This window comes from Ursus arctos, unplaced genomic scaffold (genome assembly GCF_023065955.2).
Source record: "Ursus arctos isolate Adak ecotype North America unplaced genomic scaffold, UrsArc2.0 scaffold_25, whole genome shotgun sequence".
In the NCBI taxonomy this organism is placed as follows: Eukaryota; Metazoa; Chordata; class Mammalia; order Carnivora; family Ursidae; genus Ursus; species Ursus arctos.
Window position 1 is genome coordinate 18,967,694 of NW_026622930.1, and position 576,716 is coordinate 19,544,409.

A 576,716-nucleotide genomic window follows, 5' to 3' on the forward strand; every position below is an offset into this window, starting at 1 on the left:
ATAATAGCCTTAAATTGCCTTAACAAGATTTAATATAATTTGAAAACTCCTGTGAATACACTAAATAGCTATAAAAAGCTCCATCATTAATTTAATAAAAGAAACATTTTAAAAGGTGAATTGGAAAGAAAAAGAAAAAAAGCAATATCTGTAGACAAAAACAAAAGCTGCTGCTTCTCTCTCCCCATGCATTTATCACTTGAGGGCAAAATGGGAACCCAGAATAGTGATTACTTCTGCTTTAGATTTTGTGTAAGGAAGAGAAAGAAAAATTTACTCCTCCCACTCTAATTGGAAGGCAGAACGTATTCCAAGCATCCAAACAGTAAAGGATGTCATCATAGAAAGTGGCAAAGGTTAATTCGGAGAGTGCCGGTAATCCCACCTCTTTGGGGATTATTTAGTAACCTCCATGCTCTGTTTTCCTTCTCAATTGTCTCCTGATTTACTGCTTCTATTTACTTTCCGTGACACACTTTCTTTCTCACAAGTGGAGGCTGATTAGTTTTTGTTATGATTATATGACTTGATCTCTGTGGAGAATTTCGGGGGAGCGCTGAAAGGTGCATAATGAAAAGATATGTTGCTTCTACTGAGATTACAGAATTAAATGTAATGCAAAGTTTATGCAAAAAGAAATGCAATCACTTGAACGAGTTGAAGGAAAGATGAGGAATAACAGCACTGTGGATGGTTATGAAGTTAATCTAAATTAAAATATAGACTGGAATTAATTTTGTCTTCTTGGATAGCAGAACACTCCTCCGATTTCCTCTCTTGTGTTGACTTAGAGAGATAAATAACGTCCTCACTTTCAAATGCATGTGTCACCAACCAAAACAATCTAACGAGGAAATCTGTTAGGCAAATGAGTTTTCCCAAATTGTCATGGTTGCCTATTGAGACAAATGAGTTAGTAAATTTCAGAGGATTCACCACTCATGAGTATTAAAGTGCATGTTTGGTAAGAATTATAAAGTGCATTCAATCTTCACTCCATGTACATGAAGTAATATGACTGAGTTCTAGAAGAAGTTCAGGTCAAATGGAGTATTACAGGCAAGCTATGAAAATTAGTATTAAAAATATTCATTGTTAGCGGGGCGCCTGGGTGGCACAATGGTTAAGCGTCTGCCTTCGGCTCAGGGCATGATCCCAGCATTCCCGGATCGAGCCCCACGTCAGGCTCCTCCGCTGGGAGCCTGCTTCTTCCTCTCCCACTCCCCCTGCTTGTGCTCCCTCTCTCGCTGGCTGTCTCTATCTCTGTCGAATGAATAAATAAATAAAATCTTTAAAAAAAAAATTCATTGTTAGCTTTCACATAGCACTGCTTTAAGTAAAGAATACAAAAACACCACTGAAATCTTGACCCTGTTTTTGAAGCCTTGCTTAACCAAGGCAATCTGGAAGATACCTTATTTCATTTTAACCCTTATAAAATAATTAATATCATTGCACCCAACTTGAAAAGTTATGCCCTTCTATTATTTATTCTATGTAGTTTTATATATTATTTAATTTTTTAAAAAGTTTATATTTATATGCCTCATCTTACCAATTATATAATAACTTCCTAGAGGGCTGAGGGCTTCCCTTACTTTTTGTAAACATCATAATATCTATCAAGCCTCCTTGAACATACTAGGCATTTATATATATTTTATACAAAATCAATTGAACTGATGAGTTTTCCACATGATAGCTAACCTAAACTTCAGCGTGCCTAAAAATAACCTGCATAAATTATCAAATATTTTCATTGTCAGGAACCAATTCTACCCCCAATCTAAATTTCTATTTTACTAGATTTGGGTTCAAATTTGTGGTTTTGACATTGATGTTTGTAGGTAGCCTAGGAAATACACATGGAGAAACGCTGCATAAAGAAACTCATTTATTCTTCACAAAAACATGAGATAGGTACTATCATCCCATTCACAAAACTTGTGTTAATAATAAATTATGAAACAGATATGTGAACTTGGCACCAAGTACACAAAAATAAATAAAGCATTCTTGAGAAGTTCAGATCCTGGTGCATTTGTTCCAACTAGTCCAGGAAGAATAAGGAAAATATGATTGCCTTGCTGAAATTTCTCCCCTTTAACCATTCTCTCCCCCGGGGCAGATTTGCTCCTCTCTGAATTTCCTATTTTCATCTTTACACCATTTGTATGATCTTCTATAGAGAAGGGAGCTAGTCCTGCACTGTAATTTGGATAAATTGTGAGTTGGTTTCCTTAGGATATATTCTGTTTCTAGCTCTTCTGCTCTTTATTTTTTGTGATCCTTCAAGTAATAGTTATAAAGGTTGGAAAAGCTTAAAAAAAACACCTTACAAACCAAATATATGCCAATATATCTATAATCCTTGTTTCCTTCTCTCCATGCTTAATAATTCCATCAGTAGCAGCTATTTTGTTGGAAATGCCTTCCACAGCAATCCTCATAGGGGAGTTTAGAGTGCCTTGTCAAAAGACATACTAAATAACATATTCCCATAACTATTACAGATCAATCTTTTGGTAGGAAATAAAAAACAGGAACAAAAATAGGATTATAATTTCAAATTCACTTCTGGGGATCCCAGCTGTCTTTTTAAATCACTTCTCTTTTGCTGCCTGGTTCCTCACTTGCTAGCCCTGTCCAGCCGCAATGCAAGAGACCAAAACCCAAAAACAAAGGTGTCAATGGTTAACAACATACACACTATCCTAAAGAATAAGAGCCAGTTCAAACACTTCAGAAGCTTGTTGATTCACACCGGAGCACACAGCAATAAGACTAATTGTTCATTATACAGACACATCTATTGACATGATTCTGACTGTGTTTCAGGGTGAAGAACGTTTCATTTTTTTAAAGCATGAAATAATGGTCTCCCACATTCTAATTCTCTAATTTGAATCAATATACTCTTTTATCTAGAATGGGATGATTTTTTTTTTTCCTGAAATTCTTTTAATGTCTGTCTTTGTGCATTCAGGCAGCTATAACAGAATACCAGAGACCAGGTGGGTTATAAAGAACGGAAATTTATTTCTCACAGTTCTGGAGGTTGGGAAATCCAAGGTCAAGGTGTCAGCAGATACTGTGTCTCATGAGAATCTACTTCCTGATTAATCTTCTTGTGTTCTTACCTGGGAGAAGGGGACAAAGGAAATCTCCGGGGTCTCTTTTATAAGGGTAGTAATTTCATTCATGAAGACTACACCCTCTTCCAAAGGCCCACCTCCAAATATCATCACGTTGGGAGTTAGAATTTCAACATACGAATCTGGATACAAACATTTAGTCTATAGCTATGTCTAATACCTTGTATTCAATTATTCTATTCTGAGACAAAGTCAAATTATGTTTTAAGTCGAATTATTTTAAACTGTTAAACTTTCTAAATGAAAATAAATATTTGAAACACAATTGTCCCTTAATAATAAGTCTTCAAATCCCACAATCAAAACACTGCAAACAAAACAAATTGGCTCTATTAAACCTTTTTCGTTTCTGCCATTCACCATTCACAAAAGCTCTGTTGAAAATACCACAATCATCATTCTTGAAAATATAAATATAAAAATAGTTAATTTTTTCAGCATAATTGAATTATATGAAGTAATACCAAGTTTGCCATCCTCACTGAAGCATATGATCCATTTCCCAGGCTTACTGACGAAAATCTCATAAATCCTATACTGTCTTATCTGATAGATGCTGTTTTTAGCCCAACTGCAACAGATTCGACAGTGGTTAAACAATGGTTAGCCTAATTTAATGCTGCATTTTAATGTCTTGTGTTAAAATTAAATACAAAATGGAGACCAGATTTGAAAGTTTCCTGGGCAGACAAAACCATTTAAGCCACATAAACAAAACAAAATCTATCTTATTTCATGGACATAAGCAAAACTTAAGTGATTTCTTCTAAATGCCTCTGAATATCATAAAAGGAAATTAAGTTATCTTCCTAAAATGGTGTGAGATAATCACTTGTAATCAATTCCTTGCCATCTGGAAATCCCCATTGTAAAGGTTAAATGACTTCGTCAATTTTCACCTTATGAGCCGCCCAGTAATGTCCTGCCCTCGAGCTTCATATCAGTTTTGAATTGAAAGCTCTCAGTTCATGAACTGTTCTTATATGCACAATAAACTTTTGCTAAATACTATTTTATTGATTTGGCAGTTTTAATCTTACTACTTCTGGATTTTTTATATTTGTAAGTCATGGCTGCAGGAATTCAGTGTATATGACAAAGTCTTGACAAATCATAGCATTGCATATAGATCTAATATAACCATCATTACCTACTTTGCCCTCTTTCTTTCTTATAAAGTTAAAAGAAAACAGGACTTAGAGTCAATTTGGTTTTGAATAATATTCTCCCAATTAAAACAACCAGATATCTTTTATTTTCCCTTTGAAATATGAAAAAGATTAAATCATTAATATTAGAAGTCTATTTGAGCACAAAGATAGTTAAGAAAATCTAGTTCTCTGTGACACAGGATAAAGGTTAGTTTGGGCCACAGAAAAGACCAAAACTTCCTACAAATTAGGAGTAGGAGAGTGTAAGAAATTCGTGGATCATAAAATGCACGAAGTGGCAAAAATCATCCCCCAGGAAGCTCAAACCAGAGAAACAGATCAAGGTCTCTTTGTTATTGAAACATGGGAACTTAACCCCCCAAATACAATAAATTGATGGGTTTATCAATTTAAAATCCAAATTATGGAAATAAAAACAAATGAACCCTCGCTTCTGACTTCTGGTAAATGGCAGAGTAGCTTGGTGGGGCTAATGTTCCATGGATAACAATCTCAAAACCAGGGCAAAATATTTTCCTTTAAATAAGGTGTTTAAAGGCATTGAAGAATAATCAAAAGGAAAGCAGGCAGAATCTGAAAGAAAGTTGACAGTTAAAAGATAAGAACTGCCCTGGGGAAACTGAGGCATTTTGCAGCCAGCACTCTTAAACCCAACTAGCCAGAGCAGCAGAAAGTTGCAGTTCCCTCCCTAATGGAGGAAAAAAAATGGGACTAAAGAAACTGGAAAATTAGGAGAGAAACCTAGAAGGAAGGGAGACACAGAAAGGAGGATCCACAAAATATTTGCATAAACTCTGTGGAAATCCTTGACTTACCGTTAAACTGTGAACATATGGGGATACCCTTATGATGCATGGCATAAAAGGCAGAGCTAGAAGCTGAAAGTACTGAGAAAGCTTAGTGCTGCCCCCAAGATTTCTCTTTTGATACATGGATTATTTGCAAATATATTTCTTTTGGTAATTTACTCATTATCTCCTATATTATTGATTGCTTTGTTAATTGCACTGTCGTTAAAGAACATACTGTTGACTGTTGATAAATTCATTTCCTTAAAAGTTGTAGAGACTGGCTGAGTAATATTCCATTGTATACATATATCTTTTATTTTTCTTCATCCATTCATCTTCTTCATCCATTCATCAGTTGATGGACATTTGGGCTCTTTCCATACAATGGAATATTACTCAGCCATCAAGAGGAATGAAATCTTGCCATTTGCAATGACATAGATGCACCTAGAGTGTATTATGCTAGGCAAAATAAGTCAGTCAGAGAAAGACAAATACCATATGATTTCACTCATATGTGGAATTTAAGAAACAGAACAGATGAACATAGGAGAAGGGGGGAAAAAAGAGATGGAAACAAACCATAAGACTTAACTCTGGAGAACAAACTGAGAGTTGATGGAGGGGAGGTGGTGGGGATGGGCTAGATAGGTGATGGGCATTAAGGAGGGCACTGTGATGAGCACTGGGTGTTGTATGTAACTGATGAATCACTACATTCAATACCTGAAACCAATTTTTGGTTTAATTGAGGTAAATTAACCATATATGTTAATTAACTAGAATTTAAACAAAAACTTGAAAAAAAAGAAAGTTGCAGAGACTGTTCTATGGCCTAACATATGACTAATTTTTGATAAATATTTCATAATTACTTAAAAATAATGTATATTTTTATGGGTTTTTTGGGTATATTACTCAGTATAAATTAGGCCACGCTTGTTTATCTTGTTCTTTTAATCTTCTATTTCACTATTAACCATTTTTGTTGGTTTTGTTTACTGAAGGATGATCTAGCTGTGATGAAAGATGCGTATAGCTCTTTAATTTCTGTCAAAATTTGCTTTATATATTTTAAGCTATATTAATAGGTATGTATATTTGGGGTAGTTTTATCGTACTGTTCAATTAAAGATTTAACCATTTTGAACTTTCCTTTATTTCCGGTAATACTACTTGCATTAAAAGATACATTTTTAATGTTAAGGTAGCCATATTTTGATCTTTTTTAAATTTAGTGTTTACATGTTACATGTTTTTAAATCCTCTCCTTTCAATTTTCCCCTAACCTTCTATTTTAGATGTATTTTTAGGAAAGACAGATATTTTAGTTTGTTCCTTAGTTCCACCATATTGTTTTTTAATTTTATTGCTTAGTTTCTGATATTGATTAAATTGCTGTTACATAAACATGAATCTTCCTTCTTGTTATTTGCTTTCTATTTCTTCTATGTTTCTTTCTTTAGGTATGTATTTTCATTGGTTATTTTTTAGCTGTAGATTGTTCTCCTATAGTAATTCACGGTCATTACTGTACTCTCCCTTCAGGTTCATTCTTGAGATGCAAGATGAATTCTTGACCTGTCAATTCTAACATAATTTAAACATTTGTCTCTTCTGGAAAATATGAAACTATAGAACATTTTAAATCTGTTTGTTTCCTCCTGATATTTACTACTGAGTTGTGGTTGTATATGCACCACTGGGATCTGGGAATTTGCCAGGAGCCTTGTCTGACATGGCAAGCCCTGGACTCCACTTTTTTTTTTTTTTTTTTTTTAACTATGCCATCCCCACAATAATCTGCACAAATGTTCAAAAGTTCTCCTTCATTACTCTCTTCCAGCCACATCTCCAAGTACCACCAGGTACCTCTAGGAGAAAGCAGCACCCAATAGTAGGACCACCTCCCAGGGCTTCCTGCTTTCTTAGACATCCGCGCTGCAGTTCTTCACTGTCTAGCAGCTCTTTCCCGTCTACGTTGGGAGCTCTTCCCTGACGTCCATATACCCACAGAAATTCCATGGATGGGCTTTAGAGATTGGATCACCTGGTGTAAAGAGGTTTAACAATCTTATCTTTGATGCTTAGATTCTTCATGCCAAACTGGCTTGATCAGAAATAGATAAGGAAGCCCACTATTTTTTGTTTCAATTTTATCACCAAATACATTTTCATGAGCTGAAACAGACACCGTGATTTCCGAGTTGCAGGGATCTTGACAGCAGAAGCACGAAGTTTACAGAGCTGAAGAAGAAACGGCTTCCTTCTTTTTGCCATGACACTGTGCCCTGGAGGGACAGCTCGCTTTCTTTCTCCTTTTTTTTTTTTTAAAGATTTTATTTATTTATTTGACAGAGAGAGAGACAGCCAGCGAGAGAGGGAACACAAGCAGGGGGAGTGGGAGAGGAAGAAGCAGGCTCATAGCAGAGGAGCCCGATGTGGGGCTCGATCCCACAACGCCGGGATCACGCCCTGAGCCGAAGGCAGACGCTTTAACCGCTGTGCCACCCAGGCGCCCCTCCTTTTTTTTTTTTTTTTTTTTTTAATAGAATAGCTACATTGAGGTAAATTGATCCTCCTCAGGCATTGCCCTTGCATGGCTAAGAAGCATTTTTTCTCTTTATTAAAAAAACCTGCCAGACCTAAGGCCACTGCTGTGCTTGAGCAAGGTGGACAGTGCAATAGTCCCTTTTAACTCATTTGTTAGGTGGCATTTGCATTTTGATTCCTGTGCACCGAAATGCGTGAGGGAAGCGTGTTTATGCATGAATAAGATAAAAAAGGAACTCCTCATGGAATAAGAGTCATAGAAACAATGTTTCTCCTCTCTCGCTCTGAAAAGCCACGGCAGAAATATGCTCTGCCAAAGATAATCAGGAAGAATATTCCTTGCTAAGTAATAAGGCTTATAAATAGTTGAAACATTTAATATAATAAATTTCATACAATTGAAAATCATAGGCTCTTTTCATTAAGCAAAACATACTGACTCTTAGTATAAAGCACATTGCAGGGAAAGAGATTATCTAGAGCACTCAACCACATGTATTGGGGGAAAAAGGGGGGGGGGAAGGGAAAAGCAAATTGTATCTGCCAGCCTCTGTTCCTCTAAGCATAACCCACAGGTTTCAGAATTTAAGACTCTACTTGTCAACTTTCTCCCAAGGAGAGCAAAGGAAAGCATGATATGATACAGTCAGAATTTTGTCCCTTCTGTTGCATTCTATCCTCCTGGAATAGAATCTATGTCTCTATCCCAGGAATAATACACAAGGTAAGTGTCACTCTCTTTTCACCAAAATAAATATTCTGCACCTACTGTTTTGAATATAATATGCACCAATTTTCTTTTTGGTATCACAACCACGCTCTGTCTGTCCCTGCTGAGATCCGGATATCCCTCAAAAAAATTAAAACTATTAAAAAAACAGTTGCCCCAGGTTGTACTTCCCTTTGCTTGAAGAGTGGATTTTAAGAGCTGAGATATCTCTTTTACAGGCATGGAAATTTACCTGAAATTCTTTCACTCACTTAGCCAAGTACACTTGTTGATGGTTGCTGAAAGGAAAAATAGCTCAGTGCCTGGAGACAAAGTCTGAGGTGGGAAAGTCTGAGCCCTAGACTCATAGTTCAATAGTATTAGCAATAATAGAAAAATATAAATTATATTCTTCATGCTCTATATGCTATTAAAAAAGATTCCAATATACTGAGATGATGAACATGGCATGCGTTAAAGGACAAAAAATGTAGGAAGAGGAAGAAGAGAAGGAAGGAAAGGAAGAGAAAAATGAGGAAGAACAATGACAAGAAACCCTATTTAACATGTGCTTTGTATAAGGTACTTAACTAAGTTCCCTGTGCTAAGATATGCATAATTACACTGGAAACTCATAGCTTGATTCAGATACACTTAGAATTGTAAGGATTATTGTGAGGACTAATTTTATCACCATTTCCAGATGAGAAGCCTACGGTTTAGACAGGCTCTATGACTTGTCCAATGTTGTAGTTATAAGAGGATTCAAAACCAGATCTGACCGCAGAGTGTACAGCAGTATTACTACTATTATGTCCTCTCTCTCCTTCTAGAATTGCTAAACCAAGAGCTTGATCTGATTTGGGTTCCAGTGAAAATCTACACTTATTTTATAAAATTCATTTTGTAGTTGATATAGTAAGAAACTCAATTCTAATCCCTCCAGGTCAGAAATCAGGGGGGACATATCACAGGCGGAGCCAAAAATAAATTTATCTGGAAAACAAGCTACTTATTTCCACCATGTGGAAGCCTCTTAGGTGGCCTCTCTATCTCAGGTCTGCAGAGCAACCCAGAGCGAATCAGGAAGCAGATTAACTAGGCACACAGTTAAATTAATAATTTTCTTCCAAATATATTGCAGTCACTTTGACAAGTAGAGCTAAACGAATGCTTCGGTAAAAAGAAAGAATAAAGAGAACTGATACGTATGGCGCAATCATCAATTTTAAACAAAAACCAGCCTCGAAACCAGAGAAGTCAGCTGCTTCCTTTCTTCGCAAAGAGCCCCACCCAGAGGGTGGAACGAGCATTACCTTCAAAGGCTATTCTGATCCACAAAACACAATTAGAAAAAAGACATTTCTACTTTTTTTTTTTTTTTCCAGGTCTTAAGCAGGTCTTAGAGACGTTATTACATATGGCTTCTTTTCCACTCTTCTGTCATAACATCTGGATTTGGGAATCAGTCAAGATACTAAGTTTAAGTAGGGAATGGGAAATTAGAAGACCAACTTTCTCTCTAAGAATTGTGCTTGTCAGATGAGAATAAAGAACCTTCAACCAGCAAAGAAATAACGCTCCAAACCTCCAAAAAAATTATTTTTTTCTTTCTCTTTAGAAACGATATTCTTTTCACCTTCTTTTGCCAAACCCTGTCTTTCCCAAGAGTCTCTTTTGTCTGGATTTTTCTCTCTCGGGGCACCCTTTATCAGTTCCAGCTGTCCAAGGTAAGCTTTTTTCTTTACTTCACAAAGAGTTTTCAGAAGAAAGAAACTTTAATTACAACCCTTTAGAGAGTCAACTGAGTTATTTAGAATGGTTGCCTGGATCCTCTAATTTTATCCAACCTTGCCTTTGGGGCTAGTGAACGGTAGGGGAAAGCACAGGTGCTTTTAAGCAAATCAGTCTTTACAAAAATCTCTCCTGTACCAGCGAAAAGCTGGTGGTCATGAGCAAGTCACATCACCGACCCTCACTTAAAAAAATCGAGAACATAATTCCTGTGATAGAAGGCTGTTAGGAGAGATGACATATAAGATACACAGAGTACGGGACAGCTGGGTGGCTCCGTTGGTTAAGCTTCTGCCTTCAGCTCAGGTCATGATCTCAAGGTCCTGGGACGGAGCCCTGCATCAGGCTCCCTGCTCAGAGGGAAGCCTGCTTCTCCCTCTGCCTGCTGCTCCCCCTGCTTGTGCTTTCTTTCTCTCTCTCTAATAAATAAACAAAATCTTAAAAAAAAAAAAAAAAAAAAGATGCCTAGAGTATCGTCTTGGCATATTTGGGAAGAAAATTTTGAAACCTTTGGAAAGAAAGACTTTGAAACTTTGGGTATTAGATAGGAGTTTAGGTGCTGTGGAAAAGAAAAGAAGTGAGGGGTAAGGAAGATACATTGTGCCTTCACAAGAAGAAAATACAGCAAGAGTTATGAGCATGGGATCAATTGAGGGGTCAGAGAATGCTGATGACAGGGAGGAGCTTTTAGGCACTCTCCCCTCCCACAAAAAAGCCCCATTATCAAATTCTTCAAACTACATATCAGCCTTTACTACCTCTCGTTACTTCAGCCCCTCAAAAAAATCTTGAAGCAGAGGATAAGCAGAAAGTCCTGAGGGACAGTTAAGGCACCACATTCACTTCAGTTCCCAGGACTCTGCCTTTCCCCCAACAGCTTCAAGTAAACCCCATCATATTTCATTTTATAATACTCCTGGCGCAGTATCCAGTGAAGGAGGACCTTAGCATGTGTTTCCTGAAGTTTACTTGGAAATGAAGGGTGGAGTTAGTAGGATTGAGCGTCCTAATATCACTTCTAGACCAGTTCAATGACAGGTGGGCCTCCTCTGATAGGTAAGCTGCAATCCTTGACTAAAGTATCCTTTTTGTGAAAGGAAGATACATCATTCTGTTATCTTTTATTCACATATATGGATATATTGATATGTATCTTTTTTTTTTTTTTTAAGTAATCTCCACATGCAGCATGGAGCCCTGCAGAGAGTTCGAACTCATGACCCTGAGATCAAGACAGAGCTGAGGGGCTCCTGGGTGGTGTAGTTGCTTAAGTGCCAGACTCTTGGTTTCCACTCAGGTCCTGATCTCAGGGTTGTGAGATCAAGCCCATGAGAGACTCAGCACTCAGTGTGGAGTTTGCTTAAGATTCTCTCTCCCTCTCTTTCTGACCCTCCCTTGCACCTGTGCGCGCACGCTCTCTCTCTCTTTCTAAAAATAAATAAATAAATCTTTAAAAAAAAAAAAAAAAGACCCAAGCTGACATCAAGGGTTGGACACTTAACGGACTGAACCACCCAGGGCCCCCTATTCATATCTTTTTCAGAATGGTATGCACTTAAGATATAACATCCATCACAAATTGGTGATAATGAAAGTGGTGGTAGTAGCAAAAACGATAATATCAATAATTTTAATAAAAACAAAACAAATTAATCATTGCTAAGTAACAACTAAGTGACATCCTTTGGGATGATGATGTTAAAAGCATTTTTTTAATTTAATTTTTATAAAAAAGTATGTAAGTTTAGTTATTCTTATTTTACAGATGAGATGATCAAGGCTTATATGGATGAAGTGTAATGCCTGGAGTCATGCAATTATTTAAACTATTTAGTGGCATAGCTGAGATTCCAGAAGAGGGACAGCTCCTTCAGTTCGGTACCAACAGGTCGGACAGAGACAGGATTTATGGAACTAACGCCCTACATACTGCAGCAGCGCAAAGGGTTAGGACTATGCTATGAGAGAGGTGGGGACTTAATGGATTCAGGCATTTTCTTTGATGTGTGTGTATTTCCTATAATTTGGACACCATGCAACCACAATAGTCTTAAAATGCAGGTATCATCAGTTCCAAGGTCCCTGATGAACTACCTGAAGCTCAGAGAAATGAAATAATCTCTTCAAGATCACTTCCATTATAAGCATAAGAAATGAAATTCAAATTAAGGGCAGGTCTCCTGGAGTTTCTCCATATTTCATTCTTCCTATGGTCGATGGTAAGTTTATTTTGTAAAAGAGGAATTTAAAAAATTCTTTTTTTAAAGTTTTCATTTATTTATTTAAGTAATCTGTACACCCAATGGGAGGCATGACCCTGAGATCAAGAGTTGCATGCTCTTCCGACTGAGCTAGCCAGGCGCCCCAAAGATGAATTAATTTAAAAATACTTTGAATTACCTGAGAACATGTATATATCAATTACTCTTCTTGCTGTATTTTATTCAAGGTGGTCGTTAGTTGGTAATAGGCAACTAAAGCTGTGAACGTGAAAGCGCCTGTTTATTAGATGAACACAGTATTAGATAGACAAAGTTATCATCGACATTTTGGTGCAAAATCGAGAGGCATCTGCAGCTCACCCTTGTGAAGGCGGCAGTGTAGTGATGTGCTGAGAAATGCTCCACAAGTGGATCTCTGGAAGGGTGGAAGCCCTGATTGGCAGGTGTATCAATTTTCAGCCTGTAAATACTCTCACCATGGCCAATTTCAAGCTATTAACATAACGGCACTCAACATGGAGTCAGGAAGAAACGTATGCAATGCACTGATGAGCTATGGCAAGCTAGTCCAGCAGGCCACTGACGCCACACTTTAATCTGAACACAGCAGAAGTAATGAAGTGAAATGTTACCACCACCAAACACCAAGCAAATATTGCTACCAAAGGAAAAAGCCAAAATTTATCCCATGGGTGTCTGGACATTGGACAGTATTGACTTTATGTGATATCCAATGTAGATCAGATTTTGCACCTTCAACCTCTGTTTGTTCCTTCCATGGCCAGGTTTCTAAGATGTTTTCCAATTTCCTTCTCTATAAAATTCAAGAAATGGTACCAGTGCTAAATTGGACTTCTTACAGAAAGGTGAGTCACATTCATCAAAAATGACGGGCTATATTGAGCAGGCTAACTTATTCCTTTCTCTCATTGCCCCAGTAAATCATTCATTTATGGAAAAGGACTTTAAGGACACCCTCATAATTTCACTTCCACAACTCCACTAATATCCAATCCTCAACATCGCAGGCGTTAAGAGGAAACTCTGTGATAAATAACACCTGCAAAGCAAGGAATGGTTCCTAAACCACCCACAAGAACACTTGATCAAGGCAGGTATTGCTGCGCTACGGACAAATTGTTCTGACTCCACTGAAGAGCCTAATAATTTTGGATTGTTGAACCATCATGGGAGAAAAATGTAATTGGTCTGGAAATTAGTTTTAGCGACATCATTTTGAGTTTATGTTCAACATATTTTTTAGGCTCAGTTTTATGCAAGGCCCTGTAGGTGACATAAGAGAAATAAAAAGAAAATAACATTGACTTTGATTTGACAAAATTTACACACCAAAAATAATAACAGAACATACCTATTAGAATGTGACCGTGAGTTATACCAGGAAAAAGATATCATAGGAGCTGGAAGAGTACACAGAAATGCAGGATTTTATGATCTCATGTAATCTCAGGAAGATTCATAAAGATGCCAGGATGTAAGTCTGAGTTTGAAATTGTACCAGACATAGAGATGAAAAATCGTCCTGAAGAAATGTGGGAAAGGGAGAGAGGTTTGATGACTGCATCAGGAGAATAAATAAATAGAGAGTATTGGTTGAATTCATTCACGTACTATAAATTTACCCTTGATTATTCCAATTATGGTTTGGATTTCATATAGTATGAAGACTCTAGAAGGTGATAGGCAAGGAAAGCTGTCTACTCAGATCTACTCAAGAAAATGATCCACCCCCTCACTGACAAAGAGTATTTTTACTCTATTTATAGCCTGTGTAGTCATACGTAATAGTAGTTTTAATTTGAAATTCCTGGATGACTAATAAGGTTGAATATATTTTCAAGTATTTATGTCCATTTGAATATCCTCTTTTGTGAAGTTCCTGTTTAATTCTTTTAGTTATTTTTTCTAATCAGGTTTTCTCTTCTTTACTAATAGATAAGAACTTGTTTTTACATATTCTGGAGATGAATTTTTTATCAGTCACAGGCACTGCAAATCTCCCCCTCTATGGCTGGCCATTTCACTTCCCTTGAAGTGTATATTGTATATCGATTAACATAATCTCTTAATTTCCAAATAATGTTTGTCAGTATATTTCTTTATAATTGTGTAATCGTTGTCATCTTTGTATATCTCACTGGAATGTACATTATCTCCATATTGCCATCTGGAAGATTTACTTTTTAACTTTTACATGAAAATCTAAAATCCACCTGAAATTAGTTTAATACTGTGAATCTCTCTTTTTTATACCCAATTGATAAAGTATGATTTATTGAAATTACTGTCTTTTTTATCCTTCTGTTGTGTTAACTTCACTGTAAATCAATTATCTATCTATCTATCTATCTATCTATCTATCTATATCTGAGTCTGTTTCTAAACCCTCTTCTACTCTCTAGAATAGTTTGACTAATCTTGCACCAATAACACACCTTCTTAATTACAGTAGCTTTGAAATGAGTCTTGATATCTGAGACTTGTCATCCTCTTATTCCAGTCCTCTTATTTTCAAGATTGCATTTGCTGTTCTTGGCCCTTTGAATGCTTGTATGAATTTTACTGTCAGCTTATAAATTTCAACAAAAGAATTCCATGAGAATTAGGATTTTTCTTTTCCTTGGTATTTCAGAAAACTTACAGATGAATTTGAGAATCATTGGTATCTTTGCATCCTAAGTCGTCCATTCCATAAATATTTCTTCATTTTTTTAGATCATATCAGTGCTCCCTCAATAATGTCTTATGATTCACTCAGTATAGGGTTATCTCTTCTTTTGTTACAATTTTTTCTAGTTATTTGGATCATTTGATCAGTTCAGATATATTGAGGATTTAAATATTAAGGGCATTTAAAATCCTTGAAGGAGATTTAGGCAAATATCTTTATGACTACAGGTCTAGAATGATTTCTTGTATGTGACAAAAATCACAACGATAAATTAAACATAGAAAAACATTTCAATATTAAAAGAAATACTATTTATAAAAAAACACCAGAACTTGAGAAAAAAAAATTGAACCTCAGACACTCGGAAGACATTGACAGCATACATAAGCAAAACTGGAAAAAAAGTCATACATCAAAAATCAAATATCTAAATTTTAAGTGGCCTAAATTCATGCAACAAACCCTTAACAGAATAAGAAACATATGACCTACACATATATGACAAAGCTTAGTAATGATTAATCATTATTATTATTTCTCATTAATAATAATTCAAATGCAAATTAATGTCAAAGTAGATAGAATCTAATCACCTGTTTATCAAAAAATAAAATGTCTGGCAAAACTGAGTGGTGGTGAATATCCATAGCAGGGGAACATTCACGCCCTGAAGAAGGGAGTGAGTGGTAAAGAAGTCAGATTACTTTACAAAACAATTCTCATCATATTTGAAGGCTAAATATAATCCAGCAAGTATACTCTCAGACATGTGACTTAACAGAATGATTTATGTTTGTCTGTTTATTTTTAAAATTGATGGTTGTTGCATACTAGGTTGTGCAGTTATTTTGGTGGGTCTTACAGAGCATTTTTGAAAATGAGATGGAATAGAAAAGAAAAGGTCAATATTCACCTTACACGTTGAGGGAAGGCCTTCAGTCACACACGTATTTGTTGGAAGAGGCAACGCACCGTGGGCCTTGCTGGCCCAGCACATGGCTGCGAGGTGGCCGAGAATGTAAAGCGCCGCCCACTCTTTGTCCAGGCCGCTACCCCGGGTGGTATTTGCAATGAACAGCCCGGAGGGATGAGGTAACGTCTCCCCCCAGACAAAGTGCAGGCTTGCTACGTAAGCGGAAGATCACCCAGGCTCAGTGTTTCTCTCTCATAACACAGCCCACTGCATGTTCAGGCATCCATCACGAGCCGTTTATGTCCCACCTGTGGGACTTGGAGGTATGGGAAATTGATGCCAGAAAGCATGAGGCTCTGGCTACTGCTTTTGCCATGAGTAATGAGGTCCTTTGTCTCTGACTTGAGAGTTCTGTGTCTCCGGCCAGCATTCATGAAATAGTAACAGGCTAGTTTATTAGCTTGCAAGTAAGATGATATCCCGCACTCTGTACAATTCTCCCCCCTGTTTTCCTGGCCACAATGTGAAACTCTTCTGGCTGTGGATCACTATCAGAAAGGTTGGAAGGCCATTTCATGTATCAAGAAACATGCAAAATAAGATTTATAGTAGTAGAAGTTGTAATAGCCAAAATAAAACAAAACAAAAGCTGAAAGCAACACAAATGTTAATCATCAGGACGATGGATAAATAAATTCTAGGACAGCCGTTCAGAGAAATAGATAGAGCAGCGAAAATAAGCAACCTGCAGCAACATGCTACAAAATGGATCATAGAAACAATGTGGGGCAAATCAAGTCAATCATGGATGACTAGCTGCGATATGACAGCATTTGTATCAATTTTTTAAAATAAAGATAATTACGCAATATATTAAGACGACATACGTGTGTGGTAAAAATCATTATTTATAAAATAAAATGAAACCATAAACATAATATTCAGGATAGTGCTTAGTCCTGGAAAAGAGTCTGGCTCATGTGATTAGAATAAACACATGAGTAGCTTAAATGAAGAATGTATACACAGGAGCTCATTAATGGTTCATAATGCAAAAATATAAAACATATATTAATTTCACGTGCAAAGTATTACTTGGTAACTTTTTAAACGACCCGAATTCCAAAATTGGAAGAGGAGAGTGAGCAAACTATGCACACTAACGATACCAAAATCTATTTGTTTCGATCTTTAATATAATTGCCACCAATGGAGAGTAAAATAATTTAATTTCAAACTGCATTAGTTTTTACTACTTGGAGCACAGACTATGGAGTTTTAAAAGATGTTCTTTAAGTAACCAGTTTTATGTTAAATTCCATTTTATTTTATAGAAATGGAGAATTGAAAATAGCAGTAAATTCAGATTTAGAGCTGAATATTTTGTTTGTAATTTGGGGATTTGTATGGAACACCCCCACCGCCACTTTTCTGCGTTGAAAAGAAGCTCAAATAATATTATACCCAGAGCTTAAGAAATCCAAACACAAGAATATAGAGAAAATGTTTGAGAAGCTGGAAGTTAAATGGATCCCTCTCTATACGCACCATGCTGAGTGAAACATAAAATTAAATTAAATTCACAAACAGAAGCATTCCAGCTTTCAAATGTTGCTAGTTCTCCACTGCTCCAATGCTACAAATGGAGATTTTAAAAGTTACATTGAGCTCTGAAGGCATGAGTTCTCCTAATGATAAAGCAAAATTTTCAAATATAGACTCATATGACCAGTGAAGTATTTAAAAGGGGGAGGGGGAAAGGAAAAAAAATCTTAAAAATAATTTCTCAAGCATTGCACTCATTTTTACGGCACGCCTTGGTTTATAAGTTAAGTGTGTAGAGTACCATTTATTCTTCCTTTTGTAAAAATGAACAAATAAATAAAAGTAATATAAGGTAAATGTGCTTGTGCTGGTTTGCCCAATGCAACGTAGAGGGTTTATTTCTAATCCTGTTTGTATGTATGGTGCAAATGGAGTCTTATTAAATCTGTGGCTTCTAGTCTCATGATTACTTCTTCACAATTTATTCCATATGCCATCCGGCGTATGTAACTCTTACTCCATTAAAAGCCTTTATTTTTCTGGCTTCTCAATGATCCCATTACTTCCCAGGCAACCCGAGCCCATTTGGTTTGCAGGAATGTCATCTCAGCAAAAACTTCTCTGAACAAAGATGTTTGCCTGGTCCAGAAAGCCGTAGGGTTGTGGCTGGTTTCCTGCATCTTTGAGGTCAGCAGCAACCCACCTTCTCACTGCCCAAGCCCTCCCTTAGCCCTCTACATTATACATTTGACCATTCTCTCTTGCTGCGGAGGGAGAAGCAAACCATAGTTACTTCATATCCAGCAATTAGACTCAGGGCTTCAGGAATTTACTTCCCCCTTAAAAAATAAAAGCAATAGTACCCTCAGAAAGGTATGGAAAAAGATTGTTTTAAAGGAAAGAACAAGGATCAGTGTGAATGTACTACAGTCCTAACTGGATGCTGGGTTTGGCTCCAATCTGCTGAGGAAATTTAAGACTTCTCAAGGCCTGGACATACTGTGGCAGAAATATAACAAAAGCCACGAGAATGGAATTACAGACGGTCATGTTGACATGGCTCTGCATAGAAAAGTCCAGCATTTCTGAACTTGTTCAACTCCTCTTACTCATAGGAGCATCCCTCAAATGATTAAGCACGTGATTCCTGTGCAAGGAAGCCATGTATGGCACTGAGTGTTACCGCAGCAGATACAAACACATTTTCCTGCCTACCCTCTGTTAATAACGTATATAACACAAAATGCTTTCAGGTTAGCTACAGGGTTTGGGGACGAGACGGTAGGGTCAAGACAGCCTGTGTTCTTCAAATTCTGCCTCACCCTCCTGCCAATGAGGAGTACCCCTTGGATTTCTCTAGCTAATTTTTTTTTAATTCCCTCCAGGAGGTTATATCTGAGGTAAGTCACACTAGACACTGTTTTAAACCACGGTGATATTCTGTGTGGCCTCACCTTTCTGTCATCTGAGCATGCCTCTGAAGGATGGGAAAATATGCCACCCCAAAATATTCAACATATTATTTTGAGATGCAGGCTCTTGAGAAACAGCCAATGTAAGGAGAAGCTTTTTCTGAATTCCCCTTCTCGGCCTAAAGACAAACCCTCCAACAGAAGCTTGATTGTCTAAACCTTCCCCCCAGGAGCGTCATCTGCCAGAGAAGACCAACTCATCACAGGAGAAAAGACTGGAAGTTGACACCACACCAGACACACTTTGTCACAAACCGTCATACCTCCCAATCTGTTCTCCTAAGGGCATCAAAGACCACCTGTTCTTCCTCTTTCCAAAAATCACTTCATCCCCCTTAAAAAGTCTCCCCTCCCACTTCTCTTCCCCTATTATGATGGTATTTAACCCTGAATTCTATACCAACTCCAGGAGTTATTCATTTTCCCTGAGTATCTTCCACATATATATGCACTATTTATGTTAATAACTCTCTATTTGTTTTTCTCTTATTAATCTGTCTTTTATTACAGAGGTCTCAGCTAAGAACTCAGAAGAGTAGAAGAAAATTATTTTCCTCTCCTCCATCCCTATCACCACTTTCCCAAACCAGAACGCCTACCAGCCTCTGTGACGTCTTCCTGTGCCACCTCCTCACTGCCCCTCAATGTTGATTTTCTCTCTGTCCTCTTCATTGAAAAAGGAGATGTTGAGAAAGAGAGTTTTGGACTAAACTAGGCTGAAACCCCAATACAACCATTTATCAGCTATAATAAGACCCACGGTCGGAGAGTGAATGTCTCTGAGACTTAATTTCCTCTTCAGTAAAATACTCTCCTCGTCCTCTGGTTGGTAAAGAACGACTGAGCTGACACAGGGAAAGCATCAGCCAGCGACCAGCACAGAGTACTAACTTAATTCATGGTACCGATGATGGTGAAAATGAGGAGGAGGCAACGGATGGTAAGATCAACAGTTAAAAGCATTATTGTATAATCCAATGAATTTAAAGATCTCTCAATATCAGACTGCTTTCTATCCAGAATATGATCTAGGAAAATGATAAGATATACAAGCACAAGATTGGAAGATAGCAGGTATAAAACTTACAATCAGGAGATAAATTCAAAGGACTTCTTCTAACCACAATGGTTCTTTTGAAGAAAACAATATTTTTTAAAGATTTTATGTATTTATTTGAGAGAGAGAGTGAGAGAGAGTATGAGCAGGGGGAGAGGCAGAAGGATGAGCAGACTCCCTGCTGAGCCCAACACAGGGCTCGATGCCAGGACCCTGCGATCATGACCTGAGCTGAAGTCAGGCGCTTAACTGACTGAGCCACCCAGGTGCCCCATCAAGGACTTTTTCTAACCATAATGGTTCTTTTAAAGAAAACAATGCCAAGAGATGAAAACTACACATGTACTCATGTGAAGCTGTAGCAACACTGGCTTTATAATTTGTATTTGATACATTTTAATTACCATTACACATGCTTTTGGTGAAATGTGTCAGTACAGGGGCGCCTGGGTGGCAAAGCGGTTAAGCGTCTGCCTTAGGCTCAGGGCATGATCCCGGCGTTACGGGATCGAGTCCCACATCAGGCTCTTCCGCTATGTGGGGCTCTCCCACTCCCCCTGCTTGTGTTCCCTCTCTCGCTGGCTGTCTCTCTCTGTCGAATAAAAAAAAAAAAAAAAAAAATCTAAAAAAAAAAAAAAGAAAGAAATGTGTCAGTACATTCGAGAGAGTAGTTCATTCATGTTTTCATATTGCCTGTATTTTAGTAGAAGTCAAAGCATGCTCATTATTTTATTTTATCACCTCTCTGGATTGCAAAATGTTTTCTTTCTTAGATTTTGAAGCATTAGTATTCAAATCTTCTTATCTTTACGTAGAACATTTCAAGGATTTAAGTGTTTGTTTTATCCCTTTTCTGACAAAAATGTGTGTTTTGGGAATTTGGAGGATACAGAATGGAACTTTCCTTTTAGTTTTAAATTGTCCTTAAGCAAAACCCAGGAGATCATGAAAAATAAGTAAAATTGAAAAGTGTGGAAGTGAGTAGAGGAGCATTTTATGGAAGAAATTGGTCAAGCAAAAGTACATAGGCCAAAAGCTTAGAGTACTGCGTTAGCAAAAGGACATTTGACTGCAGCGGAAGCCAACTGAGTGGCTTATACAAAAGGGAAAAACTTAGTGGAAGAATAGCTGGTACCACATTAAAGCCACTGCCAACAGTGTGTCTGGATTTCACCAGAACCTGGGACAACATGAACATCGATGGGAAGACAAGCACTTACTCTTTCCTCTGCCTCCGTTTCAGGGGAAACGAGGGTTCGTCTCTGTTTCTCCCTGTGTCGTCTTTCAATTTTCTCCTCTGCATATTCAAATTCATTTCCTCTGCTCTTCTTCTAGTTGGTCCATTATGACTGTCTCAAAATGGCGCCTCCGGTCATCTTTCAACTTGAGTTCCTGTCATTAACCAACGAGCCTCTGTCCCAGTTTAGGAGAAAGAATAGAATGAATTCAGTTTCAATCATGATTTATTCAATCATCTCTGACTTCAGGGAGGGATCGTGTGGTGTATAGGTCTACAAAGCCCCATTTCTGTGAAATGTGCAATGCACAGTACAGGATATGTCTTTTACACATGGAAAGATACAGAGGTATAAATTCACCCTGACTAAAGGGAAATACTTGTAAAGGAGAATATTCATGTAAGTCAGGTCACATTCATTAAACAATACCAGATGATATAACCAGTAAGCCTTAAAATCTTAATGACTTAACCAAATAGAAATATACTCTGACTCCTGTAAAGAAATATACTTCTGACTTATCTAAAGATAGATGTGTCGGAATTGTAGACAGTTTGTCTGCTACAACACGTTCAACCACATTGTCTGATGGAGGTTCTGCCATCTTTAACATAAGGCTTCCAAGATTGTCCTGGGTTTTGACATCCAGCCAACAGAAAGAGGATCATGGAGAATCATGTGTTGGACTTTGTCATGGACCAGTCCTGAGTGGGAGGCACATTACTATGGTTCAATGTCCATTTACTAGTACTCAGTTATATGTATACATATGACTTTAAAGATGGCTGGAAAATGCAGCTTAAAAAAAAATCCAGGAAAAAAATATTTGGGGCTTTGATTACCATTCTCAAGAGGTTGGATATCATTCTTTTGTCAATGTGGAATTAGTGAACATTTTTGAATTAATAGGGTGAATTTGAGCAGTGGTTCAAGTGATGTAATTTGACTTCTCTGTATCAAATAAATTAGAAGTAGAGGATGAGTGATTTAAATTTCTAAAAATCAGGACAAAATGGTGAAATGCAAGGTTTTTTGAAAGTAACTTCAACAGATCAAAGAAAATAATAAGACATAGAGACCAATGTCTTCTTTTTCCACTCAAGAACTTTTTGGCGGGCACCTGGTTTGCTCAGTCGGTAGAGCAGGTGATGCTTGACTTCAGGGTCGTGAGTTCAAGCCCCACATTGGGCAAAGAGCTTACTTAAAAAACAAAACAAAACAAAACAACAAAAAACCCCACAATAAAACCTATTTATTGAATATTTACCCTGTGCCAGAGACTAGGTGATGTACTAGTGGTACAATGATCTACTTTTTATGCATCTAAAAACAGCTGCAGTCTAGTGGGATTGGGGGGATGATTAAGTGTAAATTATTAAATTACTAATGCAGTACTTAATTAAATTGTGAAAAGGATAGAAACCTATGAATGAGTATAACAGACTAAGCAAGGGCTCTCAGAGTAAGTGAATTTTAAACTATGTACATGTGCATGTGTGCGTCTGCATGTAAGTTTATGTGACTCAGAAGAAGCATGTGATGTTACAGATTAGGAATTGAGAAAACAAAGGAAAGAGTTTACCCAAGAAGAGCATGTCTGGTGGATACAATGATGAGGTCTGATATGGAGCTACCAATTTGGGGGATGTCAGCTAACATCCAAGAACATATATCTATTAGTTACTTAAAAATGAGGGGCAGGAAATGATGGTAGGAATTCAAAGAAAGATTTATACATGCAGACAACTTTGATGTGATGTCAGTTATCTTGGTGCCACTTTTGACAGGATCCAGACCTCGCTGGATCCTGCACAAGGATATTTCTTACAAAGTATTAGAATGCATATTTGCTTTTTGCTTTCAAAAATGTATGTTTCTTTTTCTTAATTTAGGTCTGATGCTGCATTGTAATTAAATGTGTATGTAGTTGAAGTTCCCTCTGGATGATTAGTTCCTTGAGATTGTGCATATTTATTTATTCCTTTCCTCCCATGCTTTGCACAGAACCCCAAACAGAGCAGGTGCTCAATAAATATTTGATGAATGGGAGAGAATAAAGAAATGAATGATGAATGGGTACTGTGTATGCATAGACGCACAAGGTTTGTGGAGCAGAGAAAACAGAAGAAGGTGCAAAATCTTGGAGGCATGAGAAAGCCTCCGTGATGTGTGGCAAGACCAAAGTGTGGGTGCAGAAAGGGGGTGGGGACAAATCAGGACAGATGAATTACAGTCACACAAGGCAAAGTCCCTAATGCTTAATAAAGCAATTTCAGCTTTATTCTGAAGGAAGTAAAAGTCATTATAATGCTCCAAAGATGTGTATAGCTAAAGAAAATGATGGAATGTAAGAGTGGAAGATAATTAGTGATTGAGGGAACAAAGAGCTATTTTCACATTTCAGTTTAAGCATAGTGATGATGAGGCGTCTGGGTGGCTCAGTAGGTTATGTGTCCAGTTCTTGATTTCGGCTCAGGTCATGATCTCAGGATCTTGAGATTGAGCCCCATGTCAGGCTCTGCACTCAGCAGGAGTGTGCTTGAGATTCTCTCTCCTTCTCCCTCTCCCTCTGCCCCTCCTCTTACTCACATGTCCTCTCTCTCTCTCTCAAATAAATAAATGTTTATTTAAAAAAAGAACAGTGATGATGAGCTAGAGCATGTTCTGTACCTCTGTGTGAAAACAAAATTTCAGTTTCTAGAAGATTCCTTAAAAATCAGCATCTAATAAAGCTGACAAATTATTCCAAAAGGCAAAAAATGACTAATCTTGTGCCTGTCTTTCTTCGAATACCTGTGAATTTTCAGATAAGTTTAGAAAGTGTAATTTTAAAAATATACATATGGTTATGAAAGGCAGGAAGAAGCGTCATGAAGTTTTGAAAGGAAATCCTACAGAAAATTTTCCAGAGAACTGTGAGCAGACTCCCCCATCAGCTGTGGTGCTACAGAATACGGGGTCCCACTGTGGGGACTTTATCTGGGAGCTCTGGTGATGACAGATCAGCATCACAAGAGCAGCCAAAGACCATACAAAAAAGAATGGGTGTGCTATGTGCCAATAAAACATTTTCAACAGACACTGGTGGGCCCAATTTGGCATCCAGATCATAGTTGGCCAACCCTTGATCTTGTATCTGAATATTGTAAGAAACAGCGTGAACAAGGAAGGTCAAGATCACAAAGAATAATAAAATCTCCACTAAAGCTATCTCAGAATCCTACTGCATAGCATGCCATGCTATTACTGATGGATCATTATCCGGGAATGAGGGGGGGGGGGGAATGTCAAAGTGCCACAACAGTTTTCTTGCAAATGAGGCACATGTTGAAAATTATTTTTTGATATTCAGAAGGTCAGTAGCCCTAGGGACCTGACGGTAGGACTCTTAGGGACCCGATACTAGGAAAATGAGGCCCTCAGATTACACTAATCTGAAACATCTGCTTCAAAGATCGGTCACTTATTTTATTAGAGTAGCAGTCTGTCTTCATCAGATCAGGCTGCTATAACAAAATGGTTTCAACAACAGAAATTAATCTCTCACAGTTCTGGAGATTGGGAAGTCCTAGACCAAGGTGCTGGCTGACACTGCTCCTATGAAGACCTTGTTCCTGGTCTGCAGACGTTCCTCTTCTCCTGTAGCTTCACATGGTGAAGAGAAAGCGAGCGGAAGCAAGCCTTCTCTTGTGTCCTCTTATAAAGACACCAATCTTACCGTTAAGGCCCCACCCTCACAGCCTAATTACTTCCCAAAGTCCCCATCTCTAAATACCATCACACTGGTGATTAGGGGTTCAACATACGAATTTTGGGGCTACACAAACTCAACAGCATAGGTCAAAGCCAACTTCGCAACTGAAGTCATGTCATTGCAAAGTCTTCATAGTTATTTCTCAGTCACCATGTCACTCTTAACAGCTCCCTCCCCATCCCAAACTAGGATGGTATATTGACCATTGAACCTGTTGATGAATAAGGAAATGTTTTCAGCCTTCACCTCCCGGCTTTATTTTCCTCTCATTGCTCCATTTCACCAGTATGCCACCCCTGTACCAAGACCCTTGATGCTGAAACTTCACATGGGATTCAAGTTTCATCCCATAATGAAAATTTTCCAATAAACTTCTTTCTATTCTGTCATTTGAAGTCCTGTCCTTGCTCATCATGGAGCCCAATCCAAGGTCCTGGAGTTTCAGCCTAAGCCAGACACCCTTGTGTTCAAAGGGAGTTCAGATGTTTATGTATATATTTATAGCATTCATACAAAGAATAGTTTATAATCATAAATGAATTATTGCAATAAAATTATAACAAGAGTGATTAAATATTTCCTTTGTGTTTAATAAGTGTACATGAACCTTGTTGCCATTTCTTTAAAAATAGTCTTGGTTTGTTTTTCTCATTTTATCCCTTATATTATGTATTTATGTGTATGCTCATGTACACAAACACATATTTATACATATTAGGGTTCCCAAGCACTCTCTGCTTAACGAGGAAAGTTTACTTTATTCATAGATATTTTTAAGAGGTATCTCCTAAACTACTAAATACAACATTTGGGCTTCTTTCTTATGAAATCTGAAGTTTTCTGAGAGTTCAGTCAAGGTCATGCAACATTTAATTTTTAATCAGTTATTTAGATCCAAGATTGATAGTTTTCAAAGTCATGCCTAACACTTCTGGAAGGTGTACCTGTGTTTTCTGAATCTCTTCCCCATCACTCTCTTTTATTATCCTGAAGAGAAAGTATTATTTTTGATTTTATGACAGCTCAGCTGCTTCTATCAAAGAACAATCTTTGCCATTCCTCACTACCTATCTTCTTCGTTGCTGATCTCTTGCTCCCTCTGAACCAGAAACATTCCTTAGATTTATGGACATTTCTTGTACAATGTTCTTTTCATTTTGTTGCTTAGATCTTTACTCATTTTGGTTCTAGTTTCTTTAGCTCCATTTTTGGATTTTTTCCAATCTCCCAGTCTTTGAAGTTTCAATCTATTAGTCTTTTTTTCTGTATGTGCTTTTTATTCACTCATAGACTAGTCTAACCATTCATTTCTCTTCCTGAGCAGAGAGAATTCTCCCTTTTAATAAATGATGTTTTTCTTCAGTGTATTTTTTCCCATATAGTTTTCCAGTACTAAGTGATTAATTTGTTTTATTTACTGAGGGCCTACTGTGTGTCAGACAGTATATATACAAGATTAATGAATTGTCACAACAACTATAAAATTGATATAATTCTACAGATGAGTGAAGAGAAGCTCAGATGAATTAAAGGGTCGACATTTATACAAGTCCTGAATCTAGTCTCCAAATATTTACTGGGCTATTTCCAAACACCAGGCACTGGATCAGATGTTGGGAGTTTGGCAAAGTAGAAGACTACCAATAACCATGTCTTCATGGAGCATTATACAGGACATTGTCAGTATATAAGTAAATGTGTAGCCAGATATAAAATAATACAAAATTTTAAACATATAATGGGCATATAAATTGTGACACATGCAATGAAGGAAATGAATATGTGTTTTGATAAAAATAACTGGGTGCGAAGTGGTTGGAATCGGCCTCACTGAAGAGACAACAGGGTAGCAGAAATCTGAAAGGGCAGAAGGACTTAGTTATTAAAAGTGAGATGAGAAGAGTATTCCAAGCCCAAGAATGTGAATAGGGAAAGGATACATGCCAGGAAAAGTTGTAGGTGTGTTCAATGAACAACATACATCCAATAACGTTAGGGGTTAAGCAGCATGAGGAGATTGGGAGGTGGGACTGTCATGCTCCAAAGTGTATATCTCCCACCTCTCTCTGAGGAGTTGCTGTTATTTTCTTGACACAGCAATAAAATAGCACTGACTCCATGGCATTTATTGGCATTGTTGTTATATCAACATTAAAAGTTCTCAGGTCTCAGTCCTGGTTACTCTTATCTAACTATATTCACTCTCTTGGTAGACTCATCAAGTCTCAAGGCTTTAAATACACATCTATCCCAATGACTTCCCAATGTTACCTATAGCCTGGACCTCTCCTTTGAACCCCAAAACTGTATATCCCCATATGTACTAGACACCTGCACTTGGATGTTTGGTAAATGTATCAAACACAACTTGTCCAGAAGTGAATTTCATCAACAGATTTCTTATAGGATTTGATTTTATCCCCATTTACAAGCTAAGAAGTCAACTTGTACCATTTAATAGATGCTGTCAGAAGACACAAAACACCTGGTTTGTGTTTCTTTTGCCCCTAAGTCCCATGATGTGGAGGGTGGCAGAGAGGTGCTATGCATGCAGTGGATTTTCATTGTTGCCAAGGGACTCTGACTTAGCATAAACCACTGCTTTTATAACAAGCAGTAGGCAAGCTTGCTCTCAGTCCCTGAAGCAGACATTACCTCATCTCTTGAGATTGGTCTCTACAAACAATCCTCTGAGAAATGGCCCAAGTTAAGAGCATTCAAGCCCTGGCATTCTTGTCATACCTAGAGAGACAAGTAAGAAACACATGGAGGACTGTCTCACCCAATACTTCCATAAAATGGATATGAGGTGGTTGGTGTCATGGAGGCATGTGGAAAAGGGCATAGGTCTACAAGCTGCTACTGTATCCCTTGGCATAAGGGTAGTTTAGTGCCACTGGTACTCAGGTCAAAAATGTCAACAGTGAACTTGGTTTCACTTACTTCCTCATCTTCAACCCTGGAGGGCTGATGGGTGCTTGGGAAAGGCCTACGTACCTGGATCAAAGTCTGGGTAGCTCCCATGTTCCTTTCACTATGAACATCCTATAGATTATCTCTAATGAACTTGCTTCTTTGATGTCCACTTTCACCTGACTTAAGAGAGAAGGAGAAGGATGGATACCATCACCTGGGCCACCATTCCAAAACCTCCCACCATAATTTGTTTGCTCTTCAGGTAGTCTCTCGTCACGGCTTGTCACTCATCGGAGGACAGAATATTGCCCCAAACCGCTCAGTTGTAATATCAGCTTCTGCACTCTCTTCTTCTGAGAAAAGAAACTCTGTAGGCCTCCTCATTTTTGCCGTCTTAAGATCATCTTGTGAATAAGGCATCCTTTTGGTTATCACTCCAGTTGAGGATTTGATAACCCACTTCTACTGTCAAATCATGTAAAGATGCTCAAGATATGGGTGCCAGCATGGCCTCCTCCCATCTGGCTATGGGCTGAGTCGTGGAGATCCCTAGCTCTGCTGCTGCACATGAGTCCCCTGGCCATAGCCTGGCTCACTTCTAGCTTTTCGTAGCTCCCCCACACTCAGACACTCCACCACCATTATTGTCCCTGACCTCACCTTGTGAAATGGGCCCGCTGGGTTCCTCTTGCCCCAGGATTCCCACCACACTACAGATGGCTTCCTAATATATTTACTTATTTAATCTGTTTATACTTCCTTTCCCCTACTAGAATCTAAGGTCTCTGAAGGAAATAGTTCTGTGTCTTATGTTCACTCATATCTCTAGCACTTAGGACCGTGCCTTAAACATAATCAATCTTCTTATTATCATTAATAGAATGAATGGATATATGTCACTATCCATTTGTTCATCCGCTGCCTTCACCACTAGAATGTGTTCTCTGGTAGATCAGGGAACAGGATGATCTTTTTTCAGTGCTGTATTCACTCTGTCTAAAATAGGAGCCAATCATAGACTTTACATAAATGTCCCCTGAATAAATGAATTGAATGGTCAAATGAAGTGAGTCTTAACTAAATAATCTCTCTGTATAATGAAATGTAATGGTCAACTTCCACTTAGGCATTTCACTAATCACTTAAAAAATTAAGTTTATTTTAGACGATGTGACTCATTTATTGATTCAGCAAGGATTTATTATTTGCAAGCCTGTATTAAGGGTTCATTCCTCATAAAGCTTAGTGGAATTTGTTAAGAAATGAATTCAAAGAATGTCCATTGAGTGTGACAGAGACTGCTGGCTATTTGCCCAAATCTGTTTTCTCCTCTTCTCAGGCTAACACGTGCCATTCACCAGCACTCCAGCAGGCAATGTGGCACGAGGAGGGTTTTCTCACCAGGGGAAGCAAGCTGGGTTTTCTCACCAGGGGGAGCAAGCTGAAGGGACATGTGACACTTTCAGGCCTGGCCTCTCAAATCCTCCCGTGTGCCACCCCATTCCCTTTGTTCCCTCCGGCTATCAGATTTGGGCCATGACCGCTTTGCCTGGCCAATCTACTCCGCTCCTCTCAGAACTGCTCCTAGCATTTAATTTTGGTTCAGGCCGTTAGATATTTCAAGGATCATTTTTAAAAACTATTTAGCATACTCATTAACTCACAGAAGGAATAGTTTTGTTTGCTTTTAAAAAGCAAATACTTTCAGGAAATTTTTTTTCTTTCTAAATACAACGGTAGCAACTCAATATTCAGTATCTCTTGTTTTCTGAGGTCACGGTGAGGGTGACTGCATTAAGGATAATAAAACTTATTCTGTTGGATTTTTCCCCCACAAGTTATTAGAAAGATTCTCACAGAAATTCTTCATACAATTTCACTCACTTCATACAAATTCACTTCATACAATTTCACTTTTTTCAGAAGAATCCCCGAAGGTTGCGTGTCCCGTGAGTGGGAAGTTGCATTACCTCCCTCACCTGTTGACCCCCCCCTTCCTCTTCGTCTGATAACCCCAGTAGTTCTTGGAGGGCCTCTGCGGTCCCCAGTCTGGTGAGGATTCGACCCAGCAGCCTCTGGCACTGGCCTTGAAAACCTTCCACCAGGCACAGCCAGGTCTTCCAAAACTCTGGAGACAAAAGATGTCAACATGAGGCCCACTGAGCCTCAGCGGAACGAGAGATCGCAGGGACGACTCACTCCCTTTTCTGTTACTTTGCACTTACAGAGCGAAAACAACTTATTAATCTTTTCCTAACATTGTTTCCTACCTTTATTCCTTCCAGACCTGGTCCCAAATGTGATTCCTCTTCCTCTGGGGGTGCTGCTAGGGAAAATTAAACCCAATACTCTACTCTGAATCCCCTTTCACTCTGATAATTGAGGCTGTGATGCTAGTCTAAGCTTTTCTCTCTGCTCCTCCTTGCCCTTCAGAGAAGTCTGTCCTTAGTTCTTCATGCAAACAAATTCCTGGCTGAACAGGCACACAAGGGCACCAGAAAAAAAGCAAAAGTTTGACTCTCTACACTGAATAGAGCTCGAGGCTCAGGTTTAGTCTCGTTACATGAATTAGCCATTGATTACAGCCAGCTTGTACGCTGCTTGTCACTGGAACATACAGCAAATAATAGATGGAAAGAAATGTACAAAGAAATGAGGAGTAGAAGTTTGGGGTTTTCTACCTTTGTTTAGTTGTCTTAGGTCAGTCGTGTGTATGTGAGTGTGTGTGCGTGTGTGTGTGCGTGTGTATGCATATGTTTCTCCAGCCTTATTGGAATAATACTATTTACTTCCATTTACTTTACAGAACTAAAAAAAAACCATATTATTCATTTAATCATGACTACACAGACATCTCTTGTTTATGTTTTCATTTTAATAAAAATGACCTGGCAAAGTAAAATTTCTCTTAACCCCTTTCAGATGTAGATTCAAGGTGATAAATGAGGGGAGAATGTAGATTTTTAATCAGCCATGTGTTCTCAGATGGAGGTAGTAGTGAAGCTTGTGTAAAACAGATACGCTCATGTAAGCTCCCCAGTATTCGCATGTAGCCTCTCTGCGTTTAGTTTCCTCATTCTTAAATAAGGACATTAGCTTTTGCAGCGGCATTATGAGGCTTAGACATAAGGTATGCAAAGTGACAATCTTAGGTGCTCAGGAAGTAAAGATTTCTTTTCTTGAATAGAGAACAGATTTGGACTCTGGTTTGGGCAAATGACTTAACCCTCTAGTTGCTGATTCGCCCCTCCTAAAATGAGGACAACATTACCACCTATCTTATAAAGTTGAGATAAGGCATGTGTCCCACTACACTGGTCTCATAATTAACTAAAGTAGATAATCATTATTATTTTCAAAAATTAGATTACTTTTCCAAACATATGTAAAAATATCTGTCACAACCTGAAGATTGTTCCTAAATGTTTTTCCCTTTTTAAAATTTTTAAACTCTAAATATTGAAGTGCCTGTATCCTCAGAATATTTTTTTTACTTTCTATTTTAAAATAATTTTAGATTTATAGAAAAGTTACAAAATAATAGAATTTCAATATTTTATTTTCTTAGCTTCCCCTGAAGTCAACATCTTACATAACCATGGTACATTATCAAAAATGGAAAATTAACATTAATATACTCCCTTTAACTAATCTGCAGACCTGCTTTGAATTTCATGAGTTGTCATAGGAATGTTTTCTTTTTTTTTTCCTCTGTCTAATCCAGGACCACACATTGCATTTAATTGACATGCCTCCTTAATCTTTTCCAATCTGCAAGAGTCTCTCTCTCTCTTTCTATCCCTCTTTCTCTCTCTGTCTTTGACAACCTTAACACTTATGTAGACTTCCTTCTTTAGGAAGTTACATTGCAGCCATGCAAATATCCTATTCATCATAATTTTGTTCACTAATTTTAGTGAATTGACCATTGAAGATCTTTGCCTTTGGTTATTATGTAGTGGTGTTTGCCCAAAGACGATTTTCTGTTTCAATCATTTCCTGTATATTACTTTATTATAATTCTACTGTAAAGAACATAAGACCCGACACCACAAAACTAGAAGAAAACACAGGGCAGAAGCTTCTTGACATCGGTCTTGGCAAGGATTTTTTAGATGCAACAACAAAGCACAAGCACCAGACGTCAAAACCAACAAGTGGGACCGGACGACATTAGGCTAAAGGTTCTGTGCAGTAAAAGAAACAATTAACAAAATGAAAAGGAAACTTACAGTTCTAAAATTTTTGTCTGTATCTGGGGTATGTGAAACATTACCTTGAACCTTATTTTTACAACTTTTTTTTTTTTTTAAGATTTTATTTGTTTGTTAGAGAGAAGGAGAGAGAAAGCACAAGTAGGGGGAGCAGCAGAGGGAGAGGGAGAAGCAGGTTCTCCGTGGAGCAGGGAGCCTGATGTGGGGCTCGATCCCAGAACCCTGGGATCATGACCTGAGCCAAAAGCAGATGCTTAGCCAACGGAGCCACCCAGGCATCCCTGTTTTTCAAACTTTCTTGAAAGTACATCCCACATCTATACGACTCCATTTCTCTTCCCTCATATCTCCATTCTGCCTTCACTCTCTCCCTGTTGGTGAACAATATTAACAGTTTCTGGTTATCATTTCCATATTTCTTATCTACAAATAAGAATATCCATATATAACATATTATATTTATACCTTTTTACATAATGTTTATTGTAGATAATCTGTTGCGCTTTGCTTTATTTGCTTAACAATATATTCCTGAAGTTACTCCATATTTGATCATGGAAATCTGCCCCCTTTTTACAGTTCCATCGTACTCAATTACATGTACACCGATATTTCACTTATGTACTGTCCTATGTATAGGTATCTAGGTTGTATCCAATATTTTACAATTATTAACAATGCAGAAATGAATAACCTTGTGCGTACGTATTTTCATACGGTGGTAAATGGAATAAAGGACAATTAGACCATTTTTCTTTATTTCTATTTTTTATACCATTTTTTCTGAACCATCAATATAAACAATTTAAATATGATTCAAAGTCATTGTGACTAAATATGAAGACTCACAACTTACTTTTTAAAATTTTAATCAAAATTTTGTTTAAGAAACATAACAACCCCTATTCAGACAATTCTCTGTTAAAGCATTCAATATACTGATTGTTTTAGTCCCTTCAGGCTGCTGTAACAAAGTGCCACAGACTGAGGGGCTTATAAATGACAGGAATTTTTTCTCACAGTTCTGGAAGTTAAAGTCTGAGATTAGGGTGCCAGCATGGTTGGATAAAAGCCTTTTTCCAGGTTACAGACTTTTCACTGTGTTCTCACGTGGTGAAAGAGGAAAGGATTTCTCTGGGGTCTCTTTTATAAAACCATTAATCCCATTCGTGAGGGCTGCACCTTCATGCCCTAAGCACCACCCCCCCAAAGCCCCACCTCCTAATACTCTCACTGCGGCATTAGGATTTCAACATATGAATTTGGGGGACACACACATTCAACTCTAGCACTCACCTTTTATCACAATGGCATTGTGTCTACCATTAGTTCAAGAAGACAGCGAGATTATCTCCCTGTGGGCACATGGAACATTATTCATCTAATGTAAATTTATTTATATCACTATTTTTTTCATCCCTTATGAGTCCATAGAATATCATATTCCTTCGTTCTTACAACATATGAACTAGTAAATAGATTTGTGTGCTTTTCATGAGCAGAGTACCTTCCCAAAGGTTGTAATAAATACACTAGTATACGTTAGGAAAAAAAAAAAAAGGCCAACAGTGGTAGAGAGTTTACTCAATGCCAAAGTTACACAGCTAATAAGTGCAGTCGAATTTGAAACCTGACAGTCTGTTTTCTAAATCGACAATATATTGAGCAAAAGTCATGAATACTGATGGATTTTAAATGACAGCGACAAGCATTTTTTGTGTCTGTACATTTCGTGAAAGTTTACTGCACACCAACTACTGGGCCAAAACGAAACCCACCCACTCCCATAACCCTCACATCTCTCTGAGAAGGGCACGTGATGGTTACCACTGTTTCAAATTACCCAGTTTACAAGTGTGAGAAAAATGGCAGCCCCAGGGACATCACATTCCCTGGGCTCTATTCTGAGCCCCTAGCTGGCCATGGTGATTTCTAAGGCATTACATACATTGATTAAAATCTATAGTCATCTTCCTTTACTTTTTCTTTTCAGCAATTGGTAGTAGACACAGCATTTTACATGTTTTTTGTTAAGTTTGAGAGAAAGGCTATCCTGTCCAGGTAACTGGCTTTTACTCAAAGGAACACTGAATTTCAGAAAGGTGTAGTGAAATCCTCAGGGTCACTGGGCAACATGTTGTGATACGAGGGTTGAAACCCTGGGGGGAGGATTCCAGAAATTTCAGAATTGGGGGTTCGAATTCTAAAATTCAAATTTATTGCATTATATAGATATTTAAGGAGCCTTCTACCATCTTTTTAAAAGAATTCTATTCTTACTTGTGGTTTTGTTATTTGAAATGAAGACACCTGCAGGACATTAGCCGTTATTTAAACACCTCAAGTAAGAATCAAGAGATCCATTCCTGGTCCTGGTTTCACTAATTACCAGCTATATGACATTTGGAAATCCATTTACACTCTAGTAACTGTTAATTGGAGGCTTGCCTAGCACACACACTTTTTCAGAGATCTACAGTGAACTGACAGGCCTATAAAGACCAGTTGTTCAGACTGCAGCCAATTACCTTTCAAGAAACTCCTGGGGAGAAAAAAAATCCATATAAGGATTAACCCTCTCATCCAAAAGATACCTAAGGATATGGATCTCAAAAGCATTTTGATTTGCATCTTTTTCTCATAGCATTTGGCCTTATCTTGGGCTGATTCTGAATCTCTACTTGGAGAAAAAAAAAATAGTGCTAAAATTCGGCTCTTAATTTATTCTGCTAGTCACACATGCTGTCTTTCATCTTGCTAACTTGTAATAAGTGGATGTCCTAATCTCATCGTTCATACCCTTTCCTTGTTGGCAGGATTAAAAAAAGAAGAAGAAAAGCAGGATGAGCAATTTGTAGAGAAGAATATGATAAAGTCCTCTGGTCCCCCTAGAAGGAACTTTTTTTGTTAACAAGACCTTACATCGGCCCACTGAATAATGCAAAATTTGTTTGGTTGTACCCTGCAGGGCTCCCAGGCCCGGAAGCCAGGGGCAGCAGCCGTACTGGGTTGGCACAAAGTAGCAGAAATGTCATTTTTTAATTATGTGGTTCTGAGGGGAATCTATTATCCACTGCTGAGATGCTGAAATCAGACAATTTATCTCCAAGGCAGCTCTGTCTACAATCTAGAATATATATCTCTTGTCACTGCAGGAAATAGAACGAGGGGATGTTTTTATTTCTGGTGCCTTATGTTTATATATTTATTCTTTTAAGTTTCGCCAGTGAAAGGGAATAACGTCCTAAAGCATTGCTCTGCCCGCTTCTCCTTCCTGAAGGGTGTTCAAGTCACCCCAGCTCTTTCCCCGCCCAAAGCTGGTATCAAGCCTTGTGGGCCTCACATTCAGTAAGTCTTCGCCTGGCCTCCAACTCATGTTCCCAAATGTCCATGGCCAAGGTTAATAGAAACAAATCTTTAAGAAGGACCCAGCGAATCAAAGGCTCCCACCTAAATTAGTATAAATACAAATTGCTCTTTTGCATTTCAAAGGAGATGCTGGAAACTATTTGAAACATATCCTTTCTTCTCTCCTGAGCTATTTTCATTTAAATGTAAACTAATACTTATACCTACCAGCTTGTTCATAACGACTCTTCATTATTTCTGATTTTTTCCCCTTAAGGTATCAAAGCAAATGAAAGAATTCAGTTCATATTTGTCTACCCCTCACCCTTTCTTTAGAAAATCCGCCAAATTCATTACGTTCACTGCTCTGTGTGCATCAGGGCTCCGAGCAGTTCTCATCTATTAACCATCAGGTACAAGCTAAGTGCTTTTAAAACAAAGGCGTGCAGTTTATTTTAAACGAATGTATGCTTTCTATATCCTATTAACAGCATCAGGAACTGCGATCCAAACCCTGCTTGGCAGAATGATAATAGCTGCACTGCCCTCTAGTGTACGACTGTTGGTATAGCAGTACAGGTCTAGGAAGACAAATGCAGAGGATTTGTTTGTTTTGTGGCAAGAGGGCACCTGTGTGCATGTGTGTGCGTGTGTGCGTGTGTGTGTGTGTAAACTTTCAGAATCAAAAGAAAGTGCAATGTCACCTTCTAGGCTACAGAAGGGGTTCTATTCTGAAATACAAAGTTTTCAGACTGTCGGTTCGTCTCCTAATGCCAGAAGCATACATCACTAAGGTATTTTCGGCTACCCTCCTTTGGCAGCATGAGCAAGGGGAAAATGGGATGATCTTTACTATAGACTTCCTCACTGTAAATATAGAATATAAACACGTCCAATCAAAATGCTCATCCACCCTGGTTATTCTTTTATAAACATACGCAACTAAGTTGAAAGAAGAAATATGCTTCAACAATATCATTCATATTCATGTGTTTAACAAAATAAGTCAAACGGAAAGGAAATCATCCTTAAAAGGATTTGCCCACAGATATAACATAGTTACTCATCATTTACAAATAACCATTACTACTAAGCAATATTAGATTCATTTGGGGATTTTATTCTGAATCTGTCAAAGCAAGCAGTCTTTGAAAGCTCTTATAGACTGTGACCAGGAATACTCGTGAATTTTAATATACAGGATAAACACCCACACGCCCCCCCCACACACACAGAGGAATCTTTGGGGTAACTGGAATTTATTTTTTCCAGCTTCTGTGGGACTTGAAACATAATATAAATATATGAACATCACGGAATCTCACCCCAGACCTGCCTTCAGTTTATAGAAATCACCCTAATTTTGTGGCTTCTTACACATACCACACCCCTCAGCTGGGTCTGTGATATTTCCATCTTATCAATTCCCAGTTCCTGGACCCCAAGACACATTACTAAACAATGTATATTTTTCTTAACTGACTGGGCAGCATATTAGCCAATTCCAGAGCCAGGCTTCACGCGTTTAAATCCTGTATCTGACAAGAGCTCTGCTCCTTCGGGTTAAGTTACATAACGTTCTGAGCTTCGGTTTCCCATCTCGGAAATGCAGAACGTAAGAGCACCCACCTCGCACTGTCGCATGAAGAGTCAGTGAGCTAGGGCATATATGTCAAGCAGCATATAATACCTATCAGATGTGAATACATCCATTCAGAAAGCTGTTAGCCATGTAAATGCTATGTACACTTCAAAGATGAAGCCAGATGACCAGTTATCATTTCCAGTTGAGATCGAGCCCCCAGAGCTGACAGCAAGAGAGAGAGCTTGTAGAAATTGGAGTCACCTGTGTGAAGAGGCACAGTGCTAACATTCCCTGAAATGCTCACCATTGCAGTTACTAAAGACAGCAAATCAGGACGGCTGCTGAATGCTTCCTTGAAGGCAATGGAGTGGCTGGAAGTCCTCTGGGAAAACCCTCTGTAATTTATTAATGGATAGGAAAAAAAAAAGCCCTCAGGGGTGCTTGGGTGGCTCAGTGGTTTAAGCGTCTGCCTTCCGCTCAGGCCATGATCCCTGAGTCCCTGGATAGAGCACCCCGCCCCCTAAGCCCCAGTCTGGCTCCCTGCTCAAGGGGGAGTCTTCTCCCTCTCCCTCTTCCCCTCCCCCTGCTTGTGCGTGCTCTCTGGCTCTCTCTCAAATAAATAGATAAAATCTTAAAAAAAAAAAAAAAAGATGTCCTCAAATAAAGCAGTTGACTGGCTCTGTCTGAATTCCCACAATGGTTCTCTCCTTGGACTCAGACCTGTCATGTGGAGAAGAAAGGGTCTTCTCTGTTTCTTCCACTATATCCAAAGGGACTCAAACACCCCAACATATTAGGGTGTTCATGTTAAAAGACCATTTTATAGTCTAGGAAAAGAAAGAGGTATTATTGCTCATATCATTGTCAGCTACTTTCATTTTATGTAGTTAGCTAATAAATCCTAGGAGAAAACCTCAATTCTCAGGCTATTGGGGTCCTGATTTGAGAATAAAGGATTTAAATCTCTCCCATTTAGAGATTTCACATTTGCTGCTATTACTTGATCGTGTCTTAACTGGTAACATATAACCTGATTCAGAAACCTGACTCCATCTACTAATCCAAATACATATAGTAGATTTTATATAGATGTATTTTTATATATTTTATATATATATATATAAAAATTCATATATATGAAAATACATATATAAAATAGATATATATTTTATAGATATACTTACATAAAAATACATATATAGTATATATTTATATAAATATATATATAAAATCTATTATATAGAGCATAACCTTCAGAAGAAAAATAAAGGAACTTATTTCAGAAATTAATTGAAAATATGATACAAAAATATTCATGGCATTAATAAATTTAATAAAAAGATAAAATAATAAAATTTTGAGAGATAGTTTTGATGATGAAATCACTACCCTGAAATAAGTTGTATGTAAGAGATTCTATCAAATTCAATACTAATAACAAAACTATTTTTCCTCACCAAAATTCACAGCAAGGCATTTTCTTAGCTTTCAGAATATGAAAAATAGTATATCATTATTTTAGAGGTACTCAACTATTTACAACTATTTATTAGTACTTTCACAATTAGATTATTTCTTTCAAATTCTGATTTAAATTTCTCCACCTATTTCATAGTTGAATACTTACACGCGCGCGCACACTCACACACGCGCGCGCACGTGCGTTCGAGCGGCTGAATGATTGTCTGGCTTGATTTTTAGGCTAGAGTGCAGTGTACTTAATCTTGCCAAATATTTTGTTCTATTTTTGCTCTTTGTGACCAGCAGGTATTTTTACCATCTTCATAAATATTCTCACAGAGAGTCTGGTTTTCTATCTTCCATCTTATTAAAAGACATTTTAACAAAGGATCAAAGAAAGTGTAACCTTTCTTAAAGACTCTTTGGTATTTTGTCTTTTTTTTATACCTTAAGGCAAAATTGTGACTTTCTTCAAATCTGTTTCTAGCATAAAATTTTCATATTGGATAGAAAAATAAAAGAGTCATCCTTATAACACTTTACTATTAAGTGATGGGGTTTTTTTCACCATGAAGTACCTTTTGTTTTCTTATTAAAAAAAAAAAAGACTAAAATGAAAATATTCTCCTTCTTTTGTTTTTCAGCCAAAGCATTTCCCACGTCTTTTCCGCAACACCATGCAACTGAGTTTTGTTCATTCATTTACTTTTAATTTATTAAGAAAAAAATATCTTTTTCAGTATGATGATATCATTATTTAACAGTAGCAAAATTTTGCCTAAAATATTCCAGGTTTTCACAAGCCTGAACAGATTCATCCAAGATTAGGATGAGAATAGCAAGGTAGCAGGTAGTAGATCTTGGTTTTAGAAAATAGAATTATGAAATAAAATTAAATCTGTCCATTAATGGTATATATATCTAGGAAGGGAAATTTGAAGAACAACTTTTTAAATGCCATACGAAAATCAAAACACAACAAAAATCCAGCTATGTTTTTTTATTTATGTCTTTTGGTTAATATTTTGTCTCCTAAACAGGAGACAGGTCCCAAATGGAGTCACTTGTGCTAAACCCCACATCAGCAAACCAAGACTTAATACCTTACCTAATTGTAGTTTCAACCTTCTCCAGGAATGCAAACTTAATCTGGTCAGTCTGGAATTTTCTAATCAGCACTAGTGATGTCATCTGAGAGCCCCCTGTAACTCCCAAAGGAAGGTGACTTTTCTCTAAATGATCCTTTTTCTTATTATTGGTTTCCTTGTCCTACCACTTCTCTACCTTTAAAAACCTTTCCTTTTCTGTAGCTGTTTGGAGTTCCTTTCTATTGCTAGATGGGAGGCTGCCTGATTTACAAATCACTGGATAAAGCCAATTTGATCTTTAAATTTACTCAGTTGAATTTTGTTGTTTAACAAGTCTGAAATATATAAGGACTTTAAATAAATGATTGTGGAAACTGGTAAGCTGGTGTGGGGATACAGGCATATTATTAAACCTTCTATTCCCCAAGATGGTTACCTCCTCCACTTTTATTAAAAATTATATATATAGAGAGAAGTTTATTGAAAACAGGAATATTGCCTATCTACACTGTTATTTTAAAAGAACTAGCAAAACAAGATTTCAAATTTTCTGCTGCCATTATTATTTCAAACAAGTATATAATTTTATAGCATTACCATAAAACAAAATGCTTATGTTTAATTAAAAGCTTAATTAAATTATGTGTATCAACACCATTCCATCTACCTTTATTTAGAAATATATTTATTTAATCATGAGCTCTATAGTTTTTGAACTATGATTTTTTCAATCCTAAATTGTATTTTCCCTTTGTACGTTTTGAATGGAAACTCCACATATTTTTCCCATTAAAATTTAGTCGTTTCAGGCTATCTACAATATATATGCATAAAGAACAATGAGAAGAGAACACTTACTACGATGAACACTGAGTAATGTATAGAATTGTTAGGTCAATATATTGTATGTCTGAAACTAATATAATATTATATGTTAACTATACTAGAATTAAAATTAAAAAACTTAATTTAAAAAAAAGAGCAATGAGAGGAAAGCAGGAAAAGATAAATAGTCAGTTGCAGGCAATCCATACATTTTCTTTGAAAAAAATATCACTTTGGCTTCTTCAGGACAATTCTTCTGAGGGTGAGTGGTTTGTTAAGCTGAAGATAAAAAGAAGGAAAAGTAAAATTGTGGGCCATGGCAACATGAAAACTGTAGAGGAGCAAAATGAAACTGAATCTAAGGTCTGCCAGCTCCCCTGTGTCACCTGCCACCCAGCCACACGTTCAGCCATTTAGTAATGAACAGAGAGGCAATGAGAAAAAAAATCTATTCTGAAGGTTTTATTGCAATGACTGATTCTAGCTTTCCTAACCCAAATCCAAACAGTTTGGTAAGGGGTAGACCTGAGACAAGGATTTCCTTTTTATCCTCCTGAATAAATACTAATTTTGGAATGCACTGAAGATTTTTGAAATGTTCAGCTCAAAATACGTAGCAAAATACATTTCACATGAGATCATTCGTGACAAATCTGGTGCACGTCCAGAAGAGGGTAGGATGTGAAATACAGAATATTGTATTTTGAATCTCCAAAACCATATTGGGTCATGTGTGGAAAACTGCCCTCTTTCTCATTTCTGTTAAAGAACTGTTCATTCTCTAAGTAAAAAAGAAAAAAAAAAAGTAAGTTAGAAATTTCCCCATGCTGGGGTGCCTGGGTGGCACAGCGGTTAAGCGTCTGCCTTTGGCTCAGGGCGTGATCCCGGCGATCTGGGATTGAGCCCCACATCAGGCTCTTCTGCTATGAGCCTGCTTCTTCCTCTCCCACTCCCCCTGCTTGTGTTCCCTCTCTCGCTGGCTGTCTCTATCTCAGTCGAATAAATAAATAAAATCTTTAAAAAAAAAAAAAAAGAAATTACCCCATGCTGTATTATAATGTAATAGTATGTTATTTTAGAAAAATGAAAGTCAATTAAAATGTGAACCTATGTATGTCAGGCAACAAAAGGATGCTGATTAAAAGGCAGACAAGCCTCCCACATCAATGAACACTACTGAAGACTAAAGTAGATGCACATCAGACATGATTCGGGAGTCAACTTTTTAAATCTTCTGGCACTTCGAATAAGTGGATTCATCACATTCATCCAATCGTTTACTCAACAAGTGATCACTGAAGATCCACTATGTGTCAGCACTCTCCCAGGTGCAACAGGTACAGCAATTTTTTAAAAAGACATAGTGTTTGCCTTCATAGATTTATGTTCTATTGGGAAAGTTAAAATATGCATAAATAAATAAATTTTAGTTCTAATATCAACTACAAAGAAATAAAACACAATAATGAAATAGTGACTAATGCTATGTGTGTAGAGAACTAGAGAAAATTTTCCTAAAGGGGAAAACTTGGACAGAGATCTAACTGATGAAAAGAATGTATTCTTACCAAGATCCAAGGGAAGTGGCTTTTTGAAGGTGGGAAAAGGACCAGAAAGTTCAAAAACCCTTACATGACAATACGAAAAGGACCAGAAAGTTCAAAAGCCCTTACATGACAATACATCAGTCATGTTCAAGGGATGGGGGGAAGAAAAGATCAGAATGTCAGGAACTGGAAGAGGTGACTGGATTGTATGGGATCAGGTCAGAGAGGTAGGGAGGGGCCAGATCACATAGGCTTTATGGGTCATTGCAAGGGTTTGGGGTCTTGCTCAAAGTATAATTTGGAAGCCATTAGAAATCTCACTTGCATGTTATTTGAAGAATGAATAGAATATGCATGGTGAATAGGGTAAGAGAGAGGAAAAGCTACAATCTGGGAGGTTGTGAAATGATGTTGCCAAGATACAGTGATGTGGTCCAGGGTCTTATCTTTGAAGATGATGAGCAGATCTCTGATATGGGATTTATATTGGAGGTAGAAATGGCACAGTTTTCTAATTGGTTGTATGTGAGATGTAATAGAAAATGAAAAAAAAAAAATCCATCCTTTCTAGTGTCCTGACTTGAGCAATGGATAAGTGGTGTCATTTACCAAGATGGGAAAGATGGGTGGAGATAATGTTAAAGGGAGAGAAATAGGAGTTTTGCTTTATGTATATCAATTTTGATGTGCCTTTTGGTCATTGAAGGCTGATGTTGAATAGACAGATAAATGAGTAGGTCTGGAGGTAAGGAGAGTTTGGGACAGAGACCAATATATAGGAACATTTTGTAGGGAGAGGACATTTAAAGCCATTTGACTTGATAAGATCAGCTGAGGAAAGCTTGTAGTTAGAGATAAGAAAAGACCTAGGCTATGGAGTGCTCTCCTGTACAGATTTGGGCAAAAGACAAGAAGTCAGCAAAAAGACTAGAAAAGAGTAGTCCACGAAGAAGGAGAAATAGCGTGAGAATGTACTATCAATACACCGAGAGGATAAAGTATTTCAAAGAGGATGATGCTTCCTTCTTCCAAATTCTCTGGGAAGTAAGACAAGGAAAGAAAGTCAACCACTGAATATGGCAAGATAAACCTTCATTTCAACTCTTTCAGTGAAGTTTAGTGGAAAAAAATCCAAATTGGAGTAAGTTGAGAATGGAACAAGGGAGACTTATAAAGATATTGACAATAGCTCAGAAGAGTTTTGCTGTGAAGGAGAACAGAGAAATGGAGCAGCACTTGGAGGGTGGCAGTGTCAAAAAGTTTTGTTTTCTCCCTATACTTTTCTTTGATACATTTTTAACAAACTATAACAAATATGCAACCTCACTATTATAGCACTCTTTACATTTATGCTATCATATTTACACAAGTATGTTTACCTATGTAAGGCCTTCTCTTTCCTACATTCTCTGGGTACCCAGGCTTATTTGATAGATAGTGATAGATAGATGATAGATAGATAGATGATAGATAGATGATAGATAGATAGATAGATAGATAGATAGATAGATAGATACAGAGATATAGAAATATATGGCTCCCAGTCTAATGATTTGTTCAATTCGGTCAGGCTTTTCCATCTAATATTGGCTCTCTAACCTCTTTTTCATTCTTATGTCAACATATTAAGCAAGGGTCTTATTCTCACTCAAGTGGTAGGTGATCTCAATAATAGCCAAAGTCAATGGATTTCTAAGTCACTTATGTCTCTCTAGAGGCAGTTTTCTCCACAAACTACCTTTTGTTATTTCCAGCTACCTAGTTAATAAAGTTCAAAACCCTTGGTTTGTCATTTAAAGTCCATCGAGATCCAGTTTTAGTCTTTATCATTTGAAAAATCAATATTTATTCAAATGAGGAAGAAAACATTGGAGATTTTCTTCCCAAGACTTCCCCTACCCTTCTATTCAATGGAGCTCATAAATAAAAATAATTTAATGGAATCCCAGGCACTGTTTTCTGGGGTGTAGTAGTAGTGTTATGAGAATTATGTTTCAGGATCCTTCATATGCACAACCTTCTAAGACTGAAAGAGAAGGAGTTTTGTATTTATCACTTGTATTCTTTTGTATTTAAAAGGACTTGCCAAATCATACAAGCTTTGGGCTTATTTACTTGGATCAGCCTTAATGTTTGGCTTGATACCCAAACCAAATATATTTTTGTCCTACAAAGTCTCATGGCCTTCCTTACAGTATATACTAAATTCAATCTTATGTCACAGCTAAATGTTTATCTCTATTTTATCTTCCAAAGATAATACTCCTTGAAGTAATATTCCATGCCTATTTCCTAATATGTTGACTCACACAGAGGTCTAACTCAAAGTCTGTCTGTTCAAATGAATGAAAGATTAACATCGGAGCTCTGTTCCTAAAACTTTATTTCTTTAGGATATAATGCAAATACTTCCAAGAGAAATAACCACGTTGACACCTTTTATATAAGGATAGAAATGCATTTAAATGCAAAAGTCTAGGTTGAATAAAATCTAATTTACTTTTTAAAACGTCCCTGAATTGTGTTATGAAAATTAATATCCCGTGAAAATTAAAAGTTCCAAGCATCTGAATGTTTGTCACTTGTTTGTATTAATCTCTATTTTAATGGGAGGATCGGTTTGCAGTTTTACTTCTTCTTAGTATCAATACTCATTTTTCATGGACTGTGTAATGTAAGATATTAAAACATGTCACTGAGATTCATATTGAATCTGGGATCACAACAAGGATCATAGCTTTCCCCTATAATGTCCAGTCATCACTGATATTTCATCATATCTCATCCTCTTTCGAGTGTAATGAATCATCCTTCAGATTTTTATCTTATTAGAAAACCTGCTGCGAGGCATAGTGCATGCTCTAGCTAGCACTTGAGATCGTTATTTCAGCACTTGATGTAAAACAAAAAACACTATGTAAATCCAAATTGCTTCGCCTGTCTTATTTTGCCAAGAGCCTCACCTATCTCAACCATCAATCTGAAAAGGCAGATGCTCTTTATTGACATTGCACTGAAAAAATAAATTTGTATAAAATATAATTTCTAGTATTTAAACTAAAAGCTAATTTTTAACTCCTTTTAAAATGTCGATGATTTCTATATTTGCAGTCTACTTTTGATTGCTATACTATTTTTATCTATATTCTGAGTTCATTTTGCAAGGACATAATTCTAGAATATCCAATTGATTAAAAACTAGATAAAGAAAATTCCTGGGGCTCACTAAGGATGATTGGGAAAAATTGTAATTTGAAAAATTCCTAGCTTTCACCTCTATCCATTAAGAAGTGTCTTATTCCTCCAGGACACCCAGCTTTGTTTAACTCTAAAGTGATTGCCAGAATGAAATTAGATTCATTTTATTTGACAAAGTAAGAACATAAAGTGACAACTAAATTTAAAGATGGCGCAATTTCACTCATATAAAAAAATGCTTGGTATTAGCATTACTATAAGGAATATCTCATTGGGACTTTAGAGAGGAAGAGATGTTAGAATCTATGCAAACATGTTAGAGACAAATGTGCATTTTGTAAATTTTCACTCAGACATCTGTAGGAAGGTTTCTAATTTTTCAACCTCATTATATATGGCAATGGATTATCGATGGTGGACATCCTCAACTATATTTAAGCAGTTCCACTGAAACAATTTAACTTTGTAAATTAAGTTTGTTATTCATATCCCATGCCCATCATTTTCGAGTTCACACTTGGCAATGTAGATATTTAAAAAGAATGACTCTCAAGAATTCTTTCCTTCTGAGGTTCCTGGGCAGAGCTCTTCTTTGAACACTTACCTCACATATTGTTAGCCATTTATGACTTACCCAAGGTTGTCTACACCTTCCTATCCATCTGCCCCTTAATGCATTGTCTTTCTCTGTCTCCACCTCTGCTTCTGCTTCTCTGTCTCCTTCTCAACTTTTCCCCTCATCTCTCTCTCTCTCTCTTACACACACGCACACGCACACGTGAGCACACAGATGATAAAGAAGCTTCAAGTAAATAAGAAAGTTCCTCACCATGGACTCTTCTTGACTCTATCAGTGACAGGATTATATATACAAATGGCTTGACATTACAATAATATAATAAGGACATTTAAAAAAGCAAAATTGGGCAAACTCGGAACCAGTCTTTCTGAGGAATGAAACAAATACATCCTGTTACTTTGATTTCTATTTTCCTTATTCCTTCTCAACCTCCCATTGGCAAAGCGTACACTTCACACCACTCAAAATACACTTTGGTAGTTCTATTGTATAACGAAATTGGTCAACATTAGTTACTGGCTTGTTCATCCTAAATATTTAAGTGATTAAAAAGCTAATCTTTTAGTAGTCGTCACCAGTTTGTGTGTTAATTCCTGGGAGACTGGCTCCATTTGAAAGTTTTCCCTGCTACCTGCAAAAAGCCTTTCGTATTATCCTCAGAGTCACCACCACCAGCTGCATCATCCTCTACATATGGACAAGAATTTGCATTCTGTAGTCCTTTTTAGCAGTCAATAAAATAATTCGTTTCTCAACAAACATAGAGGTAGTATCACTTTCGGTCACTGATGTCTATTTTTGGAAAACTAGTAACTAAATCTTTAACAAATTAGCATGTAAAGTCCCACTCTGAAATTATTAAAGACTTTACCCAATTGACTAAGTAGCTATTATCTCCTGTTACTGTGGTAACCAACGGTCCCTTTTGAACCAGAGGAAATAGATTATAATAGCAATTAATGCTTGAAACTCGTTATTCCTAGAATGGCTAATCCTTGGCTATTGCAACCTGGTGGGTCCCTGCGACTGTTAATTAATAGCTAGTCATTTACGGCACTGCATTTCTCCAGCACAAAGTTTCTTGCTTCTTTTCCTGAATTTGCTTTATTTGTGAATATTATTTGCCTTGTAACAAACACTACTTGAAAACAGTGTTGCATGGCATTTATTTCTTCGTGTAAGAAGTCAGAAAATCTAATGCAAAACCTTATGAATTTAAACCCCAGGCATAAATGGAAGAAAACACAAATTTCCAAAATCAAGATAAAAGAACCCCCTGAAGTGATCCAGTTGTTTTGCTAATGCGTATCATGATGCTGATGCTACCATGCCACACTGACCTTTCTTGCTCTGATCTGCGGTTGTTTTTATGAAAAGGTCAAACCTTGCCCCTGCTGTAGACCAATTATACATTGTGAGAAACACAGGATAGGCATTGACAACTGTGATGGTTAATTTTATGTGTCGACTTGACTGGCCTAAAGGATGCCCAGATAGCTGGCAAAGTATTATTTTGGGGTATGTCTGTGAGGGTGTTTCTGGAAGAGATTAGCATTTGATTCAGTGGACTGAATAAAGAGATTCACCCTAACCGATGTGGGTGGGCATCATCTAATCCATTAAGGGCCTAAAGGCAACAAAAAACCAAAGGAAAGATGAATTTACGCTTTCTCTTCTTGAGTTGAGATGTCCATCGTTTCCTACTCATGGAGAGCTCCCAGTACTCATACTTTCAGACTCTGGACTAACACCAGCAGCCTCCTTGTTCTCAGGACTTTGACCTTGCACCGTGACTTACACCATCTCTTGTGTCTTCGGCCTTCAGGCTTCTACGGGAACTATGCCACTGGGTTTCCTGGTTCCCCAGAGTTTAGACAGCAGAGCATGGGACCTCACAGCCTCCCAAAATCTGTGAACAAATTCCTATAATAAATATCATATCTATATCTATATCTATATCTATATCTATATCTATATCTATATCTATATCTATATCTATATCATCTCTCTATATACCCATAGCTATATCGTTATTGGTTCTGTTTCTCTAGAGAACAGTGACTAATAAAACCATTTAAGAAGAACAGAGGTATTTCCAAAGTGGTTTAGATCAATGAGGGTAGAAGTTCCCCACTATTTACTAAAGTTGAAACCTTCTTCCTCTGAATATTGTTCTTTCTGGGAAATAGAGCATTGATTGGAAGAAGTGTAATTTTACTGCAGTATACCTAATATTGGGGATTAAATAGATAGACAACCTCCCTGGCCATTTATAGAAGACTGGGCTGTGTGCTCACTGATGTTTCACAATTTCCTGTTGACTTCTCTAAAAAAAAGTTTGGCCATCTATTTTTTCAGGTTGAATTCCAAGCAAGAGATTGCTCTAAACAAAAATGGGGGGGGGGGCGGAAAGAAGGAAAAGCAAGGGGGCAGGGAGTGTTCAGCTATTTATTTTGTCGTATTCAGGAGAGAACACAGATGAACAACAAAAATACAAAACAGTTCTCAGCACTGACTATACATATAAATTTTCCAGGGAGAATTTTATTAAAAAATACGTATTGCTAGGCATCAATTCTGAAGTTTCAATTTTATGGGTCTGAGGCGAGGGCCTGAAACACTATGATTTTTTGCAGTTTTATAAATGATTCTAAAATACACCCATGGGTAACAACCACTGGATTAGAAAGTGCGAGGTGAGGAGTTGAAGCCCTGTATTGATAAGTACAATTGCCATGACTTTATGGAATTTATTGCAGGATCCCATATAACTGTCATAATAAGAGTTTTTAACAAGTTAACAACTTAACAAGAAGCTGACAAAAAAGTTCCCAGTAAAATAAAGTTATAATTCCAAAACTGCAGCATTGAATACTAGGGCATCAGAAGGAAAAACAGAGGCAGGAAGAAAGAAAGAGAAAGAGGGAGTCTGAAAAATCAGTCTATACTTATGATAGTTTCACCTTTTCCCTTGGTTAGACCACAGTCAGCAGGAAATCAACCATACACTAATGTAGGTGTTGCTGTGAAAGTATTTGCTAGCTGTGCTTAATGTTCATAATCAGCTGACTTTAAGTAAAGGTGATTATTCTAGATCATCTAGGTGGGCATGACTCCATCAGTTGAAAGCTTTAAGAGCAGAAATGAGAATTTCCAAGAGAAGAAGAAATTCTACTTGTGGCTGCAGCTTCAACCTGACCTTCTGTGTAGTCTGCCCTGAAGTTCTCAGACTTGCCTACCCAGACCCCACAATCACACAGCCAATACCTTACAGTGTGTCTCTTACTACACATCTCCTACTAGCTCTGTGGACGAACCTTCACTGAGACACTACTACTATAAGGCCCTTCACTCAGACCTACCCACAAAGAGCTCTTTGTCGCTCCTTCTGAACGAACCTGTTTCCATCAGGACCTCACTCGGGAGGAGGTCCTCCGAGGATCCCGTTCACACTGTATATGAGGTTATTCTCCAAGGGGTGACATTTTTCATGGAATACCATGTGAATGAAGATACCTGAAGTTGTGCAAATCTATGGTATTGATCAGTCCTCCTCGCAGCTTGTCTTATATAACTGCCTATAGACAATAGAGTAAAAATATTCTTCTTCTGGAAGGGGGGATATATTCATTTTCAACTGATCACTTACTTGTCGTAATGATGTTACAAATAAAAGATTTCTGTATCTTGTCACATCCTCCGTGTCAAACCTACAGCCCTGTGTATTGGTTTTAAAGAAATATTTGTTACTGAAATGGTATTTACACTAGCAGATTTGATGACATCAATAAACATCACATAGAACATACAAAATAATCTCTTTAAATTGATCAGAGAATATCTAAGCACACAGAAGGGTCTTCATAATTATTTATAGCACGTAATAACTCAGGCTTTTATAATTCTTTTTCCCCTTCATTTCCAGCACTAGAGGTTTGGGCAGGTCTTTTTCTTCCTAGCCAAACTGTTTTAATTAAACGTTTCTTTTCAGGAAAGTTTTTTCTTAAACCCAAAAGCAATCCTCTAATTTGAAAGAAAAAAGGACTGTAAATCAGATATGTCCCTAATGGCATGATGAACTTAATACGAACATTTCAATTCACTCATTTCTTTAAGAAATAGTATCGAGCACCTATGATTGACGAGATATTGTTCTGGGTATTATACACAGACCAAAATCCCTGCCCTCATTCAGGTAACATTGCAGTGAGTTAATAAAACAACTGAGTCAGTCTTATAGTTAATGGAAGGCCCTGAGTGTTGGGGAGAAAAATTTAGTAGGGAAGGAGTATAAGAAGGGCAAGGGCAAGAGTAGGGTAGGAATAGAGAGGTAGTATACAATTTTGCTTAAGATGTATTTATTTATTTGAAAGAGAGAGAGAAAGCCCTAGCAGGGGGAAGGGTGGAGGGAGAGAGAGAATCTCAAGCAGATGCCACGCTGAGCAGGGAGCCAGACACGGAGCTGGATGCCAGGACCCTGAGATCACAACCTGAGCCAAATCAAGAGTCAGACGTTTACCCAGCTGAGACATCCAGGTGCCCCAGTAGTGTACAATTTTAAAGGAAATAGATGGAAGAAGTGACTTAGCGGGTGACTTGAACCAAGACAAAGGAAATGAAGATATGCACCATGTGGAAAGGTGCAAGGAAAGAGCTGTGAAAGAGGAAATCGCTTAAGGCAGAGAGTGTTAGGGGCACTAGAGAGAAGAGTGGCTGGGGAGGGGATTGCGGGAGCAAACTTTAGTAGATGAAGGTGGATGGCAGACGGTGTACCTGCCGGGCAGTGCATTATTGCAGGTCACCGTTAGGACTGTCTTCAACCATGAGTGTGATGCAGAACCATCGGAGCGATTTGGGCTAAGCGGTATCAAGATCAGGTGTAGACGTTAGAAGCAGCATGTCAGTGACTTTCCTCAGAAGAGAGAACAGGAGGCGAGAGTGCAAGAATGGTGGTAGGTGGGAGGCCTAGTGCAATACCCCAGGAGGTGGCTTGTGTCAGGGTGAAGGCAGAAGTGACCGTGCTGAGACATGGTGAGATGGGTGTTGGGGTAAAGTCATTAGGATTTCCTAAAGGACAGAAAATGAGCTGTAAAGGAAGGCAGGTCAAGGAAGCCTTCCAAAAGGAATGTTTTTTTTTTTTATAAAAGTATCAGTGTGGGAAGAGATGTGTTTTGAAGACTGAAGTCACCTGTATTGTTGATGTACTAAACTCAACTTGTTATCAGCAAATTTCCCTCTTGTAAGTAACACAAACCTGCTAATGAGTTTCAATTCTATTAATGAGTGCCAGGGAACTAAACTTACTTTAACACCTGACAAAGAAATTTGCTATTAACAAAAAAAGCTGTGAAAGAAAATAAACTTAACAAATATCAACCCACCCTATTTATTAAATAGGCTAAAAACAAGGGTGCATTGGAGCTGGCTTGCACCATCTGGAGAGAACGATCGTGTGCGTTTCTTCCCAGTTCAGTGTTTGTGTAATACCTTGAAATTGGCCATGTTGGGGATATTCACACTACGGAAGCTATCAAGTGCTACAAACTCAGATTTTTCCTTTTCCCTTCCTACCAAACTGGTTGTTAAACATTTACCAGCACGACTCTGCTAGCAATAACCGATTTTAACACTGAGTTAAAATAAATAAATGGAGGGCAGTGTTTGCCCTTTGCTTTCTAAAGCTGAAGTTATGTATCTTCCATCTGTGTTGCACTGGGCCTTTAACTAATGTAACTAAATAAGGTTTTTAAAGCCTTTTTCATTAATTCTTCCACGAACTGTTCAGGTGAGCACCAGGCCGAATTCGGGTAAGATGCAATGAAGAGTGTTACCTCTCAAATCTGAGCGACCCAAATATGTACTCTTCTGTCAGACCTTATAACACTTTTTATTGAACAGTTTTCTATCTCTAAGATGGGGAGAGCACCGATGCCACAGCGGGATTGTGGAAATCGAGGAAATTGGTAAAATTCCGATCTGATAACCGGCACTCCATACCTGATGGTTCCATTCATTCCTCTCTTCGCCTGAACACCTTCCACGTGAACAACACGAGTTTCACTAGGAGTGACCTGACTCTAGAGTAAACTAACCAGTCTTCTCATGATGAATGGTTTCATCTTTTTATTTTGTCTTCCATTTATTTTTTAAACAAACTGTAACGAGGTCTAAGCGTGCAATAAACTGCACGATTTAAAGGGTAGAATTCAGTGAGTTTGTCGGACACACACATCTACAAACACTGTGTGTTTTAAACCATATTTTCCTGATTTATCGACACTTCTGTCACTATTAGGTGTTTCTGATTGTTTTTAGTAACTCTTCTTGTCTTGCGATCTAATTTTTCCTGAGATAAAGATGACCCCTCCGACTTCCTTCGGTTTACTGCCTACATAGCATATCTTTTCTCGTGCTGTTACTTTCAATTTTTTTGGATTTTATATTTAAAGTATGTCTCTTTTATAGAGCATACAGTTTGTGAATAGTCTAAGAATCACTGCGTTCTGACTGGGTGTTGTCAAGAGTTTGGCTCAGCTACTCCATGGTACTGTTGGCTCTGGTCCATTTTCTTTGTCCAGGCGGCCTTCAGGACCTCGGCCTGACACCGGCCCCTGAGGCAAGTGCGCCCCCTAGAGAGCAGCCACGGAGTCACAAGCCTACAATTGTAGGTTCTTCATATGGTTTCTTCCACGGCTCCTGAGTTCAACAATCTCTCCTGCCTCCCGGTGCCTCTATGCCTTATGTGTCCCTTAAATAAGACCTGTGGGGCTGACCAAAACTCCTCTCTTTTGGATTAAATTGGCCAGTGCAGCCCTAGCCTGGGAACCCCAAGCCTCCCACCCACGGGCTCTAATAAAGGCATGTGCCCCGCGTCCTGCCTCTCTGCATTGGGCCTTCACCTCCCTTGTGGCTCCTGGAGGCACCGCAGGTAACTTTCTCCAGGACACCTCAACAACAACTTCTTAACTTCAGTCTCTCTTGTGGTCCGTTGTGGCTCACTGGTACCCAGTGCTCCACTTAACAAATACTAATTTAACAAAGTCATAACGGGTGTTTGTCTATTTATATTTAATAGAAAAGTTGTTTGGTAGGTGATTTTGCTCTTTGTTTCCTATTTTCTCTTTCTTCTTTTGTTTCTCTCTCTTCTTACCTGCTTTATTTTCAGTTAATCAGGTATTTCTTTCATACTCCACATATTTCCTATTTTTTTTTGCATTCTAGCAATATTTCTTTACATCATAGCTGAGGATTACAATTAAAGCGTATATATTTTAAAGGTCAAGGATTTAAAGTATGTATCTCTAACTTATTCCAGTCTATGTAGGTTAATAATTTCAGAGAAATTTCAGAGCAGCATATTTCTATCCACTGCCCTACCTTGTAACTTTGTGTCCTTATTGCCACATATATGTTATTAATTCTCAATAGTATCTTACATTTTGCTTTCAACAGATAATGCTCTTTAAGGGAAATTAAGAAAAGACACGGTAAACATTTGGTTAACAAAACATTATGTTATCCACATATTTACCCTTTGCTCATCATTGCTTTCTGAAATTCAAGGTCCTGCCTGGTGTCACACTCCACTGTTAACATTTCCTGAAGGGCCTATCTGCCAGTTCCAGACTTTCTCCGTTTTTGTTAATCTGAAATTTACCAGTTACAGAATTCTCAGTTCACAGGTGTTTTGTTTTGTTTTAATTTCACGATTTGAATATATTGTTTTAATATAGTTTTCCTTCTATTTGTAACTCTACAAGAGTAAACTCTCTTTTGGCTTCTATCATCTTTTGGATACTTTCCAGTTCCTTTGAAACTTGGCTTTCAAAATTAATCCCGTTCTTATTATTTGTGGGAGGGTTCAAACAACCACTTCACTCTGCCACATTACCAAATATCAGATAGGCTCATCTTGAAGAATTTCATATTTTGTGCTAACTTGCAGATGATACTTTAGATGTAAGAAAACGTATAAAACCTGAGAAAATCCAGTTCTATGAACTTGGTTCGCATTTTAGATGTAAAAATAATCTGCTTCACAGCACATATTTTTAAGCCTAGACAGAGCCTTAAGACTATGATACCATGCTCTGCTGCTTTTAATTTCTTTTTAAAGCCAAAAGGTATTTATTTTATATATGCTTTTCAAGCTAAGTATGTATTTTATTGCAGAAGGAAAGGAAGCAGGGAAGGCAGATGAAGCTCTGGCAGAGGGAAAAGTCTCTATTTGAGGATATTTGCTGAAAATATTTTAAACCACTCCTTCCTATAGAAGAAGAACATTCTTCTTGTTATGTTTAAAGTTCAAAGGTCAACACTGGATTGGTACCTCGGTAAACCTTGCATTTGGAAATTGAAGTGCACACCTATTGGTAAAATGGCACTTTATGAGTTTGGGGAGGGATGAGTAAAATAACGTTTGAATGAAGGTGACAGCGGAAACGAGCAAAGGTGATCTGTTCCAGAAAGGCTCTGAAATGCTCAGATAAAAAGCCTTCCCCTAAGTACATCAAAACAAAACCTGATAGTGATAAGAGGTAGTACCTTGAAGTTACTGTAATTTTGGTTGGGAAATGACAGTGTTATCTCAGAAAACCAAATGGCAAGGGAAAGCAAAGTTTAAAGATGAAGAATTAATGACCAAAAAAAAAAAAAAAAAGGACAAGCATCTTTACTCTTGACAAAATGAGTCCAGTTACATTCATATCCTTGACTTCTTTATAAACATCTTAATCCCTCTCTTATTTTTAACCAGTTTCTCTTTTTTTGCATTCTTTGATTGTTTTCATCATTTTCTTTAATATTCGTTCTCTCCCCAAATGTCTAGTGAGTGTCACTCTTTATTCATATTTCAAAGCAAAGCATTTAAAAGCTTTTTGTGAGCTCAGATTGCTGTGGGCTGGGTTTGGGGTCTGATGAATTTCCTGCAATAAGAAAAGGCAATGAGCCAGCCTTTTGGTGGCCCAACAATGTGTGCTGAGGAGCTCATCTTGTTAATAAATACCATGGCTGATCCTCTTCAGTGTGTTGTAATACCATACTGATGACCCCGGGCCTCTCTCCACCAGCCCCATATTCCCAGGTGCAGACCAAATTTCTCTGGAAGAAAAGCTCAGGTGTCCTATGGTATTGGAGAATGGATTGGTATAAACTGGTACTGGGTCCTCGAGGAGACCAGAAGTAAAACTGTTCCAGAGGGTTTAAAGATTTTATTTATTTGACAGAGAGAGAGAGCACAAGCAGGGGGAGCAGCAGAGGAAGAGGGAGAAGCAGGCTCCCCGCTGAGCAGGAAGCCTGATGTGGGGCTCTATCCCAGGACCCCGAATCATGACCTGAGCTGAAGGCAGACACCTAACTGACCCACGCAGGTGCCCCTGTTCCATAAGGTTTAAACCAAGTTGCATAGTCTTAAGATTATCTCTGACTTCAATGGGTTGTCCAACCTGAGTCTCCTATGCCCCATGAGGCGATTCGGCTTGTTTTTTGTTTTTTTTAAGTTATCCCTGTTAAAAAACATTTATGTTCCAGCTCTCACTGTTCTACCGAATCTGTTACTTTTTGACTTTCAAGATGTTGTGAAGATACTCTTTGCTGTCGTCTTTTCACTTTTTCTATGTCCTTGCTCATTTATTTGGCATAATCTCTTAAACTCACTTTGGTGGGTATCAACTTAATGTATGTATTTTGTCTGATGAATTGGAAGTATCAAATAATAAAAGTACAAGCTCCAAGATTGTGTTCATTATTCTTTTACAGATCGTGATGCTTCAAGTGAAAATAATATGCAGAAGTTTTGTGTTATTGTTTAACTTACTTAATTGCTTGTATACTCATTTTGGAAAAAGATTCTTTCTTACTATAGTGAAATGCCATCACGAATGCTTTGCAGGGCACATCTGTAGTTACTATCATCAACCTTTCCTGTTCTAATCTAAACTTGAAGGAAAATTTCAAATGATCACCTTTTTCTCATAGGTGAAAAGGAGTTTAGGATCTGGCTTCATTCACTCAGTCTTCTTCCCCATTCCTTCGATGATTGTTGAGTAATCCCATCAATAATTATTGAATCCATATCATGATATAGTATTATGGCAGGCACTAAAGAGATGTAAAAATGTCTACCAATGAGCTCCTAACTCTCCAGAAACTTACCAGACATTATGTAGAAATACACACATGTATACCTACATAAAACTAAAACTATATATGTCATAATACAGTCTATAATTTGTTACATTAATAGAACCAAACATAAACATTGTTATTCCATAAAATGTATCATTTTGTGATAAAATTGCCAAAAATTCTAAAAAAGAAGTGAGAATTTCAATAGGAATCTTGCATCATTTATACAAGATTCAAAGAGGATGGTTTAAAAGGTGAAAATAAGAACAAAGATGTAACTCTGGAATAGGGAGACCCTTTTTTAGGTTCCTTTCCATTTGCTGACTTCTTACCATTTGCTAGTCACTATTTTAGTTGGGGAGACACACCATCCGAATATGAGGCAAGTGATCTGATTTAATCAGAGGCTTTAAGGAGATTATAGGGAACAGAGGCTGGCAAGGCAGACCCAGGCTCCCCAGCAAGGGAAGTGTGATTCCTCATGCTTCAGAATTTCTTTTCTTGTTTATTCTACAAACATACTGTATATGAAAGACCCATATCTGTACCTTCACTACGCTTTTTTTAAATTTATTTTTTTATTTAAATTCAAGTTAGTTAACGTATAGTGTAGTATTGGTTTCAGGAGTGTACCTCCAGTACTTTTTTTTTTTTTTTGAGAGAGAGAGAGAAAGACAGCGTGCATGCATGTGCAAGGGCAGTGGGGGGGAGGGACAGAGGGAGAGAGAATCTCAAGCAGACTCCTTGCTCAGTGTGGAACCCAATGTGGGGCTGGATCTCACAACCCTGAGATCATAACCTGAGCCAAAAGCAAAAGTCCGACGCTTAACCAACTGAGCCACCCAGGAGCCCCCCCCTTCACAACTCTTAATGAATGCCCCTTTGTACCTCCCGTACTCCATCCTTTTGTACTTGTTCAATTCTGATTTTTCCACCCCACAGGCCTCCTCTCTTATTTAATTCAAATAAAGGCGCTACATATCTAGCTGTAGAAAGTAAGGGTAGTTTTTCCAATGCTAAACATCACTATAAGCTATGCCTTCATAACATTGTATTCTTAGTCTCGGTGCAGCTTCCTCGAATATGGATAGTAATTTAGGTTGTGGCTGTTAGGTTGTGAATAACTGAGATGGTCATTTCCCTTTCGCTTCTAAAATGCCTGGCCTCGGGTAGATATTCACCGGCTGCTGCAACTACACGTTAGACGTCTGAGGACATTTCTCTGCCTGGAGTGTGATTTGTACTAGTCACGGCAATGTTACTGAGCGGTGATGCTGGCTGCGCTGGAAGACTCTTTACTCCACTGGAGGGGACGCAGAAGTTCGCAGTTAAATCCACATTCATGCTTTCAGGCACACTATTACATATGACATACGGTGTTACACACCGCTTTTGCATTCTTTGAAATAGGGATCTTTTGTTAACAGGTAAACTGGTCGAAGCACTACAGCAAGAGTTCTACAACTCACAGATTACCAGTTCCTGCTTCGGCACTCATCCATGAGCAATTCCTGCCGGCCTCATCAACAAGCAAGCAAACACAGATGCTCCAAGGGGACGGGCACAGGCACCGCGTATAAGCAGACAGAAGAAATAAAGAATGAACACCGAGCATTTTGGCTGTTCTTGTTCACTCTGTTCTTCACTCAGTAAAGTTATTTTCAGATAAACTTCCACCTCTCCTACTCTATGGGATTTCCTTTGGAAGAGACCACTTGCTTTGACTTTTTGTTCAATTACTGGGGTGGACATGTTGAAGTGTCTGCTATTTTGTCTTGCTTGCCCCTGGCATGGGCTAAAAGCGAAAATGGTGGATTGTGAGGCATCAGAGAACTCCGTCCCCCCACCCAGGCTCTGCTCTTCTCCAGGATGACACTTGTGTCTGTCAATTTCCACCACGTGTGTCTGCCTATCTCCTCAGCTGTGCCCTTGTCAGCACTTCCTCCCACTTTTCATCTGAATCACATTTAACATCTGCCCTTTGATGATCGGATGTGGCTATTAGCCTCTCGTGGGTGCTTCCTTCACCAGACTCCCGGGCACTGAGCTCACACTGTGACCAGCATTAATATTGATGGTATTCGTGCTTCCGTCCTCTGCTCTCCTCACACAGCAGTCTGTCCCCCTTCCGATCCTCTGCCCTCGAGGCAGTGATCGCCACCATGGCTGCTCGTCAGCCTCCTTGGCCGTTAAGCCGCAAATGTGCAGGCGTGGCACCTGCAGCTACGTCTGTATCTATGACCTAAAACCTTTACACAAGCCAGAGTCAAATCGCTCGGTGGATGGCAGCCGTACCTGCTGTTCGTGCTTTTAGCTTCGGGATGGAATTCACCGTAGCAGTGTGCAGAGAATTCCAAATACAGGAATTAGGAGAAGGAGCATATTTCATAGAGATTAAGACCATAGTCCTTGAAGTCAGATGTAGTTTTCATTCCACGATGTGCTATGGAACCTTGGAAAGTCACACACCTCTATATATCTCAGTTTCTTCATCATTATAAGAGGAATAAGAGCCCCTACTCACAGACTTTGGACTCAGAGTTAAAGAAGGCAAAGTCTACAGAATTAATCACACAGTTGCTTGGTGGTTGTGGACCAATGAATGCTAGCTTTGTTTTTTCATAGGAATAGGTTTTGGCAAAAGTGATATTCCATCCTCGAACTGAAAAGAATGTATTCTTATAAATGCATGTATTTTTATCTGAATCTTCTGCACTGTATCTATTTAATATTCACTTTATTATCTGTAAATTATTCAATATGTTAAAATTATTAAGCATGGTTGGGAAGCTGAATTATAGCAGATAGACAAATTCTACCATTATTGACATTTTATACTTCTTTTCAGTTGGGGTGCTTATTTGTTGCCACAAGTAATGTAACATCTATCACACCCCACCAGTACATTCTTGATGCTGTTGCCAGAGTGGGTCACATCACAAGTGCGAACATGTCCTTTTCCTACATTAAAGCCTTTCTTTGTTAGCTCCCTGTAGCTTTTAGGATAAATCTGATCTCTTTAATACAGTCCGTGATGTGTTCCATGACAGGCCTTCAGTGGTCTTCTCTCCCCCATGTCCACATTCAAACCAGGCAGAAGTATTTGAAGCTCCCAGAGTCCACCAGGTTCTCTCTCAGCCCGGAGCCTTTGTAGTTATGACTCTCTGTAACACCATAGGAATGACTTCTATTCAGACAGTTTAGACATTGACTGCCCTGGGAAGTCTTCTCTGACCCCGTTCCGCCCCATGCTCCATAGCCTCCTGAGTACTCCCACCTTACCTGGAGCTCTTCTTATAGGAAAGGTACTGTCTGATTCCTTTGAAGACTGCCTTTGAGATCTACAATGTTGAATGATTTCTCTTTATAGTTCTAGAAATTAGCTTAATAGCTAGTACTTGGTATTCTTTATTAATAGTTTTTTAATTAATGAAATGTAACTTTCTACAATGAAATTTTAAAATAAAATGTTATTTCATCTTCTAGAATTACTTTTCATGTAGAAGTCTTAGGCCTTAAGCCTACTGCAAAGCAACCTATGTGGGGAAAAAAAAAAAATCTCCCTCTCTTTTTTGACTTTGATTTAAAGAGAGTTGATTTATGTTATGGTGAAGTTGGAAAAATCCTTCAAGCTTTGAGTTGCTGATTTTGCTGTTGTATAAAGATGTTTTCAGCTTGGATCTTTTAGTGAGTTTTGCAAATATGCCTCACTCATTAAACTAATATTGATGTCTGAAAAATTAAGATATTAGCATTTTAGTTCCCCAAGAAGAAACAACAGGGATAACATTACTCAAATCACAATAGAGGGCATAAAATTCAATGTATTCTGCCCAAAGCAGGTGTTGAAATATCTGCTTCTTGCAGCCAAGAATCTGCTTTTATCTATTGCTAAAAATGTGTTTTATGCTAGTAGCAATTTATATAACATTGTCTTAGGAAAGTCGTTAAGAAAAAAAAAGGCAGCAAGAAATAATGTGTCATAACAGTCTACAATAACTTTTTTATGTGTCAATAAAGGTAAACTTCAATGCTTGCCACAGTGAATGCAGGAAAAATATCTTTAATGGGAAGTGTGTTTAGTTTTTCTCGTGTATTGTAATGCTTATAATCCCCAATGAGGCATTATCTTGTTTTTACCCACTTGACTACTGACTTTCCTTCTGACTTACTTATCCTCCTCTAATCGTTAATTCTGATACCCATATATCATGAAAATCAAGATGTTGATATCCTATCTATTTTTGCTTCCTCATCATTTGTTTAGAAAGTGGTTGAGGGGGCGCCTGGGTGGCACAGCGGTTGGGCGTCTGCCTTCCGCTCGGGGTGTGATCCCGGAGTTACGGGATCGAGCCCCACATCAGGCTCCTCCACTAAGAGCCTGCTTCTTCCTCTCCCACTCCCCCTGCTTGTGTTCCCTCTCTCGCTGGCTGTCTCTATCTCTGTCAAATAAATAAATAAAATATTAAAAAAAAAAAGTGGTTGAGCTCTACATTAAATTTAAAGCTCCTTTTAGCAAGTTATATGTGGAATACGGAAGAAAGCATAGGAAGAGTATGGGGTCACTCCCACCAGCTGGCCTAGGTCTCAGACTAATGGTGGTTTGCATGCAAAACAGGGAGGTGACCCAGGTGAAGTTAGGGTGGTGCTCAGGGGTGCAGCCACTCTGAGTCAGCCCTCCGGACCACCAGACTTAAAGTAACTCTTGATATGGGTGAATCACAGAGATGAAGGTTCTTTATTTGGAGCACCCAGTGTTTCCATTTAGATGTTGCAAATTCCTTTCCTAATACAGCATGTGCTTCAGGGAGGTTTAAATTATAGTCATTTTAATGTTACTTTATAACTATAATTTGGAGCATATCTATGACAGGTAACAGAAGCTCACTTGAGCGCATTTAAGAAAATGAAGTAAAATAGGACAAGATCCGTTGTCCTCAGAATCCGAAGGTCTAGATTGCTCTAAGGAACTCAGGCACACCCCTCCGTCTCTGTTGCTTTGGTATCTCCTAAGTTATTCTCTCTAACATAAAAGGATTAATAAAGAATAAGTCTCAATTAACAGCCACAGAAGTAGCTGAGATGTACTGATTACTTAAAATGTGTCATTTAATATGCCAAGTAACTTACATACACCATCTTGTTAATTTATTTTAAAGCATTATGAAGTTGATTGTCACACTGGTTATATAGCTGAGTAAACTGAAGTTTAGATTAGTTAGTAACACACTTGAGACAAGAGTTGTTTAGTTTACAAGGTAGGTAATGCCTATCACCACATTCCAAATGTACCTTTCCATGCTGTAGGAAACATGAGATCAACACTGGAATCCGTTTCCAAGTCCAAATATCTGGGGGGTACTTGATGCATTCCGCTCTGGTCAGAGACCATCTCTGAGTCCAATCGCCAGCTTCTCATGACCCTCTCCATCTGTATTATCTCTTTCTGGTACCCTAAATATTAGTGTTTTTAACTTTGACTCTATCTGCCGGTGGTTTGAGATCTTGACCAAATTTCCCTTCTCTTTGTGTCTTTATATTATATCTGAGAGGTATTTTGTTATGCCAATTCTAATCCACTCCTTCTTTCTTCAGCTGTTTTCAAATTAGTTATGAAATCTCTCCATTGAATTCTTAATTTTAATTACTACAATTTCTAAATGTTCTACTTTTACAGCCACGTCTAAGGTGGATCTTTTTCTAGTCTGCCTATCCATTTTACACAATATTTGATTTCTTAGCAATTTTTTTCATGAGCTTAGTTATTTTGATCCCCTTTTTATAATATACTAAACATAGTTAATTTATATTCTATATTTGATCATTCCAATGTATCAGACTGGGCAGAGGTATAATTGTTCATTATTAATATTCTTTCTATAGTGCCTTATTTTCTCTGATGTAATATTATTTAATTTCAAGCTTATGACCTAGGAAAATTTTTTTCGAGCATTCCTTGAGCCTTGCCATGTGATACTGCCTGCAGAGAGATCGTGATCTTCCACCCCATTGCGTTCCTTGGAGCACTGACAATCCTAAACCAATTTTCAGTATCAACTTGGCTATTTGGGCCACACAAGCAATGTGAATGGTGCCTTAAAAACCCTTATGAGGGTCAGCTTCTAGTTAGGAATTCTCAGCAAGGACACTCTCCTGTCTGAATAACACAGAAGCATGAAAATTGTGTACAGACTTTTTAACAGAGTGAGGCAAGAGGGTATCACTCTGTGGTCTGATGTTTTATTAGAGACGTTTGTCACAACTTCCTGCCTTATAAGGGGCCTCAACTTTTCTTCTTATTCTATGTTCACAGTCCATAAAACCTATTCCATTGGCCACCGGGGATTGGCAATCACTAAAATAAGTTCCCATTAATCTCCCTGGTTTCATGATTCAGGGGCAATTTAGCTTCTGGAAATTCTTACTTTCCAATTTGGTTATTGTATGTATTTTGTATTGGGTGTAGGTGGGCAATTTAGTATCTTCCATAATCGTCCATTTTATAGTAGACATTAAAGTATTTTGTTGTGTTTTGGGGGGCCAGTTGAGCCAATCATCTACTTCAATTGAGAGGACTGAACAACAGTTAAAGTGCAAAGATGTTCACCACAGTACTGTTTATAAGAGAGAAAAAAAACGAGGAAACAACCGATAATAAAAATGTGGGCAAATAAATGATGGCTCAGACCACCAGGGAATTTCAATCTGCTTTTAAAAATAAAGTCTATGAAGATATTTATTTATAGAGGTAAGCAGTATATTATATGTAAATGTATATATTTTATATATTTATTTGTTTTTGAGAAAGAGCGAGGGTGAGGAGGTGGTCGGGGGTGGGGGGCAGAGGGAGAGGGAGAAAGAGAATCTGAAGCAGGCTTCATGCCCAGCATGGAGCCCAACATGGGGCTTGATCTCACAACCCTGAGATCATGACTTGAGCCGAAATCAAGAGTCAGACACTTCACTGACTGAGGCATCCAGATACCCCTATATATTCTTATCTCAATTTAGAACACACACACACAGAGAAGGAAACACATTAAGATGTAAACAACAATTTTGTTTGGCTGATGAGAAGATGATTGATTTGACCCTGGCTGTGACCTCTTCAACATGCGTGAAATTATGAAAGTTATTAAACTTCTCTGAGGCTCAGGATTTTGCTTGCAAATTCAGGATCATTATACCAACATCTGAGGTCTTATTTATAAGCAGAAATCAAGATCACACATGTAAATACCTTAGCAAACAGTAAAATTACGATGACAATTTTATACATTTCTGTCTTTTAAAACTTCTAAAAATGTAAAGATATGTTAATTATAATTACAATAATAAAAAGTAATATTACAATTATTTAGAAAAAGACATAAAAAATATTTGCCTATGAATATACTAACATGGCTTGAAAATATAAAATTAATTTTGGCATCAAAAAGCTTTTCGATTTCCGTCCCATTATCTGTGGCCATGAGGAGAAAATTGTTTGTGTGTGATCTTAAAAAAAAGTTCATGAATATGAGATAAGAACATATCTGTTTTGAGATTTCACTGTGAATGTGAACTCTAGCCCTGTATTTTAAATGCTGCTTACATCTGAAAGTGTGTTTTGCACACACTTGTAATCTCTGGGAACTAATGATCACAGAGGAAACAACCAAAGAGCAAATTGCTATGGATTATTTTTGATTTGTATGGACTTAAGGAACAGAGGTCATCAGATTCTTTTGTTTCTTCAATTATTGTCTCCCTCATTTTTATCAGCTATGCTAAGGCTTCATTGACAATTTCAACTTTATTATAGAGGAAATAAATTAAAAAATAATATAAAGAGTTAACTAATTTACTTTCAATGCATTCTTTTTATGAGATAATATTGCTGATGCTCTGCTTTCTTCTCGCCCCTTCTGTGTAATGCATTTCGGTCTATTTTTCATTTTGATTTGTACGTCTGAAAAGATCAGCAGAACGATGTGAGTTAGAAGTTAGCCTTCCATACTGATTCTTCCAAACACAGAAACACAAACACTGCCAACATAAAACCTAAAGGGTACAGTTCAGCATTGCTCCTAATATAATTAACTACAGCAATTTCGTCTGCTTCTAAGACCCAACACTGTGTATTGCATACTTTTAGCTTTGTCCAACAACTCCACTGCAATCAAAAACACACGTGCTTAGTATGTGCAAAAAATAACTAGTCCCTTATTGGAATTTCTGAACTTGAGAATAAGATAAAGGAATCAGCAGGCAGAAAAAATAATGCTTGTATTAGTGGAAAGTTGGTAGGAGATGTGGCTAATTTGAAAGCAAAAATGGGCTTCCCAGTTCCCCACATCTTTCACTTCTTTTTAGATTTTGTAAAAGGCCACTTGTGAGAGTTTGACTTCACAGAGCAAACACAGTTCGTATTTACTGTGGTTGCTGCCTCTCATGATATAGGCAAAGAGAGAAAAGAGAGAGAATTGCTCATGCTCAGGAACTTTATTAGATGGATCCAACCAATTCTATCAATACCTGCCACCCACAACCAGGTCAGCCTCTCCCCCTTGACTCAGGAAGGGCACCAGAAGTATTAGGAAAAACTCCTCCCCGTGGACAGCAGAGGAATAAGGAATGTGCATCCGAACACAGAAAAAGCACCTGGGAAGGAGTTGCGTTTACCAATGACAACTGTTTGTTCTCGTTTGCCTAATTCAAGGAGATCTCCAGTAAGCATTCTAGAAGAAATTACAAAATGGAAACGAACGATCAACGACTTTCTTTACTAAGGGGAAAGATAAACATTCTCACTACAATCTATTCTCAAAGATTTGTTCATAAATTTAGCCAAATTCTTAAGATAGCATCTAGCCAAAAATAACAATAATAATAATAATAGTAATGAAAGATTAATAGATACTTGTTGGATAAATTAATGAATGTCTAAGAAAGCTTAACTCCTTTCCTGAGTACATTTATACTGAAGTTTTGTGGCATATCATTGAGAAAAAAGATCACAGAATTTTCTTTCATATGTTTTTAGAAAAGTGGATTTCTAAACAGCAGGTAAATTAAAATGAAAATAACTGAGTTTGATTGTTAGGGCCATGAGATTTATGAGCCGAACAAATCAGCTTGTCGTTACCACTAAGAAACCCAGCTCAGGCACCTTTAAGAAGTGTGATCAGGTGTGTGCAAGAATGCCCAGAAGAAAGAATTCAGAACAGAGATTGGGTTTGAAGCCCATGTCTTTTGTCATCTAGTTTTGTAACTTTTGACAAATGTCTTCAAATATTTGTAACTTAATCCTGGTCTGCAAAATTATTCCCAGAGAGGACATCTGTTGGTTTTGTCAGCTTAAAACAGTTTACACAAATAAGCTACTAAGTTTTCTTTGAAGAACTTCCTGCCTACTCTTGCTCCCAGAGCTGCTCGGAGCTCTGGAGGGATTGCTCGGGTTGTATTTCTATATGTGCACCAGACTGTGGCAGAGATGTGGAGACACACTTCCTTCCATTTTAGTCCATCCCAACACCACCACTATGTTTGCGGTGACAAGCAACAGACTGACTCTAGGCAATGTAAGGGAAGGAAAAAAATGGGGAATTTTTTTAGCAGTATTGGAAATTTACAGGGTACTTCACAGCTTGAAACAAAATAAAATTGAACAACCAGAGATTGCAAGAATTACTAAATTCGGGATTCCAGAGACACTAAGTATTAAAATTTAAAGAAAGTCTTACCAAGGGAAGTTTGGGGTGGGGGGCGGGAAGCCAGTCCTTTTTGTCATGTGGAACTCCACTCGAGATTCAAAACCCAGGAAGAAAAATAATTTACAAATCATCAAATTCTGCATCTGTGTTCCCTTGCATGTCATCATTTCTTGAAAAATAATGTCCAATAAAGCCAACATTGGATTGACTGTAGTATTCTAATAGGAAAGTTAGATGTCTCTGTGTCACGGATTTGGAGACAGTACTTCAGCTATTCAAGTGAATTACATTTGACGGGAGCAAAGAGGTGATCAGAAAGCATAGTGCATTCATTCTTCCGTGGAAGGGAAAATAATTGCAATTGTAATTGCACTCAAACAGTTAAGTGCCTAATATGTGCCCTGCACCCACCGGGCAATTTATATACATCATCTCATTTTGGTTTCATATATGTGTGTGTGCGTGTCCGTGTATTCAGATGTACATATAATCTCCTAATAAATGAGAGCAAGAGACTCCATGGTCTTCCATGCAAAAACATTTTAAAAAGTGCACTCAGGGCTGGGGTTCCAGAACCATGTTAAGGGACCTCGGCCAAAGTCACGTACCTACTAATTTGTACTATGAAACACATTGAGCAAAATAGTCTCTTGGGACCTTGATGATATTTTGCTTTTCTCTGATTTCCTTTTGAATAATGACAGCGTGTAATATATTAGGTCTAGTGTGCCACAACAAAAACAGTCTGGGCCTGAGATTCAGGAAATCTGTATTGGAGTTCCAGATCTGTCACAACTCATCGTGTGAAGATCTTGACTAATTTAGTTACACTGTTTTTCCATCTGCAAAATGGTAATCATTAAAATCTCCACAATTCCAGAGCATATTTGTGAAGATAAAAATAGGTAATGATTCTGAAACGCTTCTGTACATATGTGTTTTCTCTACATATGGACAGTATTATTAATTTAGATCAGAAGAAGAAAACAATAAAAACACAGGTATTTTTAAGCTACCTATGTGCTTCAGCTCAGCCTTGAAGTCTAAATTCAATTTACTCTTTCTTTTATCATAAAATATATTCCAAATAATTCTCCTTACTTCCTGTTGTTAAACGGTGACTTTTCATTCCTTTTTTTTAACCATTCTATATTCTCTTTATCCCCTAAAGTCCTGCAAAACTGAGAATTTGCAGCAAAGCTATATTGAAGTATTTTTCGTGCATCTCACATTTTCTAAATTCCTTCGACTGACTTATTACTGATAGCATCACCCTGACCTGAATTCTCCTATTTCCATTTTATGTATTATTTCCCCAAACCAATGATAAAGGGAGAAGATCCTAAGGCAGAAGCTCTCTCTTCACCCACTCGCGCTGGCTGTTCAGCCTACTTCTGTCTGCTTAGATCGGGGAGGCCTGTGACCTAATTATACACTTATTTTTCTTGGACTACGAATTCCCTGAGCCCTCCTGAGCTAGGGGAAGAACAGAATAATACTATAATGGCATCCAGACGAAGAGTTTGTGCTAGAAAAAGGTCCTAGTTTTATATCAACAAAGTAAGCAAAGAAGTAAAACTCTGAACAAGGAAATCAAAGCTACAGTGAATTCAAATGTTAGCTACTTTGTTTCCATTTCGATGTTCATGGTATGAATGTAATCGATAGAGAGATAGAGAGATAGATAGGTTTCTCTGAAATTCTAAATGGCAGAGTTATCTGTTGCATCTTGTGTTTTAGTAAGCAAGTAACATTATTTAGAAGTAGCTTACAAGGAGATTGTCAAACCAAATCCTTTTCACCCAATTCAGAGTTCAAAATTTGGGGTATTTAAAGTTAGCTTTTTCTAATTGTAGGTGTTTCCTTTTTTTATTACTTTACTTTTGTGTACTCCAACTGTATCGCTAAGAATCACTGAAGCATGCAGAAATTTCTTCCAGCATTTTAAATTGATCCAACAGATTCTGAGAATAAAAAATGAATTAGGCAGGGAGCATTTTATAAGAATGTATTGAAACATTTACACTTGTCTACTGTCTTCCTTTAGCAAAATGATGGATAGATGACTAGAAAAAGAAATCACTGAGATATATAGACTGTGAGGGATTGTAAACATATATTTAAGTAAAACGTAATTTTTTCAAACACCTTTAAATACCCAGTTAATAAAATATTTCATATTTTACTATTGCCATTTTTTAACTTCCAAACACCTAATACTAACCTAATAAGTTTAGTTTTTTAATTGCTTGATGATAAATTATATTTCAGATTATTTAATAGTTATTTGCAACTTAATTTTCTAATTTTTAAAAAAAATTATGACTTGCTATTTCCAGTTTTAATCTAATGATTCGATTTGTCAATATTTCCAACTGTTTTCATGAAATAGTTTTTAGAAAACATCATGTAAGTGGAAGCATTTTTTTTAAATATTTCAAAAAGGAAATAAACGGTATATACTTCTACTCAAATCTCATATTTTAGGAGTTACACAGAAGAAATATTGTGCATATCCATAGATTTATATTTTGTCGGGATTACTTCTAGTTTGCTGTAGATTTTGTTTGTGTCACATATGTAATCTGGAGTTATTCTGTGTAATAAAAATTAAAAATACATTTGGCAAAGTTTCAAAGTTTAAGACTATTACATATCAGGTCCTAGTGGATAGTTCCTCACTGCCTTCAGAGAGAGTATGTGGAAGTTGCAATGTATTCCGGCCCACTATATAATTTTTTTTGAAATTTTATTTTTTTATTTAAATTCAATTAATTAACATATAGTGTATTATTAGCTTCAGAGGTAGAGTTCAGTGATTCATCAGTCTTATATGGTACCCAGTGCTCATCACATCACGTGCCCTCCTTAATGTCCATCACCCAGTTACCCCAACCACCCCCCCCCCAGCAACCCTCAATTTGTTTCCTATGATTAAGAGTCTCTTACGGTTTGTCTTCTTCTCTGATTCCATCTGTTTCATTTTTCCCTTCCTTCCCCTATGATCCTCTGTTTTAAATTCTCCTTCTTTTCTGTAGTATACTAAAAAAAAAAAAAAAAAAAAAAAAAAAAAAAATTTGGTCTTTATCCCCATCCCTGGCACAGAGCTCCTAAAACTCATGGAATTTACTGTGCTTTGCATGTTAATGAGATAACTGTGGAGACAACAGGAGTAGTGGGGAGAGATACCTTCAGGCTGGGGACGGGTCACTAGAAAAACCAAGTCTTGATTAGAGAACTGGGACTTTCCAACCCACCTTCTCACCTTCCCTTCTCACCTCCAGGGAGGGAAATGGGGCTGGAGATTGAGTTCAGTTACCAGTGGCCAGTTAGGTAATCACCCACGCCTATGAAATGAAACTTCTATAAAAGCCCTACTTGTAGGGGCTTGAGGAGCTTCAAGGCTGGTGAACACACTGACGTGCTGGGAGGGTGGCATGCCCAGAACAGGACACGGAAGCTCTGGGCAATTCCCACCCCATACCTTGTCCTATGCACCTCTTCCATTTGGCTGTTTCTGAGTTGTATCCTTTAAAATTAACTCGTTAACTCGAGTAAAGTGATTTCGTGAGTAGAATGATTTTCTATGAGCCATTCTAGCAAATTATTAAAACTGAGGAGGAGATATGGGAACTCCAAAAGTTATAACTGATCCATGAAAAGTAGGTGGCCTCTGGGACTTGCAACTCATGTCTCAAGTAGGGGCAGTCTTGTGGGACTTTAATCCGTGAGGTCTGGGATGATTCCAGATAGTGTCAGAATTGAATTCTTTGAGTCGTTAGATACCTTGTTGGTGTTGGAAAATTGGAGAATTGGTTGTTGGTGTGGGAAAAACCACAGACACCCTCCAACGTTACCTTTAGAGGAGAGTCTATACATCTTATATTCCACCTCCTGGTTTTTACAGCTTGAAGATGCAACCAAGGCAGAAAACTGTGTACACTGTGAGCATTTTGTATCTTTCAGAGCTTCCAGAACAACGGGAATGGGAACAACATTGGTTCACCACATCTTGACATGCTGAGCATTTTGTCAAGAACATCACAGATTAAGTGCTACTTTTATCCTAATGTTCATATTTATCATGTACCAGAAGACAAAACTACAAGTCCTAACCATGTGCCTACATGACACAAACATCAGCTTGATCCAATACATGCTACATCTGAACCAACCTTTTTCTTGAGAGTGTACGAAGAGGGTCTTCACTGGACTACAGCGTAACATCCGTGAGTAACATGATACTGTCTCTTGAAGGATATGAAGAGGAAAGACCTGTAGTTATTTGACAACCCAAATGTCACTAGTCCAGGTGTAAAAATAAGGACTCATTAAGGCGAGAGTCATCATTTTGCTGGCTTGCAATGATCATCTGCTGACCAGGGAGTGATTCCAGCCCCAGAAAATTTCTTCTTTCTTCCAAGCATTTCTTTGAATTCCCAAGATGTGTCTTTGAGGGGCTTTGTGTTTTTTGGCCTACTATTCCTCAGTGCTCTTTTCCTGGATGCCAGGGTTTCTCTTGATGTTCCATGTATCCAGCAGTTTCTCAATAGTCACAGCAGTGACAGTATTGGCTACCCCGTGTAGTATCTTCTCCAGCTTTTCCTCTGGACCCACTGAGCCTCCAAGTCATCAAAGGTTTATGATATTCCAAAGAAGAGACAGGAAGAGTCTATCTTTCCTTTCATGTTGTAATATGACCTCATGAGTCACAGAAGTGGAAAGCTTGGATTGCAGTGTATTTCCCAACTTAATCAAACAGTCTTCAGCGTGCTGCTTTACAATCATTTCTTCTCAAGGACCTGTCTATACAGCCTCAAGGATAGAAAAAGAACGCATTTCAATCATAGACGATGAACTATGCTCAGAAAAACTCTGTGTACCGTGTGAGCATCAAGACTTGGTATCTACATTAAAGTCATGACAGCTGGCTACTACTTACCTTAGGATTAATTCTCTTACAAAGATAAGTCAGGCCTCTTGTAAACAGACACTCAGTGGCTCACCACAGTGGTCTCTAAACACACTAAGGTGAAGATAAACCTCTAATATTAGACAGAACTGGAACTCTGTTACAAGATTGCTTTAGCTTTCAAAAAATGGAAATCTATGGGATCATAGCTCCTGTCTACTCTAAACTCAACCTAGACTTAAGCTAAGGTAGGAGGCTAAAAGTACATACAGGGCACTTTTGTATATAATAAAGTTTGTATTAAGTCATTTTAGTTATTATCCTTCAAAAAAGCAAATAAACAAACAAAAAAAAACCCAGAAAACTTTTTTCCTGATAGTGTATCATTTAAAGGACATCCCAAATTGCATTTATTAATCATAAATAAGGAATTACATATATTCCAGGTCTTTTGCCAAGACAGCTAGTTAGAGCTCCTTCACCATATTGGTCTCCCAGCTCACCATTCCTTCAGTCCTCAGGTTTTAGGGAACAAACGTTCCAAGGTCAGTGTGATCATTATTCTCTCCTATGTACAACCAATGCTTATTTTTAATTTGAGACTGGTAAATAAAGCCTTAATGGGATTTTAATGGCATGTTGGACACACTTCAGTGTCCAGAGATGTGGCATCATATTCAGGAAAGTCATTATCTAGATTAATTATCAATAGCGGACAGATATCATTAGAGCAATGTGAAAATGAGAGAGGTTGTAAATGAAATCTGCTAGGCAGAAAGGCAGAGGGAAACAACCTCTGATTAGTGACTATTTACTATATCTATAATCTTTTTTTGTAATTTGTGTATTCTTGTTGTTGCTGAGAATCTGCCTAAATAGTACCAGAGAGGAATTGTAACTAGTTATTTAATTTTTAACGTCAAATTGTTTTTAAAAAGCTGGACATGTCTCTGGGTAGACCCTGCTCACAAGAAGGAGAAAGAATGCACTCTGCTCAGTATATATCATCTTTTTTCTGAATTTTGTTATGCTCACACAAAAAAATAGGTGAAGTATATTATGTCCTAGTCTTTGCATACTGCCAAAATTCACTAACTGGTTGATTCAGTTTCAATATATTTAAAAAAATAATCAAAATGGTCAAGGAGAAAAACCATCTTAAAGAAGAAAATATTTTATTCACCTATCAGGGGTCTCCATACTCAATAACTTCAAATAATTTATGCAGTATTTTTGTGTTTAATTATGCATCTTTGTTTTAAATAATACAGCCACATGTATACTTCTATGGCATGTACACAGTTGTATATAATAATATAGCTTGAGGGAAAAAATCCTAGAATAACATAAGTATGTTTATGTTAGAGGTCCAAGTACAAACTCACCTATCCACTTTTGTCAAATCTAAGTGCTTCAACTGTAAACTACATCATTTTTTATGTACCACATTGAAAAAAAAATGCCTAAACCACAACTCTTCGTTTCAGGGTGCACTGTAGAATAATGCAATGTCTTTGAAGACATTTTAGATGGCAATTACTCTCAACACCTGTAGTTTTTACAACGTACATAACACTGTTGAAGAGATGACATTGAGAATAGCTATGACCAAGTTTAATCACCGACAGGCAATGACAAGTATGTCCCCCTTTATGCCTGACAAAAAGTCAGATTCATAAAATGAATCCTGATTTCGGAGATATAAAAAAAGCAAAAACAAACGAACAAACAAAACCCTGCATCTTAGAATTGGTGAAATGTGGTATTTCAAATCTCAGATTCATCCCTTTGTGTGAGCAAACTACTTTAGTGTTTCTAAATCTTAGATTTCATATTCTTGAAATGGACATAACAAGGGTACCCACTACCACACATTGTTATGAAGATGGGTTAAAATAATCTTTAAAAGCAGATGGTAAAGTTTTAATTTTGTTTTTAACCATGATGGTGATATAGGAGGCTCCTGAATTTCCCCCTTCCCATGCATACACCAAATACACAGCTACATATGGAGCAATTCTCTTTGAGAAAAATCCAGAAACCAGTTGCACAATTCCAACACACTGAATGACAGAGAACATACCCACATCAAAATGGGTAGGAAAGACAGACAAACACTTGCCATAAGCCTCACCTCTAGCATTGCATTGTACAATCAGGAGAGAACCTCCAATTCCCAGCTTCTCACTGAGAAGCAAAGGGCTTAGAGAGCACATCCACGGTCCAACTTTACTCCATCCAAAGGATGGGTCCCCAAAACACTTAACTCTGAAAATGCACGGGTCTTGCAGTGCGTCCCACAGTACTATAGAAAATATGGGCAGTTCTTAACAAGGGCACAAGACTTGCTGTGGCTATTGCCCCAGGGTTCAGTACACAAGAAACAGGAAAAGACCCCATCTCCTACTTTTTCCCTGGAAGAAGTTTGCATCCCTTATTAGTGTCTGCTGAGGGTCCAGCTTCTAATTAGCATATATCTAGATGCTGACTGCTCGTCTCCCTGGAGCCTGGAACTGGTGGATACTTACACAACCTTCTCCCACTGGCTCACTCCAAAAATAAAACCAAATTGCCACTATCTCCCTGGAGGAGCTTGTAGACACATCCAGCGCCCCAATTTTACAGCTGCCAGTTGAGGTATGGGTCCCCAAATCACCTCGCTCTGATAGCCAATGAGTCTTACATTTATGAGTTGTACTAAGCAGTTTTTAAATAAGCACCGAAGCACCTCCATGGCCATATTGCAGAAGAAGCAGGCTCACTGCGGAGGGAGCAGGCAAAAATGCCTATATCCCAGTTTCTCCCTGGAGTGGGTTTGAATGCATACTTTCCCAGCTGCCACCTGACAGTCCTGCTTCTGATCAGCCTGCATCTAGCTACTGACTGCAATCCTCCTCTTTGGGATACCAGTCTTCATACACCCTGAACTAACAGGAGCTATTAAGGATAAAGATGGCAAGTAGGACAGTCACAAAGGTTTGAGAAGCAACAAGACGCCTATGAAGAGGAAACCTCCTGGGAATCCCTTGAAAGTGACTGAAACTACATTAACATTACATTAAAAGGAATGTACACCATGATCAAGTGGGATTTATTCCTAGGATGCAAGGATGGTTCAACATATGCAAATCAATGGGATACACTACAATAACAGAATGAAGGATAAAAATCATATGATTATCCCGATAGATGCAGAAAAAGCATTCAACAAAATTTTACATCCTTTCATGATAAAAACTCTCAACAAACTGTATATAAAAGGAACATATTTCAATATAATAAGTCAAATATGATAAACCCACAGCTAACATCATACTCAATGGTGAAAACCTAAAATCTTTTCCCCTGAGATCAGAAACAAGATAAAGATGCCCACTCTCACCACTTATATTCAACATAATACTGGAAGTCCTATCAGAGCAATTAGTCAAGAGGGAGAAATAAAAATCATCCAAATTGAAAAGAAAGAAGTAAAATTGTCTCTTTGCAAGTGTCATGATATTATATATAGAAAACCCTGAAGACTCTACCCAAAAACTTTGGAACTAATAAATGAGTTCAGTGAAGTTACAGGATACAAAATCAATATAAAAAAATCCATTGCGGGGCGCCTGGGTGGCACAGCGGTTAAGCGTCTGCCTTCGGCTCAGGGCGTGATCCCGGCGTTATGGGCTCGAGCCCCACATCAGGCTCTTCCGCTGTGAGCCTGCTTCTTTCTCTCCCACTCCCACTGCTTATGTTCCCTCTCTCGCTGGCTGTCTCTATCTCTGTCGAATAAATAAATAAAATCTTAAAAAAAAAATCCATTGCATTTTTATGCAATATTAACAAACTACTGGAAAGAGAAATTAAGAGAACAATCCTATTTAAAACAGCACCAAAAATAAAATACTTGAAAATATATCTAACCAAGGGGTGAAAGATCTACACACAGAAAGCTGTAAGACATGAAAAGCTATGAAAGAAATTGAAGAGGACACAAATAAATGGAAAGACATTCCATGTTCATGTATTAGAAGAATTAATATTAAAATGTCCACACAGGGGCGCCTGGGTGGCACAGCGGTTAAGCGTCTGCCTTCGGCTCAGGGAGTGATCCCGGCGTTGTGGGATCGAGCCCCACGTCAGGCTTCTCCGCTAGGAGCTTGCTTCTTCCTCTCCCACTCCCCCTGCTTGTGTTCCCTCTCTCGCTGGCTGTCTCTATCTCTGTTGAATAAATAAATAAAATCTTTAAAAAAAAAAAATGTCCACACAATCCAAAGCGATCTACAGATCAATGAAATCCCAATAAAAATTCCAATGGCATTTTCACAAAAAACAATCCTAAGTTGTGTATGAATAGCCAAAGCAATACTAAAAATTAATAATCAAGCTGGAAACATCACACTGCCTGATTTTGAAGTACATTACAAAGCTATAGTAATTAAAATAGATGGTATAAAGACAAACGCATAGACTCATGGAATGAAATAGACTGAAGCCGCGATAACCTATGCATATATAGTCAATTAATTCTTGACAATGGAGCCAAGAATATACAATGGGGAAAGGACAGCCTCTTCAATAAACAGTGCAGGGAGAACTGGACAGCTACATGCAAAAGAATGAAACTTGACCACTATTTTACACCATACACAAAAATCAACTCCATGGATGAAACACTTGAATATAGGTCCTGAAACTATTAAACTCCTAAGAGGGAATTTTCTTGACATTGATCTTGGCAATAATTTTTTTTTATTTGACACCAAAAGCAAAGGCACAAAAGCAACAACAAAAAATTGGGACTACTTCAAACTAAAAAACTTTCTGCACAGAAAAAAACCAAAAACCAAAAACAAAGAAACAAACAAAAAACACCACTGAAATGAAAAGTCAGCCTATACTATGGGAGAACATATTTGCAATCATATATTCCATACGGGTTAAAAGCCAAAATACACAAGGTACTCATACAACTCAATGTCAAAAAACAAATAACCCAATTAAAAAATGGACAAAGGACCTCTATAGAAAATTTTCCAAAGAAGACATACAAATGCCGAACAGGTACATGAAAAGGTGATGAACTTCACTAATCATCAGGGAAATGCAAATCAAATCCATAGTGAGATATCGCCTCGCATCTGTTAGGATGTCTGTTATCAAAAAGACAAGCCATAATGAGTCATGGCCAGGATGCAAAGAAAAGGGAACCCTTGTACACTGTTGATGAGGATGGAAAGTGCTATAGCCATAGTGGAAAACAGTACAGTGGTTTCAAAAAATTAAAAATAGATCTACCATATGATCCAGCAATCTCACTTCTGGGTATTGATATCAAAAAGAAACAAAATCAATATCTGGAAGAAACATTGGTACATCCATGTTCATTCCAGCATTTTTCACAATAGCCAAGGTATGGAAACAACTTAAATGTCCCTTAGTGGCTGAATGGAAGAAGACTATGTGTGTGTGAGTGTGTGAGTGTGTGTGTGTATTCAGCCATAATAAAGAAGGAAAATATGCCACTAGTGACAACACAGATGAAACCGGAGGGCATTCTCCTAAGTAAAATATCCAGACAGAAAAAGATAAATACTGCACGGTATCAATTATATATGAAATTTTTTCAAAAAATAGAACTCACAGAAACAGAGTAAAATGTTGTTGCCATGGGCTGGGGGCTGGTGAAAGAATACAATATTTCATTATTAAGATGAATAACGTCTGAGGAGCTAATGTATAACATGGTGACTATAGTTGACAACACTATATTATATACTTGAAATTGGTGAGAACTTAAGTATTCTCCCCCCCCAAAAAAGGGGGGGGGAACTATGTGAAGAAGTGATCTGTTAATAATTTAATGGTCGGAATCCTTTCACAATGGATACATTGTGAATATCAACTCATCACATTGTGCACTTTAAATATATTTTAACTTTGTCCATTATACCTCAATAGCTGAAAAAAAAAAAAAAAGCAGATGGCAAACTGCTAGCTCAGTTTGAATATGTGCTCAGTAAAATACCAGCTTTGAGCAGCAGCAGCAGCAGCAGCAGCAAGTACTCTGCTCCCAGACCTTGTCTGCCTGTGTTCCAATTCTGCTCAGCAACTTACCCGCTTGTGACCTCAGACAAATTGCTTAACCTCACTGTGCTCAATAATGTTATCTCATAATAGTATCTGAGGATGAAAGCCCTCTCCTGTAATTTAAGTAAAACCTGTGCCTGGATAAAGCAGTTGTATTCCTCAGCTGTTTTATTGCTAACTGGAGAAAGTTTCTCTTATGTAGGGTATCTATCTGGAAGGCCCTCCATCATGTAAAATATTGCTAGACTTGACAATCCTTACAGAATAGATCTAGCCTTTGGTTAATGACTCTGACTATCTTAAGGACAAAGACTGTATTTTAATTTGTGCAAGTTAGTGGGAAATTCAAGTATGTAGCATTGGTTGCAAATACACGTACAATTTATATTTGCTTCTCTACCCTTCATTTTATTTTATACCCAGTGGTAGTGGTAGGATGGATAGAATGATAAAATATGAATTGTTTTTAATTTAGAGAATAAATTACAATTATTTGATAAAGCAGAGTATACTTGGATAATATAAATTATAAAGTCATACTGGATTGTGTAATTAAATTCTAAGAGCACTTTCTGAAGAGTTTCCCTTTTGTAGTTTGTGTTCTGCTGTGTAAAGCACATGATGAAGTGCCCTGAAAAATTCACTATTTAAGTTCAAGGCTACAGATCATTGAATATAGTGCTAAGAAAATTAAATGTGTGCCCAACTAGCAAAATGCTGTAAGTGAATCTGAAGCCCTCTAGAGAACACATCAGTCAGCAATATGCCACCAACTCGGCTCAAGTTTACCACCTCAGCCCTTTACAAGAAAGAATTATTGAAGATCCCAAGGTTAAGAAATGATAGCTCTACTTTGGTAAAAGAGCAGATCTACTGGGTTTATGAAGCTACCTCATTTAACAAAGTATCTTTTGAGTATCAAGGGTTCTAAAATGTACGTAAAATTGATCCCAGGTTCATTCCATCTTCGTGGAACTTGGACTTCAGAGAGTCCATGACCTTATGAAATTGTTTAGAAAATGATTTGTGAATATATAATTTTCTTTTGAGAGCTCTTAAGATTTCATCAGACCCTCTGAAGGGACCTGGAACACACACACACAAAATAAAATAAAATAAGTACTTGCTTATAATTTCTATTTCTGTGAAATAATAATTACTGCCATCTTAAGTACTTTGTCTTGCATAACTTTATAATGTTATTTTAAGTCCCATTGCATGGATGAGAAAATTGAAGAACAGAAAAGTGAATCGTCCAAAATCCAACAGCAAGTAAGTGGTAGACCCAAGAGCGGAGCCAGGCAGTTTCTTCCCCAGGGCTAATGCAGTGAACCTCTATAAACGGTCATGAAAACCAGGTCTGATATGGAGAAAAGATCTCTGGGCAGAGAATTAGAAAACTCTAATTCCAGCTCTAGATCTTCTATTAGTGGCAAGAAGAGTTAGGTTTTGAGTCTGTCAAGTGCCTCCTCTATAGGGCTGTTGGATTTAGCAAGTAAAAATATACAAAATCCAGTTAAATTTGAATTTCAAATGAACAATGAAGTATGTTTTAGTAAAAAAAAGTCCCAAATATTTTGTGGAACACACTTATACTAAAAATATATTTTCACTATTTTTCTGAAATTTAAATTTAACTGGGAGTCCTCTATTTTATCTGGCAACCCTACTATTATGTAGAATAAGGGGACACAGAGCATCACAGAACAGATTTTCTGTTTCTTCCAAGAATTTATAATAATAGTTTTAAAAAGATAAGAAATACAAACACACGAAACATTTTAAGGAATACTGACCATTGAAGTAGGTTGGTGTGTCTTGAAATCTTTCTCCCATACTTACCATCTTCTTCTCATTATAGATGCATTTTACAAATCTGGTACATATGTTTTCTTAGTGAAAAGTAGGACAATGCCTATCTTCCATTGTCTAATTTGTTGATTGAAAAAATATGAAGAGACTCAAAAGCCTGTTTAAAGTGGATCTGTCAGAATTCCTCTGTGGTTTAAAAAGATCAAAGATAACTCTGAAAAAAAAAATGGTCATAAAATTCAGAAAGGCACAGAGGGATGATCTCCAAAGCAGATTCAGTGGCTCTCAGGCCACATGTGCTTTGCACTGAGGAATTTAAGGTCCAATATACATTTATCTAAAACAATTTAAAGGTTGTCTGGAGAAGAATAGTGTGTTAATCAGAACTCGAATTCTACAGTACAAAAAAAAAAATACATGGTTTTGCTATCATGTCTCATAGGAATCCCCTTGTTCATCTTTTAAAATTAGTGGCTGATAGAGGTGCCTGTGTGGCATAGTTAGTTAAGTGACTGACTCTTGGTTTTGGCTCAGGTCATGATATCAGAGTTGTGAGATTGAGCCCCACATCGAGCTCCGTGCTCAACACGGTGTCTGCTTAAATTTCTCTCTCCCTCTGCTTCTGCCCCTTGCCTCCATGTGTGTTGTCTCTTCTCTCTCCCTCTCTCGAATAAATAAATCTTTTAAAAATAAATTAGTGGCGGGTACACTGGTGTTTATCTGCATGAATTTGATGAAATTATATGTCTCTATAGATTTATATGAGCATTTGTTGGTAGATTTGCAGTTAGCTGAAAGAGAAGTTGCATCATCCTCAAAGCAGAGACGTAGCTCTAACTCCAGTAATAGAGGCTGACACTCAGTGAGGGACAAACATATTTCAGGTGGAGGAAATCTGAAACAGTTTTGAAAGGGTCTTAGTTTTAACAAGCATATACTTGTCTTGTGAAAGGTATGTAAACAGACAGTTGTAAATGGGTCGAGGAAAAAGCGGGATTTGAGGCAGGATTTCAAATGGCCATTACGAAAGCACAGATAATAAAAACTGGCATTCTGCACAGTGGATGGAAGTTTCAAATCACTCTTTTTAAAACTTTAACACTTCAGTAAACTATCTGCATCGGTTAGGATATGTGAAGATATGCTGCTGTAATAATCTCCAAAACTCAGTGACTTAATACAGCAAAGGATTATTTCTCACTTGTATGTATTGCTGGTCTGTTAGGTTCTGTTCTGATTATAGTATTCAGGATTTTAGACTGATGATGCAGCCAACCATCTTGATAGTGACCAGTGGCCATGCAAGAAGGAAAAAGATAATTCTGCACCGAGAATTATAGGCTTTGTTGTGAAATTACAACTATCATTTCTTTCAAAATTCATTGGCCAGAACTAGTATGAAAGCTTCACGAAATCACAAGGGAGCCAGATAGGAGTATAATCCCATCATGAGCCTAGAAGTTGGAAAGTGGAAAATATTTCGCTAACAGTATTAAGAACACCATGGTATCCATTATTACTCCCACTTTTTGGATATTGTCACAGATACTAAACAGTTCAGAATTGAAACCTACCATGGGTGGAGCTAGTTCATGAATCAAGAGCATCTGCATTTGCTTTAAGATTACAGGTATGTTTTAGGTGAGATGTGTAGGAAAGAATATTAAGGTGACTTAAAGTTGACAAAACTGGATTTTGACTGCCCAAAACACATATCACAATCTATTTTGTTCCAGAAACCATTCTAAGCTCTAGGGATACAGCACGAACACAAAGGCACAATCACTGTCTCATGGGATTTAGTCCAGCAATGCTAAAATACTGCTTCTCAGTCACAGAATCTAGATATTTTAAATAAAATATACGTATGAGAAACCTCCAACGTGGAAAGAAAGGTACATGAAATATGTCAAATTTTGGTGACATCTGAGGAATAAAGGAAACTGAATCTAAAAATAGAAAATAATAGAAAATAGAAATAATAGAAAAATAGAAAATAATCCCTTGAGTATTTTTTCATCCAAACATTAGCATTAGACAATGATATTCATTTAAATATGTTCAAGGGATTTACTGTATCTCAGTTAAAAAAAAAAAAAAAGCAATGCTTACTGAGTCAGCGAAATCCAACACCAAACATCCCTCCTGAACAGTGGTTTGTTTTGTGTAAATTGCATACACTCCCAGTCAAAACCAGTTGTTAAAAAATGCAACATGATTATGTGGAAGTGAATAAATTTTGGATACATGTTTGAATTCTACCTTATTTCTACTACCTAGCATCTAATTACCATAGGATGTCCTAGATCCTCACCTTCATTGGTAAAATCACTATGATTAACAGCTCTTACTCCTGGAAATCAGTTTTGGTTCAGCAGTAGAAATGGTCCCATATATGATCCTATCTGGTAGATGCCAAAATATTTCCCAGCTAAAGAGTTTCCCTACATGGATAATAACAACATTTTTGTTGTTAATCACTGTTACATCTTCATAGTAATTATCTTGTAAATTGTAAACAATTATGAAAAAAAGTACTGAACAGAGTAACAGACTAATCTTATCTCCTTTTTGTGACTTTTTCAGAATTGTTGAATAAAAAGAGACCAGTGAATACCAAATAGGAGTCTTAAAAATACGGGGAAAATGGGGGTCTGAATAAAAAGGCCCTTTAATGTACAGTTTTGCTCACTGCCCTGGCCTGATTCTAAGTATAGCTAATGCATTCAGGTAACAATACCATAGTCAAAAAGAGTCCAGCTTAAAAAGGGGGAAGCAGTTTTTGGGGAGAGGAGTCCTTGGAGATGCTCCAAGAATGACAGTAATCTACTTGTCTATACTGCCTAAATCAGATTGCTGATAGCAAAGATCATGACTCACTCTCCAGGCAGGTTAAAGTTACCACAAAATGAAAATCTTACATTGATCAAATTATAAAGAGGAGAAGAAAATCTTGTTGGAGGTTTCTGGCCATTAAAGTAAATAAAAAAAAAAGTAAAGCTCTAAAGAAGTAAGTAGTCAACTTTTCCTGGGGAGGGGAGAAAGCCGTCCGTATCAGAAACCAGCTTTATACAATGAAGGCATTCATCATTTGCAGAAACAGAGACAAAAAGAGAAACATTAGTAGGGAAAAAAAATAAAGAGAGGAGTCCTGTGGAGGAAAGAAGTTACACAGGAAGGAAGAGGAAGCATGAGAACAGAGTAAAAAGTCTGAAGGTTGGGCACTGGGGTCACGGATATATTTTACACCCAGCTCAAGAATGGTTGGTCTTCAAAAATTTGATGTGGGAGCTATATGGTATGTTTAGGAGAGTAAGAGAATCCCTTGTAAGGCTGTGCACTGTCATTTTATTCAATCAAGCTTAATGCTTGTAAGTCAAATACAATCTGTGAGATGTCAAAATGCAGGGTCAGGTCATTAAGAACTCTAGGTGCATGGCAGGACAATTTATTGAGATATAAATTCATGTTTCATGTTCCGTGTTATAAAAGAATCAGAAAGAGTGACACCTTAATGCTATCCATATGTTTTAGGAGGAAAAAAAGTTGTCACCCTTTCTACTCAAAACACCCTAATTTTTTGCCTCCTCACAGATATCCATTACATGGGGCCAGGGCCAATAGATTTCTACGGTCCAAACAAATTTCCAGAACTCATGCAGGATTAGACAATGAGCATCTCAACAGTAACTATGTGGACTGAAGATCAGAGGACGCTCCCCCCCACCAATGTCTCCTTCTGGATCAATTGCCTAGCACATTTGCAGAGTCCATGAAGGGAAGGGAAACCCAATAATGCCTAAGATTAAAAAGTATTGCCATCCAGTCAGAATAGAGACAAAGAATCAAATTTAATTTTAATTAAATGAAAGAATATGGCATTTTCCCTACCTACCTGAGCTTCTGAAATTATTCATAGCTACTACTGTCAAAGGATTCCACAAAAGCTCTCATTCCTTTTTTAATAGGTAAAGTTGAAAGGCTACCTCTGCTCTCTCAAGATCTAGGCTTCAGTCTGGGAGGAAGGGGGTCCCTTTGTTTATCAAAAGACTTTATAGTCTATGATGATGATGATAATGATGATGATGATGATACTAGAAAATGCCTATTGAGCATTTCAAAGGCTTGAGATGACAAAGGTAATGCAAATGGCCTATAATTCACTCCTCTCCCAATTCCTAGAGGAATGCTTCCAAGTAACCTAGTATCATCTCTTTGTGAACATGATAATTAGAACTCCAGGAAATATACACTAATGGCATTTTCTAGAAGGAAAGCAGAGGAATGGCTACATAAATGTTGGTATATTTACACAATGGCATCACATTTAATAGTAAAAGTTAATATTCTACAACTACAGAAATGTTAAATAAAGCAAGTTTCAGAAGAATATATAAATGCACACACTATATACTATATGGCTATGTATATGATATATATGTAAGTGGGTATATTTTTCTGGTATCATTTTCAAGGAAGACTGAAAATGTTTAGGACATATGCATGTGTGATTAAATCATTTAAAAAATAAAGCAAAAAATACAAAACAAAATTTAAGTTAGTGACTATCTCCAGGAAAATGTGACAGGTAAAACGCATAACTAAATGCAAGATTTTGATAATATTTTTTGTTTCTTGGCTTGGGTGGCTCTTTTAAAAAATATGTTTATAAACTATATATCTACTCCTTTGTAAGCCTCAATTATTAAATTGAAGAATGCCATAAAAATCATTCGCAACAGATTGAACTAAGATTTATGAGAGAGGAAAACTCAAAGTACTATGGTAACAACTCCAAGCAGAGACCCATCGGAATCATAAAATGTTTATTAGAAGGGTAGATACTTGAGCTGATTCTCCACCACTGGGAGAGTGGTTGTTTGACGGAAGAAGGGGATGAGCTCTGCTGATATTCCAGGAAGAAGCAGCAACATTTGCACAGAAGTGGCGGGAAAGGAAACAAAGACTGTGCCAGGAAGTGTGAACAGATCATGTGTGGTAGAGAGTGCGAGGTGAGCGTTGGGAGAACGGAGGGAGGAGAGGTAGCAGGGGCCATATCATAAAGGGATTCCCTTATCACACTTTTACTTCCCATTGAGAGAGATTCATTTAACAAATATAAGCAAGGGAATGGCAGCAATAAATTCACACATGAATCCAGACAAAGTTCAAGACTGAAATATATAATCCCGAAATAAAGCTCTTTCAACATCAAGAAGGGAAGAAAGCAGCAGACTGAAAGGTCCCATAACTGAAGTGATATGACTAAAAATGGTGCATGAATGTGAAACAATAGCATTCTGATCATATAAAATTCCTGTTTGCGAGCTGAACAAGCTGCTGCTGACCTCGGCTTAGTATGAAGGATCTAATGAGAGAGTAGCTTCTAGGTCAATGGGTGGCAACCCAATTACTTAAGTACAGCAGCCATGGGATCAGTTAGGCTATCACTGCCTCTCAAAAAGTAAGCTCAGCATTTTGGAAGGAAAGGGTCCCCCCATGTGACCCAGTACATGAAAGATTAATGGGAAAGGGGGCAGCAAGGCATTGACTCAAACAGAGCTCCAAGTTCTTACAGTTTTAAAGTACATATAAGGACTCAGACTTCAATGAACAATTGAAATGAGAACCTAGTTCACCAGCCAGAATACTTTGTGTTGGTACTCCTTAAAAATAAAAAGTAATGAAACAAACCAAATGCAAATGTGGGTATACAGAACATATGCTCTCACACAAACAAAAGAGTATCTTCTAGCCATAAAATAATCTATTCAATCAGCCTTGAAATTCTTCCTAAATGTAAGAAGTTTTTCACAACTGATTGCAGAGAAACCTTTCATTTAGTATTTTTAATCAAAATTATTCATTTCTTATCTTTTCTAATTTATGATTCAAAAACTAATACTAAATATTGGAACTGTCAAATGTTTACCAACCATTTACCAATTAGATTTCTGTCTAGTAAACATGCGTTCAATTCCTAGGTACCATTCCCCCATTTCATATCAGGATTTGGACAAAGTACTCCATGCTAAAGAAACAACTTATTAACAACATCAGTTAGAACACTAGGGAGGCATCAGGCAGTGGAACAGCAAACACGCTGGTTATTTCAACAGACAGAACACCATATAGCACATTGATTTAACAGACATTGAAAAGCCAAGAGAACTTGGGAGAGACAGTAATGATAGCAAACTCTCTGGCACTGAGGGTAAAAGAGGAGCGTTTGGAGCTCTTAGACCTTGAAAGGTAGGAAGGATTCCATGAAGCTGGGCTTAGCTCTCTGAGGAAGGGGGGGCACAACTGGTGCCAGTTCCTCTGAGGGGGCTCCATGCAACTGTTTCTGGGTTGGGTGGAAAAAACTGGAAACTGGACCAATTTCTACTGCTAGGTAGAAAACCCTTGCTTCGGTGACCCTTAGAGCATCAGCAAATAAACCAGGAGGGTCCACATTACTTCATCTTACCGCTTTCCAGTCCCACCGAGTGGCCCTACTGGTAAAAGCTAAGAAGGAGCCAGTCTATAAGAAAGAAATGTAACTGGAAGAATCCCAGCCCCAGCACCACAGAGCTGAGTATAGAAGTAGGGTTTGTAGCTGAAAACAGTTTCATAAACACCAAGAAGGAGTGAGTCGATGCATTATTAGGGCTTCCCTCGTTGGAACTCATAGAATAAGTAACTGATGGGTACTGAACTAGGTGGTTTCCCCTTCTTCTGCTTGTTGAGACGCGGGGCTTCCTTCCTTGTTTGAGTGAAAACAGGAATATTAAGTATGTAGAGTCTGGTAATATAAGGAGGAGAAATTAAATTCTAAAGCCCCCCAGCATTTTGTATTTGGAACCATTCATGTAAAGAATGGTAAATGAATAGACAAAGTCTGGCTTTAAAATTATGAATCATTAAATGTAGTAATGCCGAGGAGATCTAAAATTCTAATATAATCAAAGTGTCTATTACAAATTAGCTGCCGGTGGGCTTCCTCTTTGTCAATCAATCAACAACTAATATTTAACTGAGTTGGCAAATGATCCCTCAAAGTTTGCTAGAGGGACCATGTATTAAGATAAATTATGAAATTGCTGTTTTTACGGGTCAGAAATGATCACGTATCAGCAATTTCACTTGGTTCAACCTAATACCTCAGTTTAACTATGGGCCATCAGTGTTGCATCAAATGTAAACCTATACATAGAAAGTGAGGTGGTTTCCCTGGCATCTGATGAAGATTGAATTGTTATTAATGCTATAAAATATTCTCCCTAACCACTTTACCTTCTCCCATAGCCACATGTTGCATTACTTTACCAATATTAACAAGGAACAACCTTGGAAAGTCACAGGTATAGTGGTGAAGAACTCTGACGATGGCGTCGAAGAGATCTTGTGCACACACCTTCTTTTTTTATTATCTAGCCATTGTACTTGAGCAAGTTTTTTAAGTTTTTCAAGTCTCAATTTCCTCATCTGTAAAGTAGAAAAAGCATTATCGACCAAACAGGATTGGTGTCAAGATTGAAAAAAAAAATGGAATATTTAAAATGTTGTAACAAGGCCTATCATATTGTAAATTACAATAAGTGGTATTCTGTCTACATTTATGTGTGATTCTTTCTGAAAAGGTTATAACTAAATGTCAATGCCCATCACATAGATTTATCACGAGTATCAAAATGCGTTTACAAATGTTAAGTGTATAGAATAGTGCCCAGCACATAGTAAATGCTATGTGAGGAGTTTTTCTTATAAGAATAATATAATTATTAATACCTTAGTGGCAATGCTATTACTGTGATTCACAATAATTACTATTATTGCCATTATTGTTATTTGGGAGATTTCCCTCAGCCTCAACTCATAGTTTGTATCTGGATGACAAGATATGTTACAGAGCTACTTGGTATCTGTATCCAAACTAGATGTGTGTGTGTGTGTGTGTGTGTGTGTGTGTGTGTGTGTCTGTGTGTCTGTGTGGTACAGAAGAGTTATTTCTCGGTAGTAGTTATTACATCTCACCCTATCTTTGACTTCAGAAAACTCTGACTGCACATACCATACCTGAGAAGGAAAATCTATACCATATACCATACAATACTGCTCTCAGTTTGAATCCACAGTACTTACCGTCAGTCTTATACTGATTAGGCAACAACTCTTTATTTATTTGGAGAAATAAAGGCAACAACGAATGACAAATAGCATCACAATCACATAACGCTGAAGCTGGAAAGGGTCCTAGAGGTCCTGTGAGGATTGGATTCAATTTTTACAAATCAGGAAACTGAACCTCACAGAGATTAAAAACAAGGACTAGGATCGGCTCTGTTTCGGAAAGAACCCTAGAGATAAAACGCTTTACGTCCAAATTTCTCAGACACTACAAAATCTCCAATGAAAGGCCATTTTGCTTGTTTGGGATTGCTTTGGGGGGAACTTCACTTTAAAAATGAAATTTCATTTTTATATAATGGCATTAAAAGAAATTCCCTTACACAATCCTGAATGTCCTTTTAACATTCTTTAAATGTCTTCTTGCTGATCTTTATTACATTCTAGAACCAAGTTTCATTCTTTTTTATTCACAAGAACTCCTCTAGGCTTATCTACATTTGGAGAAGTAATTAGTAAGAGACACTCTCCTAAAAACTGCTTTCCTTAATGAATCATCGAGCCTTACATCGAAAACCGGGGATGTACTGTATGGTGACTAACATAATATAATAAAAAATCATTATTAAAAAAAAAATGAGATAAACCAGCACCAGAAAAAAAAAAAAATAAAAAAAATAAAAACTGTTTTCCTGAGCAACGGTCTAGAGGACGCCCTATTACACGACGCTCCCTCAGACAAAGATGTTGCTGCAAGTCGGTGTTCTCCAGTGAGTCAGAGCCACTGCGTTTCCGCTCGACCTCCAGTAGTGCCATTAACAGCAGGATTTTATAGTTTTCATGGATTGTCAAAATCTGTGGGTAATTCATTACCAGCTTCACTCCACTCATTAGAGACCCCCAAATCCACCTAATTATCTTATTTTCCACATTTTTTTTAAGTCAAAGTAATTTCAGTTAAATCTTCTTTCTCTTATTCCCTCCCCATCCTAACACCCTTGACTGGATTTATGTATCCTCTCATACATATAGTTATATTAATGTCATCAAGTTTAATATAAAAACTATTTTCAAGGCTATAAACTTAATTTATTATGGTATAATTATCAGTGCTTTTAATATTTTCCATGCTTAATGTCACTGAATTTACTGTTACAAACTTACTTTGCAGGGCTCCTGGGTGGCTCAGTCGGTTAAGCGTCTGCCTTCGGCTCAGGTCATGATCTCCGGGTCCTGGATGGAGCCCTGTGTTGGGCTCCCTGATCAGTGAGGAGCCTGCTTCTCCCTCTCTCTCTGCTGCTCTGCCTACTTGTGCTCACTCTTTCTCTCTCTGTCAAATAAATAAAATCTAAAAACAAAAAACTTAGTTTGCAATGAAAAGAATAATGCTGACAGAGATCTGAGTATGTGCCTGTCCGTGTGTGTGTGTGTGTGTGTGTAATATTTTGCCATCTGTATCAATATATCACCATATGTGGCAAGTTCTGCTGAAATGAAGATAAGAGATATAGAAGGATTTCTACACTACCTCAGTAAAATTTGTCTTCGTCAGTGAATACAATGTTGATGAACGTGTACAATGAAAACCCTAGAAAATGTTCTATGCATTTTCCAGTACAGAGAAAAGCCTGTAAGTTGCAAAATGGACATTTAACTACATCGATGTTCCAAGGATTCACTCTTGTTTCTTTTGGTTGTGGAATGTAAGTTATAAAGTATGGACTAATTTAGAACTTTCTTAGTTTTTTTGTTAAAAAATTTAAAGTTCCCTTAAAGAGTGAGATGCACAAATGTTCTTTTGTGTCTCAAGTTTAGACCCACATCATTAAAGGCAATGGGAGTTCATAATAGAGAAACAGCTATGGAAAATGACCCCCTTTTAACTGGAAATTTACTACTTGATCCCTAAGTACCCTAATGGAAAGGAAAATAGTTCTACGGAGTGAAGAGAAATTGGAAAATTTCCTATTGGGCAGAAATAGATCTAGTTAAAAGAGTTTGTCAGTAAAGCAATAAAAAGTTTAAAAATAGATTTGAAAAAAAATGTTAAGGAATATGCAATTGAATCTACTCTATTTTTTTTTTTTATTCGACAGAGACAGAGACAGCCAGAGAGAGAGGGAACACAAGCAGGGGGAGTGGGAGAGGAAGAAGCAGGCTCATAGCGGAGGAGCCTGATGTGGGGCTCGATCCCAGAACGCCGGGATCACGCCCTGAGCCGAAGGCAGGTGCTTAACCGCTGTGCCACCCAGGCGCCCCTACTCTATTTTTTTTTTTTTTTTTAACAGAATAAAGAGGCACATTTCGTTATGGGTCTTATGTGAGCTTCCTTTCTCCTGGTTCTGATGTGCAAGATCAGAGGGTTATTTATAGACAATGATGGAGGCTTGGAAGAACAGCAGAGACTAAAACTATGGAGACATTTCTAGAAGCAAAGTCCCTGGGGGTTAAAGACAAAAAACAGATTCACTGATCTTGAAGTAGGAAGGACTTTTGTAGATAATGTTCCAATCATTTGTAAACTTTTTTTTAGCTTTGAAGTACACTTTCCCCTCTAAAGGAACCCATATGGGAAAATGCAATGTTTCAAGTGAAAGATGGAATTGTTCTTGTTGAAATGGAAATGAAGAGCCAGTATTCTACCTGTTCAGCTTCCCCATCCACCTCCAAGGTGACCTTAGACTCTTTCCTGGGGAACTTAGCAAGAAAGCTTGAAAACTACAAATCTAGACCAACTTCCTTGTTTTACAGTTGGAGAAACTTAGGTCCAATAAAGATTAGTGACTTGGTCAAGGTCGCGTGTATAGAGGCTGAACCAGGAACAGAACACTTACCTTCTAAGGAGACAACCAGAGGCATATAATCATGTCCCAATAGCTTTGTGCAAACTATTTATCCAGTATAATTAATTCACATTTCTTAAGGGCCAGGTGGAAACTCTGAACCTTCTTTACATCACCAAAACTTCCTAAAGCATTTTAGCTCTTTCAGTCTTATATACTGATTTAATAGCAATTTCTAATCATTGTAAAATCCCAACATATGGATAATGAAAGCAGCCTGGCTACTAGACATAGTGGAAGATAAAAATCCCTTTCCCTTAAGAACTTAACACTATTTATAGGAGACAAAAATGATATCGAGAAAGAAAGAGAGAGAAATAAATTCTGTTGTTAAACTGAATTTTACTCAGTGCTAGTATGATAGGATTTCATTGAAGAGAATGTTGAATAAGACAGGGAAGGTTACATGTTAAATGCAATTCTTGAAATAGGCCTTGAAGATAGAGTGGATCTACAATAGAAAAGAAAATCACATGCATTATTTTGAGCTTGAAGAACAGCATCTTAAACTATGAGATGGTAAATGCAGAAATGTTCCATATCATCAGATACAGAGCATTGCCTTGGCTCTTTTCAACAAGTAGGAACACCATGGACTGGAGACTGTACGTGCCTGAAAATCTTCTATATTTCCTTACCACCAACACCAGTGTTTTCAGGCTGAAAAACATATTTTACCAACTTTAGAACTGACTTAAAAATTACTTTTAGTAATTCTTCCAACTAAATGTGGAATTCTTTATGTTCAAGTTTACTTGTGTTTACCAAAAACACAATACCGTGCTCTTAGAAAAGTGACTTAAAAAACAACAAAAGATTCTTCATAGAATCTCAAAATAGAATCCTTAAAAGGATTCCTAAAATTCAAATAGATCTTAGAAAATAACATCTTCATGATTTCAGTGTAAATAAATGAGAAATTAGAGGATTAAATTTCCTTCAAAAATAAGCTTTTGTAAATTAAAAGCAAAAGTGCTCAAGGGATAAATATGTTTTGGGTTTTAAAAGACACAATGTGTTTTGTTTTTTGTTTGTTTGGTGGTTTTTGTTTTATTTTGTTTTTTAATAACTCCAACAATTCTGAACCTCGATTCAGCAAGATTTGACCAATTTTAATCTATTTGGAATTGGATTTGAAAATATCATCATTCTACCTTCTTTGAACCTCAACTAACATATGGAGACACGGAGAACCAAACACACAACCTCCTTTTTTTTATTTTCTATTTTTAAGGTAATGTAATCAACATGGACTGGCAAAATGGATAATTTAGGGCCACTTATCCTATAACAGCATGTATTATTTTTATTGCTTATTCTAAATTATTTAGCTAGTGTGTATGTATATATGTATATACATATAATATACAATTTTTCTTTATTTTGTAACTATATATATATATATATATATATATTTTAAGTGCAGCAACTCTTGAGTTTTTCTTCTTTTTCTAGAATGACTTATTTAACAAAAATGCATTTGTCCTATTAGTGTTTCCACAACAGAAAGTTTATCTGGAAACCTATATCCAAAAATCATAAAGTCAAGTCATCCTAATATGTTTTCTCCATATAGCATTCCAATGTATGTGTCGTTTGCTCAGCACCACAGAGGAGCCTTGTTGCCATGCTCCTTTTCTACAAAGAATTTGGAGGTACTGGTGGTATTACGTGTTCAATAACCAGAAGTTTTTCACTCCACAGAAAGATGAATTCCCCATTTTTGAAGGGAAAAATAAACACTGTATAAGGGAAGGCTTTTGTACTAATTGTTTATCCACATTTATTTAGGCGTATATAAATTTCCAAAAAGCCTTTTTATTTTTTATTTTTTTAAAGATTTTATTTATTTATTTGAGAGAGAGAGTGCAAGAGCAGAGGCAGAAGGAGAAGCAGAGCAAGAGGAAGAATCAGGGAGCCTGATACAGGGCTCGATCCCAGGACCCTGGGATCATGACCTGAGCTGAAGGCAGTCGCTTAACCATCTGAAACACCCACGTCCCCCCCAAACAGCCTTCTTAAAATTCACTTTTGTAGATATTTATTAATGAGCCAGAATATAATTATTTTAGGTTTGCCTTATAAAGAACATAATGTCTTTTATAGTCTTGTAGAGTTAAATTTACTAACTAGAATCTCCACGTTTCTGCTTGTCTCAATATATCTCCTTGCAACATGAAGTACAGTAATTATATTTTTTGAATATTAATTAGTTTTCCAGAAGGTGAAGATAAACAAATTTGAGTTCTTTTCACTGGGGCTAATATATTAATGTGAAAATTTCACCAGGCCAAATACTCAAAATCATATAATAAATACAAAAATAGGGTGTGGCAATTAGGTGAAAGAAACTGGGATGACTGGATGGCTCAGGAAGTTAAGCGTCTGCCTTAGGCTCAGGTCATGATTCCAGGGTCCTGGAATCGAGTCCTGCATCAGGCTTCTTGCTCAGCCGGGAGCCTGCTTCTCCCTCTGCCTGCCTCTTCCCCTGCTTGTGCTCCCTCTCTCTTTCTCTCTCCCTCTCTCTGACAAATAAATAAAGTCTTAAAAAAAAAAGAAATCAATAAACTTATTAATGGGTAATTATTATGATAAAAAATTTTTAAATATCCAATTCAGCACACTTCAGTTAGAACACACAAGAAAACCTCTTTATGTCAATCAAAAGCTCACCTTTGAAGGGTTCATCGTACATCTGGCACTTTTGATTAAGAGCCATTATTCAGCAATAGAAAACAATTATTATCATTTTTAAAACAACCACTTGTAAGACGTTAGCGCTTATCATGTGGATTTGCATATATTTTCAAGACTGGGACAGGTTTTGGCCGCTCACATTTTCATTCCATGCCAGTTACCCTTGATTTGTAGCAAGGCTACCACCATGAATGACAAAGCAGCTGCTACCACCTATTCTCATTCCTGGGAGAGCGCCTGTCTTTGAAGCTGCAAAGATCACATTATATATAAGTTTCTGCAGTTGAAAAGGCCAGTGAGAAGCCGTAAACTGAAAGGTCATACCTGATGTGACTCAAAGAATGAAAATAGTTTGGTTGTTGCTAATTATCACCCATCCTGTCAAACCGAGATGCACTTTGAAAATTATTTGGGAGGTACATTTCACAAAATAAAAAGGCCCTATTTGCTCTGAGCTTCTCTTTATTTAGCTGAGCACCTAACTCGAGTGTAAGCTCTGCTCACCCTAGGATAGAGACACACGTGGACATCTGGGAAACTAGAGGTGCGGACCCTTCGCGGTTGTTTAGGTCTGAGAGTCGGATTCTTCTGGTGCCGTAGAAGAGGATTCTGAGAATGGGTTTGTCACTCAGGATGTCTTCTGATCACCTTCACAAAGATTTACTGAATCCCATGAAGAAGAAACTTATATCTGAAAAATATTAAAAGAAATTAGCAAAGTGAGAAATGCTAAAATAACTGCTTCGCAAAAATCTCCACAGACCATTGGGAGTAGTGAGCTCAGGAGACCCAAAAGTGGGAGCTCAGTCAACTATCAGAAATGTCACCAGTATCTTTTAGGTCAAACACACAATGGCCCTAGTACCTCAACATGGACATCTATAATTCCAAGAGACAGAACAGGCAAGGGGGAAGACCGCGGACTGCAAAGAAGTGACCTTCAACGACTTCTGAAAATATCTAAGGGAGAATAGTCCTTGTGGGTATGATTGGGATGAGCAACCTGTCCTGTCTACTTAAAGGGACACCTCCAGACACATAACACTGTTTAGACATGTAGAGCGCAGACTCTTGGATCCCTACAGTGGTTAAAAAAAATCTCAAAGACTTTAAAGAAGGTCAGCTTCTTCATATTGGAGGCAAGAAAATGATGGTGCAGACTAACTTTTTTCAAGTCCCCCATCCATTTAGAACTGCAATTGAAATCCAACTCTCTTCTCCTAACCCTGAGTATTGCCTTCAGTAGAATATTCAACTCCACAAGTATTTGTTAAGCACCTCTTGAATGAACAGCATTAAGCCTTATACCTTAGCTATTTTTCTGCATTTAATGGTGCAATTTTGGAAGAAACATAAATTCGAGAACCTCAAATGTCCTGCTGTACAGAATAGCTTTCCTGTAGTACTCTATAATCCTAAAATTATGAAATAAGCTTCTATGGTATTGAATCTTTTCCAAGAAGTAATTAAAGCAGAGTGAAAATCTGGAGATGAAGTGCACCACGGGAAGGGGAAAGCAATAAAATGTGCTCGTACTTCAGCACGGGGGGGTACAAGTAACCGCAGGAAATGTCCGTGTAAAACGCATCGCAGGACAGCAGCAGACATTGCACTGGGATGTGATTTTGCTTTCCTCCTAAAATGTGCCCTTTCATTTCATGCGCTTCCTAAGTAAAAAATGACCATAATGCCGCGATGTAAATTGTTCATTCTGTCTTGGAAAGCAGATACCATTTAAATATTTATAGTAACACTAGTCTCCAATTTGCATTGACTGGTTCATAGTTAAAGGTTCAGTCCGGATAAACACATCTCCATCAAGATGGCATCTAAAAACTACTTCAACTAGCCATTTGCATTTTTTCAGGGTTACATGTCATCTTTCTCTTCTTAAATGGATATATTTCAAAAGTTTTAGCTATTGACGTTTCTATAATTTTTAAAAGCAGTAATTTTAAACCGATTTCTTGGACTAGGTTATTTACCCCTGTTAATCCTTTATTTATTTTTCCTGAACTTCTGCTTAAGTACCCTCATTCAGCCTTGTACATTTGTTCTCCTGAATGATCAGCCAGACTTCTATTTCTGGTTCATGAGCTCTTTTTGGCAATGTCATCATAGCTTTCAAGACATTTAGCATCCACATTTCCTTGGCTAACCTAACCCTCATTCCTGGTCCACTTTTTGCTCCATTGCCTTCCCCACAGGAAAAAAAAAAATGTCACATAGTTTTTGAAAGTAAGACATAAAATCAACTTGAGGTTTTGGGGGTAAATAATACAGCTAATATTCTTAGGGCCTGAGAGTTTCATAACTATTAAGTAAATCTCAGTCACTTCATTTAGAAAAAAGTGATTGAAACTACAATCAAAGATGATTTAGAAATTGACCCACATATACACAATTGATGGGTTTTTCAGAAGTATATTATGTCCAAATGTAAAAGTTATTGATGAAGTCATAGGAGAAAATATTTGTTTTCTTAAAAAAATAAAATTATAAGCCACAAACTTTTAAAAAAGATAGACTGAAATTCACGAAAATCAAAACTTTAATGTTAGGAAAACAAACAGGCAAGTCAGATGATAGAAAATATTTACAAAATATGGCTGATAAAGGACTTTTTCTAGATAAAAAAATTTCTAATTCTTTTTTTTAAGATCTATTTATTTATTTTAGAGAAACAGAGAGAGTGTGTGACAGCAGGGGGGTGGGGGGCAGGCAGGAAGGAAAGCAGACCCCCGCTGAGCGCAGAGCCCTACGTGGGGCTTGATCTCTGGACCCTGAGATCATGATCTGAGGTGAAATCAGAGTTGAATGCTTAACCAACTGAGCCACAGGTGCCCCTAAATGTTTTCTAGCTCTTAAAAAATGAACAAAAAATGTTGATTCCAGGAACAAGATACATAAATTTCAAATGATCACATGAGAAGAAGCTTATTTCTCATTTGGGAAATGAAAATTAATTTCACACTGAGATATTCTTACACATTCATTAGAACTTATAAAACTGAAAAGACTGACGACAGCATATGTAGACAATGGTGGGGAGCCACTAGAACTCTCATACGTTGTTGTTGGAAGGTACAACGGTACAGAAACATAGGAAAATTATTTGACTATTTCTTAATCTTTGAAAGTATGACTTATCTGCTTCATTCCTACGTATTCATTCAAACTAAATGAAGATATATAGCCACACAGACTTTTACTCAAATGTCCATAGCAGCTTTGTTCACCATGGCCCAAAGTCAAAGATCTTAACTTGTGAATGGATAAACAGATGGAGATGTGTCCATACTACTAAGTACTACTAAGCAATAAAAATGAATACTAGCAAGGAGTACTAGTCAGTATTAAAAAAGAATGAATTACTGATACAGCAATATGAATCTATCATCCAAGCATTCTACAAAGTAAAAGAGTCAAACACAGACTACATAACATGCTTATAAGGACCACATCTACACAGAGCTGCTTACATATACTTACAAGACTACATACATACACACCTGCTTACATAAAATTGCAGAAAACTCAAAACTAGAAACAGACATAGAGTTGTGGTTGTCAGGGAGTGAGAATGGGGTGGAGGGTTCAATGAAAGGGGAGGTGAGGAAATTTTTTATGTTGATTAAAATGTTCTGTACCTATCCTATATTATGGAAATAAAATACAAGCCACGTATGTAATTTTTAAAATTCCAGGAGCCATATTTAAAAAGTTAGTAAGAAAAAAGTGTAATTAAACTTGATTACAACATATATTCTATATAACCTGATTGATCCAGAATGTTATTCTCTATGTTGCTCTCTGGTTTCCAGTGCTCAAACACCACATGTGTCTGGTTGCTATTGTATTGAATAGCGTAGCTCTATAACATGGTAACTCAGATTACAAGAGATGACAAAACTCATAGAAATGTACACTGAAATTCATATATTGTATGTAAATGACATCAAAAAAGCTAACTAAAAATGAACAAAATAAAACAGCACAAACGAAGCACAATGAAAATGCAGAATGACTTTGTATACTGTTAGAATATAAGCAATATATTTGGATGTCTATCTCTATCATCTATTAATCTATTTATCTATTTATATGTCGCATTTTTCAGCATTCAGAAACAAATTGTATCAGAAACTATATTTTTTATAGTCAGAAAGCCAGAATCAGGGCAAAAAAACTATAGAATACATAGAGTTCTTTTTCCAAAAATGAGAACACTCTGTATCATTGTTTTTTACTCTGCTTTCTTGACTTTCTCCATATAAAACACAGAGTTTCTAAAACACTTGATTGACTCTCCAGCATTGAGAAATGCAAGACATTAACATGATCCTAACATACTCTGGAGAGAAGATAGTCAAAGAGTAGCAGTGTTCCCTTAAGGTATACATATCCCATTAATCAATAACAATGGCAGCAAAGAAACAACTCCAAGGGAAAAGAAGTAAATCCCTTTATTATGGATTCATTCTTCAACAGAATCTTTTCAGCGGACTGTTAATTTGAAATTCAAGGCAGAAATAAAAAATAGCATCTTGTCATGTAGCTTCAGATAAATGGATTTGAGCCTGGGCCTCATCGCCCTGGGACCTTACTCTCCTTTATTTCAGTGACCTTCTGGGATAATTATGCTCACCATTTACAGAGTTTATTGATTAAGCAATTAATAAATGATGATAAACCCAGGAATTTCTAAGGGTAAGCATTGCAGCAGCAGAAGAGCAAGTGTTGAATACTAACGTCCACCTGGGTAATGGCAGAGCCGGAAGAAAATGCAGGAAGTACTAGCTTTCCAAGGGTCGACGCTCTGCAAGATGGGAATACTAAAGAATTTCAGCCACTTACTTCCATCTGCCCTCCGTTCACAACACTCTAAAGCACTGTCCAAACACACGTTTCAAGCAGTTACTTATAATGAGGAGACTGAAAATGCTTACCGTCCCACACATTTTCACACAGAACATGTGCATCTGTCTCCACTATCTTTATTGTCCTCCGTACCCAACTGTACATTGTTGGAAATCATTTTTTCCAGACAGTCCACAAAGTGAAACCGTCTTAAAAGAAGGCTCTTTATTTAAATTCAAAGTGCAAGTGTTAAGATTTTCTACAAAAATACTTTTTTAAAACTAAACTCAAGTTTTCTGCCGTTTATTTGCATTTATGAGCATATTATCATGAGAGACAGTATATATGTTCAATATTTCTTATGATTTCACTTAAATATTACTTTTATTATGGAAATAGATAAAACAAACTGAGTTTCCAGTTGAAAGATGTAGGCTAAAACTAAAATATATATATTTCAAAACACTTTTGATGCTAAGAAATATTTTCACGTATTCAAATACACATTTTTAACATGGTCAGAGAATCCCATTAAATTATTATTCTTTATAATGAATACATAAATGAGTTACAGAACTTAAGGTGAAGATATAATCTTAGCAAACAGCATGATACATTATATCTTTGCACAGTGTTTAAGTTCTTATCTGACATGTTTATTGATAGTTTCTGGTATGTTTAATTGATAGCTTACTGGTAATTCTTATCTGGTATGTTTACTGATAGTTTCTGGTATAGCATATATATATATATATATATATATATATATATATATATATATATATATATATACACACACACACACACACACATTCTGTTAGAATAAGAGATTATCATGAAAAGATAGGTTTTTATTTAAGATGATTATTACAACAATGGCCAGGCAATAGACACTTCTCTTGCTTAAAAACAATAAATAATCAACAGAATTACAATCTATACATATTTATTAGTTGTGGTAATCACACACTTTCTCTATACCCATAGATATTAAATCTACACATTCTACTGCATTATTCTGTTCTTGGTGTGATTTTTGGAAACACAAACTACCAAGTAAGATGCCAGTCTCCTCTGGTCAAGCCCGTCTAGGCCTTAATAATCAGAATCCACAGAGGAGTCACTGGAATGGAGGTATATTACGCTTGTCCAAGGTATCTTCCCTATAGCTACCTCCAAACACAGCAAAGATCACCATTTATTTAGGATTTTTTTTTCTTGTTAGCTGGCAGGATGGTAAAGATTACCCATTTATTCCACCAAGTCATTACCTAGTGAAACAAATGAGCATTTTCTGTCCAGATATTTAACTGTATGTGTTCTTTATACTCAAATGTGTCCTTATCTGAGGAACTGCTGAAATAGTCAATTCTCTTACTTAACGCTTACGAAGAGTCATGAAGTCATAAAAAGACAAGCAAATTAAAACTTGCTTTTAATTAACATCTAATCAGATTCTTGAATTTATACGTTCAAACCCTACAAGGGTTCCTCCTTCTGGAAGAGGAGCCATTCCTATACTTAGTGGCAGGGAGTGCAGTCAGAACTTTCGTGTTTGCTGAGTTATCAGTCCACAGATAATTTCTCCCCCCTCGCAGGCCACAGAGGAAGGAAGTGCCAGGCAACCTTGAACACCATTATGGCTGCACGGTCTAGCAGGTGATCCAGAATCAGCTGCTTTAGATTTCTTTTCACCTTAATCATAAAACATTTCATTCCTATAGAAAATCCAAGAGACTAAGATGACAACTATATACCCTCCATCCAGGTTAATAAATCTTTTTTTTTTCAGGTTAATAAATCTTAATGTTGCTATATTTGCTTCAATATTTTCGTTTTATGTTTGGTCTTTGTTTGTTTGTGTTGTTGTTGTTGTTGTTTTGAGAAATAAGGTCTAAGAAATACAGTTCCAAACCTCTGAGTATAATTCCCTAAGCACATTCCCCAGCCTAGTCCTGAAAAATGTAACAGCTATTCTTATTTGTTGTGTTGTAATCCACGAATGCTTATGTACAATCAACAAGACTGCTTGCATGTTTTAAACATCTTTTATAAATGTATCCATACTGTAGTGGTTATCATTCCACAACTTGCTTATTTTCATTGCACATTGTTTCATAGTTTCTACAGTTGATTCATGCAGCTCTAGTTCATTAATTTCAACTACTGATTAGAGTTGCATTTCATGAGCATTTTACAGTACCTATGAATTCCTTAGGAGACATCTTGGCTTTTGCGTTTTTTTTTTTTTTTTTTTTTTTTTTTTTTTTTTTACTATTTTAAATACTAAAAAGAACATTCTTTAAGACATGTCCTGGGCACTTGTGTAGAGACCTTCTGAGGGCTATCTATCCAGATCTCCCGGTGTGTACACCTTCAGCTTTACTGGGGATGGTTCCATTTGTTCTCCACAGTGGTGGTACTGCATTACAGTCCCATTATCTGTGTATGAGGGCTCCCTTTTCCAACGGGTAATGACTCTCTAACATTTGGTTCTGTAGGCTCTTTGGCAAACTAATACATGTGAAAAGAGATCTCGTTTTTGAAAACTTTGTCCTTTTTTATAAATTTTCTCTTTAGATATCTGGCCCTAAAGGATAACTTTACTCACCTTTCTCCTTCTGCTATGTAATTATTTTACTTACACCAAATTCTAAATATATATAATTTATCTACTTATTTATCTATATAGATAGATTTACAATCTTTTAACATTTATTTCTCTAAATTTAATTGCATTGAGGTCAGACCATAATATATAGTTATAATATTCTTTGAAATTTATTTGAATTTACTCTTTGATTTAGTTTGAGGGTGGTGTCTGCAAATGTAATGTATCCTTTAATTGAACATATAATCTAATTGGTTAGGTGGAGGATTACATAAACCTTGTTAGAACCGTCTATCTCTCTCATCATGTATCTATCTTTGTGTGTGTAGGAAAACTTTTTAAATTTTACTCTTAAATTTACTACTTTTACCAAATTTTGTTGCAGTCTTCAGCTTCCTAGAGAGATAAATTGAAATCTCCTATGTTTGCAGATTTTGTTGGTTCCTACTTATTGCTTTTTTTTAATTTATATTTTTGAAGCTGTCTCCCAGATGCAAAAAGTTGGTGAATAGTTTCTTTTGTGACCCTATTTCTACTAAAGCTTTATTGACTTCAATTTTTTTATCTATCATTATTCTACCAGAGCAGCTTTCATTTGGTAATTTCTTGGCATATATTTTTCGATTAACTTATTTTTAGACTTTCTATCTGCTTTTGTCTTAGGAATGTTTAAAGCAGCCTATTATTTCACTAGTTTAACAAAAGTTTTAAACCCTGTCTTTCAATAGATTATTTTCATCTGTTTGGTTTCATTGTGCTTATCAATATATTTTATCTCATTTACAATGTCCTATTGTTCGCTTTTGCTTGACCAGTATAATCATTTTTAAATCACTGCTGCCTTTTCCTGCATGCCCTTCACCAAGGCACCCCTCCCTGCAAGATTATACTTTCTAGTTCTACTAATGTCACTTTTACCAAATGACTTGATTTGCCCAGTGAAATGTGAGTGAAAGTAATTCCTGTCAACTCTGAGCAAAAGCACCGTGGGCCAGATTGTGATTTGTTCTGAGCTCATCCTTCCCTATCTTTCCCTATTCTTTCCCATCCTTCCCTATTCCTTCCCATCCTTCCCTCATCTTTCCCTATCCTTCCCCAAGACTAGAGATGCCCAGATGGAAGCTCGTCCATCAGCCTGACTCACAGAGTGAAGTCTGTGTGCAGCCAAGCTAAGGGGACCTACAGTACACATTTAGTGGGAGCAAAAAAGCACACCTTTAATGTATAAGCTACTGAGATCTGAGGGTCATAGTCTAGCACTGCATAACCTCTTAGACACTGATTGAAATTGATTGAAATATGATCCTATCATTCACTATCCTCCCATCCTTTCCATCCTTCACTTCGTCAATGCTTAAACAGACAAGGTCTTCTATTTTCCTTTTCTTTTCCTCTGCTAGTTGGGAAGCTTCAGATTACAACTTTTCCAATGGTTGTCCTTAAGTTTTCGGCCCACAGGAAACTTAGCAAGCATTAAGTAACTACTGCACTCCTCCCCAATTGTGGTATTCCTGGCTCGATTTCTAACTTTACCTTTATTTTAAACCACACACAATAGTCTTTATGTATATATATATTTTTACTGTCAATAATTTATTAAGTTTACCAATATAGTTTATTAATTTGTATAGAAGATCTATTGTTTTCACTTTTGATTACTTTCTCCCTTTGGTTTACTGCTCCTTGTCTAGGATTTTGCGGCTGTTTGGATGTTGCCTCTGGGTCTCCCATGTGAAACTAAGTCTGATAATAACAGGTTGTGGTTCCTGCCTCCATGCTGATATTAGGAATATTGAAATACTGGTCCAGAGGCAGCAGGCAGCTTTGCTCAGGTCCTGATAAACATGCTGTGTCTTTGTCCTCTCACTCATTAAGCCTGTGTTCCCACATGAACCTCCACCCCAAGACGGGTGCTGTGTGCATTTCCCAGCCGGGGCCCCTGCGAACATGCTACGTGATCCCGTATTTTGCATTTGGAACAAACACCACAAGCTTTGTAACTACTCAGGACTCATCACTTTTTTTCACTTGTAAAATATCCTACCAACCCCCCACCCCCAACCCTAACCAAACTTACATCTAAGGAGAGAAACTTTTTCTAATTTGCACAGAGTACCTGTATAGTTTAGTGGAAACTAGTTTCCATCACCATTTAGCAATTTTCATTCCTGTTACTCAAGAGCTTGACTCCCAGCTGCCACTCTCTGCAGCTCCATTCATCTCTTTGGGTTTCTTGTCCTTGGAAATATAAATCTTTTTAAGCCTGGCTTTGGTTGTTAAGTTTTCTCTTTGTGAATGCTACCTGCCACTCAGATGTGTTTGGAGCAGAGTAGCTCTTCAAAGCACATACTCGCTACAATCATCATGAACGACATTTGAATTATCTCATAATTCCTCCTGAAGGTAATACTCCCACCTTCTCTGATTCCCTGTCCTCACCCTCCTCCTTTGTGAAACATCAGTTCACCCCACATGAGAGAGGAGTCTGGACATTCTTGTACTTTTTATTTTGTACATTTAGCTGTCTTTGCTTTAGCCAGATTTTAATAGGGCTTTTTCTAAACCAAGATGACTACTAGTTCTGCCTGGGAAAGGGCTGGATTCTGGTCTTGTGAAATAGGGAATGACGGCTCAAAATCCAGGTAATTTTATCCAGTTATTTTTATCCACCAAGCATAACCAGGACTCCTTTCTTCCTAAGTTCACTAGACCAACACCTCTACGCAGTATAAGTACGCATTTTCTTCCAAAGAAAACACACACTTCTTTTTTTATTATGTATGTATGTATTTTTGAAAACACTAATTTCTTACATGAGGAAAGTCACTGACTCTAATTAGCATTCCTAGTTTCTCTCTCTCTCTTCCCTTATGCCACTCTGCAGAGCGTGTGTTGTGTGTGTGTGTGTAAAAATAATATCGGCATTATTGTGGCTGAGGGAGTGTTTCCCTACTTCAGGGTTTGCTTTCATGCCCGGGCCCTATATCATCTAAGAGTGTCTTGGGCTGACCTCTCTGAGGCAGATGGCATGCTCCCCAACAACCTTTCTAGTACTTAAGATACTTGATGGCTCAATGCCTACTGCCCCCTGTGCATGGTGGGCCATATCTCTTCAAAACAGATAAGAAAACTGTGCACAATGTGACTATCCATCTCTCCCATTGTTCTGCCCTGTAATAAGTCCCATCTTTAAAATTCCTGTTTTCTTCTTCTCTATTCATTTAGTTAGACACTGCTGTGATTCCTATATTCCCAAACTCTTAACAGATATTATTTCAATTGCCTGTTCTAACTAGGCTTAATGCAAACATTGAGCTTAATACAATTGCCTTTTGGGGATATCTGGGAAAGACAGATCAAAGCATTTTCTTAAAAACCTTACTTTTGGTGACCCACATCTGATCTGACTTCCGATGCGTGCTACGGAAGACCCTCTGTCCTGACTTGTTCCTCTAGCTTGGCACGTGTCAGTACTGATAATTCCATTCCCTGTTAGGAAAGAAGTGTCTCCTATTTCAGAAGGACAGAAATAGTCCAGCGTGAACCAGGATAAAAATGCTCTCTGCTAATACCACACTTGGAGCAAGAATATAACTAATTTGACATTTGGCACTTTCCACAAATTAGAAATTAATTCCTACAGTCATGGAAAAGCCAGCTCTTCATAGGCTAGATTAATAGCTGTCCTGTTTATTTATATCAAATTTATTAGTAGTAGGCTCATAATACATTACTTATGACATTGTTACAAAAATAAAAGGAAAAGGTGATTGTGTATATTAATTTTCTATTGCTGTATAACAAATTACCACAAACATAGCAGCTTTAAAAAAATACCCAGTCACTCTCTCAGAGTTTGACAGCTCAGAAAGCTGCATGAGATTGGCTGGCTTCTCTGCTGAGGTTCTTACATGGCTGAAATTGAGATGTCTTCCAAGTTGGGCTCTGATACTAGGCTCTGGAGAATAATTCATGTCCAAGCTCATTCAGGTTTTTGACAGACATCCTCATAGTATACATAGTATACATCTGAGGTCCCCATTGCCTTGCTGGCTGCCAACTGTGGACCTCTCTCTTCTCCTAGAGACCATTTATATTCCTTCTTATGTGCTTTCCTTCATCTTCAAACCAGAAACAGAGCATCCCAGTCCTTTTCACTCTTGGAATCTTCCTGACTTCCTCTCCTGCCACCAGCAGGAGGACGTTCTGCCTCTAAATGGACCAGGTGATTAGATTAGCACGACCAAGATAATCCCCTTTGGAGTAAAAAAAATAAATCTTCATGGGAGTAACACTAGGGAGCAAAGGTCATAAAAGCCATCTTAAAATTCTACCTGACACAGTATGCATTCTTTCTGAAAGCGTAAATTCATTGAATATACTCTCTATGTATTATATTCTGGTTCTCATGTTAAAGACTCAGGACTGGAAGATGAATGAGATGATGAAAGTGTGTCACAAACCAAGGATTATGATTAACCAACTTCTGTGCATCTAAAGATTGAATTAAAAAATTAAAAATTGGGGCACCTAGGTGGCTCAGTCAGCTGGGCATCTGACTCTTGATTTCAGTTTAGGTCATGATCTCAGGGTCGTGAGATCAAGCCCCACATGGGGCTTCATGCTGGGCGTGGAGCACGCTTTAGATTCTCTCTCTCCCTGTTCCCCTCCCCCCCAAAAAAGGATTAAAAATATAATAGTAGATCCTGTTTTCATTTTCTTTGGATATATAACCCAAACTGGGATTGGTGGATCATAGGGTAGATTTGTTTTTAAGTTTTTGAGGAAACTCCGTACTGTTTTCCGTGGTGGCTACACCAACTTATACTCCCTCCAACAATGCAAAAGGGTCCCTTTTCTCCACATTGATACTAACACTCATTAATTATCTCTTGCTTTTTTGATGATAGTCATCCTAACAGGTGTAAGGTCTGAGATGATAGCTGTGCCCTTATACTCATTATATTCATTGCAGCATTATTCACAATAGCCAAGATATGGAACAACCTAAGTGTCCATCAATGGATGAATGGGCATAGAAGATTTGATATGTGTATAAAAGGGAATATTATTTAGCCATATGAAAGGACACTCTGTCATTTGCAACAATGTGGATGGACCTTGAGAGCCTTATGCTAAGTAAAATCGACAGACAGAAAGACAAGTATTGCATGATATCACTTATAGGTAGAATATAAAAAAAGTCAAACTCATAGAAACAGAGACTAGAATGGTGGTTACCAGGAGCTGGGGTGCTGGGGAAATAGGGAGATGTTAATCAAAGAGTACAAACTTCCAGTTATAAGATAAATAAGTTCTAAGGTTCTAATGTACAGCATAGTAATATGTATTATATACTTGAAGGTTGTTAAGAGGGTAGATTTTAAATGTTCTCAACACAAAAAAGAAATGATGATTATGTAACATGATACAGCTGTTAGCTAATGCTATGGTGGTGATTATTTTGCAATATAGATCAAATCAACTCAGTTGCATAACTTAAACTTATATAACATTATATGTCAATTACATCTCAATAAAGCTGGAAAGAATTAAAAAAAATAATAGTAGATTAGTAAAATATGGATGTATCACCAAAGGTCTGTAGCCTAAACAGAGAACGAGAGTGTAAACAGTGGCATGTAATAGCACTTGCAGGTGCCATGAGAGTACTAAGTGCTGGATTCTAGGAAGCTTAAAAGAGGAGTTGTCCATTCTACCAAGGAACTGGTAAAGCATCAAGAGATCCCCAAAGAAGACCACACACAACTGTTTTTGAATGACAAGTAAGTCATTGTGAATTTTGCAAAGTAGCAAGGACATTCTATGACAGGGAATCGACATAAGCAAGTCGGAGGTAAGACATATATTGACCTGTTTGCAGAAACTAACGAGCCATACAAAGGAAGTGAGGATGATAAAATAATTTACTCACATTGTTGTTGGAGCCTCCATGAATCATAACCCACACTTTGATAAAGAACAATGATGAAAATGCGACGCCATTTATTGGCATGAAGTTTCTTGTCTCAAAATCCATTAGTGGCCTAATGTTTCTTTTAATAGCAATTCTAAACTCTTTTTTGTTAAAAAAAACCCCAAGATATTTAATAATAACCCCATTGTATTTACTCAAATCAGAACATTTAGAATTTTTTATCTGTTTAAAACAATACCCCATTTTCTAATTGGTATAATTTTCTGTTCCATGAAGACCTGTTTCCCCACATCATCTTACAGCCTCTCCAGCTTCCTCTGTCTTAAAGTACCTAGTCTGCTCACCTCTTCTTACTCAACTTCTGCTCCTTATGGCAGAATTCAAATTTCTACACTCTGAAGCCTTTCCAGCCTTCACTGGTTTTGCCATTTTTCAAAATTTCTCTCCATGAAATTTCTATTGGACATAATTAGCACTTAAATAGATTCTGATCTTTTTCTAAAAGATTTTATTTTTAGAGCACTTTTAGATTCTCAGCAAAACTGAACAGCAGGTACAGATAGAGCCCACATATCACCTCCCCCACACATGCACAGACTCCCTCACCATCAGCCGGAAGGGTAGGTACATTCACAACTGATATATCTACACAGACATGTCATTATTACCCAAAGTTAGAGTTTACATTAGGATTCACTTTAGTGCTGTACATTGTGTAGGGTCTGGACAAACGTATAATGCCATCTATCTACCATGTATCATACAGAATAATTTCACTGCCCTGAAAATCTTCTGTGCTCTCCTTATCCATCCCATCCTCCCCCCAACTCCTCCCAATCACTGATCTTTCTACTGACTCTGCCCTTTTCTTTTCTTTCTTTGTTATTTTATTTGTGTAATATATGCCTCTCTGGGGCATCTGGGTGGCTCAGTAGGGCTCCCCGCTCAGAGGGGGGCCTGCTTCTCCCTCTCCTCCGCAACTGTGCTCTCTGTCTCTCTCTCTCTCAAATAATTAAAATCTTTAAAAAAAATTTTATATATATATATATATAACTTGATACGAGAATTTATGCCTTACCCTTGTTGATCTTTGCTCATATTAATAACTATGTGTGTTACTCGACTGTCAGATTAAGGGTTCCAGAAGCCTTCAGGCTTCACAAAGCCATCTTGCCCTTAAAATGTACATAAAAGGGTCAGAACTCCCAATCCACAACTGATGGTATAATTTAGGTGTTTGTATTTACCCTTATGGCATTTAGCTCCAATATCCAGTTTCAACCGAATTACTAATCCTGTCTCTATCTTTAGTATGGACTGTCTGCTTTCCATAAATGTCACCCTCAAACTGGATACCACACTAATCTATTTATTTTCTAGACTACGACAGCAAGTTTTTGCTGTTGTTGTTATGGGTTGTGTGTGTGTGCGTGTGTTTTTTTTTTTAAGATTTGTATTTATTTGACAGAGAGCAAGAGAGCACAAGCAGGGGGAGAAGCAGAGGGAGAGGGAGAAGCAGCCTCCCCACTGAGCAGGGAGCCTGATGCAGGCCTCGATCCCAGGACCCTGGGATCATGACCCAAACCAAAGGCAGATGCCTAACTGACTGAGGCACCCAGGTGCCCTCGTGTTGTTTTGTTTTTAATTCTGGATAAATGGGGAAGATATTACTTTTATAAATTATCATCCCCAATTTAGATACTAGTAACACAAATTTTTCAGGTCATTGCTACTAAAGATTATCCCACTTGGAGTTCCACATTCCCACCGTCTTATTAAATCCCTTTTTGGCTCTCTCCACCCACAGGCCTTTTGAAATAGCATCTGGCAGCACAGCCTTGTAAGCCTTGTACCTTATTCTTCAGAGTACATCGGTTCTTGCTGGCGTCACACCCTCCTCATCTTGCGGGCAGCCCAGCAACATAACAAGCTCTGTCACCTGTATTTATTTCAGCCAGCAGAGCCCTCTGCCCCCTACTAGCTCACCAAATCCTCCCAACATGAAAATTACTGCTTTGCTGCACCTTAGGTCAGGTCACATTCTTAGACAGGGCCTCTCCAATTTATCCTGTGCGAGCAAAAGGGAGGTAATGTCAGGATTTATGATCCTCTAGGCGAAAGAATAATGGAGGGACTGCTCTTCCAATTACATTTATTAATTAAATTAAAGGTGAGCTTTGCCCCTGCAGAAACGTGAGATTCTAAAACTCATGATGAGGATAGTTCCTTCAGTGTGGGATGAAATCTTTTCTCTTGAATTCTTCATTTACTGGAGCTCCCACTCTCACTGTTGCCAATAGGAATTTTTGCCATACAAAGGTAGGAATGTGGTCCTGGGAATTTAATTATTCCTACAACAGAATTCCTGTTTTATTGAATATAAATAGGTATGCCTAGTTATGCTAGAGATTTTATAGTACTTAAATACCAATAATTATTCAAACAGATTTATTGAAGTTTAATGGCAATGTAATAATAATGTCGGTATGTTTTATATGCAATAGTTGTTACACCTCATTAAACAGGTTGGTAAATGATCCATTGCTGTTTAATTAACATGCAATGACTGTGTTATTAAATCTTAAACTGTAAATTAAATCCTGATTTGAGACACTTAAATTTAAAGTGTGATTGAAAACTTCTTTGGGCATGAGCCTCCAGAGTTCCTTTTATTTTCCATGGTTCCTTCCTGCCCTACTCCTATCGCACATCATACTTTGGAACTGGAAAGTGGACTGCACTTAATTTGTGTGGCTGAATTTTTCTGAATGGAGAAAGGCATGCCTTTCTAGTAGCTGAGCAAATTGTGAATGGAGAATTTTATTTCGATCCAATTTCTTACATATGGAAGATTACTTCTTAAAAAATATATTTAGGGAAAGAAATAGCCCAAAGTTTTACAACTATTCCCTCATACTTTCATAGCAGGTTATTTTGCAAGCTTGGCAAGCTTTATTTGGCTAATTCCGAACTGTTTACTAATGGCAAGATCCATGGTGCACGTAGGACTCTTCAATCTTTGCTGAACAAACTGGCTATAAAAAGAGCAGGTTTAGGTTAAGTGGGCAAGTGTAGTTTCTCTATTTTTAATAGTGAGAATCAAGTCCTGCTAAAGTTTATATGTATTTCAGAAATATACAGAGCTGAGATTTTCTGGAGTGTGTGTTGGAGTTTGCTTGATGGTGACCCAGAGAATATCAATAAAATATTCTCCAGATGTTGTATAACTTTTTATATCTTCTTTTGTGTTCTTCCAGCTAGTGGAACACAAGGCAGATCTCTTGTGTTAGAATTTATATTCTGTGCATCTTTCCTCCAATGCTAAGCTAGAATAGCTTTCAATAATATTTTAGCATTGCATAATACAAAACATCCTGAGATTAGGGAAAATTGCAATTTCAAATAACTTCCAATAGCTTGGCTAGATAGGGTTGAATTATTTTCCCATAATTCTTTGGATAATAGGAATAGTGCTAAAAGGTGCATACATTTTCACTTTGAGTTTTTAAAGCATTTTTAAAAGATATTCAGTAAAGCTTATTTGACATACCTGGATATAAGATTATAGTCCTCTCTTCTATATCTGTAGATTGAGAAAAAAAGTCCGGTATTATAGAATAATAATGGCAACATTTTATAGAGCATCATAAAACATATTCTCATGGAGCTTCATAAACATAAAAGTAAAAGTGTTTCCCAAATTTTACCTTCATGAAAGTATTTGTGCACATACGCTCAAAGTGTTAATCCTGGAATTAATAGTTTGTCTGGAAAACTTTCTGCACCCCCCTACCACCGTCACCACCCCCCATCTCATCATATCACTCAGATGAACATCTCTTCTCTTAAAAGTCAGCTCAACATTGAATATTTTTTTAAGTAGGCCCTACGCCCAACGTGGGGCTTGAACTCACGACCCTGAGATCAAGTCTCATGTTCTACCAACTGAGTCAGCCAGGTGCCCCAACATTGAATATTTTTTACAGCCTTTACTATACTCCTGTAAGGAATTAGCTTCTTCTTTGGGATTGCTCCCTCTCAAGATACTACACTGCTCTACTGTTGAGCGGTAGAGCAGTAAGAAATACTTATGTATTTCCATGGCTGCCTCTCCCTAACTGACCGTAGGCAACTTGCAGGCACAACCCATGCCCAACTGGTCTCCAATCATGAGCCCAAGTAGAATGATGGACACATAGTTGAGAGCTCAACATTTTTAGTAAATAAATAAATATTTACGCTTAGGATACTAATATAAGCATCCAAAGAGATTACCCATTGCTGCGTTTCGCCTCCTTAATTGTATTTGTCTTGTGGTTCTGCATGTAAATGTGCACCATCTTTGAGATGCCCTCCATCTGCTATCAAAAGCTTCTTACGGGGTTGCCACCGGTCATTTTCCTTGAGTAGAATTCCATCAGAGTCTCTGCTCCGAGAGGTGCTTAACGTCTGATCAGTCATTGTGGGGCAGGGCTTCCTCCAGGCAAGCTCTGAAGTCACTTCGCTCATGCCACACAGGGTCTTAGCACTGCTGTCACTTAATATTTGTGGATTATAGATAGACTGGAAGTATGTACGAAAAAACACATTATTTCATCAGAAAAACATAAATAAAAGTGGCCCAATTAAACTGTGAACCTCAAGAATAGTGTACTATTCACTATACATTTCTAAGATAGCACCCCTTTCTCTGTGCATTTCTCCAAGATGAAGAAATCATCACTACAGAACTTTGTTAATTTGAATTTTCACTCTCATTTTAACTTAAAACTTAAGATAGAATTAAAATGTATATTTTCTATGTAAATGTATAATTGTATGGCATTTATATATTTACTTGTGTCTTTGCCTCCACCAATGGAAGATAAAGTCCTCAAGACTGACTTTTCACGGCTGAAACTAGTCTGCCTAGAATAGTGGCTGCTTAGTAAATACATATGGAATCCATGAAGATTCAATTTCTCTTTTTATGAATTCTATTTAAATACAAGGCCTGTTTGACAGTTTGCATTTAAATGGTATGTTTACATTATTGCTTTTAGTCCTATAATGGCTCTGTATGGTACGTAATTCAGATGTAATTCATGTAATTTTACACATAATGTAGTAGATAAATATTAAGAGACCTGTCCAAAGTAACAGGGCCAGATAGAGCTGGCAATAAAGCTAATCTGCTCTTATTTTCAATTCAGGGAAATCTCTATCTTACCAAGATAAATAACTGAAAATTCACTTCCATTTGTGAAAATATGATTTGCTCATTTCTAGTGTCCAAATACACAGCTTGGTAAAGAGAACCGAAATTTGACAGACATCTTAAGACATTCTTCTACTCTCTTTTTTGACCTCTCTCTGTCTCTCTCTCTCTCTGCCCCCATCTCTCTCTCTCTATTTTTTCAATTAATTCACATAGATTATATACACAAATGCACAAATATACTTTCTTACATTTGGGTATGTTCAGTAGCACTTTTTCTTTATAACTATCTTTCTGTTGAAGGGATTTAAAATATTTGAGAAAAGATGAAATAATGATTATATACTCTCAAAGAGGCATATTCTTATTTGCCAGTGTCTGCAGAGAATTCCACTGGGCTTTCTGAGTGATTACTGTATTTCATGCTAAAAACTCTAAGAGCAACCACTTCATATAAAATTGAAAGCATCCAACAGCCAAGGGTCCTGTATGCAAAGAAGAGAAGCACAAGAGGAGACTGATTAGCAAGACAGTATGAGAAGTCTTGCTGACCTGGTCCTGCATAAAACTGGTGAAAATTACTTAAAAAGTAACAGCAACAAAAATTAAAGCCTCTGGAAATGATTCTAAGGGAAAACAATACATGAATAAATATCTACTCATGAAAATCTATGAAAATTTGGTAAGAAAAAATAAGTCAGATGGGAAGGTAACATATTCAAAGTGATAAAAAATGATCTGCCAAGAATCCTAGAGCTAGCAATGTTGGCTTTCAAAAAGGAAGGCAAACTTAAGAAAAATATGATAAAGCCTAGTCATCCGCTAAATAATATTTTCAAAATATATAGTGAAGGGGCACCTGCGTGGCTCAGTCAGTTAAGCAACCTGACTCTCAGATCATGATCTCAGGGTCATGAGATTGATTGAGTCCCACTTTGGGCTCTGCACTGGGTGTGGAGCCTACTAAAGAGTCTCTCTCTCTCCTTCTCCCTCTGCTGCTCCCCTGGCCACCAGCACACATGCGCTCTCTCACCCTAAAAAAAGAAAAAAGTGAAAAAAATAATTAAAATGGATCACAGACCCAAATGTAAAAATGCAAAGTTATAAAATTTCTAAAAAATAACACAGGAGAATTTCTAGATGACCTCGGGTCTGGCACTGACTTTTTAAATACAACATCAATGTCTTGTTCCCTGAAAGAAATAAGTGATAAGCCAAACTACATTAGAATTAAAGATTTTTGCTTTGTGCAAGACAATCTTAAGAGAACTAGAAGATATGTGATCACAGGGAAAAACATTTGCAAAAGAATATCTCATAAAGGATTGTTATCCAAAATATACAAAGAATACTTAAAACTCAACAATAAGAAAATTAACAACTTGATTTTAAAATGGGCCTGGGATGTCTGGATAGCTCAGTTGGTTCAGGGTCCCACTCTTGGTTTAGGCTCAGGTCATAATCTCAGGGTTGTGGGATCAAACCCTGTGTTAGGGCCTGCGCTGGGTGTGGAGTCTGCTTAGGATTCTCTCTCTCTCCCTCTCTCTGTCTCTCTTCCCCCTTGGCCCCTCTTCCCTTCTCTAAAATAAAATAAAATAGGCCAAAATTCTGAACAGACACCTCACCAAAGATATACAGATGGCAAATAAGCACATGAAAAAATGTTCAACATCATATCTCACCAGGGAATTGCAAATTAAAACAACAATGAATTACCACTATATATCTATTAGAAGGGCTGAAACCCAAAACAATGGCAATACCAAATGCTGGTGATGATGTGGGGCAACAAGAACTGTCATTCATTGCTGGTGGGAATGCAACATGGTACAGCCACTTTGGAAGACAGTATGGCAGTTCTTAAAAAAGCTAAACATTCTGTTACCATACGACTCAGCAATCACACTCCTTAATGTTTACACAAATGAGTTGAAAACATGTCTACACAAAAACCTTCACATGGAATTTTATGCAGCCTTTTTCATAATTGCCAAAACCTGTAAGCAACTAAGATGTCCTCTAGTATCTGAGTGGATGCATAAACTGTAGTACGTCCAGACAATGGGATATTATTCAGTGCTAAAATGAAATGGGCTATCAAGCCATGAAAAGACATGGAGGAACCTTAAATGAATACTGCCAGATGAAGGAAATGAATTTGAAAAGGCTAAAAAATTACATGACATTCTGGAAAAGAGCTATGGAGACAGTAAAAAAGATCAGTAGTTGCCACAGGTGTCCATGAACCTTCTTCAATTGTAACAAACGTATCAGTCTAGTAGGAGATATTGATAATGGGAGGGGGGGAGGCTGTGTAGGTGTGAAGGCAGGGGATATCTTGGGGTATGTCTGTAACTTATGTTCAATTTTATAGTGAACCCAAAACTGCTCTAAAAGAAACCGAATCTATTGAAAATCATTAAAGAAATTAAAATGTTAAGAAGAGAGAGAAACTTTATACAAATAAATAGAAATTTCCTTCTACAGATTTTTAATACAACATTAAGTGTTCGGGCGTCTGGGTAGCTCAGTCAGTTAAGCATCTGACTTCAGCTCAGATTGTGACCTCAGGGTCCTGGGATCAAGCCTCACTTCGGGCTCCCCACTCAGCAGGGAGTCGGCTTCTCCTGCTCCTCTCCCTGCTTGTGCTCTTTCCCAAATAAATAAATAAAATCTTAACAACAACATATTTAGTATTAAATATACTCATGGCATCCTGCTTTTTGTGTTAGGGACTCAAAGTTGAAACACAGGTGAGTTTTATCTACAAGATGCTCACAGTGTCTTTCGCCAAATGAAATATGTACACACAGAACAATTTTGGCAGGGCATGTAATGGTGACCACCATAAGGAAGATTTAAATGAAGTTTTATGGAAAGTTCTTGGACGCAGGTGGCATTATACTAATCTTTGAAAGAAGGACAGATTGAGGAATATATATAAATGCTGAAGGTCTCTCCTGGTGGAAGGAACTGCAAAAGTAAAGGCATGTGGTTTAGATAGCAGAGGTTTAAGAACACATGCAAACCAAAATCAAGGATTTAATTCCCAAGAGAAAGCCTGAACATGCAAAATTGAGGGGGGAAGACCGGAGTAGCCAGTCATCCGTGTAGGTGAGGCAGTGATGAATGGCTAATCCCAGACGGGAGAAGGAAGACTTCTTTGTCTGAGACAAGAAGAGGATGGGTAAATATTTGAAGTAAACGGAGGTTGAAGAAAGAATTCAGATGCCTTTAAACAATTTATTTCACTAAACTATGAAGCAGCATCTTTGGCAAAGGATCAGAGTGGGCTGGATACAGTTTAAGGCTTGAGATCAAGAGGAGCGTCAAAGAATGTACAGGAAACCATGTGACAAATAGCCTATTAGAGATCATTTGAAGACGCAAGGCTATCACGTACAGTTGAGCAGGTTGTGGCTGCAAAATGGTGCCCAGATGAGAAGGCAAAGTGGGAGCTTGAGGCGCTGCCTCAGCCTGTGTCCACTCCAAGGAGCACTTTTCTTTAACCCGCACAGAGGTTCCAAATGGGCAAGTGGTGACCCTGAAGAAGATCTAAAATGAAGCTGATGTTCAGGTTTTATTAAACACCCATACTCTTAAGTGAACCTAGAGTACTTGATGTAAGAGAAATAAGTGCCTTTGTGTTAAAAAGTAACCAAGGATTTAAAGAAGGCATCCCTTAAGTTCCATCAGCCCTGGGGGGGGGGGGCACCTGAGGGGCACGGTTGGTTAAGGTACAGACTCTTGGTTTTGGCTCAGGTCCTGATCTCAGGATCATGAGATTGAGCCCTGGGTCTGGCTCCGTGCTCAGGGCGGAGTCTGCTTGAGATTCTCTCTCTCTCTCTCTCCCCCTCTGCCCTTCCTGCTTGCAGTCTCTGTCTCTCTCTAAAATAAATAAAAATCTTAAACAAAAGAAGAAGAAGTTCCATTAGCCCTGGAACTAGAGCACAATAAGGCATTTCAGAATCATGATGTCTAAATTCTGTAGTGGAAGCAGCAGTCACTTTTAAAAAGCAGGATTTCCTTCTACCTTAGTTATGTTGGCAACATTCCCAAAGCTATTGAGCGGTCTAAATAATTTGCCAATATATTTATAGCGTGGATTTAATTAGATAAATTTTCACTTTAGCCAAATGGCTCTTCTCAATCACAGCTTGGTTTGGACTTCCTATCTTGAAAACATACCTGGTGTTTTCTGGAAATTCTTAATGACTAGTCTGGTAGGCAAATTCTAAATAAAAGACATTCTTCAGATGCTATTTTTGGTAAATTGTCTCCGGAGTAATTCAAATAGTTGAAAGTTAAAGGCAATATCGTATTTAGATGGACGTAATTTCAATACTGAGGGCAACACTCAACCGTCCAGTTTATAATACCTATGCATCAATCAGAGACGAGCACAATCAATCTTACCCCACTGCTCTGGGGATATAGAGAGATTATGCAAATATGAGGAAAGAAAGAGAATATTTTGCCCTTTTTACAACCCTCTTTGTTACTATTAAATGTCAAACTATACACACTGTACTATTTCACTTCTGAATTTCAGAATTCCCAGACTAATAAAGAAGCTTAAGTAGTTTAAAATGATTATAGCCTCAAAGGCATTTAGGTAGGCTGCAGAAATCATGCCTTCCCACCTCTTCCTGGCCTGCCTTGGTGGGGTGCTGCAGGGGATAAACCTAACAGAGATAATACAGAACAGCACGGAGCACCAAATGATCCCATCAGACTGATTTTCAGCTGGTGCCAATCAACCAAAATGAATGCACTTTTTAGACTGGAATAGTTCATCTCTTGCATATTGAGACAATTGATTTGATGCAATTGGTGATTTTTCTCTCTGTGTCTGCTATCCAGTATAAATAGACTTACCATTTCTATTTGGTGATGAACAGAACAAATAGCCTTGGCTTGTGTGCGTAACCTAAGTATTACCTATGACAGTTTCTGGGCTGTTACAGGTACGGAGGTGGGGGCTTTGTCTATTTAAAGAAATCCTCAAAGTAAGTGCTCAATATAAATCCCAAGTATTATTATCTTTAGAAAGAAGTGTTTCTTTAAAAAAGGTTGTCTTACAGAAGTTGGCTTCCCTAATTCCCCTAACAGTTCTAAGAATATAGTTCCTTTCTATTCAGCTACAGTGGCTTCAGAACTTCTTTTCTAATTATTCAATAAAGATGCTTTTCCTTTATTTTTTCAATTTTTATATCTCTAGGTCTTTCCATAATGACAGGCACAGATATCCGATTTGTTCCACCATTTACTACTAAATTAATTAGTTATCTTTTCATAAAAGTAACGTCCCCTCAACTCTGTGGCTTTTTTTTCCATCAAAAATCTCTGACAATAATCTCTGTTGTATCACAAAATATTTCCTTTAAAAAGTCAATGAAGTTGTAAAGAAAAAATTAAATGCTGTTTTGCTGCCCCATTCTCTCTTCCATTGTCCCAAATCACTCTTCTGGCTGCAAAACTGTCAGGCACAGCATGACACCAGCTAAAAATGAGTTCGACACCAGCTAAAAATGAGTTCGACCCAGCGTCTTGTCAGATGTAGCCCATGTTTTGTGCTCTCTGATCTTCTAAAAAGAACAAACAAACCCGGAGCGTAGGAAGGTACTTAGATGGTTCTAGGGAAGCTGTCATTTCCACGGTAGCTTTGTTCTTCGCTGCAGAGAGAGGCTGAGACTAAAAACCCCTGGAAGAAAAGAGAAAAATGAAATAGCATCACCAGCATGTGGATGAGTATCAAGTAGAGGAAGATACTGGTCCACAAAGCAAAGATGACTGTAGGTGCAGATGCAAAATGGGAAGAGAATGTTTGAGTGTTTTAGTGAATATTCAGAGCGAAGATGATGCAGGTGGCGTAATGTACAGAAATGTTTCATTAGTGAAAATCATACTTAATGCTGTTTAGCCCTCTGGTTATAAAATGTTCAAATATTTGCCTAAACTATCCTCTCTGGTCTACAGAAATTGTGGAGATGCAAGCAAAGTATTTGCGTAAATGTGTGTGTGTGTGTGTGTGTGTGTGTGTGTGTGTATCAATGACTCTAACATTCATTATACTGAAGGGAACAAAATGGTTGAAGTGTTGAAGAATACACAGGAATCTATTTTCTACAAAATACTAGAGCACATAGATACAAATATTACAAGTACGCTCAGAGCAACATTGCTAGTGGTAGAGGAAAAGAAAAGTAATTGAGAGAGAAGAATTATACAATATCCACAAATGGAAAACTGTGCAGCCATTACAATAACTGAATTAGATTCTGACTTAGAAAAATATCCACTGCATATTGTTAAATGAAAGAGCAAGCCTCAGAACAAAATGAAGAATTGGATCCCAATTTGTTTAAAGACCCAAGCAAAATTGTAGTCGAACATAAAAGATGCATATTTATATGTGCAGAAAAATTCTCAAAGGATAATAAATACAGAACTATTAAGGGAAAGAAGGCAGAGGAGGGCATACCCTTTTTACTATATACACTTACATATTATTCGAATTTGTTAAAGCCAGCATGTTTTTCTTAACTAAAACAAAAAGATTAAAAGAAAAGCGTACATTGTGTTCTCGGAATAAGTGTGTTTTTAGATAGTTCAGAGGGGAAGGAAAAGTGTCAGACTTCCAAATAGACCCTTCCATTTATATTTCAGTACCTCTGGCTGTTTTTTAAAGGTCATAAATATATGTAGTTGATGACTACAGAGTGACTTATTTATCCTTTCCCTTGGCTTTGAAGTCAAGAAATATGTGTGCACCCCTCTCCACAATGCCTCCTTTCTGTACCCCTGTTTTCCATGTGGTCTGTTGTTACGACATCCTAGAATTGGCGTAATAAAACCTCAACTGTTGTCTCTTGACTTCCAGTTCTGTGATTAAAAGGGAATTCAATTATAGTGCAGAGGGTACCAAAGGTGCATGTGTATGGAGCATGAGTTTAGATGGAGCATGAGTTTAGATGTGGCACAGAGAGTTCTGGCAAAGAGTGGCTCCAAAGCAGACAAGAGAAGCAATGTTAAGGGAGTGAGTTTAATGCAAAGAGATATGGGAAAGACACTTATTCATTTCATCTCTATTGAAGAAGCAGTCACATGTTAGGAGAGAAAAGGAAGGTTTGAAGCGTAACTGTAGAAAATTAGTTTCTGGACACCTTCAGAGAGACATAAATATTTGAGCTCTCCCTACCCACCCCCTGACCACCCCCAAATTGCCTAAATCACAAACAGTGCAGGCATCACCAGTGACCAGAAAGCAGGGCAGTAATGGATGCTAGTTGTTATGTAGATACACAGAAAAGAAACCGTGAGGCACGGCTTGCTCTTCATGAAAAAGCATGTTACATGAAAGGAAGTCCATAGTAAGGTGACCAACCTTTTAAACACAGGTTGGTTTGACTTACCTATCAGAGCAGCTCTGTCTTTGTAATCAACGTAGTATACAGAGTTGCAAAAGCATGCACAAGGCACGTTCAAATGTGCTTTGCAACCTTTTCCATGTGGTTGGCAGGTTCTGGCAAAGCATAAATTAGCCACCCATGTGTTTGTCAGCTCATTACATATTGCAGCTGTGTGATTACAGGAAACAAGTGAGTACTTTCCTTGCTATTTTCAGGATGATTATATGCAACCTTTGGATACAGAAAAATATTAAATTGCACATAGTGATAGCACAGAGATAGCTATACTGTGGTATTAAAATTATGTCTCAGGTGAGCTAATCCCCGTATAGCAAATATGTGTCCGCTTCTTTCTATCTTCATGGCCAGTACTGCATTTGGGTATTTCCGCTACTACCACTTCAAATGTTGGAATAACTATTCGATTCATCCCTCTTATATCCAGTTTCTCCTTGATCCAAAACATCTATGTCTACCACCGCCAGACTAATCTTCCTTATGCCTCGTTTTTACAGAGTTCTAAAGTCTTCCATGTCTTTTTCATGCCTAATGAATTTAAGAATAAACCCCACAGCCTATCACTGGAAGCTTTTCATCACAAAGATTCAACTTAACCATTTCTGTCTTTGTTGTTTTATACCTTCTACCTGAAATCCAGATAGCCTTTCCCCACACTTGCCTTCGGAAGTACAACCAATTCTTTTTTCCTTTTTAAATTTTAATCTTTAATTGAAGTCTAGTTGACATACAATATTAGTTTCAGATGTAAAACATAGTTATTCAACAATTCTATGCCACGACTGTAATGACCATCTGTCACCATACAAAGTTTTTATTATATTATATTCTCTATGCTGTATTTTTCATTCTCATGACTTACTTATTTTATAACTGGAAGTTTGTACCTTTTAATCCCCTTCACCTATTTTGCCCATCCCCTCACCCTTGTCCCCTCTGGCAACCACCAGTTTGTTCCCTGTATTTACGAGTCTGTTTCTGTTTTTTTCTATTTGCTCGTTTGTTTTGCTTTTAGATTCACATGTAGGTGAATCATATCTATTTTTCTTTCTCTGTCTGACTTATTTCACTTAGCATAATACCCTCTAGGTCTGTCCATCTTGTCACAAATGGCAAGACTGCATTCTTTTTTATGGCCGATTTGCAGAAAGCCTGGGATTTCATAGATACTGAACTGAGTCTTACTCTTCTACTTTTAGCTGTCTGAAATGGAAATAAATATCTACATTTTGGGAAAGAGCACCAGGAACATAGTGGTTGATAAATAATTGACAACTGTCTCATTTTTCTACCAACGACTATTAAGTGACAGATTCTACCTTTACGTTTTAATTTTTATTTTCTTACTTTCCAGATCTCCCACTTGCTCTCCAACATAGATTAAATGCTTTTGAGGAATAAGGAAATAGGAACAGCTTCTGTCTGTTTAGTGTGTCTGTTGTAGTTAAACAGTGCTAGGATCTGGAAGCATCGTTCGGATTTCAATCTTATCTCCTATGACACTTACGAATCCTACTCAAAATCTCTGCCTTCAGTTTCCTCAGGCATAATATAGACAGTACCAGACGTAGCTTGCAGGACTCTTAGTAACTCCACAGATGTAATATATGTAAAACGCCTGGCATAGGGTGAGTGGTCGATGGGTATTTGTTGAAAATAACTAACTGGCAGGTACAGATGATTATCTGTGTTACTTACTCTGCATTTTTGTGTAAACTGCAATCAACACAGATCATAGTGAACAAAATGAGAGTAATTTAATGAAAAAGTAACTAAACTTATACCCAAAGTGTTCTTGCTCTTGAAGATCCTTCTGGCATTGCTGCCAATGTTTCTTCCTGCAAAACCCTTAATTCCTATTTCTTAATTTGGTCATCTCTTAATTAAGGGGGTTCCATTAAATTGTCTCTAAGGTCTCATATGGCACTAATATTCTTTAGTTATACTTTTAAAAAATGTATACCCTAAAAACAAAACAAAACAACAACAACAAAATGTTTACCATGCCTAACTCCAGAAAGGAAAAGCATCCATCCCAATTTCTTGGTCATTCCTATTTGAACCAGTCAGAATATGCCAAGTCATGCTATGGAAATAACCCCAAATTACAGTGGTCTATAACTGCAAAGGTGAGTGTCCCCCACAGGACCTGACCAATAAGAGTATGCAGCAGTAGTCATTGTGGTAGCTGGGGGGGACGCGGGTGGGGTGGGGAGGGTGAATACATTGCTACATATCAATTAAAAAAATAACCTCAGCATCTCTCTCCCGTTCCTTCTCACTCTTTAAACAATTTCCTAGGTTTATTAATTGCATTTCAAAATACCCAAAGAATAATGAAAGTTCAGCAGTGTTCTATCATTTTCCATCTCTAAGCTGCAGCAGGTAAATTTCCATTGGAAAAATTTAGGGTCATGTAAGGTACCAAGGGGATTTTTTCCTGTTTTGATTATTCTTGGAAGGAAGATTAGTGTGGGAGAAGCATAAAGCCAAACCTGTTCAAATTAATCCAGAAATATACAAAATGCCAAACATAAAAGGTCAAGAGATTTCTATTTCTAGAGTATATGTAGCTGGTTAATTTATAAATTAGCTTTCCCTTAAAGCCTTGGTGATTTTATTAGGCTATATCCACTGAGGAAATTAGACATTTCAACTTTGCTTTGTGCATTCAACAATTAGGGCCCATTCAGTTGCATTTTTCTTTTTATTTAGGTCATTTTATTGTTGCTAGTCAATAGTCTCAAATATTTAGATCTCTATCCAAAGATAATGAAAAAACCCCCATATAATTGTAATCTCCTATTTAAGAACGCTTTATCTATGATTGAGACACCATTCAAGCATAAGTCACTTTTTGAATTGTGGCTAAGCTCTAGAATCTCCTTTTAGTCCAGTCAAGAATGCCAATTTATGAGCTTATTAAGGAAAATCAATGCCTAGAACATACCTGAAATTTACAAAGGGTCAATCCTCATTAATGTAATTTGCAATAAGAGCTAAACAGAATAAATAACACACATTTTAATTGGGAATCTCTATTAATAAAACAGTCTGTGCACAGCAGCTCCTAATTGGCACAGTTTTCTTTATGTGTTCAATGTCTAAAAGGCCTATAGCAGAAAGAACAGGTGGTAACAGGAATTATTTTAACAGCAGTACAAAGAACTAAGGAAAAATCAGACCCATCTAAAGAGTGAACTATTCATATAAAATTAGGGCTTCCTTAATTTTATGATAGTAATATCCCTTCCTAAAGTTTCACTACCCCTCAGGAATGATTAGAGGGCTTTTAACTTATTTTTAAAGCCTACACATACTATGATACCACATATTTTCTTAAGTCCCTATCCCTTCTTCATCAGCTAATAAGCACGCCACAGAAAGGATACTTTTCTTGGCTTTATATTTGAAGGAAGTATGTTGGTAAAGAACAAAGGGAGTTGTTCTTTTTTAAGTTTTGTTAGTTGAAGTAAATTTTACTTTATAAGTTAACAAAAATGGAAATAAAAGTGCATTAGACTGTCTACAACAAAATGATCAGGACGTACTCCCCTAGATGAAATCAAAGTAAATGTAAATAATAGTATTTCACTTATTAAGCAGTTCAAGTGTCCTACAGTTATTCTCATAAGGATGTAATGAATATATTTATCACTGAAAGTCAGAGAGAGAGAAAAAAAAGAGAATCCCGTAATGCAGAGAGCTGTGATTTAGATATCAAATATTCCTCTGGCTCCACTCAAGGACCAAAACCGAACTGTCGTAGTTTATTGAAAGATATATTTTTTTTGTCTTCCTTTTATTGGCTACCCGAGAGACATTCTAGACAAGTCAGAAAGTCTTGATGGACCAACTTATCAACAGACAGAATAGAGCCATCTTAGTGTCAGTCACCTTGGCAACAGGAACTTGGAATCAGAAAATGTACTGACAATTGTAATGTAGTTTCCAGTGTGTGCTCCCCAGAACTTTCACCGATGTCAAAATAACTTATTTTCTTAATGGGAAGAGAGCCAGGATATAAGAGAGGGATACAGACCAGAAGAGAGAAGAAGCGACAAAGAGAAACCACAGAGAGGCAAAGAAATGTGTATAGACTATGGATCGGCTCCACACCTGTGTAAATACATAAGGGTTCCATGAACTCAAAATGCTCTTCAGCCTTGACCCAAAGCAAAGGAATATTACTTTAGTGACTATCACCCAAGTGCACAATCCTTTTAAAAATAGATCCTTTGTGAATTGTATTAATCACCATGTATGAAACCTTTCAGTCTGAAAGGTAAATTTCAAGGTGTTGAAGCAACGTCAGTATGGAGGGTGTTGCTTTTGGAGGAAAGCCGTCAGGTCTTTCATGGGTGCTGTCAAGTATAAGTTGTCAATATGAATAAGAGACTTTAGGGGCACTTATAAGAGGGAGTGTGAGGGTAAATGTTTGACGAGGGAATGTGGGGTTAAATTGCCGGGAGCCCTTTATATTTTTTTTAATTAGAAATTCCATCTAGCAGTTTCGAGTCCACAGGGATTCTGAGGCCAAATCTAGAGGAATGTGTTAACAGAACGACTGAAATCTGTAGGGTCAGGACCATAGCAACATCAATAATTAAAAACCAGTTTGACTTAAAATTAGTGTCATTAATTGTGTTTTAAAAGTTAACATCTTCTGAGACTTTCTTACCCTCAGAGCTTCGCTCCGCCCTCCTACTCTGCTAGTTAAACAGTGGCTAACACATAACTGAAAAAGCCAACTGTGTTGGGAACTCGAATGATGGTACTTGTTAGAGGGGATAAAGCGTTTGGCCTGCATGTGGAGCAGGCACCGGTCAGACCCGCTCACACCACCCACGTGAAGCCTGCAGAGCCACCTCAGTTCCTAACTTTCACACCACTCTGTGTTTTGCTCTGGGTTCCCTTAATTCAAAGCCTGTGATCTTTGGAAATGGTTTTGTTTTCCCATGGTCTTAGATGGGCTTCCTAGAGAGCAGTGCCTGGCAACAGCTCTCCTCCCCAGCCTCACTTGAACTCTAACAACAGACCTCTTGTAATGACTCCAGCGCGGGGGTAGAATTAGGATATTTGTCCAAGAGACCTGGCTTTTCTCAGTCTCACACCTTCTGATTTGGAAAAGAAGCAAATTTGTTCATGAGTTTTAGAGAAGACATTTTTATTCTCCTGTTGACTCTTAGGCCCTGACTCCAGAGATAGCAGGGTCATTTTTAAGATATTCAAATATTCATGTGCTACCAAGATTCCAGCACAGAGAGCTAGTTTCATCTTTCCACTCACATCTATTCAAATGGGTCAAGATAACAGTCTTGGTTCTTTGGGGCTGCTCTAGCAAAACAGCACAGACTGGGTAGATTATAAACAACAGAAGTCTACTTCCCACAGTTCTGGAGGCTGGAAGCCCAAGATCAAGGTGCCAGCATGGTTGGGTGAGGGCCCTCTTCCAGATCACAGACTTCTGGTTGTTCTGGTCTTCACAGGGTGGAAGGGGCAGGGATTTCTCTGGGGTCCCTTTTATAAAGGTACTAATCCCATTCATGACGGTTCTCCCCTCACGACTTAAACACCTTCAAAGGACCCAACTCCTAATACCATCACTTTTGGGGGTTGGAATTCAGCATATGAATTTTACAGGGATACATTCAGACCACAGCCAACAACATTCCAAATTCGAAGCTGTGTATCTGATAAGGGAACTCAGACAGTAAAGATTCAGCAACCAAATGACCAACCTGGAAACTCTATCAAGCAAGTCATCTTAATATCAAGTAGTATTTTCTAAACAACAGGATATATGTGATAGAAGAATTATTAGTTTCTATAGTGACCAGATTTCCTTGATCAGATCAGGAATATACTATGACAAGCCACACAAGAGGAGATCAAATATCTCAGCACCGTGTAATCTCTCCAGATAGGTTTGTGGACATCATGAAAGCACCCACACAGAGTGCACCTGCCACAATTTCATGGTACCAGACACTCAAGAAATCTATGAGCTTGACCTGAAGAATAAATGATAGTTAGTGCCAATAAATACTTTTTGTTATAGTGGAGGTAAGAAAGGATTTGGTTGGTCCTTTTTCTTTTTTTTTTTTTAATTTTTATTTTGTTATATTAGTCATCATACAGTACATCCCCAGTTTTTGATGCAATGTTCCATGATTCATTATTTGCGTATAACACCCAGTGCACCATGCAATATGTGCCCTCCTTAATACCCATCACCAGCCTATCCCAATCCCCCACCCCCCTCTCCTCTGAAGCCCTCAGTTTGTTTCCCAGGGTCCACAGTCTCTCATGGTTCATTCCCCCTTCTATTTACCCCTCCTTCATGCTAAGTGAAATAAGTCAAGTAGAGAAAGACAATTACCATATGGTTTCACTCATTTATGGAACATAAGAAATAGGAAGATCAGTAGGAGAAGGAATGGTTGGCCCTTTTTCATTGGGAACATTCTATTTTTCACTACTGCAGTGCTCATCAGTGAAATGACAAATGTTAATGCCTATGGCTCATGCTTATAATTCTGTATAATCAGTAAAATATCTTCAATTCAGTGTAATTTTAGAGAAAAAAGTATTTCATTTGTCCTTAAAGTGTTTGCTTCGAAATTTGAAAAATTATGATTGAAATTTTAGCTCATCCATGAGTAGAATATGAAAATATTTAAATAACAATGCATATAACATATAAAGGACAGTCAAGAATTAGTTCACTCTACCCTTTTTGATAGTAAATACATACTCTAAACCATCTGTGTATGTGTTCTCTTTTATTTTTTATTTTTTTATGTGTTCTCTCTTAATCAGTGTATCTATTCTATGAATTTACCAATGACACGCAAATGAATGTATACTGATTAATTCTTTGGGAAAATGACCCATGCACATGAACTAAATTTGAAACAATCTCCATGAACATCTTCATACGTATATGATATGCATACTAATTCTCTGCTCCAGGAAATTTTTCTATATCACAATATTTGATGTATATACCTTTATTTCCAGACTTTATCAAATAGAGAAGAATCTCATGCATTTCTCTGAATATTTACACAGAAACTAATGTCACTAAGATACAGCATGACCATAGCAAGTAGTTGTTTTCCTTTTCCTTTTACAATTCACGAGAGAGATTTGGCTTATGTGTTAGTTATATAACATATGTATGTTAAGTAATTGAAGTAAGTACTCTAATATGTGTATGTTATCCAAATTTAAAATATGTTTCCACTTTCAAAGATTCCTTTCGTTAAAATCACATGTTTGCACAAGTGTGTGTGGAGAAGATTGTATGTGTGTGTAGACACATAATGTGTTGCATATTGGTATGAGATATCATTACAGTCTCCCAATGTTATTTCTAATCGCTTTTATAATATATAGTAGACCTTATGAAAAGCAGTGCTTCCAGATGCCTGATTCAGGATACTGACCTATAAAAATGAATACTAATTTTTAAGAGCAAAACTTAATAATTAAAAATAAACCTTTTATACAAACTACTCTATTTTTTTTTTTTACTACTGTTTGGAGTTTGCTTGCCTCAAAAGTATCATTAGCATAAAATACTAAGTCACACTTAAGACAAATATGAAATGTCTATAAAATTAGGCAATGTGAAGGATTAGTGTGCCATTAAATTAGGACTAAATAGTTATTAAAACTGAATGCTAGTATCTGTTTTAAACTTCGTGGCAGCCAAGTTAAAAATTAAAAAAAAACCCACATAGGATAAAATGATAGTTACACCATTTAAAAAATATTAAAGGCACATATCCACATAAATGCTTTTAAATGGCAAAATATTCCCCATAAACATTATTTATTTCCTAAATTAAAATTAAACATACCTATTTTTCTGACCGTCAGTCTATTTCAGCACTAAATTCAAAGAGGAATTTGTTTTGTACCATGTTACAGGAGTACTACTGAATAAATTCTACTATGACCCCAAAAATTTGCACAAGATATGGAAATCACTCTTCATCCGATTATCTTTAAATTATTATGGCATAAACTTAAGCATAAAAAAACCTTTATGGATAGACTTCTATGAAAATTTGTACTTCTGTACATGCCTAGCATTCAAGCCTAACTGATAAACTTTCAATACAAAAGGCATGATGACAAAGAAAGACTTAGCTTCAGAGTGAAGACTTGTTACAATCCTAGTTCTGCACTTTACTGCCCATGTGATTTTTCATTTCATTTACACTCTATTCGTTTGTTTGTTAAAAATGGTATAACAAACATTTGAAGTAAACGTGATAATGTATGTAAATTACATGACACATTATGCACTCAATTATGTGAATGATATATTCTTCCTAAGGAGTCGATACTTTGATTATATGATAATAGCACCTTGAATTTGTAAAATAATTTGCAACTTAAGCACTTGTACGTGCATTAATTTGTAAATTTTAGTATTGTAAGACATGATTATTTTTATCCACCTTTATTGAGATAGCATTCACATATAATATTTACCCATTTTAAGTGTAGAATCGGATGTAATTGGGTAGTTTTATGCAGTTGAGTAATACCACCATTATCAAAATATAGAATATTTTCATCATCCTAAAAACTTTCCTTGAGTCCCTTTGTAGTCAGTCTTCTCCTATGACTCCTAGTCTCAGGCAACTACTGACATACGTTAGTAATTATACTTCTGCAGTGTGGAATTATGCATGGTGTTAGGTAAAGGGTACAGTTTCTTTGCCTTATTCTTTTATCTTATTCTTAGAGATTGTCAATTGCTCTAGCACCATGTGTTGAAAAGACTGTCGTCTCACTGAATTACTCTGGCATTGAATTGAAAATCCATTGTCTTTCTATGAGAAGACATAAAACTATATACTCCAATGGGACTGTATGTTTGTCTTTATACTAATACCCCACTATCTTAATTACTGTGGATTCATAGTAAACCTTGAAATCAGGTAGTGTGTTTTTCAATCTTTCCTTTTCTTAAATTGTTTTAAAATTGTTTATGCCTTTAGATAGAAATTTTAGAGTCAACTTATGAATTTCTTGGGGGAAAAAGCCTGCTATGATTTTGATTTAGATTACAGTACAGTCACCTACTAAATTTTATCTGTTGAATTTTTCATTGTCATATAATTCAAAGTTTCTTAGTGATTTCCTCTTTGACATATGGAATACCTAGAAGTTTGTTATTTATTTTCCAAATACTTAGGTCTTTCTAGTATCATTTTATTATTGATTTCTAATTAAATTAATTCGGGTTGGAAAACATTCTTTCCATGATTTCAATATTTTTAAATTTTTAAGAATTTGTTATATAATAATGTATGGCTAATCCTTAAAAACATCACATGCACTTGAAAAAAACATGTAGGTTGCCATTTTCGCAGTGGTTATATGTATTTCTAATGAGAAGTCAATTACTCATCAAATCATTGATTTCATTTACATACTTTATGTAATGACTCATTTTTCTCTTGCTGATTTCAAGATTTGGCCTTTTTTTGTGGGGCAGTAGAAAGTTTCAACAATTTGTTGTATGGATGTGCTGAGGCATAGCATTTTTTGTGTTTTTCTGCCTTGGTTTTGAGAATATATGTGGAATTTCTGTCTTTAATTGAGGAAACCCTCAACCATTATTTGTTTATTTTTCCTTTGGTTCATTCTATCTCTCCTTTCCTTCTAGGACACTAAAGACATACATGTTCGACTATTTGATGTTATCTAAAAGGTCTGGAGGCTTTGTTAGTCTTTTTATAATCTTTATTCTTCTGTGTTCTTCATATTAGACAAATTCTCTTATTTTATCTTCAAGTTCACTGAATCTTTCATTTATCATTTCCATTCAGCTGTTAAATCCATCCAGTAAAATCTTAATTTTAGTTCTGGAATTTCCCCTTAGTTCTTTATATCATATGGTCAATATTTCTCTGCAGTCATTTCCTATATTTTCATTCATGTGAGAATATTTTGCTTTTCTTCTTTGAGGAAAACTGTGATAGCCATTTCAAAACTGTGGTTGGCTAGTTCCAACAGTTAGGCCATTCCAGAGTCTGTTTTCCTTTCTCCTGAAAATGTGCTCCATTTTCCCGACTCCTTTCATATATGGGGTAATTTTTAATTGTACTCTGCGGAACCTGTCATTTTCTCTGATTAGTGTTGCTTCCTCTACTTCAGCAGGCAATTGTCTTAAGATAGACTGGAAATGTAAACTCTGTTCCTTAGGTGGAAGTCCATCTCAAGTCTTTTGTCTCTGGCTCAGCTGTTTTGAGTCTATGCCATGTATGCATAGTCCAGGGCTCCATGATAGAATATGGGATCATCTCTCTGGTTCTGTCCCTTCTAGGGACTCCCTGCTCTCTTCAGTAGCCATAGATCCCTGGTAGCTTCATTTTTCTGATTTCCTAGGTCAAAATATTACAGCTGTTCTACCACCAGCAGCATGCATTCTGCTAATACCATGATAATTATCCTTAGCCCCAGGTTAAAATCACAGGATTGAGAATCCTGTTTATATATTTTCCCTTCCATCAGAGTCTGTCTGCAGCTGATCACTGTCCAGTATAGCTGTTTTTGGTATTATGTCCAGATTTTATTGTTTCCTTTAGTGGGAAAGGGGTGGTCAGATAACAACTACTTATGTAATTACAAAAACGTTATTCCTATTTTGTATGTGAGGACACTGGTATCAAGTCAATTAAGTAAATTTGTATAGTTAGTAAGAAATAGCAATGGAGCTGATTCTGGCTCTTAATATCATGGTAATATATTCTTACAGCGTTGCTCATTTTCATCTGAGAATACACAATTTAAATTAAATGTATACTTATCGATATCCCAAAAATAAGCAGTTACGCTAAGAGCCTGTAATAAATTCTATAGTTACTGATTATATTTAGTTTAGAAATACAAGTGTTCACATAGTAAGAACTTAACGTTTCCAGATCATCAATATGTTCATTTCAACAAACATATAAATATCAAGAGAAAATAGAATTTAACTGTTGTGCTCAGCAACAATTACTACATTCATATAATAGTTGTAATAACACTGAAGCATATGAATAGCTACCAATCAATAAAGGCTAATTTCAAAATAATACCTGCTATATCATAGATGGACCTTGTAATTATTAGAACTGTTACATATTTCCAGAGATAGTTGAGTCAGCACAACACACTAAACTTTATGTTTATAAGAAACTAAGTTGATGTAAATATGGCTTATATATTCAGAAATTTCCATCTGAAGACTAATCCCTAGCCTCACAGTCAGAAATTCTCTTAGGGCCAGTATTAATCCTTTAAATTATTGCCTACCCTAATTTTTTCTTCACTTCCTTCTGTAATCATTGTTGTTGTTTTTAGTATTATTAGAATACTAATGGGTGGCCATACTAATGGGAGGTATTAAATACATATACTTTATTTTAAGAAACAAGGAAATGTTCCTGAATGAACAAGATGGGGGGATAGCATTCCCTATACTTTGTTGTTTTCTGGAAGGACTCAAAGCTACTCAATCATTTTAACTGCAGTCACTGACTGTGATGGAAAGCAATTTGAATGAAATGAATATTCAAAACTATTTACTTAACCCAGAAGGTAGCAGACAGGGTATTTAAAATAAAGCTTCTGGCATAACATGTGATAACTTTAATGATCATTGTGCTGGAAAACAGGTGTCAGCTTGCTTCCCTTCCATTTCTTTTTACCCCCTCCTCCTCCCTTTCCACCTGTTTTTTTTTTTTTTTCTTTTCTCCAGCCTCTCCTGTGTGTTTTGATCTGTGAAGAACAATTTGCCATCTTCAGTTTATGAGGAGGAGATGCCCACAAACATTGGGAATCAAGAATGAAGAAACATCTCCTGTTCCTACCGCCACTCTTTCCTACCCGCTACAATAGGACGCTCTGCTGTTTTATAGGTGGATGGATGTGCTTTTATGAGGAATGCTAAGGTGGTATTTCCCATGTTGCTCCACCAATGCTAGACTTGAATTCTTTCGGTATCATTGGATACCCTTTGGTCATTCAATTTTAATATGGGATTTGCCTACACAAGGTCAAATATTTGGATAAAAAACAAACAAAAGAATAAAAAACACCCTAGAAAATCATCCATGAAAGTTTCAGGATTAATATGCCAAACACTGTAATACTTTTTCTATTATCTTAGTGCAGACAATTTCCACATTACTCCTAAATAATTGGTCTTCTTGACTCTAGTCTTACCCCAAACATGCCATCTTCCATAAATGTTTCAATAACCACCTTCCATAAACAAAGATCTCATGATGTTACTTAACCAGTCACAAATCTTTAAGAACTTTTTATTATACTTAGGACCAAAACAATAATTGAGGACTGATATTTTTGTCTCTAAACTTTGAGCTGCAAGAATGCAGGAAGCATAAATTATTCACTCAATCATTTATTCATTTATGAATGCATAAAACATTTATCGAGGGCCAACTATGTGCCAGGCATTGTTTATATATTGGAAAAGAAAACAGTAAGTGAATATACCAGATAAAAATCCCTGCCTTTATGGAGCAATGAAGGGAGAAAAGCAATGAACAAACAAGCAAGCTGACATTATAGTATCTTAGAACATGATAAAGTATAGAAAAACAAAGCAGAGAAGAAGATGTCCCTGTCGGGGGTGAGGAGTCAGTTCTAAACAGGATGATGAGGGAGTTCTCACTGCTGTTTACAAGCAGTCTAAGGAGGTCAGGAGAAAGGCTGTATGCATATCTTAGGGTAAGCATCCTCCAGGAAAAAGATCTCATGGAACCTGCCTGTCACACTCCCAGAGCAGGGAAGAGAGCAATCTGACTGGAGCTGAGTAAGAGACAGAGATAGAGCTGATAAGGTCAAAGAGTTAAAGTGGGCTAGGGGTTAGGCCAGTGTAAGGACTTTGGCCCTGACTCCGAGTGAGGCAGGAACGGATTGGCAGGTTTCAAGCAGAAGGAGAGCATGGTCTGGATTAAGTTTAAAATGATCACTCTGATTGCTCTTTTGTGAATTAAGTGGAAAGGGGCCAGGGCAAATCAGGGAGGCCTGGAGGTTCCTGAGTTAATCCACGTTACAGATCGGTGGACACCTGGAATAAGGTGAAAGCAATGCACAGGAATAGATATGGGTTTTGTGGGGCCCTCTAAAAAAAATACAAAATTATTGCTATAAAGTCTGGTATGGAAGTAAATATTTATTTAGAAAAGGTAAATATATTACCAGGGTTAAAAAGCTGACAACACAGGTATCATAGAAGTCTTAGAATATATAAATAATAATAATAATTATTAGCTGCATGATATACTTCTATGTTACTTTTTCCCTACATTGTAAAAGCATTTTTTGAACATCTCTTCATATAATACTTTTATAGTAGAGAGAATAGAAAGGTAATTCTCTCCTTGAAAAAATCAAAACTTGTTCTTTTGTGGAAGCCAGCTTACATAAAATCTGTCTTTTATTTTTGACAGTGTAGAAAAATAACTTTTAGTTTCATAGTTTCCTCTGCGGTTCTTGCCCAGGCTGTGCCTGATGATGGATGGAAGCCCTCCAAAGCTCTAGTCCTTGAATTTCCCTTCTCTGACCCCTGGAGAGAGCCACTGCCTCAAACACTGGTCCAGCTTGGCCGAAACTCTATCTCCTGGGGTTCTTCCTCCCTACTCACCATTGCCCACTGGGCCAGTCCAGAGGAAGGGGGGACTGGATAAGCCTTGGTTATAATGTTTATCCAGCAGACAGAAGAACCATGATGCCGTCAGATCCTTTCCCTTGGTGTGAATGGTAGGGCCCAGATACTGGTCAAGGTCAGCCAGAAGCAAGTATCACTCTGGACTTGGTGGTAATAGACAGGAGTGTTGCTAGCATGGTGCCCCCTACTGCCGGCCTCCACCGCTGGCATGTATGATAGGCTCACTGCACTTTGTGCCTCTACCACACAGCTAGATTCCTTTCTCCTGAGTCCCCAGAAAGCTAGAAAGGCCCGATGCAAGTGAGGTGCCATAATGCTTAAGTTTCATTACTTTTAAGTTAAATCTACTTTTGGAAGTGGGGATGGGAGAAGTCTGATTCTTTATAAATGTTGGCGATAGAACCAAGAGGACTTGATGATGGATTGAATGTGTGTGTAAAGAAAGAGAAGAAGGCGAGGAAAGCACTGTGGTTTTAGCCCAAGTTCCTAGAAGGACAGAGTCATCATTTTTTCAGATGGAGAAGAAAATGGAAGGATATTGGAGAATAAGAGTAGAAATTCAGTTTTAGATATGTTCAATTTCTAACAGTCACTAATGTACAAATAGAGATGTTAAGAAAGGCAGCTGGATATGAGTAGGGAGATCAAGAGAAAGGACCAAATAATTTTACCATGTGTATGTAACATTGAATCATGTTATACTTTAAATATATGCAATATTCTTTGTAAATTTTACCTCAGGAAAGCTGGGGGAACAACAGGCAGGATGGGGAAGGACCAAAAGGAAGATATAAATCTGGGAGTCTTCAGCATGTAGATGGGATTTAAAGTAATGAGACTCTGTGAAACTAAAAGGAAACAGGAGAGATTTCTAAGAACTATGCTCTATGTTGCACTCTCATTTTATTTAAAAAAATTTTTTTTAAGATTTTATTTATTTATCTATTTATTTGAGAAAGAGAGAAAGTGTGCATGAGTGGGGGGAGGGGCAGAGAGAGAGGGAGAAGCAGACTCTGAGCTGATCATGGAGCCCAAACCGGCCACGATCCCAGGACCCAGAGATCATGACCTGAGCCGAAATCAAGAGTCAGACACTTAACTGACTGAGCCACCCAGGGGCCCTGCACTCCCATTTTAAAGGATCTGAAAGATAAGAAGAAACCATAAGGGAAGAGAAAAAATGAGTGGCCAATAAGGTAGGAAAAAGAAGAGAGATACAGAGAAAGAGAAATACTGCCTGCAAGCCGGCCGAGGAAAATACGTACGTAATCAGCTTGCCAAGTGCTGCTGATAGATCAAATAGGAAGAGGACCTAGAACTGATCACCAAATTAAAAAACATATAGGTTTCAGGGTGCCTGGGTGGCTCAGTCAGTTAAGCATCTACCTTTGGCTCAGGTCATGATTCCCGGGGTCCTGGGATTGAGCGTTGCATCAGGGTCCTGGGATGGAGCCCCATGCTGGGCTCCCTGCTCATTAGGTAGCTGGAAACTACCCAAATACCCATTCTCCCTCTGCCCCTCCCCACCCCCTTCCTGCACATGCTATCTCTCCCCCCAAATAAATAAATAAATAAAATCTTTTAAAAAAATGTAGGTTTCATTGATGGTCTTGACAAATAGATGTGATAAACACTTCCTTGCAGTATGGAAAGACAGGGATTAAGCAGCTGGCTTATGGTCTATTTGTCTACCTTTACCTGGGTGATGTTTCCAGGAAAGAATGAACACAAACGACTCCAGTTTGCACCTCACAGTAAATAAACTAATGGTATTGGAGAAGAGTTCTTATTCATGAAATTATTTTAGCAGAATATCACTGATTTATAGATTTATGAAGCCTAGGTTCCTGGAAAATATCACATAAACTATGTAACTATCTGAGTACCGAATGGAGAAATTTCATTACCTAAATCATCCCTGCTGTGTAAGAAACTGTCCCTTTCGATTAGAAATCAGTTCTTTTGACCTAGGCAAGAGAGTGTGTCTGACACTGCTGGGAAGGACATCAGGAGACACTCTGCTATACCTGTGCCTCGAGATTACTCGTATCCTTGAAATTATTAGTGAAAAGCTCTGTGAGCCCAATGTGGCAATCTGAGCCTTTGCTTTAGTTGGAAGAGGATTTAAGAAAAAAAATGAAAGTGTTTAACTCCCTAGGATATTTGCTCTTAATGGGACTAGAAGAATGAGGCAAGTATAGAGGAGATATGTAGTGAAGATAGATTTTATTTTTAATGTTTTGAAATTCCTTTGAATTATCTAGAAGAATTAAAATCAGGGAAACCCAACCTGCCTTCAGAAATGTTTATATATGTTCCCCCAAATAATGGACTAAAATGTTTATAGCAACATTATTTGTAGTAACTCCAAGCTGGAAACTACCCAAATACCCATCAACAGAATGGATCAATAAATGATGATATACTCGCACCAGGAAATATCATACAGCAATGGGAATGAGCAATCTACAAATACATGCAACAGTATGAATGGCCCTTATAAACTTAGTAGTTGAACAAAAGAATAAAGGCACTAAAGATCTGTAAACTATTAATGTAAAGTACAATACATGTGTATAATGTAGTGTGTTTGTAATGCGTATATAAAGTACAAAAATGGGCAAAATAAATCTATTTTGTCAGAAGTCAGGATACTAGTTATTTGGCGGGGTAGTAATTGGAAGGGGTCAGAAGAGAAATTTCAAAATACTCGCAATGTTCTATTTCTTGATGTAGTTATCACAGACGAATTCAGTTTTTGGAAATTTGTTGAGTTGTACATTTATGATTCAGGCACTTTCCTGTATGTCAATAAAATTTTCTAAAAAATACTGGGCACAAAATGACCTCACATTCTCCTTATTCCACTTATATGGCCTAATTAAATTGGGCCCTCATAATAGCAAGCTTGATAAAGAAAGGAGAAAAGAAAGATGTAATGATCTTTATAGTCTCTATCTCTTTATCTCCACGCTTGGTCCCAAGACAGGAAATTCTCAGGCTGAGCATTCTTGCTTCAAAAGGATATCATGGCTGATGACATGATGTCAATCACATTATTTAGATCATATCTTGACTGAAATAGATCCCTATCAAAGGAGATTCTTCTATAAATAGCCATACAATATGCATGGTTCTCAATTTATGACTGGTAAAATGAGGAGGCATAAGATAGAGTAGCCCCACCCTTTGGACTAAACCTCATTTCTCTCCCACTCCCAACCCATTTAAAATCAATAACATGGCCTTCTTTCTATACTATCTTGCTCCACATATTACCTGTGAAGCCCAAGTTACTTTTTACCAATTTATTTGTTTTGAACATTAACTAGTTAACGTAGAAGCCTTTATCTTTTTAGGAGTCTGTAAATTAAATGTTTAAGCTTGCATAGAGAGATTCAATGAATATGTGAAATTACAACATTCTTAAAGCCACGTCAATAAGAAACAACATTCCCAGCATTAATTTAGGATATCACTCAGAGTTCACAAACTAGTTTGATGACTACTTTCAAAAGTGTTCTCATCTTCAATGGTGAGATAAATACAACCCTGATAGCTCTGAAAAGGATTATGAGGCTGTGTTCAGACCCACCTGGAAAGAGCTGGAATCTCATAGAGTGGTAGCAAGGATACTTCCCCCAGGGAATGTACGATCAAGTGCATATATAAGACATGGACATGTCAGGTTAAGTCACACAAGGGGTTATGGATGCTAAATGACACAAGAATGGGTTAGACTATAAAGATAAGGGAGATTACACTGGGGGAGATATGGTGGTAGGCTGGATAAAGAAGGTGAAACACACAGAAATACGTGATTTTGGCGGGGATGGGCAGGAAGATGAGCAGGCTGGGGCAGATGGTCTGATGGGTCTATCCATTGAGTTTTGTGTATGAGTCTCAAGTCCAGGGGAGTTGTAGGAGCTCACTGAGGAAATCTGGGTGAAGATTTTATAATGGCTTACCAAAGATTAGAACATTTTTTTTCCTCCCCAGCATGCAGATAGAGAAAAGTATTGATGACATTTAGAAACTTTTCATATGGCATGCCCAGCATTGGGTGGATGCGACACTGTCACTGAGGTGAGTTGAAAACTATGGCATTGAGTCTATGGAAGAACACTTGCTAAAACCTTAATCCTCAAGAGGAGACTGAGGCATTCAGCAAGTTTCAAACACAGGACTTGGTAGCAAGGACAGAAGTTAGAACTGGACTCCACGGCCAGTCACAAGAGGGACTTTTCGTAACAGAAATAAAAATAGTATGGGGTACAAGTATGGGGATTAGGGTGTCTCCTCCAGGTCAGGTCAGTGGAAATGATGGGGTTCTTTCAAATGGGTGTAAACCAGTCTCACTAGAGCCTAGCATATTGAGAGGGATATTAAGGTCCCAATGCTGATGCGAAGACTACTAGAGGTAAGGTGAAAGAAAAGAAGTTTAGAATTAGGCTGGCCCTGACTCTTTTAAGATCAAAATCCTGTGGCATTTTTGATAGTTACTTTCATGTGTCAACTGAAGGGGTTTTTTGGATGAGGTTAACATTTAAGTCAGTGAACTTTGAGTAAGGAGACTGCCCTCCATAATGTGAGTAGGCCTCATCCAATCAGTTCAAAGACCATACTAGAACAAAAAGATCTACCTCTGAGCAAGGTGAATTTTCCAGCAAACTGACTTCAGACCTCGTCTGCACCCCTGGCTAGCCTGGGTCTTCAGCTTACCTGCCTACAAGGTAGATATGGACTTGCCGGTCTTTACAGTCATGTGAACCAATTCCTTACACTAAATCTCTCTCTCTCTATATATATATATACATACACATCCTATTCGTTCTATTTCTCTGGAGAATCCTGACTAATACACACTTGACCCGGTACCTCAAAAATAAAAGACAATTTTGAGAGTCGAAGAGTCAGATCAACACTTTGGAGAGTAATTCATATTATTTATTACTTTGGGATCTACATAGCTGCCTGGTACTATAAATTCAGTAATATATACTCAAAAATAAGATGAAGTTTGTTGAATAAAAACAATATGCAAAAGTCTTTTTTTTTTTCCAGAGGTGTTTGAGAAAAAAAAAATCAATCCAACAAACAACATCATTTAAATTAATGTGAAGGACGCTAAGTCTAGGAAAGAAATAATTGATCATGGCTAGTCTGGTTTCCTATTTTAGTTTCTGCTACCTTAATTTACATTATGTATGTTCTTTTCCTAGTTGCTAAGGATATGCAATAACCACTGAGAGAAAGCCACTGCTTTCGTCAATAGTAATCACAAGTGAGTCTACCAATGATTTTCCCAGTGTTAACGCCATATGCAGAAATTTTAAGAAGTAATAAATAAAAAACCAAAATATAAAATACTTCCAACAACCTCCTAAAAAATATTTTAACTTTGCAACCTTGTTAAGCAATGTTCTTTTCAAAGCTCTGTCCCTAATTCCACAAAGCAAAAACTCTGAGGAACTAATATTTTCCTCAAGTGAAATGTACACTTAATTTTTCCATAATGTCTGTGATTTGGGATGATTTACTGATCTCTCTAGGATATCAAGTATCCTACCACTCTAAGTGCACAAGGGAACAAGGACCATTGCCATGGTGATATCATTCTTGTTATCCTCAGAAGGACAGAGGAGTTCAGTGAGACCAATCTTTATTTGTAGCCTCTTTCCCTAGGATATCAGAGAATGCCTATCACATTAGGTCCACTGTCTACCTGAGATGCCCTTCAGAGAGCTTAGTCTTACATTGGGGCTGGAAAAGATAGAAGGTAGCTTGTTCTGTTAGCAATTAACTGTTTCCTAATTGCCTTGAGATATTATATATATATTATATATCATATATCACATCAATTTCATATATATATAGATATAGATATATGTATGTGATACTTCTGTTTCTCAGTATTTAAAACAGTTTGGTTTGTTATTGGTATTATTGGTAAGGCTTTCAGTCAATAGTAGGCTATTAGTAGTTAAGTCTTTGAGGAGTCAAATTATACAGGGATGTTTAACTGCATGGGGAGCCAGCGCCCCAACCACCATGTTCTTCAAGGGTCAGCTGTAGATATTAGTCTATCTACAAAGGGAATGCTTCATTTGCTTCTGTTTACCATTAAGCATACTCACGTCCCTCCAGGAATTCCTTAGCTTTCCCTAAATCTAATCCTGCCTCAAAGTCTTGCTATGTCAGTTAAATGACATAACATAAGAAAGTGCTGTGTTTAGAGTAGGCCAACTGCTTGTACAAATCAACCAAACCTCTCAGTAGCTTAACACAACACAGGTTTATTTTTCATTCACATTACCGAACAATGCACATTGGGGAGTGGGGTGGATCTGCTCTAAACATTCAAGGACCGCAGTCAGTGGCTTTGCCATCTGGTGGCTCTGCCATCCTTCAGGTCTTCAAGGTCCACCCTCTATTTTCTGCATCTCAGTGACAAAAAAGAGAAGAGAGAATATATGGAGAAATGTACTGGAGACTCCTGAGGGCAGTGTTTGCAAGTGCATACATCATGTTCAACAACAGTCCAATTGTTACAATTTAGTCACATAATAACAAAGTCAGGTGGGAACTGTAGAGGTAAAAGGAACAGGAAAATGGTAAACAGTTTCTACAAGTGCTCAGAAAAACACTTGGCATAAGAGCTCAATAATGGAATTTATTACGTAGGATCCATTATTGAAACAAGACTGGTAAATTTGTAAAGTCATCATGACCCAACAAAGCAAAGAAGAAGGATTTAACTATCCAAGATACATTGATGGGGCTCCATGCTCAGTGGTGAGCTGGCTTCAAGAGTCTCTCCCTCGGCCCCTCAACCCTCCAAAAGAGATAAATACATCTTTTTTAGAAAGAATATATTTAAGCTCAAAATCAAATCAGGCACAACTGATGTAACTCAGGTTGGACTCAGGCTGGACACAGTTGGGAATCTGTAGCACAGGTCAGTGGTGAGGGACTAAAAAATAAGATAAATGTGAGCAGGGCCAAGTGGGCATAATGGAATGAATTAAAAAGAGAGCCAAATAAAGACAAAATGCAGTTTCAATAAGAAAGGGTACCTAAGTGTAATATGATTGAGACTGGAGAAGGAAAAGGGAATTAGCATAAAAGACAGGCATGCCCTTTAAAAATGGAGACTAAGAATATACTAAAGATCTAGCAGTGGACAGGTAGGAGGGACTGAGCAGGTTATTATGTTCTGAAAATTAGGAAAAGGCTAGTTCTGAGGATGTCAGGGTGTTCCCAGCTAAATGGAATTCTATGAAGTATAGTGGTTACTCCTGGCTAAAGAGCTGAATTTGCACTGAGAAAAGTGAGCTATTTGAGGCTAAAATAAATTGGCAGATATGGGAGAGCACAGTGCAAATAGAGGTGAACCACCATGACCATGGTGTCCAAGTTATGATATCTGTAGTAAAGGAAAGGAAATTGGGTGCAAAAAAGACACCAGAATGTCCATGTTAAGTAGAACCTTCTGCAGACCCTTTCTTAATTTGTCTTGACATTTAATTTGCTGGATCAGATTCTGAGGGTTGGGTCCCCCACCCCCACCCCCACCCCAGATTTGTTGTTGGTGTTGTTTTGAATTAGGAAGGGTTTCCTACACTATCTATTTTTGGAAAGAGGTGGCTAAAAGGAGAGAAAGGTCTGGGAGGTTGTGGCTATCACCAAATGGGGTGCCAGAGGAAGACCCCCTGCTTTGTACAGAGTCACTACAGAGCCTTGCCCCCTGTATCTTCCTTTGCAAAGCACCTGGTTTAGGACTGGATGTTTTCTTAGATCCAGTAGAACTGTTTTTCAAATAAGCAGAATGAAATCTTAGTGACTCATTTAGAGAAATTTTCACATGTCCTATACGTTTTTAGAGCCTCAATTTTCTTTGCACTTCAGAATAGCTGTGGACAGTACTGAGAGTAAGTAGAGATTACATCTTTATTTTTTATAAGAAAAACAAGACCCAAAGAAATAAAATTACTGTCTCAAAGTTACAGATCTTCTGATTGGTGGTTCTGAATATAAACACTGATTCATCACCCAAAGCTCATTTCATAGTCATATGGCTGACATTAAAAGTCAAATTAATCTCCTGATTACAGCACATGTAGGATTGCCCGGCAGCAAAAAGCTTTGCCAAGTCAAAAGACATCCTGTCATGGAAACCATGCACACATGCATGCATGCACGCATGTATATGAGTGCACACATACACGTGCACACTCACACGTGTGCAAACACATCACTTCCGGTTATAACTTAAAGAGAATCAGCACAGCAGACAACATAGAGAGATGACTGATTTTAAAATATTTAGGATACAAATTCAAATCTTCATTTTAATCCATCCAAGCCCCATAATTTGCTGACAAACCTATCTAGTTTAAAGAAAAATAAGTTGGGTGGCATTAGGTTGGTAACTAATACCGCATGGGTATTTACACTGAGTCTGGAATGGGAAATAGAATCAATATACTATAATGACTTATTTTACCCTTTTATTTAGTCATTGACTCAACAAATATTCATGGAGTCCTTCTGAATTTCCAAACATTTTAGTAGATGTCAGGTCAGCGTGAAAACGTAAATTTAAAAAAAAAAGCACACCTATTTTCATTAAAAGTGTAAATATTATCACAGGTCTCCAGCTGGTTAATAAGCATTATCACTTCTAACTTTGCTTACTTTTACACTATTCTCTGCTAGATTTAATTAACAGCATCTGTGAATTATCAAAACAACTGAAATAATATAGAGGAAAAGTGGCATACATCATGAATCTAGCATCTTCTCTGCCTCAGTTTATTTGTTCATTTTTTTTTCCTATTATAAATCCTCAGGCTTCCTAATCTCATCTGTCAAGCTTGACTTTATTACAAGGCAGGCTCTTATAACAATGAATGCGGTGAGTTGGTGTCTCCCTCGAAAAAAGGGTTCAATCAAAGAAGGTCATTTTATTCTGATTTGAGAAAATTTAATTATCTCTGCTGTCTGATAATTTGCATATTTTACCCACAATGCACCATAACACATTTTCCTTCAAAATTATCATGACCTATAGATGAATCATTTTTATCCTTGTGGCTACTGTTGAGGAAAGTGATGGACAGATTGAGAAACTTCTGCAATTACTGTTTCAGTCATATCTAACTGAATATATGTTAGGGCAGAATGGAGGCAGGAGATTTCAACTGTCCTGATCTGATTCTTTCTTTTTTTCTTTCTCCAAATCTGTCAGCGACTGTAATAGCATTGATACAATCTCTTGAGCTGCTTGTCTACCATGACTTACACAATTTTAAATTTAAACTAACTTCCCTTTTTGTATGTATCTCATATTTCCTAAAGCGGTGGGCTAGTAAGCAGAAAGGTACCCACCATGAAATGGTTAGGTAATTCTCTTCTCATAAACATCTTGAAAGATAAAGCAGAGATACACAAAGCCAAAACCAACCAAATAAAATGAAACAAAGAAGAAACAAACACAAACCTACTGCTATGACATTGTTAAAGTGAACAGTGGGGATTTATAAACATGGAGTATTTCACATCACATGGTGCTTAGAATAAGGAAATCACCTTAAGCAGGTTCTGATTAATGAGACGCTCAAGAGGTTAATTGGACTAAATTTTGACCTGGATTTTCTTCTAAAGGCTAATTATAAAGTTTGTGTAACTCAATCTATAGCCCTAGAAAACATCACAGTTCCAGAGCTGTCATTCCTCTCCCACTCTATTTTTACTTGTTATTATGTTTTGGTTTTGGTTTGCTTTTTAGGATGGGAGAACTGAGTTTAGGGTCAACAACCCAGCCTTGAATTATGAGGAGATTCAAAAAAGTCCCCATCATCATGAGCAGATCTCTGACAGCACTAAATTTCATTATTAATAACTATACAATTCATCAGCATGTGAGACAAACTTACCTGACACCTTTGCAAATGAAATAGCTCATCTTTTTTCTAGCATACCAATAAGTGCCACCTGCTCCTCACATTCCCTGCAGGAACTGAGTCAGTTACAGAAGGGGCGACCCTTTCGTATCTTCACTTTTATGAACTTACGTTTTTTTTTCTGAGGACGAGAAGCCTTGTTTCAGAGCCTGTTGCTCCTCTTAAACATGCTTAAGGAGCTTTTTGTTTTGTTACCTTCTCCCTTTGAAGCAAGTTAACATTTCTTTTTATTCTTTTGATAGGAAACCTTCAAAATAAGCCTTCAGCTACAAGCTTTAAATCTGTTAAGAATGTCTCTCTTCTCTGATTTACCAAGATTTCCATGAAGCCAGGTGATTTATTTCCTTTGTCTCCTTCCTCTGGTCCTTACCTCTCGAGTAGGTGATCATAAATATTTGTCAGATGATTTTTTTAAATTGGAGAATATTACCGAGTTCTTACTATATAACAGATCTTGTGCTAAACACTTTTATGTGTATCATTCCATTAAAGATCACAAAAACTCTGTGAAGTACATAAAATTGTTATCTCCATTTCTAGAAGATGAAACAGAGAGATTATGAAATTTACCCAGGTAAGTAAACAACAGAGCCCAAGATCAATAGAACTAAATTTGTCAGGCTCTAAAGCCTATGCTTTTAGCCATTAGTCAGTCGCCAATGGAAACAACTCTACTGGGTGCCAAATAGGTCATGTGTTTCCCTCTATCCTTCAGTCCTTCTTGCTGTTAGTTGTGGCCGCATGAATCATATGGTAATGGGATGTGAGCAGAACTGCTGCATGCTATTTTTAGTCTGAGGTAATTGAGGGTGGGGTGGGCGTGTATTTTTCTCATTTTCTTTCCTCCTGCTGCAGCCAATCTGGAAGGCACACCTTGGCAGTATGCTAATGTAGCAGAACCTCCCAACTGCTCAATGTTCTGAGTGTCTAACATGGAACAAAGCCACCCTCCACTTCCAAAGTGCACTTTAGATTTGTGGTAAGACTATAATGAGATTTGGAGAGGGTAATTTGTTACTTTGGCAAAATCCAACCTTTCCTGACTAATACAGTGTCTCGTGAGAAAAAAAAAAAAAAAACCCAAATGACTTAGTGACTGAATGGGTATGTGATTGATTTCATTGGTTCTGAGTACATATTATATTAAGAAGGATACATAATTCTCATAATTGTCAATAGGTGATATCACACATCTCACATAAAGATTTATTGAAAGTTCTGAAATTTCTTAGTGGAAGAACAGAATAAAGTGTACAGATGCCATTAAATACTGACAGTATTAACTTTTCGAGAATATTTGCTCAAGCATTTCTTTTCTTCTTTTTAATCTAAGAGGATAAATACTATTGAACTTTTAACTTTAGGGGGGGAAAGGGTGACATGATATTCTGGAACTTTTTATTCTTCAGTTAATGACATTAACTATTCCACTTGATTACAAGCCACTTCTAAGTCAGGCCTATCTGAGACCTACAAAAATTGGGGACAAAAAGGTTCAAGTGCTGGAAGACTTATCAGGGTGAAATGGGGAGAAGAGCCTGCTTGATATAAGCTGTATATAAGGTCTTACTCCTCTACATAAAGATTTCAAGATGAACAGGAGTCAGAGTTTCAAATAGTGCTAGTTTCTGCAAAATATGATTCACTCACATAATGAGGTTCAATTTGTTCAAATTGGAAAAAAAAGATTGTTAGTCACAGAATTATCTTTTCTAAAATATGCACAGAAAATACCATTAGAAACTTTACTTTGGGAGCAGAGAGGGTATATGTGTCTCAGTACAGTAACCCAAACCATGGACTGTCACAACATGTGAATAGGGAAATGAGTGAAATCAGCTAAAGCTGTTACTTTGGGCTAGCAGCCAGGAGGCATAGCTGTTATTGTTTGTTTTGCTTTGTTTTGTTAAAGATTTAGAGAGAGTGAGAGAAAGAGAGAGCAGGAGCATGAGCAGGGGCAGGGACAGAGGAAAAGAGAGAAGCAGACTCTTCCACTGAGCAAGGAGCCCCATGTGGGGCTCAATCCCAGGACCCTGGGATCATGACCTGAGCCAAAGGCAGATACTTAACCGACTGAGCCATCCAGGTGCCTGGCATAGCTATTTATACGATCACAGGCAAGTCATTAACATGCCAGGTTCAGCTTTGTGTAATTTGTAGAAATTTGTATAATATGGTAAATTAATATCTGAAATATCTCCTAGGCTTAATATTCTGAAAGTCTCTAACTCTTACAGCATAGTGGTTAAAAACATATGTTCTGAACAGCTTCATAACCGGATACATTACCTAACCTTTTTGTAATTAAGTTTGTTGATCTGTAAAAATTAAAATAATAATAGATCTGTCTCACAGGTTATTGTATAAATAAAATTAAGATAACAGAAATAAATGATAAGAATTGTTTAATAAATATGAATGATTTTTGTAGGTAAAAGAATACATATTTTCAAAATTGTTCATGCCCTACCAGATGCTGGGGAGGCAAAATTTTTCTCCGACCCTTTAAGGTTCTTTTGGCTGGTTTAAGAATTAAATTGACATGAGACAGATTAACAGAAGAAAATCAAATTTTATTATGTATGTATTGGGGTTCCATAAAAAAAAAAATATGAGGCCTAGTCAGTCAACTAATTGAGACTCATATGCCTTCCAGAGCTAAAAAGAAGGGGTTAAATGTCTGGGACTTAAGGGAGAAGGCAGACAATTCACAGGAAAAGGAAAAAGAATAAATGTTTGGTAAACAAACGTTTGGTGAGCCATCCAGAAACAATGGGACACAGAAAGAAATTTTCATAGACTTTGTTAATCTCCTCCCTATTACATATAGCTCAGATTATACCATGCTGTTCTATGGTGATAGCTCCCTTCCTGGAGCAGATCCTCTATCTAAATTCTTTTGGGCAGTTAGAGGGAAGGTCAAAGGTTCTTCCTGAGCCTTCTGTGTCTTAAGAATAATCAGCCTGAAATAAGTCACATGTCAGAGACACATTTTAGGGTGGCAAATTATTTCCCCCTACACAGACAATTCAGCTAAGTCTTCCCCTAAGGAATGACCTAATTTGAGGTTGGCTAAGATAGGGTTTACTTAGTGTAGTCATAAATTGTGTGAATCACTCAAGTTCTTATATGTTAATTCTAAATGTTTTTGCTCATGTTTATTTCCCCTCAGAGTCTGATCTCATGTTCTCTTCGAAGTGAATTGGATCTGGTTGAATGTTGCATGCATGATACTATTTTGGCACATTTACATAATTCCTTTATGATTATTTTTTGGTTGAAGTAGTACATGAATCAAAGGGTTCTTTAATAAAGTTACTTTCCTTTTTTTTAGGGGCCAGTCATCTCAGCTTAAGAGATTTACTCATTTTCTCTATTCTTAATAAGATGTAGATGAGCCGTAATCCTCAGCTGGAAACTGATGTAGAACTGGGGGAACAGATGCACACCAAAACTGGAAGAGGTTTCCTTGCACTGTTTGTCACTGCGACTAGAATGGTCAGTGGTCTGTTCCCAGGAAGCAAAAGCATAATAAATAGGAAGCCTGGAGGATGGGAAACCTCGTTAAGTGACAATAAATGAGGATTTTGCTAAAATTTTGACCTTTCTCAGATTTTAAAGGAACTCAGTAAAGATCATTGGGTTGGTATTTAAGCAGAAGTAAGGAGAGGCAAGCATTGTGGTAGGGATAAGAATTCTTATGAGAAGGTATCAGAGTGACACTCCCTTCTTACTCTCTTGGTAGAAAGACCTTATCTAACTATACATTTTACTTTAAAACAAACAACCTTTCTTTTATGAAACCAGAGGAAACATATATATATATATTATTTTCTTTAACACGAAAGGCTTTTCTTTTATGTATTTAGGTGTACCCTCTATTTCTGGCCCCTAAACTTTAGATTAAGCAAGAGAACTATGGTTATATTCTACCATTATTTTTCCTTCCTTTAATACTATGGAAGGAAAAAACATTCCAGTGCAAAAGTCAGAAAGATGTGTATTGGCAAATTAACAACAAGCACACATAATGTGCAATCTACAGATGTTCTATGGCTTAAAAGTTCCTATTTCTCAAGCCAATCTGATTTTCACTTGCTCAGCTCAACAGAATCTCAACCTACTCCCATGGGATCTTTCTGCCTTTACCTTCCAGAAGGGATTAATTAGTACCTGGAATAGCCATGCTGGGGTGTTGGTAATTGCTCAGCCACTTGCTGAGACTACTGTCATTTCCAGAAGAAGAAAGGGTGATCTGCTGCCGATATAACAGGTGAGCGTTGTTTATACACTCCAACATTAACTGAAAGACAAAGGAGAAATAACTTCAGTAAGGTATTTTGCAATTAAGAGTCAACATACGATGTCACTTCTTTACTAGAACCTTGCCATTGCCAAGTATAGTTTGTTCAAGCTGAGGCCTGTCTGTCTCTTTCACAGTGACACCAGCATCTGACACATTCAGGGAGGCGAGGCTATAATTTGAGCCAAGACACTAATTATAAAGAACATAAAAGGATGCTAAATTTGGCTGGAGAACAAAAGCAAATGACTGTTCTTTTAAAAATCAGTTCTAACATTTGATCTTCTTAATCATCTATGGTGATTGTAGTAACACTGGAAAATAACACTGCATAAAGGATTAGTAAACATTGCTAAGAAAGAACTGGCCCAAAGATAATAAAATTATATTTGATTAAGAAACCTGGTTCCCTATTAGGGCCTTCCTCCTCATATATTCAACCTTTTTGTGCTTTTTGCAATAGAAGACAGCTCTGGCTTGCCAAATCATTGCCTGGTTTAATTCATAACAATCATCTTTAATAATATGGATAAAAATTTTTATTTTTATTTTTTGCTTGGTGGGGGGGAAGAGTTCTTTTGCTCTTAGTGAAACCTACATGATTGAATGTATTGTACAGAAGACTGTCACAAGCAGAGAGGGCTTGTTCTTAGCCACATGTTCTCTGCACTGCTCTTTGCTCCCCAATTATGCCTTCCTAGGGACGCTGTCCCCTATTTCCTCATCGCTTCATCCCTTACAACTTCACGAACCCAATTCCACTTGAACCGGTTGTGCACCATCCTCCGAATGAGGACAAACTGATTTAGCTTCAGCATTCCATTTCACTGATACCTTTCCAACCACGACAGTTCACATTGAAGTCTGGGAAACCCTCTTCGGCAATAGAAGCAAAGCGTGTACTGGCTGTGTTGGTTGTCAAAGAAAACCCAAATCCTGTCAAACCGTCTCAATGCCTACAATGTTTATAACGTGGTTACAGGAATTGGTATCAAAGGCACTTTGAGTACATTTTCCCCTAAAAGCTTAGGTAAAGTTTAACTCATATAACCAACATGGAACCCTGATCCTCCAAGGTGGAGTGCGAGACTTGTAAAGAAAAGACTCAGGAGAGACTATCGATTTCGAAGCTTGCCAGATGAATCTAACACATAACACACTCTAAAATGCTCCAGGGAAAGAGAGTCCCCTTTGCTTCCATTCTCTGAACTTTCTTCCCGGATAAATTCAGGCAGTTTTCCAATTCATGAATACTTCCCTCCAGCAAGGGCTGATCATTGTAAATGTGCTGCCGGGATGGCAGACTCTTCTTTGGCAGACACCCCAGAGTAAACAGATAATGTGCCCAGGGAAACCAAGTTCCCAATCCTGGGAAGGTCAATTGAGATGGACTAGAAAGTGTGCAAGAAAGTCATTTTTCAATCCTGCTGATTCTTCTACGGTAAGCAGTGCTGGGAAGCACAGACACCGGCAATACTGCTATTAAGGTAAGTTTCACTCATTTAGCAGCAGTAGTTAACCAAGGAGGCTGACTGCAATGAGCGAACGCCAGTAATGCTGGTAAACAAGTGTTCACACCTGTTAACAGCTGTGTGGGTTTGCTGTAGCAGGTGTGCTATGCAAACTCAACTCAACGCCACATTTATCACTTATTAAGAGTTATCAAACTGCATCATGCAGACGATCCCTCTGGCTATTGTCACAAATAAAGCTGGGTGTCATCTGTCAGGGGCCTCAATTAAGTGGATGTACAAGCACAATGTAAATCAGAGATCATATCAAATAGGCTCCAATTAAAATCTGTACTATAAAAAAATACTCCAAAGCCATAGTCCTGGATGACTGCCACAAACCACTTACTTCTAAAATTTTTAAGAAGCCAATGGAAAACGTTGATGATTTTTTTTGAGGGGGGAGCAATCACAAAGGTAGGGGCATTTACAATCGTGTGAACAATTGTGATGAAGAGATGTAGATTGCGGATTAAATTGCTGCAAAGCCAATCAAAACCAGACCTGCCAATTTGCAGATTATATTATAAATTCTGTGGTAATGATGGGAGAGAGACTGCGTGGCAGAGTTTCTACGTACTACTTAGGCAATTAATTTGATTGTAAATTTCTTCTACTGCTACATCACATACTTAATAAGCTGAATACTCCTACCACAGATAGTGAGCCCCCTGAATGCTGAATCGCAGAATTTATGAGTTGGAACGTACCTTAGGAGTTGTCAAATATGTCCTCCTTCTGATATAGTAAGCTTTTCCACAGAATGCCTTTAAAGTCACTGATGAGCTTCTACTCAAATATTTCTACCAATCAAGAACTCAATACTTTACAACAAATATATTTCATCTCTGAAGATCACATTCCTCAATTAAGCTAAATCATTCTTCCCCATAATTTTACACACTAGCTCTATTTCAAACCATTTGCTCCTACTGCTTCCCACAAGAACGTAGGTTTCATGTGGGCAGAGGCTGTGTCTGTCTCGTGCCTTTTTTAACTACATCACCTAGTACATGGCCTGGCGGTGGGCAGAACCAATACACGTTTATTGAATGAGTGAAACAACAGAAAGTAACCCTCCTTGTAGCATCTCAATAATCCTGAAAATGTTTAACAGTTAAAAATCCTTTAATTCACATCTTATCTTTCAATTTTTACTCCTATATTTTACCATCCTGATTGCTCATCTATGGGCTTAAGTCTCTATATGAGTACGTGTGTGTGTGTGTGTGTGTGTGTGTGTGTCGAGAAAGAGAAAATATGCCTATGCCTTACCATATTACTGCTAGTATTTCTTGGCCATTAACAACTTTAAAATGGTGTAATCACTTTCATCTAGTCAGGAGTGCTTTGTCCTAGTGTATCAAAATCATGGTCTATAACTCCTAGATGAGGACACCATTCACACTGTGACTCTGCAAATCTTGTCTCTCTCAAAGTCATAGATTTAAATAAGAACAATATTAAAAACACTATGTATTCCTTCATTTCTATCGGTTTCTTATGCAGGCTTTTAAATACACCTATAAAATAGTCCCCATCAAAATGAAGACAACAGATTTCCAACTGATACCACAGAAGTCCGTAGGGACCCTCAAAATTTAAATTATAGTGAACTATATGCACTTTGCCTTTTTTTATATATAAAATTGGAGACTTCAGAAAGTTAGAAAATTCAACTTTTCATTTCTCCCCTCTAACTTATGCTGTACTTAATTCTCAGAATCGTTAGCAGCCAGAATTGACATTTTTGTCAATCATGAACGAAGATTATGAAAACTTCCTCGGGTCAGCTCTTTCTAAGAAAAACTAGTTCACATAATGAGTATTTATTTAGTACCTACTGTGTGCAAGAAGCAATTCTAAATACCATCTCTTATAAAGATTATAGTTGGTATGAGAGGAATCAGAGAATAAATACAAAATAATGAGTAAAAAAATATATATATATATTAGGTAATACAAGTGGAAAAATAGACCAGTTTATGTGTTCTGGTCAGTGGGTGGGAGTGACGGTTTGCTGCTCAAAGACTGTAAAAGTGACATCTGAGTAAAGAAGTAAAGGAAAGGGGTCAGAGTTATGTAGATAGTTGGGGGAAGCAGACAGAACAGACTTTTTCAATGCTACTCAAACCTTAGCATGCATATAAACGAAGGCCATAACATGAGGGTCTAACAGATAACCCCAACAGGGCAACGTAATTTGTTGGTATAGTCTGATGATAAGAGATATGAAGGGAAGAGGAGAGGAAAATGATTTTAGTTTAAAAAAATCATAATCTTTTCTACAAAATAGACAAGCATTTCCCCCAACCCTTAATCTCAAGATAATTCTCAGCTTTTGTGATTTTCATTTATGTGGTCATTATTTGAACCTATTTTACTGTACGTTCTCATTTTCATCTGCTATCTCATTTTTGGATGCCATTAGGTGCTAACTGTGTAAGTGCCAAGAAAACCACTTGGGAGCCTGCTTCGCATGAAAATTCCAGAGCCAATTTGCATTCAGAAATGGATGGGAAAGGTTTCAGGAAAGCTACTGAGTTTTCATATGCGTGCTCAAATGAAACCTTGAAGCCATTTATTTGAATTTATTTTTGATGCTACGCACATCATGTAAATTTGTGTTACCTTTTATAGAACATATTTACTTATTTTTCTCAGCCCTATGCTAAACCAGGAAGGCAACTAGATTTCATAGAAATTCTAATTATCCAAATTAAAAAGATCTTAAGTAATTTTAGGGCATGTTATTCATGCAGCCTAAGTGTGTGAGCTTTCCCTCTCCCTCACACACACCCTCTGGTTGATCTGGAAAACATAAACCAACTGTGGTGGAAAGGAAACGCCTAGCAGAGATAGCATCAAATCTTCCACACATTATCTTCTCTTCCTTCTCTTGCCTACGTAACATAATTCAATTCTGCCTTGGCCATTCACCTTTGACAGAAAACTTTAAGGCAGTGATTCTGTGAGGAAAATCTTTGATAAAATAATTCCATCCTCTGGATATCTTGGCCTCGTGTATTTATCATCATTCAGAAAAGTGGCTAAAATGTTACCTTTAGGAAGGGAACTTAAAGAGACTGAATAAATGCTAAATGTCTTTAGTTGGCTTTGCCTAATACTTTAGGTTGAGTATAAAATGGATCGCAGGAAATCTATTTTTTTTTTATTTCTGTGCAAAGCCATTCAACATTTATCCATTATCATAGAAACAACTCAATTAGCAGCTCTTGGGGACCAGAATATAGCCCAACTATCTACACCTTAATAGCATCTATTTATCATTGCAATCTAACTTCCAGGTTGAATTGAATGTAAATGACAGTTGCCCATAGATTTAAAAAGAAAAAAAAAAGTTTAAATTGTACTATTTTAGTTCCATTCCCATAATGCTCTCTTGGTATACATATTAAATGTTTTCCTCTAATTCACACTCTGAGTTCTGTAAATTAATACTGCTATTTTGATTTCAGTTAGACTCTTTAATTTTCAGATAAATCATTTGGATGAAAGGGAATTGTTTGCCAGTTGGAGCCTGTTTGCATTATCAGTGAATTATTCAGCAGTATTCTCCCCCATGGTGCTCAGAATATCAGCCCTGCTTTTCCCCTCCACCCCCTGGTGTTTTTCTCCTTCTCAGTACTGCAGAGCAGAGAAAGCTGAGGCCACGCGGGAGGAGGACTCCATTTTTCTGGGGCACAGTGTCAGGACAGGAGGGCCTGTGTTCAATGCCTTGAGTAGCAGCTCTCTCATGGAGCAGAGGAACAGGAGGAAGAACTCCCACCGCCGAAGGACATGAACACGAAAATGTTCACCATCTCCTGCGGAACTACTACAGGTTGAACACGCTGCTTCTCTTGGTCTCTTCTATTTCATTCTCCAAGAACGTGAGAGGGGATGGAAATCTTTGCTGGAAAGAGGAACTGCAAATAGGGTGGTGCTTATCTGCAGAATGATTGCAGACTGTGTTGGAGATCCATCCTGGCCTGGCACTCATGGAACTGGAGGGAATTACTTGGGTTAGTGGAGGAGGTGAAGAGAAGGAACTCACAGCGCATCCGTCAGGGTATTCGGGATGGCCCCTGGTCCCATCATTCCTGCCACGGCCCACATCAGAGCCCTTACCACTTCAGCTTTGAACTGATGACTTGATCCGAGCCACCGGCCTATTCCCACTTTGCTGTCCAAACCCTCATACTCTGCCAGACTAATCTTCCTGCAAGAGAGCTTTGCATGAGTCCTCCCTCTGTTTTAATGCCTGCAATTACCCCTGCGTTGCTTCCTGCAAGATAAAGCTCATACTCCTTAATCATAACATTTGACACATTCTGATCTTTTCTTTCCCTGCTGTCTTAAGAAAGGCCTTTGTTCAAATCCAGCCTGAGGTTTTTCTTTTTCTAAACAGATATAAATCTCTTGTTCTGATACAGTTGTGGAAAGCCTTCTTGCCTCTTCTCCATGTCAAAAATCAGCCTATGCTCTGCAGGGCCCTTTAGGACATGCCCCCTTGGAAAAGTGTCCTGACCAATCTTACTTCTCACCATGTCTCCTCATATGCCCTGGTATGGTGAATGCAGGCTTCTTCCATGACTGTGCTAGGCTACACTCGCCTGTGCTTTAGGCTGTGCTGTTAGGACCAGTACTCAGCTTTCAGCATCCCTCCTTCCCCATTAGCCTCTTTGTCTCTTGTGGGTCTGGTGAACTTTTACACATCCTCCAAGGCCCAATGCATTTATTTACTTTTTTTGGCTCCAGATTTTCTCAACACAAGCCCCAGGAAGAGTTAGATTCCCCCTCAACTGCATTCCCATTCATCTTTACCTATACATTTTTAATTGCATGCACTCTTTTTTTAGAGTTAGTATTCACATGTTTTCCTCTTGTACTTCTTAGCCCAAGCTGCAACTCATTGAGGATAGAAGATGAGTTATGTTTACTTGTCCTCCAACCTTAGCATAGTAAATGGCTCATATCTGGCGTTCAGTAAGGGTTTATCACTAATAACAGTGTGCTTTAGCTTTCTTCTTCATAGTAAATTCACCCCTTCAAGTAATCATGATCTTTTCATCTATTTCATCAAAACCAATAGTCTCAATAAATATGGCTCTTATCACCAGTGAGTATCTCTCCTTCTTAAGGTCTCTGAGCACTGGGTAGTTGAAGCGTAAAGAGGTTATCCTACCAGGATGAGCTGAAAAATATGCAGAGCTCTCTTAAAGCAATTCGACAGGCAGGAAAGAAAAGTCTTTCTGATTTTTCATAAAGAACAGGCTGGGGTTGCTGCACAGTGACAGACTGTGATACTGACCTCTCAACTATCCTCCCAGGGAATAAAGCCTTTACCGTACCAAGACTGGCATTTAAAAAAATTGATAACAATAGCTGTAACTATGGGAACCCTTCTCTCCCCCGGTTTTGAATTAAAAAAAAAAAAATCAAATCTCAGAGGGATTTGTTTTATCATCCCTAACAAAAGGTGCTGCTCAGAAAAAAAAAAAAGAAATGACAGCTTGTAAATTATGAGCCATGCATCTGATGCAGGCCTGTCAGTCACACAGTCCCTCCATCAAGAAGAAAGACAAGTAATAACAATTCTGGGATCAGGAAGCAAACTCGAGAAATGGAAATTCAGACAGCCATTCCTGTGGTTCTGTTTTGCACTGGTCCTCTCAAAATCTGCTTCATCCCAAACACTGGAAAAAGGTAACAAATATCAGTGACAGGGTTTCCTATTCTCTGCATTTCAGCAGGCGGAAGTGAAGAAATTACAGTATTGTGTAAGAGGCTGCTCTGGAATCATTTGCATTCCAAATGGGAACGGAAAGTTATGGGGAAAAATTATATCCCTTTCAGCATGTTTTCAAGCTAAATTTGGGAGACCGGAAAAATCTGAATAAATTATAAAGCCTACACCAAACACCTTAGTGATTTAAACTGAACCCAATTTCTTTTAATGTTCCCAAATGACTATTTGACATCTTGACTTTTGTGTGTTAACAACATTCAGCACTGTTCTTTTTAATTACTGAATTTCGCTACATTAAAATTAGATCATAAATACTTTTTCAAAAAGAAAAGAAATAGACCAAAAGATTGAGCCCACACAGGAAATCTCAAAATGGGTAATTTACACATAAGAATTATAATCTTTTGAACTATTTTGACTTCAGGATAACTTCTCTCTCCCTCTCTCTCTCCCCCATCCTACATGTACATACACACACACACACACACATACACACATATACATACATATCTATATACACACACACATAAAAACACATATATATCTGAGACTTCATATATATATATATATAGACACACACACATAGATATATGTATATGTATATATATAATCTATTACTGAAAATAGGGACTTGAAAGAATTTACATTCTTAATAGTCCAAAAATATAGACCAAACCTTTACTCCCAATTTCCTGAATGTCTTTTTTTTTAAGATTTTATTTATTTATTTAAGAGAGAGAGAGCACATCTGCAGAAAGGAGAGGGAGAAGTAAACTCCCCGCTGAGCAGGGAGCCCAATGGGACTTGATCCCGGGACTGCGGGATCACAACCCGAGCTGAAGGCAGACGCTTAACTGTCTGAGCCACCCAGGCGCCCCTCGAATATCTTTTGATATATACTATTGTAACAGTCAAAGAAGAAAAAAGAGAAAAAGAAGAAATAAAGAATGAGGAGGAGGAGGAAGAGAAATAATGCGAGCCTAACATGACAGGAGAATCTAGAGTCGTGACAGTGAGCAAGACAAACATATCCTGTGCTGTCATGGAGCAAACAGACTAGCAGGTATTAAACTGTGTTCAAAACGATCTGCTTATTCAGTAAAAGTATGACTCAAGGGCCACTGGCCTTGTTTATCCTATGGTTTCCAGCACCTCCAGGCAACTCCTGCCTGCCCCACCCCCCAATGGATTTGGGCACTCAGTGAGAAAAGCAATTTCCCATAGAAGATTTACAGACTGGGTCATGGATCCTTGTCACCCCTTCTCCGCTTCCCTTCTCCTCTGCTTGCCTCCATGATGCTCAACTGCTCTGTGCCTTAATTTTAGAGCAGGAATTATAGGTGTGAACTGTGAACTCCCATGTGACAAAAAGGACTTGCCAGATGTATTAGTCAGGGATCTACAGAGAAACAGAATCAAGAGGACATACACAGATATATATATATAAGAGGAGACGTGTTATAGGACTGGGCTCACACCATCATGGAGGTCGAGAAGTCCCACAACCTGCTGTTTGCGCACTGGAGAACAGGAAAGCTAGTGGTTGCAGTTCTAGTCTGAGTCAAAGAGCCCAAGAGTCGGAGGTCTGACAGTGTAAATCCTGATCTGAGTCTCAAAGCCCAAGAACCCGGAGTGCCAATGTCTGAAGGCAGAAGATGAATGTTCCCAGCTCAAGCAGAGAGAGTGAATTCGCTCTTCTTTTTGTTACATTTGTTGTTATATTTGGTCCCTTAACAAATTAGATGATACTCCCCCACACTGGGGAAGGCCATCTGCTTTACTGGGTTCACCAATTCAAATGCTCGTCTCTACCTGAAACACCCTATAGACACACCCAGGAATAATGTTTTGCTAGCCACGTGGGCATCCCTTCACTCAGTCAAGTGATGCATAAAACTAACCATCACACCAGAAAACTGTACTAAAACACTTGGCCAACCTTTACCCTAGCTTTTGCCTGCACTAGGCTTGACCCTAAAGGTGTCTGAAGTCCCTTCAGCACTGCGAAAGGTGGCTGAGTCTTTGCAAAACAAACAGTACTGACAAACCATGAAACACAGCTCGTCCTAACTCACAGTGCCTAACCATTTTCCACACGCTCCCCTTCTGTGACTTTCCATTTTCCCCACAGCCTCACAAGCCCCTTTTTGTTCCAGCGTTTTCACTTCCCTCTGGCCCTTTTTTGCTCCCTCTCTGTTCTCCCTTTAAAAACCTCAGTCACCTCTGCCTTAGTTGCCACTGGCTCAGTTTATACTGGAGTCTCTCTCTCCTCCTGCCACAGTCTGAATAAAATCTGTCTCGCTACGTTTAACAATTTTCAGTGCTATTTCTCTTTGCTATTTCAATAGGGCATGTTGACTTCATAGGGAGCAGTGAGTGAGGACAGCTTGTCAAGAAGTGGATGTTATTCCATTCCTAGTGTAAACGGAGAACGGGAGAGAAGATGTTCACCTGAAGAGACAGGCTGCCTGTTATCCTGTGTGCACATTCGCTCTGTGTTCTCAGATCTTCTAATTTTTTCAAGCAAAATCAGAAATCAGAATTTAAGTACGTTTGCCATACTTTTAAAATGATAAATTACCAAACACTATACCTGCTCAATTAGTAAACACTGTACACACACACACACACACACACACACACACACACCAAGTTTCCTCACCTGCTGTGGCAGGTCGTGAATGAGAATGTGTATGTATATGTGTATATCTCTAAGCCCTCTTGGATATAAAGAACCAGAATAAGAAAAGTATTTTCTGTCAGTTAATGTAAATTGCTAAGCTCGCTGTTGCATCAACTGCTTGAGACAATATTGTAAGCAGAATAACACATAGGAGATACCTGTTCTGTGAACTAATGGAGGGATTCTATCTCTGGAGCTATCAATTACCTTTCAGTCCTGCTACACTCATTCGAAAAACAGTTTCCAAGGCATGGATTATTTGTCTGAATAAACAGGAACGTTATGCTCCATGGACGCCATTCTGATGGTGGGTACCACCTCAGTCATAGTGTCACTGTTAATGCTAGGTGGCTACAGATTTTTAGTTTGGTTACATTTGACAAAAACTAGAATGCTCTGTTTCCTTTGTGTTAAACATTTTACATTGTGTTTCATCACCAAATAAAGGATAAAATCACCCTAAGACAGGCATCTACATAAAACTACCAAAGTAAGATTTGTCGTGAATATTTTTATATCCCCTGCTGAGGCTGGTTTCTCCTTCCTGTCGCCCCTCCTCTAAAGAGCTAATACTCCTCTTCCCTTTCTTCTTTCTCTACTTGTTTTCCCTTTTATGTGCTTTGCTGTCTCCTTTCCTCCATTTCCGTGGGGGATTATTAAATAATATAGCAATTTTTATGAAAGATGGCTCTTCCATTTTATATCACACTGTCATGATACATGGGGATTCCAAGTAAGATTTTAAAATGAAACAGAAGATTTGGGGACAAACTATACTCAGTATTGGACATTGTGGTTGCCTACACCATATGCATCCCACATGCCACCACTGGGTAGTTTGAATGAATAAACCCATCTTCCATAAACTCACTGACAAGTGAGTCTCATTTTTTTCAGTCAATCAGAATATTGGTTCTCAAGCATTTGAATCAGAGGGAAAACCTGAAATTAAGTAGAGTAATAAAAGGGAAAAAATCTGTGAAGAAGAAACAAAGCTAAGGATTTGGTGGTGCCCATTTTTTGACCCTAAGAAAAAGCAGACACCCAGAATAAGACAGAGCTAAAGGAACTGTAGAGAAGTATAGCTATAGTCCTGAAGACAGCATAAACCTCAGGAATAAACCCTTATCTGGAGTTTTATCATACTTTTTAATTATGTGGGACAATATGTAGCTTTTTTATTTAAGCCAGTTGGAGTTGAGTTTGCTGAAATTTGCACGTAAAAACATTTAATTGATATACTCTCGATGCTAAGTCATTTGATAAATTTTAAATGTCCTCAGGCCTATAAAGCCTCACTATGGTTTGACTGAATATATCAATTCTGTCACTTACCAGCCAAGTGGCTTTAAGTAAGTTACTTATAATCTCATTGTCTGAGCTTTTTCTTCTGTAAAATGGGTATTATATAATATCCATTTTCCAGAACTGATGGGATTATTTGATAAAATGTAAATGATTAGAAACTATATAAATACTTGGTAAGTGATGGTAGCAATAAGGAAACAATTTGGGCTTGGTTGTCCATAAAAGAAAATAATGGCTAACGGTGGCAATGTTCCTTCAGATATTGGCCAACAGAGAGGATTGCTTGCCAAGTGACTACTAGTAATCCTGTCCCTTAACAAAGGCATCTGGAATTTTATTCATTCAGTAAATATTTACTGTGTATTTACTATGTGTTACCTACAATTCAAGATGTTAGAGATACAGCAATGAACACACTGGGCAACATTTTCTGTTTTCATGATATTTTTCTTCTGATGGAGGTAGTCAAACAATAAAGTGCACATAACATGTATGTAACATGTCAGATGGTGATGAGTACTATGGAGAAAAATCAAGCAGGGAAAAGGAATGGGTAATTTGCAGGAAGAATCAGTTTTATCCTAATCAGGGAGGTGTTCATGGAGAATGGGAAATTTGAGCAAGGTCTGAAGAAGGTGAGTGAGCCCTGCAAATATCTGGAGGAATAACATCCAGACTGAGGGTACACCGTGTAGAAAGGATCTGGGGTGAGACTAGGCCAATTGAGCTCAAGGAACTCAAGAAGGCAGGTGAGCAGGCATGAGTGAAGGAAGGGATGAATAACAGGCCATGTGACCCTAAAGGTAATAATCATCCCAGTCGTGACAGAGAGACAGACATAGTGCTGACGCCATTAAACATATGACTTGACTAACTTCCTTTGTTTGATTCCACTACCTAACATCTTTTTCTTGTTATTAAAATGTTTTAATATTTTTCTACTATTTTGAAAAGTATCAAATAGGACATTGCTACTGACATCACTACTAATCCCCAATCCCACTGGGATATCCTTGACTCATTCTTCACATGGTTGCCACCATATCACTAAGATATTCTTAAACCATTACTGCATAATTTAACAATTTTAGAATATTAACCCTTGACTTATTGCTACATTAGATCAAGTTTAGTGTACTTTTTCTGTTCCCACTTCCTTTCTCCTCAGTTAGATACCTTTCTTTTATTCCTTTCATAATCATATTTTTAAATGAAAGTTTAAAAATACATCTTTATTTCTTCCTCGAATAACTAAAGACAATAGTTCTATGAGCGGCTTTTATCCTTGTCTCCAAGCTCCCCTCTCCTCCCTAACACCTTCCATCTTCAAAATTGTGTCATCTGTGTTTTTTTCTTTTATATTTTCAAAGCTGGTAACATTTACAGGCTCTTGTGTGACTATAATTAATTTTGAAATCAATAAACCTAACTTACTATGTACACTTGATCTTAGCCAAAAGGCCGAAAAGCGATAACTTAACTATGTAAATATTCTTCACTGATGATTACATCTTCTTTCATCTATGAATTTCTTCCATGGCTCCACTTCTCAATTCCTAATTGTCTTGCTTTATTCTTAAGTAGCATATCTTTAGCTCCTTAATTTTTATTCCTTCCACTTTCATTCCTGCCAGTGCTCGTAGCCCTATCCTAAACAGATATTTGAGGCATTCCCTTATTTCCTGTCCTAGGTTGGATCCATTGTTTTCCTAACCCAATCTTTCTCTGTCCCAACTAAACCTTCTTTTGCCTAGAGTGTATAATTAAGTAGCTTCCTTTAAAGATTTACATGAGAAGTAATTACCCTGAGTACTTACGATTCTGAAGATGGCTTTATTGTGTCACACTGGGGTTTACAACTTTGCTTGATGCCATAATCCAAATGGAAAATACGTTTTCCTCAAATTTTAGGTGCTTAAAGCAATGGGGAGCAACTCTCAATTGCTAAATCTGATGCTATGTGGACTCCTGTGCTTTTAGACATATTTCTTTTCTCAAAAACTTGTCTCATCTTGTCATTTGATTCATTAGGTTCTGAAATAGTTCAGTGATATGTTTAAGTATGGAATCTTTACATTCGTTTTGTTGGAAATTCAAAAATCTCTGTCTCCCTGAAGTTAAAGCTCCTTCCGCTCTTTTTTTCCCTAAAGGTTTTATTTATTTATTTGACAGAGAGAGAGAGAGAGAAAGCACAAGTAGGCAGAGCAGCAGGCAGAGGGAGAGAGAGAAGCAGGCTCCCCGCTGAGCAGAGAGCCTGATGCGGGGCTGGATCCTAGGACCCTGGGAGCACAACCTGAGCTGAAGGCAGACACTTAACTGACTGAACCACCCAGACACCCCAAAGGTCCTTCTGCTCTCAAGAATTTATTCCATGATATCTTTCCTTCATATTCTTTGTTATGATTTTTGATGTTATTTTGAAGATTTTATTCATTAATCCATTTTAGAAAGAGAGAGAGCGGGTTGGAGAGGGGCGGAGGGGGAGAAACTTAACCAAACTCTGGGCTGAGCATGGACCCTGACATGGGACTTGATCTGACAACCCTAAGATTATAACCTGAGCCGAAAATAAGAGTCGGACGCTCAACCAACTGAGCCACCCAGATGCCCCTTCATGTTTTTTCAAAAAACGTTATAGTTGGTTATCAGACCCCAGATTTATCTTTTATATCTTGATTTTGGCTCGTATTTTATGTCGCTTAATTTTGTTTTTCTTTCTGAATTTTTTTTTCATAACTTGTCCTTTAAACCTGTTAATTAAAAAAGAATTGTCAACTAAAATTTTTATTTAACTAAAAAGATGTCATGAGGTTGAGAATGCATGCCCTGGCATCAGACTGCGAGGTCTAAATTCTGCTCTGCCACTTACTAGCGACATGACAAGTTATTGAACCTCTCTGTATCTTGGTTTCTTAATTGGTTAACTAAAGATAATACGAGTTTCCACTTCCAAAGAGTTACAACAATAACTGAAAAGTGAATTTATTAAAAGTTCTTGAGACAGTGATATGAGCTTCTCCTCAAAAAATATAATCGATTGTTATTACTATTTAGTTGTTAACCAAATAGTAGGGCTTATTATATAAATCAGACATATTCTAAATATTTTGAATACATTAAGGAAAAAAACATCAAATTTCCTGATTTTAAGAAATTGACATTCGATTTTGGAAAGCTAGGCAAACAAAAAATATAATAAATAAGTAAATTATGGATGTTGGGAGGACATACTACTATTAAACTAGAATGGAACAGAGGCATGAGCAGTTGCAGGTGTGTAGTGTATAGGGACAGGAGCACAATTTTTACATGAGGCAATCAGGGCAGGCCTTACATTCAAAGTACTGTTTAAGTACTGACTTCAAGAAGGTTATAAAATGAAAAGTCAGAAAGCATGATAGGACAAGGGGAACAGATTTGTTTTGTTCCAAGCAAATGTTGTCTTAATGTTCCCCCTTATTTAGCATGTCTCTCAAATATTTCATTTTGTAATGATATGTTACTATTAATGATGGCATTAAAATGCACTGGAATGGGTTGGGTAGATCTCCGCTTTGTGATTCCAGCATTTCCCCTGGCCTCATCTTGGAAAGTATGAGACTCATGAGCAGTGAATGGAGTTCTTAATTTGTCATGAGGTTAAATTTTAACAATGGGGATAATAATTACCCATCTCTCTCTTTCTAAACCTTCCAGATTCAAAGTGACTAACAGTGACCTTTCAAGGCCAGCATGCAGATGGTTTGCTGATGAAAGAAGGGCTCTTGGACAAGGACTTAGGAATTGCTGGCTGGAAGGCATGAGGGAAGGGCTTGATAATGCCCCCTCCCCGCCCCACTTGCTTACTATGTGAGCAAGCTGGGAGACCTATTATTTGAGACACACATGACTAAGAAACTGACCTGACATCAGGACTACAAACCAAGAATATCTACCCTTATATGTTATATTTTACTGGTCAACCAATCAAAATAAAGAGGGAATTTATTTGTTATTTACTCTGTTAACTTTCCATTTGTTATGGAAATAATTTTATAATAGAAAATAAGGGGTACTTTTCAGTAGAACAATTCTGTAAGACTATCATTACAATTAGCAGTTTGTAATAACTATATAAACAGTAACAAAACAGTATTACTATAATAAAAATAGCATTTCTGTAGAACAGTAATTAATAACATATTTCAAAATGTATATAATTTTAATTATCGTAAGAGCATCTTTTTATTCTGGTGTGCAGATTTAAACAGTATATTCCATGGTCTCCTCACCTACAGGTGAATTGGTTGATCTTTATATTAGAAAAAGGGTGAGTGAACTAAGGACAGCCTAATTTTTTTGTGCAGTCTATGAGCTAAGAATTATTTTTACTTTTTTAAATGGTTGGAAAACAAGAACAAAAGAATTCTATTTTGTACCATATGGAAATTACATAGAATTTAAATTTGTGTCCATAAATAAAGTTTTATTGAAACACAGCCCTAATCATTGATTTATGTATTATTCATTTCCTACTACAAAAGCAGAGTTGACCACATCTTCTTTATCCATTCATCTGTGGTCCATATATACAATGGAATATTACTCAGCCATCACAAAGAATGATTACCCAACATTTGCATCAACATGGATGGAACTGGAGGAGATTATGCTAAGTGAAATAAGTCAAGCAGAGAAAGACAATTATCATATGGTTTCACTTATTTGTGGAGCATAAGGATAGCAGGGAGATCATTAGGAGAAGGAAGGGGAAAATAAAGGGGGGGGGACAGAGGGGGAGATGAACCATGAGAGACTATGGACTCCGGGAAACAAACTCAGGGTTTTAGAGGGGAGGGGTGGAGGGATGGGCTAGCCCGGTGATAGGTATTAAGGAGGGCACGTATTGCATGGAGCACTGGGTGTTATATGTAAACAATGAATCATGGAACACTACATCAAAAGCTAATGATATACTATAAGGTGACTAACACACACACACAAAAAAAAAAAAAAAAACAAAAAAACCAGAGTTGAGTAGTTCCAACAGAAATCATGCAGCCTGCAAAGTCCAAAATATTTATTATCTATCTGAGCCTTTACAGAGAAGTTTGCCAGCCCCCACACTAGTTACCTGGCTTCCTCTAAGAATGATCTTTCACTATAAATTAATAAATAACCATATCATCCCCATGATACTGGTTAATTTAATTCCTCCCTATAACATAAACATGGGTGCTAAAATATAAAATTACTGAGATTGCCAATATGAGGGCCAGAACCTGGTTCTTGGTAGATTCCCGAACTTAATGAGTTCCATACAGTAAGGCTTCTTGGGATATTATATGTTAGACATTTTCTGCATCATCTAATGATACCTTTTACAGCATTTTTTAATTTACCATTTTTCAATTACATTATTTACAGAAATATTCCAAGGCACATTATCTATTTGAAAACTCACAGCTCTGAATTTACTTCGGATGATAAGGCTGTTATCTTGCCAAGCTAGTGAACAGGTGTTACATACACTACTGCAAGCTTGCTTAAGTACCATTATTCACGCACTATTTAAAAGAAGAGTAGATCAACAATGTCTGGTACGCATTTCATAGAGAAATGTTTTTAGTTTCAAGAGTAGAGGTTAAAAAACAGAACAAACTTCTTTGTGTGATGGTCTTCAACATTGGGGCCAGTGTGGGTTCAATACCATAAATATTCCATCTGTTTGATTGCGATCCCAGCTAATTTATGCTTAGCTAATTAAAATTAAGTGTGAAGTTGTGCTGTTACTGTATAGAATTGGTACCACTCAAACAACTGATTTAGCTAATTAAGGAAAGCAAGTTTAGTTTAGGAACTAATGCCGAGGCCCAATGCACAGAGAAAAGCTGGACTAAGACTCACTTCAGGCATTCATTCTAACATAAATTTAGCTGTGTTATATTGCATAGTTAATAATAATTGCAGAGGATGAGGACCTGAAGCTAGAATTTTCTAGTACATTCAGCCATAATGTGCAAGAAAAAAGAGATTAAGTTGCCTTCAGTATTTCAGGCAGTTAGGGTTACACTGAATAATCTTCCCACTCTAAATCTGAACGTATGACTTACAGATGTATGCAGCTTTTTTTCCCAATAATTGTAAGCTGCTCTTTATTTAGTGTCTGTTCTATATGCAGTACTTGTAGACATGGGCTCTGACCCACATTGCTTGGATTTGTTTCTAACCCTACCTCTTAATAGCTATGTAGACGAGAGGCAAATTACTTAATCTCTCGGTAATTTCATTTCTTGTACACATTAATAGTTTGTGAGGACTAAATAAGAAAGGGTGGGTAAAAAACCCAGAAAATCTGTAGCATGATCATTATCATTGCTTTACTTTTAATCTATACAACAACCCTTCAGGGTAAGAATATCATCCATTTGAGGGAGGTACCTCAGGATGAGCGAAGTGGGGGGAGCTGTGGTAATGTGGTTGGTAAGAGACACATTAAAGATTCAAAGACAAGATTGTCTGATGATAAAACTCCCTTTCGTTCTTCCTATTTCAGCTCATTGACTCTTTTATACATTCATCCATTTATGTAAGTAATGTCTGCGGCCCACACATCAAAGATTTACAGTACCTAGCCAGTTTTCCAACAACTCTCAACGTTGGATTCATTCATATCCTGATTTTAATAGTTTACCTGATACATTATAAATGTTATCAGGGAGTTTTTGGAGTTTAACCCCCCCCCTTTTTTTTTTAATTTGCAAAGGAATGAGGCATGGAATTGTACATAGAGTTATTTTTGGTGAGAGTAGCTTTTAACACCACTCAAATTACATGTACTGCAAGCCAAAAAAAAAAAAAAAACATCCATATATCTCTCTGTTCAAGAAAGGAACAAAAAGAACATTAGGATAAGTTCTTAAGAACATCTTAACTGAGGGCTTACTTGGAATTCAAGAAGCAAGTAAAAAGCATTTGAATGCGTTTTAAGAGATAATTGCTACCAAATAATTTATGGGTGTAGAGCAATACCCAAGGAGAAAATACCACTAGTTATAACCTAGTAAATTAAAACCAAACAGTCTACATGCCCGGTATCGTGTTTAAGATTAATTGGATCATAGCAGAAAGTGCACATTATGAAGATCAAATACTAGGGGAAAAGTCATAAAGTTTGAAAACATATCAGGGTATCTTTATCTCTGTGGATGCCTTTTATTTATTGTCAGTGTAAACAGATGTTCACGACATTGTAAGATCCGGAGAGAACTAGAGAGAGAGAGAGAGAGAGAGAGTTTCCCTGAAGATAAAGGAGAAAAACAAGTAACAGAAAATCTTATAACTTAGATTCACAAAGAGCACACTTTTCTAAAACTAAAATTTGTTTATTTTCTTTGCATTAAGACTAAAAATCTATTCCAAACTTGAAGGACAAAGGCATGGGATGGGGGGGGGGCGGGGAAGATGAACAGGGAAGGGCAGTGGTTTGGATTATTGCATCTATTTATTAGCTAACAATGTTACATTTAGTTCTCTAAGGAGTATAATTTTCTTTGAATCATGCTATTTAGAATAAAACAACATTGCCTTAATGAGGTTTTGCTATAAAATAATGATTCAAAGAATGAATGAAAAAGTACTACTTAACTCTTGTTTAGGACTCTTGAATATTTTCTCCTTTATTTTTCCAGTGAATACTGTATCCTACTGCTTGGAGCTCCCATTACTTAAATCACACTGAATTACTGAGAAGTCTGTCTTATTCCAGATAATAAGCTCTGTCAGAGTAAGAACCATACACACATCTTAGGATGTCCTTAATATTCAATATATATTTGAGGAATACAAACTCTAAGGATGTGTAAGAAATGTCCACAGTCCACTTTATAGGGTTGTTCAACCATGGTGCTATGGGCATTTTCAACTGGGTAATTTTCTGAACTGAGGGCTATCCTGTGTTTCATAGGATATTTAGCAGTAACCCAAAGCTCTACCTACTCGATGCCAGTATCACCGTCTTCCAGTCACAAATTAAAAAATGTCTCTAGATATTGCTAAGTGTCCTGGGGGGTGATGAGGAGCAGTGAAGCAAGGGGCGGGTAAAATCATCCCCAGTTGAGAGCTTCTGACTGAAAGAATTAACATTGTAGTATATATGTATTTAACATGTTAAATATATATATATATATACACACACACACACACACACATATGTATACACACACACACACACACACACACTAGAGTGAGTTGTGTGTTCCACTATTTCTATTGCTGCCATGTATTTCCTCCATCTCTCTCTCTCCCTCCCCCCTCTCTCTATAGATATATACCAGATAGATACCAGATCTCTCTCTCCCTTGCGCACACACACACCCCCCTCACTGAAATCCATCCTACCTGGGTAGAATATGAATTCAATATGCCTGGCAGTTTGAGTTAGATAACTTTCTTTTTCCTCATCCTGGAAGCATCCATTGATATACAAAAATTATATAGACAAGCAGAACCTCTGGAAAGAACTCGTACTTTATATATACACTTAGTATTAGTACAAGCCTGTTTGATAAACTTATGTGGATGGAGTTGGGTGACAGAAGAAATCACAATCAGGTAGGGAGGAGGAAGCAATCCACAAATTAGACTAAACAGTAGCCCCGATGCTCTGAGGAAACTACTTGAACCCACCCGTGACTCAGAGACCCTGGAGACTTTTATGTATCTCTAAGGAGCGGGAAGTGTATAAGCACTAAAAGACCTTTAATTCCTGGGAACCCAAGGTATTTCTTGGATGGAATTCCATCCAAGACCTCAATACAGAGAAAGGAAAGCTATTTGCCAACAAAAAACAGTTAAGACCTTGTTTGGGAGGATCAGGAAGCACCATCTGGTGGCTGTGGGTACTCTGACTCGCTCACAAGGGGCAAAGAGGAAGGAAAAGGCCTGATGGTGCAGTGAAGTGACAGTGGTGAACGAAAAGTGGAAAAAGTCATCAAGGGTCTGGGATCAAGGAAGAGGGAGAGGAGGCCATGAGTGTGAAGGCAGAAGGCACAACAGGAAGCTGAGATAGTACAGACAGTCCACAGGGGCTGAAATGGATCGGAAATCTCACAAAAGATTTCAGTATTGGGATCTGCATCCTGAAGGAGAACAATGATGCAGGCGCAGGTAAAGGCCCCAGGTGTTAAAGAGCACATCTTTGATACCCTCCCCCAAAGTTTTTCCAGGGGCACTACAAGGAGAAAGAAAATTTGAATAGAAGGTCAAAGGAGATTAATTCACACAACTGAGGTTACCAAAGATCAGAATTTGCTCACATTCCACTTATAATTAATCCCAATGATGCAAAGTTTGTTAAATATTGGGTAATATGTCAATGTACTTAATGGTAGCAATAAATTAAAAGAGAAAATTATGTCATTTCAATAACTACAGAGACTTATTCTATGATTTAACACTCATTTATGATTAAAACAACAAAATTCTTATAAATAATTTATTGAAGGTAAATGACTTACTCCAATAAAAGATATCTAACAAAACCCTATAGCAAATATCCTACTTAGAGATGGAATTTTAGAAGCGTTACCTTAAGAGTAATCCACAAAACAAGGACTCACTCTTCAAACCTTAGTGTTATTCAAAATTTTACTGAAGTTCAAAATACGTGATAAGAAAAGAAAGACCAGTGAGAATAATAAATGCAAGACTTGGAAAGGAAAAAAATCCATTGATTTTTTGATATTTTCCAGTTTTTTTTTTAGATTAATATAGGATGGGCACTGAAACTTTTCAAAGGTATGAAAAGTCTGGGTTCTTTTAATGTGGTTCAGCCAAATAAGAGTTTACTGAGCTTTTCTTTATGTAAATATGCCAAGCTCTAAACTAGATGCTGAATGGATAAAGTAAAAAAATGTAAACAAGTACTGCGCTCTAAGATTCCATAGGGTGTGGGGGTTAAGGGTTTCAGGGATTAAGATCCAGAGTCAGAAGGAGTTCCCAATCTCAGTTTTGTCACCTTAATAACTGTGATCATGGATCAAGTTAAATAATTTCTTCAAGTCTTAGTTTCCTCAGGTTAAAATGGGGATGAGGGTGAACATTGATCATTTAAATTACCAGCATTAATTCAAATCTCCGACCCCTGCTGTATTTATATGATTTTCTTTTGTTATTATTATACTATTTCCATTACAAATTTTAGAGCCAGTGTACAATTTCATTTTCATTTCATTAGGGAAATGTAAGTTAAAATGGCAATGAAATACCACTACACATCTATTAGAAATCCAAAATCCAGAACGCTGACAACACCAATTATGGTAAGGATACAAGTAACCAGAATGCTCATACGTTGTTGGGGGATGGGGGAGCAGGGTGGATGCAAAATGGTAAAGCCAATTTGGAAGACAGTTTGATAGTTTCTTTTAGAACTAAACATACTCTTACCATACACTCCAGCAATCACGCTCCTTGGCATTTATCCAAAGGAGTGAAAACTTATGTCCACACAAAACCTCCACATGAATATTTATAGCAGGCTTTTTCATAACTCTCAAAACCTGGAAACAACCATTTCCTTCAGTTGGTGAAATTCTGGTACATCCAGAAAATGAAATAGTATTCAGTGCTAAAAATAAGTGAGCTATCAAGCCAGGGAAAGACATGGAGGAAACTTAAGTACAGATTACCAAGTGAAAGAAGCCAATCTGACAATGATTCCAACTCTATGACATTCTGGAAAAGGCAAAATTGTGGAGATAAAAAAAACCCAGTGGTTGTCAGTGATTGAGGAAGATAAGGGATAAACAGGTGGAGCACAGAGGATATTCAAGTCAGTGAAATTACCTTGTATGATATCATAATAATGGACATGTGTCATTATACATTTGTGCAAAGCCACAGAATGTACAACACCAAGAGCGAATCCTAACGTGAACTACGGCATTTGGGCGATAATGATGTGTTGATGTGGGTTCATCAGTTATAACAAATGTATCACTCTGGGGATGTATACTGAGAAAGGGGGAGGCTGTTTGTGTGGGGGCAGGAAGTAAATGGGAAATTGCCATACCTTCCTATCAATTTTGCTTTGAATCTAAAACTACTCTTAAAAAAAATAAAGTCTTAGAAAAAAATCTGTGGGAGAGAGCAAACCATAACCAACCCTGAATACCTTGAAATGGCCATGTCAGCAAGCAATGGGGTGTCCAGGACCCAGACACAGGCCACTTTCACTAAAATACTAATTGCAATAGAACGCTCAGTGTGAATCTAGTTGCTGATTATTCAGTGGCACTAATAAATCAAATTATCCAATGACAGCTGTGAAAAATTATATTTTTCTTTTATAAAAAAGTTCACAGAAAAAATGTGAACAGTTGGCAAATTAAAAAAAAATAGTTGCAAATCAAATTGTAGCAGATTTTGTGATTTTGACCTTTCCTTCCCTACTCCCCTGCCACCTTAAACTGGTAAAACATGCATAACAGTTATAGAAAATCCTGACAAAACCACATTAAGGAAAGTGATTTCCTTCCCTCCTAGTCCCTTCAAAAAAACCACTTGTTTTGATAGCACAATCAATGAAATACCAGTTTTTCCAGCTAGTCAATTTCCCTTATACATGTTTCATTCCAAAACCAAATGTTTGGTATGATCTTGCTTTAGAGGGTATTTTCACCATCTTTTATTTCTAAGCACCATTGCTATGAAAAGAAAATAGATCATAAATTACTACTTCTGAGTCTATGAGTTAATGTACTTCTGTGTTATAAAGGGTGTTGTCAAGTGTTTCTTTTGTCATTGTTCCATTCTATAGGGAACTTGAGTAAGTGAATCACTTATGAGAAAGACAAACACAATTTGGCTATTTGGCATTAAATTTAATTTTAGAGAATTAAACAGTTATTCATTTAAAAACTTTTTTAGAGAGAGAAAGAGGGCATGCGCTCATGAGTTAGGGGGGGCAGGGATAGAGGGAGAGAGAGAATCTTAAGCTGGCTCCATGACCAGTGTGGGACCCTATGCAGGGCTCAATCTCAAGACCCTGAGATCATGACCTGAGCTGAAACCAAGAGTTGGAAGCTTAATAGACTGAGCCACCCAGAATATCCTCATTTAAAAACTTCAAATGAGAGCGTACAGTGCTCCAGAGACATTACCAAAAGCACAAAGAAAAATTTAAAAAACAAAACAAAACAAAAGGATCCTACCCTTTAGGAACACACAACAGAATAATAGATTAATATAACTCATTCCAGCCCTGTGGCAATATGCAATGTGCTTATTAATGCAATGTGTACAAGGACAGGTAGAACACATACAAATTTAGCTATCAGAGGTGAATGGGGAATTAAAAGGGTAAACACTGGTCAAGATAAAGTGGAGATGGGATAAACTGTACAGAGAAGAATGAGCCAGGCAGTAACTTGGAAACCTGAGATAGCTCAACGCTACAAGCTTTTTGGCCTTGCTGGAGAGCAATTTATAAAACCATTGTGCTATGATCTGAATGTCTGTGTTTCCCCAAAATCCCTATGTTGAATCCTAACTCCCAAAGGTGATGGTATTGGTTGATGGACCCTTGGGAGATGCCACCTAGAGGTTAGAAGGCTCATGAATGGAATTAGTACCTTAGAAAAGAGGCTATGGAGAAATCAGTAGGCCCTTCCATCATGCGAGGACACAGTGAGCAGGTGCTGGCTACGAACCAGAAAGAGGGCCATCACCCAGTCATGCTGGCACACTGATCTTGGATTTCCAGCTTCCAGCACTGTGAAAAATAAATTCCTTTTGTATATAAACCATACAATCTGATGCATTTTGTTATAACTCCCTGAGCGGACTAAGACAGGTATCAGCAGATCAAGCCATCTCACTTCTACTGATCCTCCAAGTCTCAAAATGAACAGATTTTCCTCAGGAACTCTGAACTCTTAAGTTCCCCATATATCGCCTTCCCAGATCATCTTTAATCATAACAGAATTATTATAGTTTCTTTAATTTTCCTGAATAGAGTGTAAGACCCATGAGGGCAGGGCTATGCTGTCTTGCTCACCAATGATTCCCAGTATGTCCACAGTGCCACAGTGTCTGATAGGAGTTCAATAATATTTCTCAAATGCATCAATGGAAAACAGAATGAACAGATCTTATAGTAATGAGACCAGAAAGAGTCATACATAGAAATTTACTGAAGGTGATAGAGGAGTGGCTAAGGATCTGATTAAAATATATGCTCAGGTTTGCTTTCCAAACAGATCATTATTCAGGGGCTTCATAATGGGAAGGAGGTGATAGTGAGCAAGGCTAAACAAGAGTTAGGGAATTAGTTCATACACTAGAACAAGTTCAAATAGTATAAGGTAATAACAGGTCAACACTGATACATACAAGCAAAATAATGGGTCTTTGTGTAGTGATTCTGAGCTCCAAGTGGGAGGAAATGTGTCTGTAGTGTATTCCCAGGGGCTACAGAAGTGCCTGAAACATAGAGGACACTTGCTAAAAACATTGTCAGGTGAACGAATGAAAATAGCTGACATGTATCAAGGGTTTACTCTGTTCTATTTCTTATCTGTTTTTATCCTCATCATTTTCTATTTCTACCCACAACCCCAAGGAAACTCAAGCAAAAAAAAAGGAAGAATAACATGCACTAATTTCCCCACGAGGTAAGATTGGAGTTAGGATTTAAAACCAGAGATGTCAGACTCCCAAACTTGAGCTCTATCCTACTGATTCAAGTACAGATGCCCGCCATATTTTTATTTTCGTATCTTTACTTAAACTTTATCATTACTTATGCCTGGGTAGACTTAAGCATTACTCGGTGTATTAGGGTCTTCCAGAGAAACCCAACTAAGAGGATACCCAGAGAGATATGTAAGAGGAGATTTGTTATAGGAATTGGATGACACGGTTACGGAGGCTGTGACGTCCTAAGATCTCCTGTCTGCACTCCGGAGAAACAAGAAAGCCAGCAGGGTAGTTCCAGTCCAAGCGTGAAGGCCAGAGAACTGGGGGAACCAATGATGCAAGTCCAATCCGAAGGAGCAAGAACCGAGAGCACTGATGTTCAAGGGCAGAAGATGGATGTCCCACCTCAAACCCAGAGAGCAAACGTGCTCTTCCTCTGCCTTTTCATTCTATTCAGGACGGTATCGTGTCCACCTGCGCTGCTGAGGTAAATCTTCCTGATTCTGTCTACTGATTTAATGCTCATCTCTTCCAGAAACACTGTCACAGACACACCCAGAAATAGTATTTTACCAGCTATCTGGGTATCCTTGAGCCTAGTCAAATTTTACAACACACGAAATTAACATCATGCCCCCTTATATTTTTGCAGGCACTTTCTAATTTACCATACATCTGCATTGCCTACAATGCTGCTGTATAACACATTATCACAAAATGTGTGGCTTAAAACAATAACATTTATTTTATTCATTAATCTGCAATTTGGGCAGGCTTTGGCAAGGAAAGCTCCTCTCAGCTCCACTTGGCATCAGCTGTAAAGCTGAGTTTATCAGAAGCCTTGCTCACTCACATGTCTGGCTGGCAGTGAGTCCCTGGCTGGAAGAGTCAGCTGGAACAACTACATATGGTCTCTTTGGGTGGCCTGGCCTTCCTCACGGCATGGGGGCTGGGTTCCCAGGGTAAACATCTGGAGACATAGAAATAGGGAGGGAAAGAGGGACAGAAACTATATCACCTTCTATGACCAGCCTCAGAGGTCATACAGTGTCTCTCTTGCCACATACTATATTCTATTCATTAGAACGACTCATTAAAACCAGCCAATACTCAAGGCAGGTATTAGACTCCATCTCTTGATTAAGAAGTTGCAAAGTTTTAGAAAGGCATGCAGGATATTACTGTGGATACTTTTGAAAAATACGAGCTGCCCCACCAATGGCAGTACAATTGGGAAGTTCCTTTAGAAAGTGGCTTATGGATTCTTTATATTTATGGAAAAGAGTAATTCTTTGTAAGTACTGAGAATATTGGCAATGTATGTTTATTCTCACTTACTTAATGCTAGTATTCACTTAATCCTTATCCCAAACCTATAAAGTAGATCCAGTCATCATCCATTTCTCAGTTACAAAGATGAAGGCACAGAGAACTGCAGTAACTTGCCCATCGTTACACAGGCTTGTCCAACAAGATGGAGTCGGCAGTCAAGCCCAGATGATCCACTTCCGCTCTTAGATACTACACTTCACTGACTTTCTAAGGTGAGTAATGGAGAAAACTGTCTCGCCAGTTTGATCTTCTTTCCTCACAGACACATTCTTGCCACTCACACATTCTAGATTTTAGAAGCTCGTTGGGAGTTTACTGACAATGTGCTCATTTAAAACATGTACAAAGAGAAACCCCATTAAGCAGCTGAATTTCATTTATTTTGGCAGATACAACCATTCCTCAGGAAGGCTTAGCAGCAAAAATACTTACAGTTCATCAACACTCAAAATAAGAACAAATAAAGGTGTAAGACGTGCAGGAAGAGTACAAGATGCAGTTGAAATGTTTTCCTAGAACAAAACCTATTCTATCGCTATTGATTTACACTATTTTCTTTGTAATCTGACCACCACCTATATGAAATATGCTAAGGGAACAGTCGGAGGATATTTGATTGAGATAAAATTGAAATGGCATCAGAATCTCTTCTTGAAGTACCGCTCACGACGGCAGCAAATATTTAGTCAAATACTCGGAGTTAATGTTGGGTAGCCTCAGTGCAACATCTGACAAACGCAAACACTTTAAAAAAATTCTAGCCCTACTGGATTGTCTCTTATCAAAGCATCAAAGAGACACATTATTAATATTATTAAAATCTGGATAATTGACATCATCAAGAAATAATGCTAAGTTCCTAGTTTTTCAGCACTGTGATCATCATCATCATTATCATCATAAAACTCATTCAATGACTGGCTTTTTGCATCTGACACTTGTATAAAATACAGATGAATAGCCCTTGACTTCTAAATTCTAATCCACAAATTACACAACAGATATTGTTATTTGTAGAAAATTTTGAAAAGATTCGTGACATTTATGTGCAACGGACTTTTTTTCACTGACTCTGTGTACATGAACTGACAAGGAAAAAAACAACTAAGTTTTTATCATATTGTTAGTACACAACCTGATTACTTTATTTGCAGTATATAATATGTCCAGTGTGAAGAATTCATCATCTGTGATTTTAATACTGATGTTAAATATATTGTTTTAATTTGACACAAAATTGTTATGTTAAATGGGTTACCATAGCTTAACATATGTTGGTTGTATTTCAAAATGATTTGGCCCCCCCTTTAAAATGTCAGGCTGTTGAGTCATTTTTAGAATATTCCAGTAATTCATGCAGACAACCTGGGTTGTAGGTGAGTTGGATAATCAAGAACAGCTGGATCAGCTATTCTTCCATCAGGAGATATCATCATAAAAAAGAGAGGTTTATAGATGCAAGTTCATAAAATTTTAGCATAATAAAGTACCACGAAGACTGTATAACCAAACTGATACATTTTATAAATGAGGAAAATGTAGTGAAGAAAATTACTTAACCAAAGTCACACAGCTAGCTAGTGTGTATTCAGTCTAGAATCCAAGTCCCTGTTTTCCCATCCAAACCATCTTCCACTCCGCCTTGCCATCTGGATGAATATACATATATACATAGATAGTGGGAAAAACCAAAACATATGATCCTTTAATATTACTTTACTTGCTCTGAGGAGAAAGAAACAACAAAACACACATCCTGTTTCTATGAGATATTAACTCTATGCAATCAATCAATCAATCAAACAAAAAAGAATCTGACAAAGTTAACTCCAAAACTGTAGTTAGTCCCAGCAAGAGTCGGGCCTTTATAAACCCTGGCTTGTTTTTTGTTTTGTTTTGTTTTGTTTTTACAGTATAGGCTTTTGATCCTTAAAAGGTGCAGTGTGTTGAATGGTGGCCACCCAAAGATAACCAGTCTTAGTACCAGGAATTTTTAAACATTGCCTTATTTAGAACAAGAATCTTTGCAGGTGTAATTGAATAAAAAATTTTGAGATGAAGGGACTACTCCGGAATATCAGGGCTGACCCTAAAGGCCATCACAAATATTATAAGAGAGAGACTGAGGGAAATCAGACACAGAGGAGAAAGTAATATGAAGATGGAGGCAGAGATTGGCTTATGGCCACAAGCCCAGTATATTAGTCAGAATTCTCCAGAGAAACAAAACCAAAAGATGTGTATATATAGAGAAGAAGATTTATTTTAAGGAATTGGCTCATGTGATTGCAGAGAGCTGATGAATCTAAAATCTTACAGGGGAGGCTGGCAGGCTGGAGACTCAGGAAAGAGTTGCAGTTTGAGTCCAAAGTGAGTCAGGATGGAGGACCAGGAAGAACCTTTATTGCAGATAAAATCTGAAGTCAGAATTTCCTCTTCCTCAGAAGACATTCTATTTAGGTCTTCAATTTAATTGGATGAGGCCCATTCACATTATGGACAGCAATCTGCTTTACTCAAAGTCCATCGATTTAAATGTAAATCTCATCCCAAAACACCCTCACTGAAACATCCAGAATAACATTTGATCAAATCTGGGCACCATGGCTCAGCCAAGCTGACATACAAAATTAATTCCGTACACTCAGTAGCCCCTAGAAGCTAAAAGAAGCAAGGGACAGATTCTCTCCTAGAGCACCTCGTAGGAGCAGGATCCTGCTCTATTCTGGATTTGACCTCCAGACTGTGCAAAAGTCAAGTCTTTTGTTTTTAAACCACCAAATTTGTGGCAATTTGCTATGGCAGCCTCAGGAAACAAATGTAAATCTGTTCTATTTTCTATGAGTTTGATTGTGTGTGTGTGTGTGTGTGTGTGTGTGTGTTTTCTTCTTCCTAAGCCAGGCATATTTTATTTTTATTTTATTTTTTTTAAGACTTTATCTGAGAGCGAGAAAAAGAGGGAGAGAGCACAAGCCAGAGGGAGGAGCAGTGGGAGAGTGAGAAGCAGACTCCCCTCCCCAGTGAACAGGGAGCCAGAAGCAGGGCTTGATCCCAGGACCCTGGGATCATGACCTGAACCAAAGGCAGACATTTAACGGACTGAGCCACCAGGTGCCTGAACCAGGCATATTTTAAAAATCAAAACCCATTATATAAATCTCTAAGTATGTGATGTAAAATACCCTGGGGTACTTAGGATTCCAGTCCCCATAAATTTCTGCCCCATTACATTAACCACTGCTATTTTATAAGGACTTTTAATTGTAGTAAGTAGGAGTCAAAGTGCCTTTGGGTAAAAATAAGTGAAAATACACTTCCTAAAGAAAATGTTCTTAACTATCAAAACTTACGTAAAGCAAAGCATATAAGGAAGTTTATTTTAGCTTAGAATTAACCAAATGTCTAACATCCCAAGTACAAATACGACTACTTTAGACTGAAATAACAAGAGTGAACTCTTCAGTTTGACCCATTTGGGTCAGAGTCTCATCTCTCCCACTTGCTTGCTTTGTTCAAGTATTTTCCCCCTTCTGAGCCACAGTTTTCTCAATACATATTTTAAAGTCATTATAAGGATTAAATGTGGAAAATAGTACTATTGAATAAATTGAAGTCGATTCCAATTAAAATCCATAGGTGGAAAGTTATCTCTCTCTCTCTCTCTCTCTCTCTCTCTCACACACACACACACACACACACACACACACACACACACGAAACATTCATATATTGGTTTACTACTTAGAATAGTTCCTGGCAGTAGTGCTATTTGTACATTTGTCAAATATATAAACAACTTCTTTTAAAATATAACACTCAAAGAAAAAATACAATAAAATGCATTAGGAATAAATTCTACAAGACGCAAAGTAACCGTTTAAATAGTTGTAAAACTTTATTATAGTAACCACAGAATAACTAAATACATTGAGAGATAGATATCCTTAAGAATTAGAAAATATAATATGATAATGGTGTTCCCTCCTACCAAAATAATTTATAATCCAATTCTAGTCTAAATTCCTATGGGAATTCCTCCAGGACCTATAAAGCTAATTCTAAAATTAGCTTGAACAGCAAAATTTCAAGAATAGCAAAGGTAACCCTAGAGAAGAACAAGCTGGGAGAACTTTCCTGCCAGATAACAAAGCATGTGATAAATCTACAGTAAGTGGAGAAATCAGGACCATCACGCATTGCTGGTGGGTATGTAAAATGGTAGAGTCACTCTGGAAACACAGTTTGGTAGTTCCTCAAAAAGTTAAACAGAATTACCATCTGACTCATGAATTCGATTCCTATGTACATAGCCAAGAGAAATGCACAGACAAAAACCTGTAAAGGAATGCTCATCACAGCATTATTCATAACAGGCAAAAAGTAGAACAACCCAAATGCTGACCAGCTGATGAATGGATAAATAAAAGGCGGCATATCCAAGTAATTATTATGCAAAAATAAAACAAATGAGGTACTGCTGCATGCTAAACCATGGGTCAACTTTGAATACATTATACTAAGTGAAAGAAGCCTACCATAAAAGACCACATATTTTATGATTCCATTTATATGAAATGCACGGAACAGGGAAATTTATAGAGAAAGAAAGTACATTAGAGATTTCTTAAGCCAGGGGGAAGAGATGGTCATGGGTAGGAAGAGCTGGGGAATGAGTCCTAAAGCTTAGGGCATTTCGTTTAGGATAAATATGTTCTAAATTAGATCACGGTGATGACTGCACAATCCTGTGAATAAACTAAAAATCATTGGATTTTATATTTTAAATAAATGAATTGTACAGTATGAAAATTATATCTCAACAACTAATCAATAGTATCTGCACAGAGATAAACTAAAAACAGAAAACACAACCAAGCACTTAGAAACAAAAGCACTCATGTAACTGAACATGATACACTGTAGCACTGAATTTTCAAATCAGTGGCAAGAGTAGAGAATTACCAGAAAATAATTTGGGCGTAATATGTTATTCACATGGAAAACATATGAAATTGAATTTTTACCTTATACTCAACAAAATAACTCATTTCAGAAGGGATTCGACAGTAAATGTTATAGACAAAACTGAAAACATTTTATGTGTGTAAACTGTTACACACACTTTAAAAGAGAATTTGGAATTGTCTAGCACATTTGAAGATATGCATTACCTATGCCCCAGCAATTCTACCTCCAGATGTATTCCCTAGAGAAACTCCTCTACACGAATACACATTGACAAAAATGTGTACCCTACTATTATCTGCAATATTGTGAAACAGAGAAAATCCACACCTTGGCACTGGAGCACTGCATGGTGACATGTGAGTAGCTCAAAAGTACTACTGAAATAAAAGAGACGGTCTTAGAATAACATATCAAGTGTAATTCTAACCTGTAAAGGCGAAAAATATACAAACTAAATAATATATTATTTAAGATATGCAAAAATGTGCAATGGCAGTAGTCATGAGATTAAGGTCAGGTGTACTTGACACCTGAAAAGTTTCTGGGAAAGCTATATTGTAAGTATGTGGATTTTTGCTTTATTGTTTTTTTTAATTATTTTAAAAAGAATGGTAGTTTATAATCTGTTTCAATATATAATTATTACGAAAAAATGAAATTGTTTTGGTATAGATTTCAGCTGGATGGTAAGGAGGTGAGGTAATTTTTTTAGAAATTATTTTTGGAGGGGCATCTGGGTAGCTCAGTCTGTTAAGCGTCTGCCTTTGGCTCAGGTCATGGTCCTGGGGTCCTGGGATGGAGCCCAGCATTGGGCTCCCTGCTGAGCAGGGAGTCTGCTTGTCCCTCTCCTTCTGCCCCTCCTCTCTGCTCAGGCTCTCTCACGCAAATAAATAAATAAAATCTAAAAAAAAAAAGTTATTTTTTGAAACTCAGGAATTCTAATTAACCTATTTAGTCATCTTTGTAAATTAGTAAAGCTATTATATGAAATATTAAATGGATATGAGATCTTATCTAAATATAATGTACAGGTTGTATTAAAATTTCAATGTTTACCAGTAAAGAGTAACTTAGAATGCAAAATTTTGATAGTTTACAAACTGAGGGAGAATCCTTTCAGTCCTTAAAACAGATCACAGAGCTACCCTTTATCTGTTCTTAAGCCACAGGGTTTGTTTGTTTTGCTTCTAAATAGCAACTAACTGAAGGTGGAGAGGTGAAAACCTTTCTTTTGTTGCTCTCCTGATGAATCAAAATGGACAACAGCCTCTGGGATGGGTGTCTTAAAGACATGACCTTCTTAATTTATAAATTCTTATAGGTGACATTTACCATATTTATCAGGATAAATATTTCAATTAAAAAAAATCCCATCAGAAAAAAAGTGATTCTAACATAAATTAACTGAAGTCCATCTCTTTAATAGTCACTCTTTATAATTCTCAGTGGAATGTTTCCTTAAAATCAGCTTTACTAGAAAGTGTGAGGAGAAAGTAAATTTTAGTTTTGATTGCTTTAGGATATGGAGGCAGTTCAACACTTCATTCAGGAATTTAATTACACCATTTGTAAGGAGTTTATGGTGGACTGGCCCAGAGCCAGGCCCCTGTGCCCTGACGCTGCACTTAGGTGATGATGACATCCTCCCCTCCATATGGCACATGAAGGAAAAGAAACTACTCATCTGATCTATTTTGTTAGAACCATCTCGAGTTTATTATTAGACTTTATCTCTTCTTAAATCTTTCATTCTATTCTACGGAGTGTAAAATTAAAATTCTCATGTCAGTCCATTTTTATAGGCGTACCACGAGGGTCTACAGAGTGAGGCTCTGACAGTTCAGCAGTCAACACAGATTCACATAGGAGCTCCAGATCTGAAGGGAGCTACTGAAAAACATAGAGAAGAATGTAAGCCAGAGGGAGAGAGGGGGAGAATGGCTTTACTTTTGCTCTCTCATGGAAGCTCTTTCTTTTTCATAATTACCTAAAACTGAACTCTTTCATCCATCCATCCATCCATCCATCCATCCATCCATCCATCCATGCATCTGTCCATTCATTCACTGAATCAGTAAAAATGTTTTGAAAAGTACCGTTGTGTCCCAGAACTGTGTTAGGTACTACCGTAAAATTCCTAAAGGGTCTCCCTCTGTGATATCACCTGCACTAAAGGTTTAAAGGCTATATAGGGATTGAAGAAGATTAAACAAGTTTGTTTACTATAGAACTTGGCACAAGCAGTGGGAAGGACATATCACCTGAGCAAAGGAGCTGCAGAATGTGAAACAAGTTTGTTTATTGTAGAATTTCTCATGACCATTAATATAAATATGCATTATAAACCTTCAAAAGAAGTATATTTATTCAGGCTTTTCTAAGCTTATTTCATTGAATAATCATTTTCTATCCTTTTTTTTCCATTACAGATAATATTTTGGAATCAATTTTTAAAGTGAATATAACTTGGAATTATTAATTTCATAAAATGTTCTGACTGAATATCTGGTTTACTACCAATTTTTGTGTTAGTAGAGACAAGACCAGGATTGGGATACGGATAGATCTAAGGGCAGTTGTTTCTATGGCTATGTTATATAACTAAGTCATTAAAATATACATATGCATATATATTATATACATATTCTATGTATCTATCTGTAGTATTTTGTATACATACCCACACACATATATATAGATTATATAATAATATACCATAGAGAGTTATTTCAAGGATGACATATAAGAACATGTTAAATTAATTAAGCTCAGCGCCCTTTTATAGTAGTTTAATAAATTGTAGCTCCTAGGACAATGACAATGAAGATGATGAGGACAAAGAAAAAGAAGAAATATTCTGACAACAAAACACAGTGTCCCTGTGCCAGGAAAGAATCCTGGGACCCTATTTGCTCTTCACGAAACAGCTAATTTTAGCCCCAGAGGTATCAGCCATCATCATTCCTCTGCTTTCCTGATTATATTGTATATTTAACTTTTGATGTCCTCTTTAACTGGTAAAACCTTTAATCAAGGCCAATCTCCCAGAATCTTCTTTCCCTGCCTACCTCCTTCCAGCCTCTTTCTTGGGTATCACCTTTTTTCCCCCTTCTGTTATCTTTATCTCTAGTATCTGGAAATTTTTTAAAAATAGACAGATATTCTGGAAAAGTCAGAGAGAGACTGCCTCTTTCATGTTATGAGTACCATTCACTACTCTATCCTTTCTCCAGGTGTAGTGTCTTATAGCCCCACTCCACCAAGTATTCAAAGGAATCAGAGCTAGGAATTTGGAGGGATGGCGACTGAATCACTTATGATTATATTTTCAATGAAGTAGAGCAAGTAATACTAGTAATCTGTCTTAAAACTTAACACCCTCCCACTTTGCATGCATAGAAAGAAATCACCATCAAATGGGTACAGGTTTATTTTAAGCAGACACATGGGAATATGCATACAAAAGACAGAGAGCTGCTTTATGCATTCACTGTCTGAGTTTCATTGGTATTTAATATTAATATCTTTAGCTTTTGTATTCAATGATTCTTCCATGTATACTCATTCATAAAACAATTGTTTATTGGATACTATTATATACCAGACCCTGAAAACAGGGAATAAATTTTTGAAATAATTTTGAATATTTTAAACTTAAGTCATATTTTTAATCTACAGAGTGTTTTGATTTCTTTAGGAGCTTAAATGACTTTCATGATATCAGCTGGAAAACTGAATTATTTCTGTAACACTCACGTATCATAGCAATTCAAGTGAAAGTTGGGTGTGACTGAAAAATCTCACATCAAGAAATTCATGTTTTCAAAATTCTTTATCAAGAAACTGTTTTAAAGGCAACTGGTTACAAACTCTATAACTACTCCCCAAATGTGGAAAACAACACATCTAAATATACTCATTATGTTCCTACCAAAGAGAGAGAGAGAGAGAACGGGTGGGGGAAACAAGTAATATGATTTTATCTATGATCAAGTTGAATTTAAGGTAAAAGAGCTTTGATGGGGAAGAAACGGTCTCATAATTTAGGAAAAAAAACTATTGAAGTCATATGATCTCATTAATCACCTTCTGCCAAAATCTCAGTAAAATCTCAAGCCATTTCCAAAATAGTCTCTTTGTGTCAAGGCTTAAAAATGACTATAATGGTCAAACTTTTAACTTTCTGCAAAATTCCCTAGAAGTAGTCAAGAACCCAGGAGTTAAAAGGCTGTACAAGTGAACCTATTAAAAATAATAAACTAGGATCTATTTAATTACATGGTGTGCTAGTAACTGACATTGAAAAACAAAACTGAGAAGGATAATATCTGAATAAGTGTTAGATTAAGAAAGGGGAGCTATGCTAATGAAAAATTAGCTCATTAGTAATGAGTAATAACAAAATTTGAAAGCATTTATACATGACCCAAGAAAAACAAATGTGGAAGTTTGGCTTTCTAAACTGGTAAAAGTCTCGCAAAACTTTATTTAGACTGGGCCAAAACTTGGTTTCTTTCCAGGCTTTGAAGCTGAATCAACACAGACAGAATGAAGTGTAGATATTTTTGGACAATTATCCATAATTTGGATTATTACATATTCTTTTCCAAAGTCCACTGTATGATCTGTGCTTAACTTTTTTTTAACTCCCTCTGTATTAGTATCTGGAACTAAAGATGGTGTTAATGGCACTACAGGGACCATGGGAGTATTCAAAAGTCAATCACATTGGTTTGAAAAAAAATAAAATCTAAAGAAATTTTATGCTGGGAAATGAAACTGACATTTAGGTGTACTGATTTTATTTCCCAAAAATAGTGGTATTTATTTTAAGGTTAAATGGTGAAATTATTTTTTTTGAACAAAAATTGGGACATATGATAGATTGGACAGTTTCTCTCATGTGGGATCAATATAAGAAGAGGTTTACAATGCTTATAAAATTACAAGCATACAGGCTTGTAATTGTTAATTACACAATTAGCAAATCACCTTTACTAAAGCTTTTATTCTCCCAACCCGAATATAAACTTATCATGTGTAGGGACAATGCTACACTCAACTTGGTACCACCAGATATTAGGGCCTAACATGTAAATCTCACAGCATTAATCTTTTCAATTGTTGAATACAATCTTGCAGGAAATTAGAAATTTCCTAGAAGCCCCTTAGTGGTTAGTCAGTTTACAATTAGGTCGTCAACTCTGACTTTACAAAAATCTCTTCTTTGTTGCTGAAGTGTTTCTTCAGAGGAGCTTTCCTCCTGAGTTGTGTGAAGAATTGCAGCAGTTACCCATCTCACACAGTTCATGTCTAAATATAGCAAGACAATGGACTAAGTAAGTCGCAGCTAAACTGGGCGATACACAATGTTGCAATGGTTGTTACACATGGGCGGAGCGTGGGGCGGGGGGGCATTGCTTGGTTTATACAGCTATAGCAATCTGTACTGTTTTAAAACATAGAGAAGCCATGGAGCTTAACTCTACCAGTATGTAAGGATTGTAGGACCACTCACCATCCCCAAAGCTCTCCCTGACCTTCTGATGGACTGCACAGACCAGTGACTCTTGAACTTGACAACTGTGTGAACCTCTTTAATAAGAAAAACTTCCCTTAAAGATAACTTCAGTAATGACTTTAATTATCTGTATTTTGATATTCCTTACTTTGACATAAAACTATGACTTTTTTTTTTGATAAAATAGCTTTTTCATTCTGCATTCTGTTCCTCCTTTGGTTTTTAATGCCTCAAAAATAATTCAAACTGAATGACTCTTTTCTAGGCAAAAGGCATTCTACTACCAGATTTTCCCGTTGGATGGGGTTCAAGGACATTTGACCTTCTTGTCATCCTACAACGGTGTTCTCAGGTAGGGAGAGATCTCTACTGTTAACATGTGCTTAAAACATGTAACATGAACTTTAGGACGTTTTACATCATTGCAATGAGCCAGTACAGAACAGAGTCTGTGTCTAATCCTGATCTTGTGTCATCCTCTCACTTTCTCATTTTCTTTCCCTCTATCTCCTATCTTCTCGCTCATGATTCATATTCCTACCTAATTCTTACAAACTTGTCAGTATGAGGCACTTACTTCTGGGCGAGAAGGATGTGTGGGACAAGATTTCATCTTATTTCTGAAGACATTCTTCTCCCAGTGTCTTCTGTTGGGCTTTAGACATGTATGCAGTCTGGAACAAATCCCCACAGAGCATACTCCTGAGTATATTATTTCCTACCAAGAAAAAAAAAAAAAAGCTCTATATGTAATCAACAGATGTTCTCTGTGTTAAGATATGTGCTTTAAACAACCACAAAAAAAATTAGTACAACCATCTATACTTGTCATATGTATAAAGGTGAATACAGTCAACGAAGAACAAAGAAAACAGTGAAAGGCGAACTGTACTAAGGCTTCTGTAGGAATGAAATTGGCACATAAATAAAATCAGGGCATTCCAAGGTTTTTGATAATGGAATTTAATGCCTGTCCTGAGGATTTTCATTAAGGTTAATTATCACTATCATTTACTTATTTGCTACCTCTCTTTCTTACCATAAATTTTTGTATGGATTTGGGAAATGTAGAGGAGTTAAGCTACTGAAAAGATCAACTTCTAATGAGAGAATGCACACAGGCTCCTAGGTCTCAGTTCATGGGCATATTTTGATTGTTAACAATAAACTGAGATAATACATTGGTTTACAGGATTAATGCTGACCTTTTACAAAAGGATTCCTGTCACAACAAATCCTATCACTCATTCACAGCAGTGTTGTAGTTAGATGGGCCAACAGGGGCTACAGCTGGAAAATGAACAAGCTTTCAACATCAATACTTGTGAAATCCATGAAGCACAGCTAAAATCAGATTAAGTATCAAGTTCACAGCAGATCATGGTAGGCTAGATAATGCTTCCCTCCCCAGGCCCTGCCAAAGAAACACATCCTAATCCCCAGAACCTATGAATATATTGCCTTCTATGATAAAGGGGCTTGGCAGTAATTAAGTTAAGGATCTTGACCTGGAGAGATTATCCTGATGGACCCAATGGGTAGGCTCAATGTAACTGCAAGGTCTCTTGTAAGAGAGAGGCGGAGGGATCAGAGTAGTTGTAGGAGATGTAATGAAAGGAAGGAAGCAAGAGGTTGGATATGGGGGGATAGGGGCAAAACTAAGAAATATGGGCAACTAGAAAGGATAAGGAGTGGATTCTCCCCTGGAGTCTCCAGATGGAACTAGAACTGTCTCTGTCCTTAAGACTGATTTTAGACTTCTGGCCTCCAGAGCTATAAAAGAATAAATTTTTATTGTTTCATGCCACTACACTTGGGGTAAGTTGTTATAGCATCAATAGCACTAATAGTAAACTAATACATAAATGTAGATCTTTGGAGGGGTAGAAGAGAAAAACCCAAAAGAACCCCGGATGACCTGACTTATATTCTTTCTCTTTTTGAGAAAGTTTTTGAAAAAAAGAGGATAATATATATTTACATATTTCCACAAATTCTGACACTTAGGCTGTGCTGGGGAAAAAAATGTAATGCCATTTGTCATTCTTCCAAAATCTTTTCCCCAATCCTATTTAATTCTAAAAAATCAATCTAACCTATTTGTAGTCCAGAAAGCCTAAAAATTTGTTGAAGTTATGTCTTCTGTTTAAGATAAAAGGTCATCATAAAATTAGTGTCCTTTAATATTTAGATACAGATAAAAAATTCCTAAGATAATTCTGAGCTTTGGTTATCAAGTTCAGAAAGAAAGACTTTGGAAACAGAATTTGATTTCTGCCTGGAAGTCAGTAATGTGAGTTCTAGCTTCAATTGTCAAATCTCATCCTCCAGTATCCTGATTTGTTAAGTAAAATAACAAGAGTAGACCGCAACCAAGGCATCTCTCATCTCTAAAGTATATTATGGCATAAAGGGAAAGTGAACATTTTTGTTTTTTTTAATTCCAGGAACAGTCATAAAATAGGGCTCAAAAGACAAGGCAAGTAGGCCCTCTGAGAATCCCAGAAGACTCTGTACCAAAGAACTGATCCCCAGGATATGGCTTCACTAGGGCTGCTTGTACAGTTACCATGTCCCAATAGTTGTACAAGCTTTGCTATGAAAAAGAAACTGCCATTATAAAGCTATGAGAGGTGGGGTGGTGGATAGCCCATGAAAGCATAGGATGATGTTTATTTTTACTAAATTAAGCATTGAATAAAGCAAGTCTAGATCAAGCCCAGCTCACCAGCATAACATATACAAATGTTTTTCAAAAAGCAAAGTTAATTATTATATCACATATGACCTACTTAAGTAGGTTTATCTTATTCTTCCTGTGGAGTTATGTAAGTCCTTTAGGCTGAAGTTCTTTTTTTTTTTTGTAAAGATTTTATTTATTTGACAGAGATAGAGACAGCAAGCGAGAGAGGGAACACAAGCAGGGGGAGTGGGAGAGGAAGAAGCAGGCTCATAGCGGAGGAGCCTGATGTGGGGCTCGATCCCATGACGCCGGGATCACGCCCTGAGCTGAAGGCAGACGCTTAACCGCTGTGCCACCCAGGCGCCCCTAGGCTGAAGTTCTAAGATTTCCCTTTTTAGATAAAGTACCTTGTTCTACCTTGTAGCTAGCTATCTTGTAGTAAATTTTTCAAAACTTCAAACATTTCTGGTATGTTTTTAAAAAGTAAAAAAGAACAAAAACATTGAAATTTTAACAAGACAAGACATTTTCACTCAAAATGGCAAAACAAAACAAAACAAAACCACCCTACAATAAATTTGAAATCCATGGATTATGTCTTTTTTGAGACAATGGGAATGTTTTAACTAAATTTCATATTGTCTTTGTGAGTAGGTAGAAGGACAAGACCCAGTCTAGTGATCAATCCTGACCTCCCTCCCGCCGCAGGGAAAACTTGAGATTTTCCATAATATTGCATAATGAAATAGAAGGCAATGAGGAACTTTACATTGGTAGGATATGTATCTCATTTTAAAGTATAGTAAACAGTTAAAAATAAAAGCCTTCTGAGTCAGCCTAGGTTTGTGTCTCAATATGACTTCTTATCTGTAACCATAAACAAATTTACTGAGTCTCTCCAGGGATTAATAAAGCCAACCTTCCAGATAGGCTGTTGTGGGGTTTACATATGGTAATTCATATGAGGCACTTCTCATCACATTGTTTCAACAAATCCTCCAAAGATAGTTATTGTCATTTCACCAACATGATAATAGGCCAACCCTTCCTAACTCACAGTAATTGTTTAGTGATAAAAATAGAATAGGCAAAGATATAACAACAGAAAAGGAGCGCCTGGATGGCTCAGTCGGTTAAGTGTCCGACTCTCAGTTTCAGCTCACATTGTGATCCTGGGTCATGCAATGGAGCCCCAGCCTGGGGCTCCCTGCTCAGAGTGGAGTCTGCTTGGGATTCTCTGCCTCTCCCTCTCCCTTTTACTCCTCCCCTGCTTGCACTCTAAATAAATAAATAAATAAATAAATAAATAAATAAATAAATAAAATCTTTTTAAAAAATTGGGGTTTAGGGGCAAAGACAAAAACCTGACATGCAAAAACTGGTAATAGAAACAATCTTTTTATTTTGGATTTTACAATGTGAAATTTCTAAGTAGGTTTTTTTAATTCAAACATCCAAACATTTATCATTTAGGAATAAAAATTGAAACAATGTTAGTAAATTTCAGATATATTATTGACAAACAGCTTGCATCTGCAGATTATTGAATGTCAAAATAAGACAATGAGTTCATTTATCATCAAGATGTTTAATGGCATAACTGCCTTTCTCTGATGTCTATTCCACTAAAGCTAAATCATTCAGTCCCCTTCTAGTCTCCACCTGTGGATGAACTTCCCTCTGCTCAATTCTGTAACAAGTCAACCAAAGACAGTATACGGACAGCTGGGAGTCAAGTCAATTTCTCTGACTCTGCTCTCAATTATTCCTTATTTATCTCTTCAAATAATTTCTATTTATAAAAAATTTCCTCTGTAGACTAAGGCTTTACAATGAAGCAGTTCTTGACTTGGTTTCCTGCTCACACCTGTCTTGTTTTACTAATCTTCTTGGGCCACTGGAATAATGTTCTGGAATCAATATTTATCCCACTCAGTCCTTCAGTGCGTCTCCATGAGCATCCTTGATGATTTTCCTTCGTCCAATTTTGAAAATCTGCAGAAATTCCCCCTCATGATGTTCATTGTACCTTCCCATCTGAATCCTCTCTTGCCTACTGAAAATCATATCCCTGATAACAAGTCGTTCTCTCAAGACCCTTCTCATTCTGAAGCCCCTGCTCTCTGAGGTCTATTCATTCTTAACAACAGCTGAGACCTATTCCTATGCTGATGATTTACTCAGATATCATTCAAACAAACATTACACTCCATCCCAGCATTGAATAAGCAACATGTCGTCTCAGTCAAAGCGGTGGAAGGGCAAGAAATCCCAGTGTCTGACTGACCACTAGCTGCGCTAGGTCCATCAGCGACTCTGCCAGCTTGCTAACCATGTGTACTCCGGGGGCGGGGGGGCAGGCACCAGGGAAAGAAAGTCAAAGTAGATGACCCTGAAAATGATTCAGAAAGGCAAGCTGTGCCATCAGGAGAGGGTGGTACACCTGCAGCATTGTCTTTAGTCCAGGACTACCCTGGGTTTACGTAAAGTCACTGCTACTCACCTGCTGTGATCTCTGTGCTCCCCTCAGTGTTCTGAGTGTCACTGCTCAGAGTGACAAATTTCTCATCTATAAGAATGAAGGTAGAAACTTATTCTACCGAGAGTGAGGATTAAAAATGACAAACTTGATGTTAAGGACCTGCCATAATCTAAGTACATAAAATTTCAGTGATGATAGCAAAAATAACTATTTCTACTAGCATAATCCTCGTATTGTTATCAGCCTAAAATTCCTTTCTCACCAGACCGTCTTCCTCCTTCCATATTTCCCCCTCAGGACATAGATTGCCTATAAATGAATTTTTAATCTCTAAGGTTATCGTCTTTGAACTTTAGTTCAACCAAATTCCTTCTATACACAAATGTTAAGGAATACTATTTTCCCAGGACCCTTATTTTCTGGTAAGGTCCTTTCCATTCCTCAACTTCTTCCAGCAATTTCTCCAAGCAGGGCAAATGACCAGTTGCTATAGAAGCTTTAAGTTTCAAATTGTTCCCTGGAGAAATGAAGGTTGGTGCTTGAAACAAAGAAAATAGGCCATATGGGGTAAATGCCAAACGTGAATATGTGCTAGATATAAAAATTTTAAAGCAAACAGTGTTGCTAAAGTTGTAATAATGGTCCATAGAAGAAATATGTATAAACATGCATTATTTAGTTTGACATTTAGTCCTTTGCAAATTGATTCGATGTTTCAGAGCCTAAAAATATTGTGTAATTTATTTAATATTTATATAGCAATTTACATTTGTTAAAATCTTCTAGGACATTTATTACTTTGTGATTCATACTTGCCCGGTGTACAACCTCCTTCTTACATATTGAGGGAGAACTTTGAAATGGATCACTTTTTCAGCCTCAATATGTTGTCATGTAATAAACTACAGTCATATTAAATACTCGATAGTTCTGTAACTTGTTAAACTCCAATATAAGCTAGTAGCAGCCTGAAGGAAACAGACCAGCATTCACAGGAATGACAACTATCTTTATGCTTTATTTGGCCAATGCCCCTTTCAATGATAGCATCTGATTCTGTAACTAGGACTTCCAAACTGGATGCATAAGGGTTTAAGAAAATTTAATTACTTAAATATTCAATAAATTCAACTTTTCAGGTAAATGTGCCATCTTCAAAGCAGAACACATGATTTTGCATTATCAAACATGCATCTAAGCTTTAAGAGTATCTCTTGAGTTGAACAGTTTCATTTAAGGCTATTTAACTAACATATTTAATACTTGGTCGAGAGAAGTATAGTGAATATTTATAGGGGTAACTGTATATAAAGGTAACCTGCTTATATCTCTTTTTCTATTTATGGCACAATGAAGATACCAGATGAATCTGGGGGTTTTGAAGAAAGAAGACAGGTCTATACTATCCAAAAACACAATGGATCTGACACTTGCTTGCGGTGTGTCACTAGAACTAAGCTGTGTATCACAACCCTCAATACTGCTTCAGCCTTGGATAAGAAATTATAAAGCAAGGCAAGACACGGGGTTAGATAACTGTAGTGCAGTATATTTTTTGGTTGCTTACCCTAACTCAAAGTTTTTTTTTTTTTTTTTAAAGATTTTATTTATTCATTTAACAAAGAGAGAGACAGCCAGCGAAAGAGGGAACACAGACAGGGGGAGTGGGAGAGGAAGAAGCAAGGCTCCCAGCGGAGGAGCCTGATGTGGGGCTCGATCCCAGAATGCCGGGATCAGGCCCTGAGCCGAAGGCAGATGCTTAACGACTGAGCCACCCAGGCGCCCCCTAACTCAAAGTTTTAAGTTAAAGAACACCTTTAGAAACTGCCAATTTTAAAAAATCTGTGGATTAATATAAGCACATATTTATTGTTTCTCAACAGAAATAACTTGTACTTATGAGACTTTGTTTTTTGTATGATGCTAACTTCATTAAAAATAAAATACTGAACAGTTTCATACATGCTTCATCTTTGGGTAATTTATAAAATTTTCTCTCTTCCCCAGAAAGTACAGGAGAAAGCAAAGAAGTTTTGAGATTAATCGACAAAACTTGCCTTGTAATACTGACTCTGCCACTTTCTAGTTGCAATGATGCTGAGCTTCAATTTCGTCTTCTATAAAATGGGGTTAATATTACACACCTCACAGAGTTATTGTGAGAATTCATTTAAGTAAATGAAGCAACTGACATGCCCAGTGATTATGTAACTTGCCTAAGGTCTCCCAACTAAGAAAGATGCTGCACATATTTAAACTTCTGCCTTTGACAGTAAGTTAAGTGCCTTTTGAACTACGTCTTCTTGGTGCTTGAGACAGTACACAATAAACTGTTGTGTACTCACCCTTATTTCTGTACAGAATCTTGTGCACTGCTTCTACTAGTTTCATACATTTCTAAGTCATGCATTTACATTTTCTGTCATGGTGTGTAAATGCTCTATTTTGAATACTCAGGGAGGGAAGGAACTCTTTCAGGCTACGAGAATGTTACACAAACCAGTTCTAAGGGAGAGCCAGTTCTTTCTATCATTTAGTGGTTTTAAGTAAGTCCACAAATTATTTAACACTCCTCCCTTCTAAAGGTGGAGCCTGATTCCCCTCACCTTGAACAAGAACTATGCTTAATAACTTGCTTCTAATGAACAGAAAATGGTGGAGGTAATTGTGTGAGACTTTTGAGACTAGATCATAAAAGACACTGCCTTTTCCTTTTCTCTTAGATCACTCACTCTGGGGGAACCCAGCTGCCATGCCATAAGGGTCCTCAAGCAGCCTTAAGGAGAGGTCCACCTGGCAAAGAACTGAGCCCCCCTGCCAACAGCCCTGGGAGAGGGCCTTTTGGACTGTGTAATGTAGTCTCAGTCAGGCTTTCAGATGATGGCAGACCAAGCTAAGGACTGACTGCAACATGACGGCAGAACCTGAACCAGAATCACCCAACAGATCTACCCTGGAATTTCTGACCCACAGAAAATGCGAGACAATAAATATTTATTATTTTTAAACTACTGTTAGGGTAATTTGTTTTCTGTCAATAGATAACTCTAAAAGATGAACACAGAAAGATATCACCTCCACCCTCTGCCTCTTCAAGAAGGAATCCTAAAATCCTAAAATCCTTTTCAGATACATGTTAGAAAACAAAACACTTTACATGAATGCAGTAGGGGTTTTCAAATAGAATTCAAAGATATAATTTATCCAAGAAAAGAAGGGGGGGAATGTACCATGGGATACTCCTTTGAGTATCAGATGGTAGTTTTGGGGGAAGCATTGTAGCGCTTTTCTGAGACAGAATGGGAGAACACGGGCAATGGTAAATTTTAATTTAAATATTCATCTGCTCTCCCAAGGGAATTATGTCCCCCAGGCAACAGGAGAACTAAAGTAAGATTCATCATCATGATTTGAAAATTGATGCTGATCATGAAAGCACAAGAAGGAAATTTCCATTAGAACTCAAAAATGGTGGGATGCTTAAGCCAACTCCAAGGGTCTGGGGGTGAAATTCAGCTTTGTAGATTGTGCTTACAGTCCCTACAAGCAAACACAGTCAGAATCTTCCTACAGAGGGGAAATGGCCATGCACTGCAGGAAGCATCCTGCCGCCATCCTCTGTAGACAACCTCAAGTCACCCAGAGCAGCTCTGTTCCTTTTCTAAACTGGAATCTAAACTTCTTTTTTTTTTTTTTTAAAGATTTTTTATTTATTTATTCGATAGAGATAGAGACAGCCAGCGAGAGAGGGAGCACAAGCAGGGGGAGTGGGAGAGGAAGAAGCAGGCTCCCATTGGAGGAGCCTGATGTGGGGCTTGATCCCACAACGCTGGGATCACGCCCTGAGCTGAAGGCAGACGCTTAACCGCTGTGCCACCCAGGCGCCCCTGGAATCTAAACTTCTAAACTGACATTTCCAGCCTCATTTATGGAAGAAACAGAATAGCTCCCTCTATAATTTGCTTAACCATTTTAACATTTTACCTTAGTCTATGATATATTTTCAAGGGGAAGAAATTATGCAATAAAATAGCTGTTTAATAATAGTTATTAGTATTAGTATTATTAATGATACAAAGAATTTTTATGGTAATGATAGAACTTTAACACCTTTTGTTCTCAGCACATTGTACCTTTCTTAGGTCTATTTTCCTGTCACTGGAAACACGCCCACTTAGTCCTATCCCATATTCTGGGCACACGGTAGGCACTGATAGGACTTACTGAAGGAAGAAAAATATATACCTCTTCACAGATGAAATGCTAATTGATATACAGTACTTCTTTGGCGGAAGGCATTGTCCTCTTTGATCTACAGTATAATGAGATTTATCTGGAACATCAGAGCATTCCATAAAAACGGAATAAGTGATTTGAACATCAACATAAGCATCATGTTATTGTACCTTCTGAGGAAAGGGGGTGGGGGGCAATGAAGCAGCATGACACTTTTTGAATAAGGAGATGATCTTTCTAAATAAAAGGACAGTACTTTGAGGATAACATATTTATAAGTGGGTAATTTCAATTATTGATTTCTGATGGATTATAAAGATCTGGCCTCTTTTCTTATCAAGAGATTTTTTTTTAAATCTAAGTTCCCATTAGCCTACACACTGCTCTAACACTGATATTAATGGAATAATATAACTTCAATAATTCCTATTATTTCTTTTCTTCTGAAACAGAGAGAGAGAGAGACCCAGAATGTCTCTAATGGTTCCTGCTTTCATGATGATATCAGTTACAGCAGTACAGGAGAACTGGAGCAATTTCTTTGGTATGGACAGGCAACTAGAGTTAAAGGTCCAAGATCAGAGTACAGGCTTAAGAGAAAACTATCAAGACTATTTTACGTATAGTAGATAGATCTACCTACAGCCACAGAAGCAGCCCCTTTATATACCAAATAACCAACTTAGCCAACAGATTAAACTCAGTTTTGTAAACAAAGTACACTACACTAATAAAGAATGTATGTATTTTCTGGATCTTGCTTCTTGCATTTCTTCCTTGGGACCTGATATAATGGGCAGTAGTTACTGGGGGGACAAAGGCCACTAGATAAGAAAACTGGACAAAATTAAACAAGCCCATTTTAATGGATTTTCCCTGAGAATGTTTAACAGTAAATTCTCATCCACCCATCCTCTAACTCTTCATCTCCAAATGATACAGTGAACTGCAAATAGCAAGTACAGCTGAAAAAGTTCACGTGATATATGTACATATACTTATGTTACATAAATGCACATGTGCACATACATACACACACGCAGTGTTAAGTGTATCTTTTTCTGAGGGAGCCTAACAGATGTTCCAAATTCTTATCTTTCTAAATGAGTGACAACATTTCAAATTGGGGACGGAGTACAGAAGAGGGATTGAGTGGCACTGCTCCATCAGCTCGGCCAAATCTGAATTATAACCAATAGGTCTTCAACAGGTGTTCACGGTACCAGAAGAGGATTTAGGCAGGTTTCGATGTTGTTTTACACCATACAGTAAAACAATAAAAGTTTTTCTTTATTTTTTGCCTGGAGGCAGTAGATGATTCTTAAAAACACATGCCTGGTGCCTCTGGTCTTTTTTTTTTTTTTTTTTAATGAGCCTGGCATATGAAGACTATTAGGAGCAGTTAGCAAGATGAAGTGTTCATTTTCCTTTGGGTTTTTTTTCTTTTTTTTTTAATTCAAAGAAAATTTCTTACCAATGAGTGATGTATCTTTTGAGTTCTTGGGAGTAACCAGGCTGATTTCTGTTAACTTTCGCATTTTCTCTTTCACACATCAATTCAAGTTTATCACCAGATCCACCTCAATTTATCTGCAAAGTACAATCCTGATCCATCCACTTTCCTTATCTCTCCACACCCTAGTTCAAGTCACCATTCCCTCTCACACAAATACTGTGATGGCTTCAATCTGGGCTGTTCTTTTCTTACCTGAAAATACCCACTGCCCACACGACAGCCAGAGTGAGATTTATAAAATGCAAATTATGATCCTGTGTGTTCCTTGTTTAAATCCTGTTAATGACTTTTACATGACTGACAATGCCCTCCATGTTCTATGTTAAAGTTAGAACAAAAGGAGTGAGTTTACTAACCAAGTTCACTCCCACTGGCTTTTCTACTCATTGAACAAGAGAAATCTGTCTCTCTCATAAGATCTGGTTCTTGCTCTTCTCTCTCTCCCTCTCTGGGACTTTCTGTCTCCTTCCCATTATTCACATCTCACTCAGAAAGGCCCTCCATGGCTTTCCCAACTAAATTTCCTATTCTTACCCTTTTTGAAACATACTTTATTCCGCTGGTTTGTTTAATTGCCTTCATAGGCTTTTTGGTTACCTGGAACAATGATAAGCACATTTTAATTTATAGTTTATGGTTTATCTCCAATACTAGAATGTAAGAGCATTTGTAAGAGCATTTGTAAGAGCATTTGTAAGAGCAAGAAACTCATCTAAATTGCTAGTGTTACATCTGCAGCTCCGTGCACAGTGGTCAGCACATTATTATGTGCTCAATTAATGACAGATGTTGGCTGGTACTTCCAGTAGTTTTTAATTTTGGCGTATTCCTTTTGGGGGGAAAAACACAAAGAGCCCCAAAGGTGATATTTATACTAATAATCCTAAGAAGAAAAATGTAATAGAAGAAAAATATTTTTTCTGTATATTTATTATGCCAGTGCCTGAACCAGTAAAACAAATTATGCGCTGTTAAACATCTAAAAACGAGGGAATCTTTCTTTTACAATTATTTTTTCATTGCTACAGATTATTGTATCATATATAGAATAACATGCAATAATATGTGATAAAATAAGATGTGGCAACATCTTATTCTAAATTTTCTAAAATTTCTTTTTAATATAGTTGGTATACCATCCTTCTAAGATGGTACTATAGAAGAAAAAAAAAATACCAAGAAGAAGGGGAAACTACCATGAGCTGAGGGTTTAGAAGATCAGCTTACAACAAGCCAGCTTTCCACAGAATATGGCTCTTGGCGTGGACCCATGCCCTTGCTTCCATGCTTTGGATCTCTGCCACACTAAGACTCAACAGAAGTTACCAGTTTTGAAACCAGCCAATTGCTTGGCTTCCCCTTAACCTTGCTTAACCTAAAGACAAACCACATCCTATAAGGCATATATTTTTGCTAAATTCTTCACTTAGGGTGTTGGTCAATCTAAATTAACAACTTCGGAGTTTTGTTTTTAAGTACTTCATTTTGTTTAAAGACTTTTACTATGTTCCCATAACCTGCTTTAACATCAGAGTTTCTACATTTCTCTAACTTTGGGAAGACTGACAAAATTCAAGTCCAGTCTTTAGAGTTAACAAATTCACTGACTGTGTGTTCTGGGACTTTTGTTTTCTCTATGAATTCGTACTTTGAGAGAACGTTCAATATAACTATAGCATTCAGAGGTAGTTCACGAGGGTTTAGTCCGTTGCTCAGATCTCAGGGGATCTTTGAAGAAGTAAATTAGTCCCAGCTGCAAACCCTTCAGAAACATTGTTCTTATACATGTACTCCGATTTATAATTGAATATTTTAAAAATAAATAATGTTTTATTAACCCAATACCTTTGATAGTTTCTAATTGCTAATTCGAAGGAGAGAAAACTCAGGTTTTGTCAGATCTTCAAATGAACCCAATGAGAAATTTCAGTGCTATGAGAAATAATGTCTTCAATTACTAGGTAGTCAGATTAATAGTGATTTAACACTGTATTAATGATTTAAGCATGTTTTTTAGTATGAATGTCACCTGACATTTTACATTATATTTGATACTGTTTTCTACTAAGGTGCTTAGATTTTTAAAAATTTTCTGTTTGATTTATTAAAAATCTCAGTATAAAGCTTTTTTTTTTAAACCTTTTTTCTCTTAATCTGAACTTTTTTTTTGGATAGGGGTAGTAGCAATTCAATAATCATTGGATATAATGATTAAATATACACTGAATTCAGGGCGCCTGGGTGGCACAGCGGTTAAGCGTCTGCCTTCGGCTCAGGGCGTGATCCCGGCGTTATGGGATCGAGCCCCACATCAGGCTCCTCCGCTGGGAGCCTGCTTCTTCCTCTCCCACTCCCCCTGCTTGTGTTCCCTCTCTCGCTGGCTGTCTCTCTCTCTGTCAAATAAATAAGTAAAATCTTAAAAAAAATAGAATAATAAACAAAAAAATAATATCTCGGATGCTGATCACTATTACGGAAAAGGGGTGCCTGGGTGGCACAGCGGTTAAGCGTCTGCCTTCAGCTCAGGGAGTGATCCCAGCGATCCGGGATGGAGCCCCACATCAGGCTCCTCTGCTATGAGCCTGCTTCTTCCTCTCCCACTCTCCCTGCTTGTGTTCCCTCTCTCGCTGGCTGTCTCTATCTCTGTCGAATAAATAAATAAAATCTTTAAAAAAAATATACACTGAATTCAAGTAAAATAAATATACTGATTACTTGTTGAATAACAGTGTCCAGTGTGAGCCGATGGATATTCACCAAGGGTGAGGCGTACTGTGGGGACCATGAGCTCTGGTTTTGCACCTCTACTCTTCCATAACTTGATGCAGTCACTTGAACTGATGGATATTCACCAAGGGTGAGGCGTACTGTGGGGACCGTGAGCTCTGGTTTTGCACCTCTACTCTTCTATAACTTGATGCAATCACTTGGACTGATGGATATTCACCAAGGGTGAGGCGTACTGTGGGGACCATGAGCTCTGGTTTTGCACCTCTACTCTTCCATAACTTGATGCAGTCACTTGGACTGATGGATATTCACCAAGGGTGAGGCGTACTGTGGGGACCATGAGCTCTGGTTTTGCACCTCTACTCTTCCATAACTTGATGCAGTCACTTGGACTGATGGATATTCACCAAGGGTGAGGTGTACTGTGGGGACCGTGAGCTCTGGTTTTGCACCTCTACTCTTCCATAACTTGATGCAGTCACTTGGACTGATGGATATTCACCAAGGGTGAGGCGTACTGTGGGGACCATGAGCTCTGGTTTTGCACCTCTACTCTTCCATAACTTGATGCAGTCACTTGGACTGATAGATATTCACCAAGGGTGAGGCGTACTGTGGGGACCGTGAGCTCTGGTTTTGCACCTCTACTCTTCCATAACTTGATGCAGTCACTTGGACTGATGGATATTCACCAAGGGTGAGGCATACTGTGGGGACCATGGGCTCTGGTTTTGTACCTCTACTCTTCCATAACTTGATGCAGTCACTTGGACTGATGGATATTCACCAAGGGTGAGGTGTACTGTGGGGACCATGAGCTCTGGTTTTGCACCTCTACTCTTCCATAACTTGATGCAATCACTTGGACTGATGGATACTCACCAAGGGTGAGGCGTACTGTGGGGACCATGGGCTCTGGTTTTGCACCTCTACTCTTCCATAACTTGATGCAATCACTTGGACTGATGGATATTCACCAAGGGTGAGGTGTACTGTGGGGACCGTGAGCTCTGGTTTTGCACCTCTACTCTTCCATAACTTGATGCAATCACTTGGATGATTGCATTGAACAATACAATTAATGACTATCATAGATGGCGAAATCATAAAACACTATATTTGCTGGGGAAAGTGGAGAGATGAATATAATAAATTCAATTTGGTAAAAACAAATGTAATATAAAATGTGAGAGCTAGCATTCATTTAGTACTGTTCTCTTACCTCATTCATTTCACACCACAACCCTGTGGAGTGGTATTATTATTCATGTTTTATAGACTTGGAAGTCAAAGTTATGAAAGATCCAGCACGTCTCTCAAACCCGCAAATCTAGGCTTTGAATGCAGTTAAGACTTCAGACTTTGCCTTTCACATCTTATTTTTTGTACAATAGCGCCCTCCTACGAGTGTGCCCTTTGGCGTAAGTGAGTAGCCCGAATATTAAGATAAGATGGAGATCATGATTAGGTAATAAAATGATTGAGGACTTCAGAGAATCATAAATAAAATGTGAGTCATTAATGAGAACTGTATCATCAGAAATTAAAGTTCTCTCGGATAGCAAGTACCTCCCACTGAAGTTCAATCAAGGCCACTGCTAGCACATTAGGACCTCGTGTGAGGATGCAAATAAATACACAATAAAAAAGTGCAGCTCCAGGAAAGTATAATTGCAAAAGACATCCCCCACAGGACAGACCAATTAGAGTACAGCACCCCTTGCAGCAGACCAATTAGAAAAAGATACCGTTCCTCTGTGTTGATATCCAAGACATGAGGCTTGGGTACATGATCATGTGCTTCATTTCAATCCTCCATATGTAATGCTGAATTGTCTTCACAGTATTTATACCAACTGAATTTGGAATTTCGTGTGAAGAGACATCTAATTTAATTTATTCTTTAGGTTGGATCTTTTTGCTACTAACATTCATTAACTAGTTGATCCTTTCCTCAAAGATCCAAAATGTGGAGATCAGGTGATATAATTTATGATTCAAACTGATAGTTTAGAGAGTACTAATTACCAAGCTAAGTGAGACATCAAGACAACTGGTGTAAGCTGAGCTGCCCCAAGAAAACTGGGATAACTGGTAGCCCCACTTCTGGGTCATACACTATGTACAGCACTACTCTAGTCTATTTGTCTATGCTTGCAGCCACGCCACATTGTCTGAGTTAGTAAGGCTGGTGGATAAATCTTGGTATCTTATTGGGCAAATTTTTGCTCCTTATTCTTCCTCTTCAAGAGTGTCCTGGCTAGGGACACTCGGATGGCTCAGTTGATTGAATGCCTGCCTTCAGCTTGGGTCATGATCTTAGGGTCCTAGGATAAAGCTCCATAGCGGGCTCCCTTCTCAGTGGGGAGCCTGCTTCTCCCTCTCCCTCTGCTCCTCCCCCCAACCCTGTGCTCTCTCTCTCTCTCAAATAAATGAATAAAATCTTTAAAAAAAAAAAAAAAGAATATCCTGGCTAATTCAAGTGCTAATGTTAATTAATTATCTGATTTCAAGGAATTTGTTTTTCATATGGAAGTTTATTTTTTAATGCTTGCTTATTTTTATACTGCATTATTTTGCCAGGGCTGCCATAAGAAAATTCCACAAACAGGATGAATTAAAAACAGAAAATTTCTGTTCTTATAGTTCTGAAGGCTGGAAGTCCAAATTCAAGGTGTGGGAAGATATGGCTCCTTCTGATGTCTCTGTTCCTGGCTTGCAGAGGGTTGCTTTCTTGCTGTGTCCTCAGGAGGTATTTTCTCTGTGGCTATGCATCTCATTATAAGAACCTCATTTTTACCTAATTACCCTTTTCTAGGCCCTATCTTCAAACAGAGTCACATTCTGAGGTACTGGGGGTTAGGGCTTCAAACTATGAATTTTAGAAGAGCACAATTTAGCTCGTAACAATTTGGTATTCACTGTACATTTAATATTACTTTTTGAAATCTTCTTTAAGCATATTAAATTCATTTAGTATGCTGTATTTGACTATTCAAAAGTCTGCAGTTTATGTAGGTCTAGTTCTCTTGCTTGTTTCTGCTTACTCTGGCTTCATGTGGCTTGTTTCTTTGCATGTTTTCTGATTTGTCTTTGTGAGCTCCTATTTCTTAGAAATTTACAGGGATTTTTAAATATCCCATGGGAAATAAAGAGTATCTGTGATTTTTCTGCTCAGTACCTTCTGGTACTAACACATAGGATCACCTTAAAGAAGACATTTTGCTTGGATGTTTTTTAGCCTTAAAAGTGGTATGAATATAGGTTCCAAAGCCCCACAACAGACTTGTTGGTAGTGATTCTCAGCTGATACAATTTTTGGAGCATGTTTTTTTTCCTACAATACCCACTGCAAAAAGAAGTTTTTGGAGTTCTTTGTCTCCTATTTGCACTGTTAACTCATTAAAAAACAAGAACTATTCTGCCAGAGATTGGTAGATAATATGAGAAAGCCTCATCTGTGTTCCATGGGCAGTTGTTCTTTATGACCTCTAATATTTATTTCTTTTGCTTCCCAGGAGGTCAAACATGCATTTGTAAAGTTTTCTGCTGTTTTCTTTTCTTTTTTTTTTTTTTTGTAATTTCATTTATACCTTTGGTTTTCTATATCAGAAGTGGTTTTTTTGCTGGATAACTAGCATACTATATTACCAAAAAGAGAAGTCAGAGTTTACTTTTCATTGTGTCATCCTTTCCTAATTATTCATAAACAGTTACACATGTGCTGTAACTATACTTCATATCTTTCACTTCCTATCTTTCTAATCTTGGTAGATAAAAGAATATCCGAGCTTTATAAATGAAAGCATTGAAGAGTTAGGAAATCATAGCCCATTTGCCTTATTTATCCTCATCTAATAGAGCCACTTCTCATCTAAGCAATTTTTTCATGCTATTTCGAACAATAACATTCATTTCGTGAGCACTCACTGCAGGTGAGACATCCTACTCACTGTTATCTATATATTATTTCGCTTAATCCTGAAGGAACTGCAGGGTCATTGTTACTATCTCTACAGATATGACCTTGAGGCTTACTGGGATCCAGTAACTTGCCAGAGATCACACAGTTAGCTGATATCTCACATTCTCTTCTAAAATCTGTCATCTTTAACAATTGCCTAAATAATAAGAAATCCTTAAAAATTTGTGCTTGTATTTATAAAATTCTGCTGAACTTTGTTTTCTACCACTGAAAGAGCAGTGGTGGTGGTGATGTATGCTTATAATTATATAAATAAATAATATAATACTTATACTTATGAAGTACTATTTCTTGTAAAATCTCATCCTGTATTAAAGTTTATGAATCCAATTTATTGGTAACACAATAACTACAAGTGAAAGATAATTTAAACATTTTTCAATTCAGCTGGTTCAAGTCATTTACATAGGAAATTCACTTATCTCTTACCTCGACCCTTTTTATTGTTAAATGGAGCAGTTCTCATTTTAATAAAACTCATTTTAATAAATCAGTTGAGATATTACAATTACTGTTCTAGTTCAAGGTTAAAAATGCATGCAAAAAAGGGATGGCAAATTATTCTTTATCCACAATAGCCCCAACAAGTTTGAATGAAGAATGTCAGTGACAGAAGCCACCACAACCCACAACCACTGAAGCCAGTTATCGACCATGTATTTTCATGTTATATATATTCATAACAGAACTGTAAGTTGGAAAACAGTCAGGCGGTCCATGGTATCTGTTGGTTTTTTTCATACTTACTCATTTGTATTGAATAATCAGCACACTTTAACTTCTTTTAAAAAATTCTGTGAAAGAGATTCATTTTCAGTTGTGTTTACACAGGTTTGAATTGGAACACTGTTTTTTTAAAAATGACAGATGTCATTAAAATGTCATTTTCCTTTTTTTTTGTTTACAATTTAAAATATATTTTCTAGCTAAGCAGCTAGATCTATCTTTGAGAATCAAGGATTAAACATGACCACAGTTATTAAAAATTAACAATTTCTTCATTGATTGAACTTTCTGATAATAGCACCGAACATGTGCTCTTTTGACATGTCACTTACAGCATAAATTAAGATAAGTCAATATTCACTTGAATGCCTACAAAGATTACAGTTGCATCAGAGAAGGTAAAAGCACGCAAAACAACAAAAACAACAAACAAACAAAAACGGATAAATTGGAATTGGTTCAATGTGCATTCAAGTTCCATTTGCTTCAACTTAAAGCCAGAAGCCAATAACTGTTAACATCTATGTCAACCATTTCGTTGCGATTTCATTCTTAAGTAGCTAAGCACCATAGAATTTATTATGTTACCTTTAATTGATCCAGAAAGTCGACTGAAATAAAAAATCACTGCACAAAATGTTCTCCATCCCATGTAGCATAGATAATATTTTTTTCTTTGTCTATGGAAGCTAGCTCACTTATTTTAAGCGAAGCCCTAATTTGTAAGGAGGTTAGTAACAGTAATTCTGCTTTGCCCAGTGGGCCATAGCTGTCTTCTTTGACCATGACAAGCAACATGTTATTTACAATAGAAATTGTAAAATGGAATTCCTCTTTTATCATTTTTATAATAGTTGTATTTAAATTAGTTATGTTTAGCCTTTGTCTCACCTACAATAGAAATGGAAGGTATAGGGTCATACATGCTTTATCCATTTTCATATATCCAGTAACAAGCATGGTGTGTTTTACACGACAAAACTCTTTTTTTGTTAAAAAAGAGTACACTGGGGCAAGAATTTAAATGAGTCAGTATAAAACCAATCTAAAACACTAGCAAGCAATTAAAATGAAGACCCTAATAATCAGGAAAGTGTGTCAGTCTATGAGGGTACAGGTATTAAAAATCTCCCATAACAGCTTCCATTGACGTACATCACATATAACAGTCATGGACAAAATGATGAATGTAGAGTTAACAACCAGCAGAAAATTTCTAAAAGGGATTTAAAATCCACTTCTAGGGAATCCCTTTCATCCAAAGCAGAACATTTTATATCAGAAATTCACAAAAGTTTCCCCTTTGGCACCAGTCAGTGTGGTTCTATAATATCCAAGATTTCCAAGGTTAGCTAGGAAAAAGGAATTCGTGTAATCAGCCAGGGAACGCTACCTGGTTGTGCAAAGTGAACTGCATTATACAAGGGAAGGAATAGCCCCTCGACGAGCTTCCACAAATAAAAGGCACATCAGCTTGCTCAGAAATGAATTCTTCATTAAATGAAAATGAAAATGTCTTACATCTGAATACATTTATAATTGCATATTACATTTAGAATAAATATTTTATTTTTAAAAACCTGGAAACATTTAAAACTAAATACAGGCATATAGTTTATCAGCTAATACTGATAAAAGGCAGATGTTATATAAGACATACTCTTGTATAGCACTCTATGGTTTCAGCCTAAAGTAACACCCTAAGGTCCTTGGTAACATCTAGATGCTAGGATATCTGTATTTATATCACTTAGCAGAAGGTGGTTGGGTGATTCCATTATTAGCTCTGTGCAACTCTATAGTTCTACAAGATAGTTGTATATTTTAGAAATTCAGTCTTTCATAACTGAGCATCTGAGAATTATGCCTACTTTACTCCATAATATAATTCAATTAGATTAAAGGATAGACTTCATTTTGTTTTGGCTCATCTACGAAAAATAAAACACGTGAAAAAAAATAAGAAAAATATTCAGACTTACTCAGGAAAATCACTGTGGCCACAATATGGTTTCTGGCATGTCAAAAAACTATTTTCATGAGCTAATTTACTTAAAGCTTAAAATTTTTAAGACTACAATAAGCTTGTAATTGGTTAGAAAAAAAGATGAGTGGGTGATTACACATAGCCTCACGTGCACATACAAGCTTTGAAATATGCTCATCTTTTTTTGCATTTTATTATACGAAGTCAAGGGATCAAGTTGCACAGTAACTTTTTCAGGAGCTTTACATGATAAAAGCTGTGACCCTATGCTCTGGCAGCAAACGAAAGAAATGTGAAATCCAGAGTTTCAAATAGTGTTATTTATAAAGAATCAATAGTGCTAACTTTTACAGAATGGATGAAATCTGCAGATATTCTTCTTAGGAAATTACAGTAAAAGAAACCTGATTATTATTGGATATTTAAGTACGACTGCACAAGAAATCTTTGTGTTTGTTTCTGCTTCCTAGAACTTTAAAACACAAGAGATTTCATTTAATTTGCCTTATTCCTCATTCTTGCTGGTAATAATGTCTAGAAACTCTCTTGTTAATCTCTCTAATGTCAATTTCACAGACAGTGCTAACCAAATATTATTGTATTTCACCAGGTAAATTCTATTACGAGAGACTTAGCATCCACTTTAATTTTCAGTAATTCTTCCCAGGTAATATCGAAGGTTCCTATACTAAAAACACGATGAGCAAATTCTATAGCAGTTCATTTATGCCAAAGGCATAAAAGTTCCTGAAAGCTAGCTGGATCCAGAAACTGTTTTCTTCAGATACTTGTATTTACCATTTTTTAGTTGACATTTAGAAAGTACTCCTCAATGCTCTGGGAAAATAATTTAATTTTTTAAAAAAATCTTAAAAACCTCCAAGTTCTCTCAGCCCACCTTATCTCATTAAAGTTTTCCCTTACAAAATGACCACACTATCTTGGGGCAATACATTTTCTAGCAATATTTCTTATTAAAGTGGACAATATTTAAAAGTCATTTTAAACATATGGTAGCCAGATTGTTGTTCGTATACAAATCACAAAAAACTAAAGGTACTATAAATGGTTGTGCCCATCTCTCTTTTAAGTTGCTTGACTCTCAAGGTACAAAGTTAAACTCATTAAGACTTGGCTCAAGATGAGCTGTGTAAAGGAATTTAGTTAGAGAAAATATTTAAGAGAGAAAAGCATTATGCATTCATTCAATCAGTCTGTCATTCCGTCATTATTCTTCTAAGAGTATGTGGTATAGTCTTTTTCCTTCTTGCACTTTATATTTTAGGAAGGCCGAGGATAAAAAAAAAATAAAAAACAAATACATAAATAAGATAATGTCAAGTAATGATAAGTAGTAGTATGCTTATGCGAAGACAGGATAAATAGGAGTGACTCTTGTGGACCAGGTGGATAAGTGAAGAAGTCGCTATTTGAGCAGAGACATGCTTGAGGTAAGGGGGTGAGGCTTGCATTTTTCTAGAGAAAGAGATTTTCAGGGAGAGTTGGAAACATACTCTGCATACGTGAAGAACAGAAAAGAGGCTAAGTGGTTGAAATACAGTGAGCAAAATGGGGAAAAAGTGAGGGATGGAGTCTGAGTGGAGACTGGACCATGTAGAGAAGATTGGTTGCCTGAAAGGAACTGGAGTAACTTAAGACATGTAGAAACAAAACTCTTACATTAAAACAGTCACACTGACTACACCGTAGGAAAGAAAAGACTATAGGAAGAAACAAAATGCCAAAAGTGAGACAAATTAGTAGACATCTGAATAATCAAGACAAGAGATGGTTGGCAGGTTGGTTGGGGTAGCAGCAGTAAAAGTGATAAAAATATATTTGGAGTATATTTCAGTGCAGTGTCATTTTCTAAAATTGAAAATACTTGGAAAAGAACAGGTATGAGTCTAAATATCACACATTAGCCTAATGCCATATTCAGACTAAGATGTTCCCTAGATCTAAATAGGAATGTCAAGCAGGTAGATAGGTGAATATAGAAGTCCAAGCAGGACTTTAAAATTGAGAAGTCTTTTCTTTTTAAAGCTACACGTCCCAGGGAAAATGAGTATAAAGAGAAAAAAAGAGATCTAAGTTCTAAGCCCTGAAGCACTATAATATTTAAAGACCGGAAAAGGAAGGAGGATTCCTGCAAAGACTAATGCAGAGTGGTCACTGAGACAGGAAGAATGTTACAAGTCTGTGGTGACCTAAAATCCAAATTAAAAAAAAAAAAGTATTTAAAGAAAGATAGCTAATCAACTGCTGTAGAATCATCAAGTATGACGACTGAGAATTGGTCACTGGGTCACTGGGCTTGGCAACATGTAGACACCAAAATATTAATAAAGGAGAGTTTTTGGAGTTTATTGGGAAGACAATCAGACTGGTGTGGACATCAAAAACAGCTGAAGGCTGAAACATTTGTAGACTACTCAAGGTATAACTGACAAACAACTGCATATAGCATGGTCTCATTAAAAATGCTGGCCTTACTACTGGACAGAATAGTTTGTATTTTTAAGTTTTCATCTTCAACCAGAAAATTAATCATGAAAGTAAATAGATTATAACGTATTTTGACCAACAAAACTAAACATATGAAATTGTAATTGATTTGAGGAATGTCAAATTCAATTTATCAGTCATACAAAAAGAGAACACAAAGATGAAAGTTTAATTTAAGAATGTTTTGAAAACTGTATTACACATCATGAGTGACTGGATCTTTAAAGGATGAACTATATGAAAAGTCACATTCCTTTTTTAATAATGTCTCTACTGTCTTCAAAAGTGCTGTCTGCAAGAGTTCAACTGAATGTTTCTTAGAGTTAGAATGTAGAGATTTAATTTTTGGACTTAAAATTACTTAGGATTGTAACTGGCTTCTTTCATGGCTAAATCCAAGAGAAGTTTTAAAATATTCTTCTTGAAATTCATCTACTCTTTCTTCAAACTAGATCTTCTCCTTGGGGTGTCTTTCCTACTATAATATTCATGAGAAACGTATTTTTCCAGTTTTCTTGAGGTATGATTGATAAATAAAATTGTAGTATGTTTAAAGTATATGACATAATGACTTGATATATGTACACATTGTGAAAAGATTCCCACAACTGAATTAGCAAATCCATCACTTCACATATTTACTTTTTTTTTTTTTTTTGGTGAGAACACTTGGGTTCTACTCTCAGCAAATTTCAATTACACAACACAGTATTATCAATGACAGTCACCATGTTACACATTAGATCTTCAAAATTTATTCATCTTTTAACTAAGAGTTTGTTATCTTTAACCAGACCACCCCATCCTCCAGCCACTGGTAACCACCAATCTACTTTGGTCTCTAGGAGTTTGATTTTTTTTTTTTTTTAATTCCACATATAAGTGATACCATGCTGCAATTCTTTAACTGTCTTTCCCTTTCTGGCTTATTTCACTTAGCATAAAGTCCTCCAGGTTCATCCATGTTGTTGGAAATGGCAGATTTGCTTCTTTTTTAAGGATAAATAATATATAACATACATATAAAAAATACATAAAGTCTCTTCATTTAAAAAATATGTATATTTTCACCAGATTTTTCCTTACTCAGTTTCAGTTTATCATGGTAAGTAATGTAATTGTGTGTAATTATTAAGACTGAAATAAGGCAGAGGAACAGGAGACCCTATGTAATATGATTATATTAAGTTAAATATTCTAATGTTCTTTCTTTTTTATTTTTGAGAGAGAGAGTGCACATATGTGTGAGTGAGCAGCGGAGGGGTGGGGTACAGACAGCGATACAGAGAATCTTATACAGGCTCCACACCCAGCATGGAGCCTGACGTGGGGCTCAATCTTACCACCCTGAGATCATGACCTGAGCTGAAATCACGAGAGAACACTTAACCAGCTGAGCCCCCCAGGCACCCATCTAATGTTCTTTTCTAACTGGGAAGTGTAACATTATATAATGAAGTATATTCTAGTAAATACAGAAGAGCATACACACACACACACACACACACACACACACACACACACACACACACGTGTCATATTTTCTTTATCCATTGACCCATTGATGAACACTTAGGTTGTTTCCCTATCTTGCCTATTGTGAATAATGCTGCAATGAACAGGAGTACTGATATCTCCTCCAGATTCTGATTTCATTTCCTTTGGATACATCCAGAATAGATTACTGGATCATATAGTAGTTTTATTTTTAACATCTGAGGAACTGAGGAACTTTAAAACTGTGTTGATAGTCGCTGTACCAGTTTATATTCCCACCGATGGTGGGGGAAAAAAGTCTATTCAGGTTCTTTCTCCATTTTTTAAATTAGGGTATTTGTTTGATTTTTTTGTTTTTCTATTGAGTTGTATGAGTCCCCTGTGTATTTTGAATATTAACCTCTTTTTGGATATGAGGTTTACAAATATTTTCTCACATTCCATAGGTTGCCTTTTCATTCTATTGATGGTTTCCTTTGCTGTGCAGAAGATTTTTAGTTTGATGTTGTCTTTATTTTTGCTTTGGTTGCCTTTGTTTTTGGTGTCAAATCCAAAAAATCACTGACAAGACCAATGTCCAGGGGCTCACCCCATGTTTTTTGTAGGAGTTTCATGGTTTAAGGTCTTACATTCAAGTTTTTAATCCATTTGGAGTTGATTTTTATGTGATTTAACACAGGGGTCCAGTATCATTCTTTTCCATGTGGCTATCCATTTTTTCCTGTACTATTTATTGAAGAGAATACCCTTTCTCCATTGTATATTCTTGATGCCTTTGTCAAAAATTAACAATGTATGTGTGAGCTTATTTCTGGACTCCTGTTCTTGTTTTATGTCCATACCATACTGTTTTGATTACTATAGCTTTGTAATACAGTTTGAAATCAGGAAATGTTATGCTTTGCTCTTCTTTCTCAAGATTGCTTTCATATTTGGGGTTTTGTGTGGTTCCATATGAATTTTAAGATTTTTTTTCTATTTCTGTGAAAAATGCCATTAGAATTTTGATACGGATTGCACTGAAGCTGTAGATTGTTTTGGGGTAGTATGAACATTTTAACAATATGAAATCTTCCAGGAAATGAAATTAAGAAAACAATCCCATTTACAATTGCACTCTCACAATTGCACTGCTCTACAGAGCTCTACAGAGACAGCGCCAGGGAAAGTGAGAGCCAGATGGACCCCGGAGAGCTCTTTGCCTTGCTGAGGAAATTAAAAAAGGAAAAGAAGAGAAGAGAGAGAAGAGAAGAGAAGAGAAGAGAAGAGAAGAGAAGAGAAGAGAAGAGAAGAGAAGAGAAGAGAAGAGAAGAGAAGAGAAGAGAAGAGAAGAGAAGAGAAGAGAAGAGAAGAGAAGAAGAGAAGAGGAGAGAAGAGGAGAGAAGAGAAAAAAAAAAGAAAAGAGAAAAGAAAAGAAAAGAAAAGAAAAGAAAAGAAAAGAAAAGAAAGAAAAGAAAAGAAAAGAAAAGTTGGTTATATGTTTCTGGGAATTTATTAATTTCTTCTGGGTTATCAAATTTGTTTGCACATAATTGTTCCTAATAGTCACTTAAGATCTTTAATACTTTTGTTGTCTGTTGTAAATGTCTCCTCTTTTATTTCTTCTTTTTTTCCCCTTTTTTTCAGAGAGAGAGAGAGCATGAGGGCACACCAGTGGTGGGGACAGGCAGAGGGAGAGGAAGAGAGAGAGAATCCAGGCAGTCCCCACAACCAACGTGGAGCCTGATGCAGGGTTCAATCTCATGACCCTGAGATCATGACCTGAGCCAAAATCAAGAGTCAGATGCTTAACTGACTGATCTACCCAGGTGCCCCTCCTCTTTCATTTCTGATATTATTTGAGTCCTCTCTTTTTTTCTTAGTCTAGCTAAAGGTTCGTGAATTTTGTTTATCTTTTCAAAAAGCCAGCTCTTAATTTCACTGATCTTTTCTATTGCCTTTCTAGTCTCTATTTCACTTACTTCTGCTCTGATCTTTGTTATTTTCTTCCTTTTACTAACTTGGGGCTTAGTCTGTTCTTTTTTCTGATTGTTTTAGGTGGAATATAAAATTGTTTATTTGAATTCCTTCTTTTTTCTTAATACGTGTGTTTATCATTATAACCTTCCCTCTTCCAACTGCTTTTAGTGCATCTCACAAGTTTTGATATATTCTGTTTTCATTTTCACTTATCTCAAGACATTTTTTTTAATTTTTCTTGTGATTTCTTCTTTGACCCACTGGCTATTCAGGAGAATGTTGTTTAATCTGTAGGTATTTGTAAACTTTCCAGTTTTCTTACTATAATTGATTTCTAGTTTCATACCATTGTGCTCATAAAAGATTTCTGGTAAAATTTCAATCTTCCTAAGACTTGTTTTGTGGCCTAGTATGTGCTCTATCCTGGAGAATGTTCCATGTGTATGTGAGAAGAATTTGTATTCTGCTGCTGTTTTATGGAATGTACTGTATATGTCTGTTAGGTCCATCAGATCTAATGACTACTTTATGTTCAGTGTTTCCATATTGATTTTCTGTCTGCATAATCTACTGTTGAAAATGAGGCATGTAAGTCCTTTACTATTATTGTATTATTGTCTATTCCTCCTTTCAGATCTGTTAGTATTTGCTTTATACATTCAGGTATTTTGATATTGGGTGTATGAGGGACTTGATTTGCCTTCAAAATTCTACCTCCCATTTTATGACTGAGTGGTATTTCTGTGTGTGTGTGTGTGTGTGTGTGTGCGCGTGTATTTCACATTTTCTTTACTCATTTATCAATGGACGCTCTTAGGTGTTCCATTACTTGGCTCTTGTCAAAAAATGCAATGAACACGGAGATTCATATTATCTTTTTTGAGTCAGTGTTTTCATTTTCTTTGGGTAAATACCCAGAAGTAGAATTACTAGATCATATGATAGTCTATTTTTAATTTTTTGAGACACCTCCATGCTGTTTTCCACAGTGGCTGCACCAATTTACATTCCCACAAATAGTGCAAAAGGGTTCCCTTTTTTCTACATTCTCACCAACACTTGTTATTTCTTGTCCTTGTGCCACTAGCCATTCTAACAGGTGTGAAGTGATATCTCACAGTTGGTTTTGATTTGCATTTCCCTGATGATTAGTAATGTTGAAAACCTTTTCATGTATCTACACATACATTCCTTTTAAGTTTGAGCCCAAAGAAGTGAAATCTAGACAAACATACCTCATGGTTGCTAACTTAACCTGTATCACCTTTCCTTCCCATAGCCCACTGGCACTGAAGGGCAGGCTTTATATAATTTCTTCTATCTGAAAAGAAATTTCCATACATTGTAATCATTCACCTCCTCTTAGTAGGCTTTCATTTTATTCTCTATGTAGGGATAATGTGGTAAGACGGTAGGATGCTAGTAGAAACACAAGCTCACCAATAGAAGAAAACACAAAAAATAGTTAACCTGAACAAGACTATGATTAGAGAATGAATTGAAGTATGTGAGTATGACTATCTTCTATCTTGAATGTAGGGCTTCAAATTGGACTTTATTTTTAAAATTATTATTTATTTCGTTTATTTATTTACGTCTGCTACTTCTGATGTGTGGACCTAGTTGGTCTTTGTTGTTGTTGTTTTTGTCACCAATGGCTGGGATATTTTTCTGAAAAAAATAGAGTGAAACTAGAAGATTTTTGGGTTCCCCCTTTTACCTATTAGTCTAAGGCCATACTGAGAATAATGTAAAGTCCTTTAGATTATTCTCATCTTCTTCCAAGGTTTTGGTCTAAGGCCCCACCCATTATAAAGTATTTAATTTGATACTTATTATGGTCATCTGTGACAAAGTCATAATGTTTAAGTTTTACACTAATAAATGACCAAGATAATTACTGAGTTTGATATACATAAAGTAAAAAATATTGGTATTTTTGCCTATTTCATAAATTAGCCCACTTAGAGAATAGAGGCAACAAAATTGTGAAATAGAATATTGACAGATTAATGTTTGTATTTTGTTATTAACTACATATTCTATGTATTATTAAAAAATTCTGAGTAGAACTGTTGAACTATGTATCATCCAGAAAAGGGAAATCCGTTATTTTTTTCCTCTAAATTCAACATAATTACATTTACTGATCATTCAGCTAAAAGGCTAAATGTCAACTTTCCAAAAGTGAAAAATAGCTAATTCATTTTGCACTTGAAGTTTTAGATTACTCTGAGGTATGTAAAAAAGGCCTATTAATTATTAGAATTACTACCAAAGGTGAGAGATTTGGATCCTTTCCAGTTTTATGATTTTATGAGACCATAAAAATCATTTGATTGTAGTTTCTTTAAAAATTCCTACTACTCAGAGTGATTCACATTCATAGAGCATCTTCTGATTAGGGGGGCATTATTTTTCATATCATTATTACTATCCACAATACTAAATTACCATTTTTTAGTACTGTGTTAGGCAATGTATTAAGTTTTTCTATAGAATCCTATCAATTGCCCTACATTTCAAAATTTTTATCCAAATTTTATAGATGAGAAGTTGAATCTCAGAGAAGTTAATCACTTACTGTCCAGTTACTAAAAAACAATTCGTTAAGACTTCAACCCACCGTATATACCTAACTCCAAAGTCCATGCTATTCTAGCTACATCTTGCCACATTAATATAATAATCCATGAGAACATTTTTAAAAAGGATATTATAAAATTTTAGAATTTCTATGTTAGATAGGGTAATAAGTGTATTAAGACTTTCTCTTAAGGATGAACTTTTCTGTTGAAAACTTTGGGCAAGCTGTATGATGCAGGGACATCATAAACAAGGGGAATCGACCTAGGGTAGAAGTCATAGGATCAGTAGATATCTATGAGCATTTACTCTTGCTCAAGGAAGCCTTCTCTGAGCACTACCTTCCTCCTATGCCCACATGAATGTTGATCTTTCTCATGTGCCATTCTTGTGCTAACCATTTTGTTTTTCAGCTCTTACATCACTTGACTGTAATTCACCATGTTGGAATAATATGACAAAAATAACTAGCCAATTGCCACTTACTTCACCTCTTACTTAGTTGACTTTGTGGCCCTGCGCCTTGACCTTTATCCCCAATTATCATCTATTCTCTTTCTGGTTTTTAAGTTATCACAAACCAAACCCTGACTGCCCCCAAGAGGGACATACAATGAACAAAGAAAGCTGCTTTATCAAATGGGCCCTTGAGAACAGCAACAAGGGAACATTTAACAAAACCTGTGTGGACAAACTGTGATACTAGAATGGAGCTGATGTTTCAACCGCCTGTGGGGAAAGATGAAATACGTAGTAACTGATTGACCTGACCCCTTCTCAACATCTTGACAGTGTGTAAGTTACCAAAGCAAGATAGAAGCCCAGGTAAAGACTAGGGTAAAGACTGTTTTTGAGGTAAGACAAATGAGCACTATGAAGTCACCACCCCACAAGAGAACAAACATTTGAAATGAAAATTAAAGTAAGTTTGACTTAAAATCAGAAAGATACATTTCATCATGCCTGAATGATTGGCCAGACAATGTCACAGCTGCATTTACTTACATTTATCTTTCCCCACAGCTGAGATCCACTAGAAAACAGACATGGAGCCAATTCTAGCATAGTATGGGGCCTAGATCAGAGTAAGGGTCCATTAAATATTTTGGAATGAATGAACAGCCAATCTTCTGTTTTATCCATGAATTTACTATTGAATCATAGTTAACCTTCCTTTTAGATAAGAAATAATTTTCTAACCAAGTCTCACTCAGAATAATAAAGGATAAAGAAGAGTAAGCAAATTATCTTGATAATTTATTAAGCACACAATTTATTTCAAATTTCATTTAATCTATAAAGGTCAAATGAATTTACTTTTTTTTTCAAAGTCCATACATCTCTCTCATAATAGAATAGTTTTAAAACTTATTTAGTAGATGACTTTTTTTTTTATTTTACAATGAGATCTTAAAAATTATTCCTAATTATATAGAAGTGATAAAAGTATTTCAGAAACTCCTCAGAGAATTTAATTCTTTGGAGGAAAATACATTATTTACAAAAGGCTTAGAATAAATCTTTAAGAGTACAAGGGTCCAGGGAACATAGTTTAAAAATTGTTTTCATATAAAAAGTTCATCTTATAATGGTTATTGATAGAAAACTGATGCTCTAGGAAAATATTATTTTTCTTTTTTTTTTTAAGGTTTTATTTATTTCTTTGTCAGAGAGAGAGAGCAAGTGAGCGAGCACAAGCAGGGGGAGCTGCAGGCAGAGGGAGAAGCAGGCTCCCCGCTGAGAAAGGAGCCAGATGTGGGAATCCATCCCAGGACCCCGGGATCATGACCTGAGCTGAAGGCAGACACTTAACTGACTGAGCCACCCAGGCATCCTGGGAAATTTCACTTTTCTGTTATGGCTTCAGTTCTTCCTTTGGCCCACTTTTCCACAGGGACAGAAGTTGGACGATATTTTACCAATATCTTAGTTTGGAGAGCAGGAAACAGTTCTGGTCTGTCTAAATCATCAGAACCATACATCTGTGTGTCTGCTTTTCCATAACTGTATTTATTAGGGAAATTAATAAACCAATTATTCAGTAATAATAAACATATTCATAGACTTTTCATTACAAAAACTATCATATTTTCTAATAGTAAGTCTCCTATTAGATGGGTGTTAGAAGTTCTTCTCAAGACTTATTATTTGCCCAGGATATCAATGAACATATAAATGAACTATTGCCCACTTTTTTATCACTAGAGAGAAAACAATATAGGAACTCTGTATGAGACCCAATAAGAGAAAGTGACTGCTTTCTGAAACTATTGTGTAGCTCTGTCTAAATTAAACACCCAACCTTCTCCCATTAAATCTTTTCAAAGCTACTTGCTATCCTGTTTCCTCAGGTTAAGTGTGATGAGAAACAGATCCAGGGGTTGTGAACTTTTCTGGGATGAAAGATGCCATGTGACTAAAATATTCTGTGATTAATGTACATTCATTTTGCTTTTGATAGCATTCGGTGTTGATTCAAGTTTTTGAGGTAATTAAAAACCTGACTTGCTGAGTTATTGCTATGTGTAGTCTGAACTGCTATGATCTCTGGAATATTTTGTGCCCACATGATTTAAGGAGTTGGCTTGAAGTACATGACTTTAGCTCTTTTGCTGTCTCTTATTCCAAAGTTCAGCTAATAAAGAACACCCAGCTTGGCTTAAGCATTAGACTTTTCTACTCAGTGACTCTTTAGAAATCCATAAGGTAGAACAAATGGAGATTGACAGCTGCCCAGGAGAGAAGGTAGCAGCTGTAAGAGTTACCACAAGGGTCCAAAGACTTACTTGAGGCTTTATTGTATGTGTACATCAGAGCCCATCCTGTGCATGTAAATTCTCTCACATCTGTCTGTGAAACCTCCCCTGTCCTCATTCCCCATTCTTGGCTTCATTTCAGAATTCATGGGTCCTATATCCGCACTGCTTTATTAGCACATTTTGAAAATGGAAAAGTACATCCATTAGTAGGTGTTTCATTCTGCATTGTGCTATGGTTAGTTTATATGTCTTTCTTGCCACTACTGTGTAAATCCTATGAAGTTAGGAGCTATCACTTATCATTTGGTTTACAGTTTTTTACATTGCCCAAATGACAACCCCTAACCCCAGAAAACAGAGGATGGTACCTATTTGGCCCACAGTGAAAGTTATTAAACAGATATTGAATAGTCTGTGATCATAAGGAGTTCATGAAACTTGAAGGAGACAAGGCCAAGCATTTAGTTTTCTCCCATATATTATTGACTTTAAGTGCAAAAGGAGATAAGGCAATTACACCATTTCTTTTAAAATACCATTTAAAAAATATTAATACCAAAAGTATTGATTTTGTCTATACACAGTCTATATTCCTCTTTATTAGTTCCATTAAAATGTCATAATTTAAAAAATTCTTACTACTCCAGTGTATACCTAGAATGATAACTCTTTGGAATCTCCTTATTTATTAATTCAGGTTAATAGAACTATATTTTTTACAGCTTTATTGATAGATTATTGGCATATAATAAACTGCACATATTTAAAACATTTAATTTGATAAGTTTTGATATATGTACCCTTGCAACCATCACCACAATTAAGTTAATGAATGTGTTCATCATATGCAAAAAGTCCCTCATATTCTTTTGTAATACCTCCTTCTCACTTCTCACTCAGCCCTTAAACCTACGCAAATGATGTCCTGCATCCCACCACTCTAAATTAATTTGCATTTTGAAGAACTGTCATATTTCTGAAAACTAATGTTTCTAATTTTATATTTTTCTAAGTTGTTTCAGGCAGGGAGCCAAATCAGTACTGTTATCCCATCCTAGTTGAATATATAAGTATAATTTAGTTTTTGAGATCAGAAATGTATTTTTGAGTAATAATTCAATAATAAATACATATCAAAGTTTTATTCTTCATCAATGTGTTATAATATTAGATGTTCATTCCAATAAATAATAAAATATAAATTTTGTAAATCCTTACTTTTCATCTAGCACAATGTAGAGTGTCATGGAAACAAACTGAAAACTTTAAACATGATTACTACCCCCAATCACCTTGCAGTGTCTGTTTGGACACACAAGAAATTATTAGTTACTGTAAGTCTTCACAAATGAGTCATTAATTTATAAAACCTAATCGGTGTGTGGGTCAATAGTACAACTTGATGTTATTTTCTGCTTCCAAACTATATATCTGTGAAAGGTTAATGAGAGAATTATAGAAATTACAAATATCGAAAGCCATGATGATATAATTGTAAAGTCTACTGCTGACTTTCAAATGGAGACTAATAGCTTATGATTAGAATAGTACATCAATCATTCGACCAATCAATCGTCTTTGTAAAACTCAAGTTTGGATTTTAATTAAATCTACTTTTTTTTTTTTTCTGGGGAGACTGGGTGGCTCAGTTGGTTAAGCATCTGACTCTTGATTTCGGCTCCTGAGATCAAGCCTCACATAGTACTCTGCATTCGGCATGGAGACTGCTTAAGATTCTCTCTCACTCCCTCTCCCTCTGCCCCTCCCACCCTCCACTCTGTGCTCGCATGCACTCTCTCTCTCAAGCACAAAACAAAATAAAAACTATTTTTTTCCCTGAAATTTGATACACCTATTCTACTGTTGGATACAACAGGTATTGAGTGACACAGCACTCCCTTTCTCCTTTGTTGTAAACTTCAAGTAACTGCTCACTTATTAATCTCAATTTTCTTTAGAATTTACCATTATCAGGATGTTGTGAAAAAAATAATAAAAATTGGGAATATAGTTTGCCCTGATGCCATGGACTTTAGAGTTTGTATTCTCTCTGGGGTTCCAAATTTCCTAAGGCTCAATGATTACCGAACCTCTCCTCTTCCTGCTTTGATCTGATCTGCCTGTTCAACCCCTTCCTTTCTTATCATGCCCAGCAAAGAGTCACCTTCTACTGTCATTAGTTCTCTTTCACAGAATATCAAAACGTAGTGATGTCAATAAAGACTCAGTGTCTAATAATGAAATTTTTAAAGAAAAAAGTCAGTGTTTTTTATTTTGCTTTTTACTTAGTTCAGGTGTTTCATATGCTAAATTTCACAGAACCAAAGCCTGCCAGGTTTTATTCTCTGTATTCTCTCCCTCTCTCTGTCTTTCTCATATATGTATGATATATGTATATACATATTATCATCATCATATTTCTTAATTTAAGCTAACAAAATGAATTATCTTTCTTTAACCTACTGTCTATATTATGCATATGTTGCACATCTTTACACTACCAAAGAGATCCTTTGCAAAGGGACTAACGGAAGCTCTTTTTTTTTCCCCCACACAGACTCTGGTTCCAGGTTACCAGTAGAAATAAAACAATTAAGATGCTGGATTATTGCATGCCATATGGAGAAAAATGTGCTTCATTGGTCAGAGGGAGACTACCTAGTGCATATGCCTGGTGTGAACCAGTATTATTTACAAGTGCAGAAAAATCTGAAAATATCATTATGGAAGGAATGTACCCCATGCCTGCTATAAGGGAGGCAGAGCCTTGAATTTCTTCTTCACCTTGAAGTCAATCAGTCCAACATCTGCTATTCCCCATCTACAGGAAGGGATTACAACTGTGATTAAAAAATGATTTTTTCTGGATGTCTGACAGAGCAGTTCCTACTGAGAAGGCTAGGGACAGTAGAAAGAAATGTAGTTTAAGACATATCATATTAGTGGGAAATAAATGTACAAAGAAGACTCTTGAATTATTTTCAGAATCATGAACAAACATGAAATCTGAGTTACTGTGAACTGAAAACACTCTGGAAAACTTTGTGGTGATGACAATTTGGGCTAACAGCTAAGAAGGCCACATGGTAATCAGATTCTCATGATTTTTCTCACCACTACTGAGTTCGTAAATGCTAGTAATCTCTCAAGAGACACTGTTCTTGGGACATTTCCAAAATAAAGAAGTTCGAATGAGTATCTAAGATCGTGCATGCTTATTTACACACCAAGCTTCAGAACCCTTTGAGGTTCATCCATTCTAAGTTATTATTACTAAATTTTGTTCATGCTGAGAAGCTCCCTAGCACTGAGTCTCACACTTTATTTTAAACCCCAGAGTCTTAAATCAAATCCAGGATTTAGTGTACTTCTGGCCCCTCCATAAAAGAAGCTCTGCTATCCAAGCCCTAGCCAACTCCTGGGAAAGGTATAAGTGAAAAAATGCCAGAATTTCTGTTCACATCAATGAATAACAAACAAAGCTGTCAAAAGATCCTGGATTAAAGTCAGTATTTTTTAATATACAAAATAAAAACAAAAAATAATCCCACAGCATCACATCGTATCAACTGTAATATCCTAACACCCAGGTTGCACTTTTGCATTCAGGCACTATCCGTATTTCATGCTATCTTATATTTGAATCACATAATAGTGAAGAAATTAATCCAAATATTTCACAAGTCCATCTAACCATTTAACCTGGACATCAACAAAATGTTAACTATTCCTAAAAGATTTCAACTCTTTCCTTCCTAAGACATTTAGGTTTTGGTACTAGCAAACTAGCAAAATAACTAGTTTTAGGCAGAAACAGACGAGCACCCCTTGTAAAGGAGAAGCATTACTTTTGTTCTTTAATTATTGTTTTTGTTTTTTTAATCTCTTCTTTTTTTATCTGTTCATCTTTTCCTTGAAATATGTGAATGTGGTAAGAACAGCTGTTTTAACATCTTCTCTATTTATTCTATCACTTTATCTCTTCTGGAACCAATTTTACCAATTGACTTTCCCCCTGGTTTTATTTGATGCGGAACATTGTGAATTTTATGCTGTTAGAGGTTGAATTTTGTCTTTCTTTGGAAAAAAAATTTTCTGGTATTATGTTAAGTTACTTTTGGTCTTAGCTCAGGCTATTGTAACAAAATATCATAAACTGGTGATTTATCAAAAACAGAATTTTATTTCTTACAGTTCTAGAAGTTGAGAAGTCCAAGGGCAAGGTGCCAGGTGATTTGGTGTCTACTGAGAGCTCTCTTCCTGATTGTAGACAGTCATCTTCTTGTTGTGTCAATTTACTTTTTATTTTTTATTTTTTTAAGGTTTTCTATGGAGCATTTTATTTTTGTTTTCCTTTTTTCTTTTTAAGTTTTTAATTCTAGCAAACACACAGTGTTATATTAGTTTCTGGTGTATAATACAGTAATTCAACAATTCCATATATCACCTTGCGCTCATCAGGACAAGTACATTCTTTAATCCCCATCACCTGTCTAACCCATCTCCCCAGCCCCTCCCCCTATGGTAATGCTCAGTCTGTTCTCTATAATTAAGAGTCTGTTTCTTGATTTGTCTCTTTGTTCCCCTTTGTTTCTTAAATTCCTTGTTTCTTAAATTCCACATATGAGTGAAATCATATAGTCTTTATCTTTTTCTGACTGACTTATTTCACTTAGCATTATACCGTCTAGCTCCATCTATATGATTGCAATGGCAAGATTTCATTCTTTTTTATGGCTGAATAATATTCCATTGTATATATGCACCACATCTTTATCCATTCATTAACCGATGGACACCTCAGCTGCTTTCATATCTTGGCTATTGTAAATAATGCTACTATAAACATAGGGGTGGGTGTGTGTACCCCTCTCAATTAGTGTTTTTGTATTCTTAAGATAAACACCCACTAGTACAATTGTTGGATGATAGGGTAGTTCTATTTTTAACTTTTTGAGGACTCGCCATACGGTTTTCCAGAGTGGCTATGCCAGTTTGCTTTCCCACCAACAGTGCGTGAGTGTGTCTTTTTCGCCACATCCTGATCCATACTACCTGCTGTTTCTTGTGTTGTTGATTTTAGCCATTCAGACAGGTCTGAGGTGGTATCTCATTGTGGTTTTGATCTGCATTTTCCTGATGGTAATAATTAGAGTTTTAAAAACATACCATATATAAAGTAGATTATCTCCTAGTGTTCTCTGGTATACACCTTCCACTAATTTCTTATTGTGCCATAACTAGCTTCTATCTGTATACCACTTATATTTCACTCTGTATGTGTGAGTTTTCTTCCAGTTCTGATTAAACACTGTGATAATTTCCATACTAGGTGTGAACTAAAAATAATTTCCTATTGGATGAACATGGGTATCTCTCTGCATAACTTTATTAAGTATTCCCTCCAGCTGTAGATCTTGAATTCTAAGGCTTAAACATTTTGTGTCATTTTTAGTGCAGGCTGTACTTCTAATGCTTTTGCATCACTTAAAGTTACTTTCCTATTGATTGGTGTGGTTTATATTTTCCAGAATGTGAAAGATTTATAAAATATTAAAAAGTTGATCAGTGATTAAGAAGCTAAGCATTTCAATTTATGAAACCAAGAGATTGTACTATCTCTTCCTTAAACTGGCTTACAACGCAAATTATTTTGACCAAGTAAAATTTTTACCTTGTATGCTCAAAAATACTTTGTATTCCTTAAAGTTAAGTGGTTTAGATTAAAATAAAGTATAATATAGAAGCATGACATCATTTTTTCCTTCTATAGTTGTTATTTTATTCTGCTATTTATGTCACCAGAAATAAATAGCAGTTCTTTCTTTCCAAAGAAAGAACTTTTGCTTTTGAATCACAAAGGAAGAAATCATATATTTGGTAAGTGAAATATATGGTCAAATAATTGTGCATTAAAGTTTTTGTCTTGTCCCAGAACAGCCAAAATAAATTATTTATTGCTAATAACATGTATATCTATCTATCTATATACATACATACACGCATACACACACACACATACATACAGAAAACAGGTATGATCATAAAACATAAAAAAACTAAAGGATCAATTTGGTCTTAATCCAAACATGTAAATACAGATGATATTAAATAAAACTTTTTAAAATTGACTACTAGAGAAAGGAATCACTATCATTGAAATCTATGACACCAATTTTCCCATCTCTAAACAATGACACAAAATTTATTGTGTGAGTTACATAAAGTATGCTTGGACAAAATCTTAAAGAATAACTCACTATGAAAAACCAAGTTTAAGGAAATACACTAAATCCAACTGAACATGTTTCTTTCATCTGGAACCTTTATTTCCTGTAGATAAACCTTCATTTCCTGTAAGTCTAGTATGCAAATGACTGTAAAGCCATAACTACAAGAATTGATTATCCCCTTGATGAACGTTTACACAGTTAGTAACGATTACTGTCCATTTACAATTGCCATGAATAGATCACTTCTAGGGGAAATCTTATGGATTTGGCTGCAGGCTGCACTGCTAACACACTGTATTATTCTTCTGACATAGTGTCAACTTTCACTGATGATTAACATAATAATTCCAAATATACCTATCATGTTCTGTCCTTCATAAGGTAAATATTTCTTATTGTGACCATTCATCGATTTTAATTTCACATTTACTTGTGAAGGAGTCACCTAAAATTCAGTTGATTACTTACCATAAATGATTATTAAATGATTCATTCATTAATATTGTTTCAAAAAGCAACACAGTTCCCTCTATGCCTAAAGAAATGGATTCAATGAAAATAAAAACCCCAATAAGAAATATCTTGTCCTTTATAAAATAAAATTTAATAAAAATAAAATAATTCAATAGCTATATAAATTGCTACAGATAATATCACTGGCTTAATATATTTTATTAAAGTTATTGCTCTGTTAACAGTGATCCAAGTGTTACTTCTCAACATGTTCTATTCATTTTCACAATTTCAGCATTATTGACTATATCTTAGATCAGTTTCTCTTTGCTTAAATAAATTATGTTCCCTTTTCTCTTATCATTGATTAGACTAGGGTCGAATGCTTTATACTTAAAATCAGTTTTATTCTAGCACATGTACTATTTAAACTTCTCATTAAAATACAAGTTTTAATGTCCATTAATATTATTAACATTAAGTTGTTTTGTGGTTCTTGAGAAATGATGGCTTATAATTGCTAGTGGGTAATTCTCATCCTTCACTTTGAGTACAGTCCAAATACATTACTGTTAATCATGATTTTCTAAAATGCCTACAAATTCTAATATTATTATGTAACTGGGGCTCTAGCTAAGTGCCTCAATATAATTGCTCCTTGAAATATTCTTAATAAGGCTACATTGACATCAGACACATGCATTCAGAAGCCACTTCCTTCTTGGTGTTTTAAAGGAAACCATTGCCACTTTCCACGATTATTCCTATAGATTTTTCTGCCTATACCTGATTATTTGAAAGGCATTGTTCAACTTTGGCAATAGGATCTTATTTTTTTCTTCTTAAAAATAAGTCATCAAATTTATTCAGTAGCTAAGATTTCTTACTGAATCTGGGCTGTGATATTATCCTTTATTTCATTAAAACATGTTTTCAGAATCCATTAGCGGAGGCTCAGAGGCATATATTCAAAATCATAAGCACACATCTATAGTTCATATTTTCACAGTGAGTACTCAACGCTCAGATATACTCTATATAATACTCCCTAGGCAAGGCAAATAGCTTTATGGCAGCTACAATGTGAATATTTCCTCTGATTACATACTAGTTTAATTTTGAATCTAAGAAAGCACATCTGAATTACCTAAGTATGAAGGTTACTTAAATTTATGAAGCCTATTATATGCTAAAACCTCTGAGATCTGGAAAAAAGTACTTCAGAAACCAGAAACTTCAGTACTGGTGCGAGGGACGGGAGGATGAAGGTTTCGGCGGCAACAGATACACTCTGACCATCCACCAATAAGTGAACTCAATTGAGATTATGTGCTAACCACAAATTTAAATATACAGCTTTTAAGTTAACTCATTTTATTCATTTATGGACAGATCTTAGTCTGTTCAGGCTGCCATAATAAAATAGACTGGATGGCTTAAAAAACAGAAATTCATTTTATCAAATTTCTAGAGGTTGGACATTTGAGATCAGGTGCCAGCATGGTTGGGTTCTGGGGAGAGAGCTCTCTGCCTGGCTTACAGATGGCCACCTTCTCCCTGTGCTCACATGGTCTTTCCTTTGTGCATGCTCATGGAGAGGAGACACGCTCTCTGGTTTCTCTTCTTATAAGGGCACTAATTCTTTCTTGATATCTTCCTCCTTACGCTCCTCACCTCATGTAACCCTAATTACCTCCTAGAGACTACTTCCAAATACCATATTGGAAGTTAGGGCTTCAACATATGAATTTCAGGGGACACAAACACTGTCCACAACACAACATTAATGTGCTTGGAAAACGAACCATCAGGCAAAAATAGGACTATATATATATAATTGCTAAACAATTATAAAGTTTACACCAAAACATTATTTTTATTTAGGCACAGTTTTCTTCCCATATTTTTATCATTTTATTGTCCTTTATGGCTATCTTATTGAGCCAATTTATGGACACAGATATTAGTTCAAGATCAGGACAGTATCAAAAAATACATTTTATAAGAAGGTTAACTGACTATACAGATATCTCTAACCAGAAAACATGTTTCCACATAGTGGCAGCCAATAAAATAGATATAATTAAACCAAAAACTGAGTCACTCTCCCACGCAAGCAGTAAAAATTAATGCTTACAAATCATAAGAAGAGCAATGGTTTCTGTTTTCCCAAATCAAATAAAGTACTCCCTTCACAACATTTACAACACTCTGGGGCCTAAACTTTAGGCACAGATAAAGTATTCCAAAGAAAATGGGCCACAGAAGATTAAAAAGCATAATCAATAGTAAATCCCTAGGCTGTAGAGTCATACATTTCGAGTATTCCTATGTAACCCCAGAAGATTACAGTTATTAAAGACAATATTTTTGTACTTGACACATTTGCCTTCCACTTAAAAGCATCTTGGGTGAACATTATTATTATTATTATTATCATTATTACTAATACCATGACCACTCTGACTGCTACTACTGTTACAAAGAATAGATCATACGTCTGCTTTAGGGTATAAAGAACTGTACACTACTCGCTCTTTTTAAAGAGATTCATTGCCTTCAGCTATGACAGAGTTACAATGACTGACATCTGAAATCCACTTAGGAGTGGTTTGCTATTGGGAGCTCAAAGTATTGATCTTATTTTTGCAGTCACAGAACAAAACTGTTTTCTTTCTCCAGGTTCCCATAAATGAAATATCTGGGCATAGTGATAATGTTTCTTGCTGGAGAAGTTTGTTCCTTGGGTATTCTAAGTAGTTTGTGTATAAAGTATGAATCTAAATACAGCTGCTAAGACCTTCTGTCATGCTTTTCTCTAGCTCTTCTGCCTTCTCATCAGTCTTCTCAACACAGACTCTACATGCCAGGATCTGAAGAGCATAGCTTATGTCACATCTTAAACAGTTGCATGAAGAAATTAAGCTCTAAGAAAATCTGGCAATAGTTTGACAGGGAAGCTAAGCACATGTATCATCACATTTCTTTCAGTGATACCTGACTATGCCTGCATTGTCTAATTATAGTCATTGGAAAGAAAGAATCACTTAATGGACCACCAATCCATATTCACAGAGACACTGGAAAAGAAAAATCCATTGTCTCTAAGTTTTATTACTGTTTGTAATCATCTAAGAGAACAGGCTCTTAACTATGGGAAACTGTCTTCATGGCTGCTGCTCTTTAATTTTGGGGATATTACCATTTTCTTATCAGGAATTCAGTCAGAACTGTACTGCTTTTGGCCAATGATTACAGAATAGGGCATACTTATGAAACAACATCAAAATCAATTGTGAAGAAGAAAGTACAGCCAGGGAGAACATTTTCATTAAAGATAATGTACTAATCTCATTTTCCTTAAGTTATCACACAATTTCAGCAAAACTTTCTAGCAGTATCTGTAACTTCACATCTGATTGCTGCAATGGTCAGTGAAAATAGTTTCTAGAAACAGCAGAAATTAATTATTTAAATAGACTTTGGATAGTTATCCTTTATTCTTTTGCTTCAGAGAATAAAGAGGAGAGTAGAAGAGCATCAAGTTTGCACTCAGCCTCAGGAAGACATGGGTTCAAATCCCAGCTCTGATTCTTACTAGCTGTGCCATCTTGACAGTGTGCTCATATCTTTTTGCCTTCTCTGTGAACTGGAACAATTGTATGTTTCTGGCAAGTTTATAAGAATTGAGTAATATAGGGTGCCTGGGTGGTTCAGTTGGTTAAGTGGCTGCCTTCAGCTCAGGTCATGATTTCAGGGCCCTGGGACTGAGTCCCACATTGGGCTCCCTGCTCAGCAGGGAGTCTGCTTCTCCCTCTCCCTCTACCCCTCCCCCTGCTTATGCTCTCTTTCTCTCTCTCAAAGAAATAGATAAAATCTTAAAAAAAAAAAAAAAGAATTGAGTAAGATAATGTAGACAATGCATTTAGCATAGCATTCAATAAATTATACTAGTAACATGTTACCATTATCCTTAATTTGTGATTATTCCAGTATAGGAGACAGGTTATGAAATAATGTGGATTATCTTGGCCAGTGGCTTTTTAGGACTATTAATTTTCATTATTATCTGCTATGAGTACTTTGAGAACAGATTTTCCTAAAGATTCAATTGAGCTTAGGTAGGGAAGTAAGGAGTTTGATCAAATAACTTGATCAAAACCCATCAATCAGTTAAATCAAAAGTCTACTTTTAATAATCATAATACTCACAGACTATTAACCATATGATCTAGCTTAGCATCTGTACATGTATTGTTTTATGTTCAAACTGTAGTCATGAAAAAGTGTTACATATGTGACATTTATAGAGGTTCTTTCAGTTTTTACTTAAACTGAATTTTATCTGGTGTGTCTACCTTTTAGAATAGGAGACATAAGGACAAAGATACTGAGGGTCACACTGAATGGTCCTGTAACAGATCCTGCCGTCTGTGACTGTGTCTGTTAATGGTCTAAAAACACTATCCTTTAATTCTGATATTCAAGATTACGTTAGAAAAAGCAACAGTCTTAATCCAATGTGTATTTTGGTTTTTTGTTTTGCTTTGCTTTGCTTTTCACTCATTTTCTCAGGTAGTTTTTGCTGCCAAATGTGTTTTGTGAATATCTCTGTCTCAAGTGATTACAACAGCTGAATTCACAGAAAACATTATAATCACTTACATGCCACCTACCCCATAACCTCACTCTCTCCTCTGATCATCTGATCTACATCTTTACATACCTGAAACAGCCATCCCTGAAAATGCCATTTATTCATGGAACAGACTATAATTCTTCTCATATTCTGTGTTTTATAATATACATATATAGTAAATGTATATTTATAAATGTATATATATAAATGCATATATATTTATAAATGTATATATATATACATACATATGATAGAATATAAAATATACATATACATAACAGTATAATGAATATACGTAATAAAATGACACAAAGATACATATAGACAACTCACGTACCCAACTACCTAGTTTTTTTAATAGATCTTAACATTATTTCATTTTTTTCTGTCTTTCTTTTCCTGTCTTTCCTTGTCTTTCCCCAACTCCTTCCTTCCATTTTTAGAAATGAAACATTTCAGATACAATGAAATCTCTTTTTCCCCTATGTTTCCCTCTCAGATCTTGTCTTTCTTCCCTCCTGTAAGAACCATCCTGAGATGGATATTACCACATTTATGCCTACTTTTACCCTGTTACTATGCATACATTTCTTTTGTATAATTTTAAAACTCTATATAAATGATATAATCCCATAATTTACCTTTTTTGCTAAATAACATATTTGAGATGTATTTTTATTACCATTATATACTAATAATATATACATTGTATACTAATAATCAATAAATACCTTTGTATGTTTCCCTGTGACTTCTAGGGTTCATATTCTAAAGTCAAATATTTGGATTTGAAAGGTGTGCATAGCTTGAACTATATTAGATAGTCTGAACCTACTGTACCAATTTATACTCCTAAAATCAGGGTAGGGGAATTCTAGTGTCTCTACATCTTCTTCAATATTTGGTTTTGTCTTACTTTTTTTTTTTTTTTAAGATTTTATTTATTTATTTGACAGAGAGAGAGCCAGCGAGAGAGGGAACACAAGCAGGGGGAGTGGGAGAAGAAGAAGCAGGCTCCCAGCACTCCCAGTGGAGCAGGGAGCCTGATGCAGGGCTCGATCCCCAGGACCCGGGGATCACGCCCTGAGCCGAAGGCATACACCCAACAACCGAGCCACCCAGGCGCCCCAAGGTTTTGTCTTACTTTTGCACTTTTATCAATCTGACGGATGTATAATGATATCTCATTTTTACTCAAAACAGGTTTTATTCCAACATGGTTCCTGTCTTCAACATGGTTCCTTTCTTCAAACACATACAAGATTTTGTATCTTGTAGGGATCACAATAAGTCCCTAACCCATCGTATCCAATGGATACTTTTCAATCTTCCATTCTCATTAGCATTTGAGACAGCTGACCACTTCTATCCTCAATATTGAGTCACTGATGTTTATTAAATGAATAACTTACTAAATGAATACACATTGCTTAGTATTTGATGAAAAATCAAAAAGGCAAAATAACTGTTTTTCCTTTCTTGCAAACTCAAGTACAAATGTATTTTGTAAGATATTAGTTGAATGCCTACAAAGTTCTACTACATATGCCAGACATAAAAGATTTAGCCTTTCAGTATGGAACAGAGCCTACAATAATGTATACTTAATAGATATGTGCTTAATAATAAAATAAACTAGATTTATTTTCCTTGTAGTACCTGTTTATATTGCAAAAGTTACATATACTTAAATACTTCTTTACTGTCTAACTCCTCCTGTAGAAACTGTGTGCCAAAGAGCATGGACCTTATCTTCTTTATTTTATATCCCAAAGGCACAGAGTACCACCTGACACCTGACCCATATTACAAAGTCAATGAATGTTTGTCAAACATATGAACAAATTGGAAAGTAAGAAAATAACTTTTATAAAACCTTTGTTCTAATAAAGGTTCAAATGAAATTTAAGATTTGTTCTTCTTTATCCAATACCTTTCAGTGATGACTAAAAAGATGGTCTAGAGCTTAAACCATGTGGAGGAGAATGGGTAATTGTCAGTATCACCAAAATACGGGCATTTTTCTGAGAATGAGTGGGCACAAAAAGAATGTGGGTAAAACCCTATACCTCTTCATTTGGTTGGACAAACACAGAGATATCGATATGTGTGCTGAGTCTTCCCTGGGCTGACCTCACAGGAGTGGATCCTAATGGGGCCTACGGGCATTTGTAGACTGGTTTCCAAACTCCTCCACCCCACAGGTGGCATGATTTCTGAATCATCAGCAAAAAGTCTCCTTGTCACACAAAACATTCTTCTACATGCCTAAAACGTAGCAATTTAAACATCGCTGCTTTGACTGAAACTAAATTAGGCCTCTGGTTCCATTAAAATGTAAAATGTTATAGAAAATATAACCTTTTACGTCTTACCCTTTCAAATACAAGACATATTCCCTCCTTACATACACAAAGCTCTCACAGGTGCTCAATAAACGTCTATGGCCTTAGTAACGTATGACATCTTAGGATGCTGTTCAAAAAGGATTTTTGGGTAAGAGGGAAAGTGTAAAATCTTTAGGCTTCCAAAACTGGCAAAGATGTAAGAACTGGTGGAGGTGGCAACAAAAAGAAGTTCAGTGTACCAGATACTTTGATAATCAGCCTTGCCTACTTTGGAACGATCCAGAATGCTTTTATAGTAATAAATCTCAAGTTACTGGTTTAATATTTAACATACCAGTTTCACCAGGTGGAAAAAATGCTTCAAGAGAAATAACTGTAACACTAAGAAACACATTGAACCTAGGATTTTGTTTGTTTGTTTATTTTGTGAAAAATCAAAGCTACTTCCCAGAATCAGGGCTCTGGTCACTTTCACTCCACAAAGTCCTCCTTCATTCAAAAGCCCCAGGGACATCCACTTTAGAACTTTCAGAACATTTAAAAGGAATCCAGATAAGCTGGTCTTTCATAATAACAGACCACCTAAAATCCACAGACATGACAGTAATTCATTTTCAGGACAAACCACCTTTATTCCCGACATGGAGAACCAACCTCCACAAAGTCTCAGGGACAGGACTAGAACCTTGTGCACACTAAGTGGCCATTTATTATTGGACAGTCCATGCCAATAGATGAGTTATTATTATGCTGCCAAGTCCACTTCCAGTCTTGAGTCACCAATAAACCCCAGAAAATGTAAAAGCCTTCAAACAAACTTTACATAACGGAGTTGAGATTTGAGGGGAAAAATGTTTTTTTTTAAGTTTATGGGGAAAAGTCTACAGGAAACAAGTTCGCTAACTCTCTGCCACTGTCACACATTCTCTAGACACATCTATTCACCTAAAAATGTATCATCATGTAAACATTTACTGAATGAGTATTTTTCTTGAAAATTTGAAATTCTTTCCATAAGAGAGGTATTGATCTTTAATACCTGATCCTGGCTGGCTCCTAGAGATATTTAGCTTGTTAAGATGGAAACCTGAATATCACTACGAGCACATCAAAAGAAAGGCGTTAGACAAGTGTGAGGCATGAAAGCCACTATCTTTAAGTGAAATGTTATCCCCTGCATTGCATTGTGTGAGAGATTGCAAACATCATTTCTGAAAACTTTCATTAATATCTCACAGAGCACTCATCAGTATAAAGGATGAATGTGCAGGATCTATCTCTCAGCTAAAAATGTGACATGCAGACAGTCATAGAATAAGAACCCGAACAACAACAAAAAAAAGAAATATCTGATGGATCATAAAGTTTTTGTTTGTTTCTGATTGCTTATTTGTTTGTGTTTTTTTTTAGCCAGCTGCAGAGAAGGATTTGATTTAAGAGTCAGCATGATAGGTGAATAAATAATTCCCCCATGTGTGAGATATCAGAAGGAGAAGGCCAGCAAATTCCACTTCCAGAAAAAGCAAAGATAATAAAAGTTCTTGACTGCTCCATCGTCAATACAAACTAGCCTAAAAGAAAATGTTCAGATTTCCAGACCAGTTAATAATAGCAGACGCATTCCTCAGGTTTGGGGAAAAGTCATTCATATTTTAAGATATGGATCTTTTTGGAGAAATTTCAGGCATAGGAATGGAAATGATAAGATCCCATTTTGATTTAAAAGAGTTAAAAACATTTTATCTCCAGGAACAGTTTTTGATATAAGCAAATAAGAAGTTGGAAAAGCACTGGACACACTGGCTGAATGGAAGTGTGAAAGCATCTATTGTATGTTGGGGGGATGGGGAGAGCTGGGGACACAGGGGCGTGCAGAAGAGGGTGAGGAGTCCCGGTGAGGTGGGAAACTAGATGCAAGCTTCATGTACTTCCCCTATTCACAAGAGGCTTTTTTTTTAACCTGAAAACAAAGGGAAATAAAACATTTAACATGCCTGTAACATAGTAATTTCATTTCTGTAATAAAATGAGAGATTTTATATTTATTTTACACTAGGAAAACAGGAAAATTACCATTTGGAAAAATATTTTGATAAGGGAGACCCCTGGGGGAGGAAGGGAATGGATGGAAGCAACAAATGGCTCTAGAACTAGTTTCCTTATTAAGGAAATAAAAATACAGGGCATTAAATTAATTTCAAAATTCAAATAAATGTGTTATTAACATGATTATGTCCCATGCAATACTTTGGGCTTACTTTAGCCAAAAAATTACTTGTTGTTTATTCAAAATTCAAACTTGACTTGGCATCCTATATTTATCTGGCAAACTACCTGGATTAGAATTTGGGTAGGAGAAAGCAGAGATGAGTGCTGGTGAGGAAAAAAAGAGAGAGAACAGACGAAATGGTAGTCAGCCATATCAACCAAGGCGAGGGTGAAGGGGGACAGTGAAATCTACTCTACAGTTTTAAACTAAATGCTATATGGTGTCACAATGTATCCCTTCTCAATTAGAGCCCATACTCCATTGAATAGCCACTACATAAAGCTATGTAAGAGTTGGATGGGCTGAATGGTTAACATAAAGGAAATTATAGGGGGGAAAGAGAGAAAAGAGCAAAGACTAGTTTAAGGTGATAATTTAAAAAAATCATGTGTGATCTTGATCTCAGCATGGCTAAAATTGGAGGTGCAAAAGTCACCAGGACCTTATTTCTCTAGTTCTTCAGAACTTGCTCCATTCTCAAGGTGGCAAAATGGCTGGGGCAACTCCTATGTTCCATTTTTCATGTTTAAATTGAGTAGAAAAGCTTATCTATTCTCCTTCAATAGTTCTAGAGAAGTTTCAATGAATTGCTTTGGTTTTATTTGCATTGCACTCTTATCCCTAAATTAGACAATACGTACAGGGACAAAATGTTCTGACCCGCCAGCTCTGAGCTGAAGACCCATAGCTGGAGCCCGAGATAGAGTCATCTCACACCGAAACAACTGAGAAAGACAATGAATTCTGAGATGAAACTGGGCTCTTATTCCAAAAGAAGGGTTATCAATGCTTCATGGCCAAAAAAACAAGCAAGCAAGCAATCAAACAAACAGCAATTATCCACTATAAGTTTTAAACTGTCCATTTGATTTAGATTTTAAGAGCAGGGCAGTAGTGATTGACATCTGGGTTATGCACATTTTTCTCCATTTTCTTCACTGTAAGAGTCTGAACTTGAACAACTTACCTTATAATCCCTTTTATCTTGCTATAAAACCTGTCCCACATAAGTGCTTTAATAAAAGCAGAATGAATAAATGAATGAATAAATAAAAGCAAATGCTATGTTCTAGACATGCAGATTTTGTAAGTTTCTATACAAAGTATTAAAAGAACCGAGCCAACAGAACAAACGTTAGGCCTTAAACAGATCTTTTGTTTAAGTTAATCATATATGTGAGATGGCATATATATCCGCAGGGAAAAATGTGAACCTCAAAACTCGTATCTCTAGAAAAATTTGAGTTGGGAGACCACTGTGCCACTTAATTGTCGAAGTGACTTTAAACTAGTTACTCATCCCTGGAATAGGAAGAAAGTTACCTGACAGGATTGTCATGATGAATAAATAAGCTATGTATATGCAAATGTTGACCAGTTTATAAACTCTTTGTGTATTGGTTTACACCAGGGCAGATCTGGGAACTAGCCCAATATCGAACACAGTAGAGACACTTATTAAATGTTTCTTTAACAGAAATCTGAGTACAGAACATTAAAGAAACTTATTCTGGAAAGAGAGAGAGAGAGAGAGAGAGAGTGTGTGTGTGTATAAGAGAGTCAGTGGAGTGGGGAGAGAGAGTTATATAGGGGCATTATATAAAGTAGTAAAAATGTACTGTCCTTTCATATTCAAACATTTTTTAAAACTCCATTCTGATTCTATAAATAAGCATATGTCAGATATGTCAGGAATATATCAAATTTTACTGTGTATTTAAGATTTCTATTTTTTTCACCATTTGCTCCTTCTCATTAGATCGAGCAATTGAAATACATTTTGCTTGTGCTGCAGTTTTCTATTATGGATATGTAATAAGACTGACAAAGAAATGAGAAACTAAAATTGTAGTTTTCTCTTCCCACCCCCATTCTTTTCTCTCATCCTTTAAGGAAGATCTACAAGAACTCTGTGTCTCTGTTATACGATTCCACAGAGAAAAAAGTTACCTATCTTTACAGTATTTGTTAACATAAACGAGAATTTTTTTAATGGCCAGAAAACTTTGTTAAGTCTAATTTAATATGACTATATTTCTACAGGCTTTATTTAATTGTTAAACTTTCTGTGTCAAGTAATACTCATACCATCCATACTAAGTCCCACATGATTATATAAAACCATGGTATAAAGCCCACTGAAATTCCAAGTATACCAACTTATTTATATGTATAAAAAGTTCTCAGATCTGTGAATTGGGCTTATTGATGATCAATATGAATTATGATAATAAATCATGAGAACAGAAGTTTAAAATCAAAGGCATGTTCTTGTAGTTAGGACTACAAGAAAAAAACTTCTAATATTAGTATGACTGGCATTTGGATGGTTTACCATTAACCTATTAGTTTTTACTATATGCATATCATTGAACTTGCCACAAGCCAGATAATATAAATAGTAATATTAAAATCAGATCATGTATCTAGTTGCTGACTCCTAAATGTTGATAATCTCTTTGAGGTATTTGGTATACGTGTGGTTTTTGTTGAATACTTTAAAATAAAATCTGCGTTTGATTAGAAAAAGTAATTTACACTTATGAAACAGATCAGAAATGTAGAAAGCTTTTCAAACAACTGAAAATTACCAACAAATCTACCACACAGACAACCCTTAATAGTTTAGAGTATATGCTTCTAAACCATTTTCTACATACAAACAAATACATATCCCCAAACATGTCGTCTGTGTGCGGGGAGGGTGGCTATAAGGTGGGGGTTTGAAGGATAGAGAGGTATCAGAAAAGGCTGTCTTACAGAGTTGATATTTGAGAAGCTGAAAGCCAGGATACATGCGGCCAGCACACGCAGGACAATGGGGAACGTGATGTGAGAGGAGGCAAGAGAATTCAAGAAAATGAATTTTGCCAGTAACAAGAGTGAGCTTGGAAGGTTCTGCAGAACCTCCAGATAAGATACCAGCTTGATTTTGGCCTTGGGAGACACTGAAGAGAGGACCCGGTTGAGTCTACAGAACTGTGAGATAACAAACAAATATTTGTCACCAAGCATCTGGTAATTACTTATGAAGGAATAGAAAATTAAACAAATAGGAAGTTATTAGGCAAAGAAGTGTCAGAATTGGTCTGCATTTTATTTTTTTTTATAATAATTTTTTATTATGTTTTGCTAGTCACCATTGGTCTGCATTTTAAAACGTTCCCTCTTTGGGAAAAAGAAGAGAAGAGGGGAGGGAAAGGGAGAAGAAGGGAGAAAGAAAAAAGGGAGAGAAAGAAAGAAATCCTGAGTTTATGCAGAAAAAAACAGAAAGACTAATTGGGAAGACTTTGCAGTAATCTAGGACAAAGAAGAGAGGAGATCAAACAAAGGATAAAGAATGTAGTGATGGAAATTAAAATAAAAATGTCCATGAGGAAGGAATATGCTACTTCATTTACTCACTCAAACAAGGACATTTCAGCAAGTGTACTAGCAAGCAGGGATATAAAGGATTGTGCTGAAAATCTTCCATCCTCCTTTCAGAGCCAATCTCTACCCTCTCTCCCCCTGCCCTGGGTTTCTGGAGGCCGATCTGTGTGGACTCCAGGTAGGGATTTTTCTGGCCTCTGGTTCTAACTTGGATTTAACCAAAGGGGAGCACTCATAAGAGACAGGAAGGAAAAAAGAAAGTGAACTCAGAGTACTTATTTTCATTTCCTCCCAGTGGAACACTGTGAACTGGCCACAACAGTTAACTAAAAGTTTTAACTCCTATTGGGTGGCCCAACCCCTTCCCTCTTCTGGGTCTGGCACCTGCTTCTTCCTATTTCCCCCTTCAGACCTAACGGTGGGTATTAGGTCTGGAAAACTGCATTATCCTAGTTTATGACCACTTCATTTTAAACAGTGCCATTGCAAAAATTAAGTCAACTGACACGAGCTTTTACAACAAATAAAAGTGTATAAAGAGACAAAGACCTACTCTTGGAAAATGTCAACATTTTCTATATTAAAAAAATATAATGCAATTTGTATTTCTTGAGACAGGCCTATATACACTGTTACAGATTTTCTCAATGGAGAAACTGAGGCTACGGAGGGGAAAGAGTGTTTGCCCCAATGTCACACCTCTAGAAAGTAGTAAAAAACAAACAAACAAACAAACAAAAAAAACCACCAACAAAAAGAATGGAAATGGCAACAGTGTCATCACTTCTGAACTTCTGAGTAATCAAATATGAGCCCATGTGATATTCTTTGGATTTAGTAACATGGAGATTATTTTGTTTCCTTTTTTTTTTTGCCATTATAAACAATTCTGCAACAAATTTCTTACACATACACAGGACATGCTCGTCTTTTTCTAGAAGTGAAAGAGCTAGATGAGTACGCCTATTTTAAAATTAATAAATAATTCCAGTTTGCTCTCCATAAAAGATAGACATTTATACTCCTATCAATAACATAGGACAAGCGTCTATGTTCCATTAAACCCTTTCAACAAGGCTATCAGTCTGTCTGATGTTTCGTCAGTCTAAGAAAATTAATATTATTTTATTTGTACTTATGTGCATTTGATTACTAGGAAGGGAGAAATTCTATGCACATAACCAATGAACATGAATCTGATTAAAAAAAAAATCACAAGAGAAACTCCGTAAGAGATGGCTTCTTAATAGCTTTTGTGAGGTATGGCTTCATACAGAGGTTCACACAGTATCTTTAAAACACTATCTCTTTATGTTTCACTACATCCTCCACCCAAGATTGGCTTCACATTGACCAAGTTCTGTCATGGAACAAATTCAAGCAGTAAGTCTATTATTTTTATCTATCAATTGAGCAACTCCAAAAAACATTTATTTTGAAATAGTTCCCAGAAAAACCCCAGAGCTGGCTTTCATTGGTTTGGCTTCCACCACATGTAATATCCCCAAATTCTGCAGTGTGATTGGGAGGGTCTGGTGCTCTGATTGGGCAGTTGGGGTTCTATGCCCGAATAGGTGATCCCATCCTAATCGAATGCACTTGGACTAGAATAGAAGAGAGCTACTAAAAAGGTTGCATCCTGAAATATCTCAAGAATGAGTACATTTGAGCCATTTCTATCTGATCCATAAATAAGGAATGCTGAAAGTGCTGAACATTCTTTCACAAAACCAGTAGTATTTTCATTTTCTTCTCTTGAGGCACAAGTGGCTCATTAGCTTCAGAAAAACACATTAGTATTTAGTTGTAATTTAATATGAACCTTTCATGGTCAACCATTATTAAAGCCAAAGTGATTATAGTGAAACCCTAATTGTCTCCAAATGTCCTCCATCTCAGGGGTAGATACAAGTAAGAGAGGGAGGTGCTTGCAATTAGCTAAAGAAAGATAGCGTGTGTGGCAGGTAAGGTGGCACCTGCTCTGAGTTAGGATGCTTATTTGGAAAAGCAGTGAGTAAGACTGGGTATTATTATAATATACAGAGCCAATGGAGACAACTTAATGAATATGTGGTAAAGTAAAACTACAAAAGCACAGGCTGGCAAAAAGCTAATAAAAAGGTAACCCATAGATTCACAAAAATGACCAGAGACCAGAGCATGTATTAATCAATGTGAATGGGCACATTAGAATGCATGTCCCTAATTGTATTCCTTAGAATCACAGTTTCCACAGGGCGTGGAGAGTCCCTCGATGAAAAAGGCAAAAAAAAAAAAAAGGATTCATTGGCGAAATAAGGTGTAAAAATAATCTTAGTGAACTGAAATTAAAAAGGTTTCTTTATTCCACAGCATCTCTAACTAGGTCCTAAGCATTTGTTCCTAACTTCTTGGCGGCCGGCCCAAAGACCCAAGAAGCAGACTGCTGTTGACACTGGTTGGGCTGAGATCGGAAAGAAGCAGGAATTGGGATTACCTGAGGTCAGCTCATACTAAAGCTAAGCTAGATGTTACATATTAGGTTCATTTTACTTCTGAAAGATCAGACCACGGGCAGTCAGACAGTGGATTAGATACAGACATAAACCAAGCTTTGACTCAGTAAGCCAGGGAGAGGTTTGGGCAAGGCATGGAAAGATTTTGAATACTCTCTGAGGACATTCTTCCACGTCATTCTGAATGACTTCCTTGATCTGCCTTTTCTCTAGTCCTTCTCGTGGCCTGATGCATTGTAAGAAGGTGTAATCCTTTTTACCAAGGTAATAACAGAGTTAATAACTTACACTCATAGAGTATTGACTACAGGCGCCATTCTAACTTTCAATGTATTAATTTATTTGATTGTCAAACCACTCTATAAAAGAGGTAGTTTTATTAGTGTAATGGAGGAAAATGAATAGCAGGGAAATTAACTAAATTGCATGAGAGACAGAAGTGGACATTAAACCTGGCAGGCTAGCTCCAAAGTGTATATACAACCACGTTGCCTTCTTGTTTTGGTAACATCGGAGTTTCCAATATCTGCTTTACATTAAAAATCAACAATAAAGACTTCAGACAAGTCTTAGGAAGAGGCTTGTCTTTCTTAAAATCCACTGCCCTGAAGGCAGGAAGAGGCTTGTGTCCAAGGACAGAGATTAAGACATTATTCAAACATATGAAATTCACAATTTCCTCAGGACAACATATGGCCTCTTCAGCCACAGATTTCTGCTCCTGCTCCAAATTTTATAAGTTATATATATTTTGTTCTCTGTATTCCCCCCTTTTCCATTCTAAAGCATTAAAAATGTCCCTTATAATATTTTGCTTCTAAAACTTAAGCACTTTGCAAGCAGAAAACACTTTCAACAGCCCTTACCCCTTATTTCTAAATGTATACCTATTGCCAAGATTAGGCAACCAAATTGTTCAGGAGGAAGGAGGCAGGGAGGTCATCTCTTAAAGATCTAGAGTAGGAGAAAGGGACATGCTTACACATAAGGGGTTGGCACTTTGCTCAACTCATCTCTTCTCTGTGCTGTGGTGTGGGGTTCAGAGGGTAACAGCTATGGAGCAGAAGTGGGGAGGACGAAGCGAGGTATGGGGCTTTCAGCTTCTGCAGGGTGTTCTGTTCCCAGCATGGCCTAAAAGCAGTCACCGAACTTCACGGGAGTTCATGGGAATGTCTTAGTGATAACCACCCAAGACTGTGGCTATCTTCCCGAACGGTTTACTCTTATAAGTTTTGGGGATATTTCCACAAACCTATGGGAGTTAGAAAGGAGGTCAAATAAGTAATGGAAAACTGGTTATTTCTACCAGCCTACCACATTAGTTCTCAACTGTGATTTTCCTTCCCAGGGCACACTTGGCAATACCTACAGACATTTTTGATTGTAGCAATTGGGGGTGCGCTGTTGCTACTGGCATCCAGTGGGTAGTGACTGTCCACCTTATGAATTAAATAGTTGTTTTGCTAGCAAAATGAGTTTATTTGGGAATAGTGGAGGAACTGTAATTAGAGACAAGCAAACTAAAGTAAACCACAGGCAAGTCAGATGAGACAACGGCAAGGTCAGCTTCTAGTAGGTTTTAGGAGGATGGCTGGGGATGGCTGTTTTGAATAAAAGTTCAATGGAGAAGAACCAGTTTGAAGTTGTGACAACTTCTCACTGGCTGCAAGCTATTGTGGCATGTTGTTGTTGGGGCAGGGAGAGATCTTCCTTTTCTTAAAAGCAGGAGATAAAATTTCTAGGAAAAAACATCCTCCTTTTTCAAGACAATTCTTATCTTCCTACTGGATATGCAGGCTGCAAGGAGAGGTACACGCACAAGAGCTTCCCATTTCAGGCCTTCCAACCCGATTTCAAGTGAGGTTTTCTCTACTCACTTTGACTAGACCAAGGATGCTGTGAAATACCCTACAATACAGAGGGCAGCCACTGTAACAACAACAAAAGCAAATGACTGGCTCAAAATGTCAACAGTGTTGAGGCTGAGAAATTCTAATGTCCAAGCAGCAAGGGGTTCTAAGGTTGACTTAGTTTAATTTCAAAGGAGGGGAGAAAGTAAGAGAAACATCTCATTTTTTTCCACGCTCAAGACTATGGATGGTATAGAGAAAAAGTACCTTACACTCTCTTTATTTGCTTATAAAATGAAGCCATGATATGGGGTGTTAGGAGCAACAAGGAAAATTATATGGTCAGTATCAAAGAAATAGACCAACCTCGACCTGGCCATCTCGACTGCTGTCAGCAACGCAGAACGGACTGGGCATCATAGCCTTGATTTAGGCAGCCTGACGCCATAATCCCCAGGGAGCTTACCATAATGCAGCCAACTACCTCCAGGTAGCTCAAGCGCTTACCTGTGGATAAGCCCAGATTCTGCCAGTCCATCAGCAACATCCAGTGAGACTTTGTTCAAAGAATAGGGACAGTTCAAAGTCTTTCTTCCCCTCCACCTCATTCTCTAGAGCCTTTTAACTCTCTTCTAGTTTAGGTGAGGGGCACAGTGGTAAAATTTCCCATTCATCATTCCATGGTGAGCCTCTTGGGTTTTTCTTTTCTATAACAAAAGCGTATCAGTATTTTCTGGAAATCCAAAAATGTGTGATAGAATTAATAGAGGTGTCAAGGAGAGAAAGAGTTGACAGGAAAGATTTTAAGATAAAATATTGAATCCGTTTTGAAGGACATTTACATTCTACCCTTTATCCTGTTAAAAAGGTAGAACAAGGGAAGGGATTTTAGGAAACACAGAACTAAGCTAAGCAACAGGAATCTGAGGTAGCACTGAGCTAAAACATTACACTGATGATAATTATATGAATAAATATAAAATTATGGCTTATTGCTCTGTAGAGACCCTTGGGTAAGAAATTAAGTAAGATTTGATAGCAATACTTAAAATTAACATCCTGAGATGATTTTTGAGGGTTTGATAAAATTACTTTTTAAAATACTAAATCTATGGCAATTTATACTGTTAAAGTATATCTTAAAATTAATGTTTCATGTTTGATATATGAATAGAAGCATTGTGAATAAGGGCTGATATTGTGGGTCCTCAGAGCCACAACTTGTTCTTCCGATATAAACTATAATATTGTCAAAATGCATATGATTCAGGGAAATATTAAGCTGTATGTACAACAAATGGCCACAGGCAAGGTAAAGGGAAGCTTAATCTATGCAATTTAAACATGAAACCATTTTGACACACTCAGATGAACTGAACTCATTTTATACTTAGATATTTGTAATCATACAATGCAATTTTCATGACTGTAAAACATTAACTATAGATCAACAACTCAGTTTGGAAATCCTGACCCTACATTTTCAGAATAAAAAGACCCAGTGTTGAGGTATATGGAAGACAAGTATTTGGGCAATTATCAATCAATCATTCTGCAGGGAGTAGCTAATTGTTCCCTGCCATCTATGAAAACTATTCAAATCCCAAGAAGTTAGGTGCAATTCCATCAACCGTATCATGGTGAAGCACTGCCTCTCTCCTCATAACGTTACAATCAGTAGTATGCATTCTTCTCTCTCGACGACACTAACTGGTTAATGTCTTTTGGATTTAGGTTCCCAAACTACCTAGGCAGTATAAAATCTTTATCCACTTCTCACCACTTACCTATATAAAAGCAAACGATAAACAAACAGACACAAAATGAAACCAGACAAACACATCAATCTCTGGGCACCATTGTATTTGGTTGCTCAAAACCTGGCATGGAAAGTGAGCATTTCTTTTACAGTATAGTTATTACAATTTTGTTCCATGTCTCTTCTCTCTGGAATGTAAGCTTGCCTCGGGTGCACTGCTGCTTCAATTCAGCCCTATATCCCTATGGCCTGGTACCTATCAGGAGCTCAGAAAATGCTGGCTGAATGAAAGAATTTTATATATATATATAGAGAGAGAGAGAGAGAGATTGTAGTTTTAGCTTATATGCAAAAGGCCTTTCTCAGTCCACCCAGGAGGCCATAACAAGGAAAGAATGATGAAGCAATCTGCCTCATCCCCTGCCCTTGGAAATTTCCCTGACAAAAACCACCATTTCTGGGAAATAATACAATGATGATAGAAGAGAAACAGGCAATCTGAACCTTATACCAAAGGGAAGGGCAAGGTCTTTAATAAATTACCTCTCATGTGAAAGATGGTTAGAGGTAGAATTAAGTGTGTTTCCTATAGCCTGGCAGCGGATGTTTAAGCCAACACAGAGTTATATATTTTATATACTGAGAGCCAGTCTTGGCCCCTGGGAACCATCAACTACTGAATTAAATTTAATCACCTATGTTCATTTATTATGGATCCCCAAAAGGCTTTTCTCCGTGGTTCTGGGCAGCTGTGTTGGTTTCCCTTCAGCTTTTTCCTAACTTTTTAACCTTGTGGCTATTTTTCTTTCTCTCCAGTTTTATTCATTTCTGCTTAAATGTAACTTTTTTTTTTCCTAAGAAAGCAATCACAAGCATTTTCAAAACTGAAAAATACAGGTACTAGGGAGACAGATTCTAATTCAATGTCTTCCTTTTTAAAGTAAATTTGCATTTTTTAAAAAAATACCTGGTATCACCATAAAATCTCTGGGCTCAAATGAGCACTATTCATTGTTAAAAATGCAATTTGCTAAAAAAAGAGTAATAAAGCCTGGAGAATTTGGGAGTGTTTAGATACATTCAGACAGTAGCTGAACCAGAGCCACTTAACTATAGGTCATGATTTTTCATTAACCTCTTAATATCCAGCACATTCACCATTGCCCTGCTCCTTCCCCTTATACAAGAAAGTCACTGTTTATTGCTCTCTTAAAGACTTCAGTAAATGAGCTAAATTGTTTTCAAATTATTCAAATAATTGTCCTTTATTTTCTTTGCGCTTAGTCCAGTTTGATGTTTTTCATCAACTTATCCTTCCAGAGCAATTCTCCTGCCACACACAGAGGTAAAAGACTTTTGTTCTGTGTCTTAATTACGAACATTGATCACAGTAATTTATTCTTTCATTCAGTGAAAGCCCTAAGTCCTATTGCAATGCCTGACACATAGTAAAACGGCCCAGTTCTTGACCTCCGAAAGTGGAAGTTAGGCTGTGGCAAAACCTGTGGTGATCATGTCATGTAATAACCACATGACCAAAGATGAGAGTTACCCTAATTGCTGGGGCAGCTGGGCAAGATAGCCAATTCTGACAAAGCTATATAGTCTGGGCTCTGAAGAATGGTTGATTACATTCCACTAAAAGGAAAAAATGAGTTTGTATGTCATTGTTGTGTATCTGTGAGTGGAAAGGTTATAGAAACTTTGGGGAGAACGCAGGATCATGTTTCATTTTGTTTTGTTTTCTGTGTGTATGATGACACAGTTTGAATTTGACAAAAATACGGCAAATGTGAAAATACACTGTATTTTTAGGAAATCTCAAGCAGTCTCAAAGCTATTGGACGGTAAGGGACATTTTCCTTTTTTCTTTAAGAAATACCCAGGAGGTACCATACCACTTTAATTACCACTGCTTTGTAATATAACTTGATATCTAGAATTGTGATACTACCAGTTTGTTTTTCTTTTTCAAGATTGCTTTGGCTATTCAAGGTCTTTTGTGGCTCCAAACAAATTTTAGGATTGTTTGTTCTAAATTCTGTGAAAAATGTTGGTATTTTGATAGGGATTGCATTAAATCTGTAGACCTCTTTGGGTAATATAGAAACAGGTGATGGGGATTAACAAGTACACTTATCAAGATGAAAAAGTAAAATAAAATAATAAAAAAAAATCCAAAAGGCAATTTAAACTATGAAAAATGTATATCTGGTACTGTATAGAAGATGGAGAGAGAGAAAGCACTTGGAATTGTGCCTTAATAAATACAGTGCCAGTAGGAGGAACAGATATATTCCACGTGAATCACTGTAAAATTTATTTTTAATTTAATAGCAGCTCAAGATTATCAATATTACAAGTGAGTTAAATCTACATTTATGGAACAATGTACCCCATTAAATGTATATATTTATGAAAGTAGCATGGTTTTATGAACCTCACCTTTGACTCAAAACAAGGCAAAATACTTTAAGTATCACTTGGAACATCAGTAAATCAAGATTCCAAAGTTCAGAACTGACAAAGTAACACAACTTCTAGAAATTACTTGCAAGTATATAATCCAAAATGCCTATTTAGTAAAAGAAATGTGACAAAACTTGCATATAATATGATCTATCACATATTTCTTTACTCAACAAGCTTTTGATAAATACACAAAATCTGTTAAGTTGCTATGTAAAAATATTACATAAGTTATTGTCTTTGGAAGGTGAGGTTATGGGTACTCATTAAATTCTTCTAGGTTTCAATAGGTATGCAATTACAAAAATCATGGAAGGGAAGGAAGGAAGAAGGGAGGAAGGGGGAGGGAGGCAGGCAATGAGGGAGTAAGAGAAGGAAGGAGTAAGGTGGATGGAAGGAAGGAAGGAAGGAAGGAAGGAAGGAAGGAAGGAAGGAAGGAAGGAAGGGAGGAAGGAAGGGAGGAATGGAGGGAGGCAGGCCACTGACTTTGTGAATTAGAGGATAAAAATCTTTTCAGTATGTCTATATTCAGTAACTTCTATTATATTTTTTGACATTGAAATAAACTTAAGTTTTATTAGTTTTAAGTTTTTTTGTTTTGTTTTGTTTTAAGCAGAAGGCAATTAAAAGGGTGAATTATTACGTGATTTCCCTAATTGGAAAGGGAGGTGATTTGGGGAGGAAAAATAAACTACACAAGAAAGCTACACAAGTAGGAGCTCAATAACTGCTCGTTGAATGTAGAAACTTAAACTTTTGTGAATATTTGGACCACTTTACAAGACCTTGGACTGTGAGTATGAATTATTGGTCTGCTCTTGTTGTGTGCTACAGTTTATCTTTTTGTCACTCGTGCCAATTAATTGCTCCTATTTCTATGGAAAGGAGCTTTAGTGATAAAAAAAAATGAATTTTTTCAGCAGGTCACCCCTAAGATCCACACACTTGCGTGCACGTAGATCATACACACTGCCCTACATATCCTGTTGCTGTGATCCGCCATCTTTGACCTTTCCTGTTTATGGCATTCTGAAATATAAAGGTCCCAGTGTATGCAAACCGAAAACAAGAAAACTGAAATATTTATCCCAGGAAAGACATAATTCTGTTTAAAAAGTTCCGCTCATGGGGGCGCCTGGGTGGCTCAGTCGTTAGGCGTCTGCCTTCGGCCCAGGGCGTGGGATCGAGTCCCCCATCACGCTCCGCCACCGGGAGCCTGCTTCTTCCTCTCCCACTCCCCCTGCTGTGTTCCTTCTCTTGCTGGCTGCCTCTCTCGCTGTCAAATAAATAAACAAAATCTTTTAAAATAAATAAATAAATAAATAAATAAATAAATAAATAATAAATAATAAATAAATAAAAGTTCCGCTCACTAATTCTCAATGTTAAATCCTAGTAGAGAGAAGGGGCGTTCATATGATACTATTGAATTCAACAACAAAATAAGAAAGGGTTTATTCATCCAACCGCTCCCACTAATTATTCCAATGCATTTTTTATTGTTTCTATCCCCCAATGGATGAAATTCAATATGTAAACTATGTGATTTTTTAAGAGATGAATCAGCCGCTAATGCCAAATTCAACGAACTCTGCTGCTGAATTCACATCCCATTATTATAAGAGGGGAAAAATAAATTATGCCCCAAATCTCAACTATTTTTCTCAGAAGCTTCAAGCTGGAAATTAAGGGTAAGTTATTGGAGTGCTTAGGAACCAAATTGATATTTGGAAAATAGAACTCACATAATGATTTTTCCATCCAGTTTATTTATTCTGAATCCAATAGCCATTAATACACTTTAAACTCCAGGGAACTGAAGGAACCAATGTGGAGTTACTTTATTATCTCATTTATAGGGACTATATGACTTTAAAAAAAGCTGTGATTACAGAAAAAAGTGGCTTTACCCCTTCATTGCCTACTACATAATGTATTTGTTTTGGAGAACCTCTCTACCTCCTAATATAAAAATACCACAAACAACACAGAGCTCAGGAAATATGACATATTCTCTTTCAATGCCTTTGACTTTTCTCCAGAAAGAATATCATCATCCAAGTTGTCACTAACAAAACCTTCTGAAAATGAGAGGTCTTCATAAAAGGAGATGATGGGGCTATATAAGTGATTAACAACACTAATATTTATGTGTTGTAGTCTAATTCATGGTCTAAAGCAAGAGTGAAATACAATGAATTTGGCCTGCAAATTTCTACAGAACACAGCTTGCTAAAAACAGAACTCTGTAAGTCAGTCTACTTGAAAGAAAAGAACCTACTGATGAATCCCTTCCATTTGATACTTTGAACATTTATCTTATTATTGCTTTCTCAAAAAGGGTATACAAGAGCAGCATGAAGCAATGAAAGGAGCAAGGAACAGTAGTTAGGACACATGAGTTCCAGTTCTGTCTCTGTCCTATGCTGAGTGACCCAAAGCAAGATCTTACCACCTCTGGACCTGAGTTACCTCCTCAGTGACTTGAGGGATGACTGTTAGATTATAATTTCTACTGTCCTTGCAGTCCTAAAAACGCATCTTCTATGAACACAAAATGCAAATGTGAAGTCCTAGAACCAAACCATTTGACAAAATACAACTGTACCAGGTGCTAGAGATGAATTATCTTTCTCTCAGGAGCTACTACCTTGCTTTGGTCTTAAAGAGGGCACTAATGTAGCCAAAAGGTAGACCAAAATAGACCCAGGCTTACAGAGTATACATTTGAACTGGTCATCATGACATGAAAAACACTCCAAATAGGTAACAGTACTACAATAGGTGGGTTATTCTAAATAATTGTTTGGGCCTAGTCAAAGGATGCTTACATTAATACAAAAATATAACTGTTTTGCTGATAAGAAATGTGTATGTGTGTATTTTTACAAAGAAATGTTTATAAGACATTTTGTTTCATTTTATTTATGCTTTGCAAAACACGAAACAATTTTAAAGATTTTATTTGTTTATTTGAGAGAGAGAGGCAGCAAGAGCACAAGCGGTGGGGAGGGGCAGAGGAGGAAAGAATCTCAAGCAGACTCCACACTGAGTGTGGAGCCTGACCTAGGGCTTGATCCCATGACCCCGATATTGTGACCTGAGACAAAATCAAGAGATGGACGCTCGACCCACAGAGACACCCAGGAGCCTTCTCCAAAGACATTTAAATGAAAATATGTAATAAATAGGGGAGAAGCCAAGAAAATAGTACCATTTAAAAAAAAAAAAAGATCTGGAAAATATATATTGGGCAAAATCAGCTGGGGCCTATAATAATGAAAGTAAAAATAACGGTAATGTTAACAATAATAATATCTAACATACGTGAGTGCTATGTGCCATGCATCGTGATGAACACTTTGACTGAATTATTTCATTACATTCCCCAAATAATTCTATAAGATAGATATTACTACACAATGTTACAGGTCAGGAAAATTGATAATAGTCAATAAGTAAGTAAATGACAGAATGAGCCAGGATGAATATATTGTTTTTCTCACAGTGGTATCTATAAGCTATAACCAGAAGAGTTTCTTTGGTCCTATTTAATCTGGCTTTGTCCACGGGGCAATTACAAAACAAAGGAAGGTGCTCTTCCCTTGGGTACTTTTCTATCCTCCTTGTTAGAGATGATCACTATGTGTCTAGTTTTTGGTATTTTTTCACTTTATTTTATTAAGGCATAATATAAAAAGTACATACTTGCACAACTTGATTAATTTTTACAAAATGTACCCATGCAGATAAACTCAAATAACTTCCACCCAGGTTAAGATGTAGAACATTACCAGCAGCCCAACAACCTGCCTCATGTCCCTTCATAGTCATTACCGACCCACAGGAAAGTAATCGCTATTGTGACCTTTATCACTGTAGACTAATTTTCCTGTTTTATAGCAATATATATTGACATCCTCAGTATGTATTCTTTTGTAAGTGACTTCCTTCACTCACAATCATATGTGCATGATTCATCTAGGTTTTTGCAAATACCAGTAGTCTGATGTTTTCATCCATGTATAGTGTTCCACTGCATGACTACACCACAGGTTATTTATCCCTTCTATCGATGATGAACAGTCAAAGCTCTTAGCCCAATTCAGGCTGTTACGAACAATGTTACCATCTGCATTCTTTTCCATTTCTTTTGATGCACAAATGTGGACATGTCTTTTGATACACACACACACACACACACACACACACACTATAATATAGCATCTCTATTCACGTGTGCATACACAATGTTAGGATACATGCTATTTTAGTAGATTCTGCAAACATTTTGTGGGGTGTTTGAACAATATTCCAATTGATAGTATAATTTGCATTTGTTCAACATGCTAGTCAGCATGTGGTATTGTCATTTTTTAAAAAATTTCAGCCATTATGGTGAGTATAGGTGATATCTCACTGATCTCATTGGGATTTTAATTTAATAAAGAATGATTTTGTCAAACTTTACCCATATGTTTATTCATTATTTGGATATAATCTTTTGTGAACTGCCCATTTTTTGCTATGTTTTTCCTCTAAAGTATTTGTCCTCTTCTTATTGCTTTACCAGTATTTCTTTATATATTCTAGATATAAGTCCTTTGTCAGATGTATCTATTGCAAACATCTTTTCTTGCTTTGCACTTTTTTTTCTCTTCATGGTGTATTTTGATCAAATGGAATTCTGAACTCTAATGACATTCTTTTTTTACATAGTGCTCTGTTTAAGAAATATTTACCTATGCCAAGTCATGAGGATATTCTCCTAGACTACCTTCTGAAAGCTTTATGGTTTTCACTATTAAATGTTACGTGCTACCTATTTATAACATACCTAAATATCTGCATAAAAGGTCATTTTGTCCTATTTTGGTTCATAACCCCCCTTAAGACTCTGGTGAAAACTATAAAACTTCAGCCTAATCTATAGGAAAAGTGTGGGAGGAGGTTTTACCAGTCACCTTCACTCTGATGATAAATTTATCCCCTGGACTTAATCCTCTGACTTTATGTTATATGTCTATAAATGTAGGAAGACTGGAATCCAAAAATGTGCCAAACTAGCAAACTAAGGACAGAAGTGACTGAATCATTCACAGGGGGCAGGAAATAACTTTTAGAAAAAAAAAGGTGGTAGCCTAAAACCAAAAAAAGTAAATTCCTTTAAGCCATCCCACAGGATCAGCAACGGTTTCTTGCAGTAGACAAAAGCTTCAATAAGAGAGAAAGCAAGCATTTGTTTATGACTTTGGCAAGATACACAAGAACTTTAGTAGGCTGCAGCAGTACAAGAAACCCTAGATACTGGCCTACAGTAGCACAGACTCTCAAACCATTGTTGGGAAATGTGGAACATGCCACTAAATACTACATAATGAAAACTTTTAAGAACTATTTAAGGGGTTTACAAATGGAAGTGCTATATAAGGAATCAAAAATAATGAAAAATAAGAGAGAAGACTAGAATATGTGAAGCTTTTAGCAACTTCAAGGGAACACTGTTAATTAAAAAAAAAGACAGTGTTCAGGGATGTTTGAATGAAATAAAACAGACTGAAGTAGCATATTTATTTAAAACTTCTGGCCGGTACAATCACCATTGTTATAATTATTTCTCAATATCTCATGAGTTTAGGGGACCAGATACTTATATCTCTCTATGCTCTCTTTGGGGGGGGGGGGGGAATGCAAGTGTAAAAAAAAAAAAAAAGGGACTGCACAATGCATGAGAGTTTCAACTCATGAGACATTTTATAACACAAGAGGGAAACTTAAAAGTATTTGAGGCAATGAATGTTTACCTTGCCACTCCACACCATGCATGCACTGCCAGACATAGCAGATTAGGTAAATCACTGTGGCATTCATGTGTTCATTCCACATTAATTCCAGTAGAATTAAGTTACCAGGCAAGAATCCTTCAAAACCGGATAATTAGAGGACATACAGACTCTAAAAGCAACAATATATTCCTGACAACACGGGAGGTACTTTTGAGTGACTTAACTAACACAGACTCTAGAAGAAGGTATTAACGTAATTATGCAAGATAATTGTGGAGATTTGGGGATATACGTTCATAGGAATGAGATCTGTAATGATGTGGAAAAGATGAACTCATAGGTTAGTCAATTGACTCAACAGTAGAATGGTGCAGCTCAAGGAATACGAGCTCAAGAGACAAATAGGTCTGTTTGGATAACAGTTCACTCAGTGATTAGTCTCTCAGGTATAGTTTTCTCATATGTAAAATCACCGTAAAAAATGCCTACATTGCAGAGCTGTTTTGTGAACAATGCGTATGTAGAATGCCTGAAGAGTAGTCAATGGATGAAAGCTATCATTAGGACTAATCATTTCTTTCTTTTTTCATGGATGTCTTTTGCAGTTAGTTATGAAATGGGGAGAGATCCTTGAAATTCCCACCTAAATTAAGAACTCTGGAAAGAAATAAAATAGGACAGTGGGCTACCAACTACTAGAAAAGAAAATGTGGCAGCTTTCAAGTCAGGCTTGTGGCTGCTACTTACTGGTCATGTGGGCTATGGGCGCTATAAGAACTTTTAGCCAAATGCTGGTTTTCTGACAAGTAGCAGGAGCTTTATTTTTGCTGCTTAGTTGACTGTAAAGAGTCACCATCTGTATAAATTGTAATTTTGATATTCCAGAGCCACATTGGAATTGTTCAACTAATTTCCATAAATTTCCTGTAGTGGTCACAATTGTTCATCCTTATCAGTCAGACCCAGAGCTCAATGAAACTACTGTGAAGCTACAGGTGAAATCCTTTCTCAGCCTTCTACATCAATTCCCCGTGATCCTCAATCTCAAACCACCATAGAGAATGTTCTGTTTGAGGTACGTCTAGGCACATGGACCTCATGAATAATCACCAACAAGAAAGACATTTATTTCAGTGTGAATTCCATCATTAACAATGCTATAAATAATGGCAAGCCAGAGGAAACATTTTTAATTGGAAGCACATGGGCAAGTATTTTAGGTTTCCTTCTATTTCATTAGGGTGATTTTTGTTTCCACAGTCATTTATTATTGTACCTGACATTTGATGGCTTTATAGGTGACTTTATTGGAGGTTTTATAGAAGACTTAAACAGGCACAGATTAACAAAGAAACAAGTGACAATGCCAAGGAGGGAAGTGATCATCACTGCTTAAGCAAGGAAAGAAGAGGAAAAGGAAGCAGTCTGGCTTCCATGTAGTCTTTCTTTTCTTTTTTTTTTTTTTTTTTTAAGATTTTATTTATTTATTTGACAGAGAGAGAGACAGCCAGCGAGAGAGGGAACACAAGCAGGGGGAGTGGGAGAGGAAGAAGCAGGCTCACAGCAGAAGAGCCTGATGTGGGGCTCGATCCCATAACGCCGGGATCACGCCCTGAGCCGAAGGCAGACGTTAAACCGCTGTGCCACCCAGGCGCCCCCCATGTAGTCTTTCTACACAGAGGTAATGTGAGGACTGAGAAGATGGAAGAAAACGGCGCTGGGTAGAGTTAATGAAAATAGCCCATAGAAAATGTTACACCTTTCCACTTGAAACATTCATCTGAGTATCACACAGCAATGTAGTGATGAATGGGCCACATTTGCTGAGCACTAAGCTGTGATACTAAAGCAGAAAACCAAAGGGTATCACAACCAAAATACCTGCATGCCTCCACGGAATCGCTGCCTGTCAGCATGGAGTCAGGATTGATTTTCTAGCATCCCTGCTCTCAATAATTTCGATTTAGATTTATCAATGCACTGACTCTTGAACCATAAGTAAATATATGTTTAAGAAGTTCTTTTCGTATAAATATAGGGTTAACCATTAAACATTTAAGTTTTATTTTAATGAGATAAATGAAACAAGGCAATACTCCTGTATATACCCAAATTTGAATAACGAAATTGTTTTTCATTTGTATGCATTTTTTTTTTACTTCCCTCATTCAAGACTAAGAGATGCCCCGAGATCCATCCCATTCATAAAACATATATAAAATTATTTGGCAGTACTTTCATGGTATATACAAATCAATGAAATTGTTTAAAAATCAAAAACTACAGAATAGGAATAAAAGCTAGTTTTTACTGAGTATAGAATTCCATGCATACTATTCACAGTATTATGATTTTGTGCATATATGCATTTAATTAGATATACTATTTAGCATGAACACATACAGGAGTTGTTACCATCCACATTTTACTAATGAGCGAATAGGCTAAATACCATAAATGGCACTGATTTCTATGACCGAAGATACAGAAACTGAGAGAAACCGAACCCCAAATTATCTGACCTCAAAGCCCAAGATCTTTTCAACTACTTCAAACTTGGTAAATGCCTGTTACCATGCTGGATATTAAAGGGACGGGTGAAGCAAAATAAACCCTGCCTCACCAAAATGATCTAAAATATTCATATTCAAATAAAACTCCTTCTTATCCTGTTTGATTAAGAAACCTTTCAGTTGCCAGAAAATTTGTCTATGAAGATATTAACCAAAATTATAATAGAAAAGAAAACAATTTGAAGACCTAATAATGCTATGAAGTTGCTTCATATTTTATTTCAAATAAAGAATTAAGATCACTATCCAGTTACCACAAACCATGTACAATCAGCATTTTACTTCAAAACAAAGATTTATACAAAGCTAGGAAATTAGTGATGTTTGGGAGACCTACCTTCAGAGTTTATCAAGATATCAATTTTATTTTTTTGAAGAACAGAGGGTAAGTCTTGATAATTATGCAAAAGATAAATCACCTAGCTATATAATTAACTCAAAATTACGATGGCAATAAAGGTACAGTTAAATTCATATTGATATATGAAATTGTAAAGAATGTTAATACACTTAATTGGCATTTAATAAGATAGCTGCAGCAAGTTAATTGGATATTAATTTACGTAGTTCATAAATGTCACTTCTTTTAATAATTGAGCTCATTTCCTCAAGATAATGCTCATACAGTTTATTATGGATTATTAACATATATACATTTTTCTATATAAAATGTGTTTGAGTCTTCCACATATATTTTATCAAATAAACATACCTTTGTTATTTACTCATGCTTCTGTCATGGGCAGAAATGTAATGCACCAGCATTCACCATCCCAACTGTAATCCACCTAGCTGGTCATTTACTATTGTTTTCTAGAGTCTGCAGAATACATCCAGATAAAAGGCAAACTCTGTTCTTCATACCAAGTTCTTTAAAAAGACCTTGAATTTATTCCTTTCTCTTAAGCATCATTAACTTACCTCCAAATATAAGATTTTTCTTCTTGCTCTCTCTTCTCTTGGAGTCTTTTCAGAAAATTTCATCCCTGAAGTAACTGCTCTTTAGTTCCACGGCCTTGGAGATGCTGGGTAAAGAGATAAATAAATAAATAAATAAATAAATAAATAAAGCTGACTCACTCACAAATGGGTTCTCCTTCAATTCATAATTAAGTAAAGAAAAAAAAGTTAAAATATCTTAAAAGCCATAATTTCATCAGCAACAATCTAATACAGAAAGGGAAATGATATTATGTTACAAACTCGGAAAAGCTGGGACCATATCTATTGGTCCAGCCAGATTAGCTAGGTGAGGAGTCAAAAACAATGGCTCAAACTATGTCAGAATACATAGTTAATCTCAACTTAACAGCCCTCACTACGAACAAGATGAAAAATAAATGAGCTGGCATCTCCTTAAATTTTGCCTGAAACAAACCTAACCAAAGGAGTAGAAACAAATCCTACAAAAGAGCTCCCTACAATAGGGGAATTTGATTAGAACTCAGCGACAATTTGAATGTAATAAAATATGTATAAAAAGAAAAATTACACATGAAAAAGTATAATGATTAAAAAGAGAAAGCAGAGCTAAGGGAATGTATCAAGCATAACATAATCTGATAAACACATTGGAAAAAATAAGAACAAAACAGACATGGAGAAAAATCAAATTAATGGCATAGAAGAAAAGGCTGATGAGACAATCTCTGTGAAGGGATACAGAAAAACAGAACAAAGTAATTAGGGAGAAGATGATAAATACAAATGCCATACCAAAACAATGTAATCTATATTTCACTTATACCCTGAAATTGAGAGCTCAATGTATTTGTTACGTACTAAATGTTTGTGTTCCCCCAAAATTCATATGTTCAAGCCCTAAGCCTCAATGTGGTGGTATTTGGAGATAGGATCTTTGAGAGGTAATTTAAGTTTAGATGAGGTAGAGGAGCCCCGATAATGGGATTAGTGCCCTTATAAAAAGTGACATCAGGGAGCTTGCCTGCTCTCTCACTCTCTGCAAGCCAGAGAGAAAACCGTCAGTAGAGACTGAAGCCTGCTGGACCTTGGTCTTGGACTTTTTAGTCACCAGATCCTTGAGAAAATAAATTTCTGTTATTTAAGCCACCTGATCTGTGGTATTTTATTATGGCAGATCTAGTCAACTAAAACAGTATTAACAGATAAGTTATTCAGAAATAAAATACAGGAAAAATGTTATGAAATTAGGAATTGAGTCTATATAGTGAAAACATGTGTGTATACATAATATCAAAAAATGATTCAAAACGCTCAACATCAAAACATCCCACAGCTGTTGAACTTCAGAAATAAATATGAGGAGCAATACTGAAGAATCAAGGAAGAGAAAACAGACAATGTATTTAAAAAAGCAGTGCAATACTCTAGGAGTTTACTTCCACTTTGAGGCAAACCGTGGTAACTACTGAAATTCACAGAGGATGAATGCATTATTCAGCCTTCCAGGTAGGAAAAGCGAGTCACCCATAAGGGAAAAAATTAGACTAAACTCAGACTTCTCTTCTGTAATATCAAAAGTCAGAACACAGTGGGTCAATGTCTACAAAGACTAGGGAGGGGAAAATGGGGTTACCCACAAATAGACCCAGCCATGAACCCCTTTCAAGAGAAAGACAAGAGCCAGACATTTCAAATAATAAAAGTGAGGATTTACTCCACTGGGGTCATATAATCTTCTAAAAAAGGAAAAGAAAAGGAATTTGAAGATGAAATCAAGTTAAAAAGAGATGAACTGAAATAAATAATTGAAAATAATGCATAGTAATGGTGCAAACATCAAGTTGATTCAATACAAAACTAAGATTAAACAGCTATGAAAATGTGGTTAAAGAAGAAATATAAATATTAAAATCTCTGACAAAGTAAAAAAATAATATCTGTATTAAAAATTGGGAGGAAGGGGCGCCTGGGTGGCTCAGTCAGTTAAGCGTCTGCCTTCGGCTCAGGGCGTGATCCGGCATTCTGGGATGAGCCCCACATCAGGCTCCTCTGCTGGGAGCCTACTTCTCCCTCTCCCACTCCCCCTGCTTGTGTTCCCTCTCTCGCTGTCTCTCTCTCTATCAAATAAATACATATTTAAAAATAAGTAAATAAATAAATAAAAATTGGGAGATAGAAAGGAAATGAGGTGGGAGGAAGTTGAAAAGAGCAAATTAAATGATCTTTATGTCCGAACATGTATTAATACTGTATTACCTGAATTATTCAATTAAAGGATAACATTTTTAAGTTTTTCATAATCTTTTAAATCTTTGAATCTTTTTTTAGAAGGATCTTTCAGCAACTGTATTCATTGTGTCATGAAACCTTTATCTTATAGTTTGGTAACTTCTTCCCTTTTGATCTAGCTTCTTTTTTCTTTGATTAAATTCAAATTAACTGAGTAAAATATACAGTCCTGCCACAATAGGTAAAACCTGGCCCCATTCTTATGATTATTTTTGTATCTAGGCATCCTTCCTGCCATCCATCCTCCTTTTTGTATTTTGGCATCACTGCATGTCTAAAATTATGAACTTTAAATTTTAAAACTGGTTATTTTAGAGTAGCAGGATTCTAAATAATCTCTTGTTTCTTTCCTTGCACCTTGCACCTTTTTGCATTTTTCGGAGCTTGGTAATAAGTATATATTGCATACTATATATATATATATATATGTAATTTTTATTTTGTTTATTTATTTTATATATTTATATAAATATATTTATATATGTATTATTCTAAAATAAACATATAAATCAAGAAATCCATTTATCCTGGTGCTACGACTAACTTTAGTGACATTTAAATAGATGTCATTTAACTATATGCAGATAGTATAAAATGTATATGAGAAATTTAAATAGAAAATTCTGAATATTAGGAACTTTATCTGCACCCGTTTTATTTCTCAGAATCTACTCAACATTATAAATCTCATTAGTTGGCCGAGTACATGCTTCGTGATGTGCATCTAGAAACACTTTCTGTGTTTGGCACAACACTGATTTTAGTAGCTAAATGCCACAATGGTGAGGAAGGAAGGACACTATTATAATCTTCACAGTACACAAATGTGTGCACATCTGACTATCGAGAAACTTTTCACTCTATCCATGGGGCCCGGTTTTGTGGCCCTGAGCTTCTGGTATAGACAGGACTTTGTTCGTGATTCTAATGAGACAATTTCTTATGATTTTTGTGCACCTGAAAATAAACAAGTCCTTTTTTTTAGATTTTAGTGACTATATGCTATTCAAAATCTTAAGACAGTCCTATACCCAGGATTTCCCGGAAAGCATCACCTTAGTTTCATATTCAGGAAATTTTTCTGTTAATATCTGTGATGTACACTCAATTATGGCAGCATCTTTGGAAATATACATATATACATACACTAAATGCCTATGATCTGGCAGGTGTCATAGATGACAGTATAATTTTATGCTAAAAATTTGGAATTTATTTTATAACAGCAGGCTATCTTGAAACCACATAAAATTTCAGTTTCTTCTCTGATTGCACCTTCCCTCCTTCACCAAACACATTATCTGTCTAGGATCCAAAGCTTTGTCTATATTTTCCAAACTCAGTACCACTATTTGTGTTTACAACCCATCTCATTGGTTAAAATCCCCTCTGCTTTTATTAAAGCTCAAATGCTACCGCTTCCTAAGAAAGCCTCGTCTCATCTCTCTTTGGAATTAGTTCCTCCACCTTTGGGGTCCCTAAAGCATTTTTTCCCTCAACTTCTGTCCTAATACGGCACATACCTGTTTCTTCTATAAAATACGAGTTTCTTGAGAGAAAGGACCAAATCTTATTGTTGCATAATCTCATCCAATTATTTTTCACAGTAAATGCTCAATCAACATTTTTTTTAGGTTATCAAATTATAAACATTTTTAAGATTGCTGGTCAGATATACAGTAGTTTAGGATTAATTGTATCCAATTAAAAGTACATATTTAAAGCATAATCAAGTATAGTATATTTTCAAAATTTTAAGTATCATCTATTATAATTATACAAGTTATAACGCATGACTTTCTATAAATCATGTTTACCTATTCACAACAGCTAACAGGCTAAGAATCTCACTTAAACACTGCTTTGCTTTACTCCTTGCAATACCTTTATGTGATTGAAAGTAAAATTTCACTTCTTTAAAAGCAGTGTGCAGTTTGGGTTTTTTATTAATCCTCTTACTAGTTCTGTGGCCAGAAAAATAGTTAGTTGGCCATACTACAGCACTACCGCTTAACTGATTATAAGATGGACATCAAGGGATTTAAAGGCCACCATTCATTCTGGAAATGTCTCCTTAGTCTACAGTATACCCACTATTTGACTAACGCAGCTGCAACATATCTTTTTTAATGGTATAATTTGTAACTCCTGTGACAGAGGAAGAGCATTTCCTGTACTTGGGAAAAGAGTTCACTGCCACTAAATTAGAATTTTTGAGCAACCCAAAAAGAAAAGATCCCAGACAGCATCCCTGGATGACTGCTTCAAAGGTGATCAACTTAGAGCGAACTGGCCTGTGTAAGACACAATACTGACACATGATATACCAATTTACTGAGTTTTCATTTGTTGAGAGTACCAAACAAAATGAAAAATGTCACAGCCATTTGTTAATTTTTGCCATTATATCAAGCAATAAATTTTTGATAATCAAAGGTAGAAGTTATCTGCTTTGGGTCTAAATCTAGCTCCAAAACAATGTTCAAAAATTTTTTTTAACAAATTTATTTCCAACATTTCAAAATCAGGACAGCATATAGAGAAATCCATTTTTTTCTTGCTGTTTCTGAGAAATCAGAATTATTTAGAGACACTAATGTCATTTTCCTATTGTCAAAAATTTCCAAATTGAGTGGCAAGAACCCTCTTTAGAACAGTTTGCCACATATTCACCATGCCTTCTTGTTGAAGCCAAAATCCAGTCACATTTGAGATGCTACTTTTCATTTAAAATAACGTTTTTAGAACAGTTTTAAGATTTACAGAGAAACCGAGGAGATAGTACAGATAATACAGGTCCTAAATACCTCTCCCTGTGTAAATAATTTCTCCAATTACTAACATCTTGCATTGGTGTGGTGCATTCTTAGAATTAATGAATCAATATTAAGACATTATTATTAACTAAAATCTATAGCTTAAGTTAAGTTTCATTCTTTGTGTTGTACAGTTCTACCTTTGGGTTTTGAAAATGCATAATGTCATGTATCCATCTTTATAGTAACATACAGGAAAATTTCACTACCCTAAGGATCCCTTCTGCTCCACCTATTTATCTTTCCTCCCCTCCTCTACACCTGTGGCAGCCATTGATTTTCTTCTTTTTTTTTTTTTTTTTACTATCTCTGGACTATGGCCTTTTCCAAAATCTCATATATTTGGAATCATATGTAGTTTATTGCCTTTTCAGATTGGCTTCTTTCATTTTGAATATGCATTTAAGGTTTCTTATCTTTTCACGGCTTGATAGCTAACTTCTTCCTATTGTCGAAAACCAGTCCATCATATGAATGCACCAGTTTGTACATCCATTCATTTATGGAAGGGCATCTTGGCTGCTTCTACCACTTTTTAACAATTATGACTAAATATACTAAGGATATTTGCATACAAATTTTTGTGTGGATATAAATTTTCAAATTAATTGAGTAAGTACCAAGGAGCACAACTGCTGGATTGTATGGTAAGACTATGTTCAGGGGCACCTGGGTGGTTGAGTTGGTTAAGCACCTGCCTTCAGCTCAGGTCATGATCCCAGGGTCCTAGGATGGATCCCCGCATCAGGCTCCCTGCTCAGTGGGGAGCCTGCTTCTCCCTCTCCATCTACCTGCCACTCTACCTACTTGTGCTCTCTCTCTCTGTCAAATAAATATAAAATAAAATAAATAAAATAAAATTAAATTAAATTAAATTAAATTAAATTTAAAAAGACTATGTTCAGCTTTTTAAGATACTGCTAAACTTTCTTCCAAAATGGTGGCACCATTTTGAAGCTTTAAAAAACACCGATTTATTATCTCATAGACTCTGTAGGTGAGGAGTCTGGCATGTATTAACTAGGTTCTTGCTCAGGAGCTCACAGGGTTGAAGTCAATGTATTGGTCTGGCTGGCAATGTTCTCATGAAGCTCATTCAGGTTGGTAAAAGAATTTAATTCCTTGCAATTGTAGGACCCGAGGTTCCATTTTGTTTGTTTGCTGTTAGTTGGGGATCACTCTCTCCTGCCAGATACTGCCTACAACTTTGCCATATGACCTCCTCTATGGACCCTCTCACCACTCAGCTATTATTTCAAAGCCACCAGGAGAACTCTCATGCTTCAAATCTTTCTGACTCAGGAAAGAGCTCAGTCTTTTCGAAGGATTCATCTGTTTAGTTCTGGCCCACTTAAAATATCTCAGTTTTGATTGACTCAAAATCAAATGAATTGGGACCATAATTACATCTGCAAAATCCCTTTATTTTACAAAGAATGCGATCTAATTATGGGCGTGAAATTCATCATATTCACGGCCCTGTCCAAATCAAGGGGAAGGGATTATATAGAGCTAAGGGAGGAATTCTGTGTACCATCTCAGAATTCTGGCTGCCCCCAAAGAACAATGAGTAGTATGAAAGCGATTAACATTCATATAGATATCTTCATACATGAATAGCCTTCACATATTTGGCCTGTTTAACTGGCTAATGTCACCTAAATGACCCTGCAGACATTTAAATCAAGCCAGTTCCTGACCTCCTAATTCTGTCAGATTGGCCTAAACTGCATGTGTACTTTACACATAAAGGAAACATATTGCTGTTACCTGAAGTATCAGTTATATTTTTCTTATAAACCCTCGTCATTTATTGCATAAACAGTAACACAAATTGCTCACTCTGATCTGACCCCTCAATCTTCTCTTCTCACTTAAAGATAATAGCACTATATTTTTTGATGATTGACAGAATAATTTCTGTGTATGTCCTTTTACCAGTATGTGTTAGAACTTTATTAAACCGAGCAGATTTTTTACATAATCCTAGATTTGAATGCCCTGTTGGATGTACACACCTTTGCCTGAGGGACCAATTCTCCTCCCCAATATGAGGCAGGTTCTCTTCCACTCTGATATATTTCCTACCCTCTGACTTAACATTTTCCTCATGTGTACTTCGTCTTGCATATTGAACCACAAAATTTTAATTACATGCGCCAAAATTAATGAGACTCTATTGAAAACTTAACAAGTAATTTCAATACTAATTCTACGTAAGTATATTTATTTTCCAGATGATGCTCCTTCACCTTTTTCCCAAGGAAAAAAAAATTTACTTCTCTCAGTACCCCTTACTTTATTCCAGATTGTGATAGTTTGCATTTTTTGAGCCTGCCCCCTGCCTCTTTCACTGAGATTTAGGGGTGGGGGCAGTGAAAGCTTACATACAGAGTCAGCCTTTTAATCAGCAGGAAAGGCATGCTGTCCCCACAGCTCACTGAGATTTAGGGGTGGGGGCAGTGAAAGCTTACATACAGAGTCAGCCTTTTAATCAGCAGGAAAGGCATGCTGTCCCCACAGCTTCTCCAACTCTTGGTTGGAAGGGGGGGGGTAAGGTGAACTCATTCATTAGGGAAGCTGCCCCATGACTTCCTGTTGTTTATAATCAACTTGTCTAAGAGTAACATTTTTAGTGATTTGCAATGATTATCAATTTTGAAGTGATTACCAATCCCCAGAGAAAAACTAACTCTAATGAAGTTTTGATTTTTAGTTTACTTTTTTCTTTTCAGTGTCTCTGCTATCCTAATATTTGTTTTCTTTTTTTTTTCTTTTTGCTATCCTAATCTTTTATAGCAAGATGAAATCAAAGAGGAGAATCTGTTCATAAATAGCCTGGTGATATCTGGGAGTAGAAAAACTGTAGACAAGTACCCAAGCCAGCAAGATGGCAGAAAAGGGATGGGAGTAAAAAGTGAAAGCCAAGACTGATTGGATTCAGACTATTATTAAAATGTTCCCCAAAAAAAACAGAAGAAAAAAAAAAGACTGTCCCAGCAATGACAGAGAAAGTCATGCTCAACCAAAACACCCATCTTAACATAAGAAACTCATGTGACAAACATTAAATGGTATACATTTCCAACATTTTTAAAGCTTTTTAATTTGAAATATGAAAAAAAAAAAACCTCTATTTTTTTCTGGTTTCTTAGTAACTTAGACTAGATTGATCTATTTTTGGAACAAAAATCATTTCTTTAAACTTGGCTTATTTAAAATCCCTTCCAACATTTACAGGTCTAAGTCAGATTCCTCATGCCTTTTTGGCAAAGAAAATTCCTCTGCATTTGACGGGCATTCAACCTGTTCGAAGAATGCTTAATTATAAAACAATGGGTTAGTTGTTTGGGGAGTAAAAAAAAATAAGTATGAGATACAATGAATGAACAAAGTGCATTTTCAAACTTGGAAAGATCACAAGTAAACATACAAATATCAAATAAAAGTATATGGAAGAATAATTTATTCGTAATTATTGCCTTTTTCACTTCATTAAAACAGTCATTCGACTGTGGCATAAAAGAGAAATTTCTACAAAATATGATCATTAATTCATATATTCTAAAAGTGACTTGTTGAGGTATTTTGTGTAAGAATTTTGAAGACATTCTTTAGCTCTTTTTACTCAGTCTGGTTCATCAACCAGCAGCAGCATTGGCATCGCCTGGGAGCTTGTTGGAAATGCTGAATCTCAGACCCTTCATTTCAACAAATCCCCAGATAATCAGTATGCACATTAAAGTCAATGTATAGGAGGCACAAATTAAACAATCTCAACTTTTAACTAAACTATAAATACCTTAACCCTTGTATTGTTTACTTTTTATCAATGGTATATAGCAACTTGTCCAAGAATAAACGTGTCAACAACACAATGAATGAATAATTGCAGACTGCTTACTGATATAGCTGTTAGGATGACCTGTTTACTTTATCCATTGATTTACACTGATCCCATGTGCATCTTATGCTTACATTATATCTTAGCTTACTGACATGGTTCCTCTTTAGAGAATAGTGCTTAAAGAATTTTTGAGGAATATAAATATATATACAAATATTATTTTCTTCTCATTATGACCACTTTTGGAGTCTGATATAGGAAACCTTAATTTTTTCCACTCTTGGGCATTTAGAACAAATATGACTTTCATGTATTACATCATGTTACAGGCCAGAGATCAATACTAGGGCAAATTCTGCATCAAGCACCAGTATTTAAGAGTGACTACAAATACCAAAGATAACCTTTTTGCAGTTTCCTCAAATGAATAATTGAATTGAATTTCCTTTATAATAAATCATTCAATTTGAATAGTTTTACACTTCTTAAAATAGAGCAAGCATTTGACCTTTTAGCCATCACATAATTTTTATATTTAGTTACTTTAATTAAAGAAATTAAATTCATTTAAGGAAAATTTTGAAGGAAAATTGTTCAACTTAATGATGTTCGAGCTTCACAATATCCAGCCTGGGGAGCTCTGAGTTTCAATATCCAAAAGACACATTAGCCTATCTCTTGCCAGTCCAATGTCATTATACCTAACACATAATCCCAGTGCTTTTTCACACCCTTCTCACCTCTTTTAAAATATCCTGACTAAAAAGATTTTTGGCAAGTACAACTTTTCTCGTGATTCATGTCTAAAGCTAGTGATGTATAACCAACATATATTTCAAATTAAGCACTGATTACAATATTAAAGTTCCCACACAGCAGTAGGAATTCAACCCCTGCCTCTGCCTACCTAGATTAGGAACAAGTCACACATCAACCATGTTTATTTCAGTCTTCCCAGGTATTTGTTGTGAAAACCGACATCCTTGCTATCTTCTCATGGGGCTACAGAATTTCTGAAACAAAAAAAGCTTTAGGAAAAAAAGCCTTTTAAAAAATCTAGGCAAATAACTCTATTTTATATAAAGAAATGTTTATATTTATCTTATAAAAGGAAATTGAGATTTGAAGGTAAAAAGTGAATGGCCTATGCCCACACACATGGTTTGGAGATGAGCTGAAACTAAAAAACAACCATCTACAGATTAGTATAATGCCTCTCAAGCTGTATACACAAACACTTTCTTACAAATAATTCAGTGGTTAGGTTTCTCCTAATGAAGGGCTTCTTGAGTTTTCTAATCAATATTTTATTATAATGCTGACTAAAAATGGCAGCCAGAGAGGTTCAGTGTGACCGTTTCAGCCAAATAGTCTGGAACCAGAGCACAGGGACTCTGACAAAAAGACTTACAGAATGGCAGAGAGAGAAACACACATAAAAAAATCTCTCTTCACAAATCAATTATAAAACTGGATGAGATTGTCAAAAACAGGTCTAGAAACTGAGGCAAACAACAAATTGAGAGGCATTTATTTAAGACCAATCACTGAAATGCAGTTTTAACCCATGGCTGCTCCATACTATCCCTTTCTCCCTCATTGACCTCCACATTGGCAAAGTAGTGCTGTGACAACCAACAACATCGGAGTGGGGCAGAAAAACTCCACGCTTCTGGGTATTGGAAACAATAGCAACACCAATCAATGGAAAATGAATGGAGAAGGCCAATGATGCAGCAATCCTTACTGGGAAAAGCAAGAAACTGACACACTAGCCTGAAATTGATCAAGGAAGTCTGGGGAATGAGACAGACATAGTGTGCTTTGATATGAACTGCAGAGGTCTAGAAGGCTGTGGACATGAGCAAGGATGCACGTGCCCTTGGGAGGACTGAAGAGTGTTATCCACACGTCCCTGGCTGAATGTAAGACTATGTGCAAGAGCAGAGAAGACACAAGAGAGCTCAACAGCAAGATAAAGCTGGGGAGCATTTGTGTACCACTGGAACACAGAATGCGTTCAGCAACCCTCAAACAGATCCATCAGCAATACTCTGCCTTATAAACTCTAGCCATCTTAATTGCCTTAGGCTCTCAGCTGCACATCCTTAACTCTAGGAGTCTTATGAGCTCTGTAGGTTCCCCATCCCTCAATGATGACCTGGAAACTACCTGACGTGTAAGTTGGGGCAATCATACCTCCTCATTTGTTTCCCATCCCTCAGGGGTCACTGTTTTTATTTCCTCACGTCCAGTGACTTGAAACCATTATTTCATATATTCTGTTTTGTTGTTATTGTTTCAGGTAGGATGTTAAATCCAGTTGCTTATTACTTCAATTTGGCAGGAAGAAGAAAACATTCCTTACATCTTTTTGACACTTTCCCATCACTTTTTGATCATTTCCTTATTTTATGGGACCACAGGATCTTCCAGACTCGTTTTATATTATCTTTTCCTAACAAAGAGTCAGCCATTTCTCTAGGAGCCCTGGTTTCTTTCATTGGATAGTGGATATTTAGAAGACAAAATCTTGGAGTTAGGTGTACTCACTGGTTATGTGATGACATTCCCAGTCTATATTACATTTTGGGGTTGATCATTTTTGGTTAATTTTTCACAATTATTTAGATGTCCTTTAAGTATGTTCACTCAAGGCTTCTATTACCTGGGGAATGGTCTTGGTTTATCGATTTAAATATCTTTGTTTTTTTCTTCTTTAGGGTCTCCAATTATACATGTTATCTTAATTAGTTAATTAACTAATTAGTTAATTAACCTGCTATTTTCACCACTTTATCTCTGACTTGTTTCATTTCTCACTTTAATTTTCATGGTTGTATGTTTAACTTTCTTCAATGTCTCTTACTATATTTTTATTGTAATCTGTTCTATTTAGTTAGTCTATTACTGGGTGTCTTATAATTTACCTTTCATATTGGAGATGATTATGTTTTTTTCTTTCAACCTACCCTCTTTCAATTAATCTGTTTGTTTTTTTTTTTAATTTTGAATTTGTAATTAAATTCTGAGGCACCTGGGTGGCTCAGCAGGTTAAACATCTGCCTTCAGCTCAGGTCATGATCCTGGGGCCCAGGGATCAAGCCCATGCCAGGCTCCCCATTTAGCAGGGAGTCTGCTTCTTCTTCTCCTTCTGACCCTACCCCTGCTCATGTTCTCACTCTCTAATGACTAAAAAAAAATCTTTTAAAAACTGATTTATAATTTCCCTAAATATTTTTGGGTATATAAAATCAGTTTGAGTATATTTAATTCAGTTTAGGTGAATGAATTTTATCAGCTAAGGTGTACCATTCCTTATTTTCTGAATTCTTAAATTTTTATACTATTATTATTTAGTTTCTGTCTATTAATTTTGTGGATTTGAGGTGCTTTAGAGAATTCCTAATTCACTAAAATTCCCTTCTGTAAGTACAGGAAAGCCCAGTTTGTTTAGTTTACATTATCTTGTTTAGTACTAGAAGGAGAACTGAATTAAAACTCCCTTTCTTTGTTCTGTGTATTTTTTCAGCGCCCTAAAATTGCCACATTTGCTTCTTTTACTTTTAACTATTCAATAGCCAAGTTATACCTATTCATAACTTTTGACCCCCTAAGTTAAAAATTTCAAAGATGACCACATCAAATTGCATGTATTTTTAGTTGTATAAGCAGTGCTCTGACCTACCAGGTAATTTTTTTTGGTATTTTCACACATAGGGTGGAGGTACTCTTTATGGAGAAGAAATTTGAGATATGCTAGTAGGTCCCCTCTTCTTTTCCCTGCAGTTTTTCTTAAACCACCCTTGTTCATGACAAAAATTGTATGTAACAAGAGTATGAAAGATTGATTGGTGTTTGTTTTCATGTGCAGGCAATTTAACGTTTGGGCATTCTTTGTCTTCCAGTTATTTTGAAAGCATATTTTTTGGTAGTTTTATGGGCTCTTCTCAATGTTATGGGCTTGAAGGATATTGGGGCGGGGGGCATGGATTTAGGCTGCTGCCACTGTGTCAGACTCCTTGGGAGTTACCCCATTTATAATATTAATTACCAAAAATTCAGGTTTAATTTCTAAATATTAATTCCAGTACTGTTATTATGACTTCCTTCATTGTTATATTACTTTTGTATACATCCTTAATATTAGTATTTTAAATACATTTTCTCGTAAGTTCTAAATGTGTTAAATAACTACTCAAGAGCTTATGATCCACAATTTGTCTACATCTTGCTTGAAATTACACATATTTTAGCTGCTGTCATCTCGGTTACATGCTTATTTGTCATAACAAATTTTTTCTTATTATTTGTCCTAAAAATAAATATTCTAACTTTGATATTTGGCCTTTTTTACTAAAATATAATACATACTAAAACCTGTCACATTCCATTTCTCATGTTAATGCTTTTATTTAAAAAATATTTCAGGTTTTTCCCTTCTACATTTATCTTTAGAAAGTGAGAAGTTCTAATTTCTCTTACGTTTTTATTTAAATGAAGTTAAACAATCCATTTTAGTTTTAGTATCCATTTTATAGTACAAGATTTAAAAACCTTTTGGGGTTTTTTAGACATTCTTTTAAAAATAGCACATGTCACACTATTCACATAGAATCCTGAGTAATAATTAATAAGTGAGAATCCATCATTCAGTACAATTTAACTTTGATAAAACACCTCATTTTTGAAGGCACTGTGGTTACTTGTCTTAAATGTAAGATGAATAAAATCTTTTCCTATCTTCAAGGATAAATAGTAGTCATATAAATAATATCCTAGGCCAATAAGACAGAAACAAATCACATGCTCAATGAAGAGATACAGAAAGTTCTGAGGAAACCCAAACACCTAATTTTGACTAAGTAGGTATCTTTGAGCTTCCAACGGTAATAGACCTTGAAGATAAAAAAGTGTTAGCAGACCAGAGAGTAGAACAAATGCCAAAGTAAAGGAATAAGAGGAGCAAAGCACAAGGACACCAAAGGAATGTATTAATTCAGACAAACAAAACAATCCTCAATGGTTTTCATATCATGTAGTTATTGTCTAATTGTGGAGGACACTGAATACCATGCAAACGAATTTAAATTTTACTTTTTTGTCAGTGAATGATTCTAATGAAGAGGTTTAAGATTGTTTTTACATTTTAAGAAAGTCAATTTGTCACCAGTGCAAAGAGAAAGTTAGAAGAAGTAGAGGCAAGGGAGTCAGTTACGAAGTATTATAATAGCACAGGGAAGAGGACATGAACATTATCTTATGAACATAGGTTATATTATTGCTCCTGAAATGGATTATGTTGCTCTTACCATTTAAGTTGAAAGATAAATTACAATTCAAACATTTTTAAATATCATAAAATATGCATGCTTCAGAAATGCAATTCTATATATTAAATGAAGACCATACTGTATATATATTTTCACACACTTCAGTAATATTAATTATAAGCCTCTCAAACTTTAATCATAACTATGGCTTATTTTTTTAATCTACCATGTCTAGTAATATAAACATAAAGGCAATTAAAATCATAACACCAGGGAGGGTAACCTTGGAAATGAGGACAGGGTGACAAAAATAATCTTGCTATATTCATTCTAGTCATTTTTATTAGACAATCTATCCTTGTTTTTAAAAATAACTAAGCATTTTATAGTCATACTATAATCAAGAGTTTTAAATATATATTATATATTATTTTCATCTTAAGCCATTCAAATTTGACATATAAGAACAAAAACAATGTTAAATGGCATTAATATATGTAGATATTTAGAGTTTTCAAACAAAAGATGCGCATATATTTTACATAAAATTATTATATAAGAAATTAGCATGCACAATTGATAATGGTGAGAGCTATTAAATTATGTTTAAATTCATAATATAAGAAGAGTAAATCATCCCTTACCCATCTGGTTAATGTTTTAAATGTGGTCACAATCAATGTGCCCAATGCAACTTTAAGACAGACCAGTACTTCATATATTTCAAGAAGGCAGTGCAACAGAGGGCTGTGACATCACCTAGATTTTATTCCTTGCCATGTCAATTACTAACCTTGTGCCTAAAGACGAGTTAACTTAACCTCTCTGTAACTTAGTTTTCCTGGTCATAAAATGAGGAAAAAAATAAAAACCTCAAAGGTTTGTTGTAACAACAGAATAAAATTACGTATTTAAGACACTTAGATTCATGCCTGGTACATAATTTACTAATTATCAAAGTTAAATATTACAGAGGAAAAAATACTCAGGTACTTATGGAATCTTGTAATTGCAGACTCAGAACTAAAGAATTCATTTTTAAAACCAGAATCTGCAGTTACTTATGGGTTTTATGATTTCCTTATCACTGTTCTTTCTCTTTCCTTCATATTACCTTCTATGATCTTTAGAACTTCTACTGTTTAAACTATTTGGTTACGATGCCATCTGAGATCAAATGAGGTTGAAGGGGACACAGCATTAGAAAGCAACCTCATTTAGAAGGTACTGACAACTGACTCCCCCCAAAAGCTAAGTTTATTAGGTCTACTATAATAATGGAGAACACCAATTTAGCAGAGTTCTACTAGTATCTCAAAAGTGAAGAAAGTAGGGAAGGATGTTTATAAGGCTTTTGAGCCTAAGCTGAGCTAATTTAACATGTGTCTTGGAAAATGGGGAAATTGTTGGAATTGAGTAAAATTTATTGCTGGAAAAAGTAGGATGAGAGTCTTGAAAAACAGTGTTTGATGAAAAAGTTGTTAGTCATAGTCTTGAATGATAAACTCATTAGTAGATTTAGTCTAATCTTCTAGAAGCAGGTATTTACTGATTTAAGCAGGTAAGTTAGTTTTGCTTGGTCTTGGTATGGTTTAAGACATGACCAGAAAAGTATGCCTGATCCCAGAACTGTTTAACACAGGGCCAGTGAATTATTACATTCTCAAAAGGAAGTATGTAATTTAGAGAAAGAGGCAGAAAAAAGCATCCACCTGAGATAAATCCACAATGTTCATGTAGAATGGGCATTGCACAAAGCACATCCAGCCTAAGTATCACTGGTGGTCCCAATGCTGAGGAGGTAGAGAAGGTCCAAGGTGTCACATGGGAGCAGGCAGACAAGAATAGGAGAGACAAAAGGAGATTAGAAGAGTTCAAGTGAAGCAGGTTTGATACAGAAATAGCATGTGAGATTACCAGCAACCGATAGAAAAAAGTGGCCAGAGCCAAAGACAGGGCAAAAAACGCCGATCTTCTCCATAAAACTCCTTGCTAAAACAGTCTCTCCTTTTCTGAATACCTACTGAAGTTGTTACAGACACCATTTATTAGGAAATTCATCATGCTAAATGCTATAGCCTTATATTAAAAATCATAATACTTATTAAGTCTTTATATATTTTACTCACTTTAGCTTCTTTAGTGTAAGCTTATATTCCAAGAACTATGCTATAAATTTGTATCTCCAACAGCATTTTGGTAGTGTTTGATATAGAGCATGTATTGATAAATATTTATTGATTAGTTGATTGGAAAGTAGCTACTTAAGGAGAACTTCACATACACACACACACACACACACACACACATGTGTGCACACACACACACACAGTTCGCTGTGGTTCTTTGCCAGTGTAGATGATCTAGGCATCTAGCTCTCTCCAAAATAGACTCCAATTCTGACAGTTCTCTATAAGAAAGGACAGTATCAAGCAACTGATAGAACCCAAATCTGAAATCGAGATGGTTAGGTGAAAGGCTCTCTTACTCTATTTTCATTGCTACAGCTTCATATGGTCAGCTTCAAGGTAGAAAGAAAATGACAACATAAGAAATTAACCAAGCTCACTGTCAGAATTACTATACTTGAACAAGAACAAGTATTCAAGTATTGGTTGATGCACGGGTTCTTTTTCCATTTCCAGAAGTTTCAGTTACAAAGTTACTGGAAAAGTGAAGAAATTATAAAGGCAGAGAGACATTTTATTTAAAAATTGCTTCATTAGAAAGTCTTGGGGTAAAGTAACATTCTTTATAATTATTTTGGGTTATTTCCTCATTTAGTCAAGTTGGAATTGTTACCTCATTCAGTTAGTCTAGATACTGAAGTCTGAAAGGTAATACTAAATGTAAATTCTAACCTGAATTACAGTGTAGCAAAATATGGCCTATCCTGTATTACTTTGTTATTTATTTAACAGCTGTAATAATGCACCTCTGTGTTAGTTCTGTCCTAGGTGAAATGGCAATGTAAATATTTTATGACCCATTTTTTTTCTTTAGGGAAATCAGTGAAGTATCTGGAGGAGAAGGACAAACATGTAGAAAACTCCAGAGAACAATATTATAAAGCAGTTTTAAATAATTTGTAACAATGGCTTCACAGAAAGCAATTAAGTCTTTAAAATGAGAGATGCAGGATAGAATAGTAGCAAGGTCATGAGGAAAAGTATAGAAATGGTAGTACTAAGACCTGAAGGTCAGAAAGCTATGGGTTCAATTCAAGGACCTACCACTTCTGGGTAAACTTGGGCAAATCATGTAAATTCTCTGGGTCTCAGGTTCCCTATCTTAAAAAAAAAGATTAATTGTTTTTTTAGCAAGCCAAAGATGTAAAAGTTAAATGACATAAGTCATCTAAGATATTACATATGATACCAAGTACGCAATAGAAACTCAGTAAACGGTAGCAATTATTTAATTACTTACCTCATACTATGTATCAGGCACTGAACTAAATGCACTTTAAATGTTTTATCTTTTTTGTTTAACCACAGGAAGGTGAGTCCCTAAGAGGTACACATCCTCAACTTACAGACAAGAAAACTGAAATAAATATAGGAATAGTCATGTTCATTACATGCCAAACAGCCAGAAAGGGAAGAAACAGCTTTAAATACTTTTTCTCATTCAAGATCTTACATTCTTAACTACTAGTCAGCAGCACCTCTTATTGCGAAAGGAATGGTTGACTCAACTTATAGATGAATATCTACTTATTGCATCCTAATATAACTAAGAAGATGGCAGCTTTCCCCAACCAATCTTCAAAGCAAAAGTAGGTAGCTACAAAATACATCACATTTTTCATCTTTCATTTTGATGGAACTCATTTCTCAGATTTTGTCTTGCCACATGCCAGCTATCACATGTTCATCCTACTCTTTTCCTGTTATCTGTCCATTACAGATTTGTGACTTATCTTTCTAATTTCTTTGGAGCCTGAGGTCTCATTTTCACTCTGTTTGGCTCTTTGGGTTATAACAATTGTGAAGATCTGAGGACATCTGTGGTGTTGAATAATTCAAATCATTATATTTTCTAAATCCAACTTTAGTACAAAAGCAAAACAGGAGTTTGCAGACTCGAGCCTACTTTACAACCAAATTATAAATTATTTCCACCAAAAAAGTTGTATCTGACTAGCCAACAAAATATGCAAACATTGTTCTTTTTAAAGAAGACTAACAGCTAACAATATACTTACTGGGTCCATGAACATTCTTTTATCCTTGACTTTCATCCACTTACATATCTTCATAAGACTAGATTACTTTAAAATTTTTTTTAATTTAAATTCAGTTTAGTTAACAGACACTGTATTACTGGTTTCAGGGGTAGAATTTAGCAATTCATCAGTTGCATACAACATCAGTTTTATCAATTGCTCATTACATCAAGTGCCCTCCTTAATGCCCATCACCCAATTACCCCATCCTCCCATCCACCTCCCCACCCACAACCCTCAGTTTGTTTTCTATGGTTAAGAGTCTCTTATGGTTTGCCTCCCTCTCTGTTTTCATCTTATTTTGTTTTTCCTTCCCTTCCCCTATGTTCATCTGTTTTGTTTCTTACACACATACAAGTGAAATCAATTTGAATGTGGAAAGGCAATCCTCAGTAAAAGATTTAAAATTTCAGGAATATTATCAAGAGGACCATTTTAATATGGCTGGATTATTATAGTAGATTATCTATTTCCTTTTTTTTTTTTTTTAATTTTAAGACTGGGGGGGGAAAATATCTGCAAGCGCCTCAATGAGCCAGAAGGAATTTTAGGTGTTTTATAAATGTTTCACTTAATCCTCAAAAATACCCTCCAGAGTAGACCCCATTCTCCACTTCACAGGTGAGAAAATGGAGGCTCAAAGGAATTAAGAAACAATTTTTAGCTTGTAAGAATTGTGACCTATGAGGCTTTACACAGGTTTTTTGGTTTGGGGTTTTTGTTTTTGTTTTTGTTTTTTGTTTTGTTTTGGGTCTTTTTGTTTTGTTTTGTTTTGTTTTGTTTTTGCATCCCCGCTAGTTATCATTTCAGGGAGCATTAAATTGTCCTCTTTATTGGCTAGTTGTCTTCTAATGAGAGGCAGAGAATTCACCTAGAAAGCTCTCAAAACTGGATGAGGTTGATTCTAGGGCCCAATGTTGAGCACAGTAGTTTGCTTCTGTTTAGAATGAAACTTGGCCCTTAATGATTCTGACCTCTACTACAAACATCTCTATACACTAGAGCCCCAACCAGCACTTTAGGAGAAGGGTTCACTTCAAGACCTGCCATCTAGAATCCTCAAATGTGCATGTAACAGAGGTAAAAATTAAAATCGTTTCTATAGGTTGGTGTTTGGCCTTCTTTCTCTTCTGTCATCTTTTTCACTTCCTCTCCTCACCAGTTAACACACTGACAGTAATTATGTGTTAGAAGGCTGAGAAAAAGGCACCTTCAGGAGAAGTCAACAGTATGATATTATCTAGATAATTTTTCTCACTACCCACATTAGGCATCAGCCAATGTTCTGGGAGAAAACTTACCCAGCTATTTCCTCATAATTTTAGTTAGCAGGCTTTCCAAAATATTAACACAACTGAACTGTAATATATACTCAAAACCGAATGACCTAGGGCAGTGCTAAGAAAAGCAGGGTGGGGGGATCCACTGCAAATTGCTCCTTAAGGACAGGAAGTCCCTGTCTCATCATGGGTCTCTTACTTACTTCATGAGGAGGGGTCCTATCTGGATGGAAGCACACAGACAGGTCCCTTGGGAACCAAGAGCACTTAACCTTAAGTCAGGCTAGTAACTGAAAACTAGGTGTTATTAAACCAATTACATTTTCCTTCCTTCCTTCCTTCCTTCCTTCCTTCCTTCCTTCCTTCCTTCCTTCCTTCCTTTCCTCCCTCCCTCCCTCCTTCCCTTCTTTCTTTCTTGCAATTTCTGCAGCAGAGAAAATTCACTGGACCTCATTTTCAAAGTTAGGTAACAATGACTTCTGAAGCATCACCAGCTTGCAGAAAATAAAGTCAGTATCTGTTCATTAGGAAATTAATGGGATTTTGATTTCACTGTAAATAGAATGGCTATAATTGGGCCATACAGAATGATCATGCTAGAAATGGCAGATAAAGATATGGCAAAAAAATATTAAAACCACTAATGAAGCCCAATTCCAGTCAAATGTTTATGATTATTATCAGGATCCAAAATGACAACAGAAACAGATAAAATTTGCTTGGAAGGTCTTCAGTACAATATTTCTGAGCAATTAGTTGTCTTGATAAGAAATACACATATATTTCTTAACAAAAATAATTATGTAATATTCTTCAAGAGGATTCATTCAATAAAATAGAACTGAAGCAAATCCTATAACAGAATTAAAAAAAAAAAAAAGACCTTGAGTTCAGAGCAGTTTCCTCTAGAGGAGATGTCTAAATCAGATATGATTTACTTATAAATCACCTCTTTTAAATGTCAAGCTAAGTTTCCATCAGTTTAAATTTAGCTTTCGTTGTTTAATGATAGAGCTTGGAACACTTCTAGCTGTGTGAACTGGAGGATATTATTTAATCTTTGCATTGTAAAGAAACCAATTCTGGCTAAATTAATCTAAGTGGGATTTTATCTGAAGGATATAAGAAGTTCACAAAATAAAAAGGAAGGAAGACAAATGGGTTTAGAAGAGGTGGGAAAGAGAAAGTTACATGTCTCAGTGCTAAAAACAGAGCCATAGTTCCTGTCCAGGGGCCAACTCTAGAAAGGATGATTCCAACTTTCCATCCCTCTAGTCCACTCCCTCTGCCCCTGGTTCTATTTGGCAATTTTGGCAAGCTGAAAAAATCTGTTTGACCTTTTTATGTGGCATGCCTCCTCTTTGGTGTGCCAGTCAAAACAAAATCCGCTGAAAAGGGTCACCAGAGACCCCTCAGACTTTTGGTGGCAGAGGTGCTGCTAAAAGGATTCCCAAAAAGGAAACTGGATACTGCTAAAAAAAGGGGGGGGGTCTGGGTGCCACCATCACTAACCCCTAGATCCTTCAATATTTAGTATCTCAGCCACTCTGCTAGTCCCATTTACTTTTACCAACAAGTCTGTGAAGACAGAACATTACTTAAGAGGAAACAGAGACTCTGAAAGACTAAATTACTTCTTCCCAGTCACAAAGGTAAGAAAACTGAAGCCCTGGAACTAAACCTGTGTAATCTGATTCTTGATCCTATTATTCTTTTTTTTTTTTTTTTAAGATTTTATTTATTTATTTGACAGAGATAGAGACAGCCAGTGAGAGAGGGAACACAAGCAGGGGGAGTGGGAGAGGAAGAAACAGGCTCATAGTGGAGGAGCCTGATGTGGGGCTCGATCCCGTAACGCCGGGATCACGCCCTGAGCCGAAGGCAGACGCTTTAACCGCTGTGCCACCCAGGCGCCCCTGATCCTATTATTCTAAACACTGGGAAGAACCACTAACTTCCACATCTGTAAGACCAATAAGTTACCACCAAAGAATACCCTGGAAATACGTGTTTATTAAAAGGTGTCACCAATGCCTACAAAGCTTAGACCATCTTATGGTTCAGTAGAAGTTTATCAGAAAGGCTGTTCACGTTAATGAGTTTTGTACATGTATATATAATTATAAAAAGGAGACACACTAAATAAAGATAATAGCGTACAAATAAGTTACAAAAAATTGTTAAACAATTTTGTTTAAATATAAATTAATAAGCAAAACAGCATGAAAACTAAGATAGAATTTTACAAAATATAGGGATATCAGCACTACCAGAAGCCATTTAAATGTACCACAAACTTCAGTAAGTAGAAAATGTAGTACTGGCCCATGAGAGAAACAAATGCTTCACAAAAAATAAGAAAGCATAAAAATGTCCAAAGTAAACCCAAACACATATGGAAATTCACTTTATGGCAAATGTTGCATTTTAAGCCAGCTGACAGAAATAACTTTTCCCTAATTGATGTTGGAAAGATGAAGTTGCCATCTGGGGGGAAGAAAAGAAGCTGAAGCTCTATATGGTATGTCAGAAAAAATTCTGTAATAATTTAAATATCATGAAAAATATAAAAATGTATAGGTAAAAAAGAATATAATATCAGTAAACAACAAAACACCATAGTAATATTGCTTTATATATTTTTATTTTTTTATTTTTCATCATAAGTGCACTCTTTAATCCTCATCACCTATTGACCCATCCCCCCCACCCACCTCCCCTCTGGCATCCACCACTTTGTTCTCTATAGTTAAGAGTCTGTTTCTTGGTGTGTGTATATCTTTTTTTTTTCTTTGCTTATTTGTTTCTTAAATTCTACACAGGAGTGAGAACATGTTATTTGTCTTTCTCTGACTTTGCTTAGCATTATACTCTCTAGCTCCATCAACGTCATTGCAAATGGCAAGGTTTCATGCTTTTTTCTTTATGGCTGAATAACATTACACTGTGTGTGTGTGTGTGTGTGTGTGTGTAGTGAAATTCCACTATATATATATATAAACAAACCATCTCTTCTTTATCCATTCATCTATCAGTGGAGACTTGGGCTGCTTCCATAGTTCGGCTATTACAAATAATGCTGCAATAAATGTAGAGGTTCATGAATTTCTCTCTGAATTAGTGTTTTTGTATTTGGGGGGTAAATACCCAGTAGCGTAATTCCTAGATCATAGGGTAGTTCTATTTTTAATTTTCTGAGGAACTTCCATACTGTTTCCCAGAGTTCTGCACCGGTTTACATTCCCACCAACAGGGCACGAGGGTTCCTTTTTCTCCACATCTTCAGTAACACTTCGAGTTCTTCTGTCTATTATATTAAGGTGATATCTCATTGTAGTTCTGATTTGTATTTTTCTGATGATGAGTAACATTGGGCACCTTTTCATGTATTTGTTGGCCATTGGTACATCTTCTTTGGAAAAATGTCAGTTTTTGTCTTCTGCTCGTTTCTAATCAGATTTTTTTGGGGGGTGTTGGGCTGTATTAGTTCTTTATATATTTTATATATTAACCTTTTATTCGATATGTCATTTGCAAATGTATTCTCCCATTCAGTAAGCTGCCTTTTAGTTTTGTTGATGGATTCCTTTGCTGTGCAGAAACTTTTTATTTTGATGAAGTCCCAATAGTTTGTTTTTGCTTTTATTTCTCTTGCCTCAGGAGACATATCTAGAAAAATGTTCCTGTGGCCAATATCAGAGAGATTACTTCCTGTGCTCTCTTCTAGGATTTTTATGGTTTCAGGTCTCACACTTAGGTCTTTAATCCATTTTGAGTTTATTTCTATGTATGGTGAAAGAAGGTAGTCCAGTTTCATTCTTTTGCATGTAGCCGTCCAGTTTTCCCAAGACTATTTGTTGAAGAGACTGACTTTTTTGTTTTGGATATTCATTCCTCCTTTGTTGAAGATGAACTGACCATATAATTATGGGTTTATTTCTGGGTTTTCTGTTCTATTCACTGATCTATGTGTCTATTTTTATGGCAGTACCATGTTGTTTTAATTAGTACCACTTTGTAATATACCTTGAAGACTTGAATTGTGATACCTCAGTTTTGTTTTTCTTTTTCAAGACTGCTTTGGGTATTCCAGATCTTTTGTGGTTCCATACAAATTTTAGGATTGTTTGTTCTAGCTCTGTGAAAAATGCTGGTGGTATTTTGATAGGGACTGCATTAACTCTGTAGATTGCTTTGGGTAGTACAGACACTTTAACAATATTTGTTCTTTCAGTCCATGAGCATGGAATGTCTTTCCATTGCAGTGCATCATCTTCAAGTTCCTTCATCAATGTTTTATAATAGTCAGAGTACAGGTCTTTCACCTCTTTGGTAAAGTTTATTCCTAGATATTTTATTGTTCTGGGTGCAATTGTAAATGGGATTGTTTTCTTAATTTCACTTTCTGCTGCTTCATTATTAGTGAATAAGAATGCAACAGATTTTTGGACATTGATTTTGTATCCTGAGACTTTATTGAATTCACTTATCAGTTCCAGTAGTTTTTTGGTGGAGTCTTCAGAGTTTTCTATATATAGTATCATGTTTTCTGCAAATAGTGAGTTTTACTTCTTCCTTACCAATTTGGATGCCTTTTATTTATGTTGTCTAATTGCTGTGGCTAGGACTTCCAGTACTATGTTGAATAAAAGTGATGAGAGTGGACATTCTTGTCTTGTTCCTGACCTTAGGGGAAAAGCTTTCAGTTTTTCACCATTGAGTATGATGTTGGCTGTGGGTTGTCCATATAAGGCTTTTATTATGTTGAGGTATGTTCACTCTAAGCCTAATCTGCAGAGGATTTCTATCATAAATGAATGTTTATTCCTCTAGATTTATATGAGAACACTTCTGTTAGTATACTTTGATGTTGAAAAAAATAAACATGGATACATGTAATTATATAAATAATAACATGAAAAATCTATAGGACATAAAAAAACTTTAAACAAAATCAAAATAAAAAGTTAAATTTTGAAAAAAAAAATATCTGAAACTCATTTCACAGTAGGAAAATATCCCTAATACATAAAGTAATCCTAGAAACATATAAGAAAAAGACAAAAAAAACCCAAAGAAAAATGACAACCTCATACTGAACACATAGTTCACAGAAGGGAAAATTCAAATGGCTCTTTATGAAAGGATGCTTAACCTCTCTCACTATGAGAAAAATGCAAATCAAAACTACATTAAGATATCTGTTTAACCTAGGAGATTGGCAAAGATCCAAGTTTGAAAATGTACTTTTTTCAACCATATGTGCTAGGGAAAACCAGCATCCTATATATTTCAGATGGTAGTTCAAATCCATGCAACATGCGTGGAGGGCAATTAGGTATTACCTTGACATGTTTACCCTACAAATATTTCTCCACATGCAAGAAATTACATATGTGCAAAACTATATATTATTTTGTATGTAGCAAATATGCATAAATTTGTAATAGAAAAGTTTGAAAACCACCATGATCACCAATATGAGTTATCTGGATGTTTTATTTTATATATACATATTAAATATGTATATATACTATTGAATAACATTCACATTAAAAGGTGAATGGGAAATCCCTCCATGAACCAGGATAACTAGATCTTATATGGAATCTAAAAACAAAATGAACAAACAACAGCAAAGAGAGAAATGGTCTCATACATATGGGGACCTGGGCTGCCAAAGGGGAAGGGATAAAAGGATGGAAGAAATAGGCGAAGGGAATTAAGAGGCACAACCTTTCAGTTATAAAATAAATAAGTCCCAGGGATGCAAAGTATAGCATAGAGAATATAGTCAATAATACTGTAACACATTTATCATGGCTATTCATAATGTATATAATTGTTGAGTCATTATGTTGTATGCCTGAAACTAACTTCACATTACATGTCAACTACACTTTAAATAAAATTATTTTTTAAAAAAGAAGACTAAGAGACAAACACTGTTAATAAAAATATTAAATTAAATTAAAAGATCTCAAAAGTGTATTACTGGTGAAAAAAGCAAGATAGAGGAACAAAGTCAATGTATTTTTTGTATATGAAATAAGTGCATGTGTGCTATTTGTTTATATTGTCATAAACAATCTGAATCAATATACTAAGACCAATGAATGGGTGCGTAAGGAGTATCTGAGTGTGTGTGTGTAAGCTGGGGTGGGAATAGCATATGGAGTACGGTTGCAGGATCAGAAGCAAGACCTATCTGTTCTATGCCTTTCTCTTTTTTCTACTTTTGAACCAAATATTACCTAATCAATAATTTTAAAGGGTAAGAAAATCTATTAAGCATATCCAATAATTGTATTTGTATTACTCTTCTATTCTGCCAGGCCAATGAAATTAAGTGTGGGTCTCATATTTAATAGAAGTCTTATAACATTAAAGTCTGCCATATTAACAACTGTAAGTAAATGCTAGGGGCCATGAAATTTACCCTAAGGAGCTAGGCAACTCAGATGATGTCCAGGTATTAACTGTCTCCCTAACTAATAAAGACAAAAATTTACTTTTCATAATGGAAAGATAATTTAAATTTTACTAAATTATTATCCTCTCTTGAATATTAGCATCACCAATGCTCAACTAGGAGATCATGTCAGGAAGCATACATTACTCAATGTTATTATTCCCAAAGCCTAGCATTGTATATGAAATAATTAAACATTTCAAACAAAACTATCATTTATTCTTTTATTTTAAATGTACTGAATGATTTGACTTGTAGAAGTGGTCTTCATTAGGCATATCAAAGTTGTATACAGAGAATCTAGAAATATGGAAAATCATGCAAGTTTTTTTTTTTTCATTCTGGGATCTATTTAATAAACTCTTAAATATACTTTTGACATATTGCAGCATCATTAGTTAACTCAGTAAGCCCAACACTAGGTTAGAAACTCTATGTTAGCTTAGACATTCTGCTAATTATGATTGTCCACGTGTGGATTTCCATTTTTATCTAAGCTTATTTCCCTTGCTTCCACAATAGTCTAAAATCAAGTATGAGTGGTTTTTACATTATTCCATTGGGATTATCTATCTCATGCACTACTACAATTATAATAATGAATAAGAATGATAATGATGAGTTGTAAACTTGATGTTCAAGCACAGCAGGGAATAACAAGTGCAAATTCATATATAAGATCTTGCTTACACTTTGATTACAAAGTGCTCTTCTTTGTTTTAAAACATACGCATTAAAGCATTCGTGTTCTAATGTGTATGAACTCCTAACAATTCAGAGTATGGATAGGAGTTAATATTTAGAGCAATTTCAGTGTACTTCATAACCTATTTTATGTAATACGAAGCTGAAGCAGTAAGGTGAAATACTTTGATATTTAATAGTTAAGCTCACTGACACTGAAGCAAGCGTCCCTAGGTTAGAATCACTATTATAAGGCCCTTTTACTTAGTTCACTGGATCTCAAATGCCAGTCTGTTAGAATAGTTTAATAAATGAAGGCAACATAAAATAAGAAACTTTTGGCGATCATTTCCTAAAGTAAATTTAATTAATTCATTCTATCTTTCGTTCTGCAGCATTTTCTATCCTTAGTTTTAAAAGCTTTGTTGAGGTATAACTGACATACAATAAATAACATATATTTTAAGTGTAAAATTTATTAAGTTATGACATATCTACACTCATAACAAAGATCACCAAAAGCAAATCAGTTGACATTTCCATAACCCCAAAATGTTTCCTCATGCCTGTCATAGTCCTTCATTACTAATTTTTATGATCAACACTGCTATTTTATAGGAATAGATGCTAGTTTATGGACTCTCTAATTTTTTTTAACTTGGCAAACCAGAAAATACACTGCTTTGCTTAACATACTTACTATGAAGGCACTATTCCAAGCTCAGGGAACACAGTAGGAAGAAAAACAAAAATGATGGCTGCCTTCCTTCACCTTACAGTTTTAGTGAGAAGAGCCAACCATTAAACATGAGGTGGTGCTAAGTACAATAAAGCAAAAATACAACAGTACAAAGGGATCTAGAACTGCTTTAGAAGGCAGAAAGCTTATTTACGTATTATTTAGCTGGAGGCCCTTATGACAGAGTGACGTTAAATAATGACATGAAGACAATGTGATACCCACTCCCTTACCGCCTCCCCCAATTTTTTCTTCTTGTTGACTTGATATCTCACAGAAACTAAAGACAATCTCTCTAAACTTTTCTAATCTTTAAAATGGGTCTAGGCCCAAATGCATAGACTTGTAGTGAGCATTAAATAATATAATATAATTACACTAATTAGAATAGTGGCCCGGACATGGTGAATATTTAATATAAAAACCAGCTTCTGTATCATGACCCAAGATCCAAGAGCAGGGTAATGGCAAGATTCCAAGGCAGCTCGCACTTTCTCCTGCTACCTCCAAGTGTTAAAACTGCTAATCAAAACTAAATTTTTTACTGACCTAAGAGAAGCAGGAACAAAAATTGGTTGACTCGTACATGCTTAAGCACTGAAATTACCAGATGATCTCATAACATACTGTGTTTTCTTATCTTTCATTGCATAAAATTTCCTCTTGGTGGCTTAGCTTGCTCGTATCATTGTTACTATTTGCTCATTGTGAGATGACAGGGATTTAAAAATCACCAAGGACTAGCAAAGATGTTCACTTTCTAAAACTGCCAGCACATTACATGCCTTTTTCCTACAATTAATATACTCCATTCAACAAAGCCTAACTCCCTTTATAATATGTGAGCAATTTGCACAGTTTCCTCAAAGAGATGGCTCTTTTCACACCTCCCAAAGCTAATGTCTGCAAACTTCACTGAGGCATGGCAGCTGATAGAACGTTATAATGTCATTTCCACCAATCATCTAAAGGAAGTTACAAAATAATGCAGCATTTTTTATAGTCAAAAGAGTATACTCAACCAGTTCATTCTTTTTCATTTTTCTCTTTTTATTTACTTCCACTTCTCTCCTTCCTTATCCTGATTTTTTATTGAGAGTCTATTGACTGAAAATATTTTGTGCTATTTTTTGACATTGTAACAATGGTTTACCTTGGGTGGTTACTGCACTTCACTCAGCTTCAGCTGAGTTATGCATTAAATATAAGGCTTAATTGTGCTTGTCTTAGCAACTCAAAGTTTTTCATTCTCAGAAAACAATTGTACACTCATTTCTATGCCATAAGTACTAGGGATTTTATTTTCTCAAGAACTCAACAGTGAAGTTTCATTGGATTGGACCATTTAAACAATGCAAAGTGTTTCTAGAGAGACCTATGTAAACAGGTCCAAGTATTACAAACTGAAAAACAATTACAAATTTTTTAAAAAGTATCCTGTGGCTTAGAGAACAAGGTGTTCTGGTTAATTTAATTTTCCGTGTTGAAGTCTAACATAATTTAATCTTTTTATGAAAGAGAAGGTTCAATAACTTTATTCAGTCCTCAAAATTTTCTACTATAAGGCAGAAGAGAAAGAGCTCATATACTCAATGACCGTAAGTGTGTGTACAGGGTGAGGGCATATAAATATGTATAATCAGCTTTAAATATTGTTCTTAACCTTGATCAACACTTTACATTTCCACAGTACATGTGAATGCCATGAAAGCTTAACAATTCCCTCCAATTAAGGCTGGAGTACGGTAGTAAACTACACAATTATCTAGGAATACTTAAGAAAAGAAAATATCCCTTCTAAACAGCAAGATGACATTTACTGATATTATATAAATGGAAAAGGGGGGTTGATATTTTATATATTTGCTATATACACAGATAAAAAACATTCTCTGTTGCTTATATATTGAAGCAATTTAGAGAGAACTTGATCAACTTCTCTCATGTTATAGGTGAGGATAAAAGCCTAGGAACATTAGTAACAACTAAAGAATGACAGAATTGGATCAATATCTGAGATTTTTAAATGAGAAAGAAAAAGAAAGCACTGAACTTGTTAAAGTTAGAAAACTCAGGGATGATTTTACAAGGTCTCCAGGAAGATAAAGCTTAATATGAAGAATCCTTCTATAGCCTATTCTCATTTTTCTGGTGATTACTACTGGGAAATGCTGTGCAGGATAATTAAAATCTAGAACAGGACCTAACATGCGATTTGGACTCTACTGGAGTAGTTATTCTATCCAAAGAGATTACACCAAACTTAATATTAAAGAGTTTAGAAGCTGAACTGATGGTTAGAAATGCGTTATTTCTAGTTTATTTCCTGGGGCTAAATAAATGAGTTTTAAATCTATAACCCTGTTTACCTTTCCATGGGCATAGGGATATATCCCTGTCCTTGCAAACTGTTTAAGAGAAGTCCACTGGCAACTTCTGAAAAAGGTTTGCTATCTAATTAAATAGAATATTAGTTAAACACCAGCTACTTTAATCAATAAACTTTGTGGGATAAATTCCAAACTTACTGTGTTGACACAATAGAATATATTACTCACCCACATGCTATAATACATTGTTTCTATTTCTGGGTGGCAACTGGTCTTCCACATGGAGATTCAGGGATCCAGGTTCCTTCTATCTCTGTCTCTGAATATGGTGATATGGAGCAGAACACCTGCTAACACTTCAGCCTGGAAGTAACACAAATGAGGGAGTGAGGAGGGAGGTCAGATAGGGAGAGGCAAAGTAGTGAAAGTAGGGAGGACAATGCACACCTGAGCTGAGCAGCCATTCCCTAGCAAAAAATCTGTTAACAAATGCAATGTGAACACATGCTCTCTTTGGAGAGCATCTACCCAACTCTGACACATCACATATGTGAGATATACTCCCTCTTCCTGGGTTAGAACTTATCCTGCCACCATATATGATAGCTGGAGTAATTAGCACGAGGACCAAGATAATCTGCTTATTGTATATTTCTATTTGCAACAGAAAGCAACCTGTTACAACTGCAGAAGTTTTACTTAAGGATTAAAAGAGGTAACACATGCAATAATAATAGCAAAGATTTTTCAAAAACTGGTAGGAAAATGGCAAAGTCCAATCAGAATGGATACTGATCATCAGCCCTGAGCATACATTAAAAATGTTTTTAAAATGTAAAATTCTATTCTTAGTATAATTGTTATAATTTGGCAAATATGTGGTATTTTATAAATAAAGGACCAGTTATGGTTCTAGATTTGTTTTCCTCTCCATTAATAGCACCAAATGACTCCTCTTGCATTCATGTACCCATACCTTTTCTTATTTATGAACCCCCAACGTGATGTCTACCTACCAGTTGGGATTTTTTTCTCCTGTCAATTCATCAGCTTCTAATAGTACTCCCACCCACTGTGCTGTAGTATCCTGTATTTTGTGTAACGAGGACCCTAAGCAACAGTGCTTTTTAAATTGTGTGAACAGACTTGTAATGATTGTATTAAAGGGTAACTTATCACTGTGAAAACTTGTGACTTCCAGTTTAGCTGCTCAGAGTCCACTTTTGCTTTCATCCAGGTGCTTGGTTCTTTGTATATGGGTGATATGTATGTACCCTCTATATAAGTAAAGTGTAACTAAAAACCATAAGACCCTTAAAACACTTGTTCTTTTGCAGTATAAATATAGTCTATTAAATTGCATCTATACCCTGTTTATATTTTCTCACCACATTGGTTCCTTACAAATAATGCCAAAATAAAGATCAGATTAGCTCACAAATAATTATTTTAAAGGTCTGAGTATGTGAAATCACAGCTAATGATATTTACTATAATTAGGGAAGCAAATTAGAAGAATATTAAAGGCTTCACATTTCAGTACCCATAGATAGATTTCTAGGTAATTACAAAATAACATTGTTACTAATGAGATTTTTTTTTCATAAAACTGAGACAATTAGCAATATTTTCCCTGTAAGAAATAATTTGGCAAATTTTAGTTAAAAAAAATAGCTTTTCATCTATGGCTATTTTGTCTCCGTGAAATAGAAGTTTTGGAAACTTAAAACAAATGTTCATGCTGAAGTCACTCTATCTTTGTTAACAACAAAAATAAAAGATTCTTAGTTATTCTAAAAATCCAGCTAATTTGACATTTATATTTATGAAAGAAAATTAAAGATATTCCATTACATCTGGCCAATTACCAAATACAAAACTTTCTACGGATTCAACACGGTACTATTCACATGAGGGAAGAAAGTGGAGTATTAATTCCTGAACTTGGTCATAAAACGATTACCATCTATTTTGAAGAACAAGGCACATCGAGTAAACGACAGCTTATAACTAAGAGTTCAATGATATAGTTGAGAAAACAAGAATAGAAAATCATGCCAACATTTTAATAGTAAACGACTAATATTCAGAAAGTTTAGCTAGAGAATATACCACATAATATCATCCTTTTAGAAATTTAGAGCTAATACTACCAGAAAGCACCCTCTGCCGAATTCATAGTATCTATAGGGAACATATAAGAACATAAAAATGGGACTCTCACAGAGAGTCTATCTCAAGAATGCATGCTTAGTGCCAGGTACTCTATTAGGTGATAGAAACAGATGTGACACACACATCATAGTCTAATGGAGACATGGTAAACAAATGTATAACACATTCACAATGAGGCTTTGGAGTTTATGATGTTTTTAGAGCATAGGGAAGGGGCATCAAACCCATCTTTAAAGAGGTCACAACTGGACAGAGGTTTTTTGTTTTGTTTTTTTTTAAAGATTTTATTTATTTATTTATTTGACAGAGAGAGACAGCCAGCGAGAGAGGGAACACAAGCAGGGGGAGTGGGAGAGGAAGAAGCAGGCTCTTAGCGGAGGAGCCTAATGTGGGGTTCGAACCCAGAACGCTGGGATCATGCCCTGAGCCGAAGGCAGACACTTAATGACTGCGCTACCCAGGCGCACCATGGACAGAGTTTTAAAGGCAGATAGGCATTAGTCTAGCAAAGAAGAAGCTGAAAATGGAGGATGTTCCATACAGAAGGAACAGAATGTGCAAAGCTGCAGAAAAAATATGGATGTTGTAAATAGTACCCTTTACTAGAATGCTATGTGTGTGGGGGGATGGTGTGATTGTATGCCCTATATGCTAAAGGCATTAAGATGTCCCATCATTGCTCTGTGACATCCAAAAAAACTCTGTTCTCTCCGTTTTCAGCTACTTTTTCTCATGACATCTACTAAAAAAATATATGTGCACTGAAAAATAACTAGTAAATGACTCTTAGGTCTTGTACCCAAATTTCAATATAGGCACCTTCTCATGTAGGTTGACCAATTTGGAAAAGTCTTTTTGACTGATAGATGGCTTGTTTTGTAGAACCAAAGACAGCCTATTGTCTGATTTTTTTCTCCTGTGCCTTTATGGCATTTTTGGTTCTCCAGGAAACAGATTCTGAGAAAGATATTGGATAGAGCACTAAAATCTGGGATGGCCCTGTATAGTTGTCCTAATCAGTATGAGGATGCTAGACCTTTATCCCTATATCAACCAGTCACTGCATGGGGCCTGACTCCAGGAAGGGGCATGACCTTGGGCCAAATAGCTTTCTCAAACTCAGATATATTTCCAGAAAGAGACCACCTGGTCCCAAGTGCAAGCCTGTAGTCACCAACCCTGTCAGCAGCTATGGAAATGAGTGCTTTAGTCCCAAAAAGAGATTCTGAGTGTTGGGCCAAAATGGGTCTTAACTTTCCAATATGAGTTCAGTCAGGTCTAGATCTTGTTAGTCTCTGCAAAGAGACAAACACAATTCCCAGCAACAGAAGCTTTACCTAGTTGCTTAGAGGGACTGGTATGTGTCAACCACCTGAAGACTTTCCAGAAGGGGAGGTGGAGGTAGTCTCCCCCCATTCCTAGGCCATTTACAAAATAATGAAGTCCTCCAGAGAGGGGTAACTTCAGACCTGGAACTTCCTTTACCAGGCCTTCTTAGCCCAGTAGACATACTAAAGACAAACCACCGAGATCTATGAACTGACATCGAACTTTGTTACATTCACTCCACCAGCTTTGATGTAGTATGTGGAAACCAAATGCAGGCAACTTGTCCAAATAATTTCTTTTAATAGGATCATTCAACATAAACTTTATTCAATATAAAATTATCTAATAAATTTTAACTAACCTTTCTATTAATACCTCCCCCATACACACATACACCGTTTTGGACTAAAGGTAAGGATGAAAGGTCACAGAAGTTTTATCTCAAGGTCTGTGCTTGCAATGGCCCACTGGCTGCCTGGCTAGGTCTGCTGGTTACCTTGCATATATGGATAATTTTTCTTTACCAAGAAACCTCCTATGCCAATACTATTAACTAGATCTTGTGACAAAGGCCTCTGTCAGAGAAAAATCCAGAGGATACACTGGAATGAACTTTGAAACATTAAGAGAGTCCAGGGGCAACCTAAAGCCCTGTAGGGACAACTAACACCAGACAGTGAAAGCTCGTGGTTCTCACGCTGCATAGTGGGAAACTTCCCATCTTTGACTAGTTTCTCTAGAGATGTTGATGTTCATCCTCTAGCCTATATGAAAATAAACCAACCCAAATTTGTTGATTCAAGACATGATTCATGCACTTGCTATTTCTTCTAATTCCAATCATTTGGCTGTAGGTTTTATGGTTATATAAATCTGGCAACCCTGATATGTTAATGCTAAATGAGAAAATGTAGAGGCCTTCATGTGTGGGATTGTATAAGCAGATCTCATGTGTGATCAGAACTGGAGCTGGTCTTAAATTATATATTCTTATGCTCTAATGAAAGAAGTTTTAAGATTATATAGGGAGAAAGAAAAAATTGCAACAAAGACAAAGAATTACAACATTTCATTTCTGCTAAATCTTTAGCCTTGCAGACGCAAGAACATTATCTCCCAAAGGATGTAAATCCAATAACGTGTAATGGTACCATTACAGCACATCTTGAAAAGGAGGGAGCTGGGGGACCAGAAGTTCAGGTGCAGAAAGAGGAAGGACAATGTTTTACTATGCATGATAGTGTAAGAAATGCTTTCAGTGTTCCCTGGGATAAAAATTTATCTAACTTCATTTAATTAGTTGTTTATAAAAATTATTTGCACATAGAAACACGTTGTGAGCAGTATCAATTTAGAGCTTTTGAGGACTTTGAATCCAGTCTCGGAATAGGTATGCTAATACAACTGCAAACTACTAGTACGGTATAGTGGTTTAGAACATGGACTCTGAAATAGGTAACTGTATGCTACATCATGAATCTGTCACTTAGGGCCTCCATAAATTTGAACAAGTTAGTTAACTTGCTTATGTTTCTTCATCATCTATAAAATGAATTATAATACATCACTAACTTGTGTTATACACAGTATTTAAAACAGAAAAATAGAAGGTCTGACTACATGTGATTTTACTATTGAAACACTTATTGTCATCTTTTATTATCTCAGAAAACTTAATCTATATTTTTTTCACTTAATCAATAATAAGTATTGAGCCCTTGCAATGTGCCACATACTGTGAGGTATGCCTCTGATATGAAGGTAAACTGAAAAAAAAACAGTCCTCACCTCACCCACTAGAAGCTTATAGTCTAGTGCAGGAGCTGGCAAATAATCAATTACTACATGTAACTAGAAGAAGCAAATCAATGAACAAATTAATAATGAAATTATTCTTGGGGCATCCTGCTGAAATTTAATGTCACTGAGCTCTGCTTGACTTGCTATAAGATTCAAATCTAAAATTTATAAAAAGGATTTCAGTATAGAGAAAGGAAGGATGCTTAATATGGTTTATCTTATGGAGAACTCTGAAAATGTCTAAAGGTACAACAACAGAGAACTGTTTGAATATATGTGTGTGTACTAAGCATCCATTAAAAGTCATGTAATGAACTGATACGTATTAACTTGGTCTTTCTCAGTAAATAAAAGAAACAGAATATATATATATATATATATATGTATCAGTCTAGTTTTCTTTTTTCTTTTTTTTAAATTTTTTATTATGTTATGTTAGTCACCATACAGTACATCATTAGTTTTTGATGTAGTTTCAGTCTGGTTTTCTTATATTCAAGCCATTACACAACGAAGCTCATCTACATGGAGGTACAATAAGAAAAAAACTACAGACAAGCTAGGAAATGTTATAAATATTTGCATCTAGGTGATGAGACAATGAACATATTTTTTTTCATTTAGGTCTTTTCAGTGTTTTCAAAGATCATTCATTATTTTAGAAATTAGGAAAGTATACATGAGAAGTAACTCATATTTTATAGAAATGGCAAAAAAATCATCAGTATTATCCTCATTTCTAAAGGCATGAACTTATTTTGGGTCTGTGAACACTTCAATAATTACACCTGAAGATTTTTAAAGTTTTCTGTATTCTCCAAATTCAGAAAATTTCTATCATACAATTAACCTCGGGTAGATCACACTACTTTGTTGCTTCATCCCGAAGTGTGCAATGCATTACCTTCCCTGTGCTTTCCTTTACTTTGTATTAAAGAGAGGCCTGGGCATTACTGAAACTGCTGAAGCATCAAATATTTCCCGAGTCACAAAAAAAGGAAAGGAATTTTAAAAGGAAACCTTACTAATAGGTGACCTAAAAGGGCAGCCCTAGAGCAATGCCAAGTTGTCCAGCTACTAGAGTTTTCCAAAGGGCAAGTGGGGATCTCTCTCTCTCTCCTTTTCAGGAAATTACCTTAAGATTCCTATTTCTTTTTGATCTATACTGATTATCTATGCATACATTCCACCTGAAGGCATTGTACGGTACTTCTTTTTTCCTTTAGAACCCCATAATACTCCAATTTCAAGCACAGAAGAAACAGGCAAGTTAATTTTAGTGCTATCTTTTGTAAAGGTTGTTGAGCTCTTAAAATTATGTTGTGGTTACTTGGGCTGCAGCTGGCAATGACTGCAGTATTCACTCCCTTTCCACCTAGGCACAGATTTCACAATTACCTCTTATAGAAAATAACCTGAATTATACCAAATTCTTCCATATTCACAGGGAATTCCCAACACTTTGGTAATGACTTTCCACTAAGAGCCTATAAATAGTCTCTTCAATCAAATATATTCCATGGATGTTTAAATAAAAAACAGCATGTATTACATTTCTAGCTTGACAAACTAAAATTGCAGACATATTACTGCTTTATTCTTTGAATGGGAGAAATGTTTTCTTGTGAGCGTTTCCTCATTGTCTGGCAAATGTAAGATACTGTTACTCTCTAGATATAGAATTTTTAATGAAAAAGTTAAAATATTTCCTCAAATGTTCTGGAAATCACTGATGATACCTTTAACAAACTAGTTAAGTGTCAATAAAACTGAAACATAAAATCCTTAAAAAATTACAATTTGTCTATTCCAAGCCAGACAACCAGATATGGAATGACGAGATTAGATCATCTTAGGGTGACAAGCACTTATCCAAAATATTCAACAATTAGAATACTTTTTTGAAGGAGGAAGAACCAATCAGGCATGATAAAACTTGCCTTGATGGATGAGCACACATTTATCCAACCTGTAAATAATTTCCATTTCCTTATTTTATGAGTTAAGTCTATTTTTAACCAGAATACACACACACAACACACATACACACTCTCAATGATTTAGGAAAAAAGAAAATTATTAATTCAACTAAATAAAAACTGAAGAGTCCTAGTGAAGAGCTCCAACAAAGCTATAATGACTTAGGTTCTCCCATGAGTCTGCGTTCTCTGTGTTGGCTTCATTCTTAGGCTTAATTTGGTGGTCCCCCAGGGCCATAGACTGTTGCAGCCCTAGCCTCATATCCTTGGCATGTTTAATATCACCAGCAAAAGTTCTTCCTATTTTCAAGTGTAGCCCACAAAATTCCTAGTCATTCTGACAAAATCAGGGTGTGTCCTTACCATGCCTAAGGAAAATACAATTTGGCCCACTGTGGCCAGGAAAATACAATGCACTACCCAACTTGGCTTAGGTCATGTTATGGATAAAGCTCCACTTAGACAACATGAATTGCGAGTTGAAGAGGGTGGGGTGCCTGGGTGGCTCAGATGGTTGAGCGTTTGCCTTTGGTTCAGGTCATGATCTCCAGGTCCTAGGATCAACCCTCACGTTGGCTCCCGGCTCAGCGGGGAGTCTGCGTCTCCCTCTCCCTCTGCTTGTGCTCTCTCTGTCTCTCTCTTTCTCTCAGATGAATAAAAAAAAAGTTGAAGAGGGTAGAATTCTCAAGTGAAAGTTGAAACTCTTGCTAGAAGTGGCAAACTGATAAATATCTACAACAAAACAAAACGAAACAAATAGATTGCTGCGAACCTTCATTTTACCTCCTATTTACTCCAATAAAAAGACTTTTACTGACCCTATCAAACACTGGGAGATCATCACAGTTAATGCTCTGATTCTCAATTAAATGAACCTTACAACATTCTCCAGGGAAACGTCAACCTTGCATTTATGACTTTACAAACACACAAAAAAGTGAACAAGCAATGTATGAATAAGCATGCTAACTTTTCTCTGTATAGAAAGAATTAGATGACGACACCGCAATTCTTGGACTTTGAGTTATAGAATAAGAGGGGTGCTGCAGGTCAGTAAGTTTTCGGGGGTTTGAGTACACTGATGCACTCAATGAAATGTTTTAATGGGATACAGAAAGAACTTCCTTAAATATATTTCTTCTCCCTGGGAAGGCATAGATTGACTCCTTGAGAGTTGGTGTCCAGGAAGATAGAAAAGGCAATGATGAGACCTTAAGAGAGACTGCCAACTCTGCCCCTAGCTGGCTGTGTTAGCTTGCGCCAAATTCTTCATATTTCAGACTTGGCTTCTTCAGTTGTATATTAATTAAAAAAAAGAAAAAGTATTTCTGGCCCAGGCTCAGCATCATATAAATTTTATATCTTTTTAAATATATGGAATTCCTATATTTTGGGGAAGTTAATGATTCGCCTAGTGAATTCCTATATTATTATATTTTGGAGAAGTTAATGATCCATAGTTCCTAGAGATTCAATCTCAGAGGAGATGGCACTGAACAAGGTCCTGAAAATCAGAGGTGCCTTGATGAACCAGAGAATAGTCCCACCACATTGGTCATGAAGCATGGTGGAAAAAAGGAGTGACTGGCAAGAGTCTCAGGTTTGAGCTAAACTGCAAATATAATTCTTCACCTCCTTCTATTTAAATCGATTGCTTGGGTAGACCTTGAGAACATATGTTTTACTTACCTGCATGAAAACCACCACTACAATCCCTTTCAGGGAGAATGAAGGGCTTTATTTAATGCAAAAGAAGGGAACAGAACTGAATCAAGAGAATCCTAGAATTTGAAGATACAGATTTGTCTTTCAATCAGATAAAACTTTTAAGTAAAGATCCAGTATATGCAGTGAAAACATTTGGGATCTTCAATTAAAGGACTGGGTTTCAGATCTAGCCCTACTGCCTGCTGGTGGAAGAGAATGGGCAATTTATTGATCTCTTTGAGATCTAACCCATTGTACTGACATAGGAATGATAATGCATTCATCATAGGACTGTAAAGATTGAAAAAAATCAGGTTTTTACCAGATACTTGTGGCAAACTAATGTCTATCACCCTCAGGAATCTGTGGAGGTCTTTACGTCAAATACCACAAAGCTCTCAAATATCCATGAAAATGAAGCCTCACCAGGTAATTTTGAGAAGCCCCGGCTTATCTTACACATGCTGTAGCCAGCTACCTTGGCCCATGTTCTTTCTCCTGCTGGCACAGCACATTGCTGCTGCTGCCCTGCATGGGAACACTATCTGTCTTCCTGTCTAGAGGGCCAATTCCCAGTGCCACCAAAGCTGCATACGAAAGTTGCTAAATGCTACAGAGTTGTTTCCCATTTTCTCTGTGATGCTGAATCTCATGCATAAATGAGCAGAATCACTCTCTCCAGCAAGTAATGTGTTGCATCATTCACCTCTGTCTCAAAGCGATATTGCTTATTCTCTCGGTCTTAAATGGATTCTAGAGAATGGAGACCCCTTAAATTTATTCCAGAAGCTTCTTTCTTTAAGAAATCAGATCTATTTCTTGTAGTTGGGCAAGAGAACAACATCCATATGGCACTCCACTTCAGTATGTCTCCACTGCCCTTTCTCCCCAGGCAGCCACATAAAATTTCCACTCCACAGACCACAGGCAAATCTCTCAGTACACTGAGATTAAAAATTCCCAGCAAAATCCACTTAGGCTCTTTCTACAATCTCTGCTCTACTAATAACCTATGAAATACAGCAAAAATATATGTTGTTATTTGATTGAGACATTGTATTATTTCAACCCAGGTAATCCACAGGCTAACATTTTTTCTCACTCTGATAACGAATTGCTAATTCTTGGTTATGGAACATTGTTTATAAATTGATGCCCTCTGTAATTTTAGTTCGTGAATTTATTTAAATATTCTGGAACACCGGCTACAATAACCTAAAGCCGTTATTATGAAATAGGATTTTCTTAGCAGGAAATTAATTTATTTCTAAGTCTCAGACACTGAAACCTTCAGAGATAAATTTATAATGATTTAAAAATTATAAATAGATGGATTTCTAAAAGAAAGGCTAGAAGAGAAGAAAAAGGCAGAGACTTGCCTATATACATTTGGCAAGTGAGGCTGGGCTTAGAGACCAATGTAGCCTGTCAATGAGCCTTTGATTATATGTTGGACAGGCAAGCTTGCATTGATCATATTTGGTAGCCAAGTTTAATTTTGCTATTTGACCAAAATCAGTGGAACATGCATCTCCGCAACTATAGTTGTCAATTACTTATTGAGGAAGAGACAGAATTTATTAGATTCAGGAGCCGGATTTCAAAATGAGAAGCCTCCTTCCACAGTGGGTATAATTAATGGCTAGTTCAAATGTCTCTGAATTAGGATTTTTATAGAAAAGAAAAGGTTAAGTTAAGCATGCTGATTATAAAATATTGTGGACGTCAGCAAAAGCGATTTGTTTAGAAATATTAATGAGATCTGCAGGAATCAAGAAAACCTCTAATGACGAAAAAAGAAATATCAAGTCCTATAGAAAAACAGCTTATTAGCTGAAAGAAGAGTTTCGAGGAACCTGAAAAGAAGCTCCTTCCTCTCCCAAATTAGGCATGGACTAAGAGAATGAGGACTTTTAGAATAATATATCCACTGTGCTTGTCCTAAAGATAGCTGAGGAGCAAACGGCAGGAAGAGAGCTGGCAGAAAGGTGAATATTTCAGTGAAAGACTTCCTAAGAACTTATCATCAGGAAAATTCCTTCTTCTGGAGAGCACCAGCAAATAGACTGCCTTTAGGATGTCTCTTTAATCAAATTATTCATTCTTTAATATAAAAATAATACACCCTCATTTTGGAATTTTTGGAAAATATCTTCAAGTACAAAGAAGATAACACCAGCCAGGCAAAATCCCACTGCTGAGTGAAAACCATGTTAATAATTGAAACTTGTTTCCACCAGGTTTTTCTTTATACATGTATTTGACATCATAACATATTTATAATTCAGTATCTTGCTTTATTACTTAGAATTACAGTCTATGTATTTTTCCTCTCACTAAAAATGTGAGTATACATCATTTTAAAGGATAAAACGTTATGTATGCCCAAATTAGCCATTCAGTTATGGCTGTACATTCCCTTTGTATATGATGCTTGCTGTTAGAAACAATGCCACTATATGTGTGCTTCATTTTGAAAGTTTTTTTCTAAGGTGTTTTTGAATTCGTAGTAGAAAAGTGAAGTGATGAAGGAAAGAAATCCAATTTTCTTGAGCCTGTACTATATGCCATCAACTATTCTAGATTTTTTATGAATGTCATGCAGCTCCCAATTTATACCCAATTTCTGTCCATCACTGAGATTCAGAAGTATGTGCCTATCAGTCTTCCAGCTACCAAGCCTTACCTCTTAGTCAATTTGCAAAGAGGACTAAGGAAGTTAGAACAGGAGAACTCATTCTTAGTGTCTACTGGAAAACAGGGATGATTCTGAATAAAACTCAATATTTATTGCTCTAATGTATATCCTGGCCCAGTCCTACAACCAACTGAAAGAGGAAAAGGGTAAATAAAAGCAAAGTACTATTTCTCTAAAATTATACAAGTAGCTAGAAACAGTTTTAATAGTGCTAACGTAAAGGGGAAAGAGAAAGTTACCCCAGTTTCTGAGCAAACTCCCAGCACTGGCACTTAAGATATTCAGTGCAAAAGTGTCAAGCAAGAGGTAGCAGATCCCAGCAGGATCAGAGAACCCAGTGGAAACCAAGGTGTTGCCTGCCTGAACAGGGCAACACTGATGCTCAACATTTCCTGGGCTGCCATTTCCAGAGCAGAGATGGCAGCCATGTGCAGCAAATGGGTAGATGTCTAGCAGAAATGACAGCAGCGCCCCAAGTCCAAATGACACTGAGAATTGAGGGGCCAGATGATAAGCACAACTGAAAGACAATTTGAAGACCCGTAAGAGTTCTTGGAGAAGAGAGATAGGACTTCGAGAGGCTGGGGTTTTGCATCAGAAGGAGGAAGGGAAACATATGTCCTTTATTAACTTATTTAGGCCTACTGGGTACAGCCACCAGCTAAACTGACAAAGTTAAAGAACTGTGTAAGTTAACAAAAAGGGAACACAAGTGGGAGTTCACAGGTAAAGTGAGCTGCATGTACTTCAAGAAATCTATATTGAATAGTTCCATTAAACAGCATGATGAAATCAGAACAGGAGGAGCGGCTGCTGGGTTTGATATATGGGCAGATTCCTCTGGCACACACTAAGATGTATAGAGACATTCACTGTCAAACCACAATTTCAGAGATGACGCCACAGATGGTGAAAATTGCTCACCCTAACTGATGACTTTGACAGCTTCTCCAAGTTATCACAGCCCCTTTGGGTTGGCTTACTATCTATGCATGGAGGCAGAAAAAGACCAAGGAAGTTCTCAGGGCAGTAGTATGCCTGAATCAATATCACCTAAGCCTACTCCTAACGGCGTTCATTCAGAAAAATGAATTCTGATGTTTTCTTCCTTGCAGATGGAACTAACTAGGATAAGCTAAATTGACTGATAAGCATTTCATTAATTTTTATTGCCCCATCCACACAGGTCAGCAATACCCCAGACATTCTCCAGCCAGCTCAAAGCTCAAAAAAATCTTTTATTTTTTAGCATAAGTCCACTTCATTTAGATATATTTACACATTTTATTAATACCGCAAAATTCCCGAATTCTATCAGTCCCATAAGGTAGACTGGAGGTTCTTCAAACATTTTTTTTTTTGTAGAACTATGTATTCCTTAGTACTTATTTAGATAGGTATTTTAACGATTTTCACAAGATTAATATAAATAAAATATACAATTTCTCAGGAAATATATATATTATATATAATATAAAAATAAGTATATTGTATTATAAACATATAATACAAATTTATACAAATATATATTATAAAATAAAATATATATATATTTTATTATATATTATATATTATTATATATATATATAATTTAAATATCTCCTCAAAATTTGAAGGGGCTTATTTCAGTTATGGAGAATGTCTGCTGCCAACAGATCTATATAACATACATGACATATAAAATACATATATATATATATAATAATATATATATATAATTATATATATATTATATATATTATATATATTATATATTATATATAATTATATATATTATATTATTATATATATATATAATTTAAATATCTCCTCAAAATTTGAAGGGGCTTATTTCAGTTATGGAGAATGTCTGCTGCCAACAGATCTATATAACATACATGACATATAAAATACATATATATATATATAATAATATATATATATAATTATATATATATTATATATATTATATATATTATATATTATATATAATTATATATATTATATTATTATATATATATATAATTTAAATATCTCCTCAAAATTTGAAGGGGCTTATTTCAGTTATGGAGAATGTCTGCTGCCAACAGATCTATATAACATACATGACATATAAAATACATATAAGACATACATAAGTCTGACAGTAAGTCAGACCTCACTGTCATCAGTCAAATCACACTTTCTGTAGAAAATACAACCTATGAGTTTTTTTTTCCCAATTCAAATAAGTTAGTTAATGTAACAGCACTCAACCAGTCTTAAGGGTTAACTTGTAAGCTTATGCTCTCCTTACTTGCTGATCTAAGATCCGAGGTCAGTAGCAGAACTAACCTGCTTTCCTTGAGACTTGAAGACCACTGGCCTTGAGGAATGAAGGACCAAACTTTCCCAGGTAAGTCCTGACTATATTTGAAAACAGCTGCTGCTGATGCCAGCAAGTCTGTTGAGGTTCATGTTGACTTATAACTAACTGCTTGGGCACCTGCTTCTCCTGCTCATAGCCCCCTCCCTTTTCCCACACCTGTCCCTTTAAAGCCCTCCAGTTTCACCCAAACGGAGAGTATGGCCTCTGAGGCATTAGTTCACCATCTTCCAAGGTTGCTGGCTTCCTGACTAAAGGAACATTTTCTTTCCCACCATCACTTGTCTCTCCAATATTTTTTTTTTTGAAGCGGCAAGCAACTGAACCTGAGTTCGGAATGGGGTCTCTGACAGGTAACATTAAAACAATTATATATGACAATTATCCTCACCTCCAAGATACTAATCTACGGGACAGATGGATGGATAGATATATAGACAGACAGACAAGAAAGAATTAGACACAATCTTGCCATGAGTGTGTTTCTTGTGTAAAACCAGTTACTAATTCTTGGGGCCCCTGGGTGGCTCAGTCAGTTGAGCATCCAACTCTTGATTTCCACTCAGGTCATGATCCCAGGGTCATGAGATCAAGAGCCACACAGGGCTCTGCTTGGAGCCTGATTAAGATTCTCTCTCTCCCTCTCTCTCTCCCTCTCTCTCTGCCACCCCCTCACCCCCCCCACCTGCTGATGTACTTTCTCTTAAAAACAAAAACAAAAAAAACAAAACAGTTACTATTTCTTTAAAAATTTCTCCTACTCTTGTTTTCAGAGTCTCACTCAGGAGCTCTGCATTCCTGAATAGCACTTTTTTTTTTTTTTTTTGATATTCAGTATTTTACATACCAGACCAATGCATTGTAAAAGCAAGATTCAGTATATGTGAGAGATTGACTGCTTTTTGTAAAAGGAGAGAAGAGGTGAGAAAGGATAAGGAGCAGAATGCCAATGCCATTCTCTGGAAGACACATTTTAGGAAAGAGTTTACATGGAAGCTGAGGATCTGGAAAATTATTTTCTAACGACTGTCTGCTTGGAAAATCGCCATGTGCTTTCAGAAGTCTGTGTGTCCCAGTGTGAAGACCACAGAGCTAGATATGTTGATCTGCATCTCATTTTTGTGTATTTTTGTAGTTTTATGTTGAGGTTTATTTACAATGAGTCCTTGTATTTGGATAACCCTGAGAAAGGGTTCTCCCAACTCAGGCATCTGAGCCCCAACTCTGTTCCTGACTTATCTCACAATTATGGCTGCCAAAAGATTCCTTGTCTTTTTCTCCTAATATCTTCCTGGATTTGCCAAGTTAATATATTTTATTAAATGTTACAGATATCTTTGATAAAAGTATTATAATGTGATTTTTCAATTATAGCCCCACTTATATCAGAATCGTGGTTTTTTTTCCCCCAATGCTTATAAACCCTGTCTTCACATTAGAAGCCTTGGAAAACTTTTAAAAAATAGAGGGCAGCTGCCTTCAGCTCAGGTCAAGATCCCAGGGTCCTGGTCCTAGGATCCAGCCCTGCATCATGCTTCCTTCTCAGCGGGGGGCCTGCTTCTCCCTCTCCCTCTGCCTGCAGGTCCCCCTGCTTGTGCTCGCTCACTCTCTCTCAAAAGAATAAATAAAATCTTTAAAAATAAGTAAATAAAAAAAATTAAAAATACTATGATGTGAAGACTAGGTATCAACATTGCTTAAAAAATAATTAAGTGATTTGGTGTGCAGTTAGTATTGCTTTAGTCATGAAAAATTCCAGAAAAGACTTAGCACAACAAGCTGTATTATTAGTAAGAGGTCTCTGAGTTACCAATATGCCTCAAACTTAGCTTTCTCTGTTTGCCAAAGCAGTTTGAAAATACAGATTAAGTAATCATTTCAAGAATCACTTGGAAATGGGATTAATCCCATATATGAATTATTGAGATAACTGAAGATTACTCCTTCAAGCTTCTAAGCTTATTTAAAAATCTATTCTAAACCAGATTTACTAAGGTTCCAAGGAAAGGCCCAAGAAATAAAGTAATTTTATATGATTTTCAAGGGACTTTGATGTACTCATTTGTCATGTAGTGTTGAGTTTACTGGAAGCAATTTTCAAATAAGTTAAGGTGGATAAGAAGAAGAGGCATCTAGATCTCTAAATAGCCACAATTCTAAAACTTACTGCAGGCAGCATTATAGTTGTCCCTCTTTAAAATCTTTCTGATAAAGAGCCTAAAGCAAAAGTCATGGTATAACCTATATCCTTCTAGTAAATTAATTTTTACTCAAGTGGTTTCTTCTAGATGCAAATTAGTATGAATGAACTCCTAATGCATATTCTTCAGTGGAAATGCTAATTATTCTCAGTAGGCAAAGTTTAAGAAGGCCAAAATGGAGGTGCTTCAAAAAAAATCAGTGTCCCCCCCTTTAGAAAGAAAATCAGTTTGAAGGTAAAGGTCTTGAGGGATAACGAAGGTTAATTGCCAATTATGCAGAAAAATTATGCAAAAGCATGAATAAAAAAACACTTTCCTGCACTATTGCCCTTTCTTTTATTTGTGTTACAGTGCTATTGTTTTTTTTTTTTTAACATTGTTCCAAATTAGTTTGGTCTATGTCACTAGTATTTAGATTTAGCATGTTCCTCAAAATAGAAAACAATAATAGTGACCCTGAACTTTGAATTCTATCAAAAGAAATATCTCAAGGAGAATGGGGGCAAACTGAAAGGGGAGTTGGCATTTTCCTGAACTCTCCTGAAGCTGATTAGAACAACTGGGAAGTTAAAATATTCTGTTCTCCTTATGTGTAAATGCTATGCTGTTTTGAAATGAAAAATTTTAAACAGCTGTTTTGAATTAAGGAAACATTAAAACTAACAGGTTTGATTCTAGCCACTGTCGTGTATACCTTGGTATAGGATGTAGGAGAAGTTCATTATCATACATATGGTCCTACTGGTCCTTCCTTTTTTTGAATTATCAACAAAGTTCATTCAGTGGTGTTCTGTTTGGACATTTCTTAGGAAATAGGTCAAATAAATAAATATTTATTTCTGCAAGCCAATCTATCAAAATCCATAGGTGTCTAATTTTCATACTCTAATGGGAAACCAGTAAGACACCAGCCACCTCTTGGAGCATCCCGGAACCCTACTAAGTCACAGGGGTGTGAGTCCAAATTGATATGGGTTTTCAGACAGCAATAACAGTCTGAGGATGGGCTTGAAAGATTACTCTAATTTTAGTAAATCTTTATTTAGAGAAGCCATAAAATTCTAACTAGCTTTGACTTATAGGGAAAAACAGAACCCTAACAAGCTGCTCAAAATCAATGAGGGAAGAAAAAACTCAAAATGACCAGTTTTACCAGCACTTCAAAGTCCAAAATCTCAGCAAAATGAGTAGTTTCGATTTATGTTGGCAACATGTAACTTAGGTTCTTGCTCCTTGTTATGTTCAGCATTGGCAAGTTACCATAATAATAACATTCACTCATTCAATTGTTCTTTTTTTTCTTTGTTCAACAAATATTCATTGAACACTGTATTACATGATGGGAATAGAGAGAAATGGGATGTGATACCTCCACTTCATTAGTTCACATGGTACTGACTATAGTAAACAAAATTTTAAGATCTCCAAGATTATATACACATATTGTATAATCTCCTTTCGAACACAGACTGGATCTGTGAATACAGGATATATCAATCCCATTACTGTATTAATTAGCAAATGTAATTAACGCCCTTAATCAGTTGGCTTTAAGTTAATCAAAAGAGAGATAATACAGGAATGCAGGGCAGACCTGACCTCATTAGTTAAAGGAGACAAAAAACAGCAAAGGGCACTTTTATGCTAACCTTAAGTGAACAAGCTGACATGCTGTAGGAGGAGGGGACCATGTGACTATTGTACATAATACTACAATGAATATAGTAGTGCACATATCTTACCAAATTAAAAAATTCTCATTTCCTTTAGATAAATACCCAGAAGTGGAACTACTGAGTATTACAGCAGATCTGTTTTGTTTTTTTTTTAAACCTCCAGACTGTTTTCCATAGTGGCTGCACCAATTTACATTCCAACCAACAGTGCACAAGGCTTCAATTTTCTCCGTATCATCACCAATACTTGCTATTGCTAGTCTTTTTGAAAACAGCCTTTCTCACAGGTGTGAGGTGGTACCATTTTGGTTTTGATTTGCATTTCCCTTATGATTAATGATGCAGAGCATCGTTTTATGTATCTGGTTGCCATCTGTATGTCTTTGAAAAATGTCTATTCAAATCTTTTTGCCTATTTTTAAACCAGATTGTTATTCTGCTATTGAATTGTAAGTTCTTTATATTTTGAAGCTTAGCCCCTTATCAGATACATAATTTGCAAATATTTTCTCCCATTCTGCAGGATGCCTTTTCATTTGTTGATGGTTCCCCTTGCTGTGCAAAAGCTTTTTAGTTTGATGTAGTCCCACTGGTTTACTTTTGCTTTTGGTATTTTTGCTTCCAACGTTAGATTCAAAAAATCACTGCCAAGACCTATGACAAGGAGCTTGAAACCTATGTTTTCTTCTAGGAATTTTATAGTTTCAGATCTTCCATTCAAATATTTACTCCATTTTGAGTGAATTTTGTGTATGGTGTAAGACTGTGGTCTAGTTTCATTCTTTTGCGTACGGCTGTTCAATTTTCCAAATACCATTTATTCAAGAGACTGTTCTTTGCCTTTGTATATTCTGGGCTATGCTGTTGTAAATTAATTGATCATATATATATATACATATATATATATGTATATATATATATGGGTTTATTTGTGGCTCTCTATTCTGTTCCATTGATCTATATATCTGTTTTTATGCCAATATCACAGTGTTTTAATTACTACAGCTTTGTAATATAGTTTGAAATCAGGGAGTATGCTGCCTCCAGCTCTGCTCTTTTTCAAGATTACTTTGGCTCTTTAGGGTCTTTATGGTTCCATACAAATTTTAGGATTTTTTCTTCTATTTCTGTGAAAAATGCCATTGGAATAGCTTTCCATTTGTTAGTGTCTTCTTCAATTTTTTTCATTAATATTTTAGAATTTTCAATATAGAAGTCTCTGACATTCTTGGTTAAATTTATTCCTAGGTATTTTATTATTTTTGATGCAATTGTAAATGTAATTACTTTCTTAATTTCTCTAGTAATTCATTATTAGTGTATAGACATACAACAGATTTTTGCATATTCAGTTTTTACCCTACAACTTTACTGAATTTATTAGTTCTAACCGTTTCTTGGTTGAGTCTTTAGGTTTTCTATATATAATATCATGTCATCTGCAAATAGTGACAGTTTTCCTGTCACTCCACCTTTCCTATTTAGACGTCCTTATTTCTTTTTCTTGCCTAATTACTCTGACTGGGACTTCCAATACTATGTTAAATAAAAGTAGTGAGAGTGGGTATCCTTGTCTTGCTCATGATCTTAGAGGAAAAGATATCAGCCTTTCATCCTTTTGTATGATGTTCATAGTTGGCTTCTCATATCTGGCCTTTATTATGTTCAGGTACATTATATACACTTTGTCAAAAGTTTGTATCATAAATGGATGTTGAATTTTGTCAAATGCTTTTTGGCATCTATTGAGATGATATGATTTTTATCCTTCATTTGTTAGTGTGGCATACAGCACTGACTGATTTGCAGATGTTGAACCATTTTTGTATCCCTGGAATAAATCCCACTTGATCATGGTATATGATCCTTATTTTAATGTATTGCTGAATTCAGTTTGCTAACATTTCGCTGAGAATTTTTGCATATATATTCATCCAACATATTGGCTTAGAATTTTCTTTTCTTGTGGCATCCTTGTCTGGTTTTGGAATCAGGGTAATGCTGGCCTTGTAAATGAGTCTGGAAGAGTTCCAACCTGTTGTCTTTTCTGGAAGAGTTTGACTGATTCTTCTTTGAATGGTAGAATTCATCAGTGAAGCCATCTGGTCCTGGACTTTTGTTTGTTGGGAGATTCTGATTACTGATACAATCTCCTTAGTGGTAACTGGTCTGTTCACATTTTCCATTTCATCATGATTCAGTCTTGGTAGATTGGATGTTCCTATCAAGGTCAGGGAGATCATATAAAATGCTGAACAGTATTCTCTCTGGAAAATTGTGAAAAAGAATTTCTTAATTTCCTCCTTAAATGACTGATTGAATTTACTAGTGAAATGATCTAGGTATTGAAGCTTTACCTGTGAAAATGATTTTATTTCAGATACACTTTTTTTTACTATATATATTCAGAATTTCTATTTATTTTTATTTACTACATGTAACTTGTGTTTGCTAAGAATTTGTCTATTTCATCTAAATTTTTAAACTTAAAAGTAGTTTATTTATTGCCTTGTAAATTTTTATTGTTAAATATATTTGTAGAAAATCCCACTAAACAAATGTATAGCTTAATGAATTAGCTGTGCACCCACCTCATATTTCAATTTCACTTTACATTAAATCTTCACTCTTATTTCTGAGATTAGGTTCCTGAGATTCACTGGAAGAATAATAAGGTTATAATATAGCTATTCTCTATTTTCTAGTCTGTAACCACACGGAGAACCTGACACAGTGTTTCTTTGACAAATTCCTGGAAAATTGATATGACTGCCCAAGCCTGAGTCAGCTGTTCATACCTCAGGTCAATAAGGCATGGGTCAGTATCACAGAGAAAATACAGTTGCCCACAGTCCATCTCTATGGTTCTCAGAAAGGGATCAAAGCAATACGAGTTCCAAGAAAAAGTGGGATATCTGAGCTGTGGACACAGCCCAAAATATGTCTACTCCATGTTACCAGGATTATACACTTAAAAAAAAGAGCAATATTTCACTTCTGGCATTTTCCAGAATTATTTTTCTTTTTTCTGAAGTCTTCGAACTTCACTGTCTAATAAGTACAATAATTCAATAATTGGTTTATTAGACCAACTTAAGCCAAAATTTATAAAAATAATCCAATTTTCTTAGTGTTTCTGAAAGAATAAGAGCTGAATAACAGATTTACCAAACTACTTTTTACCACTTCATAATCTTCAGAATACTTTAATATTATACCATTTCCTCAGAACTCTGTTACATAAAGCTATTTTAAATCATTAAAAAATTCTCAAATGGAAATTTTATGAACCATAAATAAAATGTGTAGTTGGTTGAGAAAAAGATTAGGGAATATTAGGAAGGCAAAGATGATTATCACAATTTCCCTAGTGAGAACTCTTAAAGGCTAAATTTCGGGAAAAATCCTTGAAATGTTTTTAATGATAGAAAGTGCAGAGAAGTGTTTCAAGTCCTACAGAAATCCTATCTGGTAAGTAAAATGAATAGGAAAAATGCAAGAAAGCCCTTGATGGCTCTGCTTCCATTGGAAATTGAGCCTATCATTCTTAGTATCTTCACAGTATTTAAATTATTGCTGGGACATTTGATTATACTTTCTTAACCACTATAATAGAAAATAGCATTCATTCTATCACTAAAAAGGAAAAAAAAGGCTTTCACTTGCAAACAATCCAAGGACATAACTACTTTATTCAAACATTTTTTTTTTTTTTTTTAGGTATCTACTTTGTCTAGGGTGCTCTAGAGAATAAGGGAAAATCTGAGGGCAAACCTTATTGACGTGTAGAACACAACGGTTAGATACAAAGACATAAAAACAATTGTATAAAATGACAAATTTCACAGGAATTTTTAAAATGGCAGAATTCTAAAAAAAATAAAATTTAAAAATTAAAAATGGTACAATTCTAATAAAGAGCAGAAAAACTTCAGTGAGGATATCAAGTTGTAATCTTGCAAATTAAGTAGCCTACACAAATAGTGAATGTATCAAAATGTAAATATGAATTTATCAAATAAGCTTGTATAAATATTAATATTCTATAAAAACAGAGCTGCTCATATGTACATTGCACAATTTAACAAATTTTCCATATCTAGTGACTTTTGGAACTTTAGATATGTATGTTTTGTGCACTACTGCTCCAATCTGATTGATCAAGTCTTCAAAGTCAATCACCATACATAAAAAAAAAAGTTTCTTTGTCCATTCCACTATTGATTTTTGTCAGTGTTTTGTTATCATAAGCAATACTGAAAAGAACATTCTTATATGTGTTTCCTGATATATATGGGTTGAATTTCTGAGTCCTCTGGGGTGAAAATGATATTACTGTGCTGTTTTAACTTGCATTGTTCTAAGTATTATAATATTGAGATGTGTATGTATGTTTGTTTTCATTTGATTTCCTTTCACATATAATATGTTTTTGTTACTCTGTATTTTTCTAGTTGTTTGTCTTTTCTCTGTGATTTGTAAGAGTCAAGAATTTGTCATTGTAAAAATAATGCATTTTTATTTATAGAATTTGACAATTTTTTTCCTGTCAACATCTTTCTTCCCTTTGTTTATGTTAACATTTTTCAAACTGATGTTTTAAATGCTGATACAGTAATATTTATTAACTTGTGTTCATTTATTCTTTGCTCTTCTTGTGTAAGAATTCCATACCTACCATAAGGCCATGAAGATAATTTCTTGCTTTCCACTAAAAGTATAAAATTTTCTTTTCAGATTTATGCCTTTAATTCATCTGAAAGTGATTTTTATTTATGAGAACACAAGAATCTTTCTTGGCTGTTTCTTTGTTTATTTGTCATATAGATAAACAGCTGTCTCATCACCATGTTGAATAGGCTTTTCTTTCCTTACTGACTTAAAATGTCCTATTTGTCACATTTCAAGTTTTCATATATGTGTGGTCTGTTCTTGGGCTTTCTGTTGTGTTTCATTTTTTCAGTTGTGTAACATTATTCCAAACAGGAATGCATTAAATGATAGAACTTTAAAAATGTATCTTGGTATCCTCAAAGTAAAATGATTTTTAAATATCCACATATCATGGTTTCCCTTATTAATTTAATATTAATTTTATTATTAATATCATACAGACCTGACTTAGGTGCAGAGAACAAATAATATCAGTTCCTTGGTATTTGTTGGGAATTCCTATCTGATGTGATACTTGGGCAATTTTTGCAGTTTCCAAGAGGTAGTTCATTAAAATATATATTCTGTAATTGCTTGATAATGTAGTCTATATACATTTAAAGTTAAGCTTCTTAATTTTCTTGTTCAAATATTCTCCAGCTTTACTAATCTGTTCTCTATTTTCTTTTACTGACTCCTGATAGGTGATAAAATACCCCGCTATCTATGTTCTACGTAATTTTGAGAAATGTTTTGGCTTTTTATTTGGTATTATTTAAATAGGTAATATAAGTTTAGGATTTTTTTATCTGCCTGATGGATTGAACTTTTCACTGTAACACAGAAATCATCTTTTGGCAAAAAATAAAATTTTGTATTAAAGTTGATTTCTTTCTCAGGTGCCTGGGTGGCTTAGTCCATTGAGCATTTGAGTCTTGATTTTGGCTCAGGTAATGATCTCAGGAGTGTGAGATCAAGCCCCATATCGGGCTCCACCATGGGAGTGGAGCCTGCTTAAGATTCTCTCTCTTTCTCTCCCCATGCCTCTCTCAACCCTCTAAAATAAATAAATACATAAATACATAAATACACAAATAAATAAAGTTGACTTCTTTCTGATATCACTATCAATTGTCCAGCTTTCTATAGTTTAATGTATAAATGTTATATAGTCTATAGTTAATGTATAGTTGTGACAAATTATATCTAAAGATTGTGCATTAATGCCCTTCTTTAATCTTTAAGTTTTTGTGCATTGTGATAAGTATATATTAATATTCGTTTCTTCCATCTTACTTTGTTTTCTATTTATAGTATTTACATATATATATATATATATATATATATATATATTTTTTTTTTTTTATGCTGCCCACCCTTGCAAATGTTAAGTAGATTACTCCCTTTTCTTTCTATAGGACTTGCAATGTGTATATTGTTTGGACTACTTCCTTAACACCAAAAATAATAAAAATCATTAGCCATCATCCAAATAACATCAGGATCTTAGAAGGCCTTAACTTTGAGCACCCACTTTTTTCTTTGGTCTTATTTTTTTTATTTAATGTTCCTTTGGTTTGACTCATATAGCAAGTTAATAACCACCATGATTAGTTTTGAACACTCTGTGAGTTTCCAGACATAACTATATATTTACTTTTTTTTTTTTTTAATTCACCATCCTTTCAATTCAATTTTCTTCTTCCCAAAGTACTTCTTTAGTACCTTCAGGAAAGGCCTTGTGATGGTAAGCTATTTCAGCTTATTTTCTCTTTGAATCTTCTGTATTAATTACTAATTTTTGAATCCTATTTTGTCTAGTTTTAGGATTTTACAATGGCAGTTGTATTTTTTAACTCTCTGAAGATATTACTTAATTGCCTTCCAACTTGTATTATCTCTTTTGAGGACAGCTATTATTTCTTTATACATGCTTCCAAATATTTTATGACCTTTTCTTGTTATTTGGTTCTTTGGTCCACTTTGGTGATTTTAAAGTATTATTTCAACTCCGTATCTAGATTTTTCTGAAGATTTATTTATTTTAGAGAGAGAGTGAGAGCACACATGCAAACAGAGGGAAGAACAGAGGGAGAGGGAGAAACAGAGGGAGGAACAGAGGGAGAGGGAGAAAAAAAACAGAGAGAGAGAGAGCATATTATCCCACTAAACATGGAGTCCAATGCAGGGCTTGATTCCAGGGCCCTGAGATCATGACCTGCACCAAAATCAAGAGTCGGCCACTTAGCCAACTGAGTCACCCAGGTGCCCCTAGATGTTGGGGGTTTTAAAATATGTCGCTAATTTTTTTATACTCCTTCTCTGATGGTCGAATAGACTTTCTGACTGAATTCTAACTACTAGAATGTGGTAGAACTGACACTCTGTGACTTCTGAGGTTAGATGATAACAAGTATACAGATCCCATCTCTCTTCTCTCTATTGGATCATGTGTTCTCGGATAAGTCAATCCTCGTGTCATGAGAATTTACAAGTATTCTTGGGAGAGGTCTTGTGGAGCAGAACTTGACAGCCATGTGAATAACCCACCTTGGAAGTGGACCCAGCCCTACATAAGCCGTAAGATGTCTGTGGTTTCAACGGACATCCTGGCTGCAATCTTTTGAAAGACCTTAAGCCAGAACCAGCCCACTAATTCCAGACCTACACACAAACTGTATGAAAATAAATTGTTACTACTTCAAGCCACTAAGTTTTGAGATTATCTGGAATAACATTACACAGCAGTAGATAACTAAGTCACTAAATATACATTAGGCATGCATTTATCTTGCTGGAAATCATTATAGTCTTGAAAACTAAGGATTATATTCTTCATCAAGTCTAGAAATTTCTCATGAATTATCACTTCAATTCTACCTTCCCTGCATTCTTTCTGACCATTCCTTTTGTAATTCATAATAAATGAATCTGAATGATCAAGATTTGATCATCTAGAGTCAAGATATCGTCATCTTTTTTTTTTAATAGTTTTCATCTCTTTATCTCCTATGCTTCAATCTCTAAAATTTCCCCAATATGCTCTTCCAGGACACTAATCTCTTCTTCAGTTTAATTATTTCAAAAATATTTAAAATTACTTAAATATATTAAACATTAGAAAACTTTATTTTTCTTTATAGGAATTCTACTAAATTATTTTAAAATACCACTGGTTTTAGAAAATGACAAAGAAGGAGGATCCTGAGCTTACCTCATCCTACATATACACTGAAGCAATATCTATCGCAACTAACTCTGAACACAACCTCAAGACTGGCAGAGAAGATCTTCCACAGCCAGTCATAGAGAGAAAGACTCTGACAGAGTTGGAGGGATGACACTCACTGGAAAACTAAGCCCCCAGTACAACTAACCACAAACAAGAGAGACATCCCAAGCACAAAAAAGCAAGTGATCAGACCCCACACTGGGCACCCCCAGCCCTGGGAACCTGGACTGGAAAGATGAGTTCCCATAATATCTGGCTCTGAAAATGAGTGACCTGCCCCTCCCAAATGGCCTCTGTAGATGGTCTGCTGAAATGGCTCCTGCCCTGCCACACAGGCAGGCAGCCCTAACCAGTACTGGCGCCACTCTGAAGTGATTCTTGTCCAGGGGAACAAGGGAGACAACCCCACACACCAGCGCAAACCACAGTTCCTGCAACTCGGCCTTTTAGCTGACTCTGCAGGGGGCAAGCACTGACTTTCAGTGTGCCTTAGCTGTTGCAGAGGCTAGCTGCAGACAGCTACACTGAGTGCTGGCCCCCCCACCAGTCAAGCCACAGCAGCTGCAGCTGCGACTGTCAACAGGGCAGGGAGAAAACACTGCCTAGTGTGCCTGCAGCAGGCAAAGAAGGGCACTGCACCAGCTAGACTGAGGGCCAACCCCACCCACCAATGTGCCCTCAGTAATCACAGCTAAGACACAACAGCAGGGTACGTGCAGCCCCCACAAAGTGGACACCCCTAAAGCACCCCTTTCTGGTGACCAGAGGGATTATGCTACAGGGTACCACAGGACCACTACTTTCCAGACCAGGAGACGTAGCTGACCCACCTAACACAGACACAAATACAGAGAGTTATACAAAATGAGACAGAGGAATATGAATATATTCCAAACAAAGGAATGAGACAAAACCTCAGAAAAAGAACTAAACAAAATGGAAGAAAGCAAACTACCTGATGAAGAGTTCAAAGTAATAGTCATAAAGATGCTCAATGAACTTGAGAAATAAGTGGATGAACTCAGTGAAACCGTCACCAAAAAAAAAACCCAAAAAAACAGAACAAAACAAATCATTCAGAGCTAAAGAATACAATAAGTGAAATGAAAAATACATTAGAAGGAATCAACATCAGATCAGAGGAGACAGAAGAACAGATCAGTGATTTGGAAGACAGGGTCATGGAAAGCAACCCAGGCGAACAGCAAAAAGGAAAATAATTATAAAAAAATGAGAACAGATTAAGGGACCTTCATGACATCATCAAATATGATAACACTTACATTATAGGGATACTAGAAGGAGAAGAGAGAGGAGACAGAAAACTTACTGAAGAAATAATAGCGGAAAACTTCCCAAGAGTTATACAGGCCCAGGAATCACAGAGAGCCCCACCCAAATAAGATAAACCCAAAGAGGTCCACACCAAGACACCATAATTAAGATGGCAGAAATTAACAATAAAGAGAAAAATCTCAAAAGCAGCAAGAGAAAAGGAAACAGTTATACACAAGGGAAACCATGTAAGGCTACCAGCTGATTTTTTAGTAGAAACTGCAGATCAGAAGGCAGTGGTATATTCTAGGAAAAAACCTACAGCCAATAATACTCTACCAGGAAAGTTATCAATCAAAATTGAAGAAGATATAGTTTCCCAAACAAAAATTAAAGGACATGATCACCACTAAATGAGCCTTGCAAGAAACTTTAAAGGAAATTCTTCAAGTGGAAAGAAAAGGTCATAATTAGAAATAAAATTATGAAAGAAAAAATAGGGTAAATATAAACATACTAAAGATAGTAAGTAGATTAATCACTTACAAAGGCAATATGCAAATTAAAACACAAAAATAGTAAAATCAATGATATCTACAGATATTACTCAAGGGATACATACAATAAAAAGATGTAAAATCATATACCCATAAATTTATATACATAAAACGTCATATACATAAGCATTATATACAGTATATTCATGTACATAAAGTGTGGAGGGAGGTGGTCAAAATTTGGAGCTTTTAGAATTGAACAAACTTAAGTAATCATTAACTTAATATAAACTGCTATACACAGAGGATGTTACACATAAACCCCATGGAAATGACAAATAAAAAGCCTATAATAGATACACAAAAAATAGAAAGAAAGGAATCCAAGCATAACATTAAAGGAAGCCATCGAACCACAAGAGAAGACAGCAAGGGAAGAAAAAAGGAACAGAGAACTATAAAAACAACCAAAAAATAATTAACAAAATGGTAACACATAAATATCTACCAATAATTAATTTAAATGTAAATGGACTATATGTTGCAATCAAAAGATACAGGGTGATTCAATGGATTAAAAACAACAACAATAAGAATTATCTATATGCTGCCTACAAGAGACTCCCCTCAGACCTAAAAACATATACAGACTGAAAGTGAAGGAATGAAAAAGATATTCCATGCATAGGGAAGCACAAAAAAAGAAAAAAAAGAAGAAGAAGAAAAGAAAAGAAAATGCCAGAGAAGCAATACTTACATCAGATAAAATAGACACTAAACAAAGACTGTAGCAAGAGACAAAGAAGAACATTATATAATGATCCATCCAAAAAAAGGATATGACAACTGTAAATACCTAGGACCTAAAAACATATAGCAAATATTAACATACATAAGGTGAGAAACTGACAGTAATACAATAATAGTAGGGGACTTTAGTATCCACTTACATCAATGCATAGGTGATCCAGACAGAAAACCAACAAAGAAACTGGCTGTGAATGACATGAGACCAGATAAATTTAACAGATATACACAGAACATTTCATCCAAAAACAGCAGAATATACATTCTTTCAAGTGCACATGGAAGACTCTCAAGGACGTATCACGTGTTAAGCCACCAAACAAATTTCAATCTATTTAAGACTGAAATTATATCAAGCATCTTTCCCAACCACAACAGTAAAAAACTAGAAATCAATCAAGAAAAAATACAAACACACGGAGGCTAAGCAACATGCTACTAGGCAGCCAATGTGTCAACAGAGAAATCAAAGAGGAAATCAAAATATACAGAGACAAATGAAAATGGAGACACAACAGTCCCAAATCTTTGGAACATAGCAAAAGTGAGTCTCAGAAGGAGGTTTATAGTGATACAGACCTACCTCAAGAAACAAGAAAAATCTCAAGTAAACAATCTAACCTCATACCTAAAGACCTACAAAAAGAACAAGAAAAGCCCAAAGTTAATAGAAGGAAGGAAATAATAAAGATTAGAGAGGAAATAAATGAAACAGAGACTTAAGAAAACAATAAAAAAGATCAATGAAACCAAAGAGCTGGCTCTTTGAAAAGATAAACGAAACTCCATGTTCAGTGGGGAGTATGCTTAAGGATTCTCTTTCTCCCTCTCCCTCTGTTCCTCCCTCTATTCACACGCATGCTCTCTCTCTCCCTCTAAAATAAATAAATCTTCAAAAAAATCTAGATATGGTGTTGAAATACTACTTTAAAATCACCAAAGTTGACCAAAGAACCAAATAACAAGAAAAGCTCATAAAATATTTGGAAGCATGTATAATGAAATAATACTCAGCTATCCTTAAATAATACAAGTTGGAAGGCAATTAAATAATATCTTCAGAGAGTTAAAAAAAATAACTGCCATTGTTTAGATTAATATCCAAAATATATAAAGAATTTATACAATTCAACAACAACAACAAAAAAAACCACAAATAATTTGATTAAAAATGGAGAGAGGACCTAAATAAACATTTTTCCAAAAAAGACATACAGATAGCCAACAGACATTTGAGAAAACAGTATTAAAATTTAAAAACTTAGTTAAAAAACTAAATAAATTAAAAAACAGAAATAGAAGAAGCATATGGAGAAAAGGGAACTCTTATGCACTATTTGTAGGAATGTAAATTGGAGTAACCACTGTGAAAAACAGTATGGAGTTTTCTCAAAAAATTAAATTAGAAATACCATGTGATCTAGGAATTCCACTACTAGGTATAAATACCAAACCAAAACAAACAAACAAATAGAAGCACTAACTTGGAAAAACAGAAGCATCCTTATGTTTATTCCAGCATTATTTACAATAGCCAAGATATGGAAGCAACCCAAGTGTCCATCAATAGATGAATGGATAAAGAAGACGTAGTGTAGGGGCACCCGGGTGGCTCAGTCATTAAGCATCTGCCTTCTGCTCGGGGCGTGATCCCAGGGTCCTGAGATGGAGCCCCGCATCCGGCTCCCTGCTCCACTGGGAGCCTGCTTCTTCCTCTCCCACTCCCCCTGCTTGTGTTCCCTCTCTTGCTGTCTGTCTGTCTCTCTCTCTGTCAAACAAATAAATAAAATCTTTAAAAAAAAAAAAAAAAAGAAAAAGAAGATGTGGTGTAGATGTATATGTGTGTATGTATATGTACGTTTATATAACAGAATATGACTCAGCCATTAAAAAGAATGAGATTTTGCTATGTGCAACAACCCAGATGGACCCAGAGGGCATCATGCTAAGTGAAAAAAGTCAGACAGAGAAAGATAAATACCATAAAATTTCACTTATATGTATAATCTACAAAAACAAAATAAATGAAAAAGAAAGAAAAGGAGAAACAGACTCATAAAGAGAACAAAATTATACTTGCCAGAGGGGAGGTGGGGGGGAGATGGGTGAAATAGGTGAAGGGAATTAAGAGATACAAACAAATAAGTCACCAAGATGAAAAGTATAGCATAGAGAATATTATCAGTAATATCACAATAACATTGTATGGTGGTGACAGATGGTAACGACACTTAATCATGGTGAGACTGAGTAATGCACAGAATTATCAAACTATGCTGTATGTACATCTGAAACTAATGGAACACTGTATGTCAACTATATTTTGATAATAAAGTTAAAAATTAAAAATCATTCCATTGGTCTTATTTTCATGTTTTGTTCTTTGCTAAAGTTTTCAATTATCTCTTTTCATAACTTCAATCACTGTAACATAGGCTCCCTATTATAGTTCAATCATTTGAGGTTTTTCCCACTGTTTACTGTAGCTCTTTACTCCCACTTATGTTGCATCACTCCCTTGCTTGTCAAGTTAATTTAGACTCATCTTCCGCAGGACTTCATCTGTGTGTCAATAACTGAACATATAAAGCTCCCTACTGATTTTATTTCTATTTCTCATGAGCACTCCAGGCTTATCCTTGGCCAGAGACCATTTAAATTTATTTTAAGATTTAAGGTTTTTGGTTTGGGGATTCCCATGAATGGTGAAAATTCATACCTCAATCCCAGGAGAAGCAGAATGATAAATTCTCAGGATTGTTTTATTTTCTACCCAGACTCTAGCATGAATAAGATAAATATCCTGTACTGGGAGGCATTTTGAGTGTCCTGGTTTAATACATGCTCGGTTTTGATAGTCTTCTCCAGCTCAATTAGATATTGTGCCCTCTCTTATTCCCTCTATACAAATATTGAAATGCAAATCCTCATTTAGGCCATTATCTATCCCTCTTCTCTCCAAAAGATCTCAACGTAATACCGCATACTTCAAATGTAATGCCTACTTTATTATTATTTTTATGGGAGATTCTGTCCTACCAGCTCAGATGAGTCAGGACGGGAGTAAAGACAGGTGAACTGATCATGGTAAAAAAGACAAGAATACGGAGTTATTTAACTTGAATGACAGAACCAGAGGAGAATCTGGGAAATGTAAATATTTCCTCAAACACTGAAAGGGTAAAATATAGATATTCATTACAAGAATTCTGCAGACCAAAGGAAAAGTCAAATTTACACAGATTTTATCTTAATAAACATAAAAGTTTTCTAAAAGCCACTACTCTCCTAAGATAAAATGAAACACTCCAGCAGCTACTTATTACAGAGTTATGAGTAGAATATATTCAAGAATAAGACGTAAAGTTAATGGATGACTTTTAATTCTGTGTTACACCTCACTCCCCTTATCTTCTTATTTCCATTTCTCCTGTTAAGATGTGTCCTGAAGGTTTCAACTTCATTCAAATTAGTCAAGGCCATCACAAAGAGAACTCTAAAAAGTTCATGCTTAGGCAATCACATCTACACAGTAATCTATTAAGAGATTTTAGTTTGTATAATATTTTTGGTGATCGGGGGGAACAATATGGTTATTAAACTTAAAATATTTGTATTTTTTTATTCAACAAATATTTATTGATCAAGACCCTGTCTATATGCTGAAGCAACAGACTAGCTCCCTGCCTCATAGAGTTTATAGTCTAATTAATCTTTAAGAATAATTTTATGGGGGCGCCTGGGTGGCGCAGTGGTTAAGCGTCTGCCTCCAGCTCAGGGCGTGATCCCGGCGTTGTGGGATCGAGCCCCACATCAGGCTCCTCTGCTGGGAGCCTGCTTCTTCCTCTCCCACTCCCCCTGCTTGTGATCCCTCTCTCGCTGGCTGTCTCTATCTCTGTCAAATACATAAATAAAATCTTTAAAAAAAAAAAAAAAAGAATAATTTTATGTATTGTCTACCACAAAAAAGAGACTGTTAGGGAAATTTATTGCAAAATGCAAACACATTATGATGATTACTCTTACCATCACTTATATTTTAGTAACTGAAGATATGTCCAATTTATCCCTTGAATAAATTCTATGCTTTCTATAAAACCAAACTGTGATGTGAACTTCAGAGAGTATTAATGAATTCAACAGCATGAAACATGCTTTTAAAAATGTCAGGTGACACTTTGTTAATGGGATTTTAAATTGATGCAACCTCTTTGGAGGGCATTTGGCAACAACTTTTAAAATGCAAAATGCATTTGTCTATTGACCCAGGAATTCCATTTCTAGGGATTTAACTAGAATAATATATTTATATATATGGGAAAAGATGAGTGTATAAGACTTCTTTATAGCATTGTTGATATTAGAAAAAATGGAAATAACTAAATGCCTTTTAATAGAAAAAGTATTAAAAACATAAAATATGGTATACCCAAATAATACAATACTAATCAACTACCTTAAAACAGTATAACTAAGAAAAGTTCTCCTACATAAAGTTGTGACACACATTTTTTTGTTATATTTACCCATGCAACACCCCTCTTCCTACCCCAAATTTCCTACTTCCCCTACCATCCTGAGACTTAGGTTGTAAGGCATCCTGTTTTTATGGTTCCAGCGAAGGGAGAACACAAGAAACCAAGAAATCAATTGAAATGCCAAGATCTATGGCCTCCTTCCCAAGAGCAATGACAATAACAAGAGATGCAAATTATCTAGAGTTAGAAAGATTTTTATTCTTCTAATCGAATCCACTAGCCATCCATTATGAAACAAAAGAACCCCAAGATAAGTGGAGTTAACCGAGAAGAGACAAGATCTAAGTCTCAATTCCCAAGTAATGCTGGAAAACATCAAAATCTTGACCTCTCCATCCCACCACCACATGTGCTCACCTGGAGTGACCAAGGAGCTGCAGAAGGAATGGCTGCATAATATATCTGGGCAGATGTTCCAAAGGCAAACCCCTGCAAGCCCCAGCACAGACCAAGGAGTCAGTGGAATAATTTCTGGTGAGTTCAAGTAAGCACACAAGGGAAGTAAGATAGCATCAGTGATCACTGGCACATCAAAGTAGCATGGTGAATCACAAAAATGTTACCTGTGCCCTCAGGAGACCCACAGAGCCAGCTTCAAAGAGGCCCGGCAAAAAGCAATGAGAGATGGCTTATCAGTAATCTGTGGAGATATTACCTCAGAGGTAGGTAATACTGTAGTACACAGAGAATGAAGAAATTCCAGCACCTACTCTCTCCCCACATTTTCTGCTGAGCACTTCCTACATCCCGAGATGCTACTTCAGGGGAAACAACAAGCAGTCACTAAATTTACCAAGATTTTGTTTCTGCAATGGATAGAATGGATGTTCAAAATAACATATAAGTGGAAAGGTTAACAAGTAAACCTACATTTCATGAAAATCTGAGTTTGTGGGCTGAGATTTATAGGAACTATGTTTCGATAACAGGGAAAAACAGAAGTAAAAATGAGTGTGTACTATTTGCTCCCATATATATGTCTATATATTCAGAGACCATTTCCAGAAAGAAACATAAGAAAATGTTAATAGTAACTGACATGAGTTATTTAAAAATATGAAAAATTTTAAAATAGTGACTAGACATTGAAGGCATTAAGAATGCGGGTCATTGCCAAAACTTACTCAATAGCAAGTCCTTCTCTTCAAACTAGCCACAGCCAAGTTCTAGCAATCAACTAAGTGAAAAAACACAACTCATTCTCTCATTTGAAATGTGACATTTCTCCTGATTTCTTCTCTGCAGGGTAGTTGCCATTTTTTCTATCTTCAGAGAATATCCTGAATTTAGGTCAATAGGTCTTGACCTGCCAGAGCTATGTTCAAACAGCTCCAGAAATCAGAAATGGATTGCTTTTAATTTTTTTTTTCCTAAGAGCATCCTCTGTAATTGGCAATTAACCTTAGAACGTTCTGTAGTATTTAACTTTCCTTCCAAACACCGTCCTTTAAAAAGTTTGGGGTTAATTGTAATGGAAGAGACATACTGGGCCCTTAAAATGTTGCTATGGTGAACAATTAAGAAATGTTATTTGAAGATAATAAGACAGTGCGTAAAAGAGACATCCCCAGGACTCTATTCCTTTTCTACATACTGGCCCTTTCTTCACTAAAGGGTTAATATAAAGTCATAGATACTTAGAGAAAGGAAATCAAAGTTCCTAATGTGGTGGTATCTATGTATTTCTACTCTACCTCTCTTCTCCCCGACCCACATTCACCCTCCCACCCACCACCACCCCACCCCTAACAATCCACTCATTCTCTTTCCTTTTTTTAGAGATTTATTTATTATTTGAGAGGGGGGAGGGGCACAAGGAGAGAGAGAGAGAGAGAGAGAGAATTTTAAGCAGACTCTGTGCTGAGTGCTGAGCCCAATGTGGAACTCCATCCCACAACTCTGAGATAATGACCTGAGCTGAAACCAAGAGTCAGACGCTTAACTGGCTGTGCCACCTAGGTGCCCCTCTCTTTCAATTGTCCACATTCATTCTGTACTTAGGCCCATTTGTTGCACTCATGGACAACTAAGAAAAAATGCCTTACCCTTGGATAATGCCTGAGAGCTCATAAAAAACTTAAAGATCCAACACTTCTTTCAATGTTCATAACAAAGTCTGAGACAATCAAGGCAAGACTTTTCCTATATATAGATGAGGAAATACATACACTTTCCCAAGATTAAATAAACTCTCAGTATCAGGTTAAGCCAGAAATCTAGTTTCTAATTTAGTTTTACATCTTTCAATAGCATTAAACTATCTCATTTATGGCATCTGAAATTAAATAGCCTGGTGGACCCCACTTCTGAGTCAGAGGAACCAGTCTATTCACAGTGAGCTAGGCAGAGGTACCAATTTGTTCACAGTGAGCTAGGTATGGTAGGCCCCATTAGTTGGGCTTGGAGAAATAACGTCCTAAAGATCCACACTGCCTGAGTCTTATTCCAAGGACACTAGCCTTACCATCAGTGTACTTTATAATAATTTCACGTACCTCTGAGAATGGTGGCAAGAATAACTGTAACCAGGGTGAACTTCTGTTCTCCCCAGCCCTTCCAATTGCCCAACTCTCCTCAAGAAAGCATGCTGTACATTTATTCTAAAAATCAAGGCAAAATCATCTAGGTCCTTCCTGTAGGTCACTAAGTATTTTTCACAGATTTAATGCCAGAGACATAGTATACAAAATATACTATACTATAAAAATTACACTGAAAACCATCAAAGGTATACATGTAAGTTATGACCTCCTTTAATTAAATAACTGTTCTAGTCAATAAATGGTAGCCCATCACCATAAAAACTTCACACAGCTTACAAAATTACCAGTCTTTTGTTCAAGGTTTTGGGTGAAGGTAACTATGTATCAAATAGTAACATTAACCCAGTTAAAACTGTTAACAGTAACTGTGAAAGAAGTAATTTGGGGCACCTGGGTGGCACGGTCAGTTAGCATCCGACTCTTGGTTTCAGCTCAGGTCATGATCTCAGGGTTGTGAGACAGAGCCCCACATCTCACAATGGATGTTATAGGCAACTAATGAATTGTTGAACACTACATCAACAATTAATGATGTACTATATGTTGGCTAATTGAACATAATAAATAAAAATAAATAAATTCATTTATTTATTACCCCCCCCCCCAAAAAGAAACTGCCAAACTGTCTTTCCAAATTGGCTTTACCATTTTGGATTCCTACCAGCAATGAATGAGACCTCCTATTGCTCCATATCCTCACCAATATTTGTTACTGTCAGTTTTCCAGATTTTGGCCATTCTAGTAAGTGTATAGTGGTATTTCATGGCTTTTTAATTTGCACTTCCCTAGTAACATAGGATATGAAGAATTTTCTTTTCTTTTCTTTTCTTAAGGCTCCACACCCAGCCTGGAGCCCAGTGCAAGGCTTCAACTCACAACCCTGAAATCAAGACCTGAGCTGAGATCAAGAGTCAGACACTTAACAGACTGAGCCATCCTGGTGCCCCTGGAGAATCTTCTTATATGCTTATTTACCATCTTCATATCTTTTTTGGTAAGGTGTCTGTTAAAGTGTTTGACCCATTTTTTAATTGGGTTGTTTTCTTATAGTTGGATCTTATGAGTTCTTTGTATATTTTGGTTAATAGTCCTTTATCAGGTGTGCTTTTGTAAATATTTTCTCCCAATCTGTGGCTTGTCCTCTCATTCTTTTGACACTGTCTTTCACAGAGCAGAAATTTCTAATTTTAGTTAAGTCCAGTTTATCAATTATTTGGTGTTGTATGTAAAAAGTCATTGTCATACTCAAGGCCATCTAGGTTTTCACTTAAGTTATCTTCTAGGAGTTTTAGTTTTGTGTTTTGCATTTAGGTCTATGATTCATTTTAAGTTACTTTTTGTAAAGGATATAACATCTGTGTTTACATTCATTTCTTCACATGTGGATGTCCAATTGCTCCAGCACAACTTGAAGAAACTATTTTTGCTCTATTGTATTGCCTCTGCTCCTTTGTCAAAGATCACTTGACTACATTTGGGTGGGTCTGCTTGTGAGCTCTCTATTCTTTTCCACTGAGTATTCTTTTTTATTTTTAAAGAAATATTTCTTTTTTTATAAAGATTTTATTTATGTATTTGAGAGAGAGAGAGTACAAGCAGAGCGAGCAGCAGGCAGAGGGAGAAGCAGATTCCCCACTGAGCAGGGAGAGCCTGATGTGGGGCTCGATCCCAGAACCCTGGGATCGTGACCTGAGCTGAAGGCAGACACTTAACTGACTGAGCCACCCAAGTGCCCCTAGTATTTATTCTTTTACCAAAAACACACTGGCTTGATTTTTGTTGCTTTATAATAAGGCTTGAAGTCAGATAGTGCCAGTGTTTCAACTTTGTTCTTCTCCTTTAATATTGTGTTGGGTATTCTGGGCCTTTTGCTTCTCCATATAAACTTTAGAATCAGTTCACCAATATACACCAAATTACTTGCTGGGATTTTGATGAGATTGCATTGAGTCATTATCAATGTTTTTTTTTTTTAATTTTTTTAAATAAATTCTACCACCAACATGGGGCTCGAACTCATCACCCCGAGATCAAAAGTTGCATGCTCTACTGACTGAGCCAACCAGGTGTCCCTTCAATGTCTTTTTAATAGACAGTTACCAAATATCAACAAAATTACTATTAGCTGTTTCCTTTCTTGTGTAAGTTTAAACAAGGTTAGTCGCAAGTTTTGAACAGCAAGCCTTCATGGGACACAGTGAAACACTGAACAGCTGTCCTAAATATAGTAATCCACAGTTCTTAAATTATTTAACTCTTTGAGAGTCTTATTACTGTCACACAAAATAGCAATGATCCAAAACCTTAATAAAGTCTCTCTCTTTCTTTGAACCTGTTTTCTAATAAGCCTCCAATAATGAACTGCTAGTTATTGACTACATAATAGTGTCATGCAGCTTTCCTCACATTATCTTCAACCCTCGTAAAGGCTCTGCAAGAAAGACACTATTACCCCTATATTACCTGCTGCTGATTTATACTAGTAATTTGCCCAATGGTTAAATGCCCAACTGCCAATGGCAGAGGCAGGACACCCATCTGGGACTTTATATCACACTATATCTCTGCCAAATAAAGCAAAGAGTCAAAAGTAAACCTTGATACAGAGAAAATAAACCACCCCCCAAAAAGTCAGCAATAATTGTAAAATCCTCAGGATAATCTGAGAATACATCATTCAGGATTATTATTTTTAAAGTAGAACTTTTCACACTTGATAGCAACATGATGTAGGGAGGTGAAAAATAGATCTGACAACCTTTCACTGTTGTATTTTTCATTTAGTAATCATTACATATTATTTGCAAAAGCTTTTGGAAAGTTTTAGCCCTCTGTTTCTATCTTTCTTGAATCAAAGATGTCTTTGCTTGAAATATTAAGAATTCCATCAACTAATCTCTTACAAATATTTACTGAGTTAGGTCAGTACTCCTTAATAAGCACTGGCCTCATCTATGTTCAGAGGTATAAAGATAATATAATATCATGATTATACCTTCTATAGATATAAATGATTTATACTTATGAAAAACTATAATTATAGTGAGTCACTGCAAATTTGAGAACTCATGGAGGGCTGCTCTGAGGTTTGCTGGAAAAGCACCCCCTGCACTACCACTGTTTGCTAATTGGGCTTGTGGAAAGTTCAGAGCAATGATTAGGCATGCCAGGATTCATCTGCCAAGTAACAATTATGAATCCCAGCAGGGAGCAGAAGGGCATGCACTGCCCAAAATAGCAAACAGATCCTAAGATTGGAGAGAATTACTATGAGTCAGAAAAAGAAACTAATTTTTAAAAAAGAAAATAATAGACAACAAATTATGTTAAGAATGAAGTAATAAGTTAAAGAAAATTATCATAGTTACAGTAACAAAGTTAAATTCAGGGAGAGAAATGGTAACACAAAATGGTTTAGTTACAAAGTCAGCTCTTACCCTAGGACTTGTTCAAAAGAGAACGGTAGCAAAGAGCAAAGAACAGCTGTTTAATGGCATACAAAATGAGGGACTAATTTAAGAGAGACTTTAAAACTTTGGCTATCACAGATTCAAAGATATCAAACAAACAGAAAAAAGAAGCAAAGGAGAGGGAGAGAGGAGAAAGAAGAAAAAGAGAGAGACAAACCACTTCCATGCATATTGGAAACCTGTCAGAGAATTTTTGATTTATTTGGTGTTAGCTCTAAATGGAACCAGGATGTTAAGAACAGCCATAATTTGAGGCAAGGTCTTTGGTATTGATATTTTCGTCAGTAGAGAATTTGAGGGCTTGTTTTCTCTTTTACCCATTACCATTTCCTGCTGATGTTTTTGTGTGTGTCTTCTACCTCCAGAACATTGATTCATTTAACTGGGACCTTGTCTGCCTTATTAACTACTCTATCTTCGGTGCCTATAAGGATCCCAGGTCCAGCTCAAAAAATATTTATTAATTCCAAGACTATGTCTTTGCATATCCAAAGACATGTGCTTTGTCATCATCCTTGAGTGTTTTTCTAGCTTAGCATAGACTCTAGATTCAAAATTGTATGTCTCAGAATTTTGAGGGCATTTCCTTTTTTTTTTAGTAATATTTATTTTGTTATATTAGTCACCATACAGTACATCCCCAGTTTTTGATGCAATGTTCCATGATTCATTACTTGCATATAACACCCAGTGCACCATGCAATACGTGCCCTCCTTAATACCCATCACCGGCCTATCCCAATCCCCCACCCCCCTCCCCTCTGAAGCCCTCAGTTTGTTTCCCAGAGTCCACAGTCTCTCATGGTTCATTCCCCCTTCTGTTTACCCCCCCTTCATTCTTCCCTTTCTTCTCCTACTGATCTTCCTATTTCTTATGTTCCATAAATGAATGAAACCATATGATAATTGTCTTTCTCTGCTTGACTTATTTCACTCAGCATAATCTCCTCCAGTCCCGTCCATGTTGCTGCAAACGTCGTGTAATCGTTCTTTCTGATGGCTGAGTAATAGTCCATTGTATATATGGACCACATCTTCTTAATCCAGTCATCTGTTGAAGAGCATCTCAGCTCCTTCCTTGATTTAGCTATTGTGGACAATGCTGCTATGAACATTGGGGTGCATATGGCCCTTCTCTTCACTACGCCTAACCCACGCATGAGAAGGCAGGTGATCAAGATCAGAGCAGAGATCAATGAATTAGAAACCAGGAGCACAGTAGAGCAGATCAACAGAACTAGAAGCTGGTTTTTTAGAATAATAAGATCGATAAGCCACTGGCCAGACTTATTCAAAAGAACAGAGAAAGGACCCAAATTAATAAAATTATGAATGAAAGGGGAGAGATCACAACCAACACCAATGAAATAGGAAGGATCATTAGAAACTTTTATCAACAGCTTTATGCCAACAAATTAAACAACCTGGAAGAAACGGATGCCTTCCTGGAAACCTATAAACTACCAAGACTGAAACAGGAAGAAATTGATGACTTAAACAGACTGATTAACTATGAAGAGATTAAAGCAATGATCAAAAACCTCCCCAAAAACAAGAGTCCAGGGCCTGATGGATTCCCTGGGGAATTCTACCAAACATTCAAAGAAGAAATAATACCCATTCTCCTGAAGCTCTTTCAAAAAATAGAAACAGAAGGAAAACTACCAAACTCATTCTATGAGGCCAGTATTACTTGATCCCCAAACCAGGCAAAGACCCCATCAAAAAGGAGAATTACAGACCGATTTCCCTGATGATTATGGACGCCAAGATTCTCAACAAGATCCCAGCTAATAGGATCCAAAAGTACATTAAAAGGATCATTCATCAAGATCAAGTGGGATTCATCCCTGGGATGCAAGGGTGGCTCAACATTCGCAAATCGATCAGTGTGATAGATCATATCAACAAAAGAGTCAAGAACCATATGATCCTCTCAACTGATGCAGAAAAAGCATTTGACAAAATACAACATCCTTTCCTGATTAAAACCCTTCAGAGTGTAGGGATAGAGGGTACATTCCTCAATTTCATAAAAACCATCTATGAAAAGCCTACAGCAAATATCATTCTCAACGGGGAAAAGGTGAAAGCCTTTCCCTTAAGATCAGGAACACGACAAGGATGCCCACTCTCGCCATTATTATTCAACATAGTACTAGAAGTCCTTGCAACAGCAATCAGACAACAAAAAGGGATAAAAGGTATCCAAATCGGCAAAGAAGAAGTCAAACTGTCTCTCTTTGCAGATGACATGATACTCTATATAGAAAACCCAAAAGACTCCACCCCCAAACTACTAGAACTTATAGAACAATTCAGTAATGTGGCGGGATACAAAATCAATGCTCAGAAATCAGTGGCATTTCCTTTTTTTTCCAGCATCCAATCTTGCTGATGAACAAACAAAAACACTAACACTTCTGATTTTTATTCCTTCATATGATATTGTTTTTCTCTCTGGAAATTTAGGATCTTTCCTTCATTTTTAGCTTATAGTCTGAAGTTTCCTTAAGTATTTTCCCATTCACCTGATTTGGGATTTTTAGGTAACTTCAGTATATAATTTATGTCATCATTATCTCTGGAAATGCCCTGTAATCATCATTTTGGTTATTATTTCACTTCCTTTTGTGTCTCTGTAAAACTCCTATAGTCAAATATCCTTGATTAATCATCTGTGTTTGTATTTTCTCTCATTTTCCTTAACCTCTCTATTTTTTCATTTATTTACACTAGAGACCTCAGCACTTCACTCTGGGACACCAATTCCCATACTTGCAGACCTAGATCTCTCCAAAATGTTTGGTCAACATTTTGGAAGGGAAACCTTTGGTTTTGCCTCGTAATATACACTGACTATTGGTCCTACAGCAAATGTGTCTGGGATAATAAAGATGAAGTGAATTGCTCCATATACCCCACATATAGGCTTACAATCACTTCCTATTTGCAACTCTTTTCTCCCTTTAGCCCTCTCTATCCCTCAAATCTCATCCTGGGACTTCATGTCATACCATAAGGCAAAATCTACACATGTATCTGCTTTAGTCTCCTTCAAGTTTTCTAGGCCCCAGCTTTTAGCTTTACTTCTTGATCCATTCAACAAAATATACTGTATCTCCTCTGTTCTAGGAACTGTTTTAGATTCTGAGGTATAGCCAATAACAAACCAGGCTTTAGTAAATATTCTCTCATCTAAGCTGTATCTTCCAGGAGTGCACTGCATTCTTATATCTGATGAGGATCTCCTCTCCTGTTCTCTTAGCTCTTCATATGCATTTAGGACTATTTAAATGGTATCTTAAGCAGCAAAAAAAAAAAGGCTTTATATTCTTAGTCTCCTACTTTGAACTACCATCTACAACTAACATGTTGGTTCTGAATTTTATTTTATTTATTGAAGAGATGTAAAAATAATTTGATTTAATTGTATGCTAGAAAATTACCTTATTTTCAGGTTGTTTTATTTAATGATGATTCCTTGGACATCATTTTGGTGTTCAGCAACCAACATGGAATATTTGTCATTAAATCCATGTCAGTCTTTTTCCATGTCAAAAATAATAATAATAATAATAATAATAATAAATAAATAAAGACACAAGACCAAAAAAACCAAACCAACAGTTTTTGAAAGACAGTGCAGTCCAATATAAGGACTATAGGCTTTGTTAAAAAAAAAAAAAAACAAAATAAAAAAAACCCTTGAATTAGATTTCTTGTTCTGCCACCTATTAGCTAAAAGAGATGGAGTATTTCACTTCAGAGATTCATTTTCTTACATGAAAACTTAGATTAAATTATGCTTGATGAAAAAATGCAATAAAGGTTAATAATAATGCACATAAGTCGTACTCAGTACGTAGGATAAAGTACATGCCCAATAACTATAGTAGGCATGAATAGGCACGAATGCTGTGAGAATAGATGGCATTTTAAGAATCTATAAAAGAGAATGAACTTTACTGGTCTAAGCTAAAGTCAAAGCCAATATCTTAATCTGGACCTCACTGCCATGTGCTCTATGAGCTAATATTTAGATTAAATGGTTTAAATGTACTATGAGTACATGAAGAAAAAAATTGTGTATATATATGTATACACATGTACACATCACATACAAATATATACATATGTGCACACACACATAATCTGAAAGAGATAAACAGCTGGGGTAATTGAGTTTTGACAACTAATAGTTAAATCTTACATGATTTTCTTAAATGAAGTCAAATCATTACTTTGCAAGGTATTGTTTGGCTTAAAGAACTGGTAATAATTGCATTTCACATGTAAAGGGGAAAAAAGTACAATTAAAAAAACAAGGCTTTTTGTAAATTACCACTGGCCTTCTTATCAGAATTTGTAAATAAACCACAGAACTGAATTCTTCCTCCTTATTAAAATAGATCCTCTGGGTGAGGTAAGAATTTGTACTGATATATATGGGGCACTGACGGGGAATAATTTCCCATTAGATTTCTTTATAGATATTTTATTGTATATCTACTTAAGCAAAGTTCCACCTTGTTTACTTTGAAATGTTGCCCTCAATTCTGTCAAGATTTTATAAACCTGCAGAGTAAAACATTCAGAGTAATGCATTATGCTTTTGCATTTTGCATTGTATAATGACAGCTCTTTAATTATGTTCTGAAATGTAGATTTGTCAAAACAGCATTTTATTTGAGCCATCACCTTAATTTTCAAATCCATATGGTTTAATTATCCCATTAAGAAGAGCTGGAAAACACCTAGCCGCGGATGACTTACAGCATGTCTTTCTGCAATCCCTCAAATGCAGTTCTTAGAAATTTTCTTTTTTCACGGAGATTAGGGTAACTCATCTCAGTTTTCTCACCTTGGCAATCAAAATATCTAATACATAACCTAGTTTTCTTTTCTCTGCTTCTACCCTCTTTAAATTGCCATGGCAATGAGAATGCTGCTCCTTCTATTTAGGAAAGATGACATTTAGCGATGCTTTGCTGTATTATTTCATATATATGTGCCCTACAGTCACTTGAACTGTTGGTCATAGATTCATGAATTCTCGAATATATGGATTCCACCATCTGTTTATTACATCTTGAATCAAAATGTCTAATCAGAATCCTTTTTGACTAAGGGCATGTTTGTATGTGTTCTCTGCCCCTGTCTTGACAGTTTCCATTTTTTTTCCTTCTCTCTAAACATTTGCAGAAAAATGAATAAAATGAACCAAAGTCCCATTTCAGATAATTAAGACAATATATCTGAGGATATTATCAAAGGTCTCTTGCCTATGGTAAGACAAGTCCCATGGTAAAGCTGACCTATCTTCTGCTCATTTTTTATCGAGATCCATATATGTCATATTAACAGTGCTCTAGTGCTGCTGCCTTCAATGAGGCAACTCCAGAACTCTGAGCTTTTACCCCCAAAGGAATGTCAATAGTGACACCCATCTGCACAGGGAACATTTGTAATCCCCTCCATTCACTGTTACTGTTTTAACAAACCATAAAGGGCTATAGCTGCTCTGAGGATAAGTGCCCCGTAATGCCTATGGTTATTTCTCAAAATGGCCAATGGGTCTCTCTTTACCTGATACAAATGATAAACAAAAGGACAGCTTATCATGTCTGACTAGATCTTTCTTCTGAAACAATTCTGGCCCAACAACACATAAGAACTTGAAACAAATTGTTTTTTAAAGATATCCGAGGGGTGGCCTAGGTGGCTCAGTCGGTTAAGCAGCTGGCTCTTGATTTCGTCTCAGGCCATGACTTCAGGGTCCTGAGATGGAGCCCGAAGAAGAGCTCTGCACTCAGCAGGGAGTTTGCTTAAGGATTCTTTCTCTCTCCCCCTCTGTCGCTCCCCCCAAATACTCCCTTCCTACTAATGCTCTCTCTCTCTAATAAATAAGTAAATCTTAAAATATACACATATAGATATAGATATATATCTGAAAATTATTTGCTGGAATTATTGCTTGGGAGAGAAAGAAATGATATGCCATCATATCAGTGGTATTTACCTTTCACTACTATTACAAACAAAAATCAGATTGGTCCTGAGAAAATAGAAAGAAGAAAATAATGGGAAAGGGGAGGCAGAGAAAGTAATAAAGATATAATTTAAAATATTGTCACAACTCCACAAATCATTGTGGATACTTCCTATTCTTCGTACCTTTCTTAAACCTTGATCATTATCATCACTCCCAGCCCTACACATGTGCACACATAAACACCAACTCACACTCAAACATACTCACAGAATCAAACCAGAAAAAAGAGAGAGAAAACAACAAACAGGGAAGAAAAGATTAAAATAAAAGTATCACCGTGTGATATGAATAAGGGGGAACAAAGCTGTCAGAATAGTCCTTGCTGGTTCCCTTTCCCATTACTGATCCCTGTATTTAATGCCTCCTCCATCTTCTTTCCACCACAGGTAGCTCAGGGTTTCATTATCTGCCTCTTCTGACATTTTCAACCTCTAATCCCTACCAAAGAGCTTTATGGCTAAATGGGAATCTCTTAATTTTCTCTGTCACAGCCATTCGTTTGATATTATTGTTCACTCCAGGCACCACAGGGTAGACTCTGTGTCCAGATATGACAAAGCTACATATATTTCAACTCAGAAGGGCTTCACAAACAATCATCATTAATACAAATCATAAAGTATAGCTGAAGATATGTTTGATTCATAATTACTAAAAACTGTAACATATCAAAATACTTTCATATTGAAAATTCAGTACGCTTATGTCCTTTTTAAAAAAAATTAATACATTTCTGTCAGTAGAATACGATAACTTAGCATCCTTCATGCAAACTAGCTTGCAGTTTTGGGGGCCATTCTCCAGGGATATATAACTACCTGGCATATGGTTTCTACCTTCATGTGGGAGGCAAGCATTAGCTTTTAATATATAAGAAAATTAAGTGCACTCAGCCATGGAGCAATGCATTTTTTATCAGAATTCTGAAAAGTCAGCTCCATGTTTCTATTTCTCTCAAGAGATGCCAATGCAATTGTGGACAGCAGCTTCAATTATAGGAGGGATAGGCTGCTTCAGTAAGGACCAAAAATTAATGTAGCAGGTACAAGTGATAATGGTCTGATCATGGGTCTACGTGTGCATAATGCTGTGCTAGGCACTAAGCCCTTTGACAAAAATCTACAAATTGAATTTTTAAAAAAATGGCACCTCTGTCTCTACCGATTCATTTTAATTCAACAAATATTTAGTGATGGCTTGTTCCAAAAGCTTGGAATTCATTAGTGAACAAAACTTAGATCTGTAGGGGCGCCTGGGTGGCACAGTCGTTAAGCGTCTGCCTTTGGCTCAGGGCATGATCCCAGTGTTCTGGGTTCGAGCCCCGCATCAGGCTCCTCCTCTGGGAGCCTGCTTCTTCCTCTCCCACTCCCCCTGCTTGTGTTCCCTCTCTCGCTGGCTGTCTCTCTCTCTGTCAAATAAATAAATAAAATCTTTAAAAAAAAAACCACTTAGATCTGTAATGGAACTTATATTCATTGAAACACACACAAAAAAACAAATATTTTCAAGTAAACTGCATAACATAAGTTGATAAGTCTGACGGACAAAAATGTGGAGCAGAATCAAGGGGATCAGGAATGCAGGGAGATGTAATGTTAAATACAGTGATCAAGATGGTCTTCATTGAAGTGATGACATTTGAGTAACATCTTAAAGGAGGTAAGGGGATTACCCATGCTCACAGCTGAGGAAAAGAATCCCTAGTAGTGGGAGCAGCCCTTACAAAGGCCCAAAAGCAAGAGTTTAAGTTGATATCTTTAAAGAATAGCAAGGAGGCAGAGAGAAAGGAAATGGAATGAGCAAGAGAGAGAACTGTAGTTAATGAAACCAGAAAGATAATGAAATAATTGATCGTGGGGGAACAGATCACCAAAGCACCGCATTACAGTCTCTTTCTTTCTCTAAGTGAAATGCAGACTCTCTCAAGGGTCTGAAGAGATGAACGACACAACATGCACAATGTATCTGTAAGACTCAACCCCACTGCAGAGATGAGAAGAGCCTGTGAGAGACACTGTGGAAGTAGTCATCCAGGTGATTTGGACAGCATGATAGTGTGGCTAAAGTAAAAGGGGCCAAACCCTTGGTATATTTTAAAGAGAGAGTCAGTAAGATTCCCTAATGGATATATTTACAAATAAGTAGAAAATCTGATCAAATAAGTATTGAAACCTGATAAAAAACTAACACTTTAAGATTTTATTAAGGGATATTCATTATCTAATTTGACCTCAAAAATAAATCCATGAGACTGACAGGCAAGGTATTATTTATCTCCACTTTACAGATGAAAAATAAAAGGAGGTCTACTGAAAGATGAAGGAAACTATTATTTATTGAATGAATCCTGCAAACACAACTTCCTAGCAGACAGTAGTCTTTCAAATTTGTTACATCGCTTAATCTTCATACCAGCCATGACAGTAAGGACTAGCCACCCCCCTAGTTTGGTAAATAATGAAACTGCAGTGCAGAATGGTCTATAATGTACCCAAGTTTCCACAATGAGAGTCATGATTTAACACAGTTCTCACCCCAAAGTATTTTTCCTTTCATAATCACCAGCTTGCTCTACTACCTAGATGTATCCAAGTGAAACTTATGAAATATCTTTAGTCCTTTAATCCTCCCAACATCCCTATGGATAATAAATGTTGTTAGTATCCATTTTCTAGAGAATGGGACAGAAGGAAAGAGACTGGTATGTTTTATCAGAGTTCTTCAAAGAAACACAATCAATAAGCTATAAAAAGAGATTATGAAGAACTGGCTCATGTGATTACGGAGGCTGAGGGGTCCCATGATCTGCCATGTGCAAACTGGAGACACAGGAAAGCCAAGAGTATCACTCAGTCCAAGTCCCAAAGCCTGAGAACCAGGGGACATAATGACATAAATCCCAGTCGAAGGGCTGGACACAAGGAAATGAGATGTCCCAACTTAAGCAATGAGGCAGAAAAAGGCAAGAATTTCTCTCTCTTCACCTTCTTGATTTATTCAAGCCCACGAAGGATGGGATGATGCCCATCTACATTGGGGAGGGCCATTTACTTTACTGAGTCCACGGACTCAAATGCTAATCTCATCTGGAAACATCCTCAAAGACAAACCCAAAAATAATGTTTAACCAGGTATCTGGGCATCCTCTGATTCAGTCAAGATGACACATAAAAAAGTAATTATCATAGATGTCTAGTAATATGTACAAAGGCACATGCTAGTAACTGGCAAAGATAAGCTTTAAATCTATGATCATTTGACTCTAAAATCTACAACCTTCACAACTACGCAGCACACAATAAAAATATAAAGCTATACGTGCTACTAGACTCGCAAGAGTTGCGAAAATTAAATGAAGCCTTGTACATGTAACTGGTTCGCTAACTACAAGTTTCCCTATATTCACTGTTTGTTATTTTTATCATTACCTGTTGGCCACCTAATTTAAATTTCAAAATCCAAAAATAAGTCAATGTAAGCAGTTTCCAAGGGTTGGGACAGTCAAAATTTGGACATTGCTGATTACACTTATCATTTGTATCTCTTTCAATGAGCATAAAGTGAATGGAGAAGAAAACCATCAGAGCAGCCAGTCCCAAAGCAAGCTGCAGCCCAGTACGCTGAATTCTATACATGCCATCCCATCTCAGGTGCTGGAGGAGTGGCTCTAGGGCAGGAAGTACACCCCAAGGACACGTTTGCCCTCATCTGCTGCTTCTGCCATTGAAAAATGCCCTTTGGTTCCTTTAATGTACTTCCCTTTGGCTCTGCCATCCAGGTGTAATCCAGAAAGTGTGCTTCAAGGCCTGGCTGTTGACAGGTTTTTCTGTGAGAAGAGGTCCACTGTGTCTCTGTCACTGTCCCCTAGAGTGTATACTGATTAAAGTTTCAGTGGAATTCAATTAAATCCAATGTGCATATATGGAGTGCCTGGCATGTGACCGATACTCTTTGATGTGCTAAAGAGAAAAGCTAAGATGAATCAGCTCGAAGATTTTGGCTCTCACAATCTGGCAAGAAAGATAGGTAAGAAAATGCATAGGTTTAAAGAAATGAATGGGATAGATTCTCCAAAGGAGAAAAATATGTTTAGTTTGGACTCTAGCAAAAAGGCAAGATTAACTGTTACTAGCAGGTCTAAGAATTATTTATGCAGAAACTGTCTCTAAATTGACTTAGAAATATGTGTCTGCCACTCGGAACAAAGGAAGGAAATGTGTATTTTAGAGTAGAGTGCACAAATTTATGAAGGCAAGAATGGTAAATGTTGAGAGAATGGTAAATAATCTGTTGCTATTGAAAAACAGGATGCAAAAGAGTGAATATATAGGAGTAGGGAAGATTACAAGAAGAAAAGTGTGGCTAAAAGCTGAATCCTTAATGTAAGAAGACATTAAATTCCAGGTAGGGGATAGAGGATTGTGTTTTACATTCACGTAAAGCTTTAGAAAACTTTGAGCCTGGTAGTTCCATGACCAAAAGTGAGCTTTGAGAAGGGCTAGCAGACCGATGCATAGGATGGGATGATCAGAAGCAGGAAAACAAGTTAGGACCAAAGATAATAAGGAAATGAACTAAACAGCAAAGTACAAAGAAAATAAAAGTAGAGGCAAGAGGCACTGAAAAGGTAAAATGAAGAATATTGGGTGGAGTTGAGGTATAAACAACATCAAAGCTGAATAACTGAGAGAATGCTGGTGTCATTAATCAATACAGCAAGCTCAGGAGGAGTTAGGAAAGCTTGGTGGATATGTTAAAATGTAAAGGCCTGTGAGATATGCTTATAAAGAGATCTAATAGCAGGTATCAATGTTGGTGCAGAATTCGGAAGGGAAGTGTGGCCTAAACACACAAATTTTGGATCCATTTTTGAGAAGTGATGTCATAGGATTGCATAAAATAAATAGAGGAATGCCCAAGAAATCTATCCAAAGTAGTTCTGCCCTTTACCATTTACTTTTCCAGCTGTGCTGGAGAATTCACATTGCTCCCCATCTATGTCAACACTTGCTATTTTTAGCCTTTTAAAATATTTGCTAAGCTGATCGGTTCAATATGATATCCATAGTCCTCAAGTCAGACAACCAGGTCACACAATTCTATGCTCTCATCAAAATCCACTTCTATTACAGTAGAAAGGCAATCAAAAAATGTTAGGTCTTCTAATCAGATATATAACCATATTTGTTGTTTGTTCTTCGTATCTCAGATCTTCCTTGGTACTTCCTAAGGTAGGAGCTTGGATTAATGTGTGAGTTTTGTGTATGTGTGTGTTTGTGTGTATCCATTTGTGCACACGCGATTATATGTGGTCTATATACATGTATATACCTATATTCTGTGTGTTTTTTGTGTGTGTGTGTCTCCAATATATATATATTCCTCACGGAGTTCTTATAAGACTCCATGATAGAATTGTGATATTATCTACTCATCCTAAACAACATTTAGTGAAATTTAGCAAAGTAACACAAAACAAGAAAAGTATATATAATTGTTTGAAATCTTAGCAAATATCTGATGCAGGTAGAAGCATAAACTAGTGACAATCATTAGGAAAGCAATTTGACTCAATGTATCAAAACCCTGAAATTATAAGAGGTGTCCACACAGATTCTGCAACCCCTTGTGGTTTTCATCACAGTATTGCTTCTAAGAACAAGGAAAAGAAAATATTACAAAGTATAAATTTTAAAAATAGGGGCATTATTGACTAAGTTGTGGAATATTGATAGAATGGCACATTATGTCATTAGTTAAAATAATCCTTTAAAATAGATGAGTTGTGGGAAATGTTTGTGATATAATGTTATGTGAAATATCATCTTATTCTGCTGAAATGTGTGTCTGCATGTGTGGCAATGTGTGTCCAGAAAATAACTAACTATATCAGACTATGTATTCATAGGAGTAAGGAAGTTTCGTTTCTTCCTCATATTTTTATATGTCACAGATCATTGTTACTGAACATGAATAACTTCAAAACTTTTAAAACTGTTGTGTTATTTAGAAAAAAATTGAAGAGTCAGTATTATCATAAAAAGTAATTTAGTTAAGAAGTTTTAGAGACTTGACTATTCCTTATTAATGCCAATTATTAGGTCTTTATAAAAATACCCTTTGGTTCTTTTACAGAGTGTATCCATAAAACTTTATCAGTAATAAAATACAGATAAATCATCCCCAGATAAATAAACTAAGACATGAATTGGTAAAATGAGTTCTCATAAATATGAAATAGATACTCCACAGAGTGACAGAACTGGAATCAGAACCAGGGTTAGAAAGTGCCATTTTTACCACCACCCTACCATTCTGTTACACAAAAATGCCCTGAGGGATGACGTTGCAGGGGTGATTTAGGATAAAGGGAACAAGGACTGTAACATTGAGACTATGCAGAGTTAGACAAACCACATCACTGAACACGTGCCTCCAAGATGAGGTACCAAGCACAGTCCCTCAAGGTGGAAAAGTCTGAATTCCTTCCTGTCATCAAATGAAACATGGTCATAAGATATTGGTGATTAGTTCTAAGTTGTATGACACAAATAAAATATCCAGTTAACAAACAGCTCCAACTATTTGCTCTGTGGATATTTTCACTCAAGATAGCCAGAGATTGGGGCACCTGGGTGGCTCAGTCGTTAAGCAGCTGCCTTCAGCTCAGGTCATGATCCTGGGGTCCTGGGGTCCTGGGGTCCTGGGATCGAGCCCCACATCGGGCTCCCTGCTCAGCAGGAAGTCTGCTTCTCCCTCTCCTACTCCCCCGACTCGTGTTCCCTCTCTCGCTGTCTCTCTGTCAAATAAATAAAGAAAATCTTAAAAAAAAAAAAAAAAGATATCCAGAGATTTACTCCAATTTTCAATTTAATAGGAGATCAATCATTCCCTTGCTTTGGCAAAGTACATGTTATGGAACTATCTGTGCAGGTAAAATGAAGATTGAGTAATTTATTTAGATGAGTCAATGATTACAGGTCTCTCACCTGATTTCATCAGTAGCAGCTCTCCCTCACCAAAAGCACAGTTGTTTTCTTTAGGTTTCTTTTGCTTGAGTCACCCAAAAAATTAATTTGTGTGTGTATACACACACACACACACACACACACACACACACGCCAACTCAAGTGAATCACAATTTTATAAGGTGTTTTATTAACAGTATTTTTTATTTTTATTTATTTTTTTATTTTTTTATGTATTTGACAGAGACAGCCAGCGAGAGAGGGAACACAAGCAGGGGGAGTGGGAGAGGAAGAAGCAGGCTCCCAGGGGAGGAGCCCGATGTGGGACTCGATCCCAGAACACCGGGATCATGCCCTGAGCCAAAGGCAGATGCCTAACGAGTGCGCTACCCAGGCGCCCCAATTAACAGTATTTTTTAAAAGCTGCTCACCAAATGAATCAAAGGGCAAGATTTCCTCTCCAAGACTATGATCAACTCTGTCCTTTGAACTTAAATGTTTGGGGGTTTTTTGTTGGTTATTCAGTATTGTTTTGTTTTTGCCACTGGCATTCTTTTTAAGACCTTTGGCCTGAGCTGACTTATCCCAGGATATAGTTACTATGTATTATTTATTATAATTACAGCTATTGAGGAAATTATCTTAAGTTATCATTTAAATATATCTGAAACAGGATTGGTTGGTGGTGCCAGCCAAGGCAGATGGAAGGAACGCCATGTCTTAGAGAAAAGACTGGCAGAACCCATGTGAGCATTTCCATCTCTCTTTACGTTGTATTTGATCACCTATTTCTTTCTCCACCTTCAGTTGCCTGGTATATTTCACTTTTGTTACTGGCATTTGCACAGCCAATAACTGCCTTGGATGATGGCCTTGGTATTGTCATATGGATATATTTTCATAAGGATGAGTTCTTCTTGAACAATTTATCCAGTGGATTAGACTCTACTATATCAGAGCTCAGCAGGTCTTCCTGTTTCAACTGTCTGCTAGTCTAAGATTTATTAGGCTCCACTCAAGGTACTTTTCACCAGGTATATTTCATTTTGCAGGCTTCCTGATGCTCTTCAGGGAGAGTATAGTGAGTTGTAAATGTTATGTCACACTTGTTGATTCTTTTCAAATGCACATGCTTTAAAATAAACTAAATGAATTTCTAGTGTTCATTATTTCATTAACTCTCCCTCCAATTTTTGAAAAAAAGATAAAGCAACAAAAATCTACACAGAAGGCAACAGTCACCTGAAGAAGTGTTGCCCCTACTGTTTTCCCCTCCAATGTGCTGTTTATTTTCCATTTGCTTCACACAAGCAAATGGGTTTGCCAAATGTGAGGCACTGGGACATTTTAAGAGGATGGAGAATGAGAGAGGGTTGAGTATGCTTTCCCCTGAACCCTTTCTGACTCAGTGTCAAGGGATAGTAGTAGCTATTTCCTCCAAGACTGAGCTTCTGAAAGTAGCCCCCTCCCCTTGAATAAACTTCCATTTCCTCCTCTTGGCCCTCAGCCCAGGGTGTGGTAATGGCTTTCTGCTATTGTTAGTCTCTAATAGCTTTGCCTCAACATTTCTTGTTGGGTCCCTCAGAAAAAAATTCTTTTGTACTACCTGAGTTTGAATCATTTTCTTCAAAGGACCCTGACTGATACACATGCTATGAGTCTACAGGTCTTGGGAAACTGTGAGGTAATTAGCATTTCAAGATGAATGGTTAGCTTGTAATTGTTGGGTTTTTTTTTTTTTCACTCCTTTTTAATGAAATACTGTGATCCATTTATCGAAAGGGTAAGGTGCTTAGTACTGTGCATTTCAGGAGTGCATGCCTAAGCCATGGAACAGTAAATAAATTCTTAAGAGTCTATAATTAAAAAAAAAAAATGGGCATCTGGCTGGCTCAGTTGGTGGAACACACAACTCTTGATCTCAGGGTTGTGAGATTGAACCCCACATTTGGTATAGAGGTTACTTAAAAATAAAGTCTTTTAAAAAATTTTGTTTTCCTTTGTATTTATTGGTTTCATGAAATTAACAAGATTTTAGAGCTTTATACATTATTTGTTTACATAGCTCACAGGATAAAGCAGCTTTTGGTATAGTTCCATTCTCAAGTTATATCTTCTACTTCTTTTTTTTAAAAGAGTTATTTATTTGAGAGAGAGACAAAGAGAGGGTGCTCATGCAAGTGGGGGGAGGGGCAGAAGAAGAGGGAGAGAAGCAGACTCCTCGCTGAGCCAGGAACCAGACTTGGGCTCCACTCCTATCACGACCTGAGCCGAAATCAAGAGTTGTAATCTCAATTGACTGAGCCACCCAGGTATCCTGACTTCTACTTCTTTACACCCCTCTCCTTAACTCACCTAGCATGGACAATGATTGACTACCATCAGAAAATGAATTGTTCAGATTTAAAAGATTTCCCTTATTTACCAATATGATATAAATGACCTTGAGAAAGCCACAGATTATCCATTAGCTTTTATGACTTGGTTTTACAATCTTTTTCTACAGGATAAAAATACTTTGGTGAACCACTTTGTAAGTGGTCAGACGATGTTTAGGAAGAATAATTAGTCATTGGATCTGTTTTCTGCCAAAATGTTTATTTTGCCATTATGTAGATTAGGTTAAAGGAAACATCAGAGTCTGGGATCTTCTGGTTCACAAGTCATTTTAATGCAAGCTCATTCTGGAAGTCCTGAGAAAAAGCCAAGACAGAGGTTTCTCACACATTACAAACCCGCAGGATGATACTTCATTTACGTTTCTGAGTAGTAGTAGTTTACATTCAGAAATCATCCAGAAACCCAAGTTTACCTTTCAAATGTTGAGGTTTCTACAATGAATAGAGTGACAAACACTTGACAGACAGAGGACAATCAGAGCCACCACGTTACACGAAACTAAGGAACCTGAAATATATTATAATCTACTATGCAAATAGTACTCCGGAGTTGTTCAGTGTACAACCTAAATGGCTTGGTTCTGATGGCAATGATGTTGTCCATGAGATTAGCCCAACTAACAGAGAACGAGCTCAGATTAGGTGATCAATGGATATTTATTCAACTGCATTCAACCGAATTAAATCAGGTAGTAAAATATACTATCCAGCTTCAAATTCTCACCTCTAGTCCTGAATTATTCAATCTAATCCATCATATAATTTTCTTTACTATATAAATGCAGAAGTACTTATATGTAAACTATTTTCTAGGGCAGAGGTCAGCAACCTTTTTTTTAAAGGGACAAATAATAAATATTTTAGGCCTGCGGGCCATATAGTCTCTACCTCAACCATTTAAATCTGTTGTATCGGATAAAAGCAACCACAGAAAACACATAGACATGTATGGGTATGTTCGAAAAAGAAAAAGATCTTTTTTTATAACAGTTGGCCTATAAGTAGTAGCTTGTCCATCACTGATTTGAGAATACCTCTATTTTTGTGTATGCAAAATAAAACATCATTAATATTACATTTTTCTCTTATCAACCTGTTTATTTTATTTACATGCATATGTTTATTCATGAATTCTACTTCAGACATACAGAGTCTGATCCTCTAGAAAGAGAGCTAAGAATCTATATTTTTACATAGCCCCCCAGTTGTCCAGCCAGGTTTGGCAATAACCACTGTAATTAATTCCAACTCCAGTCATTAATTTTTGGCTTGAAATATATGAATTATCTTATATCTAGATGAAATTTTTTAGAGAAATAACTCTATCCTTCTAATTGCTCAGTTCAAAACCTTTATTCCTCTATGACTTTCACATATTATTTCCAATTCATCAGCAAATGCAGCCAACGCACTCTTCAAAATGCATCAATCACCTGATTTCTTCTCACTCTTTCCACTGCTATCACTGGAGTCCAAGCCACTACCTTCTGGATTTTCACAACAGCCTCCAGATTGATTTTCCAGTTTTTACCTTTGCTCCCATATAGCCTATACTTCATGCAACATCCAAACATTAAAAAAAAAAAAAAAAAAAAAAAAAAAAAAGTCAGATTACCTCAGTTCTCTGGTCAAAACCCTCCAATCTCAACAAGAGTAACAGCCAAATTTCTTATTAAAACCAACAGTGCACCATATGATTTGTCCCTCTCTTTTACCCTATTTGTTCTCTGACATTGGGCCCCACTGGTCTCCAATCTGTTCTGTGAATGCAGCAGGTACATTTCTGCCTCCGAGCCTTTTCACCTGCTCCTCTAAGAGCTCATCCTCCAGATACGTACAAGGTTCACTCCAACACTTCTTCCAGATGGTTCCTAAAATATCTAAGTAAGCCTTCTCTGGACAACTGGTATCAAAGATGAACTCCCTTCAGCCTTTCTTTGCTACTATAGCATGTATGTCTGCATGACACACATTGTTTCCCCCTAGTGTTTCTGTTTGTATACCCTCTCTTCCACTGGAATGTAAGCCCCATTAAGGCTGGCATTTTGTTTCCTGAATGAATAAAGAAATGACTGAATGTGACTTTATGCTTTTTTACTCTTTACTACCATGAGATGTTTGAACAACATGTTCCAATATAAAAATATTCCTCCTGACCCATTACATTGCAAGGCTATTTTCACTGTTTTTTCATTTTGGTTCTTGTATTTCAAACTAAGTCTGAAAGTAGAAGTCAAATCTAAAATCATCTTCTCAGAATGGGAAGGCAATTTTATTGATAAGGTTTCTTTAAATATCAATTGCAAATTCCACCTGAATGTGTAAATAAAATGGTGAAATATTATCACAATATTATCAGAGTCTTAAGCAGCATTTTAAGCTATTATTTTCAGCCTTTGTTATCCCAATTTTCGCACTGAAGTTAGCCTATGGTACTATAATAACAAAAATGAGAGTCAAACTTAAAACTAGGTAGCAATTAGTCGGTAAAACCCCACAATACTTCTTTTATTTATATATTCCTTTACTTTTGCTTGGAACTCACTAAATATTAGCCCTGAAAATGCAGGAGAAAAAAGAGGCAAATGCATAACTAAAATAAGAGTAAACCAAATGATACAAACCCTCTCAGTGGAAAATTTAACTAATTCCTAAGGAGGAGATCTTGGAATCCTGCAGCTCATCTGCTGTCACCTCTTAGGTCAATAATGAAGTCTATCTACTGATGTGTTCATTTTATTGTTGTTAAATTCTTTTAGGAAGTAAATTTACATTTTTAATAGTACAAAAACTAATAAAAAATAGAGCAGAGAAAAAATAATTGCCTCTTGCATTTTTTTTTCACTAGGTGAAAATAAAGAGATGTTTGGAGTAACAAAAAATAAATAGAGGAAAAAGTTATTTGCCTGGAAGCAATTAATACAGTTGAAAGATATACAAATTCTGAAACTACTGACTAAATGCAGCTTACTACATAACTAAAATTACACAGAGGATAAATAAATGCATCAAAGAATTATATTGGAAGGTTCTTATACTACTCAATCTAAAACTGATAGAATAAACAACCGAAATCTTTGCAGGTTCAATTACTTCAATAGTAATGTATATGACTGATATATACAGAACCTTGCAAACAATAATTAAGTAAAATACATTATTTCACCTATATTTTCAATGCTATCTCAAATAAACTCAGAACAAATGCTAACAAGAAAGAAATATAGTTACAACACAGTAACAAGGAAGAGCCTTTCAAAAATACAGTTGAAAGCTAAAAATCCCACTTTGAAATAATTCCACATTAAAAATAATCATACTGAAAATTATATGACATTAAAGATTAAACCACAAAAATGTGTAAAACTTATCAAAAACGAGTGGAATGTAGTACAGCTCCCAGTCATGAAAGAGTAACTAGAGGGGAACTTTCCTTCCCGTTGCAAACAATTTAAAAAGTGGACAAAATATAAGAAAAAAATGTTTCCAGACATTGGGACAACAGGCAGAACAGGACTATGATCCTTAAGAGAATAGAAAGAAAGCAGGCTCTACATTGCTCTGGCTTTCTGCCTGGAGGCAATTTCTGGACAGAGGCCCAGGAATGAGGAAGGCAAGCAGAGAATAATGGGATTGCTGATTTGAGGAAGCATATTTCTCAGACTTTGGGGAAGTTGAGGAAGAGGGAATCTGCAGGGCAGAGACTGAACTCCTGGCATTTTTATTAGATCCCCTTGAATCTCTGACATCATACTAATCTGTGAATGTAAAGCTGAAACTCTATGAAGCTAAGCAAATAACAACGGCAGGGAGTTACAAGTGAACAAACTCCAAACATCCCAAAAGGACTAAGAGACATCCAAATTCAAAGCAGTCAGACTGTAAAAATCTCATTCAAGATTAAGGCAATCAGTAGAAACCGCTTGCTTAAGAGTCACACTTAAGAAGGAGTAAGACCAGACTAACACTTTAGTCTCGCCCTAAAAGAATTTAAAATCAAAACTTGAAGGAATCAAGTGAGCCAAAACAAACTTCAACACTTTTTAAAGAAAGATAACAAATCTCATACACTCTCACATGCATCATTCATTATGTCATAAATTCACTAAAAAATTACTAGGCATATGAAGCAGCAGCAAACAAGACCCGAACCCAGTAGAAAAATTAACTAACAGAAACACACCCAGAAACAATAAAGATGATTGATTGAGCAGAAACAGACTTTTAAAAAGTTATGAACTGAAGTTATAAAAATGTTTAAGATTTTAAAAATCATAATGAAGGCAAGCCAAAGATATATTAAATAGACACAAATTTAGAAGGTTTATCAAGAAAAAGTAAGGAGATAAAAACAAAACACCTAAGGAAAGAAAAATCCACAGATACACATCAGTAGAGATTATTTTTAAATTAATAATTTTATAATACAGATGAAAACATAATTAAAATGAAAATTTCTCTAGAAAATATTATGTAACAAAAATTGACTCAAAAAGCAACAGAAAACCTAAAAAAACCAAAGACGAAGAAACCGAACGGTTGATCAGCATTTCCTGACTACTTCCACCACCCCCTAATGGAAACAAAACACAAAAACTAAACAAAAACAAAAAAACCCACAACTACCCAACTGTTCCCTCATACAAATTTTACAAAACCCACAGGAAACGGATTAATGCATAGACTCAAATTATTTCATAAGATACGGGAGAAAGTTTTCCAAGGGCACCTGGGTGGCTCAGTTGTTAAGATAACAATGCTTCCCAATTCATTATATGAAGATGATAAAACAAATAAAATTATAGGCCCTTCTTACTTCTATTAATGTATCAACTCTGTCATTAAATACCTATATAATCTTGGGTAAGTTATTTGACCTTTGTGAGTATCTACTTTCCCATCTATAACAATGCTTATATAAGACCTACTGAGGATAGACCAATCCTAACCTAAAAGCTCATCTCCTATCCATTTCCAACAGTAGAAATGATCAGGTCTAAATTAGCACAGTGAAGAACCAGCCCCTGGGCCATACCTTACTTTCTAACACCGCCACATCCTTAATTAAGGAACTTGCACTATTTCAGAGTTGCATCCAAGTTTCTTGTCTGCATTCCTAAAAATACTGACTGTGGTCCCTCTCTACTAGAATCCTTACCATGGCAAGTGCAGTCTGGCTTTGCCAAGTGTAAGCATATCTCTCCAAATATACTGAAAGCTGGAATTCCATGTATATTCTACTACCTCTCTGCTTATTAGTTTGTGAGTTTCCCACCCACCCCTACCAAGAAACACTGTTTTCTATTTCAGTGTTTGATAACAGTCTAGTGTAAGTTTATTCCCCTTGCATAATACCTATGTTCAATATGTACACTGTGACCCATAAAGAAGATATTAATTGAATTTATTATTCAATTCCATTAGCTTGAAGATCACTTCAAGACACCTATTCTCCGTATTTTGCCACACCAAAATAATGACTTTAAATTCTTTTTTTAAAATAATAATCCTTCTTACCTTTTACGTCCTTTCATTTGATCTGTTCTTTGTATTTACTCCTATGTGTTATATAAAATTGTTTTAATTTTGGATTTAAAATTGCAGAATGCTATATGCTGATATGTAGCTTAAAACAGAATTGGACACTTAGGACTGAATATTACCCAAATTGAGCAAGAAGAAATTTCCCTATGTTATTACTTTGTCCTTCACTGACGGTGCAGGGCCTGAGATATATGTTTGCACTATGTTTTCTGTCTGCCTTGGATTGCTGTAATGAGTTGAGCTGTCAGTGGCAAGTATGCACCAAAAAGACTATGAATATGTAGAACGCAGCAAGATGAGATGAACCTGAGCGTATAACGTTGACTCCAAGGACACGGTATTCCTGGGTTACACCAGATTACTAATATTATTAAACCATATTCATTTTTCAAAGGTTTTCTTTTACTCATTTTCATGAACCCTTCCTAGTGCAAGTATAAAAAGATGTTGATCTTGCTTGTTTCTGACTTCAGTCAAAATTATAAAGTAGGGCAAAGGGAAACAGACATGTATGGAACACCTATTAGTTATTCTCTGCATCTTTTTCCACTGTCCTAGCTTTCCTTTTAGAGTTTTGCCCTCCACGTCCCTCCCCTAGTTTTCAGCTGATGCTCCCTTCAGCATTCACAGAAGTAGCTCATTTTAATGGAATCATCATTTTACTAAAGCCCCCACATGAAAATTTCTTTGTGCTACATTCGTTTTGAAGCTTAAATGGTAAAGGACTACTAAAAGAAAAAAATTTAGAGCCCAAAAATTTACAGAGAATTGTCACAAATGGCATTTTAACTGATTCTACTGTGTCCATCTTGTATCCACTACAAGATATTAAGGCTGATCATGAGAGGAAACATTTTACATTTTTAACTGAAGGTTTTTTTAAGTAAAGTGGCCACATGTTGAAAGAAACATTTCGGGGAATGATTATGCATGTGCTAGCAAGGTACTTTTGTTAGGGCCACTTACATCTGAATTATTGTTGTCAGGACAGTGGAGAGTTTTTCATTTCCAAAATTCCCCACTATTCCCTACTTCTTTGCTCTGAAGAGTTAAACTTTTCTGAGATCCAATGTTTCTTAGACCTTAAGAATTATTCTTTTCAGATTTCACATGACAATTCTTATGTGATTGATGAGCTTTAAAAGTATACAAAGAATATATGTCTACACCGATTTCACTAAATGCTCTGTAGGGTTTTACTGTTTCTGATTTCCTAACGATTTAAAGACATTCAGAGAATCCCTTGTGATAACTGGAAGATGCAACCATAAGGATTTTATTCCTACTTTCCAATGTCAAGTGAAAATGAGTAATCTTTAAAATCCATGTACCTGACAATATTTTTCACTGCTAACAAATCATTGTTTTCTGGCTTACAATTCTGAGAAATGTTAAGCCTTTGGCATTTTTGCCATTCTAAGTTAAACTACTTACATCAATCCAAGCCTCAACTTTAAGAAGAAGTTATTAAACCATGTCCCTCAACATCGATGCCCTCTGTAGACTTTAGTACCCTTTGGAGAACATTTTCCATTTTGATTTTAATCCAAATAACAATTTTACCCAACTTCCGAAGGGCTAATACACATTTAAAACCTGGAAGAAAAAAATAATAATAATATGAAGCCATCTACAGTCCAAGATGGCTCAGTCACATGGCTGGTTGTAGACAAGGGCTATTAGCTGGGAGTTCAACTAGGAATATAGACCAAAGCCCCTGCACATGCCGTCTCCATGTCACCGGGGCTGCTCACAAGAAGGCAGGCTGATTTCACAGAAAGATCACTTCAAGAAGAAAAATTCAAAAGAATCTAGTTGAGAACCTCAAGGCTTCTGACTTGGCCTTGGAAATCCACAAACATCATAATAATCTATTGTGCTGGTTCAGAATTCAAGGGGCAACCCAGATTCAAAAAGAAGAAAGCATACCAGGGCAGGAATATTGCAAAAAGTGATGGTCATCTTTGGAAACCAGCTACTGTATGTGGTATTCTACTTATGCATTACAAATGCTGGAAGATTCTGGGGAAAATTCATAGATAGTAACTACTCGTGAAAGCAGCAAGAAGTGCTGGTCTGTTGGCTTGTTCACCATATAGGTGCCTGAATGTGGTAACAAAGCATGACACTAGTTGAAATAACATAGGTGTCTGGTGATAGGTTAGAGAGTATAGAACTGAAAAAGTTCAGAAGTATACAGCCCTCTTGACCTATCAATTTTCTACGAGATATTATACAGTAAGGCTCATGCCATGTATAAAGATAAAGAAGAGTCAAAATAAAAAGGATATTCTATATGAATACATTTAAACGGAAGGAAATAACTTCAGAAAATAAATTCTAGAATATTAGTAAGATTAAGGACAGACATTACATATCATGACTTGTTGGTTCAAAGATATCGATACCTAAAAATCAATTTAGAATTTGATTTGAAAATGTATGTGAAACTGGCACACAATGGGTGTTCAAATGGCAATCTTCTTTTAAATGTTTCCAATTCATTAGACTGATTATCAGGTTAATGTGTGATCTCATTTATCTTAAAAACAAAATATAATTTACATTACAACCTAAGATACAGAGATCCATAATCATATTTGTGGGTGGATGTATATGCCTTAACACACATATAACTCTCAAATCATAGTTTATATTTTATGTCACCTAAATCTCATTTCAGTTATTACAAGATAATCATATCTTCAGATCTAGAATTCCACAATTCTAATATTAAAATATATTGCTGTGTTTAAGCCAGAAAATAGTTGTAAAAGTGAAGTAAAGGAACCTCTGCAGAAGCTATATTTTAACTACTGCATATAAATTGTTCAGTGACTTTTGACATTCTTTACTACTCATTGGATTTTCTGGCTTTAGTCTTGTCTAGTAATATATTTATTTGGTTTTGTCCAATAGTAATATTAGCAAATATTGCTCTCCTCCAAAATCAGTCTGCTTGAATTATGGTACCTCTGAAATCTTCAGCAATACCCTTCTTTTCTTTCTGCATTCCTAGCAAAGTCACGTCTGTCGTGGAAAATTATGCTGATTATATTCCATTGCACCTGTGTTGACACGTTTCTGAGAGATGATTTTACCAAGGTTGTGTGCCAGTGGAGGGAATAACTTCTGGGTGGGATTTCTGTTTAAATGTTACAGTCCCCATCTGGAAATTCAGGTAACTCATAACACATATGAAATTGAATCTGTTAATTTAAATTAACTTTAGAGAAAATGTTCCCCTGTCATCTAGGCTCCAATTTTCCCAGAATTATCTGTGAACCAAGAAGATGGCAATTTGAGTTACTTTGTATCTTTAACCACTGAAATTGAAGCTGAATTAACTTACAGATAACAGCTCACCATTGCTAAACTGATGATTTCAAAGTTGAACACGAACCTAACAGCAGAGAATTATTTCTTAAATTGCTCTAAAATAAACCAGACAGCAGGAATACATTTGGGCTAAATTTACTCTCATTACCTTAAAAGAAGGAAGAAAAACTGAGGCTCATTTTACATACTGTTATTGACTTTTCTAAGCTAATGTTTTCTTTTTATATCCTGCCAGCAACACTTGCCAAAGGATTTGTTGTGTGCTTCAGTAGGGGAATGCAAACCGCTCTGTTTACCTGTCTCCTGAACTGTCCTCAGGAGAAGGGAGGGAGGGGGGAGGTATGTACGGAGAGAATTCTCAGAGGGAAGTACACTTGTCCAAGAACTCATATAAAAAAAAGCAATAAGGAATTCTTCCTTTTTCCTCCCCAAACAGTAAATATTCATTGATGAACCAGTACATCAAACATTATGTTAAGGCCAAGTAAGGAGATGCTACTAGTAACTTGGAAGGCATACATTAATCAACATAGTAGGACTAGAATAGATTTCAGTCTATTTAAACAAACAGGACGAAAAGAGCAATATGCCAGTAATTGGGACAAGGCAAGAAATCTGGCCAACCAAAGGACATGCCAATAATTAAAATTCAGAGTCAGAAAGACAGATAAACCAGAAAAAACCTCATGAGATGAGACAGTGAAATATGGAAAACAAGTCTATTAAAAGAACAAAAAAATATCACCCCTATATTCCCCATATTCCATAACTCCAATCAATGTTTCTGGCACATAGCAAATATTTAATGAATATGTGTTGTTTTGAATTAAACCCTGATGAACTATAAAAACGGAAAAACTTGTCCCAGAGCAGAATCATTACTGAGGTGTCAAGAATCAAATACAAATTTGGGTTCCACTTAGGATTTGGGAACAATGAAAGAAAGATTTTAACCAAGCTACTAACTTCAGATGCATCTGTTAAATTTAGTGAATGACAGCCACTGGGTCTCACAGGAAACCCAATCTTACCTCAAATGAGACACTCATATGAGACATCTCATACAAGAGATGCCATTGGGCCCTTAGAGACATATGACTTTCTAGAAGTTCTGTGTCTGGCTTCCTCAAAGATAATCTTTGGTCCATACACATTTAAACAGCCATCCGTGCACCCCACCCATTACTGCCAGGTAGCAAAATTCGCCCAAGACAAAGATGCTGTTCCTAGGTCTCTAATCTTGGCTACATTTTCCCTTTGAACACATTTCTCTTTTCTTCTTCACTAGATTTTCTCTTTAAATACATTTGTCTTTTTCTTCTTCACTAACAGATGAGAAAAGACAGATAAAACACATATATATCATAGAGTTCTAAGAATACCTCCTAAGTTTTACACAGATCTTAGAGGACTTTTCTGAGACAGCTTTAGGGCCATATTCAGTACTTTACCCTATGCCAAAAAATAACGCATCCATTTTCTCAATGCATTAACAAGAAAAATAAAATTTACTGAGAATGTCATAGACAGACAGGTAAAAGTCAAACCATATCACACAGAGTAAAGTTAAAACAAATCTCCACTTAGACATCACTGCTATTCTTCCAAAGGCCCTTTCTGGTTGCCAGTCATCTCACCTGTCCTCCCTCGTTCTCATCACAGCTTCTAATCTCCTCTAATGTTCTAAACAATTCAGCTTGACCTCTTGTGTACCTTCATTGTGTAAAGAAATCCAAGGAAGTAGCCACCCTACAGTGTAACTTGCAACTCAGCTCACTGACTATCTTGTAACATTTAAGAAATTTCTTACAGGTTTACCTCTCATCCAAAGTCGCTAATTAAAGTACTCATCTAAAATAAGTTCTTTCTAAGGGGAATCTTGTTGCTTAGAAAACAGGATTTTCTCTATACCATTCCTAATGGTAGAAAAACCTAGTGTTTCAGTATAGCCATTCTTAGCCATTGCTGCTCTAGAAGCTATGAAAAGGAAGTAGAAAGTTAAAATCATAATGGTAACGATGCGCAAGGGTTATTTTGATATTTTTTGAGAATAACTGAATTGGCAAATGTAAAACAGTTTGCACAATTCCAAACGATGTCCGTCTTCCTATTCTCGTTTACCTGAATGGCAGGTAAAAGATGGAAGCATTCCAGGTAAGAATTAAAAAAAAGTACAAAGAATAGAGAATGGAAAAAAAGAAGATCTATTAAGAGTAAAACAATGCTGCATGGGGAAAACAGTCAAGTATTAATATCTCAAATTAAAAGAATCTCATATTTATGATTTTATCATATTCTTGGTTCAGAGTTATTACAATTTATTTAGTAAAAACAACTACCCAAATTCTGTTTTCTGTTAACTGGTGGAAAAAGAGTAACATTGTGAAATTTTATTCTCTATTCTGCAAAGAAGTTAAATGAAATTAGGGCAGCTGGATATCTATTGCTATCATTTTGCCTCCTCATCTTGGTAAACAGGGGCTACCAGTACGGTTGAGGAGACCAAAGTACAAGAATTTTTCCCTCTAAAACATCAACATGGAAGACCACTTAATCTAGATACAGGAATGTAACCAAACAACTCAGACTAGCCTAATTTTTAAACGTGACTTCACCAACATGACCCTCCAAAGTTCACTTTATTCTACTTGCTTTCTTCCTTTACCAATACAATTTTGTTCTGATGCTCCTTGGAGAAACTGTCATGACAAATTATTTGTCTGTGTTAAAATTCTGACTCAAGGATGTATTTAACTCAGAAATTGTTGTAATGGATCATCAATTCCTCATCTATACAATGGCAATGGACCAAGTCATCTCTAAATATTTGTCGTTTCTTTGTCTATATTGCATAACATTTGATCTATGATTTGATATTAAATAGCCTAGGAAGGAAAGCAACTCTACTCAAAGTCATAATATCAACAATAATGATGATGTCTGTTGGTGAGTATAGATCTTGGCATAATGTAAACCATCTGTAATAAAGTATATTGACCAAGATGGACTTAACAATCCCCTCAGCTTTACTAAACTTTAGATAGGTTTCTTCTAGACTACAAGCTCCTGACCTCCCTTACAGCATTACTGCAGAAAACTTGCAATTGTAAATTTTTCTCTGGTCCTTTGAGATCTAAATCTTCTCCCAGTCTCTTGTCTGTTTGACACTCAGAAATGCCTTTCTTAAGGACCTGCAAACCATCTCTTCAAAATGTAATCATCAATAAAGACAGTGTTCCTATCTCCCAGGCTTTCTGAATGAGTAGAAGCCTAACTTAGATAAAAAACAATTAACAAACACAAACGGCCTAATCACACTGACAAACATCACCCCTCCTCATACCTTCTAGTACTTTCCCACTAGCTCACCTCAGCACTTAACTCTCCCACCATGTTTCAATGGAATTGAGTCTGGGGAGGGGAGTAAAAAGTTTTTCTTCACCCTCTTAGGATTCCTGACCAGGTCTGAAAATTAAACTTACAAAGACAGATTAATGGGAAAAGGCATACAAGTTATTTAATATCAGGTTTACACGACAGGAGACTTTGTTAAGGAAATGAAAACCCAAAGAGTTATACCTCTATATGCTTATGCTAGGTTCCATGAAGAGTGCAGAGTTGTGGAGGAATAGGACAGGTTAAGGAGTATGAGGAAAATGTAATAAACTGGACAGCAGTTAGCAAAGCCTGTTTGTCAGGGTTCTTCTTGGAGTCCCTATGTCTTTGGAGAAAAGGATGGGAGGGTGCCTCTCCCATGAGGATGTTATGATGTGTTACAGGGAAGAAGAGTAAGGGGCAGAGGAAGGCAGAGTGACCTTCCTGCTCTGCCACGTCCTCAAATTTCTTCAGCTTAAAATATACAATATTCCAAGATGCCATATCTTGGGGTAGCATGTCCTAAACCCCATTAAGGTCAATCTCCCCCCCTGTTGCAACAGACTAAATAAAATCTTCTTTGCTTATTTAAATTGTTCAGTGCAGTATTTATTTAATAATATGCATTACTTCAGTCTTTCCAATAAACAAAAACAGAAAATCATATTACTGGCTATGGTTTATATTTGAGGGAATGCAAGATTAGATCACAGGCTCATTGTCACAAAGCTAGTTATTCTTCTCCTTCTACCAGTAGGATGGACCTGATGATAGGGGATTCACACTTCATTTCTTCACAGTAATGAGTTCACTGCCCATTACCACTCAAGTCTAGGGTTGGGGCAGCCTGTTCTATCCTCATGTTGCTATTAAGTCACAAATTTAAACCGCCTAACCATGTACAGCAAAGTGATGTGCTGAAGTGAGTTAGGAGCCTACCATTCAGGCTTCACCTATTCTAACAGCCCCTTCTGCTGTTAGACTACAAAAAACTCTCCTCAGACTGCTATTTGTAAAGTAGCATAGTTGTGAGGTTTAGAATTAGGAATATTCATGAACATTTATGGAATGCTTACTGTGTACCATGCATTTTGAAAAATTGGTTTACAAAATCAGTGCATTTACTGCCCTAACAAAGTCCTAAGTAGCTAAATTATCATTCACATTTTACAAACCAGGAAACTCAAGGCAGATATTAAGTATCTGCACAGACAGACAGTGTCAGCAAGTGGTAGAACCAGGATGGCAAAGCACAGAGTCTGACACAGAAGCCCATGCTCTTACCAAGCTGAACAGCATCTCCACAGGTGTGAAGCACCAGGCCCAGCACTCAGGATGTGGCATATGGTGCACACTCACAAACTGTCATCACTGCTACCATTATTCACCCTTTTATTAATATGCAGATATGTCATTTTTGTTAGAATATTTCACTAAAATACAAGCATGGATTATTTGGGGTGACATTTGTAAGATAGGAAGCTATCTGGGAAGCTATTATATATATTTTACAAGTAAATATATATATGTAATATAAACATAAGAGAAATGGGAAGCTAGTACACCCCATCTTAGAGAGGATATCTGACAGACAAAATTACGTACACAATCAAAAGAGCTTGCAGCATCAACTCCTGAAAGAAGAGTAACAAAGTGTGAGCTTCAAGAGTGAGAGGGAGGGGGCTGAATTGGAGATGGGAGTGGAAAACAAAACCAGTATCTACATCACAGGAGCGTGATTTTCCTCCCCCTTTACTGTAACACTTAAAGAATGTGTGACATTAGAATAACATAATTTCCACCTAAATACCTCAATGTAATGTAAATAAAATATATCACAAGTATGAAATCCTTGGATAAAAAATTGTCAAAATTTCAGAGAGGCCATAGGGACCTTTGCCAGGTCTTCAGTCATGGAGAATGGAGGCCACTCTTAACAATGGAAGCATCATAATCCCATTTAACATATATTCAAATGGATGAAGATGGTAATTATTTTAAATCTGCTAGAGAAAGAATTAAAAAGCTAGGAAATTTCAATAGTGTCTGAAAAAGATTGGATAATTAAAGGGCTATTTGAATGCTTCACAACCAAAAAAGGTGTCTGTTTACATTCCTATATTTTATTCTGTGTGAAGACCACGTATTGACAAATAAACAAACTCAGGGCAAATCTTCTATTCTTACAGCAACACCACTTTCTCCTTGTCAGACTTTTTGTTAGAAAATTCCTTTTGTCACTGAAGGAGTAACACTGATACCTTATAAAATCAGCTTATTGTCGTAAACCCCTAAATCATTTTTTCTCATGAAAGGGCTGTTACTGTTTGCCAATCAGATGATCACTGTGTCTCTTTTTACACACTTTCTACACACAGAAGCTTTGCTGTTTGGCTTATTAATACTAAGAACCAGAAAAAAGGTAACACTGAATGATACGCAAGTATTTCAAATGTTCTCTAAATTACCCACTGCAATCTTTGGCTAAAGGTGAGTAGAATCTAGTAATTATTTTTATTGATATGTGTGTTTGCATAGCAAGTGTTATTTTCAAAGGTTAATTATTTACATAACCTCTCTGAGTTATATCTCCTGCTGTCCTGAAATTTATCTCAGCACAGTTTAAATTCCAAAAATCTAAATTTGCCTTTCTATAGTATCCAAGAGTTATGAGGTTGATTACAAAGGAAACAACTAGGAATTTATTTAAACTTTTCATGAATATCTCATGAATGGCCTCCAAATATTTAGAAAATCTAGATGTACTTAAAAATTTGACTCTATTATAGATAAGGACATTTCAGACAATCTTGAAAAGTAGAGAACAAAGTTATATAAAGCATATAACACATTCAGTTTGGATTACTATATATAAGACAATGACATATAAGAAACACCAGGATATTGTTTGGGGGCTTTTTGTTTATTTAGTTATAGTTTGTTTTAGAATAGTTATCATGTCAGCCATTCATTACATTTCTATTTAATATTAAATATTCCCTTCATGTGCTGGATAAATTTTAGGCCCCCTATAATCTCCATGCTCCTGGTATTAATTCTGGCATTATTTCCCTCCCATTGAATGTGGGTGAGCCCTGTGACTTTCTTCTAACCAGTGAAATATGGCAAAGATGATTGGAGGTCACTCTTATGATAACATTATGTAAAATTTCACACCTTGCTAGCAATCTCTGTCTAAAGACTCTCAAACACTATATACAGATCATCCTTTATGACTTGATGAAGTAGACAACCATGTTGAAGAAACCCAAGTGACAAGAAGATATGAGTGGCCTCTAGGAGCAAGAAATTTTGAGTGGCCTCTAGAAGCTGCAGGTGGTTGGCCTCCAACCAACAGCCAGCAAGAAGTTGGGGCCTTCAGTCCTATCATCTCAAGGAAATTAATTCTGCCAACAACCTGAGTGACCTTGGAAGTAGAATTTTTTTCCAACTGAGCCTCCTTACAAGAAAAATTACCACCTTGATTATAGCTTTGTGAAGCTGAGAGCAGAGGATTCTATTAGGCTTTGTCTGGACTCCTGATTTACAAATAACTTTTATATAATAATATGTGTTGTTTTATGTCACTGTGTTTGCGGTAATTTGTTATGCAGCAACAGTAAGCTAATATGCTTCATATTCTGCTATTAATTAAATGAAAATTGAAGTATCAGAGTACCAAACCCCAAAACTTATACTTGCACATGATAAAAAGAATACAAAGAATAAAGAGTACATGATGAAAACATATCTTTATCATAAGAAAACAAGTCCTACTTCTAAAATGTAACTATTATTAAAGCATTTTTATGTAACCTGATGTGGGAAACAAAGGCAGAAGAAAAATTATTAAATTTCCTTACTACCTACAGCCCACTGACAAGTCCTTGAAACAGGCAGAGTGACAGTCCTCTAGAGACTCAACTGCCTTGATGTTAATACTCTGCTAAAGGAAAAGGCAATCCTAGCCTGATACCTCCCCCCTGCCCCCTGGCCCCCAGGATCCTGTAAGTCTACTTTAAGGTATAAAAATTCCTCTAGCAATTTCCTTTATCTCTAAATCCCCAAGATACGTGTTGGCAATCATCCCCCAGGCATATGGCCCACCGATATACATCTGACAGGTCTCATGACTAAGGTTTTATTAGATGGTAATAAATGACCTTTCCCCACAATAGCTAGCCCCCTCAAGGTCCCGGAAACCTTGCTTCCAAAATTCCTTAGAGACTTACACTATCCCTAACGCCCTCCCAACTTGAAAGTATATAATGGGCCACTTCTTCTGACCCCATTGAAGAGGGAACCGAAGGCAAGCTGAAGACAAAGCAGAAGCTGACACCCTGCAAACCCAACCCCCCCCCCACCCATGGGATGTATGCAACATTCCTCAGGCACTCCTGGCTGCCCTAAAGGACAAAGAAACAGTCCTTATTACCTACAGCCCATTGACAAGTCCTTGAAACAGGCATGGTGACATTCCTCTAGGAACTCAGCTGCCTTGATGTTAATACTTTGCTAAGGACAAAAGGCAGTCCTGGCCTGATCCCCTCCCCTCCACCAAGATCCTGTAAGTCTATTTTAACGTATAAAAATTCCTTTGGAAACTTCCTTTATCTCTAACCACCCCCCCCCCCCGCCAAGATACGTGTTGGCAATCATCCCCAAGCATATGGCCCACCGATATACATCTGAAGGGTCTCATGACTAAGGTTTTATTAGACCGTAATAAATGACCCTTTCCCAGCAGTAGCTAGCCCCCTCAAGGTCCTGGAGACCTTGCTTCCAAAATTCCTTAGAGACTTACGCTATCCCTAGCCCCCTCTCCACTTGAGGGTATAAAATAGGCCATTCCTCACAACCCAGGAGCAGCAGCTCTTTCTGCCCACGGGTCCTGTCCCCGTGCTTTAATAAACCACCATTTTGCACCAAAGACGCCTCAAGAATTCTTTCTTGGTCGTCGGCTCTGGACCCCACCCCACTGAACCTCACGTATAGTCCCCAACCTCATCACCATTGCAGCTCTTTCTGCCCACAGGTCCTGTCCCCCGCCAACCCCCCTGCTTTAATAAAATCACCTTTTTGCACCAAAGACATCTCAAGAATTCTTTCTTGGCCGTCGGCGTCAAACCCTAACGTTCTTTCTTACATCATAACCTACCAAAAATCTTCTGAACAATTTCAAGTAATTTATGAGATTCTATTTCTCCATATTTTTCCCTGAATATATATACTTCAAAAATTATTTAATTTGAAAGAAAGAAATATAGTAGTAAATAGATGTTTAATTTTTCATTGTTTTAAATTATCAGTGAGGTTAGAATATTTTCATTTGTTCAACTGAAATTTAATTGTACTTTCTTCTGTGAATGATGTTTATATTCTTCACCCATTTTTACTTAGTAATTTATTATTTTCTTATCAATTTATGAAATTCACCTCTCTCACACAATGCTTAAGTCTCTCACAAATGCTTAAGTTTTTTCCTAATTTTTTTATTTGTGTTTGACTTAGTTTCAGATACCTACTCCTCTGGAGAAATGTTTAAACTTAATGTTTTCAAATCTGTAAAGCTTCCCCTTCATGGTAATTCTAAAATAAGTGTTTTAAAAAACAGTATTTACTGGTATGTGTTTTACAATCTGATTTGTTTTTATTTACTTCTTTAAAAATGCTGAGAGTGACCCACTAAATTGATTTTTTATAGTTTTGAAGTTAAAAATAATTTCTTATTCTTTTGATGAGTATAATACATATTTAGCATAAATCCATTAAACTGATAAATACTTAGATTAATTACTGTCTTTCTCTAGAAAGATTTATAGAAACACAAAACTCTTCAGTGTTAAAAGTACAATAGACACCTACTAACTTTGATTGACTGAGATGATGGTTCTATGTTGTGCTTTTTACCTATATAAATGACATACTATTATTATTTTATACAGTGAAGATGTATATCCATATGTGTAGATTTGTTTTGTTCATTTTTCCATGTATAATCTTGACTGATCACCTTGGATGGCTTTGCCTTTTTTTGTTTGTTTGTTTTAAGATCAATCTTTTCTGATATCCTGATTACCTTCCAGAGTTGATGAGATTATTAGGTGATATCAAAAAGATAAATGACAGGTGGATAATAATTTAGCAATCACTGTTGTTTCCTCTCTACCCCACTCTACAACCAATGAAGCATTAGTGATAATAAATATAAAAATTAAGCTCTATACCTCAAAAAAGAATCTCGGGATTTTTCAGGGTCCAAAACATCTCTAGAATGTTAAAAACAGCCAGTAGGATCTTAAGATGTCAATGCACTATGGAGATCAACTTTGACAAAATCTAGTAAATTGGAAGATGTAGTAGAGTTCAACTTCACCCTGTATTCTAATCTCTCTCTCTCTCTCTCTCTTACACACACACACACACACACACACACACCCCAGTACCAATCCTGCACTTGTGTTCAAGGAGATGTGTATGATATTATTTACTACAGTATTGTTCATAAAAACTGAAAAGCTAGGAGAACTAGTACTAACAGAAGAATGAATAAATAAATGTGGTATATTTGTACTTGAAATAGAGTAGTACAAGGAAAGAGCTAAAGCTGTAAGTACTGTATTAGCCAGAATAGTAGCCGCTGTGTATAACAGTTCAAATACTATAGGGATAGTTATTTCTTTACTTACAAAACATCTGAAACAGGGATTCATCAGCTGTCAGCTTTTCTCCAAGTGGCACTTGAGGAACTAGGCTTTTTCTGTCTTGTGGTTACACCATCCTCTAGGACCTTGTCATCATCTTCATCATGCAAGCAGAAATGAAAAGATGTCAGTTAGTTAAAATCCTTGGGCCAGAAATAGCCCATCACTTCCATTCATGTTTCATTACATAGACCTCAATCATATGGCCATACATATCTTTAAAGGCTAGCAAATAGAGTCTAGCTATATAACCCCTTCCCCCAAAAAAACATATTTAAAAAATCAGTAACTTGACAGTTTTGTTACATGTACTGACAGGCATTAGTCTTACAAACATAACATTGGGGAAAGAAGAGCAAGTTGAAAAAAGACGTGACTGATACATGTATATATAAAATTCAAATGCATGCAAACCATACAATGTTGAGGAAACATGCTTACATTATACAAATATAAAGAAATATAAAGAAATCCATGGAAATTATCAATCCCAAAATGTAAGGGCCACAAAGGCATAATTTTCTGGTGGCATTCTGTTGTGTTTCTAGGACTTTGCGTAGTGCCTGGCATAGAAGTTTAATATAGTAGTTAAAAGAATAATACATTTGTCATTTATATACATATTCACAATATAACATATACTTACTTAATTATACTTGTCTACATATTGTAAAAACACTGTATTTATAAAGTTAGAAATACTAAATATTATTTACCTCTGTAAATTTTGTATTTATATATGTCAATAATAAGCCGGTTGAGAAGCAACATAAATAAGGATAGTATGCATTATTTATTCATGTGTACATCTGATTAATTTAGCAATTAGTGCTTGCCAATTAATATCTCCCTAAGCTGGTATTAAAAGGAAAAAATCTTAATTTGGCAGAATCTATTTTAAGACTGAGTAAATTAATGCTTTATTCTAACCTCAGAATAACAAACCGCCATATTTAACACACAGTTTATTCCTTACTCACCAAAAATGCATGCAAGAGCATAGTGTGTTCCTGTACCAGGCAGTTGTAGTCATTCAGTGTCCTAAGCTGACATAAATTCTGCTATCCTCATCACATACCTAGGTTTCCCAAGGAGCTGACAACTAATTAGCATATGAAGAAAAAAAAGCAATCATACAGGGAGGTGATTTTATGAGCCAAGCCTGGGAACTGGCATACTTTCCTTCTACTCACTTTACATTAGTTGAAACTACATAGGACCACCCCTATCCACAGGGATTCTGGGAAATGTAATCTAGCTGTGTGTCCAAAAAAGTAAATAGTTTTAATGTACACTTAGTAGTCTCCGCTGTAGACTCAATTACCTGCTCCATCTGGAGATAGGAATTTTATTTAGAGGAATGTACAACCAAAGGATTGGGATAAAGGACTATGGATTTTGACAAAGGAACATGTGTTGAAGTTGACTGGAAAGTGCAGAGGTAGATGGAGGCATGGGCTTTGGGAACAGGTAGTTGAAACAATCAGAATTTGCATCTATCAATGTCTTTTAGACCAAGTGGTAAGAGAAGCCTTTTGGAATGTGGGATGAGAAAGTACAAGGTTATAGACAACTCCCTAGATTTGGCCTAGGAATTGTCAGACTTTATTCCAATTAATATACTGACCATTCTTCAGCTCTTGTATAATTTCTGACTCAATATATGAAAGGAAAAATTATTTCAAAGAGGTGTTATAAACCTGAAGTTAGCACAGAAAAAACGTCCAGAAATCCAAGGGAGCTGACAGTAACCACAGGTAGAAATTCTCACCTAAGTTAATGAGGATCAAGGAGCAAGACATTTGAACTATGACTCTTACACAATGCCTATAAAGTAAGTCCAATAGGTTAATAACTTAATATGTTTTCGCAACAACGTCTTCGTATCTCTGGAATACAAAAAATAAATGTTTTGAAAATATGCATCATTGCTTATGTGAATTCTTGAAATGTTGTGCAGCAATACTTGAAATAAAACCAAAGGTACTTTTTCATCTCCGAAAACATCAACCATCCTATTTGCAGGAGGTATAATGAAATAAATGGTAAGAAAGCAAAATAAACACACTGAGGTTCTTTCCCTCTAAGAATCTACATTCTAATACAAGTCCTGTAAATTCTTCATGACATAGATAATTCTTTGTGGAAACGTATCTTCATTCCTTCCTTCACATAATCTCAGAGATAGCAAAACAGAAACAGTACAGACACTGGATTCATAGCATATCTAGCAGTATTCTCTGGCTTTTGTCTAATTTTTATGATTCATAAATCTCATCTGTAAAATTAATATATCCTTCTTGCACAGTGCTTAGCACATTGCAATTTCACAAGAAGTGTTAATTGTCACTACTTCAGATTTTTTTTTTAAAGAAGGTTTTATGAAAAATACTCATTTTGGCTGATAGAAGTCTATTTGCCAAATGCTAAATAATGGTAATTTATTTATTGCCTGTATTGACGATTCTACTCAAAATGCAATTACTTAATTTTTGGCTGTTATTTTTATATTGGAGATTTTGAAAACATCAGTGATTTTTTTTTTAATCTAGCAAGATGATGACAATTGTTCTTGTACTTATTCTGATGTCTATGATATTTGCATATGTGTTTTGGATATTTTAAATGATTATTAACTGGGAAGTGAGTTATCAGTATAAAGGTGAAAAATATAGAACAAATTAGGTTTTGAAGCAGATTTTCCATTAATTCTATTTATTTGCCAATGTAACTGAATATTAGCTATTTTAAGAACATGCCCCTAAAATATAATCTTCTTTCAAGATTTCTAAATGAGATTATGAATTGGGACATTCTATCACTGAGACTATTTATGAAAATCTTTTTCTATTTGTTTTATTCAATTAAAGACTAAATGCCAAACAGGTGTGCTTTCCTGGATCAGTGTATCATTTACAATCTAATTAGATAACAAGACCCTATAGAAATGGAGCTGCATCTTAGTCATTTGAGCTCTATGAAAATGGATCAAGAAGTAACATTTTCACAGGTGACCTTTTTATTTTTCAGGAGTTTGCCTAGATTCGGAGTGAGCAAAATTTTTCTGTAAAGGGCCAGATAATAAATATTTTCAGCTTTGTGGGCTATATGGTTGTATTGAAACTACTAAACTCTGGCATTGTAGCATGAAAGCAGCCATAGAAAATACGAAAATGAATGAGTGTGGCTTTATTCTAATAAAACTTTATTTACAAAAATAGGCTACAAGTCAGATCACTTGGGAGAAGAAATAGTTGATATTTTCAAATTGTTTCCATCATTTCCATCTCCATCATCCTTAAAGCTGAATATTACTTAAAACAAAACTGCACAAGTGGTTTAGTGTCTCTAAAGTAGCACATTTGTATAGATAAGGGTCGTCCAAGGACTGTGTTTTCAGGTTCTTTTAACTATGGGCTTCTTGGATCCCTCTTTCTCTTTCCATTTCTGCTCTGCTCCTGTATCTTCCAATCAATATTAACTACAACCTACCTCCACCCACACACAGACATACAGGTGAAATAACCAATATTTATTCAGAAAGATGTTAGAGCAGCTGTTGTCCTCAGCTATCTAAATCTTAAAAGGATAATTAATCTTTCTTGCTCTTGGTTATTACACACACACACACACACACACACACACACACACCAAGGAGCTGTCACTGTTATGTCAATTAGACTCCAATGACTCTGTGTTGACAATAAAAAGGCATCTCACATGACTCTTCTCTTGTTGGGACTATGGGTGGTCTAAACACCTCAAGTTCCTTGATAGGATAATTGGAAGCCATCAAACAGTAGATTTCTCTGTGGCTAAGAAAACATCAAATCTAGCAAGAGGATTTTAGAAGAATGACTCCAACTTAGGCGGAAAAAAACTATTTTTGCTTTAGATATATGACATTCTCTTATACGGGTGGACCACAGTGAAGCTTGCCTCATGGGGTTCACATTCCTCCTAAACATGGACTGGTCCTTGGACTTGTTTTCAGTATGGATAATGTAGCAGAGGTAATGTTGTGCCAGTTCCAATACTAAACCGAAAGAATGCCCGGAAGCTTTCATCTGGGTGTTCTTAGGTGCTGAGTCTGAGTTTCCATGTATGAACTATGGCCACCCACAAAGAAGAGACCAAATGGAGAGAGACCACATGGAGAAATAGTTCCTGAAACTGTACACACCCAGAGAGAAAGGGGGGAGAAGGAGGAGAAACAGGGGAGGGGAGGAGACAGGGACAGTCTTAGCTATCCTAGTATTCTAGCTAAGGCCAACACCCCAGGAGACCTGAATGCTAAATGCAGCTACAAAAATGTCTGCTGACAAGAACATGGGAACTGCCTAGCTGGGTCCAGCCAGACTGAAGAACTGTGAGTAAACAGAATGATGTTATTTTAATCCACTGACTTGGGGGTGGTTTGATATGTACCCATATACAACTAAAGTAAAATCTGGCACCTGGCAAGAGGGGATTGCTAAAACAAAACTGGAAACTGTGGCACTGACTTTAGGAGCAGCCAGTAAGAAGAGGACCAAAGGACTCTGAGAAGAGTACTATGGGAGGCTGGGAAAGCAGTAAGGAAACCTCACTTCAGACTGAGGAAAGGGATTCAAATTATTTACTGACAGGATAATTAAAGAAACTGTCACCTACGATAATTAGCCAATGTTCCTAATAAGCTTAAGAATTTTGCTAAGGACATTTCCATGGAGAATGCTGCAAGTGCTTATTGGCTTATTTTTGCTACGCATGAGAGGCTACAAAAAGAAGGAACTTTTCATTTTCTAACAGAATCTACAGGTAACATTTCCAATCTGAATGTTCTGGGTTGAAAAATAAAAACTTTGCATTCATAGCATCTTCATTTAGCAACAGGTTCTCAAAATAGAAATGGCCTGAAGGCAAAAATCAAATCCGGGACAAAAATCAAATATGAACTTAGGAATAAAATCAAGTCAATGACAAGCCGGTTAAGTTTCTTTCTAAAGATTTCAAAAGGTCTTAAGGCAGTGCTTCTCAAACCCTCTCAGACAAAAAAAGGGGGCTTCTAAATGATTTTAAAGACATGGCTTGTACACACTGTCCCCCAGAAGAAAGAACCTCTGGAGATGCTGAGTAGTAAATTGTTTCATGGCTTCCTGGCTCTAGGAAGTTGGGTCTATCTTACAGAGATTTGTGAAAAAGAGTACTTGTAATTTAAATTTTAAAGGGTCCTCAACATTTTAAAAGAAATTATAAATTTGGTCTAAAAGGGACAAAGACAGTACAAAATGCAAATGAGCCTCTGAATTCCAAAACTTCTAACATGAGGAAGCAGACTTGAGAAAATTGCCCAGATGAAAACATTGACCTTTTGTTATGGAAAGTTAATTACAGATTACAAAATGAAGCAACAGGAAGAACCATTCTAAGGTGATGTGGAACAGAAACGAGCCCCAACCAATTTACATCTCCCACCCCAGGGCAGAAGGTGAGGTTGGTGCTAAATGCTTGACTGGATCTCAAAATTCCTGTGAATTACTGAGTACTTTGTCTCCAGTTGGCCCCACCCTGCTCTCACACAAACATTTGTGTGGGAATATCTATTGCATTCCTTGTTTCCCTGCCTAACCATTAATGTTTGGTGGATTTGGAAAAGAAAACATGTTTTTTTAGTTCTAGTATTTTCTCAAAGTAATGGAATTTTACCAAGAAGTCTTATTACTAGGACATAATTTAGATGATGAGATCCAGAACCTCAGGCCTGACTTGAAGCACTGATGGGATGAGATGTTTAAAGGTCCAGGGTAGGGGGTGAATGTATTTTACATGTGGGAGGAATGCAAATCATTACGGTACAGAGGGAACACTACTAGATTCCAGTGAATCATGCCTTCCACTATTTATGATCTCAATAAGCACAGTCTCATGTAATGCCCTCCTCCTTGAATCTAGGCTAGTCCTGCAACTTCTTTTGACCAAGAAATTGTGTTATAAATGACACTAGTCAGCTCCTAGCCTAGAACTTAAGAAGATCTCACAGCTTCCTTGTTTTGTGTGCCCTTGGGAACCCTGACTACCACTCCACCTCCATGTAAGAAGTCATGCTATTTTGATGGAAAGACCACAAAAAGAACCAAAAGAAGAGGCTATGTAGACAAAGTCCTGGAGACCTGGAAAGAAAGCATCATGTGACCTGAAAAATGCATCCACATGAGGGACCCACTGCAAGATAAAGCAGAAGCCTAGCTTAGACTGAGAATCATGAACAAATAAAAGGGCTGTTGCTTAAACCAACAAGTTTTGGAGTGTGTTGTCACACAGTAATAGATAAATGAAACAAGAATCATACTGTAGAAATGCGGAGTAAAGTCCCATCTCACCAGCTGAAGGAATAAATTATTAAAGGAAAACAAACACATATTATAAATATATGTCTATTCCATAAATGTCTTTGTCCGTATTTGTGGATGTACTTATACATATGCATATGAGTGTGTGTATATAATTAGATATATATTATTAAGAATACAGAGCGCGTGTCCAAGCTTGATTAACTTCATTAACTCATTACTAAAGTTAGTCTGCCAGTTGATTCAAATCCATTTCATCAATTACAATGATCTGGTATCCATGACTACAGTATCTCGGCACCCTTTTAAAATAACAGAATTATACTTACTTTTAATTTTAGCATATGTAAAATTGCAGAAAACAAAATTCAAAAACACCAATACAACCACAACTAGTCCCTCTTAATCCACTGCACAGCACTTTCCACCCTGAACACATAAAAAGGTTGAAAACTAACATCAATTCATCTTTTCTTTTTTTCACATAAAGGAATTAAGATATTTCTGTTATAAAAAGAACAGAGTCCTATGTTAGCTTTTTGCTTACACCCCCTCCAGTTATAAATTTGTCTTTACTAATAATTAAGCACATCTGTGAAAAAAATTAACCCTCTCAATATTGGTGAACCACCATTCCCAAAGGACTGACAATTAGCCTATGCTTTTCTGGGAATGAAAAGAGAATAGTCACCACAGTCCATTGATTTTACTGTGGATAACCTCAAAATTTCTCCTTCCAATCACGGCTATAATTACTTATATACCTGACTTCATTCCCTTCTCTCATTATCTTTTTCTTTCTCTTCAGTATAATCCAGCTGCCATTTTCATGACATTTTCTGGACTGATCACTATAAGAGTGAGATCTGAAAGCCATGGAGGGGGCAAACACTGAGTAGTCATTCTAATACAAGAATTCATTCATTCTATTAATGGAACTAAAATGGTGACTTCCTATGTAACATCTAGTCATTTCCTAAGTTAAGAAAGTAATATTAATCAATTTTAAGCTATTTATGAAACAAATTTAATAAAAATCATAATTCATACACAACCATTAATCTTTATAACCTTCTTACAAAGCAGGCATTTTTTTCCCATATCATTTGTGAGAAAGCTAAGTTTTACCAAAACTAAGTGACTTGCCACATTATACAAGTCTTAATCTGGTATTTGAACCTTTTCTCCCAGACTCCAAAATACAGGCTTTTGTACAGTACTCACCTATTCTAATACATGATTTAATGCCTTCAGACTTCAACATAGCAAATCTTACGCTTACAGCTTTAAGAGTCCACAGAAATTTTAAAAAACTTGAATTAAAGGTGAAACTTAAAATAATTCTTTACCCAGTCACTTCAAATGATACTATGTAGTATCTAGTAATAAAATGTAAAAGTAAATAAATACCCAAGCTATTCTACACTGTTAGCATTATTCTTTGCCTTTGTCAAGAAACTTTATAAATCTCACTTTATCCTTCTAAATCTTTGTGGTTTCCTCTCACCATTTTCCTAACTTCGAGGAAGGGAATGAAAAGAAAGAAAACAAGTGATTTCCTTAGTATACATACTATAGCACTTAGAAAAATCAGATTCATAACAACAACTACAACTAATTAGTACCAAAACATCTGGATCAAAAGTGAAAACTTCAACCAAACATCTATATATTTAGAAGCATCTGTACAATTGACCAAATGACTGGATTTTCACTAATCATTTAGGAAGTACATAAATAACACCCCCTCTGCTACACATTGTCTGGTTACTGGAATATTAAATATGTAACCAGGAATGCTGCCTATTGTACGTGAGACAAGAGAGGTCAAATTAGGGCCACTTTTTTGAGAAAACGGAAGGCAATTTTAGATATTGGGCTTTTTGTACAGCCTTTTCTAATTTAACCCTAATCATATCATGTACTTTGATCTAGAAAAATGGCTCTCAAACCACATCCCGTTAGGCTACACAGACAATTCTACAGCACTCCGTTCTAATCAATCAACTCCCACTTTCCAAAGGAAACGTTACTCTATTATGAAAATTGCCACTTTGCACCTTATCTTCTGGTGGGTATGTATGTGAACTATGCAAAATTACAATAAAAACACAATTATAAGTGAACATTATTTGAAGCACAACATCTCCGGACCTTATAATAGAGTCTTTAAAAGTCTCACATACTATTGCTGCAAATAAGTTTACTAACAGTAAGCACACAACAAATAAATTATGATTAAGGTAAATCAATAGTTATTTATGGTTGAAAAGCAATCAAAGCAGCAATTCAAAACTATTTTCAATTCAAAACAATACTGATATCAAAGCATCATTTCCCCAAATTGTGGGGATTCTAATTTTCCCCTCATAACACATATTAGGAGCTTCACAGGGTAATATGGTACAACAGTCAGACTTCTTCCCTCACTTTTTAAGTATGACTTTGAAGAAAGCACAGAGTTCTCTAACCATGCTTGTTCATCAGAAAAGCAAACGTGAAACAGAAACATGACATGACATTATGGGACTGACTGATGTATTAGTCTCAATTCCCCGTTCTTCCCTTCTTCCTTATATTTGCCAAGGCATCATCATGGACAACGTGTATTTCTTCTTCACTTGATTCTGGGCTTGACTACTTAAACTTTCATTGGCCCATGGAATGAGGTAGAAATCAATGCTAAATTTTGAGCCTAGGCCTTGAGAACTCTTATGTGCTCCTTGTGTCCTTTTTAAACTGTCAACACCATGAGAAGAAAAGAGTTATTTAATCTGTCACACTCTCCAGTAATAATTGTCTACTTGCATGGATATCGTATAAGAACTCTCACACATTATTTGGCATTAAGCATTATCCTTATCCTTATACCATGACGTTATATTCAACACACTCATGTACAAATGCCAAGCCCGTCAGTAAATGGAGGCCAATAGTCAGCTTTTCATTTCAATCACTATCAATAACTAATGAAAACTTTTTAATGGAGAATAAGCTATTTTAGGGAAACTTTGAGATAGAACCTAAATAAAGCAGGCCATGGAGCTAATTTCATTTGTAAAGCACCAGAGACTGAGCCACCGTGTGTGTGTGTGTGTGTGTGTGTGTGTGTGTGTGTGTGCGCGCGCGCGCGCGTTAATACTTAATATATTCATATGGATTTTCCGTGAACCTCCTTCAGGTACTCTGTACTTTAAAGAATGTTACTTCTTTTGATTCCATATAGCCAACTATGAGACAAATCTGTGATTTCTAATAATATATGCATCAAGAAAACTTTGGCAATATAAATATTTATTATGCTGTAGCATGAGGAATGAATATAAAAGAATCTCAATTCAGTCATAACTGTACTCCCAGTCGAAGTGTGACAGTAAATCCAGAGATGAAATGAAAGATTTGTGGAGATGGCAGTTTGGCAGGCACATGTTACTGCCATATTGTTAGTCTTGCGGCACAGTGGGTCCCATTGTTTTTCTTTATGCCATTTACTCACATATATTTGCTTTGGTTTCCAAGTATAAGAAAAAGTGGGTTTTTTTCCAACTGCATGTTATTAGCTGGTGCTATTTCATATTGGATGTGGTTATGAATCAATCAGTAAACACGTCTCTTGACTGAGTGTAGGTTATACATAGATGATCATGAGCAGTGACGTTAAAGTAGCGGGCATCCAGGCTAAGCCTAAGGAGCGCCCCTAATAAAGCAGTGCAGCTAGTGGCCCAAGGTGTCAATTTGCATGAACTGATTTATAGGAAGGAGGAAAACTACTAGATTCAGCGGTGGTTTTGATTTGGTGAAATAGGGAATGAAGAAGAAAGTGTGGTGCGTGTGAAGAAAGCATGGTGCATCAGGGCACCTTGGTGGCTCAGTCGTTAAGCGTCTGCCTTCGGCTCAGGGCGTGATCCCAGCGTTCCGGGATCGAGCCCCACATCGGGCTCCTCCGCTGGGAGCCTGCTTATTCCTCTCCCCCTCCCCCTGCTTGTGTTCCCTCTCTCGCTGGCTGTCTCTGTCAAATAAATAAATAAATAAAATCTTGAAAAAAAAAAAAAAGAAGCATGGTGTAAGTCTCCAGGCCTTTCCTTAAGAATTAACCACATGAAAATAGTGGGTGGGGTTAAAGATGTGGCGCTGTTTCACTTGAGACTCAAAGACCTGAGAACCACAACCAGAGCAGCATCAGTACTCAAGGAGCAAAGGGAGACCTGAGAACAGAATCCATCCCTATGGGGTGGGCAATGTTAAGAGATGGCACCCTCGGCACATATGTGTCACTGGCAGGCAGAGACCAGAAGTGGTGGGGCAATGCTGCAGAGCACGTACAGCAGGAGGCAGAGCCAGTGAGAACGGCATGTTGAGCTCTTATCAGAAAACCTCGAAGGACACTCAGAAATCACTACTTGAGAATTTGAGTTACACAGCAAGTTCTCTGCTACTACACAAGTGGGGCACTGTGAAATTTGTTGCCAGTGTGACCTCACAGCTGTTGAGGCCTGGGGAAACAGGTCTCTGCCTTCAAAGGGCTCGTCATGTAATAGGGATGACAGAATACACAGGAAAAGATAACATAATGCAAATGCTCCTTGAGAGACACAGACAACAATTACTCTGGGATCAGAGAAGAGATAAGAGAGATAAATATGATCAAAGCTTCAACGGTGGGTTTCATTTTACATGCTGCATGCAACAAATATTAAATATTAGAATTGGGAAGCCCCTACATCCCTTTCCCTCCCTCTAGGGTTCTGCAACCTGCCTACCTATGCCCAAGGCATTCTGTATCATTAATGTACCTAATTCTGAATGGTACTTGTATGTTTTCCTGCCTATCTAAAGCCAGACTGCAAATTCTGGCATATAAAGGATTGTCTTTATTATTGGCATCTAATTTTTTTTGTATTACATAGCAGCTATTATCACTTAATTATTGAAAATAATGAATACTCATAAAAGGAACCTAAATACATTAATTTCGACAAGCACAAATCTATAGGTTATCATGGCCATAACTAGCTTATCCGGAAATACTGATTGCCTGTAGAAGATCTTCAGATTTCAGATATTCAACAAAACCTTCCATTTGACAACTGAATTTGACAGGCTGAAATGCAAGACCTCTTGATTCCAAAAAGTCACCACCTTATATCTACAGTCCAATAAAACTTGGATAAATTTCTGTGATAGCAAGTGTGAGGAGATGGAAGCCGTAATCTTCTGCACTTGTAGACCCCAAAGTTTCCACAAAGGACAGAGAGGCCCAGTTGGGTAACAGTGCTCCATAAATTTCCTTTCACTATTAAAATACCCAATTATTCTTCTACTTCAATGTTCTTAATGCCTGGAGTTGACATGAATGTTTTCATGAAAGTTCATCAGGAAAACTATTTTTAAAAAATTTTTAAATAAATAAATAAACAAAACTATAACATAGGCAAAAATCTCTCTACAAAGCTATTCATTCTCTTTTGTTACTTGGAGGCTCCTGCCAGTGTATGCTTTCAAAACAACTTAAGTGTCCCTTAATCATAAATCCAACCTTTGGGCCCACTAACTTCACATTGCCCCTCCCCAGCAGCCATTACCCGCTCAGACTTGCCAGAGCCCAACAGCATTTGCCTTCATTTATGGCAAAGTGAATGAAGTGAAAATAGATGCTATTAACTAGTCTGGTCTGAACCTGAGAACTTGGGAGACACAGGGCTGCAGAAGTAGAGAGATTTATTACAATCTTTTAATTTTCCTCTATTAGTTGGATACACAGGCAATAGTTAAAGGAAATTATATGTCTCCCAAGAAGGTACTTAAGTGTTCTAGGAGTTTAAAAAAACATTTAGGTATTTGTCTTACGGACATCCCACTTTTTCTCTTTTAATTCACCTAGCTGATAGCTTATAAAAAGTGGCCCTGGTCTCATGCTTTCCCATTTAAGAATTTTAGAGAAATGGCCATCTTTCATTTAATAAACTATCCATCTAGCTCACATAATTTTAGTTAACTAGGTCTATTTCTCTTCCATTTGTGCATAATAGTAATGATTTTCTCATCTATCCACTGGCCTCTCTGCCTGTTTTTTCTTTATGGAAATCTTTTTTAATCCTGCTGATTATTAATTCTGAATTGCAATGATACTTAATTCAACCACAAGAACACATATGATGTACTTAATGGTCACAAATGGCCATGATCTCTCTACTTTTTAAATATGACACACTTAACAGTATGTCATCCTCAAGTGTGCCAGAGTACTGACTTGGTACCCAATTCAGCAACAGGAGAGTCTCCTTTAGACTTGTTTTTCTATTCCAAACAATGGTGCTCATTGTTTCTTACCAAGTTGAACCCAGGTGTTCACCAGGTAGAAACAAACAAATATCTGTTATCCTTGACAAGCTCTTAGATTTACAAATTGTGTTCATTTCTTTAATTTGTCAGTATTAATGTCAGGAAGCATCTGTAGAATTTATAGAAATGACCCCCTTGAGTTTATCAAAGATAAAACACTCAAAAATGTCAAACCTTGTTTTAGGCAGTTGCTATCTGAATCCTGGTGTCGGGAGGGAGGTCTGAAGAGGGAAGGGAGTTGGAATGATTAAGTAGGCTAAGGACAGGAACCTTGTGAAGTAAGTGAAAACAGATGGGACTTACGGTTTAGCATTGCTCATTTTAAATGTCACTGCTGGTCAATGATTTGTTTCTGTATCACATAATATTTATTATTGATAACCAGTTAGAGATTTAGGTAACTCAGATTCCCAGAAGGCAGAGAAAAAAAAGAGTGCATGTAAAAACTAGTGAAATCTGAATAAGGTCTGTATTTGAGTTAATATAATTGTACCAGTGTCAATTTCCTGGTTTTGACAATGTATTATGTTTATGTAAGATTTTTATCATTGGGGAAAACTGAGTGAACCATACACAGAAACTCTCTGTATTATATGTGTAACTTCTTTTAAGCCTTAATCTATTTCAAAATAACAAGTATTTTAAAAAATGAAGAACACAGGCTATCAAAGGGGAAAAAAAAGATTCTCAGAGAATGGTAAGGGTGGCCAGTCACTTAACCTTTAAAAACAATGAGCAACAGATATTGGTGAAGAATATAAGTGGCAACCTTCTTTTACTTTTCTTTTTTAATCTTTCAAATGTTTTAGGTTTAAAACAGCATTTGCATTTCATTAGCTATTGCCATCCCCGTAAATAGAACCAGATTTGACAACACTGCTAATATGGAGTTGGTCTTCTTAACCTAAAACATATCTTAATGTTTTTGATCTTTACATCATTTTTTTATTGTGACTCAGGGCATGATTTGACAGCTCTTTCAGTATTCAACATTCTTACCTAGTGGCAACAGAGCAGGTCTTCATATTTGCCAAGGTCTTTCTTGAAAGCACTTGCTTTGCATTGTAAAGATAAGACAAAGGTGGGAGACTTAAAGATTAAAATACTTTTGAATAAAGTTTGACAACTGCCAATCTCCACAATACCAAAATATTTCCTTATTTCTGAAATCACTAAAATATGACACAGATCAGCACTTTCTCACATTTGCCCCGAACTGTGAATTCTCCCCACCTCCAACAATATACGCTCTTCCCACCATCGACATGAGACACACAGATATTTTGTTTCCTCCACAGCCCAAATGCTTAGATTAGAAGATATGTAACAACTGAGAAATAATTACCAGTTTCTTTATACTAGGGATGTTTGAAATACTGTATTGAGATTTTTCCCAGATCCTACTTCATTTTCTTTAAAGCTATAACGTCATCTTCAGACAGTCACCCCCATGCACCTGGGGGTGGGTATTTTGTAGTTCCTTAGAGTATAGATTTCTAGTTAGCTTTTTTGCGTGTTTTTCTTTTGCTGTGAACTCTTCTCCTTTGCATTCAGAAATATTTCTTGAGCAGTTAATATGCATTCTCTGCAGCTTCTGAGATGAGTAGACTGAAGCCCTCCCCTATCCTACAAAACAGATTTTCTATTATATTGCTAAGAAATTAACAGCTAAAGTTGTAATACAGCACCTATTTTGCTCATCTGAGAATTTTAATACCTCGCTCCAAAGAAGAATAATGTCAACATTATCTTACATTTTTTTTCAATCCTATACCTTTTTTGGGGGGAAGTGATTCTTCCGATTTAAATTTATTTAATTTTCACAACAATTCTACTAGGAATTGGGATAGCCACTTGAAAGATGATGTAGCTGAGCTCCAAGAGAGAACATGATTTGCCTTTTTTTATATACCTAGACAGTGCTAGAATCCAAAAAATGATTCAGATGTCTTTCAGCCCTGTGTTTCTACCACTAGGCTACAGGCATTGCGAACAGGCTGATGATGGATGTCTGTGCATTAGAACAATGGGACCGCTCTCTGGCAACCCATGCCACAGACCAAACATTCCTAATTAAGATGTTGTCATTTTACCTAGGGGAAAAGCTTTGGCCACATTCCAACATGCCCATAAATAAGAAAGACTACTAGAAATATGAGAAAGAATAGTTCCAAGCAAAAGTATCCTTCCATGATTAAGAACATAATTCAACATACTACCCAAACTGATTTATGGGTGCACTGTACCAGGCTACTTTGTATTTCAGCCCTTTGTGCAGTGTACCTTCTGCTGGCCAAATTTGAAGCTACGTTTTTTAAGCCGGAAATTGAATTCATTTACTCAAAGAATATCCCATTTTTTCTTCCAAAATTTATCAGCTTTTTTCTAATGAAGAATTACTAAAATTTTTGTTTACATATCTACCCTTTTATTCTCAATGCCATCCACTAACACACAAGCACATGCATAGCCCCATTCAATACCTGATTCTACCTTTTATTTTTGGTGAAAAATATGTTATATTGTACTCCTTTAGGAAAAGATAAAAGAAAACCTTTTCAATATGAGATCCAAATGAACTCCCTTAGTTTCACTGCAGATATGGCATTCCACATCTTCCCACTTCATGCATATTTCCTGTTCTTAGCTTCTTTCCGTTAGATCCTGCTGAGTTGTACATCAGCAACGAGCATGAATTTATTTCACTATTTAATCAGACAATTCTACCATGAAAATCATGAACATAAAACAGTGACCCGCTATGGAATTTCTTTTCTAAAAACATATCCATATCATGTTTTAAAATATACAGAATATAATAAGCTGACTGGTCAACTCTGTATTTAGGGCATTAAAAGAAACATCTATGTCTTTTTCTTTTATGAGCACAATCCCATGGATGCCATAACATTAAAGAGGATTCCTAGGGAAATCTGCAGCTGAAGAAAAAGGAGCACTGAATTACTTCAAACTAGGAGTCCTGACCTTGTGCTTTTGCAATCTCCCCACAGGAATCCAGGTTCACAGTCCTAAATCAGATGAGTCTGACGGTCTTTGCCTCATTCCATATGGAGGGCAGAGCACCTCGTGTGTGTCATAATATTAGTGCAACTGGAAATTCCCTTCAGAAGGAAGCCAGTGTCTTCTCCACAGCCACTGTCAGTTAACTATGCATGCCTAATTACTCCTTCACTGATTAGCAGCAAGAAAATCCCTGTCTGGACTGTGGAAGTGTTTCTAACGGCAACAGTCACAGACAGTGGCTGCTTTGGTATAGTGAGCTGCAATATTATCAGGCTGGGGACAGGCTCTGCCAGCAGGAGCAATAGACCTTTGACAGTGAAGATATCTGGCCCCAAGAACCTCCTTCCCTTATCCTCTGATACACTGACATAATCCTCCAAACCTTTAGGAAGGTCTCAGCTGTCCCATATAGGCGTATTTCTCTCTTGACCTTAGAAGGGAAGGCTGAAATGCAGTACCTAGACATCTGTGCACGATCCTCAGCTTGGAGTGCCAAGCCCCTCAGCTTCAATGCCTCCTCCGCTTCTTCCTCTGCAGGCAATTGAGTGAAATAAGAAAGCCTTCACTTTTATTAGTACCTCTCTATTTGGCTTTTAAAAAATATGATTCTTTTTATGATGCATGGTACTTACTCACTTTAGTTTGCCTCCTGTAAAATGATAAAACACATTAACTTGCTCTATTCCCTTTGTTGTTTGAGCAATAACATTCCTTAGATTTCATGTGGCAGTTCCTAGGCATTTATGATAGGGAAGAAAAATATTAACGATAATGAATAGAGATATAAATCACTGTGGCTATGGCACCTTGACATTTGTTTTCCTTAAACTCAAATCCACAAGTTTTCCAGAAACTGAGGGCTTGCAGCTCTGGAGCCATGAGTCAACTTTGCTCCCATGGAGCGAGGGGGGGTAAAGAATTAAAGATGTGAGAGACAGCCTGGAGTTGTTTTTAGAGTCTTGGTCTCTGTAGAAGAATTGAAAACTATTTACACCTGTTCCTAAACATGCAGGCTGCCATTGTCCCTGCTCTGGGACAATCTGCCTAAAGACTTTTGGAAGTTTCCATGGTAATTCAGAATGAAATATCTCCTCTCTCTTCCAGGAGTTAATGGCAGAAACACTGTGGAATTACAACCTTGGTTAGGGACCGAGGAACAAGACAAGACTTTACCACAAGAATCTATAGAATTAACATCCCTCTGTTCTCTTTTAGTGCCTAGTGAAATGATACATAGAAGGAAAACAAGAACTGTGTATTTACTGAAAGATAGTTAAATAAATACAGGGTTAAAATGGGAGACACCTCAGAGCAAGTAAAGAAGAGATCCAAAGATGCTGTCTCAGTGTTTTTTTTTAGGGTGAATACTGCCCTAGTATATATAATACTTCTTAGATGATCATTAGTCCATGTTTTTGATTATTATTATCCCAGCATCTTTGGGTTCATAAGAGGAGGTATTTCACTGGAAAGGAATTTTTTTTTTAAAGAGTTGTGAGAAAAGTAGCTATTCAAAAGCTTGGAAGAACACAAATCAATCCCAGAAGAACACTTTAATCTTTGCCAAAAAGGGAGGTAAAATAATCTCCCAGGTGGCATTTTCTGAGTTTTCATAGCTCTGAAATTCCTACAGGGGCTGAAGAGATCTTTGCCTTATTGCAGACAGATGGACTGGGAATGGCCAACAAAATCCATTAAAATCAATAGTTAGCAGAGGCTGAGATGCCTTTGGCAGTGTAAGTACTCTGCCAACAAAGGCAGCTAGAATAAGCCTTGCTCACCAAACCTTTTGCTGAAGACAACTTGCTAGTTAAATTCTAAGGCAGAGTGGGAAGAAAGTCAGTTTAGATGTTAATGGAAAGGTGGAAAAAGTATAATAGTTTTCCTTTTAATACACAGTTAGGCTAAACGTATTTTAAAGCACAAACTAAAAGTTGCCACTCTGGTGGGGGATGCTGACAGTGGGGGAGGCTGTGCATGCACTGATGCCAGAAGTATAAGGGAAATCGCTGTACCTTCTCTGCAATTTTGCTGTGAACCAAATATTGCTTTTAAAAATAAAGCCTATAGAAAGACAGACAGAGAAAGAAAAGGAAGGAAGAAAGGGAAAGAAGGAGGGAGAAGGGAAGAAAGAGACTGTTTCTAACAGGCACATGAAAAAGTAAATGGGTTAATTCGAACGGCAAGAATATGGTTCATGTTGTGGTTTTTTGTTTGTTTGTTTGTTTGTTTGTTTTTCCAGTTTTACTACTGAATTCTTCTCCTTGTTCCTAATAGGCAGGTTCAGGATCTATTCACCACTTTGAAGGTATCATGAATAAAATCCTGAACTGGGAATGAAATGTGCATATTTAATTTAGTAGAGTTAGAAAGCATTAACAATTGACACTTAGGGGCGCCTGGGTAGCGCAGTCATTAGGCTTCTGCCTTGTCTCAGGGCGTGATCCCGGCGTTCCGGGATCGAGTCCCACATCGGGCTCCTCCGCTGGGAGCCTGCTTCTTCCTCTCCCACTCCCCCTGCTTGTGTTCCCTCTCTCGCTGGCTGTCTGTCACATAAATAAATAAAATCTCAAAAAAAAAAAAAAAAAAAAAACCTGACACTTAAGAAAAGACTAACATGTTATTTGTATGTGAACACTGAATGAGTGGTAACAATATATTGTCTGTGTATATATTTAGCAAGAACATTGACCTATTAACCTGGCCCCCAAAATTGAGCTACTGGCAACCCAGAACACTTGGAGGCAGGATTATCCTGAATCCTCTAAGGATGTACCAAAAAAATATTTACAATAAAGATAAAATGGACTAAAAAGAATTCAGGGGATGAGAATAATTAGATTTTATCCTTTTAAGTGCTGTTTATTTGGTTAATATTCTTAATTATTCTGACAATGAGGTTTATATGGCAAGACTTCCATAAACCATAATTCAAATTTAGACAAACCATACAGTGAAATGGGGATATTAAAAATAAATTTTCAAATATGATTTATTGATGATAAATCAGTTTTCTTATATTACTAATGTTTTTATATTGTATTCTATTGTTTATGTATCAATTACATTACAAAATCCAGTTCTATTCAAATGTATTTTCAAGAATTATTTCTAAAAGTTAAAATGTATCTGAGTACAAGAAAGTAAAAATTTTCAAAAATGTCTGTATTTATTTCCAAACACTAAAAAGATAGCAAACAAAATGGTTACTTTATAACATACTAAAGTAATTTGAACAGTTTCTTAACTCTATCTGTATTTTTATGAAAAATCTGTTTTTTTCAATACAGTCTTATTTTTATTCTTTATCATAAAATTGCCTGTAATTCCTTTCAAAGTTTGCCTTATGGATAATAAATGTGTAATTTAAAAATATTCAATTGATGATTTCCTATAGCCTGTCCTACTTAATATTTTTGAATTGAGAAAATGATCTTTCAGGTTCTAGGATAACTAGTAAATTCAGATAATATTATGGTGAATGAAGAATATTCTAAATTTTACCAGTATTTATATTGACATGTGTGGCTATTTCACTCAAAATATTTTCACAGCTGCCTTTTTTCATCTATCATATTAATATGTGTTAGTATTTCACTCAAATATGTTTACAGATACTGCTTTATTTCCAGAAATTTTTATACCAGTTGCTTCTAATTATGCTTTAAAAAAATGTATTTCATGAATTTTAGAAGTCTCAAAGCTATAGGCCTTTAGATGAAAAATAAACTTATCCAATTAATAAAAAGAGCTCAAACTTAAAGTTTTGTCTTTAGGTTAAGATAGTCCACAGAATATTCATAGAACTTCAATATTAAATCTTATATACCATAAATGTTCTTAGTTTAATTTTGTAGCTACTTATTTGCTTCATAGGGATACCTCAATGACTTACTTAATGTCTGTATGCTTTTTTTCCCTCAAGAATTGCATTTACTAAAAGCTTAAAAACCTGAAGCTTCTACACTCCATTATCTGGTTATTTTGATTAAAAATTTGCAGCTTATCTTGAACAATATCTCGAACAAAAACTGAGAGATCTTCCTCTAAGATCAGAAACAAGACAAAGATGTCCACCCTCACCACTTCTATTCAAATTGTACTGGAAATCCTAGCTAGAGCAATCAAACAATAAAAAGAAATAAAAGGCATTCAAATTGGTAAGGTTAAAAGTAAAACTTTCACTATTTGCGGACATGATACTATATATAAAAATCCTAAAGACTCCACCAAAAAAATACTAGAATAAATAAATTCAGTAAAATCACAATATACAAAATTAATACACAGAAATCTGTCACATTTCTATACACTAGTAATTAAGTAGCATAAAGAGAATAAGAAAAGAATCCTAAGGGTGCCTGGGTGGCTCAGTCAGTTAAGCATCTGCCTTTGGCACAGGTCATGATCTTGGGGCCTGGGATCAAGCCCCACATCTGGCTCCCTGCTCAGCGGGAGTGGGCTTCTTCCTCTGTCCCCCTACCCCCCAAGGCTCATGTCCTCTCTCACTCTCTTGCTCACACTCTCATGCTCTCTTTTCCATAAATAAATAAAAATCTTTAAAAAAAAAGAAATCAATCCCATTTACAATTACACCAAAAATAAATTTAAAAAACTAGAAATAAACATAACCAAAGAGGTGAAAAGACCTGTACTCCAAAAACTAAAAACTTGTATGAAAGAAATTGAAGATGACACAAATGGCAGGATATTCCATGTTCATGGACTATAAGAACCAACATTGTTAAAACGTCCATACTATTCAAAGCAATCTATAGATTTTAATGCCACCCTTATCAAAACACCAACAATATTTTTCACAGATCTAGAACAAATTATACCAAAATTTGTATGGAACCACAAAAGACCCTGAATAGCCAAAGTAATCTTGAGAAAGAACAAAGCTGGGGTAGCAATCCCAGATTTCAAGATATACTATAAAGCTGGAGTAATCAAAACAGTATAGTACTGACACAAAAACTAACACAGAGATTACTGGAACAGAATAAAGAGCCCAGAAATAAATTTACACATATATGGTCAATTAATCTACGACAGAGGAGGCAAGAATATACAATGGGAGAAAAAAAAACAACCACTAGTCTCTTTAACAAATGGTGCTGGGAAAACTAGACAGCTACCTGGAAAAGAATGAAACCAGACCAGTTGCTTATACCATACACAAAAATAAACCTAAAATGGATTAAAGACTTAAATGTGAGACCAGAAACCATAAAACTCCTAGAAGAAAACATGGGCAGTAATTTCTTTGACATCGGCCACAGAAACATTTTTCTAGGTATGTCTCCTCAGGCAAAGAAACAAAAGCAAAATTAAACTATCGGAACTACATCAAATAAAAAGCTTTTGAACAGCAAAGGAAACAATCAACAAAACAAAAAAGCAACCTATTGAATGGGAGAAGTTATTTGCAAATGATACATGTGATAAGCAGATAAATATCCAAAACATATAAAGAACCTATATAACTCAATGCACACACACACACACACACACGCCAGAAAAAAAAATCCAATTAGAAAATGTGCAGAGGACATGAATAGACACTTTTTCCCAAGAAAACATACAGATGACCAACAGACACATGAAAAGATGCTCAACATCAGTAATCATCAGGGAAATGCAAATAAATCTATGAGATATCACCTCATACCTGTCAGAATGCCTAAAATCAAAACACAAGAAATAATAAGTGTGGTAGAGGATGCGGGAAAAAAAGGAACCCTCATGCAGTTGGTCAGAATGCAAACAGGTGCAGCCACTGTAGAAAACAGTAGAGAGGTTCCTCAAAAAATTAAAAATAGAATTACCATATGATCCAGTAACTCCACTACTAGGTACTTACCCAACAAAAATGAAAACACTAATCTGAAAGACATCTGCACCCTTATGTTTACTGTAGGATCATTTACAATAGCCAAGATACAGAAGCAACCCAAGTGTCCATCCACAGATGAATGGATAAATAACATGTGGTGTACACACATACACACACACACACACACTATGGAATATGCAGCTATAAAAAAGAATGTTATTGCCACTTGCAAAAATGGGGTGGAGGTAAGGGGTACAATGCCAATTGAACTAAGTCAGAGAAAGAGAAACACCATACAATTTCACTCATGTGTAACTGAAGAAATAAATGAACAAAGAGACAAAAAAAGAAGCATTTCTAAATACAGAAAACAAACTGGTGGTTGTGAAGAGGGGAGGGGTGGGGGTGCTGGGTGAAATAAAGGGAATTAAGAGTACATTTATTATGATGATCACTGAGTAATTATACATCAATAAAAAAGTAAATGAGAAAAAAAATTCCAACTTATCTTGAACAATATATTATAATTGAGTAACCCCATTTCAGAAAATATTCAGTATCACTAAAGGGCACTTTATTTGATTTTTAAAAGTAGTTATCAAAAGCTAAGACATTTCTATATTCTGGTCGATGAGGCATGGCAAAGAGAGAAAAACTGGATTGTCGTGTTTAAGTGAATTTTGTATTCCACATTACTTTAATCACAATAAGAGTCATTAATTTATTATCTATCACTATCTATCTATGTAAACTTTGACAACGGCAACTTCTCTTTAGGGTATAGGGTGCTGTGACTTGCTTGGACTAAATTATGAAGTATGTCTTTACCATAACTAAATCCAAATTAATGTCAATTATGTAGGTTTATTAACTTAGTAAAAATATATAGTTTATCAAATTTATATTTGTACTATTAATTAAGAAGCAATTAAATATGCCTTCAACGTTAAGCTTTTCAACTCCATTTGTAACAGAATGCTAGTATCAGGTGTTTTATCTTTAACAGTATGACAACTCAATAGTTTTGATTTAATGAATTGAATAAAAAATCTATCCATTCTTGGCATTAATAGCACTGATTTTCTCTTTGTTGTATCTGATGTTAATGATATAAAACTGGCATAATTTACTGTTTTTATATTCTTTCCCTAATGAAGCCAACACTTTAACAGCTATAACTGCACAAGAAAACTGAAAAAAAGAGAAATTAATTGAGAAAAATTATTTGATCTAGACGAAAGACCATGTTTAACATAACGATTTTTTTTTTTTTTAATGAGCCCTCTGTAGTGACAGAAATTAAATCTGACTCTTTATTTAGAGAAAGAGCGCTGGATGAGGAAGGGGCAGAGGGGGAGAGACAGAAGCCTGACTCCCTGGGGCGCCTGGGTGGCACAGCGGTTAAGCGTCTGCCTTCGGCTCAGGGCATGATCCCGGTGTTTGGGATCGAGCCCCACATCAGGCTCCTCTGCTATGAGCCTGCTTCTTCCTCTCCCACTCCCCCTGCTTGTGTTCCCTCTCTCGCTGGCTGTCTCTATATCTGTCAAATACATAAATAAAAAATCTTAAAAAAAAAAAAAACACTCTTAAAAAAAAAGAAGCCTGACTCCCTGCTGAGCACGGAGCTTGAGTGCCCTGATCTCAAGTTCCAGAGATCATGACCTCAGACAAAACCAAAAGCGGGAGGCTTCAACGACTACACCACTAGGTGCCCCAAATCTGCCAGGTTTTTTTGTTTTTGTTTTTTTTTTTTAAACGTAGCTGCTGAGGTCTTCATTTTTACGTGGTCAGTTATTTCACTACATCCTCTATGGTGGATAGTAAATGTCAACAGACATTTTATGGAATTTACACATTTACATAAACTTTTTTTTGAGAAATGAAATAAAATACATATCCTTTTATTAAAGACGTGCCTTTAAAAAAATCATTGCTTGTTGAAAGGATTTAGTGAATTTAAAAATATGCTACTGAGCAATAATACATATATTTGTATTTTTACATCTTATAATGACAAAACCAGTTAACAAGTACATTCGACTATTCTCTACACAAACTACGGCACAATTGTTCAACCTCTATATTCCAAATATATTTAATGCAAAGCTATCCTCTAATTTCCCGATTCCTGTTAACATCACTAAGGAAATCAATGTTCGGCTTGCAGCTAAAGTTGCAGAGCACACAGTCTAAGGCAAAGCTGGTTGCTAAACCAAGTGTCTAGCGACGAGGAACGCAGCACCAAGGTCACTGGCCACTTGTTTTCAAAGCACTTGGTTTAATCAAGTGTCCTGTATTTTGTCCCTGAAAGAGAAGCTGAAGGTACATTTATACATGTGTACATACATGTGACTGGAAAGGGTCCAGAGAAAGAGATAGGAGTCATCTCTGTTCATCTTTCATATTTTATCGTATGTTAAAGTAGGAACTTTGTTTCCTGCACATGCATCTCATTGTGCTAGATGGAAAGTGGCAACTGGAGGTCCAGTGAACTCATCCTGGCTTACTTAAAGGCAACTATTATTAATAACACAATTCAGCTCACCAACTAAGATTCTAACACCGATTCCAACGTGCATGCTCCTCCCCCAATCCAAACATTTGTCGACTCCTACAAAGACGCCTCCTGCTCCGCCAGGTCTTGAAAGGGAGAACCGAGCCGGGTTGGGGGTTGGGGGGGGGGGGGAAGCTTTCAGCGAATGGCGCCTATTTGACGTCACCTGGGCGCGACCCGACGCTCTAGCATGACTGAGGCCTCTCTATGGTGCATCTCAGAACGAGCTACGCGGGCGATTGTGGAATAAAGTGGATAAACAACCAAAAGAGAGTAAGTGCCGCCTCAAGGGGAAAAAGCCAGCACGGTGAGGCCTCTCACTGAGTCCCGCTCTCGATCGTCTTCTGGAAGAAAGTGGTTTGAGTCACCTTTGACTCCCATTTTAAAATGAAAAAATCAGGCATAAATGCCAACCTGGACTGGAAACTGGACAACAGACTTGAACTGGGATTGTTTCAGGCAAACTGGGAAGTACCTCCAGCATATTTATATAGAATCCTGACTATACAGACCATGACTGAGATTCAGTCTTGGTAAGGATGTCCTTCTTAACTCATCACTCATTAATTCCCTCTGGTTACTTAAATCGAATATATACACAGATGTATAAACATAGATGTAGTATTTTTATAGTAAAGAAATAAACAAAAAGCACCGTGTAAATACATGTATAGAGAGAAAGGGAGAAGCTGAGAAAACCCAGTAATAGGTTAAAGAAGCTGGCCAAGAAGACAGAGGATGGACTACTACATTAAAAGTTTTCAATTCCAAAATATACCCAAGCCCCTTGAATATTTTCAAACTACCTATAGTTATAACTAAGTGATTTGCTTAACACATTTATTTGTATTAATCTAAATCCATCTTAAATTTTACATGTCTCTTGCATAGGTAAATTGTTATCAGTCATTCATGTGAATGTGAATTAGTTTAGCCTGATTATGTTACCTCAGATCTACCTTACATCACTGCTGGGTGAGGACCTGAAATAATGTTGAATTAAGTGGGAGGCAATGGGAAAATAATATTTTAAATTTGCAGGTTTTTTTTTTTTTTAAGATTTTATTTTATTTGGTTGAGAGAGAGAGAGAGATCTACCTTACATCACTGCTGGGTGAGGACCTGAAATAATGTTGAATTAAGTGGGAGGAAATAAAATAATATTTTTAATTTGCAGGGGTTTTTTTTAAAGATTTTATTTTATTTGGTTGAGAGAGTGAGAGAGAGAGAGAGAGCGCACAAGCTGGGGGAGAGGCAGAGGGAGAGAGAGAAGCAGGTTCCCCACTGAGCAGGGAGCCCAATTCCGGGCTGGATCCCAGGACCCTGGGATCAGGACGTGAGCTGAAGGCAGTTGTTTAACTGACTGAGCCACCCAGGCGTCCCTTAAATTTGTGTTTGTATTTACATACTCTGAATCCTTTCTACTATACCAGAATAAGTTGGAGTTTGGGGGGTTTTGCTTTTGTTTTTGTTTTCTTTTTAAAGGATAATTACCTATTTTAAACTTTACTGGGGACTGGCAGTAAAGGTGTGCTGTAATTTCTATGACTACTGAAAAATTTAGAGTTTGACAATCTGATTAATCCAATTTGTGGACCTGAATCTTTCAAAAGAGCTGCTTGGTGAATAATCATGGAAATTGTCACATTCAGGTATTTCTGGTATACTATTAAAAAATCATTATATTCTTCTATCAAGTAAGATCAACAGCTGGTCTCTCCCACTTGCTCATGGACTTATTTGGCTATATATTACCAACACCTCACACACACACAAATACACACACACACACACACACACACACACACACACATACCCATGCACATACCCCTCATATACAATGCATGTAAGTATTTGTTATGTCAGTATTCATAATATATTCTGAAAACACTGTCCAAAAAACAATGTTCTGCTTCATGTGGTAACTTTAGAGATTTTAATTCCTTGACTGGACAAGTATACTAACTTGGGTAATGTAGAAATGATCTGATACTTCATGACTGAACTGGAGATATATTTATATTTTTATACAGTCTGCAGTCATCAGAGTCTCTCTCCATTTCAATCTCCTAAAGGCAAAAAAAAAAAAAAAATCATTATATCTTTGGGGAACTGGGCCAGAAGTCAGTATGAAATGCGCTTATTTGTGTCTTTCCTCAAAGCCTAGCTGAAAAGAACTGACTTCTCTCAAACTGTTTAAAATCTTCTATCACCATTCTGCTGCCTATTTCCCAGTAGTTGTACTTTTCATCCACCCACCCTCAAAGTGCACACGTGGAAATATACAATTAAGTATACCTCTTCATTCTTAATAAGTTTCTTTTCTCTTTAATAGTTTTTGATCATGTTCATCCCAAGCACACATATCAATTTTCCCCTAAACAAGAAAGGTATTCTCTTATGCCATCCTCTTCATGCCCTGCATAAATATTCCCACAAAGAAAGTGACCTGTTAATTATGAGTGATTGCTTTTCCCATCCCAGGGTGACTGAAGAATAATTTCAACTAAGTATTCATAGTCAGGGATCATCAAGTGATTGCTCTCCAGATTAATCTCCCTGGGCCCAAGTGCTGCCTAGTTGTAGCCCGAGCATGGCACTGCATTATATCTGTCCTATTCAGCCCAAATAAGAAGACCTTATTTGCTAAACCATTTTAATTCCTTCTGCACAATTTAATTATGCTTCAGTGCAAAACCACCTGTGACCTTGGGTTTAGTAATGAAATCCACTCCCCAGTCAACACTACAGAGAGTAGTCTGTTTGGTAAAGATGGTGCAAAATAAGAATCTTAAATATTGCTCATAACTGGAGAAACAATCTTCTTTTTGACTTGTTCTCTTAGTTTGCTCGCAGGCATTTGGCTGTTTTCTAGAGGAGATTTTGTATAAAAAGTACCTTCACTGGAAGATTTGAATGAAATTCAAATTGACTCATAGCTGTTTCAGTGAGAAAACAGGGGGAAGTGTTGGTTTTTCCCTGTACTTTGTGAACCAGGGGGTATTTTTAAAAAGTAGTCTTTAATTTCTGTCCCTGAGAATGAAGATAAAAACATTTAACATGTAATTAAATGCTACTTTTGTATCAATCTGGGTCATTTGATAGTCAATTATTAATTAGAGGTGTTATTTAGTTTATAATGATTCTTTCAGAACCCAGTTTATTTGGCAAGTTCTACTTGATCAAGGTATAGAATACTGATTAGAAAAAGTCATTGGGAGGCACCTGGGTGACTCAGTTGGTCAAGCGTCTGCCTACAGTTCAGGCATGATCTCAGGGTCCTGAGCCCCACATGAGGCTCCCTGCTCAGTGGGGATTCTGTCTCTCCCTCTCCCTTTGCCCCTTCCTCCTCTGCCCTGCTCATGTGGGCTCTCTCTCTCTCTCTCTCGCTCCCTCTCTTGATTTCTCAAATGAATAAATAAAATCTTTTAAAAAGAAAAAAAAAAGGCTTTGGGAAATTTTGGATTCATACACGTATGCATTTTAATAGACCTTCTTTGGAGCTGCCATTATGTTACCTGTTATATCTTTTATATGTCCTGCCCCCCAGCTTTTCTTCTCTGGACCTTGTGATTTTTCTTCCAAGCAATGTCCTCCCTTCCACAAAATCCATTTACTATAGTCTAGTCAGTAGCATGAACACCCATGGTCTTACCTATAAGATGCATGCTAGCCCATTTTGCTGATTTTTAAGATTAAGGACATTTAATTTGTCATATTTTAACATCTCTGAAAATTGGCTGTCTCACAGTCAGTAGCACCTATCATTTCTTTTGGCCAGGTGGCAGTTACAGTGTAACTGTCATTTACTGTGTTTGGATAAACTTGGTCATAGCTGCTCATGTGATCCTTTCTTTTATATCCAAATTAGAATAATGAAGCTTTTTTTTAATTGAGCTATACTTGATATATAACATTAAATAAGTTTCAGGTGTACAACATAATGATTCAATACATGTATATATTATAAAATGGGGGCACCTGGATGGCTCAGTTAAGCATCTGCCTTTGGCTTGGGTCATGATCCCAGGGTCCTGGGATCGAACCCCACATTGGACTCTGCTCAGCAGGAGCCTGCTTCTCCCTCTCCCTGCCGATCCCCCTTCTTGTACTCTCTCTCTGTGTCAAATAAATAAAAAAAAATCTTAAAAATAACTAAATAAAAATAAATAAAATGACCATCACAATAAGGCTAGTTAACATCCATCAACACACATAGTTACAATTTTCTTTCTTGTTATGAGAAGTTTTAAGATCTATCCTCTTAGCAATTTTCAAATATACAATACAGTAGGGGTACCTGGGTGGCTCAGTTGGTTAAGCATTTGACTCATGATTTCAGCTGAGGTCATGATCTCTGGACTGTGAGATAGAACCCTGTGTAGAGCCCTGTGTTGGGCTCAACACACAGCACAGTATCTGCTTGAGATTCCCTCTGCCCCTCCCCCACTTACACCTTCTCTCTTTTTCTCTCTCAAATAAATAATCTTTTTTTAAAATTCAAATACACAATACAGTATTATTAACTATAGTCCTTATGCTTTCCACTACATCCCTAGCTGAAATATCTTTCTAACTTACTTTCTAACTGGAAATTTGTGCCTTTTGACCATTTTCACCCATTTTTGCCTACCTCTCACCCTGCATCTCTAGCAATTACCAATCTGTTCTCCATATCTCTGAGTTCTTTTTGTTTTGTTTTAAATTTCACATATCAATGAAATCATATGGTATTTATCTTTCTCTGTCTCACTTATTTCGCTGCATAATGCCCTCAATGTCCACCCATGTTGTTGCAAATATATGTATATAACATTGTCTTTATCCATTCACTCACTCACACATCCATGGACACTGAAGTTGTTTCATGTCTTGGCTATTGTAAATAATGCTGCAGTGAACACGGGGGTGTAGATATCTTTTTGAATTAGTATCTTCATTTTCTTTGCAGAAATACCTAGAAGTGGAATTGATGATCATATGGTAGTTCTAGTTTTAATTTTTTGAGGAAACTCCATACTGTTTTCCATAGTGGCTGTACCATTTTACATTCCAACAGTGTATGGACAAGGGTTCCCTTTTCTCCACATCCTTGCCAACACCTATTATTTCTTGTCTTTTTTGATAGTAGCCATTCTAACAGGAGTGAGGTAATATCTCATTGTGGTTTTGATTTGCATTTCCCTAATAATTAGTAATGTTAAGCACCTTTTCATGTACCTGTTGGCAATGTGTATGTCTTTTTTACATCCAAATGAATATAAAGGAGCTTTTTAAAAATATATAAAGTTAAAAAGAAAGAGATAACAAAGCACAGGGTTGTAGTTTAATTGGTAGCATTTTACCTCTTAGCAATGCATAAAATAATAATGTGTCTTATACAGGCATAATTTGAAGATTTTGCAGGTTTGACTGCAGACCACTGCAATAAAGCGAACATCACGATAAAGCAAGTCAAATAAGCTTTTTTGTTTCCCAGTGTATATAAAAGTCATGTTATACTATACCGCAGTCTATTAAGTGTGCAATGGCATTATGTCTCAAAAAACAATGTACATACCTTAATGAAACATACCTTATTACTAAAAATTCCGAGGTTTCAATTAATTGTAATCACTGATCACATATCACCATAACAAATACAATAGTAGTGAATACGTTGGAAATATTGTGAGAATTTCTAAAATAAACACAGATACGAAATGAACAAATACTATTGCAAAAATGATCCCAATAGACTTGCTCCTGCAGAATTGCTACAAACCTTCAATTTGTAAAAAATGGTATCTGCAAAGCACAATAAAATGAAGTGTGCCTGTAGTTGATGATATCATACACTTGATGGAATATGCTAATTCCGTTGTTTCCTCTCTGTTAGGCCATCCACCCTCTGTCTGACTTCAAGACTGGCCAGTTTTTGCATCCTCCATCAGTCCTTTCTAGTTATTGCAGTTGTTTTCTCCTCCACTTCCTAATTATACATAGAATTATCTGTCCTATCCATGAAGGTTGTCTGTTATATTTGATTTGGTGCTCTGTGGCTGACTGTCTTGCATGACTCTTATTTCAACAATCATAGAATGTAACAAAAGAAAGGATCATAAAGTCAATTTAGTGTAATTGTTTAATTTACAGACAAAAACATTGAGACTGATGGAGTTTAAGTGTTAGTGACAGGTCTGAGACTGTGTGACCATCTCTCATAAGCCAGATGTAATCCCAAAATTAGACGATATTCTGACCTTACAGGAGTTTACGGAGCAGGGATTTGATAGTATGTTCCTATCTTCTCAAAGCATGATACTTCAAATATACTAAGCCTTCAATGTCCTTGAAGGAGGTTTCATGAGCCAGCTATAGTGCTCCCCCTCCAGTGTCTAGCTGTTTACTAAATCCATACCAAATGCTTGTTCAGTTGAATTAAAATATCAAAGAAAGTTAAAATGTCTTTAAAATTACAGGCATGGGTGAAGTTGGCAATGCCTCAAACCCTGAACAGCCTTATTTTGGTTGTCAGTCTTCTCAGGCTGTGTGCTTTCCCCTCTCCCCTCCCCCAAAAATGAATGTCAGAGAACCAAGAAGCATAACAAATGAGCTCCTCTATCCTAGTCTGAATGAAAATGCCAAGGCTCTCTGTGGATGTTCATAGACATCAGATTCTCTTGATAAGAAAATTGCAACATTGTAACTTGTTCAAGCATTACAGTCCAATCAATGCCCTCCTTGTTTTGAGGGGAAAAAAAGATAATAAAGTTTTTGAAGGATACAGAGGAGCATCAGTAGTGACTAATTATAATAAGATTTAAAAGAATGGAAAAAAAAAAAAACCAGTGATAATAAAAAGAAAAAAGCACTACAAAGGAAAACACTGGTATCCCTTGTGATCTTAACTATCTTTTAAGAACAAATATTTGAAGAGAAATAGATTTTCAAACGAAGATACCAAAAAGGACAAAAGAAATTAGTTTCCCCCAACCCTGCTTAATCCCAGTTGAAGGTTAACTCTGCATTAAGATTTAAGTCCTGGTTTGAGTTTAACTTTCCTAAAAGTAGAAGCAACAGCAGTTTATACAGTGATACATTTCTAAGGAGATTGCCTAACTTGAAACACTAAAATTTGGCATTAAGCATAGATCTTGCAGGAGGACTAGTCTCCTTCATAGGACTCCATGGACACAGTATGATTTTAGAAGGTCTCTCCCGCCAACTAAAGATATATCTGTGCTTTAAAATTTGCACAGTTAAGTGAAAAAGCAAATATACCAGGCCATAGTTAATATTAAGTAGTTATCCATCATTAATATCTCAGAGTGATTTCGTTCATCAGATGTTGTTCTAAGGGGATAGCTATGTAATGACACCTTTCTCCAGGATATACTCAATAGATAGAATCCCTCAGGAGAAGAATAGAGGAAATGGTAGTGAGGACAAGGGAAGAGATGTGAATTGGTGAAAGTAGTTTAGGGCATCAGGAGGATCTTGGGCTGGCCTAATAAGTAACAAGACATATGCTAACAGACTCCTTCATCTACACTGAGTTTTTTAAAGCATGAGATAAACAAGCAAAACGGGATATGTATGATATTGGTGGGTGGGGTATGGAGGTGGAGGGAGTTTTGATAGAACAGGGAAAGGAGACAAGAAGGAGGAACAGGAGGCAGCAAGCTAGAGAGAGTTTAATTCTATCTTTATGATGCTATGAGTCCCTGATCTCATCTAGTGGCTTTATTGAATTAACCCAACTAACTGGAAAGCCATTTTATTCTTTCTTGGGTAATACTTTCTAATATTCAGTTAATTCAAAAAATCCATTTGTAAAAAATATTAAAGGATTTCTGTGGTTTAGCTGTTTTAAATCCATGTCCTAAAAAGTAGTTTGCTTGTTTCTGTCTACCAAATTAGATTGGGTGTCTTTTCTTCTCCGTCTCTGTGTCTCCCCCCTCCCCATCTTACGTATATATACATTTATGTATATATATCCATATAGTCATTCCCTCTAAAAATATAGACATGGATATTATGTACCTTCTCTCTCCATTATATATATGTATATACATATACATATATATCCTATATATACATACGCACGCACATACACACACGAAATAAAATAATGCACTTATGTAACAGGCTAAGTTGTTAAACTATTACGGATCATTCAGAAACTCACTGAAGGCTCATTTCTTGTTGGATTACTCTGTACTAGACACATTTTAGTATTCTAAGCACAATACAAATTTTAATTCATGCATTCTTAACAATAACCCTATGAGAAAAGTCTTCTCATTATATCAGTGGTACAAAAAGATTAAATTACTTGTCCAAATGAGGCACAGATAATAAATTGTGGAGCTAGGATTTTAACTCAAGGAATCAGAGACAGAGCCACATTCTGAACCAATGGGCTCTTCTGCCTCATGACCAGCACTTTCCATTCCCTACTGCCCACTCAAGCATCTCATGACTCTTTATATAGACCAGATCTTTTAGGATTCAGAGATTTGTAAATGTTGTCCCTCTGTCTGGGAATTTTTCTCCCCCTGTGATGGTTAATTTTATGTGTCAGCTTGGCTGGCCTAAGGGATGCCCAGAGAGGGAGTGAAGCATTGTTTCTGGGGGTGTCTGTGAAGGTGTTTCTCGGAGACATTAGCATTTGATTCAGCAGACAAGTAAACAGATCCAACCTTAGCAATGTGGGCTGGCAACATCTAATCAATTGGGGGCCCAAACAAAACAAAAAGGCAAAGGAAGGGTGAATTCTTTCTCTTCTTCTTGAGCTGGGACATCTGAGTTTCTAGTGTTCAAGCCTTTGGACTCTGGGAGTTACACCAGTGACTCCATGGTTCTCAGACCTTTGACCTCAGACTGGAGTTACACCACTTCTTAGACATTTGGACTCAGGCTGAATTACACCACTGCTTTTCCTGGTTCTCCAGTTAGCAGACAGCAGACTGTGGGACTTCTCAGCTTTTTTAACTGCCTGAGCCAATTCCTACTATAGATCTTATCTATAATATGTATAAATATCTGGATTGATAGAGATAGGTAGATGGATGGATAGATAGATAGATAGATAGATAGATAGATAGACATTGATTTTGTTTCTCTGGAGAACCCTGATTGATACATAATCCTCTACTTGGCAAACTCTGACCAGACTTCAAGTCATAGCTCAAATGCCTTTTCCTTCTGTAGGCAGCCTTTCCTGATCCTTATCACACCCCAACAGATAGAGTTAGTTCTTTCCCCTCCCAATGCCCAAAATTACTACTACCTGCTATATTTCTTTCTCTTCTATACCAGAATCCATTCTCTTTGGCATTAAACAATTACCTTATTTATCATTTGTATCTAGCACACTGCCTCTCAGAGAAAGAAGTACAGAGAACATTTGCTAGGATTCCATAGCCAGCACATCAACTCAATCACCTGGTTTGATGACACCTATTTTGCAACATGAAGGCTCATGTACTCCACCTTTAGAGTTTGTCTTCACATTATTCATGTGTTTTGAAATATGTGGCATCCATCATGAAAGTTTGCAATAACCTTTCAAGAACAGGAACCCTGGGGCACCTGAGTGGCTCAGTAGGTTAAGCATCTGGCTTCAGCTCAGGTCATGATCTCAGGGTCCTGGGACTGAGCCCCACATCAGGCTTCCTGCTCAGCAGGGAGGCTGTTTCTGCCCCCCCCCCCACTCATGTATGTGCGCGCTCTCTCTCTCTCTCTCTCGTCTCTCAAATAAACAAAATCTTAAAAAAAAACATGAAAACTTATAACCTATAGGATAAGAAGTTCAGGAAATGTTTTTATTACTTCAAGCTCAAATCATCAGGCCACTGCACCTCTGTTTGAAGTATGTCAAATTGTATATGCTAATTCAGTCCATTCAGTTCTAATGGTCAGTGATGAGTTTTTACGTTAAATCAATGGATTATTCCAGATTTCACAAGAATTTTGTTTTCTTTATAATTTTAAGAACTAAAGGTTGGGTTTATAAAAGAAGAGTTACTTGGCTTCCTTGTCCATGTTATATTACGCAACCCATTGGGAGCAGGGAGCTACTGGGGGAGGTACTTTATTTCCCATTTAGCTATTGCCTTCTGTGTGTTGGTATCTGATTTTTCATGCTACCCAAGGGGGGAGGAAAGTGAGCTGTCAGATTCAGGTACTATTCTCATCCCATTCATCACAGCTACTATTATTATAAAGAGGTTCAAAAATCGGAAGAGAGAAAAACTACATTCAATCAAAAATGCCTAGAGAGTATTGGTAGAGGAGTTAATACTTAGGAAGGCTTTAACTGATTATATATATAAAGAAAGAGAAGACATTCCAAGTAATGGGAACAGTAGCATAAGAAAAGTGTGGAGAAGAAATGTTTGAGAAATATTTGAGAAATATGACTTGTCTCTTTGACTTGACTATAGAACCCAAGTATAAAAGTCAAAGGAGTGAAACTGGAAGGAATGTTGGAATCACATTATAAAAGGAGTTATAAGACAGAATGAGGAATTGTATTCGATTCTTGAAGACACAAGGAATGGGATAGTGTCTTAGTCATCCTGGGCTACTGGAACAAAATACCATAGATGGAGTAGCTTCAACAACAAACATTCATCTCTCACAGTTCTGGAGGCTGGGAAGTCCAAGATCAAGGTGCGGACAGACTCTATGTCTGGTGAGGGTCCTCTTCTTGGCTTTCAGATAGCAATTTTCTTACTGTATCTTTCTATGGTGAAGAAAGAGATCATCTCTTTGGTATCTCTTATTTTAAAGGCACTAATCCCATCACGAAGTCTTCACCTTCACAACCTAATTGCCTCCCCAAGGCCCCACCTCCTAATACCATCCAGTTGGGGATTAAGGCTTCAACATGAATTTTGGGAGGACACAACATTCAGTCCACAGTAGATGGTGATTTTACCAAGCCAAATTTAAAAGAATTGAACTGACAGAAATGACCAGAATGAATTCAAGTCGGAGCAGACACTAGAGGTAAGAATATCAGAATATTACGTAGGTAAGTAAAATTTTGCTCTTACATAAGTGACCTCAATTAGCATGACAGGAGAAGATTAATGGGAAAACACAGCTCAATGTGATGTCTAAATAATAATTGAAATAATGTGACTATCACTTAGTATTTGTTATTTGTCAGGCATTAAGCTCAACATTTTATATACTTTACCACATTTAAACCTCACACATTACCAGGTTAAAATAATAGTAATGACAATAATGATATAGATCACTAAAAACTATATGATGCTTAATAAGTGGCAGACATCATTCTAAACACTTCAAGTAAATCATGAGAACAACCTTATGAAAGAGGAAATATTAGTATTCCCATTTTATAGTTTACAAAAGTGAGGTACAAATAAGGTTAAATAGGTAGTTTTATCTCTATTTCGTAGATGAAGAATCAGGGTTAAATAGATGAAATGATTCATCTAAGATCAATCATTTGAAAAGTGATAGCTCGATAATTTGAATCCTAATCTAATTTCAAAGCCATTCTTTTTCTTTTCCATAGAGAAAAATAGATATTATAAAAAGTTAAGCAAGTACTCATCATTACTATATTCTTTTTTTTTTTTTTTAAGATTTTATTTATTTATTCGACAGAGATAGAGACAGCCAGCGAGAGAGGGAACACAAGCAGGGGGAGTGGGAGAGGAAGAAGCAGGCTCATAGCAGAGGAGCCCGATGTGGGGCTCGATCCCACAACGCCGGGATCACACCCTGAGCCGAAGCCAAACGCCTAACCGCTGTGCCACCCAGGCGCCCCAATCATTACTATATTCTTAATATAATTTCACATATATCTCTGTGCATAATTGGTTACGTTACTTAAAAGTCCTGGCCTCAAATATATAAGTGGTTTCAACAAGATAGCATTTCATTTGTTTTTCATACAAGCTGCCAGAAGCCTGTCATGGCTGATAGGATGTCTTAAAACACTGTCAGAGACCCAGTTGGCTTTCATTTTGTTGCTCTGCTGGTCTGAACAGGAAGGATTATTAGGTCCGAGACGGTTACTCTGCTTCTATCCATAAACCTTGCATGTCAACCAGCAGCAAGTGGAAAGATTAAGGCATGCATTCTTTCTTTAAAGAAATTTCAGAAATTACACATATACTTCCATTTTACCCTATAATCAGAATTTAAGTAACACCCTTGCATCTGGTTGCAAGGGAGACCAGGAAATGTCTTTAGAGAGGCTTCCCCTTTCAAGGAAAAGGGTGTAGAAACATTTGGGGGGAAACTAGGAGCTTTTGCTACATTTTCTGTCATTAATTCAGTGTTTAGCTTATGCCCACTGCTTCTAATTTAATTATTAGTTCTGTAATAACCTTGTTTTATCTCTAATTTGCTTCTTTAGCTATGCAATCTCACTTTTCATCTCTGTTTTAGTTTTCTCGGTCTGCTGTAACAAATTACTATAAACTTAGTGGCTTAAAATAACAGAAACTAATTCTCTGGCAGTTCCAGAGCCCAGAAGTCTGAAATCAAGTTCTCGGCAAGATTGGTTCCTTCTGGAGAGTCTGAAGAGAATCCATCTCATGCCTCTCTCCTGGCTTCTGATTCAAATGGCAATCCTTGGCAATCCTTGGCTTGTAATTGCATACCGTCCACTTCTGCTTTCATCTTCACAGGGTCTTCTCTCCCATTTCTCTGTAGCTGCTTCTCCCATGTCTCTTCAGTCTCTAGTAAGGAATTGGTCATTCGATTTAGGGTCTACCATGATCCAGAGTGATCTCGTCTGAGATCTTTAGCTTAATCGTACCTGCAACAAGTCTTATTCCAAATAAGGGCACATTCTGAGGCTCTAGGAGAACGTATCTTTGGGAGACACAACTACAACTCAGCCCATTATAATATCATTTTGTTGTCTTGTTACCTTTTTGAATTTTGTGTTTATTAAACTTGTGTTTCCATTAAGTTTTTCCATGGCATAAATCATTCCTTGGAAATTTTCACTTTAATTCTTACATTATATTATTTTAGATTGCATTTTTCACACATGTTCTCATGCTATTTCTCTTCCTTTCTCTCTCTCTCTCTCTCTCTCGTTGGTTGTCTATGGGGCTATTTTTATTTCAACTTTTTCTTTTCTTTTTTGATGATGGGGAAGAAGACATATATTTGCATGGATACTATGTGATTCTTTTTCCATCTTACTTTATCTTACATGCTTTGCCCAGACTTTCTGTAAATTTTGGCATAATGTGGATGATTTATATCTCTTTATCTCTTTGTCTCTCTTCCTAAATATCAGAATAGGAGCCTGTTGTTCCTTTTCCAAGTATTTCATATTTTGACATTATTTAAGTAATCTGAGGACATGGACGAGGAGGAAATAACAAATAAAGTTATATATACAATAAATGTGTATAAATTATTTAACAGAATATTTGACCTCTCTCCTCTCTTGTGAGGTGTTACAAAGGTCATGTACCAGAGTACTCATCAACCGGGAAGAGGGTGAATTCTGATTATCCTTTACTAACGTTTCAGAGTGTTTTGTCCAGTTCAGATCATGGAATCGTCTCTTCCATTATAGCACTAGCATCTTTATGGTATCTTCTGGTTCAAAATTGTTCTACAAACTCTTGCATATTTTCCCTCTACACCCAGGAAGTTCTCCAGCAGGACTCCCTGGTCCACAGGTACATTGGGCATCACCTAGGAATAGAGTTTGATTTGCCTGCCTGCTGCCTCCAACATCAGCATCTTGAAACAGTGGGCATTTTCACATGGTTCTTGCTGATTACATGGTACTTCACATTGGATTTCCCATGAGACTTGGTCCTGCAGGCAGACCCGGGCATGTGTGGCCTTTCAGGACTCATAAGGAGTCTGGTCAGACCCTAGGCTGCTGCCTCCAGGAAGTCTTCCCTAACCAGACTAACTTGTGTTAACCTGGAGGACTGACCCCATGGTGTGAGGTTTCTGTGCCCTGCTTAGCTCTCCCAAGAAGCCAGAAGGAGGAAATGCAGAAAACCCATCAAGTTTGCTTTCTCAGACTGAGTGGCATTTGTAAGAATTCTTAATAGTTACCATAATGGCTTGTGGGTCAAAGCAATGTGCCTAAATTCCATGCCACAGTCCTAAATCTGTCTCCATCTCTGTCCTTTTCTGTCTCTTTTGATATATATGTGTGTATGTGATAGATCTATGCATGGTTGTGCTCCTTTCTTTGATGGCTGAGGATGATTTGTTTAACATTTAAAAAAATGTTTATGTTGATTTCATCACTTATTATGAGAATACTTTGATTTGACATCACTACATGATCTATTGCCCTTGCTCTTTCTCTTAGTTCATGTTTGATGGTCATGATCCAGAGGGGGAAGAAATAAGTGGAATCAAATGGATGATCTCCTTAACAGTTCATTATAAACCCCAAAGTAATCAAAATGCCTTTCTAGAGTTGAGTTCACCTCCTTTGATGTACATGTTTTCCCAGAAAACATTCATTGATACTATTTTCTGAGACCAAATCATGGTGTAAAAGAAACTGGTGAGTTCAAAGTTCCTAATATCAGTTCATGTTTACAATGAACTTTCTCCAGATATTAATTTAATGTTTTCCTGCCAAATATAAGGTTAAAAAATAACATTTCTGGCAGGCTTAAAACATAATATCTTCTTAATGCTGAGTATGATTGAAACTGTAGAATTATCAAAGTTACGTCGCTGCCTTAGCCTCACAGGCACTTATGGTATAACAAAAACTAGTTCAAGGAAACTTAAGGAATTGTGACTAACTATAAAGATTATAAACCAAATCGGTCAGGTAAAAATATGGTAAGTTAATAAGTGGTGTTTTAAAATACATATAAAGTAAATAACTTCACTTTACAAGGATAATGGATGGAGCCAACTCTCCATAACATATAGCCTAAAGCATAATAAAAAAAGGTACCCAGAAGATAAAAGAAGAAAAATTATGAGAAGTTTGACTTTCAACTGAAACTCAATGGTTTTGAAATGGCAAGAGTGTGGAAGTCATCAACACGTGTCTGAGGAAGAGAATTTGAACGTCATGTAGGCCAGCATTTGGTTAAGCAAAGTGGGAATGGAAGGCACCCAGCCTTTAACCTACCCAAGAATGTCAACCTTTGCATTTATTTAGATCACATTTCCCACGTTATCGAAGTATATTTGGATTCTTTTCCATGCCTTGGAAGAATACCTTAAAATATAAATATATGAAAATAATGTGCATATAAGCTTCTTGCTGAAGTTCTGCATTTTTCTTGGGCACTGATACCTACCTCAGAGAATTGCAGCTCCTTTAAGTACAGGCACCTCCAGTGTCCTCAGATTCTCAAGTCCTGAAAAGGAAAAGGTAATAAACTCCCTCAAACTAAAAAGTTAAGGTCTGTAAATGGTAAACCTTCTGAAGCAGCACAGATTCAAAGAAAATCTTAACCCCAGGAATAAACTAGAAATTTGGAGTCAGTTAAGATAGTAAAAAGGTAATTTGGGTGAGAAGATCTTCCGAACCTGTTAAAATCATACACAACTTCAAAGGTAATTATGTTCTACCCCCCGCCCCCAATGATTAGAATACACACTGCTTCTCTATGGACTCTTTGTTCTTGAGACCTTAGGACTAAGTCTGGGGAATAGAGAGGAGTTGTGGGTAAGAACCCGGGTTACAGCATTTGATACACTGGGTCAAATGCAGGGCGTACAACTAAATAACCAGATGTCCTTGGTTAATCGGCTCCCCTGGAACTCTGTCTGTATCCTCAGAGGTAAACTGATACTGTAATATTATCTGCCTCTTGGAGTTGTTGTAAGGATAACATTTGGCAGATAAAGTTAAGTGTTCTGTGTGGAGCCAGACACATACTAAGTGCTCTACAAGAATCAGCTGTTATTTTCATTAAGCTCTTTAAATCGTTCATGCCTACGTCTTTGAGACATAGGTGCCTGGTAGCTTTTGCTTATGGTGGTTTCCACCATGTTATCTTAATGAGAAAATACTGGCCGCCAGAGGGTAGTTCTAAAAAGTTAAGAATAGTTTAAAAAACTATGAAAGCCAAATGTGTTAAACACCCAATCACGCTTAGCTTCTACAATAAACACCCTAACAACTTTCATTACTCAGGGACCTGAAAAAGGAGTTAATCTGGAAATCAGTTATTTTTTTTTCTTTTTGGAAATAAGTTTTAATAAGAGAATTCTTCAGAGTTACCGAATCACTTTTCCTTTTGTATTATAAATGATCCTTTATTCTATGATATTTGCATATATTTATTAAGCAAAGACCACAACTAAGGATATAATTTAATAGGCAAGGTTATTGGGTAGGAAAAATGTGCAGAAAAATCAGTTATGGAAGATTCTGGATTTGGCACCATCAGTTGGGAAATAGCAAACATGAATCTATGAAGGCAATCTGTTTCAGTATTTGTCAGGAAAATAAACTCTAGGTAGAAAATTAGGGCCAGGAGCTTTAGTGACAAGGAGATGCTGAGAGAAGAAAAGCCACAGCAGAGTTAGATTAAAAGAAGAAATAATGATTCTACAGGACAGCACTTCTTACTCGGAAGGGATTTACTGAGCACTATTTCCCTCAGGGTATCTGCTGTAGAGTGCATTCTGAACAGAGCCATCCTTAACCAAACTCTGAATGTCCTAGTCCACCTGCTTCTCTTGCCGCTCCTCACAGTCTGTTCAGCCTGCCACAGGTCTCCGAGGGTCCCAGGCTCTCCAGTTGGAAGGGACCCATTTGCAATGAGTTAAGGACTGGAGCTATGCTACCTAAGAAGTGTTGACTTTGTAACCAAAGGACAAAAGTGAAGACAGGTAAAGAAGAAACATGAATACAAAAATCAATCAATCAATCAATCAATCATTCATTGCAATGGTGAGTATCCGTTTCCAAATTGTAAAACAAAACAACTGTTGGTTCACAACCTTCTGGGGAGCCTCCCAGATGAAATATGAAACTGGCCTCCATGAAACAGTCCCCCCTTGAGTGGAGACACTGAAGGAAGAAGCTGGCCACTAACTGGGTTAATTCCTAACCGGGTTTAGTCATGTATACTATGCAGGTTCTCAACACCATGTCACTATCTCAAGGCCATGTCCTTGGAGGGGCCTCTGGGAATGGGAAAGTCAAGTGGAACCCACATTCCCAGGACAGGGGAGAGGTTGAAGAGCTTCTGATTGGCTGGGTCTAGCTCACAGGTCAGTCAGGGGCTACATCTTTTCGATGACCTCTCCACTAACAACACAAAAGCAGGAAGAAATGAAGTGTTATTTTGGTATTCCTTCTATCACATTGTTTAATTTTTTCTGGTTGTAATTACTAATATATATCAGAGATATTGCAACTGTTGGATTTTCTTTAACAACATGATTTTGGGGAAGGTGCATTATCTCACTTACAACAATGGAATCCTTATCAGAAACAACAGTCTTGGCTAAAGGGAAGAGTGGCTACTTCTAATAACAACCAGTGAGTTAAATAGCACAGCTCTTAGCTTGAGTGGTCTGTGTTTTGTTTTTGTAAAGATGAATGATGAAGGGATGAGAATAAGTAAGAACCGCTGTATCCCTATTATAAGAAAAAGCCTTGCCTCTTGAAAAAAAAATGGAATATGTTCAGACAATGAATGTGCTCTGAGATGTTTAGGTTTTTAACCTAAAAAGACACTTTTGTTCATGAAATTCCTGAAGGCAGCTTTGTTTTGCTGCAATGGGTCTGAAACTCTTTTGTTCTTGTACCTTTTTAATCATTGAAAACATTGCTTATGTCACGTGATTTTTAACCACAGCGGGGCAGCCTCTACTCTGATCTTTTCCACTTCTTTGTATATTTTCAAAGCTTATGACTGCAGGAAAGAACTTGGATCAATTTGATAGAAATTTCAGTGGATTATCAAATTTTATTCAAATCTTCCCATTTCTCTTAACAGCAATGACTATAAGATCTTTGTAGTTTAGGTGACTTGGAGGATGGTAGTTTCTTTCCTCCCTCTCCCTTCTTTCATTCCGTCTTCACTGTTGTTCAACAGATACTTATTGAAGTTTATTATAGCCCATGTGCCATGCTAGGTGTTGATAATGCAAAGTTGAATATAAAAGTGATTTTTGGCTCTGAAAAAACTTCCATATGCTCTTGAAGAATACAAGCAGATCGTGCAACATTAGGGGTAAGAATGAGGTATTAGGGAAATAGAGTAGAGATAATGAGCAGATAGCCCAGTGAGGAGATTCGGAAGGACTTTTTGGAGGAACTACGTCAAATTTAATTCTTAAAACTTGAGTAAGAGGTAGTCAGGTAGCTAAGATATGTATGAGGACATTTGAGATACTAACAACGATATGGATATATGCCTAGTTATCTGAGAAACCACAAACAATGTAATACTGTTAGATTGCCAAATTTTATCAAGGGAAAGATAGTGTGTGGCTATAGAGATAGGAAAGGCCAGCTCAGAGTCAGGCATACTCATTATGTTAAGGCTCTTGAATTTTACCCTATGTGATATGGAATATCAGGGCAATGTTTCAAAAGTGCCTTAATATCAAGGCACCTGGGTGGCTCAGTCAGTTGAGTGGCTGACTCTTGATTTTGGTTCAGGTCATGATCTCAGGGTGTTGAGATCGAGCCCCACGTAGGGCTCCACGCTGAGCACAGAGTCTGCTGGGGATTCTCTCTCTCTCTCTCTGCCCCTCCTCTGCTCATGCTCTCTTTCTCTCTCTCACTCTAATAAATAAATAAAATTTAAAAAAATTTTTTTTGAAGTTTCTTAATATCCAAAGTATATCTTCTTATTAGCCTCACATACTAATGCTTTTTCATTAAGAAAATACAAATTTTCTGAATTTGAGAGGGCTCTCTATTGATATTTTCCAAACTGATAAAGTGGGCAAGTAGTGTCTATGCAGTATTACTATTACTAAATAGGTATTGGTGGCCTCTAATGGGATAGGCAGCGTCTAAGATGGCTCCCAATGACCCCTACCTACTGATATCCATTACTTTGTGTAATTCCCTCCCTTGGAGTATGCACTGAATTTAGTATCTTGCTTCTAACCAATACAATATAGTAAAAGTGATGAGATAACACTTCCAAGAATAGATTATAAAAGACTGTGACTTCTACATTGCTGGCATTCTTTCTCTTACTTTTTTATTTATTGTTTCTGTTGAAACCCAAATTCACGTTGTCAGCTTTCCAATGGAGAGACCTATATGGCAAGGAACAGAGAGAAGCCCATGGCTAACAACCAGCAAAGAAGTAAGGCTCTCAGTACAACAGCCCTGGGAGTAAGCTGGGAAATAGTTCTATTCCTATTGACCCTTAAGATAATGGCATCTCTGCCTAACACCCTGATGGAAGACTTGTTAGAGATCCAGAGTCTGAAAACCCAGCTTAACCATGTCAGATTCTAGCCCCAGACATATGGTGGGATAATAAAATGGGTATCGCTTGAAGCTGCTCCATTTGGGGTTATTTGTTATGCAGCAATAGATAACAAATACACCTAACGGCAACAAACACCTTCCTGTCTCAGCTGACAGTGTTCAAAGGTCTACCACAATAGCTTTATTCTCTTGGGTTGTATGTTATTTATCCATGCTAAGACCCAGAAATGAAGATATAAGTAGTGAACAAAATGGAGAGGAATCAAGAGCACCCTAGTCCTTAACATGTTCTTGGACTGCCAATGATTGCTTACCTATGAAGGACCCAAATTTCTTCACCATTGGAAGAAAGGATAGGTGTGGCTCTCAGCTACCTGTCATCTGACTGGACACTGTTCCACAAAGGCCAGCCTCTTTTGGGAGCACGTTACCAAGAGGTACTAGCCTCTCCATGAATTAATGGTTAAATATTGCAAGCTTGTTTTATATACATCTTGCTATAAATGAGGCTGTATTTGACGTAGGTAGTGGAAAGGGGCCAGAAAGAAGATGGAGATGACATTTTCACCCAAATACTTAGCAGGGCCATCTTAGACTGTCTTCTTTGAAACTTTTCTACTTAAATGTACCTACCTACTCCTCTGGGCGGTTACTCACTTGTCTTTTGTTTGCATTTATACATTTGTCGAAGAGCTAATAGCTAATAGGGCACCTGGGTGGCTCAGTCAGTTAAGCATCAGACTCTTGTTTTCAGATCAAGTCATGATCTCAGGGTTGTGAGATCAAGCCCCTGGTCAGGCTCCTTGCTCAGCATGGAGTCTGGTTGAGATTCTTTCCCCTGCCCCCTCCCTCACCCTCCTCTTCTCCCCCTGCTCACTCTCTATCTTTCTCTCTTTTAAATAAATAAATAAACAAACAAACAAATAAAATCCTTAAAAAAAGGCTAATATATGAAAACACTTGCTGTTCCAATACTATACAAGTGCTTTCCATATGTTAATTTGTCTTAATCCTTACTACCCTTTGAGATCCAGTTGATTTTCAGAGATTCTGAGTTAGTTGGTCTTGTGCAGAGCCAGAATATCTATATTTCTAACAATCTCCTTAGGTGATTTTGATGCCCTTTTAATTTTGAGGATTGTTATACTACGCTGTGAGTTTAAAATATTGATATGGAACATGCCTTTTTGGAGGCAAATATGATTAGTTCAGATGTTTATTTAACACCATTTAGTGAACATTTGCAAAAAGCCCTAAGATAGGAGTGTACTGATTTGAGTACCAATGTGTTCAACTAAACAGGCAAAGGATTCGTTGTGGTTGATGGTGACTAGTGGAAGAAGAGAGAGTGACCAAGGAAATCAGAGGCAGCATATGGCATCCCAACTAGCAACTTTTCAGGGGGAGAAAAAGAACAAACTAAATATTACAGCTTGTGAAAAATAATTTGCTACTTTTCAAATACCACATTTCCTCCCTTCAAGAAGTTCTATGTTTCCCCTTAAATGTATTCTTTGTTTTTAGCACTGGTCAATGATTCCATTTAACTTCACAAATATTTATCAAGAAGTTAGTAAGGGCAGGTAATGGTCCTGGCTACTCAGGAAAAGCTGTGGAAAAACATCCCTGGCTTTCAGCAGCTTATAGTCTACCAGCAAGAAGGTAAGATAAACAGGTAAATATTACAACATGGGAGAATACCAGAAAGGAGCTAAAAGTTCAGAGGCATGTAGCTCTATCAGAGGAAGAACAAAATCAGAAACAACGCCCACCTTCCCAATTTGTTCTTAGAATACTTAAATTTTACAATCATTCAAACAAATTTCTGCTTCCTAATCTTTACCATGCCAAACTCTGTTCCCTTTGGGTTCGTGCCGAGTGCTAAAAAAAAGATCCCGTATAACCTTCTGTAACTGACTTCTTGTGCAGACAAGAGTAAGAAAAGTCAAGTAAAAAAATGCATATGTTGTTCTGTCAGCACCAAAACAAGACTGGAGGGTTATCAGGACATTTAAATTTCTCTCTCAGATGACTGAGAGAGTGCAACCAGCTGCACTCAAATTGCATTGAAAATAGATACTTTGCAAATTCTCATCTAAATGAAAGTTTAAATTACCAAAAGCAGTCTGACCGGTTATCTTTGACTAAAGTGGTTTACGATTTGCATATAAACTTCATTTCTTTTTCTAATTATGCTGAATAAAATGCATTCATTTTCTCTGTGATTATAGGCCAGCCCTGCCAAACACCTGTGACTGCCACAAATCCTAATTTGGTATTTATTTACTTCAAAGCAATCTTATTATCTAAACGATTCAAAGCATCAAAGGCCTTAATTATTGATAGTTTGATCGGGTTAGCTTCCGCGTCCTTGGGTGGGGGTTTCTGATTGGCTCTTTCCTTTTCAAGCATTACTTGGCTGCAAGAGGCCATACGATTCTGCTATTAAGGGTATTGGAAATCGCATTCTTCTTTAATTGGAACTAGATTTAGACAGTATCAAAGAGCCAAGATTGACAGCTGCAATCTGTAGGCTTCCAGGTAAAATGTTTTAAATCCTTGTTTATACTTAGTCTTCCAAATAAGCATTGTATATTATATATATTTTCCAACCCTTTGGAGAAAACGGACGACTTTCCTTTTCTCTGAAATTTTAGGATCAGCCCAGGATCTGTTGGAAAAACAGGATAATGTAAATGCCATTCCATGGGCAAAAAGCAGGTTATCGACAGGGAAGTCATCAGATGAGGGGGTTGAGGATGCTGGGTATTGTTTCGATGCCTGCAATTTACAGAAATGGAGGAGAGGAGCAGAACAGTTAAATACAAACCTCTGCAAAATTTTACAACTTGCCAATAGGTCCTGCAGGATCAATGCCACATAGCTAGTTCATCATTTTCTAAGCAATATTTCATTAGAAATTAGTTGAGCTAATTGAAATTTTGAGTGGAGTTTTAAAACACTTACCAGAATTTCTTGAAGTGTGGACACCGGAGGGTCCTTGAGACCCTTGCAGTGATTCCATGATGTCAAAACTATTTCCATGTTACTACTAAACAGTCATTTGCCTTGGGGTGCCTGGGTGGCTCAGCTGGTTAAGTGTCTGACTCTTGATATCAGCTTAGGTCTCATCTCAGAGTCTTGAGTTCAAGCCCCATGTACAGCCTACTTAAAAAATAAATAAAAATTTTAAAAAATTAATTAATTAAAAAAAGGCATTTGGTTTTTCACTATCATTCTCTTAAAAGTGTATGGTGGAGTATTCCAGAGGCTACACATTACATGTGATATTGCAACAGAGTGATTACAGAAACCAGCAGGAGAATCCAGCTGTTTTCCATTAAGCCAATTGTTAGAGATTCACAAAAATGTAAAAATAATACCACTCTTGCCACAAATTAGTTTTCTTATAGATATTATACATGTTTTTATAAAAATCTGGTATTTGTATTACCATGTAATAGGTTTATTACTTCTTTTAAAAAATGGATTAATATTTTAAAATATCTTATTGCTTTAATATGGCAAATATTAATAAACATAATTCATATAAATGAAAGCTTTTGAGTGGTTAATACTTTAGTAGTTTTTAAGAGTGTAAAGAGGTCCTAAGACTAAAATGTTTGAGAGCCTCTGATTTATGTAAATGAATAAACTATACATCTTCTTAAGACATTCATTACTTTGTGACTTTTTATCGTTCACGTGTTCTTTGACCGAATTCTTGGTTAAGGCCTTCTGTTTACTCAGCTTTGTACAGCTCAAGTCATAAACAACGAGGCTATAGCTCTCAGAAAGCACGCAATCTGGTGTTAGAACTCTACTTGCAGGGGCGCCTGGGTGGCTCAGTCGTTAAGCGTCTGCCTTCGGCTCAGGGCGTGATCCCGGCGTTATGGGATCGAGCCCCACATCAGGCTCCTCTGCTATGAGCCTGCTTCTTCCTCTCCCACTCCCCCTGCTTGTGTTCCCTCTCTCGCTGGCTGTCTCTATCTCTGTCAAATAAATAAATAAAAAATCTTTCAAAAAAAAAAAAAGGACTCTACTTGCAAAAAGATAATTCTAATGAAACTGATATGCTGCTCAGTTGCTGTGGTAACAGAGATGGTTAATATGACAAGCTCAGCTTGGAGAGTCAGTCAGAGCTTGATGGACAACGTCTGGCTTAGAGTATTTAACAACATTAAACCTCTGCTCCTTCCTTTCTTCCTATCCTCCTCTCCTCCCCACTTCCCAACCACTTGGTGCTAGATCCTCTTAAAAAGACTACTGATACCTCATGTATGACTCCTTCCATTAGCCTTGGGTAAGTACTTCCAGCATTTCTTCCTGAAAAGCAAACTTTAATGAAGGAAAGGCATAGGCAGGGGGACATTGGGGAGGGGCGAGAGGGTGAAGGCTTATACATCCTGCTATAGATAAAAGCAGCATCGTCTTAGTGGCCACTAAATTAATCCAAATGGCCATGTGCTTAAATCATACTGGAGAGAAAGGGAGAGGAAAAAAGATTATAATGCTCTTAGGATTTGCAATGGTTGTCAGGCAGGTGGGCTGTGGGTTCTACCTATAGCCACTGCCAGATCAATGAAATGCTTTATTTATGCTTGCTCTAAGCTGTCACTTGACAGGGGTGATCGCTTGTTGTGTGCTTCAGAACAGAGGTAACATGAACACAATGTGACACTCAATTAACCACATGTGTCAATCAGGAGAAACCCAATGGATTCCACTTTGTCAGCAGCCCCACTCTGTGTGTGTGTGTGTGTGGAAGACAGAGCCCTTTCATTACTGGCACTTCCTGGAGGCTTCCTGTGTCTAGGCATCGCCCAGATCAATTCTGTAGACCTGAACTAATGTTTCAGTACGGAAATCTAAAAGGTGAACCACAGGACTGCATTTAGCTTCTCTGCTTGTTACATTGCTCAGGCCACAATTCAGTGCTGATAGAGGTTCGCAGAATAACTCCTCCTTTTCTCTTCTGCCTTAAACTCAGATCTCTCACCCATCTGAGTGTAATAATGACATTGATTAGTTGAAGGTAGTGCTTTTTCATGGGCTTAGTTGAACTCCCAGCCCCCAGCTCCTATTCCCTTTTCCTCTGGCCAAGACTGGGACATTACTCCATTGGGTAGACTCAGCCTGGTGAAATAAGATATTTTAACTTTTTTTTTTTTTTTTTTTTTTTTTGCATTTCTTTAAACCCCTAGCTCCAAAGAGCTGGAAGGAAACCCTAGCTACTATCTAGGTCTCTGTGTTTGTTCAAAACAATTATTTTGTTAAATGAATGAATGAATCTTACCATGTTTTACAAAAACACAAGTAAAAAAATAAGGACTTTCAATCTCCAGGAACAAAACTTTCTTTATATTTAGAAAAAAAAATTCATTGGGTATTGTAATGCAGTATTTAACTCTTCTATATCATTTTTCCCACTTACAGGGATATATCTAGATAGAAGGATGTATAGATATAGATATTTGTTCACTTTTCTAAGCTGATAACTTCCTCTTTTATCCCTGATTTCCTGATTTACTTCCCAAAATAAGACTGAAGGGGTTGGCCTGCCTTTACATGTATACAAGTAAATTATAATTCAAGATTATAAGAATTAACATGCATTAATAAAAGGCAATACATTTTCTAATGATAAGGAGAAAGCACTTCTCTCGCTAAAGGTTAATAAAGCAGAAAACACCACAGCATGTAGCAGCTGAGAAGTGCTTCCATGCAGAAGGCAGTCTGCAGTAGTAAAGCCAAGAACAAAGGAGCTAAGACTGCTTCTGTTTGCATGCTGACTCCGCCATGTAAGAGGTGTGTGGACTCGGGCAAGTTATTTAGGTTCTCTGTGCCTCAATTTTATCTTTATAAAATGGAGATAATGGCATTACCTACCTTGGGGGTCGTGATCAGTGTATGAGTGATTGCATTTAAAACACGTGTAACGGTGGGAGAACCATTCGAAGTGATAGATGTTTTCACTCTCCTTATTACTTTATCCTTTCTGTCATCCAAGGGCTGCTAGCCTCTGGTATCTTATTAACTCAAATTTTATTGCTCGACATTTTTCAACATATTGTCTCTTGATTGGGGTTTGAGTGCTTGTCTTTGTAAACCTCATCCATTGGTCTTAGTTTTGTCTTTCTGGAGTATTCAGTACAAATATATAGCTTCTTCTACATAGTAGGCTCTCACCCGCTTGACTCTAATGATCAAGTCACCACTTAGACTTCACTTGTCTGAATTAATCACAGGCACATTTGACTTTGAGCTCAGGATCTGGAACCAGGTTTCCCAAGATTATATCAGAGCTCAGCAACCTTTAGACATGGAATGTGGGCACTTGTTTTTTATTTAAGCTTGTCTATTCCTTGATTTCTTCATCCATAAAATGAGATAATATAACCAACCTCATAGTCTTTATCTTGACAATTCAATGTACTAACCCATGAAAAATGCATATCACACCCCTTGAGGAGGTAGAGTATAAGCCCCCACCCCTTAAGTATAAACTACACAAAATAACTTCTTTCCAAAGAGTACAATATGAGAAGGGGGAAAAATAAGTAAATTAATAGTGGAGAAAATCTAACAAACACTCCCTCAGCCGTGTAATCAAGGTTAACATCAACAGTGATAACTAATGTTGATAGTGTTATCCTTGATATGATGTGATGAGTATGGCACTTTACTTCTGTGGTCTTCCTCCCCAAAACCCATAGCCCCAATCTACTTGTGAGAAAAACATCAGACAAATCCCAATAGAGGTTAATTCTACAAAATACCTGACTAGTACTCTTCAGAACCATCCAAGGCATCAAAATTAAGACAAGTCCAAAAAACTGACACAGAAGCTTAAGAAGACACGATGAATAAATGTAAAATGGTACATTAATGGGATCTTGAGACAAAAAAAAAAAAGATTAGTAGGTAAAAACTAAAGAAATGCAAATGAAGTATGGACTTTAGTTAATAATAATATATCGGTATTGGTTCATTAAATGTGAGAAATGTATCATATTAATATATGATCTAAATGATAGAGGAAACTAGACGCAAGGTATAAGAAAATTCTTTGTGGAATGCCTGGGTGTCTTGGTTGGTTAAGTGTCTGCCTTCAGCTCAGGTCATGATCCCAGGGTCCTGGGTCCTGCATTGGGCTCCTTGCTCAGCGAGGAGCCTGCTTTCCTCTCGGCCTGCTCTACCTGCCTCTCCCCTTGCTTGTGCTCCCTCTCTCTCTAACAAATTAGTAAAATCTTTAAAAAAATGCTTTCTTTGTAACTTTTCTATAAATCTTACACTATTCTAAAATTAAAAGGTGGAAAAATGGTATGTTACAATTGTGTCTGAACATAGTAAAAACTCAATATATGCTATTATTATTACATTTTTATTAGACCTGTTCTCATGTGACATGGATGCCACTTGAATATAACAAGATTTGAGAAGCATGTGTATATGGGCCGGCAGAAGGGACATGTTTGTGAGAGGGAGGCTTATTCACAGTCATTGACCAAGATTTCAGGTGTTTGCATTGATACAGATCCCAAAGATAATTACTGAGTTGGTACTGTACTCCCCTAGCAAATGCTACTATTTAATAATTTTTTTTCCAGAGAAGTCACTTGACTGTCCTCAAAGTATTCTGAATCAAAATCTGAAACTCTAAATTAACAGGATGATAAAACTTTATATTAATGTATTAGTGTGAATTTTGGCTCAATGTTGTGTCTAAATTAAAGGAGTACAATTGACCTTAGGGGTATAGTTTGAAATGATTGGCATGTGCTTGGATATGGGCAGCTTGCCATCATTGAATACCTGGCTGCACTTAATAAGTGCCAGGTTTATATGCAGCTAGCTTCACAAAGTAGAGGTCTCCAGGGCTCTCCTGCAAAAGCAGCTTGTGGTAAGAAGACATTCACGCCACCTGATGTTATTGCCTTTGCATCTTCTGAAGCTCCCATAAATTTTTTGTACCTCCTAGGAGCTGACAATACAGATCTAGGTCTTCACAGCCCACATATGTATACAAATTCCCACATCTTTTTCTCCGCCATGTGAATACTGATCCCTAGCCTGGTATGATGGGAAGCACATCCCTGGGCTTTCACTTTTGGAACTCTTTTGTTTTCAATCAATAAAAGCAAACATTATAGAGGCAAAATTGTTTCTTGAAAATACCTGCAAATTTGGTGACTTCTGTCTAGTTATTCTCAGGACTTGTGTTCTTTTCTTTGATTTTTTATTTTCTCTATTGAAATTTGGTAATGTTACCACATCACAAAACAAGGACAACTATGATATCTTTTCCATTTTACATAAATGGATCCATGTCCTTTTGACAGTTTTCTCACGGATGCTGACAGTGTATTTCCCATCTGAGGATGTGAGGATGCATAAATCTCCATCAACCCCACTTCACGGTGGTGTTTATGGTTTCTCACTAGGCTGTTTGCTCATCTTAAGATGTATTCTAGTATTTTAAATAAGGTACATGAACCAGAACATAGCCATCTAGGGGTGTGGCCCAGATTATAGGGGAGCAATTACCTTAATTTACTTAACTCCTCACTTGCATTAATGTATAACCAATTATAGATTGTATATTTTTTCCCAATAAAATATCCCCAGCTTATGTCTCACATATTCCATAATAACCACTGACAAGTCCAGCCATACCTGTGTTTGTGAAATCAGGCTATATATCATGGATGATAAAATACCTGACAGAATTTCCCCAAGGGTTCGGAATCTATGGAAATTGGTACAGAAGAAGTACTTAATGTTATAAACACTCATATTTATTTTTCCTAAAGACTGTTTTAAGGTTATGATGGCTCCAGTAAAAAAGCAAAATAGTGAATAATTGTGTGATGAGAAAGGGTATATTCCCATTAACCTTCCCAGATTTGTGACTAAAAATAGAATTATACATTTTCAGAGCATTTTATCTGCATCGATCTGTGAGGTTATCTTTCTTTCACTTTTAAGTTATAATAAATGAAGAATTGTGTCGTCCTTACTACAGCATAAAGCCCCTTGATATTCTCCCATTCTTCCCCATCTTTCTTACATCTGTTTACTCGGCACGTATTTCCTATGTGTTGGGGATAAAAATGGGGATGATGTGGTTGCTACCCTTAAAGAGTACTTATTTTCAAGCAGACTACATTTTGAACATGCTGTTGAAGTGCAAAATTACTGGTTCTTGAATAGCTCCTTGAAGACAGTGGCATCAAATCTGTGACTGAAAGGACCAGAAGGAGGTGCCAGACTGTGGAAAGTATGAAGGGTAGAAAGCATTTCAGGGAGAGGCAAGAGCAGCCACTCATTGACTTTGTGGAGAAGATAGTATATGTTTGAGGAATGAAATTTTGAATTAAGGCTAAGAACAGTAGAGAGAGTTTCTGTCCTTCTGTACAAGACTGAACTGCAGGAGAGGGCTGGAAAAGGCTAGGGGGATGATGTTTAATGGCAAGTAATGGCATTGCAGGGAAGCACCAACTGTACATGAAAAACTGCCCACTGGAAACTCAAGGTTATCTTTAAAAAGAATCATGACTGTTCTCACCCAGATGTAACACTTTTATTGGCTCCAGGAGGAAACTTTTGCTCAAAAACATTTCCTCTGAAATTCCAACATTAGAGATTTATGCCCATGTCTTAAGAAGCTCAATTTTTTAAATGTCAGTACTACTTGAGGTTAAGCAGAGCTATAATTCACCCATGGTTTGGTGTGGAGTCCCGTGATACGGATGCTTTTTTTCTCTTTATGGCTTAATCATACCAATTATGACTGGAAAATGGGAACTTCCATGGGAGGGTGAATGGAAAGGTCACCCTTCCTCTTTGAATTATCAGAGAAGGGATCTGTGCAAAGAGCAGGCCACTTCAAGAGGTTGCAGAAGGATACCTGGCGAAGAGAGGGAGCTGTGTGGAATAATACATATGAACTCCGTCCTTTCACTGGATCTCTAGCAAAGTACCAATAATTCAGTTTCCTTTTGTTTTCAAATCACATTATTCTTTCAATTTTTTTTTAGATAAATGACTTCCTTTTAATTGGCAAATCAATATTGTGTTTAGTATAGTCTTTTTTTTTTCCTGTAAAAGTGACCTACCTACCCACAAGAAAGACACCAACTGCTGCTAATTTGTATATTTGTGGCAAGTTATTGGCAGCATATCATATTGTCTAGAAAAGAATGCAAGAGAAAAAACCACACTTTATTTCCAGTTTTCTTGCTCATTCTCACAAGGAGTTACAAGTAACTTTTTATTTCACAACCAGGAATTTATGAGGCTAGAGGGACAAGAGAGTGAAAATGTGATAAATTAATAATCCTAATGGAAGGAAGAATGGTTTGCAATTTAGAGAAACCTGAGTTTGAATCTCAGTTCTTCAAAGTAATATTTAGTAAACTCTCTGAACCTCATTTCTCACATTAGTTAAATTTGAATAATACCTATTTTATAGGGCTGTAGGAAGGAATAAATAATGTAAAATAAAGTGTCTATCACAATAGCCTATACACATTAGGTGATCCACTAAATTATAACCAATGTAATTATAATAATGCAACAGTGATGTGATCCAAAATACTGTTCACCACTAACCACTTGCCAAAGTGGAAAGACAGAAGAACAACAGATCTGTGAAAGAGAGGATGTAAAAATACTAATGTATCCTTATAGAGAGCTTCCTGTGGTCAAAAAGTGACTTTACTGTATGTTAATTAAGACTTCCCGTGTATAAATTAATTGAATTCTCAGAATAACCCAATGAAATAGTTAGACTATAATTGCTCACCTTCTATAAGTAAGGAAACTGAGGCATAAATACCTTAATTTTATCAAGGTTAAAGAAAGAAAGAAAAGCAAGAGGCACTAAGTAGCAGAGCTAGTATTTGAGCCAAAGCAATCCGGCTCAATGCAGAGCTCTTAAGATATTGTGCAATAATGCCTTTGTCGTGTATTAAAGTCCCTGCTCCTACACCAAAGTTATCTTTATTCTGCATTATATTAACATTAAAATCTAATGGCTTCATACTGTGATTTGTCACTTTGTACATACCCTTGTGGAAAGTATCAGAAGTTAATTTAATTAATTAGTGAAGATACTTGGAATTACGGCACATTTTTATTTAGAATACGCATAACTCAAAACACAGAGATGGCTGATGACTGTTTGTTAACCCAATATATATTGCAAGCATATTGAGGAGATCTTGAATGTCCACCATCTCTTTCTTTTATGTGTGCAATCTTCCTTGTGGCAATTAATTATTATTAATTCAGCATATATAACAAGAGCAATGAGTTGTCTTTGTCCTCAGGCAGATGAGAAACTTCACATCTAAATGAGTATTTTCCCCTTTCCTCAAAGTAGTCACTTTTAGAAGCCAGATGTTTATTTCCATGAGGGTAATTGCCTTTATTGTTTCTTATTTTATTTTTTAAGAAGCCTACGAGCCTGAGATATATTTATTAGTTTTAGTATTCTCAATGGTAGCAACATTTCCTTTCTATATTTAGAGATGATAGATAGATAGATAGATAGATAGATAGATAGATAGATAGATAGATGATAGATAGATAGATGATAGACAGATGATAGAATTGGAGGAAGTCATCAAGAAGATGTAACTGTTGGTTGACCTGCAAGCTGGATCTAGGCAATTAGAGGCTCTTCATCCTCTCTCTGCCCTTGGATTTTACATGATGTCCCACTGTTCCCATAGCCAGGCTGTTACCAAGGATGCAGCCTTAGGAGAGCAATGTGTTATAGAAGCCATCTGGACTGAATACATGACCAAGTACCATTAAGGTGTCTATGTAAACTTTTAAGATTCTGGTGGGCAGTACAGAAATCTACTCATCCTTGTGGCCTCCCAAGACAAGCATCATATAGAGGTTCCCTTGCTTATTAAACTTGCCACCTCCCAATCTAGAGTGGCCTGCCTCTTCAGTGTCTCCTAGCCCTCAGTGTGTGGGGGCCAGTTTGGAAACCAACGGATAGGTAGATAGGTATGTGTATATATACCATTACTTATTATATTTAATTGTGATTATCTAGAGTTATATATACTATATATAATTACTTATATATCCATATATCTATATGTCTATAAACCTTTATCTCTCCATCTATCCCTCTAGCCATTTTTTTCATCCTACATTATTTACAACTTTTACATTGCTCAGGTCTTTCTTGTCAGAAAAAAGATTGGGTGAGACACGGACAAAACTTCTGTAGTCCTTGTGAATAGTAGGTAGATAATCCATGTTTTTAATCATAGTAAAGCACCATGTGATGTATTGATATGCTGTTTCCCTCATATTAGATTCCCTAGTGTTTTATATGGATGTTCTTCCTCCTCTTTCTCCTGCTCCTCCTCTTTCTCTTAGTATTTGTTCTTCTTTATTGCACTGGATAAGATTTGCCATATAATGCTCAATAAAGTATTTTAACACATTCCTACCTTGTTTCAAATCTTAGGGGTAAAGGGTTCAGTCTTTCACCATAAACTATGATATTAACTGCAAGATGTTTGTAGGTGCCCTTTATCAGATTAAAGCACTTTTCTATATTTCTGCTATGCTGAAATTTTTTTTATTACAAATAGATATTGAATTTTGTCAAGTGCTTTCTATATATCTATTGAGAGGATCACATATTTTTTTCTCCTTTATTTAATCATGTGCGCACAAATTACATTAATGACTAGTGAATTTCTGAGAAAATTCCACTTGATTCTAAGGCATTGTATTTTATATTGTTGAATTCAATTTACTAACATCGTATTAAACAACCTTATATCTGTATTTATGATAGATTTGGGCCCTTCCTGGTACGTAAAGAGGTTATTATATTCAGTCAAAGTTTCCAGGAGACTCCTCTGAAGATTGCTGGAGCCCTTTTTCTATGCAGCTCTCTTCTCTCTGATATCCTGTAAGGCTCATTCCTTTTTCTTCTGCATCCCTAAATTCAAATCTCGGTTTCCTCTGCCAGGCAAGACCCTGCTTTCTTTTTGGGCTCCATTGTCTCTTTTTAGAAAGTGAATCCCAGACAGAATCCCAGGGTGAATATGGAGCTCATCTTATGTGTTTCTCTTCTTTTAAGGATCACAACCCTGCACCTCGTAAATGGTTGCTGCATATATTTGTCCAGCTCTGTAACAGCTTGCAGTGGGAGGTTAATTTGGGTAACCGTTACTAAATCTCGGCCAAGCTAGCAATCTCTTATAAACACTTAAAAGGTGATAGGAAAATCCCTCCATTCCAAAAACAGAGTTCATTTTAAAAGCATCTTTTGAAATCTCTTGATTATGTCTTTGTTTCCACGGAGTTAAAATATTAGAAGATATTTCCTTGGTTTGTATGTGCTTGTAATTTCATGCACACCCACATGCCATATCTCTACAAAACCCTAGTTTCTGTTTGTTTGTATTATTCTCAGTACACGATAACGATAAAAAAGTAGTGGATTTTTATGAGTAGAGAAGATAATTTCATGCTTTTATTGCTTACAAAAGAATTCCACGGTACTACTATGACATAGAGAGTCAACTGGGAAAGACTCATATTCATTTTTGCTGGAAATTCATATTAATCTTACTCTCCAAACATTTCTTTTTGAACAGTATATATTGCTTCAGTGCCAAAACATGTATGTAAAAATTAGAGTAACTAAAACTTGCTTTCTCTTCTCTATAGTATATACATGGTAAGTTGAAATGCTGGCAGTAGCAAAGCAGAGAACTGCTAAAGCAGTTAAAGCTAGAACAAAGGAGCTAAACAAAAGAAGGAGCATAGGTCATATCTGAAGAGCAAGTTATTTCACAAGTGGTCATATTTAAATTTTTGTTTTCTTATTCTCATCTTGCTTTAGAGGCAAACACCAGAATTGAATCATGGGTGATTTTGTTGTTGTTGTTGTAAATTATTCTGGTGTTGAAATCCTAGCTATACAGACATGTATGTCCCAAAGGTGCTATATTATTACTGTGAAGTTAACTTAAAATATAGTAGCTCTATCAAAATACTAACTGAGAAAAATATGAGGCATCCTTATTATAAACACAATACTTACGTAGTTGAACCCTGTGGATTACTTAACCTTTGCTGTTTAGGAAGATATTTTATTCAGAATGCTAGTGTAATTTATAAGGATATGCTTGCAAAAACAGATGCTAATGTAAACTATTTAGGACATTAAAATTAAATATTTCATGCCCCGACATAGGAATAGGCACTTGTATGTCAATATTTACATTATTTGTAGTTAAATGTATGTTTTCCCATATGTTCAAAAAGAAAAATAGCAGGCATCAATTTCTCCCTTCACAGGTTTATAACACAGCAGGTTGCTGCTTAAATAAAATATGATGAAAGTGGTCTTTCTAAAAGTTTTTTTAGTTTAATGTTAGTGAAAACACCACACGTGTGAGTTATAATTTAGAAAATACAAAAAGTAGAAAGAAAAGTATCAATACTGCTCATAGAACCCATACTATCACTCATACTTTCTCTTTGTTTGAAAACTGAAATTGAAAATTAGACCAGACCAGTAAAACTGACTTTCAGTGACTGGTCACTGACTTCTGATAGCTCTTTAAAAACAGCTATTAATAAAGTTTTAATTTTTTCTGATTTCCAGTTTTGTGTGTTTGTAGATGAGTGTGTATATGTATGTAAATTTACATGGTCATTATCCTATTATTTGTTGGGGTCTCTGAGGGGTCTGAGAGGACCTAAATAAATAGCATTCTTTTTTAAAACCCAAATATATACGCATTGGGAAATAAAATAAAGAAGTATTAAATGCTGACCAAATTTCAGTGTTATTTCTGATAAAGGCTAAGATGGTAGACACAGCTTAGTATGAGAACAAAATGCACAGAGCATACAAAGACCAGATATAGGCAGGCATACACTGGATTAGGCAGGCATGACTATAGGTGAAGCTCGCCTGGGTTAGTCTTAACACGTGGAGGAACAAAGAACTCCTGATCCTAACAGGTAGCTTAAGAGAAATAAGGGAGTTACTATGTCAAACTTTGTTTTTCTAGATCTACTCTTCCCCATATTAACAATAAGATAAGTGACTGTACCTTCCCTGAGCCAGCATAAATAGGGGAAGAAAGACAGGATGTTACACTCTTGAGCTTTGTTGGTATGGACGGAACTATTAAGAATGGAGAATAGATATTTTCCCACAACACTCTACATATTTAAGTGTATATTTGCTTGTCTTTTGCATTTTCATTTGAATGGAGGCCTTAAAGAGAAGGTGTGGAATAGCTTTGGATGTAATAGAGAACTAGCCTGGCAGTGACATTCATCAGTAAGAGAATCTTCAATTTGTTCCATCGTAAGTGGCGGTACGGTGGAATGAAGGACAGGCTAAGGTTTGCATGTAACTGCTAAGGTTTCCTGTAACTTACTAGTTGTTGGGACACGGGCAAGTGTCCCAAACTTGTTGAGTGTCTCCTACAATTATGACATAAGAATAATAATACCAAACTCATTGAATTGAAAGAAAGATAAGATAGAATAAAGCCCATGAGACATAGTAGATACTTAATAAGATTTTTAGTTCCTTAATATTGTAAACAAACTCTGTTTTTTAAGTTTAGTTCAAGTTACTATGGACTCCTTGAGGCATTAATGCAAATTTCAAAATACTTAGCAAAATAGTCATATCATAAGCAGTGGCAGTAAGATAAGCAGGTTGCTTTCTAACTATATAGATATTATGGTGTGAGAGAATTATATGATCAATCAGGTAAATACAAATATTTATAGTATTTGTTTAAATTTTTTTAAACAAAGTAGGTAAGCTATTATTTTATTCGTCTGATTAAATTTAATTGGTAGTTTTAATGTTTTAATGGAATATCTTTTGTGACTATGGAGCTAAAAATCTTTTAGAGCAGTTGACCAATATCCATTTTTGATGTGTAGCCTCGGGATTAACTCTGGAGAAAGTGTTGTAGGTTTCATCCTTAACTTATGGAATGGGTCTTGATCTAATATTTCTCAGTGACAAAAAATGTAACTCCCCCTGGTGTTTTGGACTCCTGGATATATGTGTTGATGAAAGCATGCAAGTAGCAGGCATGTAAGAACATCTATTCAAATGCAGTTAATTACGGCAGCACTTCGCTCTTGTTCGGGGGAGTGAAATATTGCCAATTCCTAAGTATACAAGTTGACATAAATATGACTCATTATAGAATGTTGGGGAATTTGGAAAGGTGTATGTTTATTTCATATTTTTCTGAACACCCACGGAAATGTTAGTAGGCCAAATCATTTCCTAGTGTAGTGTTAATGTATTAAACAAGATTTCTTTGATTTTCATTCATTCATTGAATATTTTGTTCAAAAAATATACATTGATCACCTATTAAGTATCACACCATTCAACACTGACTGTTCTTTAGGTGGTAGAAACACAAAGATGATTATCTTACTCTCCTTGACTACAAAACCTCAATCTTCTGGGTTTTTTGTAAGGAATTTCTCCTTTTTTGGAGAGAGAGGAACTCATATATTTATTTGACTTTATTTTATGAATCATACCTTATATCATTTAATATCTCTTGACACATTTCCATTCAGATGATGCATTTACTCTAAGCAACACAAACCTGTATTTGCATCTTTGACAGCAAAGGAGAGACTGACTAATGGAATTGATGCTTGGTTTGAATAATGTAGGATGTTGTGACAATGACAGTAGCAACGAATCTTAAATAATAGGCCCTACCTAATGCAATTTAAAAATATGCACACTATTGTCTTAGCTGCAAATATGTTAGATTTCATTGCTGCTTCTGCAATGCAGCTGAGTGTAATCCATCTCAATGACAGTTGACAAGAGAAACTAATTTCTCTTAAAAGCACTTCCCAATTACTCTCTCTGTTTTTTTTCTAAACACTAAGCAGTCTGAGGTGTTTGAGCACAAACTCTTTCCTATGTCTTTCCTCTACGTAGAGAGAGGAAATTGAGGAATATGGCCAAGTATTAGGTGCTACTTCTTTCTCTGGCTTGCAAACAATGACTTCCTATAGTAAATGGCCTGTGGACACGTGATTATATCAAACTTTTGGGTAGATGTAACATACATTGCTAATGAGGATGATTTAGAGGAAACAGATTTATATATCAACTTCCTTTTCACTTAAAACAAATATATCTTGGAAGGACAAGAGGAGGAAAGAGAGAGAGGGGAAAAAGGGAAGGAGGGAGAAAAGAAACAAAACATTTCTTCTTTTCTACCCTGAAAGCAAAATCTCAGAACAAAGTAAGGAAAATCTTCCTTACTCATGTATATATCACAAAAGCTGTCGAAAATTTTAAACAAATAAAACAGCTAAGTTTAATAGCATACAATATTAGAAAGGTCTGAAATATTAGTATGTGTACCCTTTTCTCAAATGATAAATCGTGTAATGAGAGTTACCCATGAGGATAAAATATGCTTCATTTCAAGTGTCATTGCTTGAAATTTAAATATTGAGAGAATGAGTATTCCCAGAAAATTAGTAGTCTTAAATATTACTCAACAGACTGCATATATCATTTCAATACCATTTCATTTTGTATCTTCATCCCAATTTGTATCAATCTTTCCTTGACAAAGTTATAATTAATTTTGTAACTTACATACAGAAGTTGGGTGAACTTTTCCTTCACTCATAATGATTTAGCATTAGGGATGAGATTGATGGTGTTTTAACGAAGAAAAGAGAATAATAAAAGACTTTAAAAGAAAATGACTTGTTTTGGTAATGAGACATGATATTATTTCGAAGAAGATTAAGAGAGTTGGAGTCCATGTAAGGAAAAAAAAAATTCTCAGAGCATTTAATAGGACTGACAACCATAACAAAAGATGAATAAAAGAAATTGTGCTACTATAATAGTTTATACAAATGAATAAGAGAGTTTTTCATAGCACAATTCTAAAACTGTAAAGAACATCACACTATCTTTGAAACAGAATTCAGAGAAAAATATTAAAACAGGTGAGGTATATTCCAAAGGAGATGCTAAAAAACAATGAAAAGGTTTAGAATAGTTGATGAAATATGGGACCTTTGATCAAATAGGACCTTTGATCCCCTCCCTCATAACAAGGATGTAGCTGATGGGGGGGGGGGGAACCTTTGAACTTGAGAGAGGACTTTAAATGATTTATTTGGAATGAGCCAAGCTGGAAATCTCTCTCCCTATCCTGCTCCACCAATGAGGAGGGGGAGGTTGATTGCTACCTCCAAATTCCAAAACAAGGTAGAAGGACTTCTAGGAAATTATTCAAAAACTATATGTAGAAAGATCTGTTGGTGAATCAGGAGTCTCCTCCATTCAAAAAGGAGTGTGGCACTGGAGGTAATCCCTCTTTAACTAAATTAAGAGACTTCCAGGAGAGGATTTACGGCTTAATGTGCATTCCTGAAGTTTGAGGAACACAAAGACTGGAGGGTCTAAGGGCAAGAGATTCCTAAATAGCTGCTTTGCAAGCCCAGTGAGGGGGAGATCATTGAGCTGGTTATAGCATGTTCTCCAACGTTAGTACAAAAGTGGACCAACTGAGGGCCAATGATGAGAAAGAAAACTTCCATGAGTCATTTTAGGTCTTGTCCAAAAGCCATTGTAGAAGGACAGTAGGCTTTAGCTAGGAAAACAGAGAGGTGACATAGATTCTTAGTGATGAAAACAGAGAACCAGCAGAAGTAGAGGTGCACTTAGTTCTGGTGACTGCAGGTGAGTGATTCCTCAAAAGGAGGGTGACATACTCTGAAAAGACTAGAAAAGTGAGTCAGCTTTGAGTATCTGCCAAATCAGTCCAGAAATAACCAGTCAATCCCCACTTCAGTGTCCACAGAGAAGTTTCCTTTGTCCCTTACTTCTGCTTTTGTCATTGATCCAGATGTTGATGGCAAGGAATAGGAAAGCTATGGAGGGAAAAGAGAAAGACGGGTAAGTAAATTTGGATGAAGGGATGAAAAAAAAAGTAAACTCAGTTGCCTTCTGCCAAATTTCAAGATTCCTTCCAAATTCAGGTTGGGAGAGCAAAAAAGCCTCACTTGATTTTAAATCAAATTTGGAGCTTAATTATTTCCTGGGAATAGATATTTTTATTACTTGATTGAGACCGTGCTTTAAGACTTAGCGTAACCAGCCACTGGTTTTGGGGGGGCTTCCTGTTTTTATCCAAGGGCAAGGAAAGAATTTGCCCCATGCCAGCATTTAAAATGGGAGAAAACATTACGGAGGTTCCTCAAAAAATTAAAAATAGAACTACCATATGATTCAGCAACTTTGCGTCTGGGTATTTATTCAAAGAAAATGACGATCTTAACTCAAAAAGATATATGTGTCCCCATGTTCATCAAAACATTATTGACAACAGCCAAGATATGGAAATAACCTAAGTGATGGATGAATGGATAAAGAAATTGTGGTATATGTATATATACACACACAATGGAATATTATTCAGCCATAAAAGTATGAAATCCTGCCATTTGTGACAACATAGATGGACCTTGAGGGCATTACGCTAAGTGAAATAAGCCAGAGAAAGACAAATATTGTATGGTCTGTCTTATATATGGAATCTAAGAAAAGCAAACAAAAAAAGCTCATAGATATAGAGAACAGATTTGTGGTTGCCAAAGGTGGGGGGTAGAGTATGGGAGAACTAAAACTTTCTGGTTTTTTGTTTTTGTTTTAAGATTTATTTATTTGAGAAAGAGAGAGTGAGAGAGTGGGAGCACACATGTGTGCATGAGTTGGGGAAGGGGCAGAGGGAGAGAAACTTCAAGCAGACTCCCTGCTGAGCATGGAGCCAGATGTGGGGCTCATTCCCATGACCCTAAGATCATGACCTGAGCTGAAATTAAGAGTCGGACACCTAACTGACTGAGCCACCCTAGCACCTCTGTTTTTGCTTTTGATTTAGTTTAAATAAATTGATTTATTTTAAAGTGTGGCATATCCACATTGAATAAGATTTGTTAGAGCATAAATAATTTTTTTAAAGCATCAGAATCTTGGTTTCAGCTCAGGTGGGAGATTAAGGCCCAAGTAGGGCTCTGAGCTCAGGGCAGAGTCTGCTTGAGATTCTCTCTCCCTCTTCCACTGTCCCTGCCCCCCTTCTCTCTCTCCACCTCTAAAATAAATTAATTAATTTAGAAAAAACACTAAAAATCTTCCTTGGTTTCATCCACCAGAAATAATTATTGTAATCATGTCAGTATATTTCCTTCCAGTCTGTTTTCTCTATTGAAATTTTATGTATTTTATATTATAAATTGCATGTATATAATAACGTATCATAAAGCAGCATGTTTACTATAAACAATTCACATACAGAAATGAACAAAGGAAAAACTAACATTTCCTATAATCCCAACCTGCAATAGTTACAAAGATAACTATAGCAAAAAGTTAATATTATCTATTATATAATAGATAATATACTTACATATTATATAATACACATAATCTTGATATGTATTATCTAATACATATGTTACATATTATCTGTATACCCACTAACTTGATATTTTTACCAAATGGCTTATACCATACATTCTTTTCTATAATTTGCTTTTTTTTTACATAACAATATATCTAGACATTTTTCAAAGTCCAAATATGTTTATCTACTCCATTCTAAAAATGGTATATAGTATTCTATTGCATAAACATAATGTACTTTATCTTAATCCTTACCAATGAAGATTTGTGTTTCTAATATTTTGAAAAGAAAAAAAATGGGAGATTAAAAAAATTGCTTGATCATTGCATCCCATATGTTGAGGAGCTTTTTAATTAGCAATGATTTAGTTTCTGAAATAGGGAAACTCTTTCATAGTTATCCCAAAAACCCAACTCTGTGACTTCTGCTGAAAGCACACTGATTTTATTCAAATATATGATTGTGCATTTTTGTCCTGACCCTTAACAAATTCTATTTTGCTACTACATCCTATTTTCTTGATCAGTAGTGGAAATATTGTTCTCCTTCCAAACATACCCAAGAATCCTGTCCTCTCTGGTGGTAGCCTAATAAGTAATATATACGCAAAACCAAGCATCAAATATACAACCTAACAATAATGGCAAATCCAAGTTAACTGAAGAAATACTAGGTAAAGATTTACATATTACAGTCAGTAAGATCAGGCAGTATGCATATTGACTGTTACCTAGTAGTTTGTGACATCACTAAATGATTTCTAATTATTTTTGGAAGAAAAAGTTCTGATAAGCTCTCTCGAAACCTAATCAGACTAAGTAGAGCAATGGGCTTTTCTAAACAAGCAATGTTTTTAACAGGCTAACATAACCAACAGTAAAAGCTCAGGAAGAAATACATCCCCAATTTTAGATTCCTAGTATTTGCAATTGGTTCCTCTCACTGATAGAGGGACAAATTTTTTCTAAAGCATTAAAATGTTTATTTGCAAAATACACAATTGCTGCAAATCACTGTGAGTCCTCTGGGAATATATTTTAGTTCAAGTGCATTAAGTATCTAGAAGCTATTCTGTTCTAAATTTGTTATGGAACAAGACCTTCTGCTAAAAATGAAATAAACATGTGGATTTCTAAGTATTTCCATGCACTTTTCAGGTAAAGGTACAAAACAAATGATATATTATTTGTCTGCCCTTTAAATGAAGAGAGACTTGGCCATGAAGGTGTCTCCCACCAAATGGCATAAATTTCCCGATGTGCTTGCTGCGTAAGAGAATGGTGACCAGGTAAGTGCCGCTAGACTTTAAAGGAGCTTTAAAATAAAGTGCCTGCATGTGGAAGATTTGCTTATTTATTGATTTAATTCCCGAGGTTGTTGATTTAATTCCTCGGCTTTCTTCTTACTTTGAATTCTGAATTAAAACAGATTTACCCTCTCCTCTCATTCAAAACCAAAACTGGCAAAAAATATCAAGATGGCTTTAGTCTGCCCATAATCCCTTGGAGCACTGGAACTGGGGGATCTGTTTGGCTGCCGTTTAATCATGTAGCACATACAACCCCACCAAGGGAAATGAAAACCAATCGGGAACCTACTTAACAGATCCCCACTGCCAGAGACCATATATAATGCACCTAATAAAACAAGGAAAGCAATTAATAATAGAGAAAGGGCCTGTACAAACATATGCAAAGGGAAAAGAGAAAAGTGACAGAAACAGAAATTAAGGAATGGGGAGTCTATCTAAAATTTAATTTAATTTTATTCAATTCAACTTCCTTGGTTGTGGCATTGTATAGTCCAGGAGTACTTTCTGCAGAAATGTATGGTCTCCCCAGCGAGGCTAATTTGTCCCATTTCTCTCTGTAAATCAATTCTGTTATTTGTTTTTGCCAGTCCCTGCAATTTGCCAGGATTAGCTCTTTTTAGAATTTAGCTCTTACACTTTTCGTTTTTGAAGCATATCTGCGAGGGTTTTATTTGTTAAGTGGCACGCAAGAATGGGAGGCCTCGGCAGAAAGACAGGGCACAGCCTCAAGAGCGTTTGGCAGCAGAGAAGGTGGGGAAGGCCCCAGCGGGTGGGCAAGCAGCGTTGCCATAGTCTCTGCGGGTGAAATGAAGATTTCAGTCAAGGAGGCTGGAGAAGCAGAACAGTACTTCCATCCCTAGAAATACTGGTGTTTCAGTGTAAACCAATGAGTCAAATGAAATTGGAGTATGAGACAAAGAAGCAAACAGAGCAAGAACTCATCAAAGAACTGGTGCCTGGGCAGAGCATGGAGGTCACACCAGGGCCAGGCCATCTCGTTTGTGAGACTATTAGCCAGAGTTTGAAACAGGGCAGGACCCCTGAGCACTGTGGTGAAATTCAGAAGATGTTACTAAGGGAAATGGGGCAGCAGTTGGGGCACAGATTAAGTAGAATGTTTTTCATCTTTTTTTTTCTTTTTCTTTTCTTTTCTTTTCTTTTCTTTTCATTTCTTTTTTTTTTTTTTTTAAACTTTCATCCGGTGAGTGTCACCTGGGACTATTTTGCCTGCCAGGTGACATTTGGCAATATCTGGAGCTATTTTTGGCCATCACTTGGGGAAGGTCGCTACTGGCATTTGCATGGGAAAGGCCAGTGATACTCCTCAAATCTTACAGTGTAGGCGACAGTCCCCCACAACAGAGAATTACCCAGCTCAAAATGTGAGTAGTGCTGGAATTAAGAATCCCAGCATTTTGTCTAATCTTGACTAATTCTTAAAATGCAGTTCATTGCTGCCATTGAACTACGTTCTTGTTTTTTCTCTTTCCTCTGCTATATGCCATCTTTTCAAACCGAATAGAAAGGAGAAAATGATGAATGCATAGGGAAAATAAGGTTAAGGAGCATAGAAAAAATTTAAAAAATAAAAACTGATTTCATCTTCTCTTCATTTTGCTTTATCCAAAGATCTAACTCAATTGAAAAGAGAGATGGTACGGGGGCATTAAATTAAAAAAAAACAAAACAAAACAGAAAAAGTAGCTAGAATTAAGTTTAGAAAAATACCACATTAGAAACATTTTCTTCAAATAAGAATCTGAAAAAATTACCAAGTTTAGAGAATCGGTAAGATTCTGCCCTAGAAGGTAAAACCGGCTTCAAATCCTAGGCCCACCAACTAATTATCGTGTGCCCGCTTTACAAATCTAAATTATCTCAGATGTTGAGAGAGATTGCAGACAGTCGTCTCAGGGTTTTGGGGGATGATTTACAATTCTACATACAATGTTCTAACAAACCTTACACCTGACCCAGAGCAGGCCCTAAGAACTGCAAAAACTTTCAGCTCAAAATGATTCCATCTCAACTTCTGAACCAAGAGACGTAACCAAACTTCTATCATGGCTTCTAGAAGTATAAGGCCATGTTCCTAGAATGACCCCAGACCTCCCTTAAAATGCCTACCTGAGAAAGTTCAACACATCCAGGTGGATTTGCTGTTTGTTCCAGCTAAAACCTGGTAATAGGTGTATTGCTCCTGAACCCCCTTTTAGAGAAAACTTGCACTGATAAATCCCTTCTCTGCCCCTTTGAACTGTAAACCTCCTTCCACCCAGTCCTGCCTTTCCAAAGACCTAGAGGTAGTCTCTTTCAAATGTAAATATTCAGGAGATAGCTCTGTGCAGGGAGAGTAAGAGTCTAACTTGAGTGGGCACCTTGTTCTAATTTACACAACTACCTTCATCACAAAGACAGAAATGTGCTTCTCCTTTGGATAAGCACCAATTAGCAAACCCAGAGGACTGACTGACTCACATGGACCGAATCCCCCTCAAGGTTCTTGTGCCTTTCTTTTAGCACACCCCAGCATCTAAAAAGTCTTGTGCTCTTTGTTTTGGCTAAGCTGAGCTCAGGTAACTCTGGGCTCCCTTCTCAACTGCAGTAGTTACCACCGAAAAAATCCTGCCTTTACCACCTTTTACCCTTGTCCAGCTTTCTCTTGGACAGCCCTTACAAGCAACAACAGCAAAGTTAATAGTAGTTGTCTGAATGTGGTGGTTTCCTAAAATTCCCATTGAAGAATAATGAAAAGGATAACGAGATATCCATGAATGGGATTTTTCTTACAGAATATTGTTCTTACTGTTCCTCTTAGAACAAAGAGAGAGAAGGGATGCCTGGGTGGTTCAGTTGGTTAAGTATCTGCCTTTGGCTCAGGTCATGACCCCAGGATCCTGGGATCCAGTCCAGCATTGGACTCCTTGCTCAGCAGTGAGCCTGCTTCTCTCTCTGCCTGCCCGTCCCCCTGCTTGTGCGCTGTCTCTCTCTCTCTCTCTTTCTTTCTCTGACAAATAAATATAATCTTAAAAAAAAAAAGAGAATAATCCCATTAGTTAGGCTAAGGCTAGATATTGTATACATTTGTTTTTTAATGTATTGTCCATCAAAGATAATTGTACTGGTTACCATGATCTGATCAGAAAAACATTTTATGAAAAGTAAGCTGAAGACAAAAAGCAGATTCCTAAAATGATACATACTGATATGATTCCATTTATGTAATTTTCTTGAAATGGCAAAATCACAGAAATAGAGAACAGATTAGTCGTTGCCTTTAATTAAGGAAGGGGTGGTAGCCTGAAAAGAAATGGGTATGTCTTTTAAAAAGCACCATGAGGGATATCTGTTTGATTAGAAATGTTCTGTATTGACTCTATGAATGTCAATATCCTTGTGGTGATATTGTATTACAGTTTTGCAGGATGTTACGGGGAGGGGAAGGCAAACTAGGTATTACAATGGAATGACTCTGTATTATTTCTTACAACTGCATATGAATCTACAATTATCTCAAAATAAAAGTCAAAAATTATGGTAAAATAAAGATGTTCAGACAAAAAAAAAGTGAACACCATTTTTTCCAAATTAAAAAAATCAAACCTTTTGGGGCGCCTGGGTGGCACAACGGTTGGGCGTCTGCCTTCGGCTCAGGGCATGATCCCGGCGTTCTGGGATCGAGCCCCACATCAGGCTCCTCCTCTATGAGCCTGCTTCTTCTTCTCCCACTCCCCCTGCTTGTGTTCCCTCTCTCTCTGGCTGTCTCTATCTCTGTCGAATAAATAAATAAAATCTTAAAAAAAAAAAAATCAAACCTTTGATGACTTACAGATAACTTACTTCTGCAACTAGATCTTAGGAACAAATTAGTCAATGATCAATAGCTCTCTGATTCAGTAGAGATCTTTAGGGATCAGTCAGATACAGGAGCAGGGAAAAAGAGGCAAACAGGGTTGAAACCTCAGTTAGAGGTGGATTTTCCCATTGATAACTTTTCAGAGTAATTTTCCAGATGACAACAAGGAAGGTAACCAAATACAGGGGACCATGGAGCCACGTCACAACCTAGAGAGGCCATGAATATCACACTCAATCTCAGTTGTATCTATTCCAAAGTAGAAAATAGATGAATCTTGAGAGTGTCTTACTTAGAAGTGGTGGTGGAAGAGAGATCATAAGCATTTCTTCCACCTCTGCCCTTTTGTTCCAAAACATTTAAACTTATAGACGATCTTAGAAAGAATTTGGTATAAGGGTTGATCGCTTTAATTTTTTTTTAAAAGATTTTATTTATTTATTTGACAGAGAGAGAGACAGCCAGCGAGAAAGGGAACACAAGCAGGGGGAGTGGGAGAGGAAGAAGCAGGCTCTCAGCGGACGAGCCCGATGCAGGGCTCGATCCCAGAATGCCGGGATCACGCCCTGAGCCAAAGGCAGACACCCAACAACTGAGCCACCCAGGCGCCCCTTGATCACTTTAATTTAAGCAATACAGTTATATTAGGATGGGTTTAAGAGTCTAGTCCAGAATCCACTTTGAAAATTATTTTTATTCAATATACTACCATAGTCACTTATCATACCCCAAACTTTCAGAAATCTAGGCACTAAGGAGGGGCAGCCTGGATGGCAGAGGAAGGCCAGGTTCAAGCAATAATCCATGATTTTCTTCTATGATTTTCATTATAGGACTGCTTTCCAGAAAAGGCGTGAGGCAAAGAAACATTTACAAATTGTGTAAAACTAAGTCTCCTTTTTAAATAGAGTAAATAAAATCTCATGCCAAGGATTAGAATTTATAAAGATTAAGGGATGATGTATGGTCACCTATCTTTCCTTGGCTTTGCTTGCTGGTTTTTAAAATAATCCGTAAACTGGATTTTTTTCCCCATTAAACTGAATTTTCTATAATTCTATGAACAAATTAATGTGTACCTAGTGGTTAATTAAAAATAAAAATTTTTTACATGTGCTGCCTCATTGGATCCTCAATCCTATGGCCATAGCCAGAACCATATGTGAGAGCAGACCATTGTTAATACTCTCCATTACAGATTAGGGATTGTACAACTTTGTCTAATGGTGTGGAAAGGCTTAGTAAGAAATGAACCAAGAGTTAAAGAGATTGTATAGGATAGAAATCACTGGTATTTTAAGTGATGGGTTTGGGGTGGAGGGAAGGATTAAAAACCTGTTCAGAGTGAACTAAGACATGAATGACAGATGGAACAATTGAAGCATCTGGTATAGACAAGCCATTCATGGAGCTCTTCTTTAAAGAAGGGCAGAATAATTGCAGAGAGCAGGTAGAAGACATGGAAACAAAGTAAGGGAGCATTATTGCATCTTTGATGATGGCAATAATAAAGTAGACAGAAAATGGACTGGTAACACAGAAGGTGCAAGAAACAGCTGGAAAACCCTGGGAGAAGTTTATTTTAGCCAGATTTTGAGTTTTCATTGCATATGTGGACATCGCATGTGTGCTGAGGAAAGTTCAAGATCCAATAGAGTATGAGCAAAAGCAGAGAAGGAAGAAGATTGTAGGGCCTTTCGGAGCTAGTAGGAGCTGAGCGATCAGATTTATTAGAGGAAATGTTCTCTCACCAAGCTTAGTATCCTTTTAGAATGTTGCTTTCCTGTATAACAAAACCCTGCAGCCCAGTTAAAATGTATCGGGAAGCTGATACAGGGGTGTAGTGGGATCCATTTAGTGGGAGGGGGAGGGTGGAGGTTCTACTGGCCTGGCACTTGGACAGTGGTATAACCATCCCCAGATCTGCCCTTCCCTGCTCAGTTTTCATGAGGAGGTCAGGGAAGACAGCTCCAAGTCTGCACCAGTGTAGGGAGCAGAACATGGACATTTGGGTAAGCACGATGCAATCGGAATTTCTTGTCCAGAACCCAGCTTATCATCTGTTAGCAACATTCTTGAAAGCATTTAAAATGGAAAAGCTACAGGCATTATCAGACTCCACACCATCATTATTCATGACGGTTTCCAAAGGACCTAATACTGTAGCACAATGTTGGAAATGGGCCGGTCGGGAATGATGTTCCTTAAAGTGAGGAATGTGCTGCCTTACTCATTTCCCAGTATCCAAAGTGTCATCTGTTCAGTTTACAACTTTAACCCATACATCAGCTGATGCATATTCAACTCTTAGCAATCTCTGTATAATTAGTTAGGCATTACTTCCATAGTGTTTCAAAATCCAAATCTCCTCCCAAATGTTTTTTGTTTCCTTTCCAAGACCTACGATTTTATGGCCAAGGATCAGCAACAACCTATGCTGCATTTGCTGTCTCTCACGCCCCTGTAGGGAAGGAAGAGCCCCCTCATCATTTTGTACAAAAGTACACATACTTCAAAACTCCCGTGGTTTTAGGGACTTTACTGTGTCTTTTAGGGAGAGCAGGGCAGGGTAAGCCATGTATGATATGACCCTCCTTGCGCTCACTGGAATCTTCTCTTCATCTCCTTCCTCCCTACTCCCTCTATATTCTCTTAATCCCTCCCTCTCTCCCTGAATGCCCTACATCCTGCATGTTCTTCTCCTTTGTGCAGAGTAACTGCTCCCCACTCAGATATCTTAGCTTAAGTTGACTTTCCCCAAACAGGCTTATTAAACTATTTTCTCAATAAAGAAGACCTTTTCATACTCACCTCTGAGACCACATAACTTCCCACCTTATTACACAACTGTTACAAGATACTATCCTCCGTGCCTTCACTTGCTGTGACCCCTAGAAGTAGATACGTAGCTCTTCTCAGGTCAAATGTAATGCGAAGATTCAGGAAAAAGCAAGGATCATATGTCTCTGTCTTTTTCTTCCTCTGAAGAATTATGCTTCATACAGTCTCTCCACAGGTGGAGAACACAGTGGCCATTCAAGTCTCACTGGAAATTCCAAGTGAGGAGTCTGATCAGTCTACCCAGGTCAGAGGTGCGTGCTGGGTTTCATTCTGAGCAATCTAGGGGGTGGGTTGTAGTGGCTGGCTGGTCCTGGCTCACTTAACCCATGTATATAGCCCTGGGACGTTGGGCACCATGATGGACTGCTTCACTAGAACACAAGAAATGGGAAAAGGTCAAGTGGAAAAAAGAAATGTCATTGTTAGAAAAAAATAATAAAGAATGATTACAGGGGAATCCTCTTACACCGCTGGTGGGAATGCAAGCTGGTACGGCCACTCTGGAAAGCAGTATGGCAGTTCCTCAAGACGTTAAAAATAGAGCTACCCTATAACCCAGCGATTGCACTACTAGGTATTTACCCCAAAGATACAGATGTAGTGAAAAGAAGGGGCATATGAACCCCAATGTTTATAGTGGCAATGTCCAGAATAGTCAAACTGTGGAAGGAGTCAAGATGCTCTTAACAGATGAATGGATAAAGAAGATGTACAATGGAATATTACTCAGCCATCAAAAAAGATGAATACCCACCATTTGCATCAACGTGGATGGAACTGGAGGGGATTATGCTATGCGAAATAAGTCAAGCAGAGAAAGAACATTTTCATATGGTTTCACTCATATGTGGAACATAAGGAATAGAGCAGAGGACCACAGGGGAAGGGTGGGAAAACTGAATGGGAAGAAATCAGAGAGGGAGACAAATTGTGAGAGACTCTGGAATCTGGGAAACAAACTGAGGGTTACAGAATGGAGGGGGGTGGGGGGATAGGGTAACCAGGTGATGGTTATTAACGAGCACATGTGTTGTGATGAGCACAGGGTGTTATACACAACTAATGAATCATTGAACACTACATCAAAAACTTATGATGTATTATATGCTGGCTACCTGAACATTAAAAAAAAAAAAAAAAAGAACGGTTACAGGATTGTCTTACTGTCCAAAAGTAGAGTGTACCCTATGAAAACTTTTATAAGCAGAAATGATGTAAAGCAAAGAAGACATTACCATTCATTTACATGGAAAAAAATTGAGCATTCCCAGACCCACAAAAGAACCTCTTTTAGATTTTTCTGATGTCTTAGGACACATCTTGCTAACCGATGCCCAAAATAAATCAAGATAAAGCACAGATGCTCACAGACACAGTTCAAAGCTCTGGCAGCTTGATGCTGAGCTGCTGGTGTAGTTCCCGGGAAGGAGCCTGGTGGCGCCACTCTGCTGCTGGGGGTGCGCGCTGCCTCTGTCGCAGCTCACTGCAAAACCAAAGGCTGAACGCTACTTTCGCTTTTTGCCTTTATCATAAAATCAAAAATCCTCTTTGGATTTTCTTTTGGTTAGCGAAAGCAGGCAATGATGTAGGTCTTTTGTAATGGGGGGATTCCTATAGATAAAAAGTATAGTTTACCAGAATTAAGACAGTGAAGCAAATTTGCCCTCATTGACAAAACTTATAGAAGAGGCTAGAACTTGCTAAAGTAGTAAAAACATTTTATATGTGTAAATGTAAATAAAAATATGCATAGATATGCATACGATCTTCTACACATTATATATGTGTATGTATATATATTACTATATATAATATACCTCCATATAATTTACTATACATATATATTATGTATGTATGTGTCTATAATTTCTAACATACAAATATATATTTCTCTACTTAAACATTTGAAAATTCTGAAGACCCTAAGGCATTTCCAAGAAGTACAAAAGACCTTGAGCAGATATTTGCCATTTCTAACTATTCTGCCCTCCTCTGAAACAAGTTACCAACTCAGATCTCTATGTCTTTGAGCACTTCCAGAAAATCCCATTTAAGAATATTGTTTCCTCTTATAGCCCTTTGGCTAAGAATAAATTGTAATAGAGGGAGTGACCTGTGTGTGCATTTCTTACTTATGATGGTATATGTGAAAGCCAGAGGAGCAAGGGCCATGTCCTCTGTGTTCAAACCTTTACCTTCATTATTATTATTATCTTTAGCAAAGAATAGCTCTTGCCAGAGTCATACCCCTGTCTTTAGCCAGGGGCACATAGAGATTTTGAAATTAGCAGCTGAGATAATACATGATAGTCATTTCCTTACCTGGGTTGGTTTATGTACGACTGAGTAGTGATGGCAGTCGCTGTATTAAGTGCTTTTGGGCAAAGCCAAGGTCATTACCAAGGGCATAAATGCTACTAGACAAACCAGTTAACCCAGATATGTGTGTGTGTGTGTGTGTGTGTGTGTGTGTGTGTGTGTGTGTTGCTTTGTCTGCTTTAAAGGAACTGCAAGATTCTTTTGGAAGGGAAGCAGAGGGGAGAAGAAATTATAGAAGGGAAGGACGCAGCTTGAAAGTGGAAAGTTGAACTAAAGATGAACTGCCTTTCATTTTATTCAATTATTTATTCATTTAATTATTGTTTTATTAAATGTATTAATTGTACTCTTTTTAGTGAAGTTTTGCTCAGTAGCAGGTAATGTACAGTGATGGGAAAATATCGCTAAGTAGATAAACTTGGTTGTTCCCTTATGGCCTCCCCCTGTTTGGCGCCTGGGTACAAGCTAGGTCTTTCATGTCACCAGCTGGTGAAGGTGCTTTGCCATCCCCCCTGGGCCACCCTATAGTTCCAGCTACCAAAAGTGATACCGATGTCGGGCACCCCCAAAACCTGGCACTGTAGTGCTTCTGTTAGGTGTGTCGTCTGGTAAGTACATTTATGAATATAACAAGAAAGATTTCCAGTTATGACATATGGCCCGTAAAGACATGGGGTAGTGCATTTCATAGATGTATTCCTGAAATGGCTTTTATTATTGGGATTGAGTTTGAGGGTCCATTCTCAGCCTTTAACAGTAGGAAGGGATAAATTGATTGGCAAAAAGAAATAAAATTAAGTGCTATGCTCCTAGTTTTTAAGGGAAATAAGAAATCCATGTTCTTCTAAAATAGAAAAGGGGGCATCTGTCTTTGATATTTCAATGCTAACTTAATGCTAATACCCACATCACACTTGACCTGACCCTGGCAGATGTTTGATAATGAATCTGTTAGAAATTCATCCCAGAAAGTAAAGTCCGCAGGGGAAATCCAAGACTCTAGCACGTAGGGGATAGCTTCAAATCAGCCCAAAGCCTGATTACACACTTGCACTTGTACTGAGGTTTCCACAGGCCAGTTACTAAAAATATGAGTCCTAGAGAGCCAGACACCTCCCTAATGCCAGCCCCTCCTCGGTCTTGCCACAGGGACCAATATAAACTGTGCCCTTTATTGAGAGTTTGATACAATTAAAAACAGTATTGAATCTAAGGAAAGCATGCCTAAGTAACTTTCTCTTCACAAATTAGTTTTGAAAATCTTTTACATTCTGCTAATTTCATATAATATGAACGGCAGTTTTCAAAATTTATCAGCAAAGCCTTAGGGAGATAGGGAAATGGACAGGCTGCTTGTTGGCAGTCACATATGGATGTAAGCAACTACATAAAATAATAACAGTAATAATAACAACAACAACAACAACAATAATAATAATACGATGAGCCCATGGCAAGCATTTCTGTAGAGTTTTTGAATTTAAGGAAATTTTGCATATCTTTTTTTCAAATTCAACTTTTCTGCTTCATGACATAGGAGAGAATTAGGAAGTTACTGTTCTCCCAATTTTGAGACGAAAAATAATAAGACCCACATATAGGAACAGGTTTTCCTAATGTCATGGATCTATTGAACCTATGATTCTCTCTCGTTCTCTCTCCACCAAACACCCTACTGTACCAAAAGTCAGAAAACAAAGGGCAAATAATGAGGATGCAGGCAAGGCCAAGTAAATCACGAGCGGGCAGAGCTTGCTCTGAATGTCCCACTTCCTCTCCCATGGTTTGGGTTCACACAGAGCCGCCAACAAGTAGCAGTGCAGTGACAGCAACGAGAGCTCCCCAGTCGGAGCAGCCGGGCTTCGTTCCCAACTCAGTCACCATCACCTTTACTCAGTTATTTTCCTTCTCCTAGTCTCCATTTCCTCAAATGTGAGATGGGAAATATAATCACATTTCCCCCAAAGCTTTTTGCAAGGATTTACTAATTGAGGCAAATAAAGCATTTGGCCCCGTGCCTGGCACACTGCAAGCTCTCTACAAGTGTTAATGGTTGCCATTATCATAGACACATATATCACATTCTTGTAAATGAAAGACATCTTTCCACATCCACACATTGTCTCTGGGATTTGCTCGGGTGTGAAGGATGCTTTCTTAGAAATGAGAACCACAGTATGTCTTAAAACAAAACAAAACAAAAAAAAAGAGGAGACCGTTTGAAATCCAGGATAGATACGCTTATCATTTTGCAAAGTACTTTACAAGTCTTAAAATATACATGTAGTTCTGGAAGAACTATGGTAGAAGAAGTAAGCTAAAATACACTTAATAACAAAGTAACAAGGATTATAATTCTTTCTCAGAAATGGAGGTGGAGACAAGGATGTTGATGGAGGAGGAACTCGGAGGAGAAGAAAGATAAAAGGATCCAATTAGACAACTGGACAGAATTTCCAGTAACTTATCGGCAAGTAGAAAGCTAAATGGGACAAAAGAGAGTACAAGTTTATCATATTAGAAAAGTTCAAGGGGGGCGCCTGAGTGGCTCAGTCCGTTAGGCATCCGACTCTTGATTTTGACTTAGGTCATGATCTTGGGATCGTGAGATTGCGCCCAGGTTGGGCTCCATGTTCAGTGGGGAGTCTGCTCAGCAGGAAGTCTGCTTGAGATTCTCTCTCCTCTCCTTCTGCCCCTACCCCCCTGCTCTTGCTCTCTCAAATAAATAAATAAATAAATAAATAAATAAATAAATAAATCTTAACAAGGAAAGAAAGGAAGAAAGAAAGAGAAGACTGAGGTACTTTAGGACAGTGATTTTTGAGATTGTTATTTTTGTTTACAAGTCTCAGTAAAGGTCTGTTTCATGAATCAACCATGTGCTAGCGAGCATTGTACAAAAGCAGGAAGCAGAGGCAACGAGTGGGGAAGGCAGTAGTGTGGGGAGGAAGGAAGGCCGAAACCACTGGAGGCTTCCCAACAATGAAGAACAGGAACTCACGCCACCAGTTGCCGCAAACATGCACTCCCACCTGAGCAGGCTCCTGAATGTCCGGGGTGCACAGAACGCAGAAATTACTGGAAATAATGACCCCAGAAGACCAGAGGAGGTGGAGACATCTGAACTACATACATATAAGGTGCATACACTCATTAGAATATGCATATTACACATTTCATACAGTGCTCACACAATTTTCACAGGAATTCACGTTTCATGTCTATTGTTTTCTTTTTAGCTTTCTGAATTCATAAGTCCTTTATTATGCCAATTTACAAAAAAGGAAACATTAGAAGGCAGAAAATTGTGTTTGTTTCCCAAAGTTGTTTGTTCCCTCTGGATTTAAAGGAACACAATGGCCAGAGTTTCATGTTGCTTTCTAGACTTTCTATTACCCTCCTTTGCTACCTAATCAACCCTTCTCTACAGATGTGTGTTGTGACGTCTAAGAACAAGTGGCATTGTGGATGAGCCGTCAGGAAAGAATGGGGCAGATCAGCATCTCCCCTTCTCCTTCCTCCTGGAGAGCCTATCCAGCGAGCAATCATTCGTCCCTACACTCAACCAGATCTCCAACTGGACCCCTAACTGGGCTTTTGCGGCAGCTGCCAATATGCCTGGTTTCTAGAGACTTCTGATTCCTCATAGGCTAATAGTTAAAGGCCCCACAGAGTCTGCTACAAAATGCTAATCTCATTTATGTTAAATAAAGCATCGCAATCTGATGGCTTTTCAGAGGTCAATGCTACAGTTTTCGTCAGGTGGACTTAATCTATAGGATGGTGTCACTGAAGTGCTTGCACTGTTTTGCTCTAGGAACCATGAAATGGTGCACACTATTGATACCGTTAACTTTATTAAATTAGAACATATTTCACTGATTGCTAACACTAATTAGGTCCATAGTCTGCATCAGATAATACGCCCAGGACATGGTAAGAATTACTCTCACTACAACCCTATGAGGTATGAACTAATATTTGTCCCATTTTAGGGATGACGAAACTAAGGCTAGCAGGTATGAAATCATTTTCTGAAGGCTGCCTCACGGGGACATGGCAGAATCCAATTCAGAACCTGTGCTCTCTACCACTACTCTGAACTGCGGAGCAAAGCTGAATGGTAATGTCACCTGTCAATTCAATCGCACTCTGTGCTTGTAGAAGTTGCCTCCAGAGAGAAAGTGTCGCCTTCATTCCTGGGACCCAGATGCAGTACCTTGCACCTCCATTCCTGCCTAAGATCAGAAAAGAGGGAGGAGGTGGGAGCTGAAAAGCCCCACATGCAATTTCATCCATCTGATATGCCAGGCCAGCCTGGACGCGTGTCACTTCACATCAGGCAGAAAGCAAGGCCGAATTAAATCCGTCTGTCAAGACACCCAGATTTGCAGCAAGTAGAGATGCTCTTTACTCTTTATGTGAAAGCTCTGATTGAAAAGACAAAAAGAATTTAATCACTCACTCTGCACTACTGCTCTGGTAGCTCCCAAGTTTTTGACTTGCTTTCTCCCCTCGCCCGCCCCCTTTCTTTGGAGAGCCAACGTGCGCTGCTTTGTTTGGGATAAGCCCTCCCAGCTAAGCTTCAATAATTGGATTACTCGCACGCTCTGTGAGTAGCTCTTATAAGTCAGCAGTTTATGGAGCTGAGCAAACAGACAGGTGCTGGACCAGAAAGGGCACACTTTTCCAGGGTTGGCTCGGGGTCCTCACGATGCTTTTAAGTTTGATGGTCCGAAGCGGAAACGCCAGTGCAACCTGCAGTTGATAAAAAAGGACAGTTCACGGGTGCCAGTCCCTCGGGCAGAGGGACACAGAACCAGAGGGCAAACATGCCGTTGGAGGACTTGTGGGTTTTTTCCTGAATCTCTCTGAATATCCAGTGAGATTAAGGTCGGGAGATTATGGAAATACCTTCCCAGAGGCAAAGCAGGCTTCTCTTAGCATGACTGACTCAAATCAGTGCCCTGGTTTGGGCGACCTCGGTAAAATCTGAGGGTGTAAATAACTATTTGTCACAAGTCATTAACCGGCTCTGTTGTTGAACTAAAAGAAGCAGAAGTAGGGGCCATCCATCCAACCGAGACGTCTCTGTCTGGGACAAAGTGGGAACCCCTGAAAAGTCGTTGACCTTGATGAACCAAAAATGAAGCAAGTCATTCCATTAGTGCTCATGGAAACTCATACAATTCTTAAAGGGTCCCTGCTCCCAAGTCTAGATGCCACTGCGGTTATTGAAGGAAAAGCTAGGACAGGCTGTGTCTGTGCACCTCAGGCAGATTCAGGGTGTCTCTTACAGAAGTTCTCGCCTTGGATAGCATTGTGATTCTATATTGCTTTCCCCACTCTGTGAGACGATGAGATGAGTTCCTCTTACACATGGCTGCATCTCTTATCCATCTTATTTCTCTGGTGTCCAGTATTGTTCTGTAGACAAAGTACTAAGTAAATACTGTGTATTAAATGACATGAACATGACAATCATTTTTTGGGCATCTTTTTCAAAAGAGCTTTTCATAGATAGTCTCCAATCCTGACAGCATCCCTTCAAAATAGCTGTTTCCTGCTAACACATTAAGCGTGGTGCGGAAGGCTATGTAGTTCATAAGAGGTGTAAGATAAAAGTCAGTCTGATGTCATAACGTAAGTTCTTCCAGAAGAAAGATAGAAGGATGAAGAAAGAAAGGAAAAAGAGTCCAAAAATGTTCTATTGTTAGAAAACCCTGCTGTGGCCGTCTGCAAAACATTAAACCTTGACTGCCTTGGTTGTATGTCTGTAAAATGTGAGAATTGCCCATTGCCTACAGGTGACAGCTAAATTAGGTAATCTCCTGAGGCCATGTCAACTACAGAAAAACAAATTTTTAACCACTGTTATTCTTGGATTAACATGAAGTATTATTTAAGACAATATTGAAATGTCTTTCATTTTCCAAGTAAAAAAATTATACTGTGGTGTAAACATTCTGTGAATGGCTCAGTTTGTTCTCTTGTCTAAATATTTTAAACACATTTAACTGAAACTTAAAATTCTTTAAGGTAGCACCAGCTGACTCAAGAGATCTGAAGCAGGTGGACAAAAACTCTGGGAAGCCTCCTTTCTTGAACACATTCTTCTTGTTGGCAATTAAATATCAGTGAAAATAGAGGGTTGAGAATGACCAAATTGAAATGACATATAAGCAGGTTGTCAGATTCCCATTTTCCGGATACAGAATCATGGAGTTTTGAGTAAGGACCAAATAAAAATAGAGGCGCACTAGTGAAAGGACCTTATTTTTCTTTCTTTTAGGAGATAAGCAGATCTTCAGCGAGAATGTTCTGATCATGAAAGGCAGAGGTCAGGGAAGAGGTGAGGCACAGAGCTCAGTGGAAATTGCCTTCAGGACCAAGTTCAGATCAGTTGAAGAGAAGCGATGAGAAGAATGTAGCTCAAAACTCATTAGAACGCTGAGATCTCATCGTTGGCTCACCCGTTGAATGACGGGGCTCTACCGAATGGCTCCATTCTTCACTCTCTTTTATTCTCTCTTGAAACCCTTGCAATCTCTCTTCCACCCCTACCATTCTAAATGGGAGTTCTGTCTTCGCGATTACTCTAATAATTGTAGTTGAAAACTGCAAAATGTCCTGTAGGGCAAAACATTTATACTGCTCCATGTTCCCTAGTAAACATATAAATATTTGTTAAATAGATGAATTTAAAAAAATGGAGGAAGTAGACAAGGAAAAATGCAACAAATACCAAAGTGCTACAGAATGAATTTACTTCCCAAGATACACATTTTTGAAACAGAAGTCACGTGGAGGATTCTGGGGCTACAGAAAGCTAGAGGCTATGCTATCACTGCTCGAAAAGCTTAAAATCAAGTCATAGTGACAAGACCATTGACCCACTCTCTTCTTTCATTGCTTATTCTGAATCAGATGAAGATATGTCCTCTGCGTGCATGATTATAAGTGCAGAATGGAGACTGGGGGAGAAGAACTCAGTTGGGTGCAGGACTAAATCTATGTGTGTGGGGAGGAGATGTGATGTCACAGTTCTGTATGGAGCCAGGCTGTGTTGCACAAAGAGCCACACCAGTTCAGAAGGTCAGGAACCCTCCTTTGTGTTGTTATCCACACTATCTGCAGCACCAAGCATGTAAGTGGATATCACATAAATATTTGGTGATTGATTAAAAGAATTAGTGCATGCATGAATGCAATTGGCAGTATCCTAGGACAAAACACACACACACACACCCTTCCACCCACACACACAACTTAGAGTGAGACTATCTTTTCATGATGGGTTGAATCTGAATAGAGGCTAATCAATGCAAAATAAATGAAAAGTAATGTAACATATTTAGGCCATGATTACATGGTCTACATTTCCAAGGAAGGCCCTGGTATTCATCAGACAAATGTGGCCTCAGGCTTGAAAGTAAATGCCAAAGTAAGCCAGAGTGTGCCATAGATTTTACTGGTCTCCTCTGTCCTTCTCCCAGAGGAGTAAAATATATAGGCTTATGTTTTCTCAGTTTTAACTATAGGGCTGACATCCACCACTGCTCTTAGATGTCTTACGGAGAGGAACTCTGCAAAAGCACACCATCTCTTTTCTCTTTCCTCCTACCTGCCTGTGCTTTGCACTTTTGTAAGTCATTTTGGTGAAGGTGTGATAGATTCCAGTTTGGCTATCATACCATCGTCAATGAGACGGTGTTAAATAAGTCATCCACAGGACCGTCCCCAAGCCCTGCCATCCTTCCTCCCTCTCCTCACACATGGGAATGACTGTGGAGGGATTTAGGCGGAGATGCCTTTGGGCTTCACAATCAGCACTGAAGTGTACATTCTCAATGTAGGATTTGTCCAGTATTATCAAAACTCACCAACCCTGACGGAATATGGCTTTTACTTATGGATGAAGTTTATTTTAATTCCAAGAGTATAAATAGAAAATGAATAGGAAAGAAGCCAAGATTTTCTTTCTTTCTTTCCTTTTATTAGAGGCTTACAGCTCTGATACTAATCAGTGTTTGATAAACAGAGATGGCAGTGGAAAAAGAATCAAATAATGGATGTAAAATCTATCGTTAACACACAACCATATGAAATTATTCACTTTCTCATCCTGTCCTAAAAGCGTCCAAGTAAACCCTAGGCTTGTGAGTAATAGTGATTGTTGACAAGTAGGAAACAATTACGAAAGGCTTTTTTTCCTTTTCTTATTTCTCCATTAGTGAGTTGGAAACACTGTCAACTACATAACCCATAAACATTCCCCCAGATTCCTTACTAATATAACCCTGATTTTATTTATTACAGCAATCTACTCAGCCCCAACATCCCTCCCAGTGAGACATACCATTAGATATTCAACGAAATGAACAGGAGCTTCCTGGGAAAATGTTTTCTTTTCTAATAAAAAAGTTCAGGTGTAGCTAACACCTGTCTTCCCTCTTATGCTTACTTTAAACATGAACATGATGTCTGAGGTTGTGATAATGACATGGCATGAGAGTGACATCAACATGGTAAGCATAGCAGAAGGAACAAGCTTATGCTCCAGATGACATCACTATATGTCTACCCGCGAATGTCTACCTCTTTCTTCTTCAGGAAAAATAAGCAAAGAAACAAAAGAAACAACCAACAGACTTGTTTGCCTCAGCCATAATTTTTCTGTTACCTGTAGGATAATGCAAACTAGTGAAAGATAAGATACAATTCCTGACAATGGCACTGGACTTGAAATAGTCAATAATACCATTCTTTAAAATGGCACGTGGGTATGAATTTCAGTCCACAAGTTCAGGTGTGCAAATAATATTATTGTTGTTTTATTCCACCAGCAGACTAAAAAATTAACTCAGCCTTTCCCAATTTTCCTCCCAAACAAGTTTATCGCACAGTTTCAGAGTCCTATGCTGTGGGTCAAGGAATAAGGGAAGCTACCTGAGTCCTCATTCACACAGGTTGAATGGAAATGTCTTTGTGCCCATCAGCATGGCCTCAAGTCCAGGGGAATTCTGCTGCTTCTTTAGCCACTGAAGGTCCACAAATTTTTGCGAGATTGCCTCTGATTCTATTTCCTCAGATTTATACCACAGTTGTTCTTTATTAGAGTCTTGACATATCCCTGGTGGTGCTTCTAAGAAGGCAGATGTTTGATGCGAGTTCCATTTTTCCATGTGAAACCCACAGAGCTCTACCAGCCTCCTGTCCTCCCTCTTTACTTCTTTCCCTCCTTCTCCCTCACTGTCCCAGGGAAGATGTTTCCATTTGGTAGAAATCCTTCTCCTTTCCAGCGTCATCAAGGGACTCTCTCTATGTCCACGCATCCCATTCTTTCTTCCTTGTACCTCATCCACAGAAACACAACTCCTTCAGTTTTCCTAACCAATTAGGCTTTAGGAATAAAGCCAAAGCATTTTGTGCTCTTCTGGTTTCCATTCTTGCCTTACCCCTCCCCTGAAGTGATGAAGCATAGATTGAGCACACTGCCTGAATAGATGACAGAAGAACGGGAAGATACACGGAGAAGAATTAAAGCAACGACAACAACAAAAGGATTGTTATTTAATATATGGAGATATGGTGGGAGGTAGACGGTGGGTTCTACTTCCTAATGGTGCTGAGCATCTGGGCATTTCTAAACTGCTCCAAGCAAACTCTAATTAAGCCCATCCCTCGGTACCCTGGATGGTTTCTGTACGCAAGGTGTCTATCATGCAGCATTCAGGGCTATTGATGGGATAGCAGAGAGTGTGAAGGATAGGATAAAAGCCTTATTTAAGGAATTAGGATAAGTAGGATGTGTTCTTCTAATTACCATTTTGTAAGTCTAGTTACCACTTTGTAAGTCAAAATATGCGCATCCTTATCTGAGACTCTTATGAGTAGGGGAGGGTGGTAACAGTAGGGAGATTAAAAAAGAGTGACTGACCCAGCCCCTGTTTTGATTTTTCAACTTCCATACAAAATGAAACAGTTGGAAGATAATACAAAACAACTTTCGATCATATGTGGCAACTGATTTGTACTTACGTGTGTGTGTGTGTGTGCCTACACACACAAATTTAAATATTTTATAGTTCATAGCTCATGCTATATAGATCCAAATTCATCCCCTTCTTTCCATCTTGAATCCCAACACTCTAAACTCGACCATGATTCTCTTACTTTAGTTACTGCAACAACCTTCCTCCCTCAATATGATAATTTCTAGATTTAAATTCTAAAATACTCTCATCATATTGAAACCAGAACACTCTATTGAAAACACAAATCTGAAAATATCACTTGCCTACACAATTCTCTTCAAAAACATTCTCACAGCTCTCACAATGAAGTCTAAAGTGCTTCAGGGATCTGTAAGGCCATGCTCACCACCCACCATCCCCAGCCTGCTGCATTCCATAGTTTTCACGCAGCACCCTATAGTCCCTCCTAGGTGTCCTTAGGCCTCTGTAAGCCTCTCACTTGTTTCCTCTTTTGCCATTTTAATCCTAATCATTTTCCCATCTCAGCTAGGAACTGACCTCACCTGAAGAATGGGATATTTCGTTACCTCCCCAGCATCCATCCCTGCAACCCTCTACCCCAGACTCATATCTGATGAAGCACTGCTTTTGTTCAAGTGTCCGCCTTGCTCCCATTGAGCCCATGTCCTCACTGGAGGACCCTTCCAAGTTCCCGACGTGGCCTGATCTTAAAACAGCCATCTCTCTGTCTTTCCCGTGAATGATGCGCGAAGCCAGGCGTAAGTGGATTATTCACAGTGTTCTCTGAGCTAAGGATATTGTTTGGAAGGCAGGTATTTTACTTAATTGGGGTTAATGAAAACCATGTGAACTTTGTGAAAGGTACCTGAGAATTTTTTTCTTCCTTCTAAAGAAATACGTATTGAAATAGATACCTCTTTCTTTCTCTCTGCGTTCTGTGTAGGCGTAAAGCTACAAACTGCCACAGTCATTTACCCCCACCTGAGACTAATGCTGTCTCCCAGAAGGGGAACAAACAACTGAGAGTGGAAGGAAGAAATGGAAAAGCATCCATCGTGTTAAGCTAACCCTCAACTCTACCTATACTTTGGACTTCCAATTACAGGCTCTGTATTAGTTTCCCAGGACTGCCGTAACAACTTACCACAAACTGTGTGGCTGAAAACAACAGAAAGAGTAAATTTCCCAGTTCTAGAGGCCAGAAGTGCCGAATCAAGGTGTCAGCCAGGTTGATTCCTTCGGAGGGCTCTGCGGCAGAATCTTCTTCTGCCTTTCTTGCTTTTGGTGGCCGCCTGCATCCTAGGTGCTCGCTGGCTTGGAGCTGCAGCCCTCCGGTCTCTGCCCCCATTTTCATGTGGCCTTCTTCCCTCCATGTGTATCTCCCGGGGGTCTCTGTCTCCAAATCTCTCCCTCCTTATAAGGACACCAGTTATGGGATTTAGGGCCCACCCTCATCAGGCATGATCTCCTTTTAACTCGTTTAACTTGATTACATCTAAAAAAATCTTATTTCCAAAGAAGGTTCATAGATACAGGACTTAAGACTTCAATATATATTTTTCAGGGACACAATTAAACCCACGTGATTTCTTACCTCTTTAAGAGTTATTTATTTATTTTAGAGAGAGGGAGAGAGAGAGAGAGGATGTGAATGGGGGAGGGGGAAGGGCAGAGGGAGAGAGAGAATCCCAAGCAGGCCCCGCGCCCAGTGTGGGGCCCGTCACAGGGCTCTTCTCACAACCCTGAGATTTTGGCCTGAGCTGCTCAACTAACTGAGCCACCCAGGCGCCCTTATTTCTTATTTTTAAAAACATTTTCCATCATGGTTTCTATTATTTGCTGCTAAAGGTATCTTAATCAGTACTCCTCTCCTCCCAAATTTCGGACACCCTTTTTCATATTCTTGCAAAATCTGGTTTACCCTATCCTTGAACTTCATTCATCGTGCTCTGGTTGCTTCTGAATTTTTTTTCATTAGTCCTTGCAGATGGTTAGCTAACTCCCTTTGCCTGTCTCAACACTTAGCAGGGAGCCTGACACATATACTGAGCTCTCTAAATAGTTGTTGAATGAATAAATTAAATAGAATTTGAGAAATAGATGAAAGTAGGAGATACTTTTAAGTCAACCAAAATATTACTATCCATGTAAAAATACTGCAAATATATTTTTGTAAATCTTCGTAGCATTTTTATATAAAGGTTTTTCATTCCATAATTATCATGCTGATATAAAATTGTGTGCCCTGCTTTTTTCACTTTATATAACAAACATTTTTCTATGTTATTACAGTCTTGACAAATTTTTTAAATAGCCACGCAAATTCCATTGAATGATTATACAAGAATGTACATGAACATTCCCTGAAGATGGGGCATTTGGTATATTTTTGTCCTTTTTAAGATTTTCTTAAATTTATCATTCCATATACATAAATATTTTCCTAATATCTAAGAATATTTCCTTAGCATTAATATAAAATTTGGTTAAGTTAAATTTCAAGACCCCTGAAGGGACGTAGGAATTCAGAGAAAGGAGAAGTCTATTTTATGAACTGGAAAAATCGGGAAGTTTCCCATGAAGCTGAAGGCAAACGAATCAGATTCGGAAGCAAGCCGACCATGGACGCTCAAGAAGAGTGAAGCAGAGAGGGTGAGAGCCTGGCTTCCCTCCTCACAGCCCCATCTCTCACTGTGGAATGGGACTCTCATTTGTCAGGCATGGTGTCAGAACTCTGGCTTCCTAGGTTTTATCTGACTCTCAAAAAATCAAAAAGAGACAAACTCAGGTGTAAGAAATAAGGGCAGAATGTACTACAACGTTCTCTTCCTGGCATCCCTTCGTTGGATGCATTTAAAATAACATACATATGTAGCTTACTCTGGGGACATAAGCACAAGTAACCTACGAATAAGCTATTGAAATGCCATCCTAGATAAGGGGAATTTGGTGAGAAGAATTTATAGACAGAGCCTTACATTCTCATAATGAACAAGGTTATTAAGTCGATTAAGTACAAAACAATGGCGTTTGGGCTTCTTCTCAAACGAAGAGTAGAAAACAAAACAAAAGCCTCACTTGATAGTATTATTTATTTCCAAACATTTTAAATGTTTGTATTTTCAGTCACACTGTCTGCTTTCCATCTGTAAACGAGTCACGGCCAGTAAGGAGGGCTATAGAGGAATGAATTCAGTACTAAGGGGTAGCAAGGGGTACTAGTCTGAGCTCTGCCACTTCCCAGCTTTGCGATTTAGAACAAAACATATGACAGCTTTTTTCCCTCAGGATTTGGCTCCCCCATTCACAGATTGAAATGATTGGACGTGATAATTCTTTAAATGCATCGCCCTCAAGAATCTTTGGTTCCAAGCATGCATGATGTAAAGCTAGACAACAAATTTAAATTTGTTGAATATTGATTCTATCCTGGCAGTAAGTTAACAAACCATAGCCCCCAAAGAGTTAATTTTGAAGGGTAAACTTCCATTCGATTCACTCAAGTAGCCTGGGTTGTCGGCAGTCAGATAAAGGAAAGCTGAAATTGTTTACAAGAAAAAATCTAGCATCCTTGAAAGTTTTCCATTGTTTATTCTAAAGAAAAAAAAAATCTTTCTGAAATTCATAGATTTCTTCCATAATGGAAACAATTTGGTCCCAACTGTATATGATCACATTTCATCTGTCAGAAGTAAAATGTTAAGGAAGGTTTTGCAAATGCTTCTTACGAATAGCATAGAAATTAAAAGGCAGTTGGCATAATGGCAAAAGAAAACAAAAAGGAAAGCAAAGATATTTGTATTAATAAATTCCTCCCCCTCATTCCTACATAGTCTGAGTTCTACTGATTTTACTGTACTGAACCGAGATAGTTTAACATGAAATTTTCGTACTACCTCTAAGACTTGAAGGGAAAATGGACTCCAAGATTATTACTCTTCTGAAAAAGAGGACACCGGGAGTGAGATTGCTACATTTCCAAGAGTCTGCATTGGCAGATGGCTTGCTATGTGTATGTTGCCACATATTTTTAGTTCCTTCTTCTTCAGTCTCTCAGTGGTGAAATTTGGAGAACTGACTGTTAACAAACGTGCCTAACATATCTGAGAGCACAATGCTACTAACACTTTACAGATATTGAAGGCCCTGAGTACATAAATAGCATCCAACACTACCAAAATGTTGGAAATTATTTTAGATAGCTGGTTATGATTTAGCATCCTGGAAAATGCTAATACCTGCCCTATAGGCCATGAGGTAGACTCTATACTTTTTTCAGAAGTTAATGATTAGTGGGGGAAAAAGTTAGATGTCAGCAGTTAGCTGTCCTTTATCTGCTGTTGTTCAGCCAGATGCCATACTCTATTCTGTGACTAACCCCAATTCTGCCCCCTCCCCTTGCACTGCAAAGCTTTATGTATTAGTGAAATATACAGGTCCAAGGCCAGCCTTTGGAGGAAATTGGGAGACCTGAGCTCTAATTGCAAAATGACTACTTTCAAGTAGTTAGCAAATTCTTCAATGTTTTTGGACCTCACTCTCCTGATCAGCAAAATAGGGTTACTAACAATCTCACATGGTTCCTATGAGGATTAACTGAAGCAATGCATGTGTAACACCTAGCATGGTGTCAGAAGCATATCCAGGAAGTAAGGTCCTGTCTGAGTCCCCGTCCAAGGCTTTCTTCTCTGTCCCTCATTGTAATGTCTGAAATTTGGCAAACTCAGTCACAAGCAAGGTCATATGAGCAATGATGGCCATGAACAGGAAAATTCAATGAGAGGTCGTTGAGTTCACTGATTTTGTGACTTAATCTTATATATAAAATTGGGGCAGAAATGAAGTTTATTGGAATGAAATAAGGCAGATTTGGATAACAGGACCTGGAACTAGATCCAGACGTTAGTACCTAGGGAATAGCCAACCAAGGAGACAGACTATAATCGACAGACAATGGAACAGTTGCTAACTGCTCTCCTCCAGTAGCAGACTGGATTCCTCTCTCATTTCCACTGGACTTTGCATCATACCAACTTGCTATAGAAGAGCCCATCTTCAAGAAAAAAGCACGCACAAAACTAAAAAGCAGAGCAAAACAAACATTCAAGTAAAGCATAACCTCACTTGATCCTACATCCCCTCTAGCTACTACCTACTTTTTCACTTTCTCTTTATAACAAAATCCCCCAACAGAATTATAAGTACTCACTATTTCGCTTCCTCATCTTTCACCTTCAATTAATATTTTATCCCAAACAATTCAACAAAACAAGGGAGTCCATGGAGATGGGGAGGACAATACCAGGATGGGATAAAAATCCTCAGACTTTGATATTAAAACAAGATGTACTGATGAAATGGCCAGGTTCCAACTAAATGATTTGTTTGCTATTAGGAAAAGTGGACACATATTCTGGAACACTGACCTTATATTTACTTTAAATACTTTAAGCACTCTTGGGTATAAGATTTCTAAATATAAGAAACTCTACCTAATAATATTTGAGAGAAAAATTAAAATACACATGTAATGTACTGCATGCATGTCTCCTGTCGCATGACTCAAGCTAATAATCCCCAAATCAATGGATGTTCCTCCCGTGATTTCCCTTCTCCTGATCATGCAATCCTAACCCAATAAACAACAGGAGGAAAAATGACAATAAAGTCATGCTTTCATTCACTGTACTAGGAATTCTGTATCAAATAAGAAGAATTGATCGATTTGATGAGATTAGTATAAATTAGCTTTTCTAGAAACCTGCATTTTAACCTAGGGGAATCAGGGTACTGGAGTCAAATGCTCACTTGGTAGAGATTTACATTTGTGTTCAAGATCAAACTCAATTCAAAAATGTCTCATTTCCCCACAATTGATTCTAATGCCATTGTCTATTAGCAGCTCAAACCAGGTTAGTTCCCTAGAAATAGAAGGGGGCAGGTAGGAACCACCAGATAGACAGCTCTGCCTGTTGCATAATATCACACCTTAACACATGAAAATTCTAGGGATAATGAAAGTGTTAGGAGGTTTTAAAAATGCAGGCCATGTGAAATAACAAGAGAGTAGTTGAAAAAACTGTCACGTTACTTGTTGCTTATATATAAGATCAGATATATAATCATGTGCCCTGTATTTGAAAGGGTGCAGGATTCTGTTTGCATTTTGAATAGCTTGGACCCATAAACACTGCACTAAGCCTAGAAGGAAACTGTCCAACTACCATTTATGTTCAGCCAGAGATATCTGAGGTGGAGACAGCACTTAGCTCTGAGAACATACTTCAAAACCATACCACCAGCTGCTTACGTGTCTCTTCCCTGAGCATGCCCACCATCCCCTCCTAATAAGGTGCAGAAGGAAGAGGCTATCAAGCATGAGGCTCAGGACAAACTGTAGGTTCTAAGACCAGACGCGATTTCTTGCCAGATCGTTTTGGTCTTAAGGTAAGAGCCAAAGGATTCAAATCCTTTCCTTGAACTTTCCCATGTGATTTACAAAGCTTTCCTAATTGGGGTTTTAAAACCATAGAATCTCTGTGCTGACTTCCAGGTTCCCCCCCTGTAGAGCTGGTGTATTATGGGAATAAGAAGTAGCGTGTGACTTCCCTGCAAGATGGAGCTAGAAGGCCACTTGTTCTGTTCACCCGAGAGCTGGAGACCATGAGTTGCTTCCAGATGAGGCTATCTGGGGCTGTCAAGTGACCAACAGTTATCAGGTTATGATGGTGAAACTTCCCATAGATGAGGGCAATCTTTTGCCTCCCAATTTCCTGAAAGTTTTCCCTATTTTTTTCCTGTACATAGAAACACCTATTTTTGTACCACACAAGATTATTTCCAGTGTCAAACACAGCTTTTGAAACATTAGAGTTCTTTCCAGAGCCTTTAGGAGTAGAACAAAGTGCTAAACATTACGTATGATAGAACATTTTGGACTTTGTGATGTAGAAGAGGCCTGAGAGAGAGAGAGCACCACAGCTAGGTTTCTTCCTTTCTGCTGTGAACTGAATTGTGTCCTCCCAAGATTTATGTTGAAGCCCTAACACTCAGTGTGACTGTATTAGAGGATGAGTCCCATCAGGAGATACTTGCGATTGAATGAGATCATAGGGGTGGAGCCCTGATCCAAGACCTGATAAAAAGAGACACTAGACCCCTTGCTCCCTCTCTCTGCCTGTGAGTACATGGATAGAAGGAGGACATCTGCAAGCCACAAAAAGAGCCTTCAGCAGACACCAAATTTGCCTGCACCCTGATTTTCACTCTGATGCCTCCGGATCTGTGAGAAAATAAATGTCTGTTGTATTAGCCTCCCAATTTGTGTTATTTTGTTATGGTGGCCCGGGTGGACTATGTATTCTCTTTCAACCTTCACTGTCAGTTGTCAAAAATTATTTTTGTTGGTTAAGACCTTCACCAGTATTTGCATAAATTTATGTAATTGCCCGTTAATTGGGCTTCCTCTAAAGTCTTTGCTTCCAATCGGCAACCAGCATCTGCTCTAATCTGTATCTCTTGTCATCTTCAGGCCCTTTGTCTCCCAGACACTTGGACTTAAAAGATATGGAAACAGACCTGTAGAGTCTGATTGTCATCACATTTCAATTCTTTTTCAAACAAATGTGTAAGTAAGGTCCTCTATTTATCAAAGATTTACAATGGTCTGCATAGCTTGAAGAAATATTTGTTTTTTTTTTTTAAGGATATATTTATTTATTTATTAGAGACAGAGAATGTGTGCACAAGCTGGAAGAGGGGCAGAGGGAGAGAGAGAATCCTAAGCAGACTCTGCACTGAGTGCAGAGCCTGATGCGGGGCTTGATTCCATGACCCTGAGATCATGACCTGAGCCGAAACCAAGAGTCAGATGCTTAATTGACTGAGCCACCCAGCTGCCCCAACCTGTAGAAATATTTGAATTCGCTTAACCAGACATGCAGTTTGCCCCATCTTTCTTCAGCCTGCCTTTCCATATGACCAATATAGCTCTATCTCACAACCACACACTCTATAACGTAATAACACCTGCTTTCCTACCTTCATTCCTTTTATCAATTGTCCCTTTAGTGTTGATGTTCTTGGCATCACAACAGACACAATATCTATATTGTTTCTCTTTTCAACTTAATTTTAAAATTTTGGAGAAAAGGGGCCATCAACTTTAAATGGATATACAAATAGAGATAAACCACAAACAGTCATAAAGACAACAAATACAAGAAATCCATATATGAGACACATATACACATACTTCTGTATGAAAGAACACCCAGTTACACTGGAAAGAAGATGAAGGAGAAGAAAAGGAAGAGGAGGAGGAGAAAAAGAAGAAGAAAATGAAGGAGAAGAAAGAGGAGGAGGAGGGAGAAGAGGAGAATGGAAAGAGGTAGAGGAAAAGGGAGAGGACGAGGGTAGAAAGAGATGGGGAAGGAGGAGAGGAGAAGTATATGCAGGAGAAGGAGGGAGATGGGGAAAGTAGGTCAGGAAAAAAAAAGACAGCTTTAATAGAACAAGGATTTTTACTTATTACTCATGAAGATTTGGAAATTCATGAAAACAGCATGGGAAAATGAAAATCAAACTATTATTGCATCATCAAAATAAAGGTAGCTATAGAGAAACCATTATATAATTCACATTCCAAAATATTGTTTTAAGTCATTCTGGGAAAAAAAATTCTTATGAAGTTACAGATAAAACAAACAAACAAAGCAAAAGACTCTTCCAGCTACTGTTATTGGTAGATTTGGGGGCCCAAGGAAACCATGCATGACAGCCATTAATGAAGATGTTGACACTCTCAGTGGGTCTAGCAAAGAGAAAACTTATTCTACCCAGGCCTGGATTGTTCTTACAACAAGGGACAGTGAAAGAAGATCCCTTCTTATCCCACTAGGTTAGTGGCACTTTTTCCCATCACTGCAACACAGCCTAAAGCTGTGGATTTAGAGTCACCTTGGGAGCAGTTTACAGATGAGAATAAAAAGAGCACATTCTTAAGCTGCCCAACTTTTCTGAGTGCTAATATCCAATCAACGCCAGCACCAGGAGGAGGCAACCAGGAGACTCTGGCTATCAGAAGGATATAAAGGGATCTTGAAGGCAGCCACCCTTCATCTTTTTCTAGAAAACAGAATTCAATGACAATCTTTCTGTTTTTGCGATTGTAGTGGATGGGTGTGGGCTTTCATTGTTTTCCTCTCTTATAGCCTGAAGTTCAGTGGTATACAGATAGAGCTTTGTTTGTTTTGTCTTGTCTTTTTTGAGTGTGCTCCTTAATCAAAAAAAGTAAAGTAATTACTCTGCCTAATCATTTAATTTCATATACAAGATAATCAATTTTTCATCTTCTCCCATGAAGCTGTATGTTAGTATCTCTCATGGTGACCACAAAAACCAGGCACCTACCTTCAGGGATGCAGAGAGCAAACATTTCATAGTTTGCCAGTGTCATTTCAGATGGCATTCCAGTAATTTGACAAATTGCCTTTTATAATTAAATCTAACCAATATGAAATATGAATTCTTAATCAGACTTATGACCTTACTATTATTGTAATGGAAATGGTTTCAGCCACTTCCAGCTAATGAAATCAGACTTATCCCTTTGACAGTTTCCTACATCTGCATCCATAACCTCAAGCCTGGATAGCATCCTCCATGCAGCAAACACACTTACTATTGGGAAGAAATTCACTTTAGTTGCGCCTCTGATCTTTATTGGCCAAGCATGAGGACACACTTAGCACTGATCATTGAAGAGAAGGGTAAATTCGATCATTTATAAGCAAAGTGGAAGGAATAGACAGATCACCTCTGCACTTGAGATAAGGAAACTATATGATATATTAGCATATAAGTTGAATTATAGCAGAATCTAATAATCTTTCCCAAATGATTGATCACACGGTTGGATTAAAACTAGCATGTCGGTGTTGGCCAACATTCTGAGCTGTTTCACCAACATTTTTTTTTTTTTGGAATGAAATCCAGTGAAAGAAAGTACTGTATCTTTCTCCTTTGGAGTAAATCATACCTACCTCTTACAATGACCGATAGCCATTATGGAAATGACAAACTTATTTCTACCCTGGCTGTCATTCTTACCTATAGTTAAAGTAGGCTGCCATATAGGAGATATTTTCAAGGTAGCCCAAAAGATTTCTCTGGATTAAAGAATAATAATAATTTCCTCACCGACTATCAAGGTGACCAAAATGCTACTGCCCATCCAGTGGACCATTCATTCTTCACTCATTCATCAAACAGTACTAAGTACCTAGTATATGTCAAGTCCAGCTAGAACCAAAAAAAATACAGAAAACAAAAATAAAACAAATAAAAAACGGAGACAAAAAATAAAGCTTTCAATTTCAAAGCTCCAAGTCTAGTATGAGAAATGAGAAAACATACATAGTTAAAATACAGTGACAAAAGGGCTATGATACATTTAAGACAGAGGTGGGATTACAACATTTTTATTGGAAATTGCATTCTTTTTTTTTCTTTATAAGAATCTTTAAAAAGAAAAGTTGTTATTAGATGGACATTCAACACCTTACTGCTTCATGTAAAAAATATCATATTCTTTTCTTTTTAAGATTTTATTTATTTATTTATTTATTTATTTATTTATTTATTAGAGAGACAGAGAGAGAGAGAGAGAGCACAAGCAGGGGCAGCAGCAGGAGGAGAGGGAGAAGCAGGCTCCCTGCTGAGCAAGGAGCCAGATGTGGAGCTCAATTTCAGGACCCCAGGATCATGACCTGAGCCTAAGGCAGACACTTAACCAACTGAGCTACCCAGGCGCCCCCAAAACATCATATTCTAATAGGAATTGGAATATCTACATTTTAGTTCCGATTATGTTTTTAACTAACTGTGGAGCACTAAGCACCTCTCAGTGTATAAAAATACATGTGTTCTGAGGAATCCAAATATATATGAATATATGACATCTGTCTGTCTATCTAGAAAGTCCTAGTGTTGCCTTATTGTTCCATAATTCATGTAGAATATGAATAAAAGAATAACAAAATAACAACAGAATGTCCTTCAGAGTGAGAAAAAACTGATTTTTCTTCTCAACTTTATTTCAAATGGAAATACTTTGGCATGGTATTTAGTTACCTTGAAATTGATTCTTATCTTGCAGTGTTGTGAGAATTTATTAAGATATGCAAAGTGTCAGTGTCCAATGTAGTGCCTATCACCTCATTTGTCATCAGCTTATGGCTCTTCACCCTCCCACACACACACACACACATGCAAACACATGCCTTACCCATCTCCTTACAGCTAAGTGAGGTCACTTCACAGATAAGAGTCAAGATGGTGAACATATGCACATATGCTTTGTTGGAATGAACCGAGATAGATTCAGGGAATCTTTGGACCATGAAGGGGGGATTGCCCAAGGAAGGTCTGGTGACTCTGGGCAGCCAAGAATCATACCAGGTTAAGATGTAGTCCACATATGAGGAGAGAAAGAATCAGAGTGTGCAAGATTTGTCAAAGGCACACCCTGTATTTTTGAAATTTATTTCACTTGGTCAATGAGTGCATATTTATTATCTTTCCTGTACGCATAGGTGTTCTGGGCATTAGAAGTGGAGAATGCAAAACAATTCCCAAAAAAGTTTTAATTATGTAAATTGACCATTTCACTCAAAACTAACAGTGGGTTTTATATTCTTCATGAACAGCCCATCACGTGTAAAAAAAAGTAGGTTTTCTTATGTCTATGTAAGCATTGGATAAAGTTACCATTGCAACATTCATTTTATATACAGAAGAGTTCTACATGTGTGAATGAGATTACAGATACACACACACACATACGCACACTTACTTTTACCTTTTTATCAAGATAAATCTTACATAGTAAAGTGTACTAATATTAAACTTACAGCTTGATAATTTTTTACATTTGTATTTCCTGCATAGTCATCACTCAGACCAAGATGTAAAAGATTTCCATTTTGTAATAGAGTTTCATGTCTTATTAGTTGTCTTTACTATTTCTCAATTTTAGGGAGAGCAACTGTAATACAGAGAGCCGTCTGTATTCTTCTGTAATAATAAAAATGAAAAAACCCTGAAATATTCAAAGAAAACCTCCTTTGCTTAACAACATAACATAGGAAACTGCAGAAAACTCTATGTTCTATTCAAGCTCAGTTATTCAGAATTTCTAACAGTGGCATTTGCAAAAATAGTAGAATAAAATTCTAGGGTTTAAACCAAAATCTGCCAGTTACTGCCTATGGCCCTAGACAAGCATCCTTTTTTGTGTTTCAGTTTCATAATCTGTAAAATAATGAAATAATAATCCTTAGCCTATATACTTTACACGAAAATTGTAATGATCAAATGATAAAATTCATATGATAATCCACTTTAAATTGCAAGGCACTATAAAAGAACAGTATTACCTGTTTTCTCAGACAAACTAGCTTGGAGCATTTCAAATTTAATAAATCAGTCTGATTTATTCCCAAAGGAAATAGTTCCTATCTCTTGATTGGGAAACTATTGGAGTTTTTTCTAATAATCAACTGTTTATACTTCATTTCCCCTTATTCAATTTCATCCTGTTAACAAATATCTTCCTTCTAAATTCTTTTCCCTTGGGTATTTATGCTTTTCTGGCTTTTCTGCCACAGCAGTGATTATCTGTGAAATATTAGAAGGAAATTTTACTGGAGTAATAAGACCATGATTATTGAGCCTCATTCAGAAGTGTCTCTCAAAAAGAACCAGTAAGCATTTTGCAATATATAGATGAAACTCCTAGGAAATGCAAAGCTGATTATAAAAATCACTCATTCTTTCAACCTTAAAACTTTTAAATAGAACCTACACGAATTCTAAAAAATATTCTTTGATACCAATGCCATTTATGGTGATTTTATACAAATCTCTATTTGAACCCATACATATTTATCTCCCATGGACAACTGTGGGAATTTATTTCCCAAAAAACATTCATGTTTTTACTTTTTTTTCTATACACTACATGAGCTGAGGTAGAGGACTAAACTTTCCAGATTGTGTACGGGTGCCTTTAAAAAAACTCCGAGTATGGGAGAAAAATGCCTAGCCACTGAAAAATTGAGAATCAATATCCAAATCAAATTATCTTGTTCTTCACTCAAATGGAATATTTTTCTTTTATTTTCTGAAAGAAATATGAACAGAAGGTAGGAAAGTGCGTTATTTTGGAGGTCCAGCTACTTCGGATAGCAAAGGTTTATTTTCATATTCTAAAGTGAACAAAAATAAGTTGGGGGCCCCTCATGCTCAATACTTCAGTGAAAATTCTTCTCTATGCACATTATTTCTCTGGGAAATCCAGGTGTCCTGGATTATTTGGTCAACATAGCATTTGAAAGAAGCCTAATGAAAAACAATAAAAAAGGGGAAGTCTTTATAAACATTGAAAGCTAGAGAAGGAGAAATTCTCTACACAGAAATGATGGTAAGTCAAGTCTGAGAGTTAACACAGCCACTTACTACCTATAAAAAAATCGACAACATGAATGGACCTTGAGCACATTATGTTAAGCAAGATAAGCCAGACAGAGAAAGACAAGTACTGTATAATATGACTTCTTTTGTGGAATCTAAAAAAATCAAACATGTAAAAAAAACCACCAACCCCCCCCCAAAACCAAGAAAAAAACAGAGGTTACTAGAGGATGGGGTGGGAGTATAAAATCGATGGTGTTTAAAAGTACAAACTTGTGGGGTGCCTGGGTGGCTCAGTCAGTGAAGCTTCCAGCTCTTGATTTCAGCTCAGATCATGATCTTAGGGTCTTGAGATCAAGCCACACATTAGGCTCCATGCTGGGTGTGAAGCCTGCTTAAGATTATTTCTCTCCCTCCCTCTCCCTCTGCCCCTCCCAACTCACACTCTCTCCCTCTCAAAAAAAAAAAAAAGAGTGCAAACTTGTAATGAGAACTAAAATAGCCATAGAGATTTAATGTACAGACAATAATATGTACTATAAGTATACAATGTGTTGACCATCATTACAGTGGCAACTGTATTATAATATATAAATGTATGAAAGTAACATAATATACACCTTCAATTTACACATTGTTACATGTCAGATTAAGCCAATTAAATAAATGATTAAGCCAAAAATTATCTGAAGCTTACTTTTCTCAAATCCCCGTCAGTCAGGATGCTTTCTGCTGCAAGTGACCGAATGTTAACTAACTAAAGGAGGCTCTAGCAAGAGTCTGTGTGTGTGTTTTGTTTGTTTTTACATAACAAGAAACCTAAATGAAGGAGACTCAGAGTTGATTCTGTGCTTCATCACTGAGTGCCCTGACTTTTCGTATCTCCCCGCTCTCTGTCCTCACTGTGCTGTCAGGGTCAAATGTTATGTCAGAAGATGGCTGTAGCAGCCCTGGGTATCTCATTCTCACAGAAACTCTAGGAACAACGGGTTGCACTTTCTTATTGGCCATCTTTTTTTTTTTTTTTTTTTTTTTTAAATCAGAAGGAGAATCATGCCCACAGTTCCACTAAATGGGATTATATGTCCATCCCTAGTCTCAAGGCAGCCTGGGAAAGAGTCAATTATTTTCAGTCATTATGGTACAAAGAAAGCTCTGCTGGCAAGGTCAAAAGGAGAAAGAGATGGTTGCAGGGTGGACAACCAGCATCATCTGTCTACCACAAACATCCAGTTTACACAGTACAGTGGAGGCTCGATCAGGTCAGGTCACATGCAACCTCATTTAGTTTAGTGTCTCGAATAAAGTAAATATATTGAAATGTATGCCCTTATTCATTTGGCACTTTGGAACTAAAATACAAAGGTCAGCCCAAAGATCAGTTTGGGCCTATAGGCATCATCTTGAAAAATAACATCTGAATGGCTCTGTGGTGATCCAAGATCTAGCTCCAACAACTATTCCACAGGCATATCGTCTCATACCTGAACCTATTCGTATGCACGTTACCTCCCTAAACTCTGAAGCTATTTGCACTTGTGACCCACTGTAATAATTTGCCAATTATTTAAAAATAATTTATCAATTATCATGAAAGAATAGAGAAAGAAGCAACTTATTCTTTTGGAACCTTAAATTTCTCATCTGTAAAATGATGGTAGCCATATAGGCTTCATGGAGTTCATCTGAAGATTAACTTAGTTTGGGTTTCCTAAAGGCAGAGCCTGAGAAGCAGATTTTTTTTTTAAGATTTTATTCTTTTATTTGACAGAGAGAGAGCGCGCACAAACAGAGGGAGCAGCAGGCTCCCCGCTGAGCAGAGAGCCTGGAGGAGGGGCTCAGTCCCAGCACCCTGAGTTCATGACCTGATAACCTGAGCTGAAGGTAGATGCTTAACTGGCTGAGCCAGCCAGGTGCCCCCTGAGAAGCAGATTCTTATGTTAAGTCTTCACAGAAAGAACGCTCTTAGGAAAAAGGAAATGTAAAGCATGGATAAAACAGGGGAAAATAAGCGAAGCAGGGATGTGGTTTCAGTTAGAGACCAGCTTAAGCTTGGCCTGATCCCATGGGAAGTTTAAGGAGCAAGAAGTATATAGAGCTGGTCCCACTTTGAGGCAAGGTAGCTAGCTAGCTATCAAAACTCCTGTCAGTCAGTCAGTCCGTCAGTCATGGGCTGTAGGATGAGGAATGGGAGTGAACAGTATATATCGAACCTCCTGGATGAAGTGGCTCCCATTTGATGGAGGGCAAGTCTCTCTTAGTCATTGCTGCTAACTGCTGTGAAGGGAAGTGGTACCTCAGCCAGTAAAGGGGATACAGTGTCCACTATAAGGAATAGGTATGATGATATCCATGAAGCATAAGCACAGTGTTTGGGAGACAGGCAATGCTCAATCAGTATTTCTATAAAACCACAAAGGAGTTAGTATGGCTGCAAGAAAGAGTGGCCAGTGAGAATTATGATGACTAAAAGTTTGTTCTTTATTCTGAACGTGAAGGAGCAGAGTAACCGAATTTTAAACAGAAGAATGATATATTTGGATGTAAGAAAGAAAATTCCAGTGACTATATGGAGAAATGTTTGAAGAGGGGTGTACCAGGGGCAGGGAGAATGACTAGAACATGGTACAGAAGTCATATTATGGACATGATATGAGTCTAAACTAAGGTGATAACAAAACTGCAAAAAACAGAAGGGTGATACATCAAAGTTTAAAAGGGCTACTTCCCCAAAGAGTCAATTTATTACATATTAGGGCAAGAAATGGCAAAGAATATAATTGATAATTTCAATACTATGGCATTTGGCTTCTAGTAGCCACTCTGGATGGGGGAATAATTTTTTAACAGTCATAATGTAACCGTATAACAATAATTTCATTTGTCTCACTTTTTTATCAATATCTATTTCATAAATAAAGATATATAATTGATTGAATGTGGGAGCACAGTAAAGATTATGCCTATTCCCCAAACTGAAAGAACCCTATGACTCAATTTTACACATAACTGATGCATTTGACCAGATGACTAGTCTTACTTTTTTGATATTCAGTGAATTCATTGACCTTTTGATCAAGCACATCATCCTCTGGCATGTATAAAATACATGTCCAGTGTAACTATCTAGGCAATGGTAATTATAATGAAAGGGTTTTTGTTTGTTTATTAGATTTAATAAATCTATAATCATAATTTCTGGAATCATGATTAAGGCCCTCATCCCTGACTTCTCACTTTTGATATTTTTCTCCTACTACTATGGAATATTCAGAATTTAGATCTATGCCCATTCATCACAGTATCTTGTCAAGGCATCCTCCTCTCACTTATTTTATTTGTTCCTAGTAATTCTTTTTTTTTTTTTAAACATTTTATTTATTTATTTGACAGAGCGAGAGACAGCCAGCGAGAGAGGGAACACAAACAGAGGGAGAGGGAGAGGGAGAGGAAGAAGCAGGCCCCCAGCGGAGGAGCCTGATGTGGGGCTCATCCCAGAACGCCAGGATCACACCCTGAGCCGAAAGCAGACGCTTAACGACTAAGCCACCCAGGCGCCCCTGTTCCTAGTAATTCTTTAAACTTGAATCTAAAATGAACTTTTTAGAAGCATGTGTGCCCCCCCAACATCTAAGATTTGATATGAATCTTTGAATGCTTATGGATTTTAGACATGAGATTTCCTTCAATCATTTCCTATGTGAGATATTTGATGTTGGCTTTATTCTCTTACTAAAGACTAAGGGGGGAGCTCAGGCTTTACCGTCCTTTGGTAATCTGATGTCTAAAGAGGGGGAAAAATGCTTTCAGCTTATACCACATGCAATCTAACTATCAAAATGAAAAGTAAGTAGCAGAAACTTTGTTCTAAAAAGGAATTGCTTCATCTGATTTGAAATCTGTTTCATAAGTTACTAAGGCACAGGATATTAATTTAGTAGTGTTATATTTTAATATGTTACAATATAAAATTAGATCAAATGAAATGTTGAATTCTCTTGTTAATATGGTACTGGTTTAAATTTCTGGTATTTTTTTGTCTTATTGACATCAGTAAAAAAATAGATAGAAGCTTTACTTACAGGAGGAATAGTATTTACTGCTATCAACTGTATTTGTCAACTAACACCGTTCATTTCTCAACAGCTGCTTCTCAAAAACTTGACCTGTTTTGCAATGCTTATGAAATTCAAGTCATATAGGCCTTCAATTCATAAAAGATTTACTGAACAACGCTATGTCTCAGAAGCTATGCTAGATGTTACTGAGATGCTAACATGGATGAGAACATTACCTGCTTTCAGGCATCTTGAAATGTATTAGTGTAACAAACACACAGACAGAACTGAACACAGTTACAGAGTGCTTTGAGAACTAATCCAATGATCATGAACTCTTGGTAGGGAAGAGGGTTGAGGAAATGTTTATTACATAGAAGTAATAGGGCTTTCAAGTAAGGTTAAAATGGGAGAGATGGAATAATAGAGCAACCAAGGTAAAAACATGAGCACAGATATGATAAAAAAAAAAGTCTAAAAAATAAACAAAAATTTTAAAATGGTTTAAACATTTCATTTGGAATTTTATTTTGAAGGGAAAGTGCTGAAGTCTCATTTCTATGGGTGGGAAAATATGACAAGTTTTAGAAACATATCTATTTGATGTTGTTAGATCAAAATGTCTGAACAGTAAGTTTTATTTATTACCTGGATATTTGCTTACCTACAAACACAACTTTAACCATTAACTTTATAAACTTCATGGCTATAATGTAGTGATAGTTTTACTGTATTCTCCAACCTTTTTATTCTCCTCTCAAAAGAATAATATTGAAACACAAATCTAAAAACACAATGTTCGTTAATCCAACAATGGAAGGATACTACTCATTATTTCATGATATAAACATTGTAGTGACCCATATTACATGTATCCTCAACTTCAAAATAATAAAATAAAAACACTTGACTGAAAACTTACTATCTTTGTAATGTCAGCATTGCTTGATTATGGAACAGCTGACAAGCAAGAATGAAGGCATATTTGCATGCTGGGAATAATGAGACATTATAAATCTTTTATAACTTTAAAAAAAAAATTCCAAACCTAAATATTTTCTCTCTCTGCAATATATATGAGCTATACGTTTTTCTACTATTTTGATACATGGAGAAATTTACTTAACAATAATACTAGAGATATGACCATACATATGAAACCATGTATTCACATGGCAAGACTGAATGATGTTGATAACAACAAAAACAGTACATTTTCCTTTATATTCAGAATATAGTATGCACAAATCCTGCAAATTCTTCCCCCATCAAAGTGGAGAAATACAAAAAATATATAAGTAAAAAAAAAAAAGTCAGTTAATGATAAAAGTTATGATTAAGATAAAGTAAAGGCAGTCAAAAAGTCCCATCAGGGGAAGTGACATTTGAGTTCAGCTGTAAAGTATGAAAAGAACCAATTATTTTAGGAGTGAAGTTTGGAGGCAGGGGTGGGGAGGAAGGGCTCCCTGGAGATGCAACAGTAAGGGCAAAACTGAACTCTGGGAACTTATAGAAACAGAAGGGAGGGGTGTTTGGTGGGAATCATGAGGCAGAAAAAACATGTTCAGGTTAGAAGTTTGAGGAAATAGGAAGAAAACCGGAATTTATTTTAGTGTCATTGAGAAGGTATTTAAAGAATAGAAGCCCAGGAGTATTGTGATACATATTGGTAGTAATATGGTACATAGCAGGTACTCAACTTAACTTTGCTGGGATAAAAAATAATACAATTAAAACTTTTCTCTGTTTTATGTTATGTTGGTGCTTTATTTTATATTAGTAACTGTTTAAGTGAACTCTACCTGTGAATGTACTAAGCATGATTTGACCAGTTGTTTTTCATACTAACATTTGGTCAGGATTTTCATTTGATGGAAAAACTGATTTGAAATATTTATGAAAACAAACATTCTTATTAGCATTCAATTATAAGGTTGGACTCACTTAAGTATTCACATTAGTGTCTTAACATATTTAACAACATTTTCATTTTTTTGATAGATGAATGCTACTATATATGGGTATCATAATTTCTGAAGGGTTGATCAAAGAATTTCAAAGTCTGGAGGTGGCAAAAGCTTCCCACAGCACAAGGGCAACCGAAAGAAACTAGACATTTTATTTATTACATTTGAATTGAAGAAATATAACAAGTGACTTTGTCTCCTTTAAATTCTTCTTTTGTACTATTTTTTGTTTCTAACAACAAAAGAAACTAGGAAATGAATTTAATGCTGTGGAGAGATGGCAGGCTCAGGACTTCACTCAAATAATAAAACGGTATGCCGCATCCAAAGCATTGTGTTAATAGAGTTCATAAAAAGTATGTCTGCTTAATTTATTCATGTTACATTTGGTTTTCCTCCCCTTGGTGAAGTCATCCGCATTTCTTACCCAAGGTAGTTTATGCCTTGCCACTCCAATATACTAAAATCAGCTCTTAGATTCTGCAGATCTAATTCCAGTATGGATATTTGGATGACTTTGATGATAATCATTTCCAGAGTACCTAAGAAATTGTGATAGCCACAGCATGTGTGGATTATCTTTATTTTACACAAAGGACCATGATCCCTTGCCATACTAGCCCTCCATTCCTCACAGCTGTGGCCACTTGTGTCCCATACACAGGTCAAAAGCTAAGTCAGGCTCTGAAATTAATCTTCTCCTAATCCAGGGGAATTTAAACTCTAATAAATAAAATCTGAGCAGGCTGGAGTACTTCTTACCTAGAGACCAAGATCTATTAACTCAATTTTTTTTTTCTTATTCCTATGCCTGGACTTTGACCTTCTACTTAGTTCTAATAACAATATACTTTTTGTTCCGATAAAGAAATTTATCTTCTTGAAAAATTTCCAGAATATCAGTTATGCCAACACATCTCTCTGATTACCAAACTCTCTCCTTTTCAAGTTTTTTTTTTTAATTTTTCTGGTAAATGACCTTTTTTCACTAATTAAATGAAGCATCTGAAAATCTACAGGTAAGAACTTCTATAAACATTGCTTCCTAAGAGAATATGTTCACTCTGGCCAAGTTATCATATGTTCTAGAAGTTCTTAGGTCATTCTCAGATGGATGCTAGGCTTGAAAATTATTTTCTACATGAAAGGAGGTTATACTTGGCAAGGGCTGACCAATATACACAGGATATGGAAGGAAAACATTAGTGCAACGGGGGAACAGCACCTGGAGGAGAAGTGCCTCTTGCATGTTCTAAGAGTGACTACAGCTGCTGCTTGAGTGACTTCAAAAAATACAGGAAATGGAGGAGAGAATGACGTAATGATCAGCCATATCTCCATGGAGGAGCATATCATATGTGATTTGTTCCAAACCACCTGAACAAATAGGCTCCAGGTAGGCTTATCTACTTGCATCAAGTATAGGGAAAAAATTTAGCACCAAGACTGAATATATTTCTGAGAAGTTTTTCCTAATGATAATGTGGAAGAATGAAGAGTTAGAGATGTTGGCTCCACACAAAGTATTGAACTCTAAAGTGAGGAATATATTACAAGTACATGCTTCATTAGAGGTACCTGCCTTCCTTCCTTCTTGTCACACTTGTCACTTTTTTCCCTTACCTGGTCCCCTTCTCTCCTGATTCTGACGCCCTGATGATCACTAATAATTCAACTGAGAGGAAGCATACAGGAGCCATATTTTAGATTGGCTTGCATATCTACATTAATGGAGTCTCATTAGAAGCCCTAATCAGGCCACAGATTCATTATTCAGACTTTTCTCTCACTGTCTCACATCCCCTTTTACTCTCGTATCCACTCTGAGTATCTTTGCGTGTTTTCTACTTCAAGTATCTGCAATTAGCCGGGCCTGTAAAGCGACTCACAAAGATACAAAGAGTAGAACTCACAGACGATCATGGAAATTTGTAAACATGGCCAGAAAAAAAAAAAATGAGTCTTTAAAGGCTCTGAAGTGACATTCAAGTCAACCTCCATTACAGATTAATTTTGATTTCTGAAAATTTACATTTTAAGATAGCATATTAAGTGATCCATTGTTTTTTCTTTCCAATCTCTATTGCGGACTTCTCATTCAGCTCTGTATTCCCAATACCGAGAATGGTAACTGGGCCATAGTAAACTTATTAAGTATCAAATAGAATGAAATGGAAATGCACGTTATTTAAAATATATTTTTCTTTCATTTATTTCATCTTCAATAATAAAAATATCTTCTGTAGCAGCTCATAAAGGGCAAGGTGAATTACAGATTTGAGTTCATTTTCTAGGCAATTTGGACATCCTTCTCTCGCCCAGCCTCCCTCCCTCATAAAATGCACCAAAAGAAAATAATTCTCTTTAAATCTCCCTTTATTTATTTATTTATTTATTTATTTATTTATTTAATAAATGATGAGGAAGCAAAAGACAAGCTGAGGGAAAAGCACGAACTGATACCTCACAACCCCCCCCCCCCGCCCAGCCCAGGTGTGATATGTGTGACATTCCTCAAGCACTCCTGGCAGTCCAAAAACAAAGAAAAGGGAAAAACAAATGGTGAACTGATAGAGATCACAGTCATGCAGGACAGGAGATAGTTTGCAACTGTCTTAATGATTTAGAAGAAAAAAGCAATCTCTAGAAACTTATAGACGCAATTTCCTGGAGCCCTCACATCACCCTCTCCTCCATAGGATAGAAAATCTTATATAATCATCACTCCTCAGAACCCCAGAGCAGCTCTTTCTGCCCGTGAGTCCTGTCCCTGTGCCTTAATAAAACCACTTTTTTTGTACCAAAAGCATCTCAAGAATTCTTTCTTGGCCGTTGGTTCGGAACCCCACCACTTCAAACCACAACACACAGATATATTAAAGAAGAGTTCAGTGTTCATACAACTTAAGAGAAATGGTACCTATTATTTAAAGAACGGCAAATAAAAGGCAAAGAACAATGCATGTGAAAAAGTGTCATAAAAATCTCACCCTATGTATGTTAAAAGACTACATACAGAGACGATCCCTTGACCATTTGTGATACACGGGTGCAGTCCAATTCCTACAGGGACATTTAGGAGATGAGCATTTGGCATGAGTGCAAGGAAACACATTTTAAATGGCCACGAAGGATGACTTCCTATTGAAACTGCAGCTTGCCCCTAGCAGCACTCAGCATAAGGGGTAAGGCTGGATTTGGGCTGGGGCAGGGAAAGGAAGGTTATTGAGGCAGAGGGACAGCACCCACAAAGACCAGGAACTTTGCATATTCAGAAAAATGCAGCCAGCTCTGCAGGGCTAACTTTTGCAATACCAAGCACGGAGCACAGCAGTTGGGGCAGAGTATTAAGTAGGGGGTCTAATCCTGGTTGCTTTGATTTTTAGCCCTGAAAAGGCAGCTAAAGTCCCAGGACTCCTTCACAGGGCTTGCCCTCTGAACTGAACCACACTTACACGCTTACACATAGAGGGTTGCCACACTGCCTGTTTCCAGGAATTGGAAGGATGGTTTCTTACCTAAAACTCTCCCCCTTTGTCACCCTGCATTTTGCTTTAAATGCAAGCATTAGAGACTCATCAGAGAATCTTCTTTAAAATAAACAATAGCAACAACAAAACATTCTCCAGAGAGTAAAGTATTGAATTTACCAGCCCATCAATCACACTTCTTTCCCGCTAACAGGGGAAAGGAGGAAAGGAATGATTTTAGAGGCTGGGGCCCCAGCTGCAGAAGGCAGTCCTGGATAGGTAGCACAGAGCTGGTGACCTGGAAATTCCAGGCTGCGTTCATGCAGACAAACGGGCCCAGGAACCTTGGACAAAAAGGCACAAGTAATCACGGAGGGGGACACAGAGGGTAGCTATACACCAACAGGTCAAGGTAAGGAGGGCACAAAATACAAAGTGATTTAGTAAGCACATACTCATGCTGATTCTGAATCTTGTGGAAATTTCTGTGTATTATACAAAAGCGCACGGGACAGAGCTACTTTCCTCAGATCATATGCTCCTCTCAATGTAGACAACATGGGGAGACCTCAAAGCCGAGGCTGTAAATTACCGAATTTCCACTTTGGGATTATGGGTTCCCCCCCTGCATTTTGCCTTGCCTTCTCTGTTGTGTAAGAAACATGAACCCTTTTAGGGCAAGGCCTCTACGGCTTCCGCAGAGACGCTCTGGAGCAGCGACTCCAAGCATTAGGATTGGCCTGTTACTTCTCAGCTGTATCCAACCTTCGTCAGGTGGGTTAGGCATTTTTGCCTCAGTTTCTTCGTTTGTAAAGTGGGAACCATAGCAGGTACCTTCCTCACGAGGGTGTTGGTAAGGTAAATGGCTTTTTAATACTTACAAAGTCTTTGGAAGAGTACCTGACATCTAGTAAGGGCCGTAGACATGTTAGGTGTTATTTTACCCAGAAATTGCAAAAATAAAAGGAGCAACATGAGTGAAGCCAGCAGCATTCTTATGTGACTCTTACAGAAACAATTTAAAAGAGAAAGGTGAGTTTACTTTTTAAAAATGTTTAGCTACTTTTAAATGTCATACATGCCCCCAACCCAGTTACTTACATAATAACTTTCTAAAAGATGATGCTTGGCCACTCAAGCCTTAGCTTAATGCTGGTGCTCTAAATATCAGTGGAAGCAAAACCAAAAAATAATAAAAGAAAACAAACAAATAAAAATAGGATCATGGCCCCATTACAGACTTCTATTCAGTTTGAAAGTGAGTAAATAGAATAACCATAGTTCAACTCTGTTAAGGTGACAGGGGATGTCTTATTATTGATTTTTATTTTATATTATATTGAATTCTACCCCAGGAGAGTCATTATACCTTTACTTCCCAGCAGGAAAAACTCCCATCCCACTGTGACTCAGGAGGCCACAAATGAGTCTGGGGAATCTGTCCTGCGTTTGTCAATTTGCTCAACCAATTTTGTGTTGTGAGGGAATTCTGGTTAGAGATGGCTTGAACTGTAGGTCCTTTCACCGGCCCAAGCTGAATTAGTCAGCACTTATCATCTGCAAAGTGCAGTAATCCCCTCTTTCTCCTCTTATCTGCAGGCAATATGTTCCAAGACCACTGGAGGATGCCTGAAACCACGTAGCACCAAACACTATGTCCATGTGTTTCTTTCCTTTACATGCATACCTATGATAAAGTTTAATTTATAAGTCAGTCACAGCCAAAGATTAACAGCAACTAATAAAATAGAACAAATGTAACAATATACTGTAATAAATGAGGTCTGTCTCAAAACACCTTATTGTGCTATCATCATCCTTCTTGTGATGGTGTGAGATGACCAAATGCCTGTGTGATGAGATGAAGTGAGGTGAATAACGTAGGCATTGTGACATAACATTTGGCTACTATTGATCTTCTAACATATGTCAGAAGAAGGATCATCTGCTTTCCAACTGCAACAGACGGTGGGTGAGCGAAACCACAACGGTGAAACCGTGGGTAAGGAGGGACTACTGTACATCTACCTTCCGCATCTATAAAATGAGAAGTCCTATTACGTGATCCCAAAGGTCCCTTTCAACACCAGAACTCCGTAATTCCAAGCCCAGAGAACCATTTGCTTAGAAGTGAGTTGAGAAGATCAAACAAACTTTTGCAGAAGAAAGGCTGATTTAGCTGCATCTTCCTATATTTTAAAGTTTGCACAGTCAAGTCCTCAAAGCTTTTACCTGTCCCAATAACTTCCAATAATTTGTTAAACTTCTCTCTTAATTCTCCTCACTTTTGTCTGAACTCCCATTGCCCAGTGTCGCTGATTCTCATTTTTACTGATTGGACTTATATTATCATAAAGATAGTGCATGCACCTTATACGAGCAAATGAAATACATATATATACAATGGACACAAGAATAGATTTTCCCTCTAAATCCAGAAACATTTTTTTCTTGGATATCAACGCAGAAATTTCCCATTTATTTTAAACATACACATACACACATTCTTTAGATACTATTTAATACCTTAGTTATTAATTTGAATTAAGAATATATCTTAGGGGCGCCTGGGTGGCATAGCGGTTAAAGCGTCCGCCTTCGGCTCAGGGCGTGATCCCAGCATTCCGGGATCGAGCCCCACATCAGGCTCCTCCGCTATGAGCCTGCTTCTTCCTCTCCCACTCCCCCTGCTTGTGTTCCCTCTCTCGCTGGCTGTCTCTATCTCTGTCAAATAAATAAATTAAATCTTTAAAAAAAAAAAAAGAATATATCTTAAAAATATTTCTATATAATTACACAGCTTTTATCACATTCTTTTAAAATAGTGGTCTATGTTTTATTATTCTTAATTTTCTGTGGATGGATAGTTTTTATTTTTATTTATTTATTTTTTCAGAAGACTTCAGTGACTATATAGAGTTAGAAAATGTATTATGCAATTACTCATAGTACAATTACTGACTGAAAACTATGTAGAATTTTAATCTGAATGAATATGGACACGATATCTTCCAACATTGTACAAATTTACATACTTGCAATCACACATTTGGCAAGCCTTATACTATCAGACTAAAAAATTTTTCCAATCTGACGGTGTAAATGTTATTTCATTGCCATTTGAGATTCTTTAACATTGAATAGATTCTTTAACTTTGAAGTCAATAGATCAATTATAATATTTCTCAGAATTGATTGTTCTGGATTAACCTTCCAAAGTATCCGGTGGAATTTACAATATGAAAATTCACATCTACTATGAGTTCTAGAAAGTTTTCTTAGATTATAACTTTAAATACCAGTTGTGTTATATTGCTTGAGTTTTCTTCAGTGATTATTTTCCTGCTTTATTGAGATACAATTGACAAATAACGTTGTGTCAAGTTAAGGTGTACGATATGATGATTTGGTATATGCATATTATGAAGTGATGACCACAATAAAGGTAGTTAATGCATCCTTAACCTCACATAGTTACCTTGCGTGTGCGGTGAGAACACTGAAGATTTACCCTCTTAGTAAATTTCAATCATATGATACAGTATTGGTAACCATTGTTGCCACGTTGTACATCAGATCCCTAGAATTTCTTTCCTTTTTTCTTCAGTGATTTTGAAGTTTAGGTGTTCTTTCTCTTCAATTTATGCCATGGGCAGGATTATTTTTGTCTATTTTCATTGGTTTTCTTGTTTGTTTTTTTCTACTAGGAAAGTATTTTTGGATTCAGTGAATTGCACACAGAGAAAGAACCCAATGGAGAAATTATTACTTGCTCACTAAAGGATATTTCAAACTTAGAAAATTCACAGAAGGATTTGCAACTCAAAATTAGTCCCTAAGTACGGTACAGTTAGCACTCACAAAATTAAATCCTTAGTTTCTAGACTGGAAATGGATTGAGACAAAGTTATTGATGATCATACTGCTGATGACAAAATGTAAATACCCCCATCACTAAATGTTTCCCAGTAGGAATAACCAGGAAAAAGTCTGCCTCCTGGCTAAGATTATTTGTAACCTCGAACATGTTTTTGTTTCATTTTGTTTTTCTGAACTAGTCAACAGCAACAGAAAAGAAAGTCTGGCACCAGGAAAGTATCTAGCCCACATGAAGCTCATCAGCAGTGGTAAACGATGCAGAAGCATTAAAAAAAGTAATAGTGAGAGCCTGTTTCAACACATTCCTGCTCTTTGCCTAACTTGTGTACTAACTGGGACTCCAACCTCCTATTTGTCCTAAACTATTCTTATGAGTTCTGCTAACGTGCCCCTTAGTGCTGGGCATCTTACCTTTTGATTCACTAGTCTACCCCTCTCCCTGCCTATTTCAGCATTTCTGGATTCATGGACACATCCAAGGATTAAAGAAAATCACCCCAACTAGTAACCAGCTTTTAATTTTCTTTTTTTTTTTTTTTAAGATTTTATTATTTATTTGACAGAGATAGAGACAGCCAGCGAGAGAGGGAACACAAGAAGGGGGAGTGGGAGAGGAAGAAGCAGGCTACCAGTGGAGGAGCCTGATGTGGGGCTCAATCCCATAACGCCGGGATGCCCTGAGCCTGATGTGGGGCTCGATCCCATAACGCCGGGATCACGCCCTGAGCCGAAGGCAGACGCTCAACCGGTGTGTCACCCAGGCGCCCCATTTTTTCTAAGAGGATGACATATTCCTGTTTTATCACAAAAGCTTCACTTATCTTCCTCCCCGTGCGCTCTCCTTCCATTGCCACAATCGGCAGGGAAGGGAAACCCCTGAGGAGCAGGTAACACAGAACCAGAGGCCTTGCTGAGTTCAGCCAACCACAGTGTCCATCGTCGTTTTCCTCCTAGAAAACTGAGATTACAAAAATGTTCTCTGTAGCGAATGATCTCAGGAACAACACCAGTGCAGCCCAGATTTATGTCTACTTCCCCAGGAGCTACCAGGACCGCTTTCCCAGAGTTTTGAAGGGGCTCATTAAGTTTCACAGTCCTTCTGAACAACCATCAATGACTTAAATCCCTCCCTCTATTCCGGAGAACTCCTCTCATCCTTACAGTACAAAGGCCTCTCAGGCTACACGTAAAGTAAAACCGAATTAAACAGCACTTATCATTACAGATGGAGAATGAGCCCAAGGAGGAGCAGTATGTTTTAAGGACAAAAGGGAATGTTCTGGGCGCTGGCAAATGTTCTCTTTCTAATCTTATCAGTCAGGCTGTCCTGGAGGCCTCGCTTCCTGCCACTCTTCCCCTGGGAAATGTGCCTTGCTAAGGGAAATGCACTGGCAGACGTGCAGAATACTTTTATACTTGTGCTGAAACCCCCCGAAGAGGGTCGTTCTCATTTGGACATTGTTTACGCTTTGCTGCCTCTAAAACTCAGTTTACCCATTCTTCCACTGAATTTTTATAGCTGTACTTCACTTGGAAGGATTTACATGAATCTGTTCACATGTGAGTTCTGGATATTCAGATAACTTTTAAGACCTTTCATGTAATTAAACAGACCATGTATGTTGATATGCTTTGTTAAGCTACTTTTTAAAAAAGACTTTATTTATTTTACTTTAAAGAGAGAGAAAAAAAGAGAGAGCAGGGAGAGAGGGAGAGAATCTCAAGCAGACTCGGCGCTGAGCCTGGAGCCAGACACAGGGCTCTATCCCATGACCCAGAGATCATGACCTGGGCAGAAGCCAAGAGTCAGACGCTTAACTGACTGAGCCACCCAGGTGCCCCAAGCTACTTTCTTATCTTTAGACTTAATTCTAGGCAAAGATTTTGGCCTATCTGCCACAATTAGAAGAAGAAAAAAAAGTGAAAAAGTGACAAAAGACTCCAGTACTCTGTAAAAGGTAAAGACCAAGAAAATTAATATCACAAAGCTTTCGAGGTTGCCATATTTTATTACTCTGCTACTGTCAGTGCACAGGGTAAGCAAGAGTTATCATTTTGTGCCAAACTTTGGTTCATTTTTTTCCCCCCAGACTCTGTCTCTAAAAGAAACGTTGCTAGGGAGGTAAACTTCCTCATTTTTCGATTCATCTCAGAACTTAGGACAGTCTTAGATTTCTTACATTAATGCAACTAAAAATTGACAGATGTGTTCAGTCCCTCCTGAGTCTTGATAATTGAATGAATGTGATAATGAAGTAACATACACAGGGCACTCGTTGTTTCTGAATTTAGCAATTTTGAACTGTGAAGGGATTATTTACTGGTATTTAAGGATGTCTATTCACTGCCCTCTCAAAAGCATCGATCAGTTTTCCTTTTTCCTTCTAGTTCCTTAAATGTTTTTACAACCTATATACATACATACATACAGTACACAGTCCAAGATGAAATTATTTGGATTTTAAGAATTTTGGAATGAAATGAAATATAACTGTTGAAATGGAAAATCCTATTACTCTCCCTAAAAATATTCCAAAATTAATTATTTGTTGCTATTGTGTTGTAGTTTATTTCAGAAGAAGGTTTAAATTAAATATCTTCTAAAGGCCCCTTCAGATAACTATGAAATCTCCTCCCAAGGGTATAACTCTCCACCTTTCCAATAGTCTTTGAAGAAGGCTAGCATATTTTCAGTTTGCTTTAAAAGTAGGAGATAAAGTTTTCTCGTGGATGTTTTAGGTATAATTCCATTCTGTGTTAAAATGCCATCTTCGTGCGTTCATTAAACAGTGAGTTATTTTATTTTGGGAAGAGGCACGTGGCTAAGATGCTCCAAAAGATCTTTAGCTATGCAGCTGTTTCCCATTTTCTGCCCCCGAATCTATCATAGAAGGGAACATGCTTTTTACAAAGGAAACTTGTTGTAGGCTTCTAAATGTAAGCGGAGATTAAGGAAACTTTCAGAGTCCCTGGCAACTTGGTGCCCAAGTTACTCCCTCCCCTAAACAAGCGCTTCATTTTGATTGCAATTAGAAGATTATATTGTTGAAGGTCAGAAGGCACTTTTGACATTAGCAAATATTTTCAGGGAGAGCTCCAACTGATTTTCATCTTGAACATCGAATTGCAAAGCAGTAACAATCTAGATAGATGGGATAGCATGACGGCAGTTGAAAGACGTATGCTTTCCCATGTAAACCTCAGTGATGCCTCGATTGAGAGGCTTGCCTTGACAACTGATCATAAAAAGATGCTCATTCTTGGCAAGGGCAGAGACAAAACATCTGGTTTAATAGATGTTGATGCGCGAGCAGGGATGTCAGTCACCTTCAGATTAACTTGTTTGGATTTGATGCTAAGTGGAAATTTGCGGATCTGATTATTAAAATGGCAAAGCAATCCTTTATAATGGCCACAGGGATAAACATCATTTGGAAAATAGGGCAAAAGCCAAAGTTTTAGCAATGTATAGTTGTTCAGAAACTCAATCCACTTTCTTCAAAGTGAGAGGTAAGTATATAGTCTTTTTTTTTTTTTTTTTGCCCCCCAAAATGATTCCCAGCCCGTGGAAAATAATGTTTAAATGCAATGCCCATTAGTGGCCTTATACCCAGAGCTTGAGTTTAAAGGGAATTTTTATTTGAAGGTTTTTACAAGGACCTGAAAAGCAAATAACCACTTTAACATATGACTGTTAATTAACATTCAAAACATGCAAGCAAAATAATTAGAAGAGGTGTGTAGTAACAGCGATAATTTGAATATTCAGACAGAAGTAGAGGTGTGACAGATGCACTTTGCTCTTTAGCTGCATTTCATTTGTTTTACATACATGTAAACATGTCATAAAGAATACATCAGAATAAGTAGAAGTAGTCATATTGGAAAGACATATTTAAGAATTCCAGCCTCTTCGTCAGGATGGTGGGTTGAGGTAAATGAGGAAACTTTTCTCCCTAATTCAGATTCATGTATTGCTTTTGACCTAATATATTATTATTATAGGTCAGAGATTTAAAAAATAGTACCAATTCCTAAAATTCTGTGTGCATGTGTGTTTTCAGAGAATTCTCATCCCAATATATTAAGTAGATTTGATTCACAGAAATTCTCCCTAAGTCAACAGTTACCTACACAAGGATAGGATCTTTTCCCATGGGAAAACATTCAAAGATGTTCTCTTAATTTTCAAAAGTCTCAAGATGGTCTAGAGAGTCGTCATGATCATTCTCCACGAGTATTTTCCCTTCTCCCAATAAGCAAGCTGTCCCTTTTGAGGCCCTAATATCACTCTAAGATTCATTCAGTAATTCACTGAACCAACATTTGTTCAATAGCCAGTGTGGCAAGCCCTGGGCTACAACGATAAAGGGAAGCTAGTTGAAGGCAGAGATTTTTTTCCCCTTGATTCCCTTTTCCATCCCTAACATCACGAAAATTGCTTGGCCAATGGTAGATGCTCAAAAGAATAATAGTTGAATGAAAGAATTAACAAAGAATGAGTAACTAATATAGGGTGCCTGTATCTTATTTGTGTTTACAAGAGAAATAGAGATATTTAAACTGTCTCTGTTCATATAAGTAAAGACATAGGAAATTTACAGTGCTTATCTAGTTGAAAAGTAAAAATCCAAAACTCTAATATTTAGCCCCCTAACATGATAAACTAGATACAATTTTACACTTTTATCACATACTTTGCTAATTCCTATTCTGATGTACAAAAATGGTGCTTGTGCTATTAATTAAATATAACCGGTGTTTAGAGAGATGCATAAGATATGTTTCAGAACAGAGATTGGCAAAACTTTTCTTAAAGAACCAGATAGTAAATATTTTAGGCTTTGGAAGTCATGTGATCTTTGTGGCCACTCTACTCTGTCATTGTACTATGAAAGCAACCATAGGCAACATGTAAATGAGTGAACGTGATTCTGTTCCAGTAAACTCTATTTACAAAAAGAGGTGAAGGACAAGATTTGGTTCACAGACTATAGTTTTGATCATCCCTGTTTTAGAAAGTTAAAAAAGCAACGTCCAGAGAACTTCTCTATGAAAAATTGACTCATAAATAATACTTTGGGATTAAGAGGGTTAAAATATCCCTCTTTAGACTTGTCATGAATGTTCTGGCCATACTGAAGAAAGACTCATATTAAGTTGACATCATTTCCCAGAATTATTCCCCAGGATTATTCTTAGTGCCTCCTCATTTTGTTTTATGTTACAGTTTTCTTCTTAATTTTATTATGTGGTTTTCAGCATCTCTATTGCATTTTAGGTAAAACTCAGATATCTCTAATCCTTCCATAATGCCATAGAAACACAATTTCAGTCCGGTATTATGTATCCTAAGTGTTTTAACCATTTTTGAAATGGAAACCAAACAAAATCAAGATTTTCACTACAAGTTGAGTACATAGTGTCTTCTCCCTATTATCACTCTCTGCTTTGGATTTGAGCTGGGACAATTAGCAAGTTGTTTTTCAGTAGTGGAACTGGAGTCTAAGAAGTTGGGGATGGCCTGCCATGGTCACCCAGCTGATTGGTGCAGGGCTTTCTAGTGGGTTCATACTATTTCTTCCCTAGGAGCTTGGAAGCACAACTATTTTGCATGTCACTCTAAATACTTAAAAAAAAAAAATGTCTTGCAAGCTCTAGTTCCATTTAATGAATTTTTTTCCCATGAGAACTATTTTTCTTTTCCTTCCTTCCTTCCTTCCTTCCTTCCTTCCTTCCTTCCTTCCTTCCTTCCTTCCTTGTCTTGTCTACACAACTACTTTCTCTACATAGGAAAATATCCAAGTATGTGGAAGAAAGAGATCACACAGAAACTCTGGCACATGTCCAAACCTTGAGAACTGCCCCAAGTGGAAGATACATCAAATGTAACTAATAGCAATATGGAAGTAAAAAAGAAAAAAAGAAAAAAGAAAAAAGATAGAAAGGAATACCTGAAAAGTAGGTAACCATTTACCTTCTCTTTCGTGAAGTGTAATAAAAACCCTAATCCACTGCCCTTTTTTCTTGAAGTCCAATTGCCCCTCTCCTACCAGTCTTGGGCCTCTCTAATCTTGAGTGCTTTCCTGTAGAATACTCTAGCATCTCATTAATTTCAATCGGGAATTAGTTTAAAAATTTTAACTAACATTAATCCGAAGGTTGATTTTTTGCTTCTTTCACTGATAACCCTAGTCCTCAGTTTAAAGCTTAAGCTTGATGCCTTTTGTATTATTCTTGAAAGACACCAGTGCTCCTCACTGCAGTGTAAGGAGGTGACAGAAAAGAGGGGCCAAGGTTTTCATAAGAGGGATTATAACAATAGAGTTTATAGGAGGGAAGAATTATATGTGCAACCAAAAAGGAAGTCTTTAGAATTTACAGCTAAAGGAACGAAAGAGAATTAGTGGTGCTTATATGATCTTTGAAGAAATTTCTGGTTTAAGAAATTGGTTTTTGCCTTGATAGTTATTATGTACTGAAACTAATCCCAGGACGAAAAAAAAGTCTATGAACATGGTGTCATAGTGTCATTGATCCGGGTCTTAATTTTGCTTCGCCACTCAGTTATTAGTTATGTGGTTATGAGCAAAACATATAATTTATCTCAATATAGGTTACATTTTGTATAAAAGATAATATCTACTTATATCATGGCGCTTCTTATGGGTACAAAATATGATACTGTAACTTAAGGATTTTGTCAAGCACATAAATATTAATGATTAGAAAGATGTAGAGCACACAACAAAATTTTCAAGTTGTGTTAATCTGAAACCTAGGGCTTTGTTGAAATTCATCAGGAGCTCCTAGGTGGTACTGGAAAGATGAAGAGACAGGAATCAGGACCCCTAGCCTCAACGTAACCAAAGTATCCCAGTGTCTCTTTTATATTGGGGGTTTTTAGTAACAGTTTGCTCCAAAAAGCGTGTCAGACTATTTACTTAAAAAATTGAAAACCACATAAATAAAAAAATTAATTCAATTATGAGTTAGAAAACCCATATTGTAGTCACATTAGCTATGTGACCTCAAAAAGTTAAAGAAATTTATCTAAAAATGGCTGTCTATTTACCCATGGTAACTTTTTAATAATTTATGCTTGGCTAGCTCTGGATGCAATTTGTCCTAATTTTAAAGGGTAATACAGTTATCCCCTCTAGTTTTGGGCTCAAATTTTTAGTAGCCATTTTGTCTATTTTCTTTGGCAGTTTCTTCTTTGTTCAAAGTAAATCTGCGTTTCCGAAGCTCCATGTAGTCTCACATACAGACATGGAAACAGTCACAGAAGACCGGATAGCTTTAATCTTATTTATCAACTAGGTAATATACTTTAATATACTTGGTAATATATTTTATCTTGGTAATATACTTTAATACCTCCTAGAGAAAGTCTTTAAGAAAGTATCAAGTTATTTGAAGAGTATATTGATTAATAATACAAGGAAATTTATTGTAATCAAAACATTACAAAGTCAATTAATTCATTTCAAAAGAGTTATCATATTCAATATGAGGTATATTTGCTGATATAGACCTCATACCTTAATCTTAAGAAGAAGGGTCAGCAGGCATTTTGTCATAATGTTTTTGAGTTCCATAAAACACAAATGTGTTTATTTTTTTTAAGATTTTATTTATTTGTCAGAAAGAGAACAAATGTGTTTAGATCACCATTTTTAAAAAATGCATTGTTTCTTAATGAAACGCATGACCTTTATAGGCAAAGAGCAGTTTATTCTTGTCTAGGCAGATGGTATGGAGTTTTACTATGAATTTGAAACAAATACTAAAAAATAGTGAAGCTGATAATTACCAGAAAGACTACCTCAGGATTTTTTCTCTGATTTATTTTCTGCAAATAACAAAATTAATAATTGTTAACACTGAGTGCTTATTACGTACTAGTCACTATGTTCAGCAATATGCATCGACTACCTCATTTAATCCTCATCACATTTCTGTCAGGTGGATATTAATGCTATTATTTTACAGATGAGGAAATAAGTTGGAGGCAGTTAAATAGTCTCTGATCTAGGAAGAGGTGAAAATGGAAATTGGGCTCAATCACCCTTGCTTCAAGAGAACTCCTCTGACACTTAATTGTTTTATGACCAGCAACTTGCCAAAGTGGGACACGTGACATCAAGGAGTTCATTTTATCCAACATCAGGGAGTTAACTTCTCACAAGTAGATGTCTCCTGGGTAAGGGACTGCAATTCCTTCACTGCCGTTGTGAACTATTGGTGGTAATGACTGAAGGTCTGCATCCAGCTAGAGCATTTGAGAGCTGACTGATGTGCCTGTGACAGACTATCATTCCCTTAGAGTTGATTTCACTACAGTGGCGTGCTGTTATGTCTGTGGCTTGCAAAAGTAGTCCGTGTATTGCATGGATAATTGTAGAGATGGAGGCCACTTTATTTTACTGTGTTCCTCTTACAAAGGGGAGACAGTTTTTTGAACCCTCAATACAAAGAAAATCTATGCATATCCTGAGCAGCAACTGCTAGTGTGTGTGTGCGCGTGTGTGTGTGTGCACGTGTCTGCGTCTATGAGTGTGTAATCGCATGTGTAAATGAGAATATACGTGGATGTGTAAAAGTGAGTGAGAATGTGTGAGCACGTGAACTGGAGAACGTGTGTGTGATTCTACGTGTTCTTAAGTGCATGGTGAATCTTAAAACTAATTATGCTTCTGTCTTGGATTTGGCTACTAAGGTGCTCAGAATTAAATGTTTGTTTCATCTCTAGTAACCGTACTAACGTGGTGTGTATTTCATGAACTCATTTTACCATTTACTTTACCTTATACTACTGCTGTTGTTTACTCCATTTGTCTTGATTTCTTTATCTATTTTTTATTTTTGGTGTTGTATTCATTTTCTGTAGCGGATCTCAATTTTTTTTTTTTAATCTAAGGGGTAAAAAGTCAACTTCTAACTAAAAATATCAATTCCTTGAGACACAGCATTCTCCTCTTTAAAATGAGAATAATAAAATCCCCTTTAGAACAACTGAGGCAGGTGAAAGAGTGTTTAAACTATTAGGCTTTTTCTACCATAAGGAATTATTGCTTCACAATTCCTGGATACATTGCCTTATGCTATTTACAACTTTAGGATGCTTTCCTGAGGTAGAGCCTTTATCCAGTACTGTAAAATAAATATTTATTGGCACTGCATGCCAGGTAATGTTCCAAGCACTTTATATATGTATTAACTTATTTCAATTCCACATATTCCTATTGGGTAGGTACTACTATTATCCCCATTTTATAAATAGGAAAACTGAAGCACAGAGAAATTATGTTAATTTGTCTAATTTTAAAGAGCTAAAACTTGATGAAGTCATAATTTAAGACCGACGTCAGTAGCTTCTTTGTATTACTTTGGCACATGCACTTGTTATTTTAAGAGTAGATATTATCTTTTCCTTTTCCTAGAGTTATTTTATTCTTATTATTTTATTTTTCTAAAGATTTTATTTATTTATTTTTGCAAGAGAGGTAGAGAGAGAGAACAAGCAGGAACAGCGGGGAGGGGCAGAGGGAGAAGCAGGTTCCCTGCTGAGCAGGGAGCCTGATGCGGACTCGATCCCAGAACCCTGGGACCATGATCTGAACTGAAGGCAGTGGCCCAACCAACTGAGCCACCCAGGCACCCTATTCTTATTAATTTAATTATTTTATTCATTTATTATAAGATTACAATTTTTAAGAGTTTAAGCCCAAATGTATATTTTAATAACATATTCAAATATGCCATCGTAAGGCTATTTTAAGTATCCATTACTTAGATATAATATTTTCAGATACAATATTTTCCTTCTTTTCACTGAAGATACCAGCCTAATTTTAAAGGCTGAAATAGAATGTACCTCAAGTGGCATCTACTAGAATGTTTAGAAGAACAGTATTTGCGTGAGTGCAAACACAAATGCCCATAAGCAAAGTCATTAAAATGTGATATATTCACATTGTAGAATTGAACGCAGCATAAAACTGATCCACAAGTACACACAAATAGGAATGTGCCTCACAAACCTAACGCGGTGAGAATAACCAGATAAAACAGGATGTGCAGCGTAGTTCAACTTCTCTGAAGGACAAAATAGGCAATATTAGAGGTCGAGATAATAGCCACCTTTGAATTATTGAATGGAAAGGGGCATGAGGAAAGCTTGTGGGTTCTGGTAACATCCTGTTTCTTAATCTAAGTGCTAGTTTCAAGGGGGCATTCTTCTTTTTTTAATTAAGACATTGAATGTTTAGGGCAGTTTTAGGCTCACAGCAAAATTGAGGAGAAGGTATAGAAATTTCCCCGTACATCCCTTGCCCCCACACTTGCATAGCTTCCCCCATTATCAACATCGCCCACTAGAATGGTACATTTGTTACAACTGACGAGCCTACATTGACACATCATAATTGTCCAAAGTCTCTAGTTCACTTTCTTGTCCGCTCGTGGTGTCATGCATTCTATGGATTGCACAAATGTGTATTGACATGTATCAATCATTACAGTATCAGAGAGAGTACTTACAATGACCTAAAAATGCACTGTGCTCCACCTTCTTGTTCCTCTTTCTCAATAACCCTGACAACAACTGATCTTTTTACTATCTCTATAGTTTTGCTTCCAGAATGTTATATAATATTTGGAATCAAATAGTGTGTAGCCTTTTCAGATCAGCTTATTTCACTTAGTGATGTGCATTTAAGCTTCCTCCATGGCTTTTTGCAACTTGACAGGTAATTTCTTTTAGCACTGGATGATATTCTTGGATGCAGCACAGTTTATTTATACATTCATCTACTGAAGAACATTTTGATTGTTTCTAAGTTTTGGCAATTACAAATAAAGCAGCTATAAACATCCATGTGCAAGACTTTGTATGGACATGTTTTCAATTCTTGAATAAGCAACAAGGAGAGCGATTGTGGATTATGTTGCATGTGGATTGTGTGGAATCAATAAAATCAAGTTGGGAATAACTAACATCTTGACACTATTGTGTCCTCCTATCTATGAACATGGAATATCTCTCCATTTACTTTTTCTTTGATTTCACTTATCACAGTTGTATCATTTTCCTTATATAGGTCTTGTATATAGTTTGTTACATTTATACTTGAGTATTTCATTTCTGGGGGGTGCTAATGTAAATGGTATTGTATATTTATTTTCTAATTTCATTTGTTCATTATTAGTATATAGGAAGCAATTGACTTTTGTATATTAACTTTGTATCCTGCGCCCTTGCTGTAACAGCTTGCAGTTCCATATATTTGCCAATTCTTTCAGATTTTCTACATAATCATTTCATCTATAAATAAAAAGTTTCATTTCTTCATTCCCAATCTGTATACTTTTGTTTCCTCTTCTTGTCTTCTTGCATTAGATAGAACTGCCAGTATGATGTTGAATAGGAGTGGTGAGAGGGGAGGTAACTTTGCCTTGTACTAATTAGTGAGGAAGTTTCTTACCATTAAGTATAATGTTATCTGTAGATTATTTGTAGACATTCTTTATCAAGTTGAGGATGTTACCCTCTATTCTTGGTCTACTGAAAGTTTTAAAAAATCATTTATAAGCACTGGATTTTGACAAACAATTTTTCTGTGTTATTGAAGGATTACATTAATTGATTTTTAAATGTTGAACCAGCCTAACGTATCTATGATAAATCCTACTTCGTCATGGTGTATAATTGTTTTACACATTGTTTGATTCCATTTTCTAACATTTTGTTGAGGACTTTTGCATCTATCTACATGAGAGATGTTAGTCTGTAGTTTTTTGTTTTTTTTTGTTTTCTTTTTTTCTTTTAATGTCCTTGTCTGGTTTTGGTATTACGGTAATGCTGCCCTCATAGAATGAGTTAAGAAATATTTCATTTGCTTCTATCCCCTGGAAGAAATTGTAGAGTTATTTATATATACTGTTGTAAAAAGATATTCCTTATAAATAAATATTCCTTACAAAAAAGAAGATGCATGGGATTGCATGTGCTTTGATCCCGTTTGTGTTAAAAATAGATTTTAATATATATTTCTAACCCTCCCTTTAAAATATATTTTGAAGAAATTTTACTCCCCAGATCCTTTTCTGAGTACTCTGAAAATCTGTACCTTGGGGCATCTGGGTGCCTCAGTCCTGTAAACATCCTACTTTTGATTTTGGCTCAGGTCATGTTCTCAGGGTCATGAGATCGAGCCCTGCACTGGGCTCCACACTCAGCGTGGAGTCTGCTTAAGATTCTCTCTCTCAGGGTGCCTGGGTGGCGCAGTCGTTAAGCGTCTGCCTTCGGCTCAGGGCGTGATCCTAGGGTCCTGGGATCGAGCCCCGCATCAGGCTTCTCCGCTGGGAGCCTGCTTCTTCCTCTCCCACTCCCTCTGCTTGTGTTCCCTCTCTCACTGGCTGTCTCTCTCTGTCAAATAAATAAAATCTTAAAAAAAAAAAAAAGATTCTCTCTCTCCCTCTCCTTCTATTCCTCCCCTTCCTCACGTTCTCTCTCTCAAATAAATACATAAATAAAATCTTTAAAAAATAAATTTGTACCTTTTCTGCTCATTGGTAGATAATGCAGACAAGCACTTTTAAACAAAGATATTGATGGAAATTCCTAACTTGACACAGTGTTAAGCTTTTCCCCTCTACCTCATTTAGGACCTTCTTCAATCTGGAAGGCGGCAATGGAGAAGGAAGATGGGGTCCTACTGGACCTCACCCCTGCTTACTTACCTTCCTCCCTTTCCTTTAGCTGCCTGTTCTTTCCCAGATGCAGTAGGGAGGCTGGGAGGGGATAGGTGAAATGAAATGAGATATAAAGCACAGTGGGCCTGGAAGATGGTTAAGTGTGGTTCTTCCTTAAGCCCTGAGCACCATGTGATGCTCCTGAATGTTTATCTGCATGGGTCACCTGGTGTCTTAGAAAAGCTCAATTTTGTTGGTCCCTAAGGCCCCTCCAGGTGATTCTCTCACTTATGTGTCCATAATTGCCAATTAAAGTAATCTCTTTTCCAAAATTCTGACAATATTCTTTCCACTTTCTCCATCTTTCTGTATTCGTCAAGTGAATTATGGAGTTTAAAAGTCATATACTATTCTCACGTTCTGTAATAAAGTTTCATATATATATTGTGGTATTTGGGATTGTACAATTTTAAGTTTAACATCCTGGTCTCTATTTTATGAGCAATTCATCAGAAATGGAGGCAGAGAAAATCCATTACTGGCATCACTGGGTAAACATTTAAGTATATATGCACTCCACTACAAAACTTTGTGGTTACATTCTTAACACTGGTTACATGAGTAACATTGCACAGAGTCTGCAGCACCAAGGATAACTTTTACTTTTTGAGCATGTCATTTTGTACACTTTAAATTATGTTGGCAGCTTGAACATCTGTTACTCTAAACATCGTCATCTTCTTCATCATCAATTACATTTTAAAATTAAAAAAATGAATGAATAAAAATACTACTGCAGCATTTCCAATAATTCCTATGCTTTGAGTCTCTGAATTATCCTAATGTTCGATCTCCTGAACCCTCTACGTGCTTGGTGAAGAACTGCTGAGCTGTATAATACATTCCTTTGATCTTCCTCCAGATTAAATACTGCTTTCACTCTTCATGGGAACGACTGGACAAATGAATATTGATAGTATTTCTCTCTTCCTCTTTGGAAGAGGACCATAACTCTCTCCATCTGTTGAAAATTTTGTCTTCTTCACCTGTTGTTCTCATTCAGTCAATTCCAACAATTGCCTTCCTCATTTTGTTTACTCTCAGATACACCAGCCATTCTGTAATCATGGTATGGGTTAGATATTGATTGAGACTCATAACGACCCAGTGTTATTCAGGTTTTTCACAATTCAGGCATATGTGTCAAAGGTCATGAGACCCAGCAAGATGATCGTAGTAGTAACAGATTTCTGTTTCAAGCACTGTTTAAAGCACTTTGTTTATACATTTCATTTAATCCTCACAACAAACCTATAAGGAAATAAAGTATCTTCATTTCACAGAGGAGAGCTGAGGCACAGAGCGATGAAATACTTTGCCCGAGGTCATGGAACTAGTGGAGGAAAGAGATTCCCAGCAGGTACATAGGCAGTCTTGCTACGGAGTACTTGCTTTTCACATCGAGGCTATACTACTTCTCAAATCTGCTTTTCCTAACATGTAATGAGTAGTTAAGTAAATGCCACTGAAGGTTAGCATACCTCTATGATCAATATTTTCCTCAACTTGAATGTGTAAATATGACAAGGTGAAAAAAGCAAATTAATAAGTGATAGGTAGCATTTTCCAACTCAAAGGTTATATCTCTTTTGGGATAGAATGAGTGATTTCGAAGCACATGACTGGCAGCACAGGTAGATTTAAATATTTTTTTTTTTAGTTTTTAAATTCCGCAAAGCAAGTACATTTGATTTCCTCTCAGGTTTTATGTTATATCAGTTAAACAGCTAAAACAATGTTTCATGAGAGTATTATTTCAACTGAGAACATCTGCAATGAACTGGAACATCTTTTTTCCCCAAGAGTTCATGTTAAGCTTACAAGAGGTATCCAACATTTTCTTCCATATCTGTAAAATATTTCTATATTATTTAACAGCTATAATGTCTAACTCTAGTTTTAGTAATAATCTGATTTGAAAAATGTCCCCAAAACTTTGGCATCATTATAGATAGGATATTATTTAAATAATTGATGCTTAGGAAATATCTTTTTAAGTACTTTTATCCTAGTCATGTTTCAAGTTTTCCATTAATAAGCAAAATTACCCTGTGATGGTTTTCTTGCATTTATATGTCATCGATTCATTCTGTGCTTTATTACTGAGCTCAACACTGTTCAAACAAATGTCATTGAGTAAACTGATAACTTCATCTAAATCTAGTTTTATTTCTCTTGACTGTTTTAGCTCTCTTATGTTGTTCTATCTGACTGATTCGTGGCATAGTTAAAAGCCGGCTTTGGAGCCAGCTATTTTTCTCCTGTTGCCTGTCTTGGAGAATTCATTTATTATCTCTCAGTGTTAGTTTCCTCATTCATTACATGGAAGAAAAATTCTACCTTGCAAGGTTATTTTAATGATTAGAAATCTTTTATTTCGAATGTACTTCCCAGCACCAACATACAGGAGGAATCAACTAGCAGGAACTATCACTAGCTACACCAACAAACCATAATCATCATCATTATCATTATCATCACTTCGGGTTCAAACTAATTTATTCCTTATAGTATAAACACAAAATCTCTTATTCCATGAAAAATGATGTAAAAAAGAGCTATTTCCATGTTCGATTTCTTTTTTTTTTTTTAAGATTTTATTTATTTATGTGACAGAGAGACAGCCAGTGAAGAGAGGGAACACAGCAGGGGACTGGGAGAGGAAGAAGCAGGCTCCTAGTGGAGGAGCCTGATGTGGGACTCGATCGCGAAACGCCGGGATCACGCCCTAAGCCGAAGGCAGACGCTTAACGACTGCGCTACCCAGGCGCCCCCCATGTTAGATTTCTAAACATGGATTCCATATAATTTCAAAAGTTTGAGAGCAATAGTCTATACCTTACTATTACCCCCTTACTCTAAGAGTCAAGTAATACCCAATAAAATCAGAGAAATTGGCCAAAACAAATTGATACTGAACTGAAAATATTAAGAAACTAATTTGGAAACATACAGCTATCTGACTCCTTTAATTTCATCTGATTTCAGATTGTTATGCTATTAATAAAACATCATCTGTATGACAGCTTGTATTTAGTTCCTATTAAGATGATTTATGTGATTTAAGAACAACCCTTAAGTCTACAGCTAAAGGTGAGATTTGATTATTCCTTTAATTGCAAAGTGAACACGAAAATATTGTGCAGGTTAATTTTATATGGATGCAATTGACTTTACTATTAGAGTTATAAAATGCAACGAAGCTAGAATGCTTTATTTAGCATTTTGGAGTCCCTCAGGGACATTTAAATTTTCCGTGTTCACACAGACTCAGTTAATGATGATCTAAGGCCTCAGACTCTACATTTCACATTTGGCACCATTCCCTTAAGTATATTTTTATGTGAATGACTACTTCTGAGAAAACACCTTTTATATTTCAAAATATCCTAAATTGAGATATCCAGATTTGGTTATAGGAATGCATATTAATGATTTTTTAAAGATTTATTTATTTATTTATTTGAGAGAGAGAGAGAGAGCACGAGAGGGGAGCAGAGCAGGGAGAGAGGGAGAGACTCAAGCAGACTCCAGGCTGAGGGGGAAGCTGGCAACGGGCTCAATCTTACAACCCTGAGATCACGACCTGAGCTGAAATCAATAGTCGGTCCCTTAACTGACTGAGCCACCTAAGAGACCCATTAATGATTATTTTTAAGTTTGAAATTAAAATTTAAATTATTTACCTATTTATGTGATTAGATATCCCTAATCTAAAGTGGAAAGTTACTATCTCAGTGGTATTTAATACTTCACAAAACACCTTTGAATTAAAGTGAAGAATCTTAAATTAAAAAACCCAATCCTTTTACCTCTCTAGAATCCAAAGATCATCTCTTCCTACTTTTCTGTTCTACTGGTTAGAATCTGGATGACATTATAAAATAGTTACCTTTTACCTTTTTTGCTTGTTTCTAATCTTTTTAATTTTATGACCATCAAACTCTTTTTTCTTCCGCTACACATTAGTATATATTTATTGGGGAAAAAGGAAACGGTCTCGTAATTATAGGATTGTGTGCTTCTAAAATATTAAATTGTATGTCAAAACCTTACATCAAGATGAATTTATAACCAGAACACAGACAGCTGTAAAAGGCATTATTAGGGATTTGTGATCCACTTTTGGAAATACTGGGTAAATAATTTATTTAAAAGGAAAATTATACTTCTAATTACATACATATCATCATCTCTTTAAGCAAAATATTCAAGACAATGATTATGATTTTAAAAATTATTTATAATAACCATCTTTTAAAACAATTTATCTGGTTTAAATTTATTATTTCTTTAAGGCAATATAAGTATAATGTCTAATTTAAAGTAAGACAAAATTATGAATTAATAATAATTTTTTCCCCTTTCTCAGGAAAAAAAAATAGATGATTATAATCTATCTTCAACATTTTCTTTTAGAAAATAGGTATGTTAGGAGAACAAAATTTTGTGCATGGAATAACTGCTAGTTCTGTATTATTTCTATTAATAGAGATAACTGTAAATAGTTCCAATTATTTCACAGTATTATAGCATTTCATTTTCTTAAGCCCTCTGTTTCTATAGCCTGTGTTTACCAGATGAGTTTATCATAGAGAATAATGGCACTATCTCTTACGAATACAAATTGCCACATAGACATGCATAGATTGCAGAGCCAAATGAAATGGAATGATCAGAAATGGGGAAAAATCTTCTTTTCTCATTTTTAGTGGTCCTGTAAAGGAATAAAGCCATGAACATTTTTTTTTGATCCATTTTTCCTCCTAACTTGGAAATGTTAAATGAAAACTTCTAGCTAGAAGACAACCTGATAATATGGTTGAGAGATATTTCTTGTCCTTCCTTAAATGACAATAATCTACTAATTAATTACAAATTCTCATATGTCATTAAAGATTTCAACATAGTTATTTTTTTCTTCTACATAAGGCTTTACCCCAAACTACTGAAGTAAGGATCTTTGCTTCTATAGCCTTTTCATTTTTTTTTAAATTAATTCGGCCATTTCTGGACTCTGGAAATCTTTTTATTTTAATTGCATGTCCTATTGTTAAGCCTTCACTTTCATTTATAACAAACTACTTTTTTTTTTTTTAATAACACAAGGAAGTCTCTGAAGAGCAAGAGATGGAATGGTTCATAACTGCCGGTTGAAAAGCATTATGATGCACAGATTTCTCAGACAAGGGCAGATGATTTTTCTATAAAAACCTCAACCTTTCATGTTCTACACTCAACTTTCAGAAGAATGGATAGTAAAAAATCCACAATCCCAAACAAATAGCAGAGACGAGTTGGTAGAGGAAAGCACTTATTATTTTGTCTGCTTCTATTGTTTATTTCAATGAAAAGAATGAAAGCAACTCTGAAAAGAACTTAGAATTGTATGTAGAACACAGAACTGAAGCCAGAAGAATGGATGATTTCTCTTGACTTTTGACATGCACTGTCAAAAGTCCCTGCTTCAGTGGGACTAATTATCTCAGAAGTTTAGAACTTGGCACACTGAGGTTAAGAGTTTGACACCGAGGTTTGTCACCTAGCTTTGCTCTTGAACCACAGGGTAAACTTCTAACTCCTGCCAAGAAATATTAACTATGACATCATTTGGGAGCTAAAACAACCTCTTTGATTTTCACATGAATTCTAAACAGGTTAAGTTACTTGCCTCAATTCTTAAGTTAATTCATGGCAGGGTGAAGTCTAGACCAATGGTCTGTTATCATTGCATAAAACTTTATTTATTTCGCTCAAAGGGCCAGGAAGGATTGAGTGAGTGAGGGAATGAGTAAGTGAAGAGAGTGAGAGAGAGAGAGAGAGAAATCTAGAAGGTACCTGTCCAGTTAGCAGGATAGCAATAGTTATCCATTCATTCATTGGAAATGTCTATGAAGTTCCTATAACCAGCTATGCAGTATGATAGGTGTTCAGAACAAGGAAGTAAATCTCTGATGTGAGAAACTCTTTAATGATTAGTTGTTATTGGATGAGAAGGATTTTTGCAATGGGTTTACTCAGGAGAAGAAGAGTATTCTTAAGTTTCTTTGGAAGATTTCCTGCTGATGCCCCAGTTGAGCATTCTTGTAGCTTGTCTACCTGGGGCTCAGTGGGTACAGCATCAGCCTACATATATACTTCTCTGTGGTAGAAGGTGAACAGTTGAGCACTTTGCCTTCCATATTTTTTATACTCCTTAGAAAATTCAACATTATTGTTACAATGTTATAGACAAAGAGTTTAAATAATTTGCCTAAGGTCATCAAATGTGTAAGTAGTAAAACTATAAATAGAACACAGATAATCTGACCACCAGCTCTGTGCTATTCCTCTGTTATTATTCTGATATCAGGGTGATGCTAATATCTCCCAATGTCCTTTCTTCATTTTAATAAAATCAAAAATATTTTAATGAATTAGAGCTATATGATTCAATAATATTATCCATTTATTTAGAGCATATTTTACTAAGTTTCTGGGCTAAGTATTTTATAATAATTATCTAAGTTAATTATTAAAATGGTCCTGAAAATACACATAAATTCTTCACCTGACAGTTCAGGGAATTCAGGCTTACAGAGATTATGTAACTTACTAGTTGTATGGCTTTGACTAGCTAGTAGAGTTGAGGTTTGAATTTTGGTCAGTTCAATGCCAAAGATTGTACTTGGGGGGGAAAAGCGCAATTATTTTAGCTCTTTCAGGTATAACCACTAGTGTTGTCTATAAATGTCATGCCACAGTAAAACATTGCAAAACACCACTCTACACATTCTCTTTCACACAAAAGACTAACCGAGTAGAGCAAGTAAGTTATTAAATGAAGCGAACAAAGAACAGAGTGGAAGATGAAAAATGAATTCACAACTTCAGTAGTCAAGAGAGCTGTGTCAGAGAAGACGGAAGACAGGCAAGGAGGAAGACAGAAAAGCTGTGCGAAATGGGCTGGGGATGCTTTTGCTCATGTCGTGGAGAGAGCCACAAACTGTGTTTGCTCCAGAGTAGAACACATCTGTGGAAACATTGAACTTATTTCCACATATTTAACTCATTCCTTAATTTTAATGTTCAATAATAAAAAATAACTTTGCAGTGGACCTTGAAAATAAAAGGTGAGTCTACAGAATAATGAGGTTGTCACAAGGGCTCCACTCCTCTACAGCAAATCAGGGAAAGCCAGTGTCAGTGTCATTGACATGTTCTAGGGATTTGTTGCGTTTGACAAGGAATTTTATTTTGTCATATGCTATCAAAAGCAGAGAGCTTATAGAGCAGCCCAGCTCCCAAACCACTCTCCTTCTTCAAGCATCTAGTCTAGTGTCACCCAGAAAACATGGCCTGTAAATGATCATTGTTAAAATTTATAACCTAAATACTTTATATTCTGCCTAAAAAGTAAGCCTGAGTCCTGGAGACACATAACTTTTATGTCTGCAGTCCTGCTCTCTTTGCCAGTAATGGTCCATTCACACTTTGTTTCATGTTGGTACATCTACACAGAACCTTATACATAGAGAAAGGAAGACTTTCTAACATTTACCACCTGTTTAAAGCCAAAGAGGGGCAAGATACAAATAATTAGATTCCCAGTCTATACCTCCACATTTTAACCGGTATTAATGCATATCTCCCTCTATTTAACCTGTTATCCAGGGTATTTGGTGATGTGGAAACATGTTGACAAGGCTTTTTTCATGCAGGTTATCTGCTCATTGTTAGAACAAGGAAAATGAAAAAGGCCACACTTAGCCCCAATCCTGGCATTAACTTTTACTTTTTGCACAGATGAAGGCCACCCACCCTCTTACCATTATACCCCCAACCTCTACACACAGACAGACAGACAGACACACACACACACACACACACACGTGTGCACGCACACACATGTGCACACACTTCTTAAGCAAGGACAATACAGGAGTATAATGAATCAGTAAAAATCTAGTTGGAGTAACTAGGACATGTTCCCGACCTAAAATATAACAACAAAAAGAAAAAAAATTGGTAATTATCATTTTGCCATCTATGCATGCTGTTAAATACTTTATAAACATGTCTGTATGTTCTTTGTGACATTTATACTAAGCAATTTAGCACGTCTCAAGTCTCTGGTAGTGGCATAGCTAGATGGAAACTCAAAGCTGACTATTTCCAACGCCCATGTTCTTCCACTTCATACCATTTGCCTCTAGGAATGCCAGTCTGTTAATGGAGATTATAATGTCACCATTTTAGGAAATGAAGGAAGTCATTGTTGAGCCATAACCACGAAGGAAACTCATGGTCCCGTGAAAGAGTAAAAAAATGGTAATTTTAAAGATTTGGAAAGATTTAACATGAAGCAACTTTGATCTATAAAAGAAAGTAATGAGTCACGAAAAGGAAGGGGCAAAGCTCTCTCTAAAATACCTTCAAAGATTTATTTATTTGCGAGAGAGAGAGAGAGAGAGAAATAAAACTGGGGGGAGGGGCAGAGGGAGAGAGAGAATATCAAGCAGACTCTGTGCTGAGTATGGAGCCTGATGTAGGGACTCAATCTCACAGTCCTGAGATCATGACCTGGGCTGAAACCAAGAGTCAGACACTTAGCCAACTGAGCTACCCAGGTGCCCATAAAATATCTTGATCACTAATTTTTGAGAAACATTTCTTGATCGTAAGAGCAGCAGATGAAATAGATCATCAAGAGTTGAATAACACAGCCCAATTGGTGAGGTGGAAGAAGGAGAATTCAATGAAATATCAAACTCAACACATTCAAGGATAAAGCTATATTTGAGGATGTGAAGATGTGTGACCATGTTCTCACAAAGTGCATATGTCTTACAGATAGCGTGACAGAGGTCTAAATTCTAGGGCAGATGTCTCAATAGTATTTAGACTTGGGATTTTATATAATATTGTTAGTATTTGCTGCAATGTGAGAGAATTAGAAATCTGGAGCAGAAGGAAAGTACTAAGCTGATAACAGAAGAGTGAAATGCTTGTCTAAATAGGAAGAGGAAAGGATGATCAGAGATATCTAGTCATGGATCAAAGTGGTATTATGAGATCCAAGAGAAGTTATAGCAGAGAGGGAATGGTGGACACTGGTCAACTCACAATACAAGTCCAGAAAGACAATGACTGGGGTATGAAAGTTGAGAATTCAGAGGTAATAATGCTCTCATTGAGAACAGTTTTGGTGTGAAGACAAAGGCCAGATTGCAAAGTGTGGACTGTAGGAAGATCAGGAAAGAGAAACTCCATGTGCAGGAAACTATTCAAAAAAGTTTAGGTAAAAATAAATGATATATATGACAATAGCTATAAATATATGATATCCAGGAAGAGGAGAGGGAAGGGAGAGAGAGCAGAGGGAGAGAAAGAGAGAGAGAGAAAGGACATAATGGAGCAAGGGTCAACTGCTGAATTGTGGATCATAAATGGATATTTGAACCCTTCATATGAGAAACTGGAATGACTGTTGTGTCATCAGGAACCTGAACTGTTTTCACAAACTTAGTGGACCTTACTCCTGTTACCTCTCAGAGCATCTATAATGCACAAACTGTGAAATAGTTCCTACTATTTGTCATGCCTTGCTGAATTATCAGACCTGGTACCCTGAGCAAGATAAAGGATGTCTATACAAGTGTACCAGAAATCAGGGCATCATAGTTGCCTAAAGTGGAAAGAATATTTGAATATGGCGACTACTATTTTCATCTATCACTATCTTTTTTTTTTTTTTTTTTTGTACTGAAACTGTTCTAAATGCTTCAGGGTACTCTTAGGTGAGACCAAGAAATGAACCTGATACTTTGAAAATCTCTCCTTAGTAGAGACCAAATAATCACCAGCCACAAGAGAAAGCAGAATTAAAAAACAACACCCCCCCCAAAAAACCCCAAAAAACCCAAAACCAAAAAACCTGGTTAGTATTCCAGGAACAAGAAATAAACTACACTGGAAGGCAGAGAAGAGAATATAAACCTATGGACAGTGTCCAGATTTAATTTGTTCCATTCTACAGGTTAAATCATGATCTTCCTAATGACCAGCTCCCTAGGCAGATACACAGATGTATAGTCATTAATGACTAACAGGATCTGGGATGACATTTTAGCCTCAGCTTGGACTGTTAGTGCCATAATATTTGAAGCCACACAGGCAGGTTACGAAACACAAATCCTGAACTTCATTTTCATTGCCTATGTTCTATTTTGAAAAAGCTGAGGGAGTACAGGGTGAGAGATTAAATGAAAAATCTGTGAAGACAGATGTAAGAACACTTACAACCTTTAGGGTTAAAACTGGCTTCAGGAACCCTGTCATCTGCCTCATTCATTTATTCTTCTCAATAACCTTCTGAGGTCTATAGATTCAACTCCATTTTTGGAATTAAGCAAACAGAACTATATTCATGATAACTCCTCATGTAAGTTCTTCTCTTGAGCTTCTAGTTGTTCTTTGTTTCTCCTTATGGCTTTACCTTCTTTCCTTTAAATGTTGCCATTCCTCTGGAGGCCTCTTTGGTTCTCTCTCATTCTAACCTCCCTAGTGAAGCTCTTAGTTCTAGGGTTCAAATTCCACAAATATGCCAATGACTCCCAAATCAGATCAGCTGAGCTCTAGGCATTTCTACTTAGCTCAAAGATTTAACATCAAAAGTTAATTCATTGTATTTATCACAAGTTTCCTTCCTCTTCCAGTATTCCTGGCATTATTGCAATCCACCTGGTTTCTCCATTTTTTACTTCTTTCTCTCCATCAGGCCCTTCTGCCAAATAATCACTAAGACCTGTTGATTCTCATCTAAATATTTCACAAATCCATCTCCACTTCCTTGTTCTGGACCACCATTGTCCTCTTCCTGCCCTGCTGCCCCAGCAGGAGTCCCTACCTTTGATTCATCTCCTACACTGAAATCAGAGGAGCCTTACTGACATGTGTACCTTATCAGGTCATGTTTTTGCCTGGAAATTTTCAGAAATTCCTGACTAGACTCACCATTGATTCAAAGTTGGTCAGTGTTGTATGCAAGGCCCTTCATGATCTGACTCTTGCTTCCCTCACCAGCTTCAATTATTTCCACTTGCAATGTTCTCTCTCTCACTTCAACACACCCTAAACTCCATTCCCACCTGAACATGCCATGCCCTTGGCACCTCTAAGTGGGGCCATCTGTTAGGCCCTATGTCAAGTTTATCTTTTCTCTATTTCTGCCCTGGGTTAATAAACACCGCTCATCCTTCAGGATTCCTCTCTACCGTTTCTTCCACCTTGAAGCCTTCCCTGTCTGATTCCTCTACAAATGTCCTCCATGGCATTCAACTCTATCACAGGCAGCACTTATAACCCAGAAGCACTCCAATTTTCTCTTTATTTTCCTCTCTCTGTGCTCCTTTGAGTTTAGGTGCCTTCCCAAAACAATAAAACCAGTAAGTTGCAGGATCAAAATTCAGATCCAGTTCTGCTCTCTCACCATTGGGCCACACTGCTTCAATGTAATCCCATGGTGTGCAGCAATCCAGCTTGCTAACTAACTTCCTTCTAAGTTTTAGTTATAAGGGATGGAGAAATTTCCATGCATACACATTCTTACTCCCCTATATATTTATTATATCTTTCATCACTACAGTCACCAAAATAATTTGGATAATTATGGTACTCAATATTATTAACTTTCCCCATTTGAACTAATACATATGCACCTTGTTTTGTGCTCCTCTCAGCTTGTTGTAGTTGGACCAGATCTTGTGGTTCTTATTATGATTGCAAAATGTCCTCAGCAATAAACATCAGGAAATAAAAAAAAAAGGGGGGTGTGTTATTATTCACAAGTCCTGGAAAGCACATGGCATACCTGGGGCCACACAGTGAGGTCATGGGTAGAGAAAGAGAGAAAGCTTGTGTCTGAGGTTGTTTTCATTTGGATGGAAGGTGGGGGCTTAGGGTTTCGGGGGCTCACTCTTTATTGGTGAATTTAAAACATAAGAGCAGGAATTGAAAGCATAGGAAGAGGAAAAACAATAAGCCCAAAGAGTCAGTTATCAAAATCAGCCAAGATCTCTAAAACAAAGGAGCCTGCGGCAGGAGTTGAGTTGTGGTGGAAAATGGGGGTTTGGCTAGCTCTTTCTCTAGTCCTGTGGCTGGCACTGTGTTTATTTGAGATAACCATCTTTGAAGTGGATGCCTCTTTGAAATGGATGCCTTGACAATCAAAGTTTAAGTTAGGCACTTGCATTACAATAAAAGAAAAACCATCTGCCAGGGCTTACACTAAAACCTTTAGGTTTAAAGAGATTTTAGAACACTAGTTCTCAAACTTGGCTGCATGTTGAAATTGCCCCGGGAGTTTTAAAAAATACTGATACTTGGATTCCACCCTCAGAAAGTTTGATTTATTTGTTATGGGGTTTTGCCTAGGCATCGGGATTTTTTCAAAGCCTGTGAGATCATTTGAACATGCAGTAGTGTTTGAGAACCACTGCCTCCGAAAAGATCTAGCTTACCGCATCTTCTCAAAGACAAGGGAAGTGTAGAGAGATTAAGGACTAGCCTGAGGTTAAATGATAACAGATCATATGAGTAATTAGTCACATGTGATTGATTCGTGAATTGAAGATTGGTTGCCATGCAGTTAAAATTAGGTAGGATTTTGAGACCGTCCCCACCGCAAAGATGCTATACGGAGGAAAAGGGAAAAGCCATCTCTCTCCTAACATAACACAGCCCTCCTCTGCTGCCCAGTAAAATAGCAGTACCTTGGTTTCATGCTTATGATATTCAGATCAAGTATGTCCTTTATGAAGTACTTTCAGATCTATTATCTAGTTTTTCTACAATTTTGAGATAGTTTACTTATGGACCTAGCTTTTTAAAAATTATAATCAGTAGCAAGCAGTGAGTTAGAATTTTAGGCTAATAAATATTATTTTAAAAGTATATAGGAAATCTTAGTTTAGACATGTACATAGTTCACAGGATTAAGAGGAGGGCTTTGGCATCAGCCAGTGCTGAGTTTAAGTGTTGACCCACACACACATGAGCCATACAGTGTTGGGCAAGTCACTTGACTTTTCTGAATCCCAGTTTCCATAGAGAGGGCAGTAATCATGTTGTCTATGGTGATAAATATCAGCTCCTACAAATGTATTATTGCAGGATTTCTTTTCCTTCAGTGCCTGGGGCTCTTGGGCACCATTTCGGAGAATGAAGAGGTAGACCAGACGAAGAGTGGTGAGAAGCAAAGCAAAGTTTATTGATCCATAGTAGTACAGAGCCCCCAAAGAGGGAGGGACACAAGAGGGTTGCTACCAGAGTTTCCATGTCTAGAAGTTTTTATGGGCTAGTTGGCGGGCTGTTTTAATCTGATTAACCCTCCAGGCACCTGTCACCCAATCAGGTTTTTATCCACGTGCTCGTCTACCTATCAGGTATTTGTTCACGTGGGAAAGAGTGGAGAGCTCCTTCCAGGGTGGTGTAAAATCCTTTTAAGAGTGGCTTCCTTTTAGGGGGGCCCTTGTCCCTGCCTGCCTTTCTTCTGACTATCCTTCATTAGTATTATATGTATGTGTGTGGTGATTCAAAGGAGGGAGTGATCACTGTGATATGGCTGGCGGTACTTAGAAAAGGTTTTATGGGGGAAAGCACAGGTGAGCTGAGTTTAACAGGAACTGGTATTTCGCAGGGCATGTATTGCTATATTTTTCTAAGAAGATACTGAGACTAAAGAAGTTAAGTCCCGTATATAAAGTCAGCATTTTTGTGGTGTTAGAGGTGAGCTCTAATTAGACTCAGTCCTCTTCCACAATATTCTTGTTTATTTAGGCTTAACACTCACAACGTGGGACAGATCTCCTTACATCCAACGTCCCCTTAACATTAAAATTATTAGCTGGACAATACTCTTTCCCAAGTTGGGTTAAAAATTTTTCACAAACCATAACATCTAAATGGTGCCAACTCTCCTGGCGGAAACTTATAGTAATGAGGCTCCTAGGAATTGGAGTAACCCTGGAAACAAAGTAGAGATAAGACTGAAATGCCAATTAATAAAATATACACTAAATATACACTAAATAAATACACACTTACATACACTAATAAAACACTCTGAAGAGTCCTTTCTGAAAGAAGCAACAAGTACAGTTGCCTTAGGCATATGTTTTTGAACTCTAAAGAATCGGTCTTCCTTTCTCCTCCCCAGAGCCTGAGAGTCAAAACATCATCTTCCTCTGTGATGGAGAAATTGGCTGGGTTTTCATGCATTCTGCTAGTGCAAACTTGACAAATGTGGAGGAAGGCCGTTGCAAAGAGGTGACTGCCGGTTGACCTAGGCGTCTGAGGCTCCTCACCCCTTTCCCTGTCTTTGGAATGTGCATTCTGCTTGCCTTCCCTGCTCCTAGAAGCTGCACCAAATGGCCTTGAGCTAGTGATCTAGAGGGCATACCTGATTGAACCTAGTTAAGGTCTCCATATAAACTTTTTAACATTTGGTGGGAAGGTGTGGAGATCTACTTGTCTTTCAGCGACTCAAGACAAGCTTTGTATATAAGTTCCCTTGTTAATTAAACCTGCCACCTACCAATTTGGAGTGGCCTTTCTCTTTCCTGGGTCTCTCCCTGCCCTGTGTGTTCAGGGGCTGGTTTCAGATGATACATGGGTAAGCTTGCTGAGGAGCTTGTGAACCAACAGACACTTCTCCATCTTCCTGCCATAATTTCTTTATCTGCAAAATGGATGGATACCAGCTATTTTGTAGGGCCAACAGGAGGATTGAATAAAATAAAGCATGGAAAATATTTTATAAACTCTAAAGTCCTGTATTAGTATCAATATTCTTGCTCCTACCTGAAATATAAGGGCTGATGATTCCAGGGCAGATTAAAGACCATAAATGTTTTCTCAGGGCAAATATTTCTACTCCAGGGAAACCCAGTGATATGGAATTCTGTTCCATTTTTCACCCTGCCTTGGTAGTAGAAGTAGTTAATGATAAATCCTTGGTCATGTGGGGTGATGGATGATTACCGAATTAAGAAGGCATTCCCTTCATTCTTTCTAATCTATCTGAAAAAACATTATCTGCTTGATTTTATGGTCAAATTCATTGTTTCAGGGTAAATGGGAAGCTAGTAAGAAAAACAAAACAGATGGAAAGCAGTGAGGGGGCCAACCAAGAGTATTTTAGAAATCTTTAAAAAGATCTAGGAAGTAGAAGAGATTTCTAATGGGATCCTGGGCTCCAATTTTCTGTTCTCAATTAGTTAATGCATTTCACTCTTTCATCAATTACAGTCCATAAAATGTCTGCTATTATTTCCCACCAGGTCTGTTTTTCCTCTCATGGAATAGGATCCCAGAGGGGAGAATAAAACAAACCAAAAAACAGTGCTTCTCAGAAACATAGGATGGATGTGCTCTGAGAATCACCACTGGCAGCAAACAGTCCCCTGCGTAGGGAAAAAAAGAATTTCCTACATCTTCAGAATTTTAGACCAACTTGTAAATCAGCTGATAGCAGAGGGCCTCAAGGGGAGACCAAATAGCTTTATCATTTCATTGCCCTTCATTTTTCTTTTTTAGCAGTGTCTATATCACTATACAAACCCTCGTATCCTTTGCTTTGATTTTTGAAATGTAAGTTAAATTTACAAGTTAAGAATCTAAATGCATTAATTTGCGTGGAAAAAGAGTACGGCACCAAAAAATACTATCCTGAAAAATGTGCTTTCTTGCCTAAATAGCCAAATCTTAAGTCAAATATCAGTAGCTAACAAGAAAGGGACTATTTGAATGCTTTTCCTTTAAGGGCCCACCCACGATCTGGATATTTTGGAGAATATGAATATGTGTATATTCATAATCGTAATTTTCCTTGCCCTCAAAAGATAAAACAAAAACAAAAAACAAAGCTCAGGAGTGCCCTATGCCTAAATGGAACTAATAAAATCTAAAAATATAAAGAGATTGAATAGGTATTCACTTTTTAAAAAATTTTTAACTTTCTTTCTTTAATTTTTGGTTTTTAAAGATTTTTATTTATTTTTTAAATTAACATATGATGTATTATTTGCTTCAGGGATACAGGCCTGTGATTCATCAGTCTTACATAATACCCAGCATTCAACACAACACATATCCTCCCCAATGTCCATCACCCAGCCACTCCAGCTCCCCACTCCCCTCCCCTCCAGCAACCCTCAGTTTGTTTCCTAAGATTAAGAGTCTCCTATGGTTTGTCTCCCACTTGGGTTTCATCTTGTTTCATTTTTTCCTCTATTCGCCTATGATCCTCTGCCTTGTTTCTTAAATTCTGCATATCAGTGAGAGCATATGATAATTTTCTTTCTCTGATTGACTTATTTAGCTTAGCATAATACCCTCTAGTTCCATCCAAGTTGTTGCAAATAGCAAGATTTTAATTTTTGATGGCTGCGTAATATTCCATTGTGTGTGTATGTCTCTCTCTCTTTATATATATATATGTATATGTATACATACATATATATATATATATATATATATATATATATATATATATATATATAACACATCTTCTTTAACCATTCATCTGTTGATGGACAACTGGGTTCTTTATATAGTTTGGCTATTGTGGACATTGCTACTATAAACACTGGGGTGCAGATGCCCCTTCGGATCACTATATTTGTATCTTTGGGGTAAATACCTAGTAATGCAATTGATGGATCATAAGGTAGCTCTATTTTCAACTTTTTCAGGAACCTTCATACTGTTTTCCAAAGTGTCTGCACCAGCTTGCATTCCCTCCAACAGTGTAGGAGGGTTCCCCTTTCCCCAGATCCTCACCAACATCTGTCATTTCCTGACTTGTTAATTTTAGCCATTCTGACTGGTGTGAAGTAGTATCTCATTGTGGTTTTGATTTGTATTTCCCTGATGCCAAGTGATGTTTCTAATAGATGAGGAAACCAAGGTCAAATTAAGTGATCGGTCTGTGTTGGCTTAAATGACCAGTCAGGGCTGCTCGTTTGGTTTATAGCAAAGGCCTTTGGCTTTTCCTTATATTTGCATGCCAAATGACTAGACAATGTTAATGTTTTTTTGTTGTTGTTGTTTTCCCCTAATACCTTAAACCTGACCCACAAATGTTATTTGGAACAAAGAAAAAGAAAGTTGTTCCCATTGTTGACATAAATCAGTATTTCTCAATTGAGATTCGGCTTCTAAAGGTATAGTAAGGGGAACAATTGGGATATGAGGGAATGATGAACTCCAAGGGGTCATTATATACAGATTTATTTCTTTTGCTTTTCCATCTCCACTGACTCTGATTCTAGACTAAATATATTTGTTCAGACCACAAAAGCCCCTTGGTAACAGTACTTTTTAAGCCCACATGTCAGATACTCTCCCAGCCCACTTGGAGTCTAACCATCGGTTTGGGGATATAAGTTTATTCTCTTGATAGCTATTTCCTCAATTGCTTTCAGTCCACAAATGTCTCATTTCAAATGATGATTGGTTTTATTGCACGATATGTGTGCGGTGAGAAGAAGAGGACTGACTGGGTATTTTGTTTTTGTTTTTTGTTTTTTTTGAGTCAGGTAGTGACTCAAGATGAAAGATTCCTTCACACTATGCTACTTACAACTCTACCAAGATGAAACAGTCTACCAGAAGGAGAAGCAGAAGAAGATAGAGAAGGAAAAGGAGAAGAACAACAAGAAGAGGAAGGGAAAGAAGAAGAAGAAAGAAGGAGGAAGAGGAGGAGGGGGGAGGAGGAGAGAGCAAGAGGGAGGAGTGGAAGGAATATTCCTAGTATTAGAAAGAATGGGTTAAAAACAAAAAGGCTTTATTTATTTATTTTACACAGTATCATCTAGATAAAATTACCTTTCATTCCATTTACCCTATCTCATTTTCATCTCCAGTGGAACACTTAAGACAGAAGTTACTCATTTGATTTCTCTTGCATTAGTCACAGTAAACATAGATTAATTAAAAAAAAAATCTAGTGGAACACCTTACATTGCTGAGGTTAGGTATTACCTTTTAAATCCAGGCATAGGACCAAGCTCTGTATACAAAATGTAGATAGAATTTTGAGAATTATCATTATTTTTAAAGCACATGTCACGTGAGTTTTTTCAATCCCACAATGCCTTGTGTATTTTTCTTCTCCCTCACTGTCTTCTCTGCTCCCTGCCCTCAGTTAGGCCTTCTTATCTTGTAACTCTCTGTCTTACTACACAGTGCCTTTTTCATGAGCCACATAGAGCCCCAGGTTCTAATCCTTTCACTTTCCACCAGGCCTATCTTCTCCATGCACATGAACTCAATAATCCTGGTTCTTCCCATTTGCTGCTTCCCATTTCCCTCCTAAACTGGATCATTCCCATCCTTCTTCGCTCACTCTATCTGCACCAATTGGCTTTTGTACTGATAAGATTGCACATGTGCTGGGGGACATTAATCACACAGGCACATGATATCTTACCGCTTCAACTTTATACTGTACCCTCAAGTTATTTGTCCAAATTTCTCAAATATTTAGAAGGAATAAGGATGAGAGACTTATCTTTAAAAAAATATTTTACTATATGCCATTAAAATCTTAAATTCTCTAATTCCTTCAAATCATATGTTTCTCCTACCTTTCCTCTTTTCTTCTGGACTCTTTCAGATTAGGTTCCATTCTTCTCACCACGGACCATAATTCCGAATTATCTCCTTGTGTATTTATCTATGTATAGCTCTGTCTTCACTCAGTAATTTTTAAAAATTACTTCTCTAAGCTGCATCACTGTAAATTTCACTAAACAGAACTTGGTTTCCTATCTCTCCTGGTTTTACTGTAATTTTGCTAAGTGAAGTTAGACACATCATCTAAATATAAATGTTTTCATGTGTCTTTTTCACATGCAACTATTGATGCATATGAAAGCTCTTTACAAATGTAAATTTATAGTCTTATAAATGCCAATTCTGAATCATCTCATACACAGCCCTTTCTGAGGCAATCTTGTTACCCTTCAGTATTTTTTGAAGGACAGCCTTTGAAGGCAGATAAAGCTGTATCTAAACAATAAACATCTGGTCCAAAGAGATTCTTCTTCAGAAGTTGAAGTGGGGAAACAGTGAAAATCAGGCAGTTTGTGGCAGGACAGGCAGCAAAATAATCATGAAGTAAACATACACCAGAGAGTCCACCATTTATATTAGTGAGCCAAAAAATTAGAAAACCAAAGTTATAATTAGACATTATAAAGAAGGACATGATAAAGTCAACTAAAAATGAGAAGACTTAGAAAAGAAAGAAAATGCATCAAGATAGTAGCTCATTTAAATTCAAGGTATTGTGCTGGATAGTTTCTATTTGCCTTTCCAAATATACATTTCGAATTCTACGAACCTACTTTGTTCCTTGGAACCACCCAGGCTGCTTTGCCTTTGGCTTCTGATTGGGCATCATCATGGCAGCTGTGGGCGGGAGATTGGGTAAAGATGAAGAGAGATACTGGGGGTTGTATTCTCTCAGATTCCCCTCTGCAAAGCTGCAGCGTGGCAGTTGCTATAAAGGGCCATGGTATCAGATGGGAAGCCCACTGCTAGAGCCACAGGTCTTGCTGGACTTTAGCAGTCACTCCCTCCCTTTGCTCCTTTAGGCCTAAGGGTGGCCATGGCTTCCTTCTCTTTCTAACCCCAGGCTGTGTGACCATCCCATGTCAGTTTTTCTTAAGCTCTCTACGTTTGTGTTAATGGCACCTTCAAAGAAAATTAACTAACACTTCTTAACTAACACTTTTAAATACGTCATCGTTCTCCTTCCTGAAGCCTGACTAAACCCGTCTTAATAGAGTAGATGTATAGCCACTCAATGCTAAGACATCTTGGATCAAGAATGACTCTAGTTTTAGGCTTTGTAAAGTTCACTTTCTTGACCTCATTTTGCAACAGCTCATCAATCCAGTACAGTGTGGCTTTGCCTGCACTTCTCCAATGACTATGGTAATGTCAAGGTCTCCAATGACCTCTCTGTTGCCAAATTTAGTGGGCAGTTCTTAGTCCTCATCTGATTCAACTTCTCAGCAGGTATACTTACCAGCACTCTCGATTGTCCTTCTCTCTCCCAGATTGTTCTGAATTGTTACTGTTACCAAAATGACACTTGTTATATAATTTTACAAGTTTTACATAAAATAGGAGACTGCGTTACCTTTCCCCATTCCCAATTCCCATTTTTCTAGAAACAATGGCTTTCAATGCTTTCAAACTAGCTTCCCCCATGCCATACCCTGACATTTGTCTCCTAATTTCTAAATATATGTTTAAAATATTTTTGCTAGGCTTTTTTGGTTTTAGAATAATCTATCAACTTCCTGTTGAAGAAGCTACTACTGTAATTTCTTACATCACCTCCACACACTTACACACATGAATTGCTTTTTTCCTTTCTGCTTGATAAGGTTATACTATAATTTTTACTTGAATCACTATGCCCTCTCCATATGATTATGGCTAAGTAAATATTCACAAGTGATTCATGCAGTGTCTGTTTTCTTTTTAAAAAATATTTCTGTCACTCTTTTTATTTGCTTTTGTTTCCTCTGTACTCATTCTTAATGTACTATAATAAATAAAATTCCCTCTCATTAATTTTAAGCATTTTCTTTTCTTGGTGTTATCCTTTCTAGAGATTCTCATTCTTTTTCATTAATTATTGCTCAAAGGACATCATCTTGGGATATCTCTTTGCCATCATCCTGGAAATTCTTTTCCCCTTTCCCAAAGGTGAGATCTCCAATTTTCTGGATACCATTTCCACATTCTTAGTTCACTCCTGTATCTTACTGAAGTATATCCTCCAGCAGATTTCTAGAGAAGGGTATATATGAAGAAAATTTTTTGAGATCTAGGACATTGGGTAGCATCTTTAGGTATAGAATACTGGTTGAAAAGTATTTATCCCTAGACTTTTGGTAGCCTTCCTCCATTATTTTCCAACTTCCCATGGTGCTATTGAGCAGTTCGATACTCTTCTGACTCTATGTTCTTTGTATACAAGCCTTTTCCTTTTTCCTGAAATTATGTAAGATCATCATGTTGTCCCATAGTTTTATGATGGCATATGATTTGGGATAAGTCTTTTTATCTATTATACTGGCAATTGGTGTATAGGGTGACCAGCTCTTTCCAGTGTACCCTGGATTATTATTGTTTTTAAAACTAAAGGTCCCACACCTCAAGAACTCCCTGGTTTTAGGCAAACCAAGACATTGGGTCACTTTACTGATGAGTCTTCTCAATTTATAACATCATGAATTTCAGTTGTGGGAAGTTTTCTTAAGTTACTTAATGATTATCTCCTTTTTCTTTTAATTTTTAAAAATTTTTCCAGATACAACATTTTTTTAGTTGCTGTGTCTCTGGACTGAGAAGATGGTTAATTATATCTTTTCTAGTTACTATGTTTTCCTTTCTTTCCTTCCATAAGTTTTTTACTCCCACTCCCACTTTTGTATTTAATCTTTTATGTCTCTTATCTTATTTTTTTTTATTTATTTATTCGACAGAGATGGAGACAGCCAGCGAGAGAGGGAACACAAGCAGGGGGAGTGGGAGAGAAAGAAGCAGGCTCATAGCAGAAGAGCCTGATGTGGGGCTTGATCCCATAATGCCGGGATCACGCCCTGAGCCGAAGGCAGACGCTTAACCGCTGTGCCACCCAGGCACCCCTCCTATCTTATTTTTATTTTGCAAGAAACTTTTTTCTTCCTGAATGTTTGCATTTTCTATAGTAACCTATCCCTGTTTAATAAATGTGTTTTTTCTCTTTTTTCTGTATAGACTTTCTACTGCTTTTGACATAATTCTACTTTATTCTGAGTATTTACTATTTGAGATTTATCTCAAATATTTGGTAATCATTTGATGTCTGTCATATCTAAAAGCGATACACTAGAATTCTCTTAGGAAGGTACACGTGCTGGATCAGGGAAGATTCTCTGACTGGACTCTTCTTGAGGATCTCCAATTGTCAGTTATCTGAAAGTTCTTTCTCTTAAACTTATTGGTTTCCCCAGAAAAAATTTTTGACTCCTTCCTGGATAGTGTAAGCCTTGATGCCATGTTCTTGGAGCTGAGGAGAAGAAACTTAGGTCTGTCACTATTTTGTACCATTATCTTCTTTTATGAGTATGATTTCCTCCCCTTTCTCTGGGGTCCTGAGTTGATACTTCTTAGGTTAACCAACCTCTTTAGAGAGTAAATCCCTAATGTTCTGTAATGGTGAAGGACATTCAATTACTAGTCAGAGGTTAATAAGGGAAGGGATTAAGGAGTCCAAATCTTTCTTATACAAATTTTCAAACAGTGCTTCTATCTATAGTACCATCTATATTTCCATTTTCAGAAGTACCTGTACCTTCAATTTTTGAACAATTTGTGGCATTTTGTGTTGTAGAAATCATCTTTCAATCTAGCTAGCCTAATAGCTTTCCATTTGTCTCCTTGATCCAATTCGACTCACCATCATGTCTCCAGAAAATCAAATCAGATAATGTCTCACTTGAGAACCCTTCATTGGCTTCCCAGAACACTTAGAAGAAAATACAAATTATTGCATTATATAAAAAATCCTGCATGATCTGGCCTTTGCTTATTGCAAAACCTCATTTTGTATCATGTCCTCTTTTACTCACTTAGTCTAATTACATCATTATTATGCCAAGCGCTTCCTGACACAAGGTCTTTGCATGTTGCGCTCCTACTCTGGAATACTCTTCCAACAAGTGCATACATGTATATACACCTTCACACATACACACAGCCCACACACATGCACTTTGCCCATGACTAGATTCTGTTCATTTTTCATGACTCAACTTCAGTGTCACCTCTTCAGCAAGATCTTTTGTGACCACTTGCTCTGAGTATTTCATCCATCCCTCATTCCTACTTTAGCCCTTTGTTTATTTCCTCTTTAGCAGTTACCTCAATTTGTAATTATTCTCTTTATTTCTTTCAGGAATACCATAGAGGGGCATTTGCATGACTAATTTAAATATGCAATGTAATTCTGCATTATTATGCAAACCACATTAATCTTCCTGACCAGTATGTACACCAGATTATTTTCAGGAAATTCTTTGGCTCATACTACTCAGATGCCATTATTTTCAGGCAATATATTACAGTACATTTACAGGTTACTGGGAGGCATTTTTATAAATACAAACTAAACCACACTTGTCAAAATAAAAGAACAAAGTGTGATGAGAGTTGACAGTTTAGATTAGATATTCCCTTCACTTGAGCAGTCAGAATATTAACCTCAGGGGGTTAAAAGTGGCACAGGGAGATAACTGCTAGATATAAAACAATGAGAAGCAGGGTAAACAAAGAGCACTTACTGAATTCAAGTAATCTACAATACATTCCCCATATACAACATGAAAGAGGCAATGAAATTGATCCAAAATAAAAGGGAACATCAAGGAACTAGAATGAAATGGTATCAGTGTTTTTCTTGCAAAAGAAAACATGCATTATTACATTTTAGCAATATAAGACATAGTGTTAGATGCTATAACATCAGTATGCCTAGGGTGCCATATAGGACTATACAGGAGGGACACACAGCGTAATGAGGAGCAGGCAGGAGCTGCTAGAAGAGTAAGAGGAAGGGAAGATCGTGTTATGTAGTCTAGATTTGGAAAGAAACTTAGAAAGATCAAATCTAATGTCAATTTTTTCTCAAATGAGGCATATGAAGTCTAGAGAGGTGGGATGAATTACTCGATTTCTTTCCTTTTTTTTTTTTTTTTTTTGAATTTTTTTGAATTACTCCATTTCTTAGAGCTCGACAGAAACAGAGCTTGGAAGAGGGTTTGATATCCCCAGGTGCCTAGTTTAAAACTCCACCTATTTACCATGAATTAGCTCTTCCATAGTTCCTATTGTGGGTTGTACTGTATACCCCTAAAAGATATGTTCAAATCCACAATACCTGTGAATGTGACCTAATTTGAAAATGGCATCTTTGCAGAAGTAGTTAAAGTGAGGTCATTCTAGGTTAGGGTAGGCACTCAATCCAATGACTGGTGTCTTTATAAGAGAAAGGACAGAGATTTACATAGAGGCTCAGAGGAGACACAGAGGAAGGAAGGCCATGTGAAGAGGGCGACTGAGGTTGGAGTGATGTGTCTACAAACCAAGGTCTACCAGGGCTGCTGAAAACCACCAGAAGCAAGGAATTGGCAAGGGAGGATTTTTCCCTACAGCCTTTATAGGGATCCTGGCCCAGCCAATACCTTCATTTCAGACTCCAAGATTCCAGAACTGCTTGAGAATAAATTTATGCTGTTTGAAGCTACCCAGTCTGTAGTAATTTGTTACAGCCACCCTAATAAATGAACACACTGTCCATCAATAATAGGCAAATCTTACCAGTCATATTCAGTGAGAGACTATCCCACTTTCCCCCACTGCATCTTGCCAACAAGATGCCCTGCTGATGCATGCACTCCCAGTAATCACTCAACTGTGATTTTTCTATTTATTTTTCTGAGTATTCAATCAGCTCATCTGCTATGAGAGCAAAGATAATGATTTGTTTGTTCTTACCATTTATGACGGTTAATTTTATGTGTCAGCTTGACTGGGCTAAAAGATGTCCAGGTAGCTGGTACAATATTATTTCTGGGTGTGTCTGGGAGAGTATTTCTGGGAGAGATTAGCATTTGAATTGGTACTGAGTAAAGAATATTGCCCTCACCATTGTGAGTGGGCCTCATCCAATCCATTGAGGGCCCACATAGATCAAAAACGTGGAGGAAAGGTGAATTTGCTTTCTGCTTGAGCTGAGACACCCATCTTTTCTCGTCCTTCAGACTCAGATTGGGACTTACTCCGTTGCCTCTTCCGGTTCTCAGGTCTTTGGGTTTGGACTGGAACTATACCACTGGCTTTCCTGGGCTTTCAGCTTGCAGAAAGCAGATCACGGGGCTTCTCAACTTCTATAATTGCATGTGCCAATCTTTTATAATCTCTTTCTATATTCTTCTATATATCCTATTCTGTTTTCCTGGAGAACACTGACTAATATACCATTGTTTTCCTAGAGTCTAACAGAGTGTCATGCTCATGATAGGCAATCAATAAATACTTATTAAATAAAAAAAAATGAAAGTGGGCAAAAGATATGAACAGACACTTGAACAAGGAAAATGTATAAATGGCCAATAAACCCTGGAACAACTGCTCAATAGCATTAGTCATTAGGAAAATGCAAATTAAAACCACAACAAGATACCAATAATTACCTACCAGAAAGTTAAAATTTAAAAAGAATGACAACAAATGTTGGCAAGAATCTAGAGCATTCAGAATGCTCTCTTCTTGGTGAGAGTGTGAAATGTTAAAACCATTTTGTAAAAAGGTCTGGTAGTTTTTTATAAAACTAAATATATGCCAACCCTGTGATCCAACAATTTCATGCCTAGATACTTATCTTCCTGCCCCCACATGTCCAAGAGGAAATATATGTCCACAAAATACTTGTATAGTAATGTTCACAGAAAATTTATAAATAATAGTCAAAACCTAGATATTGAATAGGTTTCTATCAACAAGACAATGATAAACAAACTGCACTATACTTATTTAATAAAATTCATTACTCAGCAATGAAAAGAAATGAATTATTGATCCACACGACATAGATGTATCTCAAAAATATTATGTTGACTAAAAGAAGTCTTAAGCAAAAGAGTCCCTCCTTATAATACCATCTATACAAAGTTCTAGAACAGGTTAAACTATGTTGACATAAATCAAAACAATTTTTCCCTCGGAAGACTTGGATGTGGGCATTGCTGGAGAGGGATATAACAGCACTTTCTGGATTTCAAGAGGGAATTGGTTTACACAGGTGTATGCTTCTGTCAAAACTCAATGATATACTTATGACTTACGTATTTCATTGTACATAAATTTTACACCAGGAAAAATGAACTGTAAACTATAAATACTGATGATGTGTTTAGATGAATAGATTAGTGATGTCTGAAATTTAATTTGAAACGCACTAAAAATAAACAGATTAACTGATGAATGGATAGGAAGGTACATGGATGAACAGATATATGATAATACAAATTGAATGTAAATTGTTGAATGTAGAGAGCATGTATATGGGTTTTCATGGTCAATTCTTCCAATATTTTTCTGTCGATTTAAACATTTTTGTAATAAAATGTTAGAGAGAACTCCATAAAATATAAAAGATTAAAAATGAGTGAATCAAATTATAACTTAAACAATTTGGATTGGCAAAATTAAACTAAATATAGGATTCAAAAAGTCATAAGTACAGTGACAGAAGAGTCTGATGTAGGGAATCAGACTTCATTGTTGAAAAGCCTCAGGCTGGACTAGAACCCAAGACAAACACCCCTTAGCCCAAAGGTGCGGTGGTAGGGCTTGGGAAGAAACAACCACAATGCCTGACTTAAAAATCTTCTTTGTTAGAGCTTGGGCTATCTATCCATCTCCTTCAGCTAATACTCAAAACCAGCAGACAATAATAGATGGGTTTGCTTTAGATGAATTCTAAGTGAAAACAATTCTAGCTGCAAGAAAAATACATCTCTGCCCTGTTAGCCTTGACTTCAGCCCCTGCCTAGGAGAATTTGACCGTGGTACAGGGAGGGCAGTCCTGTGGCTTGAGGGCTCCTGTCTGAAATGAAAGACCCCTCTGCCTTTGAATTGGAAGCTTGCTGCTGCTACCTGCAGAGAAAGAGCAAAAGAAAGAGAAATAACTACTTTCTAAGAAGGAAAAGCCAGTGTGAAATACTGATCATCTAGGGAGCCTTCCTGCTCTCTAAAACCCTGCTCACTTTGGCTTATGTTGGTGGTGCAGAGAGAGACTAAGATTGTAGTACTTGTGAGGGGCCAGTATCAGGTCTAAGACTTTAACTATTGAAGTTGGGAACAACAACATCTTAAGTCACCAAATCCCATCCCTTTCCTACAAAGGAAAAAGGAGAAAAACTCCCTTATCTGGTTTCTGCATTCGACTTTTCCTGGTGGAGAAGAGGTGGAGAGAAGCATATAATCCTTAGCACAATTCTTTAATCACACAATAGACAAATGACTCATGAACATTTGCAGAAGTATTTGCAAAACAAACGAACAAAACTTCTGAGAGTAATAACCAATTTTCAAGTTGATTTTTTAAAAACTCCAAGTATGCCTCACCAAGCAATCAGCTATAAGGGAAGGTTAATAAGCCTTTGGATTCAGACTCCAAAATCCCAAATATACATCCTGGCTCTGATGTTTATCAGTTTTGTTATCTTAGGCAGGTTATTTCTACTGATGTCAGGTTTTTGTTTTTAAGCCTCATTTTGAAAAGGTGGTGTCTGTCTAATTTGTGATATTAAATTTGCAAGTAGCTCAACAACCAACCTAAACTGGCTTAAACAGCAAAAGGAATTTATTAGCTCTTAGTATTGAAAAGTCCACATTCAGGGGCGCCTGGGTGGCACAGTCGTTAAGCATCTGCCTTCGGCTCAGGGCGTGATCCCAAGCATTCTAGGATCGAGCCCCACATCAGTCTCCTCCGCTGGAAGCCTGCTTCTTCCTCTCCCACTCCCCCTGCTTGTGTTCCCTCTCTCACTGTCTGTCTCTCTCTCTGTCAGATAAATGAATAAAATCTTTAAAAAAAAAAAAAGAAGAAAAAGAAAGCCCACATTCAGAGCTTCAGCCGACAACTCAAATAATAGGAAGAGGACATTATTTTACTCTCTCTTTATTTCATGCCTATTCCTGGTTTTGGCTTCTTTTTCAGCAAACTTTTGCTACCTTGGTGCAACATAGTTTTCAAAAAAGGAATGAAAGAAAAGAAAATGGTGACAATAACAACCATGAGCCCTGTGGTAATGACACAGTAGGGAAATCTAGGATCAAATGCAGCAAATGCAATACCAGACATGCTACCCTCCTGCTTCTCTTTGTTCCTTTAATCATATCTGTTGGGGAAGCAGACATCATGGGACCTGCTGCCCCTCTTCAAGTTTGCCCAGGAGCAGCATAGGCTTGAAATATTCACCTATAAGGAAATGGGGTGCCAAAATCTTCCTTGGCCTCTGATTCTTCTTCCTTCTTAGAAGGAAGTTCTAGGTATGCTATGAATTTTCTTGTATTGCTTAAGTATGTGAATCATATGACACCTGGCCAGTCCCACCAGTATATTTGCATGCCCTCCTTCCCCCCCCCCCCCCCGGTTGCAGGAAGGGAGCCATGTCTTCCTAGTAGCAGGAGAGGTGTAGTCTATCACCCTGTGCTGGCTTTCTGGAGGGAGCCACTGACCAAGAGAGACCAGCACACATTACAGATACTAATCTTGCTGCATCTCTGCTCTTTTCTGTGAGCAAACTGTTGTCCCAACCTGTTCCTAAGTGTTGAGTCCTCCCTGGTGACTCCCAACCCATCAAAAAGCATTGGGTAGAGGTCTGTGAACTCCTACTTCTGGGGGCTGACATGGTTATGATCTTTGCCATCCTTCACGTGGTGGGAATCCTTACTTGGAACGGGTTGCTAGCTCTTCCTGTTTCCGGACAATATCCAACCCAGAAAAGCATTTTTTTCAGGCAGTTCAGGAGAAGAGAAAAGAAGTTCTTTTTCCAGAGCTCTTAGAAAAATCTACACAGAGGTCCTTGTTTTCAAATGAGTCCAGTGCCTGAATCAGTAAGGGGGGTCACAGGAATGAGACTTTTTAGTGACATCTGGCACTGGTATTAGTATCAGCTGCCATAAAATCACACTGGCTGAATGTGAGGAAAAGAAATTCAGTACAAAAATTGAAGTATCATTACTAAGAGGAACAGGGAATGGACGCTAATGGTCCCAAAGAGCTAATATCCACGACGAAACCAAATGATGGTGAAGCTCATGAGATAAAGGATCTCAATACATTTCAACAATGTAAAGCCACGTGTATTTTCAAGTCATGTGTCCATGAAACCAAACAATATGAAGACGACACACCAGAGGTTAAAGAATCTGTAAACAGAGCACTGCTCCAGAAGCACAGAGCTTTCAAATGTTTTAAAAAACCAAGAACAATGATATGAAAAAGAACAATGTAAATTAATGGGTCTTGCTAACCAAGTCTTGCTGCAGTACAAAAGCAGTGTTCTTAGATCCCATTCCTTTTTCCTTAATGATGAAAATACTTGAGGCAATTAGAGCACTTGAGCGTGGATTGATTATCTTTCTACTACTTTACTTCAAGAGTGTTTTGCACGGTTATTTAATGTTTGAAAAGTGTTCTGAGGTTTAGGTTGTAACCAGTTTGCTGCTAATATACATAAATTATGACACATAGAATGGAATATTATTTGGGTACTAAGAAGCATATTTTCAAAGAATATTTCACTGGATGTAAATTTACCATAGCCTAAAAATAAAAGAAACACAGTAAGCTCCACAGATAACATTGTTTTAATTCTGTAAGATTTTGTGAGATGTTTCAAGGGTATTTCCCTAGTTGAAAATAAAAAAAAAAAGAATCTTTGCAAGATATTAAAATATTTATGGCTAATTATGGAGACTATAGTTGAGTACTTCTTATACTTTTCTGTAGTTTATGAATTTTTTCTAAGATTGTTTTAGTATTAACAATAACAAAACAAAATATCTTACTTAAGAAGATTAAAATAATAAAAGTATCTCATACGCATTTAGTGTGAAACACTATTTTCAAAGTACATTCTCTCCCTTTCCAGTTCCACGTATACAGTATGGTTTGACAGGGTTGGAGGCAGTAGGTAATTCAGAAATACAAGTATCACACGGATTTCCTTTTCCATGTCCCCATTCTTCTGGTGCTTCACACTTAGCCAAGTCCAAATTTCTCACCTGGCATTTGCCTTTAAATGTTCATAACAAATGTAATTTCCAAATTTCATCTCCCTTCTGTTATCAACAACCATAGGTGGTTTCACCATATGACTCAAGATTTTTTTCAAGTAATATTAAAAACAAGAAAAACAGGGTTGCCTGGCTGGCTCAGTCAGTTAGTTAAGTGATGGACACTTGATTTTGGCTCAGGTCATGATCTCAGTGTTGTGAAGTCAAGCCCTGTGTTGGGATCTGCACTGGGCATGGAGCCTGCGTGAGATTCTCTCTCTCCTTCTCCTTCTGCCCCTACCCTCATTTCCCTCTCTTTTGCCCCTCAATCAATCAATCAATTAATCTAACTATGGTATGGTAGGGATTTACATTTCACGAATTCAGCATTTAAATATTTTGCATGTTAAATATCAAATTGGGATTTCAAATGAATGTTGTGCTTTTAAAAAAAAGGTTTTATTTAAATTCCAGTTAGTTAACATTATACAGTGAATGTTGTGTTTTTTTTTAATTTTTTAATTTTTAAAAAAAATTTTAAAAAGATTTCATTTATTTATTTGAGAGAGAGACAGAGAGAATGAGTAGGGGGAGGGGCAGAGGGAGAGGGAGAAGGAGACTCCCTGCTGAGCAGGAAGCCTGATGTGGGACTTGATCCCAGGTCACTGGGATCACGATCTGAGCCGAAGGCAGACGCTTAACCAGGTGCCCCTCTTTTTTTTTTTTTTTTTTTTTTTTAATTTTAGAAAGAGAGAGTGTGAGCATGCTTGTGTGCACATGGGCAGAGAGGGGCAGGGGGAGAGGAAGAGAGAGAATCTCAAGCTGACTCCCCGCTGAATGCAGAGCACAATGAGGCTTGATACCAGGATGCTGAGATCATGACCTGAGCGGAAACCGAGAGTCAGATGCTTAACTGACTGAGCGCTACCCCTACCCCCCCGCCCCCCAGTGCTGTGCTTCTTGAAGTAAGGACTCACACTGCCTTTATTTTGGTCCCAGCAATACTAGTCCATACACTCCAACATGAGAGGCAGTCGGTAGATGCTTGTTGAGTTGAAGAGCAAATACTATGCACTAGTGAAGAACGAATCTCAGTGTAAGTGGCTAAGTGTGTTTAGAACTAAAGTTTGTTTATTCATGCCATTCAGTATGAATTATAAAATATTTTTAAAATAAAAGTTTAGCACATAGTCACATTAAAATTGACCATATAAATTTTTAACTTAAGAATATATTTTATGGAAGTGGGCTTTGTACACAATGAGATACCTGACGGTTCCCCCATCTCCGTTCAAAGATGTCTCCATGTCCAAAAAAATAAGTATGTAAATAAACAGATTATCCAAAGATTATTACAAGACAGTAAGACATATGTACTAAGGATATGTATTGAGTGGTCTAAATTAGAGTAGCAGACAATCATACCTTTCTTCTTTCTTACAATATTTAGAATTACTTCCTTTGATTCAGTCAATAATTACATTAGAATGCAATTGAACTTAACAAATGGACGAGGTGCTCAATGACCAGTTTCTTGTATAGTAGTAATTCAATAAATATTTCCTAAATTTAGTTAAAGCAGAAATATGGCACATGCTAATTGCAAGAATTATCCCAATGTCTGTGATTGAGCCTGCATTACTGTCTTTTGCAAACTTTATACGCTAAGTTTTTCTTTTTAACCCCTTTAAAAGATGGACTAAAAGACACAAAGGAAGTATGAGATTTCTGATATAGAAGAAAAAGAGACAAAGAAGGAAAACAGAGTCTTCCTTGAAAAATCACAGGTAGTACTTGTCAAAGACATCATGGGGATGATTTCATCATTTGTTTTCCACCAGGTGGTTGTCCTCAAGGCAGACACAGGTCTTCAGGTGGGAGGCGTCCTGTGCTAAAGGCTGGAAGACAAGCCCTGACTTCGGAGCTGCCGAGCACTTAGCCTGCGTGACACAGTGCTGATAAATGTCTCTAAAGCAGAGTGTCACAGATGTCTGCAGCAACCTTTGGGGAACCCGGGAAGTAGGCATTGTTGATTCAAGCCCTGGAAATCCATTTTTAATATTCTCTTTGCTGCTTAGGATCCGGGGTCTCTCATTCTTTCCCTTAGTTTTTACCAGGCGTCAGCGAATTCTTTGTTAAAGAGCCAGACAGTGCTCTTTTGATTCATATAGAATAAAAAGAGGCAAACAAGAAAAAACAGCTTATCTTTGTGGGTCAAATAGTTTCAGATGGGCTATTCTGAAGAGATATTAATCTCCCTGCACAGGTCTCATGCAAAATATACTCAAAGGTATATACCCAGAAGTGGACGTGTTGGATCACAGACTGTGGGTATTGTCCCTTGAACTAGATCTGAAGTTGTTTCAACAATTTACACCTTATTTGTAGTATAGAAGAATTCCCATTCTCCATATCCCAGGTCCAGCCCCTTTGCCCCATATCCTAAATAATACCTGGAGTGTTACACTTTGTAGTTTTAGCAATTTGACAGGTGTGAAATTATCACTCTTTGTAACTTTATTATTAAGCATTCCTTGGTTGTAATGTAGTTGAACACCCTTCATATGTTTATTGTGCTTCTTTACTTCCTCTCTTATGAAGTGCCTGAACAAGTTATTTACCCATTTTACTACTGGGTGTCTCAGGTTAAAAAAGGAATTTTTAATATATGTTTATTATGCATATGATTTATAGTGATTCATGTATATCACTTATAAATATATGTAAATATACCCATATACACACACTGGAGGTAAATGTTTAGACACACAAATGCATTTACAGATGGTAGTGCAAACATTATTCACATTTGGTTCGAAATGATGAATATTAATTTTCTCTTACCTCTGTAATCATTTGCATGATAATGGGCATTAATATTTTAAACCGAATGGATAAGCCATTGCTCAACTCTCCCTTGCGTGTACTTTATAAATCTACCCTCAAGTCAACCCCAAGACGCTGTGATTGAGTTTTTTAATATCCTATCCATTCCTATCTTCTTTTTCTCCTTGATAATCTTTAGCACATTAATCATCTATTCTCCTGATCAACAATGTCCATTTACAAATCCCTTCTGATGAGGAGAAACTTTATTAGAGGTAATAAAGGTCACAGAATATCAAACTGGAAGGAAACCTACACCCAGCCTCCTCCCTTGACAGAGAAGAAGCTGAGTGTGTGTGTGTGTGTGTGTGTGTGTGTGTGTGTGTGTTTGCAGGAGGGTGGGGATGGTGTCAGAGAGTTGCCTGAGGCAGCAAAGTTACTTATGGTCAGAGACAGAAAGGAAATTGTCTTGTTTTTTTTTTTTTTAATCTCATGTTTCTTCAAGTCTCTCGAAAACGTTGTTTTTCTTGCTTATGAATATGAGAGACAGGGACAGAGAGAGAAAGAAAGACTGGATAGTGAAGAAGAGTGGGGGAAGCCTGCATTCCTATCTACCATTTGGCAGTGTGGCCACACCTGGTTTTCTGTCAAGTCACTCATAGAGTGCCCTGTGTCCTGGAAAATTACTATTTCCCAGAAAAGAGGGAAGGACTCAACAAAATTCCAATTAACAATTTTTTTTTCTCCTTTTCACCAACCAAGTCCAACTAATCCCTTCATGACTTTTCTTGGTTAATAGGCTGACATCACCTTGAGGTCCTTGCATCCCTGCCTCAGGTATTCAGGGCTCTACCAGGCACTGGGGAACACGGGGAAGGGGATTGGGGCCAGTAATTAGGGCATTCAGCTTCTGCCTCTCACTTCCCAATACACCCTTATTGTAGCATCATCAATGCCACTAAGAAATGCAGTTTTATTTGGAAAAGGTGTTGCCATGTTTGCAGAGTAGAGAGAAAACACTCCTTGAACACTAGTGCTATTTTAGAATATCCAAAAATATCCATACCTCCACAAAGACCCACCCTTCTATGGCTACAAAGCCACGTGTTTCAGTCCCTGGAACATTCTCCTTGACTTCCATCATCTAAGGTAAAACTAAAAACAAGTCCCAAGTCACAGAGGAAATTCAGTATGCTCTTATGATAGAGCGAATTTCCCTGTCTCAGAGTGGCGCACATTTCCACAAAAATCTGTAATGCAATTGAAAAAAAATGGACAGAAACAAGCTGTTTGATGATTAATCATGACTGCTATAATAGCAGAGCCCTTAAAGCCTTTCTGAAGCTAAGTCAATCTGATGAATTGTGGATAGCAACTTCTTAAAAACATGTATGCAAAATATTTAATACAATAGTAGTTGTGTGTAATATAATAACTGTTATAAGTTACATGTATAAATTATATATAACATATACATATAATATAAAACTATATAAAATATATATAAAATTTATACAATAATGATGTAAATTAGATATTTATATAAATTATATGTTTATATATACATTTTATATATATATATGCTTTAATCTTTAGACTAATCCTATGAAGTAGTAATTACTATCACAATTTTACAGCTTAGGAAATAAGGCACAGAGAGGTTAATAAATTGCCCAAGGTCACGGAACAAATAAATTGCAACCTGACTCTAGGCTGTGTACTGCTGGACATGTTTCTAAAATCCCTCTTCAATAGGAAATGGAAAAGAAATGTAAAGTCTTTAAAATTTTGGTTTGGGGTTTATCTGGGAAAAATGATACTGGATTTATAATGTATTCAAAACAAATAGCCATGCTTTTCTTTTGGAAGCAAAGTTTTTTAAGTAGTTAAGTACCTTAGGTCTGTTTTCTTTATATTTTCATTCTCTTCATTCTGACAAATGCAGTATGTTTGCCATTCAAAGGGCTGATAGACTGTCTTTGAAGTCAGAAGTCTAAGACTAAACTCTGACACTAACTTTCTGGGTCATGTTAATGGTTTCAGGTAGTCAATATTCTAGTTTAGTTCTTGAATTTGAGATTATCCATTGATAATTTGCACGAGGCACTCACTATGTGTCAAGAAGAATGTTAAGCTGGAAGTCCTAAATTCTCACAAGTACTAATTAACACATCCATTACCTCATATGTTTACTTTAGCAAATTTTACAAAATTTGCTATACAAAACAATATCATCAACTCTAGTCACCATGTTATACATTAGATCTTCGGACCTCATTCATCTTATAGCTGAAAGTATGTACCCTTTTACCAGCATCTTCCCATTTCCCCTACCCCCAGCCTGTGGCAACTACCATTCTATTCCTTGTTTCCATGAGTTCATTTTTTTTCTTTTCTCTTTTCTTTCTTTCTTTCTTTCTTTCTTTCTTTCTTTCTTTCTTTCTTCTCTCTTTTTTTAAAGATTTTATTTATTTGACAGAGAGAGACAGCCAGCGAGAGAGAGAGAACACAAGCAGGGGGAGTGGGAGAGGAAGAAGCAGGCTCTCAGCAGAGGAGCCTGATGCGGGGCTCGATCCCAGAACACTGGGATCACACCCTGAGCCGAAGGCAGACGCTTAACGACTAAGCCACCCAGGCGCCCCTTTCTTTCTTTCTTTCTTTCTTTCTTTCTTTCTTTCTTTCTTTCTTTCTTTCTTTCTTTCTTTCTTCTTTCTCTTTCTTTCTTTCTTTCTTTTCTTTTTCTTTCTCTTTTCCTTGTAGATTCCACATATAAGTGATACCATGCAGTATTTGTCTTTGTCTGTCTGGTTTATTTCACTTAGCATAAGGTCTTGTAGGTTCATCCATGTTCTTGCAAATGGCAGGATTTCCTTCTTTTATAAGGCTGGCTTATATATATGTTTCTACATAAATATAAAATATCATATAAAATATATAGTATATACCACATTTTCTTTATCCATATATCTGTCAACAGACATTTAGTTTGTTTCCATATTTTGACTATTTTGAATAATGCTTCAATGAACATGGGAGAATAGCTATCTCTTCAAAATAATGATTTTGTTTCCTTTGGATATATATCTAGAAATGAGATTGCTGGATCATGTGGTCATTCTATTTTTAATTTCTTGAGAAACCACCTCATTGTTGTCCATAGTGGTGTAGCAGTTTACATCCCCATCAACAGAGTACAAGGCTTCCCTTTTCTCCACACCACAGCCAGCATTTATTGTTATCTCTTGTCTTTTCGGTAACAGACACACTAACAGGTGTGAGGGAATACTTCAGTGTGGTTTTGCTTTGGATTTCCCTGATGATTAGCAATGTCAAGCACCTTTTCATGTACCTGTTGGCCGTCTGTTGGTCTTCCTTAGAGAAATATCTAATTGGATGCTTATTTGTTGGTTTTGTTTGTTTTGCTATTGCATTATGTAAGTTACTTGCGTATTTTGGGTATCAATCCCCTATCAGATATATGATTTGCCTATATTTTCTCCCATTCCATAGGTTACTTTTTCATATCTCTTCCAGAGCTTTGTGATTTGGGAGCCAGTCCCCTGGGGCTGGGGCAGGGCAGCCTTAACAGTTGGGGTGCTAGATGCCTGGACATGCATCTTCCAGGGAAACGCTGGAGACTTGGTTTAACTGTTGGAGAGAGCCAGGAGGAAAAGGCAAGGGAAGTACCCACCAGACCTTTCAGGTTCTAGGATGATCCCAGTCAGCACCTAGATGCATACTAATTAGAAGCTGGACTCTAAAGGAGCAGCTAGGAGAGCATGAAGTCAAAATCCTCTGGGAAAAACTGGCAAGATAGGCATTTTTTCCTGCTCCCTCTCTGCTGAGCCAGTGCAGATCAGGATGGGGCAGGGAGGTAGGGGGAAGTGGCTGGGAGTGCTACACAGGTCTGTATAACAAATGCTTCTTTGTTTGCTGTAGTCCTGTGGGATTCATAAACACAAGCCCCAGTTGGCTCTCAGAACTAGGTGATTTGGGGCCTATTTCTTGGGTGGCAGCTTTAAACGTTGGGGCTCTGCAGGGAAAAGCTGAGAATTAGGGCTCTCTCCCCATTGTATGGCACTTGACCATACAGGTGGCAAGAGTGTGTCTTAGCCTTTCCTATCTGATTGTGGGCATTTTCTTAGTACCCAATGTGTAGGAGTCACTCATCTAGGTCCTGGATTTCTTTTAGAGGAAATCGATCTGTGTCGCTGTATAGTCAATGCATCTGTAGGAGGAGGCAAATTCAAGAGCCTCCTATGTCACCATCTTGAGTGACATCCCTGGTGGTAGGATTTCAATGTGTAAAATGTGGGAAGACAAAAATATTTAGCTGACTGCTGATATCTCTTCTCTGTGCTAAGTTTACCTTGCTATTATTGGCCTTGAAGCCATTCAAAACTATTACTTCTTTTGGACGGGATGTTGGTGGCAGTATGTTCATAATAGGAGAAGCACATACTTGGATGGAACCTTGATTTTTTTTTTTAAAGTCTTACACTAATTACAACCCCTCCGGTGGCTTTGCTATTCCCCTCCTTACTTAAAGGCTCCATCACTTTATCATCCTCCTATATGTCATTATTTTGTGCATAAAAATCAATGAGGCTTGAAAGGGTGACTGGTGGAGGCTTCTCTCTTAATGAACTCCTCTTTGCTCCAGGCATGGCAGCTTGGGTATACAGAATATGCCCACAGGGCGTTTTATTTGCAAATGTTGTCACTTTGTTCTCTTTCCACTTCCCCAAAAGCACTTGGAGAGTTCCAGCTGAAGCTGTGTGTACAGCTGTCATCCCTAGTGCCCCTACCTTGCCCTTCTCAGATGCTCCATTTGGTTTTGCAACATTTGTCATGCAGCCACTTAGCTGTCTGCCACAGCCTTTGGATATCTGCCCTGGTGTAGTCTCTAAGATTTAGTATCACAAAGTATCATGGTGCAAGTTGTATGAGAATTGTTGAGGTAAGCTTACAAAGATAAATAACATATAGGCCATGCCCCCCAAGGCTCTAACCTTCCATTAGGAAAGATGGACAGAAATGTAAATAACGAGAGAGGATTTAGTAGAATAGAACGCCCAAGGATAGCACAGGCAAATGGAGGCAGCCAACTTCTGTCTTCCAAATAGATCACTGGGGCTATACAGAATCCACTCTAAAATCTTAGCATCTTTGGGTTTAATTTCCTCATGTGGAAAAAGACTGAACCCAATGGTGTCTAAATTCCCTCTCACTCCTCAAGTTCTGTCTTTGCAAATCAACACAGCTTCCAGCGGCTGTATTTCTCCATTCATAAAATGGAGATTTTAATGACCTAGCACAGGGATTTTAATAACCTGGCACATAACAGGTGATCAGTAAATGCTGGATATCTTTGTGATTTTATTTACTGTTCTCTTACTGTAGATAGCCTAGTTGGTAAGATTTAAGGAGCTAGGTGTATGGTTTCTTGGCCTCAATAAATTCCACTGTTGTAATGGTATATTTGTTTCCTCGGAATCACCAAGACTCAAGTTTTTAAGAACGTATCACTAAAATGCTAGTGAGATGAAGCTGTGTGTTTTTGGTTGATGGGAAATGTGACATCTTAAACCTGTAAGCTTAACTCTGTTATCAGTTATCATCGAGTGGGGAAAATAAACTAAAGCTTCTTATTAGAGCTAGTACTAAAAAAAAAAAAAAAAAAAAAGTGTGTAGGGGGAGACTTTGAAACTAACTCAGTCAATAAACTGAGGAAAATAGAAGCACAATTCCTTACGAACAACCACCCCAAACCGACCTTGGTATTGGTGTTCATCCAAGGGTCACATACTCCAATGCCTACAGTGGCCAGGAATGATCACTTAAGGAGGAGAAATCCATAATGTAAGGATCTAGGAGAGTCAAGGAGGTAGAACTCAAGGGGGCAGCAGCCCTCATTTCTGGAAATTATTCATTATGTGGGAGTGAGTTCCCAATGCTATCTGATATTTGTTTGGTGGTTTTTCAAAGAAGTTGGAAATCAGGATACTTATGAGAAGTTGCCTAATTTTTAAATGTTGGCAAATTATAAATGATAAAAACAATCAATACCTAATGATATATATACATTTGCGGTAACTTTGCCCAGAGTGTTGTCAGGTAGACACCTCTGAATTCAGCTTCCAGGCATGTTATAGGGAAGCAATGCTCACTAGGGGAGGAAAAGGAAGGTGGTGGGGGAGGGAGAAGGAATCTCTTCAATCTAAATCACTGAGGGACACCGGGGGAATTTCAGCCACCCCTCCCCCAGTCATAGAATGATTCTAAATGAAGAACACTGCACTGTATTTTAAATGTACTGCTTACAGTGCCTATTCAAAGGATCTTGAATATACAATTATATCTGTCTTCAGAGTATGCTCAGAGGAAGGCTGATGGGCACTCCCTAGGCAAAAGACACGAGACCCGGAGTTGCCTTCAGAATTGTCCAATCCAATTCACTCTTTATTAAACTGACTTTCAGAGAGGTTAAGAGGCTTGCCTAGATTCACAGTTAATTTAATTGCAAAGCTTGTACAATAACCCATGTTTCTTAATTTGGGCTGGAGGGAGTCCATAGCTTCTTGATTCAGATTTATTTATCAACTATCCACTTCTCCAAATCTGAGATCACAAAGTCAATCCTGTTTTTGTTGTTAAAATTACAGCAGCTCTGAGGTCGATCTTCAAGGGTTTCAGCACATGGGGAGAGGCTAGCAGCACTGATAAAATGGCTCTGGGGCCGCAATGATTTAGAGCTTCCCTGTGCCTTTGATCACTGGCACACTTTGGTCTGCTGTGAATTCCACCGATGGAGTTTTCTCAGGGTGCTGTATAACTTTCTAACTTATGGAGTTGAAATAAATCTCTTCTAAACCCAGTTATTTTGCTCTCCTGCCCAGTTCTTTATTAACCACAGGTTGCGGGCCCTTTGGAAGCTTTTCCCCGACCAAGTTTTGTGTGCAGTACGCTACTGCCCTCTGCTGGTGGGACTATCTTCAGGATGCGCTTAGACCTTATTTACCTCTTAAAGGGTAAGAGGCAAATTTTGTGATCCTTTCTGCTCCAGGACTTTCAAGTAAAGGACACTTAAAAAAAGATCTAATACATTTAGGAATTAAATTTAGCAAATGACTTTCACCATTTTCTGTGCTGATGTTACTATATCCTGGGCAACACTAGGGATGAAAAATGTGTGTGTGTGTGTGTGTGTGTATTGGGGTTATCAGGCCTGTGGTTTCATGGTTTTGGGAATAGAAATTAAAGCAAAAGACCAGTTAAATTATGCCAGTTGCTCTTCCACAATTAAGCGGGAAAGCTCTCTGAAATATTCATTGGTTTGTTTCAAGTATAGGTGTTTCTCAGCCCCAGACTTTATACTTCATATGTCATCAATGTGATCTATTCTGGCTTGAAATATTAAAGACTCCATATTTTGTAACTGGTATGATATGTCAGCTGCCTCCCTTTTGAAATAGTGGCTCATGAATAGTCAAATGTCCTCTTTCCTGTTTTCCATTAATGCCAAGCTGGAGGGGAGTTGGGATTTTATCTATTTTTATAGCATATGGAATCACACATTAGAAAAGCTATGAGCATGAATTTGGCAGGGAAGAGAGGATATCTCTGTCATCATAACCAGGGTCTCAGCAGTTTCTAGGTTATTAATGTGCCTCAAAAATTTGTAGGAGCTGCATATGTATTGAGGCAGTGAACATTTTTCCACCAGCTGTGTGTATTCCTCTAATTCTGGGTTCAACCAGTTTTCAACACATAGTGAAAGAAAAGTAAATATTCTTACACCTGGCCTCATGCCATGTGGCAAAACTCAGGCTTGAAAAATGTATTCGAAGGCAAAATTAATGCCTGACTGATTCTAGAGAAAGACTATTCTCTTAAACAAGGTTATTTAAATGTGCTAGTTAGATGGATGCCGGCATTCTATTTTCTCTCTCACAAAATTTTACATAAGTCCCTGTATATCTAGACTGATACAAATGAGTCCATGCGACTACAAAGATATCTGCTCTGAATATTCAAAATACCACTTATCAATAAAATCAGAATCCAAAGATAACTCAAAAATAATACTTTATAGTTGATTCTACAAGTATTATTACCATTTTGGTCTCTCCATCCATCTATCTTTAATGTATCATCTGTCTAATAATTAGGTAGAATATATATGATCCATTTTGAATCTAATTGTATTCAATAGGTTTGAGAAGTTGGAATGGTCAAGGTATACTAAGTTCCTCCTGCTTTAAATACATTCACCTAAATTTATGACAGAAACAATAAAAATTAAATTTCTATTCCACAGGTGAAAAAAAATAGTTATTACCCAGCTTTCCAAGTATTAAATATATGACTCTTACTTGGACAACTTTTCTGAAAATATTTCTTTTTGACTCTTCTACTTCTATCTTCCCATGCATTGGTGTTTGCTTTAATCATTTACTCTTTTTTATTTTATTTTATTTTATTTTATTTTATTTTATTTTATTTTATTTTAAAGATTTTATTTATTTATTTGACAGAGATAGAGACAGCCAGCGAGAGAGGGAACACAAGCAGGGGGAGTGGGAGAGGAAGAAGCAGGCTCCTAGCGGAGGAGCCTGATGTGGGGCTCGATTCCGGAACGCCGGGATCGTGCCCTGAGCCGAAGGCAGACGCTTAACCGCTGTGCCACCCAGGCGCCCCTAATCATTTACTCTTTTTTAAAAAACATCTTTATTGAGATACAATTTATGTACTATAGATTTCATTTGGTAAACTTGTAAAATTCAATGGATTTTAGTATTTCATGGAGTTGTGCAATCATCACCAAAATCTAGCTTTGGAAACATTTTGTCACCCCCAAAAGAAACCCCATTCAAATTAGCAATCACTCCCCTACCTTCTCCTCTTCCACTCCGCTATCCCCAGCTGAGGGAACTTCTAATCTACTTTCTGTTTCCATATATTTGACTTTTCTGGACACTTCATGTAAATGGAATCATAGCATATGTTGTCTTTTATGGTTGGCTATTTTACTTAGCACAATGTTTTCGAGGTTAACTCATGCTATAGCATGTATCAGTACTTCACTATTTTTTTACAGCTGAGTAATGTTTCATTGTATTTATATACTATTTTATTTATTCATCAACCGATAATGGACATTTGGGTTGTTCCATTTTCTGGAACAATGCTGCTATGAGCATTCATGTACAAGTTTTATATGGATATATGTTTACATTCCTCTTGAGTATATACTTAGGAGTGAAATTGCTTGGTTATATGGTAACTCTATGTTTAACTTTTTGAGGAAATGCCAACTGTTTTCCAAAGCAGCTCTGCCATTTTACATTCCTCCCAGTGATGTGTGAGAGTTCCAGTTTCTCCACATCATTTCCAACACCACCATTGTCTACCTTTTTTATTATTACTTTCCTAGTGGATATGAAGTGGTATCTCAGTATGGTTTTAATTTGCATTTCCCTGGTGGCTAATGTTACGAAGCAACTTTTCATATGCTTATTGGCCATTTGTATGTTTTTTCTGGAGAAATGACTATTCAGATCCTTTGCCAAATGTTTAATTGGGTTATATATCTCTTAATTACTGAATTTTAAGAGTACTTTATATATTCTAGATACCAATTCCTTACCAGTTATATAATTTGGAAATATTTTCTCTCATTTTGTGGGTTCATCTTTTCACTTTCTTGATATCATTTGGAACAAAAGAGATTTCAGGTTTGATGAAGTCAAAATTATCTAATTTTTCTTTTGTTTCTTGTGCTTTTGGTGTATAGAAGATATTGTCTAAACTAATGTCACAAAGATTAACTTCCTTCTATATATATTTTTAAGTAGGTTCTACATCCAACATGGTGCTTGAACTCTCAACCCCAAGATCAAGAGTTTGATGCTCTACTGACTGAGCCAGTCAGGTGATCCTACTTCTATATTTTCTAGGAGTGTTTTTTGTTTGTTTAATTTTAAGAGTGTTTTTTGTTTGTTTGTTTTTAGTTTTAGCTCTTACGTTTAGGTCTGTGATCCATTCTGAGTTAGTTTTTGGATATAATGTAAAGAAGTCATCCAAATCCATTCTTTGGTATGTGAATATACAGTTGTTCAGGACCATGTGTTGAAAAAAAATATTTCTTCCACTTTATTCTTATGGTACCATTCTTAAAAATTAATAGACTATAACTGTAAGGGTTTATTTCTGGACCCCCCAATCTGCCCATTGATCTATATATCCATCCTTAGTTAGCACCACACTGTCTTGATTACATTTTAAAGTAAGTTTTGAAATTGGGAAGCATGTGTCCGCCAATTCTGTTCTTTTTTAAGTGTCAAAAGTATGTTTCTTAATTGGATAACTTTACTGAAAATATTTCTGCTTTAAAGTGTTGAGAAGTTGGATGACCCAGTGTTGTGGATGTTTCTTCCTATGCGTTGGTAGCTGTCTTAGTGATTTCCATTTTATGAATGAAGTAAATTACTAGTTTCAATACTATTTCTCACAAATTTTGCTATAGAATTTGAAACCAATATGAAGAATTTAAAAAAGAATTTCTCTTTTTAAGGTATGTTAATTTTGTTTCCAGAGGCTTTTCCAAGACAGAACATACTGTGTGGACTTCTCTGGCCCAGCTGGGCAAAGGTCCAGGATTTTAGCTACTAGTTTTCAGCTGGCTCAGTTACCACATGTTGGAAGCTGGGGTCCTCTAAATGAGAGGAAAAAATGAAAGATGTCTAGAAAGAGAAGAAATGGTACCAGTGTAACCAGGAAGGGAAAACAGTAAGTCAAGATAAATTCACTCCATATTTTTTTTGGTTTTTGCTTTCTAGAGAAGCATTAAGTGTGATTGCTAGAACTGTATGATGGGAAGAAATACAAGTTTTGGTGAAAGATCCTAATCAGTTTACGGTAAAGAGGAAGATACAGGTTCTAATAAAACGTAGGATAATCACTTAATTTTCAAGGAAGACTTTTAACTAGTTACTCCAAAGCGCTAGTTTTGAAGATAAGCAAGAAGATCAGAAAGATAACTTGACCAGAATTATCCAGATAGCAAGTCAGTCCTAAAACTAAGATCCCCTGGCTCCCAACTGATTTCATTCAGATTTACCCTCAGAAGAAGACATTATAATAAATATAACTTACATTTTAGAAGAAAAGTTTTGAAGAGGACAGAATATCAGAGGACACTACAACCTAATGCAACTTTGGTATTTCTAAATTTCCCATATGTGGCACAGCATGACACTAGTACCCCATGAAAGTTCTTGTTTAAATCTCCTGGGGAAATATAAATTGCCTTCTATTGTCTTCATATAAATCTTCAATCAGATTCAACCTATACATAGGAACTTGAACATAGACAATTGTTTACATATAAGCTATGTGTGCATTCAGACTCTAAATGGTCAATTCTGCCATTTGTGGGACTGCAACCAGCTTGGAAACTGCCAGAATTTGCTAGTGAAAGCATGGAACTTCCCATTTCTTCTTTTCCCATATAAACAGTTAGGTTCCTGATTTGTTATTATATAGACACTAGTTCAAGTTCTATGGATAGTGACAGAAGTAGAAAATTTTGTAACTTAATATAGGTTTAGGTTTTGTAACCTAATATAATTTGAACAGATCTAAGAGGCATCCTTAATGCTTTAAAACTAGAAGAACTTTGAGCAATTTTGTTGTACCTGTTACTGATGGTTTTCATCTTGCCAGAATATAGATCCTTTTCCTTATACCAGTATCTGAAACTACCTTTTATTACCACTACCAGACTTGCACTACATTGTTTTGGGAAAGGCTGAGCTCATCCTATTCCAAAGGTATAGATGGAACCTACATCTAGCTAAACCAGTGTTATGCATTCCCAGTTGATCAATTCCATGATTTTGACATCTAGAGTAAACAATAGCAGCACCTTCTCTTGCTCAACGGACTTAAAACCAGGATGGAGGTCAACTTGGAGCTACTCATTTTCTTGCCATTACGAAAAGAGAGCCTGAATAAGGACTATGCCAACACAGAGAGAAACAGAGGTAAGATAACACGAATGGGTTCTAAATGTGTTGTCTCAGATTCTGGTTAAGCTAGTCTGCATTGGGTTTTCTGTCACTTGCAACCAAAAGAGTTCTAGTAAATATATCACTGAATGGGCTTTTGTGACTCACAGACAAGAGAGGAGAGAGTGGGGAAATAAAGAAAGGATGGAAAGACAGAGGAGGGGGAAGAGGTCTTGGATCATCTTGAATTAAAAACAACAAAAAAATATATGAAACAGAATCTCCCATCAAAAATATACTTGCACTGAAGAAACAGCAATGTTAGAATGAAATAAATGATTCTGGAATTCACAAGGGAAATTGCTAGAATGATTCTTCTAAGGCTATTTTGAAGAGTTTGAGTCAAGAAGGAACAAGGCATATGGTTGCTCCAATAAAACAAAAGGCAAGGGTAAAGAACCAAAGAAGTCCTTGACCAATGGACTTTCTAATCAAGAATAATATGCTTAATACCTCTATTCCTCATAATTTTCCATTCTTTTGTGTAGATTTAACCTTTCTTTGCTTCCTTGGAGATTAGTGGGGGGAAAAGAATAAGAATGCAAAGAGCTTAATTAAGGCTCTTTGCAAATGAGCTTAAGAGGTTATGTTTATTTTCTTATCATTCAGTCCTCACCTACATTGTTGCTTTTTTGAAGGGACCGGAAGACACACATTTTTTTAAAAATTTCCTTAGAATAGATGAATTCAATGGCTTGCATTTTCCAAGCCTGAAAATATCTCTGAGACAATATTCTAAAGAAGTTATCAAAGCCAAACATTTTTCTCCTCTCTCCAAATTCTCAAAACAGAACTTTGTCACTGCATATTTCCATAAGTACTGCTCATGGGAAGGGGAAAATGAGAATTGAATTTGGGTAATAAGATTAAATTATAAATCAGGAAATGTGTTTCAGAAAGTCATCAGCCTTCACAACCCTGCTTTCTCAGTCTCTGCTTTTGCACCCAGCTCTTGGACTGTTGAAATGGTGCTGCACAGGAAGCTTGATGACTTGGTGACATCTTACTGGTTTCGTCTTCCTTTTTGTGGCTTTCAATATTTCTCCACCTTGCATATTAGCAATTGATCCTTGCCTGAGAAGTGTTCCCACACCTTCCTAGCATCTTCTCAATTCTCACTCCTACCTCCAGGGTACTTGTTTCTTCATATTAGTTGATACAGGCTGCTTTTTTTCTTTAGACCATGCTTTTTCCATGCTCTCCCACCTTTCATCCTGCTTGCACTCAATTTCCTTTTCATAAAGCAAATGACTTCTGGTGAAGGACCCTTGTTCTGTGTACCCAATAGGGAGAGGAAGAATAGAGATTAGGAAGGAACTATAATGCATAATATACTTGTATAATCAGGGAAAAAAATGAAAAGGATAGAAAAAGACAATTGATGATGAGAGGAAACATATTTGTATGATTCTGTAAGTGGAAGAATGATGGTAGGTTATCTGCCTTCAAGGATCCTTTTCTTCTGACACAGCAAAATAATGATTTTGTTTGAGCAATGGGCCCTTCACAAAGATTCAACTTCCCAGACTTCCCTGCAGCTATGGTAGCCATAGGACTCAGTTCTGACCAATGGGATGTTGCAAAGACAAATTCCTTTGGCACTTTTCCTTTTACATTTCTCATTTATTTCTTTCCTGGATTGAGGGCATGATTCCCATAATTCAAAAAATTGTCTTGTGACATTGAGAAAGAAATCACAGGATATTAGTAGGTTGAGAAAAACTACATGGACTGCCAACTACAAACCTCTTGATACATGAGAAAAATAAACCACGCCGATTGTGTATGCCACTGAGTACTGGAGGTATATAAACATAAAATGAATGTTTGTGCATGTGGATATATGTGCCTGTGTGTGCATTGTAAATTTTATTGCAAACTTTTTTGACTTGAGAGTTAAAAATAATCTTTTAAAACATATCACAAAGATTCATAAATGGATATACCAACATTTATTTAACCAGTGCCTTCTTGCAAATGTTTAGACTTTGACTTCTCAAGGAGCAGCAATATTATTCCCCTGGGGGATTATATATATATAATCTATATATTATATAATCTATGTATATTATATATATATAACATATATATGTATATGTGTGCGTGTATAAATATACGTGTGTGTATGGTTGTCACAAAGGTTAATGTGGGGGCATTTCTGGCATTTAATGGGGGAAGGAAATCAATGTTGTATCTCCTGCAATGCACAGGCCAGGCACACAAATGAACTGTATCCCCAAACTGCCAATATTACCCTGTTGAGAATCATCAATATAGGTGGTTTATACTTTTTACATATTATGATCAATATAAAAATGTGATAATAATTTTATACAAGCGACTCATGATTTTCTTAGTGGAAATTACCTAGAAGTAAAAATACTGAGTCCAAGTTCAGTTATTTTAAGATTTTAAGATGATAAACGTATGTATGTGTATATATATATGATTTTTTTTTCAAAGCTGTCTTTCAGAAAATCTGTACCAATTTAAGTTCCAAATTATTTATTTACATTTTGCTGATCTGGCTTTTAGCAATAGCAGTTTCTCAACATTGAATTAACCTGTCCTTAAAGTGGGTTATCTCTGCCCTCAGGTATGTTCAACTGCTGCTGTGTAAACTAAGAATAAGAATACCGGTGAAGGGGTGGGAGTGGGGCTACTAGTCCCATTTCTGAAAATGTTTTCCTTCTTTTCTCATAGAAGCAATGGAGTCATTCTCCCAATAATGTTAACAGTGAAAAGAGAAGAACACTTGCATAGACTTTTCTAAGATTAGATTGAGATGCCATGCTCAAGAGACCCTAGGAGGTATTTTCTTTATTTTACTTTTAGAGATGAGGAAATGGAATGTCAAGACTTGTTTGTGATAAGGAAGGAAGGAAGGCAGGAAGGAAAAAGGGAAAAGGAAGGGAGAGAGGGATAGAGGGAGGGAGGGAGGGAGGAAGGGAAGGAGGGAGGGAGGGAGGGAGGAAGGAAGGAAGGAAGGAAGGAAGGAAGGAAGGAAGGAAGGAGGGAAGGAAGGAAAGACTAGTCTTCTTAGAAATTGCTGTTATAAAATGAGCTCAGACATGCTGCAAATTTCTGAGTGACAAAATTGTCCTATTAAGTGATTAACTAATAAATCACAATGTTTTTGCTGTGTGATTCTAAGGCTTAAAAATGTATATTATATAAAATTTAAGAAATAGAAAACACCATAACCAAGGAATTTAACGTCATTATGACATACAGTTGATAACTATTAACATTTTGGGGTGTTTCGCATGTGTGTGAGAATTTGTATATTTGTGTATATATTTTTATACAAATAAATATGTACTGTGACGTGTGGCATATTCACTCTTTTATGGCTTGTGCTCAGCATGTGTCACTGCACACAGGAGGTCCTCAGCATATCTGCTGAATGCTGGACCTGAAGGAAGAACGTCACGGTTCTTTTAGACTGTGTGTTCGTCCATCTGTACGACACTGAGATCAGTCTTCCCAAGTAAGTAGCTACAGTCTTCCTAAGTAGCAGCTTGCCTTACACTACAAATTATTGCTTCTCTCTTATGGATGAAAATACTGAGGTTCACAAAGTTAAATGGTTTGTTTCAGGTTACACTGTGAATAAATTGCAGAAATAAGACTTGAGTCCGGGCCTCCATATTCTAAGTTTTAGGTTTTCACATTTTATGTTCAGTACTCCTCTAGAAACGTTACAGTTGTTTCAAATTCCTTTTTTTATTAGAATTACATTAAAAAGTAAAATATAACTTACATTTGTGAACTTAAGAATACTACAATAAAAATGAATACTATTTATATACTTGTACACACATATATATGATTAGATGAATCTGTTATCTCTCACATCAAATTTAATAACCTTCCTATGGTTATATACATCATAATTGCCTGGTTACCATGAAACTATGTGGATTTTTGTCTATAACCATATATATTTCTGAGTGGCTGTATCATATGCAGATAGAATGAAGATGACGTATTATGTTGGGAGGGAATGTTGTAATGGTAAGATTTATATACAAAGTACCTCTTAGTGCTATCCACTCTTGGGAATGGAAACGCTAATTGTGCCTTTAGAAATAATACTGCAATATTGTGGTTTACTTGGATACAAAATGAGGAGCTCTAACATGGTGTTCCTGTAATTTGTATATCTCCTTGCCAGTATTATCTTTTTGTTTTCGATTTATAATTTTTGAAAGTATTAGATTGTTTCCTTTATTTTTAATGCTTGCCCTAAATGGCATAATTGCTGACAGGAAGAACAGGAGTAGAGTGTAAATGTTTCCCCATACACTCATCATTGACCTAAAAACTTCTACTCTGGTTGCTCATCACTATTTTTTCAGCCTTTTAAATTTCATTCCTGGATTCTACAGCTGACTTGCGTAATAGCATGTTGATTTTTTAAACACAAATTTAAAGTAGATGCATTTGTCTGCTCTGTTTGACCTAGGAATAGTGAGAGGATATTAAAGAGGATTGGTGAAGAAGAAATTGCCCCTGGTTTACTGTGGGAAAATAAGAAGGAGGAACCAAAATCCAGGCCTCTCAAAGGAAACAATTCAAACTATTGCAAAAACTAAATGAAGCACCAACTTTGTGTTCAACTGGCTGTTGGAAGAAATGGATAGCAACCATGTTTTTTCTGAACCCTCAAGGAGCTTTGGGACTCAACCCAGAAGCAACAACAACAACAAGGATACAAAAGAAACATTCATAAAGATACATTTTTAAGTGCTTAAATAAGGGATACAGATAAGATATATGGTAAGAGTTTGAAGAAAGGAGCAATTAGTAAAATTTGGAAAGACACATAATTTTGATTAGGTCTTGGAGTGTTTTGTATACCATACAACATGTGACATAGCCACACTTTCCAAGGCTGAAAAAACGCCAAATCAGAATTTTTTTCCTTTTCTTCTGTTGATAAGAAAAAAAAAAAATCCCCATGCCTTTCCTTATTTTCATGTAACCACCATGGGGAACACATTGAGATTTTTCCTGTGCGGATCTCTTTGAATCACTTTTAGTGATAGCCACATAGGTACCGCATAAGGAGCTCTAGCCAGAGCTTCCCTCCATCCCTGCAGATAGGTGAGCACTAATCGGGGGTGTGGCACACATATCTCTTGCTAGCAGCTATGGATTTACATAGGGAGAGTCAGGCCAGCTCTCCCAAGTGCATGAACATGAGCACACTGGCTGCTTCAGCTTTGAGTTCTGTGATTTACGATGCCATAGGCCTTGCCTTTTAAAGCTTGTTGATAAACTTTAGGCTCTCCTATCCCCACTAAGGTAGCTTCCAGACCATGTGACTTCTGTAAGCCATGCTGGGTGAAGGAAACATCAATGGATCTCCAATAAAATAGTAACTCTATTTTCTTATCCTATGGAGTCTGGAGACCCACATTTTTATAGAGTTACACGTTGGGAAGCATACTTATTAACAGTCCTTGTACTAAAGTGAACTCATATTCAGGTAAGAAAAACAATGCTACAATTGCAACTTTGTTGTTCTCACCACTTGTGTCAGGGGCTCTAGAACAATTTGGTTTGGGTAAACATGGTACACTCCTTGGCCAATAGAATAAAGCTAACACTCCCCTTAGCCAAATGCAAATTGTTAGGATTACCAACCAGGGAATCAAACCACAGAGGTGAATGTAGCAGCTGAGAACCCAGAAAATACTGATGATATCGCATAATGAGGGCATAAAAGATATAATTTAAGACTTGATAATCATGTGAAATCAAAAATGTCTTTAGTCGACATTTCTGATTTTCAATTATGTGGCCACTCAAGGTCTAGAATCAGTGACTGCTTCTTCTATTGGGAAGCAACACAGCACAAGATTCCTCCAATGCACCTGCTTGTGAGAACTGGACCTGTAGCAGCACCTCATGTCAGAACAAGGGGCAAGCCCCAAATCCCAATCCTCAACAATTATAACAACCAATAGTGCTTGAGTACTTCCTATTTGCCAAGCATTAACTGTTACATCTATATCTATAGGTAAACTTAATTATTGTGAACAATATCCATTCATGAATTTGAGAAGTTCCTGAGGGTTAAGATGAGACTATATGAAAGTTCATTCAACTCTAGGAAGGATAAAACTGTTCTGCTGAAGAAATGAGAGTAATCAGGCATTGGATTGAAGTAAATATTAAGGACAGATATTTTACATAGTGGATTTATTTTAACATTAGGAAAAAAATAAACAATTTAACACTGGAGTAAGGAATTAGGATGTAATTAAGAAGATTAAGGTTACTTTCAAAGTCTCCATAAGGACTTGATCCTACAAAGGTTGAGAACCTATAATTACCAGCCTTCTTCTTTAGATAAGGAAAAATGCATAACTTAGGAGTACACAGTGTTTGTATCACTGAATAAGGTCCAAGTTTAATATAGTGGTGCCCTGGTAACTTAGAAGCAATCCTAGTTTGTAAATCATCTTAATCTGGTTGAAATCCAAATGAATTATATTTATCTGCATTATATAAGAAGTTAATACAAAATGAAGAGTCCATAAAGTTGGAAATCAAATTCATAAAATGAATTCCAAACCAAGTATATTACCCAAATTAATAATTTAAAATGCTCTGAATCTCCTAGGGGTAAAAATAATCCATACCAGCCATTTTTGGATTCTCGTTGATTTGTACCATTGACATTATTTTACTAACCCTGTACTGTTGAAAAGCCAGAAAGACAAAGACCTCTTTCTTTCATTTCTCCTTGGATAATGCCCAAATGTGAAGATTTACAATAACAGCAACTAAGATATTGAGTTATATGACATATATTCTATATGTCAGGTTCTATTCTGAAAGCCTCGTATAAATGAACTCATTTAATATTTAAAACATCATTAGTTTTGTTTTAGATGATGGAATATGCCAGGGGAACTCAAGCAGTGCTGCATCAGCCTATAGTGATAGCCCTTAGCTATTTCCCTTTTGGCAATGTTTACTTCATTTATGAGAAAACAGATTTGATATACTGTCACTAGGAGATCACGGTACCATAAGGCTTAATCTATTTCACTATGAGATATATTGTTTATCCCTTGCAAAAGGGGGGGGGGAGGGAAAGCATGATATGACTACAGTTATATACATATGGAGAAAAAAGAAGGATGGTGATGAGATCATGTCCATAGGGTTAGATGATGAATGAACCTCCCTTGGTTCACATGTTCAAAGACGATGGATGGATAAAGTGGTTAGGAAGTCTCCAGTTCTGCTCAGTTCTTTGAAATAGTTCAAGGAAAGGTAATCCATTTTAAAAATTGTAAAAAACAATTATAGGTAATAACTAATTATTAATTAATGTTATTTTAGTTATATAATAAAATGATTTGTTGACTAGTCTTTTGAATAGTGTCTTTTGTAGATTTCCGAGCCATTCTTTCACTGCCTTATAAAAAGCACTTATTCAGGGGTCCCTGGGTGGCTCAGATGGTTAAGCATCTGCCTTTGGCTCAGATCACGATCTCCAGGTGCTGGCATTAGGCCCCATGGCAGGCTCCCAGCACAGCAGGGAGTCTGCTTCTCCCTCTCCCTCTGCCTCTCCCACTGCTTGTGCTCTCTCTGCTTCTCTCTCTCTCTCAAATGAATGAATAAAATATCAAAAAAAAAAAAAAAGAGTACTTATTCATATGGCACCGTAGGAGGAGTTGAGAGTTTCCGAATCTTTATAAAAATTCCCCTAGAGCATAGATTTAGGCAACTGGACTAAATGTTAATTCCAAGTCAAAACACAGTGGCTTGTTCCATCAAAGAGCAAACTAAATTCAAACAAACCACACTCTCTCTAGTTTACAAAAATTTAAAACTACTTCCCTGACATCTGAAGAGATGTGGACTCCTGAGACTATTCACAGAAGTGAGAGAAGTGCTTATCAGTTGTTCTTGATTACGATATGAAATCTTACTGTGTATTCTATCGATGGAGGGCCATTTAGTTATCACAAAATATTTCCCCCATTGCATCCTACAAGTATTCACACAAGGAATTCATCTCTTTCACCTTTGCTTGGATGAAATACAGTGATTAATACTCATCCATTTGTTGCTCAGTAACATGTTTAATCTCCACGTATTTGTTATTCTTCCAGTTTTCTCATATTTCTAGTTTCATACCATTGTGGTCAGAAAAGAAGCTTGGTATTTCAGTCTTTTTAAATTTGTTGAAATTTGTTTTGTGTCCTAACGTATGATCTATCCTGGAGAATGTTCCATGTGCACTTTAAAAAACTGTGAATTTTGCTGCTTTTGGGTAGAATGTTCTGTATATATTAAGTCCATCTGGCCTAATGTGTTGTTTAAGATTGCTGGTTCCTTATTGGTTCTCTTTCTGGATAATCTACTCACTGATGAATGTAGAGTATTAAAGTTCCCTACTATTATTGTATTTGTCACTTTTTCCCTTTAGGCTTGTTTATATTTGCTTTATATAATATTATGTCCAATTATAGGCTTGACCTCTTAATCATCATGCAATGTCCTTCTTTATTACAGTCTTTGTTTTAAAGTCTCTTTTGTCTGACATAAATATAGTCACTTCAGCTTTCTTTTGGTTTTCATTTTGTAGAACATCTTTTTCATCTCTTCACTTTTAGTCTTTTTTTTTATAATAATTTTTTATTATGTTATGTTAGTCACCATACAGTATATCCTTAGTTTTTGATGTAGTGTTCCATGATTCATTATTTGTGTATAACAACCAGTGCCCCATGCAATATGTGCCCTCCTTAACACCCATCACTGGCCTATCCCAGTCCCCCATCTCCCTCTCTTCTGAAGCCTTCAGTTTGTTTCCCAGAGTCCATAGTCTTTCATGGTTCATTCCCCCTTCTGTTTACACCCCCTTCACTCTTCCCTTCCTTCTCCTACCAATCTTCCTGCTATTTCTTATGTTCCATAAATGAGTGAAACCATATGATAATTGTCTTTCTTTGCTTGACTTATTTCACTTAGCATAATCTCCTCCATGTTGCTGCAAATGTTGGGTAATCGTTCTTTCTGATGGCTGAGTAATATTCCTTTGTATATATGGACCATATTTTCTTAATCCAGTCATCTGTTGAAGGGCATCTTGGCAGAAGATATGAACAGACACTTTTCCAATGAAGACATACAAATGGCTAACAGACACATGTTCAAAATCATTAGCCATCAGGGAAATTCAAATCAAAACCACATTGAGATACCACCTTACACCAGTTAGATTGGCTAAAATTCACAAGGCAAGAAACAACAAATGTTGGAGAGGATGTGGAGAAAGGGGATCCCTCTTACACTGTTGGTGGGAATCCAAGTTGGTACAGCCACTTTGGAAAACAGTGTGGAGGTCCCTTAAAAAGTTAAAAATTGAGCTACCCTATGATCCAGCAATTGCACTACGGGGTATTTACCCCAAAGATACAGATGTAGTGAAGAGAAGGGCCATATGCACCCCAATGTTCATAGCAGTATTGTCCACAATAGCCTATAGATCCTTAAGCTATCTTCACTTTTTAAAAATTCTTTTAAAATATTTCTGCTCTGTTGGGTGAGTTTCACTACCCTGTCTTGTAGCTCACTGATCCTTTCTTCTGTTTCATCTAGTCAGTTTTTGAACACCTCCAGTATATTTTTCAGTGCTGTTATTGTATTATTCAGCTCTATGACTTCTGTTTGGTACTTTCTTACATATTTCTTTTTGTTGAAGTTCTTATGGTGTTCATCCTTTCTTTTTCCAAGTTTGGTGAGCATGTTTATGACCATTGCTTTCAACTTTTTATCAGGTAAATTACTTATCTCTAGTTCATTAAGGTTTTCGTTTGTTGTTTTTTTTTTCTTGAGACTTCATATTTTTTTATTTGGAATATATTCCTCTGTTTTCTCATTTTGCTTGACTCTCTGTTTCTCTATATTAGATGAAATATCCACCTTTCTGAGTCTTGAAGGAGTGGCCTTATGTAGGAGATGAACCTTGCCCTAGCTCTTGGTTGTCTCTTGAACCTTTTATGATTACCTGAGCAGGCTGATTTACTGATAGGTTGCAGGTGTTGAGGGTATGCCAAGACTTGCCAATATTCCAAAGGGAGGGAGTCTCAGTCAGCACCTATTTCCAGGGTGAGAGGAAGTCAAGACTCTCAGGCAGCCACTTTTAAATTATGAAAATATATACAGTCCTTTGGGACTGCAATTTTAAACCCTGCTGGCCTTTAGAGCAGGCAGTCAGAAGATGTCCCCTGGGCAGCAGTTGTAAAAGCTGAGGCTTCAGACAAGTGTATAAGCTCTTTTCTCAGAGGTACTGGTGAGCTATGGTGAAGTCAAGGGAAAGTGTAAAGATGGTGTTCTCCAGCCTACATTCCCTGAGAACAGCTATTTAACCTTCAGATATGTGGAAAATCTGAAGTCTGCCCCCAGGTTAAATCTCCAGGACAAATTAATTGACCTTTTGCCCAGAAAGACTTGGGGTGTGTGTCAATCTGCTGTGTAATGCCCAGTAAGTGGTAGCCTGCCAAGAATTATCTCTGATTGTTATAGTCCCCTGGGACCCATGAATGCAAACTCTCCTAGCCACCAGAGCCAGGTGATCAAGAAGCATCTCTTATGTAGACTCCATGTACCTGCTGCTTTAGAGAGATAGTGGGAGTGCACAGGGCTGGGGCATGGCTGTTAGCTGTCACAGGGCCATGGGAGAGGGACACATCTGCCATCTTTAGGAGGGCCATGGGAGCATGCAAGGCCGGGGTACACCTGTTGGCACTATCAAGGTGGAGGGAGAACACAAAAATGCTGCCTACCAGCACCTCCATCTCCAAAGAGAGTTTCATCAGGCCCCTGTTCCTCCAGCAGATGCTTCAAGATTATTAAATGTGTCTCCAGGTACTTTATAGGTACTTTTCAAACTGCTGCCTGTGCGTTGGTCCCCATGGTGAGTGGATCTGTGTGAGTGTCCTTTAAGAAAAGTACCTAGGTTCCCTACAGCCCTCTGTTTTTCCTGGACCTGAGCTCCACTGGTCCACTGCTCACCAGACATTTTAGGACTCATTCTCACTGCAGGCCCCAAGGGTTGGGGTGTATGATGTAGAACACAGACTCTTTGCTCTTCAGGGAGAAGCTGCATATTTATGAGCTCTCTACTGATTGTTGTGGGTTGTCATGCCAGGAGTGGGCTTTGTGGTGAGATGGCATATCTGTCTTTCCTACCATCTCAAAGAGACCCTTTTACTGTTTGTTTTGAAGGAGGTATTTAGCTAATTTTCAAGTCATTTTTCAGAAGGAATTAATTTTTTATATGTAGCTATAGATGTGATGTGTCCATGGGAAGAGGTGACTTCAGGATTTCCTATATCACCATCTTGGACCACCCCTCTGTTACTTTTAATTGAATATTAGACATTTTGTATTTTATCTTCTTGCTAACCAGATTTTAAAAAATTCTTATTAGTATACTTGAGCTTTGTTCTGAGGTATAGTTATATTACATGGATATGGTTTGATCTTGGAGGAAGAAATAGTCTTGTTTTTAATATTTGTTAAGAGGGACTGGAGTTATGGTCACTCTAAGATTGTTTTCCCTCAGTACTGAGACAAAAAGAATATGTGGGTTCTACCCAATGTCCCATGAATCATGAGGTCTTCCAGTCTGGCTGGTGAAATCAATAGTATTATAGGCACTATGTAAAAGCTAGGCACTTTTCCTGCTAAGACTTCCAGGTGGGTCTTTTCTCAGCCTGGTGCAATTTTCTCACATTCAGAGTGCTTATCAGTATCAACTGAATACTCAAGTGGAATGTTGCACATTTCCAAATTTCTGTCCCTCTTTAACTTTGTGTGGCATAGTTGGATATGCAAATATCAATTGTCAAAGTTCTGTTTTCTCAGTAAGATAATTCCTACAGAGCAACTAATTTAGGACTTATTGTTATTTAAAAAGTATTTTTAATATACTATAATATTTATAACCTATAAACCATCATCATATCTCTTAAAACATTACAACAACGATATCTACCTACTTGTTCCATAAGCTTCACATTTCACTGCCACCATCACCCCCAAATCTCATCTTAAAAAAAAAAAAGACACTAAATTTCCCCTTTACTCTCTTTGTTCAGGCTTACTTAAAAATATATAATTTGAAAAGCTGTCAGTTGCTTTAAAGCTAGCAATGAAAAATTAAAAAGCTACCATCAGACACCTACTCTATTTCAGGGATTTTTATAAGTTGGGTTAAAAAAGGGAAAGATGTATCAACATTCCTACTTTGTGTTTTCTTCAATTATAAATGCAAACATGCCTTTTGTGACAAGTGACAAGTGGTGCAAAATGTCGTTCTCTATCCCCAAACTCCCCAGTCTAAAATAAACCAAGCACTCTTATAATGGATATATTTAAGCTGTTATCCTTGCGCTGTTAAGTTGTATCTATAACAACAAAATCCTTTAGAATCCTGTGATCTCACCTTGCTTTTGCAACCAGATCCCTTCTGTCTCTAAAGAATGCCTTTGGATCTGGCCATCCAAAATATTGTGCAAACACACAGGTGATATTTCTGCTCGTCTTATCTATCCTATGAATGTTGTGGCTTTGGTGGTAAGAGAGTCTGCCTGGATTAAAAGAAAGATAATTTGCCCTCAGCAGAGCCATTAAGTTTCTAACTATAGATAGTAACACGAGGTTTGAACTTTGATTTTAGAAGCCATGTTTGACACTTAAAAAACAATACGGAAAGTAAAATTTCTGTCTCAATTGTGAGAACTGAAGAAGTCCATTGACAATAATTCCTGCACTAAGCAGGAAGAGCAGTGACTCCGCAGTGTTTAAAAGTTAGAAAAAGAGGTGAATAAGAGGACGTGGGAAGAAATTTAACTTGAAAAGGAAGATCCTCAAAATTTAGATGTCCTCAGACCCATAAAAACTCTGTGATGCTGCAGAATATAATATTTTCTTCTTTTTAATTCTCTAACCTATGATGACTGTCTGTTATCTTTTTACAAATAACAAAACCACAATGTTAATAGTGAAACTTAGGAGAATAAGTGGATCCTGATTCTCTTCCTGCCATAATCTGGGTCTTTCTTGGTGATATATCCATTTTCAAAAATGTAATTTTTAATATAACAGCCATCAGAAAACAATTGATGCTAACATGTCTCAATATGTCCCAAGAATCATTTTTTTGAGATATTTTCTGGTAAAAAAAAATTTCATTGTCAAAAAGGTTTTGGATCATCTGAATGCTAGATAATTTTCTTGGAGACATAAAATGCACATTATCACATATTGAAGAATCTTGAAGTCAACCTCTATTTAACTCTACAATTCTTAAACACTTTAAACCAAAATTATATTTTTCCTATAACACATAACTACTGTTATTGAACATTCAGGGAATGTTGCCTCAAGTCCTTCTCAATAAAACCTTTTATTTGTAGTGTTTGCTGTTTTTAGTGTTTAATTAAAAGTGAACTGAGAACAAGAGGGAGGCATAGCTTGAGAGACAGTGGTTGGGCTTGAGGGACTATTGGCTTATTATACTCAAAGCCCCACTGCTTGACTCACTTACAATCCCCCTCCAGGATCCCTCTGGCCAGGAAGCTGAGGACTTCAGTCTCTGTCACAGAACTGACTTCACTCAGTGATATTCATATCAATAGATTGAGAAGTTTCTGGCCCTGAATTATCCTGTATCTGCCCCATCCAATTTCCGAGTTAAAAAAAGTTAAATACCTCTCTGACAGTAATATTGTAGATTCCAATATGTTTTGTCAGGGAAATTGTGGGAAATTTAATCTTTTCCTAAAGTTTTTCAATATGACCTTATGTGGCTTCTACAATGAGAAAGTATAATCTCGTATTTCAGGATATGTGGAAGAGAGGATAATCTATATTCTTAGATTTGAGACTTAGGAAAAAAGTTGTAGAGAAAAAAAAGACATGGGAAAGAAAAAGATAATATAAAAATGACATATTGAACCTGAATTTTTGAATTTGAATGTCTTGAATGGGACGTGTCCAAATTTTATGCAGGTGATTCAGGGCTTGAGGTCCTCACTTGGAGGTTCTAAAGAGCTCAACCTCAACCAGTCCAAAACTGAACTTGTATTTTTCCTGTAAATACTTTGTCTCAAGCAGAGTATTTTTTCTTAAGGAATAGTACCATAACTTAGCTAACTGAATTAGCCAGAATCATAAACAGATCCTTAAAACTTTCTTTTTCTTTGTGCCTCAAATCTAACCCAACACAAACTTTGTGACTATAGCCTACTACATATCTCATAAATATATTCATGCTTGAAGTATTTATCAACACATGTCTTTCGAGTGACTGCTAAGTGTCTGCCATTGTCATAGACACAGAATATACAGCTCTAAACAAAATGGAGTTCCTGCAAGCATGAGTGTCCATTTTAGCGAAGTGGAAGTAAAGATAGTAAATAAATATAAAAATATATAAGCTGAAGAAAAGTGCTACTGAAAGACTAGTGTAGAATAAATATGATAAAAATGACCACTACATATACACCATTTCATATAGCAGTAGTCTTCAACCTGCAATTTAAGAGGAAATGAAATCAATCAAGAATAGTATATTAGTATATGTGTACATGCATGTGTTTTGTGTTTAATTTGTAATTGTGTTCTGAATCATTTTTTAAAATATAATTCCTTCCGTGAAGAATCAATAAAACAAAACCAAAAATTGAAAAGAAAAAAAACCACATTATATTGAACAGTAATGAGTGAGAAATGCAAATACATGGGAGAAGACTATTCAGGAAAATAGAACAACTTGTGTAAAGATTCTAAGGCAAGAAGTTGTCCATGGAGCATTCAGGACCCCAGCAGAGGTACAACTCATTGAGAGAGAATGAAGGATGGGAGGATATGTGGCTGGAGAGACAAGCAGGAGCTAGACCATGGAGGGCCTTGTAGATGAGAGGAAGGTTTTCACATTTTACCCCACGTAAGTTGGAAAGTCATTTAAGGTTTTGAGCAAAAGGCTGTCACAGTCTTATTCACTTTTTCACGTATTATTCTGGCTTAATAGATATAAAAAGGAATAGAATAGATGTAGAAAGGCAAGGATAGAAGCAGGGAGAACAGTAGGAGACTATAGCAATTGTTCAGAAAGACCTGAGAACTGGCTTGAGACATGATGATGTTAAAATAAAAACAGTGACCAACCTTGAAAATTCCCTGAAAAGGCAAAACCAGTTTAGTCATACAAGCAAAGCTTAATTTAGCTTATTCTGCAAGGCTAACTTGACTTGGGTCATCTCTTGCTTATGTCTCTGAAAATCATAGGCAAAACTTAACTCTTCCCAAGGTTGATATGAGGTAACCACTGACCATTTTTTTTATCATTTAATATAACATTAATATTATAACTAATCACTGTGAAGAACAGTCAGTGCTTTCTTACTATATAAGCTGCTTTATAACAATATACCACTGAGCCTCACTCCATGCTCTGGTTAAAGTATGCCTGGTCTTTTTGGTGTGTGCACAATAAACCTTTATTAATTAATACTTCAGTGATTCATTGGTTTTATTCTGTTATTTATGAATTTTTGATAGTGGTAATTATAAAAAATTTGAGAAGTCATTTGACTGTAGCCATGTGTTGAAAGCATGGGAAAAAAGGTTTGCTAATGGACTGGATGCGGGTGAGAGACACACAGAGACGTGAAGGACACCAAGAAAATTTGGCCGAAAGTTAAAGAGGAAGAAGTTTCCATTTATTGAATAACTCTATGAAAGGGCAATTTTATAGTCTATAGGGGAGAGAGATGATCACTTGAGAGCAGGTTTTGTATCAGCAGTTGGGCACATGGATTTAGTATTCAGGGAAGTGATTTTCTGGAAGTCAACAACAACAACAAAATAGGTGGTATGTGAAGCCTGGAGAGTGGCTGAGAGCCACTAGAAAGTGTATTTAGTCAGAGAAGAAAAGAATAGGGAAGGGAACAGAAGAAAAGGAAAAGGGAAAAAAGAAAAAAGAAAAAAGGAGTGATCTTTGAGGCAATGTAATATTTAAAGTTTTGGAAAATGAATCAAAAGACCAGCCAATAACAGAAAACAAGAGGAAACAGAATTGCAGAAACCAAGAAACAAAAATATTTCAGGAAATTTCATTCAGTTTTTCCAAAGACTGATAGGTCAAATAAGAATGAATTTTTTAGTGCAAAAATTACTGGTGACTGATAGATATTAGAATATATTGGTGGAAATCAAAGCGGCTGAAGAGAAAACTGAAGACGGACAGTAAGTAGACTTCTTCTAAAGCTTTGCTAATGAAGGGAGCAGATAAATGAAAGGACTGATGGCGAATGGAGGGTGTGGAATGAGATCTAATGAACAGATAAAGGAATTAGCCTTGGGTAGGAGGAGGGACCTTCCCTCCAGGTTACCTAATGAGGAGGCAAAGCATGCTGATGTTGACTCATGTAATTTAAAAGGTGATGATGGAAGTGTGTGTAATTTTCTTTTCTTTTCTTTCCTTTTCTTTCCTTTTCTTTTTTCTTTTTTTATCTTCGCAATGAAATATAAATCCCAGTCATCAGGGTATATGAAAAGGAACAAGGAGGTGATGGAGGTTTAAGAATTACTTACTGGTTTCCTAAATCCTCCATCAGTGTCCACTATTGTTCCTAATTAAAGCCTTTTCTTCCAATTAAAAAAAATCACTCTGATAATGTTACTAGGTAGCTTAAAAACCCACAAGAGCTCCCCTTTGTTCTTTAAATAACACCTACAGTATTTAATTGCCTACAAGCCCCCTCCTGAATTGGCTTCTTCCCCCCTCCAGCACCATTTCTCCCTTCTTATCCCTGCTTATGTTTCAGGACAGACTGATTCTGGAATATGACGCACTACTTTTTATCAAGGCCTTTGTACATGCTTAAGCTCAGAAATCTATTCAGACTCACTCTGGCCTAATGATTGTAGTCATCCTTTTTACTTCAATACAAATGTTACTTTCTTCGGGGAGTGAATTCCTGAGCACGATCACTACCTTCCACTTCCAAGGGTAGATTAGATCCATCCGTTTTATTCCTTGTCCGCTTTTTTTTTTTTTTACCCTTAGTCCTCAACAGTTTATAATTCTTTACTTTTCTCAAGAAATGTTTACCTCGTCCGTGTGTGTTGTACTCAACTGTGAGGTCTCCAGTTGGCCTGATAGATATATAGCACTGCTCTTTGTCACTTGAGTTGTAAACTGATTGAGAAATAAGACAAAGGAGTAACGCTTATGGAGGCCAAAATATCACCCTTATCATTGCTAAAGGTTGTATTGAAGGGCATGGTTTATATCTATAAGCATATGAACCTTTTATTTTTTATTTTATTTTTTTTTAAGATTTTATTTATTTATTTGACAGAGATAGAGACAGCCAGCGAGAGAGGGGACACAAGCAGGGGGAGTGGGAGAGGAAGAAGCAGGCTCATAGCAGAGGAGCCTGATGTGGGGCTCGATCCCGGAATGCCGGGATCACGCCCTGAGCCGAAGGCAGACGCTTAACGACTGAGCCACCCAGGCGCCCCCATATGAACCTTTTAAAACATACCTCCAAAACAAGGCAGCCTTACCCAGTCATGGTGGATTTCTCCCCTCCTTCCCAACACACACACACACACGCACACACACACACAGAATCAAAACTTACTGCAGCAACTCACTCCCAAGTATAATGGAAGAGGAAGAGTCTAAACTATACATACACATTTTTTCATTCCAGAATCAGACTAAATCACTGCTCTTTTCTTGGAAGGAATAACTGAGGGGACACAGAGAGGAAGGACCTCCCTTAGCGTAGAAGGAAATATCACATCTATAGAGAATCAATATTCCATATCAACACTCACTAATGAATCACTAGATTTTACCCAAATCAGTGTTTTGTTCATAGTTTGCCAGCAATGTAACTTGCAAGATTGACCGAACAATGAAAATCAATTATTGGCTTTATGGTTTTCAACTTTTACGTTTTACAAAGTCTTTTTGACATCCTCAAAGCCTAAGTCCAGTTGGTTGTGCAAAATTATACCAGTTCATTTAGGTTCGTACTCTCCCATAACTTAGAACAAAGATGACAAACTTGCCCGTGTGACAAATCTGACCAACCACCTGTTTTTGCAAATAAAGCTTTATCAGAGCATAACCACACTTACCAGTGCGTGCATTGTTTATGGCTTCTTTTGCACTATTCTTGCAGAGTTGAGCAGGTGCAATAGAGATGGTGTGGCCTGCAAAGCCTAAAATATTTAATCTCCCACCCTTTGCCGAAAGAGTTTGCTGACGTTTGCTTTGATTCCATAAAGCTGCCTATACGTGCATTTTTAGGTCTTTGTTAAACATCACTATCCATGTAGCTGAGAGATTCAAACAAATAGAAAAGTTATCTTTTTATAACTTTGTTCATGATAAAGTTCTATCTGCCTGTGTTCTTAGTAGTACCCATGCCAATGTCTCTAAAGTACCCTTTTAAAATAAATTGGAAAATGGTAAAATAATAAAAATATATTTCAGTACATCTGTTCATCTAATTATTTCATTCTATAACACGTAAGGTGAGTATCTGTGGTTTCTGTTGTAATATACCATATTATTTTTTTATTAAAAAAATGATCTTGGAATCATTGTTTAAACCACAAATCGTGAATGGTATTACTGGGTTTACAAAGTTTCTCAGCGCTTTGAAAGGATGTGAACTGGAGTTGTAAACTCAGAAAAAGTAAAGTAATAGCCAACATCATCAAGCACTTATAATGTTTTAGGTAACTGTCTAAGCAGTATCTCAGTTAATACTTATAGAAAACCTACACAGTGGATATTATAGTTACCCACATTTAATAAAAAATAAAAGCGGGGCATGGGATAAAGAAACATGCCCAGGACTATACAATCACTAAGTAACAAAGGTGGGATTTAAACATCTTTTACCAGAGGCTCTCAAACTTTCTTTGTTCCTGGAGCCCTTAGAGTCCAGCTAATTTTTTCATGGTGTCCTTGGCCAGAAGAAATGGATTACACAGTTTTGTAAAGTAGCCATGTCCAAGATTTTTACTAAGCATATCCTATGAATTTAGCAACTACTTAAGAAATAATAAACATAAATTGAAAAAAAAATTAATTCTTACATTACTACAATGACCTACTAATAAGATGTGTACCCCTGTTGGGCATTGCATAGCTTCTCAAAGCTGAGAATCTGGTTTGATATCACAACCCTAATTTCTGTTCTACCCTGATTTCCATACAGTGCTTAATTTTTATCTCAGCAACCTCAAAAAAGTTCACAAAGTTCTAGTGTCACAAGAAGGAAAGTAGTGTGATATCATCTTGAAATTGTAAACAACCTGGAGTTAATAGTGCCTCTGTGTCCAGCAGATATTGCTGTATTTTTCTGGGTTATTTAAAATATCCTACGGTGATCTGTGAATTCATCACAGCCCCCAAGGATGCATTAACGCAGTTTGGAAACACAATCTTATGTTGTTTTATAGCCCCATGTTAAGTGCTCTCTGCAAAGAACAGAGTATTGAATACCAGGAATCCTAAGGACTGAACGCATAGCTCTTACTTTCAGATTATACAGGAAGCTAAGAGTGTGTCTGAGGCATAGACACAATAAAAATGGGAAAATGATGGGAATGGTGCAAGGTAAGGAGCACAAGCTTGGAAGTAAGACAGTCCTGAATTTGCAGTGAGGCTCTTAATTATACTAGTGCTGCTCTAAGCACAAATACATGTCAATTCTTGCCACATCTCAGAGGCATAAAAAATATTTATGTTAACAAAGGTAAATAATAACAGTCAAATAAATGTTAGAGGCCATAACTGATATCCTGCCATTTCCACCTTGGTAATAATTTGCAAATTCATTTCACTTTTTGCCTTTCCACCATGGTTACTTAACTCAAACACTTACTACTTTTTGCTTATGTGGGGATGGAATTCTGGGGTCCTAGGAACATAGTTTTTATTACAAGACTACTCAAAATCCGTTCTGCAGGCTACTGTTAGTTTGAAAAAAAACTTTGTCACTGGTCTGTGACAAGATAAGGGCATAAACTGATGTAAGAGTTACATACTTTTGTAGCAATTTGGCGAACTAATTTAATTTCTGTTGAATAATAAAAAAAATGAAGGGTTGCATTTTCTATGTTAGCTTTTGAGATTTAATTTCCCCTAGTAATTGGTTTTAATTGTATTTTACAAAGGTATTTGTACACAGCAGATTGGAAATTAGAGGACACAATGAAAATTGGTTCTTCACCACAAATACTTGAGAAGCACTGGCCTAGAAGGGGTGTATTGGATGAACAGTGTTCCTGGCCCTGTGGACTGCTGACCTCATGGAGAGCACCATGACTGGGAGAGGGCTGGATAAGGGTCCTCCAAAGCACTGGGCCCATGATAGGTCACCAGATACCCAGGCCTAAGTGCTGCACAGAGTGCAACCATTAACCTACGATGGATAACATGATACAGCATAACTCATTTCTGTCTTCCCAGCAACTAGTCCTATAACTTGTACCTTAAAGGCACTAAATCAATGATGTTTGAATGAATAAACAATTAAATATAATGATGAAAGCACTGATGATGATGACGACGACGACGATTTCTATCATTTCTTTAACTGTGCCCTGTGCCAGGAACTACATAAAACACTTTATGTAAATTACCTCTGCTCTTCACCAGAACTCCCAGGATAGGTATTATGTCTTCCACTGAGAGATAAGATCTCCATTTTACAATTTTTAAGAGACAATACACTTTTGAGAGAAGGCTTGGGAAAGTAGAAGTTGGCTTTGTTGAAAGAAATGTGATTTGAACTGGGTTTTAAAGGATGAGCAGAGCTGCTGGAGGCAGACAGAATGAAGCACCCTGGCCTAAGTAGGGAGAATCATACCAACCAAAGAATGTAAGACACAAGGCATACTCAGGGTAAGATGGATAAGAAGTACATGAAGAGTCTAGATATAATACATCAGGGACCGAGGGAGCTTGTGATCTAAGAGGGAGCTCCACTTAAAAGTATTCAGATTTATTAAAAACAAAGCAAAACAAAACAAAAACAACAAAGAGAAACAACAGTCACTTAACCAAAACTCTTACAGGCTTGGTGTAGTGCTAGTTTTCTGATTCGTTACATCACTCAGAATGGGCTTTCCTTACCTCTGATCTTTATATTTTACATCGTCCTGTTCTAATTCCCTATGCAAAATCTATCACTACTTGATATGCTTTGATATGGTATTTTTTGTGCAAGTATTTATTTATTTTTGCCATTTTCGGCTTGCTAGGCTTTTAAATGCAATGAAATCAATTTTCTTATCTATCTTTTGTGTTAATGAATACCTGGCACCTAAAGATACACCTACCACATGCGTAATGCATCAACTATTTTGCCACATAACAAACTACCAATATTACCCCCAAATACTAAGTGGTTTAGCACAGCGTTATATTATTATGATCATCACAATTTAAGGGGTGGAGTGGGCAGTTCTTCTGCTGACTTCACTTAGGTCTACTCCTGTGGCTCTGCTTGCGAGGAAAGTTAGCTGAGTTGGAAGTCCAAGATGACCTGACTCATGCTTGGCAATTGGTATGGTCTGTCAGCTAAGATGTCTTGTACATCCTCCACATGGCCTCTCGTCCTCCAGTGGGTTAGACTGGTTTCCTTATGTGATGTTCTCTGGACCCCATGTCAAGAGGGTGATGACGGAATCTGTGAAGCTCCTAAAGCCCAGCCATAGAAGTTGTGCAGTATCACTTCTGCTGCATGAATTGATCCAAGTGGGTTGCATCACAAGCCCAGATTCAAGGAATGGGGAAACCATCTTTATTCTTAATGGAAGGGGCTGCAAAATACTGTAGCCATGTTTTTTAATCAACCACAGTGGAGGTTCAATAAGAATGCATTATCTGAATGAATAAATGGTGTGACTAAAGGCATAGCCAAGAAATAATATAGCATATTCTTTAGTTTATAAGCAATGGGTAGTCCTGTGGATTCTTGAGTATGAGGTGACATGATTAAATTGAAGTTTTTGGAAGATTAATCTACCTATGGCTAAAAGAGGAAATAAATAGGGGAGAAACTAGACGCAAGAAAGTCATTTGAAGCCTGCCATGATAAACCAAAAGTAATGAAATGAGGAACTTGAAGATTCATCATAAATTCTACTCCTATTTCTCATTTACTTACTTGGGGTTTACAGCAATGTATGAACGTGGCACTATGCTAAATGACTGCTTGCCTAAGGACAGATTCATGGTACCTGCCAGTATATGGCAGGAGAATAAAATGCACCCGAAAAGGAATTAGGATGACACTGATATCTGAGTGGCTCCAGCCAATTGTCCACGTATTTACAGGTTTATTTTAATTTATTGACAATTCAAGGTAGTTTGAATAATTCAAGGTAGAATGTGAGATCTGTTCTTCTGAGAAAGAATTTCCTTGGGAGATATATATATTTTAACTCCCAAAGACATAACATGTAGAGGTGGCACTTTGTGTACTAAAGTTAACTTAAAGCCTGATGGCCATTTACTTAGAACTGACTGATACTAAAGAAATAGAAATATTAGCACATACAGCATTTCAATTTTCCCTGGAGATACCTCAGCTCCGTGTCTGCTCCAGTCGCTGAAAAATGAAGAGGCTCATATATTTCAAGGTATTTTCACTCTGGATGGTTATGCTTGTCAGCACTTCTCCTATTCAAAGATAGATTTGATAAACACCCCAGTTTTAGGAATGTTTTCCTCTAGAAAAAAACAACTAATATTTTCTTTCTTAGAAGGGCAATAGGGAAAGAATTCAAGCTTAACAGAAATCAAGTTACAAGTTTATCTGGAGAATGCTACCTTATATAGACCTCACCATCAAAAAAGAGGAATTGATGGAAATGTAACTGATTCCTATGTAAAAAGATTATCTTTTGAGGTTTGAAAATGTATGCCATTTAAAAAACTTGTCTCAATGTGCAATTAACAGAAAATAATATCTCAACTGTAATACACTGAGCAGCAGCCCAGCAATTAAAATCCTTCATATAATTATGAACTCTTCAATGGCTAAAACATAACAAACAATGGAAATCTTTGCTAAGTCAACTTTCAAAATAAAAGTCCTTAAATTTATAGGTATAAGAATCTGAAGTTCACAAAGCAATTCAATTCTAGCTTTAACTTGTTGTATGTATTTTTGTTGTAAATAGAATTTGACCTTCTGTAATAAAAACAATGATTCAGGATTTAGATCTCCTTTTCCTCTTCATAATTCCAACTGCCAATTATGCTACTTTACCTGGTTGAATGGGAGAGGTTTTTTGTTTTTGTTGTTGTTGTTCTTTAATTATTTTCCCTGAGACCTCTAGGCCAATGTATCTATAAATTTTGTGGTCAAAATCCGTATCAAAATCATCACTGCTCCTATTTTGAACATACAAAATCAACATGTCCAAAAATGTCATTTTTTAAACTTTATTTTTAATAAATTATTTAGGTGACTATTTTGAACAATAAAGTTCAGACACCTGCTCTAGATTTGACCCCTATAATTTATTTGATACACCTTTGATTTGGCAAAAGGTAGTCTCTCTTTTAAAATAATAGTCATCTCTGTATTTCACAACTACTTATTGGGTACGTTCCTTATACTAGAAAATGCTCAAGGTGTTGGGAATACAATAACTAATCAGATAAGTTTTCTGTTTTCAGAGAGTTCTAGATCTAGAGAGATAATGAAATTATAATATAATTAGAGAAATGCCAAGCGATATGTCAGGACACATGAGGAAATTCAGGGAAGAGTGGGCATAGGGTCATTGGGAAAAATTATCTGAAGAAATTAATGTCACATCATAGTCTTAAAGAAAGAACCTTAAAGAAAGGTTCTAAGAGATGAGAAGTTTTGCATAGTGGTGAGAGAGATGATGGTGTTTTCTGATACTGCAATTTGTTCTTTATTACTAGAAAAGAAGGTATACGTGAAAACAAGAGATAAAAAAGAGAAAGAGGTAAGAGATAAAGCTGAAGAAGTCTACTGGAGTCACTTGTGAAATTTTTTGTTCTATATTATTTTATAAAATTTCTTTGAAACTCATTTAGCCAATAAACCCAGTATATGGGTGAACTGACATTAGCCAATTTGATTTTACTCCTGTATTTTTAGAAAACATGGTTAGTATTACTGTTAGAAACATATTGCTACAGTGGGAATCCTATTCTATAAGAACAGAGTATGACTTTGTTTCTAAAATGAATCTTTTGGTATATAAAAACAGCTCACTGCCGAAAAGAAAAATGGAGTCCTCAAGATTTTCTCATTTTAGAAAGTCATCATTCCCGACTGTGATCTTCATCTCACACCTCACATCCACTCTATCAACAAATCTTGCTAGCTCTACCTTCAAAATATATCTAGAATTTGACTACCGTTCATCATTTGCATTACCACCACCTTGGCCCAGCCATGCCCCTCCACCCCCACATTCTCTTTCTTATTCTGTAATTCAGTAGCAGCTGACTGGCTTTTCTGCTTTCATTCTTGCCTTCTTGTAATTTGTTCTCTATGCAGAAACTAGAATAAGGATCAGCTAAGTCTTCTGTTACGTAATAGTGTCAAGTAGGAAAAGTTTTTGGCTCTCAGCTGATCCAGCTGAGGGTTGTTATTCTTTTCCCCTGTTTTGATGGTAAATGTACAAATGTTGCAGGCATGGCCTAAGGAGGACATGGTGAGTGGGGCTTGAAGGAAGGTTTGTGTCACCCCAGCTATGTACGTCACCCAGATCAACAAAGGAGTGAACAAAAGCTGGGGGAATCTAGAAATTATGATAGAGGAGGAAACACTGAGAATCAGTTGTGGTCTTATGTCCAGCTCTATCTGTGAGGGTTATAGTTTTTTTGCACAAACCTTCTTCTCATAATTTTTTCCCCCCAAAGAGGATCAAGCATCCTAAAGAAGCGACTTCCAGAATTTATACAAATAGATCTAAGTGACACAATGGGTAGATGGTAGTGGGTAATGTGTTATGGCACCCAGGTCTGCTTTCAGATTGAAGAAATTATTCTGGGAAATTGCTGTTGTCTTAAGCCCTCAGCTATCAACCCTCTCTGGGATTTTTATCTTGTCTGATTCTCAACTGATCCATCATCAAATACTAATGATCTCAAGATACTTAATTTACTTCCTGCCAATAGGAGAGGAATATGGAATTTTAAAAGTTCTTATTTGAGCTTAGTTTGATTTCTTTTGAGGACCTTAAATTTAAGGCATCCCAAAGCATTTCCCTTTCGAACAGCTTGATGGGTGTTTAAGTCTTATACATACTTAATTTCTTCCTCTTAGATAATGAGAGCCCGCAGGCTCTGAAAAGAGTAAAGAGAATTAACGAGGAAGAGGAAGGAGCCCCTCCTATGTTTCTCTCTCTACTACTGTTTTTGCCCTTGAAGACAGAAGTACACCAGGCTTGTGCTGTTTTCTCTATAAATGAAGGGACCTTTCCTAACCTGCACACCTGAAATGAAACATATTTGCATTGGCCTATATTTCCAAGATACATGTTTGTCTCTGGCCTGACAAAAAAGGCGCTATTCTCATTTGGTTTTGTTTTTATTGACGACTATCTTCTGATTTCAAAAATAAAACTAGAACTCAAAAAATAAAGAAAGAAGGTAACAATAGTCAGCATCATCAAAATACTCCATAGTGAGAAAGAAGATTAACGTAATACCCAATCTTCCCATAACTTTTTGACTCTACACATATGAGTCAGCAAATGATTTTCCACTTTATTTTTCCTGAATGTTGCAATAGTCTTCTAAGCCGAGGTGAATTTGAAATTATGAACATGAATACGGTCTCTTTCTGTGCATGAGAAAGCTTTTATATACATGTTCCGTAAAAGATTTTTTGAATCAAAAGAAATGAACTTCAGCATTCTCTTTTTTTCCTTTGTTCTTTCTAATTTCTTTGGCCACTAACTATTTAATAGTCATTGGGCAAATCTTAATGATAAAAAGCTTAACATAGTTTGGGCACTGACTATAGCTATGTTTTTATTTCTTTGGTTCTTTTGCTTTCATGTTCCCTTATTGCTTTGTACTCTGAATTTAGAAGATCTCAAGGCATTCAGGTTCATAGTAAAAATAAGTCAGAACATAAAAGTAGAAACACCCTCCTCACCTTGCATATTCAGAAGATCAGTGTGTGTTATATAATTTTGATTAATTTGCTCTCTGGATCTCACATTTGTCATGTGTAAGAATACTTGACCTAACAAGAATTTCAGCATAGAGTTTTGGATCCTATGAACATTAAAAGTCTTTTATGCTTGCTCACTGAACATAACTGAAGTATCCCAGTGTAAAATCTGTACAAACCCCAAGGGAATGAAAAAAATAGAATTAGATGAAGGTGAACATTACAGTACATTCTATTGTTTCTTTAGAATTTTTCAGCTGCAGAGATTCAGAATACTCAAGTGAAAATTATATTTACCTATTTATTTCTCTAATGGAATATTAATTAATGTGTCAGATGGCTGTTTGTGCTGGCCATGCTTGCTGATTTTGTTAAATGTTGGAGGGAAAAAATATGAATTGCTTGTCATAGGCTTCCAAACTACATATTATGGGATAGACTGATAACAATTAGTTGTCCTTCAATGTGCCTTTCCTCTACAATAATAGAATGTACGATACCTAAAATAATGAACAAATTTATCAGCCTTCCTTGTAGCAAGACAGATATAAAGCTAATTGTCAAGAGGACATAACTGTGGGTTTCTTATATTATCTTCTTAGATCACCTTTAAGGTACTACTGGTGCTTGTCCTTAATTACTTCCCTCGCCTCCCTCCACAACCTTTCTCTCTGTCGTCATTGAGCCGTCTAGGATACAATCTTGGACCATAAGATGAAAAGGGTCATACCTAGCAGGTTGTGAAATAGTCACCTAAAAGGAAATTGGGTCCCTCTGGCCCCACAGACAGCTTTTAAATGTAGTAATGGATTACTTACCTTTATTGATGTAGGCAATAAATATACTCTTTCTTGTTTAGGCTATAATTTTGGTTTTCTCTTATACCCAACTGAATAGAATATTAACTAATTCACCTATTTTAGAAGTTTAGCAGAAGATCCAAGTTAATTTGCACTTACTATTTCCTACATTATCTGTTCATGCAATATTAATGGAAAAAAGAATAATGAAAATAATAAAACTCAAACCAAATAAACAAAGTAAATATTCCCTCCTCTCATCCACACCCAATTTCCTAAAACTAGAATTTGCATTTCTTAGAAATAGGTAATTCATTGATAGACTGCACCATGTTTAAGAATTACTTAACTGAGATAAAACAAACACTGGCCCCAACTCCTACTATAAAAATTTATGATAATCTTATCATCTCCATTTTGTTGATGAAGTCATGCAGCTCTTGACACAGTACTGATTGAATGAAATATAAGATCATGAAAGGATGATCTTCTGTTGGGGTTGTAGTTGGTGGTGGATAGTGGAGTGAGTCATGTTTTCCTTTTCTTAGTACCATGTTATTTTCCACATGCAGGTAAATCCTCAACTGCAGTCTTTAATTTTTGATTCCTTCTTGAAAGGTAAGTAAAATATCACCTGGATATTTAAAAAGGAGAATGGGAGCAAGGATGGTATATACCTTTTTCTTAGTCTTGGTAATATTAGTGACTTAACTTTCCAAATCAAAAGTAATGTTTCCAAAAATGAAATAACTTGCATGAAGCCAAACCTCTGTCTTGACTCTCAGGAGTCCTTGAAGAGTGTCCAAAGCCTGGCTCTACCCAAAGCATTTCCTGCTTTCTTTAGTCAGGGACCTTCAATAATGGGAACTTGTCAGTAAAAGGAGGCAGCCAAATTCCTTCAGGAAGTAACAATCCAGTATCTGCTATCTAAACAGTCTATGTATTTTATTCCGGCCCTTCTCACACCTGCAACACCAATTGTATATTTTCCAAGTTTCATCTTAAGAAAAGGTCATTTAGATTCCAAGTTTAAAAGTTCTTAAATTTTTAGTGTGGCTCACCATGCACATAGATTTAGGTGAAGTGGAAAACGGATCCTTCCTCTACTTTCTCTCCCCTCTCCTCCGTTTTTCCTTTGGCTGAGTGCCCATCTTTATGACTCAACAACTTGAGCAATCGTGTGGGTTGTCTTGCATGATGATAGTCATCCAGTGATGCACATCTTCATTCTTTCTTGGGGTTCTGCTCTGCCTTCATTACTTTGTTTCTTCAAATCCCTGTGTATCTACATATGTCCACACATGGGTGTGCACACTCAAGCAGAATGATCTGTTTACTCTGGAAACAGTCATAGCACCATATTTGCCAATGTGAGATCACTGGAATAACTTCTGCTGATGTCTTCCACATGTTGGCTGACTATCTGAATTCTAGTTTAACCAATGTGTGTAATCTCTCAATTCCCACATATGCTGAGGAAGGCTCTTATTTAGAAGGCAGGGGAATTGCCAAGCATCTGACGATAGCATTCTGTGAAAATGTTGCTTTATCTGAAAGAAAATGTGTCCTTAAGCAATCTGAGATCTCCTATCGTTAAGCTAGTCATATGTGAAAGTAACTTGGATCCATAAAAACTTTTCCAGATTTCTTGGATTAGTAATAGCCAAAATTGAATGGAATAAAATAAATAAATCTCATGATCTAAATAATTATATCATCTTTCCTCAGAGATAAAGCTTAATGAGACTCACAAGGCATTAACAGAAATAATTCATAGGCAGAATCTTGTTTTACATTTCTTCTATATTGTCTATATTGTCTCTATGTCTTTTTTTTTTTTTTAAGATTTTATTTATTCATTAGAGAGAGACAGCCAGCGAGAGAGGGAACACAGCAGGGGAGTGGGAGAGGAAGAAGCAGGCTCCCAGCAGAGGAGCCTGATGTGGGGCTCGATCCCATAATGCCGGGATCACGCCCTGAGCCGAAGGCAGACGCTTAACGCCTGAGCCACCCAGGCGCCCCCCCCCCTTTTTTTTTTTTGGTCTCTATGTCTTGAGTAACTATTTCTTTTATTTCTTTCATGACCACTTTTTGTTTGTGAATGATCAGAAAATGATAATTCTGAATTATCATGCATCTCTTCAACTGGATTTATCTAGGTTTTGTATGAAATTTAATGGGCCATCATACTGAAATTGTCTGTTTTTGCCCATTTTCGTGTTATTTGTAATTTGCTTCAGGTGCATGCCCCAGCAATAAGGTGATTTATTTCAGTGCGGGATGGTAACATTATCCACATATTTTAAAAAACGTTGAGTTGGAATCTTTGGTATTTGGTGTTTTCTTGGTTAAGAATAATACTGTAGAAATGCAGAACCACATATGGCGGCTGACTCTAACTCCAGATTTTCACTGAATTTTTCATTGATTTTGAAAAATCATAATTTCTTTCTGCCGTATATCCCCTCATAACTCAGTTCATTGAGCTTTTTAACCCTTGATCTTATCACTGATAAATATGTCTTTGTTATGTATTCCTGACCTTTATCTGTTAAGGTTGTGCCAAGTTCTATTTGAATAAATTACTCGGTAGAAAGGTGAGGTCACCATTTGAAGTGATGTGATCCTAACATTTGGAGACTAGTATTATTTACAGTGACAACATAAACTGTAGAAGTTCTACTAAATAGCAACACAAATTGTGGATTCCCTGGGTAATATAAAAAAATGAAGAAGTTAATTTAGTTGGGGCTATTGTGATTGTGGGCTGTGAGTTTGCCTATCAACCCCCATCACTTGAAGTAACAATATAGAAATTTTAAGCATATAATGAAGCAAAATGAAATTTATACTTTGCTATGAATACAGAAACTACTATGGCAAGGGCTTTCAGGAACTAAAAATATTAAACCTGGAAATCATTAAAAAAACAAAAAAACAACCCTTATAAGGCAGTTATTTGTAAACTCAACAAATCCATACATTTTTTCCTGTCACTAAAGTTAAGACTAGATAGAGTATATCCATTTCCAGGACAGAAAAAGAGTAAATATTAATAAGTCCCTGATGATAAAGAGATTTTCTTAGTTTTTTGGGGTTTTTGTTTTTGTTTTGTTTTATTTTATTCTGAAGACACTGGTAGATAGAGGCAATGTTAATGGTAGTGTATGAGGCTTTTCTGTATAGGTAACAAATCCTTTACTTTTCTAAGTAATCTTATGTATAGTCAACTATTTAACCTAGCACACACCTACTGTCGATCCATTCACCCAACACTAATCCCCACTGAGATCACAAAAGTAATCACTATAGTAGTACAAAGAGAGTGCGGTATTGTGTGACGTCCAACATTGGTGATGGAGGAGTACTATTGTAAGTAACTAGAAATACTACTGGTTTCTCAGTCTAACTCAAATCCTAGCATAACAAATACACCAGGATATTTTTGGAATTCTAGTACACATCAAATATTAATGCTATTTACTAATACTAATGGCAAAAATAATACTAATAATGTCACTTCACCTTAATCACATAATTTCGTTCATAAAATTATTTTCTTAGAGTAAGGTTTTAGATATAGAATTGCTGGCTCAAAAAAAAAAAATCATCTGTATACCCTCAAGGATTTTGATACATCCACCAGATTGTTCTCCAGAAAGACACTACTTTACTCTCCCACTAAAAACATATGATGATGCCTGTACAGCCACTGGAGTTAAGACATGCAGAACGATGTGCTTTGATAAAAAAATACTTTGACATCATGTGAGGAAGCAGGGAGAAAATTATTTTCTCCTTCTTCCTAAGAGCAAACCCCCTCTTGTTTCTTATTTGTGTGCCCTGATTTTACTTATACATTTCTTTTGCTTAGGCATGTACTTAGGGAAGGTTGTGGCAGGGGTTCCTACTCAGTTGAGAGGACAAATTATGATTATTCTAAGTCAAATATGGAATTCCATTTCCTTTACCAGTAATTAGTTAGGCATGACCACGAGATATAATATCACTAAACAAGAGGGAAGTCTACTGGGGTGGGGCTTCTATGAAACTGTTTCCTCCATGCAGTAAAGACATTTATGAAGAAAAATGCCCATTTTTTTCTGGCTCTGGTTAGTGTGTTCTGATGTGATGTATGCCACTATGGCAGCACTTTTGGAAGCATAAGGACAAATCTACTACAAAGTCAATATGCTGAGGATAGCCAAATGGAAGATAGAAGAAAATCTGGGACCTGGATGTCTGCTAACCTCAATATCCTGTAACAATATTTTTTTCTTTATTGCTTAACTCACTTTCATATTATTATTATTTTTTGTTATTTAAAGTAACTTGACTCGCACCTTACTTTCAGCTTCAAGCTTTCAGCACCGATAGCAAATTTGAAGGCAAATGTTCTAGATGTCCATTGTAAAGTTCAGATGTCTGTAGCATACGCCTCATTATTCAAGTGAAATACCAATAATGTAGTGCAGAATATAAAAGAGGCCCTGGAGGAAATGTGATGATATAAAGTGTTCATGGGCTTTACAAACTATGAAAAGGACTTGGAAATGTGGGAAAGGGTACAGTGTGGCATGAAAAATGGAAATTCCATGTTAAAGCTTATTTTTTCGAGAAACTACCCACTGCCCCTCACTGTGTTGAAACAGGGTTAGCGAAATTCACTTTTCTGTCCTTCCCCATGCTTGCCTCATCCTCTATAGGAGAAAACACATGAAGTCCAGATCATGCATTCTCCAGTGAAATAGAACACATTCTGATGGTTTAAGGAAGCAGTGTGTGGTAGGTATGGCTCTGTTTTGGGTTCTTTGCTTATTTTGATGCCAAGTACTTTCATTATGGATTGGGGGACGAAGGAGAGTACAGAATTTCAGAATAGATGTGAAAGTTTACTACCAATCACTTATAAGCAAAGTTATGAATGGTGTAGGTAGCTTCAAGAGTAGCAGTTAAATCATTTTTATCACAGCACTTTCCAGTTGTCTAATATTATCATAATTATTGTTATTAGGTAGCTACAAGGAGGATGGAAAAAATGATCCTATTTTAGGTCTATTTCATTATATGGGCTTTTCCCATAAGGATTATGATTTGTTTTAAAATTTTACATGGCTTATGCTGAGGCTTGTTCATTTTCCCTGGTAATTAGCTACTGAACAGAATTCCATCTCTCTATGATATTCGGAATCTTATGGTTTAAAATCTGTTAAGCAACTATTGCTCATGGGGCCCCAACAGAACTAAATGATATAGGTTATAACTTTACTTGTCAGCTTCCTTGAGTTCGTCTGGGGTCCTCTCTGAATTTTAGCAGCAAGGCAATCCAGTGGAGGACAAGTTATCAGCCATGTGAATGACTGCTTAGTGTTCATTAAGTCTGTAAGAGTGAGGGTTAGAGCCTTGCTTAGATTTCTTCTTTATTTCACGTTGTCCGTGGGAAAGTTAAATGAAATTCCTGATGAGTATACTCTAAGCAAGGAAGGAAAAGGCATTCCATGTCAATCTCGCCAGATAGGGGTTGAAGAAGTGCCAAGGAGGGCTGGAGCTCAAGGGGTGAAGTTGCTTTTTCATATGCAAGCAAATGACTGTGAATTCCAGTGAACTCTCCTGGAAGGCAGTTATTGACTTCAAAAATTTTTTATAATTTATTCCTAGCAAATATGTTTCAGACTGGAGTTAAGTTTACTAATACACACACACACACACACACACACACACACAGGCACTCATCCCCATTCCTGTCTACCACACATTTGCTAATCACCTTTTCCTCTAACAGCATTAAACACAAAAAGAAAGAAAGTTGAAACAATGGAAAATGGGACTGCAGTTGTTTGTCATAGACCTGATGTTAAATCTTCTAGAATTTCTCTCTTCCCTGGAAACCTGTGCACACTTCTGCTATGATAGTACATTCTATTTATTTATCTATTTCCCATCTAAAAGTATGAGATTTTTGAAAGCCAAGCCTGCATGTTTTATCTCCAGAAGCATCGTGACTGCTACTCAGTAGGCATTCAAGAGAAGTCTCGTAGAATTGCATAAAATGAATATTTTGAAGGTATATTAATGGTTTCACCTAAAATGAACCCTCATTCAGAAATGAGGGTGGTTTCTGTACTGAATAATTTATTCCAACACAATATGGAGAAATAAGGATGGTTTCATTATACTTTATTTGACTTATTTAGGAAAAGGAACTTTGACTCAGTTGTCTGAGTTATAAGATAAGTAGGAAGAGAACCAAACCAAACCAAACCAAACCAAACCAAACGATGTCACTGCCTTAATTGATTTTGTAAAGAAAGGAACTCTGACACTAGAGGGTTTTTGTTTGTTTGTTTGTTTGTTTGTTTGTTTGATTCTTTTTAGGGGCCTGTGCAAATAAGTAAAATAGAAATTTAAAATAAACCCAGGAGCACCTGGGTGGTGCAATCGGTTAAATGTCTGACTGCTGGTTTTAGCTCACGTCATGATCTCAGGGTCATGAGATGGAGACCTGCACCTGGCTCCTTGCTTAGCATGGAGTCTTCTTAAGACTCTCTCCCTCTCTCTCTGCCCCTCTCTACTGTACACTCCCTCTCTCTCTGAAATAGATAATTAAAAATCCTTAAAAATAAAAAATAAATAAATAAAATTAGCCCAGAGGTTGGATATGACATTTGGTGATATGGGTGAAGTTGTTTATTTAATTCCAGATATGAGAACTGAGACAAATATTCAAGCTGTGCACTTTGTGAAAATTTCACTGGAAAAACACTATATCACTATTTGTTATGGAGGACAAGCAATCTCACTCAATATGATATAGTTACTAATATATCAGAAAATACCATCATTAAAAGGTGAAAACCCTTTCTGGGATTGTAGCTATGAATGCAACCTGAAGATAATTTTATGATAATTGCTAAAGTATTTGGAAAGGTGACTTAATTTACAGTACAGAATAATGACTAAAGAACAGGGGCTGACCACAGTAATGAATAAGCAAGTGTATGTAGCTATGTCTGGATAGCTGAGTTGACATAAATTTCTGCCATTAACAAACTGTAATCTTGGGTAGGAAATAGAGCCAATCATTTCTTCTGTTATCTTTATTTGTTAAAAAAAATAGAGGTGGCTTAGATAAACTTTTATAAATGGCTTTTTGAAGAACATAGTTATGACAAAATTTTAAAAGATTTAATACAATGTGAGTTCTCTGGTTAAGGAAGTTAAACACTTGGAGGTTGGAAGATGGCAGTAGAATAGGAAGACCTTAGGCTTGACTTGTGCCACGAATATAACTAGATATCTATCAAATCACCCTAAATACCCCAGAAACTGGCCTGAAGACTAGCAGAACAAATTCTAAAAATAAAGGTAGAGAAGAGGCCACATAGAAGAAGGTAGGAAGTACAACAACACAGTTTAGGAGAGAAATGGATTGTGGCTGCTATGGTGGGGAGGGAGCCATCATCATGAAGAAGGGTGACAGACACACTAGCACTCAGGGGAGCACACAGGGAAAATGAATCCGCATTGAAATTGGCTTGGAAAGCGAGAGTGGTTGAATTTTGTGACAACTGTCAAGCAGTGGGGCTTAAAGCCTGGAGGTTTAAAGGTCAGCAGGCTTGGTTGGGATGGAGCCCACAGGGCATTGTGCTGTTCTTGGAGAGAAGGCAGGCAAATAACCCACAGAAATACAGTGGGGAAACAGTGACCTGAAGAGTGCCTGGGACACACAGTGGGGAGGTTATTTGTGCATCTCAGAGCACGTGCCAAAGAGGCAGTGTTCATAGACCCATCTGTCAACCAAGAACCTGGCCAGCTCAATTTCCCTCCCTTAATCCTCAGTACAAGCACTGGGTCACCTGCAGGAACCAGCACAGTACCCACACTTGCTACCTTACACCAAGCCCCACCTCCCCCCCGCCTGCCCTGGCCCTGGGTTTGGTGGCCTAGCCCTTCCCAGTCCTGCTTGCCTCCATCCCAGCTTGGCAGGCCCCCTTTTCAGAGGATTGGCTCAAACCCCTTCTCACACTGTGTCTCCCAAATTGGGAGTTTTGTGGAGCCTCAGTTATGGGGGTATGATGACAGGTCTCATTTCACAAGTGGACCAGAGTACACCTAGTTAAAACATGTCACATTCAGGCCAAGAACCACACACTGCCTACAATAGGCAAAGAAAGCCTCTGCAGACGATGGTTCTGAAGGATAATGTGACCAGGACAAAACAGCAGAGTGCATGTGGCACTCCTTGGAGATACTTCAGGAAGCACCAGGCTCTGGGGAATAGGGGACACTCCACAGCAGGGCAGTACGGGACCTCTTCTTCATAAGGCCATTACCCTCAAGAAGAGGATGTGTAGCTAACATTCCTAATACAAAGAAACAGAGACTTAGACAAAATGAGAAGAAAGAGAAATTCATCTTAAATGAAAGAATAAGACAAGGCCACAGCCAAAGATCTAAGTGAAACAGTAACATGCCTGATGGAATATTTAAAGCAATGATCATAAGGATACTCACTGGACTTGAGAAAGGAATGGAAGACATAAGTGAGTCCTGTAAGACAAAGATAAGTAATAACATAGCAGAGATAAAGGGTTCAGTGAATGAAATGAGAAACACACTTGATGGAATAAACAGCAGGCTTGAAGAAGCAGAGGAACAAATCAGTGACCTAGAAGACAGAGTAATGGAAACTAATCAAGCTGAACAAGAAGAGAGAAAAAAGAATTATGCAAAACAAAAACAGACTTAGGGAATTTAGTGTTTCCATTCAATGTAATAACATTTGTATTATAGGAGTCCTAGGAGAAGAAGAAGAAGAAGAAGAAGAAGAAGAAGAAGAAGAAGGAGAAGGAGAAGGAGAAGGAGAAGGAGAAGGAGAAGAGAAGGAGAAGGAGAAGGAGAAGGAGAAGGAGAAGGAGAAGAAGAAGAAGAAGAAGAAGAAGAAGAAGAAGAAGAAGAAGAAGAAGAAGAGAGAAAAGTGTGTGTGTTGGGGGGGTGGGGAGCAGAACATTTATTTGAAGAAATAATAGCTGAAAACTTCCCTAATGTAGAGAAGGAAACAGATATCCAAATCCAGGAGGCACAGAACACCCTCAACAAATTTATCAAAAGCAGATCCACACCAAGACATAGTATAATTACATTTACAAAATACAGTGATAAAGAAAAACTTCAAAAGCATAAGAGAAAACAAGGGAAACCCCATTAGACTAGCAGGGGATTTTTCAGCAGAAACTTTCCAAGCCAGAAGTGAGTGGCATAATGTCTTTAAATATCTGCTGCATGGGGAAAATCTGCATCCAAGAATACTCTATCCAATAAGGCTATCACTCAGAATAGAAAAAGAGATAAAGAGTTTCCCACCCAAACAAAAACTAAAGGAGTTCATTATATACAATAGCCAAATTAAGGAATCAACCTGCATGTCCATCGATAAATGAATGCAATATTATTCAATCATAAAAAAGAATGAAATCTTGCCATTTGCAATGACATGGGTAGAGCTAGAAAGTATAATGCTAAGGGAAATAAGACAAATACCATATGATTTCACTCAAAAGTGGAATTGAAGAAACAAAATAAATGAATAAAGGGAAAAAAGAGAGACAAATCAAAAAGCAAACTCAGAGAACTGATTTTACCAGAGGGGAGGGGATTGGGAGGATGGGTAAAATAGGTGATGGGGATTAAGGAGCACACTTTTGTGATGAGCACCAGGTGATGTACGAAATTGTCGAATCACTATATTGTACACCTGAAACTAATATAACACTCTAAGCCAACTAACTAGAATTAAAAGAAAAATGAAAAAAGGAAGAGAAAACTGTTTGTAAACTTATGTGTAGAAGCATATGGGATTAACCTTATGCTTAACTCACTAAAACTACACTGTGTGTAAACCGTCTTTCAAGTAAAATCTTTCATTGGTTATAGGTGTTGTAAACATATGTGTAGTGCATGTGGGAATAGCCTCGTGGTGACTTGTTGAAACTACACTGTTTAAAGCGTCTTTCATGCAACATCTTTTATTAAGATACAAGTGATTGTAAACTTATGTGTAGGAGCATATGGGACTAGCTATATGCTTAACTCATGAAACCCTGAAACTACATTGCGTATTAACTGTCAAAAAATAAAGTTAAACGCTTACATTTGCTGCAAGATCATCTGAACCTTTATATGCTAATATGCAGTATGGCTCTCTAAGGCAGAGACTATACAGTATATAGCTCCAAAATTGCATGATTCTATTTGGTCACTTTTCAATCCTAATTAGACTAATTATATAAATCTATGTAAAGAAGTACTAGGTTTTCAAAGAGGCTTACAGAGATCAAAACCTTGCATGAGTGGAAATCATCTTTCACTATCACTTTCAAAATGATCACTTTCACTATCACTTTTCACCACCTCTATCACTTACCAAGGTAAAGGTAGGGTTGTATCTCCATTTGTTAACAGCAATCTAGAAAGGTAAAATACTTTCCCTCTATATATGCCCAGTACATTACTAACCTCTATTTAATGAGCTAAAGTTGGATGGGATTATTTTTTGAAGGTATAATCAGAGCATTGTATTTTAAATGCAGTACAGTTAAATGAGTTTTTCTTCCCCTTGAAGTATCTGCAAGATGCTTAAATAGATCTCAATTACTTTATTACAATCTGTAGTCAAACGTCCTTGCTCTCTGATCACATGAACTATAGAAAATACAAAAGACCAGAGCTGGTAACTCAGGCCATAGGAAACATCTGAGAAGATCAACTATGTTGACACATAAGTTTATGATTTGGGAAGGTATAGTTTTGCCTAGTCTAAAACTCAAAGTGTCCTTCTTCATGCATAAACAGCAATAAATAATGGTTGAATGAAGGAATTTAAATGTTGGGTATGCAGTTAAAATGCTCAGAAAGGGCCTCCTTAAATTTTATTAATAAACATTTAAATAACAGCTTTCCTTTTATGCCCTGACATTAGTGCAGGGGGATATTTTGTAGCGGATAGGTTTCAATGATGTTTCACTGACGTTGATTTCACAGAGGACAGAGAGAAAATGGACTAAAAATGGAGACTAATAGTAAATGTTTAAAATCCAGAGAAAACAGTGGCCATGATATGACCTTGTATATAAAAGCTACTGTCCAAGGAGGCCATTAGTCATGCTCAATTTATGATAAGTTCCATTTACAATAAGTATAAAATAGGTTAGGATTTGTTGTCACAGAAAAGTTTTACATTAGACACTGAAAGGACTATGGGGTAGGATGGTATTTCACTGAAAATACAGAATCATTACTAATAATCAATATTTATTGAATGTCTACAAAATCCATGGCATTTAGACTCCAAATCACAGGAGAACAAACTAACTCTGGCCAACTTTACACTTAGGAGAAATATTTAGTTCACAGTCTTTGAATTAATTACCATCCTCTCCAAGCTTAAAGAAGGATCTAGATAAATTACATTTCTTCCCAGTCCTGACTCTCCAATCCTTTTTTCTATGATTGGTGGTGTTAGCCTCTGGTGTACTATTTTCATTCCAAGTGAGTAAGTTCTTTCCTAATAAAATGTCCCTTGCTTGTAGGGCAATTCTTCAAGCATTCTGAATCTACAGAATGGTCTTAAGGAGGTAGTTCAGCAGAAGTCATTTTTCTCCCTGAGTGCTGACTGATAGGACCTCAAGAGCTATGCAGTCTTAGGAGCACATTAGAAACATAGAATATGTTACAGAAAATTCTGTTCTATAACAATGAACCTAATGCTCTTGTAGAATAGTACTTTAAGAGGAGCATCTCCTCTTCTCCCTTCCAGCCACTCGCTTGAGAAGTGGGCTTTCGCAGTTTTAGTCCCATTCAATGTATCCCACCTCATTTTCCTCAAACATCAAGTTGCAAACATTATAGATTATTGATTCTTGTTTTAGGCTCAGGCATGAAAAAATAAAAATACTCAGCGACAAGGGTTTTGAGTTGTTTGATTCTGGCAAACTGGTACTGCTGTCCTAATGATTTCAGAAACTTCCTTTCTTGCTTCACTTCAGGAAATCAGTGAGAACCTAGTTTTAGGAGAAGGGGCTGGATCATTTTTGGGATTGACTTCAGTAAAGTTTTCAGTTGTATTTTGGTGCAGACAGAAGCTCAACTCTGTCATGAAAACAACACAAGCTATTCCCTAATAACATGCCTAAGAAAGGCATGACTCTAAAATGCAACCACTTTGAGACAAGTAGACAGATTCAATTAAAAATCAGGAAAGAAACTTTACAGCTCTCTAATCTCATGGGAATTATCAACTCAGAAGACAGGAACTGCCACTTAAAATGCATTTTTAAAACATAAGACATTATGAGTTCTGAACAAGTATTTCCTAAAGCGACTCTTGAAGTAAGCAAGTGACCTCAGGAAACTACTTTGATGAGTCATCATTTGTGGTTCATCAGAAGGAACAGCCAATGGGAGATTAGAGTGAATCTTCAGTTCCGCGAGGCCTATGTAACCGCAAAGGAGCAAACACCTTAAAGATTTCTTTAGGTACAGAATAAACTAGGTTCTTAAAAATAATAGTTCCAAAATTGTTACTGGGCAGGGTGGGTAAATATTAAATCAAAGAACCCCTGTATCCTCTAATCATTCATAGTAAACAAGTTTTCTGAACAAAATGTAAATCCAGAGGTATGGGTGAAGAAAATGTTGCTAAGTTTTCAACACAAGGTCAGTTCATTATGCTTAGTAGATATTCAATGATAAAGTATTTAAAAACATTTAAAAAGATTGAAAAAAATAATGATACTATAGTCTCAATGAAAAAGTACAGAAAAGCATTAAAAAACCCCAATAATTTACAATACAGTCACCATCAAAGACAGACGTTTTGTAGTTCCTTCTACTCTATAGAACATTATGCATCTTTTCATAATTGATATACTATGTATAAAACTGTGCAGCGGCTTTTCTCACTTATAAGATTTTTATCTAATTCTTTAAAAATTACAAGCATCAGGGTGCCTTGGTGGCTCAGGCAGATGAGCCTTTGACTCTTGGTTTCAGCTCAGGTCATGATCTCAGGGTCATGAGACTGAGCCCTGCATTGAGCTCCATGCTCAGCAGGGAGTCTGCTTGAGGATTCTCTCTCCCTCTCCAACTGCCCCTTCCCTTGCCTGTACGCTCTCTCTCTCTCTCAAATAAATAAATAAATATTTAAAAAATTAAAAAATAAAAATTATAAACATTATTTTAATAGCTGCATAGTATTTCATGATACGGGTGTGCTACAATTTACTTAAATGTTTCCTCTAGAAATGAGCATTTATATTGGGTGTAAGTAGTTTTATCTGTGTATAAATCTTTGAAAAAAATAGTTATCTCCCTAGGATTTTATTCTTAGAAATCGAATTACTGAACAAAGGATACAAACATGAATATTCTTTATTCAGCTTTCTTTATTCATAAAGAATATTTATTGCTGAAAGAACTCTAAGATATATCTAATTCATGGAAGTTAAGCATCCGAGTTACTACAGTGTCCTGGTTTTTCACCAGTTGAAGTTATTTTGTAAATAACTGTTTCTCAAGAATTTTATATACAAGATGTTTTCTGGATTGTTTGATTACTGTTAATGTCTCTAAACCTTTATGCATAAAACATTTTTAGTATTGTTAGAGACTAGCAAATTACTTCATATTGCCTTTTGTGTTTCTGTGGTTTAATTTCATGCGATAAAATTTATCTTGAACCTGAAATATTTAATGTATCCCAAATGGTGATCTTTCCATTGACTTACTAACCCAAATTTGAGTATATCATGACACATTTGTTACATACATAAGTAACACCTTTTCCCTGGCACATGAGGAGACAAACACCCAAACGGCTAACTTTGTAGAACAGATAGAATAGACTGCAGTTGTAAGAAAATCTGGGAATTTTACTCCAGGTAAAATACAGGCTGAAGGTCAGATCAGCATTTATTTTCTCCTTGAGGAGCACATTTATAGAAGACCTTAGTGCCAGTGAATATCCAAGTATTCTATTTGCTTCCATGTTTTACAGTTTTAACAATCAAAAATTACTACATTATAGAGAAAAATAGACATTTTCAATATAGAGACATTAATTATTTTGAGATAATTACACCTTTAGGTGTATTATTTTATTCTGGATTTACAGAATTCTAAGAGAGTCTTCTATTATCAAGTGAATAACTAATAATTAAAGCATTTTGACTTGATGGCCTGGACAGCTGGGTAATAAATATTGCTTTAAGCATGAGTTACCTATAAATATGTTCAATTGCCTACATCCACATTTTGGGATTATATTAAAATTAAAAAATGTTTTGGAAACTAAATATTAAAACCAAGTCTACTGGGAGGATTCTGGGAAGATGGCAGAATAGTAAGCACTAGGCATCTGTTTCCCACCAGGAATCTGTCTAGGCAACAATTACACCAGAATTGTCTGTCTGATGTAAGTATTTTGGAACTCTGGAATCTGTTGAAGGCTTACAACTTCCAGGGGAAGGAAAAACTACCTCTGTCTGCAGATGATATGAACATATATGTAGAAAACCCCAAAGATTCCACACACAAAAAAAAAACCCGTTTAAGTAGCAGGATATAAAGTCAACACACAAAAGTCGGTTGCATTTCCATAAACCATGAACAATCTGAAAAGGAAATTACAAAAACAGCTTCATTCATAATAGCATCAAAAAGAATAAAATGCTTTGTAATTAACTTAACCAAGGAGGTGGAAGACTGCTACAAAACACTGCTGAAACAAATTAAAGAATATGTAAATAAATGACAACATTCCTCATACTTGTAGATTGGAAGAATTAATCTTATGAAAATGTCAATACTGTAAAAATTGATCTATAGATTTAACGCACAATCAAAATTCCAATAATATCTTTTGCAGAAAAAGTAAAATGTATCCTAAATTCACATGGAATATAATAGCCAAATGATCTTGGAAAAGAAGGACAAAACTGGAGTACTCAAAATTCCCGATCACAAAACTTACTGCAAAGCTATAGTAATCAAAACAGTGTGAAATCGGCACTGAATGGAATACCAATTCTATTCAATGGAATAGACACAAAACAGAGAGTATAAAAGTAACTTCACATACATTGTCAAGTGATTTTTGACAAGAATAACAAGAGTGACAAGAGTGCCAAAAGTATGCTGTGGGGAAAGGACAGTCTTTCAAACAGATGATGCTCAGAAAACAGGATATCCACATGCAAAAGAGTGAAATTTGGTCCTTATCTAACATGGCATACAAAAATTACCTCAAAATGAATTAAGGATCTAAATGTGAGACCTAAAACAATAAAACTCTGAGAAGAAAACATAGGACAAAAGCTTAACAACACTGGGTTTGGCAAGGATTTCTTGGATATGACAACAAAGGCACAGGTAGCAAAAGAAAAAAATAGATAAATTGACTTCATGAAAATTTTAAAAATTTAGGCATCAAAAGACACTATCCAGAGAGTAAGAAGTAATTCACAGACTGGGAGGAAATACTTGTAAATTGTATCTCAGATAAGGGATTAATAACTAGAATATATAGAGAACTTTTAAAACTACAACAAAACCCAATTTGATACAAAAATGGAAAAATGATTTAAATAGATATTTCTTCAGAGAAGATATATGAAAGGCCAACAAGAACATGAAAAGATGCTCAATATCACTAATCATCAGAGAAGTGCAAATCAAAACTAAAATGACGTCCCACCTTACACCCATTAGAATGACTACTATAAAAACAAGCAAACAGAAGGCAATGGGTACTAGAAGGATGTAAAGAAATTGGAATTCTTGTGCACTGTTAGTGTGTGGGGCTATGAAATGGTACAGTCATCGTGGAAGATAGTATGGTAGTCCCACAAAAAAGTAAAAATAGAATTCCCATATGATTCAGCAATTTCACTTCTTTTTTTTTTTTTTTTAAAGATTTTTTATTTATTTATTTGACAGAGATAGAGACAGCCAGCGAGAGAGGGAACACAAGCAGGGGGAGTGGGAGAGGAAGAGGCAGGCTCATAGCGGAGGAGCCTGATGTGGGGCTCGATCCCAGAACGCTGGGATCACGCCCTGAGCCAAAGGCAGACGCTTAACCGCTGTGCCACCCAGGCACCCCAGCAATTTCACTTCTAGGTGAAAAAAGAAGAATTGAAAGCAGGGTCTCCGAGAAGCATTTGTACATTTATGTTGATAGCAGCATTATTCACAATAACTAAAACATGGAAGCCAAACAAGGGTCTATTGACAGATGACTAGATAAGAAAAATGTGGGATTTACATATAATGGAATATTATTCAGCCTTCAAAAGGGAGATGCTGCAGTAGGCCACAACACAAATAAGCCTGTGGCCACTATGCTGAGTTAATAGGCTGATCATAAAAAAAACCAGACACTACATGATTCCACTTATATGAGGTAGTTAGAGCAGTCAAACAAAATCATTAAGGCAGAAAGTGTAAGTGGTGGTTGTCAGAGGCTGGGGGAGGGAAGAAGAGGGAATTATTGTTTAATGGATACAGAGTTTCAGTTTTACAAGATGAAAAGAGTTATGGGGATGGATGGGGTGATGGTTGCATAATACTGTGAATGTACTTAATGTCACTGACATGGATACCTAAAAATAATTAAGATAGTAAATATAATGCTGTGTGTATTTTACCACAGAAACACACACAGAGCTCTACTTACTACTTCTATACCCTATTACTTTTAACTAATTTCTACCACTTCACTACTTTCTACAACTTTATGAAACTTTCAATTGCTTCCTCAAATTTATAAGTACTGAATTTTCTTTGATCTGAATGATGGATAAAAACACATTACACCAAAATTTTAGTTTCCACTACTGTTAAAATGCACTGCAGGGACCTATGAAAACACTCTCTACTAAATAAATATATGTTGATGTTTCAAGTGTAATCACTTCCATGGGGACACTAAATATATTCCATAGATTGTAAGGCAATCATAAGTCAGAAGAGACATCGAGTGTCTAAATAATGTAAGTGCTTGTCTTGAGTCATGGGGGAAAACCCTAGAACCATTTTTCTTACCATTATTTCAGCAGCCACTGCTTTTGTCTGTCTGAGAGGCAAAAAATTGGAGCTACCTACCTTCTGGTTATTTCAGAATCCCTGTGCCCCTGTCCAGGTGAAACTATTACACATCTCAGCTCTTATTTATGGGTTCTTGTAATAGTAGAGTTCCAATGAGCTTGGGAAGCAATAACAGTCCCAGGGAAACACTTCTATCCTTAGAATTAATTCACTTGTGGTTATCTTGGTTTTAGTTTTGGGTAGTGTATATACATGCAAATGTATTTCTCTCATACAGCCAAAGGATTTTGACAAAACTCATCCACAGTTCAAGAAATACAGTTAGGGGCGCCTGGGTGGCACAGTGGTTAAGCACCTGCCTTCGGCTCAAGGCGTGATCCCGGCGTTATGGGATCGAGCCCCACATCAGGCTCTTCCGCTATGAGCCTGCTTCTTCCTCTCCCACTTCCCCTGCTTGTGTTCCCTCTCTCGCTGGCTGTCTCTATCTCTGTCAAATAAATAAATAAAATCTTTAAAAAAAAAAAAAAAGAAAAAAAAAAGAAATACAGTTAAATTTAGAAAAAGCAGGCTTTAGCATTTAGAAGCGTAGAGCTAGAAAATTCTTTACAGAAAAAAATAGGTAATTGCATTGATAAAAAGCAATAAAATACAATCAACACTTTCAGCTCATAATTTTTGTAGGCATTTACCTAAAGGTGAATAGTTACTTATAATGAGGTATAAGAAAACATGGTGAAGCAAACTGGATTCTTTTTCCTCAACTTGGTCAATAAAACTGAAATGTAAAGTGATATTAGATCACAAACCAAGGGATTTTTCTTTCAAATTATCTGACTTAAATCTTGACAAGTCATATAACTTCTTTGTATCTCAGTTATATTATCTGTAAAATATGGAAGAAACCAGAGAATATGCTAATTTTATTTTCCACTTTGATTCTAAGGTTTCCCATTGATAATATGTTTATATTCTACCTCATTCTTGAAAGATTTGCTGGGTCTCATGAAGGTAAAAAGCAAACTCATGTTTTGAAGTAGGGGTTGAAGAAGGTAAAGGTAGAGGAAATAAGACAAGGTCAGAGGTAAAGTCCATACGCAGTACTTACATTTTCTCTGTGTACCTGCATAATTTGCAACCTCAACACAGTTAACAATTGACAATTACTGCATGTGACAATAACTAATCATTGTAATTACAGAGTGATCTAAAAACATAATTTTGGGGAACCATTTTAATTTTACTGTTGACTGTTAGCATTCATTATGGCTTCTTATAGGTTTGATTTCTTGCTAATAGATTGCATGAAAGGCCTCAGTTTTTCAGCCCTCCCAATGAAGCTGACCTTTGCCATGTAACTTTGCAGCACTTCCCGCGAGAGTGCTATTTCTCTGCCCCTGAGACTAGGCTCAATCACATGACTTGTTTTGGCCAAGAGCATTTGGTTGGTATGATGTTACTAGAAAAAGTACTTTCACAGAAAATAATTGTGCAATTAGACTCATTCTTGTGTTTCTGCCATGACTAAGAGATGGACATGCCTGGACCAGCCTGCTAAGCTCAGGAAGAGAATAAGGAATATGTGAACCAGAACTGCCTAGTTGTACACAGCCTAGAAAAGACAACCTCATACTGAAAGCTGCAGATGTGTGAGAAATCAATTTTTATTGATGTATATATCACTGAGATTTCCAGTATTTTGCTAAGCAGTATTAGCATCCCAACGTACCCAAGAGAGCATTATTATTTTCATAGCTAATGGTACTTCGTGGCTCAGACTCACAGAGAGGTGAGTCAGTCATGTCTTCTACCTTAAAATAACAGCTAAACTTGGAAACTGTGCAGTGAAATAAATCTGCTTCCCAGGATTCGTGTTCTACGTTGGAACTGAACACATTGAGATTTTAGAAGGCCAAGCCAATACACAAGCCATTTTTTTGAATGAGCTTAATTATGACAGAATACAGCCATGAGAACACCTTTTTATCACCTGCTGCTTTTATTTCTATTACGCTTGCTGGAATTTATGTTCTATTGGGATTCAGTCCTATCACCAAAGTCAACCATGAATGTTTAATTCTTAAATATTAATGTTTTAAGTAATGAAACAATTGAACATAGACTTTTGAACCTCTTAGAGTCATGGGAAGTAAGCCAATGCAAGCTACGCACCTGCTTCTGATAAAACAGCTTTGGAGAAAAGAAGCCGGAGAGAAGCTGTTCCTTTCTAAGGAATTGATAACAATGTGGTTGATCATGAGCCATAACACCATTTTACTCCTTTTCGAAATGGGATGAGCTGATGGTCTACACCAGCAGAACTGGAGTTCAGAAGTAACAAATATCACCTTGCTTGGCACCAGCCATATTTCTCCCACCTAGAAGCCCAGAGAACGCTACCATGGGACCTGTGTTGAGGGGACATGTGGCTAACAAATGTAATTGGCTTGTTAAATAGTTTATGATACAAGCCATGAGAGCCATGACTCATTGATAATTTTGTTCTTTGACAAGTGGAGAAAAATCATATTTCTTCAAGACTTTTTTTTTTTTTTAAATCAAGAGCTTTACTATGTAAAAATTTAACACTTTAAAATGATCTGTGCTCCTTGTAATGTTGTTAACCTGGGCTTATGAAAGTAGCTCATGATAAATTATAATTCAAATTTGAGGTGTTTTCTAATTTGGCAAAATATTTGGTTAACATTTAATAGAGGTAAGGAAGTATCATGACATTTAGCATCAGACAGGCTGCAATTTACATCCCAGATCTATAATTTTCTGTATTGGCTGCTTGGGTCAATTAGTTAACCTATAAATCATCAGCTCTATCAGTTGTAAAATGTTTTCTGAAACCACCTATCTCACAAGGTTATGGAATATATAAAGATATAAAAAAAGCTTAACATACTGTATAGCACTATTTCTAGAATTATCTTAAAATATTTAATCTTCTAGATTAAATAATTCACTATTTACTTAAAATCTAAGATGGACTTTAAAAGACTTCAAAACATGAGAATTTTGCTTGTTTTTTTTTACTGTGAGATTCAAAGATTATGAAGGTTTCCTGTCAAAATTAAAATCATGAGTTATGAAAGCTCAAGATGGTTAGAATAAATGACAGAATAACTGAAAAAATTGTTCTAATTCAGTACGCTAGAAGCTAAACTGAGGTATGTTAAAAATGTCGAGTTTGAGCAAAAATCCATCCAATAAGGGCAGCATCCAACAGGAGCTGGTTAGGAGCACTCTACCCACAGGACACAAAGGAAAGACTTTTATAAAGAAGATGTGGAAGCAAAGCAAGGAAATTATTTGATTGTCTTAAGCAGCTCCCTTATTCGGGAAAGTGTAACTGGCCATGACTGTCTATCCTTAGGTTTCAATTTCTTGACCTTGAGGGATTTACAAGCTTAGATTTTTAATTTGCTTACATAGGCTCTCAAGGCATTAGAACCACCTCAGTCTAAGGCCTCCTTGTTTAATTAATTTAACAAGTACATCCTTTTCCTCTACCTTTAAAAGACAGGTTTTTCTCCTGTGGCATTAATTCATTTCCATCATTTTTTTTTTCCTGTTGAGTTTATTCATCTTTTCCTTAGATTCTTCATTAACTTGAATTTTGGCCAGGCAAACACGTTCCTTGGCAGATTCCACCACCCTCCAACACCTTAAGCTAGTATTAATGAAGATGTCTTTTTTTGGGAAAAATATTTAGTTTAATAACCAATTTATCCTAGTTCAGCAGTATTCATACTGGGAAGACGTACGCCACACTAATCACGAAGAATGATACCATCATTATCCGTTCTAGTGGCTACAAGATAATTAATATCTAGTGATAGACACATTCAAAATTTCATTAATTATATTAAAACTTTTAATTAGGTTCCAACATACTTCTTCCACTTATAAAATAAACCAAAAGTATTCCCCAGCTCACAATCTCTTGCTGCTATTTATTTTCCAAGAAGATTTATCAAATGCTATGAAAGCTATAAACTGGAATTAACTTGAGCTTTGTTTTCTTAGCTTCTTTCCACCTTCTACTCCACTAATAAAATCTTAATAACGAAATAATTGCATGCATTCTTTACAGTTGCCTCTCTTTCATTTTTTTGTTCTCATATTGAGACCAATATGCAACCCAGTGAATTAAAAGCACAGAGCTAACTATCATCTTCCTCCTGATCTCTTTTAAAAAAAACCCCAAAACAAAAAACCTCATTCACAGTTTTCTTTTGGTATTGTAATAATCAAGACCAAATTACCGTGGCACTGCTGCTTGTTTCACTGGGGAAAGAAAACAGAAATCCTCTCTGCTAGTTAGACTTACATGACTTCCTTTAGAAGGAAGAGAACAATTTCTTTTTAAAGGAAGTGAGCATTAGCCTAGGGGGTTACAATGGCAGCCAGGCACATACAGGCTTTTTTTGTTTACATTTGACACAACCGATGAGAAATGCTGGTTGGGGCATCCTAGATTCTACCTTCCCATTAATGCGCTTTGAGGCTTTGGCCACAAAATGACAGATTGACCAGAATTTAAAAAAAGGAATAGTCATTAACCTACATTTTTTTTTGGTAGTGTTCAAATAGAAAAATAATGTTGCAGTGGAAATGACACAGCTCTGAAGACCTATTACAGCCATCAACCCAAGACTATCCATTCAGATATTGGGACAATGACTCGTTCTGGTTTCAAAGTCCTCATTTATAAAATGGAGACACTCCAGATGATGCCTAAATCTAAAGTTCTCAATCTCTATAATCACAAAGAGATGAGTTCTGGCTGACTCCTTTAACTCACAGTGGAGACGTTGTCTGCTTTCAAGAGACAAATACAGTCCCGGTCTCAAGAAAGGTCTCACCTTTCATTATCTTTCTCAGCTTTCCTTCTTGATTTGTAAGAGGACACGCTGTGTGAGGTAGGTAAAACACTAACGTGATTAAGAAATCAGATTTTGTAGTCAAATTGCCTGACTTCATATTCAAGCTTTGCACACATTGCTATGAACTTTAGGGGAGATACTTAGCTGTTTGCTTCCTTAGCTTTAGTAGGAAAAAATAGGGATCATTACAGGGCCTGCCTTTCAGGATATCTCAGTGTTTTTCCTATATCAGTACATGTAAAGAGTTCATCACAGCAAGTGGCACATAGTAAGTGTTCACATATACTCATGCTATTTTAAGGCTAACCTCAGCACAAGGACAAATATAGAGTCCTCTTTAAGGAGAAAATCTTCCCTAATCATTCAAATAAAACTTGGGTAACCATCCCCAATCTAGCTAAGCACATTAGCTAAACCATCCATCATTATAAAAACAAAAGTGAATTTCCCTTTCTCTCCATCTATGAGGACTTCCCCCCAGCACAGGTTGAAATTTACAAAATATTGTTGAGTTGATTTATCTGTCACTTATCTCTCTACCTTCGCCATTGGCAGAGAATAATTCTGGAGTATGGAGTTTGTTGGGCTTTGGTTTCCCTCTATTTTTACAAATCTTTTCTGCAAAATATCTATTAAAACTCTACTTTTCTAAGCATATTAAAAGACGCACAGTATCATTTGTCATCAGGGAATTCAAAGTAAAGTAACGATGAGCTACCACAGTAAATGAGAATACCTGAAATCCAAAAAACTGAAGAGAACATGAAGTAATAGGAACTACCTTTCATTGCTGTTAGGAATTCAAAATGGTACAACCTTAGTGGGCATTGGTGGTATAGTGGTGAACACAGTTGCCTTCCAAAATTGTACACCCTTTTGGAAGACAGTTTGGCAGTTTCTTACAAACCTAAACATAGTCTTACCACATAATCCAGTAATTGGGCTACTGGGTATTTACTCAGTTCAGTTGAAAATTTATGTTCACACAAAAACCTACTTGTGAATGTTTACGGTAGTCTTACACATGATCACAAAAAACTGGAAGCAACCAACATAACTTTCAACAGATGTGTGAATGAACAAATTGTGATACATCCATGCAATGGAATATGATTCAGTGATAAAAAGAAATGAGCTAACAAGACATGGAGGAAACTTAAATGCCTATTTGTAAGTGTATGATTCCAATTTTATGACATTCCAGAAAAGGCAAAACTATGAAGACAGTAAAATGATTTGCGGCTTCCAGGGAATGGGGGGGGGCGGTTGGCGGCATGAATAGGAGAAGCACACGGGATATTTAGGTTAGTAAAACTCTTGTGCATGATACTGTGGTGGTGACATGATGACATGACATTATGGATTTGTCAAACCCATAAAACTTTACAGCACAAAGAGTAAACCATTAATGTATGCAGATTTAAAAAATCATTTAGGAGGTCAGTGGATCACAGGAAGGTGTGCAGTCATGATAAGAGAATCTAACTCTATTACAAATGTATAAAACAATCTCACTGAAGGGGCAGTGGGGAAGAAGTACTGACCTAAGTAACTCTGTAAATAAGTGAAATCTGTAAGACTAACGGCAAAAGGAACTGCTCAAAAGCACTGCATTCTAATTAATAAAATTATATCCTGGGGGGCACCAGTTAACAATTCTAGACCTACTAATAAATGTATATTGAACTGAAAAAATAGACAAATATTGGAGAATTTACAGATAAGCAAAAGAGGGAGGCTAGCATCATCCATGCAATAATAAGTTAGAGTTGGAGACACCAGTATGAATTCAAGTTTATTTTAATATAGATGCATATGGTTATATACAGGAATATCTATGGATATGTGTATGTAATAGAGGAAAACAGGTATGGGATATGTGAAAAATCCTTTGTAGTATCTTCTCAAATTTTCTGTAAATCTAAAAATAAGATTGTTCCAAAAAATAAGACTATAATTTAAAAAAATTCTACTTTTTATATTGCCTCCATATTTCTTCCCAAATTAATCCCTTCCTCTTCTTCTTCTTCCTCCTTCCTTCTATCTTATACCTTTATGAAAACATTTATTGGCTTATATAAAAAATAAAGTCAACATCAGACACATTATATATTTTACTTATTGGCTTATTGTCTATAACTACCATCAGAAAAGAGAATTTGGTTATTTTGTTCACAACTGATTCCCTAGGGCCTTGAATGTTGCCAGAATAACAATGGATTTTTTTTTTTATTATTATCCCCAAATATTACATGGCAAATGTTTAAGGGGCATTACTTATGGTGAAAGAAAGAAAGAAAGAAAGAAAGAAAGAAAGAAAGAAAGAAAGAAAGAAAGAAAGAAAGAAAGAAAGAGAAAGAAAGAAAGAAAGAAAGAAAGAAAGAAAGAAAGAAAGAAAGAAAGAAAGAAAGAAAGAAAGGGAAAGAAAAAGAAAGTCATCATTTACCCAAAATTCAAACTTAATGGAGTGTCCTAGATATTTGTTTTCTTCTTGATTGGTTGATTTGGATTTTTTTGCTCAATCTCTTAACCCTACTTGCGACTCAAACAACTATGGAGATTGTCTTACCCCACATGGGTTGTTATAACAAAACAGCATGAACTAGATAGCTCATAAGCAATGAAAATTATTTCCCATAGTCTGGAGGCTGTGAAGTCCATGACCAGGGTGTCAGCATGGAGAAAGCCCTCTTCTTAGTTCATAGCTTGGATCTTCTCTCTGAATCCTCACAAGGAGGTAGGGGCTAGAGATCTCTCTGGGGTCTCTTTTATAAGACATTAATCCCATTTATGAGGGTTCCACCCTCATGGCTTAAGCACCTTCCAAAGACCCCACCTCCTACTACCATCACCCTTAAGGGTTCATATTTCATCATACATGGAACATTCAGACCATAGCATAGACCCAGTTATAAAGAATGCAAAATTAAAAATCTGTTATATAGCCCAGGAATGGATCCATTCAAATGAAGACCCCAAAACAAGCTTTATTAGCTTCAAGGAATATCCGCTTGTCTGTAGGACAATAGTTGTACTTCTCGACTCCAGATGGAGGCTGTAGAATGCATATCAGAGCAGCTTTACCACTCCTTTCTGGTGCCATTGACAAAAATTTCTAAGGAGCCTTAAGATGTCAGTTTTAGAATTACTCTTTAGGAGCCTTTGTCTTGACACATTGTGAGTTAAGTTCAGATGTTCTCACCACGGGGTCTATTATCTCTTTGATGATTGCTTAACTCCAGTACATTAGTGGAAACTATGTGCCACATCATCAGAGGAAAGACCTCCTTAAAAGTCAGTTAGTTTCATAAAACAGATGCCATCTAGAGCACAGAGCTATCTGTGATCTCACTGGTATACACCAAGTTTTCAAATACTGGAGAAAACCAACAAAAATTTTGTACTGAGGAATTTCAGAAGATATGATCTATGTAAAGGGATATAGGAGCAAATATTAACTTTGCAAAAGGATTGCCATCAAAGGCAAAATCTCAGTCTTCTGGAAACAGCAACCCACATATCCTCCAGAGAGAGGTAATAGCAGCAGAGCATGGGAAGCTAGACTAGGATGGAGGAAAACCCTGGGGGATAAAAAGGATGCTTCGCAGGCCCAGTGTCTAAAACAACCTGTCATTTCCAGAGCGGCTGCTGTGGAAGGGTCCTCTCCTCCTCTTGGATTTAATTAAGACCTCCTCTTTGGGCTGTAGTAAATCTCTCTAGTGTTAAATCTTGCTTCCCTGGCTACCACACAGTTCACAGCTGAGAGACTTGCTTAGTAACTTATGTGCTACATGTTTAACACGGGTATGAATATAGATTACTAGGAGAAAAAGGGAGGGTTGTGTGTATGTGTTTAAAAAATTGCTTAAAATCTAGGAGGTTATTTGAGCTCAAGAAAGGAAGGACAGAGGTAAGTGTATCCCCACCTCAGGCATGAAAACATCCTCATGACTGTACATCAAGCTCACTACAAGGGGCTACTTATTTGAAATTCAATGTCCATGTTATAGAGT

General features: G+C 36.8%; 1 long non-coding RNA gene across 1 annotated transcript; it reads right to left on the reverse strand.

The window, feature by feature from the left end:
* Positions 1 to 89,725: 89,725 nt before the first annotated feature.
* Positions 89,726 to 379,157, reverse strand: LOC123002157 (uncharacterized). Its single transcript, XR_006411740.3, has 11 exons — positions 379,039 to 379,157; positions 354,942 to 355,053; positions 281,876 to 282,010; positions 251,687 to 251,790; positions 183,443 to 183,583; positions 145,980 to 146,109; positions 111,563 to 116,407; positions 109,886 to 110,069; positions 109,057 to 109,089; positions 92,602 to 92,788; positions 89,726 to 89,851 (listed from the first exon to the last, which is right to left on the reverse strand). It is a non-coding gene; the product is annotated as an uncharacterized LOC123002157 (long non-coding RNA).
* Positions 379,158 to 576,716: the final 197,559 nt, after the last annotated feature.